The following is a 576,716-nucleotide window of genomic DNA, read 5'->3' on the forward strand; positions in this document are numbered from 1 at the left end:
TACTTCAGTGGCAGCTGCTACCACATAAGGGTGGTGCGCAGCAGAAATTGACTTAAGAATCGCTCACTTATGGAACGACGGACGTCAAGGTCATACGGACGGTATTTTGTATTTTGCCTTGACATCCGATGATGAAACTCAGCTGCAGGTATTAGTCCGAACAACTCCTCTGAACTCTCTCCATGGTAAATGCGGTAGAAGATACAGATGAAAAAAAATATATATACAGAAACTAGCTGAAGAACCTCTTTATTTAAAAGTAATATTATCTTGAAAATGGGATGTAATAAATCTCACGACAATTACAATAGTGTGAAAACGGAAGTGTGTCATTGCGGAAGTGGATATGAAACGTCGTTACTATATGACAATTTATGTGTCGGTAAACAATGGTTTAACATTATTACATATAGCAATTAATAGGAGGGCCGTAATCACTATTTAACCAACGTTAAAAAGCGGAGAATGCATTTCCCGTTTACACCGTCTCTTTAACGTACTTGATTTAAGAAGTACAAATTAATTTTGAATTTAATTTGCTAGTTCAAAGCAAATTGGAATTAAGAGTATTTCCTTAATAACTTTTAAATGTGTTCATTATATAACATACCTATAATACTTATTAATAGACTTATTTAATTAAATTAACTTATCACGTTGTACTTTGTATAAAGAATAAATCGATTCAAACACAATTAAGTTACGAGTGAATAAAATAGTACGTTTATACAAGGAAGCTTATAACCCCTTTCTAGTCACATTTTGGTACTCAGTTTTATTAAGCGAGTGACATATCATACGACTCCAAAATACGACATCCAATTGTTATATCAGTGTCCCTATTTAAGATACTTATAGGTTGGGTTAATATAATGGAGAGACTGGGTCTACGTTGACCAAGCAAGAAACTGAGGTGGAAGTCACAACTGTGGGATGTACCGGGAGCATATTCTAACTTAGTAAGGCACCGCTCATGAAAGTGATACATGTGATTAATAAGGTTTTTATCGAGGTACACCTATTTGTTTATACTCTGGCTGAATTCTCAAGAGTTGCTTATATATTGTAGGTAATATTTTGTAGTTCTACCGTATTAGTAATAACTTTTAATATGAAATGAGTCAATTTCTCTGTCATTCTTTAGTGTCGCTGTAATCTAGTCACTTAGAGCCGGAGCTTTACAGGCACAAACCCTTTAAACAACTTAACTTTCTACTAGACCGAGTTGGAGATATGTCTCAAATACTCAGACATGCTTCCTACTGACTATACAATTACATATACAAAATTATTCAATTATTCCTAAGGCTTCGAGCATCTTATAGGCTATCTCAATAACAGTTATATTACCATAATCTGTCGATTTGTCGTAGTTGGGTCTCATATCAGCCAGGCCCCTCTTTCATGATATCAACTTTATAGCGCTTTGCTACGTGATATGTCACTGCTATAATCAATTGTAGAATGTCTATATTTACTAAAAAACCACTGGCGTTACAACCCTCAGATTTATGTATCTTTCATCATGAGTATATAAGCGGTAAAACATAGTGTTTTTTTCATTTAAAACGTAGACCCCTCATAATGATTTTCTTCACTGAATAAGAGGCTACTAAATAAGTAATGTACAATAAATTATTTGCCTTTGGTTAATATTGTCATTAGAACTAAAATAGTTGAGATAGAAAATGTACAATCCATGCAGTCATAAGGTCGCGCTTACACGGCGAACACAGTTTTAAAAATAAATAAAAATCAGTTTTGCACATACACTCAGCGATGCACTCACGCCTGTTACACAGTTAAAAAAAACAATCGAAAAACAAATACAAGTAACTATAAAGTTTGTTTTGGAAGAGCTGGGAATCTAGTAAGTATCTATTAATTAAAAAGATGTCCAAATTACACATAATGCATTGTTATAATGGATAAACACACTTTTATTAGTTAAGTTAAGAAACGGCTGCAGTAACAACTACAACAAATTGCATATATTTTCCAGAAAATCGGTACACCAACTTAAATCAATCGTTTAAACGAAAACAGTGTGTAAAACGAGCTGTCAAGTAGCAAATAGAGGAAGCAGAAACACCAGCGCAGACACATTTAGTTGCGTGGGTCTGGCAATGTGGTGTTGAAAGACTGATCGCCTGACGACAACCTATGCCCACAGAGTTCTTCACCGCATTTGTTGAGGAAGGAAACGGTAATTTTCCTAATTCTTATTTGATATTTAGAAAGTGGAAAGGTTTGTGGTCGTGACCGTTTCAGGTATTACTTTTTTAATGGAGTTATAGTTACGACCACATTGCTTACTGGATGAATTATTATTACTTGTATGCACTTATATACTGTAAATAACAGTGTTTGCCTAGTGGCTTCAGCGTGGAACTCTCATCTCTATGTGCGCATATAACATTCGCTCGATCGGTGAAGGAAAACATCGTGACCGATTTGCATTAGATATAAAAAGGTGACGACGCGTGTTAGGCACAGGAGGCTGATCAACAAATGATGATGAAACAGATCTGAGGCCTAGATCTAAAAAGATTGTTTGATTGTGTTGTATTCTTAGTCGGTCAATCGAATGATGCTATATGGAGTTTATACTATATCTAATAGCTAACGGACATTAAGTGTGAAAAATCCGAAAAAGGCTCTCGCATTGTATTGTTTTAATTCAGTACCACCCGTGCGAACTGCATAGTTTATATTTTTACTGCATTTTTCAACTGTCATAAAGGCGACAAAACACAAACCACTAATTTGCTGTGGCTACACGTACCCGCATCTGTCCTCACTTCCCAGCCTCAGACGTTTTTATGACAGACCTACCGCATTTGTCTATTTTAAAAAGTCAAAATATTATAATGTTTAACAGTTAAAATTACACACTGTCCCACTGTCACGTTTTTGAAACTTACCACAAATTTACCTTACTTTAATAAAATGTTAATAATATATTCAGGACAGTTATATAAGGCTTAATAACAATTCGAATGAGGAACGAGAGATGCGAGAGCTTCTTTGCATTGTTCATTTTCATTAATACTGCATTATATTAAAAACATAAAAGCTTTATTCGACGCATCGTTGTGTTCTTTATTCTCATATGAGAAATATAATATATATGTTATGCGTTCAGTATTTTTAAATAGGTCAACATATTTAATTAGTTCTATGTATAAAGTATTTTTGCACCCGGAGTCTCCGTTTGTTTAAACGAGTGATTCTCGACTCTAATAATATGCGCCTGTTGTGTACCAGGCGATTAATATACGATAGTAATTATTAAAGCTGATCTCCTATTCCCCATACACCAATATAAATAGATCAATAATGTGTGATGGAGCGAGCAGTGTTGGTCTAGTGGCCAATCATTCGGTTCGACCCCGGCTGTACATCAATGAACGCCAAATACTTAAAATATTAAAGAAAATATTTAGAAATAAAATATTGTGTCATTATCACGTAATATTCGTGAAAAATTGTTCCAACATCCCTCTTCATTATGGTCATTAAAAATCCGCAAGTTTCGAGGCATTCGGAGGAAAAATATTATTTTTCACAGTTAATATTCTGTTAATAGTCGTCTTTGTAAAAATCTCCTTGGTCTTCAGACGAGGCTCTATTTGAGAAGTATATATCGATCTGGTGGTTTCAAACACAATCTACAAACGCAATCTATATTCGGAGTCTTTAAATGAATACTTAATCTATTTGCTTAAATTACAGCTAAATCAGTTCTTAATTGAGAATTAAATAGCTAATATCTGTATCTTTAAATATACATAATTATAGTACGATATTTTAGAGAGAGTGAATAGTGAATCTCTTGCTGATCACAGTAAAAAGCAGTCATAACTATGTAAATAATTTAATATATTTGACTTTAAGAAGTTTTAGTAAGCTCGTTGGACTCAGTTTCCGCACTTAGACTCTCACTAGGTTCGTTGTGCGTAAAGTTGTGTGTATCTTTATTAAAAAAAAATTAAATAACTCTCTCCATAGTAGCTTATCATTAAAAAAATCAAACAAACAACTACACGCAATACGTCGAGCGAGTTAGCTTAGCTTGCCGAAGCAGCGCACAAATTATTTGAAGAGGTCAATTAGGTATACAATTATTTAATCAATTACCATCTTAAATTCGCAATATTGGCGCGTTAGTTCAAAAGGGCATTAAAGATACATGTTAAAGTGAATCTACTAGACTAAAATTGGGACGTGTATCTCGCTCGTATATACATAATTTTAAGTTCCTCATTTAAATAAAATACAATTTTTGTAGTCCTAGCTAACTAAGAGAGCCTAGCTCCTTCTAGAAGCACAAAAGTCTTCTAACCACTTCACGGAGCGTCCTCACTGCACCACGCAGCACTGCAGGTACGTTGTTTAGCCCTATTCTCATATTACAAGACTACGTGGGTGACTGATTCCTCTGCCCTCACACAGTCTCTGCACATGGAGCTGTCTGTCGCGCTTAGGAAAAAAAGTTGTTTATTTTGGAAACAATGGCTCCTAATTGTCCCTATCATTGTTTTGAGGTTAATTATGTTGAGGCTTAGAAGTCGCTTTGTCATTAACGGGTTAACTGCTGGCACAGCCATTACTGTCTATAGTCCGCAATTCGCGACCATCTTTGATAAAGGAGTTAATGCAGTTAAAAAGTTATATTTTAGGTTGATGTTAAAAATTATTTTCCTGTAACCACAAAATATAATAAAGATTTAATAACTTCTTAAAAACCTATTTTTATACATTCTACTAATAATAATTGTTAATATCGTCAAGAAAACAATTAATGTTCTTAAGTTAATGTTAGGGAGAGGACCTTACCCTTTTGAACTAATTTATTAATGGATGTTAAATTCCAGACCCTCATAGTATAGCACTAACCTTTAATTAACATATTTAAAATCTAGAAATTATTTTAAAGTCTTATCATATTTAGCCATTCATAATCTTTGAAATGACGTTCTTCTGCCCAGGCTAAGTTATTACGGCGATTATTACGTAAACATGAACGTATGAAATGTCTGTTTAAATGTATGTTATAAATACAATATATATATTTATTATAAACGACCTCGAATAATATGAATAATATTTTTACATATTCAAAAAAAATGTCACTTTTGACAGACCCGTATGATTCTATCAAATTATAATAAGTATCAACGATGTTCATAACAAAAGCTCATAAATAAATCTTAATATGAATAATTCAAGTAAAGCTTAACTGCACATAACCGTTTAACTCTTAAAATGTTATAAAACTATTTTCAACTATTTCGGCTACGCCACTAAAGTCGTAATATTTTATTTCTGTCCTATTTTAAGCAAAGATATATCGTTCCCGCTCATGATTGTCCACTTAATCATAAAAAGTAATGTCTTGCTACGCTGTGCCGCGTAGATAAAGTATATTTGGGAATTATTCGAGTAAACTGGACGTATTTGTCCCTAAATGGTAAGTCCCTATGTAAGTTGACTAAAGTTACCCTATATATCCGGAACATTCGCTTTATATAAAACTAGACTACTTCTAGACTACTTCTCAAATGTCAATATGGAGTTGAGATAATAGAGGTGTACAGTACGGGAGCTGTGCGATACACGTCATTATAATATTTATAAATATAGACATATATTTGTGAATATTTTCAAATATCGCTAGCGTTTAGACTCGGATTTTTGTTTTATGTTCATATAGTCGGTGATCAAACTTCTGTGCCTAACACACACCGTTCACGTTTTGTGTCTAAGGCATGTTTTTCTTCACCGTACAAGCAAGCGTTAAATTTCTATTAATGTACAGCTGGAGATCAAACTTTCAACTCCAGGAATGAAAGTCGCTCGTTAAAACCACTAGGAAAACACTGCTCCTATAATATTTATAGTAATTTATTTTCTTCAGAAAACCCAAAGAAGGCTTACAATTAATTTTATATTTTAAATTCTCCATCTGTGGACTGATCTGAACGATCAAGGTGTCAAATGATTAAGATTTCCAGGGAATTCAGAGTCCCATAAAAGCCTTTTATAATCAGATGGATTTCAAGATAAATAACGTAATAAAAAATGTTGACCCACGCCTCTGCCTTAGCCACAAGTCGCGTATAAAACAAATTGTTACGCTGTGATGATGATCAGTTTTAGTTATAATAATGAATTACAGTCAAAACCGTTTACGACGACATCGTTTAGAAAAACATACCGGTTATATTGACCAAAAGCAAAGGTCCCGGCTGAATTCTAATGTATTAGGTTAGTAATAACAACGTCATCGGCTGTTACGACTATCGGTTTGTACGACCAAATATGAGTAATCCCTTCGATGTCGTTATAACAGATTTTGCCTGTAGTTTTTTATAGACAACTGTGTGTTACCCCACTTAGATACTTAAAAAACATCCCGAGATCTGGGAATGAGTATGCGTAAAACGTATGCAAAGCGAGGGTCGGATGAGATGGATTTGAACCGCGTTCGCACTTATAGCCTATTATTAGTTTTCTCCACTTTGACTTTAATAAAATAAATAATAATAATATATTTTTTTATTTCGGCATACCTTCACACTTAAATAAATTTATATTTCTATCATCTCATTCTTTTTAAATACCTGAGTAACCTTTTCTTGGCAACTCTCAGCCATATACCAGCTGCTGCAGTTTCCTATCTTGCACCACTTTTCTGATCTTCTTCTTATGTTCCCCATCCATTTCCACTTAAGTTTATTTATTTTTATTATAGTAGATTCTTAATTGTATCTATTCTTTTCTTCCCTATCATACATCGTTTCATCTTTGACATACCAGTAGCTGAATGCTGCGCTTTAGTGATCGCCGAAGAGATCCATTACAGGTAGTGTTGAAAATCTACTTGTTAATATTACCATTCTGTTTTTTATCATTCTTCATAACATCTCTAAGCACCCAAAGGCTCTTTCTTCAAAAGGTCTTTAATAAAATACCTTAGGCGGACATGTTAGATCTTAGATTTTGGTATATACCGCGGCATTTTTTAATTCTTTAGCTTAGATCCAAATGTCTATGTGAAGGTCTGGGCCTCAGATTTCTGTATCTGTTTCACCATAATGTGCTAATCTAATAGGTAAGTATGTGTTCAGCCTCCTGTGCACGCACGACGTCGACTTTTTGGGTCCAAGGTAAGCCGGTTTCCTCACGATGTTTTTCTTCACCGTTCAAGCGAATGTTTAATGTGCACACAGAAAGAAAATCCATTGGTGCACAGCTGGGATCGAACCTCCGACCTCAGGGATGACAGTCGCATGGTGAAGGCAATAGGCCAACACTGCACTAGCAACATAGTAACAGCTTTCTATGACCATGTAAAGGCATTTGGCTCTAAGATGTTGTTTTCCTATCCACTGTTACTTATCCACACACACCTAAGGGTATATATCTACATGCTTAACCACTGAATGCTCTGTAATAATAAATGCTACTAAGTAATAAATGATGAAAAGCAAAAAACGAGTGCCAAGTGGAAGATACCAGCCAAATATGGGTTTTGCACCAATATAGCTGACATATCACTAGCAATATAAAAGACATAGTGCGCCGTCATATCCACTCCTCTAATTTGAAAACTCCAGTTTTATTAAATACGTTTTTTCCATACATTCAGCAATCGAAAATTCCATTGCGAGCGTTATATTAATGAGTTTACTTTTAATTCTTCATACAAATACCAGTGACTCCACATCCTTTGGGCTTGTACTTCGTGTTCATTTGTTTCTTCTGATACAGCACAGCCGGATTTGGAAACTACGGGTGAGAGACGCACGCTGAAACCACTAAGCCAACACCAAAAATCTACCTATGTTAGGCTTATCTAAGCTCTGTTTCTGCTAAATATTATCTAATAATTTAAAAAAAAATTCAATTGAAGGATATTGCAGTACAAATGTAGTACTAAAGAATTTAAGCAATCGATTTTTCATAGTGTATCGTATAGTGAAGGAATACAACGTGGGAAAGCCGATCATAACGCTATATAAGACCGATCCGATATCTTAAAAACCTACATAGCGTCACCTTAAACATATTTATTTACTAAATACTTTACAAGACAAAAATAATTTAAAAATATACACCTATTTTAAAAGCTTTCAAGAGCTAAATATTAACAAATAAACGAATAAGTATCGCAATACAGCCAGCAGTGCAGCCAGCATTAAAGGTACACTGTCACAGGGACTAAACGTTTTATATTTGTTTTAATTATCTATTTATGAACTTTTAATTATTATTATTAAATGTAGGTTAAGAATATTTTCAATACCAAATAAACAATATTGATACATGATGATCGTAAACAGAAAGGTGATAAATAAAAGCTTGTAGGGCCAATTATGTTTTATTTAAAGCGGTTAATACATACTTTGATTAATAACGCGTTGGAAATGAACTGCGGACTAATATCGCGTTTCAACTAACCCACTTAATACAACTATTTGGCAACTTCCCGCGTTCATTTCTCGTTATTCGCAAGTAGTAAGTGGGTTTGACATATTAAATCATATGTTTAACCATTATCATTATAAAATGTTATTGTTTAAAAATGGCTCGCTTTTATATAAATGTTGGTCATCTAACATTCCTTTTGTATTAAGAAAAATACACTCAGCCATCAGGTACTCGCTCCTTCGTAATTTAAAACAAATAGTTACAGAATTAAATAGGGTTAATTGTCGCTTCGTCCACGTGAAATTAGTGTTTTGAATTTTGGCAAATTTTGCGATTTCTTCAACATTAATCTTTACGTTTCAGTCAATATGCATTATATCATAATGAATGCATAAAACACATAATCCTTGCACACACATCACACTACAACCATTATAACCATTTGTGAAAACCGTACAAAGATACGTTCGGTAGTTTTTGAGATTATTACGTTCAAACAGATGCATGTAACAGATATATTTATATAAGAATTATATCACTATTCTCTATACTATTTATATACTCTTCGAACAGTGCTTCCTACCAGCGATGAATTACGGTTCTGAGACTTACTTCAAGCCTGGTACACCAGCTCCGGGTCCCTCGACAAACTATGGATAGGGCTTTCAGAAAATCCTGGAATGGAGGCCGAAGAACTGTCGGTGAAACGTTGGACGGCCTCCTACTAGGTAGACAGATGACTTGGAAAGGGTGGAGGGAAGGCGTTGGAACTGGATTTGAAAACTGTTGTACGGAAAAATTAGGGGATAGGCCTACATCCAACAGTGGACATTAACTGGCTGAAACGAAGATATCACTATTATATCGCTGGCTCTGCGACCCAAAATGTATCTTGGCCTCTAAAGTAACAAATTTCCACTGCTCCCTAAGGATTATTATGCAACAAGGATTATTTGGCACAGACCAGTATCAGAATACTATGCGTTGACATAACAAACAACTCTCAGTTTCGCGGTCATTTGGAAGGAAAGGCAAAATCCCTTGGTGTGCTCAGCAATGCGGCAGTACTTAACTCCAGGTCATCGCTTTGAACTGTATAACAGCCCATTTCAGCCCCACATGGAGGACTGCTCTCACCACTGGGTGGGAGCTCCCCAGTACTAGCTCCTTCTACTTGACCGTATTCAGCTAATAGCCCTGCCCGTCTGCCATATGTTCTATAAAAAAAACCTTCAGAAAATTACTTAATAATTAATTTATTGCAATCACTTTCGTGCGGCTTGATCCCTTGGCGTTGTGTAGAGATGTTGGGTCTCTCTGCATCTTCTACTGCATTTATCATGGGGAATGTTCAGAAGAGTTGTTCGGTCTAATACCCGTAGCTGAGTTTCATTATCGGGCGTGAAGGCAAAATACAAAATACCATCCGCATCACCTCGATGTCCGACACGCACTTGCGAGCCTTCTGGCAATGTGAGTTCTCATGGGCGGCGGTATCGCTTAACATCAGGTGACCCTCTTCCCGTTTGCCTCTTATTACATGAAAAAAAATTCAAAAATCACACAGAATCACGGATTGACCGAGTCTAAAATATACCTATTCCATCCTAAAGATATTTCTCTACCTGCCACCACGAGCAAAATATCGAAGCGATTTACGTGAAATCTCATCATTTGATCCTTATATATCATCCTTAGATAGACATAATTTATAGGGTTCAAGGGTTTCTAAGGACTCGAAAGGACAAAATTATAGGAAAGGGTTAAGGGTGTGTAAAGTAAAGATAGACCCTGAGCTTAATTTATTCGACGCAAGGATAATTAAAATAAATTAATCGTTTTGAGTTCAAGTATTTCTTTAATATAATTTTGTAGGGATCTTATAGCTTCCAAAATAAAATTTATCACTCCGTTATAAAAATAAATAAATCAATGGCGCTACAACTTTTGTAAGTCTTGGCCTCAGATTTCTGTATCTGTTTTATGATCATTTTGTTAAACTAATAGGCAAGTAGGTGATCAGCCTTCTGTGCCTGACGCAAGCTGTCGACTTTTTGGGTCGATTTGTATAGATGATAGCATATGTTTTTCTTTTATACTATTTTTAATGACTATTTCCTGGACCAATCGCAGCGAGTAATGTTTAGTTTATATAGAAAATTTTATGGTTATATTTCCGGTACCGTGAAGAAATACTTCGAACGTTTTATTAACCATACATCTTTTAATCCAAATTTATAATCCGTAAGAAAAAATCGGGCACAACAAAACGGCAGATGCAAATCAATCGCACAATAGCTATTAAAACGATATTTTTACAAATTCACATCGTTTGTAACGTAACGCATTGTGCCCGTGAAATCTAACACGTCAACACAGAAATACTATTGTGAATTAATCTACGTCGGCGAGTGCAAAGACGACATATGGCGACAAAGCCCCGTATTACAGGATTATGAACGTCCAATCGAATTTGACACGAAGTCCCAATTCGTACACAATTACAGTTTTGCTTTGGGGTTGCCTTTTCAAATCTGAACATTTATATGTTTATTTCACGTTTTACTGACAACAGAACGATGAGATTTCAGAATAAATAGATATGGGAAGTAAGTAACGTTACTTTCATGAAATCTAGATACCAAAATATAGATCGAATGTAAAGAATGTTATCTTATATTTGTTTCACGTATTACACAAATGTATAGCATTTACTTACATAGTAAAAATAATAAATATTACAAATTTATAAATAGGAAATTAAAACAAATTATAAAAGTTTGTCGGGTTTGATGTTAAGTAATGGATGCGATAAAACTAGTAAAATATGTAATTTTACTTTAATATAATCTAAATATTTTAATCAAATGTAAAAGGTACGTAACGGTAACACGGAGGTTGCATGATTGTTTATGGTACGATCATAGACTGATGTCTGAACACCAAAGTATTAAGCTTAATTCGAATTTCAAATAAATGCTTGCTATTTATTTGGCTTGCAATTATTTTCGTATAAAAGTCGACCTATATTAAAGTAACGAATTAAATTACGTTTCGTTGGTTCCACAACTGAATTTTGTACTAACAAAACCTATTTAAGCAGACAAGAGATTCATAATTTGATTTTAACTCAATAAAGTTGCTAACTCAATTTGATATAATGTGACGGTTTGTAGGACAGATACATGGTGTATCTAAATTTATACTACTATTAAAAATACAGTTTTGTAGAACTATAGGGAAATGGCGTAACTGTGATACGTCATGTGTATATTGACAACCACCAGTCACAACACAACCTTCACTCTCTTGTCAGTGTCAGATCAAAACCAGGTAGTAGGTAGTGCGTAGTACTAAAACTAAATGTGTTAAGGGTTAAATTAATAGATATATGGTGTATCTAATTTTATATTAGCATTATAAAATACCTTTTTATAGAACTTCAAACAGTGACGTCTCTGATGTCATATGTCATGTGTACACTGACAACCACATGTGTCACAAAGAACAATCTTCAGGCTCTGGTCATTGTCAGATTAAAGTCAGCTGTAGTCTTTTATAATTAAAAATAATATTGTTGAAAGGATTGCTTCTTTCTGAGAGTAGTATAGCAGAAAATGGTTTAATCCTTGGTCGTGAAACTTTGTAATAAGGTAATTCTATCCTCTGGATAATGTAGGTTACATTGCTTTTACACTGACAGATTGTCCCTAATTAAATTAATAAAATTAATATATCTTCCTCTAGATTCTATCTTTATGCAATATTATTTTAAAACCTTTGTGGTTCTGAAAACTCCGTTACAAATTATAATAGAATTCTTATACCCACATTAACGCAGCATGTAGCAACAATGCAATTTAAGTAATCACCCTGTATCGTATTGGACCCCATTGGTTTGTAATTTGTAATAATTTTAATGTAGAAGTAATTGGGACGGGGGCTAGGCGTGCCTTTGTAAGCAATAATTGCAGATTTATTTATTGGCACTCGGCAGGAGATCTACAACGTGTAAGTATTACTCCAACAAACTCCGTAAAATCTGAATTAGGCTCAAAAAGTAAATTGACCAAGCCAGTGTGAACAATTGTTTGGTCTGATTTAACGGACTACAGTTTTATCGAAGGTTTACAACAATGTCTATTTTTGGACCTAAAGAGTGGGTAAGAGTTGACCATAAGGATAAGATGAAAAGGTGACGCGGGTCCGGCTGGCCAGCGGGCTTCGACTCACCTATAAATATCATGAGGATATTTCCGGAGTAGTCGTGTCCGGTGGGCCTACTAGTTTTAGTAAATAAAATCCCTTCTTAGGAAATAACCTGCTTAGCTTCTCGGCTACAGATATGCCTGATCTGTGTTTAAGGATCCTATATAGATTTACATAAAATCATTATGCATTCTGTGCACCGATTTAGACGAGGTAAGAAAAGAAATGAGCGTACCAATTCTTAAAATCCTTTTGGCATTGTGTCGTGTCCGTGAGTGGTGGTCACTTAAGATCACGTGAGCCTATATATAAAAAAAACCTTAGTTATCTAGATATATAAAAATGAAATGAATCCCTATGACGCGTGTGCGGCTGGACCGATTTAGCTAATTCGGTCTGTTGGTTATTTCATAAATCTATCAATTTATATGGTCAAATCAAGTTCTTATTATGTTAGTTATATTCTGGTATATACTTCTGCTTTACTACGTAGGAGTGAGTAGGGTGAGTCAAGTGATATATTCGGACAATATCAGCCCAGTCATATGCATTTCTTATCATATCTAGAAAAAGATTTGTTTTCATTGTTCGAGACGAACTTAAATGGATAAGAAAGTAAGGATAATGTATTTAAATCTTTAGAAATGATGGTCTTTATGCCTTTAGCAAATGTACCATAATAATTAGATGATTTATACATTAACTATTTTTATTATAGTTTAAAAGTAATTTTCAGTGTTACTAAAGTATGGCCTATAATTTTTGCCAACTTTTGTCAACAGCACTATAGAATCTATAAGAACCGATAGATGCGGCAAACTTGGCACTCACAGAACCAGTCATGTTCCAGGGACAGGTTTTCAATTTAAGGGAAATAATATTACAAAAATAGACAAAAAAATCATTTAGCAACTGTAATTTAAATGAGTAAGATTCTAATGATTTCTATATCAAAACCAATTATACAAAAAAAATATTTTCTGTACTCGCGTCACAATGGAAACGGTGTATACATTCACAATAGGTTCATTACATCTCGCCAGATTTACAGTGACCAAACTCGCAAACGCAGAACAATGTTGTTATCAGCTTGATGCGCCCACGTCTATTATTTACGAGGTGGAATAATATTTTTCAGATTCGAAGGATGTATTTATATGAGAACTCTTAATAAAGTACTTATAGAAATGAAAGCTTTGTTGCCTAAGCACTCTAAAGTGTCCGCTTGTCCGCGTGGATTTCGTGTATTTTGGCAAAATATTTGACCAGCAACAGTTATTATATCCCGTTTAATGTACCTTAAGAAGAACAATGGACATCAGATTTATGTATTTATTTAGAGAACATTTGATTTATGTAATAGGCAAGTAAGTTCTGTGCTTGATACACGCCAACGTCTTTTTGGGTCTAAGGTATCTTCCTCACAGCCTCCAGCCGGGTTTCGAACGTACGACCACCGGAACGAGATGCACAAACCACTAGGCAAACATTGCCCTACTTCAGATTTATTTTACATAAAACCTACCTGAATACCTACCACCTAAACCTTCGTCAAGGTGAGCTCTTTTATGAAAGGATTTACTTAGTTTTACATTTATTTATTATTAATTAGCCAATCCTGAATAATAAAAATTTCAATTGTTATTATTATTTGTTCTTTTACAAATATAATGAAATTTAGATTTCACAGGCTCCAGTACTATATACTCATTATATCATATCACTATAGGAAAGGAAGTTTATATTTTATACAAGTTATTTGTTGTCAATTAATTATTATTTAAAACGTACACCAGCCAGGTCTTTTTTCTATTCTAGGTCCGCCTGGTGTCTGAAAATTTAGCATATCAATATAACAATATGTCTTAGCCACCGTTTGAACGTGTTGCATTGATCACTTTCTTTTGTAATAGGCAATAATCATGGTACAAATTGGTAAAGTTTTAAATTAATATATAAGAAATAAAAACGTATCTATTCATTTGACAACAATTCGAGTGTAAGATTTCGGATTTGGTAAGTATAAAAAATACCTGTGTCAGGGTTCCCAGTTCGTTCATAAAAAAACTTAATAGTAAACTTCATAAAAAATATATATAATTTAATTAGATCAAATTATTTTATATAGATAAAGTCTGCCTGCATATTGCGTCTGGCGAAGTTAGTCCTTACCGTCTGACCGACGACAACATCCCTATTTCTTTTTAAGAATAGCCTACTATCACACGGGAGCGCTGTGTGTGCTTTCCACTTAATTCAACATTGTCCTATAAAAGAAAAAAATATATAAATCCTGTGTTTTATTCAAATAGTCGTTACCGGAATTTAGTGTATTCTCATTGACAAAGAGATGATCCATGAAAAGTTCCCTCGTAGAGGGAGTTTACGTCGAGTTCCCTTCTTAAAAAATCAATAAATCAATGGCGCTACAACGATTTTAGGCCTAAGCCTCATATTTCTGTATCTGATTCATGATTTTTTGGCAAGTAGGTGATCAGCTTTGTGCCTTACGCACGCCGTCGACTTTTTGGGTCTAAAGCCGGCTTCCTGACGATGTTTTCCTTCACCGTTCTAGCGATTGTTAAATGCGCACATAGAAAGTGCATTGGTGTTCAGCCGAGGATCGAACCTACGACCTCAGCGACGTCGCAGTGCTCTTACCTGCTACTGTCTGTTCGTTACCCTCCTTAGTATTTAATTTGTACCTTTATTTGCAACGAGGTGTTGAATAAATAAATGATTTACCTATTATTACTCACCTTGACAGTACAAATAAAAGTTAAATCCATTCTGGGTTGGAACACATGACATGTGTGTCGCACATTCCAATAATATAGTTCAGCGAAATTCCTCAGATATAATTTATATGCAGATGCAAAGTTGATTGCATGTAAATTAAATTCCTGCTCTGTGTAACTCGATCCTGTGTTTTCAATTAGTTTAGTACAACAGGTAATATTTACCCATTCATAAAATAATTCCGAACTTACAGAACTTAGGTATTTTCGGGACGGTATCAAATCCAGTAAATTATACATAGAAAAAAAATAGCTAAAAATAGTTAATGTTTGCTTACTTATCTTACAGCTCTGCTGTCATGTTTGTGAAACTGTTTTATATTTTATTTGACTTTTCTGTTTTATTATAATTTACCTCTTTGTCTCCTAATAAATTACTGGTTAATGAAACTATTTACACTTAAAAAAAGTACACAGAATCATTGTTATACCTAAAACCAGTATCTTTGCGCCGACTTTTAGCAGTTTAGTTGCTACATAACACATAAAATTAATCAAGATAAAATAATATAAAGAAACAACAATAAAGTTTTAAAAAATTACACACAAATTTTCATTAACTATATTTATACTAGGATTTATTTTATAGTTATAGTCACATGTCCATGGGCGGCGGTATCACTTAACATCAGGTGAGCTTCCAGCCCAATTGCCTCCTATTACATTCATTTTTTTATTAAACATTCTAATTTTATGTAAGTAAACACAAATACCGGTCAATAGATGTAGGAGATATACAATAGAGTGAATGTATTTATGAAAAAAATAAAAATCATGAAACATATTCTAATAGTAATATTATGTTGTAGTGTACTATAAAAAGTAGTTTTAGCTAAAAAAATGGATAATGAAACATACATCTTCATCGTGTGTTTGTAACACGTTTTCTTTTATATTTTTTATAGTTCCAAATATAGGGCACTTGTATGACTGTTTATTTTTTGACATGATAGAAAAAATTAACTTCCAAGTTCTAAAACAAAAATTACATAATTTACAATTTCGCAACGTTTCACTAGTAACTAGCCACATTGAAACATGAATTCTCTGAATTATTATTTGTAAGTATACTTTAAAAAATCTTATTTTAATAAACAACACAGTTTATAAGTAGTATAAAAAGTATTTCAATTGATACTAATTAAAACATTAAACTATACCCGACGTGAAACGTGTAACTTATAATTCAATAATATTTTAAGGGATTTATAACGATACCTAACTACAACATATTTTCGCTATTAGAAATCGATTACTTTAAAAAAAATATTTTGACCCACCCTAATATACAATCTTACACGATGAATATGTCCGCGCTCTGCATTACAGAACAATAAATTTCATTTAAGCATACCAGCATTCTGAATTAGGATAATTACTCATAACCCGACCACTAACAACATAATAAATTGGTGTCAAAAGAACCAGTGTCAGTGATCCCAATGGCCAAGCAATTAGCTTAACAGTGTTAACAAAGAAATTCTCATTCCAACTATTCACGGCGAACGCTGTTACACTGGCGATAAGTTAATTATATGAAAATTCCTTTAGAAATTATAAAATAATTAAATACAAAATACCATCCGTATCACCTCGACGTCCTTCGTTCTACAACTGAGCGTTTTCAAAGACAGTTCTTGCCACGCACCACCACTATGTGTAACCAGCTGCCCACTGAAGTATTTCCGAAGCAATTCGACTTAGGGTCCTTCAAGAAAAGAGTGGTCCAATTCTTAAAAGGCCGGCAGCGCGCTCGTGAGCCTTCTGGCAGTGCGAGTGTGGGCGGCGGTATCACTTAACATCAGGAGAGCCTCCCGCCCGTTTGCCTCCTTTTACATAAAAGAAAAATAAATGAATATGCCTTTTAACAATAAAGCATTTGGAGCATTTGGGACGGACATAGAAGGAAACTACCACGGTTAATCGTCACGCATTTATTAGTGAATGCCTTCTTTCCTAAAAGCTTGGGTGATAGCCCAAGGATCCTTCTTGGGAAGTTAATGCGCAGTTTGTTAGTTCGCAAAAGGAAATGTGGAGGAATCATCATAAATATAATAACTGTCTCCAATATGCAATATATATTCCAGTATAACCTCGACGTCGTCCGTTGTTCCACAACTAAGGACATAAAAACCATCTGCCTGAAGTATTACAGAATCATTAAAATCGAAAGAAAAGAGCGTACCGATTCTTAAAAGGCAATGCACTTTCGAGCCCTCTGGCAATGACAGTGTCTATGGGCGGAGGTATCACGTCACATCCGTTTGTTCCGGTTTTTTTTAATTTTGAATTCTTTAAACATTGAATTTATGGGTGAGAAGAATGTTTCAATTCTGTTAAATTGTTCATAAGCGTTTAGAAATTAAACTTATTTTAGATTATTATTAAGGTTAGAACATAATTATTGCATGAATCAATAAATCTTGCAAAACAACAATTTGGCGTTTAATATGAATGGTGATGTTGAAAGATCTTTTCATCTGCTCTACGCCTTTGATATGAGTAGTGAAAGTATTTTTTTAAATTGTATGAAACCATATTAATTTTGCAAATAACACAAATATATTTACGATATTCCTACCTTTGAATTTGAATTGAACCTAGTTACATCATAATTATTCAAAAATTATAAATAGTAAACTAACTATACTTCTCATCCTTTAATGCTACCTATATGAATAAAATATATATTAATATTGTTTATTACCAACAATGTAATCAATATAACAGAATGTGATTTACCGACAAACGAAATAATAACAACGAAATTCGGGCGAAAACAAAGTAGAAATTCTCGTCACGATCATGCTATCGACCTAGAGCGGAGATAAAGGACGAGCTCGTAGCTGCAGGTAATCTTTGTGAAACCGACTTCAAAAAGAGGTTATTAGTTTGGTTTATATTGTAGAAAGTTGATATATGAATTAGGCTTACAAGAACGTGTGAAAAAAATCTTATGTACGTTTGCCTTCATGTCGTTGGTTCGATCCCCAGCTCCGCTCAGAGATCCATGCTAAGTGAAGAAAGTGACTTTCTTTCCACATGCGCATTTATTATTTGCTCTATCGGTCAAGGAAAACATCCTTAGGAAATTGCTTGTCTAAGACCCAAAAAGTAAATGGCGTGTGTCAGGAGTCTGATCACATATTTGCCTATTAGATTGACAAATGATCATGAAACAGATGTAACAACACCTACATTTTTATCTCTCTCTCCGAAACGAAAATATACACGCGCTCTGCAAATGCCTCTAACAGATTTTTGGTTAGAATAATATTTTTTATGATGATACCTAAAATGTAATAAACTACCTTCTACCCTAGATCCTGTGTATATTATTACGAAAGTTGTATGTTGCTCCTTGAGGCCTCAAGGATTTAAAATATTTTAGAGATTCAAAGTTATATTCGTGTAAGACTTCAATGAAGTAGTGAACTTAATATATATTAATAAGTTCGCTGAGTCAGCTGAGTTTTTTAGATAAAAATACTTTACTTTGAGTTAATAGTTAATTTAGTTAACAATATATAGAAATCTTCAATTATACCTACTTTGTAAATTTAAAAGACGCAGACTTGATTGCCAGTTCTTCTTGTTATACGCAACTGATTTAAGAACTGGCAGTAAATGTAAGTTAAGAACCAGTATTTTTCTGACGTTCATAGATGTACAATATATATAACATTGTAAGTATCAATAAATGTGCATTCTTCTTTGAATTCGCTATATTCGTATCTATGACTAACTTCATCCTACACTTCGATTAAGTTCTAGCTTCAACATAACTTCACGCCTAACTTCAGCGACAGTCCCTTTACTTATCTTTGAAAGTTTGTCTAACAAATTTAACGATAAACAAACATTAAAATAATGTTCCAATTACTTTAAATTCTACGATGAAATTATGTTGTTATGAATAATTTCTAAGCAAGGCGCGAAGGGAATTCAAAATAACACTGTATCTCTTGAGATAAGCCCGGAATGGAATTTACGCTTAATAGTAAGCCTCCATGCGGAAACTAACGTAAATAATTCAAATTAGTATTTTATTTATTATGTCTTTATATAAAAATACTACTTATTACTCTTGATATAATCAATATCAGCTGAACAACTAGTTCAGTTGTTCAGCTAATATTGAGATATATAATATCCTAATATGTTGTAGGGAGGTTATCTGAAACGTTCGCTGCAACAATATTCGTCTGCTTGTTAATAAATATAAATTTGTACTCTGGACCTGGACTAATTTAAATGAAATTATTGTCTGTGTTCGCTTTTAGAATCGTTTAGATTAACAGTTAGATGATTTCGAAATAAACAGAAAATGATTCAACTAGACAGATCGACTGTTGGATTCGCGTATTCCTTTGTTAGTTAAAAAAAATATATTTTATATGAATTGGAATGATTGTGCTATTTTTGACCTTAAACACCACGCGTTACTCTCGGCGAACACTGCTAGGCTGTTTTTTATTATATTTCCCCGAATGTTAACGTCATAGGTATAATATATAATATAAAGAGGCGTCAAGTTTTAGTGGACTAATTATAATATTAAATTAATTTCTCACTGACCACGATGTAAAGCCCTCGAAACATTAGATAAAAATCGTGTTTGCATTCGTTAAAGCTGTTTTAACTTATGTTTTTAAAATTTTAATTGGATTTGATTAACGATGTAAATAATGCCGCAACGATACGCCAGCAATTGATTAATTAATTAAACCGAGCTTTAGAAATTGTTTTCTATACCTCGAATAACATTAACGTTCCTTAATAAAATGAATCATATATTTTATAAGCGAATCAAATATTTCTTATTATTAAATAAGGTAATGAGTCTACTTAAGAAACAATTATTTCATTCTATAAATTATAACGTTTGAAAACTGGACATTGATGTATGCCACATCGGAACAAAAATTAATTATTGATAATTGTATTCTTATCATATAATAATAATTTTGATAAATACAACATTAAAACAAATTTAATAAGTTTGGTCCCCGAGGCAGTGGTCTTTTGACGCTAGCAGCATAATTCCTCGATGTATTACTATGCGTATTTGTTGAAAACTAAAACGTCATACGTCATTCAAAGTGTGATCTCCTAATGAAGACTGTCGTTATTTTAAAGGAATTACCGTATTTTTTAGTGATAACTTCTTATGGGATAAACCGCTTCGTTACGTACCGCGTTACGGCGCCAGACTGTTTAGCTTCCGTTTAGCTCACGCCTGTATACACTCTCATACAAAAGCGAACATGGAACAAACCTTTTAAATTTCTTTTAATTTTATTTTTCTTAATTTTTATCAATCTTACCATGTGAGTTAATATATGATATTAAATACTGTATATTTTATTGTAATGTTTAGGTTTCAATCAAGGATTAATAACATCAGACGTTTTAATATTGGCCTCATGTAGACAATACTAATAACGCTGGTGCATAAAACCATCAACTATTACTCATTCTCAACAACAACTTCGTCCCACAACTGAGCATTTCTTAAGGCAATTTCTGCCAAATACCACCACTATGTGGAACTGCCCACTGAAATTATTAATTATTAAAAGCCCACTGGCAGAGTAAGTGTGCATTGGCGGAGGTATCAATTAACATCAGGTGAATTTCCTACCCGTTTGCCTGCGTTACGTAAGAAACGCATCCTATCAGATAATCCCATAAAAGTGGTTAACTTTTTCAATCCAAGAAAATTGCAATTGGGGCTTTCAGACCGACCAGTCATTGGTAACTCTGTTCGAGGATACCTTCTTTATACTTATTTTTTAAATTAGATGAAGGATCCTCACTTCCTTCTTGTTGATATGCTATTTGTGGATTCTGAAAAGTATTTTACATTTCAAGAAGTTCTTTATTAGATTTTTTACCTTAATAATTTAGACCATACATAGACCATTACAGTTTGATCATTCTAGTTTATTAGAATTAAAATTTATTTTAAATTTATGCTTCTTGACTAAATTACTTAGTTATACAGTTTTGTAAGCTTAATTATATTCACAAAATAGCGAAATTTCGTCAAAACTGAGACCGTAAATTCGTTAATTGAATTGAGAGCTATCGAAAACAAAAAACCAAATCCATTTAGGTTAACGAAGAGCCGAACGTCTAAACCAAAATGATGGCGCATTTTGGAGAACTGTCTTCAAACCTACTGTAATTCAGAAGTAATACTGTAATATTCAAAGATTTTTTAATTAGGTACTATTGTAGGATAACAATATAGTTTGGTTTGAAATTTATAAGAATTCAAACCTTCCAAATGTGTATTGTAATATATATATATATATAATAAGTTGTAATAAAACTTTATCGATCGACAGCGAAACACAAAGGTACTGTATCGCCTCTTATAGGGCGGATGTGATGCTTGAGATCCAGCGCTCAAAAAGCGTGGTTATGCCTCAAATGAAAATACACATATACAGTAAGTCAGAATATTGTATTTTTTAACCTATATTAGTTATAATAATAATTAAAAAGGGATTAATAGTAAACTAAAACAAATTTAAAAAGTTTTGTATCTGGCAATGTACCTTTAATGCTGGTAGCATTTCCTCACTGTAATTTAAAAATATTATTGTTTAATATTGACATATTTGATTAAATATTAAATTACACAAAAATAAGAACTGGCTCCTCAGCTACAGCCTCTTCCCTTGATTCACTCTCAGCTTCCTCAGCTCATTCACTTCCCTACCACTAGGTACCACGGTTGGTTCACTATACTCGTAGATCTATAGCCAGAGCGAACTTTCGAAGATGTGACCACCATACAATATATATCGCTGTATTTTGTCAGATATGAACATCTACTGCAAAATAGCTTAAAATCTACTGTATTTTAGCAGCACGCTAAATATACTGTAGCGTAGACGTACAATATCTGGAAACTTTGGAGTATTACAAAAGTTATGAGCAAAAAGGCTAGATATTGAAGCTTTGTCTTACATCTAAAAAGGAGGATATCTTTCCAGCATTTCATTACTTGATGCAGCAAGAATATTTCGCTGACGATTCGCTTTCATCTTAAAAATTCGAACATATTTTAGAAACAAAGGCTTGATTTTAGATTCTGTATTTTTAGATTTCTCTCTTCATATTTTCAAAAGGCGTGATTTTACAATATTTTCTGATGTGGCAACATTTCTATCGTTCATTGGTATAACCATGAAGATATTATCCTCAGATGATAAATAATTACCCTCGGAATAATATATGTATATACCAATTCGTAAACGGCTCCCTACCGCTTAAGCATTGCGCACGTGCATGGGCGGCGGTATTCCTTAGGCGGCATTATACCGCATACCGCCGCCCATGGATGCTCAGACGGACCTGAACCTCTAGTCCGTTTGGTCCCATACAAAAAAGTTTTGGATGTATTTGTTTTTTAGCCAGCATGGATGGGTTTCAGATAGACAATCCTACTTCAAGGACCTGAATAACCTGGTATTACCAGCCACATCACTCAGGGTTTTTTTATTACTTAGTTTGATGTAGTAAAGATTCTCCATAAAATATGGATGTCTGTCTTCAATCCAAAACCAGTAATTTGCTAGTGGTTCGCTAAACTCATTTTAATTCAATTTTCATATTACTAAGGTAATCTGATGTCTATTCACGATAGTGTCTAATCGTCCATTTCCCTTTTCTGTTTATTCCACTCGAGGTGACACTTCATTTTCTTTCAACCGATCCTTTTCAAGGAAACCTTTTAACACAGAATTCATAAACGTAGAAAAAATAGCGTTATTTTGTAAAATAAATGTAATTTAAATATTTTTGAAACCCAAAATTAGTGTATAAATTGGTTATAATAAATGTAATTTTAAATAAAAATCTTTTAATAAAAAATAATTTTGATTTTGAATTGTTCAGTTGTTTTCGTGATCTTGGAGACTATTCTTATCCGCTATCTGATAGCTAATAATAACAATCATACAAAATAATTACTGACATTTAGAAAAGTTCGCTGTATTATACAACAGTACAATAGTTAAATAGTGCTTATTGCTAATTATCAAACATAATTCCATAATATACTAGCGAACAAACTTTACTCTTAACACAGGTCTTAAATACAAAAACAAATCATCTAATAACATATATGTTTAAACTTCTCTCTCCTCTCCTCCTCTATTCTCAAATCCACTTGAACACACAAAAATTTCATCAAAATCGGTCCATCCGTTAAGGAATTTAATAACAAACCTACATGATTTATAATAGCCTTTTAATTATATAAAAAATCTCTATTCGTAATTTAAATATTTGTTCTATTTACCCATTTTAAATGATCTAACCTACGTAAGGTTATGAATTTTATATACGTTGTACTTTAAATTCAATAAATAAAAATTCATAATTATTGTTTCATCTAAAACATTTGAATAGTTTTAAGTTTCATTTGTCTGACAGACAAGAACACTTGATATCGAATATTAAACAATCTACGCAGTAATTGCAAAACTGTCGCAGGTGCGAAATCTGGAAAAATTGTCTCCGTATAAATTGATTTAAATGATTGATAACTGAATCTATCCGGCTCTGCGATCAATCATAGTGTTCATTACGGAACACATCTTAATATGTTAATTATTAAACGATTGCAATTTTTTGTATCAATAAATGAAATCTGTAATCCGCACTCGCGTTAATTCGTGAGTTTTTGAAAATGATCACCCATTAAGAAAATACAGCAATCCTAAAGATGTATCATTCTCTAAGTTAATGTATTTTATACTGTCTTTCGTTGAGCGTGCGACTCGCAACCCAATGGTGGTGTGTTCCATGGTATTTTTGTATATGAGCGTATTTAAGATTCACTCTTACGGTAAAGGAAATCGTAAGGAATCCGGCCTCAGATCCAAAAAGTGGTGTGTGTCAGAAACATATGGTTGATACAACTTATACTGTCTATTAGAAAAACACAAATGATGACGAATGAGATCTGAGTAATCAGACCTTAAAGGTTGTAAAGCCACTGTTTTTTTATAGTAATATTTCTATAGTAATATAAGTTTCGGACCAGTATTTTTTAAAATTGTATTTAATTTATTTATGTTGTGATTATAAGTTACAATGAAGAATACATTTCTATAACTCATTTTGAACATTAAAAGTCGGTGTTTTCGTAACTGAAAAAAACTTCAGCTAACTTTTTAACAATGAAGGATGAAGTGGAAAATATAAGAGCAGAAAATGGAATTGAATTCACAGGCGTAAATTAATGTCTGTTTTTTAGTTTCAACTTTTCCGCTGACGCCTGCGACTGCGGAAATTTATTTTTAAGATAGACTTTTTTCAATGAAGAAAAAGATTTTACTTAGGGTTCGAATTCAGTGACAAGTTCGAGCACGAAGTACAAGTCCTGTTAAATTTCAATAGGGTTTCGACATATGACTGAATCTTACTCGTCAGTGTAAATGACGTCAAAAATATAGTGAAACCTTGAAACTGAAAGAAGAAAGAAAATAGAAAAAACAAGTAACGTTACAACTTGGAAAATAGAACATTGTTCACCCCATTTATATCAAGGCTATATTTTATCACATACATATTTACTAGGCATTGCTCTGTCTGTGCATAAGCCACATCTATTTTTAAGCATTTAAGAATTATTATTAATAATAAATTTAGTTTTGTAGGTTGCTAATTTTACTAATAACAACGTAGCTCATAAAAACCAAGATGGATGTTGTCTGAAGTAAATAAATTATTATAAACTCTGTGTTATGTGATATATTAATGAACACCGAAACATGTTTAATTCTGTGCAATTTGGAGATTTATTTGGGAATGCCAAGATTTCATTCCGAAACATTTGTTTTATACGATTATGCTGATCCCCTAAGGGTCACAATCCGAAGACCCTGGCTTAAGACAAGTTTTATTTCTATTGTTTAGCCCTTGTATTGGACTTGAAACACTATTTTCTTATTTATTTATACTACGCATTTGTAATACACATGCACTACAAAAACTTTAAGCTATAGACGCACAGAAATTATTAAGTAATAACCTTAAAATATATAAGCGATCTCTTCCAGAGTTATTTTACTTTAACTTTAACTTATATTACGGATTGACATTATATACCTCAAAATTATAAGAATCATTTTAACTTGAAAATGCATTTCGTGATAATTATTTGTTATTAAAAGTAAATATTCGTAGACACGGATTTTGGAGCTCTGTTATCTGCTTGGACTGTTCTGTTATTTTTGATTTAAAATAATTGTGTTTTAAGACTTTTAAAAGTGAAGTTATTCGCGGTATTCGCGTAAATCTACTCCTAATTACGGACAAACATATCAAATTAATAAAACTACAAGTAATAATTTATAATGACCAAATGTTTGAAAGTAACCACAATTTCGAACAATGACTACCCCACTCCTACACACAATTGCAGGTCCTATCTCCCCGTTAAGAAACCGATCAGTAATTACTTCGCGCTCACTTCGCTTCCGACCGCCGACCCGTGCGGACGTCTGCTCCAGTGCTCTCTCCGTGTGAGTCATCAGTGCTGTAGTGCCATCTCGCTCGCTCCGTGTGAGTCATCGCCGCTTGCCGCTGTACAGTGCGCACGCGCTGTCCGACCGCTGCCTTGCTGCTTGCTGCCTGCTGCCCTCTCATTGGTCAGCCCGATCGCTGCCTTGCTGCCTGCCGCCCTCTCATTGGTCGCTTCGCGTCTTCGGTGTTTGGACATCGGGTTGAAGGCTGCATTTTATGAACGCGGGTTTACCTGCGGCCCTCAGATAGCCACCTAACGGTGCCAAACGGTTATCTGTGGGTTAACGCCTTGTGCGGGAGTGTTTTTGTCCGGGGTGCATACACCGTGCCTTTTTCAAGGCGCGTAACAGCCCCTCCGCTTCCTCCAAGTCCTGTGCACGGCCGGGCCTCCTAGTAGGCACGTATTGGGGAGTAGGTACGCCAACTACTCTCTAGCAACCGGCTAAACACAGGTCCACTGTTGGACGGGTCCTGTCACATCCGTAGGGGCTCTTATACCCAATCTCCTACGGGCTGGTTAGGTCGGTGACAAACCACACCTCCGCTATCACCAGCGGAGACACACCACATTGTAGGGTAAAATCACTAGCTTAGGTACTCACCTCACTTAGGCAAACTAGGTACACACACCCGTCGTCAACCTGTTGGCTTCCCGCCTTCAGAATGGCGTCCGGGGATCCACCCCCTGACATAAGAAGAATTCTGCTCTTTCTCCAAGAGCGCTTCCCCGACGCATTGCGGGCTTTTAACGAGTCCGTAACCGCGGATTCACCGCGTTCGCCGTCGCCATCGCCGCGTAAGGCGAAGAAAAATGCCTCCGGGAAGGCATCTAGACCCGTTACCCGATCTCGCTCGCGCTCGCGCTCACCACTCCCTGAAGTGGGAAGCGCCAGCGATGAGGAGACGGGACAAAATTCACGCCCCTCTTCGGTCATGTCGACCCAATCCGCTCCGGCGGTAACAGATGACGAAGCCGCATTAATCTCATCTTCCGAAAGCGACGGCTTTCAAACCGTCGGTCGGAAGAAAAAGCGTTCGGCCAACGGCGGTCCCCCCGCCAAAAGTCCCACTCAAGCCGCCAACCCTCCGAAGAGGGATCTTAGTTCCCTATTATCGGGAAAACCTGCGCCCCCCACCCCCGCGGACCGCATTAAAACCCCCCCGCCCGTATACGTTAGGGACAAGGGTGCCTGGCCGGCCCTTTCCAAAATTCTCGACACAAAGTCGATAAATTACAAGGCCCGAACGCTCAGGGATAACCTTTGCGTTCAGGTCTTTTCATCCGACCACCATAGATTTTTAACTTCATACCTTCGCTCTGAAGGTATCGGTGGCCACACCTTCCCCCTACCCGAGGAGCGCGTCCTAAGGGTAGTCATTAAGGGCATCCCAAAGGAAATAGACTCCGGGATAGTCCAATCGGACCTTGTCGAGCAGGGATACCCCGTAAGGGATGTATTCCGCATGCTCAAGAGAACAACTAAAGAAGAGTACGACATGGTACTCGTTGTCCTCGATCCCACCCCGAGTGGGAAAAAGATATTTAGCCTGAGAGAGTGTTGCAAGCTCTCGGGGCTGAGGGTTGAAACCCCCCTCAAACATTCCTTCACACGACAGTGTCACCGCTGTCAACTCTACGGGCATGCGGCCCGTAACTGTTTCGCTAGGGCACGGTGCGTAAAGTGCCTAGGCGACCACGGCACGGCGGACTGCAAAAGAACGCTTCCGTGCGCTGAGCCACCGGCGTGCGTGCTTTGCGGGCAACAGGGCCACCCAGCGAATTATCGTGGGTGCCCTCGTGCCCCCAAGGCGCATAAGCCGGCGTCTGGGCGCACGGCGGGGCGCGATGCGGTCCGTCGTGGCGCGGGAGCAAAGCCCACGTACGCGCCGGCCCCACCTCCTAAGAATAGTGCTTGGACCAAGCCCCCCGTTACGGAGGGCCCTCCCCAGCTCACGTCAGAGGCCTTCCCGCCTCTGCCAACAAAATCGGCAGCCGTGAAGCCTTTCCAGGCGCCGGCGCCGACCCCCGTCATAACGGCGAGGCCCACACGCAAGGTGAGCCCTCCGGCTAAAGCCCTCAGCCACACGGCGGAGGCCGCCGCGGAATCAGAAAAGGTCCGCGACGCCTTAAATCTCGCGTTTAGCATCGTAGACGCGTTAGACATAGACGCTCTTGTCGCCTTCTCCGAGGCTTTCAAATCCGCCAATAACGCGGAAGACAAGAAGCAACTTGTAATCGAGCACGTCCAGCTCCTTAAGTCCGTGCGACAATTTGCAGACTCCACCACACCGCAATAGCTACGACCACGTCTAGGATCAAGGCTCGATCACTGTCCGTAGTGACTTTTAATGCAAACGGTTTCAAGCCGCAGGCAGATTTGGTTCGAGATTTCCTCGTTCGCCACCAAATAGATATTTTCCTAGTACAGGAATCTTTCCTCAAGCCCAGCGTTCACGCTCCCAGATTCGCGAATTACAACGTAGTGCGAAACGACCGACCTACGGCGAAAGGCGGTACGCTCATTTATTATAGACGAGCGCTTCACTGCTCGCCGTTAGACCCGCCCTCCCTTACCAATATAGAGTGCTCTGTGTTGCGCGTAGCCATGACCGGCCATCAGCCGATTATTATCGCGTCGGTGTACCTCCCTCCCGCCAAGGACATACTAGAGAGCGATCTCAGAACCCTGTTTGCGATGGGCCCCTCGGTCTTATTAGTCGGGGATCTCAATAGCAAACACGGGGACTGGAATAGTTCAAAACAAAACCCTAATGGGTTAGCCCTCAATAGGCTTATAGACGTGCTCAATTTCAACGTCATTGCCCCCATACAACCGACTCGCCGTGGCATAACAGGCAACGGCCTTCTCTCAACGGACGTCATAGACGTAGCGGTTTTACGTAACGTGGCACTACAGCCGCGAAGCGTAGAGACGTTACACGAGTTAGACTCGGATCACTTCCCGGTTCACTTTGAATTCGGCCCTCCTAACACTCGAGAGAAGAGGTTCAAGTCCACTGTCGACTGGCAGAAGTTAGACGAGGCCCTCAAGCCCGCCGACACCTCTGCCCTCCCAAATGTCCCCGACAATTTAGTCTCGTCCGCTCACGCGTTAGACGCGATCTCCTCGGTCACTAATCACATTCAGACCAAGGTCGCCGAGTCGTCCCGGAAGGTCCCAGATGAGTTCGCTCAACGCTGGGAGCTTCCCCCGGACGCGAGGCGTCTATTGACCGAGAAGAACGCGGCGACTCGCGCCTTCGCCAGAGCACCGACCGACGAAAACCGCAGAGCACTCCGCGCCTCGCAGCGCCGAGTCAAAGAGCGCATGCGGGAAATTAGAAACGAACGCTGGGACCGTCTTACCAGCGAATTGTCACCTTCGCACACGGCCTATTGGTCTCTCGCGCGTTCCCTAAAAACCGACACGGTGGCGTCCATGCCCCCTCTCAAGCGTCCAAATCTGCCTGACGCATTCGACGACGACGAAAAAGCCGAGTGCTTAGCCGTCAACCTAGTGGAGCAGTGCACCCCGTATCTCGATCACAGCGACCCGGCGCACGTCGAACACGTGAACCGCGAGGTCGAACGCATCGTAGCACTGCCCCTCCCTCCCGAGCCGCTCCCTCCTACGTCGATCGCCGAGGTCAAAACTCTAATAAAGAGTTCACTGCCTCGTAAATCTCCAGGTCTCGACGCCATCTCGAACAAGGTCCTCCGGTGCCTCCCGCCCCATCTGATATGCCTACTAGTGTCCATTTTCAATTGCCTCCTTGAAAACTGCACCTTCCCGGCGCAGTGGAAAGAGGCCATTGTCATTGGTATTCACAAACCAGGCAAACCCCGTAACAACCCCACCAGTTACCGCCCTATCAGCCTTCTCAATACGCTTAGCAAGCTTTACGAGAAGGTACTTAAAAAGCGCCTCCTAGACTTTGCCCTAGATAAGGGGCTCATTCCCGATGAGCAGTTTGGCTTCAGGCCGGCCCACTCGTGCGTTCATCAAGTCCATCGAATCACGGAGCACATCCTCTCCGGGATGAATAGCTCCCTGAAACCGAGAGCCACGGGTGCGCTCTTCTTCGACATAGCGAAAGCTTTCGACAAGGTCTGGCACAACGGCTTGGTTTACAAGCTCTACCACCTTAATGTGCCACTAAGACTCGTGCGTATCGTACACGACTTCTTGTCCGACCGCTCAATGCGCTATCGCGTAGAAGGAACGTTATCGTCTCCTCGCCCCATCATGGCCGGAGTCCCTCAGGGCTCGGTCCTCTCGCCCCTTCTGTTCACGCTGTATACCGGCGACATCCCTAGGGCTCCCAATGTGGAGCTAGCCCTCTATGCCGATGACACCGCTCTCTATACCACCCATAAAGATAGAGGTGTCATTGTGGACAGACTCCAGACCGCTACCACGTCGTTAGGCGAATGGTTTCGGAAATGGGGCTTCCAAATAAATCCCGAGAAAAGCGTAGCAGTTCTCTTTGCCAGGGGCAACCCCGGTGCTAACGCTAGGGATAAATTTCACCTCAAGACAGAGGTAACCCTATACGGGCAAGCCATTCCATGGCAAAAGTCCGTAAAGTACCTAGGAGTCACGCTCGATAGCGGCATGTCTTTCCGAAAGCACATAGCCGCCGTTCGCAAGAAGGCCCATTTTGTCCTCTCTCGCCTTCATTTCCTCCTAAATAAAAGGAGTCAAATGTCTCTCAGACACAAGGTCACCCTGTACAAGGCCTGCATCCGACCGTGCATGACATACGCTAGCGTAGTCTTTGCGCATTGTGCCCCATCCTATATACACCGGCTACAGGTGCTTCAGTCGCGATTCATGAGAATCGCGACCGGTGCGCCCTTCTATGTGAGAAACGTCGATCTCCACCACGACCTGGAGCTCCCTACCATAGCCCAATGGATGAAGTTGGCTTCCACACGCCACTTTGACAAGGCTAAACACCATCCCAATCCGCTGGTGCGTAATAGCATCAACTATTACCCCTTCCCGACAAAAAAGGCTCGTAGGAGGCCCCGACATATACTAACGGATCCGGACGATCCAATTACTGTAGCAAACAATAAATTAAATGCCGCCCGCGCGGCCAATAATAAAAATAGCCAATCACAGATTAGGGTAAAAAACCGCCTTCACCGGGGAAGGCGAGGACCTTTACTTCGCACTTCGCTCACTACAGTGAGCTTCCGTCCTGCCCTTCAGGCGATTGACCGCCCCGCGACGGCCCAAGCCGAGGTTCGAGTCTCACAGGAGACGCCCTTGCGCTAGCCGCGGGATAAAACGCCATTCTGGCCGAGCTACGCTCGCCAAAACAGCCCGAGCTGAGCTGTAAAGGCCCTTAAGGCCAACAGCGAGATTCCATTCTCAAAAAAAAAAAAAAAAAAAACTTCGCGCTCAATGGATGACATTACTAAAACGTCATTATTTTCCCCTATGTACAAGAAATTAAGGGTAGCTTTTGCTACCAGACAGAGCTATGACTATTGCTTCTATTTCTTATCATTGGGATAATAAAGATTCTTCACATCCTTTATACATATTTCAAGAAGTTCTATAAAGATTCCTTAAAAAAAATAGTTTTAGAAAAGTTATTAAAAATATTAAAAAAATTATAAAAAGAAAATAAATCAAGTGTAAAAACTTTGCTCCCTGTGGCAGTGTACCTTTAACATTTCTTCGCTGTATTGCCATATTTATTCGTTGAGCGAGGAAAGCAGACCAGCTCTGGCGTTAGTGAACTTTACAAAAAATATAATTTTATCTTTTAAAGTAAGTTAGGCTTTAATTTCTCTAGAGCAAAAATTGCATACAATTCACGATTGAATATTTCCGCAAGGCTGACTGGCTATCAATTAAAGTGCTCTTTGCGTAGGACATCCACCATAGAACACCAGCTTGATCTATCTTGGACAGCTTTGACTCTATAACATGGTCCGCAAGGTCCCAAGGCAAGACACAATTCTCAAGACACTTCGTCTATTGGGTCTAAGAGCTTTTAAATTTATAACCAAAATCGACAATATACAATATAAAAGTCTTATTAAAATACGTTATTCATTTAATTAATTTTCAGACATAAAAGGTCCATTCATAAAACGGGAAACATAAAACGTACAGTAGCGCCCACTAATTGTAATTTACCCCCGTTAATTAATCGTTGGCAAACAGGGGTGGGTTTTTACTGTGTTTTTGTGTCATTAGAACGTACGTCCGACCTATATTTTTGTGCTTAATTGATAGTGTTAATATTACTAATTAAGACTGAATAGCATATGTGATTCGACGGTTTTATTAGGTATATATTATGTTTTGAAAAGCAATACTTATTTTTATTCTTTTATTTATCAATGAAAGACCAATTGTAATAAAAAAAAATTGATTTGATTTGATACCTTAACAACTGCCCAAGGAATCGCCCAAACTAGCAATATACTTACTTCATTTAAATCAGGATCACTACATGTGTGTAGACAAACGTACAAAAATGAGCTTTATTGTTAAATTTGAATTAGGAATGTATGAATTACTTGGAGTCCGTAAAATCTTCAAATATTATCTAATTCCAATAATATAAATAAAGTCTGGTCTCTCTCTGTCATTCCCATACCATACCACTTATTTATTTAACATACTTCTAATTTTTAATAATTTGTCCAATTAATTAAACGCCAGTACCCCGGTTAAATCGCTATGTGTCAACCTTAACTCCCATAATTACACAGAGTTAATAATTTCAAAAATGTAAGCCTTTAAGTTAAAAAAGGAAACGCTAAACTGATGTCATAACGTCTTGTTTCTTAAATGTTGTCTCAGATGTTTTAAAAAGCATTCAATATTAATATTTCGACATTTTACTGTATCGACGTTACATCTTTGTGTCGGATCCAATTGAGAGTATAAGGAATTGTACTCCATCATTCAAATTTTTCTCTTGATAGAACAGTGAAAATACAATTTAACCGAGAATCAAAATTATTTCATTATGAGACTGGCTGGTATTTAAAAAAAAGTGTATGAATAAAATACATTTTACTAAAAATAATATCGCTTCATATAAAAAAGTATTCGCAGTCGGTAGGATTCGAACCTACGCTCCCAGAGGGAATCTGATTTCTAGTCAGACGCCTTAACCGCTCGGCCACGACTGCTTGTAAATTATGCCTGAAATACTTCATAAAATAACGACGTTGATAAAAATATTCAACATAGTATTTTGTTGCTCATCAATGTACGACATAAAATTAAATTATTTTACAAAACTGAGTGGTTCATTTTTCTTTAAATTACTAAACCCATTTTAATGAAACTGATTTAAATATACTTTTTGGGTCGCACAGTGTAAGTGATTAAAATCAAGTAGATTGGCGGATCTTAAATTTTTCCTGAAATTCGTAGACAAATTACAAGCAACAAAACCTTACAGATTATCAACATTTTATAAGCCTGTAAATATAAGCCGTCTATAAAAAAATATTGTTTCACCTATTATTTATTGCCTCTATTGGCGACAAAACTACTAAAACACAAATTTTTATCATACAGTTTTTTTTTTTATAAAATAGGGGGCAAACGGGCAGGAGGCTCACCTGATGTTAAGTGATACCGCCGCCCATGGACACTCTCAATGCCAGAGGGCTCGCGAGTGCGTTGCAGTTGACCGAACACTAAATTTAATTAGATAAAATACAAGCTGTACCTATAAATACCTATAAATTCAGACTCACAAATGTGCCTTGTAATGGGATATTTCCAGTTCCAAAATTTTTGTAACCCATTAAGGCTACGTCACCCATACCATTCGAACGTCTTAGAAGTTCTTTAGAAAAAAAGGCAATATTCAATATAATCACTCGTATATTGTCATAATTAACAAAATATTTACAAATATACATAGCTACATTACATATACATAGTCTTTATGTACTTACACAAGAAATAAATTATCTATAGCGTTTATACATGTCTTCATAATTTTTCGTACAATTCTCGATATTTTTTACAAGTTTTACTAAGACGCGCCACATTTTTTTAACTTCAAAAACTCAAACTTACTTCACATATAGGATAAATAAAATTAATAATTTATTAAAAAAAGAAAGATTTATATAAACATATTAAAAGTTACAACAACCTTCGTCGCAAAATTTTATGCTGGCTACTAATAATACTGGTACAAGGTATACCAAATATGGCGTGTCTGTAAACCGTTTTACCAAAATGCTAAACTTTCTTAAGATAAACAGATAATTTGATTAAGATTTCTATTGGGTTTTTCAAAATTGGCACAATTTTGGCACTTAATATATAGGATGGGTTCTAACACCACCTGGAAGGAATACTGTAGAGAACAATTATTGACTGAAGAAAACTAGAGAATTATTTGCATTAATTCCTGCAGAGTTTCATCATCGGACGTCGAGGCAGAATTCCATCCGTATCCCCTCAACGTCCGTCGTTTCACAACCGAGCGTATTTTAAATCAGTTTTCTACTACGATTTAAGGTCCTTAAAGAAAAGTATAGCAATTCTTAAAACGCCGGCAACACACTTGCGAGTGTTTTGGCAGTGTTGATACCGTATCACTTATCCTCACGTGAGCATCCTGCCAGTTTGCCCCCCGTTCAAGTAAAAAAAACTTATTTCTGTTTTTTTATAATTGAATTAATTATAACAATGAATGGAAACTAGTATTATAGCTAATATTTAAAAAGTCAAATGATTTAGCAATTTTTGTTTTGAGGATAGTCAAAATCTAATCCACTTTCGACAGGAATCACACATTTAAACTATCGTCTCTTTCCTTTTGAATTTACGATGAAAGCGTTTGTTAAAACTGTTCGATGGATATATTTTTATAAATTCAATTTAATATGTATTAATTAACGTGACATATTGCATCCAGCATTACCCTTCCAAATGGTTCCCATTCCAAACAATCATACATTTATATTGTCTTGTACTATTAAATTTACAATATTTGAGGCACATCAATATTTATTTACATTTATATCTAATATGGCAGTAACAAACCACATATTTTTGCTTGAGTTCTAGATTAGGGCGAAGCGCCAAAATTTCTCTGTGTCAATTGTGTCGTTCGAAATTTTTTACATACATTGAAAAATACGTTATATTTACCGAATTAAGGATCCAAAGCTATACTTAGCCTTTTACGTAACATATTTGAATAAAATTCAGTTTTTACTAGACTCACGAGTGATTGGAAAATATCGTTAGACTTTAAACTAAAAAGATTGAAGTTATCATTTATTATTTTAACAATGGAATGGATTTCATAGCTTTGTGCGTGAAAAGTCAAACGGCGACGTTGAACGTTTGACCCAAACCTACCAAAACTATTAGATCGGTTTATAAATAAATTCTTTAAAGATATTTTTAAATTATATATGGTCTGCATTAAAAACCACATTTCTTTCAAATTATGGATATCGTTCATACATTCGGTAAGCATATCGTATTCTTATCGTTCTTTATTTATGTATAACGTAATTATTTAAAAAATCCTTATTAAAAAATTCAATTCAATATTTTCCCCATTTTAAATCATTTCTTGGACACGACATTAAGTATGTATATGTGTATTCAGAAATATAATTTAATTGTAATTTTCAAGCAATTTACACAGAGATTCTTAATGCCTTTTATCTGTACCAAGAACAGAAGCAAAAACACGTGATGATATCTATCTTACACTATCAGTCTTACGGCATTATCCTGGGCCTTAGCTCTCAAAAGGCTTCAGTTATATGTCAGATTCAAGTACGTAGTGCCAAAAGTCACTGTCATAGCACTGTCTACGTTAAAAATATTTAATTTACCGGTTGGTAGAATACATCCGTAGTTACAATATAACAAGTGAATACATATGGCGTTATAAAGCCGGCACCGTGTCGCCATGGTTACATACACAGTAACCATGGTTACAAAGAGTCTGTTTAATAACTAAAGAAAGCACTAACGTGCATTGGTCGAATAAGATTTGTCTTGAAAACTGTATTATGAAAAATCAATCGCAAAGTGCTACAGTTACAGTAAAACCTTACTTAGGCTAAGGCCATTGGTAACGCACTGACACTTCACTATTGTCTTTGGTTAAACATTCAAGTCTAGACGAATCTCGTAAGTTGAGCGTGGAAGTCACGTAAAAATATTTGCAGTTGTGGAAGCGTTGGTCTGTCGTCTGGTGACATCGCCCAGCAGTAGGCCATTACTGCGAACCTGTGGATATGAAATTATTATTAGTATGTATAATTAAGGCCCTATCCCAGCACGAATTGCTGTGTCAGTGTCTCGGGGTGGATTCCGGTACGCGATGGAGAGATGGAGAGCTGGAGCGCTGAGGCGCACCGGCCCGTAATAACAATTAGTTTTGTAAAACATTAAATTAATGTAATTTTATCATTTTTTTTTTCTGAAATGGATTACTTGAGTTGCGATAAAATATATCGTGTAAATTTCAAAATCATGTTCTTTATACATTTTCGTCATAAAATGAATTCAAACTGTCAAAAATTGCCTTTTTTTTTTCTTTCTATCCAGCGAAGTAATTTAAATCGTAAATCGATCGATGTACTTTTTTGGAGTTTTCTGCAAAAACCCGTCATCTTTTAGTCCATACCAACTCCAGGGAAATAAATACAGAAAACACAACTTTCTCTACAGCTGTGATACTTTTGACATTCAACACCCTTTTGTCTTCAGGCACCGTGATCGCAAACGTAACGTAAAGCACGCGAAACGTCGGAAAAATTTAAATTTAAAATTATGTAATAATTATAAGTTTATAATAATACAAATAACTTTAATCCGGTTTAAAAAAAATTGTTTTCTTTCAATGTATAATTAAATCATCAACGAATCAGAAACAATTCGATAAACAAACTAATTTAAAAAAATTGATCCGTCATTAAAGCAACAACTGCAAGATAAATTATTTTTTAAATCCTTTTAATAATTTTGTTAGCCGTGTAGTCCTGTTTCAATAGCCGATAGATTAGTTGTGCTATTTGTTAAATTATTGTCTTATTCAACCAACTATCAAATACCAAAATTTCCACATTGTTTTTGTATTTTATATAGTTAAATAAGCCTTTTTAACAATTATCCGACTTGGTTTATGAATAGAAAATCAAAATTCCTAAATAACTTTCATTAAATGTTTTGTATGTTTATTTATTTTCCCAAGTTATAAGGGATTTTACACGTATGAGATAGGGTAGGTTAATATTATGTTTTATGAATCTCTGTACTCACAATTCGTCCGGACAATTGGCCGGTTGCTGCAATCTATAACCATCTCTCAAATACGCAGCAACTTCAAATGGATCGACTTCCGCATATGGCTGATGTGCCAGCGTCGTCAATTCCCATAGAAGTACTCCCAACGCCCACACATCTGATGCTGGACTGAACTGCTTCTTTGAGAGTGTCTCAAGAGCCAGCCATTTGATGGGTCTGTTTTCATTATCTCCTAAACAGTGGTAGTCAGCTGGGAAGAGGTCTCTACATAACGCGTTGTCACCTATCATGACACGTAGATTCTCGTCAACTCTGTTAACAAATATTTATTTGGAGCATATTATATTAAGCAAAGCTATGGTGTTCTTTATGCATTAAAAAAATCAGTGGCGCTAGTGTTAGAATATGGTATATTTTCAGATTAATCCATATAGATTTCATTTCGGAATTATTTTGAATGATTTCTAGATAAAATAGAAGATTTTAAATGTTCGTTTAACCTTTAAATTATCAATAAAAAGTTAGTTAAACATTGACAGAATCGAACAAGTACAACTTTTAATCCAAATATTAAAGTAAGGTCTGAAAAGCTTTCCTAGGAAAGAGCTAAACAAATCACAATTCATTATGCAGTACACATTACTTTACAGGAAGCTTTTACTTACACGCAATTCCTTGCAGCGATGTCCTTATGCAGTACGTGTTGCGAATGTAGATAGGAAAGTCCATCTAAGGCGTGAAGTGCCATTCTGACCACGTGTTGAGTTGTTAATGGAGGGGGCGGAGCACCCGTTGCCCCACCTACTGCAACTCCTCGACACGCTAATAGGAACTGCTTTAGGTTTCTCCAGGTTGGACCCCAGGGGTATAGAATGAATGGTGCCGTCTGGTCTTCAATGCTGACACCCAGAACGGATAGGACCCGCTCGTGATGAAGCCCGTACAGCATGCAGCCTTCTTGAAGAAGTAGTGACACCTAAAAGAAATTTTCAATAGAAATATATGGCCCAGTGAAATGGTAGGCTTACTTTGCAAGATTGCTTGGAGCATAGCAGTCATCGCTCCTACAAATCTAACAACAAATGTGTAATCTTTCGTCAGTAAGATTTTGATCTGGTCTAGCGATAAAGAAAAATCTTCAACGAAAAATAAATGAAGCTTCGTTACATTAGCCAAATACTTAATAAAGATGCTATTGAATTTACCTGTACTTGTGATGCATGTTCAGCCACAGTTTTGACTAACACTTCTTGTTCCCTGCCATCTTCGTCTGCGTATGTTCCTCTGTATACACGACCGAATGTGCCTTCCATCGCCACTGATCGTAGCCTTACTCGACATCTTTGTATTGTCAACTCTGCTATTCTTTGTTGTAGATCTCTAGCCCTTTCTTCAGCAGCAACCGGTGGTAAAGATGTTGGACGCCTATAGCTTGTATAGCTAGCTGCAGATTTGCAGGAAGAGTCTGGTAAGAACGCGTGAGCATCTTGCTCATCGCTTCTTGCTCTACGAAGTTTCCTGGCGCGAGCTCGACAAGCCACTGCTGCGACCGCTGCTAAAATAATAACTCCACCAGCACAACCAGCCCCAGCGTAGAATATATCAGCAGAAGTAGGAGCATGAGGGGCATTATCGACTCTTACAGCGGGTCGTGGAGCATCTTTTAGGCATATTTTACGTCTTCTAAAATGTAATGTCGTGGATGATGAACCAGTAGAGATGTTAAGGGCGATGGTGACGTCCACTTCAGCTGCTACCGTGTGTGTACAGGGCAGATCCACTTGCCACGTTTGTGGTTCAGTTGGCACCAGGCCAGTACTTGGAATACTGAAGGTTGGCGGGTGTAAAGCCTCGGGATGAGAGATGACATCCACTCGCAGCGTGTATGGTAACTGTGAACAAGCATTATATACATATTAGTATTCATATTCTTGTGCGTATATAACGGTATAAAAGCAACGTGACAGTAAAAGACACTACGCCTAAAATGATTAGATCGTGTTTCCACGTGGTGCCCACACCCCACAGGGGGCAATTTAATAGTTAAGGGGAGCCCCCCTTCGAAAATTTATTATTTTTGATTATACGTTTTAAAATCTAATAATTGTGTTTCGTTAACAATTTCCTAAAACCTATTATTTCTTACGTGAGCTTACTTTTTTAGATATCAAAAAATATGTACTAAAGGTATAAGAATTTTACATAGGCTAAGGAACCTAAATGGAACAATAAAGGTTTAGGAACTGGGTCAGATAAATAATCCACCTTTACGTAAACAATGAACTATTAAAACACGATTTGTAAGTTAATCTAACATAAAACATTGCGTAATAGTTTCGGGCGCAATTATGAAAGGGTATCATTAAGACAAGAACAAACAATACTTATAAGCCAGCATAACGAGGTAGTTATTTGTGTTCCAAGCACAGATCTGACTAATCACTGGCCGGTAACATGAATGTAAGAGCAAACAGTATTCGCCGCGGGCCCTTTGCCGGTCGGCCGCCTCCTCACGCATGCGGGGATACGGAGGTGCGACAACATAGCCTCTAATTAAATATTAGTTAGTCGGGCAGCTTGTACAATGGCGCGATCATGCCCTCACTTCAACAAATATTTGCTTAGCGCGGTCAAAAGCGCCGCCGCAGTAAATAGGTAGTCGCAATCATAAACCTACTGAAATAGTAATTGTAGCGCGCATACAAACGATGCGCTTGTTAAATGTAATTTACACAATCCAACGTAATTATTACCGTCTTTTTATATGGCATTGTAAATCTTAAACTTGCAAATGTGTCCTAAATAAACAGATGGTTGAAGTTCAGTGAACTCTAAACGGTTATATGGTTTTTTTGCGATAATTCTAAGATATATTTAAAAGGAATAAACTAAACACGTTTTACAGTACTGATCATTCCTGGGGTCATGCTTTCCAGTCCAGCCGAACACCAATGCTTTTATGAATTAGGAGTAAACCGCCTATAACCCAAAAATCGGAGGCATATGTCTGATCACCGACTTTTAAATGCACATAATATTTAGTTAAGGATATAAACTGTCTGAGATAACTTAATATTTGCATAACAAGCGATCGATTTTAACATAAAAACAACATTTATTGTTATTCCGTACGTGTCTGCCATCAATAATACAATCGTCGTATAAGCTGTGGATAAGTTTAGGCCGTGAGAAGATAACTTGGTTTGTATCACGTATTTATGAGACGGCGATATTTTTTTAATAATTTAACTTTAAAATGTACTATATTAAATAAAAAGTTAAACCGTTTTGTATTTATTTAACTAGATGATCCGACACACTTTGTCCTGTCTTAACTATGAATATTGATTACCAATATAATAACTCCGATAAAAGCATTTGTTTTAAACGATATTCATGTTTCTTACGTGCTCTTTGACGATATTTGCTACACGCATTCTGGCAATGTTATGTCTAACGCCATAAGGTTACATCAAAAAGTTTCAAAAGCAAAAGCGCTATGCACTGAAAAAAAAATGTATCGTAACAAGTCAGGTTTACCTAGAATGTAAGTAGAAGTAAGTATTCTTAAATTTTCCATTTTTCAGAGCACTTTTCTTAATTGTTTAACTCATAAGAACCTTCTCCTGACAATAACAAACAAACACAACAAAAAACTTATACAAATAAATTAGTTTCAAGTCGACTATGAATGTCTTGTTTGTAGATTAATACGAAATAAGAATATTTCTCAAAAAAGTGATTGTAAGATCCTTGGACCGACGCTTAATGACCAGAGACCGGACTCCAGCGTCTCGAGAGAAATCAATCGTACGAATCTACATGGCTTATTGTAAACCAGCGACCAGCCCCGTCAACCGTAACGCGTTAACTTCGAAAAATTAATACCTAAACCTGATGATACATTTTCGATATTGGTCAAGCGAACATACAGCGCAGCGTTCTTGCTTTTATATAATATAATAGTTATACATATTCTGTATATGACTTTTTGTAGGAATCAAGCTTTTCTCTAGAACTCAATCATATAAACTCATCGCTAATGGAGCAAGGAACGTTTTCGTTCAACCGTTTTTCTATGATATTGCAAATACGTCTAGTAGGTAGTATAATTTTCAAGTCTATTGGTAGAATAATTTACAAAACCGGAAATTTTTAAAATCCAGAGATCACAAACACACAACCTCTATAAAGTAAAGGGCATAGACATCGAATTTGACAGCTTTTCTATATCTATATTCTATACGTCTCGTAATCATCGTGACTTTAGATATATAAATCCGGTATCAATATATTTTTCTTAATCATAGTAGCGTATCATATTTCGGTAACACAATACGCAAAGGCGATGAGAACCAGGAGAAACTGATTGTGGTTAGTAACACAAAAGATCACGTGGCCGTTCACCAACCAGATGTACTGTACGCTATTAGTCAAGTCAAAAATAATTTATTCATATAGGTAACACAAAGTACACTTATGAACGTCAATAAAAAAATACATGAAATGCTTCTAATTTTACATTTACTACCAGTTCTCAAATCATGGGCGTAGAACGGAAGAGAAGAACTGGCAAAAACCTCTCCGCCACTCTTTTTAATCGCCAAGTTTCTTTTTGTATTACACAAAGTTTGTAAGGAGCTGGAACCATTACACAATGTTCCATATGACATCAGCAGGAGGCATGGTGAAATAGGAGCACGCACTAACATTCTCGTGGGAACAACACGCAAATACGTAGTCAAAAATAACTAACATCACCGCATACACGAATTCAAGTACGGCCTTTCACCACAAGTAGCACCAGTTCACGAGTATCACGCATGGCCAGCCATCGGCCCCCTCGCCATATTTTAGGGAGAGAGACATACTGACGCATAGATGCCGACCAGGTTATCCGCTCCAGATGTTTCGTTGCTGACCACGCTCAGACATAAGCTACCGACTGTAGAGGGATAGTGAGCGTAAAACATTGGTTAGAATATAAGTTAACTGATAAAAATAACTCAAAAATAATTCATAGTTACACAAGTAATAATATTATGAATAAAAATACTTCCGCTTAAGAGGTAACATCAAGTGGTTAAAGTTTTAATCAAGATAAGTGGAAGTTAAAATAGATAAGAAACTTAATACTTTAAGAACTTAAGCGTTCAGAGGTGGCTGAACCATCAAGAAGAACCCATGTTATAAACGCTTTAATCCATGTTTAATCCTAGACACTCGGATAAGTTATCAGAACTAATTTATAAATCAGAATGATAAGACAAAGTATTTCCATAAGAAAATAAACTAGAAAAAAGTTTCCGTGTTTAGTATTAGTATTAGTACATTGAATAATGGAAAATCTATAGTAATGCCTTTGTTTTATTTGTATATATAATAATTATATTATGTTGGCTATACTTTAAGAAACATATTTCTAGGTTTTATACAATGGTACATTCAAGGCAATTTTTTGCCGTGCACCAGCGCTATGTGGAACCAGGTACTCACTAAATCAAACCAAATGGACCAATGGATGGATAGGATCCTTCGAGAAGAGAGCGTACCAGTTCTTCGAAGACAGGCAAAGCACTCGCGAGCCCTCTGGCATTGAATGTCCATGGGGCGGTGATATCATTTAACATCAGATGCGCTTCCAGCTCGTTCTAGAAGAAATTCTATTGGCAGCAGTATTGTTTTCCACACTTTGGTGTTCTTACTACACGAATATAAAAGCAAACATCATCATACGTTCCAAAAGCGATTTCAGCGGGTTAATACTTGAACTTAAAAACCAGAACTATAATTTAGACAAACCAGAACCCAAAACCAAAATTAAATTCAATAATAGATTCTTATGAGACTCAAATAAACCTTATATTATCTACACGTCACGTACATTACAAATCATTATGTCTAAATAGCGTAGTCCAAATATTTCTAAATGGCTACCTACCTTTTAAACATCCGATTAATTTGCATACTAGCCCGTAACGGTCACAACCAATCCATTGTTCGATTATCGCTAATATATACAAACTTCTCCAACGATTACATCATAGGCTTATAAAAAATATTCATGAAGTTTTTTAAACATTATTTTAGGATTAATACAGACTATACAAAATTAAGTTAAATATATTACTTTCTAGAGGGATGGCAATGGCGCATTGTCCAGTCTGTTCCACCTGGGATATACAAGTTAAGGCCGTAATAATATGGACAAGTATTTACAATTATTAGTTATTAGTTAGTTACCTGACACTAATATTGAAGAGATCGGAATTATTTTTGTTTCAAATTAATATTGTTTAATTATTTACACTTTGTTACCTTAAACACAAACACAATGTGTTTTAACCGTTATCACATTTATTTTATCAGTGCCAATATAACGTAAAAGTACAAGGCAAAAATTAAGAAACCCATTTTTTCATAAAAACAAATTAAGGTAAAATTTGTCAATAAATTTAACACCTTGGAATACATTCAAGATGTAAAAAAACAAAATTACATGTAATACTAGAAATATACTAACTAAACTAAACTGAAATCGAATAAAAATAATATTCAATAAGTCGGTAATTACATAAGAGCCTAAAAAAAAGAGTTCTAAATAAATTTAAAGACAGCATCTGATATCGAGAGGTAAGAAATTTTAGAGCAGGATACTTTGTCTTACAGATACCGGCAAACATCTTGAACAAATGTCCTTGCCTGCGCAGAAGCATTTTTAGGTATCACTTAAGGTTGGTGCGCAGCGGCGCGAGGGTGACGTGTCGATATCATGATTGGTAAATCAGTTCACCTTCCCACACTCCCTTGTTTAAAGCTCAAGAAGTTTGACGGTATCTATATATAGATACCGTATATACGAATATTAATTAAGCAACTTCTTAAATAAACGTGATTTATTACTCAACGTTTCGTGAGACTGCCACATCAACTGTTTTTATAATTACTCTATCAATTGGATATTTTGCCATTTGAACCGGAAAAACACAAATGACGAGACAGACTGTTAAAAGGCATTACGGATTAAACTCGCTTAATTATTTCTTCAAATGTATCTAAGTTTAGTTCACAACTAATCACTGCTGTAAATGCTTTTATAGAAAGTCAATGACACTCATTAATTGTTTTCAGCGATACAGAGAAACTGTTTTACTGCGACCAAATGGTTTGAAATCGTTTTCTTGTTAACAAAAGGGTATGTTTAGAATTCTATTTGTTTTGAAGTATCGGGACTCAATAGAACCTCAGGCTAGTTAGTTTACTTTACAACTGGCGTAGGGAAGTAGTAAGTATGGTTATATAAAAAGGAGGAGTGGCTCCATACCATGGTCTAGTACCCACACTAGGAACAAGGGTCACCTAAGGAAATGGTGTCCTAACACCTCGTGAAATATGTCCCTATATACGCCATTGCAACGAGGGAATGCCTCTACGTCTAACACTGTTTTGTGGTCATATTTAATACACGGCACAATTTTGCATTTCCTAACCTATGTCTATATGACGCCAACAATCTATATGAATATACCCTTTTTTCTGCACAAAAAAAAATAAGGGTATGTGGGATTTGATTCAGTCCAGGCACTCTTCTACTCAGGGTACCAGATGAGCCCCAGTAAAACCACCTATGGTACAACGACCGCATCAAACAGGCCTTCGGAGTCTCATATTCTACCGGGACATATAATCATTACCTATAATTATTTATGTTATCTCTATATATATAAAATTCTCGTGTCACAATGTTTGTTCCCTTACTCCTCCGAAACGGCTACTACCTATCTTTCAAACCCCTCAGTGATAAGGGGTGACCACCCCAAAAAAAATTCTTCATTCCTAGGTATAATTTTTTAAGGGTGAGGTAATTTTCTGCAGCTAGCCGATCATGACTGAAGCATAAAAAATATTCTTACCGGTCGTCTTGTTAAGCTCTGCCACGAAAAATGCAACTCTCCAATATTAGCAGGAACGGGAACAACGAAGTTAAGTGCGTAGGAGTTGATTTGGCCATCTCTTACATAATACAGCTCAGCTGTTAGACCTGCGAACAAAAAACATTCGTATATTAGTTTTATATATTTTTTTACGCAATTTGTGGAAGTACCTTCCGTATATTTGTTTTACGTAAGATGCTTGTTAAATCTTGTCTAACTTAACTATTGTCTAACAGAAAGCTTTGGATTCTGTAGATTATGTAGACTATACATCCACGTACCTTTATAGTGCCTAGTAAATAAGACTATAGAGCCAAATAAATCTAAGATCTTTGTCTCTTAAAATATAATCCGATCTATGCGGTTAACAAAAAGCTATTCGATCTTTCGTATTGAATAACAAAAATCTATAACAAAAACCAAGATCAGCACGTGTATCGGCATCATCAAAGGACTCCGCCACCTGTCCACAAATCATGGGAACCAGTTTAAAGATAGAGAAAAAGTGTCAGTTTCTTGGAACTTCAAAGTTAATGTAAATTCGCTTATCAAAATCAACAGTACAGAATACGGACTTAAACTACATATTTAGGTAATGCATATAGAAGTAAATTATAATAAAAAAAGACAATGCTTTCAAAATGCTATTAGATATCGCATTTTGAAAGCGTCGTTTGCCAATAGATGTCGCTATAATAAATTCTTACCGTATTAAAGGAACTTTTATAATTTTTAGACCCAAACTAGAACATATAAATTACATCTAGTTTCGAGAGCTGTCAAAGCATTTATTTAGTTCCCGATTTGAGATTCGAGACAATCATATAGTCTGAACTCTCAAGTTCTAAGAAAAAATATTAAGTGAGTACATCTTCTCGCCTTAATCTTTAAAGGAATCTTCTACGATGACTTATATAGACTAGACTTATATCACCTATTAGTATAGATATGGCGGCTTAGTATTACATTTAATTTTGAACACTAAATCACGATTTTTATAATGCTATAGAGAGATTAGTTGCTTTTGTTCTTCTTTTCTTCTTCGTAATTTTCATTACTGAGTGTCGTGGCTGTCTTTAAAAGCCCTAACAGATACGTCAACTTGCCGCAACCACACAACTCTATCCTCAGCTTGTCTCAGGGTAGGACTTTGAGACCCATAATTGTCTTAATTTGGTGACCACTTTGAGCTTAGTTAAATACTGTAAATTACAGATTTTTCAAGTATGATTTACAAATAATAGTGAGCAACTTTACCCTTTTGACGAATACATATTTTACACGAAGAAAGACTAATTAAAAATAATATAATTTAATTTTTTGGAATACGTTTAATAAATCTAATCTACGTACTTTGTACACGCTACTAAAACAATTCCACGAATTTAGGCCCATTATACGGCGGACGTGTCTTGTTATACGTATAATTTTACATAATTAAAATTTATAGACATTTGATATTCATCTTGGAACGCTAACGACATGTATCATGTTATAAATTCACTAACCCGCATTAATTTCTAATGAAAATAATGTTAACAATTTGTATAAAATATTAATTAAGTTGATACCTTTTTTTTTAAATGTCCGATATGGAAATGCATTCGCGCATCCCCTACCCCCGAAACTTGGGACTCGACCCACACCAGAATCTGCTGTTCAGAGACTGGGTAAGCAATACCAACTAAAACCACTACGAGTAGTACCTGGTTTCGCATATTGGGGCCTCAGCCTATATTAATTAAATTAACAAAGCTTAAAATTATTCAGTAAATTTGATCAAAATCAATATTTTTTATATAACTTTAACATTACGGCCGAGTAACCGCAGGACTAGACAAGACAACTTTAAGGAAACAACGTGCTTGTAATACACTTGTATTACTTTCATCAAAGTATAATTACAATCAACAACTAATGAACCATTAGGACAGAGTAAGGCTAGTCGCACGGTCGTGACTTCGAACCCCGTCTGTGAACAATAGATTTATCATATGCGATATTAAAACTTGTTTATACGCAATAATCAACTTGTGTCATTCACTGAAGCAAAATCGTAACCTTATAAATAAAATTGATACTTCAATATTAAAATACTAGCAATATTAAATTTTTTCGACAAATAGACAGATAACAACCAAAATTGTAAAAAAAAACATTCAAAAATCTTTAACTTCAAATTAAATAAATGCCATATTGACACAGGTACACAACGTGCTTGTTAACGTAATAGTAAATTATCCATCCCATTCAAACAAGTTTGTGGATTTTACATGCAAATGAAGCAACCGTATATGATTAAAGCGATAATATTAACGCCGTTAATTTTGTTTGTTTAGCCGTGCCGCTACAGCGATTAGGCGTTATACAAATAAATATTGAAGACAATTTATATGCAAAATGGTAGATCATATCGACTAATTGATTCGACGCCTTTATACTCAAGGGGTTAATATAAAACGGACGAAATGTTTTTTTTTAATATATACTAGCTGACCCGGAAAACTATGTGCCCTGTAAAGATTGTTGCCTAATATTGCTGTTAAAACTGAAAGTTGACGGGCAGTAGAAGGGTGAAAATTTATTTGTATGTTCGAAACAGGGAGCAAAGGGGCCCTCTTTTAACTGATACCGCCTATTCACACGCTCAATGTCAGGGGGCTCGCGAAGGCTCTGCTTAGCGAGGTATATGTACTTTTAATACTAAATTATTTTTAAAAATACCAAAAAAAAAAATGGTGTGTCACTTAGGGGTCCACCTAATGAATCTATACGTATTGAATACACAGCGTCAGGTCAAGCCTTTTCGGATTTCAAACAGGAAGTAGTTTAATTTAGACTTATCCTTTTAGAGCTATCTCTTCCAGGCAACCACGAAAGCTATTATATGTAGACAATGAAAAATTACACATGAATAACGATAATATTAAGATATTATTATATGTTCAAGTATGGAAGATAGTGAAGGAACTATCTTAAGGACAGTCTAGCTAGACATCGATGGCGCGGGCCAGCGTAAACGCATTTTTACCTCATATAAAAAAGGGACGGGAAGTGAATTCCATAGCGATTTGTAGAGGATTGAAGAGGATGGAAACCGTGCATAAATTTCGTAGAACAAACAAACTTTACTGTAGTAATACGTACTTGAATACAAAAGTTTCAAGAAAACGATAAAATCACAAATACTTAACAAATTCGGTAATCAGATAATTTTAATGACTTGAAAGTCTAAATATTCCGATTAGGAAATGTGACAGTGTGAAGCATTCCCATACTCGTAAGCTACTGTGCGGTGCCTTTTGAGGCGGCGAGAAGAAACGAGCTACTCGATATGACAAATAACATAAGATAACGCGACCTGTGGCGCCCATTTTTTGTAATTCATCTAAGTTTTTTAAATACGCCGCCACGAACATTGAACAGAAACGCCAGCTTGCCTCCTGAGATACGTGAAATGGTAGAAGTGGACCTGTTTCGAATACGCCTGCGAAGTTTTGGTACATGGACTCTAATGCAATAATTTCGTACGACGTTGGCGTGAAATATTTTACTTTTTATGTTTTTAAAGTTATTTTTTTCTCATGTAAGTGACATGTCTATTTTAAAAGAGAATCAACAATTCAAAGATTTTTTAAACATGTATTTATGCGACCATGAAGCTCAGTTAGCGGGAATGTATCTTGAACATGATCTTGGCTAAGCTCGATTTTAATATATATTTTATTTAGGTCATAATTCTGTGAGATGTGGTGCTGAAAATAATTTATTAAAGATTATTGCATTACATATTTAGATCATATACATCCAGATAAAATAAATGAAGAAGGCTACGGGAAACTTGTCTTCCAGGCAACCCTAGTAAAGAAAAAAGTTATACCTACTAAGGGAAAAGCGCATTATTAAATTTAAAAAAAATATGTTTATTATTTGTGTTTAAGTAATTAAAATACTGTACGATGAGGTGCTTAAAATATTGATTGACTTTATTAACGGTTTGATGTATGAGGATGACAAGTTTTTCTAACAAGCGTAAGAAACCCTAGTAAGGAACAAGAAAAACGAAATACAAAAGTTTAAGTACTAAAAGTGTATAACTAAATTAATATAGATTTCAATTTAGATATCAATATCATACATAACAAAATCAAAATAAAAAAAATATCATTACTATATAATACTGTGCTGGTATCACACGTTATCGAAGCCTTAAAAAGCACGTAGATTTTAAAACACTTTTTTTAGCTCTTACGAAGTTCGGTAGCACTATTTCCATAAAATAAAAAGTTCGATAGCAAAAAGGTGCACAGAATATTAAATATCTCAATTGTATTTATCGCGAGAAAAATCACGCCCGCAAGATCCATTCAATCGCAGTATAATGCTTTCACAAAAAAATCTATAGAAGCATTTGTATGGAATAATGGAACGTACAATAAGTCCCCTAGCGCGGGAATTTTAGGGCAAACTTATTGTAGGATTATGCGAAATAAAACAAAGTGCGGAGGTGAAGGTGTGTGAAGTTATACACTTCACTACGTCGAGGGTAGGGGACACAAAAAGCGTTTAACCTCGCAATACTGCTGATTCTGCTAAAACCCAAGTAAACGCAGTACTGTGTACCTTGTAAGAATCTCCATTCATTTTTCAACATAAAATTATGAACAATATGGCGGCGTTTTACGAGTTACACTTAATACATTGGAATATTTGAACGGTTTAATAATTTAAAATCAAACTGTTTTTTTAAATTAGTATAGGAAAAACGCGCCCAAAAAGGGCAGTCGTCCCAGCCACTCCGTTGCTGGTCTATGAGGTATGAAGTATGCTCCTTTTTATAACAGTAAAAAAAAACAATATCTTTCGTCTATTGTATTAGGAATGCTCAAGAATTTTGGAAGGTAAATTTTTCAATTCAATTCATAGATACAAGGATTAAACATCCCGTGTGGCAACGATAATCATACAAATTTTCCATAAAAATCATCGGGAATCCATAAAATCTTATTTAGACATGTTGCCAGGGCGACATTTTTATTGGCCAATACCGGAAGACATCATGTCTCGGGCATGTGACGGATTGTCGCAAGTTAATGGCTTTCTGTTAAAATCTAATGTTTACACAAAATATCGTAGATTTACTTGTTAAGACGTAAAAGACCTACCTAATAATGTATCTTTGCAAGCTCTACTAACGTGTGTATTAAATAATAACATAATTGTGTTTATTTAAGCATGTACTAGGCACGCCTTTAGGTCTAAGGAAAGTTAATTGCGCGTTAATTAAGTTAGAAATCTATCTACTCGTCGGTCCGAGTGACCATTGACCACAGAATGGTACAAACACGGCTTTAATAAGCCTTTTATCTTTCATCAAAGAAGTATTATGTAACTCGCAATATATGACAAACATACGAAATAAGGTCATCGCAACACTGTAACATAAAAGACGAGTTCATAAACCTATCAAATTTTATGCCTCAAACATGATACCAATTTCTTAACTAGCTATTCATTAAACAAATAAAAATAACAATATTGTTTTACATTACTTTGAACATAACTTCCATTTAAAACTAAATTTTCAGTAACGATTCAAAACTTTATACATTCACTATTAAACTTCTCAACCTATGCTGAAACAGAAAATATTCTTATTGTTCAAGCATAATTTAATTATAAAATATATAAGTGTTGTGTTTAAATTATATCTAGTAGTTACCGTTAATATGCCAGAGAAGAGACAAGCTGCCCACGACACAGGGAATCTCTGGGGGGCTACTGAACTGACTGAACTTTCTTTTAAACTAAATATTCGTTTTTATTATATTATATATTATAAAAGTTTTTCTTTTCTTTTTAATGTATCTTCGTTTATATTTCACATAGAACGTCAACCAAAGTCCTTAGGAACTTTATAAACAACGATTTATTTTTGTAACTTAACCGAATTATAATGAATTAAATTTCAATTTGGCGGTCCTTCAATAAATTAGGTTTTTAAAAAGAATCCTGCATTGTGCCGATTTATGCGTGACAATCACATATATCAAAGGAGGCTACAGGTTTTATTATTTTTTTTTTGTTTTATTTAGTAAGGTTGAACCATTCCCAGAGGGATAAGTGGTAATAGAAATTGGTTACGTACCTTGGCTACGTATCACTACTACTTAGCGATATATTGGTCTATTAATTTCCGGTTTCTATATTTAAAAATTTTAATCGTAATTTCCAATAGCTTATAGAGAGGACATTTAAGATTCCTATAATTGTTACGATCTGATTTAATTAGATGATATTCTTAATATGATGAGGGTCACATGTAATATAAATACGTTTAGTGATTTCTTTATTAGTTCTCACCTCACACTATGTTTTCATTTCAACTAAAAACTCCTTTATAAAATAATAATTTCATAATTTCATATTTAGCCTATGGTTGGTTCAACTGAAATGGTTCAACTTGAAAAACCGTTTCAGAAAATTCTAATAAAAACACGTCTTCTATAAAATATTAAGTGTTTTTAAACACAATAAATAGATTAACTAAGTAAAAAGTAAATACAACCCAAGAAAGATTTACAGCGGTTCGGTTTGAGGCCCTGAGTGTAGTCAGGTGTAAAACTTTTCGATTCTTTTTTCAAAGTTACCCACCGGAAACGTGGTAACAGGATCCCTTATTGTTATCCCTAACGAGATTTGGTCAACGTGTACTAAGTCGTAAATTCAAAATTCGAACGAGGGAACAATTAGACTTATATTAGTGAAGGATGTGTGTTTATATATTACGTCAAGTTTGTTTGCTTTTAGCATTCTTTTGTTTTGCATTTGCTTGAGTTTTAATTATATGCGTTGTAATTAGGCACTTATACTATATATTGTTTGTGACAATTTCAAATACATTAAATAAATTACTAAAATAAATTGAAATCTACACATACTAATGAAATATCAACAGTATATACACTTATAAACAATGGTTTTTAGATTTCGGTTTAAGTAAATTAAAAAAACGAACTAAAACATCTTACAATTATTTATAAAATCTTTATTATAAAATCGCGTATTTTTGTTTACAAATTTAACTTAATAAAAACTACTTTATCATCATCATAATATCACAAACAGGAGAAAAAATCCAAATGTTTCCAGACTATACGTATTAACAAAACGAATTTAATGGCTCTGTCTCTTTAGAACCCATTCAAGTCAAACATAGATGAAAAGCTTTTTAATAACAAAAAAAAAAATCCTCGGTTTATCAATTAGACGTGTAATATTTTTTCCTTCATATATATTTCTTTCTTTCACAACAACTTTTGACTTAATTCCTTATATTAGCGCCTTCAAACTAATACTATAAACATTCTTATATAATAAATTTATTTTACTTTAACATAAGCAATGTATTTAAACACCTCGAAAATAGTTTCCAACGCTTGAAGCGAGTTTAGAGGGAAAAGCGGAAAATTTATCGAGGATATGAAGAGGGTGTCTCGGAGGTGTTGCGTGTAATGTCGTACTTCACCGTACTTTATAACCACTAACATTAATTACAGTGAGTGTAATTAAATTCTTGAAAATCTTGGATTTAATGAAATTAAAATATTTATTTTACCAATTACAAATCCATTGTCTTATTAAAAATCTTGAATTTGAGGACATTTTAGTATTTTTACTATAACATTTAAGGCAATATTTAGTAAAAAAATTGAGCAGTGTTGGCCTAGTGGCTTCAACGTGCGACTTTCATCCCTGAGGTCGTAAGTTCGATCGCTTGAACGGTGAAGGAAAATATCATGAGGAAACCGGCTTGCCGTAGACCTAAAAGTCGACGGCGTGCGTCATGCACAGAAGGCTGATCACCTACTTGCCTATTCAATTTACAAATGATCATGAAACAGATACAAAAATCTGTGGCCCAGACCTTAAAGTTTTATTTATTTTTAAATAATCTGTCACTACAATAACTTTATATAGCTTCTATGCATGTTTTTGTAATTGAACACCTTAACGGCTGGACCGATTTCAATGATTTTATATACTACATTTAACATTTTACACAAACTTTAAAAACGGTTAAACTTACAAAGTTTAACGATTAGTTAACTGCATAGTATAATAAAATACCTCTTTTCGCTTTATTAATAGCATAGTGCCTTCAGCGTACCAATCTTACCCTGAGGTCGTAGGTTCGATTCATTTCTTTCGATAAGCTCATAAGCTTATCATTCGCTCGAACGGTGAGGGATAACATCGTAAAGGAATTGGCTTGATTTAGAGCCAAAAAGTCGAGGCGTGTTTCAAGCACAGAAGGCTGATCACCAACTTTCATATTAGATTGACAAATGATCGTGAGACGGACAGAGAAATATCAGATTTAAAAGGTTGTAGCGCCACTGATTAATTTACTTTCTTTAAATCTACCATTAACTCATACTAAACGGATAATTACGTTAAAATCAGTTAATTAAGAAGGCGTGACTTTCAGCAACGTCACGTAAGGGTGTTTAAAAATATATTTGATGAATGTCCCTTTTTGCTCGCGTGCTCCGAAGTTCCGCATTAGTTTGACAGACGGAATGTTGGATTTTTTGCACTTTAAAACTGAGTGAGGTACAAAATTACAGTAGATTCCGTAGATAACTTTAGGATATTTGAAAACCTAGTGTTTATTCTACTGATATGGCTGAACTTGTTTAAATTAACATTCATATGTGAAAGAATCTTGTTTTTAAGGTGTATAAACGACAGCTTTAATTAGTGTGATGCTAGCTAAGACTGTACATTTTGTTTTCAGGTTTCAGGTTTCCCACTTTTATTAGTGAGACCGCTAAATCGTAGAGTTTAAATTCGAGAACATCCGACACTCTTTAGCATGGAATTATAATTTTGTGTATCGACTACATATACTAGACATCCCAATATCTCATTTGTCCTTCATTTTTTTGGGCAAAACACACCGGTATCCAGACTAAGCATTCTAAGCTAGGTCTGAATATAGTTGCTCTCCTCTTTGAAATAAATTTTCCATTACTTTTAATAATTTATGAATCGATATATATTTTTTCTCTTCGTGTTTGTTATGTTTGTCTCAGTGCTTGACACAATAAATATTGTATTTTATTTTGAAGTACCAAAGTATCAGTGTGCTGATCGTTGACAAGCTTTCGTAAATAAATAATATAATTTATTAGCCTTAAATTATTAACCACTATATAACCTGACCCAGAAACTGTACAGTAGGCTTCAGCACACACTTAATAAAACTTACGAAATCTACCTTTATTGTACGTTATTTATAACGGTAGACCTACTGAAGTTAAATAATCTCATCAGTAAACAGATGTTATTGAATACCTTTAATTATGTGCGGCGACACAGAAAATGTCACTTCAGATTTAGGAGAATTAATGAATATCGACAAAAACCGTTACAAATAAGCTATCGTAGTCATAAATAATCACGTAACATGTTTACCCTGGATTCGAATTTACGATGTTCTAGTTTTAAAGACCCAAGAATCCACCCTTTTTATAAAATCTGAATTCTTTGTTTGGTACTGCGGTAAGAAACCTTTTTTGGATTTAATGCAAACTACGACCTAACACTGGTGAAACAAGACACATGACAATTATTCATCTGGAATGAATGTAAAATTCAAAAGGAAAACCGTTCTGAAATTCGAAATTCTGGAATCTATATAAATACAAATTAATCGCAAACTACGAGTATATGTTGCTAACGCGACAGACGGCAGGACCAATTCGAGTATTTGAACTCCGAGAAAGGTTTTTATGAAGGGAAAAATTGATGATATTTATGAATATTTTTTTATGTATGTATGTTTTTATTTCGGAAAAACGAACAGTAACCATGGCTATTAAAAAGGTAGGCAAAGCTAAACAATAATATTAAGGCAAAACGAAGTTCGGGGGACGCGGATTATATCATTGTAAGGAGATTTTATTTCTCTACGACTTTTAAAAGAGTGATAATTTTGATCGGAATATTTTCCTGATATGGACACTTGAAAAACCTTTGTAATCGTACTAAATGCTTGCACCAATGGAGTCTTGTTTTATAATCACTAAAGTGATCATTTAACTCTCGTGAGTGATTATTAATATCATCCAGTGCTCTATACATAGGTTTGCAATCATAAGTATTATATACGTATGTATTTCCCCAATTGCCTGACAATATTTGACAGGATTATCGGAATCCTGGTTAGCTTTGACCTATCCTAAGTTAAACGCTAACAAAGCGCAAATTGATGATTCATTTACATCAACATCAATACTTACGTTTAACTTAATACGCCATTAACAAATATTTTCTTGTAAGTTTGATGGTACTACAAAAGTCTATGAAGATGATAAATTCCATTGAATCCATAATTCCGTCAAATCTGATCATTCAATTAGATGATCATGGCACCAATTTCTTTGTGAAAACATACAATATAACGACGACTTTTTAACAGTTCAAAATTGTAATAACTATAATATCGTCGATGTAACATTCGCTTAATTCGAAGCGACGAAACGAGAGAATGTTGAAGCTGAATTAAAAACGCAAAGCAGTTACGAAAACGTCACAACTTAGACAATTTTGGTTGCATACCCCTGTGACGACGAACGTAATTTGAGCCTTAACAAAAAGGCAGCCCATTTCACTCAACAGCCCGAGTAGTTAATTAAAAAACACAAACGTGACACGAACAGTAATGTAGATACAAATTTCTCTCGTTTTGAAGTAATTAATTCAACCCACGTGTGTGCGTTATCAATTGGCTTTGAGGTTATCACTCGGTAGCTATAAAATCGATTCCTTATCGAGCATCGTGTTACGATACGAGATTTATATACGAAATTTATCAGTTCGATAAGGTCGGCTACCGTTCAAGTAAATAATTCTTGAAGTGTATCAGGTGTTCAAACAGTTCCTGAAACTAACAACTGTGGATAGTGTCCAATAACAAACCCACAAGTCAAACAGCGCTTAGCAAATATTATTCAATACGGTAAAGAATTTGTTACAATGCCACAGAAGCTGCCAATATTTACTTGGGAACTTAGAAAGGTTATAACGCTTGGTGAAAGGAAAATATTGAAAAGGACACATAATACTTTTCCGACACCGGTGTTTGGTTTCTTGTTCTCGTCGTATTGACTTTAGGCCTTCACGGAAACGGAGCTGCTAAGTAACATATTCCTACACCACGCTTATGAAATTGGTGATTTTATGAATTGCTACCTGATTATACCCAAAACGTCAACGTTGATCGTGCAAAAAATATATGAAAACGGTTAAACTTAATTCCGACCCTAAGGGGCCGATCTGTATTTGTCGAAATTAAAGGAAAAACAGGGTACGAAATTTAAATCGTTCGTTTCAAGAGAGCAATTCCGGAGAGCCGTCGAGGGTCCTCGACGTCGACGGCCGCCGTGCTCGACTTTGCACTGTTTACACCCTGCCATCCACCGTCTGCCTATCGCTAAGCATCTATTTAGTGTCATAGCATGCATTTTTCTTACACTTCATACTAAATTATTCTTAAGAAAAGTCCTAGAAAATTCAGGAATTCTAAAGTGTTATCATGAGTCATGTTCCAGCGAAGTGCATCAGTTGAATTAATCAAATACGTAGCCATCTTGCCCCATAAATAAAACGATAATGGGCCGAACGTAACTGGGAATTATCGAGTTGGCAGCCGTTCAGAAAATACAGCCCCGTCAGTCATGACGGGAATCATAAAATTTTAACATTGCCGTAAGTAAACAATGGGCAAAAAGAGCAAGGTGCCCGTCGGCACCGCCCGCCGGGCTCGCACTCTCAGTCTGGACACTTATAATAAATTTTTAAACATTTGCCTCATAAATTTTATTAAAACCTGAAATCCTGCCGATATAAATTTCAAGGTATCCATTACAATAATCATTTGGGCCTTTTTATTCGAAACAAACATTTTGTACACGTCTCTTACAAGTCCATCTTTTCTATTTTTAAGATCTTATATCGAAACATCCGGGATGCGACCTATTTACCCCGGCTACACTTCATTAGATTCAATTACACGGCTTTCCGAATTTTCGTGTCGGGATTAACTACAGATTCGTAGATGTGTTGACGTCCCAGCTTTCTCGGGGATGGTCAATTAGTTCCACACTAACTAGGCGTGAAATAGCCATGGCTTGATCAAAAATTTAATCAACTTATCAATAGAGGAACGTGACAGTTTATTGAAATTTGAAAGCAGCGTGATGACAGAACATAATTTGGAATGTTCATAGTATCCAACTTGCATTTTAATAAGCTCAGGTATATTCAAAATTCAGGTAAAAACCAACTGCTGTCGCGTATGCTGCACTTGACACTACGGAGCAAAAAACACTAATGTGAGAATGTTTATACATGCACATAATTCAATACGTGGGCTGTATAATAAAACATATTCAATTAATATCCTAACAATCACCGCAGGTTACACATCTGTTTTGAATATAAAATGCACAGCTACACGTCCCCTCTCGAAACCCCAATAAAACCGAGACAACGAACAAAAAACAAAACAAACATAAAAAGTGACTACACGTTGAAGATCTTAAATTTTGATCTAACGACCCTGAAGGATGCATTATTATTAATAACCGATGTCTAAATAAAACATACGATCATAAAAAAAGGAAGATAAGATTTTTTCCAATACAAGACATTTATTAACACGCTCGAGCGTTGGATCGAGATAAAACAAACATGGCGGTCGGCGCGCGCGCATAAACATGGTCGTTATCGTGGGAGGCTGTCACAACACCGGTCATTGGGCGCTTTCTGACACAACGGTGAAAGCTGGAGCACCCTGTACATTCGATACTTATCTGTTGCATTTGAAGCCCACGCACGCCATAACATAATATTCCAAGCTCGAATGCCAATAGAAAAGCTTCAGCGTTATCAAGCGATAAACATCCAGTCGAGCACGTAACCAGAAGTCTTCATAAATAATCACGCTATTTTGTTTCTACGTGATTTTCAACAAAATGAGAAAGCTCCTAAAGCTCGGACGTTTTAAAACGTTTAAATGGGTATGTGATTATGCGTTCTATGAATTTTTCAAGACTTAGCTTGTCGAGGACGAAATGGAGGATTATTTAAGTGTTCAGCAGTTTTTTCTATTTTAATTAACGTCGACAATTCAAGCTCAATATTGTAGATAATGTTTGCAATCATCGCTGTAACGAACGTAAAAAGCTATTCAAACATAACAAGGTACTAATATCGTAAAGCTCAAAGCGTTTATCAATAAAGCAAAACAACAATAACGAGACGTGGGCCCATCAGAGCCATCACGCGGTGCCGACTACCGCGAGATAGATTGCTCGTATTATCCCAACAAGCACCTTTGGATACCGCCTCAAATTGCCGTCAATCAGTCCCAGTCACATTCAATATGTTCACCAATGTCTTTAAATATATATCTCTAAACATAAATAGTTTATCGTTGCAACAGGTGCTTTAACACGAAACCTAAGATCGCAAATACGGCAATAGCCCATTATTCAAATTTGGAATGAAACTAAGTAACTCGTCTGCTATGTTCACATAGAACCCTTTCATCATTCATGCATTTTAAAATGATTATAAATCTGAATTAAGCTAAAAAGGGAGTTCCTCTGTTAAAGTATGATTAAAGTTGAGGCTAAAACAAACACACTCAGCCCCGCCTTTTAAATTAGAGCGATATAATTCCTTGTAATTTAACGCTACTGTTGAAAAACGAGAACGGTGTTCTTAATATAATAAGTCACGACACAATGGCTACACTATTGTGTATTTTAAAATACTTTTTAATCGCAAAAACAATTGCAAATCAAATAAAACAAGTGTGGACACGAAATTTAAATACGGTAAAGACGGTTTAAACACTGTTTTTTATACAAAGGTGTAGTGAAGTGAAAAATGCGTATTTTCGAAGTAAAATATTGTAATCGCCTCTCGTAAATTGATTTAATAAAAAATCAATGATAATCCACACCACCCAGACGATCAGACTACTAAAAATAAGTTAAAAAATAAGCAAACATTTTCCAATCGTTGTACCCTCGGTTTCCGAGACGGAATTGAATTTGCAAGAAAAAAAACCTCTGTATACCACACCTCACTTCATCTCAGGTTATAGAGAGAAAATTTAAAACGCGCTTGTAATTAACTTACTACAAGATCTATCAAATAACATAGCCTATAATTTATATAGAAATACCGTCATTTTTTGAATATATTGATAGTCTATTTTAGCCGTTTTAATTATTGTTATAACTGTAACATAAAAGTCCAGCAACGCACTTGCGAACCCTCTGGCAATGTATGCGCCTATGGGCGGCGGCATCAAGTAACATCAGGTGAGCCTGCTGCCCGTTTACCCCGTTACAAAGAAACAGATAGTTACTTTTTTACGTATGTGTGTACTATAAACATGCCATTATAACCTTTATCTACGCTATTAAAAATGTGTAATTTCTTTATTTTATAAGACTACCTTGATGAAAGCTAAAGTTAAATTAAGTTTCAATATTAGAACAAAAAAATGACCCTATACGTGGGTAACACTAAAAATGTTTAGAACGGGCCAGTTAGCTTCGAACTTATGAAGACTTTTTTTTTAATTTAAAATTTTGAACTCTGTTAACCTGCATATTTGATTATGGTAGGTGTCGAGATAATGAGTCAGCCGCCACACAGTCCTGGCGCCCTGTGACTTTCATTTATACCCAAGAACTAAAGATCAAATTTGAGTTATTCGCTTTGCGAGCCCTGAAGATGCGGTGAAAGCGTACGAAAATGCCATAGAAGAGACCAGAATGGGCCCCATGCTTTTCTCAGTCGTTCCATCGAATGCGACGATGTGTAGAGGGAACGGAGATTATTTCGAAAAACGATAAAAGTATTGGGAACTTTCTACATTAAGCCGTTTTTCATTTTCTAAACATTTTCTTACCTAGGTACTAGTACCTACGTATTGGGAATACATAAAAATATTTTTTTGCTATTTAATGCATTTTAAAAATATTGTATTAGTTCCAGACATCACCAACAAATCTCACTATAAGAGGACGTAAGTATCAATCCTTGGAAACCTTATTGAACAATATTTGCATAAACTTGTTTTCTTTTGTCCAAGTCGTGACTTTTGCCCACAAGCACGCATGTCCCAAACTCACGAACGAACTGAGATGTAATCTGAGAACTGCGACACACGATCCCTTGCATTTCTTTTTGTGGCGACAGCACGAAATAGTTAATGGTAAGATGTGGAGGTTCGTATAATTTAAATTAAAGTATACAACTGAGCTAATGATAAATTTTGCCTTAGAGCGGGAGTGGAAATTTAATTATGTTCTAGTAAATTTCATAAAAAATAGTAAAATTTTACTAAGAGACAGATTTGACCATTTAAAACCTAGACTTAGATATGTGCTACCCATAAAGGCGTCTCAACAGCCTTAATCAAAAAAAAATCTGCTAAATGATGTAATGATTCTTCGTCTCTGTCTGTCGAATCTGGTGTATCCTGTGATTAAAAGAGACAGCATCAGAAATCAATGTTTTTGTAATTTGTAATGACTGATATATTCATCGAAACAATTCAAAATCAAACTCAAAATATAATATTTATATAGGTAAACAAGTACACTTTCGAACGTCAACAGAAAAGATGTTAAATTGATTCTAAATGTACATTTACAACCAGTTCGCAAGTCAAGGGCGTAGAGCGGGCAAGGAGAACTGGCAAGAAACTCTCCGCCACTCTTTTTAATCGCTACGTTTTGAGTCATACAAATTGTTTGAACTGGAGCAAATCAATAAAAAGAATTAGGATCATTTAAATATTCGTCAAATTAATAAAAAGCTTCATTGATAAGTTACACTTAACGAAAGCTTTGAATTTATTCAGTGATAATTCTCTAATTTCGCTAAGGAGTTTCTTTGTTACTACGAATACAATTTCCATATAAGGGAGTGGTTTACCTTCTTTGTTTTCATTGGGCCAATTGATCAATGTGTTACATTAAAAACTAATTACGATTTCCAAAAAATATTTCATGGTAAATTTTAGAAATGATATAATGCAGTGTTGGTCTAGTGGCTTCAGCGTGCGACTCTCATCCCGGAGGTTGGAGGTTCGTACCCCGGCTGAGCACCATTTATGTTGCGTTCAAGATTTTCTCGAACGGTGAAGAAAAACATCGTCACGCTTGTCTCAGATCCAAAAAAGTCGACGGCGTGTGTCAGGCACAGGAGGCTGAACCTACTTGCCTATTAGATTTACAAATGATCATGAAACAGATACAGAAACCTACAAAGTTTGTAGCGCCACTGATTTATTTTTATCACATTTTAAAAATAGAAATAAAGACGCCATACAATATGGCATCTTTAATTCTATTAATCCCAAATCCACATGCAACCGTAACAAATAGTTACGAGCGGTTAAATAAACGTTGCAGCCATTAATGCTGTAGGTGCCCAGAGCGTTGGTATGTTAACTGAGCCAGAAATAAAGTTAACCCGATTGCGGGAACTAAATGCAGCGACACGAGGAAATCGTAGTAAATCGAACGACGATACATGTATATGTACCGGATAGTAATAATGACCTCGGTAACCAAATGTTTGTATACGAGCACCTTAGAACGACTTCGACCAATATTTGTATTGTACGTCGCCCCAAAAATATTCTCCCAACAACTTCCAGTGTTCCAAGTTTACTCGAGCGAAGACAAATATCGAAATCAAATATCTAAATTTTCTCAAAAGAAACCTTATTATTCTATAAACGGATTAACAATATCTCTTTGGCGATTAACTGGACATAAAAACTAATAGGGATTTAAATTTAAAGATGCGGGTCCCGAGACGCTCGCCGCAGGAGGCATAGCCGACGGAGCCATGACTGGCTACATCCTAACTTCACGCTGAGATACATACGAATTCACTTCCAAGCATGTTCACTTCATCTTCGATCAATTCACGTCAGATCCCCGTCACATGTAAACATAAGCCACAGAAGGTCAAACAGAACCTTAATAAATAATGCAACGCATAAAGATATCACGGAGCTTTTGTTTAAATGTGCCAAATCCCCGCTGAGTTGCAACGACGGTGGTCTTTCGATAAGCAACGATCGAAGGCAAACTTCCTAAAGATTTTAAGTAAACACAACCTATTTGATATGAGTCACGAATTGTTCCTTTTTTAGTGGGCTTCGAAGAATTATGGGTTCTGTCGCACATTGCATTAGCAGTAAACTTCAGGATAGACATAAATCTTAGGACACGATCGACTATAAACATAAAGTAGGCATTCGTCAATTCCCGCCAGTGGCCAATAAAACCTTATTATTTAGAAGCTCATAACAAGGTTTACAGATCATAAAATGCGGTTGACCGCATCCTCTCCGGCAAATAATATTTCTTTGTCCGCGATCGCAACGTTATGTCAAGTGGCAAGTGGCGAGTCTTCATTTAGAGGCATATATGATGGATGTGTTCGAGTGGCAGCCATATCCGGTGCAAGCAAATTTAACTTGAAATAGGCTTGTTTATTCAGGGGTGCAGTGAACCATTAAACTTTATTAGTACAAACATCGACCGCGTTAAATTCTTCAATACAATCATAATGCCCAGTTTAATTGCTTTCTTATGAACCCATTAAAATTGAAAGTGGCTACAGTTCAATATTTTTATGCGCTTACTATTTTCATTTTAACTGGAACGCCTTTAAGTTCATTTATTACCAATTGTAACGCTCTTACCATATTAGATTAGTTTAAGTATGTAATAAATTAAAATACACCGTAACGTGGTAATAAAAATAAAAAATTAATTCAAATTTGATTAGAAGTTACCGTAGAATATGTTGAGTCAATTTACTGTGAAGAGAGATTTTTTGCCGTTTCCTTGTATAAATTTCATTTATTCGAATCGCTGCGGGACTAGTGTCCCAATAGAGACCACGGCATTCAAATTCTGTCCTTTATTTATGGTGTGCTATTCTTTTCAAGCTGTATGATTTACAACCGGCGTAACAAAGCAAGCCTTATTATGACGTGCTGGCTGCCCTGCATTGTGCCATAGTATTTTATTCGTTTAATTGTGTTCTGTTTGTTTGTTTTGGGTCCTTCTCCCTAAACGTTGTATTGTCGAGTTGCTGTGACAATTGGCAGCACCATATTTCACGCTCCTTAATTGTGACAATGTTGAATATGAAATTTGAAAAGCTCAAATTTTGATATAGCGACTATCGCTTTCTAATTTCGAGCTTTAGGCTCCTAATGACCACTAATAGTGTTTACTAGATTTCCACAAAACGAGTTTGACGTTAAATTAACGCATTAATCCATGGATGTGGGCTTATCGAGTTGTTAACGAGGTAAAGAATTGTATTTGGTATTGATAGTGGTATATCGTGTTTAGAGCTGATTAGGAAGGCAGATGTTAAGTGATAGTGTACATAGAGCCAGTAAGTAGGAGGCAAGCGTGAGTATAGTAAACGGCTACCTCATATATTTGCGTAGGGGGCAATGGTGGGGCGCGTGTGTGGTCCTACCCACGCGTAAAAAGCATTTTTATATTATTCATATATCAGATCAAGATCTGTGAGTTCACGTTGGATACAAGGCGAAAACATATTTTATTTCTCAGTTCCTGTAAGTGCATTCACCGATTTAGATAAGGTAACACAAAACCATTGCGAGATATAAACCTACTTACTGCGATGTCTGTCATAAATTACAGCGCTCACTCGGGTAATGCACGCGAAACTGACAATAGTGTTATTATACATTTTATTTACTTAGCAGTCACGTGTCTCCCACCAACCGCCCATTCAATTATGGCGTATAGAAAACAAAATTGTCATAGCGTAATCCCTAATGGGACATTTCTGAATAGAATAAACACTGGCATTGTATTAAGTACAGTGGCGTCGCGACAGGAGTCCTAATATTTTTATGTGGCGTGCGGTGACACGCGTAGAATATAGTTAATAAAAACTAACGCTAGCGTGGGATCGTCCTTTCATAAACAGAGTCGTAAATAAAGTATTTTATTTTCGTTAAATTAAATTAGTAACATTAATTAAGAAATTGATTGTTCAAGTTGGTACTAAGTTATAACTGATCTGAAATTATAGTGATTCATGTGCACTTTTTTTATATGTGTCCGTTTCACTGTTTACATATTATGTTTGAATTACATTGCTTTGTTCCATTAGTTTTGTGTAATTATATGTCTTATGTCGTTATGCACTTCTTACACTTACCTTATTCAATTTAATTATATTTTTTTCTCATATTGCTTGCCTGGAAGAGATCGCTCGAAAGCGACAATGTCTTAAAACGTTGAGTGTTTGTGTGATGTGTGAAATAAAATAATTAATGAATATATATATGAGCGTTCAACTTTGTAAATTATTTGTGAAAATCCCCATTCGAAAAATACTCCTAAGCGGAATGCTATTTCTGTAAGATAATCAGTCGGCATCATTTATCATTGTCAGATTTTAAACTAAGCTGAACTGGATTCAAACTGACTCGTCAACGGTGGCAGGTGATGGACACTTCGTGACGGTCTGCGTCAGCTTGCCGAGAGAAGGGTATGCTGACTGACCGTTTGCCCCTTACTTCCACATCATCTACAAGCCAGAGGAAATTAACGTATAAATGTTAATCCATCAGTACAGAAACATATTTAACTCGACAACTCGACTTAAAAAAACATTTGAAACTCTCAGAACTCCTATTTAAAACTTCATTAACCCAGAAATTAACTCTTTTTAGCAGAGACACGGCTAAAGCCACAAAAACGAAAACAATATCCCAAATTAAGCACTTTTAAAGAGCTTTCCTAAATATATCAAGGTGATTTTGTTGCTTAAGACGAGTCCCTTTAGCTTTCGACGACACATTAGCTTCTTTAACCCTATAAGCGCTTACTATTACGTTTCGAGCGCTTTACAGCAATGTCAGCGGAACTCGACTGGTGTCATATACATTGAGTATTGCATTCGCGTTTATTCCAACATCGAGGTAGGTTTAAGAGGATCACGAGGCATTCCGTACACCTCAATACATCTTGTTCCACTCTTAGCCGTTGTCTCACACTCCCTACGTCCCAAGAGACGCGTCGTGCTCTCATCACAAGTGATTATTTCCGACACTATATTGAAATTGGAAAGACTTTTTCTAACATTTTCTATAGTAACCATGTATTTATCAAATGTCTGAAATTCTTATAGCAATAGATTAAAACGTGTTCTGCAGTACTATTTTGATCTTTCTATTAGGCGCATAAAATATATCTCTTACTGATTATTCTCGACTTTTACCTACTGTATTTTTATAATTTCGTTTTGTCAAAAAACAACGGTTTATTACGCAAAACAAGGCTACGTAAAAACTTTACCAGTCCGCTAAAGTTGTATGTAAAACCAAATTCACAATCAACTAAAACAATTTGTTGGCAAGTATAGCCACGTGACAAGCGCCCGCGCATCATTGATCGATCGGAGCTTTTTGTCGCGTTGACGTCTCCATCCATTCTGGGGCAAATTGCCGGGCTAACACAAAACTCGTGTCGTGATCGAACGAACTATTATTTTGAATAAAACCAACTATCAATCACTCGAAATGTAATTTCTCTATTTATTGTTACCTTGATGTATTGGCTTCGTGACTTTCATTCAACAGAACTTTTCACTGAAACGTGAGAGAATGTATTTTGCCATTTGCTTAGCTTTACTTTTACTAGTTGTCAAAATAAATAACATACAGTTATACGTATAAGCGCCATCTATCGGTAAGACTAGTAACTGTTTGCAGTGTTCTTAATTACCGATTTTACCAGCGATCCTTTTTAGTTACTTGGAAGTATTACATACAATATAGAGATTGTTTGTTATAAATTACGTAACAAAAGCAAACAGAAATAGCAATTCCTATTACATCTAAGACCGGGCAGTGCCTTACCTCAGTCAAAAACCTAATATATAAAATAATTTATTAACTGAAAGCCTTTATATCGGTCTATATAATAAATAATATCTAAAGATTTAGTGGCAATTAATAATAAATTACTATTATTAAATATGTTAATATTGATTCGACACAGACAATGCGTGTCATAGGCATAATTATCTCATAAATATACTCTATGAAATCAGTTGTCTACGCATAAAATTCAATGTCAGCCCCTTAAGACAAGACATAAATTCGGGGCATAAACAACAGATTCCATAGAGTACATTTATGAGATAATTATGTCTATGACACGTATTGTAAGCAAATTGGCCGCGCGAAGCTTCGTTCTATTTATAAACATCTATTTATTCAGCTGAAGTTTGACCTGGATTGTCATTGTGTTTGTTTTCTAATGGCTATGTTTAATCATGTTTTGAAATCTATGAACCGCGACTCGCCTTTGTTTCTGTCTGCAATAGGGACCAGGTGTTTATCTTACATCTGACAAGCTATTTATTAAGCTTGCTGTATTGGTATACTTTGGGGTGTCAAGAATAATAATTATAGTATCTAGGGCCGCGCAAAATGTTATCATAGACACTTGAAAATATATATATCTCTTAGAAAAACTGATAATAATCGACTTATACAAAGAGTCACGCTCAAAGTGATTGGTTGAGCGTTAGAATGTTTAATGTTCATCTTCCCATAATCAATCAGACAAAAACAATATATATATATATATATAGCCGTCTACTAGACTTGACTACTACAGAGGAGGAGGGTCTGCTGCAGCTGAAAGCAGTTGGCGCGAGGTGGCACAGAATAGGGCGCGCTGAAAATTTTCGGTTCGCAGACCCTAAGGAGTGAGTGTGAATACTACAATAACCAACAAATTCTTAATTGATTATTACAGATAGTGTAATGGGCGACGGCTAAATTCAATTCAAATAATTCAAAGGCAATCGGTCGTAGGAATTAAAAAAAAACAATGTCTATGTATGACCCACTTTCCTCAAATTGTAGTCATCTACATACTTCATATTACAAATTAAATAACCAACATTATATAAAGATAGAAAACTCCATGGATTGAATTATGAAAAATAAAGCTCATTAATTACACACCACTCAGTCGCTATACCTAATTGAAATCCAGTCGCATATTCATTCAATAATCCAAGCATAATCCACCTTAGTAACGCTGTTTACAGCATCGGCTTGCTTTAAGTGCTTTCAACGTAACCAGTTTGAAACTATATTCTTCTATTGTGTACTGTAAACAAATTAATTCAATATCTGTTGATTTTATTCAGCTAACATCGTCAAATTTTCTTTAGTGTATATCCTTGTATCGATTGGCTAAAACGTCAAAATACGCAATGTACAATTTACCGTGTTCGCGTGTAGTTAAATTTCTATAAAAACTAATGATGATGATGATTAAACGATTCTTTCTCGTAAAACAGGAAAATCGTGGAGGAAATTCGCACCAGATCTGACCACGAAACATAGATATGAGTTACCCAGTTGGACCCAGAGAAATGCAATTTTTATAGTTTTAAGTATCAAAATATCTAAATTCAGATACATAAGGCAAAATACAAATACCATCCGTATCACCTCGACGTTCGTGGTTCCACAACTGAGCGTTATCTAAGTCAATTTTTGCCGCGCATCACCACTATGTGGAACCAGCTGCCCACTCCTATTTCCGAACCAATACGACAACGAAATACGGCTTTTTTCAAGAAAAGAGCGTACCAATTCTTGAAAGGCAAGCAACAATCTTGCGAGTCTTATGGCAATGTGAGTGTCCAACGACGGCGGTATCACTTAACCGTTTGAAGCCTATTACATAAAAAAATTCCTTCAGTACTTAATTTTATTCTAATCACATGTTGAACAAGCTTAAAAAGCCGTGGATTACACCTGGAGGGATTAAATCCAAAATTTATTTAGGACCTCTTTATTTACATAAAAAATAGTTACGCCCATATTTATATAGCGATGTTTATACATTGTTAATAAGATCCGTATGGCGCGTTAATAGCGTTTATTAGAATAACAAAGGAGTCCGGATGCATTTATTCAAAATACACAGAGGATAAGGCACGCAGTATTGGCATAGGTCAGAAGATAACGTGACAAATTTCATAGAAAAGGGATTGTATTCATTAAACAAAGGCAACAGCATACAATATTTTTACGATTACAGAAGCTTTGTGTGCAAGAAATATATTATGCCATCAAAAACATAACTTGTAAAAAATTAAGTCTTGCAACGCAGTTCTACCGTAAAATTTGTGCGATACATGTAAGTCGGTTAATTTATACAGACCCTAATGGAGCTTCTGTTTTAAGTTATAACGTAATTAGCTAAGCGAACAACATCTCATAGTGAGCATAGTACATATCTCTTATATGTTTAATAAATTTGACTTATTTTTTTTAAATATATTATTTATTATCCATTATCCTGCGTAAAGTTATGACTATTAATTTAAACGTGAGGTTTAAAGCCGATAGACTTAGTTTCTTAAAAAAGCGTTTTGGATGGTAGAGAAAGTCTTGGAAACATTTTCATTTTTAGCCATGATGTATAGATAATTCTTAAATTGGTAATTTAGTTCTTATGTTTTGGTTGTCTAACCTTCGTAAAGTAAGAATTCCATATAGGTTTTAGGAAGAGATTACTTGGAAATTATTGACGAAACACATATTTAACACAATGAAAAACGGAAATTACAAATAATTATTTTAAAAACCAATAAATTTTCGAATAGCCCACTTAACAATCAAATTCCCCCCCCTATGGCACGTGGGGAAACACTGCCCTAGACCTATTCGCGGACTCTTCCCGTTAAGACACAAGGATCAACTTATATGTGTTTATAGGCCACACAACGGATGTTTAAAGCTAGCGTGTCTACGATGAAACCTTACACATACATATTGTATTACATATTTTTTTAACGAAATCTAAAACTCTTTAAAAATATCTCCTTACCATTTTATAATCACCTGTTATAACTTTGTTTTTATATTAGGCCCGTGATTTTGGAATATTAAGATCATTAATATTAATTTGTACACCATTTACTGATTGCTTTAAGTTGATTGCTTGAGTTAATAGACAAGACAGACGCTCACTACTGGAAAAATCATAAATAAAAATAAGATCGAAAAATATATTGCTAAGCTCAAAACTCGGTAGAAGATTTTATGGAGATAAAACTGAAAAATATAAAAACAAAAACAAAATTATGTAAGTAGTACTTTTATTTCTGTTGAAGTGAAAATTTTTTATGGGGTAGCACAGTGAAATTTTCCATATGTTGGTATATAGCTAGTAAAAAGGTAGGCTAAGTCAAAAATCATATTAAAGCAAAAGGAAGTTAGCAGGTCTTGTATTGAAGTAAATGTATTATATAAGTATGGAGATGTCATTTAGATCCAATTTACGACCTAAAAAGGAGTTTTTTCGAATCGTTAGCCAAAGTCTTATATCATTCATTAGTTCCGCTTACAAAGGGTTTTCTCAAAAGCTTTACAAAACAATTCTATTAAGTTAAAATTTCTAATGAACATAATAAGTTTTTGTTATCAGAAACCATACACTGAAACGGATTGTAGGAATGCCCTCGCATCTTATTCCCGTATCCCGTATCAATTTCAGTATTTGTTTAAGTGATTAGGATTATTATATGAGATATGTGGCCTAACTAGGACTAACATGAAACTTTTTCTATAGTAAAAATTAACGCAAAGTTATACTGTATTCAAACTAAGAAAGAAGAGGACAAAAATTGCAACAAAAATTATCTTAAGCTTAGAGTTTAATGTCCAGGCGATTTATTCGTATTTCAATAATATACACAGACAGAACTGTAAAGAATGTTTACTTACAAATCTTTAGTTTAAAAGTTAAATGTATAATGTCATTAAGAAAGATTTATAACGACAATTGAAGTAGTAAAGGACTCTGTAAGTGGAGCAGTCATTGTTGACGAGTTTTAACTCGTAGTTCCCCATAGTAGTTGAATAGATTCAAATTTAAACAAAAGGGCAGATGGCCATTGTGACAGAGATATATGTTTGTCAAAGGCGACAAAAAACGAATGATACCTGCTCGTAAGTTTTACCTATTCTCTGCGTTTTTAATTTAACGTCAAAGGGTGATGTAACGGGCAACATTTGTAAAAAATATTTGTTACGTTTGCATTATTGATACATATAATAAAATACCCCTTTTTGTTTTAACGTTAACGAATTCAAATAGAAGAAAATAATAAGGCCGCTAATATATACATTTGGACGCGAATCTAGCAAATATGTGTTCAAAGACATTTTTAAGATTATGATTAGTAACTTTAAAAGGAACGTTCCAGAATAAAATATCAAATCAATCAAATAACTACAGAAAATAAATATGGATTACATTTGCGAATATTTTATTAAAAAAAAACTTATCATATTAACTATTTAAACTTATTACTGAATTCAAAAATAGTTCCGTAAATTTATTGCCGATAATGTATTCATAAATACGTTATAAATAAACATTGCTTGTTTTATAATATAATTAATTTATATTCAACATTGTTAAACAAATATTCTTCTAACGTCTTGTGAATATATCAAAACGAAATGTAAGCTCATACTAATCCTATTAATATATTTTAATCCATTTTAGGCCTTTCTCAGCAGACATAAGGTCAAAAATCGTCGAACTAAACGCTTAATAGCTCACCACACGACGCATTTTGAGAAAAGCTTATTTTGTCACCTTCGAATAATAAAAACGGGAAACTAAGACCAGACCATAGATAAAGATCGGCGCCTTTACGACAAAAATTGGCGTGAAATATAATTAGGATTAACATTGGGTGATAGAACTTTTTTTAATACTTTTTATGCTGTATATTTTATTGTGCAATTTAATTCTCTTTTACAAAACCATTTTATCATATAGAATTATGGACTCCAACTCTATCAAATTGATTACTAAGGCTATTTTACTTAAATAGGTTAAATATCATACATTGTTTTAAAGGCTTTCTATGGACTGTGATGACTGCCCTTGGGAGTATTTTATAAAAAAAAGTAACATAGGAACTTTGTAACATTAGAGTGTGTTAATGTAAGGACTATTTTTCTATTAAAGGTTTTATGCATTTGTTTTTCTATTTAAAATTGTATTTGAAACTAAAGAATTATAGTGGGTTCCAAATATAAATTATATCAGATTCTATAATCAATGGTAATGAAAAGATTTTTGTCTGTATATTTGAGAAATTAATTTAATAAAAACTCTGATTCTTGTATAGTGGTCTAGAACTAACCTAACGCAGCAATTCAAGATACATAATGAAAAACAAATTAATCCAGTATTTAATAAATGTAGTTTAATTAAAGAGGTAATCATAAAACATGTTTCAATGGTTCATCCTCTTTTATAAAGACTGATACAATATTTAATCCTAAATCATCTTTATCAACTGATATCAACATTATCATACCTTGCCAATGATAACTGGATGTTAATATATATGATTGGTTAAATAAATTCAACTACATTGCCTTTTTAAGAAAAATAAATATTGATTTAACATAAAAAATATAAGATTGTATTACAAATTTAAAAATATAATGCAGTAGCTCAGTTCATGTGACACATGTTATAATGTCAAATTTTAAAATTAAGTTTCAAAACCTAAGCAGTCCCATAATTAATTTTGTAATGTTAATGTAATTGTATGTCATTAGAATAGCATAAAATAAATCAACTGAATTAATAACTGGACAAAATCTTCTTTTACTATTACATACTATATTAAAATAGCTTAAGTGACAAAGGTAAATAAATAAAGGTAAGTTTAACAATGGTATTTAGATAGATATATTATTATTTCCATTATTTATATATTGATAGGCTATAGCATGGACATAGATTCAAACAGAAGGTTGTGTAATTTTTATGATTAAATAAGTTTTAAATTGTTATAAGCATAATATTATGAGATATATGGTATCTGCAATTCCTTAATAATTCAATATTTTATTACTTACCCAATAATCTCAATACTTCTGCACTACTAAGATAGACGTTGAGATGTGCAAAACATGCTGGAAGCACTAGAAGAAACGCCAAAAACCTCATTTTCGGTAATGTCTTTCAATCAGAACAAGGTCCTTTAGATTCGAATGAAAGAATCATCGGCACATTTTGATTCACATTTTCAAACACCGTCCAACATTGCGTTCTCTGATCTCAACGATTCAAGATTCTCATACACTCGATTAACGTAAAAATTACAATACAATAACGATACAAAGACCTAAATTGCACTGTTTTATGTAGAAAGTCCACAGATTTATTAAAGCAAACCTTTAAACTACTCAAAATCAAGAAATTACGATTGTAAACAATTGAAATGAAATGCTGAATTACAGTTTCAAACCGACACCACCACAGTAAAGCGTGATCAAAACTAAACTAAATGGTAAAAATTCTATTTTTGCTTGTACAAATGCAGCACTGGATTGACACTGACAGTAAACATATAAAATGACAACCGACATAAGTAAAGAAGTAATGTAGCCTTTATAATTATATTTAAATTAATCATGTTTTTATTCCAAATGTTGTCAATTGAAATAACTGTTTCCTTAAAATTTCATGAAGAATATTAATACTTTGCAATATCCAAGGCTGTCTGAGGATAGCACAGATTCTCCGTATATTTACTGCCATCTATGTATCCATGCTTAAACTACATCAAGCCAATAATATAAGAAGTTTTTTAAAGTTTAAATGTTGGATCGTTAGATGGCACTGCAACATTGACACACCAAAAAACACTATAGTGACACTTTTTTTTAGATTATTAATTGTTTATCTCAATATATATAAATCTCCTGTCACGATGTTTGTCCGCGATGGACTCCTAAACTACTTAACCGATTTTAAATTAAATTGGCACACCGTGAGCAGTCTGGTCCAACTTAAGTGATAGGATAGCTTAGATCTTTAATTATAGTCGCGATCTTATTTTATTGCAAATTATTTGTCTTTAATTAATTGACAGTCACAATTATCTGTAACTCCAAAAGATTCTAACAGATGTCGATACTTTTCGACTGGATTGAGTAAGTAATCAATAGATGGCACTGCTATGGTAAACCGACCAACGTGTCATCTAAGCTACAATATGATTACCAAGTGTATAAATTAAATTTATTTTGTAGTAAACGAAATACCGTGAAATTCAATTATTTCTACTTTTTTTAATTTTTGGTGTTAGTATAGCCAACCACGTGTTACATAGACCGAAGTGTAAATCAAATTCAAATTATAGTGACGATAATACAGTGAAATTATTCTTTCGTGTCACGGTATTAAGGCTAACTAAAACCACATTAAGGAGAAACGAAGTTCGCGGGGGAAGCTAGTTGTTTAGTTTATTTCATTACGAGTGCGGAAAACCTGTGATCTGCCAGGCTGGTGAGGGTTGACAGTCGGAACAAATTACAATGACGGTTCCGCACATGTACCGAACAACTATTTTTAATACAGTTGCGAATAAATGAAGCAATTTAATAAAACTGTTTGCTTTTTTCTCTTTACTCCACGCAATAAATTCGACTTTTGACTTTTCCTGTAAAATTTTATCTGTTCTCCGAAGCATTTTGTGCAATTATACTGAGTTTCGGTGGTGTTGATTCAAATAAAATATCGTCGAAATTACTCATTTTGTGCAACAAACAACTAAACTCGCAAGAACATTTTTGGGAAATGCCGCCAACCGTAAAAGAATATAAGCAGACATTTTTTTTGTTCTCTTCAATCATTCTGGGTAGGCAAAAGGAACTATGCCCATATAGCCAAGTCTTCAGTAGAATTTTTTATTGATATGAAATGAAGTTTAATGGGATGAAACCTAACCTAACTCATTGAATCAAATCATTAAATCTGATATTGAAACAAATTAGTAGCTTTTTTTAGAAATATTTGCATGAATCATAAAAACTTCTATGTTTTTTTTTGTTTTGTTAAAACCATGTATGTGGTCGGTTTTTCTTTTTAATAAACTTTGTATTGACAGTTGGGAAAGAGAACGCACGAGTGCGAAACAGTAAAGAAATAGCACGAATGTGAAATAGCCCACATCCCGAACGATATACGTCCCTGCAATACGCCACTTTTTGAGCAACTGTATTAAAAAGATTTTATCCTGAAGGTTTAAAATAAGTAAAAATATTCTTTCAAAATATATTAATATAATGTAGAAAATTTTGTAGAATTAATAAATAACGTTTATAAACATGTTTTTTACTTTGGTTACAGTTATCAACTTAAAAATTAGGTACCAATTAATATAAATCATTGTTAAATAAAATTGCACAGTAAAATCGTATAAAAATTATTAAATTATGGACGTGTCGTTCGATTAATAAATCTATGATAAAGTATTACGTTACACAAAATTAAATACACAATACATAAAACATATACATAAGGCTAGATACGTTATGGCACTGAGGAACTTTAAGCGTGTCGTGAGCATTTATTTTTCTTTGGGTTTCTTTTCTTTCTTTCGCGGAGGAGGAACTGGCGCTTCACCACTAGAGGCACTGTCTTTCTTGACTACTTTCTTAACAACTTTCTTCTTGGGTGGTTCAGACTTAATATTTTCAGATACCGACGATTCTATTTGAGCGGCTGTGGTAGGCTTTGTTTTAGGTTTGACACCAATTTGTGACAGAGACACAGCGCCTACTGGTGGCGTAGGAACGTCAGGTTTTTTGACATCGAGTCGTTCTTGTTGTGCTTGCGGTTGTGGAGAAACGGGATCAGCGGGTGGTGAGGCGGAGGTGACTGTTGGAGTACGCAATTCGCTGGCAATGATGGACTGTGCTAGGGATGCGGCATCTTCAAACTCGCTGTCAGGTGTAGGCAGGGGGTCGGCGGCAGATGGAGGCTTCAGCTGCAGTTTGGCCGCCGGCCTGCGGCGCTCCTCCACTACACAACCAATTTATTCCCGCCTTTATTCTCTCTTTCAGTTAGACGTGTCGTTAGTATGGCGGTCACATTAGAGAGCAAGCTCGGTTAGGGCCTGGAACAAGTCGAGGGAAAACATAGCCACGTTGTTAATTCGAATGCAAGCATATTAATGGAGAGAAATAGTCAGCTGGTTAAGACAGACGCCACAAGGAAATTATGAAGATCAAATGCATTGAATTATAAAGATTGTACGGATTCTACCTTTTCGCCATAACTTCCTTGCATAGTGAAAATGGGAAGCAAAATCAAAAACAAACTAAAATAGATTAATAATATACAGTGAACTAAAACTAAGCACAACGTCATCGTAATCCAGGAAATATTTAATTTCGACTTGATATGCTTACGAATATTTTAAATGTTTGTCAAAATTAGAACGTATGACGTTGACCGCTCCTACATATTGCACTCACTTGGACGCTACCCAACATCTGTCAAATTTACGTAGATCTAAAGTGATTTCAAGGACGGGTGAATTTATATTTAATGACGTTTTCATTAATTGAATGTTGCAAATATTTTAGGCTAGTGATATGTGTGGGAGAAATGGAATATGAAATTGCAAAGTTGTGTTGGGTCCAAGTGCAATAAGTTATTACCTGTATCAAAGCCGCGTCTCTTGGGCTGCCTCCTCGAGAGCTGGGTGAAATAATAACGTAATTTTGAAACGAATGCTCAGTAAAGGTAACAAATCCAAAAGCACAAAACGGCACAAAAGAAAAAAAATCACGTTTCCATGGATGTGTTAGGGGAATTTTTTACAACATCCAAGAAACAATGAAAACGAATAAATTAGTTTAGAATATGAAAACTGCAAAATTAAACTCGGTGTGAATTGAGTGCAAAGCCGTTCAATTAGCCTTAGTTGGCGCGATACATGTTTGTACTCACATTTGGCCGCTGGGACACTAGGTACTTCTTCCGTAGATGGAGTATTAGCTAACGGGGGACTGTCGGAAACAGACTTTTCCGTTATCTCGGAAGATTTTTCCTGTTGCGGGATTTCAGGCACGGAGTCAGTATCCGGCTTCTCTTGGACAGGAGTCACTGGTTTAGGATCTAATGCAGGAATATCAGACAGGATTTCTGATGATTCAACTAACTCAGATTCGTCAGCTTTAGGTGCTGCCATTACTTGTTCCACTAGTGGTTCAGTAATTTCAGGTTTTGATTCACTCTTTTCAGTCTCAGTAGGCAAAGGTAAAGATGCAGGCCCTAATGCAGGTTCAGATGCAGGCCCTAGTGCAGGTTTAGATGCAGGCCCTAATGCAGGTTCAGATGCAGGCTCTACAGATAATTCTGGTTCTGGGAGGGATTCATGTGATTCAGTTTCGATATCAGTTACATCGGTCGCAGCATTCGATTCGTCTTTTTTGTCATTAAGATTATCTGGTACCACTTTAGATTCATGCAATTCAGTTTCATGCTTTGGGCTATCTGGTGATTCAGCTAGTGCAATTGATACAGTTTCTGCTACAAGTGCAGTTTCTGCTACAGGTGCAGCTTCTGCTACAGGTGCAGTTTCTACTGCAGGTGCAGTTTCCGGAACATGCACTTCGGTAGACTGTTGCACATCTATTTTAGGAATATCATTTTTGGTATCAATAGCATGCACTTGAGAGGAGGGTTCCACGAGTGTGTCATGCGGCTCTAAGGAAACAAGTGGTTCTGAAGGTATATTGGATGTATCAGAAATTTCCGTTTGAGGAACAACAACAGGTACATTTTCAAGAGGTATTTCAGTAGAACTTATATCTACTGATTGTTCCACATCAGGCACTGTAACTTTAGGTACTGATGTTTCGGTCTTTTCATCGGTTTCAGAAACTTTACTAGTTTTACATTCTAAACTTAGGACGGATTCAGGACTACTTTCAGGAATATTTACTTGGATGTTTGGTATAGATTCTGAAATAGGTTCACCCGTGTTACCTGCAGCAGTAGCAGCTTCTCTTGCAGGTACCGGTATATCATTTGATTCGTCCAGAGATACAGATGCCACTTTTTCAGCTAAGTCTCGTACTGGCTCTTGTGCCTCTACTACCGAAGGAGAATCTTTAGGAGGCGAAGACTGTTTCGTAGTTCCTCCACTCAAAGTTTGTGAAATCTTCGCCCAAATATTTGCAAAAGAGTCGGCGCCCATGTAGTCAATATTACCAGACTCCCAGCCCTGACGACGTGACAATTCATCTAACGCTTCACGCTGCAATGGTACGCCAGGCTGAACTCGCGCTAAGTTTCCAGCTACGCCAGTCTGAAAAAATTAATAATAGTCACTAAACGGAAATATTTCATCAATTACTTAAACATTGAAATATAAATTAAGGTTTTTAATAAAACAGTGAGGTTTTATGCACTATCTACTTCCGTGCAATTAGATTAAACATGCGAGAAAGCGTGTCAAATTCTATCAAATATACAGTACAGAATCAGATATAGGAGAAAGAATAACTTGGACAACGGAGCGAATTACATACTCTACATACCAAGGAGTTTACAAATTTCTTAAAAATAACTTACTTCATCTTCTGCTTCCATATAAAAACCATTTTCTGTTGGAATGATCGTATCTTCATATTCATCTAGACTCTCAGGTGGTGGAGAAGGAGAACTAGGCGGTATTTCATGAGAACATAGCTTTTTTCCTCGCGAATCTATTGTCACTTGGTGTCTTAAGTAATAACCATCATATGGATGCCTTGGTAAGATATCTTCATTTACATCGTCTTTCTCAGGTACTTCACCATTTAAGCAATTATCTTCTTTCTTTGATAATTTTTGGGTTGGCTTTTGATGATCCATATGAACACAATAGACGTGATGATTAACCGATGGTATGTCAGTAATGGTTTTTATTGATTTATGAGTATAGTCGTTGTTTTCTGTGTAAATAGATTTTGGTATATGATCGACTTGAGGCTCTTGGTTTGTATTGTAATAATCTTTACTTCTATTATGAATTGGTTCTACATAATGATTGTGGATGTTTTGTGTAACGTGAAAATTATCTGATTGATGTGCAAAATGGTGATCTGTATTGGTATTGTTAGATTCATGATAGTTATCATGATTATTGGTGTTAAAAGGTTTATGATGATGAATGTGGTGATCGTAATTATTATTTTCATTAGTATGTCCTTGAATAGGATAATTTGTTTGCTCCCACGCAATTCTTCTCACTTCATTAAGGTCTGGAGTATTTTCACTGGACATTTTGGACTGTTCTGGTATTGGCGGAATGTTTCCCCGATAGAAGTCCCATGGATCAATAATTTCTTGTACATGTAAATCTAGTGACTCTCTTTCTTCCGTTTGCTTATCAGGATGATGCCATGGAAATTCAGATGTAGGGTCAGGAACTGGGTCATATGTGGCATAGTTTAATCTTTGTTCAACATCTGGTAGAAGGTCGCTTACGTCTTCAACATCTCTTGGACTCTCCGAAGGTTGTTCTAGATTACCCTATCAATTAAAAGTAAACAAACAAGTTGCATGCGTACTTGAAAAAAGCTCGCGCAAGTAAAGTAGTGCATAAGCTTAATTCAAGCTGTGATTAGTGAAATATTGCAAAAAAATAACCATATCCCAAACACACAGTGTAAATTAATTAAAATTTAATTAATTTTTATCAAAACTCGATAATTTATTTGTGCGTTTAGGAAACGGTGATATTTTCGCCAAAATACTAACACCGTCCACAACCTAAAAACTAACTAATTCGTGCAAATGAACAAATCAGGTGAGTAAGAGAATGTTAGTATTTTAGGAAAATATCGTATGGCAAACTAAGCGCAAAGAAAAAGAATATTTACACAGCCTAAAAAAAGGGAATCAATCACTATTGTATTTCTCACCTCTTCACTAGAATCCATTTGGAAATGCTTAGAAAACATTGTGTGTTCAGATCAAACGGTTGAATGTTAATGGATTTATTATATTGGAATGGCAAAAAGACATCGACATTGTGGTGTAAGATCAAGAAATTGCGGTTTCAATAAGAGATCACTTTACGTTGTGGCAATTGATACAGAAATGTAATTGAGACTTATTGGAAACGATGTCAAGATATCTCGTATTACAAGAAGCAATATATTTTTAGATTCTATTTTGAGATCAAGAGGTATAACTTATGTAAAGGTATGAATAATATATGGAAACTTAACTACCCACTTGTTGGAGTTATAAATTGTTTCATTAATCTTTCGTGATTATTGAAACGGCGTATTTTTAATCAGCAAAACAATACATAAAATTTAAAATAATATATATATCTTACCATTGCTTCGTCTAGCTGATTATGAACTTGGGAAGTAAAGAGATTCCACCACACTTGTAAGAAACCTTTCAAGTGCTCTGGAGCATCTACGCTTTGAGATTCAAAGTTATAATGTTGAAGCCAAGGCTTGGCTGGCCCGATGAAGTGGATGATTTTCAAATTCTGCCCAAAGCTGAAATTTATAAAAGAGAACTTTACTTACGTAAACTTAACGCATAATGTGTTTTAGGTAAAATACTATTTTGTGAATAATATAATAGTTATATAAAAAATATGTTGGTTGGTTGTTGCTTGAGCGTGCGACTCTCATCCCAAGTCGTAGGTTCGATGCCCGGCCCGGTAGTCGCTCGAACGGTGAAGGAAACCGGCTTGCATTAGACCCAAAAAGTCGACAGCGTGCGACAGGCACAGAAGGCTGATCACCTACTTGCCTATTAGATTAACAAATGATCATGAAACAGATACAGAAATCTTGCTCATACCTAAAAAGGTTGTAGCGCCACTGATTTTTTTAAATATAATGTTTGAGTAATATAAATTCTATACTAAATAACAATTTCTTTCAGCATTATATATGTACATTGTACAATACTCGGTTTTAATTTCAAAAATATCAGCCGTCATTAAAACTGATAATAGAAAAGGACCAGAAAAGGATTTCCCAGTCCTATTATATACATATATATTATATTACGAGTATACCGTATGCGGAAGTGAGATGTCCATCAAATTGCCATTTTAATATGAAATACATAACCTCACTAGACAAATCTTCCTGGATTTTATTACTTTCCGTTAATGGGTATAATTTAACGTAAAAAATGAAATAGAAACAAGTTCGTTATCTCCTGAGAATCAAGTTCATGAGGTCAACGTATGAAAAGGTTCAACCACCGTGTTAAAAGGTTACACTAGACATCTACAATCGCAGTATAGATTCCCATGTGAAAGTGAGCTGTGTATTTGATTCTGCAAGGGATAGCATAAGAATATTTAGCCAAACAGAAGCTGCTAAGTAATCTTATTATTGGACCTATAGAGTTTTTGCGTATCTGACATCTTTTTTCATTGATTATAGAAATTTGTCCAACTACTTACAGCAGTCGCCTGGCCAGGCTAATATGTCAAATCAATTACGTTTGGGAATCATACTTTGCGCTGAATCTCGGTTTGGAATCTTACCCATAGAGACGGGTTTGTTCACAATTAGGATGAACATGACGCCGCCCGAATAATATAAATTCAGTATCTTTAGATAAGATGGGCATGCTCCCCGTGACTACAACGCTATATTTGCATTAATAGGTTTTTTATACGTATATATAATATAGATAAAATATCTCCAAGTTACATACAAAAAATAATAACATCTATTTTAATATATGTTTTCTTTTTATTTTATTTGATGAACACTGGTGTAGAAATTCTGTAATCACATATTAGAGATAAGAGATACTTACTGTTTCAACGCGGGCAGGTATGAGTAAAAAGCGGCCGACGTGACGTTGTAGAGAAATGGAAGTCGTTTGTTGTTGTCAGAGGACCAGTCGGAGAAAAATGAATTAAGTAGACCTTGGTCGCCGCCTAGAAAAAACAGTTTTTATTATTAAATACAAACCAAGAAAGGTATTTGAGATTTCAATTAAGATTAATGCCGTCGTCGATGTACTCGTAGTCATCACTTATCCCTGATTAAAAATGAATGTAATTTGGTTTAAAAAAACGTAATTCCTACAAAAATTATCAATGTTTGGTCGCATTATGCAAAATTACAGGAAATTGTTATTTATTCATAAAACCTAACTATACCATACATAGTAATGTTTATTAATAACGATACACAGGATTAACGTATAAGAGTTATTACCATCAAAGCTCCCTCGTTCCTGTGCAAATTTAATCAGTCTACTAAATGTGTCTGCTGAGGGTGTGAAGACAAACACACCAGAGTTGAAGCAGTCGGGCCAGCCGACGTCAGGGGCTGCGGAAAGCTCCTCTCTCTCAAACAATTCGTCACAATTCTGAACTACCTGTAAACCAAACAAAGTGAAAGATTAAGTATTCAATAGAGTCCACAGTTTGTATGAAAATAAATCTTTCGTAAACGTTGTTACTGCATGGAGCAAGTAGCAACTTTTTTGAAATTTGAAATTTATTTATTGTTCACTAGAAACTGAAGAGGTAAGCCTATTCAGACAGAAGCTGAGCGAAGATTAATTCTTTTATATAGGTGCCGATACATTTATTTTTTATAGAATAGATTGGAAAAAGATAATCACAGCCTATGGACACCTATTTTAGTGGGTGCGGCCTTTGATTAAAGAGTATTGTCTATTTTAAACAATTGGAGGTCGTATCTCCAGGGAAGGTTTAACAGAGTACGAGTTTGCGAAAGACAATGTCTAGTGAAGCGGATCGTGGAAGACTTCCACGCCGTCAAGCTTATGCGGATGAAATCCTACGGAAACGAGGCAGACGGTATCAAACCAAACAAGTCTTCAGAACACTCTCCATAGTACACTTTGTAGAATACGCGTAGAGACAAAATGTCTAGATTCAGAGAATCAAGTCGTTCATTAATACATTGGAGATTGACAATTCGACAGTCCCATAGATACTCATCGGAAGAGCTTTATCATCTCAGCCAATTACTTTGCGTTAGGAAGCTGTATGTCCTGAGTCTAATTTTAAAATCACACAGAGCGCTACCATTTGATAGTAGGCTCTTCTTAAAAAGAAATAGGGGTGTTGTCGTCGGTCGACCGTAAGGACTGACTTCGCCAGACGCGATATGCAGGAAGACTATGTCTATAATAAATTAAATAGGCGGCTTAACATCTACCCGATCACCGTCTACAATCTAAAATACGACAAAGGACTGACTTATGAACATACCCTACGCAGAGTTAGGACTTCTTCAGAGGCCTAGTATTTAGTTACAGACTTTATTCATTCGCTCACTGACTCACTCACACCTTTGCACTCATACACTCCCTTATGCACTCAAGCGTGTTGATAACAGTTATTAATCAATAACAAAAATAAATAAAATAAAAGATGTAACTAAATTATATATAAATTAAATATTTTAAGGAATGTATAATTAAGCTTGTTATAAAAGAGCTGGAAACCCTGACACAGGTATTATTTACTTAAAAGGGTTCCCAAATCTTCAACATTGTAATGCAATTGTACTTAAAATGAATAAAGACATATTTTTTTTCATTATTATCTATTTGCGTCTGCAAAGAACCATGTGTTTACTATAAATGTTTTGAAAATATCAGTGGCGCTACTGCCTTACGTCTTGGCCTCAGATTTCTGAATATGTTTCATGATAATTCAATCTAATAGGCAAGTAGGTGATCAGCCTCCTGTGCCTCTCACGCCGTCGAATTTTTGGGTTTAAGGTGAAACAATTTCCTCACGATGTTTTCCTTCACCGTTCTAGCGATTGTTAAATGCGCACATAGAAAGAAAGTCCATTTGTGCACAGCCGGGGATCGAACCTACGACCTCAGGGATGAGAGTCTCACGCTGAAGCCACTAGGCCAACACTGCTGAATACAATAAATAACAATATATAAAACACAATATACAAATAATAATTTTAATTAATTTAGATAAAACAAATGGCAGTATATGTGTTTATTTCGCAAAAGTATCTCGAAAGTTTACAGTATCGCTATCAGTTACACTGTATCAATGTGCAATTTATGTAGCATTTTGTGAAATCATTCAAATTAATTTGTATGTATGTGATGAGTTATGGCTAGGGACATATAAAATCCATTGGACAATAAACCTGTTATATTATAGACTATATAAAATTATACAATCCAGGAATGTGTGAACCGAATTGGCTATTTTGATCTTGATATGAGGAAGTTCAGGGTAGGTTTAAAAGATAAACAAAACAAAAAAAGCATTAGCTTTATAATTCAATTTTCCAATACAATTCTAGCTTCAATTCATTGGGTTAGAAAAACACATGTTTCTAGAAATATAATGTCACTTGGTTGTCGAATAATTTTAGGTTCGTAAATTTGAAAAAAGACCTGTTCCAGAATTAAAAAAAACGTGTAAAATTGGTTGTAAGGTTTGACCACATTTTACAGAAATACATGTGATACGAAGTTCACTGGATCAATATTCAATATTTATTAAATATTTTCGCCGTACACTTTAATATATAATTAAGTGTACGCCGGCGCATACGATTAAGTCATTTCAAAGATTAAAAATACATAATTTATAAAAAAAAATATTGACGTAGCCGGCTTTATACATGTATGAACATTACAAAACCAACAAAGAATTACCCTACAGAAATATAATATGTACTTAATATTGGTGTGTCTGTGTGTGTTTGTTTGACTATTTACTCAATACAATTTTTAAATTGTATTTCAGGGATTAATCCAGCGATCGGAGACAACATTATCTATATGTTTCTCAAGGCCAAACATACACGAAAATACCTTCCACACTAAACGTGATATTCTCAAAATATTTATCGATTATACTTTTATCGGAACTTCATTTGACATAATAACCTGCGATAAAAACTAAGTACCTTGCTCAATGGATTCTGTTCGTTCATTTATTGAATAGTATTTTCATTAAATTACTGCTAAGTTGAAATTCTTAACGTCTGCATAGTTGTTCTATACCCAGACTTTAAAATGCATAATATTTATATAAATGACTATATACGTATATTAAAAATATATTATTATTATGGCCCATGTTCCGGTGTACGTTATATAGGCTATTTTTAATTCTCATATCATCGTCATGTTGCAATGAGCAGTGTTGGTCTAGTGGCTTCTGCGTGCGACTCTCATCCCTGAGATGTTAGGTTTGATCACCGGCTGTGCACCAATGGAGTTTAATTCGCTGGAACGGTGAAGGAACCGAGGAAACCGGCTTGCCTTAGACACAAACAGTCGACGTACGTCAGGCACAGGAGGCTGATCACCTACTTGCCTATTAGATTGTCAAATGATGATGAAACAGTTACAGAAATCTAAGGCCCAGACCTAAAAATGTTGTAGTGCCTTTGATTTATTTTCATTTTTAAACTAACTATTGTCTTATTAATAACATAAATTTGTTATTTCTTATTAAGTCGTTAGTATCGCTGAAGTATATTTAATATAGAATAATGTTACTGTTATAATACAATACATTATGTACAATATATAATAGTATATTCAATACAGCTCGCGTACCAAATTAGGCGATTCGTGAAAAGACAGGCTTGAGCAAGCTAGTAAGAATTGTCGCAACAACTAAATGGCAGTAGGCAGGCCACATAGCGCGCATGGACAAAAACTGATGGACCAGGAGGCTCCCTTAATGGAGACCTCGGCAGAACAAAAGACCGCGTGGCCGCCTACCGATTAAGTGGACTGACGACATCATCAAGGAGGTTAGCTTGGCTGGAGGAAAATGGAGGAAGCCTGCGTCCAGAAATGGACCAAAACCAAAAGAGATTGATGATTATGATACTGATATCATATGCCATACAGTCTCTTCTAAACACGAATCTGTCTGATATATGACATGAGTCGGCAAACCGCACGCGGCTCATTCTCAAAATATTTGTCATAGAATATATACTGATGATCATTAATAAACGTCAAACTAATGTTTACTTGCCAAAGAGTGGAGTGCTACTTTTAAACAAAGTTAGACAATTTCGTTTTATTTAAACTTCGTTACATTAATAATAAAAACCAGAGCCATAACGCCGCCCGTAGCAAGGGATATCTTCCTAGTTAGGAGGAAAAACTAAAAAATAAATAAATACTAAGGGTAAATTGCAAGAAGTGCATAACAAAATCAACAAAAATAAAATTGCTAGTAACACTATAAATTATACAATTACCAAACTTAATCTAAAATAAAATAAAAACTTAAAACTCACAGCTAAATCACGGTTCATGAACTACAAAGCGATACAAAAGCATAAGAAAATAAATGAATTACACAAAGAATGAATTTCATTTAAATAGCGGCTTTTGAAAAACTCTTATTACAATTTTGGATTACAAGATTGCCGACCAGTGGCCGAATAAACCATCAAGATCGCTATTTACTGCTCTGATCAACTTTCGCGTTCTCAAATAAATATTAATATAGAAATGACAGATGTAAATTAAATATTTGTAAAGGAATAAAAACGTTAAACACTTGACGACGTGTTTGACATTTTAATGGCTAGGAACAGGAATTTGTGATTTGGAACGCGTCCAATGATTAGAAAAAATATTTGGGGCGATGTCTCGTGTTTCGCTAACATTGACTTTGTGAAAATTAGAAATAGCTTTATGCCTTCGATCCTAAATTGATTGGTCTAGATATTTCAGGGTACGATCTAGAAGATGGGGCAAATATCTGTCTGAGTTAAAAATTATAACTACGAATTTTATTATTATGTTATTTTATTATGACTGTAAAAATGCAATAAAAACAAAATTATTGTTATTTTTAATATATAATATCTACGATGAAACTCCTTCGTCTTCCTTTTGAAATTAAATACATTCACCATAGATCCTATTGAACTAATATTCAAGCCTAATTTGCGTCCACAAACCAATCGCTAAAAAATCGTAACTCTATCATCTATTATATTAATCTTTCAGCACAGATAATACACTACTCTAAGAACTGTCAGAAAACCTTTTAGTTTAATATTTATTACAAAAGTTTTTAAATCTTTTCTTTTTCAGATTAATAAAGTTCTTAGATGAATTTAATATAAGCTTATTAAGCGTTAATAGCAAAATTTTTTTAATAAATTGCTAAATGTATTTTTTTAAATATAGTGTACTAATAATACATGTTTTTAAGAATCTTTTGACTGATTTGTGTCGCAGCATGTATTAAAAATAACTTTTGTAACATTTAAAATGTGACCCACTAACCTAGTACATTTATTTTTATCTTCCAGGAGCATACCATTGTTGAATTTTTTGCAACGAAAAAAATTCTACAGCAGATTTCTTTACGCTACTAACTAAGCCAAATTACTGGTTATTAAATGGTTTATTATAAAATTGACATTATATACCTAGGTGGAAAATGGGGCTTTAACATAAGTAATTCGTGAAACAACGTATACACAAGATAAATTAAAACCATTAATGATTCATACTTTACCTCAAGTAAAACAAAATCTTACCAGTATATCAGCATCGAGGAAGACGCATTTTTCGTACTGGGTTAGATTCCAACAGTGTATCTTAGTGAAGGTGATACCCAGCTCTGGCCTCTTCAGTAGAGCCAGGTGAGCTGCATCCTGGGAGTCCAGCACGTCAACAGTTACCACCTCAAATACTGCGCTAAGACGCTCCCTGTATGACAATGGATTTTCTATGAGCTAAAACATTTGGACGAGTTACTTAAGAAGTATTCTTCTTCTATGATCAGATTAGGACATAGATAGTTGCACGATTATGTATTAAGAAGGAACTGAGAAGAACCCCAAATAATCTTTTGACAAACACGTTTTATAATTTCACGTTAATCACGTTAATGCCCAGTCATATGTATGTAGAGTATGGTAAAGGGCCCAATCCAGGACTTCCGATTTGATTCAAAATTTTCGCTTCACACTTAAGTAAATTCATCTGGAGCCTCAAAGTCAAAGTCAAAAATCATTTATTCATATAGGTAACACAATGTACACTTATGGACGTCAAAAAAGATAATTTATACATTAAATACTTCTAATTTTACATTTACTGCCAGTTCTCAAATCAAGGGCATAGAAGAGAGAAGAACTGGCAATAAACACTCCGCCACACTTTTTAATCGCCAAGTTTTTTTTGTTTTACACAACGTTTGTAAGGAGCTGCAACCATTACACCATGTTCCACATGACATCTTAAGTAATAAATAATAATAAAATTAAATTTAAAACAGCAGGAGGCATGGTGAAATAGGAGCACGCACTTACATGCTTAAACCATAAATTCTAAAAAAATTCACTTGATACACCAATAGCCTACGCAACGTATTTATTTTATTTATTGAAGCATACTTTAAACACGAAACAGAAACGAAATTTATGTATATATAACCTCGTTAGCGAATTTAAATTCGAATTAATTTAATTATTTTATAAGTTGACGTTTCGAATGCTTTTTAGCAATCATTATAAAACACGCGATTTAACTTTACATTCACCTATGACATTTTAATTATTAACATTAATATAACCCACAGTGTTTTTCAAATGTATTATATCATTTAAATTATATTACTCTGAAAAATAAATACAAGGAAAAATTTAATAAATAAATTGTAAAATTTCCTCACTTTTCATAAAGTTAATCACACGCTAAAATAATAAATACGAAATTAGGAGAGAATAAATTTAATAAAATTCAACATACATGTTTATTAGTAATAATTTTTATATCCGTAATAAAAATACATTCGGGAAATTGTTTATTTGGTTTCTAATCCAGACATCCATGATGATATAACTAAGATTTTATTTTGTCTTCAAGGATTTTGCGAATCTCTTCCGTACAGTGTAGTGTAATTATTTTACGATATTATGATAATACGAGTTATACTGAACAGTTGTATTTTTAAATAATATTGTCCTATAGCAATACCTTCTGTTGCCATTACTTTGTTGATTTTTAACAAAATAAATCTATTTATTTTTTATAGATCTCAAATAGAACAATAAAAAATGTTCCGCGGATTTTTTAAAAATATAAAATTTTTAAAATATTTTTTAAAAATATAAAATATAAATTACAATCTAGTCTATCTGACAAATAACCTATTTAACTAATAAAACTTCACATAAGTTCACTAACACTTACAGTCTTTATTAGGGGAAAGACTTTTGTTGTTGTCCACTTGCCACTGTTTGAACTTAACAAAACTTCCTCTAACAAATTCACAAATGTAAAGAAACTTCCGTGTATAAAAATAACCAGCGCATTATTATTATTAAACAGCGCAGATTAAAATTATTTGAAACGTTATGAAGGTCCAGTTCCGAGGTCTATTTGGTTTAACCAACTACACTACAATTTACTACGTAAATGTAAACAATAATTATTTTTCTATTTTAGTAGGAAAATTAATACTTTAACCTAAAAGTTATCTTTGTAAAACCACAGCCCACAGCTATATATGTATAAAGAGTATTATTATTATTTGATTGTAAGCCGGGTATATAACACAACTTCATACTGAATCTTCTTTGAAAAATATAGTATGTGAACAAGCCCGAAGCCCTTAGATGCGATCGTATGTCCGAGACTTACTTGGTAGACATCTCGACGATCACAATGAAAACGATTGTTTCGTTGTTATTTTGAAATTATGATGGCTTATCTTGGGTAAGTCGAGATATATAACTAGTCTGGCCATAAATACTGTTAAATAAACTTTTTTCTTTCAACTCTAATTATTTTGAATTGGACACGTTAAAGTTACGGTTAAAGAATATAGGATTGCAGTGATCGCTTGAATTTAACTATTGTAATTTGATAATGAACAGGAAGTTTTAAAAATAATATACGTGTTCCAGATTCATAATATGTAATAGAAAAAAATAAAAGTTTCAATGTAACAGTATTTATGGCCAGACTAGTAAGGGTAACCTATAGAACCTCCTTTGGCCTCATGGAGTTTATACTTTTTAACAAAGAGTACTTGAGGATTTGCGGTAGGTTACAGTACCTACAACTTGTAATCCTACCTCATAGCATCGGTTACTGAAGGTGTGATGAGTACAACGGCTGGATAGGCAGAGCCAACTCGCCGTAACGAATGCGCCAGGACGAGAGCTCCTAAGCCATACGAGTCGTTTGTGGCTAGCGTAACCCATGCTCGATCTGTAAAAAATGGCAATTATTTAACGGTTATAGTAACATATATAACGTCAATAGTAATTTTTGTTTATAGGAAAATAAGTCTGTTTCCATGACACATTTTTTATGCAACAGGGACAAGACAAACGGGCAGGAGGCTCACATGATATTAAGTAATACCACCAGCAAGGCCACTCATAGACACCCAAAGCCAGAGAGGTGACGAGTGCGTTGCTGGCCTTTGAAGAATTTGTACCTACACTTATTTCATGCAGGAATTTTAAATTTAGGAATTACTTCAGTAGGAAGCTGGTTCCACATAGTGGTGGTGCGCGACAAAATCTGCTTCAAATAACGCTCCGTTGTGGATCGATGGCCGCGAGAAGATAAGGGGGAAAATTCTTAACTTAGTGGCAGTTATTATCCGAACAACTCTGAACACTATCCATGGTAAATGCGGTTGAAGATGCAGGGTGACGCCACATCTCTACGCATCGCCAAGGGATCGAGCAGCTCGAAAAGGTATTAGTGTTGTCAGTGAGGTCATCCCCTCAGAAGCAGAACATGAGCAGTGTTAGTCTAGTGGCTTCAGTGTACGACTCTAATCCCTGAGGTTGTAGGTTCAACCCCGGCTGTGCACCAATGGACTTTCTTTAATGTCAGCATTTAATATTTGATCGAATTGTGAAGAAAACATCGTGAGAAAACCGGCTTGCCTTAGACCCAAAAAGTCGACGGCGTGCGGCAGGCACAGGAGGCTGATCACCCTTGCCTATATGACCTATATATAACAAACAAATAACTGATACAATAATCTGTGGCCCAGATCTAAAAACTGCGCTTAACTTTTAAATTTCACAGCCTATAATTGGTTTAGACGTAGAGCCAAGCCAATTGTATATACTACTTACGTATTAACGGATTTGACTTTGGGATACGAGAGCTATAGTTCGAGGTAAGTCCTGTCCATGAAGATAACCCTAAGTAATTTCTAATTCTATGCCAACGACGTAGATATGCCGGAATATAAATTTAATTTGCTGTTGTTTTTCAGTTTGTGAGATATCTAAGGAAATGCGCAATACACTCCCACTGGTGACGTATCACCAGCGTACTAAAAATATGAACACGTGTCTTGGCGCTTCTGTTGCGTTTCTAATCCTAAATCCATTGAGAAAATATAATACAGTAACGCGGTACTACGCACCAGGGCTTATGAAAAATATAAGTAGTGCAATCTTCTTTGGTTATAGCAAAGACAATTCTTGGTAATGGAAATCAATTCAAATTATTATTTACATGGATTATATATTGTTTTACTATTATTCATTTTTATACGTCAAATTTTGTTTAATTTTTAATAAGATTAAATTATTAAAAATCGTTAAAAATCTTAATGAGCCGTTTTAGTGTAGTGGAAATTGAATTTTTTTTGATGATTTGAAAGATATTTTCTGAAACAGTGTTTCCCAACGTTGGAGCTCACGCCCCACAGGGGTCAATTTCATTGTTATTCGAAAATTTATAAAAATCATTTGGAATTTGAATATCGGTTTTTCATTGTGTTTTGAACTTTTACTTACTGTTACTTCCTAGTACGTTCTGACGCAAACCTATTATTTAAGTACCTATCTTAACTGACCAATTAATTGTTTTATTATTAAAAATTATGTATGTTACATAAATTTTTTAGAAAGGCTACAGATGGGACAAAAAGTGTAGCGAAATACTGCTGATAAGTTGCGCCCAAAAATCGCGAGTTCAATGCTTGAACTAAATTCGATACCAAAATAAAATTACAAAAGTTTTCGTTTATTTTATTGCTTATCGAATTCTAATAATGCTAAATATTAACGAAACACTGATTTTCCTAGACGGCTTTGCTACTTGAATTCTGTATTAGCTGCAATGTGAATTGTGTCCCGTGGGCCTATACATGGCTCCAAGTTCCCTAGACACATTATACAGTACATACATTCCGCTTTCAATTCTAAAATAGCGCGACCGAAATAAATTTTCAAATAAAACTAGTTGTGACGTCAGATAATTTGTAAGATATGCAACTGAAACAAAATTTCACGTGAGATTTGTATATACGATTTTATAAATTGTCACTGAAGTATTAAAAAAGTATTTATTGTTTAAATAAAGAGTGAACTATATTTTAACAAGATCTCATTAATAATAAACGAGAATATGATATCTTAAATCTATGATTAAATAGAAAGATCTTCAATCACCATGGGACGGGACCAAGTGATGAGATTTAAAATAGCGTTTAAATCATAATATTATTCTATATACATACTATATAATATAATATATATATATATATATATACTATATAATATAAACCAAATATCGTTTTATACGTGAAATGATAACAATATTTCCTGGATCTAAATGTCAATTGATTAAATTTATTAGATCGATAATGCTTTATATATTTCGACAATTAACCATTTTAGCATTCTATAGGCAACTGGCCATCTGCCACAAACGTTTACGCACCATAGACATGCACAATTTCTATGATAACATACTGTAATATCATTATTAGTAGATATTATACGTTTTTTACTTTTTATTCACAATTTAAAATGTAGCGGACACACCCTGCTTACAAAAAATTATCAGTTTAGAGGAATAATGTACTAAAAAACGGCGTTTTCTGGCGCAGACCGATTCATCATCGTGGTTAGCCGCGGTCCAGACAGGTTTCGCATTTCACCCTTAAAGAAGTTAATTAATTGATCCGTTCAAAGATGGAGTTAATTCGAAAAATAGTTTAATCAATATCTTCTAGAAAAAAAAAACTTATATTCTCAAACAAAATTTTTAGGTGAGTGTGGTTTTTATAAAAGGCAATTATTAGCAATTATAGTCGTAAAACATTTGTTAACGTTAAGAATGTATTATGTGTAAATTGAGTGTTAAATCCCTACGAAAACACTGTAAATATAAAGATAGAAGAAACGGTACGGTTAAGATTGCAAAATGTTTACTTCAGTGTGATTGTCGCAGACGGCTAGTTTAATAATCCGTTCAATTAACAGCCTAGCCTTTAACTAAATAGCGCCAGCGTTTAACTAGCCGCCTGAAAGATTAGCCGTAGCATTTGTAACAAAATTTAGAAAACTGGCTGGCTTATGCTTAGGCCATTCGTACGATAGAGTAACCATATGGCAGTAATAAAAGAGATGAAACATATGACATAAAAAATATTTCTTTAAAAATTAAATTGCTTGAGGCAGTTACATTACTATTGTCACTACACACTTCCATTGTATTTGTTGTTTTTCAGTAAACTTTGGAAAATAGCTTCAAAGTTGTGATTTACCGACGCCATATTGACAGTTTAAAGAGTTTCGTTTCGTGTTTGACTGTGGCAGAAATTGTAACTAAATATAAATTAACAGTCAACAGGCTAGGCAAGTAAAGAAACGTCATCGATCCAAGTTGTCTGCCTATCTGTTCGATCAACTGGCTGAATATCTTTCAGGCCGCTCGTTAAACAGCACTGTTTAGTTAAGAGCCTAGACTGTTGATGGGACGGCTAATTAAGCTAGTTGGCTGCGACATGAATATCAGGATGTATTGCAAAAATATCTATCGCGTTGAATCAAATTAATAAGTTTTATATGAGTATAAAAAATACGTTATCTTGAAATGAAAACTTGTTATTAAATAAACATCTAATCGATAATAAAATTATGTAAATAAGTCGCTATTAAGTATCAATAAAAGATAATTTACCAAAATGACAATTATGACAATGCAATCGCAAGAAAGTGCGTGCGTGTTTAAACGTGTTTTTGGTTTGAATGAGTTTCATTATGGACGGGATAGAGAAATGTTTAACGTAAATTATTTGTATTAAGTCACAGACTACATTTACGAATGAGTGGAGGCGTAAATATTTACTTTATTACGAAGTTTTAAGAAAGTTACAAGCAAGTGTTAAACTAAGACTGTCTGGACAATTATAAAATGTAAAAGAGGTGATTGTTACAATACTGTAAAATCCTTTGGTAAGAAAACTTTGACTGTGTTTGCTTCAAATTATCTTTGGCACAAATAATCTAAGCGTATCGTAATCTTTTGAAAACATCATCATATGTTCAAAATCTAAAGGAGAAATAAATGTATAGATGATCCTAATTTCCTTACAAATATTTTTCTATAACTATAAATATCCTACATATACAATATCCTATATATATACATATAACTATAAATACAGAATATCCTTTCGGCCGGTTCAGAATAGTATTCCAATAAGACACTTAAGAAGCAGGATCGGTCGGGTGCAATGTCCTTTTCTATTTAGGTACAGCCGGTCTGGTAGGAGTTAAGCGAGTTGAACTAAATAAATCAATGAATGTATAATGCTTTTGTTTTATCAGTTACCATGGCAACGGGATGTTCTTTGAACTTTGAAATGCAGTTGTGTGATAGAACAGATAGTACAGAAATAAAAATAGATCGTTGTATGAAATGATTATTGGGAAATAAAAGCTTTAACATTGTTCGTATTAACCAGACATTAATTTTGTTTGTCTTTTTGATAAATAATTATTACAAAATGTCATAAGGAGCATGATATAGTTGCTGACATATTTTAAAATAAACCTGGGGATTTAAGAGATTTTATTGCCAGTTCTTCTCTTCCCTAGTAAATATACATTGTGAAGAATTTAATGTTTTTTCAAAATACCTTTATTGAGAAATATTCAATTTAAAAAGATTGAGTTAGTATTTACAAAATTCTTAACCATAGTAATAATTATAATATCATTGTACCTATAATGCTGGCAGAATTTCTTCTTCGTCAAGCGAGTAAAGCACCAGCTCCAGGGTCTCCGGTACTATTTACCAGTGCCACAGGGACTAAACTTCTATTTATCACTTTTAAATTATTATTATTTTAAAATTAATTTGCATATTGTCCATCATAATTGTTCTGTGACCTACATAAATAAAATATATTTTATTAAATAATATGTCCACATCGTATCCCTAACTTTCTTACTAACTACTAACTGACATGGGAGTTATCTTAAATTATCGTGATTTATGTGTCTTTTTACTTTCTATTTTTAATGTATCATCTTTTTAGTTTAGTTTGGTTTTTGTTTTGTTCCTGTTAAGTTTTGTCTTATAACTGTGTATAACATTTATTTTTGCTACTTGCCTATCTTATGTAATTTAATACATGTTTTTTCTTTATTCACAGTGGTTGCCTGGAAGTGATCGCTCGAAATCGATAAGGCCGCCAGTTGCCATCCTTTTGATTTAATTATGTTCAAATTTTTTATGTTGTAGTGTAACGAAGTGTTAATAAATAAATAAAATAATACACGCAAATATTAAACACAATATGAAGACAACGTATAAGGGTTTTATAACACTGTTAAATAATTGTGGCTTGTATTACACACATACCACAATAGAAAATATATAATATTTTTTTATTTTCATGTTTTTCTTACACGAAACAGTCAGCCTAGAGTTCGAGTGATTCTCAACTCCTAAATGCACAATTAACATTTGCTCAAGAAGGAGCATTAGAAGAGACAAGTGACGGACGAAATTCTGATGCCAGCTCCCTTACTCTGCAACTTCAAATATTGGCATTGCTGATTTCGTGGTATGCAAATGTGATGTAGTTCTCTAAATATCCGCTGATTTCCAAGTACACGCGGTACCAAAACTCATTATTGAGTAAGGGCTAAGCACCACTGTTATGGGAGTTAATGCAAATACCATAAAAGATAAGTTCTATGTTGCATTCGGTGTCCAACCGAACGATGTTACGGTCAAGTTCCGCACACTTAGGATAACATTTTCCAGACGTAAAACGGTCGAGTTTAAAATTCCCTACGTTGAAATTGCGCCTACGCATGTTCTTATCAGATTGTATTATTACGATTGTAAACATGCCAATGCTATAAATACGTACAAGCATTATCATAAATTCATAATATCAATTCATATGCCTTGATCTTGAGATGTTTTACATCACGTTTTTAATTCATAAAGAATTTATATGAAGACAAATATTATTAAGTTATTAAAATGCATCTCTTAGTCCGTTCCGTTATAATAGTATCGTAAAAATAATAACACAGATCCAGAGGGTGTTGTACCGGCACTGTATAAGTATTTTTAATCGGTTTTCTTCTGCTATTTTCACTTGTAATATTATGACTTTAATATCATAGAATTTTAATTTTAAAACTAGAAATGATTATATAATAATAATACATAATATGCTAAGAGACAAATCAATTCTAAAAACGAGTCACGTATTTTATAAATATTTTGATCATATTTAATTTTATTCATTGTAACTTTATTAATAACCTATTTTCGACAATTGGCAGTTTAATACAAAGTGACTCAAATGCGTTGATTGAAGAGGCTAATAGAGACGAATAAATATCATACAAGGTTTTATATAGTCTGTGTCGAAAAAAGTTCCCGTTTCATAAATACTAATATTTGCTTACTTTTCAAATTTATTTTGCCTCCAAACGATGTACCGAGAGAATAGATTAGGCAGTTGGTATGTAACCTCAACCAAAGACCATGCTTACTTTAATAAAAGACTATAAAAGTATATTTTAAATAATTATGATTAAACAACGAAGATTTAAATTCGAATTATGTTAGTTAAATATTATGATAGCTAGTGTCAATTATGTAACAAATTTCTTAAATTTTATCCTTATTATTTTGTTCATAAATGTTGGCTTTGATTTGAAATCGCTTGAAAGTAACGCTTAATTAGAATATTTCTCTTTGAAATGTGCCTAAATTCGGAAGTTCATAAATAAAAAACACAATAATTTTCCGGGACATATTAGGCATTAATCATAACTCTCAAAGAACTAATTACACACGAGATTCCCATTTCCCATTGCGTAACAAGGAACATGGGACCTTCAAACGTTTGACCTTTATCGTAAGTGCGCGTCTTTGATTAAATATTATTTTTTTTTTCGCACTAGAAGTGTCACGTACTGTCATTTTAATCATCGACAATTTAAAAAACAGAATAAAATTAATTTTGTTAAGTAAGCATAATTGATATGTATTTAAATATGTATTGCCGTCTGATTAATACCTTGATTTAAATATATTATCATTAAATTTGCACCTTTTTAATTCATAATAAATGAGAAGGTATGTTTAATTGTTAGAAAGTATGTCCGTACAAATTTGTCTACCTCCATGTATCAAAATTAAAATTAAATAAATGTTTAAATATCTTTACTATGTTTGAAAATTACTTTACATACATTTACGTTGAAAATTCTTGATCAAATAGAATTTATTAAATATAGTACGTACTTGTCATTTTTTAGCCGGCTTCTCGAGTGACAGTTCCAGTCACCTCTATTTATCACAAAATAAACGCACTCGTCGAGTTATGCCAGTAAGTAGCAAAAGCGTACTACATGCACAATCCACGATAACTCAAATCGTAACCAACCGTGAAGCGCCGAGCGAACACGATATTCTCACGACTGGGAGAGGCGTGCGTTTCGATTCACGCATGTTAAATCCAATGCTATTTAATTAGGATTTAATTATCTATAAAAAATAAACAAATTATTTTTGTTCCCTAACAAATATTCAGTTGCTGTATAGTTTTGATCACATTTTTATTGGCTTTCTAATTTGTTACTAGCAACATCGTTGGACAAACAATGGCAACACACCTACAGCTGTTCATAGCGATCGATAGATGTCGGTGAGTGTCGCTTTATTTTAGATGCTTCGTACAGCATAACGGTATCCGTAGTAAAATAAGTCGCGCTTCAAATAGACGCGTTTTAATTTTAAAATTTGAAAAAGGAAAAATGAATTCGAATTACAAGTGTCCGATACCGATTTTTGACGGCGTGTTTCGAATTAAAATTCTTAAGTACAAAAATTACTTAGTCGATATTAATACCAAAATGTCATAATCAGAAAACAGTGTTGTTTGTTTGCGGTGTTTCGGTGGTAACGATGGCCAACTCCCCAACGAGTATTGAGACGCAAATAGACAGTTTCTTAGAACAATTTAAAAGAAGTGCTTCGAAGGCAATGGAAGAACGGATGGAGTGGCCTGACGGGCCATTGCCAGGTGGAGTAGTTAAATCACGAAGTAGCTGCTTCACCTTAGATTCTCCTGTTGGTACGTATTTTAATATATATAAGCACCCAGCTATTTACTTAAATGTTATTTTTTATTTTAACGTAACTAGGTGCGTAATCAGTCGATAACGAACGAGCAATAAATTATTTAAATAAGTTCCTATTACGTGTATCATTACAAAGTTTTAAATGTAGAATACACAGTAAGTACCAGATTGATTAGTTATTTATTATAGCCAAGCTGAAGACCGTGGTGAAGACGGAACAAAACTATTCGTGTTTATTATTAATATGTTCAGCCACTTAACTCATTTTACGTAACATATTTATATCTGCCACGACTAAAAAGCCAAGCAATTCTAAATAACTTATTTTAGTATGATATTTCGCGCCGAAACGCCTAATGATAAAAAAGAAAAAAATAAATGTGACAGGTTAAAATTTTCTATAATGTACAGAGTGACTGCAGAGAGCTGATAAACATATACGTAACATTTAAATAAGATTATTATCTATACTTTAAAATTTTTAATGCCCTCAATCAGCGCTAAACGAGACATCTTTATCTAAAACTCAATTAAATATTATAATTTTTTCATCGAATTGTAATTGATTGTAATTAAATAAAAATGTACTGAGGTATCATAAAATAATTAAATAATTTTCTTGACTTATAAATACTTTGTTAGTTAAATAATTTATTGTTATTTTGTCTGCTCTGTTTGCCTGAAAATATTCGTAAAGGCTATTAAAACTGGTTGAGAGGTAAAGGTATAGTGTGACTAGCCTTCGAGTTTAATATATGTAATTTAAAAAAAAACTTTTATTATTTTTCTTTCATTTATTAGTCAATAAATTATTATTTTATTTTGTCGTTCCATTACACAACAGCCAGGCACCGGGTGGTCACCGAAAACGGCATTATGTGAGGAAGTTGAATGGTCGCTGCGGTTCCACGCTAATGCGGACCCTCGCAGTTAAATCACTACTTACAGAAATAAGAATGTTGAGATTTTAATCAAAAAATGATTAAATTAAACTTAATGTACAATATGTAAATACACGTATATACATATGTGACATGTATGTGATGTAATTTAATATAAATTAATTTTCTATTTAATTATTATTATTACTATGTAGGTTAACATATTATAAATACTGTATTGTGTGTTACATTAATCGAAAAAGTTATCCATCATCCAATAAGTTAAATGTTTAATATATACTTAATTTTTTTTTACTGTGTAAAACTATATTATATACATGACATACACATTCCACCTATATTAAACTTATTCTTTATGCTTATTGTGTTTTCATCACAATATATCTAATCAAAGTCTGAATGAGTTGTAACTACTAACAAACGAGACTGCTTCAAAACATACAATTATTTCCTTAGAGTAAAATTGAATCTCCCGCACAAAAGTGAGATAGCTGCGCGGCGTCGAATATCGATACGGAAACAGCGCTACCAGCGCTGCCTTGCGGCCGCGCACTGTACTAATGACGTGTTCTACGGCGTCCTCAGATTTTATTCACGGAAAGTGTATCGCCATATTGCTTCCGTGAATTCAGTGAAATATTTGTGCATTTCTCTAAAATTATGACTATAATATCAAAATGAAGTGATATAAAACAATCCTCAAACGTTTACTGATAAGTGGGATTCCTTTATATGTTTCTCACATCTTGATATCGCGTAAAAAAGGTAAGTTTTGTCCTTCCTTTGCTATGACTATATGGCCCAATATTCCACAGGAGTTCGATCCGCTATGCGATAATGAAACTTAAAAAACGCGATTAAGGTTAATAATTGCACGGTTTTTGTTATGTTTATTTACATGAATTTGAAAAGTTATCGCGGTTTCTTGAAATAATCACGGGGTTGTAAGATCATGGTGCGGTTGGGGCGGGTTTGTAGTTCGTTCAATGGCCATTGTAATACAATGTACATACACGTATGTACATGTGATTTGACATGAGAGTTTGGTTGTAGTTTAAAGTCGGCGTTTCGATGTCATTTGAGAAAATGGAAGTAGTTAATCCAGCTGAAAAGGAGGCGAGCGAAGTTCTGCATTCACTATTATCCGTGGAGAGGCGTAGTGTTGACAGTAAAGAAGCAATCATCGTATCAATACCATCGGACCAGAACGGAGGAGGTGAATATGGTGAAAGCGCTCAGTGGCATACACCAGTAATGGGACAACATTCAGTATTTGAACTTGGTGGCTCGCAAAATATGCAACAACATAACTATAATGGGCACCAAGAACAGGTATGTATCCAGTAAAATCCTGAAGCATATGATTTTTTTTGTGTAGCAATTGCTTTTACTCTACTTGTTATACAAGGTAGGTTTAGTGAGTTTTAGGCCTGCACATTTTACATACATATATGTATTTTAAACTGATGTCAATTGCTGACTTTAGGATTAAAATTTCAGGTATTATGGCAAGGCCACACAATACAAGTAGAGAACGGTGATGGCAATCTTCAAGGCATGCAGACGCAATATAGTATAGAGTTTGAGGCTAATGTTGAGAACCAAGAGATGGATGTGGAAACAAAGCCTAAAATGGAGAAGAAAGCGGGTATTAAAAGGAAGAAGAAAGTAGCAGAGTCGGATAGTGATGACGAAGTACTTGGAAATTCTTTAGAGGACAATCCTGAACAGGTAATCATTGATAGTAATGCCTTACATTGACATTTCTTAGACCTTAGGGTCATAACCATATAAACTTTTTCTATTTATTTAAAGTGATGAGAGACATAACCTGCTTGGTTGTAAAAAATGATAAGTAGACCAAATATATATTTCTCTCATGTATCAATTACTTAAGGACTTTATTTTTCACAGTATCTAATGATGCTATCAAATATTATATGGATGTATGGCACCCATTTTTATTAACTCAGCTAAAACAGGTAAAAAATTACTGAAACAAAATCTCTCCAGGTGACTAAAAATGCTACAACGCATTTGACACATCAATTTAAGTAAATGAAGTAAATTCATTTTGAAATCCATATCAATTGACTATATTTAAATTTATTAGTTAGGATTTAAATTATTTAGTCTGATTAATCATATTCTGCAACCAGATATAGGACAAAATTGTAATAAGCTGATAGCACATTCATTTTTTAGATGATTTATTCATCCCAACGGCTGAAGTGCCTTTGATATAATTTTCTGTTGCTAAAACGAACACTTCACCCCAGCTAATATAAATGAACGAAGTTAATAATTACTGTAGACGTAATCACCAAATAAGAGAATCAAAGAAACCAATATAGTGTTCACATAATACTTGCAATTCAAAAAAGCACTGAAATTGCATATTATTTTTTAGGTTATAAGAAATAACCACATTTATGAACATAGTTACTGAAAGGGTAACTAAGGTTTTACAGAAATTTTTATTATGTACTGTTTTTATTATCTTGTAAAAATTATAAAAGCATATAAAAATGTGTGTTTATTTCTACAAAAACAGTATTTAACATGTATCATAAATTGAATAGAAATCCTACATCAATACACAGGATGAGATATACTTTAATAATATAAATATAGATGTACCAAAATATTTACTTGGATGCTTTTGTTAAGTTTCTAATACATCTATTGTTTATAAATAAACACCCAGTACAATTGAAGGATTTGAGTTACAGTGATAGTTTCGACATATGTGACTGCCTCTTGTGTACATAATATTTGTAATTTTCAGTACGGCTAAAAATAATAATTGAACTACATACATTGATTTTATTTACAGGTGAAAGAAAGGCTGAGAAGAGGTTGTGATTGCAAAGACAATTGTTATCGCGGACTCAACCCTGAAGCTGTGTATCGGCACCGTCTTAATATAGCGGAATTAACGAAAAGTGAACATGACATGTATTTAATGGGAATCACTATGGCCAGTCTTGCAAACCCAGCAGAGACATCACGGCATAAGGTTAGGAGGAGATTACGTGCCTGTTATGTGTATCAAGGGAGAAAGGTATGTCTGGAGGCTTTTCTGTACCTTGAAAATGTTACTCACTATCAGTTAAAACGCATTCGACAACATGTGATGACGCACGGAGTAGCCCCTCGCATACACGGCAATGTGGGCAAGAAGCCTTACAACACCTTTACTTTGGATATTTATAAACATGCAACAAATTTCTTAAAAGAATATTTAAAACAACATGCAAGTTCACCTAAAGATGTCCAACCATCTGCTGAAAGTGGCAAGAAGGGGAGTAAGACAGTTATCATACAAGGTGACTCTAGGAAACATTTGTTTGAAGCTTACAAGGAGTATGGAGAGATTCTTGAACCTGGAGTTAAACTAATGGGTTACTCAACTTTCCGCGCATTTATGAAAGATCAATTCCCTCACGTTAAGTTCGCGACGAAAAAGCAGGAACTATCGAAAGACATGGTGCCATTCCGCAGCGGCAAGTGCATGACGTACGATAAAAATAAGGATCCGCTTAGAATACAACAAGAAAAAGAAAAAGCAGATGCCAAGAAAGCAGCTATGGAAGCTAAGAAAAAGGAAGAACATGATAGAGAACATGCACAACAACAAGCTCAACAGCAACAGGTTCAACAACAACAACAACAACAGCAGCAGCAGCAAGTGCAACAAGTACAAGTTCAGCATCAGCAAATGCAAGGTCAGCCGCATGTTGTGATACACCAGCAGCAGTCTCAACAACAGCAGCAAATGCAGCAACAAATGCTGGTGCCGCAAGTGAGTCAACACCAGCAAGTATTAACACAACAAGTTGGTGGTGTACAGCAAGTGTCGCAACAACACTGTGTACAACCACTCGGTGTATCTGAAGATAATGGCCAGCCAGTTGAAATGGCACAGCAAGTGCACACAATTCCTCTCGCAGTAGTACAACAGCCACAACAAGCCTATGCTATAGTGACACCTGTATCACATTTCCAAACACGTGTACAGGGCACTTGGTATAGACATTGACAGGATAATGTATTATCTGTGGAATCAACTAATGGGAAGCACAAAGTTTACTTATAAGTTACTTTGGTCCCATACTGGTCTTATGAATATGTTTATGCGCAGAATATTAAAGATGCAGTAACCATTTTTGTTCTCATTACAAATAAAGTAGATTATAAAGTGAAGCCTTAATTAATCTAGTCTTGATACAAAATATTGGTTTAATTTGAATATAGAACACTCACAAGTGGTGCAATGTCAAATTGACATTTTATAATTTCAAGATGGGGTTGTGCCTGCGTTCATAAACATTTTTATAGGTATGTACTTATTTGTAACCTGGCAATAAGTTAGCATATAGACCTTTTCAGTATTGGTTGAGAACGGATTATACAATAATTTTTAAGAATAATATTAATCGTATTTACACAATCAAGTTAGCTGTAGCTATGTAGTTTATTTTAAGATAATTAAGAGGAGTAGGCACTATTTCTCTATCGGAGTGATGATTAAAAAGCAATTTTATATATTTTAGAATTTATAAACCAAAATTGATTTTTTATTAAAAAGCCTATTCTTCTTTTATTATCAAAGTGAGAGTGCTCATTGTGTTTTTTAGGATATCTAGTGTATTTTAACTATTTCCATAATTTTAAATTAAAGTCATCACAAAACATATTAAGTTAATGAAAGCAGTGCCTTCATACTCGAATTAGTTTGATTTAATTTTAGAGTCAATGTTGAGGTTTTAATATTTTTACATATCAATTTGGAAACTGCTTTTATTACAAATTTTGATTATTGTGGAAATTTAATGAAATACTCCTTGCAGCTATGCACAAATAAGTAACATATGATTGCAATATATTTAAATAATACAAATCAGTACAGGGCAAGAAAAAAAATTATATAATGCCTCCAGAGTAGTTGTAACAAGTTTTATTTACAAATCAATTTACATTTAGGTTTAAAATTTTAAAATGTATCTTTCAAAATCAATGAAATCATGTTTATGAAATGAATAGAAGATTATACCACCTATAAAAAATATTTTAGTTATATTATTAATATTTGTAAACATGCTAATTTAAAAAATGTATACTCAATACTGAGTAATGTCAAATGAATATATTTTGAGTTTGAAATCTCTTCTTCGATCTAAGTTAGGATTAGTTTGTAACCCTTCGGTAATGTAGAAAGTACAGAAATGTGCCTAGAAAATATGCTTACTCGTATATTTTTATAGTGTCAGTGATTCGAAGCATGTCCTTATTTGGACAATAATTTGTGAGCGCTAGGAAAGTTAATAGAGTGTATTATAAATTTGAATTGTTTTAAAGTCAAGCTTCGGATCGTTTAGAATATTCGGCATATGTTCCAAATTTTTTAACTGTAGGAATACATTGTGATAGAGAATAAACTTTTTTACACTACTACACTTTCTTTTATTGATACAGAATGATGTATTGGGTGTTAGACTACCGGTTAAGCAGTCGATTGAACAATTTTTTTAATGATTATAATCTCATGAGGCTTAAACTGTTTAAAATGTCTTGCATGTTTTCAATTTGTCCATCAAAATCGTTTGGTTTTGTGACGTGTGTATTGATCTGTGTGTTTAAAATTTCATATTTTCCTCGTGTTTATTTTTCGTACATATTGTTTTAGGACTTAATTGTGGTGAAGAAAGTTATGGTGAATACCTTACGGTACGATTCAAAAGCGAGATTTATCGCTATGTATGGTTTCCAAATTAAAAAACTGGAGGTTTTTCAAATATTTACATATTGTCCACAGAATTCAAAATTAATAAAAATGCAAATTACTCACGTATTATTAGGTAAAAATTTCTTAACAAAAACGATGAAGGTAGAAAAGAAATTGTGATTGAATGAGCGATAAATTTTGAACACAATTAATAATTTTACTGCATTTAAATATAGCTATGAAAACCGTACTAAATATTAATTAATCGTAATCGCAAACTCATGCTTATTGAGACGAAAATCGACTACCTCGCTTTCGGATGCTTTAACATTGAATTGCATGGGTTTTGGTGTGTGTATATAGTAGTGTATAAGTGTATAGATATACAGCCCTACAGAGCGGGTACAATTCGGACTCTTAAGATAAATCACACGCGTCATTTGGACAATGTGAATAGACATGACATATTCACTATATTGGCGAAGTAAATTAGGGTACAGAACACGACACCTACGCTTTCCGATTAAACAGTGAATACGGGGTGTGTGCACTAAGTCCGCATCAATTGTAAACAAAACTCATTGTTTCGTCCTCATTCGGACAGTTGTGTATAACCACTAGAGTCGGCGCGTGCGTCTACTAAATCAAAATGAAGTTTTGGAAGTGTTGTTTTAACCGCAAACTACGCGTAAATGGTATGTTTACACCAATACATATAGTTATTATATTTGATCTATATTTTTCTCTTATTAACAGTGAAGCCTTGTTAACCCACTTTCAAGATGTACATAAGCGTACATAATATTGATATTGTATTACATAGATATTACCTGCATGATTATGCCTATTATGAACGACAACTAGTGCTTGAACTTATCTATAATAATAATAAATTATAGACTAGTTTCTGTGTGAATTCAAATATGGTGTAATTCGACGCGCCTTGTAAAGTATTTAAGGTACCTACTACATATAATTTTTAAGTATGTGTATTAGAAGCGCATTAATACCTTTTTTATAACATATCGAATTGGTAATCGATTTGTAGACCATACACATTTTATAGATTAAATCTTCTATGTATATATTAAATACCAAATTGTTTATTTTATTAATTTTGATACCTAGTCCAAAATAATCTATTTTACATTATTACTAAGCATAGATTATATTTAAGCGCTATTATATTTATGTATTTTGAGTCAATATCGGATGTTTCAATACAAAAAAGTATTTTTTTACGTATTAGTTTAACCCACTCGTTATGTGTTTTGTGTTAAATATTATTATTAAAACTTATTTAACATATATCAGTTAGTTAATTTATACCTGGGTGTTTGATATCTAGCAGAATAATGACTGTTTTTAAAAGCCTGAAACAAATTGGGTGCCTTATTAAAGGTCACGGGACTTGCCACCATTCTATTATATTTTGCATCAGTTGCGCTACAACCTTTTTCGGTCTGGGTCTCAGATTTTTGTATGTTTCATGATCCATCTAATAAGAAATCTGCTGATGCTCTGCTCTCCTTCACCGTACGAGCGAATGTTAAATGTGCACATAGAAAGTCCATTGATGCACAGCCGGGGATCAAACATATAACCTCGAATGAGAATCGCACGCTGAAGCCACTAGGCCAACACGGCTCAATCTTCTTTCTATTTTGTATACTATAAACAAATAATTCGAGCACTTGCTCCTATTCGCCACTTACGACTGCATTGCGCACACTTAATGTCGCGGTTAAGAATTATTCAGTTTAACACAGGCTGAATTCATAAGAATGGGATTGCCATTATTTGTTATGGGAACGTTTCATCATCATCAATGGCTGTACAGCCTTAGGGGCCTTAGCCTCCGTAAGTATATTTCATGCTTCTTGCATCCTTATTCGAACACCTATTCTTTCGAGGTCCTTTACAACTCCATCCCGTTAACGCAGCCTCGGTCTACCAGGTTTTCTCTTGCCAGTTTATGAGTTCAGTATGAGAGGTTAGTTACTTTTTTCCATTCTATCGAATTAATGTTATACTGTAATGGTATAAAATAAGTTTCAAAATATTTTTGTTTACACAAAACACATTCGATCCCTCTTTGTCTATATTAGTTTGTTTATGAGTAAAATTAACAAGCTTTGTGTGAACTTAATAAAAAGAATGATAAAGTGAATGAACCAATTGACCAGCTTGTTATCCAATTCTCTTGTTTATTTTTGCGAAGTCTGCTAGAATCATATGACTTTAGTTTAGCACGTACATATTTCAATAAACAAGAAAGTTTTATAACCGCTTTTAAATTTACGCAGTGGTCTGTTATTATTTTAAGTCTTAAAAAAGTCTCAAATTATAATCGATCTTCGCTTTTGTTAAACATGTTTAGTGTAATAAATATTATTAGGGCTAGTTACGCGTATCATGTTAATTTCTTACATAATTATATTTTATGTAAAACCACCCCTTTCGAAGCTAAGACTCGTATCATCACTGGATTAACTTCCAAAAGCTAAAAAAGGATGGCTTGTGATTGCTTATGACATAATATTAGTAAAAAAACCTGCCCTATAAACTTTTTAAATCTGCAAAAATAAACGCAAGCTCGAATTAATTCACTTACTAATGATTACTTTTATCGGTAAATCGTTGTAAAAGTATCTTTAAATGTGACGTTAGAAATGACCGGCTGGCCTGATTGCTATGCAAGCTGTGGCCGTCTTTTGTTTGAGTTTTCATTGTCCTGTGCCTTCTTACAATGCCATACGACGTCCTATGGAGCTCATCCTTAAGTATTTTTGCTTCCTTGAAGAACTTACGAATCATATGCTTTTTAACGACTCATAAACTGACGTAGGTTACTTCGACGTATTTTTAAATATATTCATTTTGTATTCATTTCCTTATCTGTAAATATATTTTTAGTCTTAACTATCATCTAGCCGTAATCTGTGGATAATTTAAAATATTTTTCGAATTGCTAAACAAGTGGTAATAAGAAAGCAGGCTGACCGGAAAGCAATACTTTCGAATAAATTCTCACGATTAATCAAAACGTCTGACACCCTATTACAATCCGTCAAACCAATAAAAATTGCGAAGGAAGGGTGACAAACATTACACGTATATAAAAATCATTTAAAATTATTATGATCTGTTTGAATTATGACTGAACTTTTTAAGCATTGTAAAGTATTAAACGACAATAAGGGCCTAATTTAATGTATAATGTTTATTTTGAAGACACATACAGAGTTATGTTTGTTACTTTTACTGTCTTATGTACTAGGTATAGTATATTCTTACATCTATAGATAAAAATACCTACAATTAATCTGTTAAGGCTGTAATTTAACGTTGTCTGGAACTATTCATGTATTCGGAGATTTAAATGCGTTTTATGAGTTTCTATAATCTTCTCTAGATGTCACGACACAATAAGGCCCTACATAAGAAAAGAAAGGTTTTATACACATTAAATCAGATGTGATAATTAGTATTAGTATAAGAAATATTACATACAAGATTTAATGTGACAAGCACTGAGGAAAACAACTAACACGACGAGAAAAAAAATGATTATAAAGTTTGAGGGGAGCTACTATGGATATCTGGATCTAGCTGGTTTATTAGTACATAGATGATTCAATGTGAACCTTAAACATATTTGGGCTCTTATAAATAGGTAGTTACTATCCTCAAAGGATGTATCAATGGTTATGGCGAACAATGGCATTGGACACAGGAAATAATATTTCTCAGTATAATAAAACAATATGAATCAAGTCTATCGCGTGTTTAAATTTAATACGGTAGCTTTGATCAATGATAATGATAGGATAAACCGTTTAATAATTATATAAAGTACAGTGCAAATTAAAAAATAATGTAGTGGTGTAGAGAGAATTAGAGCCGTGGAGCGAGTTTTTTTTTTAATTTTACGGAACTACGGTTTTAACATACGAGATCATAGTCATAACAAATCTTTTTTAATTACTTTATAATTTATTATAAACCGACAACCGCCAGTTCGGTTTTGTTGAACATATTCTTAAACAACGTGAATTCCAGACCTAAAAGTAAAGAAAAAACAAAAAAGAAGCACTCAGGTAAAGTGAAGTATGAACCAAATTAATAAAAATTACAAGTAACACTGAAAAGTTATACAATTACAGAACTTTATCTAAAATAAACTAAACGCTGTAAATGTTACGGTTCATTAACAAAAGTCGCGATTGAACAGGTTATGTTTAAGAAGGGTTTATGTGAGAGAGAGAAGGATGTGCTACTCCTTGGGAGCATATACCACGACTTTATATTTTTTTATATGAAAACGTCTTAAAATAAGTTACCAGTAGACTAAACAAACCCTTACCCTTATAGAATCTTGTGCTATCAACAAAAATGTAGTACTTAATACCTTGCGGTTAACGTGGGTATCAAGTTATCTAGGTTCGATAGGATATGTGTGATAATATATAATGTATTTATTAGGTCCTTACATATGAAATTGGCGTATTTCGTACTGGCCACTTTAATCACGATGTTCTCCTCTTTGGTAAGTAATTCCAAATTCACAGCTATTTACTCATGTATTTGTGCTTCGATGACCGTCATTCATTTGTTTTTTTCTGTTTGCGTCACTCATTTTACAAAATGGAAAACTTAAAGTATCGCATTATTTACGAGTACGAGTTCCGCCGTGGCACTAGTGCTGCGGAAACGACTCGAAGGGTGAATATGTATGGCGGTCATGTTGCAAAAGAAAACACAGTTTGTTTTTGTTCCAACGTTTTCGTTCTGAAATTTCGACCTGCAGAACAAGCCCCGTGGACGGCCTGAGACCCAAGTTGATAATGAAGTATTGAAGGCTATTGTGGAAGCGGATCCATCGCAAACCACGTCCGAGTTAGCTGCAGGCTGCGGTGTTAGTGATAAAACTGTTTTAATTCATTTGAAGCAAATTGGGAAGATTAAAAAGCTTGAAAGGTGGGTACCTCACGAATTGACTGAAGCAAACCGGCAAACGCGCGTCGACTGCTGCGTTACATTACTGAACCGGCACAATAATGAAGGTATTTTAAACCGAATCATTACCTGTGATGAAAAATGGATTCTTTACGATAATCGAAAGCGCTCAGCGCAATGGTTGGTCCCTGCCCAGCCAGCCAAATCCTGCCCCAAGCGAAAATTAACCCCAAAAAAGTTACTTGTAAGCGTTTGGTGGACTAGTGCCGGTATTGTTCATTGCAGTTTTCTCAAATCTGGCCAGACTATTACGGCTGATGTCTATAGTCAGCAATTGCAAACCATGATGGAAAAGCTAGCGGCTAAACAACCTAGGCTGGTCAATCGCTCCACGCCACTGTTACTTCACGACAACGCTAGACCACACACTGCACAACAGACGGCTACCAAATTAGAAGATCTTCAATTGGAATGTCTAAGACATCCTCCGTACTCCGCGGACCTTGCTCCAACAGATTACCATTTTTTTCGAAATTTGGACAACTTCTTGCAAGGGAAAAAATTTAACTCTGATGGGGCAGTCCAAATCGCCTTCACAGATTTTATTGATTCCCGTCCGACTGGTTTTTTTAGTAAAGGGATCAATGAACTACCTATGAGATGGCAAAAGTGCATAGAAAACAATGGTTCATACTTTGATTAATTAAATATATTATATTTAAAAATATTGGACTTTTTGTTCCTCCCATACAAAACGCAAATTTCATATGTAAGGACCTAATATTTACACGCAATATATATCACAAAGACCAAGATAAATAATTGCGCAAATCAAAACTAGTATTTAATGAATTTGAGAATACTAGAGAAAACATTAAAAATGAAATTTAAGATGGGAAACCATATTGTGTCTTAACAATTGTTTAACTGTAATGTTATTATTTAGTATAGGAACTTTTTTATTTATTTATCGATTATAAGCAATTTTTAAAAAAAACCGCACAATCAGCATATAAAAATAGGCACGCAAATGTCATAATAATAAGTTATTTATAATTGTCAACCTTATGGTCTACATAAACTCCCTCCCTAACCTAGCCTTTAAAAATTTTACCACCTTCCCCTTGAAAGCATTCAGGGCCATCCTTAAAATGTTCAATCTCTTTCTGTATGGAAGGAAGATGCTTGCCATGGACTTTTACACTGCCAGAAGGCTCGCAATTACCTTGCCGGCCTTTTAGTTTTTGGTACGCTGTTATCTCAAAGGACTTTCAGTCGAATTGGTTGGAAACACTTCGGTTGGCAGCTGGTTTAACAATTTGAATTGAATTCATTTAAAAGTATAATCCATTTAAGTACATAAATGTAGTCTAGGCATTAGTTGATATCTTGATTAACCTCTTTATAAGTAGGAAGATACTTACGTTTTATAAGCATAGACTAATTTAGTTTTACTAGTAAAAATATTATCAACGTCTTAATTATTTTATTTTTTCCATCCGTATCACCTCGACGTCCGTCGTTTCACAACCGGGCGTTTTCTAAGGCAGTTTTTGCCATGCACCACCACTATGTGGAACCAGCTGCCCACTGAAGTATTTCCGAACCAATTCGACTTAGGTAAGACAAGAGCGTACTAATTCTTGAAAGGCCGGCAACGCACCGAGCCTTCTTGCAATGTGAGTGTCCATGGGCGGCGGTATCACTTTACATCAGGTGAGCCTCCTGCCCGTTTGCCTCTTATTACATAAAAAAAATGTTTTTACACATCAGAAACTGAAAATAATTTTCTTGGAATGGCTGAAGCGATAAGATTTTTTGCATCTTTATTCGTATAACTGACTTAAAATTCAACATCAATCTTAGCAGAGTTCGTTGTTCTTTTTATTACAAGTATTATTTAGATATTGTGTTTTATTATATTTATTTTTTGTAGTACGAGTTCATTTTTGCGTAATTAATTATTAAATTGTCATCAAACAGCCAACAGCCACAGGGATTGTGAGTTTTCAGAGATTGAAGGATTTTGTATAAATCTGACGTAATTATAATCCGATAATATATGAGGATCGCTATCATTGATATGTAGCTTCCCATAGCGGTGTCGCAGCCAACAAGCTTAATTAGCCGTTCAATTAACAGCATAGCCTCTTAATTAAACTGCCGTTTAACTGGCTGCCTAAAAGATATTCAGCCAGTTGATCAAACAGCTAGGCAGATGACTTGGATCGATAACGTTTCATTACTTGTCTTGCCTGTTGACTGTTAATTTAAATTTAGCTCCACTCTCAAACTCGAAACGAAACTCTTCTAACTGTTAATATAGCGTCGGAAAATCACAACTTTGAAGGTGTTTTCCAAAGTTTAATGAAAAACAGCAAGTGACAATAATAATGTGAATTTAGCTGTGACTGGCTCAAGCAATTTAATTTAAATAAAAAATATTGTTTCTGTCAGATGTGTCATCTCTTTAATTACTACCACATGGTATCGTACCAGTGGCATTAGTATTAGCCAGCCAGCTTATTAAGTTAAGAAAACACTTTTTAAACGGATTGAAGCTATGTATTATTATTATAAACTTATAATTATTTACATAATTTAATTTTTTTTCCGACGTTTCGCGTGCTTTACAGCGTGCTTGGTCACGGTGACTGAAGACAAAAGGTGTTGAATGTCAATGTTTTATCTTCAGTCACCGTGACCACGCATGCTATAAAGCACGCGAAACGTTGGAATAAATTTTAAATTTAAAAACTGTTTTCTTAATGTGTATAAGCTATATTAACAAAGACAATACTGCTGAGGTTAGGTCGAGCTGAGGTTCGAGTCTCACAGGAGACGCCCTTGCGCTAGCCGCGGGATGCCATTCTGGCCGAGCTACGCTCGCCAAAACAGCCCGAGCTGAGCTGTAAAGGCCCTTAAGGCCAACAGCGAATTCCATTTTTAAAAAAAAACATCGATACCGAGTCGGAAGTTTTTGTAAGTACGATGTCGTTTTCTTAATATCTATAGCGCTGCTGCCGCAACCTTGGAATTACGCGGTAGAGAAACTCATTATTCACGGAAAATCGAGACCCTCAATAAGAGAACACGTTACTATATTTAATACACTTTATATTTATTAAGTATACATAACCGTGCTATAAGCCTGAAGCTACCAGTTGGTAGCTTCAGCTTGGGCAGTTGCCCACTAAAGTATTTCGGAACCAATTCGACTTAGGCTCCGTCAAGAAAAAAGCGTACCAAGTCTTAAAAAGCTGGCAACGCAATTGCGAGCCTTCTGTCAATGAGAGGGGGCGGCGGTATCACTTACCACCAGGTGAGTCTTGCGTTTGCCTCCTATTACATAAAAGGCCTCTAAAACAATTCGGCATAATTCACTTAAAAAGTTATTTTTTTAATCACAAAATAAACAAGATTTAGATTTAGTCTGTTCTGTATAAGTCCAGAAGACCAATGACGCCACAATCTTTTAGGTCTGGGCTTCAGATTTCTGTTCCGTGATCATTTCTAATAGGTAAATAGGTGACCAACCTTCTGTACCTGACACATACCGACTCGGCTTTGGGCCTAAGTCATTCCGGTAATCTCACGAAATTTTCCGTTCGAGCTTGTGTTAAATGCGCACATAGACAAAAAGTCCATGCACAGCCGAAGATCGAACGTACGACGACAGGGGTGAGAGTCACGCGTTGAAACCAATCATTTGTTTTATCAATGAGCAATGTGTTGGCCTGGTCCAACTAAAAAAAAACTAATAAGTTTTTTCCATAACAGTTTATTCAAAACAGAACAAATCTAAGTTTATGACCAACCAGGCTCAAGAAGATAAACCACTCCTTATATGAAAAGTGTATTCAACAAACTCCCAAGCGAAATTAGAGAATGATCACTGAATAAATTCAAAACTCTCGCTCAAAACAAAATTAATCAATAAAGCTTTTAATAAATTTGACAATTATTTAAATGATCCTGACCCTCGGAATTGATTTTCTCCTGTTCAAACAATTTGTAAGGCACTTGGCGATTAAAAAGAGTGGCAAAGAATTTCTTGTCCGCTCTGCGCCTGACATGCGGAATGGTACTAAATAAATTTAGGATCATAACATCTTTTCTGTTGATGTAGTGTTCTTAGTTACCTATATGAATCAAGTTATTTTGTGTTTGAGTTAGCAATTTAGTTTAAATGTATGCCCTAGATAGTATTACTGATTCTTGTTAAATAAAAAACTTTCACCGGAAATAGGATGTTTATCGCTATTATTGAGAGCACTATCCTAAAATAGCGTAGCTCCCGGCTTCATTTGTTTCTGAACATGAGGCTATATAAAGTTTAATTAATTAATTAATTAGATGCGATTTTATTGGCCGAACATAAATGCTAAAGATATACAATTCGATGCGTTTGTTTTACATAGATACTTATGGCCTACTTACCGTTTTCGTTTCCGTTTTGTAATGAGTTAAATACTCATGTATATGAGTTAAAAAATCATACACAATAAGTCGTGTAGTTATTTAGATATTGTTCTATTAATTAATGTAATAAATAAGGTATGTAAACACTGTAAACAATTTTCGATTTGGTACTTATGAATCAATAATTCTTCTCTGATTTTTACTCAAGATACAGGTTACAATTAATATTAATATAAACTGTCCAAATGCCCTGTAAAAATGATTAATGGTTGGTAAAATGCTTATTACCGATTTGCAAGCACGCAAGTTTAAAGTCCTACAACGCGTACCTATCTTATTACAAAGTTTCAATATGTTACAAATGCAAAAAAAATGACACTTATCACAGTTATCATTTAAGACCTAAAAATATTTTAAACTCGGCAATCGGTAAGCAATCGACGACTATGAGAAAATGTAGAAAGCTAATTAGTATTAATAAGATGCCGATAGAAAAGGTTATTATAAGAATGTTGACGCCGTTGCTATGACAGTTATCGCTTATCAGTTGATTGACAGTTGACAAAGATTACGTCACAGCCGCATAGTAAATTAGGGCGACGCGGCGGGAGACGCGAGGCCAAAACCGCGCTACGCGCCAGTCCGCGTTGTGTTGTCATCGCAGTCTTACCGATGCGCGCTAATGCGTGTGTCAAATTCCGTTTAAATTTGGAATAGTTTTTTTGAAATAACGGTTGTGAATGTACCGGCCAGTGATATGAAAATACGCTTCGAAGTGCCCAATAAGTTGGAAATTATTTTCGGGAGAGGAAGTAAGAGTTTAAAAAACTTTATATATGCGTTTTAGAATTAAACTGAATAATTTAACAATAAAACTTAATAAACGTGTGGAACTGATAAACATATAAAAGTAAATATTGTTTGTGTATTATATACTTTGTTGTGATAATAATTACTTATATAATAGCAAGGTGCTAAGTCCTCCCTTCAAACTATTTTTAAAAAGATTTGATAGGAACGGTTCCTTTAGGCGTACCTAATGGTACTAATAATATGTAAAATGGTAATAATAATATTTTTAGGTATTAACCTTAACATATTTTTTTAACTGTACAAAATAAAGTAAGGAATAATAACTAATTATGTAAAATATATTTTCCATAAACAACAAAAGTAAGTTCTGTAATATATTTTCCGTAAGCTGTATTATTAGTTTCCTCTGCGGGAGAGGCCGAACGACACAAACAAACTAATGTCCTATTTAAATATAACAAAAATCTGCTTTTTTATGAGATAATAAGTGTTTTTCTTATTAAATATCATTTGACCTTAAAGATAAAGTTAAAAAATAAAACAAATTCGATTTTTAAATTCGTTTAAAAAAAGTTTGCTAAATCTGAAATGGTTTAAGGTAGAGGCATTGTTTATACATTTGTGTACCTTATTTTTCAGTTGAACCACATACTAGAAAGATAATATTTTACACAACATTATTTAAGGACGATATCGACTTGAACTAACAACCTAAACTCCTGAGCCTTGTAACCTATAGCGCTGTTGAATCAATAACAAAACGATTATCAAAGAGAAAAAAGTTCGACACGGCACGTTAAACCTGTTAGAAGTCGATCTTTGCCCAGTGTAGTGCCTAAAATGTTTTTTGTGACTTTATGACCAACAAAACTAACATACTTATCATTTAGAGCAGTGTTCTCAATGTGGGGCCTATCCACCCCTGTGGGGCGTTTGATTGTTAAGGGGGTCTATTAGACAATTTATTTAAATTGTTTGGAATTATATTTTTTTTTTATGGCTCACGGGCTCTTTCCCTGTTCTATAAAATATAAAATTATGGAAATTATAAATTTAAGAAAAGCTAAGGTCATGGGATAAAGGGTTGGGAAACACTCCTTTAAAGGAACTGACTCGCAAATGCATTAAACAATAAACAACAACAAAATTCCTTGCCAACCTTCTTTAAGGTCGACTGAAACAAATGCAACTCTTTCATAAACAAAATACAATCTAGATATATACAAAATTGTATAGAAATGGTCTCACTTCAGTTATCTAAATAAGCTCTAAAGACTACAACAATTGTTTTTATGTTAATCTAACCTAAGGTTTCCTTACCTAGTAGGCCGACAAAACGTGTTCTATCATATTAAACATATATTATGTATTGTATGTATGCATTTGTTTCTCTATTATCTGCGGCTATCGAAGTCCGAGGACATGGTATGATAGCGTACGCAAATCGTATGGCATAACGCTTTTGTGTATTAACAACTGAACCGGCGAACTTTGTATATATCAATGAATGTCGTGTCACAGTGTAGTTGAACTAAATTTATGATTTAAAAGTAAGGCAATGAATACAAAAGAAATATTAAATTCACTATCACAGAATTGCAATACTCAACTTTTTTTAAAATATTATGGCAATAGGCAACTTTATGCCGGTTTCAAGTAAAAGGTTGGGAAACTACACGCGAGAAAAAATAAACAAATACATCAAAAGGAAACAAAGGGATAAGCTTGTTAAAAACAAGATATGTACATAAACATATTACATCTTAATATTTTTATTGATTATGAAAGAAGATATACATTATAATACAATAAACGATAAAGTAAAAGACATGGGATTTTAGTCGGAAACAGAACATGTAGTTATTGTAAGGAATACAGAAAGGACGTGCGGTCATTGGTCACTGGGAACAAGAAAAGAAAATATGGTTGATTTGTTGTACATTTAAGTAGCTTGATGTTTTGCATACACAAAATAAATGTCTGATCGAACGCATATTTGACAACCAATATATATGTCAATCCTTTTTCACCACATACTTTTCCTGCTCGGCGACTGAAATTAGTACTACCGTCGCCATTTTGAAATGGTCTTAATGTCTTGGGGCGTACAATAAATTTTACTATCTACTTACAATAAAAAACCCAACTACAATGTTTTTATTTCTATTCCTTGCATTATTCATTAAAATGGCAAAGTTTTAATTATCGAACGGTTCTGATTACTAGGTATCTTAAAAGATATAGTATTAATAGTACAGGTAACAAAACATATATCACTTGTTCCTAAGTTTGTGTCACATTTATTTAATAAGAGTAGAACTGTATTTTAACGATACTAGCGTATATAGTTTTATTAAGACATTTCAATAAATTATTAAGTGAGCCTGCATAACCTCAAATTATTCCCCTTAAAATGGTTAATTTTTATTTACTGACAATACTAATATCCATGACAGCGACGCATTGTACGCAATTATCCGAATATTGTCAATTCGATTTTATTTAAATACGTTCTATAATTTGAGGCGAGAGCGATGGGATGAATATTAAATGTTCTAATGTTTTTAATCAAATACCATGTAAAACGGTCCAGCCTTTCTCGATTTATAAGTTTTCTAATAAACCCGTTGTTTTAAATATCAAAGATAATTAAAGTGCAGTTTATTGTTTAAATAGCAATTCTGAAACTGTGTTGTCGTTAGATATCTTAATACATAATATCATTTTGTTTGCGTCTCACTGAGTTCAACATTTCTTATCCATCGAAGACAGTCCTTAAACAATAATAAACGTAGATCAGCTTTATACGTTAACTCGTAAATATCTACTAACTAGACTAAATTTCCTGTTAAAATTTTTGGTAACAAACGGTAGTCGGTACTATCTTTACGAGATCTTTTAAGAAATCGAACCAAGTTTTCCAGATGACGCAAATAAATTGATCCACTTAAGTAGCGATTAATAACGCTATAGCATTTAAATGTTTCATTTAACGGTCTAATAACAAATTCTTTATTATCTTATCATAACCGTTACGACCAAATGACCCTAATGGGAAAACTATCAAGACTAGGTGGTCGACGATGCACCTGCTATGCAACTGACGGCTGTTATCAGTCGCCCTACGGAGCTTCCCCTATATTATGCACCTATGCATTTAAGAACGCAATCCATATGTCGTGGTCCGATAATAGAACTGATTATTTCATAAAAAGGCTCACTATTAATGATTTTATTTCTAATAGCTGTTTATATGGTTAAACATTGATGATTTAATGTAACTCAATTCGAAAAACTTCACGAAATAATGAATTCTGCGACATATATTAATATTTTAATTTGTCAATTAACTTATTCTATATACTTATCTCTCCGTCTTGAGTTCGTCTCGACTATCTATGATATATATTAGGTTAATTTATGTAAATATATGTCTTAATAAATACGTAAATTTTATTACACAAACACGAAAACATAGTTTATCAGTATGGCAGTTATATAATCTATTGAGAAAATAAGGAAACTTTATACCAGAACTCTTAGCTAATATCGTAAACAAAAGTTAATCCATGAAATGCACATTCACTCTCCGTGATTACCCGCGAACGTTGCCCTTAACCTTACCGTGAAGAATATCTTGAGTGAACGTTGAATAAGAACGAAAACTGAGGAAGACGACATTCGTTCATTTTCATTCATTGTATGAGTATTCTTTGATATAAGTACCTAAGCCATAAAATATTTATGTCAATGTATACAATACGTATTTCCACAAATCTGAAAAAAAATACAAGACAAGTTCATTTTATTCTTTGAACAATAACAAAAGGTTTAGTCATTGCAAATTTCCCCCGTTTTTCTTTGTTAAAACAAGTGAAGATTATATGCGAAATTAAAACGAAAATATGCAAAGAATACTGGCGTAGTGCACCTGAAATTATTTTTTGTTTACAGTTAATAAATAAAAACTATTTTTCCTCGTGACTAATTAACGTCATCATGTAAGATTTTACAATCTAAACTACTTCTACTAATTTATGAAGTATGTATGTAAGTATTTATGGCAATTGTCGTAGACGTTGAAGAAAGCATCATTTGTCTCCTCTAAGAGCTATGCTAGCTTTGTAGTAAAACGTATGATTCTCGCCCTGCGTTCGAAATCTGACATCAATGGATTCTTTCTTTGTGCGCAATATGCTATTTGGCAGTATGAAAAATGATGTGAGGGAGTAATCTGTGTAAAACAGGGATCTAAAAAGCGTTATAAATAATAATCAGAAATTTGTAAATAAAAAATTATACGTCGGTAAACGTCAAAACCGTCACAGATTAGTTGAATCGAAATTGACGTAGCATGCTCTGAAATATATTATATATTCGCCTGTCAAATAATAATATTGTCTTGAGTTCGAGTTTAATTTCGTTTCATAATGCTAAAAAGATAATATGTGTGTTAAAACTACACAAGTTTATGAATGATAATAAACATATAAAAACTTACGTGTTTACATGGTATGTCAACGTCATCTGCCTTGCGTTTTGGCGGGTTCTTCAAAAATGTTATATTAAAAATAAAAATTATAGGTTCTGTAGTCACTGATAAATAATCTGTAATCCGTGTGATCCGCTGATCAAGTACCTAAATAAATACTATGAATAAAACGGACGAAAAAATGGCTTCATACGTTACTTGAGTTAGAATTTGCATACAGTATGAGACAAATTCATTTTCAAAACTATACTTGTAGTGATTAAAATATGATATATACACCAAGGCCATAGAACAATGCACGAGACTCTTACGTCAGAAGCAGACTGACAATAGAATTAGTAGATGTAGTTTTTACTAATATAGATAATTACACGAGCGAAGTCCCTATCTTCTAGGCTCTCGTGTACTATGTGAATCTCAGTTTCTCTTCCCCTTTAACATAAAATAAAGAGAATAGAAAAGTACAGGTAACGCAATTACAAGCATGAGGCGTGCCGCATGATCAATCAATCATACATATAAGATTAAACGGTGGGAATCATAGACGCGATATCTGTTTCCAAATATTCGGGAACTTTCGGAGTCACTTCTTAACAGTTTTGTTACTTGACGGTTTACGGTGTATTTTATATAATGACAATCCAGACGTAAATAAGAGGATTAGATCTTATAAATCATATTTTAATTTAATGCAGTATCATATGTAATTAAACAAAATGTTAATATATATAAGAAAATTCACTAAATAAAATCTTAGTATCGTTACGTAGATCTTACCTTCTATTATCACACAAGGGAGTCGCGTAAATATATTGTAATTAATATTTATTAGGGCTAATGTTTATAGTCCTTTTATTTACGAACTCGGCATTTTGACAGTACCAAGTTTATATAGCCTAGAATATTTGACTAAAAAGTATTCAATACGGTTTAAGCGACTTCCCTGTATCTACCAAGGGATCCGACAAGGCTGTGGGGTACCTGCATGTTGCACCACGATGTATTTAAAAAACTGTTACGTCATGGCTATCAAACTATTTAATCACATTCCCAAACGTTATACATTTCTTTCTTTGGGAAACTTTCAATTGGATTCTTTTTTTAAAGGCTATGTGCCTTTATAGCTTGGAAGAGTATTTATATAACCATAAATTTTGACAACAATTATATAAGTAAATATCTTATCAGTTCTTATTATTATAACATTTTGATAGCTAATATGACATTTGAGTCTACATTTATATGGCTTATGTGAGAATTTTTATAATAAATCAATATGAATGTACCAATTTCTTTGAAAGTAACGATTTATTATTTATTAACAACATAATGGTTTACATTGTCTTTGGTATGCTTGAAAGAGTCGGAATATCTAAGGATCATTAAGTGTTCATAGGGTAACATTATAGATACAGAAAGTTTTCTCGACTGTGTGTTGATTGCAGGAAGGCTAGAAAGTGAAACTTTTTCTCATTATTTACATACTAATGACACCTACAAGTTTATAAATGTTATTCTTACAATGTTTCTACTTCTGTGCATAAATAAACGCTTATAATAAGGAAGTTAAAATAATTAGGCTATTTATTATATTTTATTTTTTTCGTCGAAACTTCCATTCAACCATTATAATTTCTTACACAGTTTATGAGATTTTATTGCCTATGGTCGATATTTACTGTTATCTTATATCTGTGGCTAGAAATCTACAGCTAATGTTCGTGTTTATACGACACTATTGTCTTCTATTTGACCTAAACCGCGTCATTGCGTTTTTAATGCCTTTGCTTTTTGACGTATCCCATTTAGATAATTTGTAATTTATGGTAATTTTAAAGAAAAGGAAGAAATTGGAACAAACTACTATGAATTCGTTATCAGTGACAATTGTCACTGGTTTATAATTTTAAAACTGTTTTCTTTGCAATGATTATGTAGAATTATCTTTATTTTCATTTTTTTAATTAACGCACTGTTTTCAATATATTTACTGCTTACAAGTCGTACTTCTATGTAACAGAATCGCTATCAAATGTGCTCTCCATAGAAGATACCACGATTAGTACCAATTACGACTCTTTAGTTTCCTTTTGACAGGGGCCTGGAGGCTCAGCTAATGTTAAGTGATACCGCCCGCCCATGGAAACTCAATGGTAAAAGGCTCTCGCGAGCCTTGCCGGTGTTTTAAGAAATGGTACGCTTTTTTCTTACGCCAAATTGGTTCGGAAGTACTTTAGTTACAGAAAGACGATACATGTATGGTTTATAATTTAAATTCAGCTAAAATAAAATTTTGTTCCGAATTCATGACTGGAAATGTATTTTAATATACGTTTTTATTAGCAATCGTGTTAAATGCATTGATGGGCTAAACGTGACAGTACAAAGAACATAAGCTCGATGCAACGTAGGCGATTGTTAGAAAAAATTGAATTTTCATTCACAATGAAAATCCTTTTAAGAATATGTATGTCAGTACTCTCATGATGAGTAAGAAGGCAGTTTATTGTTTCATGGACGTTTTTCTCACATCCTTGTCTAGTGGTGTATGTTTCTGAAAAATTTTGAACATTTTCATTTTAGAGCATTTTTTTTAAAGAAACACCGACGACACCACATTTCACGACGACACGACACCCAATAGCCTACCCAAAAAATATCTTTTTCGCCCAAACCCTTTGTCAGAAGCCCTTCCATTTTTAACCACTGCCCACGACACAGTATTCTAGTATTAGAACCCCCCCCCCCCCGTGCACTTTCTCTTGTAACCATCCTTTTTTTATGATGTATAATACAGTTTTTCTTTTGTTTCTTTTTTAATTATCCCATCTTTCTATTCCATCAGCAAAACTTTGAAATCATATGAAAAAAAATATAATCTGCGCAAATAATATTAGTTGTTCGAAATATCACGAAACAACCGATGCTTCAACCAGCAACGTGCAAAGAACTGGCTCTTTAAAGCCCAGTTTCAACTATGGACCTATGTCAGCTTCGATGTAAAAATAATCAAAGATTATAAAAAAAAATGTTTATTATGGAACATACGATACAAGTATTACTTATTCCATGTCATTAAATTTAAATAAAAAGACATCCCTACTTATCGGCAAAGAAGACAGAGGATGTAGGCCGAGAGAAAAGGCCGGCGGAAAGAACTCTCGCTACTCTTTAAAAATAGCAAATCATCAAACAACACTTATTAGAAGTAAGCCTGTCTAGTACTAGTCCCAGGCCCTTTTATCAACTAGATAATCGTTAACTTTGTAGTAAGCCATTTTACTTACTTTTATTTTAGCTTTTCTTTAATACATTTCCTAAATTTATTGAAAGGCAGAGATAAAAGAGCCTCTGGGATTTTATTAAAGAAGATAAATTATTAATCATATTATTAACTTATTATAATTTATTAATCATAGATGAATGTGAGAACCATAGAGCTTTTGCCTAACGTGTAATGTATACGATAAATTGTTGAACAGTGCAATGCCCCTGTATACTTGTATAATTAGGATTACAGCTCTATTAGAAACCTTTCAATCGCGTATTTTAAAACACAAAGCAAGTGTTTCTATTTAGTTGTTGACGTCTAGCCCTTTTATTCAATAACTAACGACAAAGTTCTACATACAGAGAACCATTTAGACAAGGTTATCATAAAACACAAGTGTTTAATCGACCAGAATCAGCCACTTTATACTGATAATACTTTAATGTATTATTAGAAAAACATCACAATAATATAAAGACAGAAATGCATATAGATGTTAAACATTTTTCATAATACATAATAATCACATAAGTTTAAAATACACATTAATCATTTTTTGTTTGCCAGACTATATTCATACATGTGAATTTTCCCAAGACTTTTTGTCGTTTAAAATGTTGCTAATAATAAACCGGATCTTTTGTTAATGTCGAAAGATAATTGGATGTAATTCGTGATTACAAAAATTCTAATTAAATACGATGCCTGTAATGCTCTTCTATTATTTCACTGTTGGATTTAAATTGAACTATTCGTCGTTGATTGTTGCCATCAAAAACATAAACTGTAAAAACTGCTTTTGAACGTCTAGTTGACTGACACAAGTCAATTAATTTCCGCAGTCCCTACTTAAACCTTCTGTCTTAAGTTATTTCGTAATTAGCTAACCTATTAACATCTTATCGTGACCGTATCAATATTAAAAATAATTATGTTTTAAATAAATACATTTGACTTGAAAATTCACAAGGCCGTTGAAAATGACTTGAACTGCTTCGAAAAACGGATGGTACTACCGTGCTTTTTGTTTGCTCGACCTGGCAGACTAGACTCCAATCGGTGAAGTGACAGTCCAAGACAGAGAAAGATACACAAGTTACAAGTTTTGGTCCCAGATTTCTGCTTGTGATTTGCCTATAGCCAAGTAGGTGTATTACGAAGTATTTATTATACACAGAAAAAAATATTGGTAATAAATTATACTAGCCTTTCGAGTTTGTATTCTTTGAATGAAGTTCTTCATGTCTCTCATCACATTCCCATACAATGCGTTCTATAAATATAACATTGAAGTTACAGCATACCGGCAGTGTTTGGATGACGGCAAATGTCTGGAAGTGCTTTGATCGTTTAGAACAATGCAGCCGATCTTGTCCTAAATTTCTAACTCCTTTGTTTTCGTTGGACCTAACGTTAACCCTAACTTCGACAAATTGAGTAACAGACATAGCTGTCGTTTACACTTTTAACTATTTAATTTGCAATCTATAATGCCTCTTAGACGGTTAATTATTCTGTAATTAATAAGATTTGAGCAAATAAAAAAATAGCAGTGATGCTACAACCTTGACCTTGGCCACAGATTTCTGTTTGTGATAATTTGTTTTTAGCCTTCTACGTCGACTTTTTTACTTTGTCATGTCAGCTTCCTTCCATTTCCTTTACAGTACTAACGAGTTTTAAATGTTTATATAGAAAGAAAATTCCAATTGCAATGGTGGTATTAAACGACTTCAGGGATGAGGGTCGCAAGCAGGAAACTAGGCCAACACTGTTGCTTCCTTATTATATACATTCAAAACCGTTTACGACGACATCGTTTAGAACAACATACCGGTAATTTATAACGTCATCGGCCGCTACGAATATCGGTTTGTACGACTAAATATGAGTAGTCCCTTCGATGTCGTTATAACAGATACAAATAAACTCGTAACTTATATCAGATAAATACGGGATTTTTTGTCCTATTATGTATCCCTAACAAAGAAGATTATAATATAATACTACTTTATTAGCTATTTCATTTAAATTTTGCCGTAACGTTAATCTTAACAATATTCGGAAAGTGTTAAAAAGAGTACACTTTCTATAATGTATCTGCAATGCTAATGTAATAATTCAGTCTTCGGTAATCTTATGTAAATGACTCAACATTCAAAGATGGCGGATGACTTTTGTCAGGCTTGACAGCTACACCATATCCACTTAACAATATAAGTGATACAAGATTTTATCTCATTGATATCAGATAAGAGATTAGTATTAAGAACATCGCGTTTGGCGGTAAACGCTTAAGAAGTTAAATGCGTCGTTTTGGGTTCTAACGCGAACTATGACTCGCGCTTGTCAAAATTTAATACGTTTTTGACATACGTCAAGTGCTCTGGACTCGTCTAAGGTCAAGGGTGTGTTATGTCTGTTAATAGTAGTGTGATCACAAGTGGCGTGTGTTGTCGCGTGAGACGGAGCGTGCAGTGTTTCGGAATTTACGGTAATGAATACAAATGCTTTTTCACGTGTAACTAAGAACAAATATGACGTACATTCATTCTTTGCAGATAATCTCAATTCTCACAATTCACTTAAATAACGATATTATATGACAAATTTAGTTAGTAACATTACATTTCAGAAAAAACCCGTCTCTAACAATCACTTTTGATGTTTAGGTTATAATAAATACTGTTTCAACGTATCGCCCCTATAAATTTAAAAGAATTTGGTTTCTTTTAACAATGAATTATAAATTTAAAACAACTTTAAACCTAAAACAGTAAGGATTTCAATTATAAAAGCTTATAAATGGTTTAAATAAAAATGTCAGGTATTGTTATTATTAAAAAAAGGTTGGTACTTAAAAATTTACTTGGTCAGACATACGAGTACATTAAGGAAAAAGTAATAAACAAGGAAATTGATACGTCAAAGTACAGTGTTGGCCTAGTCGCTTCAGCGACCGACTCTCATCCCATCCCTGTCTGTGTGCGCATATATAACATTCGCTCGAAAGGTGAAGGAAAACATCGTGAGGAAACCGGAATAACTTAGACCCAAAAAGTCCACGTCTATGTTAGGCACAGGAGGCTGATCACCTTCTTGCCTATTAGATTGACAAATTATCATGAAACAGATACAGAAATCTGAGGCCCAGACCTAATTAAAGGCTTGTAGCGCCATTGATTATCATTATTATTAATACATCAATGAATACAACAAATGAGATTTTAGCACACCTCGAAATTATTAAATAAAACATAAACATTATTTGTTTAATGAAAATGTGTAATATTGCTATACAATAGTGTACGGTACATTGTTAATGGAGTGAAATTTCGAGAAAGTGTAGAAAATTTTAATGTTCATCACTTTTTGTATAGCGGTAATTCGTGACATCGCTTGACATTAAAAATCAATCACTGATTTAATTTTACAGAACTCGTTAAATATCTATAGCACGTGACTAACTATGATTTAGCTAGTCACAACTAGCAATTTACATGAAGTTTTCAGTTTTATGTGATACCTTTTTGGTTTTTATGGAGCAAAGCGTTACCCTCCCGCGGCGCGACTGGTGTGTTATGTGAATACCCACAAAAACTTCACGGCACCACCAATCTCTCGAGGGCCTCCCACTACGCGATCCTCTAAATGTGACCTTCAGGCTACAACCAAACTAGTAGACGCCATCTCTTTCGAAAGCATGATAAATCGGGGAGACAGCTGGCCAGCTGGTATATTTACCATAACTTCACTCGAAGCTTAGTCCTTAGCTCCCGTACGTATTAAACCCGTTGGATTTGATTAACAAAAGTTCTATTTAGACCTAAGTCTCTCTGAATTGTATCTTAATATAATATTTAGTATATATCAATTGCCCTAAGTTCGGTAAGTGGTCTTTGAACATCTCCTAGAATAAAACCGTTAAGCTGTTGGTACTGTGTCCGGTATGAGCGGACACGTCCAAACATGAGAACTATGGAACAGAAAGTACACTTGTCTCTGTTCTATGACGGCCAGTCTTAATAGAGACTAGCTTGAATAACATTCAAATATAGTATTGTCTTTTGCTAACATAGCTTTTACACATTGAAAGAAAACACTTTTTTACCGGATTGAAGCTATGTATTATTATAAACTTATACATAATAATACATAGCTTCAATCCGGGAAAAAAGTGTTTTCTTTCAACATTCAAATAGTTGAAAGAAAGTACCCTCACAAGATAAAGTCATTTTAATAAAAAACAATAGTCTTTGAGTAATACTTTCATAAATATCATTTAAATTACATTTATGTAATGCGGTTAATCTTATACTAGGTCATTTCATAATAACAACAATGGGAATAAAATTTTCCCATCTCAAAGTGAGGGAACCGCTGTATCAGATATATGCAACTAACAATGCCAGGGCTGCCATTTAGCGAGTTTTTATTTATTTCTTTGTTGCATTTATAATGGTATTGTGTGTATGTTTTTATACATTTTTTTATTGCTTTCGTCCCTAATATCACGAATACAATTCTGAGTCATTTATAATTTTTTAACCAAAGTTTTGGTTAACCACATCTACCATTCCGAAACAAGTTCACCAAGTTTGAACCTAGGGTCTACAGGTTAATAACTCTTAAATAGATAGCAGGGTCATGTAGACGTGTAGTATAGCGCGGATAATATTATTAAGATTCAATAAAAATATTTAAACAAACATCGTAAGATAAAAGCACTAAAGTGACAACCCTAAATATATCAGCTGAGACAGCTGTTATATTGTTAAGATCATCTTAAGATTTACTCACAAATGCTCCGTTAAGATCGCCGCGTGCGCAGCTGTCGCAAATTGCAATTCAGTACACATTTGCCTATGGCACGCATCTCACGTATATATGGTCAAATATATCACAGGATTTTAATAAATAAGTAATGCGAACAGTGAAGTTTTAAAAATCTAAATGTGTCGAATTAAATACTTTTTAACTTTTATGAAATTAAGCTTCAGGAGCCAAAAGCTAGGCAAGTAAATACATATATTTAAATAACTTTTTTATTTTAAGGTATATATGTGTATATTAATATCCCTAATTTGTTGATTACTGTATAAATACTGTGTTCAGTATGAGCACCTAAGCAAATCGTTGACAACCAATCACATTCCGAGCCGCTTGATCCCTTGGCATTACGTAAAGATGGAGTCTCTCCGCATCTTCTTAAAATCTTTATCATTGGTCAAGGCAGAATACGAAATTCCACCCATTCGGGTGGAATTCCTCATGAACCTCACCAAAGTTTCACAACTAAGCGTTTTTGCCGCGCACCACTTGTGGAATCAGCTTCCCACAAGTGTTTCCGAATCAGATCGACTTAGGGCCCTTCAAGCAAACCGATTCCTAAAAGGCACGGCAACGCACTTTCGAGCATGGCAATGTGAGCGTCCAGCGCGGTATCACTTAACATGAGATTAGCCTATGATTTCATGAGAAGAGAAGAGTACAGAAGGAAGCATCAAGTACACGTAAGGGATAAATATATATACTTAAAATTTATCTCTAAATAACTAAATGAATTTTAAGTTCCTGATATATTTATGCATAGGATATTCAAAGAAGTTACGGCTTCAATGTGGATATCTGGTGTACTTAAGTGTGTAGTTAAGTAATCGTTTACTCTTAATGAAGGACCGGCGGTGACCAGAAGAAGTTGTGGTAGGAATTACTTAATATATTTTAACAGTTGAACACATACTGTTAAAGATTTTACTTATATGAAATATTTGTGTTCTCTTTCTTTTATATATTATCAAAATACGTTTTCCGGTATTGCTATTTGATAAACCTTAAATTACTAAAATCTTATTAGAAACGTTAGAACATTGCCTAAAAGGTTCATTGCTCTTTAGAGTGGTTCCGTAAGATTTTTTTAGTCTAGCATTTCAAAGAGTAGTTACCTTCCGCCACAGATACGAAATTAGTAACGTTGCTATCAATAAAGCGTGCAAATATTAAATTATTACATATGTACAGTTTAGATTTGTTGTATACATTTTTCATATCCTCATACGGTATCTTCCTTCAGTAACATTGATCGGAACTCCGTCATGGGTAAAGGCCTCCTCCAGCTTTTTCCAAATTCTTTATCCATGGCTTTCTTTCTTCTTTCGCTTCATGCTAATGCTCCTATATCTTCTATATACCTTTTTCTAGGGCGCCCTCTTGGCTTCTTCCCCTTGGTCCTATAATTGTCTTAAAAAACCACCTTCTATCTATGTATGTTGCTATATGCCCCGCCCTTTGCCACTTCTTTTTTAGTTTTCCCTCAAGTCATTTCTAAACAACCCATATAGTACCTTTTAAAATATTTAGCTTATCTTTTCTTTTACTTCAGTCATGCTTATTTCCTTCTAAATTATCGGGACTGAAGCGTATTTGAGACTGTTTTGAATGTATTGACTTAACCAGTGCATGACTGACTACTGAGTGCGGCAATAAAGTTAATGAAGCTTTGATGAACTTCCTCTAGAGGCAAAAACAGAACCGGTTAAAACGATGCAAATTGCGGAAATTGAGAATTGTAACATAATGATTGTCTCAAAGTATCACATATACAGTATATCGACGCGTAAATATCATGTAAACTGTATTCGTCTTTTTCTGACAAATTGTATTGATGTTGTAATAAAAAGAGACAGCAGTGCTTTTGTTATTCGCTGTTGCAATAAGATTTATTCCCATAACAATATAATTTAAGTAACACATGTCTGTAAAAGCACAATACTTATTATATCGCCAGATTAATACATATATCTTCCACTTTTACAATACGTACCAAATAGAGATAGAAAATGATTCCACGAAATTCCAGTATTATTTGTCTCCTGGTTTTTACCACTGGCATCAAATTTCAAAGTATTAATTACAATAAACGAAGACAGAAGTACCACATTATTTACTCAAACAAAACTCTTTAGCCCTAGGTATACTTTACACCTGCTGCTATTAGTATATCCTCGAGACTCTATGTTACGAACACATCAGCTTCTAGAAAGTGAATTAAAGTTTCACCTGCTTACCTGAATCCAAAATCCATACTGGATACTTTTTCAATTTGGCAAAAAGCCAGAACAGAAATAAATGGTTTCCTTATGATGACTTCATACAAAGATAATTATTTTCATATATGACATTTCAAATACAATCCTCTGTGAACATTCCATAACATTGTTAAATTTTCAAGACCTGCTTGATCAAAAGACATATTGTCATGCGTTACCAGCAAGCACATACCAAAACATAATTCAAAATACAAGTAGTTATACTAGTATAACATTATTGGGTCGTGTTTTTTAAATCATATAATTTTGTATACACAAAGACAAAATATGTTTGACTTGCGAGATTCTTTCTGTTTTTCCGCCCTCTAATCTTTTTCTATGACATCCAGAATATATATCGCTTTACTTGTCTTAAATACTCTGAGTATACAAGGATTTTCAAACCAAGAATGCCCAAGATTTTTCTTGATTCATGACCTTCAGATTGATTGAGTTGATTGATCTTACTTACGTATAATCTTTAGTATTACCGAAGAATTTTTATTAGGACTAACGAAATTGAGACAGCAGTAATAAGAAGAGTACGAAGATAATAAAGTGATTTGACCCGTGATTAAGATGTAGTTCTGATAGGCTCTGCAGCAATTGAATTTTCTGTGGGAAATTAATATTTGTACTCTCAGTCGTACGGTACATGGTGTTAAACCACGCATATATCCTGCAAATACTGGTTGGTTGGACATAAGGAGGTTGATTTGACACAATAACGAAGTTTAGAAAAAAAAACATACCGTCTTATAGGTATATTTCTTGTTACAATGTTTCCCAGTTGAATTCACATTGTAATGAACGATATTGTGAACTAGTAAATGGGTTGGAACAGGTGTGTAGATGTATCGTTATATATCAGTGGTTACGAACATTGCTATTGTCTAGGAGAGGTCAACCTTTTATTCACAAATTTATATTTATTTTTACAGATAAATCCGGAAACTAGCATAACAAATCTTTAAAGTCAATTCGTCGTATGTTACTTGTAAGAAATATGTCCTATATACTTCATATAAGTCAAGAAAAGTTAATAACAATAGCCTTTTAATTTAGATACTTTAACATATAAACACGAATTAATTCAATATTCTACATACAGAGTTACATTTCTAAATTCAATATACATAAAGTATCTGTGTGGCATTTTTTCGCCACCTCCAAATTCCAGCATTCTTCTCTGCACTGAGCCACTCTATGTACCAACTGCTGTTTCTTTAATTTGGTCTATGCACATTTTAAGTTGTCTTCCTCTTTTTCGTTTGCTGTACGTTGAGCACCATTAGTACTTTTTTGCCAGAAAAGTTAGTTATAATTAAATTTGATTAACATATCCTTTAATACTTCTATCTTTCTAGAAAGGTATTCTTAAAAGGCCGTAAAGGCAATCGCGTGAGTGGCCTGATTTATATCTTTAAAATAATAAAGTTTTGAGTTTAATGATTTTTCGTAAAAATTAAAGTCATTTTACTATGTGAACTGATATTGTCAATTATATGTTATCGTATGACTGGGACCTGTTTAGATTTTTTATATTCGCGATAAAATCAATGAATGTCAAAGAGGTTTAGAGCGAAGCATGTTAAACATAAAGAAAATGGACAAAATAAGACACACAAAGATAAGAGCCGTTTCTAAAGTTACAAACGCTAAAGCGTTTTTGAGCAAAAGTTAAAACTTTTGCTCAAAAACTGAAATGGCATTGGGCTGGCCATGTAGTGAGAATGTCTAGCAGAAAGTGGACCAAACTAGTTACCCAATAGAAAGGACCACCAGGCAAGAAGCGGAAGGGAACCCTTAGACAGCTGGGAAGATGACCTGAAAAGATCAGCTGGCATAAACTGGCACTCCATAACACAAGACCGAAAAAAATGGGCATCTTTGGAGGAAGCCTGTACCCAAACCTGGGTTGCTGTTAATTCATAAATAATGTATATATATTACTAACATAATCTAAGCTAACATACTAACAAAAATCAATACTTTTGTTTACTGTAATATAGCAACTACCAACTACTGTAAAACAGGAAATAAAAAGGCTTATTATTATTATATTCGCGATATCGAACTTAACCTACTTTTAAAATAAGAACGCATGTATAAAAACAATTTTCTTTAATAAGCATAATTTCGATATAGTTACAAGGCAATAATGCTAAACCTGCTAAGTAAATAGAATTGCTCAAATTACGCTCCGCTAAAAGGATTTCATATAATTTTAGTATTTCAACGTAATATAAGGAATCAAAATCGATATTTCCAATGGCTATGTTTTTCTCGAATATTTTCGATGCAATATATACGTATTAATTAGAATGCGTCTTTTCCTTCCTGCAGTCCACCAGGTCAGGGCCGCCTACACTATTCTCCACTTAACGGGGTCTCCGAAGTCTCTACTCTCTACACATTCCCATTATTTTCACTTCATTTCACAAGTCGTTTCTTCTAATAAACTGCTAATCAAATTTACGAAACAGAAAAACAGGTACTTTGATACGTTAATTATTCCCAGAACCATGTCAATTATTAAGTTCGTTCCACTGGTTTGCAATCCCTGGACCAATCTGTCAGTAGTTCCTACGAAATCGAATACCTTTGTAGATCGACATGTCAATGTCATGTGATGGTCAAAAATTCGATCGGATCGCTATTGTGATTGGTTTCGTGATATGAAATGTATAACGCGGCCTGTTATATGTACTGTTGTCATTGCATAGTTTATTTTACTACATATTGTATTCTCGCATCTGCGTTGCTATTAAAAACCAAATTAAAAATAAACAAAGTTTTTTTTATATTCATTTAGTAAATGACTCCGTAAATAAATAATGCATTTTCTACCGTATAAATTACAATCTAATATGACTATCTAACTATCAAATACATGACAATTACAGTGAACAAAAATTTTACAAAAATTATAAAAATATTTCACTTCTACTACTAATTTTAGTTTTTACTAGTTCCTTTTTAAAAATACTTATTTCCTTAATAATGCGAATTATGTATCTGATAGGCGATTAACAACCGTTTCTTTTTTAATTGATCTATATATCTACCCCTAAAAGACCCTCAATATGTATGCAAATGTTTGTTAATTTTTTTTATGTTCAAATAATACAAAATATTATTAAACTTGTTAATTATGCATTGCACTTCCTTTGTCCCACATAAGCAGGACAACATATTCCAATAGCTTTGATCGGATACCTCACATCGGACGGGTCAAATTCTGAACTAGTAATAAGTCTATAATATAGATTATTTGTCGTGCATCTCATATCAGGCTCATTAAATAGTCATGTTTAGTTAAGTCTCAATTATTGTAGTAATTAAAAAAAAATTTTTTTTGGGGTTCACCGCTGGCCCTACATTAATTACAATTCATATTTGTTTATTTCATCAATATGTGGTTTATAGTGGCTTATTATCGTATTCTATGTATATACTAAATAACAGTAACACACGTACATCCCGCTATATGGCTATCAGTAAAAATATGTCTGACCAATATACGAACAAGCACCATCCAAATAAAAGCTTAAAGCAATTAAGACTTGATTTTAAAGAGTTTATTATAGTTCGGTGAAAACACAAAATAATTGTTTCTTTTTTTTTCAACCAATTTTTTTTACAACTTATTTACCAATGATAATATAAAGTTGTGGACACTATACAGGTGCGTTATAACCAAGACATTGCAAAACATTGATAAACCACGGCTTGATCCACAGCTATACCCAACTTAAGACAGCATAACTATAGTTCTGTTGTCTATATTATAGATGTGTACATTTCAGAAGCGGAATGCGATGGATGTAGCAGCGAGAATGATGAAGGTCGGAGTGTTGGGGAGTTATTGCTGCCACAGTATGCCCTTGCCACTGGCGGTTTGGCGCGGGACCACCGACCTCTCATCACGTTCCCAGACAACAATAACTTCCACGTACTTACACCAAGTGAATACCGTCGACTCCTGCTCTACCTCACTTCAGTGCCCTCGTAAGTTTATATATTTTTTACTATAGGCAGGTACAGTGCTGTAAGTCATTCAGTAAGTGAGAATCGGCTTCTATCTATATTTAAAACCCCTAAGTGATAAGGGGGTGTCCACCCCAAAAAAAATGTTTATGATGAAAAACCTAATAAGTTTTCAGTCCGGAAAACCGAACAGTCTCTGGAGCAAAATGTTCCATGTCTGTATATTCTAAAAAAGTAGGCTAAGTAAAATTACATTAAGGAGAAACGAAGTTCGCGGGGACAGCTATTGTTGTATAAAGGGTTGTTAAGATATTTCATTAAAGTTTTGATAAAATTTAGAACGTAATAATTTTAAGTCAAGCAATAGATATTATGTTAAGGCACTGTCTAATGAATGCGATATAAAATCAGATAGGTGAATGACGCACGTTATCGAACTTCGTAAGACGAACGGCAGGGCCAGTATGGCTGCAATTGAAATTGGTTGGCTTCAAGAAAAGAGCGTACCAATTCTTAAAAGGCGCGAGCCCTCTGAGATTACGAGTGTCCAGACACGGCGTTATCACTTAACATCACATAAGTCATATGCTCGTTTGCCTCCTATTCTATAAACAAATTGCTTTAAGATGATGATGTTATAAAATTTATGTTTGGAATATCTTGTGACGGGTCGTTTTTAGACCCGACGACTGTAGAAAACTTCGACAAATGAAATAGCAATAAAAAATACCACATATGTGAAATAAAGCATATTATTGGCTCCACACGCGGTCAAATAGCTCGTAACAAACAGTGCACGACGCGGAGAACCGGCCTAATCTTAGATGAAGATGAAATCCACTATCAGATAACACGCTCAATGAACCACCGGTGATTGCATTTTTACGCCATAGTAAATTTTCATCATTTTGACATATTTTAGCTGTATGATAAAGCATTTTATACATATTAAAGTAATACAATTTTGTTCCGTTCGTTTACTGTTTTCTGAAACGTACTTATGCGTTCTATTTCAGAAACAATTAATATTTTGGTTATTCACAGAAGGCTGAAAACTTGTTAAAAGTGTAAGAATTGTAAAAAATTGTTGTTCCAAGCTCCTTCTTTACTCAGGGGCCTAATCGGCTTAGGTCATTTATGCAATGGGATTTTAACAACTGAAAGTTTGAATTTCAGTTTAAATCAATTGTACATACAATTTTTACAACCAAAACCTATGTAACAGTTTTTAACTTCAAAGCTAATTATTTTACATATTAACTCGTAGTTTTGACAGATGCATTCTCTGTTGCTCCTATCTCCTGTCATGACAGCATAAACATATTTGACATGAATATACGAAAGAGTACTTTAGTTAAAAAAGCGGAATTAGACTGATCATCGGTGGGCTAGACTGATAATCAATAACGTAAAACTAACTTCTAATTTTACACGTCAAACCGTGTTTTCTTTTGACAAATGACAGGCTGACTTTTGAGTTGACATTTATGACAAGTGTCACCATTATATCCCGCCTTGAGACGGATAGACAATGAGTTATTTTATCTAGAGCGACGATGAATTAATTGAACAATTAAGTCTATTTGTATGCATCCTTTTATTTTCAGACTACTCGAAGCGGAAATGGGCTTCCATATAATAATTGACCGGCGAAAAGATAGATGGAACTCTGTAAAAGCAACTTTATTGAGAATATCCGTAAGTGTAGCTTTTTTAAGTATATTAAAATTGTTGTCGTTTATTTGTTTTTGGAATTGCAACCTATGTTGTGGTAGGTATCTCAAAAACTACTTTGTTTTAATACATTTGCTCGATAAAAATGGTATAGATTCTATCACTGTAAAATATGGTTTTAAATTAATATGTAGTGTTATGAGTATCATTGTAGTAAATGTAGTGTGTATTAATTTTTATATGAGGGTGAGAACTAAGTCCTACATTTGTACCCAAAAACATAAGTAGTGAATGAATTACTAAATATATAGATAAGTTTGGGATGTCTACACCAAAAGACCTAAGGCAACAGACGGAGCCCAAAGGGTCCCAACTATCAGAGGTTCAAGGGGGAGGGATTTTCTCAAATTTATCGGACAAGCTCACTACTATGAGGGCTTGAACGCGTGCAAGACAGCAATATTAAAATCTTGTTTATTATGTATAAAACAATATCTTAAATACGACTAATTCACACATACATAAGATTATTTTTGTAAGCTGTCGCACGTGAAGCTATATATGTTTTTGGGACAATCGCGTTAGTCGTGTTAACGGTTGACCAATATTCAAATGAAATTAGGTAATTTCTGTTTTGATATTATGATTATAATTTAGTTTAAAAAAAAGTAAAAAAACAATCAAAGATGTTATAACTTTTGTCGTTCTGGGCTTCAGAGTTCTGTATCTGTTTCATGATAATTTGTTAATCTAATAGGCAAGCAAGTGATCATGGTTTTGTACCTGACGTACGCCGTCGACTTTTTGGGTCTAAAGCCGGTTTCCTCACGATGTTTTCCTTCACAGTACGAGCTAATGTTAAATGAGCATATAAATAAATTCCATTGAAGCACAGCCGGGGATCGAACCTACGACCTCAGGGATGAGAGCCGCACGCTGAAGCCATTAGGCCAACATTACTCCAACTGCTCATGCATTGTTGCCAAAACTCTTTATTTAATCGATAAAAAATAATAAAATAATTCCTTCCAGGAGTTCTTCCCTGGCGTAATCCATACAGTATACGTCCTACGCCCCGCAAGCTTTCTTCAAAAGGCCTTATCGGAAGTGAGCAGTAAATTATTCAAAGAGGAGTTCCGGTTTCGTGTGCTGGTCTGTTCTTGTGTGGAAGAGTTGTACGAACACTTCGACAGGTCACAGTTAACTCCAGATTTGGGAGGTGAATTACAATACTCACATTCAGAGTGGATACAACAACGGATAGTAAGTCCTTTTTTTCTCTCTGTTATATTAATAATTATTTATTCTCTTAAGTATTTAGTTTCTAAATTAAGGAACTTCCACTGTGGTGTGGCCCTTCAGTCACCAAACCACTTGGTGTTTTTGTACCCTTAGTTTAAAATACAAGTTATTTATACAGATCAACCAGTAGTAAGATTTTAGATACTATTATTACTATACTTGTGACTTTAAATGCCTCTGGGAAAACGGGCAATATTTTTGTCTATTTCATTGATATTTTTCAAGTAATTAAATTTTTGTACTGAAACTATATTTTTCGTAAAATTGTACATTGATTCTTATTTTTTCACTCATGTACATACACGGCAGGTCATATAAATAGGTTGCGTCTACGAATAATGAATTACCATTTTTTTTAAATGGAATGATTATAACACCAAACATAATATGAGCCATATGTTTGCATTTTCCTTTTTTTTATAACATAAATAGTCTCAAATTACACAAAACGCACACTAAAGGAGGTTTGAATAAATAGTAGATTTTAAAATGATGAAACCCTTGCGCTCTGAATCCATGTGGATAACCAGGAATTTTCATATTGCTGATCGCAGTATGAAAAACTGAATATATTTTAAATTATCAAAAGTCGTGCATTGTAAAGTACTGTATCGTAAAAACTTACGAATCGTATCTCATTTACAGGCTTTAGAGAAATTTTCAACTCTAATGAAGGAGATATCCACGAAATTGGACGAGTTTATGCACGAAATAGTTGATTGCGACATGGGAAACGATCCCGCACAAACCAAAGACCTTTTAGACTGTCAAGAATCTAGGTGAGTCTATTTTTGCTTATATTTGTATTATTATATAAGTGTGCGAGTTGCATAAAGTCACTCGGATACTTATACAATGTCGTATTATTTTACAATTAATTTGAAATAAAAAGATTGTTGAATAATATTTCCATTTTTAATTTTAAACATGATCAGATGAAAGGTAATACCATATAACAATATTAAATAATTGACTTAGTAGCAATAAGTACTGTACGATTTCTAAGTCAACGGGGATAATAGAGAATATTATTTTCACAATATATCACTCACGTACACCAATAGATTAAATGCAAAATGAATGAAATGAAATTAATGCTGTGAATAAATTCAAGACTCCATGCGTCTGGCTATACTCTCGGGGCATAACTCAATTAAAATGTCTAGCCTTTGTACTTACGCTTGAACTAAGCTCATAAACGGATTGATATTAATCACTGATTGAATAGCAATAACAATTTTTATATTTAAAATTTCTTCGTAAAATGTATGATTCTTCATTATTCTTACTTAATTTGATACCATTTTCAGTTATAAAGCTTTAAAAACCGAACTGGCGTCAGCGACAACGCAGGGCGAAGACTTGCTGAGCCAAGTGCGAAAACCAAATCTTACTTATAATATTATTAGTCATGTGGCTGCTGTTGAAAGGTAATCTTCATTTATTTATACAGGTTTTTCTCATTTACGAAAACTTGTACGTACGTATGTATACAAAGTGATTACGAACACTGCTGTTCTGATCTCCTTATTGCTGTGTGATCGTTAAAAGTGATCCTACAAACTTTAAAAAAAAATGTGTTGCCATACAACTCATGTCCTTATGAAATTTGGTGAGAAATTTGTTATGAAAATATATTGGAGGACCAAACAGACAATAAAGCAAAGGTTTTTAATAGGCCTTTAAATGTAATTATTATTATACGGCCGAGGCCAATAACGCCAATTTACTTTTAAGTATAAAAAATGTCATAACTAAACAAAAACAAATTTTCAGGCTACTTGTTCAACTCGAAGAGACTGAAAAACAATTCGACAACTTTTGGAAGAAACATTCCATGAAATTAAACCATTGGCTCAAGTTCCGAACGTTTTTATTAAACTTTAAACAAATGCAGGTAATTATAATCATGCAAGTTATTGTATCGGTCTAAAATTAAAACTTGTATTAATTTCTCGTCGATTTTTATTTCTATGACGAAAATCAAACATCGGCGTTTTCGGGGAATTCAATCTTCGTGATTCCTCTAGGTCTTTCATTGGTTTGAATATAAAAGGCTCTGATGGCACCCTATTTACGACTAATTCAGAAATATCCATAAAGACATCACGATTACTGGTATTGCTTTCCTGAAAATTGTTTGTCCGAATATCCTTTCGCTTGTACGACTCTAGTTCAAATGTCAATTTTTGAAGTCTACGTGTCTTGTCTTCTAACTTTGCACTTAATTCCTCTGTTTGTTTCCTTTTTTTATTGAATTCTGTTTGTAATGTAGTAATCTTACGTTTGCAACGTTCCAATTCAGCGTGAAGTTTTTTCATATTTATATTACTGGCTTCTTCTAGACACTGAAGTTTCTCTTTTGAATGCTTTGCTAAAGTCTCCTGATATAAAGTTTCTTGTTCAATTTGGTATGACCAAAATGACATTGCACGCATGGCTACATCCATTATAGTGTCGGGTTTTAATCCTGCTAAAACTATTGACTTAAACGTTTCACTTGGTTTTAGATCAGCTTGAATAACGTCGAATTTATCTCGCAATTCATTTCCACATGCGGGACAAGTCAATGAATTCTCAGCGTTATGCCTAAATTCGCTTTTTCCATGTTCAACGCAAAATGCATGTGAACATGTCGTGACCCACGCTTGACTAGATAATGATCTTCTGCATTTACGAAAATTACACACAATATCTAAAGTCATTTTCACATAAAATTAATTAATGCACTAAAATTAATTATGTCATTAAATATCCATTTTAACACTGAAGCCTTACTTTAACAATTGACAAAAGTCACGCGTAAATAAATACATGACAGATATTTTTTTTTATTAAGATCATTGATAAGGAGGCTTGGCTAAGACATTTTGACAAACTACATACACGACATATTTTCTTAAAGAGGTTCTGTGTAGTTTGAGGTTTTATATGTTATATATTTTCAGGCTACTTTAGACACGCATTTAAAGGCAGCATGTGATATGACCGAAGTGGGTGAAACTGCGAACCGAGTCGATGGCCTTATACACGAGGCTAACGATTTTGAACAACTGTGCAATGGAGACCTAGAAGCTGCATCATCAGTAATTGATGAAGGTACGTAGATCTCATGTTACATGCATAATAAAAACATATAATTCAAACTTAAAAGCAATTGTCGCCCATTGTTTAATTATTCTAATAGCGTATTTTTTGCAACGAAGGGTTAGTAAATAAATACAATTCATAAGATCATAATGTATTTAGTAGTTAAGGCAAGCCGTTTTCCTCACGATGTTTTCCTTCACGGTTCGAGCGAATGTTAATTACTACTTACGAATTTTTTAAACCCTTATTACTTTTAATAACTTAATAATTAATCAAAAAACCATTTTCAGGTGAAACATTGATGCAAGATCCTTTAAGTTCCGTGGATCATATCGAATCGAAATGTCAAGAATTAAGACGAACAAGTGCTTTATTATTGGACAAAATAAATAAACGAAATCTGCTTTTGGCCAAAGCGAGAGAAGTTATGGACCGAATAGATAAGGTAAGGTTTAATAGCCATAGACCATCTCTGTAGGCATAGACATTAAAAAAAAACTTTGGTGTTTTATTTCACTTTAATTTATATAAATATTATTACTTAAATACTATGCGGTAACATTGTCAAATATACTTACGGCTTATCATTGTTACTTGTTCAGTTTCGTAATACTTATTTAATTTTGTTCAAATCAAATATCATTTTATTTGAGCTATCTTTGCAAATATCGCATCCAAGTAAAATATAGTATTTTTTACGTAAACATAATATAAAACGAGTATAAACTTTAAACAGTCCTCAATGTATTCTTCGTAAAAAACGGTATATAAAAATTAATCACAATGTTGCACACAACTTATATTAAATTTTAAGGCAAATGAATGGTGTACCACTGGAGTTGAAATTTTGGCGGGAGAAGGCGGTCTTATAGCCGTGGATAAACTGATAGAAGATGCGAAGACATTCGGATTGACGTCACCCGAAGAGTTCCGGGAGATGCTTATGCAATCTGCAACCCAGGAAACAAGGGCGCTAGTTACACAAGTAAACTTATTTCCTTTATTACAAGAATAATTTGAACGCATAAAATGTATATTCAAAAAGAAGGTCGATTTAGAGCCAATTGAACAAATAATCAGGTTATGTAGAAACTACCAATACTTTATAATAACCTTTGTCCTGAATAGAAAACCCCATTTTAGTTAAAATATGTTTTCGAATGTATTTTTATTAATTAATAATTTATTTAATACAAACTAACAAATAGTAGGTACACACAAATGGCAATTGTCAATATAAGTAATACGTTAAGGCGTAAAGACTTTAGAAAAAAGGCATATTTAAAACGAGCTTCTTGACGTTTTACATAAAACTTACTGTTGCTATGTATTAAATTTTCAAAACAATAAAGATGGTTTATTTTTTTTAATCTTAAGAAAACAAAAGCATATAAGTCTTTATTTATTCTATTATATGTAACTCTATGACATGTTAATCATTTTACTAATCTGTGTCATCACAGACGTCATCGTCCGCTTTAGCGCATGCGAAGTAATAAGATTTGGCGCGCAAAAGTGTAGTTTGTTGTGGTTATTGTACTTAATAAGAAATAAATTATTCTAAGAGATATTTCATAGTGTATCTAAAAAAAATCTATTTTAATTATTTTAGGGCACTTTTACACTATTTTAAAGAACATATAAATTTTGAAACGTGACAAAATTTCAAAATTACGATCTTTTTCATCTACTCGCATACAACAACACATTAATAGCTGTTATTAGAAAACATTAATTAAGAGTCAACGTTAATTGAGGCATTAACCAAAGACGTAAAAAGTTCTGCATTTAACCTATTGGAAGCTAAAATCTTTCACAGTTCACCATTGATAGGTTCCTTAGATATTATTAATCAACCATGATAATTTAATTAAACCTCCTAGCATGGCCATACTGCTGAAATGTCTATTAATATTTATGTGCAACCCGTAGGCTAATATTACAAAACATTCGCTTGTTAAATAAAAAAAACGTGACTCAACAGAAATGTATCCTTTAAACTTTACTTACTGATCCCAGGTATCACAAAGAGTAGAAGATGTGTGGTTAATGGTGACTGTGAAGCGAGCGACACTTCAGCGAGCAGCGGCTAAGCCTGCTCGTCCCGTGCAGTCTGTTCCGCCACAGAGTGCGGCCATACAACCACTAGCCGAAAAGGTTTGTGTATTATAATATATTTTATTTAAAATGTCTTCAAACTCAAGATAACTTTATCGGTATAGGTTATGTCAAATTTAGAAATAACTACTATTTCGCAAGTCACGGGCGTAGAGCGGGCAAGAAAATCTCCGCCATATAAATTGTTTGAAATCAACCCCAAGGATTAGGATAAGTTAAATAATCGCCAAATTATAAAAAAAGCTTTATTAAACTACGTTAACAGTTAATTCTTCATTCATTGACGTTGATTCTTCAATAATTAGCGCATTAAATATCACAAATATGTAAAACAGATTGTCAAAGACATGATTAAGGTAAAGTAGTAAAGTATCACAAGGCGCAACATATTGAGACCCTTAACATTTTAGCAAATGTTCATCAAAGAAACTTTGGTGTAAATACATTTACCTTAGGTTGTACCAAAGCTAAGCACAATTAAGAAAATTTTATTTTTCAATTTTGTTGTTGCTCTAAAAAAAGAAATCCAGAACCATTTCTACTTGAACACGATTTCAATTATCGTTTTTGTTGACATGCACTCATAAATATTGATGGGCCAGCTTAATTCGGTGCTACAAGGGCGTCTCACATACACGAGTGCAGAATAATAATTATTAATGAAAGTAAACCTTTCTAAGTTTTTCCTTGTACAAACCTCAATACTTTAGACGTTTAAGACGATTTTTTATGCTAAGACAATATATGTAATTAAATTTTATTTATTGAGAACTTTACGCCATTAAACAAATATTAATACAATTAAGTATTTAATAATTAACTAGATTGTTAATAACTAAATTTTAAATCAAAAATATATATCACAGAGCAATAAGCTAACTAACTAAAAATTCAGAAACACTTTGTATAACATATACACTTATAAAAACTTATGATGCACAATTTATTCCACTTACTTACTCAGTTTACCTGTAGCTAAATTCATTAAATGACCAACATCTGCTATCTCACGCCTAACTGAGAGAGGAAGAATGTGAAAATACTTGCGTCTTGTTAAGTAGTCGGGTCTTAGTTAATAATAACAATACAGTGTAATGTTGAAAATCGTATTAAGTTACTGTGTGGGAAGAAATAAAATCAATTCGACATACGTATGACTGATAATTGCCGACTGATAATCCACGCGTTCTTGACAGAAGATTATTTTGTACTGTAATAATCTTGTTTCAGTATGGTCATTTTAGCCTAAACAAAGGTCTAGTTATTTCTCCGATGACGTCAATTACTCTAATTCAAGTTTCAAAGTCGCAAAAACCAGTGTCGAGTATGGAAAGTAGGCGAAAGTACAGGTCATAGATGCTTTCACGGTTCATTATGCTTTTTATTACTAATGATAACCGCGTCGTCTAATTTCAACCGGCATTTCCAATATAAACCATCTGATTTCTTTTATCAATTCAAACAATATCATTATTTTATATTTCAGTTTTTGTAATCGGTTATGGTTTGAGAAATTTATTAAATACAAAGTCATTTGAAAGCTATAGTTTTACAGGATATAGAGCAATATCATTTCACATGGCTAAATGTATTGAAAATTATATCAGAAATTTATTATTTCATCAAAATTCTAGGGATAACATTCCAGGCCTTTACAGGCAAACATGACAGTACATTCAAAAAAGCACAAAAAAAAATCTGTCCTCATAATTAAGTAGGCCAGGTTATCGCGAGAAAAATCTAGAAATATTTTTGTATATGGCGCATTACTTTCGTAATAGATCGTGTATATCTATTACGTGATGTGATTACCACGCAGACAGGTGACCCTTTGCCTATAGAATATTAATTATTTTTTTGTTTATTCTATGATATAGTAAATAAATAATAGCTTATTATTTAAAGCACATATCCAATGACATGGTTATAAATGAATGTAAAAACAGTCGCATTTATGCCAGTAACTAAATAGTCAAACAATTCATTTTCATGTTATACGTAAATATATATCTCAATTACTTTCAATAGAAAGTTTTATAATTTATATAAGTAAGTTAAATAACACTTTTTTAGGGCTGGTAACAGGAAGTCGTCAATCAGGTAGTTCCTTAGGGCATTTCTTAGGAAACTTGTTTATTTCCTGAGGACTTACGTATATCTTTTATGCAATAAATACATTCCTAAAGTAATGTTTCTATCTCGCTTTAATTATGTTTGGTATACGTTGCCAATGAGTTGTATTATGCTATATACTATTTTATTATTTTAAACTTTATATAACAAGATAGAGGTTAAAGTTTGTAAGTATAACTCTTGTGTCAATCTTTATTGTCTAATCTTTAAAAAAAGATGGCTCGTAACCGAAAAATGTGACTGTAAATTTTTTTCAACGCCGATAAAAAAGTTTCACTTCAAAAAATGGTTTTCAAACTTTTCCAACTGCGAAGAAGAAAAAACATTTACAAATTAATGCATGCAATGCACATCAAAGAAAGAAACGCAAACACAATGACTTTAGTTAAAAATGTGCTCGACTCAGCTTTAAGTTGCTGTCATCAGCAACACTGATTTTCAGTGACCATTTCAGCTATATAAATCAAAGTAAAATATATATTACAAAGACAATCAAACCTAGAACATATAACATGACACAATGCAACTAAATTCCCAGGCCAGGCAAGTGTTATTCCAATAGATGACTTTTGCTTTTTATCGAAGATTAAAAGACGAAGTTCCTTTGATGTCCCTGGAGGTGGCAGGTTGTTCCAGTATTTGTTGCATTGTATCAAAATCCGTTTGTTTCTCCCTCAAATGATACGTTTGACTATATTTACGTCATGTATTTCTATTCATTTGGACCATTGACTTAAGCATTGCATATCATTTAACGCCATGGAAACAAACAGTGACATCAGTTGAATCATCGGATCGGAACTTAGCTGTGGTCACACGTCTTAAATGGATTACATGAATTATGGTGTGAGTGAAAGTCATACATAACGAGGGTTTGCTAGTATGGCACTGACGCCTATTTTTCGCTTCAATAGTTTTAAAAAGGTTCAGTGCACTTCCTGCGCTTACGCAACGCGTTCAATAATAAAAAAAACCCATGTATTCACGCACCATTGTGTCCCGGAAATGCTTTTTGATTTTTGCATTCCGCAAATTCACGGATTAATTATGATAAAAACTTATGAATTATATTATAACTTTAATCTCTTTTAGTTACTTTGTAAATTGGGATAATCGTTTAAACCAAATGTCAAATTTGTTGTAAGACGTGATCTCATCATAAACAAATGTCAAACTTCACACTTTGACAGCTGTTAATTTAAGTTTCATTTCGTTTTTAAATCGGATCGATTTATGACGAACAAATAACGACTGGTATGAGTTTCTTACTATGTTTATTATTACAGTGAAACTTAGTATGGGTTAAATATTTTAATCAATGCAGCTGCTGTCATGGGCAATATAATGGAATCTAGGCCAAAGGTGGCCAAATGGAACAAAGGCATAGTCAATTGAATGAAGTGACGAGAAAATTCAATTTGTATAATGAACTCAATGTAACTATTCAGTGTGATTACTGATGCAATAAAATATGTATAATCCTATTAAACTTTTGGTCGTATGTGCGAACGCAAATATTCCCACAGTAAATAAAAGTAATAAAAAAACCAGTAGCGCTACAACCTTGCTTCCAGATTTCAGTATCTTTTTTTTATGTTTTTCTTAATTGGCAGACTTCGTCTATTTTGGTATTTAAGGCATGCCACCCCCAGTGTTTTGTCTTATCGTTTAAGCGAGCGGCAAATATGCAGTAATAAACATAGGGGCCCAAATACATGACCGAAATCAACCAACACTATAATATATTATAGAGTATAATATAACATATCTATCTAAGTTGCGGTAGATACTTTTTATTTTTGTAGTTCTCGCCTAAAATAAATGTATGTAGCACATATATGGTAATGTGTTAAAGTATCAGATAAGAATGCGTAACTTTTATCATCATTAGGCTTATGCAGTAAAGACATTGTTCATACTCTCTACTACAGCATTATCTGTAGTTACTAAAAGTTTAAAACACAGACTAATAGCCTTTTTATTCATTCCTTTTTTATTACTAGTTTAGTATACTTATATACAATTTCTTCAAGTTGTGATGAGGATAATAGTGTGATTTGGAGTTTGGAGTTAATTAAAAGGTTTTTGTTTGAAAAGACTCGATTAAACAACATACTTTACTATTTGGTTTTTGGTTTATAAAGCCTCTTTGATATGGTCAGTAATCTCCAATAATATTTTAATTTTTTTAATGAATTCTTATAATTTCAAGATCTTTGTAAACTGTCTTTCTGAACTCAAAAAAAAAAACAATCTGAGACATTACAGAAATCTGAGGCCCAGACCTAAAAGGAGTTGTAGTTTTTACGCCTCAGATTTCTGTATCTGTTTCATGATTATTTTTGTTAATCTAATCGGCAAGTAGGTGATCAGCCTTTTGTGCCTGATGCACGCCGTCGACTTTTCGGGTCTTAGGCAAGCCGTAAAGACAGTCCATTGGTGCACAGACGAGAATTGAATTGAACCTATGACTTCAGGGATGAACTTTTTTAATTATCAAACGTAAAATGATATTTATTTACTCGTCAGTGCAACATTGCGCATATCTTTCCTAAGCGAAAAGTCAACTGCTTATGTTACGTTCATGCTGATTTTTATCTTCTTTATGCCATATAAAGAAGAATAATCAATATGAAATATTAAGCCAAACTCCATTAAGAGTTGCAACACTGGATTATTGCATCTAAGAGCTTTATATTATATTTTATCAAGCTATTATTTTAATCAACTTAAGACAGCTTCCCGCTCAAAGGAATGCAATTCACAAGGTCGAAAATGAATTGTATTCCACACCTAATACAAGAGTAAATGTTAATTAAAATAATATTTTATCTACGCAAATTACGTTTAACATTGAATTTAATTTAATAAGGATAGCCACTGCATATTTCATTTCATATCTGCTGGCCTCTAGGTAGCATTTTAATTTTATAGAAGTATGGCTTCAACACAAATTTAGTGTTGCTTATTTAACTAATTAACTATTTAATAATATTTAACTTTGGGGTGTTAATAAGTATATTATAAGGTTTATCTTTGAACATTCTTAAATAAGCTCACTCTATGCTCGTATTTAAAATGAACAGTAAATCAAAACACTTAAATATTGTATAACAAAAATATTTTTGTAACTTTTTGAATCTTATCAAAGACATTCTTACAAAACAAGAATTTAATGTAACTAATTTGCGGCGTTTAATGATACTTTTATCAAACAATTCTATTGTCCAATTTCATTTCTTATACGGAATAACTGCTGGTTGAATGGATAAACAAAAACTGAGGTTTAATGTACAAGGGAGCTCGTTAACTTGACTGAGGGAATTCCATGCATTAAGGTTTTTGTTAGACTGACCAGGATACCATGCTGAGAGTTCCTTACTCCCGTACATGCCAAGATGTCCATTTGAGTCGCTTTAATTTCTGAGTATAAATATAGACTTAAATAACACTTAAATACATTTTAAAATTTCACTACAAAATTGTGTAGTCCGTTTTGAGACACTTTTACTCAAACCTTATAATACAGTTCTATTCGAAAAATGTAATTAAATAAGTATCATTATCATCAGCCTTTTTTTGATCCATTGTCTTATTTTCATTTCTCTCCAGTACGCCCTGCACTGGCCTCTGCGTCCACTGTGAGCCGGCCTTCTGACGACGTCGTCAGTCAAACTAGTCTTTTAAAACAAATATCTTACATTAAATGTATTAGAACCTAGTGATAAAACGTATGATTAATTCTAAGGTTCGAATGCTTTTCCGTGTTGAATCTTTCCGTGTAGAGAGTGCTAATAATGCACAGGAAAAAATCATCGTGTGAAAACCGTCTTTGTCCCAAATTCCCTACTTGCTCTAGTAGATAAATCATTAATGAAATCGATACATGTGCGGCCAAAACACAATGGCCTGAAACATATATGTATGAATCTAAAAATCTTCTTCGTTTAAGTCTTAATTGTTTAAATTAGCACAATTACGTGGTTTAAAATGATATATGCATGTTATTGTTGAACTGGAGTAGCGAATACACGCTACATTCCTTTCTCAAGGTGAACGCAGGTTGATTTGCTCTTGTATATTTACAGCTTATGAAAACATTATGTCATAGTCGACTTTAGCGTACATAACAAAGCTAGTTCTATTGTCAGAATTCGTGAAGGGATTAATATAAATTTACATAGAACTGAATTGATCTGTTATAATTTAAGTGCTATTAATTTACTATAAGAAATCCACGATTTCTATGACCAGCTTAGATGACCCTTCCCGGTATAACCTTAATCTTTACCTAGAATGTTAGCGTCCTGGTAACTACGAAAATATACTAAAATCCTATGTAATAAATCTATCTATTGACACAGGACTTCCGTAACAAATATATTGATATCTAAAAGGGAGTAAGAAGAAGAAGAAAAGGTAGTAGTATATTTAGAATGAAAGAAAAGCATTTATTTCATTAAAGCACACACAGAGAGAGAAAATGTACCCTACACCATTATTATCTGGAAACATAATTATTGTCTAAATATCCAATAACTATGGCAGTGTAAATCTGTAAAAATGAGACATAGGTATCCTCTTAGCCTATAAAACACTAACGGAAGTGATTCCTTTGGAAATTATAATTACTTTGATCAAAAAAGAATAGCTTTTGTTATCCCACACATTTTCCAGACCACTTCATCTGAACTACGCCATGGGAAGCTCTCAACGGTGTAAGTGCCATTCTGTGTTCCTTGCACGTGGTTGAACACCCGTTTTTCCTCATTAAAACCCCGCCATTGAGATATTGTTACCAGGCTTATAATAATTTTTGGTCTACGATTATCTTCAAGAATTCCCTACAAAAAAAAATCTTGTTTTCTTTTGTTGTCTAGAAGATAGATTAGCGATAAACCATGTTTATTATTATCTACCTTTTGCAAAAAAATAATGTTATTAAATATTCCAAGATATAATGGTTAATTGTCCTAAATAGTGCTTTTTAAAAGGCCATCCGTAAATCAAAATCAAATACACGTAATTAAATACACACAAGATTAAAAACGTTGAAGTAATTAGTCAGTAGATGCAAAAATCTGCTGATTAAAACTTTTAACATCAATTTGCAGCTATTTAGGAAATAACAAGTCTAAGAAACATATTATGATGCCACGTCCGGTGCAGAAGGCTGTTTAAAGGTCCAACTTAAGGTTAAATGTAAGCAAGTTCGACGTATAAAACGAAACTCGTAAACACTTTCATCTTATATACATAGATCACGTTTTAGATATACATTGTTTTGCATTAACGTCTTTATTAGAATACCCATAGAAACCTTGATACAAGTTTCAATTAATGTTCATCGTGTTATTGTTTTGGTTTTGTTTGATTTAAATATTTATTTTGTTTATTTAGCGGTGGTTAAGACATCTCTAATAGTCCAGATCTCAATTAACATCAGGTGGGATTGTGATCAAACGTCTGTCTAGTTCTGTATATCAAAACAAATAGATAAATCAGTGACGCTACAACCCTAATTGGGTCTGGACCACAGATTTCTGAATCTGTTTCATGATAATTTGTCAATCTAATAGGCAAGTAGGTAATCAGCCTCCTGTTTCTGACACACGCCATGGCCTTTTTGGGTCTAAGGAAAGGTTTCCTCACGATGTTTCACCGATCGAGCGAATGTTAAATGCGCACATAGCAAGAAAGTTGGTGCACAGCCAGGGATCAAACCTACGACCAAAGTAAAAGTTAGAAATGAATTTGGATACTTCTCCCAAAATTTTCTAGTCGTTTTTTTTTTAGTCTCATTATTTAAAAATAATTACTTGGACACGAGTTTTTGAGTTCTTACATCCGCATAGATGATACAGTAAGGGTCGTAAGTAAAGTTATAATCGTTGATTACACAAAATTATTAATGTACACACAGTTCTAAATGTCATGCAATTATTACAAGTTCTCTCAACTTGACTTTTAATATCTCACGGCCACTGCCAGAATTAGGCTTAGAGTGGGCGATCTACATGTTACTATGATGGCCATTGACCATTATTTGTGCCAAAGTTGGTAATAATCAGTTATTTATGTAGTATATAAAAGTTTAAGTTTAAGTCCTATAAAATGTTTGTTTCATATATTTTTCGATAACGTTTGAAAAGTACATTACTCGAAACTTATTCGTTTATAAATATCTTTTAAGTAAGTAGGTATTAATATACCGTTAATGTATAGTAGATATAATTATAAATGTCTACAAATGTATTAAACAATTTTGCCAATTGAAGTCTCCAAAACGAAAACATTTTTGATGATTAACCGTTACTAACTGTATAAATTGTATGTTACGAAAGGAAAGTATATTTTTCATGAATGTGGAGCTATTACTTTTATGATAATCTCTCTAATCGACAGTCATTTATAATATTATTATTACGGCGAAAGACATATGACATTCTAGGACATTAAATATTCAGTAGCCCTGTCCATTAAGGACATTCTGTTAGGGTAAGATTGAAAAACAAGACTTAGCGAATCCTGGACGTTTAAAATCTATAGACACTCTTAGTTTAAGTGAGACTAAACAAGTATTTTTCCTAATTAAATTGGATATTTCTTAGCAATTAAAAACGTCTAAAATATACTGGACGTTTTTAGTTAGTGACATAAATTTTTAAACCTATATTTGCCGTATATATGTCGCAGTAAAGTATTTAAATCTGAGAGATAATTGAACCTCTAGACAGTCAATTAAAAATCGATATTCAATCAAGTCGCTAAAGTTCAGTCAGACAAGTGAGTGAACGAAACGTTTAACGAGTTTCCTAAACGTTCCTAGGCAACAAGACTAACCTAACCATTTACAATAAAGCAAAACACGGAATTTCCAAGCTCTCGGTTCTTCACGATCACCCCGAAATAACAAAAACAAATGAAATAATGGCGGAGTCTTGTTTTACATTGTAAATCAACACGCTGGCTTTCGATCAGACATATACTTAAACGTTTTCGACGCTGCTTTATTTAAATCAAAATATTAGCGACTCGATTGAATAAATGAACTATCTATAGATTCAATTAACTCTCTGATTTAAGTACTATACCGCGATATATATATATTTCTTTTAAGCATGTTTTATACGTCAAAATGGCACACCTTTCACATTTTTTGCACATGTCGAGTATCGATTTATTCATCTAAGCTCATACATGTTTACTAGTGATCATAATATAATGAAACTATCTCCTAGTAATTGTTTGTTTCGCTCCGTCATCGTGACTTGAAAATCTTCTGCCGTCAACACTCGTGGGCATCTTTATTCAACAGTCAATATTAATTATATACTGCTACTATTATCATAATTATTTTTATGCTTCAGATAAATCTTACGGTACACATTGGCATCAGAATTCGATGTGTTTAATTTTAAAACATCCTTTTAGAAAATATATTATTTTCTGTTTAATATTTACTCATAAAAATGTGTTTTATGTGTTACTAAGAGTAAACATAATAAGTTATCATTACAGACTACTCAATGCGGCAACTATTGCCATCTATATAACATACAATACAAGCAATACAACACAACTTTAAACAGATTAAAAGATTTACAAAAAACTAACTGTTTCTAACAGTATAGGAACTGACATGAGGCGAACCTTTTGTCAGTTCATTCAACGAAGAATTACAAATCTCTGTTATTCTATGCAGTAATTAATTATTTCCATTGTGTCATGAGTGACCTTTACGAGAGGTAAGTTTTCGCTGAGGGTACAAATAGTAATGTCGGTTGATATCGCCTCCTAACGTAACGTCAGTTACCCTCAGCCTAGGCACTGGAACACTCCCAGATTGTTTTCCTTTCCACGCAACAACAGTATATATATATAGATGAAAGTCCGTCACTAGCTGTGCACGAAAAATTTACAACTCCACCGATTTTCATTTGTTTTCGTCATTGGTTCATCAGGATTTCGTATATTTGGCAAGGTACGAGTAACATGTAAGCCCCTGCTGAGCTGGATTGCTAGTATGTTTAATATTAATACATTACATCAATGATAGATACATTGAATTAGGAAAGTGGTTGCCCTTAAATATGTGGTTAATTCGGTGACGCAATCGTATTTATGAAGTTTACCTACGCAGTCTTTTATTACTCTGAAGCTGTATTAGGAATTGCTCAACAGATAATTTGATATACTTTATAACAAAGACATACCTAGAAATCAAAATAAAAATGTAACAATTTTGCTATGCACAACTGCCCATCACCACCACCCCTGCAACTGTGACTGCAACACGTAAAGAAAGCGTGCCAATTGGAAAGACGCCTATTGAAGACGGCGCCTTCGGGAATCACGAGTATGTCCGGCGGTGGTCTCAGTTATTATCAGTAATAATCCAGCCTCTGTTAACTGTTCTATTAATACGAGTATATTGTATCGGTTAATGATCGCTCGTTAGAGAATTATTGTAGAGTTTCTAAAGTAAAACTAACAAAATATGACATGTCCGTGAAAAGGATATATGCAGAAAATAGAGCATCATATCGTCCTTTATATCTTCTGTGTATGATTATTTGTATTATATGTGAAGCTAATCTTCTTTATATATATATTAGCTTCCTAATAAATAAATGTATTCACATTATTTATCTTGAATCTCGTCTGGAATACTGAGCCCAAGCTTTCATTGCCGCATTCTTTGTAGAACCTTGCGTAAGAAATATATTACTAAATAAGCGAATAATTGGTTATAGGATACGTAATATACTGGAACTAATAAGGCAAACATCGTCACATTTTTCGCTTTCTGTTACTTTACTATAGAGCCGTGTTGGTCTAGTCTTTTCAAAGTGGGACTCCCATCCCTGTTCGTACCCCGGCTGTCCGCCAATGTTCCTGTCCATGTGTGATTTGACTTGCTCGTACGGTGAAGGAAAACATCGTGAAAGCCGGAATGCCTTAGAACCATAAAGTCGACCGCGTGTCAGGCACAGGTGTTGATCACCTACTTACTTATTAGAAATAATGATGGACAGATACGGATATCTGAGACCCAGACGTACAACATTGTAGGGCCATTGTTTTGCATTATTTAACACACATAATAAAAATATATGTTTGAAAATTGTGACACAACATTCAGAAAACTTTGAGATTCGGAAACGAGAATGCGAGCTATGACACTCGAGACAATCCAATACATTTTACATACGGAAGTCCGACAAGTATTAGTGTTACATTATAAGCCACAAATAGCTATTTAATGTTTTGTCCTTATCACAATCGTCTCGTTGTGAGACGATTATTTAATTAATATCGTTATGTACGTTAGTTACATTAGAAATTTCTGTTGGTTTTCTGTAATTTATATTTTATAAAAGTTGAATGAAATAATGAAAGTCACTATAGTCGAGCGAATGTAACGTATTTTATAATCGAATCATCTTCTATAATTATCCTTGCTTTCTTAGTTAATACGTTAATAGTTATACCTTTTAGAATGCTTTGTTCTATCTCTGAAAGTAGAAAAAAAAAATTCTCTTTGTTCTTTACACACAGATATATATATCATATTTATAATTATTTTAAATTTATATAAAATCGTTTTAAAAAACGCGTCGTGAAGCAAGCCATTTGGACACAATTTAATCGGTTCGAGGCGAATCACGGAATTGTCCCACTCTGACTTGATTTCTCTGTTTTATTTAGAAACGAAAGTGTTATACCAGTTCCGATAGATCCGTTGATCCGATAGATATACGTTGGGAAATAATCAATTTATGTAATAACGTTTTTGGCGCTATTATAAATATGACGACATGCAATTATGATATTTGCATATATTAGTTTTTCAAATTTTTGCGGTTAATAGTAAGAGAAAGTCTTAGACATTCACTTCTTCCAAGGTCGATCTAAACTATTGTAATTAAAGTTATTTACTTATAATTAAACTAAAATATATACGCTATAATCCTTATAATGCCTCTTGGACGTAGATTACTAAATTTGTTTTATTGATATTTTAGGTCCCCCGTCGTCCGTGTTTTGATGGATACCTTTTTACTCTGTGTTTTGCCACCTTACGAGCAAGTCTTAATCGCATATAGGAGGATACATTGGTGCACAGCCAGTTAAAATCGCACGCTTAACCGTTATTGGTGTTTATTTTAATATTGTTCTATTTATATATTATTTGCTTGTACTCTGTTAAAAATTTACATATAAACAAGTATGTGAAAGATTGTCGTGCTGTGAATAATGCATTTAAAACAAACGTGCATCATTTGTTTGCGGATTGCGGAAAGAAAACGATACAATTGTGTAACCTAAATTTACGGCATTTGGTACACATCTTGTAATTTGTAATGAGGCTTATTTATATAACAAATATCGCAAAATATAAAAGTTCCTTCTCAGGTTATAGGAAACCACAGGGTCTGCAATACAATTAATTAATTGGTTTCTCTGTATTACTATTAAAGTCCAATTACATATCCATAATTATTTATTTGGCTAGTTAAAGAACTTATTTTTTTATTCTTAATATAATATATCGTCCAAATACCCATAATAAATAGGTTTTTTCTTTTTAATTATTATTTCGCCATTCATTTGTTTACAATTATCGTAAAGTAATGACGGGTGAGAGAATGCGAGTATGCCACTAATATTTGTAAACAACGCATTATTATCGCATGAATGGAACTTAGACGTCATGTTTCAGCGGAACATGAAATTGCATCAGTTATACTTTATCTGTGGTCGGATTGATGTTATATTTAATCAAAAGTAAATAAGATACATACAAATTCAAAGTGTTTAAGAACAGGTTGATGACGATAAAATTGGCACATTTTATATAAGTACCCCAATATTATTTTAAGTATCGAAAATAAATTAAACTGTTAAACAAAAATTATATTCAAAGGTATGGAAATAATACAAACGGTAAATCGACGCGATTCAAAATAACACACAATTGTCTACTATTTATTATATTTGATTAAAACATTTAGATTCTATGAAATTATTTTATTAAAAACGATTTTATAAAGTTGCCATTGAGGACTTCCTTCTCGTGAGTGCGTTGCGGGATCGCATACATTGAGAGTAACTCAGTCTGTCCGATGAGCCGTAGAGTGGCGGTTCTGCCGCCAAGCTCGCGCGACCCTCTTGCATCTCTGCGAACCTAGTACTTTATTCACGCGGTCTTTTGTTTGTGAGCTTTCTTAAGCTTTTGTAAGTTTTCAAAGACAAAGAAATCTTGTGTGCAGTGACAGAGTGTAAATGTTTTTGTACTTATCTGTGGACTTGTGAATTTTTTGTTAACATCGTCCTGATGAAGCGTTCGACGTGGGTAGAGGTGGAAACCGGCGGCCGGTTAGGCTGCAACGGGGAAATTTTCTGGAGCGAATGTCCCGAATGTGACTGCGCTTACTGCAACCCTAACTACGTTTGTGTCTGTAGTGATAAGGTATTCTTTTTAATCTACGAAAAATCTCCGTTTTATGTGTTAGGTTATTTATGTGGTTCTTATGTAGTCACAATATAAAGCATAACTATCATGATAAGAGTTTATTTTTATGAGAGCGTCAAGGTCCGTCGACCCCTTACGTAAAATTCAAATGACGTAAAGTGTTTCCTGATTTTAATGTAAAAATCTATTTATCTGTTAAACCTAAGATTATTTATTGAGTACATTTAACAGTATTTACTTTCTCCTAACAGTTATAAAAAAACTCAAATCCTTTATATTGCATTTACGTGGTTTCCCCTTTGTGCGGCCCAAAAACCCCATTTCTATAAAACCATTCGTGAATAATAATCTACTTTCGCGTTGAACTATTCAATGATATTATCAGTACTCAGTAATGATGGGATTCTGATGACTGTAAGCTTATCTTGCTATGCTAATGGAACGTAGAAAGTTTTATTTCAAAGGTACCTATAGTAAAAGAATATTGAGCTATGTATTCTTGAAGTATGGAGTGAATATTCTAGAAAACATTGTCTGGCAAACATTAATCTGGATATTCTTGTACTCTTGAAAGTTGTTGACTTGATAATTAAATTAATTCCGTATTCAAAGATATGTTTATTGCTATAACGTTTTCGAAATGTTACTGATCTATAATAGACAAAGGCCCCAAACGTTTATAAATCCAATCCTACGCAGATTTTGGTTTCATATTTGCATTCGAAATTAAAGACACAATTTCGCAAGTATTCTTGTTTATCTTGGATTTTAAGTGCCTACCAAATTCTACTAGTATATGATTTTATATCTACTTAATTAAATATTTTATATGATTCACGACCTTTTAATGATTAATTTAACGTCAAAAACGTAGTTATAGTATAAATTTTGATTACATTACATTTTCTTTATACTGAAATATTTAGTATATATAATACAAAAATGCGTAGGCAAAACTCGAGTTCAAAGTCTTACCTTGAGATTTTAACGATAATTATAACCATTTACAGAAACGAACCCGTCCTACCAAAAATGACTGTAAATTTGTGAATTTTCAAGGAAAACTATTTTATAAATTCTTATCAATAACATTTTCAACAACTTTTACTGTGAGACGGGATTTATCAAGTATTAACTAAAGTACAATATGGTAACGTTAACGTTGGGTGGGATACGGATGAAATTCCTTTCTTTTAGGTAATGTGTATCAAAGGCATTCATTAAATCGTATCGAAAATATCTTTACAGCCAATATAAAGCTCGGCAAATTGAGCCTAAAGTGGGCCAAATTGTCTGGTCAAAATGCGTGCTTAGCGCATATAACAATTACGTTCAGCGTTGTTCGTATACAAGTCTCTATTTAGATTTACGCATACGTTAAACTGAACTACCTCTCTAAATTACCGTAAAATTTCAAACAATGCATGAAAAATGGTCGCATTCATTATGAAATACTCGTGTACCCTAAAAATTCTGGAAAAATGACGGCGCGCTTAAAAAAATAGTGAGGCTTTATACTCTTTGTGCTGAAGCACAATACCTCTTTGACAATACTCTTGGAAAGTGAAACTTTAGGTTTTTAGAATTTTTAAAGAATTTCTGGCTTTATACGTCGGACTATAAAGGTTTTACAGATGAAAAAGGCTTAATGAACGTGCTAACATTATATTCACATGCATGGAGGTTTTGTTTGCGGGAAACTTATAAAAAATTCTTACTACAGAGGTTAATCAAACTTATATAAAACTCAAGGTGAATGGCAGATAACGTAGATACACAGAAAATTATGACGCGTTGAATATTTAAGTTTTAGAAAATACTGTAGTTTATATAACTTTATACGTAACTATGAATATCAATCAACCTTGAATCATGTGCATTATTCAGTAAAGGTAAATAAAATTCAATTTACTATATCATTAATCTTTGGGTAAGATACAAAAACTGAACGTAACGTATAACACCCGATGAGATTTTTTTTTTGTTATTTTGACATGATACTCGTTTCTGAATATCACCCTCAGAATTCAGTCGCGCAAAGCGATTTTGACACTTTTTGCTTTTATCAAATTTGCTCGATTGCAACGACATCTATGAATTCCAATAATGAAACCTTTCGTTCTACAGTTTATATTCTAAAAATTTAATAAGGCTTACAGACAAAAAATTGTATCTGTTGAATTTTATGTCACAGAAACATTCTTGGATGCGTTCACGTTTAAAATTTTATCACACTTACTCTATAATTTATTACCAGATGTCCGTTCTGATATATAAAGATAAAAATGGTTGACATAACACAAAATTAATACGATAAATACGATAAGTAATCCTTTAACAGCTGATTTATCAAACATGGCGACCTTTGACGTTCAACAGGATATCATTGCATTTATTTTCGTGTATTAATTATTCAGTTTTCCTTCGCCGCGAACGATTCGTGCGCGTATTTTGTGTTATACATTGAATGAAATTTAAAGTGTTGTGACTGAACAAAGTTTAACAATGTGATAAAAATTATCTAATTATTCAAGTGATTATCTAAAATAGGGTTTAATTTAAAAACACATTTGATAAATGTTTAACTTATCACGACCTAAATACTGTCATTGTTTTGATAGAGTAAACGCATTCCTTTGTTTAGTGCTCATTCAAAAGCACGGAATTAATTATTTTTAAATTTAGAATTTAATCTTAGCTTTTCAATTTCAGTCTGAGAGATTTCAATATTATTATTTTTCCCACGCGTTTTGACAAAGTATGATCGTTTTTACTCGTTTACGGTTCGATTTCTGACATAACTCAGTGTGCATTTTTGTAAGAATAGTTTGCTTTTATATAGAAGTAGATTGGGTAAATAGTTGTTACGTTTTGCGATAATCGTGTTTACTGAACAATTCGGTCATTAGTGGTCTGAGCAAACTTCTTGCTCTCTACCGGTATTACATATTGTCGATAATTGATTGTTTACACTTTTAAACGAATCCATTCGTTTAATTTAATCGGTCTAAACGATGATTTCCACCTCAGAATAACGTACTAATTAGTCTCTTATCATTTTCCTAATATTAATTTTATACGTGATTTCGTTGACGTAGAAATAAAAACGATAAGCGAAGTAAATTTTGTATACTAAGCAGATATTCTTATAAATAAAAACCTTATTCTAGAGACTGATTAAAATTATTTCGTAGTTTATACGGTATAAGGGTTACATTGAGTGTCGAAACTTTACAACCTTTACAAACATCCAAACGTTTTAACATATGGCAATTGGTTAAGTTTATACAGTCCTTACAGATTTCTTTATACCATATAAACTTCCCTCTAAAATCACTATCCTATGACCGCATTACATTATGTTAGGTTGTTTAAGGCATACAGATTTCGTTAAAAACGCTTTAATATTAATTTACAATGACAACAAAGGTATTTATTATAATTTAAAAAAATATATAACTCACGTTTATAAATATGTCAATAGAAGTATATTAACCAAACTAAATAAACAATATGCAGGCGTTTTGTTCTTAGTAAATTCACAAACAATTGACTACTGAATGAGCTAATAAAAGAATGTTACAAAACAAATATTACAGCCCACTGTGACATTTACCAAATTCACAAAAGTTCAAGAACACAGCTTTTAGTTGTCTTGTTGCTTTTACGACTTGTTATAACACAAACTTGTTGTTTAATTTAAAGGCATACAAAAATGTGGAATTAGAAATACTTAACAACACTTAAAAATTACATTAACAATATATTATATTATTAGTAATAGTTTTAACGGAAAAATCATTGCCGATATAATTGTCCATTTAACCCGAAGATTCAGAGTCGAAAGTTAACGCGAAGTGTATGTAGTAATTACGCTTACAAATTACTTAGTGGTAAATAATTTCGTAGTGATAGTTACAATAACAGTTTTCTATTGCATCCGCGGTCGAATCAAAATGAACCAAATAATACGGCTGTTAGAAACTCCCTTTCAAAATAAAATTCAACAGTGTGAGAGATACACCAATGAAGTAATAAAAACTGATGTGTTTTTTTTAATATACAATTCTTATTTATACAAACATGTTATTATCCGACAAAATACGATGATTATGATACGACCTTTTATAAAAACCACACTCAAATCAAATTTATGAGCTCAATAGAAGGCTTTATAAATATAATATATATTAGTGTTAACTATCCCTCTTAACACTTTCTATTTAGCAAGTGCATTTTTAATGAAGGTATTAGAAGGTTTCACATAAACGATATATCATTAACCTGTCTACAATAGGTCGTTGTCCCTTGGGCACTTAACGAGATTACGTACCGTTTCCGTTGTTAATGTATTTGCGAGTTGGTAACTAGAACGGAGCTGTAAGGCTAGATATACTAAAATGCCGCGTATATAGATTGTAAATCGAATATAGAATTCAGTCGAATCATGTCGTTGTCGCTTGATTGTGATTGGTCAAACGAAATGACGGTCGTGTATCCTGTTAACGAATCGTAATTAAATCATGATTTTTGGGCTGGTGGTGAATAAAACTTACGCATTTGATTTCGGCAAACGAAATGACAAATTGTATCTCGTTTTGGACTGTGGATTGTTTTGATCATTCACAATTAATTGAAACACGTTGATTCGTCTTATATACCCATCGCGATAAGTAACGGAATTACTTTATGTTTTATTTATACTATTTTAAACATAATCTATTTTTATTCTTTATAAAAAGTTCTTAAGCCCATCGTGATAAGATAAAAAAAACCACTTGGTTAATTTAACGATAAATGTTATCGTCACGTCTTGTTCAATTTCGACAATTTCTCACGAACGCAACTTTGTATCATAAAATTTTACTGGATATAATAATAGTATTATTTACATTTTATACTGTTTCTATGTTTTAAATTCTTTTAGTAATGTATTTCAAACAAAACTTATTGCATTAAACGTATTGAGGGAATAATAAATGTCCATTTTCATTAATTATCAACAATTTTCTAGTTATATAGTTAAGAAATCTATTTTGATATAAGTAAAGGAGGATTAACTATTTAATTCCAAGATCACTTAAATATTTTTTGTGTTCCGGTATGTAGGTAATTAATATGATTAAATTTTACTTGAAAATTTAATTACATAATTTAGGATGTTTAATCCTTTAAAATTTGTAATTTAAATTACAATTACAATTAGTAACAATTTCGTTAATTATTATTAGAGCAGTGTTTGCCTAGTGGCTTCATCGTGCGACTCTCATACCTTAGGTCGTAGGTTCTATCCCTGGTCAATGGACCACTGGATTTTCGATGTGCGCGTGAGTTCCTACGAATGTTGAATACATTCGCTCGAAATAAGAACCGAAACCGGCTTGCCTTAGACCCAAAAAGACGACGGCATTTGTCAGGCACAGGATGATCACCTACTTGCATATTAAATTGACAAATTATCATGAAACAGATCTGAGGCCAGACCTTAAGAAAAGGTTGCAGTGCCATGACTTTTTTAAATTATTAATTAACATTAACAGTATACAGTTTAGTGTTTATTATAATAAAATATTTACAAAATAAGATATTAAACTGTCCTAATAGATGAAATAACATTTCTCATCTCTTAAAATTCTCTATTTGCTCCGACATAAAATTATTCATGACCGTCTTGACCGTTTGACAGACATATGGTTTATGTCATCATTGGCACGAGTTACTGTTCTCATTCACGTGGAATGTAGCAGCACCTTATATGTGGATCTCCTTGGTTGCACCGCCTAGTTTGCGCAAATACCACAAATCAGGTTCAATTAGGTTTTGATGTTTGTTTACTGTACGAAGTTATTTTTATTGATATTGTAAGAATTGCTTTTCGTGCTTGATAGCTTTGTTGTAAGATTGTTTAAATTTTAGACCTGACATCTTTGGACATTTTTCCTTTACTAAACGAGCAAGTGTTATCGCGCACAGAGGACGTCATCGGTGCACAGCCAGAGTTCGAAGCCACGCTCTTAGAGTGGACAATTGCATTATTGCTAATAAATCCTTACTAACTACTTTCATAATTTTGTACTGTTTTATATTCATACTGTTACAATTTTGTTAATATTAAATATCCGCGGCATTGTTTATTTGTTGTTAATTAATTATGCACTTCTTGTACTTTACACTCTGTAGGTGTTTCTTTTTTTATTGTCCCATATTAGGGTTGCCTGGAAGAAATCGCTTGTTAGCGATAAGGCCGCCTATTGCCTAATAACTTATGTAACCTGCTTACTTTTTGTTTTTTTATAACAAAATTTAATACAATTTTGCATATTATGGTAACGAAGTGTAAAAAAATAAATAAGTCCACTGTCTTAACAAAATATCGTATAGCGCACAAAGGCGATTTCCTATAAAATTCAGACCCATTGGCTATATACTTTATTAGTGATTTATTTATGATTCTATATTCTTCTATTCTATAACGATGAGTATTGCCACATCGTTTTAAACTAACAAATCGACACCGCTTTATGTTATTTAGAATCTTTTTCATTAATATTTTTATTTTGTTATCTGAACCTGTCTTTCTGAAACATCATTTGAGTACTTGTTTATAATACTTGATAAGAATACTATACCGGTCAACCCCTCTTCCTCTTCACAAGGACATTTTCATAACTGTCGTCTGCTAAATGATTCACTATCAGTTTTATGACTCATCACTCATTTTCATTTTGATACGTAGAAATACATTACTACTCGGTGGCTAGCACTGTTATTGTTTATTCGCTCTTCATATATCGTTAAATAGACAAGAGAGTCTAATGTTCAGGATTTTACTGACTGCTTTTCTATAACACGCCAAATATAGGCGTCGCGTCGGTCTAAATAACTAGACCTAAATTGCGACATTCTAATCCCTCGCATAGTTGATCTCTTCTATGAATAATTTGTATTACATGTATCGAAATACAATACAATTAAATGTACACAGGGACTAAACTTTTTAAATATATTAATTTATTTAATTATTATTGTCTTAAGATATTATCTAGACTATGGATAGATTATCTTTATAAGTTCTAATACAATATGCATTCATAAATATTACATGAAAATATGACGTTTCCAATTTTACACAAATACACATCTGAAATCATTCATTTACATTAGAACATACGTCATACAACTTACAAACAAGGAAGGAAACACACATTAAAGCAACAAAAATATACTCAAAACGCTTTAAAATATACCTAATCAGAAACATAAATAACCCAGATATTAATTAATTAACATTCGTATTTATATATGATAGAGAACTCGTAAGGTACTCCGCCATCACTAAGTTATCAACAAGCACAGAGCAATAAGAAACAACTCGTATTTTAATATAAGAACTTCGTGAATTATATTAGTTTTGACAGATGTATCAACACTTCATATCTTTTAGATATTCAATTGTTTACATAGTTTCTAACGTGTTAAGAAATCGAATTAATGGTAGAGCAATTTCACCACAACAATGGGTTGTCTGGCTTGCGTCTCCCACGTGGTTTACACTTTTGGCCCCATTAAATATCCACTTAGTGGTAAACAGTATGTTAGGGACAAAAGCACAATGATCTCTCCGGTTTTAATGAAATATTAATCGTAAAACTTATAAATTTTAGTGCTGTCTGCGGCGTTTTGTGTTTGCTAAACTGATATTACAATAATTCAGTGGCAGTCTTTATTTATTTATATTATATTAAATATGAAATAAAAGAGCTAGCCAGGAAAGATTGCAAAATATTCGTGAAGATGAGACATAAATGGAATAATTTGGAGAAGGCCTTCTCACACGTGTACGTATTATATAAAATAATATAATCTTAATGTAATTATGATATTCGAATTTAGGCTATTTTTTTATTAACATTAAATTTAAACAAATAATATATACTAACAAAAACTAGAAACAGTTAAGAACTGTACAGTATCAATTTGGTCCGCAATATAGACATAGAGATATATAAAATAAAGCCCGAATCTGGCCTCAGATCATCTGTTACTTTTGTAATTTTTGTTTTTTTCCTGACTGTTTAGGCATATAAAGAAAAGTATCATTATCACCGCCAGTTAAGACTCAGCGCTTAATTATTATTACTTAGTAAGATTATTAAAATGTTGTTTGTTCATGTCTTGGTATTGTTCTTTAAACGCTATCTGTCATCGGCATATTCGGCATTTTTGTCGTAAGCAGCAACTATGATTAGACCTTCCACTGTTATATAAATCTGTATACTTATGGTAAAAAGATACATAAAGATTAGGCACCGCTCTCATCAGCTTGCATATTACATAACAGTCCTAATCTACATGTATACTCGTTTATGTTAATGAAACGGAGAAAAGTATACGACGACGTCACATAATGTTTTGTGCTGAGAGAAAGTTGTCATTTGTCAAAATGTTGTCTTTTGTTTTTTAAGTCAAAATTATGTTGTGTGTGTAACGTTACAAATTTTTACACACTAATATAATCACTATATAGATTGAGATATAGTTTTTTTGTCTTTATGTCGTTGATTAATTTTTTTATATCTATTTCGTTATCATTCTGCTGTTTAATACAAAGTATATTTAATGTGGCTAAAAGTAAACCACGGGGGAGCCCTCAGCCACATGCCGCCGATTAAGGGTCTAATGCAGTTTTTCTTAACCTTTTTTGTGGTACATACATAGTTTTATTATTAAAAATTGAATTATTTACTTAAGTTACTTAAATTATAGGTTTGTTGGCAATCAAACAGTCTAAGAAATGCCGGTTTCCTCAAGACGTTTTCCATCAACATCATTGGTTTTAGTTTGTAATCGTCCAGAAATATGGTTGTACTAGTTTTTGTTGCAATTAGATAATTTCAGTTTAAAACACATAATTTGCTACCGTGAACTGTGTAATCGTAATGTTCACAAGTAACTTTCTAACATGTGTAGGTATTTCCTGTATAATTATTGTAATGAAAATAAATTGGTAACATTTTTTTAGAATTTAGAATTTCTCCTTATTACTAAAAGTTGTTGAAACTAAACGTTTTATCTTTAAGCGGGCAAATATTTGGACAATGCAAAGAGCTTGTAGTTCGCGTATGTTTTTCTATATACAATAAATAAAAGCTGTATAATTAGATAAAATGTAATAAAGAGAGAATTTACGAAACTTTTGTATGTATAAATTATGACAAAAAACAGAAACTTCGTTATAAACAAAAGAACTTCGTAAATCATTTGTTTTCAATATCACGTTATCTTATATAAACGTATTTATACACAAAACTATTGCCGCCTTTAATATTGTTTCCACACATGGAATAACTACTTTCTCCGATTCCATATTCGTCTTTAGAAGTCTGATTTTGTATTAGGAAATATCTGACTCATTTTTATAAAATTTATTATATTCAGAACGACTCTGGAAGGAGTTCGGCTGGCTTAATTAGCCAGTACTTTACGCACAACGGACAAATGGGCGTGTAAGTGCGGAAACTGAGTCCTCACTACATTATACATATACGGTTTAGAACGGACCGGAAACTCGCGAAAAAATCTGATACGTTTTTAACTCGTCGTACTAGGCGCTACGTCTCGACATCTTACCCGGTTTTAAAAGTGGGACAAAATACTGATTTTGTTATATTCAATTTGTCAACTATGGTTCTAATAAGACAGCTACATAAAATCAGGGACCTTAGTACTTCCTTTGAATAAAAAAAAATATTGTCAATATATTTTTTTGATCAAAAAATAAAACAAATGAACAATACGGAATATTTATATCTGTATCACAAACTTTTGTTACCGAATTCTCTATGAAACAATTTAATAGTTTAAGAAGTGTACGACATAACAGGACATCATTAATGTGTATTTAATACCCATGCGGGGTAATAACGGAGCGTCATGACACACTTGGGGCATAGGGTAGTAGAGTGGGTCGAACCACTTTTTGTCGGACTTTCCACTTGAAGCTTGACAATTCGTCAACTTCCCAACGTGGTAACCTACTTTTGTAGGTACGTAGGATAGTCTCGTCCTGTGTGTGCCATAATAAAAGCGATTGTTAATAATAATAACATGTATTCGTACTAATATACTATTTAGTTGAATGTTATAATTATAAACAAATGTTAGGTTTAGATATTTAAGTTCCATATTCTATTTTCTAGTCATGTGAGAGCTATGAAATGTGTCAAAATCATACAGAAAAATTGTTTGACAACTTTTGAAAATTTAAGTTTGATGTTCTGTAGAACTGAGCAGTGGATTCAGCGCACGACTCTCTTACCTGAGGTCGTAGGTTCGATCCCCGGCTGTGCACCAATGACTTTCTTTCTATGTGCGCATTTAACATTCCCTCGAACGGTGAAGGAAAACATGGTGAGGAAACTGGCTTGGCTTAGACCCAAAAAGTCGACGGAGTGAAGCATGAAGCAGATACAGATATCTCAGGCCCAGACCTAAAAAGGTTGTAGTGCCATTGATTTATTAGTTTCGTTAATGTGCCTTAAACTTTATTAGTATTATTAAATTCTTCATCCAATTCTCACATACCTTGGAATTGGATTACAAAATTAAATTCTCGTCTGACTACAAATCCTAGCTATCACATGACAGATAATCCGCTTGAGTCCTTATCGATCTTTAATTGGTTTGTAAAACGGTTTTACTCGATTCTTTTTAATTTTTTCTCTCTGCCTTGACACACGTCATTTGTGTTTAAATATCAGTTGCAGCTCCCGTTGTCTTTCATTAATATTCAGTAAAGCTAAAGCATATAATATATGTATATATTAAAGTATTACTTTATATATTTGGGTAGGCACCATTACACGAACAAGAAAAATAATACCATTAACGCCCTCGCCTTGTAAAATATGTAATAAATGTTAGTATATATGTGCTATGTGTGTGTATGATGTTTTTTCATAAAAAATAATAGTGATGCTTATAAGCACATAGACGATAATTCCTAATTTTTAAATTGATACAATAAAAGTTATTCTAATTTTTGTACAAATATTTGACGTCCAATATATCGTAGAGTCGCAGACAGCCGGAACGGTTTGTTAATTATAAATCCCGCGTTTTTATATAACATGTTACATATTAACTTCGGAAGATATTGTACAAAAGTAGGAAGATGGGTCAGAGTTCAAGAATCCTCCCACGCTCTGATGTAATCCTGTATGGTGATAATTACTGTAACAATGTGAATGAATTGGATCTAACGTTGATGTGACTTATGTCGGTAAGATAGTCTATAAAATATGTCGCGTCAAAAGGTTTGGCAGTATTTATATATAAAACTAATCCCGCGAACTTTGTTACGCCTTAGTATAAAATATGTTTTTAGTAGCTAAATACCAACATATGGAACATTTTTCTATGCTATCATATTCATTACCATAGAAACTGTTCGTTTTTACATAGTATTGTCTTTTGTTAAAATAGCTTTTACACATTAAGAAAAACACTTTTTGAGCGGATTAAAGCTATTATCCGTTCAAAAAGTGCTGTTAGTTTTTGTTTCTTGTGGTTGAAGTGCGCCGTCGACTTTTTGGGTCTAAGGCAACCCGGTTTCACCTCACGATATTTTCTAATAGCGAATATTTTATGCGCACATTGAAAGTCCGTTGGTGCACAGCCAGGGATCGAACCTACGACCTCAAGGCTGAGAGTCGCACACTGAAGCCACTAGGCCAACACTGCTCAAGAGAACAAGGAATAAATAAAGAAATACTCGAACAGTCCAGCGGTCATAAGTTTTGCGCTTAGCAACATATTTTGCGATTAATGTTTATTTATATAAATAATTCCTGTTACTTTTATTTTATTAAACTACCTAGGCTAAGGCTACCTCTATACAGCTTTCAGTTGTATTAGAATCTATAGAGATAGCCTTTCTTTTCTATAAATCTGTGACAATATTACTGAACCCCGTTTTAAATAACTTAAGCATTTGCATTATTACAAGACTAATCTAAAATACTGTTGACTGAACGTTAATTTGATAACAGTTAACTTATTATAAATGGATTATATTTTAATACATTTCTCCTGAAACTCAATTCTAGCGAGATATGTATTTTTTTGCTTAGACTACAGAAGCATTCGTTTGGAAGTTCATAACTTACCATGGTAGCTAAATTTCTGCACAAGTTTTGTGATAAACGTATATGATGGTTTCTGTTGCCATTCAGGTCAAAGTAATTAAATATTCCACGCCTCGCTATGCCCGTAATCGGTTTTCGCTAAATCGAGATTCTTACAAAATCTCGTTCGTTTCTTCTACTTGAACGAAATAAAAATAATAAGTTTAGCTTATACAATAAAATCTAGTTCAAGTCTAAATTAATGTATATTTGCCGTGGCCGGAGGTTATACGAATTAAATAATACAATGAATAACTTTTACATTCAAATATAATTACCATTACTAATGGCACAAATCTTTAAGGTTCCAATTAATATTACGAAACAAAGTTTACATAACACAAAACAAATTCCGCAAAAATAAATAAACAAACGCCCGGAAGAACAATCCGACCTGGTAAAGTGACCGCGTTTCTTTATTGTTATAAATTTTATGCACAAGTGATTAAAAATGGTCGAAAACGCGGAGAACGAATCAAATTGTGATATGTCCGGAACATGGAGATCGATAGAATCCGATGAAGTTGTATTAAGAAGTGAAGAAGAGAAGAAAGCGAAGCATCTATGGAAGAGGTCCAAGGAACAAAGGGACAGAGTCAGTTACCAAATGCAATGGGTCCAAGTGCTAGAAGAAATATCGTGGAAGTTGGCTTCTGTAAGTTTCTGTGTGAATTGTGATGTAACTAACCTATATATTTGTTAGCGATGAACGCGAAATTTACGATGTTTGTTTTATGTATGTCACAGCGGCTATTAAGAAAATTAATTGCTTTGCTTAATAATTTTGCTAAACATCTCATAGATAAAGTAAAGTTACATAACTCCTTTAGGGGCAATAGGTCAAGAAATCAATATTGATTTAAGTTTGTAGTATTTTTTGTTTATACAAAAAATACTCCACTTTTATCTTTGACAGATTCATATGTCAGCAAAAATATTAATATTATTTTAATAATGCAATATTTAAAGACATACGTCTAAAGAAATCTAATAACAAATCATATTTTGTCTACTGAAATAAGATTTGCAATCTTGCCCATGGAAAAATTGCCAGAATAGTCTTTTAAGAATTGGTATGCATTTTTCTTGAAGGACCCTAAATCGAATTGATTCGCAAAGCAGCAGTAGGCAGCTGGTTCCACATAGTGCTGGTGCATGGCAGATACTGCCTTAATGCAGTCTTTATTAGCTTTTTTATAATCAAGTATCAGGTAGAATTACAAATTATTTCTAAAGGCAATTTAGATTCCCACAACTCATAAGTTTATTTTGCAACATAAACACCGTGTAAAGTAACCACAACTTAGCTGAAACCACTGGTTGGTAATAAAAACTGTTTACAGCTATTAAATGACCACTCGCAGCAGATTCCTACTGCCATGCTATTTATGTTATAGTCATAAAACTGCTCATATAAACAAGCTTCAATGAACCTCCGATAGAGATTCGAGAGTTCGCAAGTTTTCTTCGCTGTCAAAATCGTATATACATACAAGTCATAGTGCGCCCTTAGTTTATATAATTCTACTGTAGGTACGTGTATATGGCACTGACCTCCCTTTAAACGGCTGGACCGAATTGGATTAATTTTTAGTATGCGTTTGAGTGGCGCCCTGCATGGTTTAGATTCGCAAATCAGACCGGTAGATGACGCTGGAGTCGGTACTTTCATACTTTGTTTATATCCTAATCGCTTGAAATATCATGCAGGACAACGTCTGTCGGGTCAGCTAGTTTAATATATTAATACCAATATATAATCCGGGAATAATATGATTTCCAATTAATTATTAAACCCTCCGTTCTTTTAACCTTAAACGCATTTTAATAGATACTAAATAGTATTGGTGTAAATCGCTTATTAGCCGCGAAGAGAAGTTTTATCAAATGACACTCTCAAATCATATATTTCGTATTTTATTTAAAAAAAAAATTCTTATTTGCTTACACTGCTAACTTTTACTATTATTATTATTATTTGTTTCTACTGAGTATGGTGCAAACTAGCTGCTGTGGTCTCTGGCAGAATGACCAGCGCTGTGTAGCAACTCTGCTCCTCAGCATAATGCTGACTTAGGGCCAATTACAATTATACAATTAAACCTTTTTCTTTTAAAAAAATGTCATTCTCTATATTATTATTTTTTATTTAATTTTCTTTTTGATTATTGTTATTTTATGTGGTTCTGTGTGTGTGTTTTTGTTGGAAATAAATGTTAAATGTTAATGTATTTCTCAGTACCGTACTATAATTGATTTACTTGCCTTATAATTTGCGCAAAGTGTATATAGGTTCCATATTACAGTAACGGGTGGATTAACGGAGAGTCCCGGTTCAAATCAGTTACGCAACTGTTGTATGTTTTTGCTTTACGACTTTACGACATTGTTTAGTTCACAGTTCGCGTAATCACACAGATATTAACAGTAAGTCGTGAGAAATGTCAGTATATTGTGACGCGATGCCATGCTATATATAAGCCTAATAATCCGTAACTGTAGTGTTCGCCTAGTGGCTTCAGCGTTAAACATTCGCTCGAATTCTGAAGGAAAATATCGTAAGGAACCGGGCTTGCCTTAAGATCTAAAGTGTCTATGGCGTGTGTCAGGCACAGGATGCTGATAAAACAGGGGGGGGGGTAAACCTATGAACGCCAATAAAATACCTTACATTAATTCAAGTAAAAGACGTAGAGCGGGCATGAAACTCTCCGCCACTCTTTTTAATCGATAAGCTTTGAGTCATACAAATTGTTTGAACTGGAGCATATCAATCCCAAGGATTAGAATCATTTAAATATTCGTTAAACAGAAAAATTCGTCAAACAGATACAGAAATCTGAGGCCCAGACCTAGAAAGTTTTTAAATAAACCTTAAAACAAAGAGACTATTGAAAAAAAAACACCGTTGAATACGTTATTTCTGAGTAGCAAAGGCTAAATTTATTTACAAAATCTGTTAGCCATTTATGAACATATCCTAACTTAACTGCTAGTTATTTTTCCTTTTAGTTTTTATAAAATTATTAAGATATAAGTCTATTGACATATTGTTTGATGAAATTGTGCAAAGTAATATGCAAAGAAACAGGGCGTCCCAAAGTTATGGGACATGAAAGGAAAGTGCCTTAGAATAGCACGTATCCCCCAAAAGAAAGAAAGTGGGCGAGTTACAAACAGAATTGTGCCAAATCATATCGAGTATTCACAGAAGATTATAAGAAAATCAACAGGCAGTGAACTTATTAAATGATTGGCGATTTGCGTAAAACATGAGGGATCACATTTTGAGCATTTATTTAATTAATTTACAATTAAATACCCACTTAATTGATTACGGCAGTTTCATGTATGTTTTTAATTTAATTAAAATACTATGTAACTTAAGAGAGAGTTCATTTTTTGCCATTCTTTCGATGGGCATCATAATAGTAGGCGTAGATTGCTTTGTTTTATTTCGGTAGTAGTAAACATGTAATTTAATACATTTTGTTTTCTTTACTCACAGTGGTTGCCTGGAAGAGATTGCTCGAAAGCGATAAGGCCGCCTGTTGCCCTCCTTTTGATTTAATTATGTTCAATTTTTATATTGTAATGTAACGAAGTGTTAATAAATAAAAATAAGTAGAGGTGGTTTTTTACATTTAAGTCGGTTCGATTGTCAAACGAAAAAAATAATTTTTAGAACGTCTTTGAATGCAGAATTACTAACTTTTAAAAATAACATAAAGTCGTCTTTCAGTAAAATACCTTATCTCCGATATTTAAGGTACCTTGGGACGCCCTGTATAGTTGTACTGTATTGCGCTGTGCTCATTATATAGTCTGCACCAGGGAAGGGGAATCACAGGTTTTAATTAGGACATACCATAAACAAGTTCAGAAACAGCTTAGAAAGCTATACATTAGCTAATGTATAGTGTATGCTTGAATTATTTTTAAATGTATAAATTATCTAATTAATTAAATTGCATCAACAATGATATTAGATTTTTTGTAATTAAATAGCGGATGTTATGTTCCCTTGAAGATAATTAAATCGGGAAGTGCACTTAAGATTTGTAGGGCGAAGTTCCCGGATGTGGGCGTCCTTGTTTGTCGCACAAATTTTTATCACGGTTTCATCCTTTACTCTAATCCAAATTCAAATGCCTTTGTTTGGGTGAAAACGAATCAACAGATAATTCATAAATAACCATTGCAACTGAGGATACCGTACCGAATATTTGAAATCTCAAAGGTTCTTAATACTAGAACTGAGGTCACAAATGTTACCTATTATTATGATTATTTGGAATTTGAACCTGGGTATTGAAAACAAACTGTTCTTTAAAATTGTATGAATATCGTCTTTCGTCTTGCACATATTCGGCATAGTTTACAACATGAACATTCGAGATTTTACTTCCGTTAAGTTTTGGAAACTCCCACGAAAACAATAAACACATTTTCCATAAAATATTTGACAGTGTTTGTGAGTGTATACGACTATAGGTGATTTTGTCTTAAATAAAATATTTTAATTAGGACATTATGCGACGAACAATAGCGGAATGTATATCAGACGAAACTTTTATACTAAAAATTAATTCGACACACAGGGAACATGGCGCGGAAAGAAAAGTGCGTGCGTTGCGTGCCCAATGACTTCATTTATATTTATGACATCGTCAAACAGGTTGCTACAAAATTAAGAAAAAGTTTCACTTGATAAATGTGCCTTTACTTCCTTGGTTACGAATATCGATTCGACTTTTGAACTTTTTAAATAACGATTATCCCTAGAAACTATAGAAGCCGTAAAAACTTATCTTATTTGTAAAGATTGATTTCTTTATAAGGTTGTGTTGAATTTATATGTTATGTATACGTCGCAGTAACCGTTCAATAACAAGCTTTTTAACTAAACAGCGCCGTTTAAGTAGCTACCTGAATGATATTGTGCCGTAGCGTTTGTTAGAACATTTTATTAACTGGCTGGTTAAGTTACGCTATTCGTACGATAGAGTGACCATGCATTAACAGACTAGCTTTTTAACTAAACAGCGCCGTTTAACTAGATACCTGAATGATGTTGTGCCGTAGCGTTTGTTAGAACATTTAAATAACTGGCGGGTAATGCTTAGCCTATTCGAACGATAGAGTGACCATGCGACTGAAATAAAACAAATGAAACATCTGACATATTTTGACAGACAAAAATATTTTTTTTTAATTATTTGCTCGAGTACTCCATTGTACTTGTAGTCTTTCATTAAACTTTGGAAAACACCATCAAAGTTCTGGTTTCCGGAAGCCATATTGAGTTTTGACGCTAGCCGCTAGGTGGCAGAAAGTGGAACGAATTTAAAATTAACGGTCAACAGTCTTGGCAAGTAATGTAACGTCATCGATCTAAGTCATTTGCCTAGCTGTTTACTCAACTGGCTGAATATCTTTCAGGTCGCTAGATAAAAGCCGCTGTTTAGTCTAGGCTGTTGATGAAACGACTAACTAAGCTAGTTGGCTGCGACTTATATTTGTATATTTTTATCTATGTTTCTTGTATTTTGTGGTCAAGTATTCCCGTTCCAAATTTTCTTAATTAAAACTTAGATACAAGTCACATTTTCACATAGGAAGTATTTCCGAACCAAGTAGATTAATGTCTTTCAAAATACGAGCCAGCAACGCCCTCGTGAGCCTTCCTGCAGTGTGTCCAGGCTATCACTAGAATCTCCAGCCCCTTGTTTGCCTTGAAAAACTAATAGCAATACGCTTTCCTATTATTTCTAATACCTCTCATAGGAGTTATACATATGTATATCCGCGTCCAATCGCGCATTATAACATTACTACAATTCTTTTAAATATAATGTCTTATTACATATCTTTCTTTATATCCACGCTTTGATAGGAGTTATATAAAACACGCCAGGCAATATAAAGCTATAAAATTCTCACATGAAAGTAATTGAGGATGTCCGCTATAAGGACGATCAGTTCAAGTTCACAAAACGTCTAAGGTCAGGGATTTTTTACACGAATGATTTTATTTAGATCTTGAACTAAATTCAATAGTTGTCGAAGTTTATAAATATAGAAATGAACATAATAATAGCCTCCTAATAGTCTATGGATTATACTTTATGCATATATTTTTGAAGAGGTTAAATCGAAAAAGGTTGCCAATTCTCCCCTTACTGTTAGTAGCTGGATCTGAAGAAGTACTATTCGAGTACTCTTCAGAAGATCATCGAATGTCTATGGGGATACGTGTGTAACATAAGTACCGAAATCTAGCACAGATTATATCGACCTAATTTGACATGTGAGTATTTGTTTCATATGTGATAAAAAGGTTCACTAATTAAGAGGCACAGGAAGACTCCAGGTACCAAATCATACCGCCCGTTGTGCTATCAAATCATTTTACTCTTATAAATTCCATTATGAGCATTAATGTATGTTATCAATATAAAAACTATGAGAAATGTCCATTAGCTTTACGGTCCTCCAAATTATTATTCTATTAGTTTAACAAATAAGAATCTTACTTAATAAATTATAAAATCCAGTCCAATAACCCCATAAATTTCTCTCGTTGTAATGTTATATTCTTAAGTATGATAATCTATATTCCCACCAAGTTCAAAGCACGTGCTGCATTACATGTGCTCCAAACGAAAATCGGCTACAGCTGTGCCAAGATACAAAAAATAAACAATAACATTTGACAGTCGAGATCAATGCTTTTCGTTGTTCAATAGGCGATTCCTTGAAACATCCCTTTCATTATTATATGTATGAAGTAACGGACATTCGCACTTCTGTGTTCAGATTCAAAAATATTACGTGCAGACAAAATCACTCAATGATGGCGCAAAGAGAATTCATAGTGATTATTGTGTCGTAGTAAAATTTGAATTTAGAACTGTCTATAGAAAGCCGACGCTCGCTGCCACAGAATAAAAACTCACACCAAAAACAATTATAGACAAAGTTTAAAGAGATATAGATCCTTAGTTGATTTTTATCCGGCAGATTAAATATAGACTATATATAGATACGACTAATAATTTATACCAATTAATATCAAAGGCATCAATAATTTGTAATAGCCCCAGGCGGGCACGTTCTTTAAGGCTCTCCAAGGCTTGGTCTACACTTCAATAATAATTGTTCAGTAGTCGGCAGGTGTGCACTAACACTAGTGTAGTACACACACAGGCAGTTCTGTAACGAGCCGTACATAGCACGTTCTTTGAAACTTTAAGCTCCGAATATGTTGCTCTACTTAATATTCATTATTTTTAAAAAATATTTATTTGTTTAAGTTGAAGATAAAATGAAATTCGAGTCACTTTGAATTTTATAATTACATTATTTGTATTTGATTATACATTTCTGTGTGTTTATTAACTCAATGAAATATTTGTTCTAAAATATGTAAAACCAGAGTTTATAAAGATTTTAAAGTCTTGGAGTCTTTCCAGTTTCCGTTGCGTCATGAGTTACGTATTATTTTCCTATAAATTACTTCACTAATATGTTACAATAATTGATAAGTGCCACTTTCTTAATTCTTAAATAGCTCTATAAAGACAACATTAAAATCTAACTCAAGTAAAGCAACATGTCGACCTGTTTACAATACACGAGTGGAGGCAACCACTTTTTTTACAAACCCAACGTATTCCCTCGCCCCTTACATCCCGACCATCAGTTCCTTATTCTTACTAAAACACTCGCCATGTGCTCTTGCATCCTGTTCTGATTCTGTTACGTATAGTGTAAAGCAATGTATAATTTAGTGTAATTTTATAAATGTATGTGCAATAATGGATACATTAAACGTTGTTCTGAAAACAGGATACAAAATTGTTAAGGATTTTTCTGAACAACATATTCATGTAAGTTGTATTTATTTAAAAAAATATATAATTGGGTTCATTCATAAAACTCATTCACGAATCTAGGTCTTTAGATTTCTGTTGGAAAACGCATTCATAAAGATTTAAACGTTGAACTAAATTTATTTACAAAATGGAAGTATTCATAAAAAAATTAAAGCTATACAATCTAATAGTACTATTATATGAATTGTTTTTTATTTTAGTAACACTAGGTAACTCTATCTCATGTTTAATGATGGTTAGCCTAGACGTGCCTTTAACTCGGCGAAACAAACAAATGAAGCATGCGCTGAAATGATTCATTCACTCAGTCATTCTCATTCAAGATTATAGACAACATTTCATCTATATTTTTATTACCTTCGGATCTTACAGCCTACATACACAAATCTCTTTTTAAGTATTGCATGTCTATAACGTATAAAACTGGTTAGCGGAATGATAACGGAAATTACAAGCAAACGTACACGATTAAATGTTACTAGAGCTAAACTTGACCGTATGCAATTTCTGCCCATTTGTTCCGACTAAATTTAGGTGAAACTTAACACTTTCACAATAATTTATGCTATAACGGAAAGCATTTTTATCTTAAAAATTATTTATTTTATGTAACGGCTTTTATAATAATAAATCCCATTTGTTGTATTATTTGTTTTTCTTGTTTCTCGTTATCCGAAATTTCTTTCTTCTTCCCGATCACATTGATCGCAACCCCTTCACGTATCACATCCGTACTAACTGAACAGATTCATTTTTATGTATCCTTTTTTTATTATTGTTCTCTTCACTGTTTATATATGTTTTAGTTGCTTTGTTTTGTCAAATTACTAAAACATATCTTATTTATTTTTACACTTCTTACGCTTACCTTATTTATTTATTGAAGTTAAACTTCTATATCGGCGTTGGAAAAAAATTACCGTCACCGTTTTCGGTTACGCGTCACATTTTTCCGTTACGCGCCTTCTTTTTCTTGTCCCATCACGGTTGATTCGAAGACATTCGAAGCCATTAATAATAAAAATATATAATAACGATAACAATGATAGTAATTATTCTATTAAAATGAATGAATCAAAATAAATATAGTTATAATCTTAGTAGCAATAAGGTAAATGAAATAATTGTATTATTTGTATTCATGTCTATGATAATAAAAGCCTTTTGTTAAACTTTATTTAACCAATTTCTGTAAAGTTGCAAATAATAGATCATTTTTCGAAAAAATCACGTCCTAAAGAAGTTTCACTTCTTACGAGTGTACTGTGTACTAGTACACGCACTCATTTTTTTTAACAGTGGTTGCCTGGAAGTGATCGCTCGAAAGCGATAAGGCCGCCAGTTGGCCTCCTTTTTATTGAATTATGTCAATTGTATTATATTTATGTATATGCAACGAAGTGTTAATAAATAAAATAAATAAAGGCCTACAGTTTTTTTCCAAACTTCTCTATCCATGCTTTTCCTTCTTCATTCGCTTCGGTTGTTCCTTTTGGTCCTTTCTATATATGTAGCTGTCTTTAATATTACATTAATATATTAATTGCTCCTTCTGTTATGGAACAGAATGTAACTCATTAATTATGTAATATAATGTGTTATTAGTAATTATTAATCAACGAAATAAAATTATTTATAATTTATGCCTTTATGAGTTCCGTTTAGAATTGTGTCACCGATGTGCGAGTATTTTCAATATGTCAGTGTCAATTGATATTTGGGGCTGTTGTTTAGAAATGGTGAAACTGTATCGCTTTCTTAAGACTTGTTTTTAATACTAGTTGTGGTAATAGTTCAGTTGCTCGGACCGCCTAAAAATTCGGAGTCAGGTTTGTAAGTAATTTATACTAACAATTTTTTTGCCTTATCAACAGATGGAGACGTCAGGAGGGTCAGAAAGTTCTGGAGGAGAAGACTCAGAGGCTCGGCGGTCACGGAGAGGCCACGTTCTTGCGGAACTTCTACAGACTGAGAGAATCTACGTACAAGAAATGGGCTCAATTCTCACTGTAAGATTTTTTTCCTGCTCTATTTCGTAATTCCGCTAATACGGTCCATTAAGCACCTCGATATCTCTTGTGCGTTACGCGCTCTGAAAATTAAATATGCCATTGTATTCACATAGTAGTGCCACGCTCAGTGGCCCGCTATGGACCATCTGACATCTCACCATTTATCTGATGAACAAGCCACGCACGCGACAACCGCTCAGGCGAAGCGGGCCCACTCAATGGAACGCCAACGCTTTACATTTAGCACATTCGCAAAGTACACCTCGATGCTAACTCTCCGTCGCGTGTGTTTTTTTGTTTAGTGCAATATGAAGCATGGAAAATACGACCTTCACAAGTCTTCCGCCGATCTCAGCATTGGCACTTCCTACTCATGGTACTACAGAAAAAACGACAGCACGACAAAGCGAAAGAAGAAACTTTCGAGAACCGCCTCCGAATCGACTCTCTTCAGTGACTATGCGAATCAAATTGCGCTCTTCGATAAAACGAAAAATAAAAAGAAGAAAAATCCTAGTGCCGCACCAAATCGAATTAAAAGTCAGAAAAAGAACTTAAAACCCGTGTACCTATTACCCTTTATTGGAAACTTTTATTACGGTGAAGTACTACCTGGTTATGAAGACACGCTAAAGACAGAAGAAAAAATTGTTTACTTGCCGGATTCCGATGTTTTGACAGTATCTGAACGACACAACACTGAACTGGCGTCTTTGGCAAGCAGTAACTCCACTGTTGTTTCCTTTGGGAACATCGTAAAAAATCCCATCTACGGCTTTAAAGAAAAGGACGTCCACGTATCGACTACAGAATATTTAACTGATTCATCAATTACCAAAGATTCACAATTACAAACAAACAGTTGTACAGAAATACGAGATACAATGGAAAGCAGCAAAGCGACGAACGATGTTTTAATGAATATAATGAAAGATTATAAAAGAATAATGAAAGAATGGAATAATACTATAATAGACCATTATTCCACCGGCTCCCATTCCAAACGTTCAACAATGTGTTCGAAGAGCAACACAGAGAGCTACGTCCGAAGTTTGCATTCAACATTATCGTATCGAAAGAAAAGGCGGGAAATGTGGTCAAATAATCATAAACAAAAATATAGTCATAAATGCAAACGGTACGAGAGTAAACATAGCAAAAAATCTCGAAGCCTGAACAAGAATCAGACATTCAGTCATTGGTCATCCACGTTACAGAATTTTAAAAATATCTTTCAAAAGCACGGTGAAAAAATAACACATCGCGATTGTTTGGAAGCAATTTATGAAGATTACGATAAGCGTCTACAACAGTGGTGCGATGCCATCAGTGAATACCCATCTTCGTTTGACTCGGTACATGTGATATTTACAAGAATATCTTATAACTGTAGCGCGTGCTTGAGTTTGCTTCTAGATTCCTGATTATCATACCACAACGCCAACACAAGAATAGCTTTGCCAGCTTAGCTTTTTAAGCGACAATGTAGTAGAGTTCAGAGTCATGGCATTCCTCATTAGTTTTGATGTATTTCTAGGAACCTCGTCTCCGAAACCTGTAAACGAAATATGACTAGGAAAACAATTTCGCTTGATTCACCCACATGCACCCTAAGAGCTTGTTCAGAAAGGTGAATTCTCCGCGATTCTCAGGGGCGTATTACGCGCAACCGTTGCGTCCAATTCGCCCCTTCTGGCAAGCTCTTACTCACCAACCGTTCGAGACATCGAACGAGACTGAAACAGTATGTAATCTTCTATTGTCTGTTACAGGGATACAAAGATGAAATTGAAAAAGCGGAAAACCAACACGCCCTGCCATCAGGATTAGCGGGACAGGCAGATGTTCTGTTTGGAAACCTTCACGAACTCTTCACATTCCATCAAGAAATATTTCTTAAGGATTTAGAAAAATCTATCTCAGCGACAGAACTTGTTGCGCTCTGTTTTGTTGAAAAGGTAAGTTCTAATTTTAAAGAATACGTCTAATTATAGAAATAAAAGTTGACGTTTTTCGTTTATACATTTTTTTTTAATAGAACAGATGCGAGGCCTACCTGATGTTAAGTGATAGCGCCGCCCATGAAAACTCAAACTCGCGAATGCGTTGCTGGCTTTTAGGAATAAAATCTGGATTTTGATCATTATCATGTACTTTTGTAGACCATATTAGTCTATATGGCACCAGATCTATTCCAAAAATATCTTCATTAGTAGAAGCTACTTTTCTACCTTATATTCATACATATCATATTAAAAATTTCAGAGAGAAACATTCTTCCGCCTATACAGTTATTATTGCCAAAACATACCTCGTTCAGAAAGGCTTCGAGAGACACTGGTGGACACACATCTATTTCTTCAGGCTTGCCAACAACGTCTCGGTCACAAGCTGCCCCTAGCTGCTTATTTGCTCAAACCAGTGCAAAGGATTACTAAATATCAGCTTTTACTAAAGGTGAGTTAATATTATTCCTTTTATTGGTGTTAGGAATAAACGGGAACTGAGGAAATTTGGACATCTTTTAATAAAATAAACTTTAGTCTCCAATCTTTTAAAGCGTTTAACTTCATCATGTTTAGTACAGGGACCAACTATATATTGATGATATTCTACTATTTGAGTTGATAAAGTTAATTCTAATGATGCTTACGGATACTTGTTTTTTCCGGTTCTACGCTTTAACGTTTAACATTTTGAAGTTATTTATTTATTTATTTACACGTTTCCATATATAAAAGTATACATATTAAAAACAAAACAGCAGGATACATAAGTTAACAACAATAAAAATAAGAAACACCTACTGAGGGTAAAGTACAAGAAGTGCATAATTAATTAACAAAAAACCTCAAAATCGCATGTAACTATAATTAAAATAAATAAAGTAAAATGTAAAGAAAAAATATAAATATAATAAAAGTTCTTAGTGTTATTGACAAAACATTTACTTACTGCGCCGGCGCAGCGACCCAAAGTGAGTCTTAGCCTCCAAAACGTGAGAACACCAGCTTTGCCCATGCGCTACTTGCTAACGCATAGTTCCTTCTCTCCGGCCTCTTTACAGTGATATCTGGACCGAAAAACTAGTGAACACACAGCACACAGTACAACACTTATCTTGGCCCCGTAACTTTTAATTCATACCGACAGCTATAATCTATAATAACGTTTTTAGATAAAAAGAGATCTATGTAGTCACTATCGGATGTTACATAGAATTGGCGCATGTCTGAACATAGATAATAAATCTAGTAACCTTAAAAAGACGACCTTAAATATATTTTAGAAATTATTTATCTGTAAACGTAACGTGGTACAAAAGCAGTTCTGTCTGCTGTTTCGTTATCAGACATATGCACAGATACATACTTTTCTTTATTTCTTTAATTGAATTAACTGTCAAACTGGATTTGATAGGATGTCCTGTCCAAATCATAATTTACTGAAACGTTGAGGCCTCTAATGTTACATTTAATATTAAATATGTAAATTATATATATAATAAAGCAATATAATGATTATCATTTTAATCCAGGATCTCCTCCGGTATAGCGATTGTGGGTCAATGAGTGCTGGTCTCCAACAGGCATTGGATTGTATGTTGGTGGTCCTCAAATGCGTGAATGACTCCATGCACCAGATCGCTATAACTGGCGTACCGGTCAGTATAGTTTAGTATAAAATTTTAATACAATAGATACCTATACAAATATAATTTGTATCAAAGCGTTACGAGGCTTAATTTAGTCGGGCAACATTTAGAACGGTCACCGTCCGATAACCGTTTTGCCGCCTCCACGGACCAGTGTTGCAATTTTCCATCCAAGGATGGTTTCATCAGCGCCAGAATCTCGTAGACCAACAATCCTTCATCACGTGACTTTTCTTCACTTTGAATATGTCTTTGTCTAACACAATTTTAGTATAACACAGTCCTAGCATGGTCATGATATGACACGTTGTAGGAATGCATTCTATTGTAGAGCCATTATTAATATAAATATTTTTTTTATATCTTTATAGGTTGATCTCAATCAACAAGGCGAACTTCTATTGCAAGGGTCCTTCCTGGTATCTTCTGAGACCAAACGTGATCTCCGACTGCGTATACGACCGCGACGCAGACACATTTTCCTTTACGAAAAAGCCATGCTCTTCTGCAAACCAGCCGCTAAAAACAGCCACAATAAGGCCACTTACCACTTCAAACATGACTTGCAGGTGAGACTACATAAGTGGTTGGCCTTTACAAAACGTTTGTTACCATGGATACGATGTAAGGGAAATAATGGTTACCATGGTAACCATAAAAAATTTGATCTGCTATTTACGGTTATATTTTTTTTAAGTATTTAAAGTTCTATGGGAATTTGAAGTTTCTGTTTCAGGAAAAACACCTGAGTTATCCTAATTTGGAGGTACTCTCTTGAAATTTGGATTTCATTGTTAGATGTCGTTATTATTATTGGAATCGGTTTTACAGGGTAACCTTGCTGGAAAATTATGTTTTTCCCAAAGACAAAGGCCGAAGCGACACTATATGATATGACAAATATTTATAATTAAAAAGAAACGTGTTTTCAGAAAGAACTTGCAACAGATCTCCGTCTTATTTCCCCCGTATTCGAACTAAGACCTATCGATGAGGCTCAAACTATGAAAGCCCATAAACGTTTTTTTCAGTTAAACTGGAGTTCAAAAGTGCTATTTCCTTATTAAAAGTTATTCCTAATCATTTTCAGATGTCCCAAATCGGTCTAACCGAGTCCGTAAAGGGTGATGTGCGTAAGTTCGAAGTATGGCGTCAAGGCAGGGCCGAAGTGCATACGATAAGTGCACCCACCGCTGATATCAAAAGAGCCTGGGTTGAGAGGATCAAAAGGGTTCTACTTGACCAGCTTAAGGAACTCAAAGGAGAACGTGTCAGGCAATACGCACAGCATCATAGGTGAGTGTTTATATGAGTCGTCAGTGTTAAATTCTTTTTATTATATGACAGTTTAAAATTGTCATTTACAGACAATCTTTGAATCTATGATTGAAAATATAGACAAAATACCGTAAATAATTTAAAATTAAAGAAATCGTATAAAATTTTACATTCATTGACATCCACAATATCAAATTGTCTCGCTGACCACCGTTGCCGGAAAGTACTCGAAATTTCGAGTTAGGTCAATAATGTCAGAAGTTCGCGTTACTAACCACTAAAGTACAACTTACGTATTTATAAAAAAATATAACCAATTAATGTATCTTTCGGTAAATCGCGTAGTACACAGTAATATATAAAACTTTTAATTCGAATCATTTGCAATAAAATGTAACTTAGTTAAAATATCTTGATAGCGATTCTCTTAAATTGTCTTACTTTTTTAAAATTAATTACAAATAATACAATAAAATCATAATGTGTTACATTAGAAAGCTGTGGTTTGTATAAATGTAACCAAAGCCGTCTTTAATCAGTTGCGGTAGCAAATGCCTCAACGTTCTCTCACCATATACGTTGCTTGCTCTCGATGTAGAGAGCCGAACTTATGTTACAGCTGGGCCTGTACGTCATGCTCAAGTTGATTTTTATGTCATATCGACAAAAAATTCCAGGACACTGATTCAAACCAGCTCTTGGGATCTGGGACCCCAAAAGGAGCGACCCCAGCCACCCTCGAATCCCTCTCGAACCGGTTCTTGTGATAATCACGATGAGCCCTGCTGGTCCACAGACCCATCAGAAGACGAAGAGGACGAGCCCGAGCACGCACCGGTACGTATACGTGCATCGTTTAAGTACTTTGATCAGATTTCATTAAGAAATTGTATTTACACGGATTTTACTATCTTCGTCTCTTTCTGTCTAATTGTGTTGACGCTATGATAATGTTAATGTTATTGTTAAAACGGTGACCTTATAGTGAGTTAGTTTTAAAGTTCTTGTTTGAATGTTATGTAATTATTTTTCTACAGAGCTTTTATGTTTTTAACTTTAGAAAGGTGTAATTAACTCATTGATTTTTGTTCAAAGATATAATAACATTGACTGTGTTCGTCTAAAAACATTATGGAACAGATAAAAAATAGCGTCCATAGTTTATACTATTGTATTACAATTAATAAGGCAAATATCTCTTGTATATTCTCGGCTAATTCCTAAACGGATTCTATATCCAATTACCAATCATATTGGTTACGAGTCGATTGTTTAAATTATTACGTGTAGTATTTTTACGTTTGGATATAAAATCCGCTAACTAACTGTAGGGTTAGAGGTCTGGGATGTAAACGGTAATAATGGTGACTAATTTTGGGTTTACAGCGTGAGTGAAGTGCTCAATAATGTAAGTGGAAAGTGATTTTATAGGAATGTGGGTTCTAGACACCGGGTAGCGCATGACTAGGCTGCCATCCTGACGCACTTCGCTTCCCGGGAACTAACTAGGCCACGAATTAATATAAAGTGACTTATAGTATCTCAATATAGAGGTTATAGAGTAAAGAAACGAAACGGACGGTGTCTTTATATCGGAATATTCTTTAGACGTTTCATTAATTTATAAAAAATACAATCTTGTTTTTACAGAAGAAAATTTACAAAATTAACCTGAAATACATAAATAACAGCAACAGAGCATTATAGGCACTGACAAATAGTAAACTTTTCGCAATTCCCTCAACGAACAATAAGGAATATCCGTTAACCTGTTCGTTAACTATGGTCGATATCGTATACGTGCCTTTAATAAACTTACTGACAAAGTGCTTCCTAAATATATTTTTATAAGTTATTTACATCTTATTTGTCCATCATGGAAATTGTGCAACAATATACATATGCAGTACTCACAGTACGTACGCACTCTACGAACGCACTATTTACGTCTGTACGTATATTAATTTTAATTTGAATATAACGTTGTAATTAGGCACAATGACAGAAAATGTAAAAAAAATTACTTACGTACCTACTATAATGTCACAGGCCGGAGGCTGAATGCAGAAGATTATTTTCCTGTATTACATTAGGAATATTAAATTTCACATTACTTTAAAATTTTAATTGATATATATTCAATTTCCTCCACCAGGAGAGGAAATATTTTGATAAGAAAAAACGGGATATTGTAGTAAAAGAAAACAAGTTCCGTTCCGTTTCTTTACCAAGCTCTAACAGACTCACAACCGCTGCCGCATTTTTGTTTTGCCACAGTCATCGCTTATAGTTTGATCACGTTTGCACTGGTCACTCGGAATTAGCCTAGGGAGCAATGTATGTTGTGTTTTCAACAGGTGACGGAGGCCGTCGGTCTCAACGGCACCATACACAGAATGGTTCAGTTCTTTTCCGTATCGGGCTCCACACAAGCCAACTCCACGTTTTACGTGTCCCAGTACTAGCCCACTCCGGGCCTTGTATATAAGACTGATTTAGATAATTTTATTGCCAAAGACGACGTGTAGTCGCTGATTTAATATTGTGTAAGTGTTTTGTTTGTACTCATTGTCGTGTGCTTACGATACTGTGCGCTTCGCTTATCGATGTTGTGTCATTTATTTACAAGCTATAGATTCATGAATTGGGACATATTTACGTATATATACCTACGGTTAGACGGTATTCTGCACGGCACATCTTTCATGGCACACACTATGGTCAGTGAAGCTCCGGACTTCCTACTATACTTTTATGAATGTAGATCTATATCTTCGATTAAATATATTATCTATACACATATTTGATTATCTCAAACATTAGGTAACTATCTGTAGGTATTAAAAATATGTATGTATATGCGATTTAAATTATCATTTTGGTTAGTTGTCTATCAAATATAATTCGTTCGATATATTTGTAAGTATATATTGATATATTTAAGTCTATAATCTATAAATTTCATTATCTACTTCAGGTTTTCCAAACTGTGCGTACGTAACAACGTACTCGTGCATGGCTTCGCGAAACAAACTAACGCGTTATATTAAAATTATTTCAACTGCATTCCACTATTAAAATCATGAATAACGCAGTTAAAATATTGTTAATATGAAAGTACTAACAGCGTGCATGAAAAAATTTAACACGCGAGGTGATAATAGTTTTGGTCACGCATGATGTGATTATTGGAAGATTAAGGTGCATGAATGTGTGTTATAGATGAACGTTAACACATTAACAATGCCACACCTATATGGACATTAACTATACATAGAAACTCGCGTAGATTAGCTACGACATAGATTTGTCTAGTAACAAGTTTCACTACAAGTTATAACCTTTAGCTAGAATAAAAATGAATGTGGTTAATACCACAAGTACAAAATAACACGACAAATATTATACAAATCTGTAATTGCAAACTTGAATAATTCAACGATCTTCCATCGATTATTTGTACCCACAACAATCTTGTACACTAGACACTTATACTCTAAACGTATTTTTTGTACTATTGGTACAATGTTAACGTGGGATTTGGTACATAGGCGGTGGGTTGCGCGCTCATGGCCCTGTCGGACTACACCGCGGTGGGTGCCAGTGAGGTATCTCTTCGGGAAGGGCAACACGCAGAGCTACTCAAGGTGGGCTGCGCGGGATGGTGGTACGTGCGACTTGCAGGTAAACTATCTATCTCGATGATGAGGTGATGAGAAAAGCTGATAAACCAGGTGTGGAAATCTGGCTGCCTTATGCCCCATCGGATCAGTAAACATTTAATATTACATATAAAATTCTACTATACGTGCGTATGTCACTGAACTCCTCTGAAACGGCTGGATCGATTTGAATGATTTTTTTGCGTTTGGATTTCGCCCTAGATGGTTTAGATTCACAAATCAGCCCGGTAGATTTCAATGCAGTCGATAACTAGTTTATTTATCTTTACTGAAAATACACAGCTGGTATTTATATGGATATATGGATGGTCGAGGATGATTTACATTATAATTAATTTTATATGAATACAATTATGTTAAATATATTGGTTTCGATTTCTACAACACATACTTGTTATACATATATTAAGTATAGACATTATTTTTGTGTATCTTTATTTGTGTGTATATAGGTATTATGTAACAATAATTTGCAGGTGGTCAGGGTGAAGGCTGGGCGCCGGCTGCTTATCTTGACCAGCGTAAGACTTCGCGCTCGTCGAGTCGTTCTCACGACCGACTGCACGACCACTAAACTCGAATGGCGTTGACTCGCAAATCAGTTTGAGCCTTTGACCCAATAGCTTTATCCCAATTATAGGGCTTCTTGGCTAAGACATATGGCTATTGATGATTATTCTTGTCAACAGCCATGAAGGTCTTACGCGTCGTTTTCTGCTATATTTGGGCATAGAATGCATTTCAAAATTTTGTAAATAAGTCGGGATTGTTTCTAGAAGTTTTAGCAATTTTGTACCTTAGTGAGCCATTTTGACTTAGTACACTGTGTTTCGCTCATCTTTATATAGTTTATAATACTGTGACGTTTGCTACTCTATCAAAGACCTTATTAATAAAAAAAACCCGTATCTAGTTAAGTTAAAAAATATCTGATTTCAATTATCCAAGTTCACAGAGTGCGCCTTAACCCGCTTGTGTAATGTTATATATAGATGTTATAAAAGCTTTATTGTATTATCCCCTTACTTATAAACATATCTCATCTTAATATTACTAATAATGATTTAGGAATTAAGTAATGTTAATTTTACTACTATTTTTATAGGTAAGGGGAATGTGTATGAGTATCCAAAGTATAGTGCGGTAGAAAATTGTTAAGCGGCATGAGATTGAAGATTGATATATATGGAAATCAAATCAGAGATAATGTATCGACCTTTAGAAAGAGATAATGAGTGACTTCGTAGAGCGTTGTCTCTGTTACACGAATAACATGTTTGCATTGGAAATTCTTTCTTATTACTTAGTAATGTGATACAGATAGCGCTTTAAAAAGTAAAAAAATCATTTCACTTCGAACTCCTGATGAGTGCGATTGCTTCTTTTTTATTATGGGACCTAGACAATGATATCTTTTTAAAGATCGATATGCAATATCAATCTATAAATTTTTTAAAGGTTTCGCAATTTTGGTATCAATCCTTTAGTTTTTAAAACACAAAGACTTTATAGATCTTTAAATATCTGTATCCATATTTCAATGTTCAGGAGTTTTAATATTGTACTTGGGACCTAAAATTTCATATACGTTTTCTTTGTATATTCTCTACCATTATATGTTTAATCTAAACCAAATAATAATAACCCTATCTCCGACTCCAACATTTGTAAATATTTAGTTTTAGTTATTTATTTGAAATGAGATAGTCTCAAACATCCATGACAAATCGTAGATAGTTTGGTACATTACCATTTCATTTCACGATGCAACACCCAAAATATATCCCATAGCAGATTAAGCATAACTTAACAGTTTGAGACAATAATAATATCGTGAAATGTTTCTTAAGGTTGTAAGATAAAGATTATAGCTATAAAAGTATCATATCCATGTAATCATATCATTGTCGCTTTGCGTTTGTTATTTAAAAACGGCGTATAACGAAAACCCCGTAATTTCTGAAATTAGCATAATTTGTAGAGTCCATTGGCTATGGCTAATATTCATTGACAAGCTGGCTCTTCCATCTGTCAACAAATTAACTCTAGGTCTCGACGGTTCTATCCCATCTGTCAGTTGACATTCGGATTTTGTCAGATGTGTGCTTAAAACTGTCTGCGACTAATTTACGAGAAAGTAATAAACATGACATAATTTTGTAGCGAAACCTACCATATTCGACTTCAAATTACTGGGATGTCGTCATACCCTTAAATACGACCTTAGCAGCTGGGCCATTCCGGCCGGCCAGTCAGTGATTCAACAGGTCGATGTTACTTGTGGTAGTAACGTTCCTTAATTTAAAAAAAATATTCATTTTATGTTATTTTATATCGCCAAGCTGTATTTGTTTTCATAGATCATGTTTAAAGTATATTCCATAATAAATAGTGTACGGGATTTTGTTATAGGCTGTATTTTAAAAGTATTTGTGAGTGAGGTGCCTATTTGCTTTTTGGTGTTATAAATACCTAGGTGTCTACTAGTCTACGTTTTTATCTGTGTTGTTGGTATGTAGTATTTGAGATGTCATTATTATTTGTCAAAGCATTTTGTTACGAATCATGCAAAATAAATATTACGAGGATTTTACCATTTTTTTTTTGTTTTATTTTAATCCGTTTGCTCAGTTTAAAATTTTAAATAATGCACGCTTTATTTCCTTATAAAATTATTTGCTTTATATCACCAATACATAAATTTTGTAATGTTTGTAATGTAGTAGTAAATGTGTAATTCCATATTATTGAAAGTGCAAATAAAATAAGTACGGCTGTGAACTCCCCAGGGACAACTTATAGATTACTCATATATAGAAAATCCTTCAAAACTTTTTGAAATACCTATTCTATTTGTAGTTATAGATTTTCTCTGCAAGTCTAAAATGTCTTAAGTTAATTATTGAATATACATATCTATATCCCCGTATTTCTTGTTTGTCCCGAACATTTATTTCTAAGTATAAAACAACAATATTGATTGGTTTTTGCTACTAAATAATTGTCATCAGTTAGCTATTCAACAAACTGAAAGTGAAGACACAATATCATAGTGCTTTTTAATAATATTTTTCCAATGCGCATTTCATACGCAAGGCTTAATCAGCTTCATAAAAATGCTTTAAGTTTCTTTCAATAATGTAAATGCTATTAAATTGCATTTTAGTGCTTATCTATTATATAATTGTCAGCAAATATTGCTTTTTAAATATCAAAATTATATGTGAGCAACAACAATAATTGGTTTTATTAGACATGCAGAGAACCACAATGATATACAATATGGTAAATAATCTATAGAAAAAATACAAAATATTGAAACATGCTTATTGCCACTATATGGTAATAAATTTTAAATACATATAATAATGATAATTGTAGAAGGTTTTTGTAATAGGAACTTCGAAAGATATATTATAATTATAAATTATTGACCTTTTCTGAGCTTCAAAATGTCTTCAAACCAATATTGAAAAAATAGACACAACTACATAAAGATTTCATATTATGTAATATTTAGCATACAATAAATTCATAACTAAAACTTCTGTTTTATTTAAAACCTATGTGTAAATTTGGTATTTAATATAATTTTAAATTTACCTGCCAAAAAATAATATCTACAAGGATTTTAAAATAAAAAGTAAATTTCCAATATCCACTGTATTTGTACAAGAAAAAAATCTCTAAAATAGATTTAACTATGATCATGAAAAACAGTAAATACTTAAACAGTCACCAAATGAATTATTATTAGTAAAAAGTTTGTACAAATCATTTCACTTATTAATAAAATTATAATGATGATCTTGCTCTGCTGAAGATACGAGTCTTAAAGATGTTATCAATTTTGCTGAACACATCTTCAGCAGACTTAGATGCATCCACTCTATGATGTAGGCCTTGCCTCATGTAGTAGTCTACTAAAGGAACTGTTTGTTGATGATATGTTGCTAACCGTTTCTTAAGAGCATCTACGTTGTCATCAGACCTCTTTACTAAGGGTTCCCCAGTTATGTCATCAGTCATTGACTTTTTGGGAGGGTGAAACTCCTCATGGTAACTCCGACCACTAGATGGGTGAATCAATCTGCCAGTTATTCTACGCACTAATAAACTGTCCTCTATTCCAAATTCAATTACTGCATCTAATGCTGACTTCCTCTTAGCTAGCAGGCCATCAAGCTGAAAGGATATTAATAATTGTTTTATTTAAGGAAAATAAAAGGTATTACTAAATACACAAGTCATCCATTGAATTTTGGCTACAATTAAATAATTTAGCAAAAACTATCTTACCTTTTCCGCCTGTGGAACACTTCTGGGGAAACCATCCAGCAAGAATCCATTCTTACACTCAGGTTTGTCCAAGTTTTTATCAATCATGTCCACCACCATATCATCTGATACTAGTTTTCCTTCATCCATTACTTTCTTTAGGCGACGACCTAGCTCTGAGCCAGAGCCTACCTCTGCTCTGAGCATATCTCCCGTAGACAGATGACATACGCAATACTTTTCTTTCAACCAAGGAGCCTAAAATTTAAATTTAAAAGAATCGTGAATCACGTTAATTTTTTATCAATAAAGTTACATAATCATGTTGTGGAAATTGAATATCAACAACAAGACAAGATAAGAGGTTAATTTGGGTGAATAAAACTATTAATATTCTAAATAAAGTACATAAACATCTTCTATTTTCTACTCACTTGGGTTCCTTTGCCTGATCCTGGTGGTCCCAGTAACACAGCTCTAATACCGGTAGGGTCTTCATCTGGCTTAGGTCTTACAGCAGCGGCCGTCGGTGCCATAATTTCTGGAATTATATATTTTTCTAGTAAGCACTTCTCATATGGCTACATGCATAATATTCTAATTAAGCCTGGTTGGATGTTAGGCCTTTGCAGACAACACATCTAAGCTTTGTAATGAAAAAAAAATAGACTCAAGGCACTCGTTAGATGTTGAAATGTCTACAATGTTGACCCTACCTGTTCAATTGAATCTAAGCTGATTGCAGTCAATCTCGTGGTCAATTTAAATAATTGCCGTGATCTACAAGTTAGCTTGCTGCTGGCTGCTTGTGCTTGCACACCTCACACCTGTTTTGTTAATGTCAAAGTCAAAAACCATTGTCAGATAAATGACGTGTCTTGACATTAAAGGAAAGTAAAAAATACGAAGACAGGTAACCAAACGCAGTTTCAGTTATTACAGATGTAGTTAATATAATAATGCTTAGTATTGTCTTTTGCTAACATATCTTTTACACATTAAGAAACCACTTTTTAAACGGATTGAAGCTATGTATTATTATTATTTAAATAAATATAAATTTAAAAATTATGTACATAATTATAAGTTTATAATAATAATACATAGCTTCAATCCGTTTAAAAAGTGTTTTCTTAATAGTAATGCTTGTTAAGTGATATAATATGCTTTTCATCTTATTGCATTGTCTTTAAATGGCATACAAACTATGGTACTAATAATTTTATTTAACCATACGTACTATTTATGTCGCCAAGGATAGGCCTAGGATATTCCAACGGATAATATTTTATTAGTATTTTAATCTGTAATTCGTCAGAACCAGTAAATAGGCCACTTGGTACTGTTTGCTATCATAGGTAAAACGAAAAAAACAAGGCCGGCTACGACATAGCGAGCCTTCTCGCAGTATGGACGGTATATTTACTGGATTTGATCCCGTAGACGAATATATGTAAAATGTTAAATAATTTTATTAACCATGGCACAAAAAGACAATATTAAAAAAACATATAATTAAAAAAATTATAATTCAGTTTGGCAAACATAAAGAAAAACTACAGACATAAAATGGAAATAATCTTCGTCGTTGTTGATCTGCACTTCCGTCAGATTAGAGTACGCAGTTTCGATTTCTTGTAGCGACGTATCGAGGATTTCGTCGCTATCTCTCGTAGTTTCGGCCCAAGAGACACGTTTTAGGCTTCTAGAACTATCTCTTTTCTTATCCGAAGCTGGTGTAGAGTGCGACACAGGGTTCAGTGGTTCCTTAGTGGGAGTTTGAGCGCATTTGTCCAAAAAATGTTTGCGTAAGATGAACTCTCGCATAGAGTCTTGCGAGGCGCGCTTAGGTGGAGGAGGTGGCGGCAAAGATCTCTCGTCTTCCGGAGATGGGTTTCTTTCGTTTCTTGCTTCTTCGATTCTTTTGGTTTCCTCTTCATCAGCTCCAAGAGGCCAGGCGCCAAGTTTGTTCCGCACTAGATGCGGACGAGCGTGCGTGGCGCACAAAATACGTTTTCGCACGAAATCGTGATACACCGTTAGCTCGGATGCTAATTCTCGTCGGACGAGTTGTTTATGACGGCTTGGAACACTTGGATCACGGACAGCTAGGAGGGCCTGAAATAATAAAATTTAATAAGAATAACGCAAAGAAAAGATTTACAAATATTTAATACATAACTGTAATTTTTACATACAATGTTTAAAAACAGTTCATTTATCATATTAATATATTTTGACATAGATTATGTTCATTATAAAATGTACTTTGAAACGCTTTTTTTTACAATGTTATTTTTGAATTGCCGTAAATAAATCAATGTTTCCACCTCTAAAAAAAAATTGTTTATAAATCATGGACAAACAATTATACCTGTGAAGCTAACAGCGTAAGCGTAGCGTGTAGCGCTCCAACCAACAACCTCTCATCAGTGGGAGGCAAAGCGCTCGCTGCAGAAGACACACTCGCAACTGACTCGCTGCGATTGAGTCGTCGATCGCCGGGAGAATTGTGCGTACACGAACACGCCCTACGACGTCCTCCGCTCCCAGAACCGCGAGGAGATCGCGAGCCGCTTACTTCTTCTGTGTGATATGTCTATACAAAAATATAATTGTGTGAATGTTTGATTATAAAATTGCTTTTTTTTAGTTTATTAACTGAAGCAATGAAGTTGATTAATGTTTAATTTATTTAAAAACAAACATAAAAAACAAACTAGTTCATTAACTTTCAACAGACGCTGGATTTCCACAGAATAAAAAAATATATATTTCTGGTTCTTTAAGAGTCTCGTTATTAATAAAAAATATTTTTCTGGTTTTAACCAGACTCTTTTAAGGTACAATTATTATTTTAAAATATAATATTGACTATGTTAAAAATATTTAAATTTGAGTGTGCGTGATCGATCATATGATAAAGGTCCGTCCCCGTGTTATACAGAAACTAAAAACAAATATATAGGAAAACTTACGTGATTCAAAGAGCGAGTAAGCAAGCAGATAGCTGATAGAATTGTTCCAAATGTCAATTGAGGAAAATGTTCGTATGTGATTTTGGGAGCTCCAAAGTGCAACTCTACTAGGGGTTGCCAACGCTCTAAATCTAAAGCTGGCTCGGCGAGTAGAGATAACAAATCCGGACTAAATGACAGCAGGCACAGTGTGGCCATGTGTAGGATTTCAATCACCCTGAAAAAGATTTACTTACAATATTCCTTTAGATAAGTATTAAGTAAGTACAAATTGAATACAGTGCAAAATAGATTTTAATATAAATAAAGACGTAATTATAATCTTAACTATATTTTAACTATTACTGTATTGTTTTTCGATGGCTAAATTTACCTTTTTGACTCAAGGCTTAAAAAAGTATTGATTCGAAAAAATCATGTAAACGTATTAATAAAACTTTTATGTTTAAAAGTATACTTAGAACATTTAACAGACATTAAGTAGACAAGTTTACCAAATTAAAACACATTAATAATTGAAATTTTACAATATTTTTAGACGCTCAACGCGTTTTTAAGAATAATAAAAAATAAAAATAATGTCTACTATTTAATTTTCGATAAATAAAATTATATCTATACCGGCAAACTTCTTGAGCAATAAACAAGGGAGTGGGGGGAAATTTTTCGCATCGTACACAGCGCGGGACACAAACGTCAACTGATTAACCAATCACCGATCGACACGTTACTCTCCCGCCGCCCCCCTCCCAGTGATATCCAAAAATCGCTTTTGCGGCAAGGACATTCGTTCAAGATGTTTGCCGGTCACTGTAACAAAACCTTACCTATGCAAGGCGGTAGGTGAGGGCTGTGTGACGTCATCAGAGTGCAGGCCGGCGTCTGACGGACGTCGCGCGCGCAACATTAGCATGACGCACTGATACACGCACGCACTTATACTACGCTGTGGGCATATTTAATTTGTAGTTTAACAATTATTATTATTACATCAGTCTAAATGCACTCTTTCAACTAAAGAACTGTCTGTAAAATTGTGCCTTTGCTATGATGAAATAAGACATATTAGCTAAAATAAATAAATTAGTGACCTTTATAGGTCTGGGCCTCAGATTTCTGTATCTGTTTCACACGCCGTCGACTACTTGGAAGGCAAGCCGGTTTCCATACGACTTCCTTCACCGTTCGAGCGAATGTTAATGCGCACATAGAACAAAAGTCTATTGGTGCACAGTCGGAGATCGAACCTACGACCTCAGGGATGAGAGTCGCTAAAGCCACAAAAACACAAAATATCTCAAAATATATTAAAAAGTTTTTATGTTACTTCTTGTATATGTCAGTAATAAACACCGTTTAAAGACAAGAGAAGACCGTTTACATAAAGAGCCATTTTACTCACCATAATACAGATGAGGGAGTTTATATTCAAAATCCGCCATCTTGCCTCAAATTTCACCAGCTGAACGATCAAACTTAACGTCGACGCACATAGATTCAATGCCGCAACACTGTACATCTGTCGCGGAAGCAATATTGCTTCCACAATATGCTCCAAATGCACTCCAACAAAAGTTATCGCGTCTCCAACGAAAAACTGGCCGTGCTTCATAACCATCGTGGCTATAAAATCCAAACTGTACCCATAAACTTTCCACCATTCTTGGGGCGTCCAAGTTTTGCCATTAGAGTTCGTCTCCATTTTGGGAGGAAGCAATTGCAGCCACAGGAACTGATCGACATCGCTCAGTAGCAAGTCTTTTGAGAAGGGTCCCCTCGCGTACGCGGTCAAACATCGCAAGGCAGCTAAAGATGTGTGTAGGTGACGCTTATTTTGAAGACTGATTTGGAGGCAACATAATAATTTGTTGATGAACTTTGTTGATTGGAACCACTGGGAAAGTCCAGAGAACACGTCATCGTATAGTTCAAGGCACTGTTCGAGCATGGCCAGAGAAATCACGATGGGCGGGATTTCGTTCTCTTCTTCAACTTTATTCTCGTCTTTGATGTCATCGAAGAGTTTTTGGAGCTCCAAACTGTTTATATTTGTTACTGAACGAATAATGCTTTGGGCCAAAATGCTGTTTGCTTTAATTTCGTAATCCAAGCTGCTTATAGCGACAGTTCCTATAGATAGAATAGCTCGGACTGCTCTGAGATGTAAGTGCTCATAAACCGCTGCCCCACTTGAGAGTAGGCTATCAATCTGTTTGGCACTTGTCTTTCTGTTGTCAAAGCAATCATCTTTCCAATTAGCTAGCATTATAACGTATAATTCTGCTAAAATGACAACAAGGCGGCCATCTTTGAAGTCGTCCATTTCGTGTAAAAGAGCGTTCATACAAGGCGCAACCATTTTGGCTTTGTGCGCGATGTTCAGACTGAACGGAAGACATTTGCAGAAAATTGTTGTGAAATCTTTCCACGACGTGAGCAAGCTTAACCAGATCGGCACCTTATCAGTAACCTCTTCAAGTGATCGACCTTTGAAGGAAAATATATAATCTATCCAGGTATCTAGTTGTTTTTTGTTCGTATCGAAGAAGCGTTCGAGCACTTCTTTAAAATTTGGTTCCAGTTTTTCCCTGGAAACGAATAATTCTATTCCGAGGACGTTGAAAATTTGACTATAAGTGCGTAGATCAGGTTGGATCTCGCTGAATAAAGGGCTGGTCATATGATCCCAGAAATTGGGATGTTCTTGTAACTTTTTGACAAGGATTTGCATGTTATTCTTCCAGAGTGCATGGAATAACGCCATTATACATCCAAGTAGCGGACTTTGTAGTAATTTAGCGTCCTGAAAGATAAAAATACCCATCTTTTAAGATCTACAAATACATAGTAGTACTACATATATATAGAAGTATACTTCATATAAAAAACCTAGAAAAGTAACTTTACATAAAAGTAATTGTAAAATACTTACAGATTTGACAGTCCCCAAATAATCCGCCATATACCCCAAAATTCCTTCAAATCTATCATCTTCACTATTATCTTTAACTTCTTTCTCCTTCTCTATCTCGTCAGCTTTTGCCCGTTCGTGATTCATCATGAAGAAAGCTTCGGTCAACCCAGGTTGTTTCCCCACACATGTAGTGACAAAGGCTAAAATTGCAACTTTGAGTTCCACACTTTCGTACTCATCCCGCAATCTGTCCAGAAATATGACTCGCACTTGATGCGCTGTCATATCTAATAAAGCGAAGAGAGACATCTGGAAGCCCTGAAAAAAATTGTTTTCATATATGTACCTATATTCTTAGAAATTCTATAGAGGAAGGTAAAAAAAACTTCTTTGGGTTGGTTTCCGATAGACATGTAGACGTATGTATTAACAACTAAACGAATAATCATAAGGAATTCGTGGAGTGCAATCAATGCATAGAAAATTCTATGTAATTCTTAAAAACGATTGTATAGGACGTATCCGGGTGCGTTCGTGTCTTCCATTCAAAAATCTTATTAACAAATTCAAATAGTAAATTAGAATTGAACAATCGAAAAATCATTATCCTTTTTAGTTTAATATATTTATATATATATATATTTGTACATATAATGTTAAAGATTATAAGTATCAATTCGAACTAAGTAAGTAAATTTGAATTTTGTTCGACTGTATTCGTTAGTATTTGGATTCGAATATAAATTTAATATATATGGTCTTAGACCAAAATTTCACGAGAAAAATCTACTATTTCAGCTTACATCAGCGAATTTCCTAAGTAGTCGACATCCGAGTACTGCAAGGCCCCGGTTAAAGGCGTGATGGATGTACCCTGTCACATTTGGAACCACCTTCAGGCTGTCCACTTGTTTGTTCTGAGCGAAGATGAGTTGCTCCAGTGGGCTTACTGAAGTACATCTGATGGGAAAATATTATTTCTTTTTAACCCTCTATAAAACGTTCATAGACACGCATTTTTTATAGTTTATTTAACACATACTACAAACAAAAATATATACGAGATTAACAGCAATTCAAACAAGTTAATTATGTTTAAGATTTAAATTTCGCAGTTGCATTATATTGGTTTAAAAGTACTTTTAACTAATTTGAAATTGAGGTTATTTTCTCGTTACACTTCTACTAAATGTGCTGTTTCTTACAGCTTTAGATGATATTAATATGTTTCAATGCGTTTCAGCAATGAATACGTAATGTAAATAATATGGCTTCAGAGATCAGTAAGTTTTATCTGTAATCATACCAAAAACTATAGAAACCAGACTTCTAGTTTGACAAGTGAACATGATTATGTAACCTGGGCTTAGCCTGGACTTTGTACGTACAACGTCTTTAAATCTTAATCTTTTAATTTTTGTTTTGCTTCTCCGGTTTATTATTTGAGGCCTTCAGAGTAGAGACTTACGCTCGTATATTCAAAATTTCATTTCAGCATCTCATTAATACATAACCGACATTTACAGATATTAAATTATACTAGAACATTTGCATTATATAAAAATGATATTGAAATTTCAAGATTCATAAAAAAAATTATACTCATATTTCGTCGTAAAAACCGAATATCGTAACAGCCAATGACGTCGTTATTAAGTACCTAATACTTTTAACTGCCGATACCTTGGATTTTAGTCAATATAACAAGCAATTTTGTATGTACACATACCCGATTAGAGCCTTTTCTCGTAAAGCGAATATAATAATAGCGATACATCGTTGTAATGTAAACGTGTACTGGTATGCTGAACCAGAAATCCAATTCGGTTCGTCATGGATTAGGCGTTCCAAAGTTTCATTGCCTGAAAAAAATTGACTTCAGTGATTTTCCATACTCAATAGATGAATATCTCTCGTAGATATTACGAGTGGTCTGTTGCATCCACACTTAACAATTGATGCGACAAATTTGTGTTGAATTTGGCAGTATGCATATTTTCATTTTTAATAATTATAGACTATGTTACTCAAGGGTACTAATAATGAAATAATTTTTAAAATAGATCTACTAGTTTTGGTGGTTATTCTTTAGATATTTGTAAGTAAATAAATCAAACACACAACTACACGCAACACTCGTCGAGCGAGTTTGCTTATCTTGCCAAAGCCACGTACAAATTATTTGAAGAAGTCTATTAAGTATGAGTGTGTGCAATTATTCTATCAATTATCGTCTAAAATTCTCAATATTAGCGCGTTTAACGAATTCAAAAGGGCATTAATGATAATGTCAGTGTAAACTAAATTGGGACGGCTAATGGCGACGTATATACATATTATGTTTCTCATGTAAATAAAATACATTTTTTTAATGAGAAATAAAGTCCTCCTCTTTAGAATATTAGTTTGCATTAGAATATATATTAATAAAACATAAATGTAAGGCTTTAAATATAATCAACATATACACATACCAATGGACGCGATCTTCAGTAACTCCAAAGCGTTCTCTGTATATAACAGACCATAGACACAAGTTTTTTTCAACATGGTAACACTGGGACTACAATTCATCTGTTGCAACACCAGAGTAAAGAAATCCGCACACTTGTGTATGAGGGATCGTCTTTCTATAACTGTGCGGTATCTCCAACCATACACATTGGGAAAAATTTCTCGTAAAAGCAAAACCAGGCCTGGTAGAAGTAGTTCTGTCACTAAACGATCTTCTATTGTCGCCTGGAGGATTTAATAAAAGCTTTTATGTGAACTAAATTTCTACGCGTCATGTCATTTTTAAAATACAGTTTTAATTTTTTTATATTAAGTATTTATCATGACCGTCGAGCTATAATGACGCAACAAAAAAATACGTTAATTAGCATAGCGAACTGTAAATTCTGACAGTTGTATATAAATAAAATATAACTAAACTTATGTATGGGGTCCTTTTCAAGTAAATACAAATAACTTGTGCCAGGGGATCCTTTCCGTAACTTATATGACAGTAAATACCTGTATAATTGCTTTTGTGCAGTGTGTGTGTGTGTCTGTGTGAAACATGTAAAGCTATATAATATAAAAAAATTCAGTATTTCATATTCAATGATTATTAAACGAAATTAGTTTTATAGGTTTGAACTTTAAAAGCAACACTTGGACGTTTGTTTACGTTTTTACAAGCATTGTTCGACAAAGGCGCTGGTGCGACGCCATATTGGCTAGCTTTGGCGGGTTATAACAACTAAGAATGTTTAATTTTAAAGTCAAATAATTAACAGAATATAAAAAATACCAATTTGAATGAAAGCTATTTGTATTATTATAACCTATTGATCACCAAATAGAAAATATTACCTTATGAAAAGCGCATAGCATATCTATATATGCAGTAAGGAACCGGTATGTTCCAGTAGGCTGCTCCAAAGTTACCAGATATGACCCAACGGCTCCAGATTCCAATGAAGCGCCAGTAGCGTACTCCGCGTGAGATAGCTGCTGCTTGGTCACACGGGGTAGAAGACCGGTATTTATTAATCTAGAAAGAAATTAGAACAGATATTTGTAATTATAAAACATAAAAGTAATAAAAATAATATATTTAGAGTCTATAGCACTGACGTATCGAATTTTACTATAAGCTGTTGCATCTACTTTATCAAGGCGAAAAGACACAGCCAACACCAAAATGAATTGTAATGTGGAATTTTTAATTAAAACCTTATAGCACTTTAGAAAGACATTTTCTAAAGATTTAGGCACGCACTCAATCTTCAAAATGAATGATAGCTATATTTATCTTGAATTTTACGAGATAAAAATGCCTTGTGAGTCGATATATATACACAAATAATATTTGTAATGAACTAGTTCTAAATTAAGAATTCTTTATAACTTTATAAGAATTATAAAAACTCAAATATCATACTTAAAATAACCTAAATATATAAAAACAACCGACGAAGAATCTTACCTTGAATAAATTTCCTTCGAAAACAATGGTATCAAAACTGTGCACACATCTAAACATTCAACCAAGAGCGGCAAAGGTGGAGTTTCAGCTCTCATAAACCTCACTAAGATATCAAAAACCCCTTCACTTGGTGCTACTAGGCTTTTCGGAATCTCCTTATCATTGACCAAAGCTTTAAGTATACCTTTCAAAACCCTGGTACCTTCATATACTCTCTCCAATGTGACATTGATATCATGATGCCTTTGTTTGCGATCTAATGCCTTTTCAATTTCGCTATTGAACACGGTCCAATAAGAATATGGTGTGCGAAAGTGAATCATTGTGCCCTCTTTCCGTTCTAAAATGGTAGCTTTAGAGCCAGCTTCTATTGTATAGGAGGGGTCCCCGAGTGGGCAATAGTCTCTCCCAATAATTGCATCCTCAGTTTGTAGGGCGGTTATTAATACTGCTTGGGGATTGTATATTTCGGTGAAAACTGGTAAATTTTTAAATTCTCCTAAAAGCTGTGAATGACACGGTATTGTTATATTTAGGTGTACTATAAAAAAAGATACAATTTTTTTTCATATTAAGTATCAATACAGATTTCTGGATATGTTTCGTATGTGAACAACTTGTAACATCACTTGATACATCATATATCTCTAAAATTAATCAAAGTTGATTTGCGTTAAGACCTTCCGTACCTTCTAAGAAACAGTAACTTGTAAACAGTTTCTTTACACGAAATGACAAGTTTCTATAATGGCAGAATGTGCGATTTCACTTTAGTGTCGCTAGATTTATCACTATATGTATTTATTTTAACTCAAGAACAGTGCCAACTAGAACATGTCTATTACATATTCTATTTCGCATCAGACATACAAACCCAAATTAAACATTATTAATGGTGACTTTATTTTTTGAATGAGTGGTTGTACAAAAACATACATAAAAATTTAGATGGCATATATTATCTTAATGTCTCTATTATGATGTAAAAAATTGCCACTAATTATATAAGTGATTTGAAATTTAAATTAATAAAAATTTGTTGTTGAATTAATGTTAAAGTGGCAGTTACAAGAAGCAAGGTAAACCTTATTATAAATAAGCTAAACACAATATATTAAAGAAAGGAATATACTGATTGTATTTGATTGTTTCAATTGAGTATTGACAACTATAATTATGATATCCATACTTACATTCCGAACACTATCCTTCCCGGCTTCAGCCAAACTTGTGGACAATACTGATAGGGCCTTAAAATTGAATGGGAAATATTCTAAAGCTGTATTCCATAACGATACAACACCAATGTTATTCTCATTTTGTAACCTCCAGAATTCTTTAGCTATGGTTGGATATTTGATTAAATCGGCACACAATGGCATGACTCCAGGCTGACAGCTGATGGTACTGTCACCATCAAATTTATCACAAATTTCATTCAATAGCCTAAATACTCTGTGTCTTATTATTTCGGCACAAGTTGAATCATCCTAGAAATAAATTCATTATTAAGTTGAAAGTAGAATAAAAGTTTGTATAAAAGCCTATATCCAAAATCTATCTCACACTTAACTTATTAGGTAACTATTAACTATGAATTATAGTTTTAATGAATATAGAACTGAGCAGAGAAAGGATTCTTACATTGAAAACAGTGCTACTAATCATTTGTTGCATAAACTCAAAGACTCTCATTCTCAATGCTGTGGCTCCATAATGGTGGTACTGGGTCTCAAACAATCTTACATGTTGTGCACTCTGTAAAAAATTGTAAATATGTAATAGTCAAATCTATGAATACATAATGGCAGGTAGCAATAAACAATGATATAAAACATAACTAGAACCTAATGTATATCTTTAATATGGTTCAAGTTGCAAATTAAAAAAAAATAGTAATCAAATTTATCCTATTTAAAATGCTGATTACATGTCTACTACATAGAGAATTAAGCCAAGGAACTAATTATGTGTGTGGGATTTTACTTTAATTAGCAAAAACAACATATTCAACAGTGTGAATATTTTGTTTGTCTGGACAAATTTACCTGTAAAGTTATCATCATCCAGATCATCAGCATAGGGCTCTGTTCAGTACAAGGTTGCAATTTGGTAAATTCATTCTCTACAGTAGTTTTTGTAGTTTCTATCCATGATGACAAATTTTGGCTAAAAATAAGATATAAATCAGATTATGTGAAATTTTATTAGCATTTAATTAAATATGAGAGGGGGGCACAAAAGTATTAGAGAAAAGATGTCAAAAAGTTATGTACATTGTACTTTTGTGGTGTACTAATTTATGTACAATATTATAGATATAATCTGATGGTTTTATTTTCAGATAAATACACAGCATGCTTTTCACCTTACCACTGTACCACTTATTTGCCACACATCTGTCAAATAAACAATTATTATTATTATTATAGAACACACAAAATAATTTATAAAATTAAAGTCAATATGCATTAAAATTCATTTACTTACATTTTCTTACTATCACATATAACCATGAACAGTCCAATCTCCATATACATAACTCTAAGACTTGTCTCTTTGTGCCTTTCCTCCAAGAGATCATTAAAACCTTGATTCTTACCAAAATCATGTTTTCTAAACAACTTGAACAAAGTTATAAATTCACTGTCAGTGATCCCAGAGTCACTTGCAATCATCATTAAATTCTGTAGAATTGCTACTTGCTCTCTTAAATTGGATTTAGCCCAGTCTTGCCTAACAGTATCATTGTTAAAATCATTTTGAATTTTCCTTGATGGGGGTGGTGTTGATAAAAGTTTATCAAACTGACTTATAAGTGAAGTCTTTAAATCATTTAATCCTATTTCTTTGATAATCTTACTGAATAATTCATGATACTTATGATTAACATCTGACTTAAATTGAATCATATATTGTATAAGTTTCAAAAGAAATAATCTTTCAGCATAATAAAAATTCCAAACATTTGGTGACAAAAATGATGGCCGGGTATCAACAAAAGCTACATTCTTCAAAGCATTTGCTGCGGTGCCATATGAAACATCACAAAGGTAGTGCTTTATCAAATCCCATATTTGATAACAATCAACATCCTGGAAAAAAATATATTGTTTCATACATAAAACATAACTAGAACCTAATGTATATCTATAAATATATATAACTTGATTCAGGCCTTATTCTTAAGTTGTTTATTATTCTCATCACACCACAACAATACTCACTATATAATTCTGCAAGGTTTGGACGACGTTTAATAGTCTTGTTTGATCGCTATACTTTGATTGTAGCTGTGAGAATTTATCTGCTCTCAACGACTTATATGAAACTAAGCCTTGCTTTAAACATTCTACAACATCTTTCTTATCTAGAACTTTCTTCAGTTCTTCTTTTGAAAGACTTTGTGATGTGGTCCAACGCCATAACTGTTTCCAATAACTAAAAAATGCAGACGTAAAACATAAAATATTGTGTGTGTTTAATATTATAAACTTTATTTTATTTTTTCTCGATATTAAAGTATTGGCCTAGTCTGTAATGATAATGTATGTATTTCTGTAAATACATACAAACAATCTTTTAAATAAACTTAAGAATAAAATAACTTTTGAAACTTACGGAGTTGTCGGTTCCGACATTTTACAATATTTAGACGCAAACGTTTTTAGAATAACATGTTGAAATGAAAATTTTTATGTTGGTTTATCTGTTCATATATTAAACTGTTAGGTAATGAAAGTTTATGTATAATTAAAAATTAAGACCAGTGCGAAACAAGTTAGGTTAGAAGACGTTATAACTCCGCTGATTGGCTTGGCTATAAACAAAGTTTACGTCAGTTTATTAAAAGTCAAATATTACAGAATTTGCTGTCATATACTGTTAATGATGCCGTTCAATGTAGCTTATAAAATTTTAATTTTTAATTTTAATGGTGCAAAAAAACATCCACTTTTTTTAATTGGGTAAAGGATGGATTTTAAATTATAAAATGTTTTTTTATAAGCTGCATTGAACGGCATCATTAGATAGGACAGTCTACCTAGAGGTCTAGAATACCAAATAGGTACATTTGTATTAATAATGTAGGCACACTATAAGGTTTCTATTTAAAGTCTGTATTAAATAAAGATATGTAATCTCTGGAAAAATACAGATACTGATATGTCACTAATCATAAATCATCAATCATTATCCATTGGCCAAATCCACAAACACTTTTAAACATGGCCGCATGTTGAATGAAACGATTTTCTTTACTGTTCGCCAAATAAACTTTTAGTTATACATTAATTTGGGTGTGTACAATTTTGTCATCGTATTGATCTAAAATACAATACTATACGTCTCGACGGTAAGAGTTACATTGACTATATACAAAAACAGAGTGATCAGTGTTTAATGCCGAAATTGTTTGTGTCTCAAGCAGCGATTACAAAGATGATGCATCATCCGAATATGCACCATCAACCGATGTCGGGACATCCGCCCCAGCATCTTCCGACCCACCAGGGCATGACTGCACATCATCAGATGCCGCCGCATCAAATACACAGAGAGAACAGGCACGTAACATTAACTAGGTAACGATCGGTTTCTTTTACTATTTATTTGCGTATCATTCATCAGTTTTTTAGCTTATGACGGGTCGGTAAATTCATAATTTTATTTAACAATATCCAAATTATTTACATGTCTTATTTAATCTACGAAGGAGGGTAGGTTATTTGAGTATAACTCCCTTGGTTACTTAAAATACTGTGTCAGTAATAAAATAAATACTTGGCGGGTTTAATATTTTAAAATAATAATATATTATATTTATTAAAACTAAAATTAAGGTCAAAAATTTATATTCAAAATCTCCAAACATATTTTAATAATACAGACACCAGTTGCTTGCGGCTTTTAAGTCATAGAAACCCTTTATAGTGCCAAACCTCTAAAAATAAATTTATAAAAAATATTACAATCAGATACTTTGTAAATTAAGGAACAGTAAACAAGTATAAGTTTTTGGTAACAGCTAGAAATTCTATGACTACTAACTATAGTATCTAACTATGACATGTTTAATAGTTAAAAAGAATGGCACATTCAAATAGATCAATTATAAAAATATATGTTTTTGAAATATGGGTATCGTATTGTTAAGTCTCAACAATGAAATTAATAGTGCAAGGTATTGTATCTTTAGAATTAGCACTTTGCTAGCAAATGCTGCACCTTTTCTGAATGTGTTGTGAAGTTGTTAGTTTCTGCATTACAATTTTTGCGTGGCCTTTGTAGAATTAATGATGCATATTACTAATTACATTAGAATGAACTCTACTAAGAACCTAAGATATAATCTGAATATATAAATATTAAAGTTTCTCATATGTCTAAATCCTAGGATAAGGATCTATACGTTTTTCTCAAAGTTGAACTTAAAGTTAAGCTTAAGTTATATGTTTTGGGCCACAATTATTGAGTGACTTATGTACAATGAGGAATGCATATTAATAACGAAAAAATACAAGTTTAAATATATATATATATATATATATATATATATATATATATATATATATATATATATATTTAATTAAATAAGGTTGAATGCCCAGTTTAGTACCTATTTAGCTCTAACAAAATTACTAAAATGAAAGTTGTTATGAATTTGTACCATGTTGTGTTGTTGATGCTTCATCAAAACTATTAAATAAATAGTTTCAATATATTTAAGTATAAATAGGTTTAAAAAAGTAAGTAAAAATGATTACTGATCATAACATGATTATGTTTGTTAACCCTAGAAGCAAAACTAATTTTACTTATAAATGGACTGCCTTCTTGAAAATTAGCATTCTTATTTATATCTTTACAGTACAGTATAAGGAATATATATCCTATATGTTCTAAGTGCTAAATAATTAACCTTAAATGTACATAGCTTATTTGCCTGAATAGAAGTGGATTTATTGAAAAACCCACTTTGACTTCCTAAATCCCCTTAAACACACATTATTTATAATAATACATGTTGTATTCTATCTCGCTTTATATCTTACTTGAGCAAAGAATAGCTCACTCAAACATTGACACTGTTAAATAAAAATAAAATCCCTCTGTTTTACCCTGTCTATAGACTGGCGGCAGTATTCATATGCAAATAATGTGTAATTTGTTGATATGTGGAGGGTCCTTTGCGGCTCTCTTTGTTACTTAAACTGGTCATGAATAGAACATATGACAGTGGCTTTGATACCAACTGATCTAGTACTGAATGTGAGTTTTGTGCTCAGCCTGATATATCGCATTTATTGAATAAAAAGCAGTTGAAATAACAGTGTTGCAGCGAGCAGCTTGCTAAATGGACCCCTAGAAAGTCTTTCCAATTTCTTGTAAATGTACAATGTTAGTGTAGTGTAAAGTTTTTGATTTGTGTTTTTTGTGGTTTTTAGTATAAGTGTAGATTAATATTTATTTTTAATTTATTGTTTGTTTATAAAAATGTGTTTTATATTTAAGTTGTTTCATCAAGTTATTAGAAGTAACATGATTTTTAATTGTTACTGTAACTTTCTTATTGTGTGAAAAGGTGTAGTATTTTTTACTTTTATGTGGCTTGTTATACATCCAGTTGATCTTAGTCATACTTTAATATTTAATGGCCATACTATAAAACATACTTTTAATGCTTTTTAAAACTAAAACTACATAAAAGATAAAGTTGTGCGATCTGCAGTTTAATCCACGAAGAATTATCTGTATAGAGTAACACTGGGTCCGTCAGCGGCGGGCGGTAGCATGGGAGGGCATGGTCAGATGAGCGGCATGGGAACCATGACCGTGGCACCGCACCATGCTGCCGGTCAGAGACCGCCTCACGCCATTCGCGCCATGCATCATCCGCCCGCACAACATCATAGTATGCCACCGGTAAGGAATAAAAATATAATCTAAATTACTTTAAAAAATATACTTAAAATGACTTATAAATATTTGGAACTTTTTTAGTTTCATTGAACATCGTATGATCCTAAAAAAAGTTTTAAAAATTTGTTACTAATTTATCATAAAATAATTTCGGAACGGCAGCGTATCATGGAATAGTATTCTTAATCAAAGTACTAAACGAGTCACATAATTGGTGACCCGGCAAAAACAAAATAAAAAGGTCTATCATAAGTTTGAGCATTTAATTATTTTTATACAAATGTTTTTCAAGCGAATCTTACGATAGGAAATATCACAATATCTACCGGAGACTAATAAAACAAATGTGTATGTTCCACTTGGTTACCGGATTTGTATAAAATTGCAGCCCCAAAGTCGCACGCTCCGTCGGCCCTACATGAGCAGCGGATACGGTGGCGTGCCCGGATACGTGCCGCCGCCGCACGCGCACGCAGAACACAGCGCTCACACCACACATCAGGCTCCTGGTATATTAGTAAATCTATTTTCAGTCTAATTCACGATTTACAAACAAATGGTTAATAAATTACTTGTAAAAATGTTTAATTTACTATACAATACTATACAATTTTTTTACATGTTTATTTTTGACCGTATTAAATCCTATGTTAATAATTATTATGTTATTTTAAATTTATTTAAGAACATCAATAAATTGGGGTCGTGGGTGGATTGGCAATGTCTCTGTTGACTAATGAAAATAAGCTAAAATTATATTATGTGTTATAAGAATATATAAAACGCTTTATCATAGAACTGATTTGAAAGAAAATTATTGTTAGAAGCTTTGAACAGCTTTGAACCATTTTTCAGCACTAAATAAAAATAAAGACACAGTACAAACGCTTAGTCCCAAAAAGCATGCGTAAGAATTATGAGATGAGAGAAGCTTATAACAGAATTACGTACTAAATATTAATTTTTACGCCAATGAACAAATGTTTACATATATGAACATGCGCCAGTTAGATTTCTGCCAGATTTTATAATACAATATGTTTTGGAGATTAAAAATAATTAAAATTTCGTGTCGAGGATTCCCATACAGAATTAAGAAAATTATAGCCTAATCTATATTTTAAACGAAATTTTGAAATCATGGGATGTCAAATCTATTTAAATCTAGTATTTAGTTTTTAATAGATGTGGGATTGTGTAGGTCTGTGCAGGCCACCTTCTCCTATACGGCCGATGCAGCCAAAGCTAAGTTCAGATTTTGGTCAGTTGTATTTACAGTAGTTACTTTACGTTGTCTATTAACCAAAATATACAAAGGCTTTAGATTTTTATTTGCAGGATTTTTTTGCAAATGTGCTAATAAAAGACTGAATTTCATAGTTTATTAGAATGTATTTCGTGTCAGTTTCACTGTTTTTATTAAAATTCTCTAGTAACGACAATGACAGCGACGGCAAGCGTAACCACCGATCAGTCGAATGAAGAGAGCGTGAGCGGAGCGGATGCGAAGAGCGACGAGGAGCAGGCGGCGGGCGAGAGCGAGGCGCCCCGCCCGTCGCCTGCACAGGCCAACAGTAAAGAGAAGACGCCCATGTGCCTGGTCAACGAGTTGGCCAGGTACAATAAGGTTAGCCTGTTTTATATTATAGATAATTCTCTCGTATGAACTACTAATATTATATTTATTTTCAATACTCGTTTTAGATTAAGCATCAATATCGCCTCACATCAGAGACAGGACCCGCTCACAAAAAAATATTCACAGTAACACTTCGCTTGGGTGATACTGAAGAATACACCGCTGAGGTATGTCCTATGAAAGTCTAATTATTTTTAAGAGGTAATTTCTAAGTTAAAATTAACTCTGTTAATAATATTAATTTATGCAAAACGTATAAACATTACACGTCAAACAAAAAAGTCAGGAAAATGTGAAATTTTGAAATCATGGGATGTCAAATCTATTTAAATCTAGTATTTAGTTTTTAATAGATGTGGGATTGTGTAGGTCTGTGCAGGCCACCTTCTCCTATACGGCCGATGCAGCCAAATATTATTTATTATTTTGATTTTTTATTTTAATAATATAATTTTATTGTGATAGATATATTTATATGCAAATGGAATTTAGAAATTATTGTTACTGTCAAATAATTTAAATACCTCTTTAGGAAAGCGTAGGATAACAATCAAAGTTGACGTCTCACAATTTTAAAATTCATTCCCATATCATACGTATCAGTAAAAAGTTTTTTTATCAAAAATCATACCAAATAAAATGAAACCTTGATTAAAAGGTTCCACTTCACATTTCATTTCACGTTATTAGCTATAAATTTAATTACTATTAATTTGAGAAGAAATCATAAAAATATGTAACGTTAAAAGAAGTGTAACTTTGATAAGCGGCCAGTAATGACTCTCTTGCTTACACGTCATTAAGGGAAATCGGGATATGTAAAACTAAGTTGTGAATAAAATGAAAAATATAATATTTAATTAATAAAACATAAACGGCGGCACAATATCGGGTTATTTGGAAAACTGAGAATGATACAAATTGCTTGCTTTAGTGCAGCTAAGACTAGTTAGTAAATGCCACCAACAGAACCCGGCTCGAAGGACCAAAACGTGTTACAGGGGTCCTCTATAAAGCGAGCGCAGCACGCGGCAGCAAGCGCGGCCTTAAGCGGCACTCGCTTCCCGCCGCCACCGCCAAGGGCCGCTCCCACTCACGCTTCACATTCGCATCATCACAGGCATGCTGGTAAGCGATCAAAACGTCTTAATTGTTTTAGACTCGAATTTCTTCTCTTATCCTCATTCCATTAAGTTAAGCTAATGTATGTAATCTATAAACGTATTTGTTCGCGCAGGTGCAGTAATGCCAACGGTGGAGCTAAACGCGCTTGCTATGAAGCTGTGCAAGCCCGCCGTGTACACATCGGTTCCACCAGTACCAGCCCCACGGCCGAGAGCTCGCCTGCCTCCACCCTACCGCTTGCCCTTCTTGCCGCCTTACCCGCACCCGCCTAGGCTTATGGAGCCCGGACCGCAGCTGCTCTATAGGTGAGACTCACAATAGTTTGAAAATCAATATAGCTCATATTCAAAGGGGTTGATGTAGTATTCTAATGGTGAAATATTTTTGTTAGCAGCCCCGTAATCTTTTGTTACAAACATAAAATACAACTTTGTAATGTTTGTGTTGTTATCGACATTACATAGTACAGTTAGTGTTAACTCTATAAACGTCACTCAAATAACTTCCTACAACGTTGAAATTACAGGCACAATTAACGACTTATCATTACTCCTTTTGTAGTAAATCAATTCGGCAATATGCGCCTTCTCAGTTCCCGCAATTGAAAACTGAACCCGTACTCTGTAATTTCCAATAGCGATACCGATCCTGACAGTTTTCTATGAAATTTCGATATATTTTTCTCAATACCTCACTGATTGATGTATTAATTTGTCACACTTATTGGATAGTAAAGAAGTTGGCATATCTATCGCTATTGCTGTTCGGAGTTACAGAGTATCGGTGCTGCAACGCTCTATTGTCTATGTTTTTTGTTGAATTTGTAATTTACCTCCACTGGCATCATACCGAAGATTTTATGTTGTATATCTTATTCACAGATTTCGTGTATGCGTAGGCGATCGTGCGTGGTTGGGTGAGGGCAGTACGCCTCAAGCAGCCAGACACGATGCGGCTGCTCGAGCCTTGGTCGACCTGAGGCCTCAACATCACGAAACACCACCACAGCATCCGGATACACCTGGTGCTTATTTTATGTTTTATTAGAAGACTAGAGTAACGGTTTTTTCTTAGTATGTATAACTTATTAACAAAGTAGGGAAAAAACCATTAAAATTGCTTATAATATATTGAATATAATACAATACAACAAGAGACAAAGAATAGCTATTGTAGGATATCTCGACCGAAAGTTTCAATTATAAATTAATAATTATATAACGGCAGCCATTACGAAAATAATATACATAGAATGGCAAAATAAATTTGACAGATAACATAGGCCATCATGCCACGTCATTTTAGACAAACTCTTTTTCATTATTGACATGCAGTTACTTCCTTTGTCTTTCTTTATCTCTAAAACCAGATATATAATGTCTAAACCTGAATTGAAATCGAAACCTAAATTCGTCGAAGTCCGGCCCGAAGGACCAAAGCACAGCTTGCTAGCCAGTGGACTGTAAAATGTCTGCGTATATTTATATGTATTGAATGTCAGCAGTATCTGTATTGTATATGTAATGTATGTATGAGCAAGCTGCACTAAATCACTAAATATATGAGAGGGTGAGATGTAAGAACCTAACAACCCTACGGATACGTAACGATGACTAAACACATAAATAGTGTATATCTAAATAAGTACGGGATGTCTGTGCACTGATGTATCAAGAGATCACGCGGTTATACTTTTTTAAAATTGTTGTTTAAACTTTATATATTTTGATTATTAGGAGAAAGCGAAGCGGACCTCCTCAACTCGGATGTGAAGTCCCCGGTCTCTTTGGTTCACGAGTTGGCTCTCAAGAGAAATCTCAACGTCACATTTTCCGTAAAATCGGAACGTGGACCGCCACATATGAGGGTATATTTAATTTACATGAACATACAATACAAGCCTAATTTTTTTATTACTATTAAATGTAATTTAATAAAGAACTATTGTATAAACACTCCATTTATGTTAGAAAATGACAAATTTTATAGCAGATAATATTTAATAATAATGTATTGTAATTAAAGAAAGAAAAACATGCGATCTCTTCCAGGCAACCAAAGTAAGGAAAAACAAAAAAATATTATGCGTAAAGTGCAAGAAGTGCATAACAAAACCATAAAATTAAAGTTACACGTAACAATGAAAAATATATACATGTAAATGTTTATATATTCCGCAGCTGGTCCTAACGATGCTTGCCTTTGTTGTGCGGATTCGAAACCACGTCCTCAGGTTTAAAAATGCTATGAAAACTTGGTAACATTATATCGAAATATGACAATGAAAATATAACAATAATAATTAATTAAAAATGTCGGCATTATTTCAGGTTTTCATAACGATTTGCAAAGTGGGCGAAATGGAGACGGAGGGAGAGGGCAATGGGAAGAAAGTGTCGAAGCGTCGCGCTGCTGAGCGGATGCTGGAGGAGATGCGCCGGCGCTGGCCCGCGGCTGCCTTACGTACGAGGCCCACTGTGGACAAGCGACGGCATCCCCCGGCTAAGAAGAAGCCACGGAATTTAATTAAGGTAAGTTATCGATGTCAACTCTGGGGAAATAAATACAGATAATACAAGTTTCTCTACAGCTGTGATATTTTTTCGACATTCAACACCTTTTGTCACCGTGACCACGCACGCTGTAAAGCACGTGAAACGTCGGAAAAATTAAAATTTAAATTATGTTAATAATTATAAGTTTATAATAATATATAGCTTTACTCCGGTAAAAAGGTGTTTTCTTTAAATGTTTTACACATTGTGTAGCTATGTTAACTAAATACAATACTAAGTTATTTTATTTCTAATAACCGTCGCCGAACTTAACTAGAATCTAAAATTATTTATACATGTGACCTAATGGTAAAATGGAACACTTCATTAGTGAATTGCGATTTCATGAAATGATCGATTTTACTTTATCTAACCTCGACATATTATATGTACAATTTTTATTATTAAATTGTTTAATTATGTTGATTTATATTACAAAATATTCCATGCTAAGAAAGAAAAATAGTTTTTTTTTTAAATTTATGGTTCATTATTATGTATGTACTAACACATATGCTAAATTTCTTGTAAATTAATTTTTAAAAACGAAAAGTCATGTCAAAATTATATTTTTGCAATTAAAATTAAGTTTATTCCAAGATAGGAAACAGTCTAAAACTCATCATAATGGTCTTTGGGTTAATGAAGTAATGTTTTTTTTTAAATTTTCAATTGCGATAAAGAGGTCCATTTAGTGTACTTCGTAAATCGTTTTACGTCCTGAATTGTATACGATAAATTAAATTTTCAGGAAGGGGCGACGGGCGATACATCAGAGACAGGCGGTGGTGGTGGGGCCCCAGACAATCCGATCTCTAGATTAGCGGTCGCAAGGCACGCTGTTAGGGCCCGATCGCCACAATACCGCGTCTTGGAGGAACGTGGGGCCGCCAGACGACGCGAGTTCTTGGTACAGTGTGATGCCCCACCGCATAGTGCCACGGGTCTGGGGCCAAATAAGAAGACTGCGAAGCGACGGGCTGCGCATAGTAAGACTAGCTTTTTTATTACAATATTTATTTTTGGGGAGCGTTCCAGTATTACGTCACGCAATTTTTGGATATTTAAAAGTCCCAATGGTCATACTAAATAATTTTTAATAGATGTACTTTTGGCGATGGAAATGGCGAATGGCGGTGAACCGGGTTCATTGGCATCTGCAACTGAGGCTACAACCAACGGGGAAGTGAAACCTGCAACTGATGGAAAACGGAAGGTAATAAAAATTCAAAACAATATACAGTGTAAACTCTTCATAACGTCATTCGTATTCGTAATTCTCTATAACGCAACAGTCATTCTCTATTACGAAGGAATATTTTCATATTTAGACATCAACAGTATACTTAAGGGTAATTGTTGTTATCTCAGCTTACAAAACTTACCTTTTGCGGTGCCGGAATTTTTTAAGGTTAGAGTCAGGTCAGGTTTCTCCACCTGAGGTCATAAACAGCCGTCTCGCCTTTGTTATTGTGAATTGCATTAACACATGGGAAATTTTTGATTACATTGCCCGTAGGTAATTTTGGTCTCAGTTACTAAATGCAAGCATCATCGCCTATCGTGTAGTATTAGTCGTAAACAAACTTTGAAACTGCCAAGATGGCATGGGATGGATGGATAAATGAAAAGCGTTATGGGTTAACGAAAAAGTTCGATAGATATTGTTTTCTCTTTCCTCCGTATAACGAAAACTCTATAAGGAACAAAATGCTCGGTCCCTTGAAATTCGTTAAAAAGAGTTTACACTGTATTTGTATATTTTTATAGTTCTAAAAGTTTATGTACTTTACTATTAATTTATTTTAACTTTTTTAAAAGTAAAGTAAGTAATTAAACAAATTGTTTCATTTATACAGTTACAGAACGATAATATTGGATCTTGATTTAAAAAAATAAGCTTCATACATATTTCCTATACATTACCCAGGATTTGACATATGGGAGCGGTACTTACTACTCGAAAGAAAATCCATTTTGTAATACACAGACAAAGCTTTTTTTATATATAAGTTAAATATAAGTTTTTTACAGGATGAAACTAGTGGTGACATGCGACAACCAGTACCAGGAGTTTTGATGGTGGACTACCACGCCAGATCTGGTCAACCAGTGCAGACCAATGGTGATTTACTATTTAAGACGTATTAAAAACTTGAGACACAAACAATCAATAATCAATTTAACAAGTATTGTTATGTATTGGAAGCGAAGAATTAATTTGACTTCTATTGTAAGAGGTGGTTTTCTGTAATCCCGAAATATATTTTCTTTTCAATACTTAAGAATGAATCCCTTGTGATTTGAATTTGGAATGTGGATATTCTCAGTATTTTTTTAAATAGAGATCGAACATCTATAAAAATATAACTGGCTGACAAAAAAGTATTCCGGACCAAATTAAAAAAGAAGTTTCGCATGAGTTTTTATAGAAGGTACTAAATTATTCTTAAGTGATAATGAAATATGGGTTATAAATTTTCAAATTTATAACCCATATTTCATTATCACTTTGACTTGAGCTGACTTTGGACTTGGACTTTTGGCCTAAAAATAGTAGCTCGTTCCGTTTTGTAATTAATCTGTTAAATTTTCCAGGAGTTAAAGCGAGCGAGAACAGCGCTTTAGGGGGCAGTGGCGGAAACACGCCAGGCGCTAAAGATCAGCTGATGTACCTGGCACAGCTCTTGGGCTTCACTGTACAATTCTCCGACTTCCCGAAGGTAAGAATACTACCCGCTTATGACGGGTTTCTAAAACTAAAACTATTTCAGGTAATTATTACATACTATCGAACCTATACATTGATATTTTTAATTGTCAAGTTTTGTAATACACTAATCATTAATCTGAACGAAATTTTATATATTTTTTTTAAATCTTTAGAAATTTAAATTAAACATTCATTTTAAGAGGTCCTTATGTCGTAACATGCCAGTAAACAATCTACAACACATATACAAATACACATTGGTTTTCGTTTAAAATCAGTCTCCGATAAATTTAAACTCCAAGGTACTAGAATTACTTACTGTACGGGTGAGCTAACAACATAAGGGGCCATTCAAGTATTACGTGAGCAGATTTACTGCAATTTATCCCCTCCTCACCTTCTTTTTGTCAGCAAAAGTATGCAAAGCTCTTAAAAATAATTATTGGTGTAAAGCCTGATTCACAACTAACTCAAAAATATGTTTTAAAAAAAGGTTATCAATATTAACCAAACCCGTTGAAAATACGTAAAAGCATTTGACTTCATTAACCGCACTTTGTTTTAAAAAAAATTCCAAAACTAATTAGGGAACATTAAAACAAACATTTAATATACTAACAACCCTTAAAGTTTGTAAACTTTGTGAGGAGAAATTAAAAACATTTCATATTTCATTTAATTAACTCGAATTGATAGTAAATTTTAGAGGAAAACTTCCGAATCCACACTTCAAAGAGAACCTAGCTTAGTTAGCCTGGATTAACTTGTACACTTAGGTTCAGGCCGCATTGCTGTTAAATCGCGGGTTTTAACTGCGTGAAGTACAGAAATCGATAGGAGCGCCTACTTAATTATTTTTTTTAATTAATTGACAAAGTTATTTTACTCTGTAACTTTTAAGTCTCTGTCCACAGCAGCTAGTTTGCGCCTCAGTCGCAAAAAAGAAAAAGAATCTAATAATACTAATGCTACGTAGAAAAATAATAATAATAGTTGTAGTAAAAGTTAGTAGTGTAAGTAATAAATATTTTATATTTCGTGCGATTTTTGTTGAGTAAGTTTTTTATAACTGCGACTGAAATTTTGTTCTCTATTATTGCAACAGCAGAACTTGTTGCCCTGATCGTGTAATAAATTAATAATTATTGACGTTCACTGCCAATACATTTATAATTTTAAAAAAATGGCGTTTATATTGTGTCGAAAGTTTGTTAAGCTCTATTTCCGAATGTTCCAGCGCAACCACGGCGAGTTCCTGTCTCTGGTGTCTCTGTCAACGGAGCCGCCCGTGATGTGCCACGGGGGAGGGGCCTCCACGGCGCATTCGCACGAGCAGTGCGCTCTGGCCGCCTTACGCGCCCTTGCCGGCATGGGGTTGGATGCGCCTGCGCAGGCTCCCACGGCACAGTCAGTACACCCTAATTTAAAAAAAAACTGGTTTCATTTCGTAACACGCACATTCGTTTAGTTCCAAGTGTTCTTTAAAAGTATTCACGTATTGTGCTTCTCTCTTTAATATGTTTTTATTTGTTTAGATTGCAGAGTAGCGGTATATCAAACGCCAAAAGCAACGCGATTAACGGCATGGCCGAGTGACCCACACCTGACGCTGCAATCGACCCACGCAATATTAACATGTGAATATTCAGCAAAAGTAACACAATTCCATATATTCACGATTTTTGATCTCGGGTCAAACTCATTTTGACGTTGAATAGAATGAACTCCTATGTTAAGGTCATTTGCCGTGTGAAACTGTGAATTCATTACTAGCAAACTTCGAAATGTATTCGGAGATAATAATACAAACAAACTTTCAAATCTCTCCATGTATCTGTGACTTCCTCGATGAATGTGATTATTTTAATTAGAAAAAATCCAGTTTAAAACTAGACAAATATTATAAAACAATTGTATAGATTTATTGTTAATAATTGCAAAGTTGTACAGTTTCATGCGGACATTTTGACATGTTCATTCTCTGTTGTTCTTACTATTATACGATTGTGTATTTATTTTTCGAATAAGTGAATCTTTGTTAACTGATTTCACGCCGTGGTTAAGGTGAATCAAAATATATTAGAAATTAATTAGTTAAAATTCAGCCAAAGCGGCTCAGCGAGATGATAGATTAGGTAATTTAGATTAAAACTCAGAGTGGTCACTTCTCATACCTTGTCGTTTAGCGGAAATTTCTGCGCCTGCGCAAACTATCGAATCACTTTTTTTAAATATCTTTATCGATTGTCTTTTTAGAGAACGGGTAAAGTCGGAACCTAAGGACACTTATCTTTTTTTATTTCTTCTCTTCTCAACTCTTCTTTCTTCCTCTTCTTTTGTCTACTTTTGGTTTTAACTGAAGGCAAATATACGTTTTTAATTTGTATGTAGCATAAATGTACCAATTTGGTAATATTTGACCCTTGTTTGGAATTAACATTTTCTCTAAACGGCTCAAAAGGATTAATTGGTGCTAATTCTAATATATTCCACCGAGAACTACCAAAAGTTCTCGTTCATTCTCGTCGTTGAAGATTTCCAAAGCTCTCATTCCTATCATGTTTTAGAAGTATAGGATTTCAATAAAATGTTTTAAATCCCTTTTATAAAATGCATATAGTATTTAAAAACTTAGGGTCCGATTCAAAGTCGAGATGTAGCGCTGAGTATGACTTTGGTCAAATACGTAAAGGATTTGTATCGACTCTGAGTGAAAGACTTTGTAAAAAATATTAATACAAAGATATGTTCGCCTTACGTATACGTACGTACGTTAATTTTCGGATCGAAATTATTGCTTAGTGATTGAATCAGAATTAGCACTAGCAGCGAAGTGTCCGCTCTGAAGGGGCGTGTTGCATCATGCGGCCATGATGACATAGCTTTCATCGCCTCACTTCACGATATGGGCCTGTTTTCATAGAACCGCTATCACCCTGTCATTATCTACTGTAAGCGCGAATTATGACATCCGTATGTCAAATCCATATGACGTACGTCATACTTAGGGCGCGAAGTAACTTTTTTTACTCATACGCGATTAATAATTGTAAATTCACTTGTTTGGCCTCGTTCATGATAAAGCATTGTGATGATGCCCTCGACGTTTTGACGTGTTTAAGATTATTGCTAATATTTTGAGGTTTTTTGTAAATTTTGCTGACTATATTTAAAAAAAAACGATGGTTTATTGAATATTGTCTATTGAAAATTACCTGAAGAATATGGTATTTGTATTATATTAAAATCACATAATTTTTCGCGTTTCCAATCGAGTTAAAATAGAGTTTATTAATTCATCTCAAGACCACGAAAGTATATTTATTACTTTCGAGCGATTAATGTAATATTTTTTGGTGTATGCATTTGTATGAAATGGGGCCCATCGCAAGTTCACCTTTCACCAGACGTGGAGTGCGGCGATTCGTTTGGCCTCGATTTTTAACTTTGACCCTACGCTATGAAATGTGTAATTTTAGATATAAGTCCTCAATAAACACTTAATTTACGCCCCTCGTCTTAGGAGGCTTGGTCAATCGTCGTTTCTCTAGAGTCGTCGAAGCTAGAAGGATCGCTCTCTAGTTTTGCGATGGTTTACGGGATTTTTGAGTTTTACTTGTCACCTGGTAATAATGTCGAACTTTGACTGGACGATTTTCCAAGCGATTTTGAATAAGGTAAATGTCGCTTAACCGTATGTGTAGCCATTGCTGTTATTGCTGTTTAGTGTAACCGGAGTATTTGCGTAAATATGTGCTTTATCAGTACAATTGATCGGTAATGTTATAGTTATTTATTTAGATTTAATGCTGTTAGCCCGAAGGGACCCGATCATTTGTAGGATACCGATTGTACATTTCATTGTAATGGGTCCGAACGATTCTTTTAATTTAAGCTCCGTTACGAAGATTGTGCGACTTTAAATCGAGGCCATTGGTTCAATTTCTTCATGTTGAATGTTGCACAAGTGACAAAGCATAAAGAAATTCAGTTGTTTTATTTAACTGAGACGCCATAGGGGCATTTTTTTATTTATTTTGTCCTAAGTGATTAATATTTTATATACACCAGGAACAAGTCCCAAATTAATTTGCTGTTTCATTATTAAACAAAATAAATACGAATATAATTACAATTTGTGTTTTATTTGTGTAATCGAGTGAAGCCTTATTATAAATTGTCTGACAGGACAGCATCTCTGAGCAAAAGAAGGATCTCTGGCAAGAAAAAATATTTTTGAGATAATAACAAAAAAACATTTAGTCTTGACTTAACTTTGTACTTTAGATGTATGTACAATGTATTAAACTACATCTTAAGTACAAAGTTTTAAAAAGGGCATGTAGACCAAAGATTCATATTATAAACACACTACAGCTTGCTAGCTAGTGGACTGTGAAATGTGTGTTTAATCTTTATATGTATTGTATGTCAGGAGTATCTATATTGTATATGTAATGTATGTATGAACAAGCTGCACTAAATCACTAAATATATGAGAGGGTGAGATGTAAGAACCTAACAACCCTACGGATCCGTAACGATCACTTAACACATAAATAGTGAATATATAATAAGTACGGGATGTCTGCACCAAGAGACCTTTTAACAGACGGAGTCTTACGGGTAGGATCAAATGTTCGACTGTGAACGCTTGCAAAGAGATAGAGTACGTGAGTGGAATAATAAAAATAAGCTCCAATTAAATATTACCAAATGTACCATGGTGACATTTAGTCGCGCGAAATTGCCTCGTCATCATGAGTACAACTAAACTAGAATTTCCGGGATCATGTAGTGGACATTTGCAAAGCAAACACAAGGATGGGATTACGCTTCGAGGGGCAGTATTACTTCGATTGGAGTGTAACTCATCGGTTTGGGCTCCGCAAGAAGCTAAATACTGTCTTATGTTGGAGCGCATACAGAATAAATTTGCACGACACTTCTATAACAGACTGTATGGCGTCTATTTCTACCATCCATTAATGTACCCAACATTATTTGTCTTAGGGATAAATACAATAAATTGTAAACCAGACGGGACTTACAGTGGGTGTACTACAAGTAAAGGTCTTGAGGGGTGTAGTGTGCAACCCAAGTGTACTCCAAGAAGTGAGTTTCTTAGTACCAATGGGATATGTGCGACGGCGAAGGCCTAGATCATTTGCGATACCAACGGCAAGAACCAGTCTGTTGCACAGATCCCCACAGATTATTCAGGACGTTGCGACTACTGAATGCTGTCTCCAACACTATCGACATATTTATATGTTCGCAGAGTGAATTCATAGAAGCGATATTGTGTAGATTATGTGTTTAATATAGACGTATTTAATGTTTCTCGACATTACAGTATTGGCATCGTCTGTAAGGATGAATGTATGTGTTTCTGTAATAAATAAATAAATGTTTTGTTTCACCACCTTAACAGCCTTGTCAGCATTACTTGATTTGGGCGATTGGATACTTCTAAAAGTACAGTGAATAAATAAAAATACACAAAAATAAAAAAAACAAAGTTTATTTATAAAAATAGGTAATGCGTAACAATATCACCAGTCAGTTAAAGACCCGAGGTAATCAATGGGTGCACGTTATTTACATAATACTATTGCAATCTCGTGGAATACTTTGTTTTTGATGGCTTCACTTCTCAAACTTCAAACCGAGCGTCAACGTCATGAAGCTCAGGATATCTGTGTGCTCCTCGATCTGGACGAAACATTTGGAATTAGAGAATAGGAGTTTAAAAGGTGCCACGGTAGATTGTCGATTTGATGTCGATTGTCTTGACTTTAAATAATACATTATATTAGGCAAAAAAACGGTTAGGGGACACGGATTTGTTTTATTACAGTTCATGAGTAGTGTTTTATGATATTATTAAGAACTAAGATACAAGATGTAAATATCAATAAAAACTAAGAAGCAAGATATCAATAAAACCTAAGAAATAAAATATTAATAAAAACTAAAAACGAAGAAAGGAAACGTCACGATACTTTCAAAATTTATAAAATTATATTTTTGGTATGTTTAAGACCAAGAAACTCTGTACAGAAGTCAAATTAATTATTGATAGCAATAATAATAATGCAATATCATGTTTGAAATGAATCTGTGAAGCATTACTTACAATTTTAGCGGTGGGTTTTCCTCCGCCGTGTCCGGCCTTAGTATCGATCCGGGCCAGCAGAGGTCTGCGCTGTAAGGTCCCGTTCACGGAGTGTTGTATCGCCGCGATGTACTTCAGCGAATGCAGTGGAACCACGCGGTCATCGTGGTCTGCCGTCAGCACTAGGGTCGCGGGGTATTCCGCCCGACTCACTGAAAAAAAAAAAATTTTTTCACACTTTGTAAATTGAAATTCTCTATGAAACTGGAAGAAACCCCTTAGAACGATAATATTGCCAATTGGCCGAATTCTTAAGCAAGTGTTTTTGTGTACAATTTCGTTAATAACCTAATATTATATTTCTTCTATATATAAATACAGTAGAACCCGTTTAAGACGATCACGCTTAATACGATTTCTCGCATAATACGCCACTTTAGGCCAGTTTCTGCAACTTGAGACTTATTTTCATACATTTTTTAACGCTTAACTCGATTCGTCATCCCGTTTAATACACCCGAGCCGAGAGGTCTAACCGAGCGCTCTAACGAGAGGTCCCAAAATAAGTGATTATTTTAAATAATGTAATTATAATTACACTAATATTTAATGTAATGTATAATTTAATACCTATATATACCAAAATTAGAAGATAATACATAATAATGTGTAAAGCACAGACGCGGAGCACGAAGAATTTCGTAGAATGACCCCTCATCTTATGTCTTTGTCGCTCGCGCATAAACAAATTGCCGTTGCGCTCACACAGATGCAGTGACCGCCGTATTCAGGTATTGTAAACCTTTTATACAAAAAAACTTGTGGTGGTATTGGTAGTGGCTTATAGTTAGACAGTCTTTATATTAACATAATATTAAAAGATACAAATTTTGTAATTTTGTAAATGACGCGTAGGAAATAGGAATTTCTGGTTCTGTTTTCACACATACAATTAAAATTTGTGGTTTGTAACTTTGATTCAGGCATAAATAAAAGCTAAAATATTACCATTGTCAGGCGCCTGGATGTTGTGTAAGGGTGAGTACTTGAGTAAATTGTCAAAGTGCGTCTTGTTGTCAGAACTGCCGTAGTCCGACACCCACGCGTGACCGATTGTGAATTTTTGGAAACGGAGCATGTCCAACACCCTGAAAATAATTTACATAAATAAATAATCTATATATACATAGAGAATCACGCAAAAAAATGAAGTAAATGTCAATTTATCTAATCAATTTATTTTTAATGTATTGAGTTGCCTTTAGAATTAAAATCTACAAAATTAATGCATATATATAAAAAACACCGTTTCGACTATTAAGTATTCATAAGGCCACAATATAAAATACATATGAACCGATAACCTCCTTCTAAAATCGGTTAAAAAAAGTCGACTGAATCTTAAAAAGCCGGCAACGCAATCGTGACTTTTCTAACAATGGCTATGAGCGGTAGCACTTAACACCATTTGTTTATTAAGTGACTAAAAACAGGTTATCAATTTGACTGATTGTTTCTTCATTTAATTTTTTTGATTTTGCGTTTCATTATTGTCTACTATAAATTTTTATTAATTTCTAATATTAGTGTGTGTGTAACTTCTTTATTACTTTTCTCATATTAACTATTAAGACAATAAAAACACTTTTTAAACGGATTGAAGCTATGTATTATTATTATAAACTTATAATTAATTTAAATTATAATTTTTAAAATTTTAAATTAAGTTTTAAAAGGAAAGACATTTTTATATATAAAAAACTCACCCAACTTGGACGATAGCGGCTCCATACAGATCCGGTCGTTGGTTGATGCAGGCGGCAACCAAAAGGCCGCCATTAGAGCCTCCTTGGGCAGTGGTCAAGGCGGGTTTCGTATACCCCGTGGATTGGAGGTATTCAGCCGCAGCCTGGAAGTCATCGAAGACGTTCTGTTTGTTCAACAGACGCCCTGCGTTGTGCCAACGCTCGCCGTATTCTCTATAAATATATTTTATTTATGAATAAGCAACTAGGTGATCTTTTTTTTAATGAAATACTAGATTTTTAGATCTAAAGCTGGTTTCCTCACGATGTTTCACGTCACTATAACTGAGTATTGATTGTGCATAGAACATTAGGATAATACCTATTTTTTTAATAAAATGGGTACAACCCTCGGGTCTCGAACCTGTTTCAATGATAATGTTCTTAAAAGGCTGATCAACGTTGCTAAATATCTTGTATATTAAAAATGTACAGGACTTTTGACGTACGGAAGCAACAATAAGTACAATTTCAATGCACGAACTAAAGATTGTACGTCGTTCGCTACGTCAATATTTCTCATAACTCTATTATGAAATGACAATGTTGATCCAACCAAGTGGAACCAGCAGCCCACTGAGGTCAAAGTCAAAAATCATTTATTCGTATAGGTAACACAATGTACACTTATGAACGTTAAAGAACAAAATATACATTAAATGCTTCTAATTTTACGTTTACTGCCAGTTGTCAAATCAAGGGCGTAGAACGGAAGAGAAGAATTGGCAATAAAGTCTCCGCCACTCTTTTTAATCGCCAAGTTACTTTTTTGTATTACACAACGTTTGTAATGTTCCACATGACATCTTTAGTAAATAAATAATAATAAAATAAATAAAAAACATACATTTGTCTCAGATTGTGAAAGATCCTCTATCAGCAGGAGGCATGGTGAAATATAAGCACGCACTTACTTTCTCGTGGGAACAACAGGCAAATACATAGATGAAATAACTAACATCGCCACATACACGAATTCAAGTACGACCAGTCACCACAAATAAAAAAGCACCCGTTCACGAGTATGACGCATTGCCATCACCATATTTAAGGGTATTTCCGAACCAATTCTAAACAATGTGGATATCTATGGGCGGGGGGTATCACGTATCATCAGATGAGCCTCCCCCCAGTTCCCCCCAAAATATAATACTAACCCGCCTCCCCGTATATTAGGTATAGCGAGGACGCCATTAAAATGCTGCATGAATACGAGACGTGTCACGCTGAAGCTCGGCTGAACGTTTATGTTGAAGCCTCCATATCCGTAGACTAAAGCTGGGTTGTTGCCATCTTGGGGTAAATCCTGAAAATTAAATAAATAAATACATTTCTGTATGGAATAATTCAGCAGCGCTCCGTGGGCGTATTTGGAACTAATGAAATGACGAAGCACATTGTTATTACAAAATAGTGAACTGCGCCAATTATGTATGGAAAATTATAGTTTCGACGACTCCCATTTTTTTTTAATACTTCAACACAACACTCTTCTTTGCAAGAGATACAGTACAATAATAAAAATTAAGTAGGGCAACGGGTGACCTTATTGCTTCCGAGCGATCTCTGCCAGGCAACTGTTTAACAATCTTTAACCGGATTAAAGCTATTTGTATTATTATAAACTTATAATTATTTACATGATTTTAAATTTAAACTTTTTCGACGTTTCGCGTGCTTTACAGCGTGCGTGGTCACGGTGACTGAAGACAAAAAATGTTGAATGTCAAAAGTATCACAGCTGTAGAGAAAGTTGTGTTATCTATATTTATTTCCCTGGAGTTGGTATCGACTTAGTAAATTTAAAATGATGTAAATAATGAATTTTATAATAATACAAACAGCTTTAATCCGGTTAAAAAAACGTTTTCTTTCAATGAGTAAAAGCTATATTAACCAAAGACAATACCAACTGTTAGGATATTTAAAAAAATATATATACGCAAGTGCATAACTACATAAAATATACAATTGCTTAGACATAAATAATAGACAAAAAGCAACAGATATGAAGATAATGAAACACGATCATTTCAGATAGATGTGTCAGCTAGTATAGTAGATATTTAAAGGAAGATAACGAAGTCTTGCTAATATAAAGTTCGTGCCTATTTAAATAAGTGCGTATTGTTAGTAATAATTGTTGGGAATGGAAATATTTTATGTAAAAACATACCTTTTTATGTACAATAAACATAGGAACTTTAGTGCCATCTTTACTTGAGTAGAAGACTTGTTTAGCCTCATATTGGGACGGATCGAATCCTTTCACGCTCACTTCTCTGAATACCTGGAAACATATTCAACACGTTAACGCAATAGTGATTTGCACGTCTCAACCGATTATTTTATAGTGATGAATTTAAGTATAGAGACAATATGCACATGGTTCAAAAAATAATGGAACCGGTTTTTTCTATTACCATATTGGATTATAGGCCGACTTAAATTTCCGGAATCAGTGTCACCGACTGACGTGATCTTTTCGAATACAGCACATTAACTTCACTACTTATATAATGGATACCAAAAAACCTGTCTTGTTTATAGAATATATTATTTTGATAGAAATGCTAGATGGCATAATATCTAATGGATTTGAAGAAATACACTTCACATTAGCTAGTTATTTTTGCGTAACTTTCTAAACAGAAGTACGATCCTTAACTTAATCTTGAATAAGACTTAAATTCTATATTAAGAGAAATAATAAAAAAATATCGCTTACTGTTGGTGCATACGGCTGCTTCTTGAAATCAACGTGGTAGATGATACCGGGAGTCAAAAACGACATAAAATGGTAGAAAATCTCGCTTTGCTCCTTCTTCCCGGAGAATCCCACCACTGAGCCTACATCCAACTTGAATTCTTGGATCAGTTGACCATCTTCCATTTTATGTAGTTGAAGAACGCTCTGGAAAACAATGTTTTGGGTGAGCACAACTTATATTTCGACGATATGTTAACTTGACACGAACACGCACGTATACGTCTATAGAATAATGGGACGACGGAATAATTTCGAAATAGTTTTTTATACAATTTAAATTTTATAAGAGGAAACCTTTAAAATAATTTTGTGTACTACTTAGTACCTAAAACGCCCATGGGGGGCAGTGTAAGCCTACCAAACAGATTTTTTCTAAGGTTAGTTTAACTTAACCACATTCGGTTTTAATACTGTTATCTTTAAGACTGTTTCGCCTTGCCAAAAACTACAGTACTAACCACAGATAGCCTCAGAAGTAAATTTCAAGAGTTGTTAAATAAATTATTGATTAATGGTAAAAAGGTAAACCAGCATTGTCTTTGGTTAACATAGTTTTTACACATTGAAATAATACAAATTTTTTACCGGATTTAAGCCGGATTAATAATTATAAGTTTATAATAAGACAAATTGCTTTTAAGTCGGTTAAAAAATTGTTTTCTTTCAAGGTAAACCAGTCCAACAATGTCAAAATGGGTTTCTGTGTAGACAGAATTTGACTTAAAGTAGGCAGAATTACTTTATAATAATGGCTCAAAATTTACCTTAACATCCCTGACATAGTGAATGACCAGTTTGTTATTGTCCACGGCTGAAGCCCAGTCCAATACATCAGTAGGGTGCTCCTAGAATGATGTAATTGTTTATACAATAATGTTCATTACATACCTCTTTACAGAAACATACATATAAGAGGGTTACTTTTAAATTGGGTGACAATGAGGTGGTGATGAATGTGAAGGAGTAGCCAGAGTATGTACAAAGTAATTAAATTTTTGCGATTCCAAATATATAAATTAATTAAAAATATTTGTGATAATTAAATGTGGCGTCTAACAAAATGTCATAGAGCGCACAATTCCTCCAAGTTACATGCGCGCGCGCACAAACGCATCGTCGGGTCGTCCCAATCGGATGAGATAATCTCATTTTTATGTAGAAATATACTTAAATTTAGAAAGTAATTATGAAAGTGAACACGCAATCTACAAAAAACACAAAAATGTTCACAATTTTTTTTGTTGCATTAAACAATATTAAGCGTAACTTACTGGTATAAGCGTCTCCCACTTGTCTTCAGCGGGATCATTGAGATCAATCTTGATCAGTCTATAGTTCGGCGCGTTCTTATTTGTACGGAAGATACACACGGAGCCTTCGTTTGAGACGTACTAGAAATTTTATAATATATCTTTAGTAAGCCCTTATTTTAAATATTAAACATTGAAATGAATAAGTTTAATCTCAACACACATTTAGATTTTAGAAAAAGTCTTTACAACAAAATTTGACAGAAAGACACAAAAGTCTCGGATTCAGTACTTTAGAATAGCCTCAAGAATTTATATTTTATCTTTAATGAAAAACAATTGAATACCTCATAATCCGCCTCGAAGTTATGTACAATCTGTGTGAGTGACAGCTTTCCATCGATTTCTGGATGTTTGTGCAAATCAGCGAAGAACAGAAGGTTATCCCGGCAATCTCTTACGGGACTGACGAGGAGGTAACGCCCACAATCACTCACTTCAGCACCACTGGAAGTAAACACTTAACCATTGACATAACGCTTGGGTAAAGTAATTGAAATTTCCAGAAAAATCAGAGAATTCAGTGGAGATTTTCTCTATTCATTTGGAGTCAATGTAAATATTTATTTCTAAGGAATTTTAATTTAATAGAGGAAACAATATAAAATTTTATACAACTTAAATGTATGACTTGCAATCGTTTGATACAGCTTCCCATTTTAATAAAAGAAATAATATAGCTATGTATATGGAGAACATTATCGCGAAACAATGGATATGTTATACGACATTAAAAGATCATTAAACATAATACTAATAAAACAAGTTATTTTATACATTTTCTACATTTCAGTAATAATAAAAACATGCTAATTCTACTGAATATAAAAAGACACCTACGCACGATTATCTTCGTTCATATTCCGCGTATTTATGTCACTGTTAACGAGAAAACGGTAAACTGAGAAAATTTAATCAAAGACAAAGATTTCTAAAGATTACATTAATATAGAAAATTTACATAATTTTAATATTGAAATTTATGTTTTTCTAACACGTTTTATGAATATTATATATTAATAATACAATAATAATAATAATATATACAGTTTGTATCAGATATTAAGTACATTAGTAGAACGGCGTAAGAATTGTCTACTACGAAAAACGGTACAGGAAAAAAGTGACATTCGATGTTGATGGGTATAGCTTACTGAACCTTGCATTGCGTAACTCAAAATGCCGTTTTCACATAGAAAGTGAGGGAATAATATCAAATGAATACAATTTTATCATGTAAAAACATATTTTTGATTTCGTTACTCCCAACATTTAATAAATTTTCTTCGAAAGTAATTCGTGTCAATGACGTCAAGTATATGTCGCAGTAAAGTAGTTAAATCAGAGAGTTTATTGAATCTCATTTACAATAAAACAAAACACGGAATTTCCAAGCTCTGTTCTCCACGATCACACCGAAATAACAATAACAAATGAAATAATCATGGCGGAGTATTGTTTTACATTGTTAATCAACACGCTGACTTTCGGTCAGACAGATACTTAAACGTTTTCGACGCTGCTTTATTTAAATCAAAATGCTAGCGACTTGATTGAATATCGATCTTTAATTAACTGACTAGAGATTCAATTGACTCTAATTTAACTACTTTACTGCGACATATACACCAATAAATTTGACCCAAGTTCTCAAGAACCATGAAAACGTAAATTATAGTACTGACAAATGACAATAAATGACTTACATCCTCCATAGTGGCTCTTCGGGGAATTCGACAACTATAACATCGCTTTCTTGCGGAGTGTTGACTCGATGGTAGCACAACTTCTGATCTCTGTTAACTTCCGTTTCTGAGCCGTCAGTCTTTCCTGTTTGTTCTGGATAACGCTGCGAACGAACAAATTAGGAAATAATCTTTAAACCCATTATAAAACTTCTTTCTATATTCACTGGCTATTACAATTCACTTTTTATTTATTTATTATATGATGGATACATGTCAGGTAGGCTACTTAGTTTATATAATTGCCAGTTAATAAATAGTACTCTTAATGTCGATAAGGTAACTACTGTGTAGATGTACAGTCATGGAAAGAATTTTTGAATTCGTTTAATTTGGATATTTAAGTATTTGGGCATTGATAAAGTTATATTTGAGTTTTTGTGTGTTCTCTTCAAATGGATATTTTGTGGCCAAAAGAGCACACCTATTCATAAAAAAGCCGGCAACTTACTCGCGCACCGTCTGAGAATGTATTAAATTAACATCAGGTAACCTATATAATTATCCACATTCCATAACTTACAGAATAAAACAATCCTTTGTTATCTTTCGTCCATGACATTGACGCGAATTTGACCTTCTTCAGTACTTCTGGATAATCCTCACCTATGGTTAAAATAAATAATTTGTATCGTACATATTATGTCAAATACGAGCAATACATATAAAACGATGTTGTTAGATTAAACAAGCATTTTGAATTAAAATAATAAAATTATCTTAACGTTCCGCTTAAATACACATAGTCGTATATACATATATAGTAAAGTGATCTTAACGTGGACACTAAGTACTAGGACCATTTCGTATTAAAATTAAAAAAAAACTGGCCTAGGTACATCAGCGTTCCAACTTTTTTTTAATATTATATTTTGTTTATGTCTCTTGTTCAGAGATATAAGTTCTTAGTACAGTTTTGATAACATTCGATTCCTTTTCCGGTAGGAAAATATACTTCAATATTATAAACACAATTGTGATAACAAGACTTGCGTTTAAATAAATCTTTTTAAATTTACGACTGGTACTGTACGAGCCAAGACTGTATTTAGCTTACTTTCTTAGTTTTATACGCGTGGCGATTTCCTGAATCGTCGAAGACTTTTCCTAGACGCTCTCTTCAAGTGTTAGATTGCTCTCATTCGTTACATAGCAAATAACATTTCATTATTTCGCTTATATTCTATTATTGTACGCGAGTGGTTAATATAATTAATTTATAATATAATTATTAAAGCACCCTGATTGACCAGGAACCGTATAGGTACAAATCGACTTCATCGAAAAGCCAAGGAATTTCTTCTTGCTACTTTACAAGCGTATCAATTTTCTAAATCTAGTTAAAACTCGTTAATTTAGTCGATCACAACTCAACCATTTAATTAGTAGTAGTTAATTTCTTGGACCTGAGTTATTTTTAATATAGAGTAACATTGACTATATCATTCATACCTATGACCCAGGAACTCAAAATCTGTCCAAGGTCTGTCTAGACTATAACTCGTTAAGATAATATTTGTATAGATAAAATTATATCCACAAACCTTCATACAATAAATACGATTGACGTAATCAAAAACCGTTATCAGTTCTATAAATTGATTTATTAGGAACTGAGAGTTCACTTTATTAATAGATCGTTTCTGCGTTTTCTTCACAAAATGCATATTAATTATAATAAGTAGAACCATAAAATAGTTTAAATACAGCTGGACTGTTCTATTAAACCTGTACCAAATGAATGAATCTAATATGACTTTAGAAAGAGGGCTTAGTGACAAGGCCACAAAGGGAATGCTTAGGTAATCCACCCAAGCATTCAAGGCCATGTAGAACGGAATGAGTAGCAAATACAAGTAGGATATCAAAAGCTACCGTGGCTGGTGAAGGCGGAATGGATAGGCCTTGTCATACTAGTATACAAGGAGGTATGTATTTTTCTCCCATACAATATTCGAAACAAACAATACAAAGTTTAAAAGGTATCGGGAGACTGGTTTCCAAACTAGGTATGAACCTGTGATATGGATAACCAGGCTTCAATTCCACAGCAAAGTCATACTGAGTCATAACAAAAAATAGGGAATATCATGAAAGTGGATGCAGGAGAGAAGTATGTCTGTAAGGAGGTCCGGGCTCTCTGCCTAGCTCTTAAAAGGTAATAAATAACAATTGGCACTTATGTCGTTTCCAATAACTATGTAATAAAATACAATCATCCTTAGCGCTGATGTCACAACTTGGAATAACGTAGTACAACAACTTGAATCGCCATTAAATTTACAGGGTAACGCCGATACATAGATTCTCGCAATAATTAATTATTTATAGATTTAAATTTTTTTTATAAATAAGTCTAATTATTGAACATGGAAAATCTTATTTTTGTTATTTAAAAGTTCACAGTTCTTTAGATAAAATATCATAAGTCATGAATAAAATATACTCATTTTTGAAAGAATTGTGAATTATGAATATGCATAAAAGGAGTATTTAAAATATCCATAGCACTAAAGCATCTCCATCATGAGCACACCAGACATACACACTATCACAAAGCACAGCCGCGTTTGGTATTACTTAATATTTTTAGTGATTTTTTTTTTAAATATTTGATTTGAATTTGTATATACATAATATGTATTCTATCTTTGGTTATGTTATTATAATTTTTTGTCTTTAACTTATGTCAGTAGAAATAAATAAAATATTATTAATACGGGAATCAAAGTCGTTCTATGCAATATCATAATTACCTGTAGCAACATCCTTAATATGTATCGTTATCCAATCAGAGCCACTAGCCGATAGACCGTACGCGAAAGTGTTGCCATCTTCCGTGAAACGACTACCAGATAATGCTACTGTACCATCCTCAGATAGTTTATTGGGATCCAGGAATACCCTAGCTTCACCATCTAGACTATCTTGTACGTATAGGACACTGAAAAATTTTAAAAGAATAAAAGTTGTATATGTAAAAATATTACGACTTAGTTAAATAATGTTTTTTCACTCTTAACACGAGTGTAAGACAAGTGAAAGTTTACATAGCTAATTTACAAATAATTTCTACTTTAATTATGCAGCACAATATGGTTGAAGGCTAACAGTTAAATATATTTGCAATGCTTGCGCTCAATTACCAATGATATTTGTACGAAGGTATGACGAAGTCTGAAAGAACTTCGCTACTGTTACTTAGGGAGCGTTCAAGTATTACGTAACGAGTTTGGGGTGGGGGGGAGCGGGTCCTCTTCTAAAACGTTACGATGCAGGGCGGGAATTGAATTACGCGTTATTGTTAATATTATTTTGCACTTTCCAGGACCTTACACCACATAATGGTAAGTTTTAGGTATAAGTCACTGGGGGTGGTCACGAAACATTTTACTATTGGATACAGAAAACGTTACGGCACGTTTCATGGGGGGGGGGGGGGGGGGGCAAGAAACTTCAAAAATTGCGTGACATAATACTTGAACGATCCCTTATGATAAATAAAACAAATTTAAATTCTTACATAAAAGTGGTATAAGTTTAAGCAAAGACATCACTCGTGAACTTACTTCTGATTTTGAAGTCCTGTATTTTTATAGAAGAAGTACCGATCCCCTCTTCTAAAAGGGCAGGAATATTTGGGGTAGTTCCATAGCTCTGTTAGCCGTTCGTTAATATCCTTTTTCACTGGACAAGAATCCAGGAACGGTCTGGTAATATTATTTTCAGCCTCTATAAATGCTTTTGTGTCATCAGAGTCGGGATCTTCCAGCCAACGGTAGGGATCTATTATCTAAAAACTCACTAATCATCAATCCAATACTTTTTATATAACTAAACTTTTTTTTCACCTGTTTATGCTGTAAAATAATCCGGATATAGGTTATGAAAACGGTGCCCCGTTGCGTTTCTTTTAAATACTAATAATTTATTTATATCTCCCATATAACATTTGTAACAAATAATATGATTACAGTTAGGAAGGTATTGGGAGACTGGTTTTTAAACTGTTTGTTATAAGGATAACAAGGCTTCCACATTCCACAGCAGTCATACTGAGTGGTAACAAAAAGTACTTACATATATGGGTAGGCAAACAAATTTAAAGACAACTAGATTAATATTTAGTAGTTAGTGGAAATTAAGTTGTATGGGTTTATTTGTTGGTCAAACACTTTAATCCTATCATACCCGTAAATAAGGTTTAAAAAATTAAAAATCAATGGCGCTACAACCTTTTTAGGTCTGGGCCTCAGATTTCTGTATCTGTTTCATGATCATCTGTTAATCGAATAGGCAAGTAGGCGATCATCCCTCTGTGCCTGACACACGCCGTCGACTTTTTGGGTCTAAGGTAAGCCGGTTTCCTCACGATGTTTTCTCTCACCGTTCGAGCTAATGTTAAATATGCACATAGAAAGACAGTCCATTGGTGCACAGCCGGGGATCGAACTTAGGACCTCAGGGATGAGAGTCGCTCTGAAGCCACTAGGCCAACACTGCTCAAAGGTTTAATTTGACAAAAATTTTATGGTACAGCTACGACTTACCATGCATGTCTCAAGTAGCCTATATTGCTCCAGATATATAATATATATAACTTGTATATATATTAAATCATAATAAATATCTGTTTCTAATTTATTTTGTCAAATTCGACTGCTTGCTAGTTAAGTTTTAACCTCAAAATTCACCTTTATAACAAGCAAAACAGACTTCTCTTCTAATACTTCTTATCCTAATTATAGATAAGAGTCCGGAGATGAAGTCACAATTACTACCAAATATTTCGCTAGAAATATTTTACGTACACGATAACGCGTACTTATAGTAGAAGAATTACAAGAATGTACAATGGCGTAAGTTAAAGCAAGATTTATACACCATTTAAGGCATTTCGTGTCGGAAATACACAATTTTCCTAGAGATTTTGCCTTGCGGTAAATTGGAACGTGACTTAATCACCGAGCACGTCGTTCAAGTTGTCAAGTTTGTCATTGATTCTTTATTTATGTGTCTCTTATAAATTGAAAGTTGTATTAGTTATGATAATTTAGTTCAAATGACATAGAAGTGACCGCTTTCACTGATAAATTTAACGAGTTAGTAACTTTCATCAGGATTCTTTCCTACAAGACGAACGTGCATGAATGATACAAACGTGCTTTCAGATGTGGCTCCTACAAAGTTCTTACATGGATTATAGAATTTACACGAGCCATTAATTCTTTTTCACCTACCACATCAACTATCTGAGGTATTGATATCACATTCGGGCCATCAGCGCTAACGGTTTCATAATAAAATAGGCCACTGTTAATTCTCATACTTGAATGGATCAATATCGAATAAAAATAATTTAAACCAGTTTAATCAAAAATCTGTTCTAGTTCGGCAAAAACATTTTTTTAAGATTACAAAATATAAACACGACCTCTGAGATACAAGTGACCCGCTAAGATCTAATTAGCTAAGCCCTAATTGATAGTACTGTATCGTTAAATACGTACTCACTGTACTGGTCATACGTTAGAAACTAAAAACATCGTATGCCTATGAACGTGCTTTGTTTTATTCGGTTTTAGAGGACGTGCCAGAGCTTCTCGACACTTACGGTTAGTGTGTCATATTAATATAGCGAATTATATAAATAACTAATATTACTTTAGACTTTATAGTTAATTACATTGTTATTATGAGAATCGACTCAAGGTGTGCTATTGGGAAATATAACATTTTAAATGTGTAAATATATACGTAGATTCATGGGGAATTACCTCCCTAGTGTTTAATAAGAAAAATAAGTATAAATACCTTAGTTCCATGATAGTCATCAACCACTGTCTCATCCCTTCTCACCTCCGGGTAGACAAAACTCATGTTCTGTGTGGTTGACGATGCGCGAGCGCACTGTAAAAACGCAAACACTGATAGAACATATTCGGCACGCATTACTAACAAGTGGTAACCACTAACTGGCCGATACGCTACTCAAACCGTACTTTATATTCAAAACGCTCAAGAACGGTAAAAAGCGCGATCTTTTGACATGCGCCAAATATAAACATAAGTGACAATTGAAAAAGGTCTTGATGGCCAGTAACTATATATAAAAAGGTCAGCGAGTCAAAGAGTATATATTCTGTACAGGTACTTTAAGTTCTTAGTAGAATAACTTAAGTTAAACAGAGTTACTGGAATGAAGTTGATAAAAGCTAAAAAAAAAAATACATAACATGTTACAATTTTATATCATTTGAAATATATATATGATGATCATTTGATATATATATATTATAATTGCATGTTAGTTTTCTGTACTAACTTTTAATTTAAATCTGATCATTTATTATACTAGTTTTTGCACAACAGACCCATTGAGAATCTAAGTGTGGAAACCAAGTCCACAATCCAATATACCAGTGTTAACCTAGATTTTATTATTACTGTGTACAAACACAGAACATCTTCTCTCATCAGATGAAGGAAAATAATATAAGCATATGCATTAGACAGCATATTGTGTTAAACAAGCAAATTACTTAACAAATAAAAATTAGACAGAAATTTGAGGCCAAGAGTTGTAGCACCACTGGTTTTTTAATCTACTTGATGTTGGATGAAACTATGTTAAGGAAGGTAAGGAGGCAAGGCTTAAAAGATTTTATTACAAAAAAATTGTTAAATTGTGCATATGGTATCTATCATAAATGCGAAAAAATAGATGCAGATGTGATTTATTCCTTAAAATACATAGAAAAGTTATATATTTAAAAACATTACTGCACAAAGTAAGGTACTTATTTGTACAAAAAAAAATCAATAAAATAATGTTTCATTCGTTAGGTTCTAGACAATAACACATTATGTTAACACTGCATATTGTAAGTACTAATAACATTTAAATAAATTCTTTGCAATTTCTTTGCTTTTAATCATGCTTAGAACATGTAACATCATTTTATATAGTCATAAGTTTTACAACAAACAAATAAATAGTGTAACTAATAAGAAGTTTTATTTAATATCAATATTCATAATCATTAATAATGACCCTGTTCAAAAATCTAATTGGATGTTTATGTTTTTTATATATAGTTGGATTGTTAAATGAAATACTATCACTAAACACACTAGACAAGTAAGATGCTACAAGGATGTCGCTGGCTGCAGTACAAAGATTATTATTTATTGACTATCCAATGGAAATTTTGATGACTAATGAAGATTGAATGAAAAACATATAACACTCATATTATACAATAAGACTTTTTTTAGTTTATGCTAAATACAACAATAATTGACAATAAACTTAATTATAATATAGTATAAATATGTTATTTTACATAATAAAATGTTGTTAACTGAAGTTACAAGAGAGTGTGATAGACAAGACTAATAGTGATAAAAGTATTATAATGTTAATTTTTATTTTATAGCGCAATGTGTGTATAATTCAATATTTTGCTATTTATTAACTAAATTTAAGCCTTAACTAAATTTCAATTTTGCAACAGTGTCTTAACATAATATATCGTTTTTACTATACCTTTACGATATCCATCGGTATTGGTTAAGGTTAGCTATTTCAAATTTTAAACTCTAACTGGACGCTATTAATTTTTTAGGTACATTTGTACCGCCTATTCGATCAAAATCCGGTTAGGCTAGGCTACATTAATAGAATACAAAACGAAAAAACAATGTCGAAAATTCGAAGTAAATATAACCTTACCAGTATTTTTCCAGATACCGAAGTTATATTGGAATTGTTCACTGTGCTATAAAAAGGACTTTGTTTTATTGTAAACACCGTAAGATTTGCAGAAAATCGGCGATGATTAGCAAAAAACCGCAGCACCGACATACAATTTGACACTGTTGACATTTCTGTTTATGCACAATCGAAATCACAGAATAAAAAGATCATACTTAGAATAGACTATAGAATACTTGCTACTTATTTTAATTTTAGCCACTGCGGTAAATTGTCGATTAATACTAGCAAAGTGATCCCTAAACACTGTTCTTGAGATTATCTACATCAAACAAGAAATACCTTTAAAACAAATTGTTAATTTAAGTACCGTTTACTTATTTCAAGTACAGTTGCTTGACTGATAATAGTAAATATTAATACACCTATGCTACGTATTTTTTGCCCATTAAGCATATGAACTGCTGTATGGCGGACTCCATGCATCGGGTTGTCTCTCTCCCTAAAATATGGCTAAGGGGCCGATGGCTGGCCATGCGTTATACTCGTGAACGGGTGCTACTTGAATTGGTGTATGCGGTGATGTTAGATATTTCGACTATGTATTTGCGTGTTGTTCCCTCGAGAATGTAAGTGTAACTATTTCACCTATTTCACCATGCCTCCCACTGATGTTGATTGATTGCTTGATGATGATCTGATGCTGATTTGGAACATGGTGTAATGGTTGCAGCTCCTTACAAACGTTGTGTAATACAAAAAAAACTTGGCGATTGAAAAGAATGGCGGAGAGTTTATTGCCAGTTCTACGCCCTTGATTTGAGAACTAGCAGTAAATGTAAAATTAGAAGCATTTTATGTATATTTTTTTTTTGACGTTCATAAGTGTACATTGTGTTACTTATATGAATAAATGATATGATGATATGAATGATACAAGAGTCCTTCGGAAAGAATGAAATAGGGATGTGTAGGATAAGGTACATTCAATATACTTTAATAATAAAACCAATAAATATTAAAAAAAATATTTATTAATCTTAGTGAAGCCCACTACGAGCAACGTAACCCGCCGTCCGTCGTAAGGCACTAATCAAATAACGGACACTAATTTAATATTAAACATTACTAAATATACAGAAATAACGACTAATGAATAAATATAAATTAATAAAATTATAAAATATAACGATTTGGTCTCGGCCATTTTGGCGTTGTTAGCTAAGCGTGACAGCCACCTGCATTTAGCTGTGGTTAACAAGCAAGTTGTAACAAAACTGAAAAAAAAATCCTCAAAACATTAATAAAAGTACACACCTATAATGCGAGAACGCACTTTTTTATCAAGTCAAAATATTATATAGGAGTGATTAACAATTTAAAAAGTTCGGACGTTACTCTTTGAATATAAGCCTAGTTTTTTTTAATTTATTCGTCCCATCTGAGCAAGTAAGTCAGTCTATAAATATTTAACTTTTGACAGCTGATATGATAAATGCAGAATTTTTAGCGTTTAAATTCTCTCGTTAAAAGTGTTTTAGATTGTCCATATTTATTAATTTAATAAACTGTTTAATTTAAATGGAAATAACTATAAATACCATGATTTGGTCACTGACATTAAACATAAAGCATTTTTATTACGTTCCAAATGTTCACGTGTAGCTCAATAAATTTGTCGTCGATTTACTTAGACTGAATTACAATTTACACAATAACTTATAAAAAAATATACATAATTTTTTTAAAGTATAATTTGGCGTATATAAAATGTTCGATTTATAATTATCGACAACTGTCAAATGTCAACTTTGAAAATTTGGCATTTGATAAATAATGCTAAATTTAAAAAAACACCGATACCATGATACTAACACCCACCTACATCAATAATTTGGTTCTTTTATTCTACTCTAACAAATAGGAAAATACTATTGTCTTAATACTGCCTAATTATCATAAGATGAAATTTTCTACCAAGTAACAACATTTTCATTTAACTTCCCAGTGACTAAACAATAATATAGATCTCTCTTACGCCCGGGTTCTATTTAATACAAATCGTAATGATAACGAGTTGTACACATAGGACAAAACATTCGAATACTATTGTATTTGCAAGCTGTACGTAGAAATTACAAGAAGTAGAACCTGGACGTAAGACAAAACGTATACCAGACACGCACACACATAACTTAAAAAATTTCACACCATTCTCTCAGACTAGAATGTAACTTCGACCTGAGATTTGGAGAATACTTTCACTTGAGCGCAAAAGCTTTATACGTAATTTTTATTAGCAAGATTAAAATTAAGAGACGTTTGAATATTATTAAAAAAAATCACTACGTTTAAGAGTAATCCTTTGTGTCCATCATATTATCATTTATAATATTCATAAGATCGCGATTATTTTAACTACCGTTTACTGTAAATTAATTCAATTCCAAGTCTAGGATTTTCTTGTAATGTGTAAATTTTTTTTAAAAATATAATGTCAAATAGAAGAATGTATTTAAGTGATATGGGTTTCTAATCATGTATTCACGAGATCATTTTATATTATAGTTTGAGAAAAAGCTACCGGCTAGAAATCTACAAATACTTAAAAATTATTGACTTGTATTTACAATTATTTAAACATATATTATATCACATAGAACACGTTTGCCAGAAACGATTTCTTATATAAAGTGCGAAGTTCTGGTGTTAAGTGTAGTTAGACGTCTAAACTAATTCTTGGATGTCGTTACAGATATTTGGCGAATGAGGATGCTATAACATACGTGTTTAATGTTTGTCAATAAGATTTCGAAATATTTTAAATACAAAAAACTTTGTCAAGTCCGTATTATGTCAAGGTTCGAACACAGATTTGTAGAAACATCTTACGGTTAACACTGACAATACACTAGTTTAAGAATAGAACGAGCCGTGCGATTACAGATCTTTATCTGTCAGTTGTCAAACCATAAACCTCCTCTTTAGATTATTACTTTGATGTACACCAAGGTAAAAATCTATGAAGATTAAATCCCTCCAAAAGCGCAGCGCCTATACCAATACGTCCAGCATTATGTCTTTAAGTTTAAGAAAAACTGTCAGGTTCACATTCATCCCAACTGTCACAATCGTAGTGTTCGCAGTCATAGTCTATGTCACAGGCCGCGTGACCTGTTGCGTCTGAACTTATATCGGTTAAAGCCGCTTCCGATACTGGTTTTGAGGATATATCGAGGATCTGTAAGAGAAAATGTAATTAATTACTACTTATAAACAAAACGCACTGACTGCACAGTAAGGAAATACCTCTTAGAACTAAAAAACCTTCAATTACTAAAATTAACCAAATTCGACGAGTTACTTGAAAGTTTAAAAATTAATCAAATATAATATATATTCGAAACATATCGGCTTAATTACAAAATGTATTAGTCTATGTATGTACTCAAAAACGGCTATTCATCTAATTTATTGGGTTCGTCTTTACTCATAGCATAGCAGAACACCTAACTATTAAAAATATCGGAATTCACCTAGAAACAACTTAATTTGTTATGTAAACAATAATAAGCAAAGATACCACTTTGATATTTGACATTTTTCCAACGTCATTGACAAAAAATACTTTATAGTCTTCGATGAAGAGTGGTACGCCGGGTCTGCTAGTGCATAATATCATTACCTGAGACGTAAGCATTTGTAATTTTGAATCATTAAAATTAATTTGGATAAAGATTTGAATAAGATTTCTTAAGGGACCTCTACATGGACTACACTTTTAATGTACATATGTCATCAATGGCTACATCATTGCCAACTATATCCCGAAAAGATAAAAAAAATATATCTCGGCAATATTTGGCTAGTGCCTATGGCTGCAATGGCGGAAGAACTCATACGCGCCGCAGCAGCGTTTTAAAAGGAAAGTCAAAACAAAATAAAACTAAGAAAAATTTGGATTCGACCTTATATCTAATGTATCACGCTTATATATAATGGATACTTTAGATATAATTAACATTAGATATTTTAAGACTTGACTAACAATTATTTCAAAACTTTACATTTGTGTAACGCTGGACATAGGCGGACCGCATGTTGCAATGGAGATCGACTGCTGTAGAGCGGTCGCGTTGAAGTCATACACGACTGCAACACGATCGCAAAATAATACTGATGCGAGTTCATTCACAAGATAGATGGATTATTTTTTTCATTGAGTAATAACACCCCTGAAAAACCGCCATACTGATACGAATGACCAAATATTTTTAGTCACTGTCGCCCGGTCTAGGTTGCCTACAGAGAGGAAAGGATTAGTACTCAGCGGGGTGAGGGGAGGGACTGACACTAAACCTTCATCGGACGTGTATTGCATAGTCTATAGACCAAAATCATTTGGCCGAGTGTTGCATAGTCTATAGACCAAAAATTATTTGGTCGAGTATTGCATAATATATAGACCAAGATTATTTGGCCGAGTATTGCATAGTCTATAGACCAAAAATATTTGGTCGAGAATTGCATAGTCTATAGACCAAGATTATTTGGCCGAGTATTTCATAGTCTATAGACCAAAAATTATTTGGCCGAGTATTTCATAGTCTATAGACCAAAAATTATTTGGCCGAGTATTGCATAGTCTAGCCGTAAATGCTGGCTGATGTTAACAGCCACACCCTTGCAGCTACACATTTTCGTGAAAAATAGTCCGTCTTTAGATATAAAAGAAAATGTATTTACTTACATCAGCAGAAGAACGCAGACTGTAGTTTTCAGAATGTGGGTCGTGTCGTTTTCTCTCGTCTTTAGAGATATTCTTACTCTCCGATCGCGCGGCAACTTCTGATGGATTTGAGCGTTCTGAAATAAATAAATAATTTTTAAGATAAATGCTATAATCTTTATAAGGTTCCGACGATCTCGTTAATTACGCCATCTGGTATTATGATAAAAAATAGCACTGTAGTAACAATTTTAATTGTACAAACAAAAATAGTTTAATCGAGCTTTAAAGCGTTGGTTTTATCAATAATTTTACCTTTTACAAGCGGGTCCAGAGCTAAAGAAACAGGAGACCCGCTACGAGGCGACAAACTTCCGCTGAAATACATCTCTGGGTTCGCTTCGTGACGATCTGAAATAACATCTAGCTACTACACTGGAACTTATCTAAATACAAGGAAAAAAATGCTCTAAAATAAAGAAAATAATCATAATTTTTACAATTTTAGTAGCATATAATGTATAGACAAGTGTAAATTTTATAGAAATTTAGTTTTCGACTTTCTACATACACTACTGTTAAGGCATCTTGACCACCCTGAACTGTTTTGGCTATTATTGCATCACCTAGACATCTAAAATAGCATTCACAGTTAGTTCAAAAAAGTTTAGAAATAGGAAAATAAAATAATGGGCTATTTGACGAGATTTTAAAAATCATTACTATCGAACCTATAAAACTAATGTTAGTTTTTTTTAATATTGAGACATAAAAACTTGACGTTTGCTTTTAGTGCGTTGATTGTCATTCTGACAACATTTAAAATCATGTTACGTCAATCCTCCACGATTCCACTAATCTGTGACTTTTGTGTCACGTGACTAACGTATAAAATTGATATTTATTTATAATGGATTGTTAGTATGAATATTTTACAAGTTATTTTATTCGATAACGCTATTTTTTAAAACCATCTTTTTTACAGATTACCCTGTGAAGGAAGTATGGCGAAAAGTTACACCTTAACCTAACCATTCGACCAGTCTAACCACGGACTGGCACGAAGGCCCCAGTGTCTGAGGTCGAGATGTTCTATATATATTTATAGGCCAGAATAATATATAACAATAGTTAACTTACACATTAGACAACATTAACATTATATATACACTAGCTGACCACCGATGTCATTTTGCCATGTATATTAATTCCAGGAAACATTTTTTTTAGTTCAATAAAGAGAACCTATCTACTATAATAAAAGATAGGGATCGATCGTAGAGGGGTGACAATTATGGGTTCTATGTATTTTGTATGCTGTATCATACGAAAATAAAAACAATTTTTTTGGGGTATCACTTAGGGGTTTGTAAGATAGAAGGAAGCCATTTCTCAGACTTACTGAATATGCATAAAAAATTCTTCGGTCGAGCCGTTTCGGAGGAGTATGGAAACGAACGTTGTGACACGAGAGTTTTATATATATAGAGATATATATGTGTAAACAAAACAAAATGAAAACAAAACAAACAAAAAACATGATAATGTCCAATAACATAAGTACCATATAGATTTATGAACTCATAGATAAGCCAAGTTAGTTTGTTAGCATCGCAATCTCACTACCCCTAAGTTTATGTAAGTTGTAAGCTCATATTTTAAACTATTAAAGTCAGTTGTTACACAGCTTCAAGCAGTTTTTTATTTTAACATATCCATTCAACAACAGCAACCGAACTTAAGTTCCAAATAAGCTATTTATTACTTATTAGTAGGTATATAACACTACTGTACGTTTCACGACTGTCAGATATCGCTTTTCCTCACATAAAGTCCATCATAAGTTATTCGGAACTTTTATCTTCCAAATAATATAAGTGTTGCATAGCTATTTGCTTACTTTATCCATACATTGTGAAAGAGACCCTAAGTATAATAAAATCTATGCTAAACGATTCTATACAATGTTTATAGTAATTTTATGATACATGGTATAGTGGGTTAAAATGTTCAAAATGGTATTCAAGCTAATGGTAGTGTTTTAAGCTAAGTACAAGACAATTTCAATGTGAACCTCTTCCGTTAAACAAAAAATAAATATGGTGTATTTATATAGTAATTTGTCTCCGATTTTGAGCATCGGCAAAACATTATATAAAGTGTTTCCGGTCACAATCTTATTATTGTTAGAATTCATAGAAAAGTCTGATTTGTCGAACTATCGCACGTTGTAAACTAATAATATTATTGTTATGAATATTAACGATTCGGTGGACGGATAAATTGTAACCAATTCAAATTCCACGTTCACGTAATTTTCTGTATATTAGTTTTTTTTTAAATAAGCAAATACATTTGAGACGGATTCACGTTATATAATACAGATTCTAAATAGTTACGATTGAAAAAGCTCGGAGTCGAACAACAAAGTGTCTTACAGCGCCATCTAGAAACATATAATAGTTAAATTAGTAAACTTACCACAGTCTACAATTTCATGGAAGATATATTGCGACATGTTGACTGGTTGTCTGATCCAGGCGTGCGACATCAACTGAAGTACTGTGCAGCGCTGAGACGGCTCCTTGCACAGCATCCATCTGAGCAGGTGTTCCAGATCTGTCAACAAACTTAATCTAAGATTTGAATAGTTAGGGGATCGGGATTCTAACGTCAATTCATTTCCATAATTAAAATTTTAATTTATAAATTGAAGAACTTTAAAAAATAATATATATTTCACTATCGAAAAAAGTTTATTTTTATATTTAAGTAAATACAAATTACTTGTGCCATACCTCTTCCGTTTAAATAGTATCCGTGTGTGCGTATGTGAGTTTTGTATGTAAGCGAATGTATTGGTGTTTGTGATTGTGTGTGTAATTTTCCTTACATTAGTGTGGGTATGTGTAATGTTATATAATAACAGCCATCAAATCTTCCACTTCTGCATAACTTAAACTGAATTTGAAAAAAAGGCGCGATCAGTAGATAACAGAAATTAAAAAAAATCGTTCTATATTATCTCTACAAATCAAAAGTTAATTTTATATTGTTACCATCAGATACAACTTGCGGGAATGATAATGGTCCCTGTATGGTGTCCTCGATGTCAGAGAAGGGGTTAACGAAGAACGTCAATACGTATAAAGTTATTCCCATTGACCACATCTCCAACTCGGGGCCTGCATACCTGAAAAACATATATAAATGAATTCAAGCGGTATTTAAAAAAGAAACCCAACTTCGACTATGTATTTGCGTGTTGTTTCCACGAGAATGTAAGTGCGTACTCTTACTTCACCATGCCTTCTGCTGATATAAGACAAATCTTTGTTATTAATGTATTTTATTATTAATGAACTATTAATTACTTAAGATATCATGTGGAATATGGTATAATGGTTGCAGCACTTTATAAAACAAAAATCTTGGCGATTAAAAAGAGTGGCAGATAGTTCTTCTCGTCCGTTCGACGCCTTTGATTTGAGAACTGACAGTAAATGTAAAGTAATAAGCATTGAATGTGTATTTCTTTATTATCGTTCCTGAGTGGACATTGTGTTACCTAAATGAATAAATGATTTTTACTTTGAATAAAAGTCATTTGTTTTCTGTAATTGGCAAGTAGGCCTTCTGTGCCTGACACACGCCGTCGACTTTTTGGGTGTAAGGGATGACGCTTTCTGAACAATGTTTTTCTTGACATGTGTACGGTAAGAAAACATTTTTTGAACGGATTGAAGCTATGTATTATTATTATAAACTTATAATTATTTACATAATTTTTAATTTAAAATTTTCCGATGTTTCGCGTGCTAAATTAAAACCCCAAGACAAACAATCCGCGAAAATAGAGCACACCGTGAGTGATTTCTGCAAAAACCCCCTTTTGGTCGATACCAATTCCGGGGAAATAAATACAGATAACACAACTTTCTCTACAGCTGTGATACTTTTGACATTCAACACCTTTTGTCTTCAGTCACCGTGACCACGCACGCTGTAAAGCACGCGAAACGTCGAAAAAAAATTAATTTAAAATTATGTAAATAATTATAAGTTTATAATAATAATATATTCAATCCGTTTAAAAAGTGTTTTCTTAATGTGTAAAAGCGATGATAAAAAAAGACAATACTATGTGTACGGTAATTCACTTGGCCTTCGTAATGAGTTTTATCAGTTACTAGAGGCCAGTCCAAACTTCGCATGGCTTTTCATTTTTATTAAATAAAAATTATTCTAAATGTCTTATTCCTTAAACTATAAGGAAGGTTTTACTATGAAGAAAAATTTCACGGAAAAACCTAAAAACCAGTTTTCTTTTACTTTAATTATAAATTCACGTAGAATGTCCGACATTAGTAAATTAAAAATGCTCTGCAATTGATTTCAAGTAGGTAATGAAATATTTTTTTTAATCAGTCCCGGAATTTTTCGCTTGATTATTAGTGAGTAATAACAGTTTTTTTATGGACAATCAAACCTTGGCTTATATTATTGCATTTTTTGTTAGGAATACCTATTTTTTTTGAACATGTCAGTCAGTAAAGATACAGCATTTTAAATCGGTCCAGAAGTTTTTGTGTGAAAACATAGCAAACACACAAATATTTCCTCTTTATAATATTAGTATAGATCGATTTTAACTTTGACATTGCCCTAAAGAGATATCGTAGTAATAGCGCGTTCGTCCCTATAGTAATATCCTACGCTTATAAAAATATAGTTTTAAACTTATACATACTTATTCCCAGCTAACACCTCCGGGCTACAATACTCTGTGGTACCATAGAATGTAGAGAAAAGTGTGTCTTTGCTCATGAATGTTGCTGAGCCGAAGTCTATGAGCTTCACGTGGAACTTGTTGTCTATGATCACGTTCTCATCTTTTATATCTCGGTGTAGAATATTTAATGAATGTAGGTATTCGACTGCTTGTCCGATCTAAAATATTAAGAGTATAGAATAGTACATATATTAAAATATAGTATATCCGGAGAGATTTATAATAAACCAGAGGCGCTCTCCGATTTTTTAAATATATTGCATATCAAATTTAAATATATATCAATCTAATAGACGAGTAGGTGATCGACCTCATGTTCCCGACACACGCCGTTGGCTTTTTAAGTCGCGAAGATAGATGCTCACATAAAATTAAATTCCATTAGTGCACAGCAGGGGACCGAACCTACGACGTCAGGGACGAGAGTCGCACGCTAAAGCCACTAGCCAACAGTGCTCATTTATCTGAAGAGATTAGAAGTTACTGATTTAAAAAAAATATCCGAAAGGCCGGCAACGCACTTGCGAGCGTTCTGGCAATGTGAGTGTCCATGGGCGGTATCACTTAACATCAGATGAGCCTCCTGCCCGTTTGCCTCCAAATAAAATAACAAAAAAATATGAAAGATATGTTGACGACATGATACCTGTCGAAAGATATAAGACAGCAGCGGCTCATCAAGTCTTGGTCTTCTCTCGATGAACTCGAACAAGTCCATACCGGCCCCATGTTTCTCCATCACCATTTGAAAGTATTTATCGTTCTCGTACATATCTATTACGCTTACCTGAAAAATAATATATATTAACATATATCTATTAAAGTTTACCACATCATATATATTGTTATAACCACAGTATACGTTACAAGCTATCTTTTCTAAAATACATGACAATTATAGAAAATGTTACAAAAATATTAGATTTTATTTATTTATTTACATTTCGTTACACTACGATATAAAAAATGAACATAATTAAATCAAAAGGCGGCCTTATCGCTTTCGAGCGATCTCTTCCAGACAACCACTGTGAGTAAAGAAAAAAAATGTATTAAATTACATAAGATAGGGAAGTAGTGCAAAAATACATGTATTAAGACAAAACAAAATAGGGCCAAAAAAAAACAAACTAAACTAAAAAGATAATAGATTAAAAATAGAAAGAAAAAGACACATAAATCACGTTAATTTAAGATAATTTTTTTACCTTTAATATTATTAAAAACTCAGGCTTTACAATGACATTGGTAATGGCAAATAATGACGTGTCTAATACAACATCGAAATTAATTTATTGCATAAAGAATCACTGTGCAAAAGGAATGGTTGTTCTGCTATTATTATTAATATATTTTGTTTTAATAATTTAAATTTCAGGTTCCACGTAGTGTACGGCAAAAAAACTCTTAGTTCTGGACGTCAAGGTGATACGTAATATCGTAGTTTGCCTCCACGTGTGACGATTAAACTTTACCAATAAAATCAAACATTATTAATATTTCTTCTTACTATATTAGGATGTTTCAGGGTCATAAGTAGACTCAGCTCCAATGGAACCTTCCTCCCATCCGGCCCATCGACCCAGAATTGAGCGCCCACTTTTTCTTTAAGTATGAATTTGGCAACTGCTAGAAGTCGATCTGATCTACGATATGCCATTTTGACGCAGCCGTACGCACCTTTACCTGTGAAAGTATATTGTATAATAAGATGTATGGAACAACGCTTCAAACAATCACAGTTATTATTTGGTTTAAGTTACACGTTATCCCGCAATTCATCTATTTTCTCATTGCAGAACTGTTATTACAGATTAAAAAAAAAAACAGAAAAATACAATTGCATATCTGTGGCCATAGGTCAGAATATGATAAATGCAATTAAATTATTAAGAAAATTTAAATATGAAACACTCAATATAAGTCATACTGAGCAAAAATTTACTATGACCACAGATATAAGGAACCGAAAAGAAAATATATTTTCAGCTTTAAATATTTTTTTTTAAACACGATAACTCTATTTTTGACCACAGCTAATAAAAATAAAATTTATACTACGTAAACGAAATCATCAATCATCAGTAATGGTCTGGTTGGGAGTGTCCAATTACGGACCCACTGAGGTTCATTTTTGCGAAAAGGGGGGCAAAACCAGTGCAAAGTGTACCAAGAGACGGATTTGGGTTCGCCATCATAGACCTACCCAGCACGCTATTTGCGGGACAATACTTAGTGTTCCAGCAGGACTCTGCGCCTGCACACAAAGCCAAGACCATTCAAGCCTTGTATGAGGCTCGAAACATCGACTGAATTAGACATGAGGATTGGCCTTCCTCCAGTTCTAAATTTTTATTATTATTATCTGACAACAAACGTATTGACCTTTCTACATTAAGGTACTTTTCATTTTCTAAACATTTTCCGTCTTACCTATGTATTAACACAGTATCGAAACACATAATAACAATAGTTATCAACTTATAAAACTATTATTAGTATGGAAAAATTCCTCTGCGGAAACGTTAAACGGATGTAACCAACTTTTAGTAAATGAGAAAGCGCTTACTATATTATCATGTTATGTAAACTGTCTATGTCAATCCTACGATAATTCACAGAATATGTGGGTATTTAGATAAATTAAATAATATACAAAAATATACTTTACCAATTTGTTTGAGTGTAACATAATGTTTGCTGTACTCTCCAGCCACTTGTTCCTCGCCGCATTGACTCATCAGAGACATCGAGTGCGGCCTACTGCTTGCCGATTTGTTGCCCTGTGGTAGAACTAACTGTAAGTGGGCTTCACTAAGGTGAATTGGATATAAACAGGCCAGCTAACGTCAATTTGTCTGTGCGACCACACATCTAAATCCACCTTGCCTAAATCTTAATATATATAAATCTCCTGTCACGATGTTTGTCCGCGATGTACTTCTAAATCAATTGACAGTCACAATTATCTGTTAACTCCAAAAGGTTCTAACAGATGTCGATACTTTTCGACTGGATTGAGGAAGTAATCAATAGATGGCACTGCTATGGTAAACCGACAAACGTGTCATATAAGCTACAATTCAATATCATGATTACCACGTGTTATTGAGGCTAAAGTATAAATTAAATTTATTTTGTAGTAAACGAAATACCGAAATGAAATTCAATTATTTCTACTTTTTTATTTTTTGGTGTTAGCATAACCAACCACGTGTTACTTAGACCGAAGTGTAAATCAAATTCAAATTATGGTGACGATAATACAGTGAAATTATTATTTCGTGTCACGGTATTAAGGCTTACTAAACCACATTAAGAAGAAACGAAGTTCGCGGGGGCAGCTAGTAGTATATATAGGCATTATTCTCTTCCTGTGTTCTGCTTTAAAATTTTATTGATTCATTTAATACTTACATTAATTTCAAATATTTCTTTATATTTTGGGATCGTAAACATTAAATCATATAGTTTTATCAATAGAACCAAACCAAAAATGTAACACTCGAAACCTTGTGTATTTTTTATAGGCGCATACAGGCTCACCATACCGCCGCCCATGGACACTTTCAATACTAAAGGGCTTGCGAGTGTGTTGCCGTTGTCGTATTCAGCCTCGACGACTGATGATGAAACTCAGCTGCAGGTATTAATCAGAACTACTCCTCAACACTCTCCATGGTAAATGCTGTAGAAGATGCAGGGCTGCCCCATCCTATACCCCATATCTCTATGCAACTCGAAGGGATGAAGCCGCTCGAAAAGGTAGAAGTAATAATCAATATTACGTATACGTACAAGGACGAGCGAGTTGTCAGCCGTAGAGTTAAGACTGGACGCGAGTGTAGCGTGTCGTGGGGCATCTTCTCGTCTTACGCCTAGCCATACGCAACAAACGGTACGTCCACTTGCCAACTGCAGGCTTGAAACTGTGTAAACTACACCTGGGAAATTTTTTTTCTTATATAATAATATAGAGATAGGGCTTTAATTTTCATACATTATTTTTTAGTTTTAAACATCTGCAATCAGGCTTTTGGCTTTTATAAGATTTTATGATATGGTTTTGAGAGAATAAACTACCCACAATTATAAAAAGATATTACTTCTTTCAATTCATTAATTCGAAGCTAAGTTAAGCTAAGAATATGTTAGACAAAATTACTTTTAAATTCATTTACGATAATTTATTTTTATTCATATGTACTTTACTTACTTTATTTACTTTTTACTTTTACTTTTAAGTTGTACGGCTGTCATTATATTGTGATTATTTTAATAATGATTACAATGTAATGTTAATCTAAAGTATTATTCTTATGTAAATGAATTTTGTCTTTTTTGAGAAAAAACGTCTTTAAACCTTTTATATTATATAATAACACTATATTCATAAAATAGGAGAAAAAAATAAAAGACAACAATGTCTTATTGCTATAACACTTTTTGTTTGTAAATTTCTCCCATATAATTAATAACATTAATCTTTTACACAATATAATTATGAATATTTTTATCGAAGCAAATTATTCTCTTACCTAATTCAGTACCGTCCTTGTGCAAGACAACGCCCCTATAGGTCCCATCCTTGTGTCTATAATCAGTTTCATATTCAGGTCTGTTGTGTCGCGAGTGCGTGGGCGTAGACGTTGTCACGTGACTACGTACTGCACGCTTTACAACGCACGGAGTACCGGGAGGTTCCTCTGTAACATTTCAAACAAATATTATGGTTTTTCCATTTACATGTTTAAATTATTATAGAATTATTATTGTCTAAAGCTTATTTACGTTTTTATCAAACAGTTTTAGTATCTGATGTTATATGGAACAGATACACATGTATTAAAGAATAAGGAAACGTTGAAGGAAAATATCGTGAGGAAACCGGCTTGCCTTAGACCCAAATAGTCGACGGCTAGTGTCAGGCACAGGAGACTGATCACAAAACTGATACAGAAATCTGAGGCTCAGACTTAAAACTGTTGTAATCAGAATCAAAAAATCTTCGAATTGTTCCATTTCTCAGCAATAAAGTGAAACATAGTAGAAGACAAGTTATCTTCCAGTATAAGCGTATTTTAAATCTTAAAAAGTAAATAGGAAAAAATGTAAGTAAAACAGAATTACTAAGGTTAAGCAACGCCTGATTTTGTACCTTAACAATCAGAATTTATTGTTTAAATATTTGATAAAACAAGTACTTAAGTATGAGAAGATTAGTACAAAATATCTGAAAAGCGAAACATACCTTCAAATTTCTTCCTTGGCGCCGATTCCGTCTGCGTCTCAAGGTCGATATCATTACTCAGGCTATCAACGCTTTCGGTTCCATTATGGCGCGGAAGTTCTTCAATTTCGCAACCAGATGGCGGCATCTCATTAATCGGCGTCAAAAAGTCCGCACTAGTTTCATTGGAGTCGCAAAAGTCAATTGAGATACTGCTCCTGTCTTCCTTTCCAGACTTCTTTTTGGTATCAAACGACAATCTTAATTGATCATTTCTTATTCTGGGAGATGTTCCGGTTGGCGTAACTTCCTGCGAATGCTGAGATGTGTAGTAAATCGAGTCAGATTTTTCCGAAACCTTCCCCGTTTTCACGTTATGCTCAGAGCGGAGTATATTTTCCGATCGCGATTTTGAAATCGAGTGTGAAAAGTTCTCATCGTCGATTGACATTCCGGACATGCCGGAAGTGACGTCAGGGAGCGCTGAAGTGTCATTTCGTTGCTCTGTGGTACTCAGGCTTGAGACCATGTCTTGTGTGGGTGTTGGTGTGTGTGTGATTAAACTGCTGGACTTGTCAAGGCAGAGAGCGCTGGAGGATTTTTCTCTATTCGTAGAAAGAAGTGACGGCTGTACGTTCAGTGACATGCAGGCGGATTTCTGGCTTCCATTAAATGCTCCACATGAATCATCGTCTGTATCTGAACCTAAAAGGTTGGTCACGATAAAAAATTAAAGATTTCATAATATTGATGATCTGGTTAAGTGTTCATAGCATTGGGAATAATGCGTATTTTTCTTTCAAATTTTGATATTCTTGGGTAGTTATACCAATATATGTGTTTAGTGTTTTGCCACGTAAATAATTTCTAGAGAATTCCTAGTGTAGAATAAAAAAATTGGTGATAAAAGAGTATAAATTTAGGATTGTATGTTTGTTGATGTTTTTAAAGGCACAAATTTAAAAAAAAAATTTTTTTGGTTGAACACCGCTTACACACTGAATATGCATTAAAAAATTCATAATAATCGAGCCGTTTCGGCGGAGTATGGGAACGATCATTGTGACACGATATATATATATATATATAGATATTGTTTCGATATATTTAACATATCACATTATAATCGTTGCAAGAAATAGAGTACAATTAAAATAATTAAATGATAAGAAGGGCAACGTTCGACCTTATCACTTTGGAGTGATCTCTTCCAGGCAACCAAGGTAAGGATAACATTGACTTAAATAAGGTGAGCGCAAGAAGTACAAAACTACGTAACATTTACAATAATTTAGACATAAAGAATGGAACAAAACGAAACAATTATATGTAGACAATGAAATACACAATTTTATTATTTTAAAATTTCTATTGAAATATGCTGTTTTCTTGTTAAAACTTTTAGCTTATAAACCCAATTACACGCTCAAGTTATAGACTACCCTTATAATTTAAGTGAGAGCAGTGTTGTGGCTTCAGCGTGCGACTCTCATTCCTGATGACGTAGGTTCGATCCCTGGCTGTGCACCACTGGATTTTCTTTCTATGATTTATTTAATTTCTATTTAACATTAGCTCGAACGGTGAAGGAAAACATCGTGAGGAAACCGGCTTGCCCTAGACCCAAAAAAAAAACATCGTCGTGCCTATTTAATTTACAAATGATCATGAAACAGATACAGAAATATGAGGCCCAGAACTAATAACGTTGTAGCGCCATTGATTTTTTTTTCATAATTTATGTAGGTAGGTCGTGTTTTCACTAACTTTGTTAAATTCTTATATACACTAATGTGACTACAAAAGGTAACTTACCAGACCCATCATCATTGTTCACTGGAGACAAGGTCATATTCCTATTCGTATCTTGAATCTTGATCAAATCGCATTCCCTACAAAAGTTTTGTATGACATCTTCAATATGATGTCCGATCACTTCCAATAGCGACTTTCCGAATGTCAATTGCGCAAAATGCTGGTTGCAAGCCGTTATTATGCCAGACTCGTCCACCACAAGAAGTCCACTTACGTTGTATGTAACCTGTAAAAGGCGTTATAATTTTTTACACTTAAAAATTCTTTATTAAAAGGCAGCCTCCGCAAGTATTTCGTAGTTCTTGCGTCCAACTTTGAACACCTATTGATTCGAGGTCCTTGAGAACTCCATCACACCCTCGGTCTATTTGGTTTTCTCATGCCACCCAAAATGGATGTGCGTTCAGTACGGACCTTGGGGTTCTATCGTCCGCCATTCGGGGCAAGTGTCCCAACCACTTAAGTCTATTGAACTTTATGAATGGACGATGTTGGCGTCGAATTTTTTTTTTAATATTTTTTTTTTATTTTATTACTCCGTCTCAATGTGTTAAACTGTGTATTACCATCACAACGAATTACACTACTGGATTATTATTTATAGTAAAATCGCTGTGGAACAACTTTGCTCCTCAGCATAATGCTGAGCTAGGGCCAATTACAGCCACAGCACACACGCATTACACAATTAAACCTTTTTCTTAAAAAAATTGTTATCTCTATATTATTATTATTTTTTAATTATTTTTATTTATTGACTATTGTTTTTAATGTGTTTCTGTGTGGGTGTTTTGTGAGTAATAAATGTTGTCTATGTCTAAAAGAAAACCTTAAGTAATCCTGTCTTATGTTTGTTTTTAATTATTAACTTTTTTCGAAACTACCCTATTTATGTTGGCGTTTATTTACATATTTCTGGCTATTATGTATGACGTTGATAACCTAAATAGTACAATATTTATAAAGAAATATAAACTTACCCTAACATTAACTTCAAATATAGGTCGATCTTTCGGCTTCATAGTTTCTGATTTAGAAATCCAAAGGCAAAGAGGAAACGAACATCCATCCAATGTCCTACCTAAAAAATAGTATGATAACAAAGCTGCTTAAGCTGCGTTGACCTTGAAGCTTGTACATGCGACACTCATTTCTGAGGACTTAGATTCGGATCCCGGCTGTGCAATAATGGACTTTATGTGTGCGCCTTTAACAGGCACTCTTACGGTAAAGGAAACCGACATGCTATAGACCGAAAAACTAGAAGGCTGATGAAGTTACTATCTATTGAATGTCCAGAAATCTCAGACCAACACCAAGGCTTTTCTTATATCTATAGATATAATATATCTTACCAGTAGCCTTCTGTTTAGCCAAAGCCTTAGGTATAGCAAGATCATAAGGCGGCAAGTGTATTGACGGAATGAGGGACAATATAGGCAATCCCACGAGCTTCTCACACGATTCAGCTTGGAACAAAAGTCCTGCGTCAGCGCCTTCACAACTTATTATTGTCCCCGTGTCTGCCTCTATGGTGAACTGAAAAGTAATATTTTTTTCTTATACATATTAATTGATTTCATATATATATATTAATTGATTTGAATAAAATTATTATTATTTTATTTTTTAAAGTAAATAAATAATATATTACTAAATATTCGTAACGGCAACTGTGGTATAGTGGTTAATGGAATACCAAATAGCCTGAGGAACTGAGAAGCGAACTAATGTTAGAAGGCACATAACGCTGATTATATTAACGGGATCCATGCGTCGGGTTGCCCCCCCTATAATATGAAGAGGGGGCCGATGGCTGGCCATGCGTCATACTCGTGAACGGGTGCTATTTGTGGTGACTGGTCGTACTTGAATTCGTGTATGCGGTGATGTTAGTAATTTCGACTATGTATTTGCGTGTTGATCCCACGAGAATGTAAGTGCGTGCTCTTATTACATCATGCCTCCTGCTGATAGAGGATCTTTGACAATCTGAGACAAATCTTTGTTTTTAATTTATTTACTTAATATGTCATGTGGAACATGGTGTAGTGGTTGCAGCTCCTTACAAACGTTGTGTAATACAAAAAATAAAAAAGAGTGGCGGAGAGTTTATTGCCAGTTCTTCTCTTCCTTTCTACGCCCATGATTTGAGAACTGGCAGTAAATGTAAAATTAGAAGTATGTAATGTACGTTTAATTTTTATTGACGTTCATAAGTGTACATTGTGTTACCTGTATGAATAAATGATTTTTGACTTTGACTTTGATATCAGTGGAAGAAACTTTAGTGAAACTGAACATGTATTTCTCATGCCTGAGTATGGTAACTAGTATAATAGATATAGATAAATAGTAAATAGGCTCGATACTTTTCTTATTAGAGTTTCTTCATTACTAAAAACTAATATAAATTTGAAATATAAAAAATCCAACCCAACATTATGGCAACAACTTGAATGACACCATACCTTGTGCAATATTTTATACAAAGATCTCCATGTTCGCTCAATTGTTTTGAAAGCAATTAATTTTACCTTTTGTATACATACCAATACATTTTTACAGCTGACAGGCTCTGCAACAACCAAACATGGGCCATCTGCATCCAACTGTCGGATCCAAAGTGATACTTGTAATGCAGTTCCATCTTTGGATAGTAATTCCACAACCTGAGCAAACATTTTGGATAATTAAGTGAATAATAAATAAAACTATGTATTGTAAACCTTTAGAGATCGAGTTAGTTGCATTGTAATACAGTGTAAACTCCATGTAACGTTCCTAGATTCCTAGATAGAGAACGAACTGTTATACGAGTTTGTGGATTCAAGTTTTTAAAAAAAAACTTATTTTAATTATCTATATTTAATAACTTGAAATGATTAATACAAATACAAGATTTAAAACTCGTAATTAGGATTGAATAATACAACCGTTCTGGATAAGATCTCTAAGCAGACTGACTGCTACCAAACTAATCGTATCTATCTCCTTTTACTTATGATGACATGACTGTCTTTGTTTTGTGTTAGCATTAAGGTTTACATCTTATGGGTATAACATCTCCCCCTTTTAGACAAAAACTTATAGGGTAAATAAGTTATGGTTATATTTGTGTCCTTGTGGGAGCAAAATCATCCATTTCTATTTCTGTATGTTTCAAATCATGTTCTGTGGGGAGTTTATCTATTACGGTTATCTTATTCCTATAAAGTAACATTAAGTATTTTAAAAGTTTAAAACTTAAAATTAATAGATATAAGGTTACAAGAAATGAAATAACTATTACTAAAGTAGAATAGAGTGTCCCATATTTGATAATATGAGGTTTGTTTTCAATGTTATTTAGACTATGTAAAATGGAATTTGTTAAAAGTTTACTTTTCGAATTTATTTCATCAAGATCTATATTTTGAAAATTAATAGGGGACACATTATCTATTACAATATTAAACTTAGCATAATTACAACAAGGGTCGTTGATAACATTAAATTCTGGAATACTGTTAATGGGTGACGTAATATTTAACACATTATATTTAGGTGTCAATGTAGTACTTTTACAGAATGCAGTACAATGGTCAGGAATGGTAAATATACCGGTTCCTATTATATCAATTTCATGCATATAATTTATACAATCTATAGACACTTTGTTAGGCTTGGTTTGCACATAAAGCCACCTATTATTCTGTATCGGTTTCCAAATATCAAGACTACCAAAAATAAACTTTGTATCACACTGTCTAGGAACTTCACTGATAATTTTGGACAAAAACTCACTTTCACAACTGGGTTTTGCGTCTATAGAATATATGTTAGGTATGTCACAAATGAACTCACCGGGTTGTATGGTTATACAGAGTTCAAGGTTGTCTATGTTGCAGTAATGAGTCTTATCTTTGGTCATTGCAATGTATTTACTGCTTGGTATAATTAAACTAAATGAATTCGGTTGCTTAGAATTGTATGGAGTAGGTAGAGCGATATTGTGGGACAACATGTATTGATCAACTTTTACTAATGGGACTTGCAACAGAAATATTATCTTATTATTAATATAGTAACAAATTGTTTTGCATAATTTTAAAATTATATAAACTGAACTTATATCTAATGAAACAGGTAATTCTAGACCGTTAGGCAAATATCTGTAGTTATCGGATATTTCTTGGTACAACTGACATGGCTGGATGTAGTATGTTTTGACTACTGAATAAAATTGCATTTCTTATATCTTCTAACTGGAAAGACAATGTAAGTATGGATGACTCTAAACTGTCAAATATTTTATTTATATGTGTCCACATATGCAATTTATTCGTGAGCTCTGAAATGTTTAGTATGTTCAACGAGAGGTTATTAATAGCGTTATTTAATATCATTTCATTATTTCTTATCTTGTTCAGACTTTCATTATAATATGATAAAGCGGAAGTAGTGACTAAAATATTTTCTTTCATTAAATGGGATAATTGTCTAATATCATTTTGGACACTATTTATGGCTTGATCATATTTTACTGCATCGTCCTCGTCTAGGGTACCAATGATGTGTTTTAGAGCTGTGCCAACACCCCCGAACCAAGAACTACGTTTTACTCTATTGTTTAGTAAATGGGAAATCGCTTCGAAACCTCTTTCTAAATCATGATAGCGGACAACTAAAGGTTGGAACATACTATGACAATCTGTATTTAACCGAATAGTCGGGATTTGATTACAGTAATCTTCAGTAAATTTGAGGATATAGTTAATATTCCTTATGTGTGGATTAAGGTGTGAAATATCTATAGGTACAATGTTTTTTAAAACAGCACTATTAATTTTTAAAGTACCTAAATAATCAAAATATATTCCTGCGCTAGCGTTGATTGCTTGAGCATAGTTCTGTTGCGATTGACCTCCGGTTTGAATTCTGCAAATATGCTAAGCTCCACTACACTATACTATATTAAATGCTAAATCTATTATTTTATTTTATTTTAAAAGTTATCTACTTTAGTCGCGTGTTTTACTTGATCAAAGTGATGGGTAATATGGCGTCTATTAAGCAAAGTAAGTGTGTTGTTACTATTTACTTTGATTATTTTGTAGGGTCCCTTCCATAATGGAGAGAGCTTTGCGTAATCTTAAATGATTTTTGAGATACACATATTCTCCGGCTTTATATTTTATATTACGAGTATTTAAGTCATAATACAACTTAGAAGATTCTTTGGACTTCTTTATGAAATCCAGAGCGTTTTGCCTTGAATGTTTTAGGCGATTTTGTAGCATTCTAACGTAATCGGGGTAAGTAGCCCCTAGGGATTCATTGAAAATGGAATTACGGTTGGAATAAACGGTTTATTACCAAAATTCAATTCATAGGGTGTAAAATGTGTTGTTGAGTGTACAGATGTATTATACGCAAGCATTGCTGTATAGACATAACGAGGCCAATTTGTTTGTTCCTTGTATGATTGTTGATGTAGGACTTGAGGTACTCTTTTAGAGTAGAGTGGCTCCGTTCAAGGGCACCTTGGGTCTGTGGGTGATAAGGAAAAGCCCATAGATTTTTGATTTTGAGAAATTCGCATGTTTTCTTAAAAAGATCAGATGAAAAATTGGTGCCTTGATCGGTTAATATCGATTTGGGTATACTAAAGTTGGAAATGTAATGGAGTAGACACTCACTTGTTTCTTCGGCTGTAGTACTACGGATGGGGTAAGCACTCGAAAATTTGGTAAGGTCATCTTGAAAAGTTAAAATGTACCTAAGTTTAGCAGGACCCGTTTCCGGGAGAGGCCCGACGATATCCATGGATATTCGTTGGCATGGTTCGCTGGAAGTGCTCGTTATTCGCATCGGAGCGCGGTTTAGTTTCCTAAGTGCTTTATTTTCTTGGCAGGACTTGCATTGTTTTACATAAGGTTCTATATCGCTACGCATCCCTTTCCAAAAGTACGATTGTTTAATTCTGTCATACATTCTCATGGAACCTAAATGACCTGCGATAGGAATGTCGTGATTATCAAATAGGATCTTCTTAATTTCAACAGGAGCTGGGTATATAATATTATTATGGTAAATTTTGATTTTTATTTGAGCGTTATGGAAAAGATAACATAAAATATTGTAAATTTTAATAAATGAATGTTTTTCAAACGGGTTTTTCATATCTGATATGGCAATTTCATCTGTGTTGCCGAAAATAACTAATACATTTCTAATATTTTTTAGAGTTTGGAATAACTCGGGATATGATGCTTCGTCAAAGTGATGGACTTTAGTAAATATGAAATAATACAATTTGTTATTAAATTCAATCTTTTGAAAAGAGAAAAGTTCTTTTTCGGAATTCCGAGTATTCTCTAAGATTTCGGGGTCGCTTAGAATTTCTAGCACATAAGGGTTAGATTCGTCTAGATCAATGGAAGTGGGGACTAGGATAACTTTAGAATTAGTCTTAATTAAACTCTCATTAAATTCTTCAATATCGACATTATAACTTTTGTCTTTATTTGCCATTGATAAAATTGACGGGTAGATCTGGATTTGCACTTGTAGAGGGCATCGGATCATCATAGATCATAGATGTTTTGAGCAGTTGGTTGTTCTTCAGACAACGGATTTGAACAGGTGAACCAGTCATTTGATTGGATAGTTCAGAGGATGTAGAATTAGGCTCTATTTCAGGTAATGGGAATAAATCCTTCTAGGGTAATTGGATTAGAAGTAGGTGAAAGTAACTCTTCGGGATGGAAAGAGGGCGGAGATATTAAAAGATCCATAAGATCTCTATCTACTAGTTCTCCTCCTTTTCCAGGATCAGATTCCGGTTGAACTGGATTGACGGGATATCGAGACAGAGCATCGGCATTGGAATTAATTTTACCTATTTTATATCATACTCGAATTCTTCCAATTTGAGTCTCCAACGAATTAATCTGGATCCGGTATCCTTACAATTGAAAAGCCACTGCAGAGGCTTATGATCTGTTACAACCGTAAACCGATTACCATATAAGTAAGGGCGGAATGTTTTAGTGCCGAATAATATAGCAAGACATTCCTTTTCCGTCACACTATAATTACATTCGGCCTTATTCATAGTACGAGACGCGAAATCTATGGGTCTGTCCTGGCCTATTTGCCTTTGGGATAAAATAGCGGATATTGCATAATTCGAGGCATCACAAGTCAGGAGGAAAGGTTTTGTGAAATCCGGGTAGGATAATATTGGAGCAGAAATCAATTTCTTTTTTAAAGATTCGAAGGAAAATTGCTGTTCGTTTTGCCAATTGAATGGAACATCCTTTTTTTAAAGTGATGTGAGAGGTTTAGCGAATTTTGCAAATTCGGGTATAAACTTCCTGTAATAGGAAACTAGGCCCAGGAAGGATTTGATGTCTTTAGGGGTTTTGGGAATTGGAAAATCAGATACGGCCTTCGTCTTTTCAGGGTTAGGTTGGACCCCATTTTCACTGATTATATGGCCTAAGTAAGCTACTTCGTTTCGGAGAAATTCACATTTTTCTGGTTGTAGTTTTAGGTTGAAAGAACGTATCCTATTGAAAACAGATTTTAAATTACCAATATGAGAACTGAGATCATAGGAATAGATAACAATGTCATCAAGATACACGAAGCAACGCGTGCCTTGAAGCCCGGAAAGACAATTATTCATTAATTTCTGAAATGTGGAAGGGGCATTTTTAAGACCGAAAGGCATTCTATTAAATTGATAATGCCCTTGAGGAACAGAGAAAGCTGTTTTAGATGCATCGTCATCTGAGATTAATATTTGATGAAAACCCGATGTGAGGTCTAAGGTAGTTAAATATTTACTATTTCCTACCTGGTCAAGTATTTCCGTTATTTGAGGAATTGGATAAGTTTCACCCACGGTGATGTCATTTAACTTTCTATAGTCAATGAAAATACGCCATTTCTTTTCGCCACTAGAATCCATTTTTTTTGGCACTACCCAAATTGGTGAGCCCCAAGGAGAAGAAGAGGGTTCTATAATGTTTTGGTCTAGCATTTTATTGGTCTTTTTTTCTACTTCTTGTGACATTCTGGATATCTATAAGATTTAGTATGAATAGGAATGTCACGATTAGTTTTAATATGATGTTTAATTGCGGAAGTATAGGTAAGTTGATCATCGAGAAGATAGTATATATCAGAGAATTTTGAACACAGTTCAATAAGAGCATTCTTCTCCTCTATATTTAAATGACTCAATCTCAATGAGTTAATAACTTCATCGGTACGGTGAGTTATATCACGACTTATTGAATTAATAGGATATGAAATGGAATCTAACGGTATAATATTAAGATTTAGGTTAGTTTTTACATTAGCAGGAGACTCTCGAGGTATTTGCTACATTTATATTTACTCAATTGTTATCTTTTACTTTAACAATACAATTAGAAATAAGAAGATTTTCTGAGATGTGTTGATCCATAATTAACCCTTCTTTAAGATTACTTTCATGAACTGTACACTGTATGACAGCTTCTGAGCGAGGGGGAATGATGAAAAAGGTTCGGAAAATATTAATTTAATCTCGTGTTTACCTATCTTTAGAATATCACAAGTATTATCAATTTTACATCCAAACTCTGTTAAGAAATCTGTACCAATAATACCATCATAAGGTAAGTTGATATTCTTGACTACATGGAATTTAAAAGGAATGGACTTAGTTTTGGATGTTTTTAGTTTAAGTTGGAAATGACCTTCAGTTTGTGTTGGTTCATCTCCAGGATCTATACCTTTAATTTTTATTAATTCTTTATTAAGTTTTCGATTAACATGAATACTGGATTCTTTTAGTAAACATATGGCAGAGCCAGAGTCCACTAACAAAGATAACGGAATATCTGAAACTTGTGATTCTATTAATATATGTGGTAGTAGTCTTTTCGTTGTGTCTATATTGATTTCGTAAACCTCTTTATTAGAAATTGGAGGAATTCGAACAGAAAGATTAGAACGACGCGATTGTTGGGGTTGGTTACCCAGGATAGGGTCGTTAGGACATTGAGGATTAAAACGACGCGATTGTTGGGGTTGGTTACCCAGGATGGGGTCGTTAGGACATGGAGGATTAGAACGACGTGATTGTTGGGGTTGGTTACCCAGGATGGGGTCGTTAGGACATGGAGGATTAGAACGACGCGATTGTTGGGGTTGATTACCCAGGATGGGGTCGTTAGAACTTTGTGATAAAGGGGTGTTGGCTTTAAAATTTTCGAGATAAAGATAATACGAGACGTTTATTCGTTTAAAGATTCTGATTCGACAAGATAATCATCATCACGGTCATCGGTATGTTCGGTTACATGGGATTCGATTAGGATAAGAATGATTGCCATTACCAGGCTTCTGATTGCGGCGATTATTGTTGGTTATACGGAGCTCGCAATCCTTAATCTCATGACCCGTGGCTTTACAATATCTGCAATAATAATGATGGTTGTTTGGATGATGGGAATTAGAAGGATAATTTGGGTAAGGTTTATTTTGAGAATTGTAATTAGGTTTTCCACCGGATGAACATTGGGTGTTTTGGGACTTATTATTAGAGTGAGGCTGACCTTGACTGGTATGACGTTTAGTGAATTGGCTATTCTGAATCTTTTCTTCGGACATCGCTAGATTTACTGCGCTATTTAAATTTTTAGGATTTCGGGCCCTAACTAAATTTGGAAGTCTGGGTAATAGGCCCATGAGGAAGTGATGGAGGGCCAGGTCCTCCGTTGAGGCAATACGACCTGGGATCTCCTTTTGTGGATAATTACCCAAAGAGATTTCTGTCAACAAATTAAACAAAGAAGTTTCTACTCGCAATGAGAACTGGCTCACAGGCTCGTTTACACCTTGTTTACTTTCCTGTAGCTCACTTAATAGATGAGTGTAGTGTTTGTGTTCACTAAATTGCGTTTTTAAGAAATCTTTCAATTGGGACCAGTCACTAAATTCTTTAATTGCACATGTAGTGGCAGCCTTTCCCTCTAATGAATTGATAATATATTTAAAAAGCATTGGTTTTTGAATATCTGACGCCAGGTCCATAGCATAGTCTGTGGATTCCTCTGACTTTTCAGGAGAGGTCTCTTCGACCTTGGGTGGTCCTAGCATAATAGATCTAACCACAAGAAAAATAAACGGTTGTTGGATAAAATAAATAATTCTCAGCCGATATAATTACAAATATTTTACTAACGATATACACTTTTAAAATATCGAGAAGAGTTTTACAAATGAACTAACGAAACTTTAAAATTAAACAATACAATGACCAAAGACTTACTGCGTAAATACTATGTGGGCGGCTGATAAGAAAACGACGGCGCCGGCTGGGAACATTCCGATGCACGATATGTAGCAAATAATTATATCTCTTAGTGTGATTCCTCCACAGGTAGGTGTTTTTTCCTTTTTCCAGGGTATGCCAATAGCGCGTCCAGGACAGATAGAGGACACGTTGAAGGTGAGTGGTTACAGCTCGAAGATAGAGAGGATATTGATATTTTCTAACAATATAACACAGATCCTTTCCAGGACCACCGCAGTATGTTATGAGGTATGATATATTTCGCAGGGCTTATTTCTTTGCACTGAATGTTATTTTCACTATTCACAGGATTCACATAATTCGTAGTATAGTAACGAACTATGATTTGGATTACGCGAGATCCGGCGCCAGTCTGCAGAACGGCACTTGGAATATCCGGATCCCACCGCTGCCACCAAAATGTTATACGAGTTTGTGGATTCAAGTTTTTTAAAAAAAACTTATTTTAATTATCTATATTTAATAACTTGAAATGATTAATACAAATACAAGATTTAAAACTCGTAATTAGGATTGAATAAAACAACCGTTCTGGATAAGATCTCTAAGCAGACTGACTGCTACCAAACTAATCGTATCTAATTCCTTTTACTTATGATGACATGACTGTCTTTAGTATTGTGTTAGCATTAAGGTTAACATCTTATGGGTATAACAGAACGAACTCCGTAAAGCATCGAAATCAATTGGCTTTGGTTGGTTTAGCTTGTCTTCCATACAACATACACTATGCATAGCATTACACCCACTCTCAATAACGAAAACAATTGAGTAATAAAGTACTTTTTAAGTTGATAAAATTAGTAAAAACTTCAATTGTGTGTATGTTTTTTGACGCTATATTATACTAGCTCGCTATAAACTGAACTGACAGCATCATGCATTAGAACTTTTTTTTAAGAAATACGTTGTTTTGTTTACAAATTGGGATTGCTTGCACATGTAGACTGTTCTTGGCCATAACTAATAAGTAGAAGTCATGGAGTATTAACGATTACTCTCTATAACGCCATCAAATTTACAGTCCCTTCAGTGTTGTTATAAAGAGTTTAAACTGTGTGTGGTTTATTCAAAATTATTTAAATATAATTATCTCTTTGATTGTCTTCTTTTACCTTTTTGTTCTTAATGTGTTTGTTAATTAATAAATATCAAATCGTTATTATTTTTTTTGTATATCATATTTGAAGTACATAAAATAACTTTATATATAATTCTACCGTATGTGTGTATGTCACTGAGCTCCTCTTAAACAGCTGGACCGATTTGAATGATTTTTTTGTATGTGATTCGAGTGGTGCGCAGATGCACAAATCAGCGCGGCAGATGGCTGCAGGCGGTAGTTTTATAATTTGTTTAATATCCTAATCGCTTGAAATATCATGCAGGACAACGTCCGCATGTGTCCGCTAGTATTATATACAATTTAAGCTTAAAAATTACTCACTTTACCACCTAGCAACACTGCTGTACCATCTTCAGAAGTGTCTCCATCTTCTGCATGTAAACTGAACTTTTTTTGATTTGACCTATTGTGTAATAAGTCAGAGAAACACAGATCACAGAGTTCACCAGAAGAATATCCTAGAAGTGAGCATGCCTTGTTGTTGACTATAAGAATCTGGAAACAAAATTTTATTACAATAACACATTTCTCTTAGATTTGTCTAAATCCATTTAGCCATTATGGTATGTTTAGACAAAAAAACTTCTGTCCAAAGACGAAAATCCTAATAGTATCTACTCCCTATCCTAATATTACTACTACTATTACAGTTGTCTAAAAAAATATGGGTCTAATTTTTTTAGCATGTTTTATGTGTGTATAACATACAAAGATATATAATAAGATAGACGCTTTAAGCATAAAATGAAAATGTATTTTTTATTCCAATTTAATTTAACACATATATTTTATGTTGTATATTTAATCTGTGGAATTTAATGAAAGACTAAATTGAAGTTTAATATATGTATAATATAAAATGGGTGTTAATTAAAAGTAATACTTTCATGAAATTAAAGTCCCATATAGATTTACTAAACTAAGTTAACACTTACCTTTGATGTATTTGGCTCAATTGTAAACACAGCTTTATTAGTTATATTTTGCTGAAGCCGGTCAGTTTGAGATTGTGCTGGTGAGCTAGTTACATCTCCCGATGCTAATGATGTATTGAAACGAAGGCCATTGTGCCCGTCAACTACAAAAATTCCTTTGTTAGACTTGTTACTTCAACATAATCAATATTTAAAGTGCAAATAAAAAAATCACAGTATACACAAGAGTTATAGTTAGAAGTTTAGTTTATCTTATTGGTTTAAAAAAAAACTTATTAATAATCCTGCATTTTATTTTCTTTTAAAATTATTAATCAAGAAAACTAGAAAGAAAATTAGCAATGAAATACCTCTAACTAAATCAACAGATGTTTTAACTTTTGTTGGAGTTTCCAAATCCATTTTTATGGATCTAATATGGTGTTTTAGTCTTGGAAAACTTTGATTGCCCTCAAATGAGCAATTTCTCCAAACATTTTGATTATTCTTTTGAGCTTTGACGGTCCTAAAAATAGCACCATGTTATTTAAACATTAACATTTAAAATTATCAGACACTTGAATCCTTTGTCTTTGAATATATTTTTCATCTTATCCTTTGTTATTTTTTTCAACTAATTGCCTGGACTATAACATACCTGCATCTATTATCAATATCCAAACATTTTTCAGGTGTAGAAAATCTTCGATTTTCATTTGTTATTGCAGCTACAAACCGCGGTTTCTAAAAAAAACCATAGTTACGTCAAAGAATGGACTAGAAACTTATTACCACTGTATATTATGATCCGCTTACAGGCTTAGGAGTTATATTTAAATGTTCTGGAGAATAAAAATCCACAAATCTTCCCAAACGCGGTTTAATAGGTGTTACGTTTGGCGTAGTTGCAGCAGACGCGCAAGACACACTAAAACAATACAAATACTGAATATTAATAGTTCACTGGGTCAATTACTTCTATAAATAAACACAGTAAAAGTACTGCTAGTTATGATTTATTTACATCCTTCAAACATGTTGTCGAAGGAAAATCGATAATCTACAGCGCGCATGTCTTAAATACGAAAACAATGTACCAACAACATTTTATCTCACCGATTGAAATTAAGAAGCGCTGACTCCATTTGTAACACAACAATAGACGTATTTTATTTATTTGGTGAATATCACAATTCTTTTGTGTTGGATTTGATTAAAAACTATTCTTCAGTATGTTTATGAAAATTGCAAATAACCGTCTAAATTCAAATAATATTTGAAATCAGCTGCTTTTTGCTAATGTCAATTGATTAGTTGTCAAAAATTATTGTTGTTTGGTTTTTATAAATGTGGTCAAGTGTAATAGACATTTTACAATAAAAGCAATACTCATAAAAAATCAATTGTGATTTATATATTTGTATTAATTTACGTATAGGTTCCACGGAAAAAATATTAAAACTTAATATCATTTAATAGTATTGTAGATGGCGCTGCCTCCAATTTCTGGCAAACTCCTTATAGTACCTATACTAATATAAAGTAGTTTTGCTTTAGTTTAGTAAAGCGCCATCTTTTACATCCACAAACTGAATGTTTTATGTAAAATTGTATATAAAACACACGCATAGTAAATTATGAACCGACTGGCTAAAATTTATCATGACATGGTTTGTAAATTTAAAAAAAACAAATTGATTACGAATTTAATACTTTGGTATAATTTGCGCTCTCAGTCTTGAACTGGGTCAAATATTTGGTACTTGTTTCAATATTTCATCAACACTTTCGACTGGGAGCGTGGCGTCTCCTGTAATCCGGCTACTCGGAGGTCTGGTACAGAGGATGGTTTGAGGTTGGGGTTCCTGGTGCTGAGTGGTCCATGTTGACTGGACGTCCACACTAAGCCTGGTATTAATATGGACCCCCCGGAGGAGTCTGGGGGGTGCAGGTTCATTAAGGAGGGGCGAACCGGGCCAGAGGGGAAACCCAGCAGCCAAAAGTCCCCGTATCGGGCAGTAGTGGGATAGCGGCCGGGAGTGGGCGCTCAGTATCAGCCCGACCAATACAACCAGACCTGTTCCTTTTGCCAATTTAAACCTTTTGACTTATTATTATTTAATTCTACAACTTTATCGTTAACAATAATATTAACACTCTATTTTATTAGCCTTGAAGGAAGTTTTTACGCAAAAGCTCCTCGTCTATAAATATACATTTTATTAGTGTCAAAAGATCGCCCATCGAAATATCAGCCTCAGTATATATATTACAAATATAGATACTCTAAAATATTTTTCAGTCTGTAGTACCACTACATATAAGTTAGTGGGTTTTGAAGTATATTATAATCACACTAACATTACTTCGAATCATCTCAATAAGCGCTCCTTATGAAAATATCTTAGCAATCAATTTACAATTATTCATGACTAAAATTGTGTTAAAGAATTTCAAAATTTCACAGTACTCTTTAAACTGACAAGAATAAAGTACAAATAATGTAGGTTCACCACATAATTGCGTTCCGGTTATAACGCGTACTTTCAAAACTCAAGGTCTACTACAGTCCTTTCAATGTATCACGTTATTACGCCCATTTGGACCTTATTTAGACCTGTATAAACTTTTCTTTTGTCTTATTTAAGTTCATATCCGTGTATAGAATGAGAACAGGGGTTTAAACAAGATGCCTTAAGTAGTGTTATGTAGAAAACTAAATTTGTCGACACGAACTGTCATTTTTATAAAAATTTAGTTTTCGACTTTCTACATACACTACTGTCAAGGTATATTGACTAAGCCCTTAGGTTGCGATATTGTCTCGTATCAAAGAAAATATAATTAAAAACTGTAGGCGCCTTAGTTACATGTATGTTAATTTTATTTCATCATCTTGTCTATATAATTAATTTTTGTTTAATTAATTCCCATGCTGCCTTAGTTTGTGTTCATAACTGGTAGTGCTCCACGGCTTTACCTGGTTTATGTCGTAAAGTGATATTAGACTTTAAAATCACTGGGTCAACTTTGGATTTACTAATAAGGCAACAGTATTAGTGAGAAAAAACAGAATGCTAAAAAACCTCGACACATGTATCTAGGTGTAACTTACATGGTACAAATCGTAATAAATAACATTTCATTGAATTTTATGGTTGATATAAGCGATTCTCAATACCGTAGTTGTGCGTCTGACGTCGTCTCGTACGACGAAGGAAACGTTTGTGAGGATATGCCTCACGCCCAAATTACATCAGATGCAATAGGTATCCCTTTCACTTGCCTAAAAACTTTTACTAAAACGAAAAGTAGCAATATCAATAAAAATGTAAAATCTAATCTTAGGGTATATATGTCATTGAAAGATTCCGTTTGGTTTACTTACTGTTACGGATTCATACGTTAAAGTAGAATTCAATCACTACCTTGATTCAGTCGCATAAACGGCATGTATAAGAAATTATTAGATACGTACTTTGGTGGTATCGCCCGTCGCGAACTTGTTAACCTGGACAAGCTGGTTGTCATCGGCAAGGTGGAAGGCAAATGGCCGCGAGGGAGATCACCAACCCACTGGTGTGACAAAGTCACGATTCTCACCGGTCTCCCCATAACAGCTGCGCTAAGTGAAGCTATAGACCGAACAAAGTGGAGAGATATCACTAGCACTACACTAGCAGGCACTTAGCAGTGACACGGTCTTCAGTAATAAAGAATACGACGGAGGAGAAGAAATAAGTAACAGTATCCTTAAGTGGCTACGACACACCCTTGGTAATTCTTTTCCAGGTTCGATGCGTTCAAGTTCCCCATCACTACCAGATTTTGCTTCAAACTATTTAATATTTCATAGATCTACCATCAGTGAGCTTTCCAGACCTAAAGTATATTGATACCGAAATCACATTGCTTACTTCCTCCAAATTACTTGTTGGTATTGATTTTGTAAAGGTTAGAATAGCCTTGACAAATGAGAGTATTGTTAATACCTTATCTTTTAGTTTATACAAATACAATGCGTGTAGATGCATTATTAAACCTAACAATATTACAATTGCAACAATCTGATAATAGGAATACATTGTGTTTTGTACTAAAAGCGGTATCGTAATTAGTATAGCCTTAGTGTGAGGTCAACAAATCTTAATATTAACCTCGCTGTCCAATGTCTGTGGTTCTATCATGACTGACAAAGTATAACGCTGAATAATATGAAGTCCAAGTTCAAAATATTCGTATGAAAAATGTGACCGCGACCTTGCAAACGTTTAAATATGCACGGATATGTTACGAAAATGTTGAAACTAATACATTATATAAAGATATTTATTGGAAATAATAACCCTTATGGAAACGTGCAAAAAGTTTGTAACTAACTGTTTGTAATTAACTTTAATTAACAAAATCGTTTCTGAAAACTGAATAGTGACTCACAAAACAGTGTTTCCAATCCAGTCAGTATAAATTCATTCAATATATTTAATATTTTAATAAAATATTCCGTGTCTTCGATTTCAATAAGAATCTGGAATTTTCTAGGAGATTGGTCCTTTCTCACAATTACTTAGGGTAAAATTCAGAAACGAGACGTAGCGTACGTCATAGATTTGGCATACGTCATAATCAATAGTTTCTCAACCTTATCCGGAGGATGTGAATGATATAGCTAGCTTTAAAACTGAATTAACGGAAATCCTCGACTAATACCGGATTAAACATTTTACAATCGGTAAATTTGACGTAGATTATCACCATAACCTTCAGACTCGATCGAGACGACGTCAGATCCGTCCGAATTACGAAGTTGATAATGTGTTAGGATTTTAATCCAAGTAAATATACATTAATGAGCGCCGAAGTGCTTATTATGGCCAAGCTATATTTAAAGCAACCATTATAATCTTTGATGTAGAACATGGTACAATTAGAGTGGAATTTTAAGGACAGTGAAATATTAAATTCAAGGTCTGCAGACTTTTTTAACTGGATTTCTACACACTTTTAACCTAGCTACATGAAATGTTATTAGGAAATACCAGACAATAATGTTATGTTGTTTAATTGTATCGTTTATTAACTTGCTATTTAATTAAGCGATTTTTCAATTGTCTGAAAGTGTTATGAAAGAATAAGCGATTCAAATACGTTTTCATTAATCTCTGTACGAAACAAAAAGTAACCTTGATCGTTTTAATTTTGACATAGCAATCGATTCAATCGATCATTGACACGGCGTGCACAATCGATATTGCATACCTAACGACGAAAATTAATCGTGCTAGGATTGACATTGACGGTATTGTTTGTTCGCCCCGGATTTAAGAATTTCGGTTCAAGATCGTTGCGTTATAAGCAAATTTTTATCATAAAATTTAAATTTCATACTCTAGTTATTTTTTGCGCAATGACTAATTTTAATTAAACGTTGAACTCGCGTGATGTTGTCAATTGTCAAAATTTAAGGTTAGATGAGAGTTTTATTTAATGAATTAGAATATCAGTGACATGTCAAGTCTGTTGAAATCAGCCTTCTGTTCAATGAAGGGTTGTGAAATATGATATTAGTTGAATAACTTTATTATCGTGTGTTACCTATTGTTATGTTTATCGTGTAATGCAGTTTTCATATGTGTGGTAATTGACATAACCTTTTCTAGCGGGTCATATTTACAATGTCAAGATATGATTCAATTGTTTTCGCCTTCGGAACAATTTACAATGTCGTGGTATTATTTGAATAAAAAAGCTAACAGATATATAAATCAAATAAACTTAATTAAATATGCTATTAACATTACCGGAACTTCACGCATTTTATTTTACGGCACAATATTTTCTAAATTATGTTTTTAGACTTGTTGTTCGCGCTATATCGGTGTCAATCAAAGAAGGATGACAATTGTCGATTTGACTTTGGGGCACGAACCGGTGATGGTAGGTGGTGTCCCGGTGTAATGGCGCAAGGGAGTTAAAATTTTAACCGCTGTCGCGTGCGCACTAAATATATACCGCATACCGTATAGCATTTACTTTTTTTTGATTCATCATTGAAGGATCCAGTATTTTAGTGAGTTACACGCCACCGTTGATGGTACGTGCTAGTTTTAGTCTTATCGATTATTGGATTCCTTTTTTATTATACTGAAACGCGACAGCCGAACCAGCGCATATTATTTCACCGAGGGAAGGGAGAATCCTGGATATAGCTTCCGGATACCCAGGCCCACACACTTGATATATACTTTTATATAAAATACAGTCTGTCTGGCTCTTTTTTTTAAAATTCTTGACTATAAATATAAGCATTGTAATAGTGAATGATTTTTTGAAATTGAAACATAGATATGTATATTAGAAATCTTTCCTTTTTGTTAGTATACATAGAAACAGGTACGGAACATAATGACAATAAAGATTGCAATCTTCGCTACAATGTTGAATTTTGATAACGTGATTTCAGCGATACTGACTGAACTACATTACAATTCATTGCAGTAAATTTGCTTTCTAAGTTATTAACTAATACAAAGCCAAACTTTAAAGTTTTACGAATGAGGGCCCTGTCCAAGTACGTATCGCCGTAAGTAAACTAGAAATTAAATCTTTTTCTATCAATATCTTATCTCATGTCAACATGTAACAGTATAAAACAGTATTACAGCATAAGTTATTAAAACATAATTACCATATAACAATGAAAATATCCAAATATGTTACATAGCAAAAGAACCAATTCTATTGTTAACATGTCAATAATTTTTTTTGCAATATATTGTTTCACTTCCCATACATAAGGTAATAATAATGGTTATATACAAGTCGAGAAGGTCTTTTATCTGACTGGGGTTGGTCAATCAGATTATTTATTAGAAGTTATAACGAATGCAGAACTACAGGGCGGGTTGATATAAAATATATAATTCGTTAATTCCGAAAATGATTAAGAAGGCAGATGCGGAAATTTGTAACTCCATTAGCGACCATGAAGTTGTTGTATGCAATTTCGATGTAGTTATCTCGATACCTGCTATACTTGTGTGTCCAAACTCTACTACGTGAAGTTTCGGACTGGGGTAGACTAAATCTAGTACAATTTAACCCCAAGAAAACACAAGTTTGCTCGTTTTTCGCCTAAGTCACTCTTCTTATAGCCACAGCCAGCATCGGAATACTTGGCGTTGACATATCGAACGACGTTCAGTTTCACGGTCATATGGAGGGAAAGGCTAAATTAGCCTCAAAAAATCTTGATGTGCTCAACAAGGCAAGACGTTACTTCATTCCGGGCCACCGCATGCAACTGTGTAAATTGCTGATTCGGCCTCACATGAATTACCGTTCCCACCTATGGGCGGGAGCTCCCAGTACCAGCTAGTTCCACTTAACACCAGAGGAGCCTCCTGCCCGTTTGCCCCCTGTTCTATAAAAACATAAGATAATAATGACTGTTATAGATTTACAGAGATCCAAAATAACATATAGGTTTTGATCCAGAAATTAAAATAGTATTTGCTTTGAATTATCTGCTACAAAGATTGCATATAAGTCATTTTGACGTCTGTATTATATTTCAAATGTTTTTGCTAGTTCCGAGCACAGTGAATGGCAAACCTTGGTGAATATGCACCTACAGTAAATTAATGATACTATTCTTATAGATATGTATATGAATATAGGCCGTGGTTATATACGGTTGGAAAATTTATTGCCCACTCTGTGGTTTATACGAAGCTTTAGGTCAATAAAAGTTCGATATCCAGATATGTATGGTTTAAATAACAACTTTAACGTATAAAAACGTGAATTTATTACATTATTAACATAACACGATGATTCGAGTGGTTTACAGCAACTGTTAAAAATACTTTATATTATTAAGTCCTTTAAAAGTTGCAATATATCGCTGAGAAGTTGGTATATACTTTCCATGGATTTTTAAAAAAACTAATTCATTGCGCCACTGTAGAAAGTAATTGCACTTAAATATTGTTAATTCTTAATTTGTAGGAGGCCTTAACTTTAAGAGGTCCTTTAAAAAAATGTATACTAATTTTAAGTGAGTATCATTTGTAAATTTTGATTTGTTTCAAGGAACAAATGAGGCTCAATTATTATTATTAATCTAAATTTGGAGCATATAGAAAATGTTCGGGCCACCTCTACTGCTTCAATGCTGGTAGAACTATATATTAAATATCTAATTAGTAAATCTAATTAATGTTTAAAAACATTCGTCAACGTAACTATTGTTATTTCCGTATTTCCAAATTGAAAAACTTGATTAATTAACAAGGACAGGCCGATATGAATACAAGTCCTGCTTCGATATGAACCAATTTTCAAATGCCAAGGCGTTTTAACTGTACTGGACATGATAACGACCATTTTATCCTGACCTTTGGGTACACAATGGACACCGGTAATGTAACTAAGTACATTTCGCAAACCTTATAAAGGCTTATCTTAGAGTGATTTTCACTTTAATTGATTTTTAGAAATGTAATTTAGATTGCATATTATTCCTATTATCACGTTAAAATTGCACAATTTACAGCTTAGAGAACGCTTAGATCTGGTGCAAATTCGGCTCCTCATGAAGTATTGGTCACACTTCTGGGCGGGAGCTCTCCAGTACCAGCTCCTTCTACTTTACAGTATTTAGCCAGCGGCTTGAGGTGAAGAGACCGATTGCCCCTGTTGTTGACTTGTGTACACACGTGAGAAGTGAAACTTCTTGCGTAATATGCAACTTTACAGAAATTGGTTAAATAAAGTTAAATAAGATAAAGTTTAACAAAAGGCTTTTATTATCATAGAAATGAATACAAATAATACAATTATTTCATTTTACCTTATTACTACTAAGATTATTACAGAATATTACATTAATTGTAATAGAATTATTACTATCATTCTTAACGTTATTATATTTGTGTTATTAATGGCTTCAAATTTCTTTGAATCAACCGTGGTCAAAGATGGTGCGTAACGGAAAAATGTGACTGTAATTTTTTGTGAATTTTTTTACAATGCCGATAAAGAAGTTTCACTTCAAAAAGACAATATAACGTTACTAATAACAATATAATATCTATTATAATATTAGTACCTTCATCGCGTGTTAAGTTATTAAGCAAGGACTAGGTACGACGCCGAATTTTATAGCTCATACGTTCGAATTCGGGATTGATTATGTGCGCAATTTTTACTTAGTCATATCATGAATGCGTGATTGCATTGTGGTCTCAGCACGCGTGCGTAATTAAAATCACCAAGGACATGTACAGTAATCTGAGGCCTAAAACACTACTGGTTGGTTATTATTTGATTATAAATCACGAGTGGATATCAAATGTATAAAAGAAACACCATATACAACGGTAATAGCTACACCATTATAACCAACAAACCCCTCTAGAGCATTTCATACATATTTCTTATGGGCAGTGCAGGTTCAACTTACACTGGTTTTAACTAAATAATGATTGCTGTCCAGATACATAATTTGCATTATTATTTTACCTGCAGTTCCCACAGTATGTAAATCAGATTTGAGACTTTCAACAAAGACAAAACACTTACTACATTTTACTAAGAATAAATTATTCTAAAAAACTTAAGAAATATGGTAATGAGCAGTGTTTTAGCCTGCAACTCTTTTGTACCCAATTAATACTTGATTAAAATGAAAATCACAAAAACACGCAAAAAAATTATCTCTTAGGATCTGATGTGTGTCTTTAGCAGACATATTATAAACTGAGAAGCCTTTAGTTCAAAAATAATACTAATGATCAGTATTACAAAATTATAAAACATATTTATACACTTGATACTATATTTCACTTTGAAAAAATTAGTGAAAATTGTGTTAAAAACATTACAATTGCATCCCCTACCATCGGATTTTCTTATTTTTTCCTAATAACCTAATCAGTTATCAGCCCTTAATGCCTGGAAACAATTGATGTTTTCTTTCGCTGTACGAGCGAGTGCTCACTGTTGTTCATTGCGTATGTAAATAAAAACGTCCCATCTTATAAAGTAAGTGTAAAGCCAACACAGCTCTTGCTACTTTGAAACAAAAACTTGGTCAAGCGAGTGCGGTGCTTGTTAAAGGTGGTGTAATACAACTTATCTTACAACCTGTCAACTCATACTATTGTATATCGCTGTTTCAAGCACTTTGCGAAATCGAGTGACAATCGATCGAGAACCGATACGAAATTGAATGGAATTTGCATTTAACAGTGGGTGTTTCCTTGTATTCAGTGAGAAATGCGCATACATTTCAATGGAAGATTGGTTAGGAAAATGTATGGGATCGTGCGGAATGCGGAAGTCAAAGACATGTATTTAAAATATTACGGGTGATGATGATTATGATAAAACTTACAATTACAGTGTATTTATCAGCTTATTTGTTTGTGTTAAATAAATGACATTAGTAAGAAATAAATGAATGTATAGTTTAAAATAAGTAGACGAAAATCATATCTATGATTTTCGTCTACTTATTTTAAATCTTCTTTGATTTTCTATCTAGAAAAAAATAAAGCTGCTATCAAAAATATATATTAAAAAAAATTAAGTTATGGATTTGCTGCTGCTGTTTTGTTTGAACTATGAACGGATTTTTATTCGGCTTAAAATATATTACTAATTGTCGCTAATGTAAGAGATTGTGAGATGAAACATTTTTTTAAAGGTGTATCAACCGAGTTAGAAACCGTCGAACCATTTTAATCACTCCTAATTCTTATAGAAAATACGATGTAATTTTTCACCTTTTACTAATAATATTGAACATGTAGCATTTAGAAAACTTATTTCTTAATCCCTGTTTCTTTTTGTATGAAATGAATTAAATTTCTATGTGTTTAAAATGGAAAGGCTGACCAACTATGTATGATATCCGGTGATAAAAATTACACTTTTTGTGGCCTAAGGCAGCCTACTTCTTATGATCTAGTTTTAAACATTGCTTTGACAAAATGCCAATAGAGCAAAAAATTCGTTACTCAATACAATTTTTCGATGTCTTTATTAATAATTATTGTATATTTTAATGTTAATTATATAGTTAGAATGATAATATATTAGTTTGGACTTATATAGATAATCTACTAAAATTAAAAAAAAACTAAAAACATTATTATTTAAAGCAAACCAATTTCAATGTACGTCAAAACCGTTTACGATGATATCGTTTAGAACAACATACAGATTATATTGACAAAAATCACAGGTCCCAGCGGGTAAAAGTATTAGCTTAATAGCATCGTCATCGGTTGTTTCGACTATCGATGAGTAGTCCCTTCGATGTCGTTAAAACAGAGTTTGACTTATTAAAAAATACTTGTCATAGACAAGAGTATTAGACTAGATAGTAAGTTATTGTCATTCCTATTCGATTTTCAAATCGCTGCACAGAGTATAAAAAATGTTTGGTGTATTAGATTTTAAATCACGGTTTTTTCTTGAATCCTCTATATGATTGAACGTCGAAGCCGGAAGAACTAAATGTTATTTGAAGTTTATTGAAGGTGTAAATCAAATCATTGATTGTCAAAAATCTATGGACAAGATAACTATTATAATTGCGTTAATGGACCTTTATTTTATTATTACACATACTTGCCTATAACTGGTAAGCGCAATTGTATAAACTAACATCATACGTTTAAGGTAAAAAATGCCATAGATAATTAAACGAAATATAATACTAATTTAAATATTATAACATTTATTGCATGACAAATTACGCTTGACGTGTTTAAGATCCTTTATAAAAACAATGTTAATAGTTCTAGTGCTCTTTAGTTAATGTAAGTCTAATTGGTATGATTTTATTTAATTATTCTTTGTAATGGCAATAATTTTCCTTTACATTATAAAAGTTAATAGGTTATTAGAATTACGATATTATAAGTGACTACATACATTTTAAATTTACTTGCAACTGGTTCTACTTAACAAATCTGAAAAGATTTGTTCCTTCTCCAGACCACACTTTCGCCTTTCATATACCTAACTAAATTAACATTCAATAACTCCTTACTACATCCTCCTCTATTAGTAACGAGACAGCGCATTTCAAAATCCTATATATTGTGCCAACTCACAGTTAGATTAGACCTTAAGTATTGCATATAGATGCTTAGAAAACCTTTCTGATGTTTTTCTTTCACAGGCAAGACTCAAATAGATAAACGAACGGTGATCAGACTTCTATATGACGATATACAATATTTTTTTACAATGTTCTATAACGAGCTGAAAGAAGTTGGTGGGGCAGATTGGGAAAAACCTGCTCAAGCTGGAGAGAGATGCAGCCAGTTTGCGGTGGCCTATGCTATATAAGACTATACTTATAGATACTTAGAAAGCCTTTCTTGATGTTTTTCTTTTAAAGGCAAGATTCAAATAGATAACTGAACGACGATCAGACTATATACAATAATTTTCTATAATGTTGCTATGACGAGCTAAAACAAGTTGGTAGAGAACTAGGAATTATATTGCAACGAATGATTTCGTCAATGAACATAAAATATCAGATTTCTCATATCGATTTACCTTTGATAGTTTTTATGAAATTTATCGATTTTCGAAGGTCAGTTACCACATGATACCTATTGTGTTGAAACTTGTCGTTATGTCAGTTCATTAATATGATATTGATTGAGTTTTGATCACGATTTTGGTTAAATTGGGCTTATTCTTTTAGACATTATAATAATTATTGTATTAATAATTAGTATTAACATCATTTATGTGCACTATTTATTTTTCATATATCATTCTTCAGTTTGGTGTTCTTGTTCCTGTTTTGTCTTAATATATAATATGTAATATGTATTTTTAAACTTCTTGCCTACCTTATCTTATTTAATTTTTCTTCTTCTCCCAGTTGCCTGGAAGAGATCGCTCGAAAGCGATAAGGCCGCCAGTCGACCTCCTTTTCATTTAATTATCTTACATTTTTATATTTTAATGCAACGTAGTGTTAATAAATAAATAATAAATGTGAAGGATTTCAGACAAAATGTCGAAACATTTAGGAAAATGAAGAAAGTTACGCTTTTTTAAATCCGTTTTAAACTTTAATTCCAGAGCTCTATGTACTAACTAGTGGAGTCCTTAACGCAATACACTGTTAAATTAAACCTTCCAAACAGACAGCTTTTATAGTTTTAGTAGTACAACCCTAAATAATTTTCATGTACAAAACGGTTTCGTTCATAGTAAGTGAAGTAAACTAACGATATATTAGGCGTAGCAAGAAATGTAACAGGTTGAATGGACGTTATCTCTTCCAGGGAAGAAGAAATTGTAAGACGCCTTATTCAGCAAGCGGTCTACGGCCGTTAAGATCGTGTCGTGTGTTTAAATAACGAATATTTACTAAGTTTTTTCTGTCTATTAATCAATCTTAACTATCATTTTTAGCTTTGCTTGTATGAAGGTAAATAGCGGTAATTTGCGATTTGTTTACTAATTTTTTATAATAAATACGCTTAGCAATTTATTGCGAACCGCTTTATCATGTTCTCCAGTGTAATATTTATCTGCAGCCGTTGCCTAAAAATGTGAAATAATGGACGCATTGTTATGCAAATATTATTTCTACGGGTACTAGTGTTGTAATTAATATTGCAATTCTGAATTAGAGAGGAATTTTAAACAAGTTTTAAAATATTACAGTGGTAATGAGTGTAATTAAGCAGCGTTTAAACTTGATAGTGATTTTTATTTAGACTTTTTAGGCGAGCAAAGTTCGCGTAAATGATTATATGTAAAACAATTATTGTTGCATAAACGTTGCGTGTTTGTGTTCGGACGTATCATATTGGGTATGGAGAATTTGTGAAGAAGTGAATGTACTGCTCTTCCTCCAACCTAAATGGAGGATCCTCCATCCCTGGAAGAGAAGTGGAAAAAGTTAACAATTTGTAGATATGTATTTTACTTTCTTAGCATGCGTCATTGCAGAGATTTCAAGTCTTAGATTGTAGATGTCGGCTACACGTATCATTTTACATTCTCACCCCCAGAAAGACAGACATTTTTTTTGTTTCAGGACATTGACTATGGCAAAAGATAATTTATATGATTTACTTAGGCATGGATATTCACATAGTAATAAGAAAGTGTATCCGTAGCCAAAATGCTTAAAGTTAATAATTAATCTTCCCACGATATCTGAGCTAGCAGTTTCCCACAGCAGCCACAAAATAAAGGACTCAAATAATCATTTTTCCAACATGTAATTTCTCATCTCATAACAAGAATTGCTACAACGGAATATATCAAGAAATTCGCTTTGGTTACTCAGTTGCGTTATTATTTGAAAATTTATAGCATGTGCAAGACCACAAGTATTTGAATTTATGACTTTGTGAAATACAATAGTTTTGTGTATTACTTACAAAATATTTAAAAGGTTTTAATGGAAAAGGGTATTGGTACAACTTTTAATGCGTCTTGCCATTTCAGAATCAATAAATCTTCGTAAAGTTTGACGTGAAATAATCTGAGAAAGAATACTTTATTTATTTATTAAATAATATTATAAAAGAGTCTGTAGGGCACCAGTTGGCCTTATTTCTAAAGTGCGATCTTTTCCAACCAATTTTATGAGAGCCTTGAAAATTACGCGTTCCTGCTAATATATGCTCTTTCTTCTATTTATAAGTTTCCCTCCAAAATCTAATAAAGAAGGTTTATGTTACATATATTAACGGCCTTTGCCGCTTTAGCATGGCTGACATTTTAGAAATAAGTATTGCCTTTCTTACTACAGAAGAAAGCATTCTAGCGGTGAAAGAATTCAAATCAGTTCATTGTTTATTCGCTAAACATATAAATATACAAATCTTTCATATGCTAGGTGTAATATTTTAACACATAAACACGAAACCATATCCTATCCTGCTCAATCATTCATGACTTTTGTAATTCATGTATTTTCCTATTATTTTGTATTGCATTGTATTTTTTTATTTTTATTAATTCATGAACCGGTGAGCTTTTAGTTTTTATTCTATTTTTTCTTTTAGATTGAGATTTGTAATTGTATAATTTTTCAGGGTTGATTGTAATTATTTGCACTTTACACTTAGTTATTCTTTTTTATAGTTATTTTCTGTAATAGGGTTGCCTAGAATATATAGCTTATTAGCGATAAGGCCACCCTTTGCATCCCTAATGTTACTTGTTTTTATTTGTAATGTAATGAAGCTTAAATAAAAAAAAAATTGCATACAACTCTGCCATAAGTTTATGATGACTGTGGTTAAAATTCCTTCATCCGCGCTTTGAAAGTCTATTTTGAATGAAGTAATAACGCTCAGATTAGCTGATTGCTTGTACAATGGTTTTGTGGTAATTACAATTTCCATAAAAGTATTTTCTGCAGAGATATCGTTGACTTTCAAGGATTGTACAAGGTTTGTGGTTGAGTTGTCTTTGTTAGGAGATAATTTACACTCAAATTGGCAGTTATGGACTTTGTTGAAAGTTTTGGCAACGTTATTATCATAATTATACCGTGCATTCGCAATTGTTAATTAGTCTCGAGCAAAATATAAGTTTTAAGACTGATGAAAGAATGGTCGATGGGGTAAAAATGCAATGGAGCCCGAGGACACTGGAAATTCAGGGCAGTGGCCTATGTCCAGCACTGGACGTCATCAGGTTGAAACGACAAAACGACGATTTTGATGGTAAAGGAAATCGTTGATGTTAAAGCACATTGAAAATTTTGACCTAAAGTGTGATCTGTGTCTTCTCCTTAATCAGTGACACATATCGAATTACCATTGTAACCAATCAAATCATGCATAATTTTCCGTCTATATTTTTTAATTAAAAAAGGTTTTGGCCTCGGTCCTGGTAAAACAATAATAGTTGCTGGCTGACCTTAAAATTCCAATGACAGGTTACTTGATATGATTTTAAATAATTAACCAGGCTTATGCCCAAAATAAAATTAAAAAGGGAAATATCAATTATAGCTCAGAAGTTGTGTTATTAACGATTTTTTACAGAAATCATTAAAGGGGTCTCTTTAGTTATTCACTCTAAATGCAAATCAGTCTAATTGCAGTCTCATTTTCTCACAACGAATACAAAATTTGGCAGACAGAGACGAAAGAATATGGTTTCGAGTGTACACACATACTTAGTTTTGACGAATATGGATGGTAATTAGAAAATCTTCCTCGTTAAAACGGTAAAGATTTGCATCTATGCAAATACTTAATGCCACTTTGACATATAAGATTTCGAATCCATATACGATACAGATTCCACAGATAATATCCTTATGACATTAATAAAAGATAATATTTCAATATACAGGATATATTGAAGGAATTTTATGCGGACGTCAAAGGCGGAAAAAATCGCCATACATATAACGTGTGTGTACGTGTGTACGTGAAATTAGGCCTTATGTATCTCGAAATAGGTACTAAAATAGTATATAATTATTCGGAACGGTGATAGTTGGGGTTCAGTTGTTGGAAAGGTTGTAGCAAGGTCGTTACATGTCCGAGAACACTGAATTTTTTACGTAATTTGTCGTGTTCTGATTAATACATTGTTTAGTATTTATTGAGTAAAGACATGCAAGTTAGTAGTAAAATCCAGCAAATTGCGAAGAGACGCGCAGAAATTTTAGGTATTTTTGTGCTAAAATAATCCGCGCACTTTGCCTCCATGAGAAATATACTTCTTTTTATAAAACAAAAGACCAGTCAGAAATTTAATATTAGTATTGTGTATTAAATTGTAATCTTCAATATTGTGAACACAATGTATAGTGTTTTGAGAGAGCTGAGTACTCTAAAACAGGTATCTCTTACTGAAACGGGTCCCCAAATCTATTTTTGAAGAAACTTCCTTATCGGCGTTGTAAAAATATATACGTCACATTTTTCGATAACAATGATATTAATAATTCTATTACAATTAATGAAATTCTGTAATAATCTTAGTAGTAATAAGGTAAAATGAAATAATTGTATTATTTGCATTCATGTCTATGATAATAAAAGCCCTTTGTTAAGCTTTATCTAATTTAACTTTATTCAACCAATTTCTGTAAAGTTACATATAGTAGATCATTTTTTGAAAAATAAGTTCATAAAAAAGAGATTCACTTCCTATGTGTGTACACTACTACACGCACACATTTTTAAATGCATTTAGCCTTACAATTTAAGCCATTTTTATAATGATGTCCTTAGCTAATATGACATATTGAGTCCTCTGGTACTGGAATGGGTACCCTCATTGATTTTTGTAAAATAATATCTGAATTTATATATTTAATAACAAAAAACTAATCTAGCAACTATTTAAATTAAGCACTAATTAATTTGATCACAACCTAAACTTAATATAAGAGAAAGAAACGTAAAGTTATTGAATATAAATTTCATTTAGATTGTATCAAAAAGGATTTTAACAGATTATCACATCATACTGTTTTCTCCTAACCAGTGAAACGGACATATGTCGCTCTTATTAATCAAGCCACAATCGAAATCGACACTACAGATCTATCTAATAAAAGTATAAAATTAAAAATTGCATCATGATTTGAGAGTTCCATTTGTTGCATATAACAATAAACACTAAATTACTGCAGTTTCTATTACGGAATTCTAGGCCTCGGCTAAAATAAAACACCAACAAATAGCACGGCAACAACGAAGCATTTCACTTACACAATCTTCGCTCTACTGTTGAATAAAATAAAACACATAATTGTGTAATGGCTTTTAAAAGCTGTATGAGATCTATTCGATATAATCTATCGTCACGAGCGTGCGATGTTACGTCGTAAATTTTTGTAAGCGAATTTCCGCGTGCCTAGAGCCGGATGAAATATGCGGACTAAGTTTCGTTATCTATAGGCATTTACTTTTTATGTAAAAGATTTGTTGGAAAACTGACGAACAATTGAACTATTAATATACATTTGAATTTGAAAACTACTAGTATAAATAGAATAATTTAATTAATATAATCTATATATATATAAAAATGAATCCCTATTTCCCTTGGTTCCTGGTGGTCCCTAGTTCCCACGGCATCACACGTGAACGGCTGGACCAATTTCGCTAATTCTTTGTTGTTGAGTTTGTTATTGTCAGGAGATCTTATGAAAGAAAAAAATAAGAAAATTGCGCGGTTACTTATAAAAGTTAAGAATACTTTTGTTGCGATAGCAATTTTTTTCAGTGCATAGCGCCTTTACAAATCAAACTTTATATATACGCGCCAGAAAAACAAACAAAGAATGTTGTATATCATAAAGCCTTTTTTACTTTTTAGTTAATTAAACTAATTTGAAATCAATATTCATAGTTAAGACAGGACAAAGTCTGTCCAGTCCGCTAGTAAAGTCATAATTATTATATAAATCTAAAGATTATGCTATTTTATTGATTGATTTTGATACTGTTAATTATTTACATAATTGGTGACAAAATTAAATAATATAAAAATATTATAAATTGAAAAAACATGTACTAAATGCGTGAATAAAAGTAAAACATTTTAAAATTAAGAATGCATTTCCGTCTAAAACTATGTGGGCGCGTAGGTGGCTTTATATATAATATTATCACATAATACGTGTTTTGGTTCAAGGCTCTTAATCTCTTTATCGCAAATAACTTTCAGGACCTCAACGTGGCCTTCAGACCGTTCCCACGGCGTGGTCGCGGTAATTATTTAGTGATTGTGATAAGGTACTGTCACGTACTTATATAATTTACATAGCATATTTGTGAATGTCCTTTTTTAGGAAATATGTTGACTCTTAACGAACATTTCTGCTTTTTATTGAGTGCAATGTTAGCCAAGCAGTCAGGCGAATCTCGCCTTGAACAATGAGATTTTCGATCTAATTTATAAATGTACACTTAGAGGAATATCGTCAAGATAAACAAAACTGAGACCCAAAATCAACGAGTTAGACACAAAAAGACACACCTACTTTTTTATAATTTTCATTGCTAGTCTCACCAACGATTGCAGGGACTCATTATATACATTTGACTCAGAATTAAGACTTACAAATCTAGTTTTTACTCGTTACAGAACTCGCGACAGATCCGGCGTTGATCTTCATTATTTTTATTTTTTTAATATTCAAGTGTCATCAATATGAATAAATTAATTTTGATTTGATCTTTCTCCTCCGATAATTTCTATGTTCATAGGCCCAAATACCGTTCCGTCATCCAAAAGATTAAAAATAGCATATACAATCTAACGTCAGGTATCTTTTAGTATTTATTTATTGTTATTTTATTTTAAAGCACTGGTATTACAAGATTTCATACAATTTATATCAATAACAAAAAATATATGAATAGCAAGTGTTATCGTATCATTAACTTAAGCGTTTAACGGTTTAAATCGTTGAACCAGGCCTGGCTCTAATTTTCAAGATAGTTGACCATATCAATAAATTGTTTAGAATTTTCGTCTTTTACTCAATAAAACATTTTAAGACGATTTTATTGTAAATTAGGTACTCTATATTTTAAAAAGGTTTCTTTGCCCGTGATCGCAATAGTTCTGCAACATTATTTTGAAACAAATTTTTGTATTTTTCAAAGGTTCACAGAACAAGAAAGAACTAAAGTAGGATAATAAATGACTTATTTCGGCTGTCAATAATTCAATACAGATAGAATACGAACGATAAAATTTCTTATTAAAAGGAAGTTAGTTACATAATCCTGTGGCACGGTTATCGATCATATGTATGGGTTGCTAAATTGACTTTGATGGAGCCAAGTGATAAATTGGTTAATTATTATTTGGAATAATTGCGTATGGTAATAGGTTATGGTAATATGATATTATTAATATAGACACTGTTCGCATATTAATATCCCGCTTTAGTTCATAGCCTAGCTCCTTCCAGATGCACAGGAGTCTCCTGGACATTTCGCAGGCTTCACGGAGCGACCTAATTACTCCGAGGATATCTGCACGTTGTTAAGCCACAGCATTCCAAGATTACGTGACTGATTCTACGCTGAAGCAGCCTCTGCATATGGGGCTATCTAACACGCCTAGGACAAAAAGATTATTAAGAAGACAATGGCCTGATATTGTCCCTGTCCTCAGCAGGTGGCTCGTCTAAGAGAAAAATGGGTATACTATGAAAGTGGTTCCTACTAAAATTTTAACTTATAATTTACAACATATTATATGTAAAATATATGTATTTCTAGCGGAACCGACAGACGTTGTCCTGTACACACATCTTTAAAACCAAAAAAACACATCTATTATAAATAATCTGAACTATTACCGATATAAATGATAAAAAGTCCTAAGTCCTAAAAAGTTCTAAGATCCTATATCTTAGACAGATTTAGGACGACCGTCTCCTGGTTCTAAGCTACCTCCCGAATAATTTTTAGCCGTTCTTGAGTTATAAATAGTGTAACTAACTTTCTCGATATAAAAATAACAAAATATTTGTATATTTTATGTATCAACCATAATGTCTACTAGTAGCTAGTCTTAGTCGGAAATGAAGCCATTCATAAAAAAAATATTTATCATAACAATGTTCTACTGTAGGTGTTTCTTTTTAATCTCCCATATTAGGGTTGCATGGAAGAAATCGCTTGTTAGCGATAAGGCCGCCGGTTGCCTAAAAACTTTTGTAACCTACTTACTTTTTGTTTTTTATTTGTATAATTATATGTATTTTGCTAACAACGTATAAATAAATAAAAATTCTTCAGACCTATTTAGCCACATATTATAGTTCACAAATGGTGTGCTCAGTAAGTCTATACATAATTCGCATACTAAGATAGCACATATGTCCGACACAACAAGTATCACAAGACCAGACGAAGAAACGATAATTTAACGCGATCGTTAGAAGCCAATCATAAATAATAGTATTATTTATTCATGTAGTTAACTTAGCATTTCTATTGAATTACTATATTTAAGCAGTTAGAACTTAACTGTTTAAACTATTGGTCAAAACTAAATATCGAAAATATAATAACGCGACGTACAAGGTTAGTACTACTACTGTAATTTTAAATATTTTTTTTTTCAATGTAAAACTCACCCTTCATGGCTAAATGATTGAGGTCTTGAGGTCAGGGGTTCGGCTTCCCTTTGTTTGATTCGATTCACTGCGAAACAATAATTGTTTCAGGTACAAAAACTATGTAATACCATCCAACCTTGCTTTAAAAATGACAACAAAGACAGATAGAGCACAGAACTACTATACATGAGATATTATTATAAATAATCTTTACGTTTGCCTGAGGTTCCTTTATCAAATTTTTCTAAATTTAAATAAATGCCAGTTCTCAAAGAGGACGTATTAGGGGCGACAAGAACTGGCAAGAAACTCCCAGTCACTGAAATGTTGCCATCAGTTTCTCATTGAAGTACTGGTTAGTAATAATAATAAAGTATTGTATGCTATAGTCTCTAATAGAAAATGAACATAACGATGTCACGCTTAAAATCTGAACGGAGTATTGTATTTATGTTATTTTCTCATATTATTACGTTTATTATAGTGTTATGCGTTTAATGTATAAAAATGTCGTAAAATGCGTAACATTTATTATAGTTATGAAATATAAATTTAATTATTCTTACTTAACAGCGCTGTAAATTCTGAACTTTTAATGTTTTATTTGTTACACAAACCGTGTAATTTGTTCGTAATACTTTTGTAATTGCGTTGTAATTTGGTCAGAAAATGGCTTAGGTGATGTGAAATAGGCCTAACTGTACTGTGAGGAATAGAAAACTTTTAGAAAATCTCGACGATATAAGTGTAATTTGAAGATAAGATACACGGTATAAAACCAATAAATAAAGTTAATCAAATACTACACTTAGAAAGTTTAATTTACACTTTACTTAATATACAGCGTGGCCAAAAAGTCGTGGATAAAACGTAACTAGGGGTTAGATGGGGTCATCAGCTGCAAAAATTGTTCTACAGGAGGTCCTTAAATTCGACCCCTGCCGCGTTATAATTTATTTTGCGTTTTTATAAGAAAATTTACTTTTATTACTTATTCTTATTAAGATTCTAAAAAATCTACTATCTAAATCTATCTACTAGATTGGTACTGATGAGTCCTCGTGTTCGACATGCTATTTATGGTTGTTTATTGGGTGTATTCAAGATAATATTAAGTTTTACGAAATTAAAATTTCTCAAATCGTAACTTCTTTTTTACTTCAGACCACACTGTTTAAAAAAATACTCTTCAGAAAAGTGACCCTGTATAAGTTTTGGCGCATTTAATAGGGATTCTAAAGTTGCGTTTGATCCACGACATTTTGACCACCTGTACAGTTAATGGTATAGCGTTAACCTTGCATTCTGAACCCTAAAACTATGTGTTAATACTCCAGTTGAACACTATATTGTCTTTCGGTTCATATAACATTTTGTCCACAAATAAAATTGAAACTAATTACCAAAACTTAATTGAAATTTACGAAATCTGACATCAATACTCATACTAGCGTTACTGAATAAACCAAATTATCTAACGGCTTTATTTGCTGTTAGAATGCAGCCTCCAATAAAGGGTAAGGTGTGTTCCTTAAACAGAGAGAGAGAGAGAGAGAGAGATAAAAACTTGGTACTGTAGTTCACCTAGAGAAGCAAGATTACTTAAAGATTGATAACGTCCTCCTACTTTCCTACTTTTGATCTTTAAAATAATCGTACTTATAAATAATATTCAGCTAAATTGTTTTTTTCTTCAACACTTATATGTTCTAAATATAAATCATAATCTTCATGTTTTAATAATTTTAATTAAATTGAGGCTGAAACGGAAATATTTATTTACTTATATATCTAAATAAATGAAGAATTATTTTAGCAAAATTGATAATAAAATTATATTTTTCCAAACGTTCGAACACGTACATTACTATATGATGCAAAAATTCTAATTGAACAATGAAACTATAATTAAGTTTTCCAAACACAATACGATTATATAATAGTGTATCAGATTGACAGGTGTTTATTATCGATTATAATGTGTGTCAGTGATACGTTAGCGAATGGAAAGTCGGCCGCATTACTTTGGTCACTTATGTAATGATGCACTAATATTGCACTATTACTTAAAGAAATATATGTTTTAGGATATATTATTTATATGATAGGTTGCTGGTGAATTAGATTCCCTATCCATTTACTGCACACCATGAGAAAATGAATATTATTTCTAATAAAATTTCAATAGGAGCTATGAGAGAAGAGAGCTAGTTCGCGTGCGTGTTAAGCGTCGAACCAGCCTTGGTTACGTACGAAGCACTTTTAATGGGAAATGAAACAATATTTGCAAGTTTTAGTATTAAACATAAATATGCAAATTTTATAGTAAACATGATCTATTCGTTTTATTTATAACTTCGTTACATTCATTACAATAATACGCTTAAAACTTAAATAATTAGGGAGTCAACAGCCTGCCTTTTAAAGCCTTAACAAGCTATCTCTTCCAGGCAACAAAAGAAAAAAAGAACAAGGAGCAAGAAATCATCGTGTCAGCCACATCCACTAGTGGACTGCCTCTCCACTAAACTTCCAGTACCACCAGTTCCCGGTGCTTTACATTCAGCGCCTTCCCTGCCATGCCAGGCTATTTGTCCACCTAGTGGAAGGACGTCCAACGCTTCAAGAACGCATTTAACTTATTAACATTGAATTGAGTAGCGATTACCAAGCTCGGTTTTTTCTAATATTGTTTGCAATACAATTTATTAAAGTGATCTTAAGCGTACAACTAATATGTAAAGAATGTTAATAGTACTTTGCAAATTGTAAGCGTTAATGGAACTATTTTATTGCAAATTAATACTTCCTTAATGGATAAAATATAACGCATGTAAAGTGTGTAATTGGATCGCTTTTAACAACTTTTTCACATAGAGTGACCTTCAATGCTTCCTTAAAAACTTGTTCCTAATTTTATTGACACTTCCGTTGCTTATATATTATTAATAATATAGTTTTTTCCTCATCACAAAACATTTAACACCTTTGTAAGAGATCCAGTGTTAACAGGTCACCAGCCTTCTACCGCAGATAGAAAATGTACAAAGAGATTACTACATACTATGAGGAAACTAAAGTAACAATCAAAACATTATAAATCTGAAGAATGCGTGGTCTTAGGTGTGAGAATTAAGCCTGTGTAAAAGAATTTAATTTTAATTCATCCAATGTCTATGGATAACAAAATTACTGTCACATCGTAAGGCTTTTAAAAAAATATGAAACAGCTTATTTTATTTTTTCTACTATAAATACTTAAGGAAGAATTAAGTTTATTATACAAAAATGGCCCAAGAAAGCGGAATATGGAGAGTGAAATAGATTTGATTTGACAATATTTATGCAATAGACAATAAAAGAATATTAAAGGCAAGGTGCCTTTATAGCGAGGGTATTCAGACCATAAACTTTGACAATTATAAATAACTTATTATTATGACATGACAATTATATGATATTTGCATACCTATTTTTATAACTGATCAATCTGAATGTACAACTTTCTTTGCAATATATATCCGAATATCTTTATTATTTAGAGAAAAAGCGTCACTATTATCTTTTATTTCCGGTCAGTAATTTTCCATCATCACAGCCCAAACAAAAACTTTTTATGATCAAAGCTTCCATGAGCAACCTTTTTGTGCGTGATATGAGCCTATTTCCACGCGATTACTTCCTGCACCATACAAGCAAATTTGTATATTTATCATTTATTATTTTTATTCATTTTAATATTATTTTATATTGCCTTTTTTGCGATTCGTTCGCTAATTCCTCATAATTCTTTTCTAATTAAATTTGAATTTGACCCTAGGAATCAAACAGAAAATCTTTTATATATGTCATATTAATCTACGTTTACAGGCAATTTAAAGGCGCGCCCTTCTTTTAGTAGTACATATAAGGGAAATCTTATAAATATACGTTTATCTCAGCATCAAGCACAAGTTTCTAGTAGCACAAACAGAATACCAGCATCATATGATATTCAATTTTGTATGCTTACCGTACAGATTGTTACATAAATATTGTCAATAGCCATTACATATTCAATGAGTTAGTAGTACTATCAGCAAAATACGAATTTACAAATAAAATTAATTAATAAAATTTCTTTTAAAATCTTTCAATTATAATTTGAATTTGTTAATACGTAATGACGTTGGCTAGGGTACCTTGAGGGCAAGGGCTAATCTCAGGTGCGGTAGAAAGCTTACCTGAGCTAGCCTGAGTCGGAGAATAGTAGATCAGGCTATGTATCGGCGTATCGACAGAGTGCCGGAGAACCTGCTGCAGGTGAAAGCCAGCTATTGGCGGGAAATAATACAGGACAGGAAGCGCTGGAAGTTTCTCGTTTCTACTTAATGTCAAATGCAATAAATTTAATAATCACTAGTAAACCTTATGGCGTAAATATGTATTCTAGAGTCTGAATCTAGCATCCACCGTCTAAGTATGGCTACACAATATTTATGAAAAAACCCAATTAAAATGCATTTCTTTTTACATACAGATCGTGTTTCATGGTACGAATCTTGAAATTGGAACTTCTCATTTATGGAGTACACGGAGTCATATTCAATGATGTAAATAGTATTTGCAAGTTCTATATACAATAACGGACTCAAAAGTAGACAAAATATCTTTCTTTTACAAGTGAAGTCAGAAATATGCTCTTAGAGATTTTTTAAAGTTTAATTGACTTGCTACCAGTACTTCAATCAAAAACGCCGCTGAGAAAACGCATTTCATATAACGTTCGAATGGGCATGTGAAAAATTTTAATGGTCACACTTCAGGGAATGTTACTCTTGGATTAATGGTGACAAATGTGTAGCTCGGTTATTACAGCTTTTATAGGCGTGTATAGTTACGTTGAAAATACAGGTTTTTTACGTTTACTTGTTTATTAAACTTTACCAAATAATCTATGATATATGATACAGGCTCTTTTATTACAAAATGTAACAATTTTGAAAATTTTGGCTATGTAACATTGTAAAATTTAAAATACTATAAAAATTTAAACAAATTACCAGCAAAACAGCGGATTAGGTATCAGATAGGAACTTAACAGTTTCGCACCTCACATAACGCAGATCCTGACTGGCCACGGGACTTGTGGACACTATTTGCACAAATCTCAAACTGAAGACAAGTCCCGCGTGCGACTGTGAAGAGAGAACCGTCAAGCGGTAGTTCATTTACTTGTTGACTGTGCGACTTTTGAAAGGGCTAGGTGTGATCTGAAGCTCGAGATTGGCATGAGGGTATCCCGGGATGGGCTATCCGACATGTTGCTTGAGGACAGATCGAAGCTCGAAAAATTCTGCGTCAAACAGAACGAGAGGTAACGCGGCTAGCGCCTGGCAGCGGGCTCCGACTTGCCTGTAAATATTATGACGATATTTCCGGAGTAGATGTCACCCGGGCCTGACAGGAGACGTCAATCCTTCAAGTTAATAATGTCCCTTTTTAAGAAAGGGGAGATTTCGACACTCCTTAGCAAAAAAAAAAATGCATCGAATTTAAATTGAACAAAATGGCACAGTTAAATTAAATGTATAAATTATTTCTACCTGAATAAAATTATATAGATTATATAACACTTACATAAATGAATATTTTGTAACTTACATACAAATAGATTATTTACTTAACTTATTGCGTAGCATAATGTTAGCCCATAGAAAAGACTTAAACGCACTCGATAATATATAATTTTATTTTGTGAAATTATTTACAATTATATGTTGTATATTTTAACAATAGTAAAACTGTTATTAAACTACAATATTACATACTAAACTACTTATTTTTAAAACTAAGTTAAGTGAGTGATAATCAACTCTGAGATCAAAGCCTGTCACTTGTATACTTGCTCATAAAGGAAAATTGTTTTCTAAGCAAACTGAAAATATGATAAAATATAAAAACTACTTAGTACAAATTGTTATATTAAATATAAAATACAGAAAAGAGAACATCAAAAATTTACGAAATCAATAGATTACGTCCTAATTCTTAACAAATAGAACCTTAGTGATACAAAAGCACCAAATCCTGAAAGCACTATCCATGACATTTGTTTTCCGGCCGCCCCTCCAGCAGTCTCATGGTTGGGCCTGGCACGGCCAGCGACTGTAGTGCGCTGACTTTCCGCGCAGCTTGACGCGTGATGTGCTAGTGCCAGTGAAGTGACTGTGTGTGCACTATGGGCTCTATGCGATACTTCAGCGCAGGCGCGCTGTTTACACTTGTCTTATTAACAGGTAATATATTAATTGTTTGAGATATAAATCTTTTTTAATAAAAGATTTAAATGAATTTTTCTCAGTGTATAAGTATTTTTTTAAATACTAAAAAAATCTGAATTTCTTTTTAGGTTTTTTAGGTAGTCAATATTTTGTATTGAAAAAAATATTTTCGGAGTATACTACTTTTAAACAAAGTATTTTTAAAGTATAATTGTAATACTTTCTAAAATGCAACGCAATAATAATAGTAAAAATATGCATTATTATAATCTTTTTGTATATTTATTTTGATTAAAAATAATATATTCAAACCACCGCGCATGCGATGTATTTAATTAAAACTAGCACGAATGAGTTAAATTCATTGCAAGTTAAATGTCGATGCCTAAGTTTACTTCAAAATAGTTTTTCCTACATAGTAAAGATTTTTTCCTATATTAAAAAAGCTGTAGACATTGACACGAACCAAAGTTATTTTTACCACGCTAAACAGACTTACATTACAACTTTTAACCTAAAAAATAACTATATCTTGTGGTCTGCAATTTGAATTCTAAAAAAAAACGTATTTAAAAGAAAATTACCATTCAACATTTTCAGAAAGGAAAGGTCTCCGTGAAATGGAACACTTAAAATCAGCTTCCAATTTTTGTAGTTATTTTTTTGTACATACTTTACTAAGGGAGCGGTTAGTAAAAGACCTTACAAAATCAACAATCAATAATAAAATTTATAAATTTATAACTTTTAGTTGACTTCTAAAATTTACAGCATTAAACTATAATAGATTAATAAATAATTGTCGATAGGATAGAATGACCTAGGTTGGTCAGATTTAATGCTAAAAGCTTGCTCTTTTATTCTCTTAAGTGTTTATAAGACGTTTATTATACAAACGTTACCAGCGAAAGTATTAAATGTAGCACATGGAAAGTGAAACGATCAATAATTTAATGTTGATAAATTATAAATCTGTTTTAGTTATAATCTATAGTAAATTATTATAATTCTATCCTATAAAATTTGAGCATATATATGGTGAACGAACACTGATTTAAGATTGTTGTTTTTGACTGTGGCTCGAAAAGTGATGATTGTTCTTATTCTTTTAGCAACTGTATGTGCGAAAGAAATTTATTTAACTTTTCCATTGGATATTTTTTTACAAATAATAGTATTATAAATACTATTATTTGTTATCACTATTTTACATTTTGAAAAGATGCTAAGGTATTTGTTATAACGATAGCAACAACTATACTCGTAATTAGTTTACGCGTGATACAGAGCTGGGATTTAACAATGTCAAAATACAATACGATCGCACTTAACGCTCACTCTGAGGGAACCATCTTCGAGTTATTTCATAAAAAGTCTGTAAACACAGCTGTCAATTAATTATTGTTCAGTGATCCCATAAATTCAACACTTTCATTATGTATCGCACAATGTCAGTATGGGAAAAATTGCGAGCAAAAACTCTATTCTCATGCAATTCATTGGCCAAAGTATTTGGAAACATACGTTAATTGTGCTTTTGCAAGCGGCCAGTAATTGTAATCGGTGTTGCGTAATACTCGCGCCAATACGACTGAGTAAACGCTAGAATAACTAATCGAATCTTGCTTTTGACTTTACATTTTTTTGTTTTTCGGGCTTCGTTTACATAATGAAAACGTTATATAAATAAATTAACTGTAGCTTCCATAATCTTGACGATGGGTGAATAATTAAATTTAATGTTTTTTGACGATTTTTCATACTTATGCAGATAATGAAGATTAAACTGCTGTCATACTAAACCTATTAACATAGCGATGTAAGCACTACCGTTGATCATTTCTTTGATGGAATCGTAAATTTAAATATTTAAAAAAAATGCTAAATATACTTACTAGTATTTTGCGTGATTTTTCATATAAAATCGCAAGACCGACATTTAATATTAACAATTTTAAATAAACACAATCGAGCAGGTATATATATACGTGCTCGTATATGTACACATAGACTAAATATTTTGAACATTTAATCAAATAGTGATAATATGCAAAACGAAATGAATCATCATGAACAGCTTAAATGTTTTCGGGTCAATTTTGACATAATATACAAATACTAAAGTTCAATCACTTGTGATTTATGCAGAATACCTTACCTTACAAATTTATAATGACAATAAAAATCTCATAAATATTAATAAACAGTAGTATACTGAAAATACTTGATAAATAATTTTAAATACCACATTTTTAGAAGTCCCGGAACCATAGGATGGGATTTATAAGATACATTCTGTTCTGTTTTATTTCACACTTTAACTTACCACGTCATACATAGAACTAAATACATCATACATAGACTACGTTATGTGTCAATCACTTTTATTTCAAATGTATGACAATTTAGGTAAACATAAATGTCACAAAAAATTGTTAAAAAACATAATTAAACAATATACAAGATAAAATAAAAATACCAGAAATTTTTGGTAAGCAGAACAAAAAAAAACCCAGCAAAACAGCGGATTTTTTTCGAGATAGGCATTTGACGATACTTTTTTTTTATCAGCCCACTTTATAGGTAATCAATTATATATTTTTTCAACTCGAAGATATCTGGGAATCGAACCCTGGACCTACGAGTACAACTGTGACATCCCTATGTCAATGTAATACAATATTGCGCAGTCAAAATCGATTAGATTTTTTAGTAAATAAAGTATTTAGTATTAAATATATATACCAAGAAATGTCAATTAGAATTGTGATAATTAAGCCCGTTTTAATTACAGTGTTTTTAGTCATAGAGTATTTTTCGCCGATACAGTCTGTGGTCCGCTCTATTTGATACTGTTACGGAAAATTTACAACAAAAGCGTTAACAATGTGTTAACTGTTACTTCATAGTTGGACTATTTCTAAGGCTGTATTGTTATGCAAATAGACGACTGTGAATTGAGATCGTGCGGACTGCGTGTGGCTTCTCACTTTCTATAGTATTCCTAAAATGTTGCAAATGTTGCTCCGGAAGTCCAGTTAGACGATGTAGTCTAAAAAGCAAATGGACTTGCAATACGGCCCGTAGTCGATTCTTTTAACAAACGACAAATTTCTTTTGGCTTCGTTCTTATTGTATTGTCTTTTGTTAAAATAGCTTTTACACATTAAGAAAATTATAAGTTTTAATAATAATACATAGCTTTAATCCGTTCAAAAAGTGTTTTTCTTCGTTCTTATTGTCATATATTTGATAATGTACGAATAGTATATAAATTCATATATAGATTGGTAAAAATCATCTTAAGAATTTCATTCTAGTAAAAATAAAAGTTAATGCATAATAAAGCAACGACCGTGACAAAAAACTTAATTTAATACTTTAAAAGCTATTCACTTTGCTAAGTTAGACGTCACATATGTAAAACCAGACCACCTTAAAGACTTAAACTAAATTGAAAAATAGAACTTCTTTGTTTTATTGTGAACGTTGACATGAAAATAGGTTTTAAACAAAGCGAAGTTAGCCTCCAAACTTTATTGATTTGTTTAAAATTATTGTCACTTGAGTGATTTTCTGAGGCAGAATGTGTCTATTGTTTTTCTAGAGGTCACGTGGTTAAGGACATGAGAATGATGATAAATAAATAATGATAATTTAATGATATAATAATATTGATAAAATTGCTGAATTAAAGATTGATTAATGCGTTTAGAATTACATAAATACGTGAGAATTTACTAACGTAGAAGTCGTCCTCATTATAATTTACAATATTTAAAGTTACGTTTAGATCAATTAAGTTCAGGACAACAGGATTACAATTTAACTTGAACTTAGAACTACTACATAATAAATTTAATAATGAAATTTTCGTCTTAGCCACAGATTTCTATATCTGTTTTTGGATAACAAATAGATATAATACTGTCCCCGATATACGCCCTCGATTAAGTCCTCACAATAGCTTAATCCGTATGACTACGTATTGCATTATACATAGATGAGATTCGTGTTTTTGTATGATATAAATTCCGTGGTTAAAGCTATTTTAACAATGCTTAATTTGACGTATTAGAAAAATGTCGGCCAAGGCTTACCTTTCGCAACTCTATTATAGATTCTGTCCGCGTCCACTTTGCTAGGTCTAAGAACATTAGGTTGACGAAACTATTCTTTAGGTTTGCCATAAAATTGATTAATTCGTTTCAATGAGAGCTTTATGTAAGTTGAAGTTATTTGTGCACAACGACTGTCAAATACACTTTGACAAACTTTTAATAAGATCACAAGACGGAATATTATATAATTATTTCTTAAATAGTTAAAAGCCTACTTACAAATTAATAAAAAGAAATTGTATGCATTTTTATAGGCCATTTGTTTTATTATAAACGTTAATATGAAATATATCGTATTCGATATTTATTAAATTATTTTGATGAAAGCATCTGTGGTCTGAGATGATCATTCAAAGAATTCGCTTAAACCTTGACTTATTGGCCTCAGGTCAAACGAATGAATACCAATTATAAGCTTTTGAATTTATTTAGGTCTTTATAGTATTCATATTTTATTTGTTTGTCAACGAAGGCTGTATCGCGCAAATGTCGAGTCTAATCACTTCTTGACACCACGGGAACAAGGTTAAAAAGGAAACATCTTTTGATTAAATGTATTCGTGAACGCGCTTAACAGTTTAACAAAGAAAAGAATGACTTCCTTTGAATAGTTGTTATATTAAAGTTTTATTTTTTAGTAAATTAGACTAGACTCAAATAACTGGGTCTTGGCCTCAACAAGTAGGTGATCAGCCTTGTGACACATGTCGTCTATTTTTAGATTTGAGACATGCCGGTTTTCTTGCGATAGTTTCTTTCACCGTTTCAATACTCACGGTATGTATATAGATAGAAAGGCCATGGTACATAGCCAGTGATCGATCCTATGACCTGTTGATAACACGCACGCGGATGAAAGACCGGCAACGCACTTGCGAGCCTTCTGGAAATGTGAGTGTCCGTTGGCGGCGGTATCGCTTAACATCAGTCAGCCCGTTTGCCTCCTATTACATGAAGAAAAAAAACCCTGAAACCACAAGGCCAACACTGCATGTCTTTCTTAATTACTTACTTGTGGCAATTACTTATTAGTCAAAATTTAGCCAAGATTGTCAGTCATGTTAATTTACAAAAAAGATACCTATGAATAATAAATTGTATGCCTTAAATATGTATGTTATATAAGTTTTCACAATTAGATATTAACGTCAAACAACAAGGTTAAATGTGGGCGTTATTATTATATTGGAGGCAATATTCAACATAATTGAGAAAGGATTTGTTAATTTTATAGAGGATTATGGTTTATATGAGGAAGGTTGTGACATATTGCAAAATTTGGGTTAAAAATGCTTCCGCAAGCGATCCAAGGACGACGGTGAATTTCGTTTAGGATTTTCCTTGTGACATCTTTTATCAGTCTTGTCTTTCCTTAGAAGACAATAGTCTTAACTAATTATAACGTTTTTTATATTTATAATATATCTTAATCTTAGCTTTAAACATTATAGTTGATCAACAATATCGAGAATAGTAATTTTATTTAAAAACAAACAAATAATTGGAAAATTGTATAATAGTTTATGGGTTGTACAAATTATAAGTGTAGTCATAATCTTAATAAGTAAATTTACTTGATTCATATATTAGTCTAAGAAATGAAACCTGGATATCTAGGTGCGTTCAAAAAGATTTTTGTACTGGCCCATAAATATTTTATAACTAACTTACTTTATAAATATAATTTTTGTTTTACGCCATTAAACAAATCTTTACATATAATCCAGCAATAAAATAATTAAAATTAGTAAAGTAAAACTTACGGTATATTATAACTTATACATTTATAAAAAAATATGGTTCTCTATTTATTAAACTGAGAAACTAGGAAGTCATACATTTCCTTGCCGACACCACACTCAGAGTACCACCACACTCGAAGGCAAACAAGTCAATATCAGTTAAATTGTTAAAATACAGAAAAACGGTTATACAGACGTAAGAAGTGAAACTTCTTTATGACCTTATTTTTGGAAAAATGGTCTTCTATATGCAACTTTACAGAAATTGGTTAAATAAAGTTAAATTAGATAAAGTTTAACAAAAGGCTTTTATTATTATAGAAATGAATACCAATAATACACTTATTTCATTTTACCGTATTACTACTAAGATTGTTACAGAATTTCTCTAATTGTAATAGAATAGTTACTATAATGATAGCATTGTGATTGTTATTATATATTTGTTTTATTAATGGCTTCGAATCTCTTCGAATTAACCATGGTAGAGACAAAAAAGAGGGAGCGTAACGGAAAATTTTGCGATGTTGACGATAATTTTTTTCCCAATGCCGATAAATTGGTTTCCCTTCAAAATGTTACGCGGGGCTTGCAGAAAAACTCTTATTGCTTTTGGCAACAACTTAAGTAACATCTATTTAGTTCAAACTTAATTATGTAAACCCAAGCCTAAAATTACACAATAATTAAATAACAATTTACAAAATCTTTGAATCAGAACGAAACGGACCCGTTGCGCTAATAATTATCGTTTAACTTACGCAACACGGATTACGGAATGAATTTTTTCATTGTTTTAAGTCACTTTCACGGTCATGAATAGTTGCACTTTCTTTCATTGTTTATAACTGGCCATTAGCCGGTCGATGACGTAACTCACTTGTTTTTGGTTAATCATAGACAATTCTGTTTTTAAAGCTTATTGTGTCTGTGGTTTAGGTGTGTAAAAAGTTTCAAATCAATTTATTAATTTATGTTTAAGCTTTTATAAAGTCATTTATACAAAATAAAATAAAATAATATGATAAATATAATAACACTGTTTAGTTAAACTTAAATGAACTGTAACACTAATTCACAATGCAACCTTTTTCTTTATTTTCTTACAAGAATAGTCTAGAATAACCTCGACTACTAAATAATTAAAACCTACCGAGCACGAATTTCTTATACGAAACTGAAATCTACTATGAGGAAGTTACAGTTATAAAACAAATACATGGTGGCACTTTTTTTACTAGACATTCTTTGCCCTAATAATTTCCCATGCGACTATAAGATGCCTGAGAGAATATTCTTCATAGTTTCACTGCTCATCTGAATTATTTTGACAGTACAATGAAAGCGTGGAAAATTTAATTCGGTAATTTTGGTCGAGTCGTGGAAATATAGTACATGCATATTCCTTCAACAATGATACGTTAAAATACGTCTTTATTTATTTAAATATAATTTAAAACGGATCTAAATATCAAACTTTTCTATTTTGTCATTAAAACTTGCTTGGAGACATAACACAAGTAAACTTTCAATTTCGCAAACAGGTTAACATTTCCCTTTTAAATAATACTTTTATTACTCGATATAAAACATTGCTAATACTTCCAGTATAAGTGAAAACTGAGCCGCGCACACACGCGTATACGTATAATTAGTTTACATGAGTGTGTTAGCTCTCATTTATGCACGTAGCTGAACTGATTGTTCGAGCGCTTCCTCTAAATACCATTTCACTCGGCGACTACAATCTTGTAACCCTTAGGGAAAGACTACCGTACGCAAAAAATGTATTAGACTTTGATATATAAGGAGATTTTCGTGCTAAGTTTTGTTTGTTATAACAAATTTCTTTAATTTTATATCTGAGTAACTGATACCTTGTATGAGTGCCGATTGACAGTAAGACGAATTTCTAACTACGGTGAGATTATAACGCACACTTAAACAGATCTGATAATAATGAATAAGGGATCTGGACACAAAAACCCTTAGACGTGGTTAATAGAAGTGAGCAATAATATTAGTTAATGTACGTAAGTATTTCTAAGGAACTCGGCCTATCAAACAAATCATTTAGAAATGTTGATGTTGCTTTTTCTACCACAGAATATCGTTCCTTAGAAAACTTAGATTTATATGTATGTTCGGATTTAACGGTGGAAATTGATCCGCGTTAACTTATAATTATTTCAATTTTTAATTAATAACTTTATTGAATATTCAGAACCATGATTCCAATAACTAAAACTTTCTTTTACGTAACTTAGGAAATTTGTGAAATTATTACGTTACCATAATATTTAAATTAATGTATTAACAAATATAAGGTTATAATAAATTACGTAAAAATTGATTATGTTTTTATTAAACATACGAAAATTAATTGTACTTTGTGGCTATGCGTATGTTGATTTAACACAATGTTTATTAACAGTTGATGGCTAACGTATACGACAAAAAAGCGATTTGTCGCATACGTTATTATTTAATGAACGAAATACTTCACAGGTCATGGCCTTAAAGTTTTTAATTAATTTTAATATATTTCATAAAACGATTGCACACCTCAAAAATCATAAGTCACCGTACGCTACAACTTACATAATATTATGTTCGAATGCGAAAGTCCATTTCTCCAATACATACGAAATGTTGTCGCGATTTCTACCTGACTTTGCATGTATGTGAAGTTTTGATTGTATACTTTTAGCAGTATCATTGAATTTGGAATTTTACTTTATTTATTAGTATAGAAATAATAGCCCGGTAATAAAGAGTGTAAAAATAATGCAAATGCTGTCATATTGAAGATCGGATTGAAAATTCATTTGCATTTCGAATGCTCTTCTATATTCAAAAAAGGTCACAGAGGAGAAAAAAGCAATGTAGCGTTCCTATAGACAATTGTTCTATGCTATACGTCGATTGAAATGAAATGATCTGATCTATGTGAACCAGTGTTGTCGTATTAAAATTTATGTACGTTTTCCACTATTAAAATAAATACAGTTATGTCCGGTTTTTTATTTATGTTTGGAATTCGTGACACATCTTATTTGCATTATATACAGGATTCTTAAGTGACACAAAAAGATAATATTTAAAGAAACGTGCTCCATGTATTATAAACGGAAAGTATAAAAAGACCAATGTCAAATAAAGCTCATTTCAAGTCGGTTAGAAATATACCTTATGTTTAAGGGCCTATAGGGTCGCCAAACTGCAAAAAGCACGTTGTTTCAAGTATGGCAAATGGAAAAAATATATGGTGGAGTTGAGTAGTTTATGTATACATTTTGAAAGATCGATACACGATTTTAATAACTTCGCTCGATAGAAAGAAAACCAAACATAGTCAATTTTTGACAAAAATGTTTATAAACCATGATTTTGAAATTTACACGATATATATTATCGCAAGTCAAGTATCCATCCATCCATCCATTTCAGAAAAAAAAAATGATAAAATTATATGAATTTAAGGTTTATATAACCATTTGTTATTACGGGCCGGCGCGCCTCAGTACGCCTTTCCATTGCGTACCGCAGTCCACCCCGAGACACTGACACAGAAATTCGTGCTGGGATAGGGCCTTAAAGGTGATGTATTTACAGGTAAAAATGTAGGACCGCAAGCACATTGCAAGTAAACAGCGATGCGTCTTAAAACAATTACATTTCTTAAATTTAGAAACGATACTGATATTACGTGGTACGAAAACACGATAACGAAATCTAAGGAATTAAAAAGAATTTGGTATGATTATCTCTTAATAAGTGTTGAAGGAGGCTTTCTGTGAACAAATAAAAATAAACTATATTATTCTTTCACTATATAAATAAATATACATATTTTGAATTAGCCATACATTCGCAGACTAGGATCTCCATGGTGATGGTGCTACACAACCTATCATTTGTGTCTCGAAACAGCCTCTTCAATTTTCAAAGACACGTGCTTGCTATTATCAGTAGCCTTACTTAGAAACATTGAAAATTATTGATTAATTGCGCTAATGTTATATAGCCTTCAATAAATGGACTATTAGATGTACGAACCAGTTCCTATTCAAGCAAAAATAAATCTTTGAGTACTGGGAATACATTTTGCAACGCATATTATCTTAATGTTACAAAATTAATGACCGTGACAATAATAAAAAAATGTGTTACATTGTAATTCAAATTTACATCCTGGTTTAATTGACGTTATGTATCAATTTGTATAATATGTTTTTTATTTACGACATAAATAGAATAGAAATACGATAGACAAAAACAAATAATACAAATCTTGTAGTCCCAGCCTTCTTTAAAGTATTTGTGTTTAAATTGCCGAAGATAATAATAATAGTAATATCCAAGTAATCCAACGATTCCAAAACAAAGTACTCAGGGGAATAGTCAATGCTCCCTGGTATATTCGCAATTACGACCTCCATCGGGACCTTAATGTAGAGGACGTCACCACATTAATAAAAAAGACTGCTGGAGCACACAAACATAGGCTCCACCATCACGTGAATGTCGAAGGCTATTAAACTCGTTGACACCACTGACCTAGTGAGAAGATTGAAAAGGATAAAACCATTTGAACTAGTGAATTAGTGTTAGTGTACTTTAATATTAAGTGCAGTGAATGAAAAAAAAATTGAACACAAGAGCAGAGTGTCTTCCCTTTAATATAGACTATAAGTAGCGTTATTGGACACTCACTTATGATAACAATCCTTTTTAGTAAATTAGGTAAGACTTACGTTACGTTACGAGTAAAGACACATGTATATAAAAAAATGTCGAGGATGTTAGTATATTTAATTGAAATGAGATATAATATTTACTACATAAACATACATACATATATTTACTAGACACTTACTTACATTTCAAAATATGCGACGATATATAAAACTAAATTTATACAATATATGGAATAAGACAAAAAATTAAAACAGCAGGACAAATGTTATTGAAATATTCCGTTTTATATCATATTTGTTGCCAAACGGAATAAGCAACACAATAGAACAGAAATGTTATTTTTTTATAGTCTATTCAAATTCTTTATAGTCAAACGAGATTCAATAATATACACTGCATAATTTATACCATCGCGATCTTAGAACGAATGGGTTAACATAAATATGGTTTGCAATTGAAAGCGAATTATGCCTGTCGGGTGGAATTATATTAAATCTTAGGCTATATATCATTTGATTTATTCTATATTTATCATTCCCACACAATTTGCTATTCGCATATAATTAGTATGTGATATCATTAATTTATGGTTTTAAGTAGATTTGGCGACTGTCAACTGTCTATAGAAAAAAAAACGGATACATTGAACTAATTTACCACTGTATAATAATATATACTCTATAAATATATAAATAAATGCAAGCTAAGATCTGACTTTATAAAAAACTACTCTTTTGCATCGCCTTATTGATTTGTAATTATTATAAATTATTAATTTGTTGTAACGGAAAAACTGGCTACCTGTGCTATTTAATAGCTAAGGTCTCTAATTACTTAATAATATTATATAATGCACTAAACGTAGAAGCATGTACTGTCCGAATTATTTAAATATTTGACTTATATTACTTACTGACTTACTTTGATTTATTATACTATTATGTGTATAACAATTGTTCACAGTCGTATTTATCTACGTTATATAATTAGTTTTGTTTTGTTTCAGGTAACAGAACAATGCCTACTAAGGAAGGCTGTGTTGAGGATACACCGCATTCCCACGTCAAGAACCTTCAATTCAATGTACATAAATGAGTTTATTTTGAAACGGTTGGCACATTTTCTCAAGCGAAAGGTTAATGCTTTAATTCATGTTTAGATTGATGCTGGGTACCATCGTTACGAAAGGTACTGTGTTTACCTACATCGCAAAATTACTTGACCCATGTTAAAGAATATTAATATATAGTTTATTTTTAAATCAGTTCGAAAATGTTGCCTTCTTTCTTTAGACTTGACAGGGAAAACAACTCATCTATTTGACGTTTATAGTCTGTGCAGTTGTAATATGACAATTATCTCTTACAAGTTGTCACAAGTTAAATAAGTGGGCGTAAAAAAATAAAATGAAAGACGAAAATGAACGCTCGCGTTTATTTGTACTTGGCCAAACGGATGACGCATGTTATCCTTTTGTCTTTAGTTTTATATTGTTACCCCTCGTAGAACTGATATTATTATTCTTAAAACAACCCATCAACTCGGGATAAAGCAATGCTTTCGATGTTTTATTATCTTTCGAAAATTAATGCCTTATATTGATATCACAATTTTTTTGACAGTTTACAATAATAGCTAGATAACAGTGTAACAGTTTTCATAATTCATTTAATTTTACGGCGATATTTCGTACCAGGAAAACTGTAGTAATCTTTTCTGTTCAATATAAGACCATTTGTACCAATGTACAAATGTGACCAATTAAGACGGTGACAAGGTGATTGGACTTTCATAGTATGTTTAAATACGTAAATACCCATCTTAATAAATATAGTTCTACTGTACGTGTGAATGTCACTGAACTCCTCTTATACGGATGGACCGTTTTGAATGAATTTTATATGCGTTTGGGTGGCGCCCTGGATGGTTTAGACTTACAAATCACCCCGGCAGATGGCGCTGCTATCGGTATGTAGGTTATTTATCTATACATAATCTGGACAGATTTAGATGAAATTTTTTGTGTGTTCAGTTGGAGTCGGGAATGATTTACATTAAATTTTTTTTTTTTGGATGTAAGACGTGTATACATGCCAACGTCTGTCGGATCCGCTAGTTATATAAAAAAAGCTTAGCTTATACAGTAAAAACATCAAAATCGGATAAATTACTTCGCGATAACTGCGAAGCGTTGAGAATTATTCAATTAATCATATTAATCGCAGTCATTTTATGGACACGAGATACTTCAGTATGAGATCACTACCAATTTAGATTTTCCATTAGTTTACGTTTTAAAATTTTCTAGAAAAGGATTTATTGCTTTGTGAAGATATTTTATTGCTTTCTAACTGTACTGAGTGTCAATGACCATTGTAACTTTAAATTATATATTATTATGGTGGAAATTTTTAAACCCTATCGAATAAGAAATTTCTTAGTGCAAACTTAAATAATATTTTATTCAAAATCAAAATCATTTATTCATTTATGTATAATCATATTAAATGCTTCTAACTTTATATTAGTTGCCAGTTCTCAAATCAAGGGCTTACAATGGGCGAGAAAAATTGACAATAAACTCTCCGCCACGATTTTTCATCGCCAAGTTTTTTGTTATACAAAATGTTTGTAAGTAGCTGCAACCATTACACCATGTCGTATCTACTTAAGTAAGTAATAGCTTATTATTAATAAGAAAAAACAAAGATTTGTCCTTTATCAGCAGTAGGCATTGTCAAATAAGAGCACGCACTTATATTCTCGTGACACGCAAATACATAGTCGAAATAACTAACATCACCGCATATATGAATTCAAGTCCGACCAGTCACCACAAGTAGCACCCATTTACGAGTATGACGCATGGCCAGCCATCAACCCCGTCGCCATATTATAGAGAGAGACAACCCGACGCATGGACAGATATTAACCCTCTATTTCAAATAAATTATAATTTCAATAGCAATAAAATAGTATGTCATCCCAACTTTATTTGCTAAGCTATGATTATGATTTCAACGGGACTTGAGCAACACATGTCATGTTAAATCGGTCATATAAAGACAAATGATGGTGTTGTATTAAAACAAAAGCGAACATTTTTATGATCTACTTTAGAGCAACACCCACTTAACATTAAAGCCTTGACGACAAGCCTTGTTGAACAATTCATATTACAAAATAAACAGGCTGTGTTACCGTACGTTCTCATTAGACGTATCTGCGTCAATTATTTTTAAGATACGCGTATAAAACTTTTAAAAAGGTAGGTCTTCTCTGACTCTTTTAAATTGCCAACGCATTTAATATAATATTAAAATTCCACTGCTTGATGATTTTATCGCCATACAACAAAGCCTATGTCTTTTCGTCTATGACCTTTGCACCCGAACACTGGAAAATTCACTACTGCTAATTATAATTACAACAGAAATTCCTCTAGTCTGTGGTTATTCAATTAACAACTCTGTTAGTTGTGTGTGAAGTCAATTTAAAGTACGCACTAAGTTAAAATCATTGAGGTCAAATTTGTTTACATGTATTGCGACCTTTACATAATAGTTCATAGGATTGACGTAGTCGTTATAAAATAATAACCAAATGTAAACAGTTTCTTGTACATTTAATTATTTAACTCTAGTGGTTCTGAGGTCGTAGAGGACTTTCTGTACCTATCAGTCCGCATTTAACACTCGCTGGTAGAAAAGAAAAATACGTGAGAAAACCGGTATATCCTAGACCCAAAACGTCGATGCGGAATGATGAATATCAGATACAGAAGACTGATCATCTTCCCTTATAGAAATTGTCATGGAACAGATCAAGAAATCTGAGGCCCACACTTAAAAGGTTGTAGCGTCATAGGTATATGTAAAATGTATTAAATGCTTGCGCCATTCAAATTAACATCAAATTTCCTTAAACATCGATTGTCCATACTAAGTTACGTTTCATTCCATTTAAAAAAATCTCTATAACGCCAGAAAATTTGTTTCACTTGTTACTTTTATTTTAACTAATGCCTCTTTTCCTTACACCGTAAACATGATGTGACAGAAAGAGATGGCTATAGTTACACTTCGTCGAATGAGTAAGATAAAACCCTAAAAAACTGATTTAATTTTGTGTAATTAGTATTTCGAAACTGTATCAAGTTTGTACTACATGATAGAATTTAAAATGCAAACGGAATGTGATAATTGGCTAATAATCTTTATATGGTGTGTCCTCTTCATTCTAATTTAGAAGTAGACTGGCCATCTTTACGCATATAAGGCTAATGTGACCGGCTGATGCACCTTCGTGTCTGCGCAAACGCATTAATTAAGATTATTGGTTTTAAGGTTATTTTTGGACTAATTAGAACATACTATATCACGAAATGGAAACAATTTAAAAGTAGTACAATTAATATGACGATACAATGCCTTGCTTTTCATCAGTCGAAATATACATATAAAAGGTAATATAAGCGGTTACGCAACCTTATCGCTAGCATGCGATTACTTCCAGGCAACCATAGTATGGATATAAAAATAAAACACTCTCAGTTGGGTAAAGTACAAAAATGTATAAAAAAATTACAAAAAAAAAAACACTTCATTGATTACGAAATCGAAATTAAAAATACGATTAATTAAAATGTTTCTCGTACACTTCGAAGTTTAGAGCTTTTCTGTCATCCAAGTCTAACTTCTTTTAGTTATGCCCCACAGTAATTGAATATTTTGGTATTTAAAGCAAAGGAAACATTAATTAGATATTTGAAATCAATGTACTTTTCCATTAGTACTCAAACGTCATACTCGGGAATGGTTTTATGGTTTCGTCAGCAAGCGAACTATAATATCAATTTTTAAGGCTTTGCTTATAAACACAATTTCGAGTAAAATATATTCGTCATATTTCCGAATATATTTAATTCTAACCCACAAATAAATTATATTAACATTCTAAAAAATAAATAATTTATGACTAGTTACTGATAAACAATTACTACACTATTATAGTTATTTATAAATAAATAAAGTACCATGTCTGCGGTGATCCCTTAGATTCAGGGGCCAAGGTTAATTTGAAGATGGTGCTAAGTGTTAGAAGCCGTGACATCATCGTTTGCACAATCTCGCACGTTAACGAGACGACAAAATTCTACGATTTCTTGTTACCCATGTTTACGGTTAACATGATTGGTAAATCCACAATGTTTAACATAAAGCCGAATATCCTAAATCATCTTTTTTTAAATCTATTTTAAAAATAAAGCAAATTTGTAATTATTATGTGAATTATGTGGAAAACCTCTCAAAAATGTAGCGTAACATTTTCCATCAAACAAAATGTTCATTGGTGCCTTCATTTGTTTTTGTTCTTTTCTTTCATTTAATTTAATATGAACAATATTTACACCGACAGTATTAGGCACAGATTAAAAAAATAAATTACCATTTTAAAATGGATTTTAGATACTTTAAATTGTTTAAAAAAATTAGGTAGACAAGGATATACAAAGATATATATTCCAGATTGAAGCAATTTTAGTAGTAAAAAATGTAATACCATCCTTTCATTAGTAAGATAAAAACCGTGAAACAAAGTTCCTGACACGCGTAACGTTTCAATGCAATTCTCATGATAATCTTGTGCATTGTGCGCCTTCCTCTTATTATACCAAAAACGGTCTGTTTCCTGTTTTTTCTAACAGCTTTGCAAGTTTAGTTATAAGGTAACTAACGAAAATTCTAATTACTAATTTAGTGGTAGATTTTTATCAATTTATTTGGGACGCTATATGGCCATAGTATTTTAGGACTATATATAAACCCGTATTTACAAAAATATCATTAGGATTCTTCCGGAGTAGTTGTCGCCTACTGTTTGCTGAAATGTAAATAAAGTCCCGTTTTAGGACTAGGACCTCGCTGCCTAGCTTCTAGCCCACAGTTATCCCTGATCACCTTATAAGTTACTGTAGGGGTATAAATAATGTAAAAATAATTATAAAGTTTTAAGCTATTTATCGCAAGTCTATCAGTAACCTTTTCTTTTCTTTTGTGATTTCTCGGCTTATTTAGTACGTAATTCTTAAAACTATTTCGCATTTTAAATATTTCATATATTTGGATGATGTATTTTATGTTGTAGAATTAAACGTTCGCCAAGCTATTTCTCAATGAGCCATATAAAATGTTTGCATAATGCATTGAATTGCTTAGTTCGTAAATTATACAAGAAGTTAGTTTCCTCACATACTTTTATAATAGTCGCCTCGGTTACCTGGCGAATAATTTGTAGTAAGTAACTATAAATATATAAATTAAGTTTGATATCGACTAAAGACACTTGTATGCAAGTACAAATTACAGGTACAAGTATAGATTGACTAAAAAGGATCAGTTTTTTTATGAATAATGTGGGTTATGTTAATTAAGATAGCACTTTCATACAGAGTTTGTGTAATATTTCCATGTAATTTTTCCGTTATTTCATGATTCATTATAATTAGAAAATTATCTATAATTTATTAATTGCAGGATTTGCTTTTAAGTTCAATGTCGTTTAATTAAATCAATTAAATAGTCATATCTCACAGGTGTACGATATTTACGGAAACGCTTTCGCGCACGGATCACATTTTTTTCTAATCACGCAATATAAGTGAATGTACGCTTAAGGATGTACTAATAGATTATAACAGAAATAGTATATCAGTTTTTTGCATTGATACAAATCCCTAGTCCGTATTTTATCAAATTTGCTAATCTAAATTAATATTAGGAAGAAGACATGATCTACCAATATTTTTATTTCTATACGTATTTATAACTTACAATAGAATAACCTAAAACTGTAGGTAAAATAAAAAAAATGAATCACTAAAATATATTTAAAAAAGTAGTTGTAGTAACTAATATAGTAATTAATTTATTAGTAGTATTATTACTGTTTATTAAAATTTCTATTTATCAATTTTGAATTATTATTATATAAGTTAAGTATATTGTTAATACTGTATATTTGTATGTTGGATTTATTTATATAAATACTTATAATTATAATTAAGTAAAGTTATAGCATACGCAACTAGCGCATGAAAGCTTTAGGATCTTTAAGATTTAGAAGAAAAAATCATAAAACGATACGAAACAATAGACTTTGAACTTAAAAAACTATAACTACCGCTAGAAATTTTAATTAAAATCACTCCTTAATTAAGATCTTTTTGGAGAGAAAATGAACTTTCACTATAAATGTTGTCATACATTAACGTGATAAATTAAAAAGATTCAATGTGACAACCCTACTCCACGGTAATAAAACTGGCTTTCCCAATAATTTAAATTTAATGACTTGAAAATTATTATATTCACTGTTTATATGTAAAAATCAGTTTTATTTGCAACATTTTCAAGCATTATTATTTCATTATTAATCTTTGACCGTCGAAGTAATTTTACATTAGTAATATGATTATTATATTTATTTCCTACCATAAAGATTTAAATAATATATTTTACTGCCCTATCCTAGAAATCGGATAACTAATCAGGCAAAAATTCCGCAACTGAGTCGCAACATTTTTTATGTTCATAAAATTAGTTAAGAATTAGCGATAATTATATCGAATCGAGTACGCAAGAGCCTCTTTCAATTGAATTAGCCAGTATCGTTACAAAGCTTTGCTTTGTTGGTAGAATTTTTATTTATGGTATTCTATTTCTGTTATTATGTCTTAATGATTTTATTAGCCTTACATTACAGTAAGACGGAGGCATTTCCTTTTTGTCTTACTAAATTTTTGGGTTTTGTATGATTTAAATAATATTTTTAATGGTTACACCTATAGGCCTTCCTACCAAAACACTTCCTGGTTTTGAATCAGCACAAAGGAAGGACCGTCATCTTAGTACTATCTTGGTATTATCCTCTAATGTATTTCCGAACCAATTCGACTTAGGGTTCTTTAGGAAAAGAGCTTATGAATTCTTAAAAGACCAGCAACGCGAGCCCTCTAGGATTGAGAGTGTCTATGGCCAGCGGTATCTCTTAACAACAGATAAGCCTCCTAGCAGACAGCCGTTTATGCGCTGTTCTAGAAAAAGTTATTATTCGTATTGTTATAGCAATAAAGATTCCCATTATCTCAATAGGTGGGTAGGTGATCAGGCTTCTGTGCCCCTGTCGTCCAATTACATCTAATTATATAATATTACCTTCCTTGATAAATGGACAATATGAGATCAAATAAGCGCGTGCAACGTATCAAACAACCTTTTCATTTTAATAAGTTTAGAGTAAAAACGTCGATTATTTTATAAAAATAACATAGTTTACAATATTCACATGTCAAAACTATGGAATGTCAAGTTACCGAAAGGTTAAATCCTTTTACATATTTTAATTACATAAAAGCCGCCTGAAGGCTTGCAGCGATATTTCATAACTGGGTCTAAGGTTAAGCAACATAAGGCAGTGCTAGCTTATGGATTGGTATCACTAATAAAAACAATAATTCTCTTTCTCGATTATTATACTCTACTTTAAAAATATCGACTATAGAATTGAATTTGTTACCACGGATACAATTTTATTTAAATTGTAAATGGAATCTTAATAAAGTATATGGTTATTTTTAATATAACATGTTATCAATACACATTCGCCTCTGTACCTTAATGGTTTATCACAGGACAGTTCTTTACACAGGACAGTTAGAATTTTATAGAGAGTGTTACGTGCGTTTTTGAGAACAATCGTGAGGCAAGGTATTAGCATCAGTCTAACCTCTCTTTGTTCCCAAACTAACAGAATTTCTCCAAATTTCCTTACGGCTGATAATATTGTGTGCCTTTCTTCCTGGTAAGAAGATATTGTAACGAGTTATGTACTCAGGACTTATTATTCTAGTATAAGATTGTGTATCGACGGCCACCGAACCGTTCTTTGTGGTACATTATCTGTTACGTTACGTACTGTTACGTACGTACGTAACGTTTATTTTGAATTAGAAAATCTATACTCCAAGTGATGTAAACCTTTCAAGATAATTATATACACACATACTGCAATAGCTATTGCATTTAGCTCCTCAAATAACTTAGGTATTAGATATTATGCAAATGAATGAATACATTATTAACTTTGGTACCTGTTTTAGACGTTGAAATGAATTTTACTTAATAGCAAATTCTTGATAGTTCTTAAAACTACGGGCCAAGTATGCTTTATTGATTATTATTTCACGAAGAGCCGAACATATATACATCATGTACAAACCACGAACGCGTTTATTGACAAGATAAAACTCTTTTACGATCGATCTGTTACTCGTTAGACGATTAAGTATTTGTTAAGATTTTTTAAAATTAACAGATGACTGACTATGATCATTTTCCTCAATCCGTAATAAATAATTTGAATAAGTGACTTTATTAGGACAAGGTTGATAACCTAAGGGATTTATATTTTATCATTCAATTAAATTCTGATACAGAAGGTTTTTGTAAGTGGTTGTAAATTTTTGAGAAACCCAAAACATCGTGTCCGGCGACGAATAATATTTTTTAATGCATCAATTCGACAGGGAAGAAAAATTATTACAACTTATATTAAAGAGCCACACAGCCATTTTCTAAGGCAGTTTTTGCCTTGCACCACCACGATGTGGAACCAGTTACCCACTGAATTATTTCCGAACCAATTCGCCTTAGGATCCCTCAAGAAAAGAGCGTACCAATTCTTGAAAGGCGGTTAACGCACTTGCGAGCCTTCTAGCAATGTGAGTGTCCATGGGCGGCGGTATCACTTAACATCAGGTGAGCCTCCTGCCCGTTTGCCTCCTATTATATAAAAATCCCATTATCGGACATTAAGGTTAAAGAAGTCTTGGCTGTATTATACGTATTCCTGGGATTTTCTCGGCTACGAGACCAATAAAAACTTAACGCGGATTAAATTATTTTTATCAACTTCAACTAGTTATTATTTGAACAATACTGTTATTTACCCAATCAACTCATAAAAATACGTAGACGGATCTTCATTAAAGGCGTGACATTGATTAATTTAAAATAAATAAAAGTTTGTTACCTGAGCGTATTTTGCTCGATGATATCATCTTTTCCGTTACCAAGAATATAGGTAAATCTAATTATTATATTTTTATAGCAATACGTTCAATACATCGAATGAAGTTCTTTTTGAAATATTTTATAAGTAGCCAATTTTTAAAGAACGAAATCTAAAATAATTTAAACCGAAAACCAGTTCGAGAAATGAAATTAGTGAACTGTTATCGAAAGTGATTTCGTACTTTCGTTTTCATGTGTACTCTTTATAAGAACTTTCAAGGCTATGAATATGTATGTTTAGACTATCCGTATAAAACAGAAAGGAAATCGATTTTTCAGTCTGTGCTTTTGTCTATATTTTCTCCTCTGTGGTATCTTATTTTAATGTGTCAGTACTACAGACGAATTTTTTTAATCAAATTGTAGCAAAAATATAATATTGGATTTTGTAACCAAAAATTTAAATTCTTATATCTTTTGCAATTAACATAATACGTTGTGAACAATATAGCCTGCTAGAAAGTAAATTTTAAAACATTATGTAAATTGCATTTTTATCTTCCTTATACTAATATTGTGGTTCGATGTCCTGCAGATAGGTTATTACCCGCTAATAAAATTATAATAAGGTCGATGTTCGGAGTGAAGTTTCAATATATGTATAAAAAAATGTATTCTGTCAATAAGTCAATTCATATAAGTGTCAGCCAACATCATGAATTAATAGAGTGATACCTGAGAGCATAAGCATAAACTAAAACACGGAGACAACTCAAAAACATGTTAAACTTTCTATGCAAGAACAACAAAAACATTTACGTACGCATATTTTGTTGGCTGAAATATAATAATGCATTGTTTACTGTACTTCACATCCGCTCGCGTAATAACCGGTTGATTAATTACCTAATTAATAACTTTTCCCGCCAAGAGACCATTGTTCCGCCATCTTGGATTGTAGTTGTCATAGTGAAAACAGATTATGTAAATCTTGCTTGTAGCAATTTCGGTAATTCTATAAATGAGCTGGTTTTTTATCGCCTACATGAGATAAGGAATAAGATAAAGCCCACGTATTACATGCTTATTGTAGGGATTTACTTATATGGGAAACATTTTGAGGTTATGAAAGTTATTTTAATTTTTTGTAGATTAAATTACTTTTTGTGTGCATTTATTATACACTGTGGGTCACTGCCCAGTGAATTATTTGGATTTAAAAAATCTATTCCTAATATCTATTAATATTCAATGGCTACGATATGTACCGTCTTTGATATCCGGTGAAAAAAAAAGGATTATTTAAGCCAGCAATAGTTACGTGAATGCAATCTATTGCGGGATTAAATATTTTGTGAGAATGGTACCAAAAATCTGTGGTAACCTAAAACCATATTTCATTTTCAAAATACCAACCAGTAATCGAACAATATTGGCAAAGATGTCGAACTTCGAAGAGACTAACCGTGACTCCAGATCAATTTATTACCACTAATACATATCTACATAATGAAATGAAATGATGAAATTTTCATAGAGAATTAGCTTTTATATCTGCCATTATTGAGTAGGAATTAGCATAAATTAATTCCCCAATGCCACTGCCAATAATCCCATATATATCTGTCATGTCGTACATCTTGAGAGAAACCTTTGAACTGCTTTTCGTAAGACTGAATACGTTAATAAACATATATTCGTCTTTGATCTCTGAGTCAATTAAGAAATTATATCAGGTATTAATTTGTAGATGGAATCACTTTTAAATAAATAAAGATTATTATTATTATTACTTTTAAGGATAGCTTTTATTTTTGATGAATTGTAAAAGAGATTTTTAAGACGCCGCCTACTGAAGTATTTTCTAGCAATAATACCAATTCTTAAAAGGCTGGCTACGCACTCGCGAGCCCTCTGGCATTGAGTGTGTCCACGGGCGGTATCTCTTAACATCAGACGAATCTCCTGCCTGTTTGCTCTATAAAATGTATTCATGGACCACATTGAGAACTAGTTGCTAATTAACATTTTTTTAAATATATCTATTATTTAATATGTTATACGTAGTAAGTAATAACTCCGCTTTTATTTCGTAAGTTATTGCAATATTCGATTTTCATATACAAATTATAATGTCGTAACGGATTTTATTCAAAGATTACATCAGGTCGGGTCTGGTTTAATATTTAATATTTTCTAGTTGTATTCGAAAATGGAAAATAGTAGCTCTCAAAATACACCAAATATATGTTCAGTAGTATAAGATCTGTGTTTAGATATAGTTAGCTTTAGATATAGTTAAGCTTATGGACGTGCAATAATTGTGTAACACAAATAAATTTGATATGAACTGATTCTGTCAAATTGTGTCTGGTTGAGAGGCTGTTTTTTGGGAGGAATGTTTGACTTATAACCTTGTTTATGTAGTACATTACCTTGTCATTGATTGATATCTAATATCGATACGATCTTTGATTACCAAATTTTATATTTGGATAATAAAATAAAGGTACCTTTTACTATTTGTTTAAACAATTCCTTAAGCATTATTTTCTTTTATAGCAGGCGATTTTATTCGACTTATTTTTTTGACCCTGTGGCATTCGACGTTAGTCTAATTAATCCCTAATGCAAATTTAATATAATTATAATTTGGGGCGGTTGGGAGGGATCTGTCTTTGTAAAAATACACGTAATAAAATATATAAGAATTTAAAACAATGCTATATAAACGAAACTTATAAATTAGTATCTAGGGTACGTGTCCTTTGAACGGTGTTTATTAGATCATGGTAAGAGTTGTCTTAGTCTAAGTACAACTTTCTACATTGTCTTCCGCTTATTATATAGTTTACTGGGTTTTAGAGCACTATTAGATAATATTTCCTTATGCGTAATGGCTATTATTGTGTAAACTAATTATCAAAAGCGTTTATCAGTTTTATAGATTACTTTCGTAAATGTCTAAAATGTTACAAAGATAATATTAGAAAGCCAACCTACAAATAATATTTTTTTTAACAAATAGTTTAGATGCTTTCACGAGTTTATTCATTTCAAAAGTAATCGTTATTTAAGTTTAAGGCCGCATAGTTTGTGCGTTTAATCGGAATCAGATTTTTTTCTCGTACCGGACGTACTAAAATAAAACAACTTTTATGGTTGTTGGAAATCTGCAACTTCAAAAGGGATATATTTTTTATCTTTATTTTACAAAATAATATAATATAATCTCAATATGTTACATTAGAAAACCGCTGTGGTTTGTATTAATGTAACCATATCTGTCTTGTTAGAAGCGCGACAAATGCATACAAAAGTAGTTTTTTAACTTACTCTTTATGTTGGTTAGCGTTAGACTATCTAATATCTGATTGGGTAGATCATTTATAAGCCGCGGTAGCAAATACCTCAACGTTCTCTTGCCATATACGATGTTTGCTCTCGATTTGGAGAGCCAAACTTGCGTTACCGTACGAGACTGTAAGTCATGCTCCACTCGTTTTTTTATGTCATCTCGAAAAAAGTGCTCGACTAGATAGATAGGCTTTTATTTACTTTTTCGGTTATAGACAGTATTTTGCAGTGTTTACAAATTAAATCTGTTTCGGCATATCTAATTTTTGTAACGCATGTCGAAGCCGAAGCGAAGATACTGTACCTTCCCTTAATATTGCACTAATATCCAAATTATAACAGTCGTTTTTACAATGATAACATTTTTTATATTACCCTGAATATATCTATATAATAGTATATCACCGGAAGGCGTTAAACGTATAAAAATATCAGAAAACATCTTAAGCAATAAATGTTAATAATTTCACTCGTTAGAGAAGTAATTACATTAATACAAATTGTCACCTTGTCCGAAAAATAATTGTACCAATAAATCAATTGAATTGGATCAAAATAATTAAGCTATTAATTGATCGAGATTGCGTTATTCGGGCCGAATTATCGCACTGTAAAAACTGGTACTATTTTATGTAATAGTTGTAGGTCAGTAAAGCGATTGTTACTTAATCGGTTCAATAATCGAGAGGAATCAAATCGATTAGGCCGTGAAGAGGGTCAGCTCTTCAAGCGATGCATCGATTTATTTGAGATTTAAGCTGGATAAGACTTTCCATAGGAAATAAAAAAAACAAAATTCAAAATCATTTATTCATATAGGTAATTGTAAACTTCTAAACGTCAAAAACATAAATTTATATAAAATGCTTATAATTTTACATTTACTGCCAGTTCTCAAATCAAGGGAAAGGACGTTTTCGCAAGTTATTCTTGTTAACATGTAAATTAATTTTGTGAAAATGAAATTGTAATACAGTCAGTATTACAATTTCATTTTCACATTTTAGTTGATAAATTTAATCAATATTTTAGTTTTGACATATATTTTGAAATCAAATAATAATAATATATTACACATATACAATATATTACATAAAACAAATTTATCTTTAAATATGTAACTAAACCAAATTATAAAGCTTTTATACTGAAGTAAGAAAAAATATACAATCTCGCTTTGCATTAAAATTATCTTAAATACAAAAAAGGTCTATATATATTATCAGCCCTTGACCTAGCAAACTTGTTTTTGAATGTTCGAAATTCAGGCAATAGGGTCACGGATTTCGGCCCTTTCGTTTTTTATCTCAAACTTATAATATTTTTTTCATTTCAGGTAAGCAAACAGCATTTCGTTATTAAGCAATACTGTGATTAACGTTTAATCTTAATCATAAAAAAATAATCAATGGCGCTACAACCTTTTTAGGTCTGGGCCTCAGATTTCTGTATCTATTCCATGCTCATTTGTTAATCGTATAGGCAAGTAGGTGTTCAGCCTTCTGTGCCTGACGCACGCCGTCGACGTTTTGGGTCTAAGGCAAGCCGGTTTCCTCACGATGTTTTCCTTTACCGTTCGAGCTAATGTTAAATGCGCACATAGAAAGAAAATGCATTGGAGCACAGCCGGGCATCGAACCTACGATCTCAGGGATGAGAGTCGCACGCTGAAGCCTAGGCTAACATTGATCTAAATCTAATTTTAATCACAGATACTGTAAAAATGGATAATACAGGCAAAAATTATTAGGTTAACTTGTAAACAGGCAAATAAACTATTTTTTTTAATTTAACAACATCTTAAGATTTGCTACTTTGAGTAGGCGTGCGATTACGAGAAATAAAAAATAGGTTAAGCGTTAAAATGGCAACTGGTAATCAAAGGATTTTGGTTGACCAATGACAACCGACCAACCAGTGACACCTGTTCAAATATATAAGAAAAACTTCATATAAAAACTTGTGACTTGTGTCAATTATCGCAGCTGAACGCTTCTGACTGAAGTACATGTACAGAAAAAATATGAAGTATTATTTATTTCATATATATATATATATATATATATATATACCAGCCTTTTATTGTAACTACATAGTAGTTATATTTAAGTTTATGTTGGTAGCATTCTCATATTAAAATATTTGTTATTTTGAACGATCATTTTCAATATAACTTCTAACCAACAACAAAATAATATCCGAACCTGTTTGATACATTTAACAATAGAGATATAATCAAAAACAAAATGTAATAAAATTTTAATCTGTTATATTTTTTGCTCAATTTATTCCGAATTGTATGTCAATATCATTCAAGATCACAAGTTAATAATATCACCGACTAACAATCAATTTTGTTTGATCGCTTTATTGTTTGTGCTAAAGTGAGTTATCAATTTTATTCGTCTTACTTAAACTATTTTCGATCATACGTTTCAATAATGGCTGTTCTCTACCGGCAAGTCTCAAACTTAGAAAGAATATGTCTTAGACAAAGAAGGATCCAAAAAAACATCTAAAAAACTTGTATCGCTTATCTATCTTAACAGTAGCCATTAACATATACTAACACTATAAATTACCGATTAAACTCAAACGAATAAAAAAGAGTCTTCCCACATTAGAATGTTGTAAGTAGTTGTAAATATATCCTACTTTAAATACAACATTTATGTTTGCTCTAATTGCTATTAAAGACCTATCATTTAAATTTAATTAATTCAGGCGTAAAATGATATTATTCGCAATATCTTGTTCTTCAAGCCAATAAATGTTATGCAATTACGTCTAGTGACATTGCGAAACTTGGCGTTAATTAAAATTATAAATACTTTAACTAGATACTGAGATATGTTAGGTATGCTAGTTAACCTGTTAAAAACGTATTTATTATTATTTATTATTATTATCAATGCGGCATTTGTATCTATGGGTGACAACCCCTGGGTGGGCTACCAGGCATCTTGTTCGAGTACAAAAATGCTTCGGAATGATCAAATATATCTCTAAAATGGCACAAGAGGTGACTCGCCCATAAATCTATGATATTTGCGAAGTCGCCGAACGGGAGACGTAAAGCCCGGACCTAACTTATAAAAGTCCCTTTCTAGGAAAGGAAAAAATACACTACAGTAAAGTTTAGCTTCTCGGCCCGATCGCGTGTTAAGTAGGTTATTATGGGGCTTATATAAAAATAATTTGGGTGACAAACACCTTATCTATAGTCCTTTATTTATCCTATATTTCCTATATTTACTTGGTTAACGATTACCAAAGTTTGAAGGCCGTTTATTAAAAATACTTTTTAAATTTCCAAGGACAATTAAGAAAGATAAACGAACCTCCGATCAAGAGCAACCTACCAGGATTTTCTTATTTTAGCGAGTGTTTCGTACATTTCGTACTGGTCCTACTTGAATTCGTGTATGCGGTGATATTAGTTATTTCGACTATGTATTTGAATATAAGTGCTCCTACTTCACCATGCCTCCTGCTGATAGAGGGCAAATCTTTTATTTATTTTATTATTATTAATTACTTAAGATGTCATGTGGTACATGGTGTAATGGTTGCAGTTCCTTACAAACGTTGTATAAAACAAAAAATTGCCGATTAAAATGACTGGCGGAGAGTTTAACGCCAGTTCTCTTGCGTCCTACGCCCTCGATTTGAGAACTGACGGTTAATATAAAATTAGAAGCATTTCATATACATTTTTATTTCTGACATTCATTCAGACCTATATGAATAAATGATTTTTGAATTTGTATTTGAATTGTTATTTTATATATACATTAAATTATATAAGCTTTCTTTCCTGATTAAATAGCAGATTTCTTCAAACTGTTTTATTATATATGGCTAAATTCTATAACATCGTGTAGCGATCACCTACTTTGAATGTTGATTTTTTCTCAATGAGCTCCTCCTTTTTTCTTAGATATACTTGCAACTACCATACTGAATTACATTATGTATTATTAATTCGTACTTTCCTATAAAAGAAATATAACTTCTACAATTTACGATCCAATTAGCTATATTTATTAGGAAAGTATGTTTGCATTTAGACTCTAAATATCCTTTAAAGTTGAATTGCTTCAGAGCCAGGAGTTCCTTGAGCAACTCCTATTTCTTATGTAAGTGCGAAACTAGATCAGTTGCACAATATCACTACAAATGCACTTGCTATGCAAAGTCTTATTTCAATGACAGATACAAATGATTATCTTGATAAGTCTTGCCTAATATATATATATTACGTATAGAGAAATGTACAATAAGAATTAACTCATTAAATTATCTAAGCCTATTTCTAATGTGACGGTTTCATTTGTTTTAGGTGTCTTTCTAAGTTCATAATAAACCTATGTATTACTTTAATATGCGTTCTATGTGGTAAATGCATTACAGAAATGCAAGTAGTCTCTTCCGAGTTCAGTCTCCTGAACGACTTGGTTTGTTAGTAATTATAAATGTATTAAAATTAAATAAGACAATGTTGGCCTAGTGGCTTCAGCTTGCGACCCTGAGGTCCCTGAGGTCTTAGGAAAACATCGTGAGCAAACCGACATGCCTTAGACCCAAAAAGTCGACGGCGTGCGACAGGCACAGAAGGCTGATCACCTACTTACCTATTCAATTTACAAATGATCATGAAACAGATACAGAAATCTGAGGCCCAGACCTAAAAAGTTTGTAGCACCATTGACGTTTTTAATTTTTTTATTAAAATAAATGGTTACTGTAATAAATAGGTATTTTTAAGATTTTCTTTATTATGGCACATCAGGTTATTTTCTCGTCTTATATAGTTTTCTATCCATTAGGTTTAATCTTGAACGGTTAAATTTTATATATAGTTATATAAATGTAGACCCGGTAGCAATTATGATATGAGTCATACAATACTTTTTTGTTGTGACATTTAGCTCATATTTAGATAGTAGTTTAGGTAAATTAATCGTCAACAATGTGTCTAGACAGTGACTCATATTTTAACCTCTAGTCCCAAAGAGGGTACCTTGAACAAATCAAAATAAAACGGGGATATGATAAAAAAATCTTTTACTTTTAGTAAAGAGTTTTTATATAACAGTGTTTAAAATATTGCTGTAATCTCTTTAAGAAATTTTCATTAATAAACAGTATAAATAGTTTCAAATTTTCTGGTTTGACTATAATATGCTTGCTCCAGTGGCATGAACACAATTAATATCAACTCCCATAAATTTATAGTTCTTGATAATACATAGATTACGTAAATAATACTTTACATAATATTCACAAAGTTTTTAAAATTGACATTGAACTACACCTATATTGGGTTTATCGATAAATTACCTCGTTTCGCCAAGTAGGCGCTTTGGTGGGTGCTTGATGACATTATTGCAAGTTGTTTTGCAATACTCCCGCGCACAATAATTATTCGATCGACCAGTTTTAACTCACGCTGTTGAGTTGTGGACGTTACGAAATATACGCAGTTACATTTCATTGCAAATATGTGCTTTGATAATATACTGTACTTTCGAAATTGTCTAAAGTTTAACGTGTTCGAAATTCAAAAACTGAGAAGCAAAGTATTATAGGTTATTATTATAATAACAATATGCGGTTACTGTGGTTTTTAAACGAAAGCGTTCAAAGAAATATTGAGGGAATTATTCATTTGTAAGTTCTAAAACAATGTGTACGCTTACAAGAAAATATTACACACATATACATACACATCAATTATATTAGAACATAAGCAAGCTAGAAAGGGAAAAATTAAAAAGCAACCACACGCTAAAATAATAACTAAAAAAGTAATAACTGAAACTAAAACAGTAATATAATAATAATAACTAAAACTAAATGAAAACTTAAACCCCATTAAGAGCACGATAAACAATGTTACGGTTAATTGATTGCTTCTTGTTCAGGAGATACTGAAATTTCAACACTTGTTTCTTCCGTAAATTATATTACTAGGCACATGTAGTTCTGCGCGTGAGGCGATCCAGGTCTTGTTATTAGAGACAATAATCTTGGACCTAGTTAATCTGATAAAGATTTTTATCGTCAGCGTAGAGAAGATTTGGTGCACTTTGGAGGCAATTTCTTATGTCATAGAGGAAGACGATGTATAATAGTGGACCTAAATGTGATCCTTGAGGAACACTAGAAAATTTTGCACTACATGTTTTGTTACATGAGTGTCTCCCTCCATGAGTAGACGTAATTTTGTTTGTAAAATTCAAATTCTTTTCGGAAATGTATTATTTCTAAAATAACTTTTTGTAGTTTCAGTCTTTCATTATATGTTTTAAAATTGTTAACGAAACACTGTAGTCGTTAACAATTTCCAAGTAATTTTACTAAAACCTATCATTTAAGTTTCTTAAATTAATATTCAAATTTAATTTCTTCACAATTCAATTTTAGATATTAAAAAATATGTATGTTAGGAAGGCTAAGGTGGAGCTTAGCACAAAATAGTTTGGAAAACACTGGTCTAGAATATAGTCTTTTTTTATATTTGTCTATTATGGAAACAAGATAAAATCTTTACATAGCATAGCACTTCATTTTTCAAATGTCTATGGGAAATCATGAAAGTGATTAATGTACTATTAAAAAAGTTATGGTTCTTGTGAAATTTCTATTTCACATCCCCTCTTCCGTATCGATACATACGAGTGGTTACTGTAATATGAAGTTGTTAGTGATAGAATCATAAATACTTTACTAATATTAAAATGTATGTGTCTATCTTTTACCCCTTATAGGGTTACGCGACATTCAAAGAATAGTGTGAATTTCTCAACGGCCATAGAAAAGAAAACGTAGACTCACCGATAACCGATTTTGAATTTGGAATGTAAAAGCTACAGGTCTTTTTCGTAACTCAAAACATCAGGCGAAATCGTATCGACATATTGACATGCAAAAAATTCTTTTTTTTTTAAATGTTTATTTTGGTCTTAATAGACATTCCAAATCTGTCACAGAGTAGTACAACATATAATAGGTATTTTTATTATTACCTTTAAAAACATTATTTTACAAGGATACTTTTATCAAGGGTTGAGCTGGCGCATATCTATGACTAAAAATATCAGTTAACCGATGTATCGTATCGATAGTATAACATTCTCTCGAGTGCGTCGCTCCGCTTTCCGCGTTCGCTATCTGGAATGCATCAGTTTTCACTGTTGCAAGTATCTCTATAGCACTCTTCCGTAAATATCGTGGCAGTAATTGATACATCCTTCCGATTTCTTTTGTCATTCTTTTCTTTAAAGATTTCATATTTAGATCTGTTCACTGCGGTATATCAGGAAAATATTTACACTTATTATGTATGTTGAATTAAATGGAGTTGCCGATAGAAGAATACGAAAGACAGGAATTCCTCACAAATAAAAAGTAGGAAAGAAGTTAAATATATAGTTGTTTTGTGTTGTATATATAGTTTCGAGCGATTAGGATATTAAACAAAGTATAAAAGTACCGACTGCAGCGCCGTACTGCGCAAACGTAGACAAAATAATTCATTCAAATCGATCCAGCCGTTTAAGAGGAGTTCAGTGACACATGTTCAGTAGAATTATTAATATAATACATTATTGCTTACACAGAATTGCATATAAAAAAAAACAAATTTAATTTTAACGATTCAAAGCAGAAGCGACCATAAACTAATTGAAATAAACGAAATAGCTCTATCACGACTATAATTTTACGCTGTTTCACTTAATACTTAGTTTGCGATTACAAACCTTCTTCCTTTGTAATAGAGCTTTCAAAATCCATAATAAATTGAAGGCAGTTGGCCATAATCTACAACAAATTGATGATTTTATATTGCTCGTTATTCGTTATACTAAACTTGACTTTATGCTTAGAAAATTAATATTATTTTGAAAATTTACAATTGGGCTAATTAAAAGTTCGTTTAAAATAAATCAAACTTATACTATGAAATATGGTTGTTTAATCAGAAGTAACGCCTTATATTTGCACACACAAGCAAGATCACTTTATAGGAGACCTACACGACGTACCAAATTACCACAGCTTATAGGTTTGGGGCGGGTCTCTGTCACAGTCAACTCTTATTCAACAAACCATTCGAAATTTGAATTTTAAATTCGAAAAATCTTAGTCGGCCAGTTAAAAAAATAATTTTGTTAGGTAGATTTCCTTGTTTGTTAAAAGTAGCGGTAATTCACAATTCCCACGCGAAACACCTTTAATTGCATCTATTAAGGCACGACACTAAATTGATTACCAGAACTGCATGCCAAATGTCCAGTGCTCATGATTTATGTATTTAATTCAGAGTCCTAAGCGCGGAAACATTCGAAAATGTAATCGAATCATTTTGTATAGGTTTTGCTGCTGTAATATAAATGTAAAACTTCGTTAAAGCGAATTTATTATTATAAAATTTGTTAATTGAGTTTTGTTTTAAGCCATTCATTATAGTTTCAATAGTGGCTTTCGTTATTCTTGTCATGTAAAAGAAAATATACATACACATTATGTCAATGTATCGCAAACTCGACTCCAATCTCGAAACTATTCGTGCTCAAGACTGCGTTCGATGTAGAAATAAAATGCTTTTAGTTTTTGCCTCAAACCATTTTCCTTATAAAGTTAAAGTACATACTATCTTATCAAATTTCCATTTGAAACATAAAATCCAGTTTAGCAATGTTACCGCTTACTGTATTAGCTGTTGCTGTTTTTAATAGGCTCGCTGTTTTATCATTCAAACATCAAAAAGTAAACAGCATTGTATAGATTTACGTACCAATTATGTGTTTTGTGTCCTTCTAAATTTGATATACTCTGTACTTAAACACTATTTTGAACAGCGATTAGAGATTCTGTTTGAAATATTCAAATTGAAATTGAGAATTCCAATTTTAATATATTGGAACTTACATTTCAAAATCTTCAAAATATTGTTCCATTTTTAAAATTTTACATCAACATCTTTAGACACCTTTTCATAGAAAATTATTTTTCAAGTATTTCGTTTGATACAATCATACTTATTACTTCTAGTCAATGTATGTTGTAAGAAGGAAGAGTGACGTCATAATCGTTACTATTAATCGATCGATTTGCTCTACCAATAAATAACATTATATCATATCTATATCTATGAAATATGGCGATTTTACGTAACTAGACCGTAATAGCAATTTGATCATATTTATTGCTCTATTCTGAATTTAAATGTTAAATGTGTTCTTAACGAAATAGAAAAACGTTGCCTTATTCATGTTGATTTTTCTTGAATTCGTGGGCTTAAATAAAATGATTTCCGGAAATTAAATCATCAACGGAAGCAAAATAATCAGTAAACAAATTGTTTAAATTGATTTTTTTTAAATCTTTAGTTATAAATGATGTGGTCCATACATTATAATGAATGTTCATTTTTATGACCTCTACAAACAAAATTGAATCTCAAAGGGGCGGAGTCGGTAGAGATTAGAACATACGAGGCTGTGTGTGTATGGAATGTATTGTGTTAGCCGGAAGCCGTGGAACCTTGCGTCAAGATCAAAAGATATTAATATTTTACGAAAAGCCTTTCCAAATGAAACCGCTCAGAAAGTCATTTTGACAGATCTAAATTGCAAATAACTGTTGTATAGTCTACAGAAAACCAGGTCCCCAAAGTATGATTGTCTTTCTGTAGAATTTTTTAAATTATAATTTTAAAATGAATTAATCCAGCAGTATCTTTAATGTTTCCTCAAATAATAGAAATGACAGGTTTTTTAAAGTATTAAAATCTACTTACAAGTAAATTGCATACACTTTACATTCGACCTTCCAAGGACAATTATTGTAAAGTTGTCACAAAGCAAGGTCGAAACACCGGTTTAAAACTGGAGCATAAATCAGTCTATTATGCAAACTTGACACTTGCTTTATCTATTTGAAACTCGACTTTTGTGAACTACTTTTGCTAATGAATAGTGTTTCATTGCTCAAATCCTTTTGACTTTAAGCCTGTTTAATTAGTTTTACGCAAGAAGGTAACTTTGCTTACATAATCTTACAAGTTACCTTTAACTAAGGCAAGAATACATTACGCACAAAATATACCCAAAAGTATTATATAATAATATTTTCATTTATTTATATAAAGTAATAAGGTATGAAAGTCCTGTTAGGTTATTTTTTGGAAGCGGTGACTCCGCTCTAGGAATCCGACTTCTAGGAATTGTCGCTTCAAATTCCAATCATTCGACAACCAAATTATCGAGACGGAAGAGATAGGCTTGCACGTCAAAACACGTCTAGATCCTCTTTTTGAATTTTGAAGTCGGTTAAAAACAGCTAAATACACTATACAATATTAATTTAATATGAAATGTTTATTTAATATTTGAAGTCAGTCGCTAACCACGTTTGATAAACGCACTCTAAACGACAAGTTATATAAATAATATCAAAAATAGTTTCTCTTAAAGGAGGTTTTATTTAAAAAATAAATATGTAACATAAACGAAAAACTGTTCTGTGTATTAAAAAAACTAATTATTTCGAACACAGACAACAATTAATAATAAACTTTGCGCTGGTTTTTGTATGAATTAACATGCGAATAAGGCCAAATACTACACAAAAGAATGTTAAGATAATACCCCTTTTAGTAGTTTAAAAAGCAACAAATCCGTTAACAATAGACGTTTGGTTTACATAACCTCAAGATTTAAGTCCATAATCGTGACAAGTTGATTCTCGTGACGCACTGCCCGCGTTTTTGACCTACAAACAATCTTAAAACACGCCTCTAAGCATTGGTAATAAGGCTCAATTTAATTCTAGAGACATGTGCAAAGGACGCATTAAGCAAGGGCGTATGCATAGAATAACAAAATACGGCCTACAATCATGACGAAATGTCAACATCGTGAGTAGAAGTTAAAGTTGTGAGTTTCCTATTTGGTTTCACATGTCGTTTCATAATATAGACTTACAGTCAAAATCTGTTATAACGACATCGAAGGGATTACTCATATTTGGTCGTAAAAACCGATAGACGTAACAGCCCATGACATTGTTATTAAGTACCTAATACAATATAAATCTATATGTATGTTGTTCTAAACGATGTCTTCGTTAACGGTACTGTATTTGCAAAAATCCAAATAATAATAGAAAAATCAGTAGGGCTAGTAGCCGCTTATGGACTTATGGATTTTTTTACGTATGTTCTGTTTTCAAATTATTTTAATTTTGGAACCTCCATTTGAAACCGCGGTTGCTGTTTATGGGCAAATTAAAAAATATATAGACCATTGCCATAAAAATATACAGAGGTGTTAAAGAAGGTCAAAAAGTGTCAAAATATTGAAATAGAATTGACGATAGACATTAATTTTAAAATATTTCTTTTTCGATTTCGATATATATCTACGAAGTATATTTCCTCGTAGCGACGCGCTTTCTATTTAAGTCTTATTAAAATATAAAAAACCTATGTGTATGTATAATTAACTAATCTTTATTATTTTTCTTTCAGGTAATTGACTGAAGGAAGCAGGCAGTTTTGCTCAAACTCACAGGTTTTTATAGCAAAAAAATATTAGCTTAAGACATTATCTCGCCCATGTAGTACCAATACATACTTTGAGCTGTAGAATAGAAAATTCTGCTACGGAAATATAAGCGACAATCACAATTATTCTCTGACATTTAAATTGAGCTCTTTGTTACGATAATCGTGATCGATTTGATTTATTTCGATTGTTAATGAATGTTTTAGCAACCTCTTTAACGGCAATTTACTTTTACATAAAGTCTAAATCGTGGTCATGATTTAAGTATTGTTGTGTACAGGAAGGAATTATTTGTTGACCTATAGAGGAAATACTGGAAACAGGAAATACAGAACACTTTTAGAAAGAAACAATACCAAACCATTTCTTATTATTTAAATTCTTTTGGCGGATTTTACCTACTTTAAGACTGACTAGACTAAGATAAAAAATAACTGTTTTTATTTCATTGAAACATTTGTTGACTGCGCCTGCGGAAGCTTTTAGAACAATTTTCTGAAAAAGCACTTACACTACCCTCTCTTCTAAAGCCTTAATAAATATGGTAAAAACATTTATTATTTAAATATGGAATTGCTTTGACTCGTTTTGTAAATATCTTCTTTCATTGATATAGACGTAAAGGCGGACATAATATTAATATACAGGATATTAATAATTTTACACGGAAGTATAAACGATATTTCTCTTACATATTTCAACCTTCGATTAATGAAGGTTACTCTAATTATGAACCTTTCACTAAATCAAGGTGTGTCGAGTAATAAAAAACTTACGAAATTCAATATGTCGTTAAAGAATCATAATCTCTATACATTTTTGTATTTTTTTATATACTTTTGAATAGTTTTGCTTCCGGTAAATACTGGATAGACAGAGGTCTCACAAAAGCATTACCGATTTTTACGATTAAAAACATATATTTCTCTATAACAAGCGTTGTTAAATTTGCTTTGTGGAATGCTACGCTTTATGATTGCTGCCTTAGGATAAATTGCCAAATTGAATCATATTTAAAAAATCATACCGAGAACTCTATATCGAATTTAAACAATGAAATCTACAATAAAATGGCAACACAAGTAATTTCAACAAAAATACCACTGCCGTAAACTTTCCATAGACAACTCTTAAGCCATAAAAAGTCCAAAAAAGCCTTTATTAAATATTGTATGATCTACTTACTTGAACCAGTTTTTTATAAAAATATTTCCGCATGACAACCCTTACAAGGCGTGCCATAGCAAGGCCGACAACGTTCACTTACTCGAAGTGGTCAAGCTTAGGTATTCATTGCAGTTCGATATTAAATCAGGCTTCTAGAAGGATCTGTTGATTGTTAGCAGGTAATTGAATTTTTCGTCGAATGAAAATTGATACTACCTCTACTGTGTTTACTTTACTTATGTGGATTCTTGGAGACCAAAATCGTGTCAAAATAGCTGCGAAATTGTCCCATACAAATTGTGTCATATAATAAACACTGATGGAAACTGGTGGAACTTGGTGTAATGGTTGCAGCTTCTTACAAACATTGTGTACAACAAAAAACTCGGCGATTAAAGAGAGTGGCGGAGAGTTTTTTTTCCAGTTCTTCTCTTGCATTCTATGCCCTTGATTTGAGATCGGGCAGTTAACGTCAAATTGGAAGCATTTACTATAATATTTCTTTTTTGACTTTCATTGGTGTACATTGTGTTACCCATATGAATAAATGATTTTGATTTTTTTATGCTTTCCTCAGTCAGGTGACATCCAATAATTGGCCATGCCTCTGTAATATATAATTTAGTAAATTTAAACGTACTTGATAACAACAATAAATAGTGTTGTTACATGCTGTGCGGTTTCGAGCGTGGCACACGTTCTATAAATGTTCCAAGTGTTGATCCTTGATCGAATGGGTATTCGGAAAACATGAAATAGTTCCAAATTCTTAATAAAGACTTTCTATATTATATTATCCTTTTATTTACGTATATGATTGTCCGTGAATTGGGGCGTTTTATGTAAGGATATTTTTTCACATAACAATATGCATTGAATTTAAATAAACAAAAACTTGCCATATTCAATACTGTTATTATTTTTTCTTGAGCTTGTAAATATTTTAGTATTTTTAAGTGTTTTACATTCAACGAATCATTTTACAATAAACCTATTTAACAATCCAAGTGACAAGAATTGAGGAAGTAATATACGCATTCCATTGACAGGTTACAAGTAATTACAAGTAATGATGTTATGATTTTAACCCGGAAATGTAAACAGGGCGATAAAAATAAAGTATAATATATATGCAACAAGAAATATCATCATCAAAAAGAATGTAAACACTTTAATTGGTTTTTATATTGATGACATTTTTCTTCTGAGCGTTGAAATACTCAAAGTCAGTGTGATGTTATATATCAATAAAATTGGATACCAACATTCAGTACAGGGCAACAATGTTTTACATGAAATGTTAATAATCCTTTTTCACGTTCCACAACTGAGAGATTCTCAAGGCACTTTTGGCACCACTATGTGGAAGCAGCTGCCAATTGAAGTATTTCCAAACCAACCGTCCTTCCAAAAAACAGCGTACCGATTCATAAAAGGCCAAGCAACCATGGGCAGCGACTTAACATCAGATGAGACTAAAAAGAAGCTTTATTTAGTATTATTCACATTTGATCTCATAACTATCACAGTCACTTGCAGAAATCCTATGACGTCATCAAAGGTCACTTTTACTAAGAACTTGACATTGACATTTCTACAATATTTGCATAGGCATTTAGGGTTAAGTGTTCTGTGCTAGAGGTCATTGTTTGTCGCTAATGATAATAAAATGGTTAAGCTGGTTTGTTTTCCGGATAATTGGATACCTTAAATTTGAATAAAATTATCAAGTTAGCTGTTAATATGATATGCAGAAGATTGCAATGATTGTTTCGCCCCGACGATGGTTCCATTAAAACTTCAATAAATATATTAGTTTACGTCATACACATGTCATGTTTAATAATTGGTTAAAGAATTTATGACTGGACTAGGTATATTGACAAAAAAGTAAATTTTAAGCGTTGGTTACCGGGCGGCTTCCCTAGATGAAATTTTGAACAAAATAGTAATAGTATAAGTACATAAATAATACACAATAAATTAACAAATTAAGACAAATCTGTGAAGGCCAACTTTAAATGCAAACATATTTAATTGTAACATCTAAAACGGATAAAAGACTTTATTATGAATAAATGGAAATTAAATGGTATTTCGAAATGTATCTATAAAGTTGAAGGATATTGTAGGTGGGAAGGTCTTGTAGCAGGAATTAGCGTGGGTCTCAAGATACATAGTACTAGATAATACTAAGATTTATATCATACTATATACTTCAAACGTAAATCAAAATAATTTATTGTTAAAAATTATAGAAAAGCTTGTGACGTTTTTACGGGTACTTGATATATATACTTGGAAACATTGGAAGAGATTTATAAAATTAACTAGACTCTAGGAGGAATTTCTAAACGAATATGTCAATGTCAAGTGACATATATTGTCAATAGTTTTGAGTGAGATAATGGGAATTAAAGTGTTCTGGAATATAAATCTTTTCACATCATTCTTCATTCACTTTCGTAATTAAATATTATTATTATTACATGCAACACGCTAATATTATTAAGCTGAAAAGTTTGTTTGTGAATCCCAATACCGCCCTTATCCGAAGATGATTTTATTGATCAAATATTTTTGGCCATTTATCAAAGAAACAAGTTCATCACTCTGCGTCTTTGAATAATATCATATAGTAAAGTGTCGATTCAATTTAAATGCCTGACAGTTTTTTGTCAAAGGTCTTATACCATTGATATTTGAATGAAATCCAATAGTCACTTTCAGAAAATAAATATACGTGTTAGATGATAACCTAATAGACAGATTATCTGAGAATGTAAAACGTCATAATAATTAGCAGTGAAGCGTGCGCTGTCTGATAAGGTCAGGCACATTTCGTGTCTATGTATATTTTTTTCTTGTTCTTTATACATTAGGCCGCTCGGATAATAATTTATTGAGTGCAACTAATTAAATTAATAGTTCTCAAACTATCTCAATTGTTATCATTATCTATCGCTAAACGAGTATTTGGAATGTTATTTTTATTCTGATCTAGATATTTGAAAGCTAAGGTCAAATAACAGCATTGACAATATCACCTTGTCCAGTACTTACGCAATATTGTATCGGCGAATTGTTTTATAAGATAACATTTTTACAGACTGATTTATGAAAGTATAGAACAACAAAAGTCCAATGCTTAGCTAACATAATATTGATGACCGGCTGTTAGATTAGAAAATAATTATAATTGTTTGCACCTGTTATACAATCAGCATCTATTGTCTTCTGCGTTCACTTCCGTCTTTGTATTTCGGACATCCATTACAAGGCATCGTTTATTGTTTGAGGAATACACTGATCACAAAAGACTTCAGTAGACAGTACAATGGAACCACTTTATAGTCTATGGCTTATCCCAATGACATCAGCCAATCTAAAGTCTTGGACGAAGATTTATAACCGGAACGCGTGTCATGACAAAGTATCTTTTGATGTATCTTTATGCAGATCTTTGTGTGAGGTGAAAAGAATGATCATGAATCGATGCATGCCAATCACGCTAATGGATGATAAAAGATAAAACTATTCCCTGATAAAAGATTGATGAATTGCTCTTCAAGTGTTTCAAAGGACCACAAAGGACGAAGATTATGTTGCTTATTGCTTATTGTTGAGGTGCTTTCATTTCTGACCACATTAGTAAGATCATAACTTTAGAGGAGGGCCTTCGGGTAAGGTTTCTAAGCGAAGTATTTGGAATCGTTATCCAATTTTCTGGGTGCGAGAACATACTAGGCTGGACATTTTCCTCCTTTGTCTGTTTGACTCACACGTTACACGTTCTGCCTATCAGTCTTTGTGGCCTGGTGCTTGGTGGGTTTGGACTACATTTGTTATAGGTTCGTAGACAGGGAAGACTGGTATATAAAACATAGAAGTATTGAAAATTTTAGAGCTGCAGAGCATGATATTTCCAAATTACCTAACGTATGACGAATGGCTGCTTTCTTTATCAACCAATCAATATGAAGTTTATTTAATTTGTACTGCTGAAACAAAAGACGATCAAATGATGAAGCAATACTTTGGCTCTGGAGACCCAATATGGTTTAGCGATTGAAAACTAAAACCCGTATCAGACGCAGAAAGTTCTAACTAGCTTTTATCCTAGTCAAGACTAATTATACTAGACGATTGTGAAGTTGTGATGAGGCAGAATGTTGACACAATTTTATTGTATGTAAATGTTTGTCATGATCCTTGTCTTTGATTTGGTATCATGTGTGTGAATAATTCATTGCGTGACACTCTTTTAAACATACCGTTAGGATTTGTGCAAAAATGTTTATCGCTTTATGAGTTTTTATTTAGGCATTGGAAACAGGAAAGCTTCAAATTAAGCGAAGTAAATGTTATATTTATAATCCGTAAAAAACTGATTTTATAAATAGGAAATTGCTGAAATCAACTGCTTGATTTTTGCGCTTATCGCTACGTTCTTGTAAAGTTTTTATGTATTATTATCAGTATTTCCCTTTCTGCCTGTATTCATTGTTTCCATATCCCGAGTGACAATTATGTCTACAAGGACTCGTAATAAGTATGAATAAGAATTGTGTATTAACCATCAATCCGTTCTTTTTAAAGCTAAGAAAATAACTTTTTACATTGATTTTATTATTTTTTTACCGATATAAAATAGCACTTATATTATCCACTTGTCAGATACCGTTTGAGTTATTTGGACTGTGCATGTTCACGAGAACAGATTTTCAAATGAGACAAATAAAGCATTCGTGTACAGAACACTTCCTGGTATGACCTTTAGTTTCAAATTCCAAGAAATTTAATCTTTGAATTTATGTTTGTACTGGAACGATATTATTGTCCAATCGCATGTATTTTAATGTATTGTTAAAAATAAAATTTATATTGATTTTAAACTTGAATGAAATGAGAAGAATATACAGTTTTTGTTCTGTTTCTGATTATTTTTTTATGTGTGATCAAGTGAATTAGTATTTAAGACAGATTTGTTAGACATTTCAGACAACGCCGGCAAGTCTTACTAATAAACCTTTTGATACAACACTTTATGTTAAAATTATATGATATAGGAAAATCTGTACGTGAAATATAAAATCACGATCTGCTATAATATATTGAGACACAGATACAATATGTTCGCTTTAATGTTAACAAAACATCACATATGAATGCATTACGACAACATCTTATTACATTCTGCACTATAAAAGCCTTAAACACTAACAATAAGTGCAAAATGGTCATTACTACCACCTACTACTTTCACTGTGTGGATGCGCCGGCGCATTCTTATTTTGATATTAGTTACATTTTTGTAACTGTATTTATAAAAAAATGATTGGTTGAAGAATCATGAGACATATATATATTTGAGTTTAAGGCAGATTATTTTTCTGTATCTCTTTCGTGCATAATTTTAAAAGCAAGTATAGTTGTTAAGATTTTTTACGACAAATTTTATTATTAACTGTAGATGAAATTTAAAAAACCATTTCAATTCTTGTCCATTATTACTACGCCTAACGTATACATTATACCAAATCTTTTATAATAAAAGGCCTGTATATTTTTAAAGGTAAGTTACTATAATTTGCAAAACGTACTATCACTTTCTATGGTTATTCAAAGAAATTGCATGTGAATGTCAACTACCCCATAACGTTGCATAATAGAAAGCAAGGTCGAGGCTGTGGCGCCTACGCAATCGTGAATCACAGTTGCTACATTATATAAATAACAAATGGATTTTTTCATATATTAAGTATATTTGGAAATGATTGAAATTTTATAGCCGTAACGGTAATTGTTATTACTAATTAATATTACTAAACTATAATAAAGTAATAAAAATATTCAGTGATATGCCATTACACAATTTGAATCAACACATTAATTTACGACCACAAAAGGTCTATAAAAATAATTCTCATATTAAAACTACGTGTTCTGTATTTTTGTCGTTCACTCTATTGGATGGTAAATTTCTAAAACGGACTTTGATTTCATCATGTACTAGCTATGCCCCACGACTCAAAATAATTCTATCACAGAGTCTTCTTTGTTAAATATATTGTACATTTGTCACTTCACAAAAATACCTATTATATTTTAAAATATAGATAAGTGTTCAATGGTGTCACTATAAAATAATCATTTCAAAAAATACCAACATAATTGAACTAATAGCCATACATCTTCATAACAACGCAAATATTTATCATCTGTTATTTTTATCACAGATATAAATCTAAATTGTATGGAGAAGACAAACATGATGTAACCGTATCAAAGTGCGATGACCCTACTTATCCAGATCGATTGGTAATTTTCGAATAAGCGATTGTTCGATGATTATTCCAATATCCGATGTACGAGAAATCTTGTTTTAATGCAAGGTCGATTTTGATTTGATACTCTTCCTTCGATGATTTGAATGGCCGATTACATTTGTATAATTAGGCTGTTTTGATAGGGCATATTATCCGCTTATAAAATGTATTTATGCTATTTAGCTTTGTTATATACTAACATTTTGACTGTTAGTAGTGTAATTGGACACTTTATTAAGTTAAGTAAACTATTTGTAAATTAGGTTAGACTTAAATTACTTATTAGTCTCAAGTTGGGCTTGATGCTAGTGTATAAAAGAAATATCCATATAATCTGCAATAAATAAGTTATAATTTTGTATTTTATGTAGTACATTTACAGTGACAATTACATAATTTATTCATTTTGAGTTTATATTTTTTGTCCTATTTAGGTGACAATGCATGTAATTGCTAATATATAACAAATAAGCGTCTTTCGAAACGATTTTTGCTATTTTATAAAATACTAAGTAAAGGGAATGAATAAATAATTCTTTAAAATAAATAGAATAGAGAATATTACCGTACACAATTATTAACATCAAATGGAACAAATTTGATTGATTAGTATATAATATCTATTGTTTTTGTTTAGCTACAAACGATAGTCTCGTCTGGTGAATGGCTTGCAAATCACAAGGTTAGGTTCATAATTCAGTTGTTAGTAAAATTGTAGATTTTTACGATCTCTTTGTGACTAAGCGCACGATTATTTAAAATTACAGACATTTCGGTTAATCGTTTGCGATGCATAATTTCGCAGTTGTAACTAGTTTGTTCGTATTAGCTAAAAATCATGAAGAAATATCAAAAAGCTTTTAAATTTACTGAATTTTCTTTAATTATGAATGGAAAAATATAGAATTATAATATTTACATTTGCACAACACAGTAGAATGTAACTTTATTTTTTTATTGTATCAACTTGAATGTTGAATGTTCTGTCTTTATCGCTCCCGCGTCAGATTGCAAATAAAAACGAGACAAAACATTATATTTGGCTTGATTCGTGATTTTTTAAATAGTTGACGATTTATGTTTACAATATTGTATCAACACAAATAAATACGTTATATAATATTTAAAAGTTACTTTTTTATAATGTCCCAAATTATATGTAATTTTAGGAACGGAATTCATTTTTGAAGGTCAATCTGCATAATATATATTTGGTACTTACATTTTAAGCATAATCGCTTTGAACACAATAAATAATCTCGATTTAGATCAATGTCTTGTTATAAATTGCATCTTCAAGCATCAGCTGTCGATCAAAACAAGGAGGCTATTGACCTTTGGCTTGCGGTCAGTTACATCAGAGGTATCAATTTACAAAAATTATGAAGAACATTAATATGCTTTATATAGCACGACAGTATAAATATTAAGTCCTTACATATGAAATTGGCGTTTTGTATGAGAGGAACAAACCAAAAACAAACTGTGTTTTCTTTTGCAACATGACCGCCATACACATCATTCACCCTTCGAGTCGTTTCCGCAGCACTAGTGCCACGGCGGAACTCGTACTCGTAAATAATGCGATTCTTTAAGTTTTCCATTTTGTAAAATGAGTGACACAAACAGAAAAAACAGAAGAAAAAAACAAATGAATGGCCATCGAAGCACAAATACATGAGTAAATACCTGTACAAATTTTGTAAATTTGGGATTCCTTACCAAAGAGGAGAACATCGTGATTAAAGTGGCCAGTACGAAATACGCCAATTTCATATGTAAGGACCTAATATATAACAGAACCGAGATCTTTCCTCTATCATATAGTTTGTTAATGTGTCAAAAAAACAAAAGTTAATCGAATTAAGATGAGTATAGAGCTACCAATTCGCTAAATGATGGTTGGGCCTACGCCCAATTGATTTTTAATAGGGGCAATGTTCATTTTTGTTTTTCCCTTGATATATTGCTTATGTTCTAGTGTAATTGATGTGTATGTGTATTAAATTTGTGTTGTCATATTTTCTACACATTGTTGTAATAATAAATATAATCGAATCAGCTGGATATATCACAATGTGTATACTTAAGACTGAAGCTTACAATCAAGCGCAAGGCTCTCACTAAACTAATATAGAAAAATCTTCATTAAAATTATTCGGAATATGAATTTCAGTTTTTCATTGTTTTGAAAATTTACTCTTTGTTTCGTATCAATTTTTCGTAAAACCTATCATTTAAATTTCTTAAGTTAACAATTCAATTATTTAATAAATAAATTATGTATTTTGCATAGGGGGGACACACAAATTTTAGGTAGATCAAGGTGGGGCAAGGCATAAAAAAGGTTGGGAAACAAAGGATTAGATGAATAATGTTAGGTTATGTTTATCTTAGTACTCGACCATCCATATAAATAAATAAAACATACACAAAACTACGAATAATGTTTTTTCGATTTCGATTATTTTCTACATTGTAATAGATATTTTGTCCTCTCCACTAATGATTTTTTGCATGTGGCCCAGGGGTGGCCAAGTATTATAGAGGTTGTTGTTGCGGTTAAAATATACGATTTCATAGCAAACATTATACGAATATATGTACCAACAAAATTATCAACCCGCATACCATAAGTAGAGTGTGAAGACGCCATTTATGTAATAGTTTAATTACGCGAAAATTTATAATTTTGACTTAATTTTGTACGTAAGCCTGTTCTGAGTTTACACTTAAAAACTGAATTAATTTGGTTATATTATTTATGAACAGTGTTGTTTCTTCCATTGCGTGTTGACTGTTGACAAAATTAGGAGTTCGTTTCAATACTTAATAATAATTTATATACCTCATAACTTTCGGCAGGGATCGCCGAGGCTCTTGTACCTATTCTTAAAAGGGTAATTGTAATTCAGCTATCTTATACTGCAAGGCATATAACATGTCACACGATGTTCTGGAATCGATTTCCAGCAAAACAAATATTCAGGTTGGAAAATATAGATAGCTATTTAGCTAGTTTGATTGTATTGCCAAATAGTACAAAAACGTCACTAAGGGCCTTGGTGCATGAAAGGAAGACAAGTAAATAGAAAGTTAAAAAAATATAATCCATCCAAAAACAAAACACAGATTGAATAACCACAGAGTTTGTTCACAAAAAAATGATTCTTATACCCAATACGTAAAATCGAACCAAGCAATCACATCCCAGGTTGACTAAAAGTGCTCTTGCAATTTTCGGGTGTTTTTTCGAGGTTTGAGGGTTAACAAATCAATAATAGCAGTTTAGGTGTGGAACTATGTTTTATAAAAATATTTTGAATGAAACAAACACAAAAATCGAGCCCTAGACGGTCCTAAACTTAGTTCGATTTCCGTCGAAATAATACTTATTATGTCTTAACTATTAAAAGCATAGATTTATAAATATTACGTCCCATACCCCATCGGGGCATTATCCTTATTTATATTGTACAGTTTGTGTGTCAGTTTCTTGAGTAACTTCCGTCATGCCGTAGGGTTTATGTCGATAGAATCAAGTCTAATTATGTATTCTCATTTCAACATTAAAAACACTGTGCAATCATGTGTAAAGTTTTGTAAGAATAAATGTAATGAATTAACACAATATTTTTAGCGGTTTTATTTAGGACAATGCAAAAAAGTTTTTCATTCCAATCTAATAACACAGTGTTGCGAGTTGCCCTTAGTACGAATACTACGTAATAAATAATAGTAATCAATCAATCAACCAATGGCGCTACAACCTTTTTAGGTCTGGTCCTCAGATTTCTATATCTGTTTCGTGATCATTTGTTAATCTAATAGGCAAGTAGGTGATCAGTCTTCTGTGCCTGACAAACGCCGGATTCCTTACGATGTTTTCCGTCACCGTTCGAGCGAATGTTAAATGCGTACATAGAAAGAAAGTCCATTGGTGCACAACCAGGGATCGAACCTACGTTCTCCGGGATGAGGGTCACACGCTGAATACACTAGGCCAACACTGCTCTAAAATAATAGTAATACTTAATAGTTTTCTGCGTGCTACTCGCGCATTTCGAATAGTTATACGATAGTCATATACGTCAATACGATATTGACATAGATAATAATTTGCAGCTTTTCACACAATTTGTGTTGTATTCAAATGAATTTATTGCTTTCGATTAGTCCCACATACGGAGCTTTGTAAGTTGTCTTAACGTTATCTGGACGAAGCTGTCGAGCGAGTACTCTGGCAGGTGGCCCCTACGTCGAGCCTCTTGTCCTATAACTTAAATAATATTCCGTCATTCGACTGATTCGTTTCTGGGTGCAGTCAAGGTCACGCATTCTGTGTAAACCATTGCGTGCGCAAGAGATATTTGAGTTACGAAATGGGAAAATAAGGTCGCAAAATTTGTCGATTTCGCCGAGATCTGAACTGCGTGCTTGGGATTGCTACAATTGACGTGCTTGCGACACTTGTACAAAGATTTTATCTTTAATGTTATCTAAGTAATAGAAATTCGTACTTATGTTTTGTAATCATGTCAGTAAAGATAGGCTTAATTATTTATTTTCTTTAAAAAATATTTATTCTATATTTATGTTATTTTATCGGTAATACAAATAGAAATAACAATTTTTAAATAAATGAATGAATCTACGACGGGACTTACTTCCCTAACAACATTATCAATGAAACATATGTCTAATACCGTTATTAAATCCATTAAAGGAAGTTTAATTCAAGGGCTTTGACATGGAAACCGACAACATTCTTATTAGCAGCTATCTCGTTCGTTGAGTTAGTATCTTAATAAGGTAAACTTTCATTCTCACAGTCTAACTATTGCTTAATATGACATTCCTATATATAAAACGTACCAAGAATCATTAGTCTTGAGACAACCATCAATAACATTGTGTGATAAATGTCATAAATTCATTATTTTCCAAAAAACGGCTCGTTATATTTAATTTTTAACAACTCTCAGCCACTCTCAAAACTCTCAGAGTGTATTCATACACGCATACATTCCCGGATACTTGAGGTCTTCCATAACTTATTTGATTAGACGTAACAACTATGACTACTTTCTGTTTAATAATTTTTTTTACCTAAATTCCCCTGTGTTGGGACAAGCCTTTGTCAAAATTTGGTCACAACAATATTTCTACCATAGTTAAAGTTTTACTGCCACATTTTACAAATTTGTCGTGTCTATGGCTGATACTTACCGAAGGACAGATTATGATGCAGTTGTTTAGTTAGCATGTTTTTCTCTACCGTAGATATCTAAATCATTCGGTACTAAGTTCAGGATCAAGTGTACGAACTATACAGTTTAATTTAACGATTATATACGAATTTATTCGCATAAATGAGCACGAAAATTCTGTTGTAGTTGTTCAGTTGCTGTCACGGTAGTCGTCACTTTAAAACACTACTTAAAAATTACACAGAGTATTTTTTGTAATGTAGGGTTGTCTTTAAAAATGTACGAAATATATACTCATGTTTGAGTATAAATGCTTTAAATATACTTACTCAAATAAACTAGACTTAATGGAATTTATATTCGACATATATTGTTATGTTAAAATATCATATAGCCAAAAGCTATTCGTTAAATATTACAATTTCTGTTTAAAACCCATATTACGCACATTGAATAAAGTAATTATAGTAGTTTGGCATAGAAAAAGTTGTTGTGGAAGTGACTTTCGCTGGCGGTCAATGGCGTCGTCTGGTTTGTACAAGTTACGTAAGAATAATCAAAACAGATGTTGAGTTTTAACGACCTTTGGAAGATTAGAGTAATTTCAAAATAATTACACTGATTGTTATATTTTAGAAGTGACTTTGTTGACTTCGAAGAAAGTTTCAATGGACAATTAAATTATACACTCGTCGTCTTAAATAATCTACACTTATTTATTTAAAATAAATAGTATTTTTTTAAAACTTATAGTCTTTAGTGTATTACGCAGTAAATTGTTCGATTTTCTTTGTATCGTTTGTATATAAAAATACAATATATAATGTCATTATATAAACATACCAAAGATCAGAAAGACATTATTTATAATAATGTATTAGTGTCCGTATTATTTCCTATGTATTAATAAATGATGCCCAAATGGCTCCAGTATGCCCTATCTTTAGACCTCCTGTAGGTATCTGTAGGTCTGAGGATGTAGGTACGACACCAGCTGTGCACCAATAGACCGTCTGTTATATGTGTATATATATATATATATATATATATATATATATATATATATATATATATATATATATATAACAGATAGTATATATATTTCTGTGCATTTAACACTCGGTTGGTGAAGGAATACATCGTGAGGAAACCGACATATCTTAGAGCCATGAAGTCGACAGCGTGTGTCAGGCACAGCAGGCTGATCACCAACTTGCCTATTAGATTGACAAATGATCATGAAACAGATCCAATAATCTGATGCCCAGACCTGAAAAGGTTGAAGCACCACTGGTTTGTCTTTTTATATAGGATGTACGTATGATATAATATAAGATAGGTTTGCCGCTGCCTGTTATTATTTAAAAGCAAATATAAATAATGAATATGTGTAAACTTTGTAGAAGTGTGTGTCAGGCATAGAAGGTGGACCACTTCTTTGTCGCTGTTGTCATTTTCAATTACTTACTCGACTTTAAATCTTATGTCCCCCATGATAGAAGTAGTAGTAGTACACCAGCCTTGGGCAACTCTTTTGACTTTATGCTAGATCATACCAGTTTCTTTCGCCTCTGCAATGTTGCATCATTGATTGCTGTTTTGGGGTAAAGGAAGATTAAAGATTTGCCTTGGAGATTCCAGTCGAGAATTTAATTGCCCATGGGACTGGGATGCCTTTGGAGCATGAGGCCCACCTACTTGAATTTTCGGCATTTCATAGTGATATTGTCATTAAATAATCATTTTTCAATCAATCAATCCGCACTCTTTCATTTCTTCCTACCTATTTATCTGTTTCCTTTAGTCTGGAGGATATCTCTAAATAGTGATCTGGCCGTACGTTGTATTGTAAATTTTATATATTTGAAAATGTAAATAAAGTTTTTTAGAAAAAGTAAACAGTAATTTATGTAAATTCAAAAGATGCCCACAGCACAATTGTCTGAATAAATTGTATAATCGGATTCACTAATAACAGTATCAATATTCTATCCAGCAACAACTTTCACAGACTGTTGACTAATTCTCTAGTGCGATGACAACGATAATATCGTGGATTGAATTATTTAACAAGTAGAGCGGAAATGAACAGTATAATTTTTATATATTAATAAATCATGTGGATTATACGGAGTTCAATAAAAAAATAATTTGCTGCTGATTGATGCAAAGCACTCAAAACGTCAAGTTATATAATGACTTTGTTTATCATTAACATGATCTGTGATTGTAATTTGACCCGCAGAAATTAGTAATTTAAGCAGGTGCCTTGCTAAGTTAGAGATTAGAGTTCTCTATCTATTAAATATGTGTTTCTGCTTTGATGAACAGAGACATATATAGTTAAAACGGGGTGCATATTGTTGTTGCTAATGTTCCTCGTTATATAGACTTTACAATAAGAATTTGAATGCTTAAGAAATACTTAATATTATCTCGATATGTCTAAGTGATCTTTGAGTAACAACGAGAAAAACAGCGTCGATAAATAAGTGTCACTGATGATATCTTTATGAAAGGGTGGTGTGTTGGCCAACTATATTATGTAAGCTTATTTTACGAAGCTGTTAATGTCTTATATTATAGAAGAAATGTATTATACATTTTCATACACATATAATAAGACCTAAAACATATATTACTAGAAGTGATTTGTATGATATAGCTTATAAATATGAGATTAAAAGAACAATTAACCTTAATTGGGTCTGGGCCTCAGAATTCTGAATCTGTTTCATGAGCAATTTCATGGGTAAGTTGGTGATCAGCCTCCTGTACCTTGACACACGCCGTCGACTTTTGTTTTGACGAACGAATGTTAAATGCGCACATAAAAAGAAAGTCCATTAGTGCAGAGCCAGTGATCGAACCTACTACCTCAGGAATCAGAGTCGCAGGCACCGTGTACACTACTCAAAATATGGGATTATTTAATATAGATATTTTTTTACACGTATTATGTTATAATACAATTTTATTGAATAGGTAATTGTATATAAATTAAATTATTTTTGCATTGGTCTAGGATACGGATATCGGCAAGAACTTGAAGTATAGAAGAAAGGTTAAGCAATTCCTAAAATGATATTTCCGCATCCCCGTTCCAATATATAAACTGCAGTAAGGAAGTGCAATCATAAACAATTAGAAGAATTCCTAAAACATTATTTAACTTTTAACTCATTAAACACAATACATTGCGTATACTTGCATAATAAGGATTTACTCGCACGCGCACGCGCACGCTAGATGCGTCTTCGCGTCCTTCCGTTCAGCTTTCGTTTACGTGAGTGCAATTTTAAGTATTATTTCATAATTTGGTCTATTTTCCCTAAGGCTGTTATTCGATGCGTGGCTTTGATGGTTTTTAAATGGAACGGAACAAAATAAAACGGTTTAACTGTTCTAGAGATTTCGATAACACCTTTATTCATATAATATCAGTATTAATGCTGACTAATCTAGCCATCTCTCTCTGTCTTTTGGTGTTTACGCTGTGACGAAAGAGATAGATGAGAAAGGCTAAAACGGTGTAACTGGACTGATTATTTTTTTCTGAATAAGGGGTTGAACTTTTAGTGTCAAATTAACTTCCTTTCACCTCACTAAGTATGCTAAAAGGTATGTATTGCGTAAGTGTTACACTTTTGTTTCCTCGATATTATGCCCACCTCAGTGGGTCTCAGACCTCAGTTTATATGCACTACCGCATTTGGATGTAATTCGTATCGATTACAATTGTGGTCAGAATACGTAATGGTCTACCCAGTTCTATAATCACCTCAATATACAGGGAAATTGTCGTTAGTATTTATATGGGTTTTGAAAAAAGAATATTAAAGATATAATTTTTTACGTCTGAGCTATACTGTCGTCCATTACATCTCTTTAAGTGTACCATTTGTAACTGGCTGGCTATATGACAACTAAAACAAAATATTGTTTCTTTCAAACTGAGTGTGAAGAAATTCGATGCATTTTTACCGTGCAACTTTGTACCGTGAAAAATTAAAGTTTTGAAATGTCAGCAATGTATGTATGTAGCATAACGTTGGTTTAAGCGTTTTTAATGTGTCAAAGATGCCTCTCGCCTTTTAACGATAAACGAATGTCACTTTTGACAGTACAGATCGATTGATGAAAAAAGCTATGCAATTATCGCTATATATATACTATATTACCGCTTAAAATAAGATAGACATATATCAGGCAGTACATGTATAACAGATTAACTATAAATGACGAAATATATCCAATACATGTTAAAGTATCATTGCTATATTTATATCCCACGAGTATAGTTGCAGATAGTGAATTCTTGTGTAACGACGTGGTCTAGTTAGTGCTAAGGTGAATATCGGTGAATGTATTCGAACATATATGATTGTTTTGATACTATAAGATTCGCGAGTTCATAGAAATAAAACCATGACAAAGTTTAGAAATGCTGTTACGTCTAGTAAAAGATTGAAATGGAAATAGACAGGACACATTATGAGATAAGACATGACAAAAGATATTGAGGAAGGCAAATAAAATTATCGTAAAATGTTATAAGTAGTGCAGCAGGCCCTTTGCAGTTTACGTAGCCAACGTAAAGCTAGAGAAGAGTGGAAACTCTTAGGGGAGGAAAAGCTTCCTATGTCCAAGGAAAAGCTGTAAAACTGTTTATAGTATTTCACATTTGTATGTATAATAATTTAACAACAATAAAGGCTATTATTATATTGTTATTCTATATTACGTGAATTGCCAAAATAGTACGATACGTTAAACTGGAGCAGTTTAAAAAATAAACAAAACTGTACTTATTTAAGTGTTATTATAAAAACTATCTATTTTTAAATTGATCTTTAACATCTTATAACTTAAACCACAGGCGCGTGTTTTAAGCGCGTGTCAGCGAACACGTTACGATTATCAGCAGATCGCATGGCCACGCTACGACACCGTCCACATGTTAGCTTTAATAGCTTTTATTGCGACTGTACTTTATTCCAATCTCTCGTTTCATATGTACAGTCAGGTAAAAAGGTCGTTAATATACATGCGTATATTAGAGTATGCTCAATGTAAAAATGTTCTTAAATGAATTTACAGTATTTTTGTTAAATTAATAAGCATACTATATACTTCAACATTTTATGTATTTCTATAAAATTTTAAAACTACCAGGCTTTTGCCATGGCCAATGGGGTATAATTCTATAAGAATTTTACCTTTACAAAACTATGTCTCTTACGCAATTAAAATTAGCTCAACCCTTGCTCACGTTAATGCATATTATATATCTGGACATTTTGAAATAAATAATTATTACATATTGATAATTCTCTTTAACCTCTCATTATACAATAAAATCCTACTTAGCCCTTGTGTAATGCTTACGTTTCAATAATTAGTGAGCAGTGAAGCAGCCCGCAGTTCCATGTGATTTGCATTATGCGAATTATATTACGCTAAGTTACGAACATAACGGAAATAATGCCTGCATTCTAACTTCTAAAGCGTTCCTAGGTTAAAAATCCCATATATTTTTAAAGGGAAACTTCTGTATCAGTGTTGGAAAAAAAATTACCGTCACATTTTTGGGTTACGCGGTTGATTCGAAGAGATTCGAAGCCATTTATAACAAAAATATATAATTACGATAACAATGAAAATAATAAATCTATTACAATTAATGAAATTCAGTAAGTAAATTGTTATTTAATTATTGTGTAATTTTAGGCTTGGGTTTACATAATTAAGTTTGAACTAAATAGATGTTACTTAAGTTGTTGCCAAAAGCAATAAGAGTTTTTCTGTAAGCCCCGCGTAACATTTTGAAGGGAAACTTCTTTAACGGCATTGGAAAAAAAATATAATAACGATAACAATGCTATCATCATAGTAATAATTCTATTACAATTAATGAAATTCTGTAATAATCTTAGTAGTGATAAGGTAAAATGAAATAATTGTATTATTTGAAGTCATGTCTGTAATAATAAAAGCCTATTGTTAAACTTTATCTAAATTTATTTTATTTAACCAATTTCTGTAAAGTAGCATATAGTATCATTGAAAAATAAGGTCATTATAAAAGTTTCACTTTTTACGTGTGTACACTAGTACACAGTACAGTTTTTTTGCTTCCGTAGCATTCTATTTTCAAAATATAAATAAAGCAACTCGCACAGGGTACGTAGAAACATCTATACTATACAAACGTTTTGTAAAATCCAGCAAAATAATACATCTTCGCGGCACTAGATGGCGTTAATATGACTTAGCTTGCTGAAATACCGTCGATATGATAACAAAATTGTATTTTTTACATAATAACTAACACTGTCGTAAAGTCATTTTCACATTTCACGCATTATACACATATTAGCGTTCCGGATCTATGCAGCTGTTTTAAAATCGTGAACAAATCATTTGGCTGTTACAAATTAAATAGCTATTTCTGTATCACGATTTGTCCCAGATATCATGTATTAATGTTCCTATTATTGTTTCAGGTATGGTGGCATGCTAATTATAATGGTATTTAACGAGGTGTTTCGTTAATGATGGGTATGTATTGAAGAGAACCGAGAACCAGGATGTTAATTATAACAAATATAGTTGTAACCAGAAAGAGGATTGAATTTTGAGGTGGTTTATCTGAGTTATGGAAATTTACGGGAGATAGATTTTATGTAACCATAGGTAACCTATAGGCCTAAACAGTAAATTAAATATAATTCTTATGTTATGGTGGATTTAAATATACATAAAGAGGTTTAATGAAATTGCCTATCTCTAAATATATAAAATTCTCGTGTAACAATGTTCGTTCCCATACTCCTCCGAAACGGCTCGACCGATTCTTATTAATTATTTTATGCATATTCAGATAGTCTGACCATCGGCTACTATCTATATTTCAAACCACTAAGTGATAAGGAGTGTCCACCCCAAATTTTAATTTTTATTTTTCAGACAATTTTTTTTGTTTCCTTTTTTAATGATACAACACAAAAATACATACAAAATCGATTAATTAAATTTTCACCCCTCTACGATCAACCCCAATTTAGTTATTGTAGTAGATAGTTATTTTTATTGAACTAAAAAAATGTTTTCTATAAATAATATACATGGCAAAACGACTTTTGCCAGTTCTGCTAGTGAATCATAAAATAATACAAACAATAAAGTATGGAATATATTGTAATAACGGTTTTTCTCGTAGTCTTTGACAAAGCAAGGCACAGAGCACAGCAATGAATTTCAAGTTTCCCGCTTATTCATTAAAAGTACTGAAGTATTACAACTAATATCTCTTTTGTTTCTTCTGTCTAATGATTTTTTCGTTGTCATAGAAACTTTAGTTAAAGCGTTTTTACTTGTATGTATAAGGAAGGTGTTACCTTTATATACATTATTTAGATCAAAGCGATTGGGTAAAAGAGAATGTATTCGTATTTGCCTAGGGCTTGGATGTCAAATCGGTCTCAAGGCCGTGCATGATTTATTGTTTCACTAATGTTAGCGAATGACAACCGTACATTATCATACCAGCCCTAGTTTCCAATCGTATAATTATTTTTATTACCTTATACAAAGTAATACGTTATTAGTGAAGTTACTTTACTTTACTACTAACCTTTTATAACGCATTAGCTTACAAGAGTTTCCTTTACTTCCTTTTTTCGTAGTGATACTTTTGCGGCGTGTTATAAACTTTATTTTTATTGAGTATTGATCAATATATATCAACTGCAGCTTAGTTTCATCATCAAGGCAGGATACAAAAATACCATCCGTATCACCTCCACGTCCCTCGTTCTACAACTGAGCGTTTCGTAAGGCAGTTTTAACCACCACTATGTGGAACTAGCTGCCCTCTAAAGTATTTTTGAACCAATTTGTCTTCCTTCAAGAAAAGAGCGTATCAACTCTTAAAAGGTCTGCAACGCACTTGCGTGGCGAGGCGTCTCATTACCGTCAGGAGATCAAAATATGTATACGAATGATTTTTAACAACGTGAATTCTGCGTTAAGTATATTTATCTGCTATAATAACATTGGCGATTAGCTGGGCAGAATTCGTATTTTTTTTGCGTTTTCTACAATAATATTATAAGCACCACACGATTGTTTTCCTCAATTGATATCCACTTAACCTTATTTCGCTAGTTATGTGGAAATCATAATTATCCTACCTTGTATTACAGTTTCACTCTGTTACGTGTTATATAATATGTGTTATTGTCTAGTCGAATTTGTGTTACATAGCTTATTGATGGACGTTGACATTTTGTAATTATTTGTGGGTAAGAGGTCAATAAATGTCCGGTTATGATTATTGAAGAGTCTTCCTCATGTAACAACTATTTTGAAATAAAACTCAATTACCGTTTATTTTAAAGAACACAGTGCGGGAAGTAGAGGAAAGTGTATGCCAAAAATGTTCATAAAATTTGTAGGAAACTATAAGGGTGTTATTTTCGGAGCATTCTCTAAAGATCCAAATTTGCCAGGGATTACAACCTTTATGAATCCATTAAGTGTATTAATACCATAAATGGCAAGGGGCTATTAGGAGTACTTACAAAGGATGGAAAGTGTATAGTGCAATTGAAAACTTGACACTACAATACAATACACTACAATAGTTAAAATACCTATGTGAACAAAGTAACCTATAAGATCTATTATGCACTAACATTTAAAAGTTTTTGAAAATATTCCAAAAAAAGGATTTTGGTTGCTCCTCCAACCTACCTCAATTCTTTGCAACAAGGGCTTCGAATTCAAAAAATATTTTACACTTTTGTGAATCCATTTATCGCGGAAGAACCATAGAGACTATCACGCTTTAATCGAATTGACTGGAGTATTGAGTATGTAGCCTTGTGCTTCATAAATATGGAATCAGAATGATAACTATAGATATTATAGAGTGACTAAAGCTTAAGGTCAAACATCGTTTAGAGGTCTTTAAAATAAGCTACGAAAATTAATCGGTCAATAGGTCGTAAGTTCAAGATTACGTAATCGTTAGATAGCATCTGTTCTCGTATATATGTACTACACATTTGTAAGTTTATTGTCGTGTATCTAAAGTACGTAAATATACAATTTCTGTAAACGGTAATTCTGTTTTCCATAAAGTAAAGATCAACAAGATTTCTTCTTATTTGTTTTTTGAGGTTTTCTATGTATTATTTAGTTAAATACTAATACATAAAAATAAATTTTAAACCTGCAATTTGTACGAAAGAACTATTTGTTCATTACTTTACTACCTTAGAAAACAATTGACACATCAGATTACTGTGCTTAATCCGAACCGATTTATATAATATGAAAGTGATCTATTTCGCTCTGGATTCGATTCAAGTCACGTTTAAGACGCTCGTGACAGCTAAACACCGGTTATATTCTAATTAGTTTAGATAACCACAGATTAGTTGTCTTACGTTCTGAGTAATACTGGTTGGAGATCACGATCAGTTTAGTAACACTTGCGAATTTCAATTCGATGGCTTTGTTAAGAATAGCTTTCTATGTTTGTTTTTTGATTTTTTTAACGTGAACGTAAGTTATTTTATACTTATATAAGTAATTGTGGTAGCTTCGCTCGAAGCAATGTTTGAGTTTGTGAAAGAGAATCGCTAAACTATATTGCTATGTTGACAACACCGTGACGTCGTTATTTTTCGACAGTAATGATACTTAACATGAAAAAATAAAGTATATTTTGTGAATAAAAGAAGTGCCACACCGGATCTATTTTATCAGACATCTTTTCACTAAGGTTCGGATAAAATAGAAATTCTTGTTAACGACTTGCTTACTTCCTAAGTATAAACTTTATCTATCCACAAGTGAACCCGTAAAACAACTTGCACTTAATACATTTAAATGGGAATGTATTTCACATTTCTGACCACAATTGTTTTGTTATTGCGTTAGTCACGATCGTGGCGCCTGTCACTGGGAACCGAACCGGCAAGTGGCTGGACACTGCGCCCACTTGTCGATGTTGACATAGCCTATACAGTGTCGTAATACGAAATTATAGGATCAAGTCTTACAACTAAGTGCGCTTTTGCTGATTATTTAACTAATCAAGAAATAGCCGACTTCAAAATACTATATCCCGCTTGCTTATAACTAGGACACATAAGTACTTTAGTTAAAACGGTGCAACTACTTTTTTAGAAGATACATATCATCACATGGAACATTTTGCTGTGCTATGAGACTTTTTACTTTGCCGCAATAAAAAGCAATTTTTCAAACTTTTCCTCACAGTTGAAGGAATAAATAAAAATTGGTCCAGCCGTGTTCGAGTTTTGCGCTTACTGACATATTTTGCGATTTTATTTTTATGGATAACGAAGGGTAACAGTAGTTTTTAATTGATGACAAATGCCTTGCTATTGAAGAATTTAATTATTCGACACCTCAATCTAGATCGGTTTACGTCACCTTTAAAATCATATAATATGACTAGCGGATCCGATAGATGTTGTCTTGTACACACGTCTTTCATACAAAAAATAAATCTAAGTAAGAATCTAGTAAATCATTTTGACTCCACTTCAACACACAAACAATTTCATCAAAATCTGTCCAGCCGTTTAGGAGCTTAATAATGAACACATGCACAGAACAGAAGATTTATATTTATATTATATATTTTATCTTCTGTATATATAAATAACCTAGATACCGACTGCTGCTTTCTGAATCTAAACCACACAGGGCGCCACCTAAACGCATACATAAAAATTCATTCAAATCGGTCCAGCCTTTTAAGCGTTCAGTAACACACACACGTAGTACACGTGTACGTACAGTAGAATTATATATATGAAATGTGCAATCTGTTCTAATTAAAAAACCGGTACAATAAATACAAAAGCCGCGGAAAATAATTCAATGTTTTTCAATGTCGGTTAATGATAATCAGGCAATCACTGGGCACATGATTACTTTATTGTACAGAGACATAAGTAATATAAATGCCAAGGCCTTCAAGTGATCTATATAATGGGTACATAACATTAATTGCCCAAGACAAATCACGGGAAATATATTAAAAAACACCTTTTTTATGTAATTATTACATCTTAATGTACATATTTGTGGGTTAATAATCAAGGTCATTTGCTAATTTGAATATATTTTACGTTATTCGAAGTTAAATCAATTAATCTGTACATGTTTCACGTTTGAAATGCCATACTTCGATATTTATTACCCATTAATTGTAATATGGTTTATGTCCTCGAATAGGTATCAATAGTTGTTTAATTATTTTATCTATATAAATTGTTACATCAATAAATTATATTATAAATAATGTATAATTTGTTCAAAGGGTTTTAACGCCTCTTCTTATAATACAGTCAAACATTTTGGAACGTAATCCGGTGGCGGGTGAAATTATTCATAGATCATAATTAATTTTTATTTCTTGCAACAGGTTAATCAATATATAATTAGGTACAACTTAAATTAATTTTAATAATATATAATTTAAAAAATCCTGTATTAAGTAGAAGGATATTGAGTAAAGTGATTGTTAATACAAATTACTTGGTAATTGATTGAATATTTTAATACGTAATTGACATTAATTTAAGCCTAGCATGGACGTCTTGTCGTAAGGTTGGTGTTTTGTGTAACTTTTATATATATATATATATATATATAATCTCTATACTTATAAAACTGTCATAATGTTAGTTCCCATACTCCTCCGAAACGGCTCGACCGATGCTTATGAATTTTTTTATGCATATTCAGTGAGAATCGGCTACTATCTATCTTTCAAACCCCTAAGGGATAAGGGGTGTCCACCCAATTTTTTTTATTTTTAAGTATTTTTTGTTTTTATTTTGTATGAAAATATACAACAGCATACAAAATATACAACTCTTAATTGTCACCACTCTACGATCAACCACTATTTTATTATAGTAGATAGGTTATATTTATCGAACTACAAAAATGTTTCCTAAAAATAATATACATGGCACAACGACGTTTGCCGGGTCAACTAGTATGTTTATAATAATTGAACGAGAAAGACTATTACGTCTAAAATGCCATATAAACTTGCTATTTCATACATTTGAACACTAAAACACACACAGGTGAGAATAATATACATATGATTTGGTACAATTGTTCATAAGTGTTTGTTTGCTTTTAAATCACAAATGATTCCAGGAAGTTACAAAGAATAATCTATTATTAACAAAATAGATAGATTTCGAAAATTATTTGGTAAAATATATTTAAAAGGTCTTTTATATAATATAATTAATGTATGATTATTTATTTACATGGCTTGTACTTACTTTAGTTTATTCCAGATATTTAAGCATTTGCATCAGTGGCCTCGCAATATCGTAAATATCACTGGCCCTAATGTTGCTTTAAGTAATCTCTATACTAAAGTTCAACTCCATCAAGGCACTGCTTTTAATGTATGCGTAGAAAAAGTTAAACTATATTAAAATTATGTATCAGAGTGTATATTGGTAAACTAGTAAAATTTGTTAGGTGTTGTAGCAGGTTCCAATAGCGTGGTTACTCAATATAAGGACATCGTTTTTTTACCTGTACATATTCCGGAAATTATTAAATTCAACAAAATATGCCATGATCTGTTAGATATCTCATAGTTACAGAGATTGGTGATTACTAAGACTACCGCTGTATAAAAAACTTTTAGTAAAAAGTTTAAAAAAGAAAAGAAAATTTACTTTCGTCCGTTTTATTACGTTCTCTATTTTAAAGTTCTTCGCGCAATAATGCTTTTTAATGCTATATACAAACAACAAACTCAATCAAAAACTTATTATAAAATTCAATGTTACTAGTTCAATCTCGACGTATGGCCTTTTTGTATATTTAATTATGTTACACACAAGCGGCTTTAAACGATTTTAGACCTTAATTAATTTCTACATCGCATGTGAACGGCTTACATTGTTAATTTATCGAGAGCGAGAAATCCAAGGCCTGAGTAATAAGGTTTTGTATAACTGCAAGCATTTGTAAATTGTTCAAAAGGTCACTTCTAGACACGCCCAGTCTGCACGTTTTGATTGTAATAATAAAGCTTAGGAATTGTTTGACAAATATTGAACATAAATCTATTTTGCAATGATTTTAGTTTGAAATTCGAAAAATTGGACTCGACTGTCTATACTATATGCCGACTACAAATTATCCCTTACTTCGGCCATACAATGCGCAGGAGCGGTGACAACTTGGGGAAACTGATCGTTGTTGATAACGCAAAAAGCCGCACACAGTAGTCCGGCTGTTCACCAATTAGATGGACCGATCAAGTGAAAGACTTATCATCCTCAAAAATCTACTAGTGCTGGACAGAAGCAGATGAAAGGCCCGCTTCAGGTGTTACCTTGCTAACCAAGATGCACAATGATAAACCGTCCACATAAGGAGATATGCTATATATGCGATAGGCTTAAGTCCGGTAATCTCCAAAGGATAGGCATACTGTCTGAAATATTTCGGTTTTAATAATCAGCCATGATCGTAACTTTGGAACCATGGAAGCTTAGTTGTTCCACATGGCGTATAAAGTGATTCCCGACGAAAAAATTGGTTGTTAGAGACAAAAATATTACTAATGGAGAGCTTTGAAAGTTCTAGTACATTATAAAACCATTAAAACCTTATTACTCTGGTGTCTTTTGTAAAAAAAAAATCGTGTTCATTTTTAATTAAGGCTTATAGTCTATAAGACTGTAATAAATAATATTCAAATAATAGTTGTTGCTGTCGTCGCCTACTATACATGTATCCTTAGGCTACTACTCTATTGTTTCCTGTTCACATTCCACCTAATGATATGTTAAAATGTCACTACTGAATAACGCCTAACAATTGAGTTTACGTATTTCGTATCGTCGTATGGATTTAAACAACAGCGAAATTGTACTTAAGACAGAATAAAATGCATATATCTTTATACAATATTATTTTATATATACATATTTATATTTTGTGTTTAGCTTCTACCATGCAAGTGCTTGTTGTATGGTCCCACTGATCAGTGTTGCTGGAGAGAGCGATACTTGATTAGTTTGTTGTTTGTATTTTCACGATTTTTTTTTCCTTTTCTTTCTTCAAACTGCCCTATTCTAAGGTTGTAATGTAATTAACCTTATCTATGAATAAGCAACTTATTTATGGTGATTGCGGGATGGTATATGTAAATTGTATTGCAACTGGGAGCTGTTTTTCTGCCCACGATGCCTTTTTTGAATAATTTTATAGGGGTCGATGTTCTGTGATTGTCGTATTACTTGCGGGCGAAAATGGTTGCAATAAGTTTGTATTTAACTCTTTTTAAGAATTTCGGTACAAACTAAAGTACATGCCAATTGAAACTTATTACTAGTAATGCCTCGTGTTATCGTATAAGCCTTTAGCGTTTGTATCTCAAAAATAAAATTTACATAATTGACAGTTGACAAACAAATTTGTTTTAGTGGCTAGGCTAGACTTAGACTGAAGATATAGTTTGCTTAAAGTTAAAGAAATAAAATTAAACACCCTTTTTTATAAGAAAGGAATGTTTCGAAATATAACAGTTGGGATAAATGCAAGCTGTTGTCAGTTACATTAAATTTCAACTAAATTTAAACGTCTAATAAAACCTAACAAAACATCTGTTGGTCATACAAAAACAGAATACAATACACAATCAGCAGATAATCGGTGGTTATTTTTAAATTATTCAAATAATAACATAGAAAGTAACAAATTATACATATGAGAAAATATGTAGATTATTATAATTAAATGCTGTATCAAGTTCATTCATAGAGCGATCGAGTTTTTGTTGTCATGACATTTTAAAATGTCGAAGAGGATTGACCCGAAGTGTGAAGGCGACTTCCTACATATTTTGTTTATTTATCTTCGTGAAGAATTGGTGACAACAGCCACGGGTCGACTTTATATTGTTGAAGTCACCCTTAGTTCTTTTTTACTAAAACTCTCACTAGCAATGCTACGCTGTGACAGCTGCTGCTGGTGTGATCTGATGGACCTGGAGCACAAATTTGATGAATCGAAAAAATTTAGATAATTTCTTGCTAGGTAACAAATCAACTGTGATGGGGCAGTCGAAACCGCCTTCAAAGATCTTATTGATGATTCCCGAATGATTTTTTTTGGTCAACGGTTCAATGAGCTACCTGTAAGATGGCAAAAGTGCTTAGAAGGCAGTACATACTTTGATTAATGAATATTAATTTTAAAAAATCTACTTTTTGTTCCTCCCATACGAAACGCCTATTTCATGTTTAAGGACCTAATATTAATATTTTGTTAGTTCTTTTAATCGTATAAAACAATAAAGTATTTTTTCACAAGGATATCCTAAAGATAATTCCAGGTGATAATGAAAATAAGGAGACTACGTAATTTCCCGTGCGAATTATTCAGTGCGCGAGAGATGGTGATTGTCCAACTTCCCACAGTCGCGCCTGCGCTGTCGTGATTGCGACAACGTGACAATTGCCCAAACGAGAAAACGGATGCTAATCCCTTCGCCACTAAGTTAAACCTTAATTACAAACTAACTTTCCATATCCTATATATGTACTAAATGGATAACACATTAATAAAGTATACTTAAATACTTTCTGACACTTTGTGTTTACGCTGTGACTAGTTGAAACACTGCTATCCGAGCGACAAAAACAAAATAACCGAATTAGGAGGTTGTCAATTCTACGTGTAAGAAAACATACAATCATATAACGACATCACTATATATTTATATTTAACTACTTGTACGCTTGTACCATGGGACTTTTGTAGTTATATTTCTTTTGGCGCATTAGGGAAGATGAGAGTAAATTTTTACGATGCCCGCGCACACCGTCACAAAAAATCCGACACCCTGAAGTTAGCATAGTCAACATTTTAAAATAAAAAATGTCCCTTTCTTTAAGTATGCAGGTTTTTTTGTGATATTGAAATAGACTTTATTTAATTACATAATGCGTTATAATAAAACTTTTATCTATTGTAAATTTTTTAAAAAGATTTTTATTTTGATACGCCAAATAAGTACACATATGTTTTTTTATTAACATTACCTCGTAGTATTAACTCCTAAATACTTGTATGTCGTAATCTAATTTAAATAGAGTTTACCCAACGAATTACCGCCAAGGCCAGAAAAAGAAATACATAGTTTAGAATAATCAAGATTAGAAGATAATTTTTAATTGTATACTTACAACACTGATGGATTATCAAGTGTGCAACTAAAATGTAATGTATGCTTCTTGCTTAAAATATTTACCAAATATTTCATAAGAAACAATTTTCTTAAGAGAATTAGATGGAAAATTAGTTGAGCAAAAAATATAGTTGAGAAACTTATTATAGATCGAAAGGATCCGTAATGGAAATTCAGCCATACAGATTTCTACTTTTGTAGTTATGTTTATTAATCACCAAGGAGGCTGTTTAGCATTAACTTAGTATTAAAAACATATTTAACTACTAAGTAAGTAATAAAGGCTTAATTTAGGCTTTTTATTTATAAATAATTTATATTCCAGAATGTCTCGGGGCAAACGACCGTTCCCGGCAGCGCTCCGGACCAATCAGGAGCGTTCCGGTCGCGGCGGATATAAAACGAGAGGCTGACTTCGACTGCCCCGAAGAGTTTGGCTACTACCCTCATCCCACTGACTGTACGCTATACTATGTCTGCGTATTTGGCGGCGCACTACTTGAATCGTGTACTGGCGGTCTTATGTACAGGTAAGGTCTAAGCGACTAAGCTGGGAGCCATTTTCATCCGCCTACATAAATAGATAGTCTATTATTATTATAATTTTGTTTACTGATCAAATATTCATAATTAATATTATTTCCATCTACTTCGGTCATGAGCAATGCTTAAAATAAGATTTAAATTTGACATATATCTTCTTACAAATAAAACTCACTCAGTCACTAGAACCTACACGAGACTTTTTGCAGTCGCTGTTTAGTAATTCCGAGGTTAGTCGGCATGTCTTTTCATAGACGAATAATAATTCAACTCCACATTTTGAGAATATAATGTAACAATTTCTGAACTAAATAATAATTTATAATAATAAACAATTACAGCCATGAGCTCCAAACATGTGACTGGCCACGTAATGTCGGCTGCGATGCTACCGGCGCTGTTGTCGCTGAAGACTTGGAGAGGCTAAATGAGAGGGAACCACCACCACCTCCACCCCGCAGGAACCCACCACCAGCCCCACGTCTCCAGCCAAAACCAGTTGTCACCTCACGAGGACAGCCACAATACAGTCGCCGAGAAGAATATGAAAAGGTTAGTTACATAAAAGACTTACAAAAATGAAGCAGTATCGAGCCTTTTAGTGTTCTACAAGATCAGAATAGAGTGTTTTGAATAATAGTTCAGTGCTTAGCTACAAGAGTATTACTTTAAATAAAATAAAATTACATTGTCCCATTAATACATATTAATCAATATCATCGAGACAGCTCAATATACCATGTATAAACTGATTATTTTATAGAGATTCAAAATATGATAACTAAATTGAGTACTGTTTTTGTTTCCTTTTATTAAGGATTAATTTACATTCATACTCGATTTAATATTTCAGCAACAACAATTATATGCTGAGGTGGATGATCTACCACCAGTCGAAGAACTTGAAACCGACAGGCAACAGAGGGTGTACAGGGGGCAACCATCAACAATAGGACAGGTTCAAAAGGACAGAGACGGCTATGTGTCACAGCCCATATCATCTGGAAGGACTCTTAATGCTAATATTATTCCCGCTTCGTTGAACCAGAACAGCAAAATTGGATCATTCTCTTTTGGAAGCCAGGTTGATGAGAGAAGAACAGCTACAGCTACGCAGGCGCCTCAAACTTACAGGTAGGTACACTTTATTTTTTTTATATTAAAGAGCTTTCTAATATTAGTAAAGAGTTTCGATAGTACAAAACTCTTTTCTAAAGTGTAGAACAAAAGATAGTAGAAATTTTTAAAAGAAACATTTATTATTAATTTCTCCAAAAGGATTTAGAAATAATTACTGCCGATAGTATTTATTTCTTATGAATAATAATAACAACTGACGCTAACCAACCATTAGGATGTTATGTGTTTTTTTCCAATATAAAATATAATCAATAAATTCTAAAAATATAAATTACTTATTTGTATTGCAGAGGACAAAAAGACGACGTAACTGATATTCCTGACAGACTTGTAGACATTTCGACTAATGAAATTGAAATCGATGGAGAGTCTTTCAAAACTCATCAAAGAACTAAACGTTCAACTGCACCATTAGATTTCAATTTTGACACCAAAAACCAATCTCAAATTACAAAAAGAAACGATGATGACCAAGTAATGGAATATTTTGAAGCCGAAACTGAACCCAGTTTAAATGACTATGACGATAACCACGACGAAACTGAAAGAGACAAGCGACAAGTTAGATACTATTTAAAAAATGGTTATAAAACACCTGTAAAAATATGGCCCAATACAAAACAATTAAAATTGGTTGATTTACAACATTATAATCCTAATATACAAAGTGCTAGATATCATACACAGTATAATAATGATAATTTAAATAGTGCGACAAGACAACAGTCACCTCAAAGTTATTTTCAAAATCCTTATTTAACGTATCACACAGATAATTTCCAATCACAACGGCCCTTTAAACCAAGTATTCCAGACATCGTTAAACAAAAGCCAACAAATATTAATATGCAAATAATAACTAAAAGCCCCCCTATATCGTCACTCAATAATAATGACAATCCTTTTGCTTCTTTGTCTGGTGGTTTTTACAATAACAACCAGAATAAAGTTACTCATAATAATCAAAACATGCAATATTCATTTCAACCTGTTACACCAAAATATGTTTCATTTCCTGATTCGTCTCAGCTCCCAACAACACACGTGACGGGAAAACCCGTACATGGTAATCCGACTACTTCTCCAAATAATTATAATTCCAATTATCAAGTTTCTGATACACAACCAAGTAAGTTTCATAATACAAATGATCTAAACAGAAAACCTAATAATGCCAAGCCTGTAGAGGTAGATGAAGAGTATGAAGACGAAGACTCGGATGAAGGTGATGATGAGGAATCATCAGAGGAATTTCAAAACGGAGATAATTTTAAACCATTTTCAACACGGCTACCACATGAATACACACACCCAAAAAATAAATATGCTCATATTGATAATCCGTTTGCAAATCCTAACTTTGACTTTGATGAGTTTCTATCTAACTTAAGAGAAAACCACTACTCAGCAATCGGTGTAACAACATCTAAGCCTAAACCAGTTCCAGACAGGGCTTTTAATCTACAAACTCCAAAAGTGTATGCATCTACTCCTTCTTATGACAAGAAAGTTACTAATCCTACGGGTTTTGGAAGCACCAGCATCAGTTCTCCAAAACCATTTACTATACCCGTGCAAAGTAATGTGGACTCTTATAATAATCCACCACAAGTATTTAAAGGACAAACAGGATTAGTCGCTTCAAAGTTTAAGCCTCCAAACTTTAAAGATGATAGACAACTACCACTTCAATATAATTTTAATACGCAATTTGAAAATAATATCAATAACAACCAAACACGTCTCACATCACCAAATTCTTATTCACAATATTTGCACGAAGTAACGCCTAAGCCTTTTAACGCTAATACGAGGTTTAACAGCATTACTTCAAGTACCAATGCATACCGTCAGGCTAACTCAATGTCGAGTGAAAGACCATTTGTCACGTCTACTATAAAACCTGATAATGCTTACATTTTAACCTTTCAACAATCCACTGTTAACCCATCATTGTCAAATAACCAACTAGCTGCTCTTCAGAACCATTGGAAACAAACTTCAAGTGATTTCTCAGCAATTATGAAGTCTACACTTAGACCCAATTACTTTTCCGACATACCAAATTTAGAAGGGTTGTTTAAGCAAGCAATACGCCCTTCCTCCCAGGCACCAATAAAGGCTCCTGAATCTGTTAGACACTATATGACAACAACGTCAACAACGACAACCCAACCTCCTCTTAAACGTAAACCTATACCTAAACCTTCGCCAGAAATGACCGACTACTATTATGACGATGAAGATGTTCAGTATTATTATGAACCTATGGTGAAGCCAAAATATATGCCGAGTACTGAAGTAAAACCGCAACGCCCGCCCATGGCTCAAAACTATCATGAATATGATGACTCCAGCGAAGACACAGGTGACTTGAAAAACATAAAAGGAAATTCCCTTGCTCCTCGTAGACCAACAAACCCAAACTCTCTCTCCGATAGTGTTACCAAAAATCATAACGATGTATCAGTTGTCACAAAAGTTCCTTTTAAACAATCATTGAAACATATTAATGGAAAAATACCCGTTCCTGTGATGGGGTATGATTTTCCAGATGGAACGCACCAGCAATTAAATGAATTGTCTATGGTTCACCATTTACGAAACAGAACATATTACATGCGAGTTCCTAATGGTAACGACCCTTACACCTTGAAACCACCTAAATATCTTAACCAGACTACTTTGAGGCCTTATACGTTAAGACATAGATTAGCTAAACCTACAACTTTAAAAGACAGTGAGACTCAAAGTGAAGAAAATAAACAGACGCGAGGTCGAATTCGTCACCATAATATCGTAGCACAAATGAAATTAACTACTCCATCTGACAGCTCTAAACAAGAGACCCGTTACACAAAGACCAGTCACGATGACAAAACAAACAGGTAAAAATATACAACTTAAAAGGACTATTTACATTGAAACTAATATTGAAATGATTGATCCCATACCTCACTATGAAACTGACTTATAAAAGGCACTATATTAATATTTTCTTTCTCAATTAACTGTGACTTTGACTGACTTAAGTTGACCAAGGAGATGATTTTGACTAACGGCTTTGTACATACTTCCGCGGTATTCATTACGTTTAAAGCGGTATGTTAAATTAATATGTGGATTTTACAGTTTGGAACCCACTGAAAGCATTCCACCATCATCTTTCTCGGCCAGCCCTCGCCCCAAAATGCTGTACAACGGTTCTCAGGCATACAGTCCTGACCAGTATGATCCTTATTATGCTGTTTATGACGAAGATGGTGAATTATACAAAGATACAGGTGAATTTTAGATTTGATGATACAAGTGAAATATTTAAATAATAAAAATATGAAACATAATCTTGTACATATTTTTAATAACTATTACTAAATTTAACTTAAAAACATGTGCTTAACATGTGGAGTCACTTTTGTAAATATATATAAAATAATAATCATATCACATTGAGTATTGAATTATAGCTCAAGTGAAAAAGATCATTTATACCTTCTTACTAATTTTAACTTTGACGGTTTCCATAGCAATAAATCTCTACTAAAAGAATCTTTGATAACCTTTTAATGTGAACAATTATGGTGTTTGGACACTTAACTCATTAACGGGAGAGTGGTGGGTGTTGGCAGATTATGTGCAGCAATATAACGTAGGCTCACTCCGCCCGGCAGTCCAGCAGACGTACCGTGGCACGCCACCACCGGCTCGCCGACCTGTAGAGTCCTACACGCCCAGACCCGTACTCCCTGACGACTACGATGACGCACTCATTCAAGGACAGGTACAAAAACAATATATTACAAGCATTTTTAAATGAGTAAATTTTCAATAATGTAACTCCCTTAACCTCTCGGCAATATCTCACTTGAATCACAACTTCATAAAATACTTATAACTCACCCACAGATTGTTTCTCTGTCTGATATAGATAAATTTCTTGAATTTATGCAATTTTTTCCCTTTTTCAGATACCTAATCAGAATCAGTATCAGACAGCTATTCGTCAACAGACAAGGTAATATTTTATCTACAGTAATTTGAATTAATTTAATAATCAGTTACCAATTTCGTCTTAACTAATATTAAACTATGAATTAGGGGCGATGTTAATGAATTGGGCTATGATCATGTTCCAAGCAGCGTGAGAACAACTATTTATGAAGCTACATCCCTAAGCACAACTCCTCCAACGACAAGCACTACCTTTACCACTACTACCACTACTACCACGACTTCTACCACAAAACGTCCAACCACTGCACCCTTCAAAGAAACAATAACTGTGACTCGTTTTAGTCCAAGGTACTTTTAATGTACACAGTATTACATCATTGCCTTCATTCAACGCATCATGATACCATCGAAACTAACAACATTTAGACGACACATCAAAACATTTATCACCTGTCACTAATATACTACCAATTCAACGTCTATTAGTCTTATAACAATGTTTGTGATTTAACAGCTAATCTTTACCATTACTAACGGAATTGGTTTAAGGTACTATGCAGAAGAAATTGTATTTATTGTGTAAAATAATTAAAACTTGTAGGAATTTTATTTCACTAGCTTATATGGTGTCTTAAAAATTATGGTAGCTGGATAGAAATGATGAGAGTGCTTTATTTAATAACAGCAAGTATTTGATTATAATATACCCTACAAAAACTTTGCATACGAATTTTTATAGGAAATTTTTATGTAGAACTGGAACTAGAAAGGTTTGTTTTCCTATTCAACAGATCGTCAACTGATGAAAATTCATTTCGCGATTCCAATCCTATCGAAAAGCGAACAAATCTTAATGAATCCACCTCAACTCTTCCCGCAACTTTATCCTCTCGTATAAACTTTTCGTCCCATGCAAAACCCTTTGAAAAGACTGACAACCTTAACAGGTTAGACGATAACTTACCCTCGACTGATAATTTACCGACTCGCAAACCAGTTTCTAGAGTAACACCAAACAGTGAACATAATTTAAAAATTGTTCATGACAATTATAAACCTGTTAATAAAAAAATGATATCGTTAACTACAGGCTTTTCTATTCGACGAAATTCAAATGATACTGATAATCCTTACACATTGACTGTAAGAACAAAACCGTTTGAACCATTTACTGCGCCAGTTAAATCTTCCAATAACAATGTTAATATTAAAAAACAAGATATCCAGAGGTATTATTACGATGTTGACAAATACGTAGATAATCATAATATTGAAAATGATTCTAATGTGACTACATTAAAAAGTAACAATAATGAAAACGTAGAAATCGCAGAAGTTAAGGAAGTGTCAAAACATAAGCGACCCCACGTAAAAGTAACACCCACACCAAAAACAAAAATAAGAATTGATACTACTCCGTCAACAACAGATTCGACAAAGTTTTACCTCAAAACAGTACGTAAAAGGCCAGCAACATATACCAACCCTATCGAAAATACCGTTTCGTCAACAGATAATATTAAGTTGGACGATATTGTAGATTCAGCGATTCAGGATGAAGAAAAAATTGAGAAATTAGAAACCATGCAATCTAGTACGTCTAAGTTTTCTGATGACCAACTAGACGATAAATACTTACATAATAGACAGTGGGATGAATCTGTTATATCACCCTATGAAACGCTCAATAACTTACGTAATAAAGAGACCGAACATGATTTAGAATATACATCAACAAGTACTACTAGCACATTACCCCCGAGACAATTCTTAGATGGCTACGTTAACAGAGATAAGCCAATAACACAAAAACCCTCGTACTACACGTATCGCGTTGCAGATGAAGACGTCTCAGATCAAACAACTGAAGTATTTAATGGGAGAGTAAGAAATATTATTAAAACATTTTTCAATAGCTTTACAAGTACGCCCCAATTTTTAGAAACAACATCCCTCTTCTCAACACCCCTACCAAAAGAAGAAGTTGTTAATATTGGCTTTCAAAAAAAGAAAATAAAGTATGCTGAAGATAAACCTGTTCGAAACAATATTAAATATCTACAAATTATTACTGAGCCAAGTGTAACAGAAATTCTTCCAACTATTGCAAATCTCCCGGAACCGGTATCTGAAGTGACCGATTCATTCATAACATCAACGTATAATACACCACCAGTTCTTCCTCCCAGACAAAGTGAAAAAAAACAGAGCCATACGAGTATATTAGAGAGTTCAACTGTAAATGAATTTGTTAACATACAAAAACCTAACTCTTACGAGTCTAAATTCTCAAAGTTTGTAACACACAAACCAGACAATTTCAAATCTGCTAAGTATACAAAGATACTTAGCAAGGAACCTTTAGTTGACGATATAGTCACTACACAAGCTTATGATCGATCATCAACCACGACTTTGTCTAACATTGATATTAAGTATAGTACAAGTGCGAAGTCAATGGAACTCCAACCAATAATAGTTAGCGACATTGCTTCAACTACAAGCACGACTAAATCGACGACAACGACAAAAACTGATTACGACTTGACTTCGACTAAAAATTTACCTTTCCCAACTCGGGTATCGCGAGTCAATCCCGCCATAAAGTTAGCGGTGAAAACCCTTGGAGATGGGCGCAGGAGTTATCAATCGTCGCCAAATTGCTCAACAGACAACCGTCTGCAAGCGAATCCAAAATGCAACGAAATCAAATACCAGAGGTATATTTGCTGAACGGCTAATAATTAGCAGCCTGATGAACTTTTCATACTTACATGTCAATGGTGGAGGCTTTTGTCTAAAGTCAATGTTGCATAATTTTCTGCAGGCCGAAATAACTGGCATGAAAATGAACCTTTCCGAAATCTTTTAAAATCACCTTCAGCCAAATCTATCGCTTAGCATTCTCTTCTTTCATTGGGGGACTTCCAGTCGGTTGAGTTGAATTCTACCATTGTTAACTCCTGACGCGAACATTTCCTTCTCTTTGTCACTTGCACCGAAAGAACACGATTTTTTTCGTTGTCAACTTTGAGTCACAAGTAAGAAAGTTCCTCAATGTAGCTAATGCACCGTTTAGTCTCATCGCAACTCATCAATAAGCACACAATCATTACGTATTATAATAAGTTATTTTAATTTGCATGTTCTGTTATATACTTTTTTATTATTATAAACCAGTAAAAATATAATTCTGCATTATGATACATATTGTCATAATAATTAATTTTAGAAACAATCATTATATCAATGTTGAACTTCGCTTTAACCTTATTCACGCATACTAATAGAAATTGTTTATATTATGTGTATGGTTATAATCATAATTATTTACAGACCAAGCAACACACGTGGTCGCGGTTCCGCGCACTATTCTACTGGATCTGATTCTCCTCAACAAACTCCTAACCGAGGAACTCCACCAACGTTAGAATCAAATATTACATCATAATACCATGCTTAACATCATATGCATTTTTATATTGATACCATACACCAAAGATTGCTTTTTTTTCATTATTTTAAAACCGACAAGTTTAATTGTTAATTGGCGTTTAATTGTAATTTGGATGTTGTATAACACAAAATGCACAAAGGTATTGAAAATATTTTATTTGGTAATGAAGTTCTGTCCAAAACTCTTCGGTTTTATCTTTCATTCATATATATTTTCGTTTGAAATCAAGAATATCAGAAAATAATTGAATGTTTTTGTAACAGCCGCAGTCGTCCAACATTAAAACCTTCAACTGCTATTGTGTCTAAGACAGCTGAAGCCCCAGATATATACACCATACCTCCAAGCCGGCCCGCACCAGTATACCCACAACCATTGCCAGACAAAACCGCAGCCAAATGCAGAAAGGACGTCTGTCTTTTGCCAGACTGTTTCTGTGGCGGAAAGGATATTCCTGGTACGTAATTCTTAATTGTTTTTCTATTAATGTTAATTATTGTTCATAAAGTTTGAAGCAGTAAGTCTTTTATTTACATTTAATCAGTTTGCTAAATATCTCAGGAAATTTACCCGTCGACGAAGTACCTCAAATTGTACTAATTACGTTCGACGATGCTGTGAATGACTTAAATAAAATGTACTATGAAGAGTTATTTGAACGAGGGCGCGTCAATCCAAATGGATGTCCTATTAGCGCCACGTTTTATGTATCTCATGAATGGACAGATTACAGTCAAATTCAGAATTTATATGCCGATGGCCATGAATTTGCCTCCCACACTATATCGTAAGTTTGTTTTCACGAGCTGCTTACTGGGCTCTATTTTGGAAGTCTTTGAGCTGTCGATCTACGGCTCCTGCTAATTAACCATCTCCGTCTTCTTAGGTATATATAATAGGTAAATTGGGATTATTATTAATACAAAATTTCTTTCTTCCATTCTCTTTCTATCCAACCTATAACCTGCTTCTATCTTCCTTCTCCTGGCACACTTGACACAACCAAAAAAAACCACTTGCACGATCACGTTCCGTATCCTACAATAAACAGGCGATCTTCCCGTCGAGAGCGTACCGCAAATAGTTGTGCTGACATTTGACGATTCGGTAAATGATCTCAACAAGGGATTGTACTCCGACCTGTTTGAAAAAGGTCGTGTGAACCCCAACGGTTGTCCCATCTCAGCCACTTTTTACGTATCACACGAATGGACCGACTACAGCCAAGTTCAGAATCTTTATTCAGCTGGACATGAGATGGCATCACACACAATATCGTAAGTCAACACAGTACTCGGCACATTGTTCAGAATATTATTCACACTTTATTAATATTAGAATTTAATTTTCTACTTTCTTTATAATAATATGGGGTTCTGGAACTTCTACAATTCTCGAAACTTTTAGGATTTTGGAATTAACTGCATGACTAATTAAGTTCTTGAATATTGAATCGGTTGTAGTAATAAAACAGTATTATATATGAATACTTAATTCTATTGAACATGGTATCATGGTATACTAATAAAAATTTAAATATTTCAGTCATAGTTTTGGTGAGCAATTTTCTCAAAAGAAATGGAACAGAGAAGTAGGGGGGCAAAGAGAGATATTAGCCGCATATGGTGGAGTAAAACTAGAAGATGTAAGAGGAATGAGAGCCCCTTTCCTTTCTGTCGGAGGCAACAAGATGTTTAAAATGTTATATGATTCCAACTTTACATATGATTCCTCTCTACCTGTATATGAAAACAAACCTCCCAGCTGGCCTTACACGCTCGACTACAAATTGTTCCACGATTGCATGATTCCACCTTGCCCAACGAAATCATACCCAGGTTAGTAGCAGATTAGTAGTATATATCTATAAAATTGTTAGAGAAAATTGAGAGAGAATTAGTGAGAATTTGCTCAAGAAAATGCAATAGGATGATACCAAAAAAATTTTAAGTTATTGTTCACGCGACGAGATTTTAGCATAAAATACGAAATAAAAAACTACTTGTTATTAATGATGGACCTCTTAAAGATGGCACAATCAGATTATAACTACATAAATATAATTTTTCAGGTGTTTGGGAAGTTCCTATGGTGATGTGGCAGGACCTGAATGGTGGCAGATGTTCTATGGGAGACGCTTGTGCTAACCCATCCGAGGCTGAGGGCGTCTACAAAATGATTCTGAAAAACTTCGATCGTCATTACACTTCCAACAGGTACACTTTCTATTGATTTTGTTTGGAATGCGTTCTATTCTTCAGTATATATAATATGGCTTCAGCGGGCGACTCCCATCACTGAGGTCGTAGCTTAGATCCCCCGATGTGCACCAATGAAATTTCTTTCTATGTGCGCATTTAACATTTCGAACGGTGAAGGAAAACATTGTGAGGAAACCGGCTTGCCTTAGACCCAAACAGTCGACGACATCCGTCAGGCACAGAAGGCTGATCACCTACTTGCCAATTAGATTAACAAATGATCATGAAACAGATGCAGAAATCTTAGGCCCAAACTTTAAAAGGTTGTGTAGCGCTATTGATTTATTCTTTATTTTTAATATATATATGGAAATGAAATGCTCTGACATTTCAAAGTAGGTAATAAAAATGAATGATAAAACACCTTATCATCTATTGATTCCTCATCCCCCTTTTTCATTTCTACTAAAATATTTATTATAAATACATATAACACGACTTTATTATAAAAATACCCAACATAACTCACGTAGCAACAAAATAACACACAAGAAAGTCTCTTGCTTGTGCTTGTATTCGGATGAAACATATATTATTTATTCCAGAGCACCATTTGGTCTCTTCTATCACGCTGCCTGGTTCACTCAGGCTCATCACAAGGAAGGCTTCATCATGTTCCTGGACTTTATTAACAAAATGAAGGATGTATGGATTGTCACCAATTGGCAAGCCCTCCAGTGGGTCAGAGACCCTACTCCAATATCCAGGCTTAACAGTTTCCAGCCATTCCAATGCAATTACCAAGTAAGAAAGTTTTTCAAGAAGATATTTTCCAGGAATATTAAGGACTATGTTGACGATTAAGCGTTTGCTGCACAAATGTCATATACCTAATGCAAATAATCATGAGGTTTCTCTAAAACATGTAAAAATTATAAATAAATATTCTACTCGTACTTTCCTTTGAACTTTAATTACAGCAAAATTAAAGGACTTAAAGCAAGGGAACATCAAAGGCATATGTTTTTAAATACTAGAAAACAATGAAATTTGTGAAGCAAAAAATAAATCAATAATTAACTTAAATCAAGTATGTAATATATTTAGTTATTTTAAGGATATTAATGGAAGCGGTAAAATTGTGAAAATAAACCATATATTGGTTACAACTTTAAGTTACTAAAGTCACCATCTCATTACAGGGCCGACCGAAGAAGTGCAACAACCCAAAGGTCTGTAACCTTTGGCATAAATCCGGGGTACGATACATGAGGACTTGCCAGCCGTGTCCCGAGATTTACCCCTGGACGGGAAAAACCGGTATCAGATCCTCGCGTATCGACAACGAAATTGAAGATAAATAAATTTAAGAACTCGCATGTTTTTGATCCACTAACTTAGCCAACGTGGCATGGATCAATAAGGCAGAAATTGTTTTCTCCAAAGTGCCATGATGGTCACAAAGCAAACAATTTCGTGTGATTCGAATTTGTAGTAAATAAATTTAATATAGGAATTGTATTGGAAACTGTGATATTGTAAGTTTTCAATCATCTAGGATGAGAAACACTTCGAAAACTGCCTATTTTAAGTTTGATAGATAAATACTCGGTGCAATGTTTTGCAATATATTACATAATTATCGAATTTCATTGCTTCATGTTTCAAATCTGATAACTCTGGTACAAAAGCCATATTAAAATTTAGACATTTCTTGCCAGCTTTGTGGTTGACACTGCCTCTTTGTAAATATAGTTATTTTAGCGTAGTTGTATGATTTTCTAGAATGAATGAATTTAAAGTGGGTTGTGGAGACGTCTGTTTACATCGCATAGATGAAACACACGTCTTTACGACTGAAAGTATTCTAAAATAACTCCGAAAATTAAATTTTGAAGCAAAAAGTCGATTATTAACGCTTGATGCGAAGCTTTTGCTTGCGATATTTATAACGATTAGATAAGTATTGTAAATATAGGGTAATATTTAATATGTGTAGTTCCATTTTGTACAATTATTTTTGTGAATTCCTACCGATGCGATTCCCCGATTTGACTTATGCGTTGTTTAAGCAAAATGTAATGTGATTTTTATAAGACATTGTAATTTGAAAATGATCCAGAATAAAATTATTTAATTTGATATATTTCTTTTTATTGCCTATTTGTATATCAGTTGCCCCGGGCAACAAAGTCATAAAAGTAAAATCTTTAGTGTTTAGGAAAAATAAAAGAAGCTAATGTTATTTTTAGTAGGATTCTACATACATACATGTCATACATAAAGACCATTTATTATTTGACTCAAAATGGGACATTGGTTTAGCCAATTAAAAAAAACACTTTTTCAAAGTTATTTATTTAGAAAAAGTTGTTGGCTTAAAAGTTACGAATCACAAATTGTACCCTAGTTAGTTCAACAGAAGAACACATTTGACAATTTTGAGTCCGACAGTTCATTTCGGGGACACCGGGACTCGTAATTGGAAAAAGGGACAGTCCCGTTCAACGGCACGTCTGGTCACGAAACTCATAAATATATCAAATGAAAGCATATTTTTTCCTATTCGATGATTTGAACAGTGTTGTTATTTAGTAAAAATAACTAAGTGTAAATGGTAGTAATTTATCTAATTAGATTGGAGAACAAAAGCTTTTTTTTCATAGTTTCGTTTATTACGACAGCACATTTTGGCGAAAGTGTAGAACGTTTAGTTTTCGTTAACTTTTCGCGGAATGTTTTGACCTTAATGAAACAGGGATCCATTATTACAACTCTTTCTTCATTTTTCAAGTGTCACATTACCTTTTTATAATTATTTGGTAGAAGTACAATCTAAACTAATATATTCTATATGGTTGTTGCGATCTATTTCAGGGGAGTACGTACTCTTTTAACTTTACCCAAATTTTAATTTTACCCAACCTAACATTGTGGGCAAAACAATAAAAAATTGCAGAAATTCTGACTAAAATTACAGCTTTAGTACATCACCCAAGGAAGGCCAAATGAGAATGATGTTTCCTATAAATAATGTAGATTTATTTTCAAAGAGCTTATAGATTTATTGGACGAGTAACAGTGTTTGCCCAGTGGCTACAACGTGCGTTCATCCCTGAGGTCGTAGGTTCAGCTTTGCACCAATGGACTTTTTGTTTATGTGCGTATTGAATTCGACCACGTGTGTCAGGCACAGAAGGCAGATCACCTTGCCTATTATAAAAAAAATGACCACAAAACCGATACACAAATACACCCAGACCTAAAAGACTAGCGCCACTGGTTTTTTTCAAGGTAACCTTCGGTAATGAACTATGTTCATAAAACAACGAGGTAATAAAAAATTCAATTTTAATCATAACACCTGTCTTTTGACATTCTACCTCATTCAAGGTCTAATATTCGTTACATAAAAGAGACTTCCGTAAAAGTAAATACACTGATAGATTCAAAATGAACGTGTTAATTCTATTATATTCAACATGTTTTATGTTCTGGCGTGTAAAAGGAGAGATTGAATACTATCCATCGATGGGCGAGATAAAAAAAAATCGCGATACACAAAAACTTCAATTACATACAAGATTTAATGTGTTACAAAACTCGAAATATGTAAAGAAACGTGGAGCAGATCCAGTATTTCACGGTCACCCAAAAACAAGAGAAGAGCTCTGGCGGGAAAGATTCTTGCCAAAAGATAAAAATGTCGATCAAGTGCTGTCCCTTATACGTCTCATCCACAATATCACACTTAAATATTTAACTGATTGTACTCCTGTTCTTCTTTATGATAAGCAGATATTTTCTGAAACCAAACTGTTTCAAGACCTCTTAAGATCTTTTCCTCTGGCCTATATTCATGGTTACATTGATGATAACAATCGATTAGAAGCACCCAACATTATTCATGCTAAGGATGAGTGCCTGCATTTTATTTTATTCCTTACTGATGTTCAGAAATGCCATAAGGTCCTGGGTACACAGTCTTATAGCAAAGTAGTGGTGATTGCGCGATCATCTCAATGGGCTGTACAGGAGTACTTGGCTAATCCATCATCCAGACTGTTTATTAACTTACTGATAGTGAGTCCCAGTTTTAAGGATGACGATGAAACTTTAGTAAGTATTCGATAGCTGTAGCAGTTAACAATTATAATATATATGAGTGTGCGTATGTTATGTATTATCTTAAATATGATTAAAAAACTTTCATAATTGTGTCAAATTTTACAGCTGACCACAATTTTAAATATAATAACTAAAGAAACTGAACATCTAAATAGTTATCGTTTAGCTTTTAATTAGATCAATTTACATATTTAAATAATGATTTTAGTGAGATAGCCCGAGTCTTGAGCATATTTTGAACAAAACAAATGTATCTTTTTAGTTGCCAGTGAAATGTTTTTGTTAACAGGAAGCGTCATACATCTTGTATACCCATGTTTTGTATACTGATGGTTTAGGTTCTAGTAAGCCGCATATACTTACCTCATGGACACATGGAAAGTTTACGAGAAACATAAATTTGTTCCCATTAAAAATGATGGATGGATACGCTGGTCATAGGTTTTTGATTGCGGTGGCAAATCAGCCGCCTTTTACTATTAAAAGGTAATACGTACGCCATTTAAGATATTTAATTGTAATGTCCCAATACGATTATTAGGATTTTTTGGAATACCTGGCGAACGATAAATTAAGATAATTTATTTATATTCACGTTTTTCCTGCACATAAGTTTGAAAACGACCAAGGAGGAATTTACAGTTTTTGACTATAATATTTGGTACTCGGTCCACCAAGATTTCAGAATCAATTTAGGAAATTAATAGTTAGATTAGTTGTCTGGAAATCGCCTGGAATTGACAGTCCCTATTAAAAAGCCATCATATTATTATGTAACGACGAAACCCAACGATATCTGCAAGGTCGAAATCCCTACGGATTCACGGTTAAACTATTATTTGGGGTGGAGAAGTCACCATATTATTTAGGCAAGCTATATAAAGTGATATAAATAAATAAAAGTCGAGAAATGTGTCTGCTCCATTTTAAGGTATAGGCAAACAAACCTTTTAATTAGTTTACTACAGCTAAATATCACGAAGTAATAGAAAAACTAGAAAATAGGGATTGTCTTATCTAGGTCCCTAATCGATACCGCAAGTGGTGCAATCAAGACCATTTGGGATGGAGTGGAAATACGAATAATGAAAGTGTTAGCAGAGAGGAATAATTTTTCTATTGAATTTGTTGAACCACGAGAGCTTAATTTGGGGTAAATAATAACTATAAATGTTTATTTAATTACTTAAAATACGAACAGTACAACAGTGTTTATATTTCTACCGATAAAGGCCTCTTCCTGGAAACCCTTTTCCAGGTTTTCTTTGTTCTTTGTCTCCATTTTTGGCCATTTCGGCCATTACATTCCATAGGGTTATCTAGTACAAAGCCGGCCTCTCGATCTTGTATTCATTTAGAATAAATATGAACTGAAATATTTACAAATTACATATTAATTCAAGATATTGCTCTCAGATTTTAAATTAGATGATCTTTGGGTCTAAGTTTTTACAAAAAAAATTGTACAAGAAATATTTTTAAAAGGTCTCATGTTATATTCAGTACTTAGATGTTGTTAAAAATGGACTGTACTAACTATATATTTATTAAAATATCTGATTATTAGACCGGGGGACTCAGTAGCCAATGAAGTGGCTTCAGGACGAGCAGACATAGGTATAGCTGGATTATATACCACAGCAGAAAGGTTTAGAGAAATGGATCTAAGTTTTGGTCATTCTCAAGATTGTGCCGCGTTTATTACTTTGGCATCAACTGCGTTGCCTCGGTATGTTAAAAATATGTTATAGTCTCTTTTAATGGAAGAGCTAGGTAATTGACTATACATATACTACATAGAATTTAGAAAGGCGACCGCTCAACGTCCAAACTTCTAATATTAGGTCCTTACATATAAAATTGGCGTTTTGTATGGGAGGAACCAAAAGTCGAATATTTTTAAATATAATATATTTAATGAATCAAAGTATGAACCATTGTTTCCTATGCACTTTTGCCATCTCATATGTAGTTCATTGATCTCTTTACTAAAAAAACCAGTCGGACGGGAATCAATAAGATCTGTGAAGGCGATTTGGACTGCCCCATCAGAGTTAAATTTATTCCCTTGCAAGAAGTTGGCCAAATTTTGAAAAAAATTGTAATCTGTTGGAGCAAGGACCGGGGAGTACGGAGGACGTCTTAGATATTCCAATTGAAGCTCTTCTAATTTGGTAGCCGTCTGTTGTGCAGTGTGTGGTCTAGCGTTGTCGTGAAGTAGCAGTGGCGTGTAACGATTGACCAGCCTAGGTTTTTTAGCCGCTAGCTTTTCCATCATGGTTTGCAATTGCTGACAATAGACATCAGCCGTAATAGTCTGGCCAGATTTGAGAAAACTGCAATGAACAATACCGGCACTAGTCCACCAAACGCTTACAAGTAACTTTTTTGGGGTTAATTTTCGCTTGGGGCAGGATTTGGCTGGCTGGCCAGGATCCAACCAGTGCGCTGAGCGCTTCCGATTATCGTAAAGAATCCATTTTTCATCACAAGTAATGATTCGGTTTAAAATACCTTCATTATTGTGCCGGTTCAGTAAAGTAACGCAACAGTCGACGCGCATTTGCCGGTTTGCTACAGTCAATTCGTGAGGTACCTTTCAAGCTTTTTAATCTTACCAATTTGCTTCAAGTGAATTAAAACAGTTTTATCACTAACACCGCAGCCTGCAGCTAACTCGGACGTGGTTTGTGATGGGTCCGCTTCCACAATAGCCTTCAATACTTCATTATCAACTTTGGTCTCAGGTCGTCCACGGGGCTTGTTCTGCAGGTCGAAATTTCCAGAACGAAAACGTTGGAACCAAAAACGAACTGTGTTTTCTTTTGCAACATGACCGCCATACATCATCAATAACCCTTCGAGTCGATTCCGCAGCACTAGTGCCACGGCGGAACTCGTACTCGTAAATAATGCGATACTTTAATTTTTCCATTTTGTAAAATGAGTGACGCAAACAGAAAAAAAAACAAATGAATGACGGTCATCGAAGCACAAATACATGAGTAAATAGCTGTACAAATTATAATTTGAAATTCCTAACCAAAGAGGAGGTATTTGAGGTCGACAAAACGCCAATTTCATATGTAAGGACCTAATATTAATTGACACAAATCCCTACAAAATGCAGCGAATTTATTACTACCATGTTTTAATCTGGGATTATAGATTTATCCTTATTATAAAAGCAAGTCCATACGAAATTTGTCATTCAAATGACAACGACGCTTTGGTATTTTGAATAAAATATTACTTTCCAGGTACCGCGCAATTTTGGGACCATTTCATTGGCATGTTTGGGTGGCATTAACCTTTACATATCTGATTGCAATTTTCCCATTAGCGTTTACTGATAGGCATACACTAAGTCATTTAATCAATAATAGTGGTGAGGTGGAAAATATGTTTTGGTATGTCTTTGGGACTTTTACGAACTGTTTCACATTTGTTGGGAAATACTCCTGGAGTAAAACTGATAAGGTTACAACTAGGCTCTTAATTGGTAAGTGGATGAGAATTTTAAAATGTTAAATTTGCTATTTTTTTATGCTTAACTCGAATGAAATAGTGCTAGGTTTGTTTCGCTGTTTTTACAATAGATGTAATTAAAATGTGTATATCATCACCTGCGTAATATTTTACAGGTTGGTATTGGCTATTTACTATAATCATAACAAGCTGCTATACCGGTTCAATAATAGCATTTGTAACTTTACCAATATACCCCGAGACGATTGACACTGTAAGTCAACTTTTGAGTGGATTCTTCCGAGTAGGAACATTAGGTGAGTTTCGTCTTTATTCATTAAATTCACAGCATTTTTGCCCAATTAACTACGTTGGCCATCAATGTTAGGGGTATATGACATTTTTCACATATACATACGTGCACACGTATTTGTTGATTTTATGGACACACTTTTATTAAGAGTCGAAACTAAGTGCTATGTGCGAATCGGATTCGTACCTCCTTTCACGCAGTAGTCAGTTGCGATTTAGATTAACTTTAAGGCCAATATTCACAAGAAACGTTAAGGCTGACTCCCGTACGTTAAAAATATACTGATTTTCGACACACGGGAGTCATCAGAATCCTTTCTTCTGAATCTCACCCCTCTTCACGATATTTTCCAACGCAACAAACTGGAGTTATTTAAGGAAATAACTATCCATCACTCTTCCTTTTTTAGTGTAAATAACTTTCGTGACACTTTGTGTTTGATTTTGTTATATTAAATTCTAAGTTAAAACAATTATAGTTTCGCCAGGAACTAAGTGTCATCGTTAGGTACCATATCATCTCACTAAATCTTTTGATGTATATGTCGCAGCCAACTAGCGTAATCAGCCGTTCAATAAAACACCATCAATGTTGTGGTTTGCCGACGCCATATTGACAGTTTGAAGAGTTTCGTTTCGAGTTTGAGAGTGGCAGAAAGTGGAACTAAATATAAATAACCAGTCCACAGGCTAGGCAAGTAATGAAACGTTATCGATCAAGTCATTTGCCTAGCTGTTTATTCAACTGGCTAAACATCTTTCAGGCCGTTACTTCAACGACGCCGTTTAGTTAAAAGGCTAGGCTGTTAATTGAACGGCTAATTAAACTAGCTGGCTGCGACACATACCTGACATTTTAAAAAATTGTCTTCAGAAAGGGGAGGTTGGGAAAGATGGTTTGTAAACTCATCAGATCGAGCTACGCGGAAACTGTTGAAAAATTTAGAATTTGTACCCGATATTGAGACTGGAATAAGAAATGTGACGAAAGCATTTTTCTGGCCGTACGCGTTTCTTGGATCGAAGGCAGAGTTGGAATATCTTGTCCAATCGAATTTTTCGATGTCTGAGTAAGCTATTCAATCAATGATGTTGTTGAATGCAATTTTCTTATAACAACGTAGGTGTAAGAGCCAAGGCTGTACATTTTGTTCAATGAGATTATATTTATGACTGAAACGTCGTAGTTACTCGCGAGTATTTCTGGCACATTCTTAAGCATTCATTTAGAATGAAATTATTTGACATTTTAAGTAAATGATGTTTCATAGATCTAAACGCGCGGTCCTGCATATATCAAATGAATGCTTTGTGCCATTCACGGTGGCTTATAGTTTTCCTAACAATTCTGCTCACACTGCAAAGTTGAGCATGGATCTAAGGACTATGTTTCAAAGTGGGATCGTTGATAAAATAACGCAAGACGTGATGTGGGAAATTCATAATAAAGGAGGAAAAACACTACTGACGGTATGTAATACAAAGTAAATTGAACTTAAATTATATGGATAACAGAAAGAATAGGAATGAGTATAATATTCGAGTAAAAAAAGCTACAAAATACATGACGCTTAACCCTTTTATTTATTTGAGTAGTTTTGGTCTCGTCTTTTAAGTCGTAGGCTCCTGGCTGTGCACCAATGGACTTTCTGTATATGTGTATGTGCATTTAAGATCGCTCAAACGGTGAAGGAAAACATCGTGAAGGAACCGGGCTTGCCTTAACCAACCCAAAAAGTCATGAAACAGATATAGAAATCCGAGGCCCAGACCTAAAAAGGTTGTAGCGCCAATCATAGCAGTAATAAAAACTATAACAATACGTTTAGTAGATTGTACACAGCTTGATGATGATTTACCGCATGTTTTCCTTTACCATAAGGAAAAATGTTAGTTGCTCATAGTATGGACATTATTAATATTAATCACAATATATTTCAGACTAGATCATCTACACTCTCATCCAATTCGATAGAAGAAAAGGGTTTGACGTTGGAAGACACGCAAGGAATGTTTCTGTTACTAGGCGCCGGATTCTTATTAGCTTCAATTGCACTGTTATCGGAGCTGTTGGGTGGGTTCTCGCGTAGGTGCCGACAGTTGAGAAGAAGACTATCTACTACTGAAGAAACAGAAACTTCTCGAAACGATAGCAGACTCTACTTTAACACAAGATCGATCAGTTTCGAATCAAAAGAGACCCTTGATGGACAGATCATACACGTTAGCCAAGAAGCTATAACAATACATAATAATTACGATGGATATGATTCTAGAAAGTCAAGCTCTTTGGATTTGGATAAAGAAGTTGAAAGAATTTTCAGAAGAGATGAAATGAGGAAGCTCCAATCGAAGTCTATAGATGAGAGAGTTAATACAGCTTCGAAGGTGTTCGGTGATCAAGTGTTTGATTAAATGCGAATATTGGTAAGAGTAGAAATAATTTATTTAACGTTTAACAAATAATTTAGTAAACTTATTCTCTGTTCCAATCTAAAATACTCATGTTTTGTTAAAAATATTAGTTTTGTTTCATTAGTTGTAGAAATATGACTTTGTCGTCATGACATGTAATCAATAAATATCGTGATTATTATTCCCAAAAAAAGGAGTTTATGTAACTTTAAAGTATTTTCTTCTGTTTTAAGTTCTCTATTCTCAGCAGAAATTCAGTTTGCAAAACGGTTCCGTTGTAGAAGTTAGGGTAAATTTAAAGGTACTAAGATATACTATAAGACAAAATAAACAACAAAAGTGACATCCAACTCTTTATTATCCTTCGAACAGTCATCAAAATAATTTATAACAATTTTCTAACACTGTCCATTAACATTAGTTCATTCAGCCACTGAGATGTTTGAATCATTTACACAAATTGCAGAAATGCCTCATGGCCCGGCCTCAACTTACAAAATAATTATAATTATGACTTAACTCACCTCCGAAATACCGAAGGCGCTATCAATAAAAATATCGATAAAATACAACAGATTTGCATTCTTTGTAAATTCAAACGAAAATATAACTAAAACCTACCTAAGCAATTGTTACATGTATTGCACAGCTGATGTTTTACAATTGAAAGTGAATTCGACTGAGTATTCATAAAAGGATATGTATAGTCCTACTATCTATTTGGGTTGTTCGAGTGGCTGTGAGGCAGGGGCGACAGAGGACAGACACATCTAATGCACGGAGCTCGATGACCACATATTTACTTATGACTAATGTTTCATAAATGCAATGATCCCGCACTAAGGGAGTCGCCGCTGCCTCACAGAAGGGGCAAACATACAACGGCACATCTAAAACAAACCAAGCTTTACAAAACACACAACACAGTTGTGCGTGAAATGATTATCATATACTTATAGTGAAATCATTGCCGATGCAAACCTCGCAACATCGGAAATAATGCTCCCAATACCAGCTTACTGTTTTAGTCGATATAATAAAAGTGCAATCGACGAGTCTATGTAGTTTTACATATAAATATGGTTATAATACTTATGTCCTATTCGGATAACCGACACAGATTAAATAAGTTTCGTGCACTTCCTTAAAGGTATCGGCTGCGAGAGGAGAAACGAACGCTCAATACATCACAACAATTTTAAACTATTTAACGATAAGGGATTAGCCAAACGATTTGAGCAAATCTCAAAGAATGCACGGGGAAAGGAACTTGAGGGCCGAATAGTTCGGAAACATCGATACGACAGTGCGGTTACTAACAAATTTTTACAAGAATATCTCCCTTCGGGAAAACGTTTATGGTATTAAAATATTCTAAACGTGTATATTATAATACAATGCGAAAATACATTCTCCATCCTTCAGACTTTTGAACTTCAAACTGGTTACATCCCTGTACACAATATTTAACAAATATACAAAATTTTGTTATTGTGACTTGAAGGATTACTCTAAATATGTATTAAAATAGTGATTTTTACATACAACAACAATCGTATAATTTTGTATTTACATTGAACTTATGTTTATATGTGAATAGTATATGTATTGAAAATAAATATACGACCCAAGACAAGCGACAGCGTATAAGCGAACATAAATTAGCGTAAAACAATCGAAGTATGCACCATTGGGGAAAGGCTAGGTCTTGGGTTTTTAGGTGTGAATGTTAGCTACGATATACATTAGAACCTTTTATGGGTACACTTAGGCACTGTAAGTAAGGCAACTACAGTGTAGGTAACAGTGGCCAAAGCACAAAGATATCATAGCATTAAGAAAACTAAAAATATATCTCATTAATCTGTTTACACAACATCTAAAAATAGGGATGTGATTTGTAGTGCAATATTAAAATATGTCATTTGATAAATATATTTTTGTGTTTTAGCCTATTATAATTTGTGTTTACAATGCTTCAGATCACATTAACAAAACAACCAGTTTCCGACCGCTAATCTAATCGTACTTCTGAAGTACCAGATAAGTAGGTGATAAATTGACTTCAATATTTGGTCACAAGAAACTTCGAAGGCGACATAGACCTTGAATCAATACCGAATTGTAGAATCTAATTTAGTGTATATACCTCGTTATACCAAGACTGCTTAGGGTGCGAATGAATCATAAGATTTTTAAAGCTTCGTGTGGTACATTTTATCGTCTAGCTAACATTACCTACTAAATACATAACATTCGTACCTAACGGGACGTGTATACATATATGATTCTTGTGTATAAATACGATATATAACATATGTGATGATGCTACACTTACAAAGATCGAAGTTCGGATGTCACACTATGATATTAGATGGCACAAAAAACTATAAAACACTAAAACAAAGTCAGTTCCGTCTCAACTTGCACCGTAGTGTCCTCTTCACCTCCCTACAGTTCACTCACTTGACTCAAATTGACTACATTTAAGCTAAACAGACAATGGCACGGATTGCACGTATAACATCTATATACAGAGGAAATTAGAATGCTACCTACGGGTCCAACGAAGATCGTCTAAGTGTAACATGAATTACGTATAAAGGGTTGTCTAACCTGCCCTCGAAAGAGCGTGTCCGGGGACGGGGTGAAGTGCGACAGGAGGCCTGGGGCCTTCCGTGGCCTATTCGGGGCCTAGCAGTGCGGGTGGAGGGGCCTCGAGTAGGGCCCGTAGGCCTCGGGGCCTAGCTATGTGGCCCAACCCTCGATGCGCGGCCTCTTCGTGTGTGGCTGCTCATAGTCCAGCGGCACGGCGCTGTGCCGCATGTCCTGGCCTGCAGGCGAACCCAGGTTACTTGAACTTATTGAACCTGATGATTATCCATCGTTTTGTTCATTCATCTTTCATTACTTAATGCTTACTAGGTTTAAAGTCAACGTTTGTTTCAATTGATTTTTTTATCTGTGCATTTAATCCAGCTCGAAACAATTTTTAAAGGCCGGCAACGCACTTGCGAGCCTTCTGCAATCAACAATGTAAGTGTCCATGTGCGGCGGTATCACTTAACATCAGGTGAGCCTCCTGACTGTTGTCTTGTATTAAATTAAAACGGACAGACCAAATTTATATCGTTTAAAAAAGAATAAACTGACAAAGGAGTTTCCACTATAGACTCCTGAAATCAAATTGTATTTTCCTCCAAATGTTTTATGGATTTTAAGCCAAGTTGCTGATCAGTTGTCGCCGAGACGCGCATATCAAGTAACACAACATTGGTCACAATAAACTCACCATCAATAACGCCAGAAATATGTGCGGGCTGCGGTGCGGGTTGTCCTCTATGTAGGTGGTCAGGCGCACGTGGCGGCGACACTGGTTCGGCTTTTATCTTCACGTTGCTAGGCGACGCGGCCGGTGGGGGCGTCCCGCCACCTAACACTGGCAAGCTGCTACTGTAAAGAAAAGAAAACAATATGTTATTATATTAATTATTGTACAAATATGTGATGTATAGATGTATAAATGTTTCTCTTACATTCTTCATGATCTGTATAAGCGTTGATTTGGCCTATAGTTGTCGGTCCTGCGCCCGTACTTGTACTACATTCGTGACAAATATCGTGAGATAGATAAAAATTTGCGCACACGCATATGCGTATATGGCAAGTCGAAATAGAAATAGGCCACCGTAGAGTTTATCATGTCGTAGGTCGATCTTATTACTTTATAATGTTACGGTTCGATGTTACTTATACAATAATATATAAGATACATTTATGTAGGATATATCAATTTAATTTAACCAATTTATAGTTTTTTGTGAGACCAAGGTTAGGGCCAATTTTTATATACTTCAAATGAGATATTTATATAAGAAACAAAGAACGATCTACCACCATGACATGTACCAGTAAAAAATGATATGATTTAATTTTAACAAGCATATACTTAACATTTTATAAAATAATTTGCTCATATTTTTAATTAATTAATATATACATAAATATGTATATAATAGATTGATACATTATGTAATTATATATATATATCTCAATTCAATCTTCAATCAATCAAGCTCTAATTATCAGAATTTCAAACGTACGAAGCATTTCTGCTATAAATTCATGGTTTCTTTTTTTTATTATAGAACAGGGTTAAACGGGCAGGAGGCTCATCTGATATAAGTGATACCGCCACCCATGGCCACTCTCAATGCTAGAAAGCTCGCGAGTACGTTGCCGGCCTTTTAAGAATTGACTACATGACCCTAAGTCGAATTGATTTTGAAAATACTTCAGTGGGCAGCTGGTTCCACATAGTGCGCAGCAAAAACTGCCTTAAAGAACGCTCAGTTGTGGAACGTCGAGTTTCACAGGTTCATCAAAAACAACGGACGTTGTTGCGATAATCAATCGACTGACTTAACCTAAACGCGTATCAAAACGTAATTTCGTGGCTACTCGTGCGCAATCAACCGTAAATAATAGTGAAAGGTACTGTAACTGTTCCTGCATTTTGTACTCGACTGTACAAGCTCCGATAGCCGTGATCGTCTAGTGGTTAGGACCCTACGTTGTGGCCGTAGTAACCCAGGTTCGAATCCTGGTCACGGCAGCGAAAGCTGTCTCGGCGGAGATATTTTTTTAATTTTTCGATTATACCTAAAGGATTACACCTTACGTATCCTTACCTGGCTACGTATTACAGTTGTAAGTTAACTGTACTTAAATATATTTAAATTTGGAATAAATTCAAAGATCTAATTTAAAAAATATAAACAATATGTATGGCCAATACAGACCGTTAATTCTTTGTTATATATTTTTTCCTATGAAGATGGTTCTAAAAATTATTTGAATTTTAATCATTATTTATAAACCTTGAGTTGTAAAGAAAAAACTGATTATGTAGTTAATTATCTTTTTTCGTTTTCTTTTTAAACGTGTTCTTAAGTTTTTTAGTTTGCGACAAGTCAACCGTGAAATGAAACGTCATTTTGTAGAGTGGTATGGCTACTTTCATTTACATTTGTATCTGCTCCGGTAGCCGTGATCGTCTAGTGGTTAGGACCCTACGTTGTGGCCGTAGTAACCCAGGTTCGAATCCTGGTCACGGCAGCGAAAGCTGTCTCGGCGGAGCATTATTTTTTTACAATTTTTCTTTTTAAAAAATGCCACACACACCCACCAAAAATTTGCCATTATTATAGTTTATGGTAATAACTGAATACGCCCCCCCCCCCAAAATCTCCGCCAGTTAAAGTTTGATATAAAACCTTTTCCAGTAGAAAACGCAAATTAAAAAATTCAAATTGGGCACAGACATGTACCTGTTGTGCTGTAGTGTATGCAGTTGGTGCGCGCCCCATGATAGTCCAATCCCCATGTCTGAGCTCATGCTGAAGTCTTGTGGTCCGAAATTTCCAAGTCCTGGGTAGCTTAGCGGTGTCTGAAAATATTATCGTACACCATTACTAAGGTACTTCGCATACTTCGAAATAAATAGACAGACACATTTATGTATTTACGCTCCAATTCAAATTCTGTATTTAATTAAAAATTAAAAAAATATTTGACAAGTATGCCCGTGTCTGTAGTAATTTCTAGTTTCAAAAATTTGATAGTGATAATAAATTTTAATTTGGCCGAGAGTCTATATGCCTATACCAAATTGTTTTCTTCTTCATTACAGTAAAATAAATTGAAAATTTTAAACAATTATTAGAGAGAAGCGAACACATGACCTTTGTGTTATACACGTGTACATAATATTTTTTTAAGTTTTTATTAGGATTTAAGGTTAATTAATTACTATTTTTATCGTATTTTCGCTATTCATTATAGTACAAAAAAGATATATATTTTTACTTTACACATGGTAACATGCTTATAATTACAATATGTTAAACCTTGGCCGATTAATTTTCTTTATGTACACGTTTTTTAATTATACATAGTTTTACTTGTGAATATATCGCAAAACATCACGTCAGTTATTATTTTATTAAAATTATTTTAGCACTTTATTCAGTAACACTAATACCAGTAGCTCAACCGTAAGTGTAGGAGTCAAATATTTGCAGGCTTAGTATAATCTTTCAAATATTTCAGGGCGTGTTACATTTGCGTTTAAAACATAGTCACAGCTATAGTAAAGTTTTATTCACCTATATTCTGTTACCAGTTAGTTCCCTGTTTGCTATTGTAACATAGCATACAAAATTTCCCAATAGCTTTTTGTATTCTCAAGAGTATCAGATAATACCAAGATTTGTTTCAGTAATCTCGTGCTAAATATTTAAAGAGTTCTTACCTCTCCGGTATACGAGATATCATCTTGTGGCGGTGGCATAGAGCTGGGTATGACGACGCGAAGGTTGTTATGCCGTGGTGAGTGGTGCGGCGGGGGGGCATGCTTGTGGGGATGACGGTGGGGCGACGGAGCCGGTCCCGGGGAGGGGGAAGGGGTACAACCGGCGCCCAAAGGCGAGCCGGAACCTGGGTATCCGTTTGACATTTCCAGCATCCCACCGCTTGGGTACACTGAAACAGGGAAATTACGGTATTACTCTACGGTAATAATTCTATAAACAACGGGAATATATTTATTTGAAAAAGTTTTTTAAGTTTAATAGAAAATTTTAAGTTATCTACCTTTTTCCAAACCATTTGAAATGACGCATTGCGCGTTTCATTAAATAATTTTTCTTTAATTTTTGTATAAAAAAAAACAAAAGTTTACACAGGTATTAAAGTATCTGGATCAATCGAGCAATAAGAAGAAATTTGTTGTTGTCACATTGTTTATATTTAAACTTGTGTGGGTAGAAGAAAAACATCACTAATGTATCTCATACAAAATCAAAAGAATGCAACGTAGTGCATAGATGCATGTGAGTGCTTAGATTTAGAACTTATAGGTTAAGAAGGTTGTAAATACCTGAATCGGTTTCCGAAGACGAGGGCCGTGGACTGATAGAGGTGTGCATCTGAGGACTAGCCTGTAACAGTGATTGGTCGTAGCTTCCCACTGGAACGCTGACAGGAAGATTATAATTGCTCCCTGCCACTCCAACTCCCACGCTCCTCCCATTCAACTGGTTCCTTTGCATCATCATTTGGAATTCTTCATCAATTTTCGAGTACTTTGCTTCAGTGCGGGGAGTCAGGTTGTATTCCGGTTCCGCTTCAGGGCTGTCTGGTGACATCACACCGTTCTTATGCTCTTTCTTCGTTAGCGCCTGAAAGTGTCAGCGAAACGAGCTCAGGTGGCTTGACAAGCCAAGTACTTAGAACAGTGTTTTGTAGTTTACATGCGTACACCCTCAATTAGTTGGAGCCACATTGGGTAAAGCTTGAGAGAAAAGATTTCTGGAGTATAGTAAAGGCTTTTTGTAATTCTTAAAAAAAGAAAATAATTTATACGCGTGGTTGTAATTGAATCAACTAAGCTAGAATCAAATTCTATTAGCCAATTGCGTTTGTTCAATAGAAGAATAAAAAAAATAGGAAGTGACCCAAGGTGGCTGTTGTGTTTAGTATTGGAGGGTAAAACAAAACATCAAAACTACACAGCGGTATTCTAGTACGTGGTAACTTTATAGCGTACATATGTGTGTAGTGTCAAATGCAATGATACAACACTGACTTCTCCCATCGGATCACCAGGGCCGGTTAATTCAAATAAACAAAACCCATGCTGGTAAAACATAAACAATTGGGGTGTATTAGTAACGTCTGGTGTTCCGAACTAACAGGAACTAACATGCCTTCGTGTTTATCTACTGTGGTATTTAAATTTCGAATTAGTTTACGTTTAGTACAGTTGCATGTGAGTATAAGCTGTTAATGGTATAAGTCAATATTGCATAGACACTGCATTGATCACGGGCACACAAATGACGCCGTACTTATTGTACCTCGATGATGTTCCGGTTGGTTAGCGACTCGTGCGGCTCGTTGTACTCCGTGTACTTCAGTAATACCTGGAATTACAATTACAATTATGATTTGGGATGAGAAGTCATTTATATAGTATTATGCTAGTCATATCTAGTGTGCAGTTTTAGGGTATACATACAATAAGCTATGGTTTATGTCAAATGGAGCTTTTTCCTGCTTTTCTCCACTTGCTCGGACATTTAACTCAAAACATTCCATTGTTCAGCAGAATTAGGTATAAGTTAATTAGTAGGAACCTATAAGCTTCAAGTAATCTAGCGGATATAAAACGACCACTATATGGTCAAAAACTTGAAAAGCACTTTTTGTATATTTAAAAATTCTTGTTAAGATAAATCAATGTTTCTAAAGAAAATAATATAAAACCGGAAACAATAAAGCCCAAGGCAGACCGATTTAAAAAATACACATTAATAAAAAGTTAAACTCATAAACAGTGCGAAGATAAAGAAACGATTTTAAAAAGGTTAAGCACACATAAAAACTTAACTTATATTAAAATACTATTAATTTATGTTGAATAATAATTTGTAATGAGATAATTATTACAAAACTTAAAACGTCAACTTTAATAGGCTTAACATAACGCTTTGTGTGACATTCAATTTGGAACGTTAAGTGGCTTAAGCTATTAATACAATTTATTAAGTTTATACATTATTTGAAAAATCTAAATAAAATACTTTTATGGGAACTGTACCTATTTGGTATTCGTGTCTATATAAGGTACTGAGTATTGTAATGAAAGGCTTTTCAAGACACGACTATTTAATACGAATGTTAGTACAATACTAATCTATATTAAAACATCAATACATTTAAATCAATTATGTAGGCACAGAACAAAACGCTTGTAAGTATTTAACTTTAGATTAAACTGTAGAGCCTGTACTGTATTTGATTTATTGTTTTACAATATTTACTATTAAAATGTTAAGTGAACTTTCTTATTAAAAGGCGTGTTTATAAAGTGTATGTGCAAGTTAAATTTTTTAACGCTTTTAAATATTTATTTTTCACTTTACATTTAACTGTAGCGCTTGTTTTTATACACATTTAGTTTGATTTATTGCTCAAAATAACATTTTTTTTTTTAAATAAGTGAACTACTCTTAGTAAAAATGTATCTAAAAGGAACGTTTACGTGCAAGTAAAATTAGTGAATGTGAGTAATAATCGTGACAAAATAAAATACTTATTTAAAGAGTTTAGAGAAATTTATCATATATGTCGTTTGTACTAATATTACGAACAGAGTTGTACTTAGAATACTTCCTTGTGGCACACACTGAATGACTGAACCTTTTATTGTCATTTACATATTATTAAAAAAATAAATAGACAAGAGTACTCAATTACACATCTAAATATCACTAAAATAAGTATTTATAAGTAAGGGTAACTTATATTATTAACATATTTCCTGGACGAAACCTATAGTAATTCTCAATATTTTTTTTAAAATTATAATAAAATTCAATGTATAGAAACTTAAATTTTTCGTTGTTTGCCAAATGGGAGAAACCCGAAACAGATTAATTATAGGAAAACCTCACTGCATGGAACAAACTTATATTTATGAACAATTTAATCATAACTGCATTATTCACAATATATAAAAATGCAGAACCGTTTTGAATTTTTCACAGAAGCCGCATGATTAGTAAGAAATAGGTCTAGTATTTAAATTCATATATAAAATAATAATATACCCTAATTATAAATTTTCCATGGCTATGAGATATTGCAAATAGGTAATTCTGTACCAGAAAAATTCTGATGTACACACGGAAACTATTTATTGCATTGAAATAAAGAATGTACCTCTAAGGATAAGATATAAGTAGAAACTTGTTGTATTAGTATCTCAAATGAATTTTTGACAGCTGTCATACTTAACGCCAAGTCTCGACTATAGAATGTAACTCGAAGACTAGAATAAATGCGACACAATTGTTCCGTCTGCATTCTATGGCCTTTTGACAGGAAGCTTGGTGGAAGAATTAGAAACCTATTTTTTTATAAATTTACTTGTATTAACAAACATAACTTTGTACCTTAAAGCACACCAGTACACTTAACAGAAAAGTTCCGTTAATTTATGGAATTCTTTTAATAACTTTAATATCATAAGGCATCGTGAATTTCAGAAAATTAGTTACTCATATGTAGCATTTTTTATATATATAGAATAATATAATCTAAATTATGGTATATTACATTTAAAAACCAGTGGTTTGTATTAATGTAATAGGAGCAGTCTTGTTAGGAGCGTGAAATGTAATTTTTCAACTTATTTTTATCTTAGTTAAACTATCTAATAATTGAACGGTCCATTTATTAGCATCGGTAGCAAATACCTCGAACGTTCTTTCACCATATACTTTGTTTGCTCTCAAAGTCCGGAGCTGTAACGCATCTCGATTTTATATGTCATCTAGAAGTGTTCGACTAGAAGAGTTTCTTTTAGTTAAAAATTTCCATTTCTTCATTTTTATATGAGTCGAGCCCATTGTTCTAAGACATGTTTGAAGATTCGCAGTTGGAGGTTATCTATCAGGGTGAGATACTTTGGGTTGGGTGATACGTATTGTATACCTTATTTTATTATAGAATTAAAGCCTCACCTTGTCCATATCAGTGCTAGCATATTGGTAGAGTTTGTTGTTTGAACTGAAGATGATGAGGGCAATCTCACAATCGCACAGGACGCTCAACTCGTAAGCTTTCTTCATCACTCCAAATTTTCTTTTGTTGAACGTAACCTGAAACGTAAACAATTCGTCAGATCTATTCAATGAAGAACACTTTGTGGTAAATTGTTACAATTAGTTTGTAATAAATTGTAAACATTCAGTCATCTTTATGGCCGGCCTAATTTGTGTCAACGTTATTAATATAGACATTCGCCTTTTTTGTTTTTGTGTCTACTGAGGCATAAAAACTAAATACTATCTGTCCGTATCTCGATGATTGGTCATACGATACGGCGTGTCTATGATTGATCTAGTCTTTATACCTAGGTCTGTCTTTTTATCCCTTAACTATAAGAGATAAGAGTGATTTAAACCTTTTGTATATAATAGTATTCGGCACAGCGCCGGTAGTGTACATCCCAATAGCAAAGCCATACAACTTTTTACATAACTATATCGATATTGTATATAAGAACTTCTAAATACTGGAAGTTAAACTACAGGCGCAGTTAGCATCCCACGCAACAATAAGAATTTTCTTGTCCGGTATTGGTTTAAATTTCTCGTTTTTATTTTTATTATATCACCCTGAAAACTTAATTGAGCTACTTTCGCTAATAAAATATCGGAATATCTCGCTATATAAATACAATCTTAATGCTGGCAATGTTATCATTAACTTATACATTAATTAGGTCAGGGACTGCAATATTGTGTATTTGTGTTTTATATTCAATATCCTTTACACGAAGCATTGTTTTATAATTTATTCGCTTCGTTTTCCCTGAATTGTGTTATAGAGTTTATCAAGAAATTCAAACGCAATATGTTATTGATTATAAATATAATTATTTCTTTCGATTTTGACTCGTCTTGTTGTATTTACGATAAAATAAATTATATCAATTGAATTCAAAAACTTTTTCGATTTAATTGATATAATTTATTTTATCTTTCAGTCTTGATTAGATTCCTAGGTAAACAATTTTTTTAACAAGATTTTACATTCACATTGTTTCATTAATATTACATCTGCATATATTTTCGTTATGCAAAGTGAATGATACTTGTTTATTATGCTTGGGGAGTCTTTTTAAATTTGGACTAAATTCGAATTTTAAACTTCCAGTTTAAATATGTTGCTCGTTGTTACAATTAATAAATTATAGAGTGCGGTCATTGTTCGCACTCCGCGATAATGTTGGCAGACATTATGGTTGTCGGCTTTAAAACATTTTAGATAATTTAATCATAATATTATTTATTCATATGAGAACACAATGTATACTTGTAAGCGTCAAAAAATCTCTCCATTTAAATTTATTACTAGTTACTATCAAGATCAGTTTAAAGGTATATTTTCTCAATAAAGAAGTTTCCAATACTATTTTTTTTTAATCACTAGAGTTATTGCGATGTTGAAAAGTTCACTAAAATTCAAATGCTCTATTATTATGAAAGATGTACGAGAAGTGAATACACGTCATTAATATATACAGATTTATAATTAATTTTTATTAGAAACTTGTTTTGACCATTAAAATCCACAGGTGTATAAAGTCCACGGATGTTTTTTACGCTATTGATACTATACAATGACAGCAATGTTTCATATTAAATTTAATTTTACCATTAAATTCTACCGTATTACCTTTTTATATGTAGGATATATAAACATTTTAATATAATAATTGTTGGCAACCCTAGCGACCAGATAGTGTCGCATCTGTTTGTTGAGTCGGAACTGAATACTTAGTTCATTTCACCCTTAACCTTGTGATAATTTGAGTTTGTGATCAAGAACTTACCCAATAGTCATTGTAGTACGTACATTACATTGGAAAACTTAAACAGGAGGATCATGGGGGGGTGTTGAGCGGCCATAAAAAGCTCTCTTCCAGTCGGCCATGATAAAAAAATGCAATGAACTGCGTAATTACAAATAGCCATAGTAAATAAAACCATACTGTGTGATGAAAACGCGTTTTCGAATTTACCATCCGAATTGAATTTAATACGTTTGAAGCTACGGAGTGGACTAAGAATTAACCTCGATCTTTATTATAAATAAACTAATTTAAACAACCAAGTTTAATCTATTAGAAAATGTGTTAATATTAGGACTTAGTAAATTAGTCTTTAAAATTAAAATCACCACTTCAAATTACTAGCTTATTTAAAAACCTCAACCGAACCGTTCAACCTCGATACGAAGTTCATTTTCTACCGAAAAACTTCTTAACTAATCACATTCTCTAACAAAAATATTATATTACAATCTTTCTTTCAGTAATTCATCAAATACATTAAATTACGTGTACTTAAAAATCTTAATTTAACAAATACTACGCGTGAACATAAACACCCGCTGTCTTGTAATTCAATTGGTTCTGATATAGGAATTATAAAAAAAAATAACAAAACCATAAATAATGTTGAAAAAAATGAGAGGCGTATCAGTAACCTATTGGTTTGATTCTATGATAACATTATTTATCGTTTTATAGTAATTGTGAATTTTGTTTTGTTAGTTTTCAGCCACTAGCAAGCAGAATAAAATAATTCAAATTCAGCTTGTCAAGTCATTGAATTTGAAGTTTCTGGTTCAATATCGCAGAAGTCATTGAATTTATCCTCATTGAAATGCCAAATATGATATATTTGTGTTTATCAGATTTAATGACAATTTTGGACAATTATAACAAAATTCATTTAATTTCTGCATTTACATTAAAACTTGAAATATCGTCTCGTCAAGGTCGATTTATTTAACAGAAATCATAAACGTCGCTACAACCCTTGGTTTTTGGCCTCAGATTATCGGGTTTAAGGTAAACATAGTGAGGGAACCAGTCAAATCATGGAAAATGGCGGTCTTTAACTCAAATTCGTCTGCTCAGAAGATCACCCACTTGCCTATTATACAAATTATCAAGGAAACCAAAATCTCAACCCAAGAATGAGCTATCTATTGGTGCACAACCCACGACCTCAGAGATGTCAATCCCAGCCTTTAAACACTTTTAAAGTTTAGTTTTAGCCCATCAAACAGTAAATTTTGTAGTTGACAAAAGTTTGCAGGCCATGAAAACTAACAGCTATGTTGTGTTATGTATGTTTTTGTTGTGTCAGATATAGATCTTACAATCTCGTAAATTAGATAGAGCAAAACAACACAGAACAAAGTGCAAGTGACACACGATTTCGCTATCAAGATTATCAATAGAAGCTGTCAACTGTCACCCATCCGTCAAAATTGAAATATGAGCTGTCAAAATAGATACACGTAGAGCTACTAGAATGAATAAAAACGTTCGTTTAGCGGTTCTAGAAATAACAGTCCTACCAACAACCTAAACAATATTTTTATGATTTCTTCAAAGCTTTTAAGATCTAGAAGTAAAAGATGACAGAAGAGTCCGCTAAGAAGACGAACCTGTCGATTCCGTTCATCTGTAATCCGAGATATTTGTATTTTCTTCCGGCCCATGGTGGCAGCAATCTTGGAGATGTTTTGGGGAGCGGGGGTGAGAACAAATGGCCGGTGGGCTGCGTCTATGGTGTCAACAGCTAATATCTGTAACAAATAGGTTTTTTAACAAATATGTAAGTTGTTTTTATTAATTTATAGGACATTAAATTATTAAAGAATACTTAATAAATAATATCATGCATTGTTACATTATAAAACAATAATCTTTATAATTCGCATAATGAGTTGTTAAGCGCAAAATTCGAAGACTGGACTGCATTTCTTAGACTCTGAGAAGGGTTTTGTATAAAAAAATGAAATATTATTTTTATTTAGAATTTAGGTTTTTATGCAGGAAAATAGAACTGTCTCTATCTGGGTAACATAGCAAAATGTTCCGTATGTTGGTATGTAGCTAGTAAAAAGGTAGGCTAAGTATAACTATCTAAAGGCGAAAAGTTCGCGAAAGCAGCTTATTATACATTATAAATAGGTCAAACTTGTAACGTTTCCTACGTTTTTGGAAGTAAAATTCATGACCTGAAGATAAAAAAACGGATTACAAGTACATTTATACTTAAAGATTTTATGTTTATTTATTCCTTTTTAAAAGTGTCCATAAACCATTTAACTTATCTGAGACCACTCGTCAACTTATTCCATTATAATAATTATAACAAAAATGTTTTATTCTCAAAACCGGAATTATGTTAAACTCAACTCAGCGTAATAAATCTGCGTATAATTTATTAATGAAAAAAACACGACATATTTCGTGAACTTATAACAAAATATTTTTTTAATTGGAAATATTGTATAAAACGTATAATTAGTTCGTTATGATTATAGTAAATTGCGAAATCCAGCCCAATCACTGCGCAAGAGTTGTGGCAAGTACAACCTCGCTTTCATTACATAACTAAAATTCATTTAGCATTGATCCTCGGGTTTTTTGACCAAAATATTGCATTTAGTATATAGTTGCATTTTACTACATTGTTATTAAACAAAAAAAATGTTTACAATTTAACACCAGTCTTTAAATTTGCCCCTAAACTTGTTGGTTCAATTCCTATCTGGGCTGTCTCGAAGGATCTGTTCGCAGCAGTAAGATTACCCATTTACATCTTAACTAATTTGTAGTTTTGTGTGTTAGAGATTGGCTGTAATACTGAAAGTTTTTAAATTACTTAGACATATTTCTTTAGATTAAAAACGGCTTGAACTGTAGCCGGTTATCCATACAAAAGTTATCAGAGTAATTGACGTGCCAATCAAAGGACTTGTCTGTCTCTTTTATCACAGCGTAAACACAATTTGAGAGAAGAGACGAAAGAGTTAGTTAATGCAATGGGACTGAATTTTTCTTTGTAAATAAGTGAGTTAGCCAGTTATCTTTCACTATTGAAATGCGCTTAAAATATTATATAATTAGTTCTTAACAAATACAATCCTAATTTTCAGGAAAATTCTTTAGGGAAATCACCATAGACACAGAGCACGCAGGTGCGTTATCAGCCTATTAAAACTTGACTTCTTTCGTATTTCGACAGCTGTATAGTGCAGCGTCATTATGGAATCGCTTTGAGGTTGGTAAGTTTTGTGGAGACCCGCTAGGGACAGGGTTTTAGGTCAGTGGTTTGTAGGCAATGCGGGCTTTTTAAATGTTTTTTTTTAACTTTTCGATGTAATTACAATATTAAACACAATTTTCGAAATATACTATGAAACAATAACTCTAATGAGGCATAAAGTAGATAATATATAGTGTACAATAAAGTGTTCCTATGCCTAAATTTTTTGAAAAAAGGCCATGCAGATTTTCTGCACGTGTTTTTTCCTTTAGGTAGAACTGGTAACAGCGCATACAGAAATTATAATCAATTAATCAATTATGCAGCTGGGATTAAAATCGCACGGCCTACGAGTATAAGAACCACTTTACTAACTGGACTAATACATATTAAAAATTGATTTACAAAAATTACGTAACCAGCTGTCACTATTTATAGCCCTGTATTTTCTAGGGACGTTTGAGCTCATAGCTTTTGTTTTATTATATAAACATTGTATATGGATTATGTATTAATTACATATATTTTACGTACATATCCATGAATTCTTAGCAAGAATAAAATATATAATATGTATATTTAATTTTTACTAAGAATTCATAATATATATATATATAGATTCAGTTAAACACGTGGATATTTAAGCAAATATTTTTAAGTTTATTCTGTATGTACAAAATGTATTGTAGGATTCACGGTTTGAAGTTTGGAAAACATGGGACCAATCCATCCCTGGTCAATCTCCTCAAAGGTTCTAACATCAATAATCAAAAATTCTTATACTTTTATCATATATTGCTGAGTTTTAGATGAATCAATCAGCTTCTGGACAGAGTTGTGCCCAACACGGGTTGAAAACATTGACATTTGTAACGCTAGAAAAATCCAAGGGCCAATGTTTACTAAAATAAGCCAGAAGACCTAATGTACTGGAAGTAGCAACCGAGGGAACATACTTGACCGTCCTTGCCTTCCCTTTTTTCTTATGGCTCATTACATTTTTCCTTAAAAGGATAACCGAACCACGAGTGCATGAAGTGGGCTTAATCGTGAAACCTTCGCACTCTAAAGGAGCAAACAATGGGCCTTAATGTACTGAAATGACTCATAATTTGAAAAACAAGAACGAAAGTTCTGTAGTTAAACAGTACTACCGAAAAAACACTTTGCGATAATTCTGCTTCATAGTTCGATCTCGTCGCCCTCGCTTACTGGTGGATGTAAAGAACACTGACTAAGGCAGTTTTTGCCGCGCACAATCTTTACGTGTACTGGCGAGCGCTCTAGCATTGAGTGTCCATGGCAGCGGTATCACATAACATTAGGTGAGCCTGTACTAGATTTAAAAAAAATTGCGCTCCAAAATTTACTTAAAATAGTATATGGTACGGTTTTAAAGACATAGGGTCATTCACCCCGCATAGGTCATGAATATAACGCGACCTATCAACTGTTGATTAGCGAAATTATTAAGGCAACTGGCCTTACAATACACTCCGTGTATGACAAATTTGCTCCAATACAAAGAGAAAGGACTGGCAGTTTAATTTGTGCGTTTGATAGTAGAAGCTAGGCTTATTAGGTTCTATTCGTAACGTTACATTTGGTTTATTTTGAATGTGTACTGTATATTAACTGTTTTTATTTCTTATTATGTTAGTCTTTCGTTACCTCTTATTGACAGTATATAAACTTTAAGATCCGTAGCCCTGATTTGGTGTAAGTAAGACCAGTTTAGGATACTTTATTTTAATGATACCATCAATGTTTCTTTAGGTTCCTGATTACTAAAGCTAATACAATTATTCGTTGAATATAGCTTAATTGTATTGGTAATGTTAAGGATTATTCTGTCTGTAAAGTCCTGGCTTTATAATCTCATTATGTAATTCATATTAAGATCTTCTATTTCTATAATGTTGCAGCTAAAATTGTTCCAGTGAAAGCATAGAATAATACTTTTATATTATTTATCGTGAACCTTTTTTAGTAGTAGATTTCTTATCAAATATTGACTTGGTAATAACGTATACTTCTATTTATAAGAATTTTTAACATCAATGTTATGTACACATTTTGTATTATTTCGTACAAAAACAGTGCTTTAAAATTTTAGTTACACATTAGAATATATTATAGAATAACTAATTGTCTTTGTGACGTCATTTTCAAACTAATAAAAAAAGTACATGCTTTATAAAGGTATAATTATTATGCTCGTTGTATATGCATTTAAATGAACAGATTTACATATCATTTGTGTTTTGCGACGAACCGCGCGTCAGGAGATTTTTATAATTTTAACTTAAAGTAACTAATAAATATAATTTGGCACGGTGTTTCAGTAGATTTATTTTAAATACAGAATAACTTCAAAGATATTGGATTACTTAAAATTGATTAGAATTGTAATTTCAAATGGGCGATCATTTGTTAAACGAGATATACAATGAAGATTTTACAGCATAATTATACAAAGGCAATATTAGCACAAGAATGACAACACGTGGTGTCGGAGATAAACAGTTAACCTTACGTTTCATAATACCACAAATAATCAAGCAATTTTAGGGCTTCATACAATACAATAAGATTTAATATCCCACGTGACAATATCACCTTGACTTTGTAATACCTGAAATATGGTATTTGTACTGACTGATATTGTCGTGAACAAAGGTTAGGGATATTGCCTTTTCTGCACATGACACATGTCCTGTTTGTGGAAAATTGTAATATGGTGTAGTTTTCAACACGTTGAATTAAATACGTGTATTTAACACACACCCCAAATTGTTATTATTCATTCATTAATTATTCCAAAATATACCTTTTAATTTTGGTATATTTGAATTTATATTATCTTTGAATAACGTGAGTACACTTGAATAAAATCTCCTTAAATCATATTATGAATTGATTACAAAAACAACTCAGTTTTTTTAATAAAGAAATGGTTTTTGTTTACGCAACATATTTTTATACTGTACTGACAAATTATAATTAATAAGTACTAAAGTATAAATTGCAAAAGTTGGTTTATACGTACTAAACTCTTTATTAGAAACCACTTTGTATTCTAAAGAATATTAATTATCTTTCAAAGTAATTATCTGAGCTTTTGTTTATTAAATGTGAAGCCTGTTTTCATGAACATTCTATCCCGTTCCAGGCTCGTGCGCCCTTGCAGGAGGATGAGGAGCACCCACGTGTAAACATCCCTCCCCAATACCACCCTTACACCGTAATATCAGAGTTCAAAATCGGTTGGCGCGTTTCATTGCATTTTGACCCTTGGACGCTGCATTCAAAACTAGATCATATCACGCAGTGTACACCAAACAATCCATTAGTATTCGATTTCAATTTTGCACAGATAGCTTTCAGGTTTCAGTATTGTGCCCAATTACGGGAGTAATTAATGGTAGTTCTATATCTGATGAACCTTTGTTTTGTTCCTGGGTTAAGTTCGCTTAATGCAGTGATTTACTTTATACGAAGAATTTCGCGTTGATAGTATAGATATAACGGTTTACGGAATACAACTAATACTATATTTATTTGGGTTTTAATATTGATCAAATATTGCCAGTGTTTCATTGCTTCATTATATCAATCGTTAAGTCTTCGTGTCTTGATTTTCCTAGCTAAGGTAAACGATTATAATTATCAAACTACTATTACCAATAGTTTCAAGTATTTTACAAATATTTTTATTTCTAATATATAAATGTGTATAAAGCCTCGAGCTCCAGTTGCGATTGCATTTCTCCTTTGTAGGGGGGTGAGCGTGGGTGAACGATGTTATTCAAATATTTGCGGCGATGCACGTGTACGGCGAGCAACCAGCAAAAACTGTGCGACCTCTATATAATAATAATAATATAGAGGAAGCTCAGTTTAATTTTAGCTTTAAAACTGTTAATATTCGACCGTGTAGGGGTGAAATTACTAAGGAGGGATTATCAACAAGTGAGGTCCCAAAAAAGCGTATGCCTTTAAAGATAATTATCTAGGACCAATACTGCGACACTGTTTTATATTTTACGAAACGCTTACTTAATACTTTTCAGTATAATTTACGTTAATATTTTTTTTTTCACATAAAATTTGAAACAAACAATACGATCACGGTTTAGACGGTAATGGGAGATTGTGGAAACCAGTCAACTAAGTAGCCTGTGACATGGATATGCTCTCATTCCACAGCAAAGTTATACACTGAGTCATCACAAAAAAGTACATACATGAGTAGACAAACAACTTTAAACTTAAAATAAAACAGCTAACTAGATTAATGCAAAAATAAAATTAACTAAAAAGAAATATTTTTATGTACTTCCCGATGAACAAACATAAAACTACGTGATTTTCGATGATACGTTATTTACATGCTATGTTGTGTAGATTTAATTTCCCTTTATACACTTCATTATTAACATGATCGCAAACTAGCTCAGCGGTTTAGTCTGATCAAACGCCTACAAAGTCATAAGCAAAGTATAAAATTCTCTAAAGAACTCTATGTGATACTTAATAAAATATTCCATATCCGCTTTTTACATTTCAATAGACGACCCATTACCGATTCTATATTATACACAGCTTTTCAAATCTATTGGAAGCCAAGTAATAAATTAATTTTTGCGATATACCCTGTAAAAGAATTTCTGTATGAATTCCCATCTCGAGAGCGACGCTTGTTTGGTTGCCTAGCAACGCGTCAGTAGCAAGATGGCGCGGGTGACGTCAGCTGAGCCAGGGTGGCAGGGGGGCAAGGTTGCTACCAAGCGTGTCACGTTCCAATGAAAAAGAGGCCTAAGATCCACAGCGAGAGCTGTCCTTCAAGCGATGTTGCGGAAGGTAAAAGTGCGAAATTATACCGACATACGAAAATCAGCGACGCGGCAACGGGCTTAAGCGTTTTAGAGCCTAGATTCGCGTGGCAATGTCGAGATCTTCTACGGTTGTTTGGTCGAGTATCATTATGGAACCGTTTGACCTATGTCAAGTTCAGTGAAAGCAAAAGTTGTTTAGTTTACGAATTATATAACTTTATTAATGGGTTAAATATATGACATATAAATCGATGGGTTTCGCTGTATCGTGTTTTGGATGACCAAGTGCTCGTTAACCATGACTGCGATGACAATCGGGAATGACGTCATTTCGCACACACAGATATAGTGTGATAAGGAAACCGCAAGTGTGTTAATACAAACAGTGGGCGAGTATTATGTTTATTTACAATATTAAATCGTAGTAATCAGTTATAAACTATATTGTATTAATGATAAAAAGTCACTCCTACGAAATTGGTGCAGACTTATTTAATCAACATAATACGTGATAACGTGATACAGTAATTTAAAAAAAAAGCTACTGTGTGGCTTAGATGGCTTGAAAATTTTATTTTTTTTATAGACCGGAAGCCGCTGATGGACCCTCTCGATACCAGATTGCTCGTGAGTGCGTTGCCGGCCTTTTAAGTAGTATCTATTTTTTATGTCGCCCATATTTATTCTCTACACGAAACGGATAGAATATCAGTAATTCACGTCTTATTACGTGTAGTGACTAATTATATGTTTTAAATATGTACATTTTGTTGTGTCTTCAACTGTGATTTAAATTCAAAAATATTAACAGACAAATTAATTATAAAACGTTTACTTCTTTAGAGGCGTCCATTAAGATACATAGGAGCGTAGATATTATATATATTTCTCTGTTTTGTCGTAAACAATTATAATCAATGTACTGAGTTACAATACTTCGTTGTAAGTTCAAAAATCACTGATAACTAAGGTCAAAGCAACGTTACAATGTCACTTGAGAAGCACCTTTGTTCCTTTCATATGTTAATTGTAGATGGCGCCAGATATGATTTATCTGAATATATTTTCCAGCACGTTAGATTCAGAACGTTTTGTTGTTCCATACATCTTTCCTAGTGTTTTAGCTGTATTGGGAATTTTTTGTTTAAAGAAATAATTAAATGCTATGCTTATTTAATTATTTACAATACTTTGCCTACGCTCGGCACACTGATATATAGACACGAAAAACACAATACAAAAACCAAACACGAAAAGGTGGAATAATGCATGGTTTCCTGTACATTACTCTTTTATATTACAATTAAATTGATTTATTAATAAGCAAGCACTGAATAATATACTTAAGTTTAAATATAATAATTAACATAACCCTTTTTATATGTGGTATGCAAATGCATACATTTTTAAATGCAAACTGACAATGTCGCGGGTCTTAGACATGCCATGTTGATCATGCTGTCTGTACAAGCACACAACTATGAAGACTGAACTTTTGGTTGGTTTGATTAATTCTTATGTATAGAGAACATAAAAGACAACTATTTTAAATAATTCCGTTAAAAACGAATACAAGCTATTCCTTTCTATTCGTAATTCAAATTTCAAATCGCGATGGGCGTTTGTTTATTGGGACCCAACAGCCGTCTGACCCGAAACGCAAAACTATGTCAAGCAGTTTATTTAATCTGGCCACGTGGTATGGGAAAAAGAATCATAATCTAAGACATTAAGGTGTATTTCTGAATGAAGGTGCGATTGGTCTTTCGTACCTTTGCCCTTGAATGTGTTAACGATGTTACACCAAGAAAGCATTGTCACTAGATGCGGATGGGAATTTATACTTCATAATTTTCCATAGATGTTTTTAGATTTTTATTCCCCAAAATTTATTTTTGATAAAAAATATTTTTTACTCACTTTAATATAAGGATTCTCTTTTGGATTTTTTGTTTGCTTCCCGATTATATGCTCACACATAGATATATAAGGGAACAGAATTTTACAGTGAGAATTCAAATTTGATTTTGGGTTTTTAGTGAATTTGCTATGATATAAAATATATGTTGGATAGATAAGAAGTCTATGCGTCTAAAAATATTAGTTAGGTCCACTAAATATTATAAAGATATTATTTTCGTATGTAATATCGTTCAACTTGAGGGATCGCGCGGTACAAAAAAGTCACTATTGTGATGGGGCTATTGGATGTGACATAGCACAACCTACACTCTGGTTACCAATAATGAAAGTACTTTTTTAATAAATAGTGAAAGGTCATTTAAATTGGGTCTGTTAATACGGTTGTCTCTAGAAGTCCGAGTGTCACTCAATTATTAAGTTATTTAACGTAATTCAATTGCGTTTTATTAGCAAACTGTATGATCTGTGTGTATAATGCAATCATCAGCATTGTTGCATAGAGATTTTGGGTCTCTCTGCATCTTCTACCGCATTTACCATGGGGAGTGTTCAGAAGAGTTGTTCGGTCTAATACCTGCAGCTGAGTTTCATTATCGGACGTCAAGGCAAAATACAAAATACCATCACCTCGACGTCCGTCGTTCCACAACTGAACGTTTTTCAAGGAAATTTTTGCCGCGCACCACCGCTATGTCGCACCAGCTGCCCACTGAAGTATTTCCGAACTAATTCGACTTAGGGTTCAAGAAAAGGGCGTACCAATTCTTGAAAGACCGGCAACGCACTTGCGAGCATTGCCAGACAATGTGAGTGTCCATGGGCGGCGGTATCACTTAACATCAGGTGAGCCTCCTGCCTGTTTGCCTCCTATTACATAAAAAAAATACGACTACCATTTTTGAACCGGATTGCAAGTATCAAAATTGGTTCAGAGGCGTTAAAGATAAACAATTCAGATAAATTTTAATTTGACCAAAATTTCGATATTGCATTTAAATTTCTTAATTACGCTTTTAATATGAACAAAAAGAATGTCAATTGTTTCGCATAAGCTAATTTGGACTGCCCTTATTTAACAAATTATTTTAATGCAGCTTCATTAACCAATATGATTATTTGAGAAATGTTCACAAAATATTATGTACTAACAAATGATTGATCGAAGGCCGTTATCAATCTGCGAATTATCACAAACCTACGTGGCCATCACTTCTAGATAGGGATTACGATACCGAAGATACGTTTGCCAAACGCCTACGTATTATCGTTATAAATCTATATATTTTTTAGATCTATAGACTTAAAAATATTATTAACTGTTTCATAATGAAATGTCAACTATCACTAGCAGTTTGAAATAAAAACTATATTTGGATGTCAGAATTCGTTATGATGTTGCATATAACCTTAATGTGGGAAATTAGTAGATTCAACTTTTTGTTCTTTTTTAATAACAATCTAGTGGCGCTACATCTTGGCCTCTGACTGCATCCGTTTTTGTTGTTTGGATTTTTAACTATTATTTAGACCTACCCTTTATTTTAAAAGTCGTATTTTTTATGTTTAAACAAATTTCTCAACCTACTACGATCAACAATATTCCAAAACAGGTAACTATGTTTCCTTTTGTGAGCTTGAGTATATTGTAACATGGTACGACCGATATAACGTAGCTAAAACCGTAGAGCACAGCTAGTGGAAATAAAATTGCCAGTGTAATGAATTTTGGGAAAACATATCGCTTATGTCAAAGCAGAAATCAATAAATACAGATTTTATTTATAGACTGACAAAATTGTTTTTTTTACTGAGCCTACCTGTTTATTAGCTATATACCAACATATGAAAAATTTTGCTATGCCACCCCATATACTGTTCGCTTTTCCGAAACATAAACCGAAGTACTAAATAAAACTATTTTTTTTACCGTAAAAACATTGCGATTAATTTTTATTTATATAGTATAGATAGAAATGTTATAAATGTAGGGGATAAAAAAATGATTTCTTCAATATATATAGCCCTCCTTTTGATTTAATTATGTTGAATTTTTTTATATGTAATGTAACGAAGTGTTAATAATACATATTAACCGAGCGGTGACAAAAAATAATTTTTTATAATTTATAGATTATCGATTTTAAAATCTTACTTCGATCACCTGCTATATTTTATCTTAATAATATTTTCGATATTATATACACATTATATGTTGACTTCGTTATAATACATACAAAAATATTTCCTCTTTATAATATTAATTGTTATTGCTAATTGTTAGCTCATACAATTGTAAGAGGTAATAAATATACTATTTACCTGCTATTTCATGTATATAACCTGACTCAGTGATATTAATTTGAATAGAATTACGAATTACAGCATAACGTCGATTAGTTTGCCGCTTAGTACTAGATCTTGTTATAACCTGGTATTCTTAGGGCTTCTGTTTATGCTCTCATAATGATTGCTGTAGCCTCCTGAAAACAAGGGTAACTTCACATTTCAAATTAATAGACCTGCCTTCTTTGAAAAGACCATAAAACACGTTTCAACCTGTTTAACCTCTCCAACTTGTTGAAAAACGAATAAAAAAAAACATGATATTCAACCCTTCTTCGAAACAGTGTAAATTCTTATTACATGATACGAGAGAAAGGCTTTCAGTGTCCGAGTCCGTAAAATGTTTTCTTTTCTTTAGAACTTGGAGACGTTGAATAGGATGAAATGTGGTTTGTTATCGTTTCAAAGAAGGCAGATACTATTAAATTGGAAGGTAAAGTTAACCATGTTTTCAGGAGGCTACAGTTATAAATTTGAGAGCATAAACAGAAGCCCAAAGAATACCAGAATATATCACAAAATTACCTTAAAAGCACTACATAAATATATTAAGAAAATATATACTTTATAGAGCTATAAGACTTTAGATGTATGTACCTAGATCCTATACATTAAGGATATCAAATTCTGTTAGCACTAAAACGGGACAAATAGCATGGTTAGATTGATGATTAAGGTTTAAGTGAGCAGCCCTTGATAACATTTGAGTCTAAGGCATAACAGAAAACGGTTTTCCATATCTAAACTTCTGATTCAATACTCTCTCTCTCTGGCGTATGGCCGACGTATTGTCATACCGATGTGATACCGCTAAATCTCTAAAATCTAATTGCACAGATAGTGTTCCAATCCGTGACCTCGCATCGGCGTTATCAATCATACACTAAGCTAACACATCTCTAAGTCCTAATAAGCATAATTAAATACATGGTTACAAATTCCCATATCAGTAATTATTATTTTCATAAAATACGCATCCCAAGCAAAAAGAAAAGTTGCATAACGAGTTGTCTTCTAAAAAAATAAAAAAGTAAAAGCCAATGCACCGCACGCCGTCATGCTGGCAACATTGAACGCGCGCAAAAAAAAGCAAATGGCTGCCGTCAAGGTCATAAGAAGCTGTCCTAGTCACGGAGGGCATTTACACTTTTTTTATAACTGCCCAAGGGCTTTGCGAGACTGAGAAAAAATTAAAACCGCATTTTTCCACTACCTACCGCAACATTAATTCGATGTGCTCTGTGTACGCTTATATTAGACTGGAGACGAGAAGTGGCTTAAAAACTTTTTGGATATGGAAGTACTTTATTGAAAGATTAATTGTACTTTTCCATGATTGAAAAATTTATCACAATATTTGATAATAAAATCGAGAATGTAGTATTGCGAATCGATTATCAGAGTTGTCTTGCAAAACCAGAATTATTGTAGGCTTGTTTTAAAAAAATAAAAAGTGTAGTTTGCGACGATCGCCTGGGAACGCATCTCGGTGTTTCTTCATTAATTTTGGACTCTGCTGCGATGCACTACAGGATATTTTAAATGCCTCTTAAAAAAGTTGATAAGCCATAAGTGGCGGTTGCACCTGTAGATAAAGCTAGGTTATATGAAATACGGCGCCGTTTTAAGATATTGTAATCATTATATACAATTATTATGTTGTCATTACAATTTCTCATGCATTCCTGAGCGTGATAAACTTTGAAAGCAAACAGATTATGGTCAGTTATATTAGTTTACTACGCGGCTGTTTAAAAAAAAGTATGAAATTCTAGACATGTTTTATCGAATTCAGATTTTTATAATTCGTCATCAAGTCCTTTATTTTTGAAGGTTGGATAGGTTTGGACAAGGTTACTATACCTACAAGTAGGTATCTATCTGTTCAGTCCTTGGGCCGCTTCTGTGGGACATGGCCTACGATTGGGTGTTGAGGGGCGCGCTTCTTCCGGGATTGCGCGTCTTCTGCTATGCAGACGACACCCTCGTAGTGGCCAACGGGGCAAGTTATGGGGAGGTGGCTCGACTCGCAACGGTCGGCACCTCTCTTGTTGTGAGACGGATAAGGGCCCTGGGCCTTAGGGTGTCTCTTGAAAAAACGGACGCCCTATTGTTCCATGGCCCTAGGAATGGTCCACCTCCTGGGGCGGTCTTGATGGTGGAAGGAGTGGGGGTTCCGGTGGCGTCCAAGATGAAGTACCTTGGTCTCGTCTTGGATGGCCGCTGGAACTTCGAGGCCCACTTTGAAGCTCTCGGGGGGAAGGTTGTAGGGGCGGCGGGGGCGCTTGCAAGGCTATTGCCGAATATTGGGGGCCCTAAGCAGAGTGTGCGGAGGCTGTACTGCGGAATCATACGCAGTATGGCATTGTATGGGGCCCCTGTATGGGATGATAGGCTGAGGGCGAGGAACCGCACCCTACTCAGGAGGCCACAGCGAGTGATGGCGGTTCGGGCGGCTCGATGCTACCGGACCGTCTCGTTCGAGGCGGCGTGCCTGTTGGCGGGGACTCCCCCCTGGGAGTTAGAGGCGTTGGCCCTAGGCGACCTGTATCGTCTCAAGTGTGAGACTAGGGCAGGTGGCCGATGGGCTGAACTGGTCGGACCGGCAAGGAGGCAAGCCAGGGAGGCCACCTTTAATAGATGGGCCCATGATCTGGCTATGCCTAGGGCGGGAGTACGCACCGTGGAGGCGATTCGCCCATGCCTACGGGAATGGGTGAATCGCCCGAGTGGAGCCGTGTCCTTTCGGATGGCGCAGATACTGTCTGGGCATGGGTGCTTTGGGCGGTATCTGCACAGGGTGGCGAGGCGGGAAACCCTTCCCATCTGCCACCATTGTGGTGCCCCAGAGGACACGGCGGAGCACACCCTGGCCGATTGTGCCACTTGGTCGAGGCAACGCCATGACCTAGTGTCGGTCGTCGGGACGGACCTCTCGCTACCGAGCGTTGTTGCAGCAATGCTTGGTAGCCAAGAGGCATGGCGTGCGGTGGCCTTCTTCTGTGAGCATGTCCTGCTGCAGAAGGAGGCTGCCGAGCGTCAGCGGGAGGTGCGTGGCGATGGCCGAAGGGGTTGTGCTCGGCGGCGGCGAGGCGGGGGTGCGGGGGCAAGACGCGAGGAGCGTTTGCCCAACAGTATCCCCCTGCGCCGTCGGTGAGTCCGTATGCAGTCATATTCGCCTGAGTTCCCTGGGTTGAATGCCTAGTGCGACCCCCGGGGGACTCAATGCGGTGCCAGACGTCATTCATTCAGAATGAATGTGTCCGGCATAGCAGGCGATATGGAGGGCTCAGGAGGAAATTTTAGTGGGTCGGGTTTCTCCCCTCTGATTAGCAGAGGGATAAGAGTTAACCATCCCCACAGTCCCCGCGATAGCGACTGCATGCGCTCGCGGGCCTGCAGCTGTGCATTTTTACCTCCTTCATAAAAAAAAAAAAAAAAAAAGGTATCTATCTGTTACTATACGTATATGTCAATGTGTGCAGACATTTCGTAGATTCACTACATATGTGCTAGAGCTACGACTATAGGGTTTAGACTTCTGTGGGCTTCTTCAGATTTCACCGTCTTTTATACAGTTTTTTCTGGGGACTAATTAAAAAAATCTTACACGTGAGCGTATCATGTTGTATAATCGTGTCAAAATTCTTGTGTTAATGTATACTGTAAACATGTTTGTAAGACAAAAGCAACCTTTTATTCTTATATAAACGAAATATTTAATTGCAAAGGAATTTAGAAAGTGTTACAATAAATTCCTGAACTGGACAACAGCATTGATCATGACTCAAGATAAAACGCCTTGACATTGCCATAGACGATATCATTTAATCCTACTTATCATGTAATTTTTAGTATTAGACTTGAATTGATAGTGACTGGTTAGGTCTTACAAAACGATATTGATACAGTTCTGATTGAAGTGTGGTTACACTGGATGAAATCAAAGGTTTTCCATAAGGATTAGAACTGTTTATAAGACTACTCTTTAGAACTAAATGTAAACTAACTAACTAAATTTACTTAGAAATCTTCTAACGTAATTACAATAGGAGTAAAATAAAAAATTCAAACATCGACATATCTTGCATCTATCAAGGGAACACGAAATCAAGTGTGATGGCGTTGATGTAATACTTTGAAAAATATTAGTTTTAAATAAGTTTCCGCCTTGTTTATATCAACTTATCACACATCTTTATCGACTAAGGCGCTTATGATAAGAAAATGGAAGTCATTCAGATTCAATGAATCCTTTTGCAGAAAAGTACTCGAGTACGTCGAGTTGTTTTAATCTTGTATAAAAAATATGAAAACTATCTTATACAGGTTTCGCCAATCATGTTCGGATATTTGAGAACAACCAGAAATAGGTATATTTAACTCAAAACACTTGTTTTTATTGACCCGTACACCGCTATTAGAAAACTATTGTATTTTTAACTCGTCTTTCTTATTCGGATTGAACCAATTAACATTAAATTCATATTCTAATTGCTGGTCGAATCTGCTACATCTCAAAAAAACCTAGAAAATATGTAAAGATCGCGCACGATTTTCTTAATGCAGCTGTCATGTTGGACTGAGTAAAAATATTACACTTAATAGGCACTTTTACTGTGTCATTTAATTGCTTCATGAACCGGTCTGAACTAGCTTGGTAGCAATGACTTCAAATTGCTACTGCAAGATGTCTGCAACTTTTGATCGGCCATACTTTAAAGTAAATTTTGTAGACTAAACGATTGGCGTCTGTGATTCGGTGTTATAATTTAATTAGAAAACTTTTATGGCGGCTAAACATTAATCAATAATAATTTCTTTGGGTCATACTATTGAATTGATAACTGTCAAAAATATTTTTATTTTATTTTAATGTTGTATCTATATGAAAAAAATAGTTTATTTAAGTTTAATTATACATGATACAATAACATGTAGTTGCTTAATCTTACATAAGAAATACATGAATTTCGTCCGAGCGACGCCATTGACTTGAGAACTTTCTTTAAATGTTGTAAATTGTTTTTGACGTTTATAAGTGTATCTTAATGGATAAATAATATCTCATATTGCTTTGGTTGATTATATATATTACACATATAGTTACTTAATTTTTAAAAATAAATACATTTTAAATACTATCTTTAAAGCACGAAAGCAATATGTATGTAGAAATCCCCAAAAAAAAAAAATATTAAAAATTTTATGTTAAGTAATTAAATACAAGCTATTAAAATAATATTGCCTTCATCAATAATGACTGACAATTATTAATAAATATTGTTTGGGCTGAGATATAAAAAGCAAAAGGAGGTCAATGTGACAGCATATTAATGTTACCAAAACGGCATTAAGATGTTTGTATTAAAATCTCAATAATTCTATTACAGAGTAACACACATAAACATCAAGCTATAGTCTTTCGGTTGAAACAATTATTTATATGAAATATATAGACGCTTGAATATTTTTCCTAATTGCCGAGAATAAAACACGTGTGGTCATATTTTGTATATATTTTATAAATGTCGTAATCAACGCATATCATTATAAAACTACAAAGTCACATTTGTAACCTCTGATGTCATATTTGCTCAGTATCACAAGGTTTGTGTCAATCTCAACAATCGATGCATTAAATAAAAATCGTAATATACATTCACTTACTAAATTCAATTTTAACTTTGATTTTAGTTGAAATTGCAGTGGAACAAAAATATATGACCAAATATCCAGCTGTACTGTATTGGTTTTATGCATCGATAATTTTATTTGTTATAGACAAGTAGGTTATCGGCCTTCTGTGCCCGGCATCTCGATGTTTGGGTCCTTATCTGATAATCCGAAAAATGGTTACCAGTAGATTGAATTCGACAGCTTACAATATCGCAAAATGCTGAGACAGCTTAATCAATTTGATCGAAATGTAAATTGCAACAAATAGTTTGGCCTGGGATCGCCCAGGCTGTGCACTGACATTTCTGTCTTTGTGCGCATTTACCATTCGCTCGTACGGTGAAGGAACACATCTTGAGGAAACCGACATGCTTTAGACCCCTGTTTAGAAATGATCTCGGAACAGGTAAAGCAGCTTGGGCGACATAAAAGGCTGAGCGCCGATGTTAAATTTATATGCGTAAATAAATAAATTCGCGAGCCTGTCAGTATCTAATTTACAGTGTAGCCATTCAAATTGACATATCACCAAAAATTCATTTTACTGTCAACAAACTGTCTATGTTAATTTGACGTGTAAAGACTAACTGTTGCACCTATAATTAAATGCACACTTCATTACGTATCAACTGGGCTTTGGCAAGTTTTAGTTTTACAAACATATATATTGTTTTATAAAAACTTTAGGGTGAGTTACATAGATTTATAAATTTTTGATAACAAAGTTTATTGATAATAAATGATGAATCATTAATAATCGAACTTTAAAAATACACTATCAAATGTGTAGGAATAAACAAAATGGGAAATATATTTGTTATAGTTGAAAGTATTAAATTCGCGCTTTAGATAGTTATTTCCTTGTACAATGAGATCATAATCGATCGGTAACAGCCTTCAGAACAATGCTAACATTAAATGAGATACACCGAGCAAAACCCCATTACGAGTTACAACGTTAATCCAATGTAAAATTGTTGTTGTGTACTTCGCCTGTGTTCGCCTTGCAGTTGTAAGCTTCAATCCTCAGCAGTGATACTCTGTAATTTCCAAAAGTGATTCCGAAATCAAAGTCAAGTACCGCGCGACTCCAACGTTGCTAAATCAATGCTGGATACCGAAATTGTACAATAATTCTAAATATAATACAAAACAAAACAATATTTTTGGTCTACAGTGTGTTCTAGGACACGTAGGCTTCCTGTAGCTTCTATTTCGGGGAGCTCTATGTCACACCTGTGTTTTCAGATAATCCCTCCGTCACCTGTATATTTTTTATCTATTCCGTAGATGTCATTCGATAGTGATTCTTTTCCATTTCTTACAACTTGCTCTTGTCATAATAATTATTGATAACATTATAATAATTTCTTTTTTACAGATGTATTGCTTTTTTTAATTTTTATTTTTTTTATGGATGCCTCCATCCTGATTTTAAGTGGATACCACCCATGGACACTTAAATTGCCATAATGCAAGTGTGTTAATAATGGCATAGTAAGGTAAGGATTTTATTGTAATATTCTATTAAAAATTTAATATTTCTGATAAATTAAATACGGCCATCTTATGTACAGAAGCCATCGGTTGCACCTAACAACAGTGTCGTAATATAATTATTATATTTGAGCTTGTTATATATGACGTAACAGTGTTGTGTAAGACTATTAGTTTTGTTAATTCTGACATAATATAGGCAAATATAATAGACAGGTCGCTTACCTTACAACTACATCTAACATCAAGTATTATGCGTTACCGAAGTTTTTGTATCAAATTGCGATAGTTCTCTGAATCTGCTGATTAGCCATTATCAGTACGGCTTTCGTCGTGGTCGTTCGGCTGGTGACCTTCTTGTATATCTCACAAAGCTGGGCAGAGGCAATTGAGTCCAAGGGGTAGGCGCTAGCGGTTAGTTTGGACATAGCAAAAGCCTTCGATCGGGTGTGGCACAAAGTACTGCTCTCGAAGCTTCCAGCCTACGGACTTCCCGAGAAATTATGCGACTGGATCTCCAGCTTTCTGGCCGATCGGAGCATCAGGGTCGTCATCGACGGAGCAAGTTCCGAGCTTAAACCCTTGAATGCCCCCAGCATCCAAGGCTGTCTATCCCAGACCCTGTTTCTTCTGCATATCAATGATATGTTGCAACATATCATTGATTTGCTATGCGGATGACAGCACTGGGGATACTCTTTACACTGGCCGGGTAGGTATTTCCTGGGCAGTAGTCAAAGAGTACCGGAACAAACTTGTGTCTGAAGTCGAAACTCTACTTCGTGAAGTCTCGGACTGGGGTAGACTAAACCCAATAAGACACAAGTTTGCGCGTTTTCCGCGAAAAAAACTGCCTATGTCGCTACTCCTCTTTTCGAAGACACTCTTCTTAAAGCCAAAGCCAGCATCGGAATACTTGGCGTTGACATATCGAACGAGCTTCAGTTTCCCGGTCATTTGGATGGAAAGGCTAAATAAGCCTCAAAAATTAGCAAAAAAAAAAAACTTGTGTTCGCGCGGTATAAACACCAAATATTAAAAGCGGAATTGGAAGTGACGGAGTACCACCGCTGTATTGTGATGACCAAGAACTATTCATTTTATAAAACAATAATTCCGTTTTAAATAATGGAATGGTTCTATAGACAACTGTTAATATTTACAGTATAGAATGGTTTTATTTTAATTTAATTTTCTTTATACTTTCAAATCGAAAAAATGCTTGACACGATCGTAATTCGCGGCTTTTTAATTGTGCCCCTATACGGCGGTTTACTTTCAATGATAAAAAGTTTCCACATTAACAGAATATAAATTAATTAATGAAATCAAGGTACGTTTTTGAATTTTGTTTTCAAAAAAATTGTTTGTAATTCATAATTTATGCGATAATAAACTTTCTTGTGCATATTTGCATGAACCATTCTCTTAATATGGCATGGAGCAAACGCATTTGTTGTTTCATTCATAATTTTTTAGGCGAACCTCGATTCTGGACGTTACGACGGCGAACTCTAGCGCAAATTGCTCGCGTACAAAATATAAAGCTGGGAATCAAAACGTATGTCCGTATGTATATGGGTATATAAACGTATGTATATGGGTTGATAATCACTCGCTAAACCACAAGAATAGTATAAGCAGTTAACTAAGAGGAAGACTTATCCTTAAGACTTTATCCCTAGACGTCCATTTTATAAACTGGTTAGTTGTCAACTGCACTATGGCCTAAAATATGCCTCCGCTTATATTCATGAAAAGGAAATCAAAAGATATAAATTTCTCTGCAAAACAATATTTTCTTTACATTACCATAATTGTATGCGACCTTCAAAATAATTATTTGTTAATTTAAATGAAGCATAAAAATGTAATGTATTATGGCACACGTTTCAGTAACCCAGTGACCTTGTAAGCCAATTGATTAACAATGTACAGTTGTTCTAACGTAAGGGCATTGTTCCAAAACTATGCGGGAATTTGACGTCACCTATAAGAATTTAAAGGTAATTTAATATTTGTTTTCGTGTGCAAATATCTAAAGAAGTGTATAAGGTTGAGAATCTCATCAAAAATGTATTAGATTTTGAACTACGAGAGTCATAGTTCGTGATAAGTCTAGTTTCTGAATCTCCTTCTTAGACCTGACATTCAGGCTTGTAGAATGTAGAATGAGAAAACCAAACAAAAGCAGATTGCGCTAGGATGTTTGTCCAATCAATCCTCTTTTGTTTGCTTTTCTCTTCTTCATTATTTCCCTTTGGACGTAATATTATGTCGCGAGTTTAACTGGAGATGCTGTTAACCAATCATAAATAAGCGACACGAACCTCGTCGTCGTCTTTCGCTTGACTTTATTCGATATAAAACAAACAAGCAAGCATTTTACAATACTGAGGCCAGGACCCTTTGAAGGGTTCTAAATTTTACCTGCTGCACTAAAAAATGGAAAATAAATAAATGCTTATATGTTGTGAAAATAATATTATTGATATGGTCAGTGTAAATTAGGTTATATGTTATAAGTAAGGACAGAACGTCCCTTAAGTAGGGTTGGTTTTATATACGTTATATGTTTGAAGGAATGTTTGTTTAAGAGTTATTTAAAAGAAAAAGTTAATATTGTCATGGAATTTTTTGTAATAATTGTCATAAGTGTAAGAACGGGTCTCGCATCAATTGCGCACCGGCTCGCCCGTGAATAGAGTAAATAATAAATAATATTACCGATGAAGCTGAGGCGTATCATGAGTCGCACAACACGAACTATGATTTTATTTTATGTATCTTTTTAGAATATAAGAGATGGAAAGAAGTCGCTGGACACAATGGCAGAGGAGTAGAACACAAAAAAAAATTATATGTGTTTGTAACAAAAGTTTTAAAAAACCTTTCCAGGTATTTCTTCATAGCTTTCTATACAAGTAGTATGTACTAACAGATTTTATTTGTATGTTTTGCATACATCAATTGAATTTACAATATAGCAACATGGCACACACTGGACCCTTCCGGAAACTCATTTTTTGAACAAAGACGTCAGAGTAATTACAGAAGAACAATACAAAACAATACTTAAAGGAAAATGTTAATACAACCTTAATACACGTTAATAAATGCCGTTTTCTCGTGACCAACATACCTGAAACAAGAAAATTACATTAATACGTGGTTTAAATAAGAATTATAGAAGGTGAAGTCGAGACAGGAAACGGAAGTGGTATTCACTCAATAATTCCGATTTATCTTTTATTCTCTCTTCTCGTTTTCAATAAAAGAAGTGTAGCAATAATTTACATGTCATGTCGGAATTGAGGGCTCATAAATACGCCTACCTAACTCACTATCGTATTGTATGTACCTAGTGTAGGAAGAAGTAGAGAGTAGAATTCCCAGAAAGGCTGTTCAAATTTAACATAATATGCCTGCTGCTAGACTAATTAAAACTTTCATTTACCTCATAATTAGAGAGGATTAATGGTTATTCATTTGTTTCAAACAGAAAGCTCGGAGTATAGTATGTACTTCCAGTTATCATTAGCTGAGATATGTATCAATTAACTAATGTCCTGGATGACATTACGCTGGGCACATTATAAGTGGCGCCACTCGTGTTCCACTCCTTGTAACGATAATATCGCATGGCTCGGCCCTTTTCAAGCTGATTGCGTATATTACAAGTTCAAGGATTAATCTGAAGAGTTCCTAAGACATTTCCTTCTCACGGCACACACAAGCGCCACATCTTAACTATTAGTAATGTATAAATATATATTACGAATATATTTAACATTAGCGCGAACGGTGAAGGAAAACATCGTGAGAAAACCGACTTGCCTTAGAGCCAAAAAGTCGACGGCGTGCGTCAGGCACAGAAGGCTGATCACCTACTTGCCTATTCAATTTACAAATGATCATGAAACAGACACAGAAATCTGAGGTCCAGACCAAAAAGGATATAGCGCCATTGATTATATATATATCTATAGTCGATGATTAAGATGTTAATACAAATAGCATTAATATACGCTGTAAACCTCTGTAGTAGATAAGTGGGAATAACTGGAGGTCAAAGGTCCCCATAAAAGTTAAGCATACAGGGAAATGTGTTGACCGCCAGGGTATATAAATATTAATACAGAATTTCTAGCAATTAAGTAATTAGCGAATACTAGGATTTAAGGCAATCTCAAAATGGTTACTCAGAAATTGGACGTTGAGTCAAGATATTTATCAAGAAATAATGAAAAAATTGTTTTGTATTCCGCTTTCCCGCTCAAATTCAAATAATTTGACTCCTGAGTCGTTAAAATCGCCACATATTGGAAATATGAAATCTTAACGCTTTTCATATAAAACGTTTAACAAATAGGACCTTTAAATTTGTTTTTACGTTAAGTATCAATAACCGAAAATATCACGAACTGTATTAATTTACTTACGCAACCTTTTTGAATGATATCTGATACAATATTTTTGCGATCTGACAAGAGAGGTTTATCAGGGCCTTGAGTAAAAGCTTTCGAAAACGTAAGTCAAAATAAGGTTGTTTTACATATTTATTCGTTCGTAAAATATTATTTAATTCAAAATTATATGAAATACTCGACAAGTACTCATGTTAATTATGGTTAGTTTGACATTTACCTTACATGGTTTGGTTAAATATTTTACGGTGGAATTCTCTCAATTTTACAATAAAAAACATTGTACACAACGAATAAAACTATCGAGCAGTTACTTACATAGACATCTCGAAATAAACATAAAATTACCCCCAAATTTTTCAGATCTAGAGCTCTACGTAGTAGGAGAAAGGATTATGGCGGAATCACTGACAGCTGACAATTGACGTATTATGTATATGACAAGGCCAGATTATCTATAAACTTGTGTTATCATAGACAGTCGTTATACAGATTAAAATTTTATAAATTTTCCAATGATTAACTTGTGCAAAAGTAATCTATTAAATATCCGTACAAATACTGAATGCGTGTGTAAAGATCATTTCAGGCAAGTGACCCGTTTACCAGTTTATGTGGAAAAACGATTGATGGGCAGGTTATCGCATGGGAGTGTCTTCACGCCAATTTGAACTCTACTGTACATATATAAAAGTCGATGTTCATTAATTCCAATAGAGATTTTATACCTTTTCACTCGTGTACTACATAGTTGCTTTATCTCGACTCTATCTTATTAAATTCAGCGACACAGCCTCTCTCTTATCACCAATTCGCAAATTGAAATTCGATATTCAAGGTTAAATACGTAGAGTGAATTAGAAAATAATTAATTTTAATCTAATTGAAATCGGCTGAAATTTAGTAACAAATGATATAGTTTCCATAATTGAATATTAAATGAGTTCAAAGACTACATCTGGCCGAAAACATGTAACAACACTAAACAAAAAAGAAAACAAACATCCAAAGATGGCCGCCACACGTCATACGCTACTATCGGTCTCGGTCGCGTTATCATTCGCGCGTAGACGATCCATTTTTAGAAATATTAATTCAGTAATAACCGTTGTACAGTGAACTATTTTTAGTGTGGCCTAGGCTAAAAATACACGGACGTCGCCATCCAATGACGAGTCTGATAATACTAATGTTACTCATGTGTCGTTGACTCTATGCAATTCTTGAGTCTTGTTGGTATCTGTGCTTAGGTTATCTGCGGTCGTGTTTACTAACACTTGCACAAACAGATTTATCGAGGTATGGATTGTATGATTTGTGCAATTACTACTTTCAAGTTTGAATATGGAATGCCAAAATTCCTTAAATCTATTATTTTAATAAATGTTTGCTTATTTAAAATGTTTGCTTCTGTAACTCGTATTTGCCATAAAATTAGCATTTTTTTTCTGTATAAAATAATATTTTTTGGTAAGTAAAGGATTGACCTAGTAACATATATGATTTATTCTCTACTATTAGATTAGTAGGTACAAGCATGTTAAGAAAAGCTATTATTGAAGCACTGTAGTATAGGATCGAAGTGATTTCACTAATTCTACCTATCCCAATGACCTTTAAACCTGACTCGATTAGAATCGACTGCCTTATTATTCATTAGAGTTAATCGATGTTTATTATGTAACTATTCGGACGAGACGTGCCTCGACAAACAAGGCCGCAAGTCGACACTGACCGTGAAGTACGCACAAAAAAATGATTAAGATGTTTCCGCAATTCTAGCTAATTCTGATTTTGCCACCTAATACTAGAGGTCGTCTAGTCAAATTTTTAACTTAATAAATTATGCATGCAATAATTTGCAATTTATATGTGAGACACGATGCGAAAGATAAGATTTTTATAGTTTTAAATTTTTTTAGAGATACTATTATATGACATGCCTACGAGGGCTCACAAAAGCGTTTCCATCATCCAACAGCATCATTCAATTGTATTTTAATTTTCGAGTTACGGAGGGAAAACAAATCATTGGATTTGCATTACATAATTGCCTGAAAATCGTCTGATCAAAGTCATAAATTCTGATAAAAGCCTAACGCCTGATTGTAGATGGCTGATTGAAATAATAAAATTAATTTTCTTTTAATAATAAAACAATTACACCGTTTTAACTAAAGTCCGTCTCTTTTGGTCTCAGCATCGCAATTTGTCAGAAGTTCTGTAGTTAAACAGTACAATTAGACTGGTTTACGAATGAACGGCTAAATTATCTATTATATTTTTAGGTCAGCAACTAACCTACTAACAAAAACCGCTGCTTAGTAAGGGGTATGGCCTGTCTATGGCTGGTGGCCGAAAACTTTCGTAACTTACAAAAAAAAGACTCGTTTATTATAATTTTAAATTTCGGTAGTAATCATTAATTAATATTTTAAGGTCTTTAAACTTAAGGCAAACCTCTCGTTTCCGCTGTAAGTTAAAAATAGTGTCTTACATATATGGAATAAAAGTTAAAATTAGTTTGAAATCCGGAAATATTAAACAAAATTAAAAATATCTTAATTCAATAATGTTGTATCACGTTTAAGTACATTGTTGGACAAAGTTTATTTAATGGCTACAATATTTTAATTTCCTATTATTCATCGCCAGCGATTTAATTTCACATTGTGATTATATTATTAAATATTTCGTATTTTCATTTTATTTTCAGACGGAAATGATGTAATACTTGTTTAGTAATTGTATGAAGGTAATATCTCAAATTTAAGTACGCCTAGTGGGAAGAAAAAGAGAGGTCTCCCAATAGATAGTTGGGAAGATGGAATAAACGGGATCGAATATGGAATATTGTGGCGAGGAATAAGTGGAACAATTGGAAGACCTTCATTCCGTCGCCGCAGGTCCAGTAGTATCGTAAAAAATTATGTAATGTAATGTAGTACTCGTACAAATGTTTTTTTAACATAACTGAAATTTAAAAAAAAATACATTAATTAGAAATGTTATTTACCTGAACGGTTTAATATTCTCTTGATACTTTTTATGCTATATTCATATACATATTTGAAGTCAGCGTAATTGAAAAATATACACATTATGGGTAACCATTATGAATCAATATTCAACGACGAAGTCCGCCCGTAATAACGTCTATTATACAATTTTGATTTGTATAATAGACCTTATAGACCCTAAGCAATAGTAGTTATCCTATTTTACTTGTAAACTTGAAGGCATTATGATTGACTTATTTACACTTACGAAAATACAAACGCAATATGATTGTTAACGCTATTAGAAAATTTATTTAAATTATTTGGAATTCATTTTAGTTTTTCATTATGTTTTGAAAATTTTCATACTGTGTTTCGTTAACAATTTCAGTCATTCCCTAAAACCTAAGTTTCTTAAGAGGACAGTACAATTTATATATAATATGTTACATTGGCATAAGGCTGAGGTGGCATGGCACAAAAAAGGCTGGGAAACACTGTTCTAGACAAGTTGTTATATACTTTTTTAATAAAACTATAAAAGTACACTTTAGAACCAGTACCTACTAGATAAGTAAAGAACAAAAACACTAAGAGATTCAAAATACATGAATTATTTAACATAAATCATGATTATGTTTCGGCAGACATAAAAAAATATTACTCATTTATAGATACCGGCAAACATCTTGAACAATTGTCCTTGCTTGCGCAGAAGCGATTTTTAGGTATCACTTGGAGGGGGTCAGAGGGGGGGGGGGGGCTGTGGTTCGAGGCGGCGGGAGTGACATGTCGATCGCGTGATTGGTTAATCAGTTGTGAGTTGACATTTGTGTCCCGTTTCCCCCACTCTCTTGTTTAATGCTCAAGAAGTTTTCCGGTATCCGTACTGATATTATTTGTAGACAGATTGTTACCTACATAATAAGTCAAAAAGAAATCTTGAACTATGTAAATAATGTATGTTCACCTATTTAAACATTTTATATATACCATTCGTTTTACCTTGAATAATATTTGGCATATTTTTTGTATAACACGCATAATATGTTAATACGGTAATATAATTAATAAGGAAGGAAATTTATGTAAATAAATTTAAATATATACCTTTAATTATATAAATTTTATATATTGAAAAGGCAACATTTTTGTGAATCAAACTATTTTTTTTCATTATGACGTTTTGAACTACTTTGGCTGGTATTGTGTAGTCTGTGGCATGGCGAATTTGAGGTTGACTGCAGACGCTTGCTCTAATAATTGCCACTCTTTTTGCCAAAGGACATCATAACCAAGGATTATTGTATGAAGTAGTGCAATGAGTAGGCGCCAACGGTCTTCGCAGATTAATATTAATCATTTTCATTAATTGAAGCGAACTCGGTCGGCAGACACTTGAATTTCGAACATTCAAAACTTTTACCGCTTCGTTCCAAACTCAAGTTCGCATACTGTGCTGTTACGAGAATTAGAAGCATCTTATGGTGTCCTAGTACGTAACTTTGATTGTATCATCATGTAAATCTCACTTATTATACATAATAAAAAATATATAATATTTCGGTATATTTAAACGCAGGTTATAAAGTTTTCCTGACTTTCCGTGCAGCTTCCTTGATTTTCACAATATTAACGAATCACTGATTTTGATTCATTTTTCTATCATGACATACAAACGCTCGAATACCTTTTATCTAGGCTGAGTAAATAAGAAAACGCATTCTTCTTGGATACTTAACATTGAAGAGTTCCTCAGGGTCGCGCTTATGGATGGAAGAGTAAGGTCTGAAGTTGGTCAGTCCGGTTTTTCGCACCAGTTTTTTGTGAATTTCTTTGAAGGACTCGAAACATGCATGCAATATTTTACGCTTGACGTATGCAGTCGAACAAACATCTTTGTATAAAAACTGTTTACTTTAAAAGAATAGAATATACAAACTATTTATTTACATTTAATTATTAAAAATACGCCGTATGTATCGAAAAATTAATTGTCTATGGGTTGATGGTCCCGGTAAAAGTAAAAAATGGTTGTCGTCACTCGAGCGTCAAGGTCAGGGGGTAAGGAAGTAAACAGACAATGCAGTTTTGCAATACACAAAACGAGGAAGTACACAGTTATCATGTTATCAACGTTGAGTTTCACATCACAAGCTTATTATTCTTCTAGTTTTGTAATTCAGTGGTATCGTCTTCAAAAAAAAAATTCAAATCGAAATATCCGGGCAACCTCTATTGATATTGGTTGTTTAGGCTGTGCTGTGTAGTGGATAATCATACTACAGATTTCAGACGCGACCAGAGGATCATGAGAGGCGCAGAAATCAGATTTCCTAACTTCTCGAACTAATAGTAATGGGGTAAAAAAACGTTATTGTAATGAAAAAAAAATTCGTTTGGTTTTTATTCTCTCTCATCTCTCTTCTCTTCGTGTTTGTCATGTTTTGCCTATAAGTGCTTGTCACGTTAAATCTTTTTAATCTTAAGTAACAAAGCTGAGCGTTGTCAAGCTTTTGTAAATAAATACAAAAGGCCCTGTTTTGAAATTATTACATGCGTATATATAAATTGATGAAATATTTCTCGTGTAGCTATTGACAAGTGACATGTGACGAATAGGTTGCACTGAAAGCGGTTTCATTTGCTAATTAAAGAAAATATTGATTTGGAACTACAAAAATAGTAAGACATGTATGTTAATCACGTACTTTTTATCTTTGCGTAATATGTCAAAAATTAAGAATAATTGGAAATTAAATTTATTTAAAATGTTATAGTAAATTTAAATTTTGGTATAGAAAAAATATCATTCCGTCGTAGTTTTCAGTTTATCATGCATTATCTTTATCTTATCATAATGTTTCTTCTTCTTGAAGTTATAATAGTTATATATTATGACCAAATTACTTAATAAAATATAATTAACTTGTTAAGATATTTGGATATATTATTATCATAGCCTTCTAATGTAATAATAGATAAGCCCAACAATAATAACACGATTTCATTTAAAAATATAAATGTTTTAGTATCAAACTGCATTTTTGTGATCAATGTGTGCTAGAGCGTGAAGGGGATTCTTGATATAATATATTGTTTAAAGAACAAATTACACTAATTATAAGCATTTAAGCAAGTTTTACAGCTGTCAGACCAAGTTTTTCTCTGTGATGTTTGACATTTTGCCGCTCAAAAATAGTAAGTTTAAAGTTGAAGAAATTTTAAATAAAATCCTTTTTTAATCAACATCACACAATAAATATGAAGGGCTCTTACAAAGACTATTGATAACGTGACAATTGACATGTTAATCCGTTGCTAGGCAACCACAATTCAGTTGTTATATTTATACGCAGTTTATACGCTTCCACTGAAAAATATGTATTTTTTTTAAATTATTCGCATACATTTAGAATAGTTTATTATATATTTCATTAATTAGAATAGAATTTTATATGCACATTTATTTAGAAATATTTGCCTATCAATAGGGAAAAATAGCGAATCAACACTTAACAAAAGTAAAAAATTAAATAACAATTTAGGCATCAACTTTTTACACCATACATCCAATGACTAAGCTCAAATCAAGCGTAACTAAAAAGTTCTACGCCGTGGAATCAGACTTTCGTAATAGCCAATTGTAACGGAAGGAGGCAATATAGACCAAACGATTTTGTTGACATTGAAAACGCACGAAAAGCGTGGCAGTAGTTGAAAATTTTGGGGTGAGGCACCCATCGATCCCAGTGGAAATGAGGACACCCGCCGACCTTGGAAATACACGAGCGTTTCCGATGTCTACCGAAAACAGCCGAAAGACTTCATTCATATCCAACACGACAGCATCTGATTTTCAACAGTGAGCTTACCGAGCAAATAATGAGGACCTGAGACCTGTATTTTGTATTGAAATAGTGAGCAGTGTTGGCCTAGTGACATGTACATGGCCCTCTAAGCCCAGAGATGGTGCGATGGCAGACCTTTGATTTTGAAATACTTTTTAAAATGAAATAAAACAATTTTTTAACCGGATTTAAGCTCTTTGTACTATAATAAACTTATAATTATTTACATAATTTTAAATTTAAATTTTCCCGACGTTTCACGTGCTTTACGGCGTGCGTGGTTGACGGTTTACGGTGACCACAAATTTAAATTTAAAATTGTGTATAAATAATTATAAGTTTATAATAATACAAATAGGTTTAATCCGGTAAAAAACAATTTTTTCAATGTGTAAAAGCTATGTTAATAAAAGACAATACTCTTAACATTCTGAGCTTTCAAAGTAACTTTTAACTCAATTCATATTACTTAAGATGTCATGTGGAACATGGTGTAATGGTTGCAGCTCCTTACAAACGTTGTGTAGACAAAAACTTGGCGATTAAAAAGAGTGGCGGAGAGTTTATTGCCAGTTCTTCTCTTCCGTTCAATGCTTTTCATGTGAGAACTGGCAGTAAATGTAAAATTAGAAGCATTTTATATAAATTTCTGTTTTTGACGGTCATAAACAATGTTATCTATATGAATAAATGATTTTTGATTACGACCAGTGTTGGGCGATAGATTGACCAATGAACTTTTCTTTCTAGGTGAAGCAAAATCTCGCTCGAAAAGGAAAACATCGTGAGACAGCATGTGTTAGTCGGTAAAATCGTGTGACAGCTATGGCTACTTGACCTTTAAGCAAAGAAATGATCACGAAATAGAAACAATATCATAAATCATTTTTTTTATTGCATACGCATAATTCACGAACATTCGCTCTACAAACACATTGTCACTTGCTCTATTTATTATAATTTATTGTTATTTGCAACTCTATTGACTCTGTAGTCAAACAATAAACGTAATTACCGTAACACCTTGAAAGGTACGCTTGTTAAGACAATGCGGGGTCGCGTTATCATATTGTCAACAATTGTGTTGCATTCTGTTAACTTCAGAATTTTCTGCAACCCTGGTAAAACTTATAATTTATGATATTTGATATGAAATTATTAAACATTTAAATTGATTACATTAATTATTATTTTCCACCACTTTATCATATCGAATCGTAAACCTAAACGGGAAATACGACCCGTAACCTAACAATAAATTTCTGCGACTCTGTATCTTCATAGGCGGGACGGGAGGAAACGCGTACGTCATTTCCTCCACGCCGTCCTTCACAAAGTTTACCTTAAGAAATAACAATTCCTCCATAGATCTTCTCAATCTCAACTATAGAGGTAAACCTAGTGGTAATTAATTATTTAAGAATTAAAATAATACATATTTATAAGCAACGTAACAGATGGTTTTAAATCGTTTTCATTTCGAAATTGCGTCTAACTGTTTCAGTTATAAGATACATTTTACAATGAACAAAAAATTTACGAAATTTTGCACAGCGCATATCATACAAAAAATTGCTCCGGAAGCGAATTCATGACGTCACTTTCGAATTATGTAATCAAACACGTGTCGACTTAACACATTATCGTTATCATGCTAAATAAATATTACGAATTCACGAATGTTATCATTGAATTTTTACTTTATGTGTACGCAGGTACATAAGTCAATTATATCGCGTTTAATATTTTTTTGCGTGTATGCTAAGATATATGTATGTGCATTGCGGAGACACTAAGGTTATCAATAGTGATAAGCCCTCATCCATCATGCCTCTACGTGCGGAAGATTTCGAAATTACAATCTATCACAATAAGTGTGCGTCAGAATTATCGAAGCGTGGACCTGTCAGACCTTTACATATTTTTAACATTTATTTTATATCCATTTTTTATAAAATCTATGGATTTTTTGTTAACACTCAGTATGACTTTGCTGAGGAATGGAAGCCTAGTTTGGAAACCAGCCTCCCAATACGTTGTTAACTGTAATCTTATTGTTTGTAGCAAATGATAGGAGAAATAAAGAAATTATTATTAAACAGTATTTAGAATTTTCTTTTTTTTGGGATGCTACTTGTGTTTACGTTGCCCCGCCTCACCTCCCTCGGACAAGGAAGCTGGGTCGGCCGCAAAGCAGGCGGAAAATAATAAACGGCTCAAATATAAGAGTCTTTTCTCCATCTTCAATTTTGTTCTCTTTGGAGACGAGACTTGGGCCATGGGGTTCAATTGCACAGGCGCTAATTAAAGATTTCAGTTGGCGCCTGGTAGATAGTACTGGTGACCCCAGTGCTGGTGCTTTCTTCGCCCAAGGATTAGGTACGGCGATACAACGATTAAATGCTACCAACGTTAAAGGTACACTGCCACAAACAAACTTTTTAAATTTGTTTAAGTTTTATTATGTATATTTATTTATAATTACTATGTAGGTTAAAATTAAACTAAAAATCTAAACCTTTTTATATCTAATTAAAAATTGCAATTCTTGTAATTTCAGCCAGCCTACATATATCCGTCTCACATGCAATAACATTCAGGGAGCGCAAGACACGCGTAAATGGCGCTTCTTTGAGTGCATTTGTACGCGCTCGAGGCACTGCAAGCAATTGCGACCGCTTACCGCGTTATTTGTCACAGGCAGCTCCAGTCTCGATTCAGTATCTAAAGACTACCTCTATGTAAAGTATAATGTGGTAAGGCCTCTTACCTCTAACTTGTTGTATCCTGCCATTCCCAAGACAAACAAAGTTGGATATATAACTTGGTAAAATGGGTACACTCCAAACAACCTCATGTAAATCCTTCATACAACCTTGTCAGGCACTAAGCGTTTTTTTATACATAAACTATTTTGGCGGCGAATCCAGTAACGAAATGGTGACCAAGTGTTCTTTTCCGTTTATTTAAAAAAAAACGCTATAAAATTTATTTACATTATAAAATAAATCAACACAACCTTTTTAGGTCTGGTCTTAAGATTTCTGTATCTGTTTTATGATCATTTCATAATCTCATAGGCAAGCAGGTGAACAGCCTTCAGTGGCTGACGCACGCCGTCGACTTTTTGGGCCTAAGGCAAGCCGGTTTCTTCGCGATGTTTTCCTTCACCGTTCGAGCGAATGTTAAATGCGCAAATAGAAAGAAAGTCCATTGGTGCACAGCCGGGATCGAACCTACGACTTCAGGGATGAGAGTCGCACGCTAAAGCCACTAGGCCAACACTGCTTTATTTACACTCTTTTTACATTAAAAAAATATTTCTTTTCATAGCAAAAACAACTTCTCTTAAGGCATGTTAGAGGTTCTACATTCGAATCACCACTGATCAAAGGTTTTTAGAAAGATACTTATGTAATATAATAACACACACACACACACACAATAGTATAGAAAAAAAAATATATATATATATATATATCTAATAAATAGTATAGAAAAAATAAAAAAAAATATATACTAATATAACAAATATTGTAATTTGTTTATTTACAATTTATTTGCTGATTAGTTAAGTAACCTTGTAAATGTTTGATAACACTTGTTAGATTATTTGCAAAAATTAAATCAGAGTAAATTTGACGTAAAGAACCTATGTATTATAAAACAATATTGAAGATAAAAGTGTATGCACACTCTCAAACGGGTCGTGAGTTCAAAGCCCGACTGTACCAATGGATTTTTATCTACACGCAATTAGTACTTGCTCGTACAGTGAAGTCAAATAACGTTACAAAAGATAAAAGTGAAAAACATTAAAACTGAATCTATACAAAAAAAACAGCGTTGTAGATAGAAATGAGATAAAAAATAGAAAAGACATATTTTTGTGTCTCATTGTCAGGGAAAATTTTGTTTTCTAATCACTACGGCATTTCGTCAAATTATACCAGGGCCTTAGGACATCTAGAAGATATAGAATTTCAATACGTTTATTGGAATTTTGATTTGTATACCTTGTTTGTCGTAAAAGCCAGAGCCATCGCTTTACGCTTTAATTCAACTATATAAGCGCTTGACGATTAAAACTATTTAGTATAAATTAATTTGACAATCGATGTGAACTCTGTGATATAGTACCTCCCGCTGTTACGCAATAACTCGTGACTCTTATTTCAAGTGGGTTATATGTAAATAAGTAACAAGTCCTAACAGCTACTCAAATAAAAGTGCGCCCTATTTCGTTATCGTAAGGTCGTAACTCGTGTATCACTAATCATTAACGCTTCCTTATCTGAAGTGAATACAAAGATGCCTTTCCTGCACTTTTTGTGTAGTAGCAAATTATCGTATTAACAATAGCTAAACTTTATTGGTATTGACTATAAGGTCTAACATGAATATAATAGATAAAATCCTTTAGAAGTCAATTAGATATGCGTATATTTGTACAACGGACCATTTTTAAATATCTATATTTAATTAATTCATTATTAATCTTGAAATACAACATGGAACGTACACGGCTGGTAATAAACCGAACGATAATGTCGATAAAAAAGAAAACAGTTGAGCGCGAACATCTTCGAGGGTTGCACACACGTGCATTAATCTACACACCCACACAAGTAATTGTAAGTGATCGCAGCGAATAAAACCACAGAATAAATGTTACCGTTAATTAATAAATAAATTCTAAATTTAAATTACGTAATCGTTTTTTTTATCTATGTCCAATTGTTTTTTAATTTGCAGTTTTATGAAGCATTCAAACCAGATTCAAATAAGACTTGTTTATTTACTTAAATATTTAAAGAGGTGAGATTTTTATTTTCAAATAAAATTATGTGAAATTGCGTATATAATATAGACAACAATTTTTTATGATACAACAAACGCTTCTAAAACAATAAACAATAATCTATCTATCTAATACGCGATAAACCAAAAGCTATTTTATATTTATATAAGACTTAATTAATTTAAGTTTATTAAATAATAATAAGTCAGCATGAAGTATAATTATACCAAAAAACATATTTACAAATTTATTCTGATTGCGAGAAAGAAAAAAATTACAAAAGTAATGTATTAATAAAATAAACCAATGAAGTTGTAGGGCAGGTCATGGCTGGATGCGTAAGCACAAACGGATGTGCATACGATAACTATTATCATAATTTCTACTTGGTTAATTATTTGCAGTACAATTATTTGCACTGAATAACAATGTGAATTTAAATTAAACGTACGCTTTACTTTCAGAATTCAATTCACTCCTAAATGAAAGATCTTCCAGTCTTTTATTTATCACAGAAATGGAAAATATAATTATACCAGTTTATATTAGTTGTTGAAATATTAAATTGTACAAATAATTGCATACATTATTATAATATCGGACTGGCACCAGTAGCTATTTGTCTGTTGATTGTCATGTCCTTCGATAGTATAGACTTGTCTGGCTCCCGCACGGCGAGTACTAGGCAAGAAGCGCATCGAGGCAATATCACGTTACGCGGTGGCTGTTGACACCAGCAGCGCCTGATTAATATTTATGATACGACTGAGCATCTCGCATGGCCGGTTTGCGCGATGCGAATCATACCCGTCCCTCTCACGCCTACGTTATCTTATGTACGCGGACAAAGATGGTGATGCTAATGTGCCAAGTGCTACATTCAAACATGTGTGAGTAAGTGCAAATGAGAATCCCAAATCTTCATAATTTTACGAAGTTTTGTTTTTGCCGCCAAGTTTTTTGTTATCAAGCGAGTCTTGAAGGACGAATTAAACTATCGTAAGATATAGTATTAGAATAAATTGCCCATTACCGAGATAATATCATTGCGCTTGTGTGTGATGTTTTGTTTAAAAAAATTAAAACAAGCTTATGTCCGAGGGACCTAGTGACCATTATTGTAAATTCAAAGATGCAAGTATGTGGAACGACAAGAGCCGAGAGCTCGAACCTGCCCATATCGAGGTAACCCAGCCGGACATACAAGACTGACATATAATAAATCCACAACCTACACTCCTAGGAGCGTATAAGTAATGAGTATGTGCAATGCCGGCCGTAAACATGCAATCAAAAGGAAAATAACAGAACCTACGCTTTGTTCTACAAAGATTTGCGTATTCAATTCACAGAAATTTCGCATTATGTGTTGGGATTCTGGAACTATGACGGGTATGTTCATTACAATTACTCATTGAACATTATTAGTCATTTAAATACAGTCGTTAGTCTTTAATTGAAGCGCGACCAACGGCTCCCGTATTATAGTAGATAATTAAATTTTGTCAACTGTACATACAGAATAAATTTAAGTTCTAATAAGTTTTTTTTTGTATTAAAAACTACTAAACGAAGTAATTATGCATAGCAATTAATATTTAATGTATGTATGCCGATTGCCGTCCCTTGTCTGATTATTTTCAGAGTGTGCCTCCAGCGCCGGCCGGTATTCGCGGCACTGCGCTCCAAGGTCACGTTATCGTGCTGACGACAACCAGCCCGACCGGCCGACTTTATTGTATCGTTGGAACAAATGACTGCAACAGCATTCTACAAATTATTTCATTACATATCGTACAATAGCACGGCTAAACGACACGATCCTCTTACAGGAACTCAGCAATCTTGGCCGTCGCAGTCTATTACGTACGATTGTGAGACGTGTGTCCGCACTACATCCAATACTGCGATATCGTCTCTAATTCAAATTAGCGGAGTGTTTACATTTTATAAATAGAGCGCGTTCACGTGGCGCCTATTGGGAGATAAGAGTCCGCCGACTTTATAGTTATCACTCACCGTGAGCTGTTAACATCCTCCGCGATGGGCTACTGGTTTTCGTCGTCACACTGTCACTCGAGCGAAAACTAAAGCACTCACAAACGGCGCACTAAGTTGAGCGGCACACGCGAGGACTGCACAGCGCGACACCCACGACTAGAATGCGGGCGAGTCGAGCGCGGGGCGTGGGGGGTAGGGGCTGAGAGCGAAACACAACTCGAGCAAAGGCGCGACGGAGACAGAACTGCGGCCGGCCGCGAGACCGTTCGCTGCCATTGGTCGGTGGACGCGTGACGTCACAGATGGCGGCCAATGGCCGTGTGATAACTAGTTCGCGCGGCAAGCGCTAGAGGCGCCAGCGTCGAGGAAGTCGCCCGCCCTACAAAGCTTTCTTCAGCTTGGGCGTGTGCTTGCGGGCAGAAAATGACGACAAATTTTCCCCGTATTAAATATGCATGATACTTTTATAAAACGTTAATGCGATTAAGTGACTATTGCGATTTATTTGTTGATTTAGAGGAAGATATTTTATGACAGCATTCAACTTATTGGGCGATTGCCAGTCGAGGTTATTATACCTATGGCGTAGATAAACAGCGCAATTAATCACTGTTGAAAGAGAATCGAATGGTGTCAACGAGACATTAATTACTGAGCTGACTTCACTCCTGTCTTAGTCTCATTGAACAATACAGTATTATGACTTTCTATATGTTGGAAACGTAGAAGGACCAAATAAATGTGACACCTAATAGTCGACGTGATTAGAAGGCTGTAAACAAAATCCTTAGTACGCCCGAGGGGGCAACAGCTGTCTCCAGGCCTCAACTTCCAACCATTAAACACCCACGTCGGATTTCATAACAATCACATCGATCTGTACTAAATTAAATCCTATGGATTACAAAATAAAGACCATTTTCAAAGTACACATGCATCTAATCACTTTTTCAAGATTGCCGAACGCGATCTCAAGTTGGAGTTGAAGCTGAAATCTTCGTTTTACATAAATTAAGGTGACATGTTTGTGGTGACACACCTATGTTTATTAGAAATTATTTAGACGTTTCACTATGCGGTTGAACAAAAGCTATTTTTGATAAACATTTATATACTTTCTCACTTTTTAAGTGAATTTCGTGTTTTCTCACTTTATTAGTAATCATAACAATCAAATATACAGTCCCAACATAATCATCAATTGTATTGTGTTCTTAACATAGCTCTTACACATTGAAAGAAAACAATTTTAACCGGATTAAAGCTATTCGTATTATTTAATTTATAAATTTAACTTATAATTATTTACATAATTGGAAATTTAAAGTTTTCCGAAGTTTCGAGTGCTTTACAGCGTGCGTGATCACGGTGTCACAATTTAAAATTATGTAAATAATTATAGATTTATAATACAAATAGCTTTAATCCGGTTAAAAAATTGTTTTCTTTCAATCATCATCAATTGTTATACAGCCCCTTGTAGAATTTAGGCTCCTCAAGTACACTTCGCCATCACAATCAATCCAGGGCTTCCCGCTTCCAATTGCGAACCCCTATTGTTTTGAGGTCCTTTACATCTCCATTCCACCAACGCAGCCTCGGTCTACCGGGTTTTCTCTTGCTACCGAGTTGTGAGTTCAGTAAGTAACCTTGGGGCTTGAGGTTCTGTCGTTCGCCATTCGGTGCTCATGTCCCAGCCACTTGAGCCTGTTGCACTTTATAAATTGGAGGATGTTGGCGTCGTCTAGGATGTTATGAAGTTCCTCCAGGACCAAAGATTCTTCGAAGAATTTTCCGCTCGAAAAGTAGAAGTCTCGTCTCAACCTATATAGTAATAATAAAAAGTAATTAAAAAATTAATAAAAACAAAATTAAAAAGTTTGGTCCCTGTGGCAGTGTACCTTTAACGCTGGCAGCATTTCCTCGCTGTATTCCTGCTGACCAGCTCTGTAGTCACCGGTACCGCAAAGAAGAAAATATTCTAATACTTATTAAACAAAAGTATCTCTCTTAGTTTCGGAGGCCAATGCTCTCTTTCTCACTTACACATATCACATAGAAACAGTTTTTTTTATAGTATGGACTTCGTTAGTTGATACCACGACAAATGCATAGTGGATTTACGGGCAAAATATATCTAGGACACGAAAGGTTTCAATATAAAGTTGGTACCTATGATAAGCCTTTTCGTATTGTTTGCCATAAATTCTATGAATTCTAGTTAGAGACTCTTTTGGTACGAAAGAATATTAAATATATACGTATGTTTGACTTCCGTATGTAGAGATAGCCAGTAATGGTACCAGTACATTTCTTGTGTAGGAAACGACTATGTTACAACCAGAAATCGACGAAGTGTTTTTATGTGGCTCGAGCAGACTCACTTTGAAATCTATCAGGGATAGCGTGTTGTCGCCATTTCAAGGAACTGTACGATCTTTTCTAGGGCCCTAAGTGGTGTAGGTTTAGATATACCTCTACTCGCAGCTGGTCCACAGAGTGCGGCAGAAAGTGCCTTTAAAATACTGTGTTGTGGAATGACAGGCGTCAATATGGAGAGGTTGGAATTAGGCATTCTTGCATATACAAATCTGAACCCTAGACCTAGAGGGTTTGAATCGTATTGTCTTTGGTTAACATAGGTTTTACACATTGCAAGAAAACAATTTTTTAACCGGATTAAAGCTATTTATATGATTATATATTATATAAATTTAAAATTATGTAAAATAATTATATGTTTATTTAGTTTAAAATTTAGTTTATAGTAGTTTAAAAAATTGTTTTCTTTCAAGTATATAATCAATAACATTTATATTACATGTTTACCGGAAATGATAACTTAAAGTGAAATTGACAGTTCAGTCTGTTTTCATATTTATTTATAACATGACTTGCTATAGTTGAACAAAAATTTGATAATAGTGATGTTGATATCAGCGATAAAATTACGTGACGCAAAATGTTAAATTGATTTAAACACAGGTACTGTTTACTGAAGGCGTTATTCTCTTGTTTTTTGATAATGATACAAGTGATTATAGCCCCGTTATTATATATTTTAATAAAAATTTCTGAACGAACGCATATTTGACAATCAATGTCAATCCTTTTTATAACCTATATTATTCTACATTTTTTAAGTTTTAAATACGCTATAATCCGAATTTTATGGACATATCTTATCGATTAAGTTTTATTTTAATAAATTCTCTAATTTAAGATTATACTGTATCGACCGAATTCTTATTATATATATGTCGCAGCCAACTAGCTTAGTAAGCCTTTCTATTAACAGCCTAGCCTTTTAACTAAACAGCGCCGTTAAACTAGCGGCCTGAAAGATATTTAGCCGTAGCGTAGCAACATTTAATTAACTGACTGGATAATGCTTAGGTCATTTACACTATAGAGTCGTACATCTGACATAAAACATATTTCTTTGAAAATTAAATTGCTTGAGTCAGTCTCAGCTAAACCCACATTATGATTGTCACTACACTCTTATACTTCATGTTTTTCATTCAACTTTAGAAAAAAACTATCAAAGTTTTGGTTTTCCGACGCCATATTGACAGTTTGAAGAGTTTCGTTTCGAGTTTGAGAGTGGCATAAATTGGACTTAATTTAAATTATCAGTCATGTAATGAAACCTCGTCGATCCAAGTCATCTGCCTAGCTCTTGGTTAAGTGAATATTGCCTGAATATCTTTCAGGCCGCTAGTGAAACGGCACTGTTTAGTTAAAAGACTGTTTATTGAACGGCTTATAAGCTAGCGGCATATGTACAATGCACAATTTTCAACGTACTCGCAAGTCGTATGGCATTGAGAATGTCAATGGTGGCGGTCGGGCGTAATTACTTAACATCAAATGAGACTCTTACCCTGTTCTATAAAAAATAGAAGACCTAACTTTATATTTTCTTGCAATTCCCAAATCAAGGGCCTAGGCGAGAAGAACTGGCTAAAAACTCTCCGCGACTCTCTAATTCAGTTTGGTGAACGAAATGGAATCTTTCCGCCACGCTAGACATATTGAAATAAAATGCCCTATTAAATTTTAAAAGGATATTAAAATTATGAGGTGTTGCACAAAAGGCTAATTGCATAGATCCCTACTTTATGGTTATCAGTTCTAGGGCCAAGACTAAATTATTCTTATGGGTACGGGAAATGAGTCGATATATCTATATCGCATTAGTTATAAAATAATTATGTTCAAATAAATATTGTTGCTAGAAGTTTTGTTAATGTTGAATGTTGGAACACCACATTCTTAGCCTATCAGGGCTTTAAAAGTCTACTCTCAGGAACACTGAATTTATAATATTAGCGGCTGTTTAGTTTTGTTATTAAAGTAAAAAATCACTAATATAATAAATTATAGACATGTTTTGATATGAACTACTTAAAAAACTGATTATTTTTTTCATGAAATGGAATACCAACTTCATAGCTAGTCGGATCTTTAAAAGTCTCATCTCAAGGAAATTGAGTGCCTTTTTACATTTGCTTTTAAATTATATATGTATATATATATATATGGTTTGATATGAGGTATTTCTTCTCTCTTCGTGTTTATGTTTGAATATGTTGGTCAAATTCAATATTTTATTTTATTTTTCTTGTACCAATGTATCACTGCCGAGCGTTGACAAGCATTTGTAAATAATTAAATGAAGTAGATCGTTAGATAACTTTAACTGAAATCTGACACTAACCTACTGTTACTAACTATATATGGTTTGTTGTTATTTATTTTTATTTACATTGCTTTATGAATAGGGGAAGCTGCCAAACATTTTACAGAGTTTTCCTTGTGAAAGATATTTGTCTCTTAATGTAAATGAAAATTTCGTACAATAATCTTGTTTTTACCTGTCATGTAAGTAATGCGGGGTGTAATTGTAACGCCTGTAAATAACATTATTTTATTACCGTTAAAATAATACTACAAAGAGTAACCTAGTATTGGTCATCGTATATCTTTTAACCCCAGCTAATGTAAAGATTTTGTTTCAACAAAATTCCCACGAAATCTAGTTTCTAATCCGCTCAAACAAAAATTATTTATTTATCTATTTCTTTAGTAGATATTAATATTTTTTGCTTATATACTACAAAAATCTTCCAAGACTTTTAATTTTGTTCTGTCTGAGGTGCAAACTAAACGTAGAAATGTTCTGAAGAATTTTTTGTATGTTTATAGATGCAGGAAGTACATGTCAGTATTTTATGTGTGTGTATGACTTCCGTCGCTATGTCTTTAGAGTCTACTTTTGAGAAACGAATTTATAAATCAGGGTTTTAAAATAAATAGTTAAGAAATAAAAATGTAACCCATTTAAACACACCTGAGTATAAAGGCTTTTCTAATAATAGGCAATTGTAAAGAATTTAGATTTTTCAAGTTGTACTTGTTTGTGATATTTAAATAAAAAAACTTTCAATTTATTAAATACTATTTTCTATTGTTAGTATGGTTTTTTCAACAAACGTAGAATAAGGCGAAACATAATTTTTTTTTAAAGATTTTCATTTGTTACGCCAAAGAAGTATAATTTCACGCGTCTACATAAGACACATGTTTTTTATATAACAGGAGGCAAACGGGCCGGGCTTACCTATGATATGATGTTAAGTGAAATCGGCACCCATAGATACTCACCAAAAGTTGCTGGTGCTGGCCTGCTGGCTCGCAAGTGTGTTGCTGGCCTTTTTTATGAAGAAGCGTTACGTAAAACTTAATTATTGCCATGTCGACCTTATGTTTACCGTATAAGTTAATTGTAAACACGTTCTGCAATGTTAAAATCGTGGAAGAACTGTAGTCATTTAAAAAAAAAGAAAAAATATCCGTTCTTTGAAATTAAGCTAAAGAAAATAAAGCTTAAAAATTGTGCCTCTATTTCAAAGGACGTGTGATTTTCCATCCGATGAGCCTTGATGTTTACCTCGATCGTTCTACTTTCATTTTTTAGAAATAATAAGGAAACGAAAAACGCAGGGTCGAAAGTTGTTTACGAATTTTGAAAACGACCTTTATTTTACGCTCTCGTAATTTTGAATGAAACCCCGACTTTCTGTTTTGTTAAAATAATATTTTAAGTTATTCCATAAGTAATGCACATGGTTATAAAAATATAAACTGGACAGTCAAGTTTCCAAATCTCCCGTCTTTTACCGATCTATCTATGGCTTTCTTTCTCCATTCCTGCTGTCTTCTATACACCTTTTTCAAGGACACCGTCTTCTCTTGGTCCTTTTCATTACAAGGGTTATATAAATAATATTAATTTCAAATAAACAGCGAAGCTATAAGTTATTAAAACACATCTGTTTTCGATTATTCTAATAATATTGCATTAAATATAAGATACTGCTTATTTTTTTTGCAAGATTTACCTTTTAAAACAATTAATTTTATTTTCAATTCAAATAGCTAATCAATTCAAAGCACTTTAATATAAAATTAATTAGAATACTCGACGTTTTGAGTGGTTTAAAAAGAATTACATTATAAGTAATATCAATCAATTCGAAACAGCTTGCTGAGTGGACATTGAAAAACAATTTTAAGTCAATAAACAGTTTTTTTAATGTTTAACACAATTGTTACTTTAATAAGTAACAGCTAAACGCAGTATAATATTTGATTTACGTAATTCCAATTTCCTACATCCTATGGTGACTCATGTTAGAGGGTTTTCAAATATTCGTAATAACGAATCGTAGTTTTTTTTCTAATAGACCGTTCTAAAGATTACCTACTATAATATGTAGATAATTTTGGTGTAATCCACTTCAGTCCTTGTATTAAAATTATATAATTAATATCGAAGTCTCTAAATGTCACGTTTCCTATTCTGAAAACTGTAATCTGGGGGGGTTACTAAGCGCATTACTGATACATTTTGGTGTATAGAAAAATGCACCTTAAGATACAGAAATTAACAGTCACTATTGAATCAACCTCGCTTTAGCTCATGTTACAGGCCCCGCAAGAACGATTGGTATGAGGTTCGTCTATTTCGGGACGCTTCCCCTTGACGGCGCGTGCGCACGTATTCGCCCAGGAGTTTAATGCACTTCAAAAGTACTTTGGATAGGGTGGATATTTAGTTTTGAGATTTATTGATCTGTATTTTTACGGTTTAATTAACTTTCTGTAGCATCGGATTGAAGTAAGACAGATGTACGAAAAGATATGAACCAAAACAATGTTATAGATTTTAAATGTGAATTTTATATCATGTTTCAGCGTGCAACTCTCAACCGTGACGTCGTAGGTTCGATCTCCGGTTGCGTAATGGACTTTCTTTCTATGTGAGCATTGAACATTAGCCCGAACGGTGAAGAAAACATCGTGAGGAAACAGACTCAAAAAGTCGACGGCGGGTATTAGGCACAGGAGGCTGATCATCCATGTACCGATTAGATTGAAAAATGGTCATGAAACAGATACATAAATTTAAGACCCTTAAAAGGTTGTAGCGCCACTGATTTAAGACCAACAAGTATTTGATAATTTCATTTTGATTATAAGGTGAAATTTAATTATGCTACTTAGTAACCAAATACTACATATAAAATATATGTAATACATAAAAGGCTTCATAAAATTGTACACCGCCCCGGTCGTTAATCAAAAATATACCCAGCCTTTTCTCAGCGACACAATAGTCGAATTAAAACGCGTAGTAAAAGTAGGTTTAACACTAAAAAACTCGTTTTTCAATTAAACTTTAACAAATTTAATTCTCAGCTACTTATTGTATCAAAATTGAATTAAAAGCTCAAATTGGAGTGATAAAGACAAATGAGCAATCGAAAACCTGAAAGTTTAGTTAGTAAGGTTTATCGCGAAAGATCGCAACACGAGATAACAGTGCATTAATTTATACACCAAGAACGTTAAATTAAAAAGTTTTATATAAGATCCGAGTGATATGGGTATAAATGGTTTGGACCCTGATGTTAAACTGTTTTGACGTTTTATTGTTATAAGCCAGTGTTGATTTTGGTATACTTTTATTATAACGACATTGGATAGAATGTTGCTAGGATTGATCTAGCGTTCGCATACGAAGGCGTATACGAAGGTCACGTATACGCCCTTATTCAAATATATTAATCAGTTTAAGAGCAGGAACTTTACTTTGCTTTAGCCCGCCCGATCAAAACAGCCCTGCCTGAGCTGTAAAGGCACTTAAGCCACACAGTGAGATTCCATTCAAAAAATAAAAAAATGTGTGCGTGTTAAAGGACCCGAAAAAATAAGTGAATTACAGTTTGATATATATTGAGTTTGAGTACTGTTACTAGCCATTTTATTAAATATTGTATATTTTATGAGCTATTTAAATATAAATCATTTGGTGTTTACCTAATAATTGTTACGCGAAACACTGTATCATCTCATCTCACTCGATCCTCTACGTTTGTTTAAAGGAGCCGTGCGGATGAAAAGCACTTTTGACGATTTCCAAAGCCAGCAACGCACTTGCGAGCTCTCTGGCAGTGTGAGTGTGCATGGTATCACTTAACATCACATGAACCTCATTCTCCTGATTCTTTTCCTAAATGTTTTTATGTAATCAGATATATGTGTACTTAAAATACGGCTTTTCGACTGATTTATGTTTACGAATAACCCCTTATTAGTACAAGTAGGTACTTAACAGCAGTCGTGTCAGCACCTGTCACTGCTGAAATGAACTCGATGTAATTAACTGGCATTTATACTTGTATTATTTGAATAACTCACTCTTGTTGTTAACAGTACAAAATGTTATATGATATCCCATTAGTATATAAACATTATCTGCCTCTTGTGATCGCAGCGTAATCACAAATTAACAGACAGAGATAAAAGCGTACTATATATATACATATATATTTCAAAGTAGAATTGGTTTTTTTTGTTCTTGTACTCGACAACTTAAACACTGGAATGGAACTGAATCTACTTCCAATAAAACCAATGTGCTTAATAATGTTTTCCTAAAACATTTGTTTAGCCAAGCGTAATTAAGCGTTAACATCTTTCAATACAACAGACAAAATAGGTAAAATCAAATTAATATTTATTAATTTTAATATGTTGTATTTTGAAAAGATTAGTGCAATGTGTTGCGCACTCAAACTTTCGCGTCTTGCATAGGAGTCTCCCACAAGGTGACCGATCTTTGAATTGGTCTTAACAGCATACACCTAACATCCGAATATATATTGTCTACTAAATATATAAGGTTCATTTTAGCTTGGGCAACGTAGTACACGTTTTTTTGCTTTAGACCCACGTGGTGAACCACATGGCAGGACTATCGACTATCCGGGAGATACAAAATTATGATAAAATTCAATTTACGTTTGTAAATTGAAGGCGATTCAGTTTTGAAGGTCACCTTGTATATATGATAGTTATCGCGAAATTATTTATCTTAAACCTGTGTATTGTCGTGATAGTAGATCTTTTATTGCTACTATTTTAAAGAGAAGGGCGTTCATTAAAATAAATTAGTCTTGAGCAATTCAGTATTACGCAAGTAAAAAGTACGTCTTTAAAAAAGTGTTTTAATCCGGTCAAGTCTCTGTAAAGAGATCTTGTGGGCCCATTTAGGCATTTTACCCAAGAGATTCGTCCCATTCGGCCATCTTTGCTCTTTGACATGTCTTTGACCTAACAGCAAAATTTTACGCTTCCTGCCGCTGACGCTATATGAGATAATTGACCAATCTGTTGGACCTTGACAATCCAACAGAGCTGGAGCTGGAGAAATAGCTTCTATTTGAGTACTACTTATTTATTATTACTTTAAGACCATGTGATGTTTAACATTAGTACACGACCTCCGACGGATTGAAGCCCACCAAATTCTGCCACTCCATCCTCGCCACCCTTTCTAATCCTTACCCGCTATAATTTCTATTCCATCTTCCCAGGTGGTCGTCCTCTGTTTTACTTCCCACTGGGCGATTCCAAGTAAGGATCTTTATTACACACTGTCATCACAGACGTGGTCACTGTGACCGGCTCTTCCACGTTAACTTTTTGCCGGAGCCGGAGAACGTAATCATTTAATTGCATTCATTATATATACCACTCACGGAATCATAAAAACCGCTACGAATGAAAGAGTATAATATTGGTGTCAGATCGACATGGACTTACGATATATTATGTAAGTAATAAGATCAGGTAATTCTTCCAATGAATGGCAGCAATTAAATCACAGAATTATTATGACATTAACATTGCATTATGTCACATAAATTTAATCAGAATATAAAGAACACAATATATTATCAAAATATACAATGATTAAACGCTACATACAACATACATTATTTGTGTTGAAGCTCTTAATAATTGAAAAATTATTTCACTGTGTATGATTAATTCATAAGTACGAAATAAAAATTATTAATATTACCATTGACAAAGACCAATGAATCAGAAATTCTCATGAAGGCGCATCGCGACACATGTGGCACACGTGTCCCCTCCCCCAGGACCTATACGCCTCACCCCCTCTAAGGGAACCACTGAAAAAATGGGACCATAGCAAAAACTGAACTCTTACGCACCAGCAGTAAGGTTCAAAATTCACTAAAATTATTATATTGACACAAATCGTCTTTTGAACAATGTTTTTCTTCGAAGATATCCTAAAAGTTCAGTGACCTAATTATGGGTCTAAAGATTCTTTATTACCTAGTGAATTAGTATTACATTAGTCAAATATTCCCGTAAAGAAAACATAGGAATAACTATATGCCTCTGTTCATTTAGTTTCCAAAATTATTTTTTATCCAATATGAAACAATGGCCGTGGATCTACGTCAGTCTTAAATCAATTCTACAACGGCAATGGAAATTCTTTGCAAATTGCATAAACGTGTACTTATTATTTTAAATTGGACTAATTGATACAAGTCTAGATAAAAAAATCGTAATTGACACCAAATTACCTTGACTTTAAGGGCGATTACTTGGGTTTGCAAAAAATATTTTAACTTATCTCGCTGTTGATAACGTTAGCTAGGGAATGGAAAGATAACATGACTTATCATACTAAGATTGAAAAGCAATAGCTCTCAGTTTTAGTGATATGCTAAAATGATTTGGTACATTGTATGCACAACCTTTGTGCTATTTTTCTGTATACCTAGTGAAAATCGGCCAAGCGAAGTTCGTGTTAACATAACGCACGGAACAGTTATAGGATCTTTTGATTCCTACTATAAGTTTTATGGCATTCCATATGCTGACTCCACAGCAGGCGTTAATAGATTTCAGGTATTCAATTTTATTTACTATTTATTTTGCAAACGTCACTCTACCATACTTATTAGAATGCTTTTCAGTATATTTTAATGTCTTCTATCTATCTATCTATCTAGAAATATATTCTATGCTTTATAATTTCTAAGGTAGTATGTTTGTGTTTTATTGCTTTCTTACATAGGCATCTAATTTTGTCCACAGCCTCCAAAACCATCTCCGCGATTTAGAGACCCGTTTGTAGCAAACCGTCAAAATATTACATGTCTACGACCCACAAGAGATGGTTACGATGGGATCGAAGATTGCCTGTCATTAAATGTCATCTCTCCAACAGTGGACCATACTCGTAAATTACCAGTAATGGTTTGGATCAAAGGACGAGAAATTAATAACTTTGATCCAGCGTTTAAAAATATTATCGAAAAGGACGTAGTAGTCGTCACTCCTAATTTCAGAGAATCCGTTTTCGGATTTTTATGCCTAGGCACTTCGAAAGCTCCAGGTAATGCTGGTCTCAAGGATATAATTGCTGCATTGAAGTGGATACAACAAAACATAGCAGCCTTTGGAGGAGATCCACATAACGTAACAATTTTTGGCCACGGTAGTGGAGCTTCAATAGTTGATTTACTAACACTTTCCTTAAGTTCAAAAGGGCTTTTCCACAAGGCTATAGCACAAAGCGGTACTGCAATGGCCCCGTGGGCAGTAACTAGAGATAATTTACTAAATGCAATCAAGGTTGCCGAAGCACTTGGTCATTACGTTGAAGATGTAAACAGATTATCAGATATATTTACTCGTGTTAGGGCTTCTGCATTAATGGCGGTTATTAATGAACTAGAGTCTGATAATTTACTAGATTTTGCACCTTGTATTGAGAGAGTAATCTCCGACGATAATGAGCCCTTTTTATTGAAATCGCCTTATCAAATTTTTAATGCTGGGGAGCAATTGGATGTGCCATTTATGACTGGGTTTGTGGATAAGGAAGGTGCTGTTGTTCAAGAAAGTTTAATTAAAGATTGGTTTGGTATAGTAAATCTTCAAAAAGATCTTAATTTTAACACAGAGGAAGAAAAACAGAAAATAACAGAGCAAATTAAAGCGTTTTACTCCTTAAATAATTCTATCGAAAAAGACTTATATGTAACATTAGCTGGAGATGTCATGGTGTATATATCTACCTTAAGAGAATCTCATATTCGTGCTTTAACTAGAACTACTCCAATTTATCTCTATCAATTCTCATACAAGGGGAATCTTGGAAAAGGTTTAGTAGAAGATGACTATTCTACAAAGTCGGTTCATGGTCAGGAACTGGCGTATTTATTTTATGAAAATTCTTATGAAGCTTGTACTGCCTATGACCTAGCTATTGCAGGTATGGTAGTGGAGCGATGGACAAATTTCGCTAAAACTGGGTAAGTCATTTTAGTATTTTAACCTATGTTTAATAAATTCATTTTGATAGAAGTTTAATAATTAGAACTTGTTTCCATTGTAGGATGCCTACAAGTGAAACGTCGAGTACTGATTGGCAGCCTTTTACAAAAAATAACAAATACTATCTAAAGATTCGGAATGAAAATGACGTACAGACGACGTACAGAAGACGTACAAAGGATGCTAGCTCTTTAGACATTTTATTAAGAGATCCTTATACAAAAACTCTGGCATTTTGGCAAGACATTTATGATAAATATTTCATTGACGCAAGAAGTAGGTGGGATATTATACATAGTGATCAAGATAAGGATAGCATTGATATAACTGACGACGAATACATAAATAATCATACCAAAGGTGAAAGTTTTGTTGAGATGTATGAAAATATGGATAATTATGTAAAAGATAATAAAACTGAAATTGAATATCATTGTATAAACTCTACCTCAACTGTAATTGGATTTACACTGGTAGTCGTCAGTTTATTGTCAATTGTCAACAACTTAGAATCGTCAGAAATTATGTTATAAACTTAAACATAGATTATGTTTATGCTATAAGTTTAGACGGAGTTATGATAGATAAAGGTTTGATGTAGCACTTTTTCAGATTTTTAGCTAAATTCGAAAAATGTGTTAACACAGTTAAAATTGTTATACACTTAGGTAAGACAGTTCATTATGTTTTAACAATCTATATTTGGTTGTTTATACTATAATAAATACTACATTAAAGCATAGTTACTGTATTTGCGTTTTCTTCTAAATCCATTAAGATAACGTCACATCTATCTTGATATCGATCCGAATTATTGGATACAATTGGCATACATACCTAAGTTACATTTTGTAAAATGATAAATATTTTCCTACACACGAAACACAAATAAAGCCTTGAACATGGGAATAAATTAAATAATAATTCACTCATATAAATAGAAAATGTGGGTTACAGTTAAAAAGGTATTTTAAAATTAATTAACATTTAGTGTGTAAAGTTGCGTGTAACACGATGCAAAGTTAGAAGGCTAGTATCGGATTTTATCGTAACTACTAAACACTAACAGCTCCGTAATAAACTTTCAGAAATTATAGAATCAAGTTTTGACATGTCAAGCTCTACTCAAACATCAGTAGTATCCAAATGAATTAATTATCTGTGACTCTATTTTACTAACGATATTTGCAATAATTTCCGTAAAATAATGATTGAAAAACAATTACAAAATATTTAAAAAAACGCATTCATTTTTATAAAACAAATTCGCCTTTTCTTCGACGGTCCTTCAAGGAAAGAGCGTACTAATTCTTTAAAGGCCGGCAACGCAATTGCGAGCGATCTGGCAATGTGAGAATCTATGAGTGGCGGTCCCACTTAACATAACGTGAGGGAAAATTTACGGCCCGTTACATTAAAAAAAAGTTTTTCTCTGGCTCACTTTAATTTAATTAATATTCAAATAATTTAGTTATCTTGGACACAGAAACAGGAGACTTCTATCGCTCCATGTGTTGCGCCAGTAGTTGGTTTAAGCAACTATAATTAATATAAATAAAGTTATTATCAAATATATATATTAAGTAAATATAATGTACATAAAAGCGTATTGCATTTAATGCAAGCCTTTCGTCTTAAATACAGGACGATTTCTCTAAATTTTGTATCATGTATCCGTGTCCCTCTCCTCCCTTGTGTAAATGTGTGTGTCGAGAAGTGAGCTCCAATGTCATCACCGAGGAAAAGATAACATTCTTGGCAACACATAAGTTGTTTTTTAACCACCTTGTATCTCGTTTGCAGATAACTATGCCAGTTCTAACGATATGAAATTATGGTTTCAGTTACGTTTACACAAGTTTATCTTGAAAATTATATTCTATTTCTCACCATTAAATCTTTACACAATAGTTATGTAATATTATGGATATATGTTATATGTTTACATGTTTTTCTTTACATTCGGTAAGCGTGCATATGAATAAACGATGTATCTTTCTCAATAACGCGTTCGTGAACATTTAAACCACGAAAAAATATAATATTCACAAAGAGAATTTTTTTGTTTCGCCTGTCATTGTCAAGTCAAGCCATGTTTTATTTAAGGAAATCTAATAAAAAAATTGCGTTCAGCTCAGTTGCTATGCCTTCAACCCGAAACAGATATAGTTACTCCGGAACGCGAACGAAATACCAACTTAGTAAACGCATTCAAAAGTGTTTAGGTTGACATGACAAAAAAAAATTGCCATGACAAATAACTAATGTCGTCTCAAAAATGATTTGTTCTCGCAGTATTTTAATGTTGTACACTTGACTACTATATACTTAAAGTGTGTGTCTGTCAATTAAATCACGAATATCTTAAATATATAAATACAGCGTAGGTATATAATTATTATTTAAAGCATACAACATGAAATTAGTCCATAGTTTTTAAACTCAAACTTAAAATTAATTTATTCACATAGGTTAATTTCACTTATAAACGTCAGAACAGAAGTTTACATTTACTACCAGTTCGCATCTCAAGGGCGTAGAGCAGACAAGAAGAACTGGCAAGAAACTCTCCGCCCCTCTTAATCGCTAAGATTTAAGTCATATACATTGTTTGAACTGGAGCAAATCAATCCCAAGAATTAGGATCATATAAATATTTATCAAAGTTCTATAAAGCTTTATTGATTAATTTACGTTTAACGAGAGCTTTGAATTTATTTAGTAATAATTCTCGGATTTCGCTTGGGAGTATTTTGTAATAACGAATACATTTTCCAACTTCAAAACATCAAATATTTTATGCTAACAACCCTTTAATCTTCAACATAATCTAGCTTTACAGGCAACGTTAGTCATATTTTTTATTACGGAAATAACGTCTAAGGTCGCATTAGACGGGGGTGAGTTCTTCGAGTGCAAGGTCAAACTGCGTAAATGCAGACAAACACCTTGACACCACACTGCGGACTTAGATGCTACTTTCATGATAAAAAGACTCACCTAGTAGTTTGTATATATTTACATATTTATTAGTAAGCACTCAGCAAGTCTTCGTACAAAAATACAAAAAAATACAATTTTAATGAAAACAGCAGACAAAAATACAGGTTTACTATGTTTTTACTAAACATGTAAAACAATACCCATTCACGCAGTAGCACTACAACGTTTTAGGTCTCGGCCTCAGATTCCTGTATCTATTTCGTAATCATTTGTTATTTCTAAGGCAAGTAGGTAATCAGTCAAATGGGCCAAAACGTCTGCGAATGATTTAAATAATTAAGAAAATTAAAGGTATCTGATATTAATATATATATATTCATGATATCATATACATGGTTCCACTATTTCTGCACTATAAAATCGGCAACTACATTGTCGTGATATAAGCTCAGGGTCACTTACAATATTAACGCATATTTTATTTACAAAATTATAAATTTAAGCTCTCCTAAGAATATTTTTTTACTGAAATATAATAAACGCGGTGAAGTTTTAACATGATAAATTGCCACTTAATTATCGCAATTTTAAAAATGATACCTAGATTTTAAAACTTGTAATCCTTGTTTGTTTTGTTTACAGCCTGTAAGTTTACCAGTATTTTTGGTAATATTGATAAACGAAGCAAGTGTGTTAATGTGTACATAAAACTCTATATATTTGGATGTGGGCTCCCCAGTACTAGTTCCTTCCACATGAACGTATATAACGTAGGAAGTCGTTGACGACCGGTCCAAGCAGCTTGATCCCTTGGCTTTGCGTAGAGATGTGGAGTTTGTCTGCATTTACCACAGAGAGTGTTCATCGGACACCTGCAGCTCATGACGTCATCGGACGTCGATACTGAATACGACTTTCCGACCGTAAAAAAATCGTGTACCTTAAACGAATGAGTATTTTTAAATAGTTAAACAGGCATACAATAGACTAAAGAATGTGGACGTCGTGTGTCAGGTATAGAAGACTGATGTGTTAACAGAACAGCGCGTGCACTGTAATTCTCTGAAAAATACGTCGAAATTGCATACAAAAACGTTTGTATCGGTATCAGTGGAACGAAAAATGCCGACCTGGGCGGACGCGGCTGACTCGGGCTTCCACCATAAACATTAATTTTTTGCAGTTAGGAAAAATGTTCTGAGTATATTTTTACGATGCGCGTACACCTTCACAAAGAACCGACACCATGAACAGTCAACATTGTAGTTTTGAAGTTATACTTCTTTTGGCGAAAAATTATGAGAGTAAATTATTACGATGCGCGATTTTTTCTTCTTAGCCAAAATTTATAACTTCGCATTTACACGTTTTTTGTACCAAATATAGCTTCAACAAGACCTAAAATATAAACAAACTTAATACCTCTTATGGATGTTTATAAGATGCATGTTGACCATAAAATGCAAGAAGGCCATTAAAAGTGGGAATGAGCAGATTTGCAGTTTAATTTAGCGTAACTGTGCAGCTGTGTTCAACATAAACATGGGTTAAAAGTTATCCAAAGTCAAACAATGAATATATATTGTGTTACTAAGCAACAAAACTATTAGATAAATTGACACCTTACTAAGGTTCGGAGTTCTCTCCTGTATGTTACTATGACTTTGGGTCCATCAAGAAGATCCTACCGAATCTTAAAAGGCTGGCAATGCGTGCCCTCTGGCATTGATAGAGTTCTTTACACCTAACATCAGATGAGACTCCTGTTATATAATAAAACAATGTGTGCGTGTACTAGTATACACACGTAAGAAGTGAAACTTCGTTATGACCTTAATTCTCGAAAAATTATCTACTATCTGCAACTTTAAAGAAATTGGTTAAATAAAGTTAACAATAGTTACAGTTTAACAAAAGGCCTTTATTATCATACACATGAATATAAATAATACAATTATTTCAATTTCCCTTATTACTAAAAATATCATTACAGAATTTCATTAATTGTAATATAATTAATACTATCATTATTATAGTTATTATATATTTTTGTTAACAATGGCTTCGAATCTCTTCGAATCAACCGTGGTAGGGACAAGAAAAAGATGGCGCGTAACGGAAAAATGTGACGGTAAATTTTTTTCCAACGCCGATAAAGAAGTTTCAGTTCAAAAATGTCAAAATCGTTTCTGACAAACAAGACTCATATTTAGTGCTAAATCTCGAATCTTACCCTTTTATGATTCTCTCTTGGAGTCATATTCTTTAGTTCAAACCGATATAAGTGACCCCTTTTTCATACAAAGTATTAAATCAACTTAACTTAATAACTTTTTACAAAGAAATTACATTTCGCCACTGGCTTACAGAGCTATATCAAGAATTATAAAATAGGGATATTTTTGTACATACGAGATATAAAAAGATTATGTTAAGTGTATTTTGACTACTGGGCTTTTCACTGTTGTGTTTGCATTAGTATTAGGTATTAAATATTTAGTATACATATATATATATATATAAATATAATACTATATAATTTCATTCGTTGCGCCGCTACCACCCTTAATGAATTATAATGAGCAAAATCCAGGGTAAAGAGCGTGTTGGTAAATAATGGTAGAAGGAAAAAAGAATGTCTTCGTAACGTTAGGGTCGGAATTGCGACTGGGAAAGAGTTGCCGCATCTGGTATTTGACACGCTTCACGAGACAGACGGCAAACCTCCAGTAACGGAGAGGCACCAAAAGAAGAATAAATGGAAAAATAAATTAGAAATTTTGAGTTCCATAGACCAAATCAATGAAATGGCATTGATAAACCGCCTTTACAAAACGGTTCATAGATACCCAGGAATAAAAGGTTTGAAAGGAACTACATTTATTGTTCCTTTACCTAAATAAATAAAAGGAACTGTAGAAATATTAGGCTTTTTATTATTACTCCTCTAACAGATAAACCAAAAAGATGAACTATAGTTTATACATTGGCCGCAATATATTAATAATGTATATTGTTAAACACGTGGTCCGTCACTCATAGCTTGAAGGTAGGTCTCGACAGGATGCGAGCCACATGGCCTTTAGCGGCTGCGGCACGGGCGCGACTAACTACACTAAAGATTGATATGGATATCTTTAAACCGAATCGACAAATAAAAAATATGTTCATACTTCATTGAAACACGTTTGATTAACACAATTTAACAATATGTTTTAATTATACTAACTTAAATTCATTGGCATCAATAACAGGTCGCACTTTGGACCTATCACGTTATTATTGTAAACCCATAATTATAATATTATTGTAATAAATGCGAACGCTTCGGTGGAAAGACAAATTGTAACGAATTTGAGTTCCACCGTGATAAATATAAAATAACATGCATTGTAAACAATCGTTTTTAATTGTAAAAAAGTAATTCTCATTTACTTGTGACTATAAAACTATAAAAGTTTTGAAAACTTGAAAAATATGTAAATTTTGTTTGAAAGTTTTCTGTAACATCCAATGAGGATGACCGCACGAGGATAAACAGTAGATACACCAATCATTAATTATAAGACAGTATTATGTTTCATACATTAGCAGTTTTTCCAATTCCCATATAATTGCAACGGCATATCCACCCAAAGCTCACATATGAATTGTAACGTTTTAAAAATTATGAACAGCACGTGTGCAAAGTGATTTCAGCCAAATGCACCAGCGCATTACTTACTTTATTTTATTGAGATCTGAGTAATATTTCTTAGAAGCTTGATTTATTATTTATTGAGTCATCATATACAGTTTTGACTAACATATTAACTAATATAACTAAATAGATAGACGTGCCCTCCAATATACCGCGTCTCACTTAAGATCAGTTGGAGATTGTGGCTAAACGGACGAAATTCTGTACAAAAAAACCAGCTCGGCGTTTCGCTGCAATTTTTTTTCTATAATCTGAAATATATTTGTATGTAACTCCTTAACTCGTCCCATAGGGATCATTTCTGCGGCTTTATTATTAAAAATAAACCTTTTAAGATTTTGTATCGGACACATTTACTTAATATTTGACGAGCCGTTTTCCTGATTTTAATTTTTCCATATTAAATTGCGAACATAGAATAAACTTTTCGTGTTTAATGACGCCTTCGTTATTTGAAATTCATAATTTAGCATATAAATTGTGTCCCTATTACATAGATTATTTATCTCAATTAGTCGTACGCCACAACATTTTTTAGAAGAATAGTGTTCTTACGATCTGTTAATGAGAGTGAAATTTACGATTTGACGCCGAAGAAATTTTATGAGCATTTAAAGTCTTTAAACTAAGTTTTGATCTTTAGAAAGTTAGAATGTAAACAAATAATAATACAGCTCGTAAATTATACTAAAACGGACTTGACGCTTTTAGACGTGAATGCTTGTATATGGGATGGATATTCCTGCATTTCTTTTACTAATCTTTTGGATTTATTACATTGAATAGTCAAGTTTAATGATCTGTGATGGTCTCGCCGAAGGGCTGACCAGGGTAGGTTATGTGTTTCTTCTTACGATACGGCAAGTCCGGTATCGTGGAAGGGTATAAGATGTTTAGTGAGAGAGTCATTGCTGTTAATATGAATGTCCGTAGTTCCAAACGGGCAAGGCGTGGTCAATGAGGACTTTGAATTCTCAAGTAAATAAATGAAGCAAGTCGAGCTAACTGTAGCTGACTTGAAAGTTTTAATCGATAAAGTACCAAACAGCTGTGATGCCAAGGTTAGAAAGATCTTTATGGTCTCAAAATAAAACAAATATTATATGGCTGAATAAAATGCGTTTAATTCACAAGAGTTATGTTTTGGACAACGGAAAAAACAATTAATTCATACGATTAAAATAATTATACCTTATTACAGCTGAAATTGGTCTTATGTCTTAAAATTTTTCTTCATGTATCAATAACTATTCCAGCCGTATGTAATTTCAGCATCGCCTACATTTTAATTATTGAGGATATAAATTTTTAGGTTTCGCTGTCGATTTCAACAATTTTTCAACATTAACTTCAATTATCAGTCAAGGGTGACGGCATGACTTGTAATTTAATAAATACGAAATATTACCTTGAGACCCAAAATTCGATTTTCAAAATTATAAGGAAATCGCACACATGGATGTATTCGGTATTGTGTAACACACACATTTACATATTTGTGCAAATTATTATGTACAACCGGTTTGCCCTGCTTTCGTTATTCGATTACAAATTTTCGTGTTTTGCTATGTTTTGATGAATAAACAGAATAAAGAACAGAACAGAATAAAGCGTTAAATATTATAATAGACGTCTAAGTTCAGGGCTATCAATAAATTGTCCCCGAGGTTTTCAGGTATTTTGTTGACTTATTCATTTACATAATTTACATTTAGCTGTAGTCGTTAAAATGACTCTGCAGCGACTACTTGGCCATAAAAATAATCCCACGAAATATTGGCTTTAGTTATAGTAACTACATGTCAATAAAAATGGATGGAATCTTGCGGTAAAGAAGAAATAAAATTATTGATTAATTCATATACTTATTATACCTATTACCGTGGTATTTGAAACCAAACTCCATTTGGTATCCTGCGTCCTTACTCTGTAACGTCCAACTGTGGTAGCTTTAGAAGCAATTTCCATAGAATTATTTGATTATCCGTATGTCGCAACCTTGGAATCAATCGGTACAATAATATATGAAGTCGAGATCACTATTGCAATTTTAAAGTTAAAGAGTATCTGTGCTTTTAAGCAAGTACTAGGAGTATCTGCTACAAATATCCTAGAAATATATCTACCAATATCTCGTTCACCAAGAGTTTTAGAAACCTCAAATAAAAAGAATAAAGTTCTGTATCATTACAAACTTTGTAAGCTCAAAATACTAACTAAACTATATTAATTAAACAATTGCGTAATTGTTTTTTTTATACCACTCTCATGGAAAAGGAATCTCTTGGAATCAATTCGCATTCAAGCTTCTATGACGCAAGAAGTTTTTTTTTGTAGAACAGGGCAAATCGGCAGGAGTCTCATCTGATATTAATACTCAATGCCAAAGTTCTAGTGCGTTGACGGCCTTTACGATACGCCGCACGATAAACATAATAAAAAGATCCTCGTACCACAGTTTTATTATTTATTAATTAACAAACACGAATTTATATGGATATAAAAATTTAGGAAACGATTGCCACTATCGATTACACCTGTTGGACCTTCATCTGACAATCGCATTGAGCGATATCGACATACAACTTTTTAATATTTTTAATATATATCATTAGTACAAAGTACTTGACACGTCAGGAGCCATTCATTTATTTATAACGATTAATGAGCAGTTTAAAGGCGAATTTAATATTTATGTCGAGTAATTAGTGCCTGGAAATTATTAACTTTTAATAAATTCAAAACATCCTTGAGGCAATCTGGTCTGAGGACTAGCAGGTCTGAATGATTCGAATAATTGACAGACGCAACATGCACTTGAAGTTTCAGGGTTAGGCTGCTGGTATCTAGGCAAGGAGTTAGTCTTTAATACTAATGCTAAGTGTGACATCTATATATATAAAAATGAATCCCTATTTTCCTTGGTCACGGCATCACGCGTGTATTGCTGAACCGATTTCGCTAATTCTTTTCTTATGAAAGAAAAAAATAAGAAAATTGCGCGGAAAATACGAAAATTTTAGAATACTTAAACACCATATTAAGCAATCCTGATTTTTGTTACGGTAAACTTTTTTGATGTAACCTTATGGCGTTTGACATAACATTGACAGAATATATGCTGCAAATATCGCCAAAGAGGATATAAGAAAAATGAATATCGTTTAAAACAAATTCTATGACCGGATTTATTATATTGATAAAATACATATTAACAAATGTATGTTTTTTAAAAAAAAAAATTCTTTTAAGCATATCACCGTTAGTTCAGAGCTATGACGCCTAATATTAAAAGTACAATTAAATATGCAGTTTTGGTAAGTTTGAAATATTTCTTTAGTTAATTATACCAATTCGAAATCAATATTCATAGTTAATACTACAATGTCTGTCGGGTCCGCAAGTAATCTATAAATGTATGTATATTCGAGAAATGTCATTATTTGTTCACAAAAAAAATTATTTTTAAGTGAAAGGTGTCGGGCAACTGCCGAAGTAAACATTGGGAGATGCTAAAAAATTATATTAGAATTGTATAGGAAAAATATTAATATTCTTGTATCTCAAACAAGGTTTATAATATGTACCAAAACATTCTCTGATCTACTATAGTTTTTATCGTATGATGATATGATTTATAAAGTAATGTAATTGCAAGCTATAATTTGCACGCTATTATGTGCGGCAGAACATACGAAGTTTAGATTGTACCACCATACATGGTACAGAAACCATATTCTAGTAAATAAATTATTATTATAAACACTCTTTAACTAATTAATACACGTAATAAAATTAGTATTACATTAAATAAATATATTTTTTTTACTGACTGACTTCAAACAAGGGTCATCATTTTGACCTCTATCTATTTGAAATTGTGAATTTACACACACTTAGTAAGCCCCCTAAGTCATAGAGGTTTTATAGAGCGATGTTGCGCGGTAAGTCTTTAAAGCGCTCTATTGGAGACGCCAGATGTCAAGGTGGAAGGAATTTTACATTCTCTCTTCGTCCGATGACGAAATTTAGTCGTCAATTTCTGAGATTTCTGAAGGGGATTTGTTAAATGCACCTGTGTCTAGATTTATATTTAATTTTATTTACTGAGAGGTTTATGCTATTTGAAGCAAACCATGTATGAACTAAAATAGACGTCTAAGCCAATCAAGCTTTATCCAGACTTCCACACTTCCTGGTATTATATGCGATATTAATATCGTTTAAGTACAAGATTCATAAGAGGCAGAGCGAATCTCAAGTTTCGTTTCGCGATCTATTGTGGTTATTGTTGACCGGACTTTTATAACGATTTTATAGTATCATATTATTATGAGATTTTGCTTGATTTTATCTGCTTTCGATATCTACATCATAATTTTTAAATTTATTATCGGTTGAGGAAGTATAAATACTGAGATTATCACATGTCTTCTCCAGTTTTTCACTAAGTATTTTGGCGACGTTTAAAGGCCGGCAACGCACTTGCGAGGTTTCTGGCAATGTGATGTCCATGGGCGGCGGGATCTCTTAACATCACGTGAACCTCCTGCTCGTTTGCCTCCTATTCAAAAAAAGAAGTTTGAAAGTTTAGTTGTGTCAGCCATCTTTAAATGGGTTCTGAGAGTTATAGATGAGAGATAGCATTTATGTTACAACGTTACCTATAAAATCACCTGGTTAGATTTCCGGTTTAATATAGATGACCTGCTGAGTGAGTTTGATGTACTATATCAAGTGATAAGTGTTTACGCTTAAAATATATATATATATAAATATATATATATATATATATTTTTGTTAGATAATTAAGTATGATAAATAATATGTTTTGCTTTTATAAATTTGTAAATAAAAAAGACACGCTAGTTTTCATCACATTTAGTCGCTTATATAGTAGAAAAGAGGTAAAAATTAAAAAAAAAACCTTACGTAGATACTCAACGAATGTTTGTACGTATTAATAAATACCACGTGAATGAATAACAATACAACTATTTGGAATTGACGTTAATAGTCGCGTAAACGAATTTAGATGGCTGATCCTTGACCGAATCCCTAAATACATCGAACGAAAACGTCTTCTACTAAAATATACGTGTAAAATTAGCTGTATCCGTATTTGATTTCGTATAAAACTTGCTATTAAATCGATTATGGTTTTCGTTTTGTTTGACTAGACTTTAATAAATAAACATAAAATAAGGAAACACAAAACCCCGTTTCATCACAAAAATGTTAAAATTATTTTAATTGATGACATACTCCTGAGAGTATGGAGACTCCTAAGTCTTTACAGTCATATAAAATCGACAGTAATATCAACGTCCTGGAAAGCACGGTGGACAGGGTCTTGCGCAAGCTCCAAGCGTCTGTTACGCAAGAAGAGAGATTGTTGATCGTGGCTCTTGTCACCCTTTTTTGCTGCACCAGTAGTCCGTGAAATCTTATGATTATGCAAATTCATCTAATATCAAGTCGTTCTACTTTTACCACATTATCCATAGTACTAAATCTACAGTATATGTTACAAACGCTTTTATCTAAAATGTATGACAATTTAGATAAACATGAATCTCTTTTTATAATTATTATAATTTGTTGCATACAGAAAATAGCTGGCTATGTTTAAAGTCCACAATTTAAAATTATTTCCGACCGTGAGAAATGAAAGAAATAATAACATTACAATACAGACACGAACTTTCCTTTGATTTCCAACGAGCCGTCAAGCTGTCTCAGTCGAGAAAAATAGATCGAAATTCAGCCAATGAATTATAAAAGCTTAGTTCGACATGCTTTCAGATAAATGAACAGAGCTGTGAGCTTAAACTTAGCTCTCGTGCTTGAGTAATTGCTGTCTATTTTGAGAATTTGAGGATTACGTATACATGCACGATTTAAATCATCATCTCTAGACCATTTGTTATAGATACTGTATAAAACTTTGTTCAGGGTGATCAATAATATTTTGACACTGATTTCTATTAAGAAAAACACTGTTTGAACGGATTAAAGCTATGTATTATTATTAAAAACTTATAATTATTTACATAATTCTAAATTTTTTCTGACGTTTCGCGTGCTTTTCAGCGTCACGGTGACTGATTTCTGATGATTACTGATGAGATATTTGCCTCACTTTTCGTTTTTCTGTGGCTTTGATATTATCATAATATATATCAATATAGATGCAGTTGAAATTGTTTTCATTTTTGAAAATATCACTTTCATTTGATTTTTCACCATTTAACTTACGCCCTCAATCATGTTTTATGTTGTGAGCGTATATGTGTATGGTATTTGTGAATTTATTCAACGGCAGAGTATTTGTTATAGAGTTACCTTTCTCATTGTTCCTCTCATCTTTCGTTTCTAATCACAGTGACACTTGTGTCTTTTTTCTTAAGTTCGAGTCATTATTGAAAGTTTTATCTATCTGTGGAAGGTACTCAATGTGTTGATAAATAAAGTTTACATCAAATCATTTATTTAATTTTGCGAAAAAAGGCTAATATTTCCCAAATGTTCCGTGTGAAATGTGCTTTGACCGAAGTTTGTGCTCCTGTGTCGGTGTTTTGACTTAGCTTACATATTAAACACCGATATGAGTATGTTTATTATATCTGTAATGCATTCTGACAGTACCCGTGAATTTATATAAAAAATATACTCATAAAATCCTGTCTGTCCTAATTCCATAAACGCTATGTATGGGGATATTATAATGTCCGAACGATATCAATTAAATTATAGTAATAAAAAACCATCGCCCATATCGCTAAATGAGTATTTTACAAAGTTGTATAGTAGCCTTCACTGTAGTAGCAAGTGCGCAAAGCAAATTATAAGTGGGGCACAGCTGATTCGAACGCACGAACTCGGTAAGGTTCGTAAGTATAAACCACTTGGCCTAACACAAAACCTACCACCTCATAATTTCAATGGCGATCCGGATTTCAATATTAATTCGAAGTTAATAAATTTAAATATTAGTATTATAGATAACACTGAGGTTTTTTTACAGAGCACGAAATTGAACTTTTTAAAATAAGTAGACGAAATCTGGGGTGTCGTATTATTAACATGGATAACGTGTTTATTACGTCATTTAAATGCATTATTAATTAATCTACATGTATGTGGTTTGCCTGACCAATGATTGCTGAGGATTATACGATAAATGATGTTTTTGGCTCTATAATTTCCTGTTGTTTGTACTTCACTGGTGTTTTCAGATTATCGAGCAATGACGCATTTGTTACGTATTCATGCAAGCCTTGTACGTAGGCGTCCATTTGAGCGAGCGAGTTGTATCGTAGGTGTATAAAAATGTATGGGTTAAAATCAATAAATAATAATTATAAATGTTTTTCTAATGTGAGGTCCTTCGTAATTAACTTATTTGTATATACTAATATGTCGGTGTAATAATGAATAGCCTTATGTTAGAAAAAGAAAACATTATATGAAATTCTTAGAATCAATTTAACATCTTTTCTGTTGATGTTCGTAAGTTTAAGTGTTTACCAATATTAATAAAGTAATTTTGAGTTTGAGTTTGAGTTAGGGCTAAAGTGATTCTAAAACTTAACTGATTATAATGATTAAAGCAAAGGGACATACCATTATAATCGCAGCTCAAATGAGGGTAAATATTAATTGTCATAGAATATAATTGTAAAGTATACGATGGAAGCATGGGCTATTATTATTCTAACAGTTCATCGAACAGATCGATAAATGGAATTCGTTCTTGCTTTCTATGTGTTTAAAAAGACATATCTGGAATCAAAAATAAATAACTACTGAAGATTACGATTACTTTTATGTACTTAAAATATAGAATAATACATTTCTTCGAACCGACTCCAAAATGAACTAAAAAGTATTAAAAACAATATTTCGTATCTGTTTTATTGGTCTTACGAGAATCAAATGATAATTCATTTGCTCATTCAGATCTTATTAGTCTCACAATCAAGCATTAATCCGTGGAAAAAATATAACCTTTCTTTGGTTTTTAAATCCTTTAAAAAGGTTCCTTGTTTTTCCATAAATTAGTCGTTAGCCCCAGTGCTCTGTAACTTCAATAAAGATACCGAAGTATTTTTATGCTATTTCGATATAGTTCTCTCTAGCGCTGATGTCGCAACCTTGGAATCGTACGGTACGTAAACTCAACGTTGAAGTCACACTCGCTATCTCTATTGGAAGTTACAAAGTACTGGCTACAGAGTAGTACGAAGTTCGTAGACGCTCAGTTCTATAGATAAACAGACAATCAAACATTAAATATGTAACGTACTCCAGTTAACGGCAGCTAATCTCCATTGTGATTGGCCATAATCACAAAGGCGGAAGTATCGACCACAGGATTTCATTATTCGAGGCACTGGGGTGGTATAACACCGCTAAAAAATAACCCAGCTTTGACGTGTGTGTTTTGGAAAGATTTAATCTTAAGTTATCTCGTAAATTCGAATCATATCATGCACAAATTACAAGCGACGTGGAGCGGCGGACCTTTAGACTATAATACATTTGAAATCTACAATAATTCTCATTATTTTTGCTTGTGTGATCATTTATTTGCATCAATGGCCAGTTAGTCCACAGGTCGACTTACATAATACGGATCACCTTTGGTAGCTAAGCACTCCAAGAACAGACTATTTCGGAGGCACTGTTTCACCTGTGATATACTTTAGTCAAATTTGTAAAATATTTATCAAGAATTGGAATTTAATTCACGGCTGTACCAACGCATTTTTAACACTCGCTCGTACGGTGATGGAAATCATAGTGAGTAAACTGGTGAACGAAAAATTTACGACACGTGGCTGATCACCTACTTGCCTATTAAGAAAAATAAAGTACCATGTAATATTTAGCGATTTATCTAGGAAAAAGATACATCTCAATAAAGTGAAAAGTAACAAAGAACCATACAATTAATACATTAGATATATCCACAAAAGGTTTCACTGACAAAAATAAGATACAAAACAAAACATGACAGTAGAACGTTAGGTAAGTACTACAACACAAAATATATAAACCACGACAACTACAAATATACTAGAAGAAAGATACAAGGCTTAGTACAATAATAGTTGTTTTAACTTATTCTTAGATGAGGCAGTAGAGGAGTGCGAAAAAAGGTCGATGCTAGTGGCAGAAACCAACGTAGAACACATTAGTGAAAGAATCGAAAGGTTTAAGGTTCTATGCGAGCGTAGAGATCTGGCAGGAACATTGAATGGTAATTGAATATGATAATATGGTAAAGGTTATAACTTTATTGTGTTATTCAGAAATAATTTAGAATTGTATTGGTGAAATAATTGTTGAAAACTACCCAGTAGCTTGTGAGTTAATTCATTACAAACATAAAAATATAAATCTTTCTCCTCTCTTATTGTGGAAGTAATGTGGAAGCAGAGACGAATCTTTTTGTACTCTAAATATTGTTTAAAAACTCATCAAATTTTATATCATATCATATTTATGAACGATACGAAACATTTAAATCGTAAATAAAATACGAAATAAGCCATTACGTAACTTATCATTTGATATCGAACAAATTGTAATTCTTTCAGGAATGAACAGATGGTGAGTGTAAAATTACATACTTTTCGCTCAGTCACAACTTTTCCATACGCTGTTATTTTATGACTTTTGTTATGATTTGAGGCTTAACATGCTACAAATCGATTCATACTGAGGAGTTCGATGTCGATATTTTTTTTTATAATTATCCGTCGTTGGTAATAAGCTGTGTAATATTCTTAATGTAACCGCGTATCTACCATTGACGACTAGATATATTGCTGAAAAATCACAAAAAACGCTATCATTTCGTCTTTTGTTTTTGGTTCTCAACCCCAAATGTATATAACGCCTTAATTTATTAAGCATATTAATTTACTGAATATTAATTATCCTCACAACAACTTTTATTGGACTTTTGACGTTATGGACTTAGTTAAACTTGTCTTTATGTATAAAAATTATTGCGCTATTTAAGTACAAAAATGAGCCTACAATATTTGTAGACTTCAACAAAAAATAAAATTGCATATTTCCTCGAGGAAATATATAGATATTATTATGTCGCCCGTTGCCTAAAAAGTTATGTAAAAATTTAAGAAATGTTAACTAAGAATAATAATCAATGATTAATCAAATCAAAGATTAATAATAATAATAATAATCAATGGCGCTATAACCTGTTTTAGGTCTGTGCCTCAGATTTCTTTAATTCAGAAGGTCATCAGCTTTCTGTGCCCGACGTCACTTTTTGGGTCTAAGGCAAGTCGGTTTCCTCACGTTGTTTTCCTTCACCGTTCGAGCGAATGTTAAATGCGCAAATAGAAAGAAAGTCCATTGGTGCACGGCCGTGGATCAAACATACGACCTCAGGGATGAGCGTCGCGCGCTGAATGCACTAGGCCAACACTGCTTTGCTCTGTTCACAGACAGGAAGATTAGTTAATTATAATTAAATGCCTGGTAGGTGAAATGTACAATATATTTTCTAACATATACCATATACTCACACACAACACATATACTTGACACATTTATTCTGGACAGCCTTTTAACACAAGGCAATCAGGCTGTGTACCCCCATTTAACAAATTAACATTGCTATTAGCCCACCAACTGATCCAAAATATCTTGTCCTAGTTCTAGGTTTTGGTCTATATTAGTCTCGTTCTGATGTCGCTCAATTTTCATTAATAAACTACCGGGTTAAGCGGTTTTCTGTGTTGCATCGTGCACTGACGAGAATAACTCAATTGTTATTTGATAAAACTCGTATGGTAAAGCTTTAAAACAATTTTTATGTTCGATATTCAAAAGTTTTAACTAAATATTGAATTATGAATTTAGCTTGGAGCTTGGCGCACTGTACTTTTACTAATTATTTCGCAAGAATCTAAAGATCACTTAACTTCCCTATAAAAATGAAAAAATTGCATTATCTTCCAATATATACGTACTTTTCAATTAAAGTCTAAGTATAAGAAAACAGTATAATTTACTTTTCTTCAAATATAGCTAAAAACGTACTACCGGATCCTTCAGTACAAAACAAAACATGAAAAAACGCTTTAAAAGGGTTAAAAATTATAACAAAAATCGTACCATACATCCAATTACTAGCGACCTTGTATTCCTAACCTGGTTCCTCAAAACAAAAAAGGGCAATGGGTCCAAGGGTCAGCTAAGTGGCTGCGTCATTGTGCATAATTGGGGACGCAAGTGACAAGACCCCCAGTGGGGGACAGGCGTCGACGTGTCAAGCCGGAGCCTGCATAATAGATGCCGCTAGTGAGCGGATGGCACGGCCACTTAGCTGCCTTTGAATAATATATGCAGCCTCTGACTGTTTGCGATAGCTTGCTATTATAAAGTTATAAATGTAATGAGTGTTTGTTTAAAATACCGTTATATTAAAGGAATTTATGAGAGTATTTTTAGGTATTATATTGTAATGAATATTAGCATCATTGTATGTGAAAGAAAACACTTTTTTAAAGGATTGAAGCTATGTATGATTATAAACTTATAATTATTTTACATAATGATACATTTTTCCATAAAAAGTGTTTTCTTTCAATGTGTAAAAGCTATGTTAACAAAAACAATACTATCGATTCTATGTGATTGATGTGTTGAAACATTTTGAAAGGAGACTGCAATGTTTATTACAACGAGATATGATCTCTTAAAAATAAATAAAGTGCCGTTTTTTTTGAATTAACTAATATGGAGGGATGTTCTTAAAAAGCTGGACATGGTTACAATCACGCTTACGACTCCCAACTTTTGATTTGGATTGCGAGGCAATTCCCATTTTTACCAGACCTATTTAACCCAAACAGTTGTTGTTGGCCTGGTGGCTTCAGAGTGTGATTCTCATCCCCAGCTGAGCCAATGGAATTTCTTTCTACGTGCGCATTTAACATTCGCTCGAACGGTGAAGGAAAATATCGTGAGAAAACGGCATATCTTTGACCCAAATAGTCGACGGCGTGTGTCAAGCACAAGAGGCCAATCATCTACTTGCCTATTAGATTAATAACTGATTATGAAACAGATACAGGAATCTGTGGCCCAGACCTTAAAAGGTTGTAGCACCACACATCTATTTTTATTTTATTTATTTGTCCCAAAAGAAAATGCCTATCATAAATCAAATTACGTATTATTTGTCCATTAAATGAAAAGAGAATAGAAAATGTTTATGTAGCTTTCTATTTTATTCTAGTTAAATATCTACAAAGTGGGTATTATGAAAGCTTTCTAGTAGGTTAAAAGCTGTGTTTAAATTGAACTCTATTAAAAGAACTTGGGAGTCTTTAGAATGAAAAGCTCTAGAAAAAGTAAGCGATTACTTTTAAAATAGTACTCATAGCGTGTTAACTATAAGAAATAATAAATGTCTGTATTTCTTACTCTTATGAGCAATTGAAAATCACAATAATTTTTAAACTAAACAGTGTTTAAATATTTTTCACCGATAAACCAAATTCAGCGTTGAGAGATATTCAAACAAATCTTAAACAACCTCGGGAACTATTGACAGACAATATGGTGGATGTCTATGATCAGCTATGCAGTATTTATTTGAACAGTTTTGATTATTTTTAAATTGATAGTAGAATGAAGGTATAATATATATTTATTATATTTAGGTTAGAGAATGTGAAAAAATTATGTATAAAAATATTGTGATACGACATTAACTCTATTCAGATATACTTTTTTACACATTAGGAATTTCGTTTACTAAACATTACTTAGAGCAGTTTAGGTGAGGTTACTATAGTTAGATAGTTATAGTAGACTCGTTTTTGATTCGTATCGAGGATTATCTTAATCACTTAAAATTTACCTTATTTCTGTTTTTTCTATCCATAATCTTTGATTATTATTATTATTTTGTGTGTTTCGTTAGTGATAAATGTTGTCTTTTTCTACAGGAGGTAAACAAACAGGAAGGCACATTGCCAGAAGGCTCGCAAGTGCGTTGCAGACCTTTCAAGTACGCTCTTTTCTTGAAGGACCCTAAGTCAAATTGGTTCGGAAATACTTCAGTGGGCAGACGGTTCCACAAAGCGGTGGTACTCGGAACTCGGTTGTCCTAGAAAACGCACCGTTGTGGAACGACGGACATCGAGGTGATACGGACCATCCGTATTCTATTTTGTATTCTGCCTTGACGTCCGATAATGAAACTCAGCGGTAGAAGATGCAGATAAACCAAATCACCACATCTCTACACAACGCCAAGGGATCAAGCCCCACGGAAAGTGACTGGCCGTCGACGATTGGAATCGCTCCCCGTTGAATACGGTCAAGCGGAAGTAGCTCCCACCAGAGGTGAGAACAGTACTAAATGCGACAGTTGCAAGCGGTGGCCCGGAGTCCATCTCGCCTTGCTGGGCTTTCTACTCAAATCTACTATTAGACTTGAAGTACGGTCGTAATTATTTAAAATGCCAACACCGACGAATTAATAACACGTTAAAATCTAGGCGCCATTAAAATCGTTTATACCACAAAAAAGGAATAATAAATAGGATGCTGAAAACCGTAAAACATTATAATAGTAAACTGTTGAAGAATATTAAAAAGCGATAACTCTCCGCAAGCGCAGGTGTCTTGCCGGAAACGGCTGAAACTTAGGAAGAGGGGGATTCATGTGACGGGAGAGGGTTTCCGTTGACATTCTTAATTCAAATTTATAATTTTGTAACTAGCTTAAAATGAAGTTATGCTTTGAATTTTATTGTTTAGTGCTATTGTGTATTTATAATTTTTTCACGTTTATTTAGAGAAACACGAGAGTTATAAAGTAGAATTTAAAAGCAATATGAAATAGAACGTATATGAATGTAAATAAAGGAAAACTTTTTTATCTATCTATGGTATATAGATATATAAAGAACGTTTTCCTTTATTTTCTTCATGGTGTCGCTGAACTGACGAAGAGAACCTGCAATTGCAGGCGGGAAATGGTGCAGCAGAGCAGTGTTTTTTAGACATGAGGCATTAATATCACTTAATATCTAAAGTTTTATTCGTCATAAAGTCCTAATTATACATCAATTGGACAGTTTTGTATCATTGTATTTGAGAATTTAAAAAGCAGTGTTGTAGCGGCTTGAGGAAGCAACTCTCTTCCCTGAGGACATAGGCTGTGCACCAATGGACTTTCTTTCTATTTAAAATTTAGCTCGAACGGTGAAGGAACAACACATCGTGTTATCATCATCATCGTGATCACACAGGAAACCGGATTGCTTGCCCAAAACTCGACGACGTGTGTCCGACAAATGAAGCTGACCTACGTGCCTATTAGATTAACAAAAAAGCATCCAACAGATAAAGAAATCTGAGGCCCAGACTTAAAAAGGTTGTACCGCCACTGATTTATTTCTTGAGAACTGAAAAATATTTATTATTAATAACTGTCAATTAATGAATGCAAATCGTTCTCCATTACGTAAAATATCTTAATTTATTTTTAAATCTATATGGCAATACCCTTACCTTACTTACTTACCTTATTATCTATATATTTGAAATTAGTTTCAGTTATGCCTGAACAAAACAATGTATAATTAGCTATTGTTTGCGTGGTCTATTATTAAGTGAATAATAACTAGCTTTGTAAACGGTTTCATGCTTATTACTTGTTAAAACTATAATCATTTATAAGCCTTGTAGTCAAAGCTCTGAAGTTCTGACAAATGTAAAAAGGATAGAAAACAAAATTTTGATCGTAACTTGAGTGTAAATTCTACTATTACGAAAAACGCCTATAAATAACAATTTTATAGTTGAAACTGTTTTTAATACTACCTACCTTTTATCCAATGATAACGGTGTTAGTTAGGTTTCTAAACATTCTTTATTTAAATATCTAGTACTCTAGGTCCCTACACATGTCGTCGTGGGGTAGTTATTTGTGAGATATGATAAAATAGAAATAAATCGATTTAAAATTATGTCTTTGTTGCAAACACAGGTGTGAGAACGCGCTATGAAACGTCCCTGAAAAAATTCCCTGTGCTAACTGAACATCTGCGTAGGCGCAGTAATGTCAGGGGAGGGTTAATTATTGTTTAATACACTCCCCGTGAAAATGGATTTCACGTGTGTTTCAATCTGTCACCGGGTGTATAAATACTATTACTTTTAGTACGTATAAACATATATAAATTAAGGAAACTTAGATTTTATCTTTTTTTATAGATTATATAATTATTGATATTATAATATATATATATATATGTTCGTCTCCATTATCTAGGAAATCAGTTATTTTAATTATATGATGTCACGTAGAATATTACATTTTTATTTCCATCCGAAAGTATTTTTTTAGTTTCATTATTCCTTTGTAAACTCTTAAATGTTTTGAATTTGACAGTATAGGAAATAAAAAAATGTCCTTTTATTAACATTTCCATAGTATTAGTAATTTGGAACACATCCTGGAAGCAATATAATGTAAGAAATTTATTCAAAACAAAATTTTATGATCTATAAAATGACGTGTAATAATTGTCATAGAAATAGGCATTCTTTCTTTAAATATATAACAAATTTCTATAATAAATTACAGATAATATCAAAGAAGTGAACTTTCAGTTTGAATTCAAAATTCGAAACGGATGCAATTAGGGTAACACACGGTAAAGCGGCGGGTCAACGACCGACTTTTTTCTGCCCACCGGCTGGGCGCGCTTCCTGTCACAATTTGTCTCATTTTTTTTACACAGAACACAACACCGTTACAGAACATGTTTCTTTTCTTTGGCGTCTAATTCCTTTAAAGACCATTGTTCTAATATTTATCTATGTTATTGAAAAAACTTTGTTAAACCCTGAACAATAATTTAAATACGTATTTGTAAATCGGAGTCTAGAGTGATCCCTAAACTAGCATTAAATAAATATTTTATTATACATATGTCTTCACTGAGACATCATGGAACATAACTATCTAACCTAACGTAATTTACTCATAAGGATTTTTAGGATGAGAAAGTGTCCAATAACACTACTTACAGTCTCTATTAAAGGGAAAACAATCAACATTTAGCACTTAAGACTAACATGCACTAACACTTATTGACTAACTAATATCGCAATACATCATAAACACGTAAATAATTGAAAAGTCATTTGTCATTCTCGTTAATGAGCCGGATAAAACCCCTAATTTATTTATAAACGATATAATGGCGATCAAAATCCTATTGATTTCTTTATCAGATACCCAGTAGTCTACAAAACAATAATGTTAATACAAATATAGTCCTGATCTACACAATAGATATACGACGATTATCACTACCTGTAGTTGCTAATTCAAATTGACATGACCAGACGAAAATATCTCCGTCTGCCTCCCTGGGAGGGCCTCCCTCTCAATGCACTTCTCATGTCATAGTGATTGTGACGCTTCTCATAAACTTGATGGTTTATAAATGAGTTCGGATTTCTGCATTTATTAGTTGGTTGTAATATGATTTTTAATGGTTATCTCATGTAAATTGAAAATATGCATTATGATTTTAGCTGTTTTGTGATTGAATATTTTTTAGGTTTTTTATGTACAAAGGTAGGAGACTCACCTGATGTCAAGCGATGACCTAAGACACTCACATTGCCGAAAGCTCGCAAGTGTGTTGCCGGCCTTTTTTTATAATTAGTACGCTCTCTGCTTGGAGGACTTAGTCGAATTGGTTCGTCACATGGTGCCTTAAGAAACGCTCAGTTGAGGTAGGTTAAGATAAATAAAGGCAAAGGAGAAGCTGGCAGGAATGCTGCAGCATGGTGGAATTACGGTAATCCGGTTTCCGATGCTGTGACAAAGAGTGCTAAGATATATGACAGCACTCCTTCTGCCATGACGTATTTGATGGAGAAAATATTATAAACTTAATTTAATTTTTCATAGAGATAACAAGTGTTCATAAATTCATATTAAAAGTAGTAAGTAAAAGCACTGTAATTAAAATCCCCATACATTGTGTACACGTTTTCGCTACTTTAGATTTGGAATTTATTGTAAAAATGTTTGTAACTTAAATATTAAACGTTTTTTTTATCTTAAGACTGTTGCATTTCTATCGTTTTTTTTATATACAGTCAGTTTATATTATTTAAAGACAAAAGCAAAACTTCATAGTTGATCTCAAATTTTATTAATTTTTTACTTAATTCCTGCTACGATAAAAGAAATAATATACAATTCATATTCTGTAATTTAAACTTAATTATTTATTTACATGACTCTTTGAATATTATAATATTGTAGGTTTCAGTTTTGAGGAATACTGATTTACAAAAAACAATAATATTTTCTAGATCTGCGCGTAGCATTGCAATGGCGTCTACGAGCGCGTCCAACGGCTAAACTCGTAGCGCCATCTTGCACGACGCATTTCAGTGCTTTCAATGTATAAATAATCATTTACCAATACGTCGGAAAACACGCAAACCACTGGCGTACTACGATATTTCAGGAAGGTGTTCCCCCGTCCGTCAGACGCAGCACATCCTATTTATAAGCGTCTATGTATAATTCACTAAAAGTTAACACCACAACACACGTAACGAATATAAACTCGGAAAAGCCTCTATTAATAATCGACCGACTGACTTTGCTACCAAAAATAATAGTCTAATTGTGAAAAGTTTATGCACGATGGGTCGTGGACCGGGCTATCTTCGGGCTGCTATACTTAGTGGCGTACGCAGCCAGCCAGATGGTAAAATTAGTGCTGCTCTCGAGACGCTGTCTGTTGCTGATCATGACGCCATCCATTCAGCACGCCAGAACGGTGACGAACGCAACACCAACTGCCAAACTTATTGAACGATTACCCGTTGTCGAAGCGATGGGGTTTTGGTGACAATAGTATTGAATGCGGACATTCTAGGCTGCCTTAAACTAATAAAAATAACTGAATATACACGCCTTACGTCTATTTAATATGAACAGAAGGAACTTCTAATAAATAAGGGATACGGTTTACAATTATTCTATCCTTTTATAGTAAGATGCTCTGGTATGTTAATTATTATTTGATCTGATAATTAACCATTTCTATATTTTTTTAAGTCTAACTGTCTGATTTTATTTAAGCAGTTTTCACATGTGAAGCGAGACACACAAAACTTTAACAACTTTAACAACAACAACAAAAATATTTAAATATATCTGGCCATGTAAAAAAGTTAAAAAATTGTTATCAACTTATAAAAATCATCCGCAAGTATCGTAAAAACGCGTGAACTAATTGGGAAATCGGTGGCTTAAAATTTTTAGGCTTAGTTAAATTCCTTTGACCCACTAAAATGTGTTGAAGCGGCAATTCAAAGGGGTGTTCTGGGTCTTTCGTTCGGACATTTAGCTTTGTAAGAACAAATTTTCTAAAGGAAATCACGCATAGCAATTACACGCCGACTGCCGTTACTCAACAACAACAAAAATCTAATGCCGTCATTGGTCTCAGGCTGAGTCTTAAATGTTTGTGTCAGTGCAGTTTCGTGAAGATTTCCTTTACCGTAAGTGTAAATTAAATTTGAACATAGAACATACATACACGACCTCATAATTCAGTGTCGCATCAGAAACGTGTGCACCTTTTGGCCAACAGTATATCATTAAACAATCTATACTAATTGCATTGATCTGAAGCGTTTTTTATTAGATTCTAAAAAAGAATTACCGGTTGAAAATTATTTTTGTGGTATAGACCTTGTTGCATATAAGTTATTAAAACTTAGCGCTAAGATTGAGTTAACGCGTCTAAACCCGTGATACAACAAGATTAAGTGCAAGTCGTAATTATAGTTTTATTTTATCAACTTATTTTGTAATAATTAAGTTAAAAAAATGTCGCAGCAATCTCTCAAAGCTGTTAAAATAATTAAATGCTTCTAAGATAAACGTTTCAAATAAGCAAAATACTTGCATAACGTGATAGAAGGTATATCCGTGTCAGAGTGAATGTTTCCAGGACAAAACAAATTGTTGTTTGTTTTACTATAAATAATAGGATATTTTAACGGATCCAGTTTCATTTGCCTTCTCTAGAGTAGGTAAATCTTCTAAAGAGGTTTTCTCTGAAGTGCTTATATATATATATGTATGTACTTTTTGTTGAGGCCAACCATTTTTTACTCGATTCTTTGGTTTATTTGAAATTTTAGAAGAAGAATGATTAAATAATGAAATGTGTGTTACGTACTTTATAAAAAAATATTATAAAGTATGTAAATTCACCAAAAATATTGATATTCTTTTTTACTGTTTAAAAATTTCTAAGGATGAAATTGTATCAACACAAGTAACTTTATTTATCATTTAACAGTTCGCAGTTGTAATTAGTAATAAACAGAAGTACATCATGCAATAATACATTGTTATAGCACTATGTTAAAATGTCGACGAAAATATTTTCTATGTTTCTACGTTTTTATATAGCATTTTTAGTCTTTAAATATAAAATAATGAGTTTTGGTTAACGCGAATGTTCATTTTATAAATTTCCTAGCAGCCTATTCTGCGCTTGACACTTTATACTGAACATTTTTTTAAAACATTATGAAAATAAATGAAACTTTAGCATAATGTAGCATTTTTGAGACATACATTTCATTTTTTATTAGAGGCAAACGGGCAGGAGGCTCATCTGATGTTAAGCGATACCAAGTCAGAAGGTTCGCAAGTGCGTTGCCGGCCTTTCAAGAATTGGTGCGCTCTTTTCTTGAAGGACCCTAAGTCGAATTGGTTTGGAAATACTTCACTGGGCAGTTCCACATAGCGGTGGTGCTCGGCAAAGACTGCCTTAGAAATCACTCAGTTGTGGAACGATTGACGTCGAGGTGATATGGATGGTACTTTGTACTGCCTTGACATCCCATAATGAAACTGAGCTGCAGGTATTGGATCGAACTCTACTGAACACTCTCCATGGTAAATGCAGTAATAGATGCAGAGAGACCTTACATTTCTACGCAACGCCAAAGGATCAAAACTGTCTTATTTATCACAGATCTGAATAACTCAACGATTCAATTGCAGTAATATATTGAGGGCGAACAAAGTTAGCATTTTACTCATAGTTTTTGGCATATATACTCGAAAAGCATGTGTCAGTTCTAAATATTTTTATCATAACAGTGTAGAGGAAATTATGGGTATTAAAAAACATTTATTAACCACAAATATCTTTGTGAACCACATTTTTATCAAGCGTACTAAGAAGCTATTTTGGCAAGCTCACTGGTATGGTTTCCGTGTGATATATGGTAACATTTGTCTTGATTGAAGGAGATATACGATCTTTTGTTGACGTTTTTGTTTTTTGATACGCACAACAAAGCGGAATGTAAAATAAAAACTTGTATTGTATTTTCAGCTTTATTCTGGGATATGAATAGAAATACATATTTAACAAAATAAAAACAACACACAGACAAATACTGTACAATAAATAAAATAGGAATAGGAATTAAAGCGAAAACAGTGTCGAATAAAACGCGCCATCGCATTGTCTTTTGTTTTTGACGTGTTTTTATTTAAAACAACAAGCAGCAAACAAATATATATACAAACTTATATAAAGTGTAAAACCCACGCATTTTGTTATTATTTTATTATATGCTAAAATGACATGTTGCTACCGGTGTTGGCTACGCGACGAAGCGATCCTTGGACATAAGCCAACATCTGAACGTCTATTCGTTATGTGATTTAGAATGTCACTGTACAGTCTAAGAACCGAAAAAAGAAACTAATTAATAACAATAATTTTAATCACTAGAGGACCTGAACCCCGTACCGGGCTTATATGTTAGACCCCACACGTTCTCATTATTTATTTATTTTTCTCGTGATTTTGTTGAATTTTAAAGAAATATTAGGGATATACCACTAATTCTCAGAAGTAAATCTGGCTATGTGATACAGAAACATATAATTAAGGATTTCATAAGAACTTACTTGCTGAAACTTTTATGAATATAATTATAGCTTTATTTACTCAACGAAATCGCAATAACACAAGACAGGAGTACCGATTTTTCATTTGAAAATATTTCTCTAAAATAAGTAATTCAAATAGTACTCTTTAAATGAAGTAATACTAATAAATAGGCCATTTATGGCGATGATAAACCGAAAACTCCGAAAACTTCAAAAAGATTGTCCCCAGACTTGAATAATTGGACGCATGCTGGACTAGAGATTTTTGACGAACAAAACGTTTTTTCATTCCCCATCAATTTCTTTATTGGTTGGTGACATCAGATCTCGTTTTATAAAATAAGTAAATAATAAACCTTGACCAGCAAATTCTTAAGCAATTCTCGTAAATCTATTAAAATTATTCCTCAGTGTGATTTCATTGCATTGTCTTTCCTTCGTAGCATTTATTACTTATTCAAGTATTCAAGCTTCGGGCGTACAACTTGTTTGTCAGCTCTTCCCCTCTGTGACAGACTTTGATAGTTCAGTTTCTATTCAGTGCATTTCAATGGTGATTTGCTAGTCTGTTGCTTTATTGTTAGAATACAGGAGTGCACTTTCTGAAGTAAAAACTTCTTTGATTCTACGAAAGTTGATAGTCTAAGATATAAGACGATATATTGTATTCTTAAGTGCGTTGTTACAATTTTATGTAACAACGTGACTAAATATTTAGATTAATAATACAATATTCATGTTTGTTTTAGTAACATGTTTAAAAATTAATTTATAAAACATATCAACGCGTTTATAGTAAGTCCGTAAGTTCTAAGCATTATTTTCACTGACTAAAATAGCGTTATTATACCGTAGAAAATCGTGATGGTAATTAACGTTAGGTGCAGCCTAATCTCTCGTCACAGTAAACGGCTCATTAACGACCTCCATCAAAATAGGGAATGTAGACCGGAGGCGACGACCAGGAACATAGACTAATCAACAGATGCTACTCGGAAAGACCTCAAAAATATCTTTAGCATACGATTATGTCGAGTTCCAAAGGGTAAAACAAGAAAACAGTTATAAATACATAAATGGGTGTTATTATTCCTTTATGATGTGTTATACTCTACAACAAATTATACTAAAGTACTTAGTATATTTTATTACGTCCAATTTTGGCCATTGTAAATCAAATTAAAACATATATTCATATAACATAGTAACCAACTTCAATAAAAAGAGAAGATTTTAATTTTACCTGTTATGTTCTTAAATCGTTGTTGGAGACTTTTTAAACTTTACCTACACAGCTTTAGTATGTAGCATTTAACCATTTAAAGAAACATCTATTACACACATTATTACACAATATTATATTAGTATAACAAATTGTGTCGTCCAACGAAATTTCTACAAGGCGATAAGCGATTTTTTTAATTATTCAATATATACCGGAATACATTTATATTTACTATATTTTACACACTATTTTTTGCTATATATTATGGAATATGATTTAAAAAATGCTTTTACTGGATGATTTATTTTTTCTTTTACATATTTATATGAATAATCGAAACTCGTAAAACCATATCTGAATAATCGCTGTTAGCTTAGGGCGGGAGCGTAGCGCGCTGAAAATAGCCCGCACGTGCCATCCGCTGCCCAAGCGCAAGAAAATGGCCGCCGTCTGCGCATGTGTGCGTTGATTTATGCAACCGTACCGACCGCTCATATATAAACAGCCACGCTAAAAACACTCCTATTCCTAAGAACACAAGTCATAAAATCTTCTGACCCTTTTTAACCCAAACAAAACGAGGTAACGTATTACAGGTACAAACAATTTTAGACTTTAATGTATAGAAATAGGATAGCATTTCCTATTATTGTTTATGTACTTTAGTAGTCGTGTAGATTACAATGGTGAAAAATCTTATATGGCTGCATCAAGTTCTGTATTGTAACTATGGAAAAACTTGGAGGAAACTTTTATAATTTGGTATTTTCTTAGAAATTCACACAACTTTGCCCTCGTTATTTCGAAACAACGAAATTGTATAAATGGCTTCAGCGAGCCGAAACAGCCAACTTTGAGGCTTTTGTTTAAAGTACTCTAAGCAAATGGAACGGACATATTTTTAATACAATATCTACGCCTCGAACTAAGCCTTAGATCGCGAAGGACGTAAAACTTTGCTGGTAAAAATTGTGGTGATAATTGATATATTTCTCAATACCTGGTCATTATAAAACTTCAGCATTATTAAGAGCCGATGTTCGATTGTATGCTAAACGGATTAGTGACGGGAAGAGACGGGTAGACATGGAAAACAATTCCAGTTATTTTGAGTCACTTTCACACATGTCTTCAATATCCAAGTTCTGATTCATACAAATTAATGTTGCGGCATTAAAATATTTTTACAGATGGATATCTTTTTTATTCGTAAATTTTGCATCTGTTACATATTATCTTTAAACCCATTGTTTTAAGAGGCAAAAGTAAATATATATATATCTGGAGAATATTTTAATTCCCAAAATTTTAATTCAATAGTATTACTCGTTAAAAGTAATGTATTGTGTTAGTTTAAAATTTATACAGATTTAAAAAGTAGGCATGTGCTTGATACTTCGTGCTCTTTCAAAGACTGTAGGAAGTTGCCCCAAAGTCGTACGGTCGTTTGCCTTCACAGTTGGTCCCCACAGATGAATTAGAAAAGTAATGAATTCTCATCCTCTAGGTTGTAGCTTGGATACCCTTGTACTAATGGAATGGTCTGTGCGCATTTAATATTCGCTCGAACGGTGAAGGAAAACATCGTGAGGAAAGGCCAAAAAGTCGACTGCGTGAGTCAGGCACAGGAGGCACACCTACTTGCCTATTAGATTGACAAATGATCATGAAACTAATACAAAAATCTAAGGCCGAGATCTAAAAAGGTTATAGCGCCAGTGGTTTTTTTTATATACAGGATATAATATAATATAAGATAAGTTTACCGATGCCTGTTATTATTTAGAAGCAAATGTAAATAATGAATTGGTGTAAACTTTGCAGAAGGAATTTTGTATCCCGAAAGCGGATACTAATGGACACCTTAACCTGGATTAGGTTTTACATAATAACTACGACAATTATAACAACCAACCATGTATTTGTCTCTTTCTGCTAAATTGTGTTTACGTAGTGATCATAAGAGACAGGTAAATATAAATCAATTCTCTAAACTAAAGTAATTAACTAAAGTAACTAAAGTAATTACTTTAGTTTAGAGAATTGATTTATATTATGAATCACGGGTCATCTTGATCGAAGGGGTGAGAATTTACATTTGAAGACGGGATGATGGAACGTTAATACTGGTGAAACATATCGTGTCGAGGATTGGAGTTAACTTCTGGCCGCTTGTTACCAAATATAGGCTTCCGAATCTTTTTAATAACACTTTGCAGGTGTACGCTACATTAAACCAATCACCTGCCCATTGTCCCAGGCCAACATCTGGCGCATGCGCCGTACTTGCGTCGCGCGCGCATCTATTTTTAGATCTCGACTCCCGCCGACTGGAGATTTCCAACATTCTTCCCTTTCATTATCGTTTTTCTCGACGACTGAATAATTACAGTTTCATTTAGTCTTTTTATTTACTTGAAAATTAATGACTTTTGTTTTTTAGTTTTTCTTTCGAAATATGTCGTTGTTGGCAGACTTGAGCTAATGATTAAGTTTTATAAATGATCTATTACCTAATTATATAGTATATAAGTTTTTGAAGATAGAAAAATAATGCCATCAAAATTATCAAACTATGTTAATGCCAATAAATAAACAAATATACGCGATTCAAGCGCTTTTTTATAGCTCATAAAATACTTTAAAGCAATATTATAGGTAATCATTGATAATAAGGCCTTCAATGACAATTCAATGACAAACTTTAATCGCCGAAATAAAATGACTTAAATAACTAATCATACAGACGATTACCGTTTAGGCATCAAAACTATACAAAGATAGCGAAAAATTCAAGTTCCACATTATAGATGTCTACTTAACATTATCAGAAAAGACTTTAGCAAAGAAAAAAAATCCGTAAATCACTCCATCGGCTCGCCTTAACAATAACATCCTAGCCAATAATTGCGTCCAAGCAAAACATTAAACACGTAACATTATGGCAACACGTTTCCACTTTTCATATTAAAATCATAGGAAAATGACACTTCTCTCGTCAACAACAATAAACATTTTTGCATGCAATAAAATGTGATTTACGTTGTTTTCGATAGTGAAATTGTACAACACGTGCGCCGTGCGCAAAGTAAGATGAGATCCTTTGGCAGCTGCGTCGGAGTGACGTGCGTGACTCACTTGAGAAGTACAACGTTGATTCACAAAAAAATAAGACTTTTTTTTATAAGTAAGGACAGACAAGTAGACTCCATGCCATTAGAAATGTCGGTATTAAAATTTTTCATAATTAAAATCCAATTTACAAAATTATGTTTCGCTTTTATTCGAGCACTACGAAGACACAGCCATTGTAAAACTCTTAATAATTACATTTTTAACATTGTATACTTAAAATTTATCTAAATATTCTTAAACCTTGTTTCACGCCTGTGTGAGCCCAGGGATTTTTCTTTATCTCCTTCCTTTTAAAATGTACAATGAAAGAAAACTCAAAAAGATCATTGCAGCAGAGGATGATGTCTCTTCTCTAAGCCCCCTAATATGAAATAAAGTTTAAAAACAGAGTTTATTGTAGAATTTTATAAGTATTGAATCAAGTTTCCAAATGAAACTTATAATACGTTTTTTGCTCTGCAATGATGTTTCAGGTAATTAAATAAAAAAAATTGTTCGTACAGAAGTTTCGAAAACAATGTATTTTGTAACCCAACTTTTTCAAATTCCTACAGAGTATAACACAAATTACTAGCAAATATATGTTTATACTAATAGTATAAAGAGGAAACATTTGTGCCTTTGTACGTTTATAATGTTTTCACTCAAAAACGACTGGATCAAAAATTCTTTAACCATTAGAAAGCTGCATCTTCACTGACTGACATGCTATGTAACATGTTCAAAAGAAAAAAAAATAGCGTTATCTAACTAAAATGCAATAATGTAACCCATAGTGTTAACCCAAGGAAAATCTGTGTATTGATTAGATTGTGAATGTAAGTGTGTATCTAATAATCTGAAAGGAGTAATTAGAAACAGTAAAATACAACTATTATGATAGCAAAAATATATCTATAGCGGACTATAGATATATTTAGAGATAGAAGAAGAGTAAAGAGTAAAGTAAAGAAGAGTAGAGGAAAGTCTACTAAGTTCCGACACAAGATCGGAATCTAAGCTAGTGAAACGCATTGCTAGTTATACAAAATAACCAAAAAATGCTTAAAATATAATATAAAAATTTCTAGTATCCTTTAATAGATAGAATTTGGCTTTTTTATTCGTCTTTTATATTAAATACATGTATTACAATGCATCTTACTATTTATTAGATATATAGAGTTTATTGTGTAAGTAAGACTGAAGATGTATTTCGTTTTTGGTTTTTGTATATAATGTAATAGTTTAGATATTGTGTAAGTTGCTTTAGGAATACTAATTACAGTGCCGCATTAGCCATGTACGTGGCACGAGTAGCAACTGTGGCCCCCGCGACTTTGGGGGCCCTGCGCTCCAACGTACCCTTAACCGTAATATCACTTCCACTTAAAAATCTAAGACTCGTTTTAAATCCTAAAAATAAGTATTATACAAACTTTTTACCGTTATCAAATGAAAGTCAAGTGTATCAAGTGTATTGAAAGTCTTACTTTGCCGATCTTAAATCCAGAAAAATATTTGTAACGGTTTTGTTTTATGTAATACCCTAAACTTGAGAACTTAAAGCAAACCAAGGGCCCCTTGCTACAGGCCCCACGGTGGCTTATTCCGGCACTGACTAATTAGGAAATAAATATATTTGTCTGACAACAAAAAGGTCCGTCGTACTTTATGAGATATTAACGCTTTTATAAATTCCATCGTATATAATTTTAACAGTATATAATTTATATTAATATTGTCATGTTTAAAACAGCTGTCGTCTCGATGTGGATAGAGCCAAAACCCCTGTATTTACAAATTGACTTATTTATCGTTTCAATATTGGCAAAGTTCATTCGTGTCTAGCACGTACTTGATGTTTTCGGTGAAAAATTTAAAGGAATTTTGTTTATTATGACACTGATTTAATATGACATTTAAAGAAGAGAACAAAGAAACATTAAAACAATGTTTCTTACTTTTGATATAATGTAGGAAATTCTTTGTAATTTTTTTTTGTTTTTTAATTCTATTTGTGCCTACTATCAACAGAAATGAGATTTAATGACCTCATATACATGGGACATGTACCTACGCGGGATAATTACTTTTACGGTAATAAAGAGTTAAAAAATCAAACATTTTAAAAGAAATTTCATATAAAAACATATTCTATATATTATGCTTCGAAATCTCGAAGTTGTGTTCGATAAATTCTTATGATTTTTTTTATTTAGATTGAATTTTAGGTATAACCATAGATAGTAAACTCCAGTGGGGCTGACACAGAATCGAATCGACTGAGCTCTGCAGCATATGTAGTAAAGAAAATCCGACGGTTTACTGATAAGGACACAGCTTTCATAGCGTTATGTCGTACGGTATTCTACTGTGGGTTGCTGCTGCTGAAGTTCAATCCATATTTGTTCTGCAGAAGCGGGATATTCGGGGTATATGTTGTGTTTCCCCAAGGGAGTCTATACGGAATAAGTCCAGATATTTAAGGAATTAAATATTATGACACTATCTGGTCAGTATATTTTGGAAGTCTTGTTGTATGTAAAAAAAAAAAAACGATTTTAAAACAAATGGTGACTATCACCAGTATAATACTCGAAACAGAACTAATTTTAGCGTTCGACAAACCAAGCTCCAGAAGATCAACTCCTTATACGGAAATTGTATTCGTTTTTAAAAGAAACTCCCAAGCGTAATTAGGAATTATCACTGAATAAATTCAAAGTTCTCGATAAACGTAAATTAATGAATAAAGCTTTTATAAATTTGACGAATAATTGTATAATGATCCTAATCCTTGGGATTGATTGGCTCCATTTCAAACAATTTGTATGAAAGGTTCTTGCCAGTTCTTCTTGCCCGCTCTACGTCTTTGACTTGCGAAAGTGGTAGTAAATGTAAATTTTGAATTAATTTAACTTCTTTTCTGACGTTTATTATGTGTACTTGTTTACCTATATGAATAAAGTTATTTTGAATTACTTACTGACTTTACAAGCCTTGTAGATACTAAAATCGTCATTAAATATTATCTTTTTGAGTCAATAATTAATTACTTTAATCCCGACTTGTCGAGAGTAATGAGTTTATTTAGAGATCCCACTGATTTCGATGTAATTATAGTAATCAACTTAAGCAGATAATTAACTCATTTACAACATACCAATTTCGTTTCGGAACATTTTTATGCCTTTATTGTAGAGTTGTAGTATTGTTTTGTAAAACTTATGTTTGTAATTGGCATGACTAAAGGAAGAATTTTTTTACTAGTCTATTGCTTGCGGTTTTGGTAAATCATTTAAATAAGTATCTAAAGTTAGTATGTGCCAAGCAGGCACATACATTATAGACACTGTATATTTCAGTTATCATTAAATTTGAATCATATTAAAAATCAATAAACAATTCTCTAGACATCTCTAATGTATCAACGTTCTACAATACCGACGTATATGCATAATTATTGCGTCCAAAGGTTCAGAGTCCCGATGAGTGCTCTCTTAGAGTCATAACTTAATGTTTTCACTCTCCGTTTGAGTGTTGTAGTATGCAGGTATGTTTGTGAGGACTCAGTTTCCGTACTTAGACGCTCATTTGGTGCGTTGTGCGTAAAGTCCTGGCTAAATAAGCCAGCGTAGCGCCTTCTAGAAACTCCGAAGATTCCTGGGAATTTCACGGAACGCCTCACTGTTCCGAGCGTTTCTATTTGTTGTCAGGCCACACCACGCATTCCATTAGGTGGCCGTTCAAGTTTTAATGACCACTGTGATTTCGCCGTAAGTAAATTACATTTTAACTATTACTAACATCGATTTTCCATCATCATTTAATAAATTATGTATATAATGTTATGTGATGAGCAGTTTTGGCCTAGTGGCTTCAGAGTGCGACTCTAATTCCTAAGATTGAACCCCAGCTGTGCACCAATAGACTTTATTTCTATGTGCGCATTAACCTTTCCCTCGGATAGTGAAAGATCGCGAAGTCGACGGCGTGTGTCACATGGGGCTGATCTCCTACTTGCCTATAATATTGGCTTGGGTCATGAAACAGAAGCTGAAATCTGAGGCCCGCATCTAAAAAGGTTGTAGCGTCACTGATTTTTTTTATGTATAGAATCGAAGGAGTTCTATATATTTTTGAAAGAGCTGCAGAGAAAGCAAATTGAAATAAGATTTTAAATTCCACTGACATCAGCCATTCAGTGTAAAATCTTTTACGACTGCATTACATATACATATATATTCAACATAAGTATGGTTTGAGGGTGATTGTTACTGGCGTTCTGCCAAGCGGCGCTGTTGGCTCATAGCCAAGACGGCGTGATCTGAAAAAGTGACCGTCGCGCATCTTTGATATGCGTCAGAAGCGCGCGCGCATGTTTTCAACGAATAGACATGGTTGTGGTATCGTGGCTTTGTAAAACCTAAGATGTTTTAAAATTTTGTACGGTTAATTTATTTATTATTTATATTTTATGACAAAAATATATTTCATGTGCACTAGAAATTAGTCCGCTAGAAAAATGTTTATCTGGATAATGGAAATACTCTTATTATATTAATTAAATGATTACGTATTTCTCTTCAAATTGGGGCAAACAAAATTCAGCATCTGTTATGTTTTATAGAAGATCAGCCTTTTGTGTGTTATGAACCAAAACAACTTCTGATGCTCTGGACAGTTTTTTTAATGACAGCTGCCAGTGAACAGCTTATGTACAAAAAGAGTAAAAAGATAAAACGTTTAATAGCTGTTTATAGTCTATGAATTTTGCCGACACAGCATCTTTAGCACAAACTTTAAGATTGTTTTTACAGTTATTTGTTCACGTCATTATGATAATAAACACAAATTTTCCGACAATTTTCCAAGACGATCGTCATTGATTTTTGAAAATCGAATAATGTCTAATACACCTAAACAAAACAAATTGTTCAATTCTATAAAGTTAACTATTTCTATGTATTGTCCATGCATGTTCACAGTAGGTTCGTGGGTTTTCAAAATAAAATACGTGAAATTGTAACGTGTTTTTCAATCGCTCTTAACACCTTGACGAGGGCCGGCCATAGTCGATGTTTGTCGTAGCTACTGGCACAGAGCCAAAAGCAACAGGCAACGTACTAGGCCATGTATATAATTATATATTGTAGACAATATTTCAGACGAATTTGACTGAATAACACTTAATATTTTATAAGTACTAGAGAAATATGATAAAAATATTTTTTGTATGTAATTGCTTACCGCGACTACCAGTGTAAATAAACCTTATATTTCCATATAAGTGACATAAGTAGGTATTTCGAGTGCTTTTCAGCAGTCATGGTCAACGACAGACTGTCATATTAGTGTGTTATGTGAAATAACGCCATCTACCGCCGCGGTACCAACAACAATCTGCTTTTACAAAAGGCTATTTTTTTCGTTACATATATTATGCTAGCTTATGGTATTTTTAAATTTCACACCACACTTTCTTTTATACTTAAAATAAGACAAAGTCTTAATCTAGGTAAAAGGGAAGTAGAAAAGAAGTTGTGGATCCCTTTCGATACATTTTGTGGCTGTTTAATTAAATACCGGCCGATTGAAGAAAGCATAGTTTACACGTTTTCAGCTTCCAAGTGGTTGTTTATCAAACTGATTTAAATCACGATAATAAAATCTGAATAGGGCTGTTTTTCGTATTTTAGTCAACCGTTAACACACAAGCATTTGTCGCACGAATATTCTCAGTTATTTATTGAAGTATAAATATTTTTAACAAAGCACAATTTCGTACTTCGTTATACTCTATAGAAATGCGTGGGTACAATGTCTAGTGAGTCTCAACTTTTATACACCCACAAGCATTAAATGTGAATAATTATTTTAGCTTTCTGTCAGTTCACGGTGTGGTCTTTTCAATGTGTTTTATATTCAAATTTCGAACGTATAACACCTAGTTTTTATAACATTAATGTATATAATATGGTCGCGTGATTTTGAAGTATGAAGCGTAGTAGTAGAACGCGATGTAAAAGCTATGACGGTGACGGTACATAGGACGGTGATATAGGACAAAGATCCTTTAAAAAATCAAACTTTTAGACTAATGGATTCTTTCGGAAACGTTCCAGTTATGCTTACGGGCTAAATCGGTCTATAGTTCAACCGCGGTAAGTAAAACAGTAGCCGGACGCTAGATGAACGGTAAGTACTTTTCCGTCTCTATTCATCATAGTGTAAACACGATTTGGCAGAAAGAGATGAAACTCTTTATGAATGTGCGTCATATAAGACCCAATTATATATGGAACGTGCACAATGGCAGGACAATAACAACTGTCACAAACAGGCTAGCGGAATATTTAGTTCTAAGTGTTGATTTACCCCAGGATAATGAAATATATAATGTGGAAACCATAAAGGTAGCCACAGACGTATTACCTACTAAATTTTCTATGAAACAGATGAGCCTACGATGTTCAACTGTTTCGTAGTGTAGAAGTACTTTGGATGACATATCGCAAATTATACAATTTTTTATTGGCAACAGTTAGGCGGAAGTGGAATGTGGCTATTCCAAGTATGTGGTCACATCGCTGGTGCGGTATTTTTTATGTAAATTGTAAGAAATTTCAAAAATCATAATTGTTCGTAGTGACCGAGGGAACGGTCGTACTCCTGAGGGACTCAGACAATCTTCTTTAGGTGAAAATAATTTTTGGACTCATATATATATTTGTATATAAATTATGGCGATTTTCAGTTCAGTGTTCACATGTCAATTCCCTTCAAACTGGCGTATAGCCAAGATTCACAGATAAATGCTGGATACAGTCTTTGTAATTAAATTCCATTTTGACTTTTCATCTGAGGAATTTCACTTTATTCTACAGACGTCATAAATGTTTATCATCCAAAAACAATTGGAGTGTGCGTGGGTACTTCAATTTCTCATTGTCATAGTAGACTTTAATTATATAATAAATGTTCGTAGATACCTAAGTAATATATGTTTTTACTCTATTACTCTGCGGTCGTGCATTCGAATCACAGTTGTGCATTCTTTGCTCGTGTTTATCCGCTACTCTTCGGGGGTGGACATCAGCCAGTTCAAGCAGAGCCCCTGCTGGCGGTGTGATTGCTTGCGGCTGATGCAGGGCGGCACTGGGGCGGGCACATAACCCTTGCGGTGGTGCGGTGAAGAACATACACACAAGTGGAAAGTATCCTGAGAAAACCGGAATGCTTTAAATCTAAAATCGGTGACATGTGTCACAGACTACATAACCTACTTGTCTGTTAAATAAAATGATCTAACAAACTAATATAATCGAAGTCCAAAATCCATTAAGACTAGACTGTTTCTCACTAATTTTTATAAATCGAAAAATTTACTATTAACGCAGAAGATATATCCATTCAAATGAATTAATTAACTGAATTTTAATTTAAAGTTTTCATACAAAATTACAAATCTTTCCTCTTTGTAATTTAGTTTAAATACTGAAAACCAGCTACGCACCTAATTGCAATGGAAATGCTGAAAACATCTTTAATGAAATTGGCAAAATTCCGTCAATCGAAAAATTGAACAAAGATCCTTTGCATCTCATTACAAAATTAATATATTAATAAAATATCTGTAGTCTGAACGTTGGAATTTCTGTATTTTATTACTGAATATTACAATCCGACAATATCAGAGTCGAGAGATACGTTATTTGTTAATTCAAGATGAGAAACGCGTGTATGCATTTTAAAAAAAACCTTTATTTTATTTAGAGCAGTGTTGGCCTAGTGGCTTCAGCATGCAACTCTCATCCACGATGTCGTAGGTTCGATCCCCGGCTGTGCACCAATAGATTTTCTTTCTATGTGCGTATTTAACATTAGCTCGAACGGTGAAGGAAAACATCGTGAGGAAACCGGTTTGCCTTAGACCCAAGAGACGACGGCGTGCGTCAGGCACAGAATGCTGATCACCTACTTGCATATTCGATTAAAAAATTGATCAAATTGATGAAAAGGTTGTAGTGCCATTGATTTTTTATTTATTTATTGAAATTAAAACTCAGGACCATTAAAATAAATTTTAAAGATCAGCATTTAATATCCAGAATTTTACGTTTTCGATAACGTAAAATCGAATGTTCATGTTCGACAATCCATCTTCGTCGCAGTCTTCATTACTGAAGGTAATTGAGGAAGGTTCAAAAGCCCTAACCGATACGTTGACTCACCACTACCCTGAGCTGGTCTTTGGGCATTAGGGCATTGCCCATAATTGTCTGAATTTGGTCTAACCAACGGGAAGGCAATCCTGCCATCACCTTTCCCTACCATTAGCAGTATTACCAGTTTGTTGAGTTAAGCAACTATTCGGTTCTCTGCTGGCAATATGGCCATAGTACCCATTTGTAATGATCCATACATCACATATTATTTCTTAAATAATTCGATATTAATCTTAATTGAAAGTGACAACATTTAAATTGCAAATTTAACTTATTTCGTAATGCGTATGCAGGTACATAAAACGGTATTTTTAACTACATATTCGATTTTTCATATAGTTTATACAGACTGAATACAAAGTAATGAATCTCACCTCAATTGAATAATTTAAAGAATGAGAAGTCTTCGAAGTCGGAATCTTAAAATAAACCTCAAATTTAGTGTATGCAACACAATTTTACTGTCCACACATAGAATAAAATAAGTTTTATTACCCATAGGAATTCAAATGGCTCTGCGTAATAGATTCATAGTAAAAAAACCTTTTAAAATAAAACCATATAATATGAATAATTCTATTAAAGCCATTAAGAAATGTTTAACTACATTTTTATAGTATCTATACAATAATTAATTTCATGAAATGTTACAACCATTAATTAAATTCCTAAATCATACTAGCATTTGCTCTTAAGCACTTGTTAAAGTTATAAAACTCGTTTATTTTCCAATGTCAATTAAAAAATATAATTAAAATCAATATCTACTTAATAATAAGAGCAGTGTTGGCCTGGTGGCTACCACGTGCGACTCTCATCCCTGAAGTCGTAAGTTCGATCCCCGGCTGTGCACCAATGGATTTTCTTTATATGTGCGCATTTAATATCCGCACGAACGGTGAAGGAAAACATCGTGAGGAAACCGGCTTGCCTTAGACCCAAACAGTCGACGGCGTGCGTCAGGTACAGAAGACTGATCACCTACTTGCCTATTCGGTTAACAAATAATCATAAAACAGATACAGATATTTGAGGCCCAGACCTAAAAAGGTTGACGCGCCAATTATTTATATTTTATCTACTTAATAAACTACGGAAATAATAATAATAACCACCATCAACGTGACTTTAATAGAAAATACAGATACAAAAAATAAACCATAGATTAAAAAGTCGATAAAATAACGAATACTATGTTGTCTGTGGTGAAACGATACACCCGACGATATCACGTGATAAATATTTATCGTATTCGCCGTCAAACCGACAGATGAGGCCCAGACCTGCCGTATTTTGAAACGCCGAAAACTAAATGAAATCGTCAATGATTTAAAAACCTACAGTAATGACGATAAATTCAAAGAAGAAGAACGGGAAGCTGTTCAGAGTTTCAGTCTTTGGAAGCGACAACCGCAGCACATGGACACTGACATCACTTTATTATCGAATGCGTTACCAGCCATTTCAAGAAGGATATGCTCTCTCCATAGACATATACATATCGTATTTTCTTGGTAATCACAGCCGTGAAGAAGCGAGCTGTGAAGGAATTTTCAACCGTTGTGTTGTTGGTAGATATTTAATTGTTTTGGCTCGTGTTACTGAAATGAGGCTGTTGAGATAAACCTAAATATTGCATCGGCTAATAGTATTTAATTAATACAAATAAAACTTTAAAGTGAGTATCGCGTTTGTGTTCATGTATTCATAGAAAATGATTGGTAACCATGGTAACACATACCATCGAAATATAATCCTTTTTGGTATAAGGTTTTGGTTATTACGATTAATGAATAGAAAAAGACACAAAAGCGAGATCTATCTATTCCGTAGCCTGTCCTGTCTGTCTTTTATCAGACTTTAACACCTCCAAGAGTATAGTAATTAAAAATTTAATAAATCAAACAATCCATAGTAATAATCAGAGTTTTACATTGTCATACAAACATAAATGCCGGCAAATCACTCGCGAGCCTTCTGGCAATGTGAGTGTCCATGTGCGGCGGTATCACTTACCATCAGGTGAGCCTCCTGCCTGTTTGACTCCTATTACATTTAAAAAATATATAAGAAACACAAAAGAACATATATATGTTGAAAGAAAATATATTAGTGCCGTATATTAGTCACTATGGCACTGGTTTTTAAGGACCTTAATTTATCTTCTATCGGGTTTTGCTGACCTATAACAAGGTGTGTTAAAACTTTCTCAGTTCGTAACCTTTACGTTGGCCGACCACCGGCCGCTGACTAAGCTGGCATAACGCCAGTAACTCGACCTATATAACCATAGAGCTGTATTCATTTAGGATGAATCTACAGGTTGGTTTTCTGGAAGAACCTTGTAATTTGAATAAAACTACTGTAAATGAAATAAAAGCCGATATATTATATTATTTACATAATTCGAGATATTCTCGCTGGCCACGATTGATGAAAAGTGCTCGTAATAAAAAATGAATTTACCTTCATATCCGTTAAAGTACTTTGTGATAATTATTTCCACTATTAAGTACTTGTACATATTATAATGACAATAATGTTATTGAAATAAAAATACGTCAAAAGATTTCTATGAAATGATTAGAATTTAAAATTCTTTTAAATCGGGTAGGTGTTCAAACGTCGATTCCACCATTCCACTAACGAAGCAATTGTTGAGGCATCGCTGTTTCAGCGCTACACAAGTCTGTCTATGTCAAGTCTTTGTTCTTTAAAATAACTGTATCAAGAGTTATAATGGATTATGGACAAATTTTGATGAGAAAATGCTTCAAGTATATTACAGAATCAGAATATTTTGTAAAAACAAAGATAACATATAGATAACAAAGATAAAATATCACATTACAAGTGTCTGAGCAATAAGTTGCATTTTAATATGAGTATTAAAGATAATGATTTGTCCTCCAGAACCTTCATTTGTGTAATTTATAAGCAATGCCCTATAAAATTTATTGTCTATAGATTGATATATATATTGTTCAAAAATACACACACAAGTACACGTTTTGATTAAAAAGTGGCTGATCGTATTAAAGGCGACCACATAAATTATTAATTTAGTACACAAACACACTGTATATTACAAAGAAATGCATTAACAGTAGGACGGGAGCGATTGGATAAACAATATTTTTGAATCGATTGGCTTATATCTTCTTATTTGAAATATAATGCTTTTGTTAATACCGAATAATGAAACGAAAAATTACTCAAATATGATGATATAACTATCGCATTATAATCATACAGTCATTCACTTAGTATTGTTCATCAATTATAACGAACAATTATATTCCGTAGCTGGCGAAGCGTAGGTATATTCAAAAACCTTTGTTTTGAGATTTTGTGTATTCAAATGATATATGGATAATTCAAAAAAACATATCGGCGCTAACAAATGTTCTCCATTCCTTTGAAAAAAATCAGTGGCGTTACAACCTTTATATGCCTGGGCTATAATAATCTGTTGCATGACCATTTATAGATCTAAAAAGCAAATAGCTGAAGTTCTGTGCCTGACACACGTCGACTTTTTGGGTCTAAGGCAAGCTGGTTTACTTACGATGTTTTTCGTCGCGGTTCGAACGAATCTTAAATCCGCAGATAGACAGTAAGTCAATTCGTGCACAGCCGGGGATCGAAGCTACGACCTCAATGATGCAGGCTGTTGCCACCATTTCTTCAAATTGGTAAATCTATGTTTATAATCAAACAGACTTTATACTTGCATCTTCTTTGCAGTATCTACATTTCCCTAATCCATACTTAATGAATCCGTTATAACAGCCTTATTTTACTTTAAACTATCGTAATTTTTCGTTTTCATAATTTAGCTGTTTGAGGGAATTAAATGAATCGTGGGATAAAATATAATTCTTATTTTTAAGTGACACGTATTTACGAGTTATTATTTATTCTAGTTATTATTTATTAAATCACTGATGCATCTTTCCTATCACCTTCAAGCACCGGATAGCGTTGGAAGGTGGACTTCCTGAGCAATAATACAAAGCTAATTGGTGTGTCATTCTTAACATTAGTTGGAATCTCGACTCTTTAATCCGACTCCTGTATGCCAAATTTTATGCGTTTCTGGCATTCGTCTCTGAGCTCAGGTTCTCCATTTCTCTTTCTAGAGTCTCCATTTAGGGCTAAGCTCAGCATTCAGAAACGAGACTTACCGTTAAATTTTACTCAAGTACGTCAAAAATGTATTGAACTTTGTCATTTGGAAGTCAGTCTCATTGTAGGAACTTTGGCATGGCCGTTCTTAGAAAAAATGTACGTTAAAACACATAAGGCCAAATACAAATGAAACAGGTGAAAACGTCCATACGTTGTAAGTCCATATAATTTGAGTTCTATTATTTATACTGTATAAAATAATAAGATATAATATATATAGTATATTAAGCATTTTAAATAATTGTTCTTCAAGTGTTACTAGCATGTAATTCGATCATGATTGTGTATTACTGAAAAAATCAATACGAATCTGTAGAAAATAAAATTTGACGAGGAGGTATATGATAGGACCCTTTATACCTAAGCAAATTACACAACCCAAGTTTTACGACTTCCTATTATCTTTTACGACAAAAAAATTGAGTTAAATCTACATTTTCATAACAAAAAAGGAATACATTAATTTGTCCCTTAAATGTATAGTACAAAAGTATTGATACACTTTTCAAATATAATAGTACTTTGTGAAGATTATTTTCAGTTATTTTTTAATAAAATATGTACTGGCCGTTACATAATATCGGTGTATGAATCAATGTCTAGCATATGCGGATAAGGCTGCGCTATTACCGTGTCCCGCCTCAAGCAATTGCTTTTCAAAGGGGATTTTCCCTTCACCACAAAGCTTTATATAACTTAGAACTTTATTAAATAGCTAACAAGGATTTGATAGCTTAAGTTACTAGTTATGTAGTTATTAACAATGTATGTCACAGAATGCATTTGTTTTCCAGATTGATATAAAACAATCAGTGGCAACACAACCTTAGTAGGCCTCAGATTTCTGTATCGATTTCATGATCATTTGTCACAAAAATAGGCAAGTAGGTGATCAGCCTCTTGTGCCTGACACATGCCGTCGACTTTTTTGGTCTAAGGTAAACCGGTTTTCCTACGATATTTTTTATCACCATTCGAATGTTGCGCACATAGACAGAAAGTCGAATGCAAAGCCGGAGATTGAACCTACGACCTCAGAGATGAGAATTCACTAGGCCTACACTGCTTTAAAAGAATAAAATAGTAATTGAATTATTATTTAAGTTAAATTTTAAAACGCAATTATGATCCGCACTCAAACAACTTTTCTATTCTATTTGTTATACAATATGCAGTAACCATTATCGTGTCCTGGCTCTGATGATTGGTGGTGGCGCAATGGGGTTTCAGTGAGTATGCACTCCATCCACAGTTGCTGTACCCTGCGGGTTTACCAATTTTAGATACAATACAAGAATATTTTATTCATTCAATTGACTAGTAGCTAGCGTATTCAATCGAGAACACACTTGCTTCAGTACAATAATATTGCTATAAACGCCTAGTGCCTTTAACCTAGGTTCAATATACTAAAATATTATAAGGTTGATCCATTCAAATATTAAAAAGTTCTAACTTCGGTCCCTAAGATTGTTCAAAATTTAATTTAAATAGAAAATCTTAACACTAAATATTAGTTTGCATAATTATATAAACAAAAATAAATCAATGGCGCTACAACCCTTTTAGGACTGTTTTAGGTCTGGGCCTCAGATTTCTGTATTTGTTTCATGATCATTTTTCAATCTAATAGGCAAGCATGACGAACGCCGTTAACTTTTTGGGTCTAAGGTAAGGCGGATTCCTCACGATCTTTTCCTTCACAGTTCGAGCAAATGTTAAATGCGCACATAGAAAGAGACCATTGGTGCACAGCCGGGGATCGAACTTACGACCACAGGGATGACAGTCGCACGCTGAAGCCACTAGGCCAACACTGCTGAAATAATCACATAAATAACGACAAATTCATATCTCGTATTCAAGATTTCACATTTACTGCCGTCTAACTGATTGCAATAACTGATACAGATTTTACCTACATTGAGTTTAATAAACAACATATATTATGTATAAACATCTAATGTCAAACAACTTAACTTTTTTGTTAATGATATTCGAAGGAACTAGCTTTTAAGATACAGTCTAGTTTACACGCTGGCGCTCCTAGAATTATAAGTATATTATGTACAAGGTTAACCAAAATAAACAGTGTATCTTAATGATTATATGTTTACATATAATCTAGCTATATGTTTACAACCTTTAGAATGTACAAAATGTAATTGTTTTAGGGTCAAAAATTGATTTTAATTTATTGAATTAACTTTTAACGAACTACTGACTAAACCATTATGTCTTGAATCTCCAGTGTGGTCTCGAATGTCGTGTGTGTTTGTAAAACGTTGCCCGTATGTTATTCTTAACAACTGGGCCCGTTTGGCATCGTAAAAAGTTTTATAGGCTTTGCAAGATATCTTCAATAAGCCATAACAATACTAGAACGTTACCCAAGAGTGGAATTACGAAAGCTTTATTAAATTTGTGAAGTTTAAACTATTATTTTAGATTCATTGTACACGAAAATTGTTTTTATGTACTATGAAATGAAAACACGAAATTATTACGAAGTACGCTTATTTTCCTTACTGTAGTATGAATTAATAATTAACAATACTAATTTACACCTTCAATATTGCAACCGTAATTAATGAAGTCGGTAATAATATGATAATTAGTATAATTCCAATTGCTCAGTAAACTTCTTTACAAGTATAATTTTTTTTGGATATTGTTTCAATTTATAGGCAGCTAATCTAGAAAGAAATGTTGTTGAAAAACCATTAAAAATATGTATTCGTTCTTCGTACTCACAATAATTGAATAATCCACAAGTGATATATAATGTGGCTAGCAGGGCGTGATCGGCTGATTGGGCGGCGCTAACGCCGTATACGGAATGCGTCTGCGCATATCGTGTTTCACTACGTCATGGCACGTAATATGATCTACTCGTGGAAAGGGTTTTATTTAACTGCCTTTATGCAAGCAATAAGTTAAATAAGCCGTTGCTTTAGGTATAACTGTTGCGCTTAAAGCGATACTGCTAGATAATAGCAGCTCGACTCTCGGGGAATACTTTTTTTAATTATTTAAGATTTTTTATTTAGCAAGCGGGCGGTTCATCGGACATTAAGTGATACCTTGGTGTTAGCTTTTTAATATAAACATTTATTAAATCGTTTTTGCGTAATATTGTGACCCTTTTTGGTCTTAAAATAATTAATTTTCATTCGAACGTTTCAGACAAAACAATGTTTCAGTAACACCTGTAATAACTATTGCAGTTGTTGTTTTTGTTTCAGGGTTTTCCAACGATTACGACAAAGCATTTCTAAAGGAGCTTTATTGAAATAGATGCAATAAATCGATATATAGGTAACAGCCGATTAAAATAACGCAACCAATATATTAAGAAGCTTCACATCGCAACTGGAAGATTTCTACAATAATTATAGTAAAATAAGTCACTCACTACAACAAAAACGTAGGGATTCGCGAGACGGCAGACTCGCTTATGAATTATGGAATAGGAATAGAAATATACGTAAGAAAAATTATATATAATAAAACTCACAAGTATAAAGAGATTTAAAATTTTTTTTAATGTCAATTGACTTATCGTTAAGACTTATCTTTAATTGTATAATTTGAAAGTATTCTAAAAATGCTATGATTGATAACAATTTGTTGACGTCAACGAATTTTAAGTTATGGAAAGCGACGTAGGTAGAGGAATCGATACAGCTAACTGTCCTTCACGCTGTTGAATATTTGAAAACCACAGATATTTCTACAATTCTTCGTATATATTGGTAAATATACTAATATTTTTATAAAGGGAGAGATTAGATATAACCTGTATAGCTCAGTATCACGTGTCGTTTTATCCGAAAGTCTTGGATTTTGTGGCGAATTATTTATTGTTTTGGTAGACAGAGAAATAACTACTGGAAACGAGAGACAGAAGACTGCGCTGAATTTGAAAGCTAGGTATACTCAATCTTCAACCCGTTTGATGAAGAATAAAAACGATGCCTTCTTTAAATCTTGGAATTTTTTCCATGAATTGCTTCTGCATCAGCCGTTTTCTCCGATTTTCTCCAGACGTTTTTCCGTTCTCACACCTCAAGAGAATGCTCCTTGGACAGAAATAATGAAGATGTAATCGCCAAAACCGAAGTATATTTCGAGGCTAAAGAATCGTAATATAAAAATGGTATCTAAATTGCCACTATAATTATTGTATCTCTCGAAGACAAATCTATCAAAAAGAGATGTAGTCCATTTAAGCCTACGATCTATTGAGCCCACCTAAAATATTTTAGAAAATGTGATTTTCAATAAATGCAAAGACAAATTTAAAAAAGCATTTTAAAAAATTAATAAATAAAGGCGGAAATATGTTCTTCGATTGGACTTGTCTATGAAATAAATTTAAAGAAAATAAAACTGTATTTTCTATTAAGTATAATAAATAGAAAGCGTAATTCTATGTTATTAACTGCTAAGTAATTGTATTTAATAAAGCGGCACTGGGAATTCATGACATGCATTATATTGCAAGTGACACTTTTCTATTTAATACGTGTCTATAATTTTCCTGTCACTCAAAACAGTAAGGTTTACAGTATAGATTCTAATAATAAATAAGCATTTTTATGTACAGCTTAGCTGAAGGCTCTTTTAAATATATATGCATAATAATAAATAATTAATACAGTCAAACCTGGTTAATAGAGACCAAGATTTTTGTACCATTTAAAGAGATTCCTTAACCAGTTTTTCAATTTTAGTTAATTATAATTTTGTAAAATAACAATACAATCGCTAAATCACACGCACACCCCACTTATACACTCTTACGTCTCACACAACATTTTGTATGTTTAAACCTTTTTGTGCTGTTCCTCTTTGGCTATAGCTTTAGTATAATTGTTTTTCGTTATATATAATGTATATCAGTTGTAGGATTACGAAATAATTTAATTCTCAATAATGGAGGTTTCTCATTTATCCTGGTTACACTATAACTATTTTTTTTATTTGTGGTCAAAAATTTGGTTAAATCTAGAGTATGCGGTACCAATTTACCGTATAAATATAGTTTTAAAAAAGGCTCGGATATGAGACGGTTGTGTTGTGAAATGATGGTCACAAATGAAGCTCCGATCCCAGTATATTGTATAAAAATAGCAATCTATAAATGGCTCAATAACTGAACGTTTTTGAAGTTGTACTTTTTTTGGCGGGTTAGGGAAAAATGTGACTAAATTTTTCCGATGCGCGCGCACATCGTCCCAAAAAACAGATACGAAGTTAGCTGTAGTCAAAATTTTATTTTGTGATATTTAAATAAACTTGATTTAACTAGATAATGTCTTATACTAAAAGTTTCAATATATGAAATAACTTTTTTCTATTGTTAGTGTCGTTTTTCCTACAAACGTAGGATAAGGCGAAAGATAATTTTTTTTAAAAGATTTTGATCTTGTTACGCCTAAGAAGTAAAACTTCTAACGTGTGTACATAAGTACACACATATGTTTTTATGGCACTTGCCGAGGACCATCACTATGTGGAACCAGCTGCCCACTGAAGTATTTCCTAACCAATTCGACTTCGAGGGTCCGTCAACAAAAGAGCGTAGCAATTCTTAAAAAACCTTCAAGTCTTCTGGCAATGTGAGTGTCCATGGGCGGCGGTATAACTTCACATCAGGTGAGCCTCCTGCCCGTTTGCCCCCTGATACAAAAAAAACAATATACATATTTGTGAGTAATATCGAAACTGTGTAGGTGTGCACATCTTACACTTCTAGAATCGATGGTTCTATGATACTGTATGTGGTGGACGGAGGCCTCCAACATATCAAACATTATTCAAAATATACCAAACATAACATTTATATAAGACAAACCTACGAGACTGCAATTAATTATAGTCACCTCAGCCCGGTAACACACATTTTTGTGAGTGTGTTGCCGGCTTTTGGGAGTAAACTCTCAATTTTAATAATTGTAGGTATATATCTCTAAGGTAAGGATATCCTGCACCGGGAGCCGATTCCGGACATCATAATCTGGAATAACAATTTTGAAATATTTATAAAACTGATATTCTACAGTCCGTTTTGCGGAGTGCGCTGAAACATTGTCTTGGTGAAGGAGGGTCCTGCTTCGAGGGCGCAGCTGTTGAATTTTTTCCAAGTCAACAGGCAAACAGCGATTGACATACCAGTCTGCAGTAACTGTCCCTCCATCTTCTAGTACAACTGTCGCGAAATGACCTTTCCGACCAAAGAAAGAGGTAATCATCTTTTTCCCTTGACTTCTTCCTTTCTTTACCTTACTTGGCCGATCCTCGAAAGGAAGACCCACTGAGCTGATTGTCTTTTGGTTTAGGGTTCGTAGCAATATATCCAGCTTTCATCACCTGTGACGATGTCAAATATAGCATTTGAGTCACCGCCGTTGAACTGAGAACAGTCCATGCGTCTGCGTCAAGATGTTTCTGGTCGTCGGTTACAGTACGGGGAATCCATCTGATACAAAGCTCCCTGACGCCTATGTTTGTGTATTATTTATTGAACTTGACTCATACCAATCATAGCTTTGTTGTTGAGTAAGCCTACAACGAAAGTCATAATAAATCTAATAATAATTTAATGAAAATTTTCTCGCGTTAGGTTCATTCACGTGTAACAAAGGTTTTTTGATTTGCCGCCAATTCACAAAAATAAATGACAAATGAATGCAATTTACTACATTAGATTAGCAAAGAGTTCTAAAATTGAAATTCAAAAAAGTTTTCTTTAGCAATGTTTATAACTGGCCAGTTCTAAACATTTTCAGTGTTACCCACGTATTATTACTTTATGTTCTTCTAAGTATATTCATAAATCCTGTGTGGTCACTGTAGATTTTCTGACGTTCTTCAAGTACCTTATAATTTAATTCGGGAGCACTCTTATGTGTGGGCGTATGATATAGGTCCTTAAGCCGTCAAGAGCAGGTTTAATGTTACAGGGAAGGGTATGGTTGTTCATATACTAAAGATTACGTATCAATTGAATATGAAATATCTTGTTCTTTGTGTGTACAATCTAAATAAATTGCTAAATGTAAAAGGCGGTGGTTGAAAGAGCCTAAATATATTTTTCCTTTTGTACGATCAAACAAACGTATATAAAACTGACAATACTTACGTCATATTTTTGTGAATATAACTGTTTAGAGTTGTGTAAAAAGCTATTGCTAGAGTGCGGGAAAAAAGATGGCCACAAGAAATAACAAAATGGACTGGACCTACTGGCTAGAGATGAGAGGGACAACAAAAGAAAAGATGGACAGATGACATTATATAACTAGCGGGGAAAAACTGGATGAATGTTGCTGAAGACAAAGAGAAATGGAAAAATATGGAGGAGGCTTTTACTTTAAATGGGGCCATACAAAAACTAGACCACTAAAAAAGAAATGTAACTTAATTTTTTAAATACATGTACTAACACAACTAATACTAATATTAAGGAATGTAAACTAACCTTAATAATAATAATAATAACGTGTAAAAAGATTTAAACTGTTTTATGAATTGTTTTGAGAACAGATTTGAACTCTTTGATATAATACTACACTTATACATGTTTATTAATCGTCACAGCTTCTAGAATGTTTTAGTATAGAACCTACTCGTGTACAAAGTTCTATTTCATTCAATCAGAACACTTGTCTGCGTGTTCACCTTTCAATATCTCTAAGTGAAACCTCGAGATAGGTGGCGCCATCCTCTTACTTTGTCGGCAAGATACAAATCTCAAGTGTTGCTTGGTTTTTGAACACTCGTTTAGTACTTTGACTAGCTCTTTAAATCGGTTATGGCTTTTTCCTTCCTGGCTACACTGACTGTAGTATGCATTTAAGATACAGCGATAAATGTTTTTTTACGTTGGATTAATATTACATTTGTAAATAGTCTTAGACTTATTTTATTATTTAATAACTTTTAGTCATTTAAGTCGCTAATGTTTCATGGACTAATAATGGTCAGTTTGACTTCACCGTGTGAGCTACTGTTGATTGCGCTGGAAACTAAGTGGTGCATAGCCGTAATTCGAAAATTAAGTTAGTGAGTCGAAACCTGTGCTCACCAATTGATCTGGACTATGTTCACAACTTGATTATTTATGAAAAAACATCACGAGGAAACGTGTTACGTCGCAACACGTTAGATCACTTGCCTATGGAAACGATTAACCGAAAATTCGACTTGGGGTGGGATTCTTCAATGAACGTACCAATTCTCAAAAGGCCGGCAACCACTCGCGAGTCTTCTGGCATTGAGAGTGTCCATAGTGGTGGTCCATATCATTTAAGATGAGCCTGTTTGTCCCTGTTAAAAAAACTGAAATCTGAATTCAAAACCTAGTTACGTTTGTTCTTTAGTATCTACGAAAACGTTTATAGAAAAGATAAAAAATAAGAATGAAAGCCTTAAACGGTTACTACGCACAATTCGATTATAGCAAGACCAATTCCGTTTATATTGAATATTTCATATTTGTTAGAGAACCTATTACAATAATAAGTGAGGTAAATAACATATAATTGAGAATTTATTACATTATTTATAAAATCGACATTTCGAGTGCTTTTTACCGAACGTGGTGAGAACACATAAAATTTATCCCTTCCCTTAAACTTATATTTAAGTTGAAAAAGTGTAGATATTGGAATAGAGCTTTTTTATTCGAAACTATTGAAGTCTATTTTAAAAATCAATATGTGAATCTATTTTATTTAAATTATACACATGCTGAAACACACCTAGGTGGGCCCTTCTGTGGATAAGTCCACACATTAAAATCTAAGAGAATAAATTAAAAAATATATCATTGTTTTTCTTGGTAAAATCTTATCTAAATAACTGTTGGAGATTGATTTTAAGCCATTTTAAGTAAAAGTTCTCGAAGCTTTCGAAGTATAAGAGGATCTTAAGTTGATAAAAAATTATAAATTAGTTATGATATTTCTTTAAAATTTAGTTATATTCGGGGAGATTTCGTATATAATAATATGTGATATTGGCTTGGAAGTTTTAAGGAAATTTGTTCTGTCAGCCCTCTCTCTTGGTCATGAAAAATATTTTATTAAACTTGTAAATTATATTTTTTGGCAGCTTTTCGTGAGCAATTTATGGCTTGGGTTATTTTATTTTACTTGACTATAAAAAGAAAAAAAAAATATACTGAGTACAAGAACTTGTCAACGCTTAGCAAACTTATACATCGATAGATACTATATAAAAAATAGTTTTACTTCATGAAGGAAAAAATATATTAGGTCCTTACATATGAAATTGGCGTTTTGTCGTACGGGCCACTTTGACCTCAAATATCTCCTCTTTGGCTAGGAATTTAAAATTCAAATTTGTACAGCTATTTACTCATGTATTTGTGCTTCGATGACCGTCATTAATTTGTTTCTTTCTTCTGTTTTTTTTCTGTTTGCATCACTCATTTTACAAAATGGAAAACTTAAAGTATCGCATTATTTACGAGTACGAGTTCCGCCGTGGCACTAGTGCTGCGGAAACGACTCGAAGGGTGAATGATGTGTATGGCGGTCATGTTGCAAAAGAAAACACAGTTCGTTTTTGGTTTCAACGTTTTCGTTCTGGAAATTTCGACCTGCAGAACAAGCCCCGACGATGGAAAAGCTAGCGGCTAAACAACCAAGGCTGGTCAATCGCCCCACGCCACTGCTACTTCACGACAACACTAGACGATACACTGCACAACAGACGGCTACCAAATTAGAAGAGCTTCGATTGGACTGTCTAAGACATCCTCCGTACTCCCCGGACCTTGCTCCAACAGATTACCATTTCTTTTCGAAATTTGGACAACTTCTTGCAAGGGAAAAAATTTAACTGTGATGGGGCAGTCCAAATCGCCTTCACAGATTTTATTGATTCCCGTCCGACTGGTTTTATTAGTAAAGGGATCAATGAACTACCTATGAGATGGCAAAAGTACATAGAAAACAATGGTTCATACTTTGATTAATTAAATATATTATATTTAAAAATATTCGACTTTTTGTTCCTCCCATACAAAACGCCAATTTCATATGTAAGGACCTAATATAATCAACCTAAATAGTAAAAAATAAGAATCAAACCAGTATAATCATAGTATGAGGACCGTGTATAGAAAATATATTGTATACAGGTTGGCTATGTCGCTTAAAATATAATAACCTCTTTAACACCATGCTGTTGAAAAATTACATACCAAACGTGTGTTATTTTTGTTATTAGGCTCTTAGTCTACGTTAGCTATTGTTTCATTACTTCATATTCTTCGCCATGGACCCCTTTTGGTTATAGGCATCCTCCTGAACTTTCCTTTGAGCCTGTTCTTAGCTTGCCCCATCCAGTCCTAAGTCGCTTAAAATTGAAATATATATCTTTATAATTCAAATGAATAGCAATTAATAGCGGTATAAATAGGTAAAATACTCCCGAAGGCTACGAAGCGAAGTGCGCATGCCGTGAAAATGTAACACGGGTCAACGCGTAGTGTTCAGTGCGCGTGTGATCTAGCCTTTATCATTTAACTAGAACGCCGTTTATTGTTTTGAAACGGTCAAGCGGGTTCCATCATAATTACCTGCACAAAGGCCTCGGTTTAACAAGTTTAGTAGCGACTTCGATTGCCTGTAAAACATTGAATTACGGTCCTGGACTTACCAATTGTTACAAGACCGCCAACGCACTCGCGAGTCGGCTGGCATTGAGTGTTTATGGGCCTATCACTCAACATCAGGTGAGCTTCCAGCCCGTTTGCCCGGTATTCTATAAAAAAAGATACATTCGTAACGATGTCGCAAGCTTGTAGCTGTACTATTGATAATAAATTTTTATACAGAATTTATTGCCAGTTCTACTCTTTCGTTCTACGCCCTTGATTTGAGAACTGTCAGTAAATGTAAAACTAGTAGCTTTAATATTTATTCCTTTCTTTGATAAGTGTACATTGTGTTACCTAAATGTATAAATGATTATTATTTATTTATTTATTATGATTTATAATCTTATTCTTTATTGACAGTAATTTGTGTTTGCTTTAAACAACAACTAAAAACAATCGTAGATTACTAATGAAAATACACGGACCACGTGCATGGCTTTGAATGATTCAAAAAAGCATATATTAATTAACTATTTCAACTATGAATATTGATTAACAATATAATAACTCCGATCATAGCATTATTCGTTTTAAACGATATTAATTTTTTTACATCCTCTTTGACAATATTTGCAGAACGCATTCTGTCAATATTATGTGAAACACCATAAGGTTACCTCAATAATTTTGAATGAAAAAAAAATCGCTATCGTAACAAAAGTATTCTTAAATTTTCTAATTATCCGCGGAATTTTCTTATTTTTTTCTTTCATAAGATCCTTCTCCTGACAATAACAAACACAACAAAAAAAGAATTAGCGAAATTGGTCCGTTCACGCGTGATGCCGTGACCAAGAGAAATAGGGATTCATTTTTATATATATATATATAGATTAAGTTAATATAAATTGGACGTTTCTTTCGTAACGATGTACCAGTTCTAAATACATCTACAGTTAGTTTTCCATAAAAAAAATCAATAGGCACACGTTTGATCATAGTACTTAATAAAATAAGTAGTCACTCAACAGTTTTAATTTTTACTTATATATGTCGGATCTCTTGGCGTAAATATTTATATAATGTACTGATCAGAGTATATTGGCCCCACAAGAAAAGAAATATTCTCTAATGTTTAACGAGCGTATTCAAAATAAATTTACGAGATACATATACATGAGTTTGTATGGAGTGTACCCACTTTACCCAGTAATGTATCCAACTTTGTTACCCAAATGTCTTGGGTATGGTGGGATACAACAAGTTAGAAATAAGGAGGGACCTTACTATCACATTATATCTTTTTAAGGTCCTTAGAGGTAAAATATATAATGCGGAAATGTTGGAGAGACTGGGGCTGCGTGTGCCAAATAACTACTCTCGGCGTGGTAGGCGATCGCAATTGCTGGCAGTGCCTCGGGCGCGTACGAACTTACTCAGAGAAGCACCATTTACGCGTGTCGTGCGCACCCTGAATATTATAGCTTGTGAGACAGATGTTTTTATTTGCACACTGGCTGAATTTACAAGAATTGCATTATTTATAATTAGTTATAAAATGGTTTAGATTTTAAGTTTTAAGCTACTGTAAAAATAGGAAATGAGGAAATAAATAAATATTATATGAATATTTACGGGCATAAGTCATACTAACGCCGTTGTTGGGAAGTGGATCAATACACTGTGAAGGCGGTATGTTATTATATAGTTATACATATATTTTGTATTCCAAACATCTAAATTAATTTATATGATTGAACTCTATCAATTTATCTTTACGCTATGCTGAAAAGGAACTGATGAGTACTTTGGTTAAAACTGAAAACGTTGCGTCTAATTACTACATTCAACATGATTGTAATAAATATTTTTTTTATATTTATTTAGGTAGTTATCCATATAAAACAGCAGTTTGAGCAGTGATGGCCCAGTGGCTTCAACAAGCTACTCTCATCCCTGAGGTCGTAGGTTCGATACGCGGCTGTGCACCAATGGACTTTCTTTCCATATGCGCATTTAATATTCGGTCGAACGGTGAAAGAAAATATTGTGAGGAAACAGGCTTGCGTTAGACCCAAAGAAGTCGACGTGTCTCAGACACAGAAGGTTCCTACTTCCCTATTAGATTAACAAATGTTCATGAAACAGATACCGAAATTCCACTGATTTATATTATTTTTTTAGTACATTTACGTATACAGTGTAAAGTCTTTATAACGACACTCAAGGGACTGTGCCTATTTTCACGTTAAAAGAAGTCGTCGAATGGAAAGAACAATTTTTATTAGAAAAAGAAAAAAACGTGTGTGTACTTATGTACACGCGGTAGAAGTTATACTTCTTTGGCGAACAAGGTGAAAATCTTTTCAAAAATGTTATCTTTCGCTTTATTCTACGTTTGTCGAAAAAAACGACACTAATAATAATAAAAAAATACTGTCATAATTTTTCCTTAACGCCCCAAAAGAAGTATAACCTCAAAAAACTAACATGGTAGGTAGGTAGGTAGGTAAGGTGGACTCAATTTCCGCACTAAGACGCGTGGTTGGTCCGTTGTGCGTAAAAGCCCTGGCTAATTTAGCCAGCCTAACACCTTTCAGAAGCACAGAAGTCTGCCGGGTACTTCATAGGCTTCGATGAGCGACCTCACTGTTCCGAGGATTTTTGTACGTTAATTAGCCCCAGCCTAGCATTCCAGGACTACGTGGGTGACTGATGTTGTTTATTAAGGACACAATGGCCCATAATTGTAACTATCATATATATATATATATATATATTTTGAGATTGGTTCTGTTTAGGTTTAGAAGTCGCTTTGTCAGTTGCGGGTTTAAGGCTGGCAGAGCCATTTTGGACTGTTTGTAATCCACACTTCGCGAATATCGTTGATGCTGGAGTTCAGCGGATTTCTGGCGAATGCAGGTTCGCACCAGCGAGAAGGGCAAGGGGAGGAGCGGACACGGGCCAGCAGGCTCATTCCGGAGCCTCTTGTCGCAAGCTCGTCGGCAGTATCATTGCCGACAGAACCAGTGTGTCCCTTTATCCACTTCACTGTTGGTTATGATGGCGACATTCGAGTTTATTATTGGCTAGGACAGTAAAGCGACAAAAGAACGTACACAATTCCGCAGTTTTAACTGATTGTTGCAAGTACTTTTTATTAGTTAACCATCGATATCGATCGTTGTATGAAACACTAGCTAAACAAACCAAAACCGAGTGATTTCAACGCTTTAGGAGGTTTGTCGTTAAATCGAGGGGCGTTGCACGGATTGTACAATTTATTATATAGTTAACCACCTAAAACTACCTGAAAGAGTTAGAGAGTGATATTATATATTTAAAAGTGTTTTTTGTATAATTTATGTGTACATAATGTATGTACTTACTTTAAAAAATGTATGTAAATGTTATAAAATCATCTAATAAGTATTATTTTAAAATTTCGCCATTAACGACTTGCGCTAGTTAAATATAATGTCTTAGAAGACATTACTCGGTTTTAAAAATAATATTTTGTCTCTTTCTGCCAAATCACATTTACGAAAGATGAACATTAAGTTGTATCGATGTAGAGGTTATTAAAAACCTATCACAAACCTTCGAAATAAATTATCAAATGTTTCGTCCTTTACACTCGTGTCACGTAAAAATAACGTGATAAAGTATTTTTAATTAATTCATGCTAATGATACGATTATGATAAAGACTGCTAATATACATTGAAGGTGTAGACTTTAGTATGTAGTCAGTATTAATTAAATTAAAATAAACGTTACGTTTCGTTTAGATAGATTGAAACGCTTACAAATAATGTAACCCAATGTCAAATATGTCTAAACATATGTAACTTCTTTTACACAGTAATATCGATTTTTTATTATACCACTAAAAGTAATTTTAATCTCGCAAAATAAATGAAAATCAAAATACCTAGTTGTAAGCACTCATATCACTGCAGGTTTCATTCAATTACATCTCATTAGATAGCGTTCGCGGTAATTGATTGACTACCTGGCACGTAGGTGGCGTGGGCCGGTTGCCATGGAGACGCCTACGCGCCACCCGGGCAGGCTCAGCATTGACCCGAGTGACCTTGACCTAACAGCTGATACGCGTGCCGCAGGCCACCTTTCCGCGATTATGCACAACTCTGAGGAAGCGCATGGATATTTTAGGACAACTAAATCTGGAAAATGAATCGATTTTTGAATCTCGTTGCTGCTCGCATTGTCTTATACTTATTACTTTTATTCGAATAATTTTGCGTTACCAAGACCGTGCATAATGTGAATTCGTTTGCTGGTGTATATGCTTTTAAATTGAATTTACATGAACCGAGGGTTCATTAGGGTGCAGGACTAAATTAATTTTTTTTTTTAATTTTATGGCTAAACAATAAGTACCTTCTTACCACAGATGCCATAATGGTGCATAGAGATGTCATTACCATTATTATTTTATATTGCTTTGTGTGAAAACGTTATGACTATAGTACCCATATTTGGTTAGTTTGTTTTAAGTATTTTTTAAACCGATCATAATAAAATTTCCCCTGAAAAAAACGCGTGTGTTTTTAAACAAAGCAAGAAAAATCTTTTAGATATTAAAAGAGATGTTGATTTCCCTTGAGAGGCGAATTGATGACGAAAATTCATGATTATCAAGAATGAGTAATTTGATCTATTTATCAAACTGTCAAAAGTCGTGATTGAGACGGAAAATGTTTTTATTATCTATTACCTACGAGACAGAGACAACTAACTTTATCACTTTCTTTAAGTCTTCTTAAAGTCGCAGGGCCCCAGGTCGGGACTATATGAGAGATGACTCATTATCTCCATATCTGCCATAGTCAAATATTCAGGAATAAGAAGGATCCTGTTTGGGGACGCTGCTGTTGATTTTTTTCCAAGTCAACAGGCAAACAGCGATTGACATACCAGTCTGCAGTAACTGTCCCTCCATCTTCTAGTACAACTGTCGCGAAATGACCTTTCCGACCAAAGAAAGAGGTAATCATCTTTTTCCCTTGACTTCTTCCTTTCTTTACCTTACTTGGCCGATCCTCGAAAGGAAGACCCACTGAGCTGATTGTCTTTTGGTTTAGGGTTCGTAGCAATATATCCAGCTTTCATCACCTGTGACGATGTCAAATATAGCATTTGAGTCACCGCCGTTGAACTGAGAACAGTCCATGCGTCTGCGTCAAGATGTTTCTGGTCGTCGGTTACAGTACGGGGAATCCATCTGATACAAAGCTCCCTGACGCCTATGTTTGTGTATTATTTATTGAACTTGACTCATACCAATCATAGCTTTGTTGTTGAGTAAGCCTACAACGAAAGTCATAATAAATCATTGACTGAAAATTTTCTCGCAATAGGTTCATTTTCAAGTGTAACATCAGTTTTAGATTTGCCGCCAATTCACAAAAACAAATGAAGGCAATTTACTAGATTAGGTTACCAAAGAGTTCTAAAATTGAAATTCAAAAAAGTTTTCATTAGCAATGTTTCAAACAGGCCAGTGTTACCCACGTAATATCCAAATTAAGTAAAAAAATAAATAATTGGTCTCAACACTCCTTCAAGCCATTTTAAGAATATAGGTACATTGTTTTGGATTTTGTTTCATAACTCAAATTATTACTATTTATAAAGCAAGTATATATACAATTTTAATCACTATAATGAAAGTACACACTCATCTATTTATCTCTTTTCAACACAATGTAAAGACAATATTACATTACTATATTCAATTCAAAGAGATGAATACGAGAGCTATGAAAGAGTTGCCCAGGGGTCATAAAAAATTCTTCTAACAAAATAAATTAACACGTTTGACGTTACCTCTACAAGAGACTGTATGGAGTGTATCCCTTGTATCCCCTTATGTACCAGACCCTGTTTGTTATGGGTCAGTGTATTTATTTAAGATACTTACGGGTTGGGTTCATAATCTGGATATAATTGAAAAAATGGGTTTACGGGTACCAAGTAAAAACCTGAGGCGGAAGTCTCAACTTTTTGATGTACCGCGCACACGCCAACTTGAAACAACATTTCTATCGAGGTAGACCTATTTGTTTGTACAATGGCTGAGTTTACAGGAGTAACTTGCTACATTAGATATTAGTTACAAGATCTATGTATATATGTATTTTATATTATAGTATTTATTTTTGTTTTTGAAATATAAGATAGTATATCGGTTATAATATCGGTACCGATACTATGTCGTTGTATGGCATTGGTAGTAGCTGTTAAGATAGAATAATGATGTGGAAATAAATTTAAAATAACCATAAGTTGATTCCGCAACACCTTTATTCGCCAAAGAAAGTTATGACTTCTAAATAAAACATTTTTCCTTAACAAAACAAACTGGAAAGCACTGTGGGATTTCAGTGAAAATTTTCATAATTTTCTTTTCGGTAAATCATTTTCCTGTTCTCGTTGACAATGTACAGAAAATGTAGCAATTTTGGCTACGTAAATAATTGAATTGTTTGTGAAAAATAAATTCGATAATATAAAAATATTTCATTTAACGGTTTTAAAATTTACAATTTATATATAATATAGCCTAAAATGGTAGGGTTGAATATATATGGTAAATATCGTGTAAACTCCATGTAACGTCCCTCGCTTTAACAACGAACTCACTAAAGCGTCGAAATCAATTGGATTACGTTGGTTTAGCTTCTCTTCCATACGGTGATACACTCTATATAACATTACACCCACCCTCAATAACGACAACAATTGAGTAATTAAGTACTTTTCAGTTGTCAAAGAAGAGTAGTCATTAATTATCTATACGTATATATCTCTTTTCTCCATTTAACGACAACTCTCTATAACTCCATAAAATGAACAGTCCCTTCAGTGTCGTTATATAGAGTATACACTGTAGTTTGTTAAGGTAAATGCTAATTAAGAAATGTTAGATGTGTAGCGACACCTATCAAATGATGTATGCAATTTCTCGACCCTAAGGTCGAGAAAAAAGGCCTTGACAAAGTTGGTACTAGTGACTATTCATTGGTACAAGCATTAACTACTATCTCTACATCAAAGGCCCCTATAAGGCCCCAACAATTTAACAAATCCGCAAGATCCGATCACAATAGCTATTAAGAAATTAAAAGCCGCACGACAAAGCCTATTCAGACTATAGAAAAACATCGGGAAAGCGATCTTTTACTTCGTTCTTCACTCCAGTGAGCTTCCGCTTTCGTTCTGGCGATTGTATACAATTCTTTATGTGTTATCCATTCATTGAAGGCCTATACGCTACGACCGAATTAACGTGGGTGAAACCGGGTGGTTCTAGTGTATAAAGCAGGATAAAAAGTTAGTATTTCCCAACTACAACAAGGAAACCAACGCTCGTTTCTGTCACAACTCAAAGTTGGCGAAGAACTTCAAAACGAAACTTTTATAAATTTCGCAACCGGCTGAAACAAGCTCAAGCGAAAGCGTTTGTAGTGGTTTGTTTTTGTAACAATCTTAAAAGGATTGAGACATTTTCATTTCTTTACTGGTGGGTTATTAGATTTTTGTCTTAATCAGCCGGACTTTTCATGTTTGGCCTATTGCAAAAAATACAAAATTAGAATTTGTCAAACAATAATAATATATTACCCACATGTACAATCTATGACATAAACATTTATTTAATATGTATAAATTATTTTTATATAATGTTCAACGCAATAGCGTTCTAAAAGGTGCTTTTTCTTATTACGGAACAAATAGATTCATTACTGGATTTTATAATAACTCTTTAGTACTTGGTAATTGTAAAAAGAATATAATAGACGACTGAATTAATTCGCATGGTGTGGTGCAAAATATATGGAAAATAATGCACTTTTGAAACACTTACTTACAGTTCGCATAATTTGTATCGCCAACCAGTGTCGTCACTTTTACTCCCAAGTTTCAATGATCATTACTCATCAATCAGTGACTATCTGGTACAACTATGTGTATAAAGCCTCGTAATAACTACGAAAAGCAAAGCAAACCAAAGTGGTATTTTATCAAACCAATTTTTTTAAACTAACACTTTGAAACTCCAAAGTGAGACTGTAATACAAGAAAGAAACGAGAGCACGTTACGTTGGATTGCGATGTAAACGAAGGGATCGTGTCGTCCGCCTGCGATTGGTTGAAATGCACTGGCTAATCACAAAAAAACTAAACGTTGTCGTATCTATTATTTTAAAGTTTGTGCTTCAACGCTATCCGCTTATAACACATACTTAAAGTACAACACATAATTAAACAACAAAGACGAAGGGAAATAATTGACTTGCAGTTTAACGCAAGAATTTTTAATTGGGATCAATAGCTATACTTGAAACTAAAATGAAGACGGCAATTCTAATTGTTACTGTCAATTGAATTTATTATTTATTTGTCATTATGTGTTTTATAAAGGAAGGTTTATTTTCAGAAACTTCACCGGCGGCTGTATGTTCCTGCTTCCGTTAAATTTCAATTACGCCCACTGAGGGCTTTTCAAATGTCTCATTATATTACAATAGAATTTTTATTGTGGGTATTGCTTACGCAGAAGCATGCAACATTCGATTTTAAGAGAAAAGTGCCTCGACCCTACTAACTTTTAGAGTTTTGTTGAAATAGTTCGATTCGTCGTAATGTGGCATAATTTTTTTTCTTATCTAAAATATAACAACCCTACTATCGTCTTAGTACAGGTAGTAGACGTATCTGATAATAAGTAACGGAGCCCATAGACACTTGCCTGTCAGAGGACGAGAGAACGTTGTCTACAACTTGAGTTTTGATAAATTATGTTTTCCAATGCATTCCAATTCGCGAAGAAAAAATTGCTTTTAAAGGCATTAAACCACTTATATTAGTTGAAGAAGGTATGCTTTATACGCGGTGACTTACGGCTTAGCAGAGCATCATCATACCAACTCATTGCGTTACATAACACATTGCAACAATCTGTATAAGTGGTTGGCGCCTGCGACACAATATTGGCTTATAGGATTACGTGTAAAGTGTTGTTAGAAAGACGATTTAGTGATGCAACTAAATACAACTGCTACGGCCTCGTAATTGAACTCATAAGACTCGAAGGGTAAATAGTACGATGGCTTAATACTTGGTTCAATTTCTATAAACGTTTAAACGTTTTTGTTTGGAAAACAACCTTCGGAAATGGACCTACATTTTGTTTTTAATAAAACTCATATTTATGCTTTTTATTTATTTACAAAAATAGATACATTATTCTTAAAGTACTAAGCCAATACTATAATTAAAAGGAAATATTACAAAATACTAAAGATACACAATATCGCAACTGTAAACTCACTCTGCGAACAAAAAATATATCGATAGTGTCGGAGACAGCATTCAGAAAGCGCAACGTCCTTGGGGGATCTGTTTGAAAGACTGGTTCTGGCTATTGGTATCGCAAACAACCTTGGCCTTCGCCGTTGCTTAATCCCATACATACAAAAAACCGAGTTCTTGGAAAACACTGGGGTTGCTCACAGCCCCCCGCAAGACTTTAGGTATATAATAGCATATATAACTGTACCTATGTTTCCCGTCTTGTTTCCTATTTATTGTACTTCACCATCCCCACATATAACCTGTATTAAACATTTTCCAGGGCCTAGAGCAGGCAGATTACCTTGTCTGTTAAACATGTACGTGAGTTTTCTGTCTAGCACACGCGATCTTTGGGTCCAAATCGCCAGTTTCTTATATCATATGAAGAAGTGTAAAGGAAATGGATCAATGGGGTCCAGAGGGAGTTCTTAAGCAGGACCTCAGGGATGCTGGTAACACTACTAGAAAAGCCTTTTATGACTACCAAAATAAAACAGTGATGTTTTACTTAAAGTCGAACCCAGACTTCAAGATTATACTATGCATGTTATACAAACTTACTCTTATGATTTTTTTCTTCGATCTGCACTCATAAATACCTACAGTAAATACACTAATGGACGCAATACAATTGTCCTCTCTTTTACTTGTTTAATGAAAGCATCAAAACACGTTAAAAATCCAAGTCTGTTTTGTATTGAGTACCTGTTGGTTTGCCCCACGCCTTGTTGCGTAGCGGGGGACACTCTGTGGGTGGCAAACGTGCCATCCCTGCGCCACCCATCACCCCACTGGATAGCCTTGTGCTCACAGTATTATGTTGTATAATAGAAAAGTTTACACTTATAAATTAAATTTACTATCATCTTATCAAATCCATTGCCATATTTCTTATCAACTGTATGACAAATATATATGAAACAATTCGTTTCTAAATACTTTAAAAAAGAACGTTTAAGCATGGCATGTGGAAAACAATTGGGAGCGTATTTGAAACTAAAATTTAAGTTTAATGGATACGGATTGTTTTCTTATGAGACAGGAGGCTAACAAGCAGCAGGCTTACCACCCATGGACAGTCGCAACTTGGTGTTCCAAGACGTTTGCAAGTGCGTTGCCGGCCTTAAATAAGGGCTCTGTCGTGGACCGTAAGACGTCGAGATAGAACTGGTGGAATTATTCAGGGAATATTGTATTCATAATGCCATAACCCGTGCACGAAGACTTATGTTTTATTTATATTTATTGGTCACCATTTATTTTTATGAAAACACACTAGCCGTTGTAGTCGTTAAAATAATATATTAATAAATGATGTAAACACTGCATCTGTTTTTAAAGGTAAAGCTCATCTAATGCTAATATTACGCAGCATCCACAGTAGCAATATATTGTCTAATAAGGAATTTCACACCCTTTTAAGGAATGTTAAAAACCTAAAACGAAAGACAAACAATACAAACTGTTTTGTCATTTCGCCAATGAATGACAGCTAGACATGGATAGGTGCGCCTGGCAAGAAGTAAAAAAACTTGATAAAATATACGCCTTTATTTCTACATTACACATATTAAACATGAGGTTCACACATAGGAATGACAGTACATTTAAAATTCGACAACAGATTGATATACGAAGATGTCAAATAATTATACATTTTAATAATCTGTGCAATAACACTTAAGGGAAAACATCGTAAACAATATGTATGTACTCTGTAATTCTCTATAAAAATAAAATAAAAATAAAAGTAAATTAAAAGTTATGGTGACGATAATTTCGTTATTGAAAACGCAATAGAGTTACAGATGTAACTGATTGCTACTACCAGAAGGCAAGTGCGTAGCCGGTCTTTTAATAATCGGTACGCTCTTTCCTTAAAGTACCTGAAGTCGATTGTGAAGCGCTTTGAAATGGTTAAAAGACGTAAGAAAGTACGTTTTAACAGACTTTAAAACTAACTTACTGTATATGTCACCGTAAAATTGTAAACACCGCAACTGTAATAGTTTTGTAACTCTATGGTAAATTCATCATAATTAACAAATTTACATTCACCAAAACACTGTTTAAATTCGACAACAAATCGTTCAACCAATCAGCGAGCGAGGTGCATTCCGTTTCACGATTTGGCAGTTTCACTTTGATAGATTGCAATCTACCGAATAATAATACGTTAAATTGTAAGCAGTACGATGAGGTTCATTAGATAGATTATAACCTAACGGTATTCACAATTTTAAGGTGACATATATTTCTTTTACAAATTCATTTACCGTTCTTCAATAATTAATTACAATCAGATCCATTTAACAGCGTCTTTCAGTTCTCTAATAGTTGTTATTGTTACTAATCAGTTACTTATATAGAAAACTGTACCGTTTTAAGAATCGACGACACGTAGTAAAAACCATTATTAAACAACAAATTCAAATCAGAAATAAGAAAAATCTCTAACATTGAAAAGAAAAAATATTTCATATAATAAATTTCACTTTTACTAAAATTCAAGTACTTATATAATCTAAGATATGGTCTAACCAAATCCATTCATAAATATTTGTTATTAAGATAATAACGAATTTATCAAAAAATTACTATCGTGTTGTAAAATACACTTAAAAACAAAGAGTTAAAGACGCAATTATAATAAACGGAATAATTATTAGTAGTCGTATAGGCTTACTCTATTCTACTGACACTTTCGTGTCGTCACGTCACAAGCACACGATATACATACATCGAAGTCCATTTTCGTTCCAAAGGTCATTGTTAATTACTAGGGTACCAAGACATCAAATATAGATTAAAAACTTCCATTAAAAAAATCAATGGCGCTATCTTTTTTTTTTAGGCCTGGGCCTCAGATTTCTGTATCTGTTTTATGATCATTTGTAAATCGAATAGTCAAGTAGGTGGTCAGCCTTCTGTGCCTGAAAAACTTTGTTTAGTAAAATTAAACCAAGCACGCGTACGACGTTGACGCGCTTTTAGAAGTTTTTTTTTGTTATCTTAAGTAGAAAAATAGCTAATATCTTGCTAAAATGCTATACGAACTTAAATAAACACAAAATTAAAATAATTTAATTTTCGACTGAATTTCAAGTCTCATCTGTAAAAGTCGAAACGTCGCAAAACAAAATATTATAGAGCTAAAGCAATTGCTTGTTTTTATATTTGCTGTGAGTAGTGGTACGAAACTAGTTAATTATGATTGAAATCATAAAAAATAAGAGTTATTGACAGTAATATTTATATAACATGGTTTTAAGTTTTATGATATCTTGTAAATTATTGTTAATTTATCAAAAACTTTATAATTTTAAATGTATACGTTGGTCACGTGACAAAACCGTTACGAATAACTCAGATCGACGACGACGTAGCATTGTTAAAAATTATGTCATGGCCTGTGTTGGTATTAACTTCCGTCGAAAACTGTATTAAGCGAAATATATATAAAATATGTGTATTTAAAGAATGATAATTAACACGTAAAAACATTTATTTCGTGTTTATAAACGTAGGTCATAGCGACGCCATTTTGTTTAAATAACATTGGCAGGCTCTTGAAATTATATTGTTTAAAGACGATAAGAATTTTAAAAAATCTATAGATTTTGAAACACTAATAAATAATCTGAAATGGTTTTCTATAATCTTGTTAAATATCCCATTATTTCAAGTTCGCTTTGTATCCGACACCGTTTAACATAATAAATTCGAGCTTTGCACTGTCCCCTACAAATCTTAGAAGTCTTGAAATATTAAATAAAATATATTCGTAAAAATCTAAACTAAAGATTATAAAATTTGCATACATTGACGAAAGTCTAAAGGATTTTGTTACTTTAAAACAACAGTCTTAGAAATTATTGTTTTACATAGGAATATTCAGAAATGTCTTTTTCAGAAATTTTAATTTGATAAAATATATCGTATCACTTAAAGAAAATATAATACTTTAGACTAAATTAAGTATTGACTAGAGGAATGTGATTTTCGAAAATAATCTCAATTATATAATTAAAATTATAATAAAATGCAATTGCAATATGAATTAAAGTTTAAATTTAACCATCGTTATAAATATCGATCGACTCTTTAAAAGCACATGGTCCTTCGAGCCGGATATAAAAGAGAAATGTATTCTTCGAAAATTAAATACTCTTATTACATTGTTTTTTTTTATTTATTTATTAGTAATGAAATATAGGTACAGTATTTATTTTTTATTTAGTTAAAATAGATTAGTGATCTATTCACGAATAAATCCAAATCCAGCTCGAAGGACCATTTTCTAAAGGGCACAAAATCAATAATTTATAATAATTAAAACTACTCATGCATTCAGTTTTTCTCATCATTAACTACATAATAAAAATAATTGAAATGGTGTAGCTAAAGAAACAAATGTATATGCATTAACACAAAATGTTAAGCAGTTTTGCATTTAATAGACATTACCAATGATTAACAGTCACAATTCATTGACAACTAATAGGAATGTTAACATTGAAACTAGTTTAAACATAACTTAAGGCGCAGCTAAAGTCGATGTCTAAGTACAGAAAGTAAATATAAATAATCTATATATTTTTATTAAAACTACGATTTCATTAATCGGAATGTTATTTCTACAACCATTAACTAATTTGGCGTGTATTGAAAAATAGTATAGCTGCCAATATGTCTTATACTATAAAGAGTGTACCAAGCTAAGTCAAAATACTTTAATGACGCACGATTATAGTTAACATTTTTACACGTACATTTAAGTATTTGTATACATCTTATATTAATTGTTTTTAATTAATTATTGTGTCGTTCTGCCAAAAATACAAAGCTTGATACACTTAATTTCTTTGGAAAAATAGAATTAAGTACATTGACATGGGTCCAACATTACACATATACTTTGTGCAATTAAGACCAATTTTTTTATCGGTCTTAACACTGAGCATATTTTTTTTATATTTTTTTGGGAATGCCTAACACTTAAATATAGGGTAATGAAATTATATTTCATACCTCAGATCCAATATTATTCTAGAAACACTTACTTACCTACTGGGTCTAATTGCACGAATTGACGAAAAATTTGGTCCTAATTTTAAAGTATAGGTAGGTGTCACATTTAAAGTCGACCTTGGTTTAAGCGACATAATATTTCACTTATATGTTTTGTTTGTTTGTTTATGATATGTAATCATTGATACGCGTATAATCTCAATTATCAAGTGCTTCTTTATCAATGCTGAATTATGAGAACCAGAGGCATTTAATCTGAAAAAATCGCAATATAACATTGTGCAAATCAAAGGTATTGAGACAAAATTTTTCGTCAAAATCGAAGATATTTATACAGTATTGTCGAGATCGGGTATACGGTTGAAGTTTTCTGGCCCCATGCCCCAATAATAATACGGCGGTCCCGACGAGAAACAGTACTTCATTTTAAGTGGTGTGTCATTCTCCACCCAGTACATGAGATAGAAGTTGCACATTTCATCTCTGTTCGTTGCCCTGAAAATATATTTTCAAAATTTGTAAATGAGACACCAAAAAAAACTTTTATAAATGGCATGGATAAGAAAACCTTAGACGGACTTGTGTATTAACATAACAAATTAAAAAAAAAGTTTAAATCATTACGGACATTCGTTACATGTGTGATTTTTTAAATTATTTTTCTTTCTCTATAAATTTAATCTATATGTTGTAAAGCGGTGTATAGTTAGTTTTTTTTATTTCACTTATGAATCTCTTTTCGTCATGATTTTTTTAATACAAGGTGATATCTTTCGGTGCCTACTTAACCAATTATTGTTTCAAATATACACCATAATATTAATGCGTTACTATTAAACCAGGAAGTAAATAGGATTTACTGGCATGACATCGAAGTATTTCCGAAGAAATCGTCATGATCGTAAAACAATGTCGGATTTAAAAAAAAAAACAAAATGCACTTTTTATCATATTTGGATACTACCTTGACTAAATATTACAGTTACATGAAAAAAATCAAATTAATCAGTCGGTAAAGTGATGGATTTGATAGGTTCGCTCATAAAAGCAAGTGATCTTTCTAGAAAACTGTGTAATTTAACGTTATTTTTATTTTGTTTCAAAACAAACCTGTGTTTGTGTGCTTGTATGCCAATTTTCATAATTACAGAATATGAATTAAAAAAGTTATGACAAAAAAACTAACATGATTATATTATTTTGAAATAACTGCCCTGTAAAGTTTACTATTTGTCAGATCCGTCACCATGACGATAACTCTTAACATCAAATATTTTTAATATATAAAAAATCTTCGCCAGTGGATTATGGCCGTATAGAGACTGTTTGTCTGTATGATTTTTATCCATCAGTCACGTGATATCAAACAGTGCCGAATGTCGTAAAATACTTGTAAATAATATCTTCACATGACTAACTACAATCACGATTTTGATCAAAATGTCTATTTGTGTAATTAAAGAATGATAATTAAGTCGTAAAAAACTTGACGTTTGTACGTTAACGTATCTACAACCATAACGTATATACAAACACGCCATAGCGCCATCATGCTTTAATCAGTTTGGCAGGTACATTAAATTATAATTTTAAAAGCCAATAATTAACAGAATTAAAAATAACATTTCTATATGTTTCATCGCTAAAAAATAATCAGAAATGATTATAAAACTTTGTCCAATCACCCATTATTTGAAGTTCGCTTTGTATCCGTTAAATATTAATTAATATATATATATGAAAAAGTTTAAGCTTAAAATTTAAATGATTTACGAATAATAAAAATTTGCAATAATTCGGTATTTGTGTGTTTGTATTTTGTTTCGTCGAATAATGCCTTAAAGATACTAACCCGATCTTAACCAGCTCATGCCTAGTATTGTTCATGACACATCTGGCAGCCAGTACGTCAAACTTGCCAATAGGATCCGTGTTAACTACTGGATAGAACATTTGCGGCAACTGAGGGTCCTTACTTCCAATCAACTCCCATTTGTCGCCTTGCATTGATTTGCGAACTACGTAGCCTGACACTTTTTTACCTGAAAATCGAATTTATTGCATCGTTATAGTATTTTTTACTAACAAGACTTGTATTTGTGGAGTGAATATAAGTGAACTTCCACATATACAGTCGCGGTCATATACTTAGAAATACATATATATATATATATATATATAAATGCTATTGTTACGAGCTAGGGGATCGGATAGAAAATGCCGTAGATTTATTCAAGGGTTTATTTCTTGGTAAATCAATGAGGAATTTATGGGCACAAATTAACCGCAGAGATGCACTAATTACACACACAAAACAATCACTTATTACTTCACTTATGCACTCTTCACACAGTACTTTATCACTTGTATGCACTTTATCGCTTCGGTGTTTCGCTCTTGTTATCGCATTCAAAACTAAAGGCGACTAGTCGCGTTTCGGCTCGCTTATATATCCCTGGGAATAATTCTAAACAATATTCGAGAACTTTCTAGGCGGGCTTGCTACTGAGTAGCGATTTCACAATTCTAGAACGTCCTCACTCTTTGTCTCTTTCGCACGTTGCTCCGTCCTTGTCGTACGGCGTTCTAGAGTGCTCAGTCTAGTTTCGAGAAAGTTCTGATCTTCTCTCTCTCTCTCTCTCTCGTATCATTTCGTCCTTGTCTCACACCTAGAAAGTTTGGTCTAGAATATTCCTTCATCAAAGGGGTATACCTAGGCCTGAAAACGCCTGAAAACGGGTCTCCTGAAAACTGCACCACTCGACTACACATGTTCTGAAACCGACTGAAAAAAGGTTTCATCTTCCTGAAAATTAGGGTAACATTATGAAAATTACAATTTTCTAATATGTGATTGACCCTCTCCTGAAACGGTCAGAAATCATATTACAGCCTGCTGAAAAGTCCTCTAAGTAGTGGAAAAATCTAGAAACATTGCAGTCGACCCGTCTTCGTAACACTATATTAGTTTGCTTCAAAAACTCAAAAAGTCACATTTCCGAGACCGCGAAAAATAGTTTTTTTAACTATCAGATGTGTACCAGAGACCGCGCCATCTGCCTGAAGCGAGGAAAACTCACGCTGGCAACCGCCATAGTATTGGTGCAGTCACATGAGAAACAATATTCGTTTATTTACAAACAAAAAAAAAAACATCTGATTCTAATTATTATACAATCTGAATTAAATATTCACTTAAATTCATTTCGGTCATTTATTTAATAAAATTCTGTTCTGTTTAGAAAAAAAATAATGCGTAATAATTATAATTTTTAAATAAATGATCTTTATAAAACCCGGGAAAATGTTCATAGAAAGCCAAAAAAAGACCCAAGTTAAGGTTCCAATCAAATTAAAAATGAAGAACTTCTTACCCAGTAATACCGAGAGAAGCGATTATTATTCGATAAAAAATATGTTAAGCGGACAGTACGAGAATGGAAAAAGTGTTATTTTCAGATGAAACAAAATTAAATAAGATAAATTCCCATGGAAAGATGTCCTGTAAACAATGCTTTTAATTATAAATACACAAGGAGTATAGTCAAGAACGGTGTCGGTAAAATTAAAGTTTGAGGATGTTTTTCCGTGTGGAGTGTGGATGTGGGTTTGGACCTGTTCGGAAGATTGAAGTAGCAATGGATCAATGGCAATACAATAATATCTTAGAGCACACAATGATTCTACTCGAACGGTCATTTGCTTGTAACGTGGATCTTTTAGCATGGAAATGACCCTAAAGACACGGCTAATAGCGTCAACTGTTTTATTAGCGAACAGCGTATATCAATTTTAGACTGATCAGCAAATAATCCGGATTTAACCATCAGCAATATATAATGTCTGGTATATTGTTGAAAAGAAAGTTTCAAACAAACGTAACATCAGTCAAAACTAACTACATGAAGCATTTTTTGAAGCATGGAACTCAATCCCTCTAGAACAATTTATTTAAATAATAATTTATTGCAAGAATATGGTACAAAAATGTATAAGGTGTACAATAGTAATTTTGCATATTCTGCAACACACACAATGGCGCGCATATTTGTCCTTAAAGGAGTTTTACATTTTACATTATTAGCCATATTAAAATTGGTCAACTCTTATATCATTTGTATGGTACATATCATATTATACGTTATTTAATTTATATCAACTAAAGTCTCACGCAAATAATCATTTATTGAATGTGAATCATGTTTTCCAAAAGTAATACACCAAGTCGATTTTTAAAGACTCTAGTTGGAAGATCTTTTAATTCTTTTGGTGAAATATTGTAAACCTTAATTGCCATACACAAGGTGTTTTTCCTAAACAGTTCCAGATTGATTTTTGGCCAATATCTCCCCGTGTCTACTTCTTACTTCGACTTATATAAAATATGTATGCCCAGAAAGGGCACGAATAAGGACATTTCTAAAATATAAATACAGGGAAGAGATGAATGCCACTTCGTTGGAGTGCTGTCATTGAAAATAATGGATACGACACTAAATATTAATTATAATTACTGATACTTATTTTTTTTTTGTTTTTAATACTTTTTCGCTGTTGTTTCTAATTAGTTGACCATTATTGTTCATACTTTAAAACTAATGTAAATGTTTGTCCGTAATGTACTATTGAAACTGCACTTGTGTAATGAGTTTATAGTTAAGAAAACACTTTTTAAACGGATTGAAGCTGTATTATTATTAAAAACTTATAATTATTTAAATAATTTAAATTTAATTAATTCCGACGTTTCGCGTGCTGTTCAGCGTGCGTGGTCACGGTGACTATGTAATTGTGATTATTCAATTCGTTCCTTCAATCCGTTTAAAAAGTGTTTTCTTAATGTGTAAAAGCTATGTTAACGAAAGACTACTGAGTTTATAGTTTTTTTGTTAATAATGACAAATCGTTGAACACGTTTTTGTCCTATTTACGGTTTAATTTGAAAATAAAAAATGATTGCGATAAAGTATCTTACATACACCGTTGCTTGAAATAAAAATATTCTGAAATCGGTTAATTTGTAATTGAAAAATAGCACCTCCTATCGTAATCTAAATCCTTGTACTTGTCAGTAGTCTAGTTTGACGTAATATCTGTCAATGTCAACAACAACTTAAAAATGTTGTTATCAAAATGGCGGACATCTAGAAAAGAATATTTTTTTAAGAATTCATACTCATGACGTCATTAACTTACCAAGGCCATGCGTGTGAGTTCTAAAAGCGAAGGGATGTATGACCTTCTCTTCTTTCATGATACAGGCTGTCTCCATATGTTCAACAGAATCTGGTGGGATGACACCACTTGTTCCTAGAAGTATTACACCTGCCTGACGAGGCATTCTGAAAGTATTAAGTATTTATGTTTAATAATTATATTTGATTTTTGAAGTGAAACTTCTTTATCGGCGTTGGAATCAAAATTACCATCACATTCTTCCCGTTACGCGCCACTCGTCCCTACCACGGTTGATTCGAAGAGATTCAAAGCCATAACAAAAATATAAAATAACGTTAACAATGCTAGTAATAATTCTATTACAATTAATTATATTCTGTAATAATCTTAGTAGTAATAAGATAAAATTAAATAATTGTATTATATATACATATGAAATTGGCGTTTTGTATGGGATTAAGAAAAAGTCGATAAATTTAAATATAATATATTTAATTAATCAAAGTATGAACCATTGTTTTCTATGCACTTTTGCCATTTCATAGGTAGTTCATTGATCCCTTTACTAAAAAAACCAGTCGGACGGGAATCAATAAAATCTGTGAAGGCGATTTGGACTGCCCCATCAGAGTTAAATTTTTTCCCTTGCAAGAAGTTGTCCAAATTTCGAAAAAAATGGTAATCTGTTGTAAACACTAGTCCACCAAACGCTTACGAGTAACTTTTTTGGGGTTAATTTTCGCTTGGGGCAGGATTTAGCTGGCTGACCAGGATCCAACCATGGCGCTGAGCGCTTCCGATTATCGTAAAGAATCCATTTTTCATCACAGGTAATGATTCGGTTTAATATACCTTCATTATTGTGCCGGTTCAGTAATGTAACGCAGCAGTCGACGCGTGTTTACCGGTTTGCTTCAGTCAATTCGTGAGGTACCCACCTTTCAAGCTTTTTAATCTTCCCAATTTGTTTCAAGTTAATTAAAACAGTTTTATCACTAACACCGCAGCCTGCAGCTAACTCGGACGTGGTTTGCGATGAATCCTCTTCCACAATAGCCTTCAATACTTCATTATCAACTTGGGTCTCAGGCCGTCCACGGGGCTTGTTCTGCAGGTCGTTGGAACCAAAAACGAACTGTGTTTTCTTTTGCAACATGACCGCCATACACATCATTAACCCTTCGAGTCGTTTCCGCAGCACTAGTGCCACGGCGGAACTCGTACTTGTAAATAATGCGATACTTTAAGTTTTCCATTTTGTAAAATGAGTGACGCAAACAGAAAAAAACAAATGAATGACGGTCATCGTAGCACAAATACATGAGTAAATAGCTGTACAAATTTGAATTTGACATTTCTAACCAAAGAGGAGGTATTTGAGGTCAAAGTGGCCAATACGACAAAACGCCAATTTCATATGTAAGTAGTACCTAATATTTTGTATTCATGTCTATGATAATAAAAGCCGTCTGTTAAACTTTATCTTATTTAACTTAATTTAACCAATTTCTGTAAAGTTGCATTTAGTAGATCATTTTTCGAAAAATAAGGTCATAAAGAAGTTTTACTTCTTACGTGTGTACACGCACACATTTTTTATTACAATAAACTGTATTACCCTTAATTAAATATAACGATCAGAAATAAAAAGCCAAAACAAGAACTCGAATGAAACTAAAAATATCGTCTTGACTTCGTCAATGTTCGAGCAATTTTGGAGATGGGTTGTTGATCCTTTGGATAATGAGAAGGGCTTTAGTATGCTACTTGTGTTTACGTTTGCCCCGTCTCACTTCCCTCGGACAAGGAAGCTGGGGCGACCGAAGAGCAGGCGGAAAATAATAAACGACTCAAATATAAGAGTCTTTTCTCCATCTTAAATTTTGTTCTCTTTGGAGTAGAGACTCTTGGGCCGTGGGGTTCAAATGCACAGGCGCTAATTAAAGATTTCAGTTGGCACCTGGTAGAGTACCAGAGCTGGTGCTTTCCTGACTCAACGAATAAGTATGGCAATACAGCGTTAAAGGAACGTTAGTAAAGCGACCAAACTTTTTAAATTCGATTTAATTTTTTAATATTTCTTTGTAGGTTAAGAAAATTGTAAATACAAATTATATGTAAGAAGACAAAAGGTGTCTTTTGTCTTCAGTCACCGTGAGCACGCACGCTGTAAAGCGCGCGAAACGTCGGAAATTTGTTTAATTTAAAATTATGTAAAATAATTATAAGTTTATAAGCTTTAATCCGATTAAAAAATTGTTTTCTTTCAATGTGTAAAAGCGATGTTAACAAAAGACAATACTATATGTATGTAGCATGATTAAATTTATTGAGTCAAAACAATTATTACTTACGTTTCTTGAGTGTACTTCAAAAACACGCCCGAGTTGTCAGTTTTTCCTTCTGAAATTTTTAATTTTAATAAACTGGAAATATGGTCTACATGAGATACTTCTTTGTACATAAATTCAGAAATTAAAGAAACTCAGCTACTAGTTACTATTAAGAACATATATTAAAACCATTTTCTTCTATGATTTTTAGCGAATTTTGATTTGTATAATCAATAAATTTGGTAAACATAAAAAATAATTATTATCGTCGGGACTTTTTACTATTGAATTTCAATTTTCGTTTTACAATCCACAAATATTTGGATCATATTATTTATAGCGAAGGCAAACAAAGTCAAGAAAAGAAGGAAAAGAGCGTACAAATTCTTAAAAGGCCGGCAACGCACTCGCGAGCCCTCTGGCATTGAGAGTGTCCATGGGCGGCGGTATCACTTAACATCAGGTGAGCCTCCTGCCCGTTTGCCCCCTATTTTATAAAAAAGTCATTACGGATATGCAGGATAATTTGTTGAGACGCTTATTTTTTTTAAATTAGCTAAAAAATTATTATTTCACCTGGAAATTTAGTCATATAATGAACTTGTAATACGAGGTATTTGATTGGTGAATCTTGTCCAATTAAAAAGCCGACATCTTTGGGAAGCTCCAGACTTGGTGCGTCTCGAGCCCAGGCGTACACAATCTGTAATCCGTAATATTAATTAAAGCACATTAAAAGCATTTGGACCTACGGACCTAGTCTCTACAAGGTTTTTGCGATCGTAATGAATATCGAGTAATTCCAGACTTCTAACATTTCTAGGAAGGCATATATTGTAGGTAACATGGTGAAGTATCGTCGCTTTGTCTATACTGAACAATAACCCAGGTTTTCAAAGTTTGTGTCAAATTGATAGTTTCATTAATAGGACGGCAGAACTTTTGCCAGAAACTATAAACTTGGGTGCTAACATAGCACCCAAGTTCAAATTCTGTCAGTTAACTCGGTGGACATGGAGCGAACCTTTTCCACTTACAAAAATACTCTAAATGATCGTACACACGATCTTACCAATGAAAATTAAGAAAAATATTGCATTGCTTACGTTTACTAAAAATTTTAATGTCATATAATGTTACTATACATATTATTGCCTATCAAAAATAATTTACTAATTGTATGCTTTATTGCATTTGGAGATTCCTAAAAAATTTAATTTAGTTTCGCATACTCTGCCAATTTTCGTGCATATTTCGTGCATATAACAAGCTTTTTATGTTCCATATAATCCGGTATTTACTCATAATGAACGAACTGTATATTATGACTTAAAGAATTAAGGCACTTATCAATCAACGTTCGAATATGCAGAAAATACAATCTATTAGCTCATCAATCTTTTGATATAACGCATAAAAATTACCGTTTAATACATTTATTTCTCTAGAACAAGATAATGCCTTTTGAACTGTGGTATTATTTTTAATTTATTGCCGATACCATAAAAACTTGTAGTTTCATATTGTTTCTTTAGCTGCGCGGCTGATACGCGATTAATGTACCAATTATCAACGTGAAATTAAAGTTGTAATTAATTACAAAAAACATTTTGATAAGACCTATAATTATATTGAAAAACCACCTGCTTGTTTGGTACATAACAATAGATATTGTACACGTGATTGCACTTTAGCTAAATCAGCAATATCAGAATAATTTAAAATTTTGCCGTTAGCGCTTTTTAATAGCTTTTTTAGTCATACAAATTAGTTTTTGTTTAGAATCTATTTGAAATGTACCTGAGAACCCGATCGGCACGGACTAGCTGTGGTGTACAGCTTATCGACTTCGTTGCTCTGCATTTCACCGCAACTCCTGAAATTATATTAACACAAAGACATGAGCGCCCTTGGCCCAGGGACTTCGTTCACAGTACGATATAAAAATAAGCCAGTGGAACCATAGTTGGGAAACTGGCTTACGTTAGACCCAAGAAGTCGAAGGCGTGTGTCAGGCATAGACATCTTTGACAACGTCTTATAATTCGCTGAAGCCACGCACGCAAGAAAAAACAGGACTCATGCGGCGTTACCTCGCTTTGAGGCGTTCCATTTAAGGCTTGAAGCGCCAGCGAGAGCGCGAAACGAGCGACAAAGAGGCACAAACGGTTGTATTTATGCGTACAAATAAATGTAACTTGATCAATTCAATTGGTATTTCCATTTCCCTCCTCTACATCCTTACAAAATATCTATCAAACAAATAAAATTAAAATTTTCTTTTGAAAAAGCAACCATTTCATCAGTATTTTCTTATGACGTTATCACGTTCAACTATCGTCAGTAAGCCGACTTTACAGACAAGCGATTTTTTTATATAGGATAGGATAGGGCACCCCCTAACTATGGTCCAAAAGATCATAGGGAACGCCCAAAAAGACCAGTCATCGCAGCGCATTGACATCTCTTTAAGTGGGTGCTTTGCCGCATCTTGGCGTTTTAGGAAGTAGTATACTCTCTTTTTTTACTACTGGAGATCGTATAAGACCCCCACCGGGAGTCGATGCCACTGATCACCTTGCCTTGCCTATTAGAAAATAGAAATGATCACGAAACTTAACTTTGTGGGGCCACCTTTAAGGTTATAGTCCCACTAGTGTTTATTAGTATTATAAATTATTTAACTACAATCTGTACATTCTCATAGGTACTAGAAATATAGCCTAGTACTTGTGTCTCTTTCAATCACAGCGTAAACTCAAATTGTCAGAATGAGACAAAATTTATATTAAAAGATTACAAAATTATCCAAACTAAGCAATTTGATCGATAAAACATCCTTTGGTCTATAATACAAATTCTTAACATACAGTTCTGTGTGAACTATTATTTATTTATCATCATTTCATGTTTATGTATACAGTGTTGAATACAGTGTTATGTAAATAGCCAAGGCAAACATTCAATACAAACAAATACCTGTTATTCCGGTCATAAGAGCATTTATATGATACATATAATATGTTAAGTTATGGGCAGGCGCATTTTTACTGTTACTTTGATTACTAGACACATTGTACGAGCCAAAGCTATACATTTTACTCACTCAGGCTTTCTTAGTTTTATAAGCGTGGCGATTTCCTGAATCGTCGAAGACTTTTCCTAGACGCTCTCTTAGATTTGTAACTGTTAGATTGCTCTCATTCGTTACATAGCAATTAACATTTCATTATTTCGCTTATATTCTATTATTGTACGTGAGTGGTTAATATAATTAATATATAATATAATTATTTAAATCAACCCCATGACACACGAACCGTACATATTTAAACGTCTCTTCAATTTATAAATGAATGTTGTTTGCCTTTATGAAAAACATGTAATTACTAAAAACAGTTTTATCGCACCGTTTTTAAGGTCTTGTCGCTTTCTGTTAAATTATATTTACGCTATAATGAAATGAGACAAATACATTTATGAATTACACCCCACAAATTCGCGCTGTTACATTATACAATTCACCAAGTATGGAGCATATATCCAATTTATTCTTTCAATTCGGCTCAATTTAATAAACATAAAAATATTATCATTCTACTCCCTTGACGCACACGAACCACACCCATCTCGAAAGGCAATTGTAATATATGTATAGTTGTATGTTTACAACGAATACACTTACTACTGTAATTGAGATACGAATCGATTTTGATGAAATTTGTGTTCAAGTGGAATCGCGAATGGTTTAGATAAACAGATGATTTTTGTTTGCATTATCGTGTGTAAGTGTTAAGTACGTCTGTCAGATGGGCTAGTATTTTGTTATGTATACAGATAGATACTCAATGCCTCGCGAGTGCTTGGTCTTGCAACAAGTTTTTCCATATATTTTAAAAATAATTGTTTAGCCGTGCGAAGCAGGTCGCTCGTTTATGACTTTGTATTACCATCTTGTTATAATAGCTGTATTAAGGATATTTTGAATACTGTATCAATTTGTAAAATTTATCTAAATTCATTAAGTCCATTCTCAGCCAACTAAAGATCATCACAAAACTGTCAACTATCGTTTACTAACAGTTGCTTAGTTCCATATTCCTAGGAGTGATGGCAGAAGTCAGGTCAACCGCCTAACCTGACCAATATAAGAAAATTGTGCGTCAAACGTCCCCAATGTCAGACAAGCTGAGACAGCAAGTAATGAAGACTAAGAAAAAGAATATACAACTCAACTTTTCTCTTAGCCAGTATACCTCACGAGAACGTCTATTGCAACAAAAGTCAAGTTAAATCATGAACAATACTGCTTTAGTGACACTAATGCTTACCATACCGGGTCGTTGGACCCAGGTTCTGAGCATCCATAGAGAAGCATATGATGAGCGGTGTGCATGCTTGCATTTGGTTTGAATCCCACTGGAAAATGTATTATATAGTAAGTAGGTTTCAAATGTAACAGTACCTATAAAAAATTCGATTCTATCTCTATTTATATAAAATTGTCGTGTCACAATGTTCGTTCCCATACTCCTCCGAAACGGCTCGACCAATGCTTATGATTTTTTATGCATATATCTTATATCTTTCAAACCCCTAAGTGATAAGGGGTGTCCACCCCAAAAAAATATTTTTGTTTTTTAGACAACTTCTTTCGATTTTATTTTTTATGATACAACATACAAAAGAACATACAACTTATACTTAACATACTTAGCCTACATTTTTAGTAGCTCCATAGCAACATTTGGAACATTTTGCTATGCTACCCCATAAAGACTTTCCGAAAGAATAAAAACTGAGTATTAGGTCTAACGTGCAAAAAAAAAATCACATCAAGGTATATATAAAAAAATAGTATTGGTACAGCCGTCTTAGAGTTTTGCGCTTAGCAAATCAGTTTTATTTATAGATAACTTTTTATACGACTGTTAAATAAGGTCATTTGTAGTATTTATTTAATAATTATAACTTGAATATAATTAAATAGTAAATTAATAACAACATTATCTTATGATTCAACCGTTATTCCCCTAAGAATAATTACGATGGTCGACTTGTAACGTATATGCTTATATATACATTATGATAATTATAAATATATAGAGATAGATAAAATAAAATTTGTATATATATCTCTCTCTTAACATATTAGACATTCCGTTCTATTTGCACATTTGACCAATGAATCTATTATAAGATGAGTGTATAATAGAAATTACGTGATTTCTACTATTAAAAATTTTTATCACCCACAACTATTTTATAAAAATTAAATACATTAGCTATATTATTATTATAAAGTTAGTTGAGTTTAATGTTTGATAAATGAGCTAAACTAGTTTAATTGAAAAAATTGTGTTGCCTTAGAAATTTAAAAGAAAATGAAAACAGCATTTTTAACCTTAATTAATCCAAGTAACTATAAGACTTAAAAAACTAATATAATAGATAACATACCAATATAAAAGTTTTGGTTAGGTGATATTCTGATTGGAGTACATAGGTAGAGCTCGTCCTGCAATTTAATAGTATTGATTAGTACTTAATCTGCCATTGATAATCTGATAATGCCCACATCACCAGTAATTTTATTTTTGTATAAACCATGGTATTAACAAGAAACTGTAGAATGTGCCTTTCATAACTTTATTATTTAAACTATCAAAACAAGGAAAAATATGTGTTTTAATGTATGTAGGTATATAATATGAAATTCAAAAATATTGTATTTATTGCCTTTACTCGACATTCATATACATAAGCAACACTGACTTACACTAAGGTCCTATGAGCTGCACTATACTCGCTTTTGCAACATAAATTCAAACCTAGGATCAGGAATCCAAACTATTATATGCTACTATCATTACCAGCCAAGTATCACAGCAATTTATTTTCTACAAAGGCTGTTACAATAACAAGATGATTACAAAATTATACTATGGGTGATATTTACCAACAGAATAATATTATGAATCTATTATAAACCCATTTCAAAGGTTTAAGGGTAGCTTGCAATGATACATTGGTTTGAACACAATAGGTCTATTTAACCAAATATAATAGAAGTTATAACATATGGGGCTGGATTTCTTACTGACAATGTGAGGTATGCACAAGTCTACTTGTACAATATAAATCAGTCAAAACCGTTTACGACGACATCATTTAAAACAACATGCCAATTATAATCAAAAGCCCCAGCAGAATTCTATTGTATTTGGTTCTTAATAACAACATCATCAACTGCTACAACTATTGGTTTTTGGAACCAAATATGAGTAGTCACATCAATGTTGTTATAACAGATTTTAACTGTAACCACAAATGAGAGTATTATAAGTAATTAGTATAGGAATATTATTTGATTTAGCCAAGGTGCCATATACAAAACATTGGATAACTTTGTCATATTTACACAGTAATCAAGTAAATTTAGGCTTAATAAAATATTGTATTTTATTGATTTTCCCTGATTTTTACTATAACTAATTCTCAGCAATAGAAGGGAAAACTAATTTTAAGTAAATTTAAATAATAAGAAACCTAATTATTAAGTCAATTTATATAATAACTATTTAATTTAGAGACAGACAATACATAATACATACATATTTTTGTAATAATAAAATGTGTCATTCTTGTCCTTCACACTTAATTGAAAATATGTTAGATCTATTTTTGTTCAGATACTAATCATGTTAATGAAAACCTATAAGTGGCATATTTTAGTAAGATTATTATATTACTTATATTTTTATAATAACTCACAATACCATATGTGTAATCTTAATGTAGAGTTAGTATATTATATCTTATAATTTTGGTGATGAATATTATAGGGAAGAGTCTGTTGCCAGTTTTACTTGTCCATTCAATCACTTAATTTGTAAAATGGCAGTTCTAATTAAATTTTCAATGCTTATATGTTTTCACTGTGTTATCTACATTAATGAAAGATATTTAACATAAAATTAAGAGTTCAGTGGTACAGTGTTCACACTGCATGAGTTTTATTTAAATGTAGAGTCTGCCTACAAATCAAAGGCAATATTAACTATAACATATAAGATATTTAAATATATTATTTACGTTTAAATTCAAAGGTTATACATATATATAAATATGCTTTATAAATATAAGATAAGATATTAACTAATAATGTTATCTATTATTGATCCATCAGGCAATCAAACACTTGAATGATCAAATTGTGATAAGATTTGAGAAATACTTCTGATAATAATTAATAAAAAACATGAGATTACTTTTAACCATATCAGTTGAATCAAATTGTAATGCAATCTTATAATCAATATTTTAATTACCCGAAAAACTAAAATATTTTTCTTACGATGCTCTAACAGTGTTATAAAGGTTTTACAGTAAACAATAAGGACTGACCACTCTACTCAAGTTCTAGTTCAGAAATGAGAGCTTAAAGCTTAATTAATGTGTATTATAATTTGCTAGCTCACTTTATTTATCTTGAGATATTATGAAGAAAACCTAATATTTTTCTTAAATTGTAACTTAAGTTGTAAATTACCCTTTAAACGAAAACTGAGAAAATGTTTAAACTTACCCTGTGGGGATGAACGTTAGGCATCAAAAAATCATATGTATCCACTTCGAAAGTTAATACATCTGAGGTTTTAAAAATAAATAGAAAGAAGAATATTACAAATATGTTATACAAACTCTCCATATTTAAAAAAACTTGGAATGTTAGAAATGCTCGCCTATAATAATAATTATGGCAAAGTACTAAACTTTGCTGTTTTATTTAGCAGCAAATGGAAATAAATATGAGCTCTCCGAATAACTACACGCATCAGGGAACTAATTTCAACTGATGTAGTGATATCACGATTCACGAGTAAATTCAATCAATAAACACAACAACCGACATACTCTCTCGACGAAATGAAAATATGACGTACATTCTGTGCGTCGAATTATCGAATACTCAATACTTAAAAGACGGTACTGGCAATGACGTCAATCTGTGGTAAGTGGTTAACCAGCTATGAAAAAGCAAGAATCTTTCAGAATTAAAGTAATATTTAATTCTCATTAAATATAGATTGTATTTTTTTGTATGGTACTTAATGAACTTTTATGTTTAATATGATACAATAACTTAAAGCATATAACCACAGTACGTCATAAAACATAAATTGTGTGACCATCATAAAGTAATTTTTCAATGATGAACGAAAATTTACGGACTCAAAATAGCTCTACAAATTTCTAATAAACCATAATTTCGTGAAATAAAATGGCTGCCATGGATTGTTCTTACAACAAGTAGGAGTTTTTTAGCACAAGAGTTTGTGCTAAAAAGGAACCGTCGTGATTACATCAGTATAGTATAGTGACGAGTAACAATATTTAAAAAGTGTAAGTTTAAAATGTTTATAGGTTATATGGTACAAATTTGTTTTTTTAGAATCTTAATGTAATAAAATTATTTAAAACATTAACATCGTCTTGATAACAAAACTATACAGTAACTGACACACTTTAAGTTACGTGAATAATTATGGATAACAATTTCAGATTGAGCATTCTGATAAACAAGCTATCAAGCCTGGATATTCATAGTTGCACCCCTACTCCACACTTAAAAATCGATTACTTTTTGTAATTTTAATTGTTTTGTTTAATATTTGTATTATCTCTTCGTGTATGGCATGTTTGCCTATAAGACGTGTTTGTCACATTGTATCATTGCATCAGTGCTTCAGTGTGCCAAGCGTTGGCAAGTCTTTGTCAATAAAAAAAGAAAATAAAACATTTACAACCATTGTTTTAAGATAAGCACAATATGTATAAATATTCCTTCCTAAACTCATACTTAAATTAAGTATATACACTAGAAGACCGCGCAAGAAGTACTAAAACTATGTTACGATGGTTAATAGCGATATCTTGTGGACAGCTTCAAAAACTATTTATATAAATGTCGGTGTGGGTTGTTGTTACAGGTTTTATATAGGCTTAATAGATGGCGCAATGACCAAAGTATATGCTATATTATGGTACGGTATATTGCATTTATAAAATTCATGAATTCTTTCTGCATTACATACTACAGACAAACTATTACGTGTCGTTTAGTGTTCGTAAGTAAATTAACAGAGGGTGCCATTAAGAAAAGCAAATATTTAGTTCAATCAATCAAATCAATGTTTTTTTATTTTTTCAAATTGACAATATTTCGGGTTGATGTACTTACTAGGAGTCTCAGACTGATGTCGCTTTCATCGACTAAAGATCTCCTTACGTTTAGTTAAATTTGCGCGTTCACCGCTTAGAAGAATCCCTTCGTCATAAAATCACTATCTTCGCAGACACTCCCCTAAAAGCTAGCATAATAATACAAAAAAGCACATGTATTACCAATACAAGATGTAAAAGAAGGTATTTTGTTTTACATTAATTTGTTTTTATATGTATATATTTTATAAACAAAAAACAATATAATGAATAATCTTCACATTTAAAACTATTAAAACAATTACGTTTATATCTAAGTCCAATATATCATACAATTTACCTTCAATTATTTCTTATTAGTTTATAACTACAATATAATTGCGTAAATTAATTCACTGCCTAAACTATTTATTATATATAAAAGCTAAACACTTAAATTAAGACACTTTGTTTACCACATCTTGGCAAAGCATAATGTGTTAATGGAAATATCTTGTAGTGATAAACTTACTTGTCAAGTTCTACAACTAAGTCCGTATACGTCTTTGTCATTTGAAAAATTCTATTTATTAAAATAAATTGATATGCAATGTACAATAGGGATTGCTTTAAGAATAAATCTATTATTTTTATGTGGCTAAATGATGAAATGATTTCTATGGAAAACAGTAGTCGTGTTTAGAAATTTGGTCTATGCTTGTTCGTTTATGTATTACAGATATTTTTTATTAACCATTCATAAATATAATGGTAAATAATAATGATATTTTTATAATATAAATATTAGTTAATTACTGATTAAAGGAAGTGAAAGACTTACTATCTTATTTAAATCTTTAAATGGCTTGGAACTGTCGAAAGCATTATGTTTTATAAATAAATATAATTTAAATATATCATATACCGATGTAATACAATAATTATAATAAAACATAAGTCATCTAAATAAATATCAGTTTCTGCGTGGCACGAAGCAGAATTGTCTTATATATTGATATATATTTAAAGTGAATAGACTGTTCCAAAATAAATATTATTTTCCAGGAATAAAGGAACTCCGGTCAGCTACGTGGGCGTAAGCAATATTTGTTTAAATTAAAGTATTATATTATGGAAACAATTTTGTATAGCGTATGTATTATGAAACATTTATATACGTTATAAAGATGTTTCCGTTACTGGATCCTAAATATATATTTAGGACCCTACTACGCACCTTTTACATATATTTTAAATTATACTCAAATTAAATAAAATCTGTACATCTATTCATATCGGTTAGTGTCAATAAGAACATTTGTATTATAAAATAAAAAAAATATGTTTATTATGGAACATAAGATACAAGCATCACTTATTCCATGTCATTAAATTTGAATAGGTAGACATCCCTACTCATCGGCAAAGAAGACAAAGGATGTAGGCCGAAAGAAAAAACCGACGTAAAAACTCTCGGTACTCTTTTAAAATAGCAAATCATCAAACAACACTGATTTTAAAACAAATATCCCAAATTAATTACAACTAGCCTGTCTAGCACTAGTTCCAGGCCCTTTTAATCAACTATATAATCGTTAACTTAAATATATTATCATTCTATGCTTACGAGTGTTGCATTCCGACTCATAAGCAATAAATCCCTATGTTTGAAGGTTCTATTTTGTATAAAGTAGTCCACATCACATATCTGTAGACACGGAAAACAAAGGCTAGAGAATACAATTTTTCTTTGACATATAATTTCATTTTCACTCCGATCACGTTCGGAGTATCGGACCATACGTCAGGATATTCACGTAGAGAATTTGACGTGGATTCACACGTGATTATTGGGTTTGTGGGTGAACCCACAAATATTGGGATATATCCGAGACTGTTTTATGCCAAATCTCTCTACATTTGGAATTGAATAGTTTGCAGGTGAAGTTTCATATGCATCAACGAAATATCTACTAACTACGTGGTAACTAAATATGTACGCGTGTATCATTTAAAAGCGATCAACTTCTTTTGCTTATCGTAAAGCGAAACATCAGTTTTGACGTGATAACGTCTTATAATTCGATGGAGCCAGCTGTACGCACGAATAATCATAACTCATGTTCCGTTCCATTTATGGCTTGAAGTGCAAACGAGAGCGCGGAACGAGCGACAACGTTTTCGTCAAGCAGTGCAGTGAAAAGTGAATGTGGTGTCATTTGTTTATAGCAACGATAACAAAATTGCGAGCATAAAGGTAATGATTCTTTTGATATTAAATATATGTTCTGTGATATATTGGCGGATTATATTGTGTTGTTGTGTTCTGTGATTATTGGATTATATTGGCGGCTGGCTGGTCCAACCTGTCATTTCAGACATGTTGTTATGATTTAGACAAAAAAATGAAAGTGAAGGTACATTAAGTCCCAATAAGCTGAAAATCAATAAAATTGTTCAAAACATAATTATAAATAATATTTAAAAGTTCCCTATCAAACCCGTGTACGGATTTTTTTAATTCAATGTCAAAGGTCAAAAAAATGATGATTTCCAGCAAAACGGTAAGTTTTATAATGTTTAATTAATTTTCAAAATGTTTGAAAAACAACTTTTATAACTTTTTTTGACCTTTACATTGAATAAAAACAAAATTCCATACACGGGAATGATGGGGAACTTAAAAATATTATTTATAATTATGTTTTGAACAATTTTACTGATTTTCACCTTGTTGGGACTTTATGTACCTTCACTTTCATTTTTTTGTCTAAATCATAACAACATGTCTGAAATGACAGGTTGGACCAGCCAGCCGCCAAAGGGAACAATTTTCTCCTATATCAAACACATTGAGGCGGGCTTTTTAAAAGCTAGAGTTACAATAATTTTTGTGGTGTTTCCCAATTTTTAACTTAAGATTTATGAACAATAATTTAATCACAGTTTATTCTTATAATAAATTATTACTTTTTTAGAAATTAGCAAGCAAAATTAAATTTGCAAATATAATTAACTAATAGAACAACAATTTTTATTCAGTTTACTTTCTGAAAGAAATAATGTTAATTGTATTATTGTAAAATAATAAAATCAAAAATTAAATTTTAACAGTCGAGTAGAAATTTCAACAGAAATTCTTATTCAAGTATTTTGTAAATTTAAAATGATTTTTTGAACGATGAATTTTATGAAAAAAAATCTAGATTGTTTCGAATGACGATTCTTTTTGCAGAACCGCTTACAATCGCACCATGGAAAAACAATCTGACGAACCAAAGGATTTCACGAACGAGACACTACCTTTGAAGAGTGAACCCATGGAGGTTCAAGATGCTGTAGCATCTACTTTAGCAACGCCATTCGTGCAGCCAATAATAGCTGCTTCAAAATCGAAAGCACAAAAACAACGTGAGTACGGACAGCGTATCGCAGCATCTAGAACGCCTGCTCAGGCGGCTGCAGCGAGAAAATTAAAAAACGAAAGACAACGCAACAACAGATTACGCCAAGCTGCTAACTTTTCTATTGCTAGTGGTTCTCTTGAAGCGAACACTACATCTTCATCTCGTTCAGAGAAAGAGTCGAACAATGACCAAACTAGAAGTCAACGACAACACGCGCAACAACAATCTACCACCTCTGCAGATCAACCTGATGAGCATGTCAATCACACCAGCCACAGCCAGTCCTTTCAGCAATTCCTATTCCTCTGGAGGTTCACGAAGCTGTTGCATCTACCTCTGCGACGCCATTTGCAGAACCAATAACTTCTGCTCCAAAAACAAGGGCACAAATACAACGTGATTACAGACAGCGGATTGCTGCATCCAAAACTCCTGCACAGGCAGCAGCTGTAAGAAAAGCACGTAATGTAAGAGATCGAAACAACAGATTACGCGAAGCTGCTAACTTGGCTATTGCCAGTGGTTCTCTCGAAGCGACAACTACATCTTCATCTCGTTCAGGGCAAAGGACAAACACCGTCTATATTGATACTCAACGACAATTTACCGACCATAAACGTCAAACTTTAGCAACAGAACCAGCAGAAACTACTCTACAACCAACTGCTTCTTCAGATCAAATTGAAGTTCAAGCACAATCTACTAGGAACACTATATGGAAATCATCAAGCATGAGATTCAAGTCTACTTTTTTGGACAACGATTTTGGCTACGTTTGCTCAGTCAGCGACAGACTTTGGTTTAGAAACGTCCTTAAACCCATCACTACAGCAAAGCTGAAGATAATTTCGGATTGGTTTATCAAAGAAAATCGACAACTCAGCAGGGAAAATTGATACTTTATGGTTTCCAGAAGAAACAACAGGAACCAAAACAAAAGTTAAATGTCGACCTCACGCGCAAAGGAAACCAAACACATTGTCTACAAACTGGGTACCAGTTTATAAGAAAATAGTAAAAATTACACTAACAAAAACTATAAAATGTAAACGAAAACAGTTTCCTTGCGTTCCTGCTTGTGCCATCACTATTCACAAGTCACAAGGTGGCTGTTCGACGTTTGCTGTCATTGTTTATAAATGCTCATCCAAGCAACCGCAACAGTTGGTGTACGTGGCGCTGACTCGGGTAACAAGTATAGAAGGCTTGGATATTATCACCGAAAAAGATTCTCATACAACAAGAGATATCCGTAACGGATACATTCGACTTCGTGGACACACTTTTGTTGGCGTCGGGACGTGACGACCCCATCGCCCACTGGTGAAATAACCTGTGACAGAGGTTATTTCACCAGTGCAGTCAGTCAACCCCCTTCCTAGTGGGAGTGCCATGCTGTTGCTTTCGGGCTTCAGCCAAACGGGCAGGCACGACCGGGGCAGTACCACTATCTCACAGAAAACCGGCGTGAAGTGATGCAATAGGTTCATCTTATTGTACTCGCGCTTCGTGCGGTGAGTGAGACTCCCGGAGCCCATCAATTACCCCAGGGGGGTACCACACGTTTCCGCTGTGGAGAATCCCCCTCTGAGCGTCCATCATCGGAACAATCAGTATTCGGTGGTGGATGCACAGGCTGCCCTTTGTATTCTGGGGTGGGCAAAAACTGCGCTAAAAACTATAGGTTTCGATCTCGGGGCAAACGGAAGAATTTACCGAAGGCATCCCCTTCCACGCTCTCAGTGGACTTTACCAATGTTAGGGGGCTCAACTCTAATCTTAACGCGGTTCACTTTCACCTCGAAACTGCGAAGCCGTTCTTATTCTTCCTTACTGAGACTCAGATATCCTCCCCGGCTGATACTTCCTACCTCTCCTACCCGGGGTACAAATTGGAACATTCATTTGTGCCGCGGGCGGGAGTTTGCGTGTACGTCAGAGAGGATATCTGTTCTCGTCGCCTCGGGTCGCTTGAAGGAAGGGACCTATCTAGACTCTGGCTGCGCGTAGACTGCGATGACCATCCGCGATTCTAAGCATGCCTGTATAGGTCCCATAGCGGAAATACCGAAACTGACCGACTCATTGAGCACATCCAAATGGCTACAGATTCCCTGCTCGAAGGGGTTCCTACAGCTGAAATCGTGATACTTGGCGATTTTAACGCCCACCATGCCAACTGGCTCGGCTCTGAAACCACCGATCACGCGGGAAGATCCTTTCACGACTTTGCTCTAGCCTACGACTTGACGCAAATGGTCCCTGCGATTACGCGAATACCAGATGTAAATATCATAAACCCTCTTTGTTGGACCTTCTGCTGACCTCACATCCGGAGACCTATCAAGTCTCTGTTGACCCGCCATTGGGTTCATCGGATCATTGTGTGGTCCGGAGTACTGTGCCTACTACGCGCCCTCCTCGGCCCCATTTTTCGGGTTGTCGCCGTATTTGGCACTATCGGTCAGCAGATTGGGATGGGATGCGGTCTTTCTTTGCGTCCTACCCTTGGGGGCCTATGTGCTTTTCATCGGAAGCTCCAGATTCCGTTGCTGCCTCTGTCGCCGAAGTGGTTCTGCAGGGCATGGAACTCTTTATTTCATTTTCTGCGGTACCGATCGGTGGCAAGTCACAGCCCTGGTTTAAGCGTTCTTGCAAGGCAGCATCGCGTCGAAAGCGAGAATGCTTTAATGCATGGGCGGAAGCGGCGATATCTCGTGATGCCAATACCAGCGAACATAAAAAAGCATATAACTCAGCCTCCAGGTCCTTCAAACGGGAAATCGCTAAGGCAAAGTCAGAGCACATCGCCAGATTTGGCGAGAGATTGGCCCAACTCCCTTCGGGGACTCGAGCCTTCTGGTCTCTCGCCAAAGCTGTACAAGGGAATTTTTGTCAGCCATCCATTCCACCGCTGTACAGGGAGGATGACTCGCTCGCCCACACTGCGAAGGAGAAGGCCAACCTCTTGGGCTGTCTCTTCGCGTCCAACTCGACTTTGGATGATCGAGGGGGATCACCACCGACGATTTCGCGGTGTGATTATTCAATGCCGGAAATCACATTCCGGCAACGTGCGATTCGCAAGGCACTATCTTCCTTAGACATTCATAAGTCGAGCGGGCCGGATGGTATCCCTCCAATTGTGCTGCGTACTTGTGCTCCTGAGTTGGCTCCGGTCCTGACGCGCCTATTCCGGTACCTGTACTCGCTCGGCACTATCCCGAAGTGCTGGAAGACCGCTTCGATACATTCGATCCCTAAAAAAGGCGATCGCTCTGATCCGTCCAACTATCGTCCAATAGCTATAACCTCCTTGTTCTCCAAAATAACGGAATCCATTATTAATGGCCAGCTCTTGAGGTATCTAGAGGGTCACCAGCCGAACGACCACGACGAAAGCCGTACTGATAATCGCTAATCAGTTAGTAGCTAGTATACCTTACACATAGATGGGCAGAGGCAATTGAGTCCAAGGGAGAAACGCTAGCGGTTAGTTTGGACATAGCGAAAGCCTTCGATCGGGTGTGGCACAAAGCACTGCTCTCGAAGCTTCCAGCCTACGGGCTTCCCGAGAAATTATGCGACTGGATCTCCAGCTTTCTGGTCGATCGGAGCATCAAGGTTGTTGTCGACGGAGCAAGTTCCGACCTTAAACCCGTGAATGCTGGGGTCCCACAAGGCTGTGTTCTATCCCCGACCCTGTTTCTTCTGCATATCAATGACATGTTGCAACTTAGCAACATTCATTGCTATGCGGACGACAGCACTGGGCATACTCTTTACACTGGCCGGGCAGGTATTTCTCGGGCAGTTGTCGATGAGTACCGGAACAAACTTGTGTCTGAAGTCGAAACTCTACTACGTGGAGTCTCGGACTGGGGTAGAGTAAACCTAGTCCAATTTAACCCCAAGAAGACACAAGTTTGCGCATTTTCCGCGAAAAAAATACCCTTTGTCGCTACTCCTCTTTTCGAAAACACTCTTCTTGAAGCCACAGCCAGCATCGGAATACTTGGCGTTGACATATCGAACGACGTTCAGTTTCGCGGTCATTTGGAAGGAAAGGCTAAATTAGCCTCCAAAAAGCTTGGTGTGCTCAGCAAGGCGAGACGGTACTTCACTCCGGGCCACCGCTTGCAACTCTATAAAGCGCAAATACGGCCCCACATGGAATACTGTTCTCACCTCTGGGCGGGGCTCCCCAGTACCAGCTCCTTCCACTTGACCGTATCCAACGAAGAGCGGTTCGAATCGTCGATGACCAATCCCTCTCCGAGCGGTTCGATCCTTTGGCGTTGCGTAGAGATGTGGGGTCACTCTGCATCTTCTACCGCATTTACCATGGAGAGTGTTCAGAGGAGTTGTTCGGATTAATACCTGCAGCTGAGTTTCATCATCGGACGTCGAGGCAGAATACAAAATTCCACCCGTATCACCTCGACGTCCGCCGTTCCACGACTGAGCGTTTTTCAAGGCAATTTTTGCCGCGCACCACCGCTATGTGGAACCAGATGCCCACTGAAGTATTTCCGAACGAATTCGACTTAGGGTCCTTCAAGAAAAGAGCGTACAAATTCTTAAAAGGCCGGCAACGCACTCGCGAGCCCTCTGGCATTGAGAGTGTCCATGGGCGGTATCACTTAACATCAGGTGAGCCTCCTGCCCGTTTGCCCCCTATTTTATAAAAAAAAAAACACACACACACTTGGAACAATTACTGATAATACAGTAAAATTCTGTAATGACTCAAACAATGCAGGACAAACTTTAATAACGAACCCTAATTCACAGAGTATGCCTTCGCACTTTGCAGATATTGAAAAAGACAGTGATTCTAAGGTCTGATTATTTAATTCTGACTGCAATGTGGATGCGTGACAATTGTAATCCAATTTCAATTGAAAATATTGAGTGATTCCCTGGCAGAATAATCGATCAGATTCTGAAACAAACGCAGCAGGTGGAGTGGCAATTTATATAAACTTATCATCGACATCCACGGCCAAAATTTTTAACGTTGAACTGTCGGATACAACCCGCCTTATTAAAACTGGTGCCGTTTGCTTCGCAGAAGTACTATGCTTCACCGCTGATACCACGTTTAAAATGGTTCTTGTCGCAGTTGAAATTCATCCTGGAGAAACCTCTAACATCAGTGTTCTGAATCAAGCAATATTTCCGTATGTTTACAATAGCCAGTATGTACATCCGATCATGGAAGTTGTTACCGATGTACCAATTCTTCTTTTTGGCGACTTCCACACAAACGTGAAAAATGACGAAACATTTATGAAATTCATTAAAGATATTCAATCTCGATTGTCCATTAGACGTTAATAAGTCAACAACACTAAGAGGCACCACCATCGATTTGACTTTTTCAAGACACATTACACTCGAAACACTCCCGTATCATCGTCCTATTTTCAACTGAATAACACAAATTGTAAGAAGTTAAATATCACACATGTTTAAAAGTTGCAAAACGATTGCTCAACGCACATTCATTCAAGTTCATACTTATAAAAAGTATGAACAAAAAAATGACAATTGTATTTATGCGTACAAATAAATGTAACTTTGTCAATTAATTGTGATTTCCATTTACCTCCTTCTCTATATCCATACAAAATATCTATCAAACAAAGAACATTCAAAGTTTCATTGCAAAATGCAACCATTCCATGAGTATTTTCTTATGACGTTGTCACGTTGCAATATCGTCAGTAAACCGACTTTACAGACAACCGATTTTTGATAAAAATGAGACAATAATAGGCTTTTAAATATGAACTGTACCTTTTCTAATAAAAGTTTAATGAAGTCATAGGCAGGAATTTAATATGTATGTTGAATTTCCGAGTAATCCAATGTAATTAAAAAAAATATGTGTCGTTTTTATTGTAAACATATTGAAGCTGTGGATTTTATACTATAGTTTTATTATCACATTTTACCTTAGCATTCTAATTATACTACAACCTGACGTAAATAAAATAAATCAATGTCTCTACAACCTTTTTAGGTTTGGGCCTCAGATTTTACTGTTTCAAGATCATTTGTTAATCTAATTGGCAAGCAGTCAACGTCGTGTTCCACTTCATAAAGTCTAACTAAGGCAAGCCGGTTTCCTCGCGATGTTTTCCTTCACCCCTCGAGCGAATGTTTAATGCACGTTTAGGAAGAAAATCCATTGGAGCACAGCCGGGGATCGAACCTACGACCTCCGGGATATGTTGAAGTCCGCACGTTGAAGCCACTAATCCAACCAACTGAATAAATAATAAAAATCTGCGTTTAAGACGTTTTGCAACAGAATTGCCATCTAAAGTTCTACTATGTAACTACTAAAAGAATACTACCAATAGCATGTGTTTTTTTCTCAATCTCTCTTTCTCACTCTCGCTCAATTGGTCTCAATCGCTCTCTCCCTTTTCTTCGGCAAAAAAGAAAATATTCGTGTCGTTTCATCCGTACGAAAATTACTTCAAAGATATGCGGAGCAAAAATTCTAAATATTTCACTGGTAATTCAACAATCTTTTTATTTCCTCAGGTTCTCACGCCCATACCAGAAAAGGGGCTCTTTTCAAAAGCGAATAAATAAAATATTTTCGATCACATTATACCAATGCCTTACCAATATATATTTGCCTGCGTTTTAAGTATCTATTTCGTAAATTGTTTTCCTTATTAGTAAATAGATGCCTCTAATACATAACCTAAAGATTTTAGGTTACATTTACCTCACGATTACGTCCACTGTGCATTGCACAACTATGATCCGAACACACGACCACAGAGTTGAGAGTGAGACACTTAAGCTACTGGGCCGAACACTGCTCTATTTTTTACGTAAATAAATAAATAATCGTTAAAATAATAATGCTAAAGACGACTGTTAAGTAATATAATATAAACCTACCAGGGCAACAGAAATCAGAAAAGCTCAACGATAAGATATTGTTATGCCTGATTTTGTTAAGGCACCCAAAATAGGAACGAATTGCAATTGCACCCTCATAAATGCTTCGATAGGCAATACCTTTTATCAAGGGGCAAAGTTATCGGCCTGATATGAGAACCGCTTGTGAAATCGAATTCCTTTTTAGATGAATGCACTTGTGTTGTTTGGGGATCGTATATAAAACAATGATTGTATGTATAGCCTTAGTTGATACAATGAGTATACAATCATTTTGCATGAATAAAAAATAAAAAAATTAGCCTATGTTCAAGTACTTTTAAACTATTTTTATTTATTAATTAACATTTCCTTGCAATACAGAAACATAATATAATTAAATAAATGTTATATAAAGGAGGGCAACTGAAGGCCATATCGCTTTCGAGCGATCTCTTCCAGGCAACCACTGTGAGAAAAAAACAATGAAAAGTATAATAATATAAGGACGCATGATAAAGGAAAAGAGTACATGAATCACGATAATTTTATATTAGTATGAAAGTTAGGGATACAATTTGAACAGATTGTACAGTAAAGATTAAAAGGAAGATAGAAAAAGGAGCTAAGCTAATATAGACGGGAAGTGAATTACGTAGCCTCACCGCAGATACCTTAAAGAATAGAGTCTAGTAAATAAAGATTACATTAACTTTATGTTATTATATTTAAAAGTATACGACCTCGGACGAAAGCCTCCAAAATTTTTCATTGGTCATTCATCTTCGCTACTTTTATCCAATAATATAGATACAGATAGCTGGTAAAGAGCTATCTATTTTTTTCATCTTCTCAGGTTTCTGGTCTGCGGCGTGGGCGTTAAATACTTCAAAAGGGTAAACTTAATGTATTCTACCGGTCTCAATACTAGCGTTATTTTTTCGAATTCGCTTCTTATATAAGGCTTTCAAAACACGGCTACTTGATGAAACTGAAAAAATGTGTGACCAAAGTTATTATCACTCCAATATCTATGGAATTATAAGGCCACATTTCTATCTTTTCTGGTTCAAACTTATAAAGTCTAGCTCAAATACAATAAAAAATAGATATTTGTGCTTTCTATAAGTAATGCAGCAGTGCAGTGTTGGCCTAGTGGCTTCAGCTTGCGATCCCTGAGATCAAAGGTTTCATCCCCGACTGTGCACCAATAGACTGTCTATTTGCGCATTTAATATTCACTGGAAGGGTGAGGAAACAGGCTTGCCTTAGACCCAAAAAGTCGATGGCAGGCATCAGCTAATTGCCTAATGCTTGTTAAATGAACATGAAGCAGATTCAGAAACCTGAAGGCCAGCCCTAAAAAGGTTTCCACTGTTTCTGTAACAATTATTTCATTTGTTCCTGTTTAGTTGGCATTTTAATTTTCAGTAATGTGACTGACCTAAAATTAAGAAATAATTATAGGCCAACCTATCTGTAAGACAGAAAAAAATTACACTGGACTTCAATACATTTGTACGCCATCATTTACAGCAGCAGTACCGAATAATCACCTCGATGATTACACCGATTCTTAAATCGATTAAATAATTAACGAATTAATAATAAAATAACCGGGAACAAGTTAGAAAAATATTTTGTTATCTTTTCCGTATAACTTTTGTTTTGGTAAAGGAAAATACTGTTGACCTGGCTTATCCAATTCCACAACTGTACATTAGTTTTGTCACGCAAGGTCATTCATAGATAACCTAAAAGCCACGAATTAAATACATTTACTTTACTTTTAGTAATTGTTACTGATGCATATGCTTTACAATTGTTCTAAGGTGTCGTTCGACTACCTTGATCTTGTTAATTCACTAGATCGACCAGGCTGAGAGACAATAATGGAACTAAGCTCCGTTTCTCAATTCGTATCTCAAGAGACATTATCAACTTGACTATTGTCAAGCTTCATAAATTAAAAAATAGATGACTGATAATAAATTAAAAAAATAGATGACTTATTTACCTAAATGACAGTTCTACCCTGTTCCTTGAGGCATGACGGTAACAGCCTAAAGCCTAGGTCGATTTACTCGAGTTCTACACATTGAAATAAATATTTAAGCAAATTAATTACAATATTTAGATATCTCAGAGTGTGCTGTATAGTAGGCATGGTCAGGGAGTGCTTTACAGCAGGCATGGTCAGCTTGTGCTTTTCAGCAGGCATGGTCAGCGAGTGCTTTACAGCAGACATGCTCAGTGACAGGCAAATAAATAAATACGCGCTTAATTTCATTAAACTTTTTTTAAATATATCAGACACTTCAAGACACCTTTCAGTACGAACACGATGAAACGGTCGATAGGTAATGCATTAAACATGTCGTAAGTCTATAGTATACAGTGAGTCATGGTAAAATGTAAAAAATCTCGAAAGCTACGTGAGCAGAAATTAAGAAAGAACAATATTGTTTTGTATGGAACATTTAGTTTTACCACCAAAGACTATTCATATTTGCTTTTTACAAAGGCTTTCATGCAGACAGAGCATAGAAGACCTACAGAAGCGGATTTTAAGCCTGTTTACGACATTTTATGCGGCTTTCGCGTGTTTTACGGCAATTCACGCCGTGAAAAACATCTGTCATAGCAAGTTAACTGGTTTATCGTAAGGTCAGTGGGTTAATTATAACATTCAAGCCCTTATTAGATTACTGTGAATTAACAAATATAAGAAAAAAAACCTTTAATAATTCAGAAGCAGTAGATTTGATTTTATTATGTAATTAAGATTATACAACCTAAGAATTTTTTTTTTATATAACTATAAGTTATTATAGCAGTTATATTGTCTAGGGCATAAAGATGTGATTCTTACTCCTCAGATCGTGCGTCCAAATCTTGGGTGGATAATGAGTAATAAGTATATTTTTTTTGTTCTAAGCGTGAAAGCGTACATCGGTAGGAAAACGAGACTCAAAAAATTACAGCCACAGAAAGATGATCAGGCAGTGTAGGAATTCTCGTCGTTGACATATTGAGTGACGTTCAGGTCATTTGGAGGACAAGGGTAAATTAGAGACCATTAAAAAGATTAGTGTGGTCAGTAAGGCGATCCGGTACTTCGCACCGGGTCACCGCTTACGACTGTATAAAGCACAAATTCGATCACATCTCTGGGCGGGAGCTCCCCTGTACCAGCTCCTTCCATTTCATCAAACGCAGAGCGACTCGAATCGTCGATATTCTTGCATTGTTACGATCGATGTTAATGATGAGATGTTGTCTTTCGGCTGCGTTGAATTCCATCATTGAACGTCGTATCAGAGTGTGAAACTTTATCCTTGTCACCTATGCCTGGCGTTCCACAACACAGCGGTTTTACGGCACTTTCTGCCTCGCAGTACCTCTTTGTGGAACCAGTTGCTAGAGGAACCGAATCAATGCGAAGAAAAGTGCGTACGATTTCCCAAAACGTTGGCAACACAACTCAGTGTTCCAGAGCGTAGGATATCACGTTTTTTTTTATAAAACAGAGGGCAAACGCGCAGGAGGCTCACCGCCCATGGATACTCTCAATGCCCGAGGGCTCGCGAGTGTGTTGCCGGCCTTTTAAGAATTGGCTCAAAAATGTGTGGTAGCGGCCTTTATAAATAATATTAGTATAAAGTGTAATAACATTTAAATAATATGAGATATATACAGGAAAATATATGCCAATATTTGGATAGACCCGGTTTCCGAAGGTTCGGTGAAGTTATTGAAAATAAACATTCGAGTCGATCAGGCGGTAACACAAACAGATTTCAAATGTTACCTTCACAATGTCTAGCGGAAGGGACCGTCAATAGAATATATTCAGTATTATTGAACATTATTTCTATGTACGTGGGTAAAGGTAACAAATAAATACTTAAAAATACATTGCCTAATGATTTCATCTGAATAACAATCCTCGTCCATTTCCATTTCGTACTTTGGTCACGGACATACGGATATGGACTCGCCTGTCTACCATATGCCGACAAAGAATTGTATCATATATCTGCCATACAATGCGCAGAGGCGACGAGAACTTGGAGAAACTGGTTGGTACCCGCAACGCAAAAGATCACGTGGCTGATTACCAACCAGATGTTCCGATCAAGTGACTGATAATTTAGATTACAGTATATAGTTTTAAGGACTACACATACAGCTAACACGATTGTCCGTTGTATGTACGTTTGTGTGGACTCAGTTTCCGCACTTAGACGCTCAGTAGGTCCATTGTGCGTACACGATTTTCCGTTTCAGATGTTTCCTTGCTGACCACCACGCTCAGATCTGTACCGACTGAAGACAGAGTGACTTAGGTTACACAATCCGTAGGCATGACGAGAACCTAAAGAAGCTCATCGTGATTGGCAATACTGCAGGTCAAAGACAGCGTGGTTACCCAACAAGATGGACGCACCAAGTCAAAGGTTGGTTGCCTCAAAATTATGCACCGTTTTAAAACAAACGTGGCACGTACCAGATCTTACTATACAGCTGACCCCGATACTCAAATATGAGTTACCGGCTCAGTGAGTGTCCAGTGTGATAAATGTAGTTTGTACTGAGTGTTTTTGAAGTTATATTTGTTGTCGCGCGTGATGGAAAAATGATAAAAGTAAATTTTTCATCAACATTTTAAAATAAAATGTCCATTTCTTTAACTATGTACAATTTATTTGTGATATTTAAATAAACTTAATTAAACTAGATAATGCGTTATGATAAAACTATCAATGTATAAAATACCTTTTTTGTATTGTTAGTGTCGTTTTTTCTACAAACGTAGATTTTAATCTTGTTACGCCAAAGAAGTATAACATCGAACGCGAGTACATAAGTACACACACATGTTTTTTTATATCGACCCGGGATGTCTATGATGACATTGAGAAACCTCATGTAGATCATCACACAAATATAATTAATGTGCAACCGTAAACATAATCGTGGTAGTACTTTGGTATAATATAATCGTATATGTACAAGATTCATATCAGGTACCGGGGAATGCGTTATTTTTGTATTGGTTTCATTTGATATTGAAAAAATAAAAATCTTTTGAATATGTATTAAAAATACTATAAATATTTAATTGGCTTTATTTTGCATTTGCAAGCGGTATCGAGGAATTGATTTTCACAAGCGAAAAACTGTTCACGAAATATTTTTATTTATATTAATAGTATCTACGTTAATACGGTATTAAAAAATACTATAACAGTAAAACTTTTTAAAAAAGTTAATACTCCCCTTGTTTACTATGTTTCTTCAAAATTCTAAAAGTGTATAAAGTAAAAAAATCTTATATATAAATGATATAACACACAATTTTATTATTAATTTCATTTCAGTATAATGTTCTGAGGAATTTGTGAAGATATCAAAAAAAAGTTTAACTTAAATAAAACAAATATTTTCTGATTTAAATGTAACAAAAAATGTTTCCGCCCGGGATCGAACCGGGGGCCTTCTGCGTGTTAGGCAGATGTGATAACCGCTACACCACGGAAACTTGATATACGTAGTTAAAGTTATGGTCCATATTAAGACACATTACGTCAAGGTGACCCAGTTTTGTAAGTTATTACTAAAACCGGCTCGTTATCTTCGATCCAATTATTTTTTGTCACTGTCACTCTTTGCGGATACGTTATAATCAAGTTTTATAAAATTGTCATAACAAAATCAATATCGGCAAGATGAAATTATTAATTAATAATTATTATGACAAATAATGTCTTAATAAAAAGACGAATAAATTTTGTTTACTCTTTGACCTAATAATAACTGGCTAGTTTTGCTTATATTTTTTATGCGAAATTTTGTCGTCGTGTCGTGGGTTTTGACGCCATTTCTTCTTCTGTCTTCTGGCGCAAATATTTAATAAAATATCATTAGGTGGGTACAGGACATCGTCTCGGGTACGGTGAAATTTCTAAAGCTGTTCTGACGTAGAACAGATACTACTAGATCAAAGATATATCGTGTCAGAGACCAGAACGTATTTGCTGAGGCAATTCCCTCTTATTTATTTTTTATATGAGACAGGAGACAAACGTGCAGACTACGGTTATCACAGTTAACTTTGAATAATGTGTTAACCGCCGATTTCAGAGAACGCTCTTTTCTTGAAGATCCTTAAGTATTCCACAAAGAGGTGGTGCGTAGTAGAATGTGCCTTAAAAAAGCCCTGCCGTTGTTGAATACTCAGGGCGACTGAGAGCTCTGTTTCTAAATCTCATTCTAAGAGGTTCAGAAACAAGAACTATGACTCCTATGTCAAAATCTAAAACATTTTCGATCTAAGTCTCGTTTCGACGAGAGGCTCGTTCAAGTTAAATTATTAAACCGGATTTAAGAACAGTGCGTAGCTTATTTGTAATATATAAAGATTTTCACTTCCTTTGTTTACGGATTATTTATAACTTCCATTACTTTCTATAACAATGTTATAGAAGTAACATGTCCTCACAAAAGCAAGCTATGAAGATTTATCGTTTACCGTAAACTTAATGGACGTACAGGAAAAAAGTCTTAGCCCGGATATACTTAGAATAAAGTACATAGTACTGTTTAGCTATGAATATGTCTTCCTATTTATTCCCTCACTAGCTGTTTTGCCGTGTTTTCATCATATAAAAAAAAACTTAGATTCCGAGATACGGCATTCTACGAAACATTTGGATTGCCTGTTAGATCTGGCTAGTTAGCGATAAGGTCGTCGTCCGTCGTCCCTGACGCTTTAATTTATATGTACTATTAATGAAACAAAGTTAAAGGAAAGATGAGAAAGAAACTAAATACATACATCAGCCATTTTGTGATGTTTTTGTCATAGAGCACGGAAGGAAAGACCTCATAATGCTATTATATATATATATATATATATATATATATATAACATTGTAAATAAGTATTTTCTCCTTTATCTTGCCATTTCCGTTCACTAAAGGTATTCTATAAAAAAAGTTTTTTTTTAAACTTGAATAATATACATTTCATACTTTTAGCATGTATGAACAAGATACTATTAATTTACGATTACTCAACAATTTAACTGTAATGATTAGTTCTTAACATGAGATCTAAACAAAAGAATTCAGATTGAAATCAAATGAATCTAAAAACCAGTTTTAGTACACGAGGCTTATGGTAAGAAAAAAGTTCTGCTACACACGTATATGGGTCTTGGCCAAAGATTTCTTTAGGTCTCACAATCAGTGACACTTTTATTCGATGATTTAAGTCGACACCACAAGCAAGTGAGAGTTTCGTTCATTGGTGCAACTGGAGTTTAGACACACGATAATGCATAGTTGCTGCCCTCACACTTTAAAATCGATTTTCGTTTCGTTTTTATAGTTTTATTTCTTTTCATGCTCTCTTCGTGTATGTTATGTTTGCCAGAAAGTGTCGCATTAAAAATTGTATTTTATTGTTCTTGAACCATTTTATTAGTGTGCAGTGTATTTTATAAATAAATAAATTTTATGGTAGCATAGCATGATTTTGAAATACTAAAACTTTGCTGACTATGGGTAAGATTAAAAAACCAGATCTTTAAGCTAATTAGACTCCCTTACAAAAATCTATTGGATTTTAAGCGGGAATCATAGTTTGAGCTACATCTCGTTTCTGAATCTCACCCTAAGGTTTAAAGTACAGGTATATTTTATTTTACCCTCCTGTAATCCTAGCGTCTTATATAAAATAAATATACGGAAAGTGTACGTAGAAAAAAATACATGATAAATAGTGGTAATAACTAATTAATAACTCAGGTTTGTATCGTGCATCCCGGACATACAACGAGCAATATTAAAGCCTTGACTTGTTTAAGCTATCGGGGAATATAGTTAAAAGGAATAATATCCCTATGGATGGATATGGATTAATCACCTACATCATGAGCATACAGACACACCTTCACGCACACACCTTAACGTACACTCACTTTTACACTATCACACATCACAGCCAAATTCGATATCACTTAGTTAAATGTATTGAATATTTTGTATTGCTTTTTTTCCCTTTGGTAAATGTTTGAACCTTTTTTTAGTTAATAATTACAGCTCAGGCTATATTTTTACTGTAATGTTTAAAGAAATTTATTTCTCATTACCAAAAATGTATTTTATTTACATGAGAAACTTAATATTTATATACGAAAGATATACACGTCGACATCAGCCGACCCAATTTTAGCCTACTAGGCTCATACTGTTTCTTTAATGCTTTGAATTGGTTAAACGTGCTAATATAACGAATATTAGATGGTAATTTATTACTGCCATTGCTTATTATTAAATCATTTTTGTTATTTATTTATTGATAATTTGTTAGATATAGATAATTATACAATCAAGAAACAAAAAGTAAGTAGGTTACATATGTTATGAGGCAACGGGCGGCCTTATCGCTAATAAGCGATTTCTTCCAGGCAACCGTAATATGGGAGAATAAAAGAGTGTTTATAATAAAAGAAGATCTCTATGAATAAAAGAGACTTTTAGATTACGAAATAAAAAACCTAAATTCTATCTATATACCTCATTTAAAACTTATATAGGCAATATTTCTCTGAATAACCTTAGAGCATTGAGGTTAACGATATCAATGTAATGATTCCATTTTCAAATGGGATACCAAAAGCTTAAATAAAGCTTCATAACACCCTTCATATCTTTGAAATGCTATACCTCAGTTATACCTAGAGATTCAGTATAATTGACTTACGCTCCGCTCCGGCGAAAAGGAAAGTATAATGTTATTATAAACGGGCTTTTAGCTAGCCGGGATCCAGTCTAATTCTATTAAATCGCTGGAAATGAAAAGGTTATTAGCTTTTGAATATTTTAACCCTGCTGATATTGTGGGGAAATATATTAGGATAAAAGTAAGTGTCAAATTTATTTCAGACCGGTTTCATGGATATGATAAATGTTCGTTTAACTCAATTATTTTAATCGAAAAAATCAAGCAAGAAACGGCTGTTCATCTACTTGCCTTTAAACAATAATTCTGATACTAAAACATAACATATTGAATTGATAATACGTCGGTTTGATGTCGGCTAATAAAAACATGCAGTGATTTTTTGTCCATGCTCCACCTTAGCCTTTCTAAAATTTAAATCACCCCCCCCCCATTTAACATACATAATTTTTATATAAATTCTTTAATTACTTAAGAAACTTAAATGTTTTTAGGAAGAAATTACTAGGCAGGGGCCGTTCAAGTATCACGTAAGCACTGTGGGGGGGACACGTAGATTATGCTAGATTAGTACTACGTAATAGTTGAACCGCCACGCAATTGTTAATTAAAAACAGTAAGTAAATTTTCAAAACAATGAGAAAGTAAAGTTCAAATTCAAAATGAATTTTTGAATAACACTGTTTTAGTTAAAACACTGCGACATGACTGACGCTGTTATGAATATAGATATTATACGTGAATTTTTTTCTACTTTTTATAAACCAAGCCTGATTTGACACTTTTCAAATCTACACGTAACGAACGTATCTTTAATTATTTTTCTTGTTTATCTTGATATCAATAAGTTTTGCAGTTTTAATAAAAACTTCAATTAATTTGGTACAAATAATTGGAAATTAGTATTTTGTATTGATTAAATTTTATTTGCGTATTTCCTCTCTATTATAATACAAAGTAGGCTTCCAATAGGCTTTAGACACCCTAGGTCGCGTAATTAGCATCCTGCCCCGTCTGAGAGATATTTGAATAAGGCTCGGGGTTAATATAAGGGCTAGACTTCACTATTGTGTAACAAAATTACGTTATCGACTATAATTGTATTACTGTACAAAATTTGTTATTGATAATATAAATAATCTAGACTTTATCCTTACTACAATCTAGGCTTTTTAGCGATACTAAGGCCCGATGCGATGATAAGGCCACTTTTACTTGATTGTATGTGATTGTCAATTTATGTACTATTACTATAAACAACAAAGTTAAACGAAAGATGTGAAAGGAAATCCCCATACGATATAATCAGTAATTTCGTGTTATTTTTGTCATGGAGAGAGAGAAGAGGAACCTCAAAATACTGTTATAACATTTTTTGAATTACTTAACAGTTAAGAGGTCATAGCTACATTTTTGGTTGCCATTTCCGTTCCAAGAAAAAAAGAAAAAGATACTATTTATCCAAGATAGCTCAACAATTTAACTGATCACTTTAAATAAAAAAGTGTAAAAAATCTATCTCTTAAAGATACTTCAAAAACAATTTCCGTTACCATACATATAACCGGTGTTATTTTTGTTTAATTTTGCAGATTTATTATTTCTCTGTATCGTTGAGCAACGCTTCAGAGGAGCTTCAGTAAATTAAATGAATAAGAAAAAAATGCTGTTCCTGTATTAAAACCAAAATATATATTTATATTTGTAACAAAAGATGCTCTCTTAAACATTAAAAACTATAAATCCGTATCACAGTAAATTAATAAAATATGATATAATGTGCCCCAAGCCTTAAATCTCGGCAAGCAACGTATAGCGAGCGTTAACGCTCCTCTGGACACGTTAATTGAAAGTGGATTGGAGGTGACAGTGTAGAACGGGCTTTACAATTTTTTAACCTAAAGGACTGTTTGTGTGCTGGCAATTTACAGGCATTGTTCGATTCCTATGTTTTAAGCTTTCAATTTTCAAATTCGAATCGTGATACAGAGTTGTAAAATTTTCCTTACTAAAGTCTACGAGAACATTCTTCAATAACGATCGGTTAAGACCAAACAAGTATAGCAAGGTTCATGCCAGATTTAAATCGTTACTGGTCGAGGTCGAGGTCAAAAGAAAGAAAGACAAACTTTATTATACACAATATACAGGATATTTAGGTAAAGTAAAGTGCACTGGCCCCTTAGAGCAGTGTTGGCCTAGTGGCTTCAGCGGGCGACTCTCATCCCTGAGGTCGTAGGTTCGATCCCTGCTAGGCTGTGCACCAATGGATTTTCATTCTATGTGCGCATTTAACATTAGCTGAAATGGTGAAGGTAAACATCGTGAGAAAACCGGCTTGCCTTAGACTCAAAAAGTCGACGGCGTGCGTCAGGCACAGAAGGCTGCTCACCTACTTGCCTATTAGTTTAACATATGATCATGAAACGTATACAAAAATCTGAGGCCAAGACCTAAAAGGGTTGTAGCGCCATTGATTTATTTTTATTTTAAAGTGCACTGGCCCTCACACTAGAATTCCCTGTGTCGTGGGCAGCCAGACTCTTCCTTTTAAACTGTATTTACCTTTATGATATCTACATAACATAAATTTATATTTAAACCATTTTTGCACCATATGAATATTTCCTAATAATGAACAGAACAGTCATCCAAATAATATTTTTAATTCTTTACTATTTATGTACCAAATTAATAAAATACTAGCTGTATCCCAGAGTGGAGGAGGACCTGCTGCAGCTGAAAGCCAGATATCGGCGAGACGTGGCACATGACGGAGCGCTGGAAGATTCTCATTTTGGAGGCCAAGACACTTTTTGTATCGCAGAGCCACTGTGCGTGAGTGAGCTGTACCCAGCAGTTCCAGCCGCATTAATTAAATCGTAACACCATGATGTATACCTTATAGCTTTTCTCGGTAAATAGACTTTTAAATATAAAACACTATTTTCTGCTAGACATAATCTCCCGTAATTTTTGTAGATATTTCTATCTGCTACAAAACAGTAGTAAATTACTTTGCTAATAGTTTCTGCAGCGTATACTATGTAGGATTTTTTTGGTCTTTTTCACAGCTTGAGTTACACTTTCGTAAAATCAGATAGAATCTATCGCCTATGTCCATCAGGGATGTGGGTGAATTTTTCAAGTTAGTAGTCTGTAGTATTGGAGCTGAACTAACAACCAAATCTTTTCTGTTTATAATGACCTAAAAGTAAGTACCTTTCCAGTGTAAATTGTAACATAAAAATATCATGTCGTACGGTGAATGGGTCTCGACAAAAACCAACGTTCAATATTCACGCCATTGACATTGTGTTGTTTGGTTCACGTTAGGAGCGACTAACTTTACATACTACTTGCAATGTTAGTTTGGCGACTTCAAAAAGGTGGCGGAAAACAAATGGCCAGTACCTCTCGTCGATTCTACGTCTTGGATTGGAATTCTGACACTGAATTTAAATTAAAAAGAATGATGAAGAAATTATGTGTGTTTTTTATCTTAGCTGCAAGCAATCCAATATTTAAAATTAGATAAAATAGTTTTATTACATATAATAATGAAACGATAAAAATATTAAGTATAAAGTCACAAACATCTCTCTCATACCACAATACATAATACAATACTTAGGCTATATTTTACTAGGGTAGGCCGTTTAAGGCATTTTTTATACATACAGCTGTTGCTTACTGAATAAATAAAAAGTATATTGCCAGGTTTAAAGCCTTGTCCTACCATTTAAGTGCTGGATGAACACATCTATACACTGAATTCGATTTTAATTTACATAAAAATAAGTCTAATTACACCGTTACAAAAATTATCTATCTCTTTTTAACATAGTGTTAATACAACTTAACGTGAAAAGATGCATATATAACTAATCTTATTTTTGTGAATATGGTACGTTTTTAGTGAAATTTACTTTCATTATAAGCATATGACTCATACTAAGTCACAATAGCTCAGTTTGTTCTAAAATTAGATGTCAGTATCTATAGAGGAAAAGTGCTCCTTGGAACGCGATATCCAACCAATATGGACTTATCATAATTCTTAATCTTCGTCAAGCGATATGACAATTTATTAAATATGATAAAAGTAAATGAAACTATTTATAAAAAAAATTAAAAGGAAAGTTAAGGAAACAGCGGGAGAGACGCAGAAATGGCGGGTATTCGGAGAAGGCCTTCGACAAAAAAGGGCAAAAAGATATCAAGCAATGAACAGTGTCATATAGATGATTTAATGATTGATGTATTTTTAATTTAAAGTACACTGGCCCCAACACTAGGATTCCCCCTGTACATAGTATAATATACATATCTTAAATAAAAGGCTTTTATTATTATTAAACGTAATAAGAAAGGAAATACGCAAGAGGCTCACCTGATGTGAAGCGATACCGCTGCCCATGGACACACACATTGCCAGAAGGCTCGCAAGTGCGTTGCCGGCCTTTCAAGAATTGGTACGCTCTTTTCTTGAAGGACCCTAAGTCGAATTGGTTCGGAAATACTTCAGTGGGCAGCTGGTTCCACATAGTGGTTGTGCGCGGCAAAAACTGCGTTAGAAAACGCTCAGTTGTGGAACGACGGACGTAGAGGTGATACGGATGGTATTTTGTATTTTGCCTTGACGTCCGATAATGAAACTCAGCTGCGGGTATTAGACCGAACAACTCTTCTGAACACTCCCCATGGTAAATGCGGTAGAAGATGCAGAGGGACCCAACATCTCTACGCAACGCCAAGGGATCAAGCCGCACGGAAAGTGATTGGTCGTCGACGATTCGAACCGCTCTTCGTTGAATACGGTCTAGTGGAAGGAGCTGGTACTGGGGAGCTCCCGACCAGAGGTGAGAACAGTATTCCATGTGGGGCCGAATTTGCGCTTTATAGAGTTGCAAGCGGTGGCCCGGAGTGAAGTACCGTCTCGCCTTGCTGAGCACACCAAGCTTTTTGGAGGCTAATTTAGCCTTCCCTTCCAAATGACCGCGAAACTGGACGTTATTCGATATGTCAACGCCCAATATTCCGATGTTAGCTGAGGCTTTAAAGAGAGTGCCTTCAAAGAGGGGAGTAGCGGCAAAGGGTGTTTTTTTAGCGGAAAACGCGCATACTTGTGTATTCTTGGGATTAAATTGGACTAGATTTAGTCTACCCCAGTCCGAGACTCCACGTAAAAGAGTTTCGACTTCAGACACAAGTTTGTTCCGGCACTCATCAACAACAGCCCGAGAAATACCTGCCCGGCCCGTGTAAAAAGTATCCCCAATGCTGTCGTCCGCATAGCAATGAAAGTTGCTAAGTTGCAACATATCATTAATATGCAGAATAAACAGGGTCGGGGATAGGACACAGCCTTGTGGGACACCAGCATTGACGGGTTTAAAGTCGGAGCATGCTCCGTCGATGACGACCTTAATGCTCCGATCAGCGAGAAAGCTGGAAATCCAGTTGCATAATTTCTCGGGGAGCCCATAGGCTGGAAGCTTCGAGAGCAGTGCTCTATGCCACACCCGATCGAAGGCTTTCGCTATGTCCAAAGTTACCGCCAGCGCCTCCTCCTTGGACTCAATTGCCTCTGCCCACCTATGTGTAAGGTATACAAGGAGGTCACCAGCTGAGCGACCACGACGAAAGCCGTACTGAGAATCGCTAATCAGCTAGCTGCCCTCTAGATACCTCAAGAGCTGGCCGTTAATAATGGTTTCCATTATTTTGGAGAACAAGGAGGTTATTGCGATTGGGCGATAGTTGGACGGATCAGAGCGATCGCCTTTTTTAGGGATCGGATGTATCAAAGCTGTCTTCCAGCACTTCGGAACAGTGTTGAGGGAGTACAGGTACCGGAAAAGGCGCGTTAGGACCGGAGCCAACTCAGGAGCACAAGTACGCAGCACAATTGGGGGGATGCCATCAGGCCCGCTCGACTTATGGATGTCCAGGGAAAATAAATGTTTACGGATAGCACGTTGCCGGAATGTAACTTCAGGCATCGTAGTATCACACCGCAATAATGTCGGTGGTTCCTTCCCCTGATCATCCAAAGTTGAGTTCGACGCAAAGAGACAGCCTAGAAGATCGGCCTTCTCTTTTGCAGTATGGGCCAGTGAGTCATCCTCCCTATGCAGTGGTGGAATAGAGGGCTGACAGAAATTCCCTTGGACAGCTTTGGCAAGAGACCAGAAGGCTCGAGTTCCCGAAGGAAGGTGGGCCAATTTCTCACCAAACCTGGCAATATGCTCTGACTTTGCCTTAGCGATTTCCCGTTTGAAGGACCTAGAGGCTGAATTATATGTTTTTTTGCGTTCGCCGATAGCCGCATCACAGGATGTCGCCGCTTCTGCCCAGGCTTTAAAGCATTCACGCTTACGGCGCAAAGCCTCTTTGCACGAACGCTTAAACCAAGGTTGGGACTTGCCACCGACCGGCACCGCAGAGAATGGAATAAAAAGTTCCATGCCCTGCAGGACCACATCAGCGACAGAGTCAGCGACGGTATCCGGTAAACGAAAAGCAAATGGGCCCCCAAGGGTAGGACGCCAAAAAAGACCGCATCCCGTCCCAATCTGCTGACTTGTAGTGCCACACACGGCGACAGCCCGCAAAGCTAGGCCGTAAAGGGCGCGTGAGCGGCACAATGCTCCGTACCACACAATGATCTGATGAACCCAATGGCGGGTCAACAGAGACTTGGTAGGTCTCCGGATGTGAAGTCAGCAGAAGGTCCAACAAAGAAGGTTTATGACCATCCACATCTGGTATTCGCGTAATCGCAGGGACCATTTGCGTCAAGTCGTAGGCTAGAGCAAAGTCGTGAAAGGATCTTCCCGCGTGATCGGCGGTTTCAGAGCCGAGCCAGTTGGCATGGTGGGCGTTAAAATCGCCAAGTATCACGATTTCAGCAGTAGGAATCCTTTCGAGCAGGGAATCTGTAGCCATTTGGATGTGCTTAATGAGTCGGTCAGTTTCGATATTTCCGCTATGGGACCTATATAGGCATGCGTAGAATCGCGGATGGTCATCGCAGTCTACGCGCAGCCAGAGGTTAGACAGGTCCCTTCCTTCAAGCGTCCCGAGGCGACGAGAACAGATATCCTCTCGGACGTACGCGCAAACTCCAGCCCGCGGCACAAATGAATGTTCCAATTTGTACCCCGGGTAGGAGAGGTAAGAAGTATCAGCCGGGGAGGAAATCTGAGTCTTGGTAAGAAAGAGCTAGGCCGGCTTCGCAGTCTCTAAATGATAGGGGACAGCGTGGATGTTGGAGTTGAGCCCCCTAATATTTGTGAAGTCCACGGCGAGTGTGGATGGGGGTGCCTTTGTTGGATTGCTCCGTTTGCCCCGAGACAGATCATTTTTTTTTAAAGAGCGCAGAATTGCCCCCCCCCCCTCAGAATACGAAGGGCAGCCTGTGCGTCCACCACCGGGTGCTGAGTGTCCCGGTGGTACCCCCCTGGGGTAGATTCTGATTCTTCTGCACCTTCATATTTCTTGTAGAGGGGGGGGGGAGGGGGGGGCTCCGGGAATCTTTCTCACCGCACGAAACGCGAATACAAGAAGGCGAACCTTTTGTATCACTTTACGCCGGTTTTCTGAAAGACAGTGGTACTGCCCCGATCGTGCCTGCCCGTTTGGCTGAAGCCAGGAGGCAACAGCATGGCACTCCCACTAGGAAGGGATTGACTGATTGCGCTGGTGAAATAACCTCTGTCACAGGTTATTTCACCAGTGGGCGATGGGGTCGTCACGTCCCGACGCCATAAAATGATTCTTATATTCATTGGTCCCGCTGAGGACAACTATGTATAAATAATGCAAGAACGTAATTTTTCACGTTAAATTGAATATCAAAATGTTTAATAATAATTATTTAAACCTTTACAAATACATAGCGTAACGCGAGCCGTCAAAAGCATTTGACACTGACAAGGGTGTGCTTGTTAGCGAGCGATTATTTAGTTGACCTCTTATGGGGATTTATTTACCCAATATTTCATTCACGATGACTTATGCTTGATATTTTACTAGGCAAATGTAGGGTTAAGGGCACGCGTTTTGTTAACACCGGATAATATGTTTTGTCGTTATAGTGGCTTAGTCGTTAGACTACCGATAATGACTTCTTGTTGGGAATTATAATCTTATTTCCATAAATCATTATTTATTACTATTTATATAAGAATTTCGTAACAAATCAAACTGGCGATTCCACAGTCATTTCCTGCGAGCCGGATGGTATCTCGTCGCCGCCCAGACGACTTCCGGTCTGCGTCGGCCGCACCTGTCACTTCCACATCAATGGGCAAGCTAAAAAGTTACTATTTTGTTGAGGGTATGCATTGAAATCATGATCTTTTCGTTAAGAATTTTATATTTGATCTAAATTTATTTAATTTATATAACTGAAAAGTATTACAATATTCTGACTAGACGTTTCAGAGGCTTTACAGAAGTCATCATCATGTTATCATGGACATCAATATAATACATCGAAACGTTCCTCAGATCTATGTCTCAATTCTTCTGTTGACTTATTTACGATCGGATCCTATTGGCTGGAGTATAAATAATGATTGAATGAATTGAAATTGAATTCTTTAGCAATTTTATTTAGTTAAAACCTAGTAAAATAATAATACTAATAAATAGCTACTACCAAGGCGCTATACTATTTTCTTTAAATAATCTAAGGTAATTGAACTAACAAAACAGAAGTGAGTATGCTGACTCAACTTGCTCAATTTTGCACGTTAAATAAACATAAATGGAATCGGAAATAACAATATCATATATCAAAGTGTTATATGAATATCCTTTGAAACTGATATTTTAGCGCAAGATATTGCTTCAACGTCCGGCGTATACGACACCTATCGAGAAATGAAATTGCGAGTGTATTCTTTATTTAAGTTTCAGATTCATCTAACAATTAATAAAACTCGAATTTGGGTAATGTTCTTTTGTTTTATTTATTTTCTATTTTTTGAAGAAACTGACACTGAGCGCTAAGCATTACTTCTGTATGTTAAATCAAATTCCTTTACATACAGGAGTCTCACTTCGCGCCAAGTCTCGATTCTGAATCCGATGGTTAGAAAGAGCTCTAACTTAGAGTAAAACAGAAAAAAGTTAAGTTTATTATGTATAATTTATTAATACGAACTTTTTTTCAATTTATTATTTCTAATTGATTAACTAATAGTATGTATAGTGTTGGTCTAGTGGCGTCGGAGTATGACTCCCATCCCTAAGGTCGTAGGTTCGAAACCCATCTGTGCACCAAATGAATTTCTTTCTATGTGCGCATTAAACATTCGCTCGAAAGTTGAAGGAAAATCAATCGGGAGAAAACCGGCTAGCCTTAGACCTAAAAAGAGGACGGCGTGACACAGGAGCCTTATCACCTATTAGATGGACAAATGATTTTAGAAGTAATAAATCGTCATTGAAAGCTATATGATAATCCTACCGACAAATTGCTTATTTGGTAATGCATAATTTGCATAAGTGGTTTGCTGGCTGCGAAATTTCAGTCACAAAAAGCGAAACAGTGTACTCACAGCTAAATGTATGTATGTAGATAATTAAGTTACTATAAACTTTTGTAATAATCGCTTATCACTGTTTCCTGGATTATACTCTGAAGAGAAATAACGCTACGTTGTGAAGCGTTTTGGCTGAGCCTATGAAATTGTCTCATCTATTCCACAGTAGAAAATATCTAAGATCGTCGTTATACAACTGAGACTCCGTAACTCGATCACATTGTAACTTGATTACCGAGCACTTTCCCGCTTTTATCTATAATATTGGTGTGCTTTTGGTGCAACTTCTGGGGCGGAAAATTTCTTAGAGATATATAATATTTAAAGTTTTTTTTAATAAACCTTTACATTATTTAACTTTACCAAGATATATGTATATGGAATAAAAACATTTTTTTGTTTGTTTAACGTTTCCGTTTCGATTTTATATTGATTGTATTTTTTAACTCTTTAGTTTGTAAGGAATACTGTGGTGTTCCCACACGTGTATACACCTGCCAAAGCTACAATGCGTTGCGGGGTTTTGTGTTATTTTACTCTTAGTTTATTAATAATGTTTAAACAATAATAAAAATTAAAAACAACTAAATATAATTAACGTTTCTAGTGCTTAAAATATATCTTAGTGACCATGAAAGGACCAAAGCATTCAACGGAATACAAGTTCTAGTTTTTGTTTTTTTGCACTTATCATCAGTGTGATCATGTGACAAATAAAGACTTCTAGTACTTGAAGGACTTCCCCAGTTGAATGAAACGATTAATTTTGAGTTGTTTAATCTATCGATGAAGCCGAATATATTAACTTTAAAGTAAATAAATTTTATGAAATGCACATGGTTGTTTCCCATAGGAAAAATCAATTATGATTGGGTTCAAATCTCTCACATCTAACGTTTTACGTAAAATGAAATTTTGGATTCGATTAGGTACACGCCCTTCATCCCTCATGTCAGTCACAGATACGAGGGTGTCGGACGATTCACAAATTGATAAATACGATAGTATTATGGGTATAGATGAACCACCTCCGTACATCGTTACTTAATAAAATACAATAAACGAACCCTGGCATGTAGTAGTGTTTCCAGGACTACGTGCTACGCAGGTATGCAGTTGTTTCACAATCCATTGGTAAGCAATGTCGTTTCAAATTCACACATGCACCGTCAACGCATACAATCATCACATCAATCGATGCAAAATAGTAATAGCGACTAATTAAAATCTATTTTTTATTAAGCTATTTTCAGTCGTAAATCATTTTGATTTCTTGTTGCCGATGTAGTAATAAGAACCTTACAAAAACATTTTTTAATATATTTATAAGATAATCGGATATTTTAAGGAATAATAACTTGTGTAGCTTCAGCGTGCAATCTCTGTTTCCTCCGTCGATGGTACGGTGAAGGTAAATATGGTGAAGAAACTGGAATGCCTTATGCCTAAAAATACGATGGCATGTGTGCCTCACACATGCCATCGTATTTCACAGAAGGCAGAAAACTGAAGCCTGTTTTTTATTTACAAAATTGAATTATTCTTGGTACTATTTTATTATCTACAATTTGCAACAATTAAAACTAGTACGTACCTAACGTACTAGTAATGAGAGTACATTCGCGAACTCATAGACAAATGAAAATGTTTTGATATTTAGCACGACTACTAATAAAAAAATACAATTATTAATCGCATCCAACGCAATATACGCTACATAATATATTGTTATTTTATATCGTTCGAAAACTGTGCCTATTAAGCAAATAGTTTTTGAAGTGAAACTTCTCTAGCGGCGTTGTAAAAAAAATTACCGCCACATTTTTCGGTTACCCGTCACATTATTCCATTACGCGTCTCATTTTCCGTCTTTTCCTTGTCCCTACCACGGTTGATTCGAATAGATTAGAAGCCATTAATAACAAAAATATATAATAACGATAAAAATGATAGTAAAAGTTCTATTAGAATTCATGAAATTCTGTAATAACCTTAGTAGTAAGGTAAAATGAAATAATTGTATTGTATTCATGTCTATGATAAGTAAAGCCTTTTGTTAAACTATATCTTGTTTAACTTTATTTAACCAATTTCTGTAAAGTTGCATATAGTAAATCATTTTTCGAAAAATAAGGTCATAAAGATGTTTCACTTCTTACATATGTACTAGTACTAGTACACGCACACATTTTTTTGTTTTATGAATCTATGATTACACTGTAAAATTTAAAAATAAATCAAGGTACTTTTGTGTACTTTATGATTGCAGTATTTAATTATACTTCACTAAACATGGGTAGTTCGCATATTACAATTTATGACGCATCAATTACTGCTAATGGAGTTACCGAGTGCATTAACAGATAATTAATTTTATCATCTCATAATCTGTTTGGACCTTAATTAATTAAATGGTGATAATAAATTTAATGTATTGTTCATAGTTTATTGGCAACAAATTGTTTATGTCATTGTCGTTTCAATATTATAGGCTATAGACCAACCCTCTTATTAACAGAAACAAAATCGTTCAATATCATTCGTCATAAAGCAAAAATGCTGTTGGTCACTTTTTTATTGCAGCGTAATTCAGTGAAACAGTTTTTCCTTTGTCAAGTAATATCGCTTTTTTGTATGCAAAGCGTGTACACTGGGTAACTCATACAAGTATGTAGATTTCTATTATATTTAATGTTAATTGTATTTTCAGTCCTATCTATATTGGATTAAGCCAAAATCAGATAGCTTGATAAATTATGATAAATCTCTTTTTTTTACAAAACCGAAAGATGAGGTTTAAGATTCGATGTGTAATTTTATTTATAGTCAAGGAGTTGACAAATGTCCTCTCTCGAGTCTTGAGGTCTCAGGGTAAATTCTGAGTCGATGCAAACATCAAAGATGCTTAATCTGGACTATGTACACCTTCATCTTACAAATAGGAACCATTCAGCGGGTTTAAACGCATGACTTCAGGGTTTATTACATCACGCCATTCTAATAGAGTGATAATATTAATTCAATACATACAGATTTATTTCTCTCATTCACAACCTTCGTTCTTATAGCCTTTATCGATTTATTCCCTTCAGTGATTATTTTAAATAGCAAATCCAGTTATTCAACATCTTAGAGGGTAAAGGGCTATTTAGGGAAACTCAGTCATGTGAACATCATATGATAGGATTAGTGCAGTATCTGTACACGTCCAGGAATCACATAACTGGGTTTGTATCAGCTTACCCTAGTTATAAGATGTTTATATCCATATGCGTAAACGTGTGACTCTTAACGGTGAGCTTGTGCTATCAAATAACCTAATGTGCTAATAAATATTGGATTTTTGTATAGAACACATATGGAAGGAAGACATCATCGGAATCCAGGATGTCTTAGACTAAAATGTGTGTGTGTACTAGTGTACACACGAAAGAAGTGAAACTTCTTTATGACCTTATTTTCCGAAAAATGATCTACTATATGCAACTTTACAGAAATTGGTTACTTAAATTTAAATAAGATAAAGTTTAATAAAAGGCTTTTATTATCATAGACATGAATACAAATAATACATTTCATTTTACCTTATTATTACCCAGATTGTTGCCGAATTTCATTAATTAAAATAGAATTATCACTATCATTGTTATCGTTATTGTATATTTTTGTTATTAATGGCTTCGAATCTCTTCAGGTTTGTGGTAGGGACAAGAAAAAGATGGCACGTAACGGAAAATGTGACGCGTAACGAAATAATCTGAGGCATTACCGAAAAATGTGACGGTAAATTTTTTCCAATGCCGATAAAGAAGTTTCACTTCAAAAATCGAAAGGTTTTACAGATCAGAATTTTCCAAAATAAGCTACCTCGTTATTAAGGGAAGGAGTAAATTAGGTCCTAGGGGCCAACAGCCCGAAAGGGTGGTACCGCCATTGCATGTGTGTACATTATTTACACAAACTATTTCTATATCTCACTTGAATTGATGAAAGTAAAGTAATATTTTTCATACTTTATTTTCAGAACAGTTCAAAGCGTTTGTCCTGTTTCAAACGCTGCAACTCGCGATACAATTACAAGCGTTCACGAAACGCAATTAAACTTGTTGCAATTTTGTTTTACACTTTTTTCGCACTTGTTCAGTAACGAACGGAAAATTGAGAATTGTTTGCAAACAAGATTTGTTTTGTTTTAATGCTACCTGCGGCTTAGTTTGAAAATGGAATATTCAAGACTGTTCGAACCCGATCGACATTTGTTTTACAAATGATAAGATATTGCAAACACTGAAACATACTAAAGTTGTTGTTATGTTTGTCATGTCTTGAATGATAAAAATAGTTATCATTGCTTAGACCCGAGTGCGACTGCATAATATTTTATTTTATTTTTGTGTTAAGGATTTAATGTATGTTACATTTTATTATGAGGTTTTTATTTTTAATAAACATTTATAACATACACAAAAGATAAATTCACCAAACATAACTTTAATCAAAAATTTTAAAATTGTATGTATTTGATATAAAACATATTATAATAAATGTTGCGTTATTCGCCTACAATTTATGACTTGGTCGATGTCTTTATATGTGTACTGTTACACCCCAGCTTGTGTCAAGAAAAAATCCCATTCAATTTTATCCTGGTAACAAAAATTTATGTAGGTACATTAATTTTTGAGGTTTTGCTGATAAACAAGTGAACATTTATGACCCATAACATTTACAAAGTACGGTGGTAAAGTTAACTAAGTTATTAAATGAAAATATTAATAAAGTTAAATTATGACTAGTTATTTTTAAGTGCCTTCATAAAATGGCATCGTAAAGATTAGGATAGTAAACCCATTTATGTGTAAACTACAAATTATTATATAATATGCGTGAGCAAACCTAATACATTAATATTTGATTAATCGAACTAAGACCAAGGATAAACGCTAATTATCTAAGCACTAAGCCACACCTACTTTTTTTTAGTAGAACAGGGGGAAAACTGGCGGCTGGCCCGATGTTAAGTGATACCGTCGCCCATGGACTTTTAGAATTGGTACGCTCATTTCTTGAAGGACCCTAAGTCGAATTGGATCAAAAATACTTCCGTGGGCAGCTGGTATCACATAGTGGTGATGCGCGCACTCACAACTCTCACACTCTCGAAACTCTCACAGCTGCAGGTCATCCAAACAACTCTTCTTAACACTTTCCATGGTAAATGCGGTAGAAGATGCGGAGTGGCCCCAAATCTCTACGCAACGCAAAAGGATCAAGCCGCTCGAAGAGGGATTGGTCTTGGACGATTCGAACCTTAAAATTCAAGAAGAGGTGAGGACTCTTAAAATTCAAGAAGAGGTGAGAACTCTTAAAATTCAAGAAGAGGTGAGAACTCTTAAAATTCAGGCTCACTCTGTATCTGTTTCGTGATCATTTGTCAATATAATAGGCAAGTAGGTGATTAGCCTCCTGTGCCTGACACACGATGTCGACTTTTTGGGTCGAAGGCAAGCTGATTTGCTCACGATGTATTCCATCACAGTTCGAGCGAATATTAAATGCGCAAATAGACGAAATGTCCAATGGTCCACAGCTGGGGATATTACAAAATATTTTGTTCCCAATTGAATGAACACATTGAACACGTATAAATTGATAGCTTATATACAACGATTATTTATTTATAAAACATCAAACAAATACCGTATGTGAGGACATCATTCAATTGTTATTTAAGGACATATTTAGATATTACTATTATTTCATAAAGTACTTGAAATACAAGCGTAATCTTAAATTTCGAATTTGACTGCAAGTGTAACGGTCAGAGTAAAACTTGTGTTTCGTATAATTTTAAAAATAATTCCATAATGTAATGAAACAAAAATAAATAACAAAACACTATTGCACTGGTCAATCTACATCATCATTTTCATCTTCACCATTGTGTGCATAGACTATACAAATTTCATATTCCAAATTCGAATTTCCAAAACAACACAAAATAGATGCGAATTACATAAATTCACATACAAATCCCTCAAATCTGCTGAACATTGTAGAGGGCCGTAACAGCACTTCAGTGCACTTGAGCGATCCTACGGGTGTGAAGATTGTTCCGCTAAGATACCCCGGGGCTTAGTATAAATAGAACCGATTTTTACTATTGTTATTGGTTATTCGTTGAGATAAAGCAGACCTTTCAAAATTGTTTACAATGTTAAAGAATTTGGGTGCCCCTTTTTATCTTCGAATTTTAATAAAGTTTTTGTTTTTTTTTATACAACAGCGGCAAACGGAGATAGGAGGAGAGGTTAAGTGATACAGTCGCTCATGGATACACACTGCTAGAAGGCGAGTGCATAGCGAACATTTTAAGAATTGGTACGCTCTTTTCTTGAAGAACTTGTGATGAGTTTTAGAGTTAGAAAGCAGAAAAAAATTATTTTGATCTTATGGTATATGGCATGGATCAAATAATAAAGGTAAATTCTGTAAAAATACAATTTATTTGTTTAAGTTTTTTTTAGAACATATTATTGTTTAAACTCGGATTTAAATCTTAAATGTTTGTAATATAAATATACATGTTACACTATATTTATAAATAACTCCAGGGTTGCCTGGAAGAAATCGCTTGTTAGTTAGCCGCCTGTTGCCTAATAACTTATGTAACCACTTACTTTTTGTTTGTATAATTGTGGTACATTATGTGAAAAAAGTATAAATAAATAAATAACTGGCTGTTACATATCAATTATAAACTTCTCGTTACCAGACATGTACAAGCGGTAGCAGCCTTTCGAAGTACGTCAAAATTGTCCACTGTTCCGTCGACAACCTAATAAACTAACTTCATTAAATAACGTGTTAGAAACTTGTACACTTGCTCGTGATTCTATAAAAAATAGATGCGGTACTATATATTAAAAATGTGTATGAAATACCGCTCACAACTTGGAGAAAGGTTACTTGAATATGGCCAAAAGATACACAATATAATTCCATGTTTTGTTTCACTAATACAAAGCTTGCCTTTAAAATTATGAATTATTTAAATGTAGATTACTCTTAATTGATTTCAATGGCAACATCGGCTCATCGGCAATATTGAGACTAAAAATACAACACGTACTGTTAAAATTGTATTGAATTGTTTGAAAAGGAAACTATATTGAATAACTAAATCAAATTCTATCAAAAATCCTACCTACCAAAACTTTTCCACCTGTTAAAACATTCTTGTATCTTAAAGCTTTTACGGTTCAATTCAATCATTCCTTTAAGCAATTTTTTACTTCAAATGCTCTTATTGTGCAATAATAACTCTCGCGAGGGGGGTGTGTGTAGGCCCGTTCGGGACACATCCCCGCTTCGGGTGATGTGTTGGCTGCACCCTGTATTACAGGGCCGTATGGGTTGGGGCAATTAGCCTTGATGTGGGCGCGCAGCGCGAGGACACAGAGGGCTCGACTCGCAGCGCGCAGCCGGTGTCTTGATGTGTATTTATAGTTGTGATAAAATTACCACATCTAATAATTATTACTCGTCTATTCTCTATATCGGTATGGTGTAGTTTGCTGTGAGAACAGCGCCACCTGAAGTTGGAAAGTTTAAGCGCTAATATGGCTCAACTTTGTGGGGATATTGAATTTTATGAATACATTGAACGCACTCTACAAGGGAAGTTATGAATATTTCCTCAACTATTTATGTTAGATAAGCTGTGTATCAGCTTCTTCTTTTCAATACATGTAAAAAAGAGAATGTTTTTCTAAATTTGAATACACAAGATAAATGAGGATTTCTTTCTGTGATAACTTTTCTTGTTTTTTCATAGAACAGGGGACAACCGGGCAGGAGGCTCACCTGATGTTAAGTAATACAGATACCCATCTCCAGAGACTGTCCATCTCTCAATGCCAGAGGGTGCGATGCCAACCTTTTAAGAATTGGCACGCTCTTTTCTTGTCCGACCCTAAGCCCAATTGATTTGGAAATACTTTAGTGGGCAGCTGGTTCCACATAGTGGTGGTACGAGGCAAAAGCTCCCTTAAAAAAGCTCAGTTGTGGAACGACGGACGTGAAGGTGATACGGGATATAGGGTGGAATTTCATATTCTGCCTCGACTTCTGGTGTTGAAACGCAGCTGCACGTAATCCGAACAACTCATCTGAACACTTACGAGATGGTACCCGAACCCAGCATCATGGGAAAGCCAAAACTAGTCTACTAGTTACCTTGCCAAGCTTAGAGAGAATGGAAGAGGATCGGAGTGTCAGGAAAACATATTTGGAGACACCAATGGGTCGTCATGCCATCGGCCAGCCTAGAGTACCCCTGGAAAGATGCCGTGAAGAGGGGCTGCTCTCTTGTTGACTATGCCTTATATTATCGCTTTGAAGACATGATGTGCCAACTTTAAAAAATATATCTCTTCTTACTCCATTACGAGGCACACTTTTCTCCTAAACAATTTATATTTGTAAACTTGGATGCATATTGAACTAAGATTTATTTGAATGCACATGCATATGAGAGGCTTACACATATGTAAATTATATAGCACATGCAAATAGTATTGGTGTACTGTATTTTACGTTGTGTGGTCTAGGTGTTCGCTTGCGGGTCAAGCGTGATTTTTAGAAGGCGATACTTTATAAATTTTAAATAGCGATACTAAGCCCGTTTTGTATGTGAATTCAATGGCTCAACATCCATAGTGCGTCGTCGTCAGTCGCTATGAGATCGCGCGGTACAAAATCTCAACTTTTTCAAATCGGGATTGCCGTCTCAATTGAATTATCGCTGGAGTATAGTAAGGGCCTAAATAGATATCTGGAACTCCTATGATTATAGTATCTTTGTAAATGGCCTCATTAAATTATAGCATTTAAAGGCTTTCAGAAGTTTTTTATAAGTTGGAAAACTGAACTTGTATTTAATTTGTGTTCAGCAAAATTAAATGGACTCCTTATATGTCCTCATTGTGTATCCAGTGTATACCCAGTGTAGGGCGCACTGGAGGAAAATGGGGTGGCCTACGTCCAGAAATGGACCACATAAAAAGGTGAGTATTTTAGTATCGGTAATAAGCTGGCGCCTCTAACTTAAATCGTAATATTTTGTCCATATTGACTGTAGTACATTTTATTACGTTCACACTAGCTAGTGCTAGTACCGTATTCGGTTTTCGACTATTTCATAAACATGAATCGGCGCTCCCCAATGTCATAACATAAATTAACTTTGACAATATTGAAGCACGGGCTAATTTGCGGCTTTTAAATTTTCGTTGTTTATAAAATTGATCGCTTGGATTATATAAAGTCAAAAATAGACATTATTTGGGAAAAATTTAAATGTTTTTTTTCTGTGAAATAGAAAATCAATCCCACCCAAGGCCACCTGTACCCTCCTCCAATTAGGCACTAAGACATCATAGTTTTACTGTCACTTTTACTAACACTTGTAGCATCACAACTAGTTCTATGGGTACCGCGCGACACCACGATGTGTTCGGTGATGTGTGACGCCTTAAAAAAAGCGTAACGTACTTCAATTACCTGCCAACATTATTTACCTACCAGGATTTAATTGTTTATCAGTAATCATAACAATCAAATATACTGTATTTACAATTTTACCTATACAGTAATAATACATAGAAATTTAAAATAAATTTCAAAATTTTGCTCCATGTGGCACTCGTACCTTTAACGCTGGCAGCATAAACTCGCTGTATTGCGATACTTATTTGTTGAGCGAGGAATGCAAGAGCTCTGCTGTCAGCCATACTATCTTCAAGGCGCCAGCTTAAATCTTTAATTAGCCACAGATTCGATTTTTTTGATAAAAAACTATAGCGAACCTCCGTCACTTAACCAACCAGGGAATGAATTATGGGCGGCATTGTCTATGTACGAGTCAGCCATTTGGTTGCGTTGGTAAGCGTTGGAAACAAAAGTGGATGAAGCAAGAGAGGTATGTCAGAACCGTAGCAAGTTAGAATCTGTCGCATCTGCCTACTTCAAGAAAAAACTTATAAATAAATAAATTTAATCTGTTGGTGTATGCATATTAAACAACAGCACACATACAAAACTAGTTTAATAGCAGAAAATAGGTATTTTTTTTCCTACATATTAAAACCGCATGCAACTGGGAACTCGTTTCCTTTTATATATCAATCATAAAAATTACCGCGCAAATCCACGGTAGGACATATAAAATAAAACCATTCGAAATAAAGAACACGAGAAGGGGAATATAAAAATTCAATATTCAATAAAATAAACATAATTCTTGCGAAAGGAATGGAGTAGATTCGGATTTAGAAATACAATTTTCTACACATTGAACTGCGCAGCGATCAAGCGGTATTGGGTTTAGTTTGACGTTTTGAAATTGTATTTCAAGTCAATAACTCGTGCTTCTTTGGTTTGTAACTGTGATTGAATGCTTTTGCTATACGTCTTTTGTGACTCTTAAATTCTATTCATATTTAAACACTGACTGTTATTATTAACTATTCCTTATTCAATACATTGCTGTTGAGTTATATGCTATTATGCCCCATCTTAAATCATCATCGATTTTACAGCCCCTTTTGGGCCTAAGCCTCCTCAAGTACACTTCGCCATCACAATCTATCCAGTGCTTTTTACTTCTAATTGCGAACCCAATAGGGGTTTCGAGGTCATTCACAACTCCAACCACACAAAAAAAACTCACTATTAATACAAAACTATAAATAAATGCAAAACTACTAAAGACTGCATAGATCCCAGGTAATTTATCTCGTAGTTAAATTTAGTTAAGCTTTCGAAACATTACAACTTTAGTTTTATCTGTTTTATAAGTTTTTAAAAATAGCAAAACGGCTTTAAAACGTAGTTTTATAAGTTTGTTACATTCTAGGAATTAATGTTCACTGGATATTTATTATGTACCACTATAACATTTTTGTGTAACAAAATAAAGAATTAAAAATAATTGTTAAATAGGAACCGTTTCTTCAGCTTTATAAACAAATAAAATTATTTAAATTATTCATGTATATAACTTAAACTTAGTTACATAACTGTACAGTTATGAACATCAGAAAAAGAATCTTCTAAGTGTACATTAACCGCCAGTTCTCAAATCAAAAGTGTAGAAGAAAAAGAACTGGCAATAAACTCCCTGTCACTCTTAAATATCAAATTGCCAACGTCTTTTTAAATAATGCTTGTTAGTAACCACATCATGCTCTGGATGGCACAATTCAGTTAATTATTGTTATTAAATAAAATACCAAACGTTTCGCCCTAAGATACTGTAAAACACTGAAATATTATAACATGCACTTAGATTTCTGTGGGAACAAAACGGAATTACGTAGTATTAAAGTGAATGTAGTAGAAAGTGAATTCACCGCTGCTATAAAAATATAATAACAATCTAAACTAAGCTACATTTGACAAAAAAAAATATCAACAAGTAGTATGTACTTATATACTTATACAATCTAACATTATTTTAAGATATACATTTTAAAAATAAATAAACTAAAATAAATAAAATAAAAAGATATATTTGAGATAGATTAACATAAATATATTTTTAATGAAAATTGAAGTATGGTCGAGTACACAAATAATTGGTTATTCATGTTTAATGTTATTTTGAGAATCGTGAGGAATGACTTCGTTTAGAGTGGACTTAGGCAACATATTTATAGACTTCTTACGCAATAGAAAATATAGGTAGGCTAGGTTAATATTGCTTTAGTTATAGAAATTTATTATTTCAATACTATATTTTTTAAATATAACATGACGTAGTTATCGCCAACTCCGTACAAGAATCTCGTAAAATAGTTACGGTTAATATACTCGATATTGCTAGTTCTTCTCCGTTATAAGGCCTTGCTTTATTTAGAAGTGACAGTAATTCTAACTTCGGCAGCGTTTATACTTACGTTCATAAGTGTTTGACTTACCTGATAAGTTACATTTTGATTTGATTTGAGCAATGTTATGCCAATCTATTCCAAGGTGTTTTCATCTATGTAAAATTGAAATATTTATGCAAGTTTTAATCCAGTTTTAAAAAATGTTAAGCCAAATGGTACTAATTCTTCTTGCAATCAATCGAATTTAAAAGATTATAGAAATATTAAAATTATTGACAATTTCTTGGGAATACATAGTTTGCTTAAGTTCATTCTTTAATGGTTTAAGAGGTGGAATGGTTTAATGGTTTTCTCAACGAGGGGCTGGAAGTGGGTCCCAAAATGTTCGAGCTTTTAATACAGGCGAACCACCTCAAGAGAAATACCAATTTGCTTAACATATAGAAAAATCATTACTTGTATTAATTTCTATTTGTTTAACAACATAATTTGATATTATAAAAATTACAGTTGGCTACGAAATGCAACATTCGGGTAGAAATTAAAAATAATACAAAACTATAATTGTGTTTGCACAAACACCAAGGTGTTTTTCTGATTTTAATTTTTTTATAATGTTTGAGAAATAGTAATATATTGTATTTAAATAAATAACTAATACATATAGTTTGGAGACATAGTTATATAAGATATTGTTTAATTTTTGCCAATCTCAACACATATAAACTTAAACACCATTAAAGCTTTTTGGGGCTTTTTTTAAGTCCGTTATTAAAAATTTGAGAATAATTTTGTAAAGGAAACCATGAGTATTAAAACACCCTATTGAAGGCTGTCAATTGAAAGCCGAAATATTGATCATTGGGGTTCAATGGCCGTTGATTGCCTTCATTCAGAGTGACGAATTGATTATTATTAAGTGTCCTGAATATGTACTGAAATATTGAGTGTGAAGGGTTAGGGTCGTTGAACTTTGCCACAGGTATTTTATTGTATTGTGGAATCTGATAAATTATTGTACTTTTGAACCCGCAACCCAAGCGCCGTGGTCAAATCTGCGACAGCTTTAATCAGCAGTGTTGGACTAGTGGATTAAGCGTGTGCCTCTCAACTTTGAATTCGTGCGTTCTAGTCACACCTACACCTTGGGGGTTTTCTTTACACTCGCTCGGATGATGAAGGAAAATATTGTGTAAAAATCAAAGGCGTGTGACAAACTATCCTGAAAAATAGATCAGGATTTGGAAGCCAAAACTTAGAGGTACCACATATTTTTAATCTGCTTCTGATATAAATCGACAGTCATCTTACGAAATATATTATTTTATTGAAATAGGCATATACATAGATAGAAAAACCCGTACTCAAAGTCAAAAAGCTGGAACTCGAACACATGACCTCTAACTGAGCTTTTCAAGTCGCGGGTCTTTCTAGGTCTGGGCCTCAGATTTCTGTATCTGTTTCATGATCTTTTGTTAATCGAATAGGCAAGTAGGTGATCAACCTTCGGTGCCTGACAGACGCCGTCAACTTTTTGGGTCTAAGGCAAGCCGGTCTCCTCACGATGTTTTCCTTCACCGTTGGAGCTAATGTTAAATGCGCATATAGAAAGACAGTCCATTGGTGCACAGCCGAAGATCGAATTTACGACCTCAGGGTTGAGAGTCGCACGCTGAAGCCACTAGGCCAACACTGCTCCTGCGCGGGTATAATAACTGGGATAAAAACTTAAGAATTTTTAATTAATTCGTATATATCGAAGGCTTTTAAAATCATCTGTATGGAAATTAATTGAGTCATTAATAATTAAACATACCACACAGTAATGAGTACAACCTGAATTGGATTTGTCATGAAAATCAGTTAACACTGAGTTTCAGCAAATAGCCCCGGGATCAACACATATTCAATTATTTTTAATTAAACGCTATGTATTGAAAGACAAGTCTAATTGAACAAGTGCCGTTTTATTTGACTATAAATTGCTTTTGGATTTTTTAATACACTGATGTCGAATTATATGGAAGCAGAATCTTTTTCATAAAATCTCGCTTTGCAATATTTTTATAGCCATATATAAATGGAAAATTACATGACAAAAAGACCTAAGAATCATTACTTCAGTAACAATAATACTATGTTTATTTGTGCATTTTATTGGTGTTCATAATACAGGTATTGACTATCAGTATGAGAGGCTAGTGCCTATAATAGGACTTTAGAAGTCATGTGGTAACAGGACAGCCTCCATTGCCAATAGAAAATGTTCAACATTATCATTCTGGCACTTTTTAGGTCTGTGCCTCAGATTTCTGAAACTGTTTCCTGAGACAAGGCCATCTGTTTTCGGCAGGATGTTTACCTTCACTGATGCGAGTGTTCATAGCGCATATAGGAAGAAATTCCATTGGTGCACAGCCGGGGATCGAATCTACAACCGATGATGAGAGTCGCACGTTAAAGCAACTAAGGGTGTTATCCTAGTGGCTTGCTTAATGCTCATCATTATATACTGCGACTACACTAATACTAAACTAGAATAACAAACAAAATATAATTAAAGCATATTTGCAAGAGTGGTCGTGGGTGTATGGATATGTGTGGGTTTGAGAGAAGAATTATATCATTAATTTGGCTTGTGTTAAGACCGCACACCTGATCAGTACGTACAGTATTTTTGTTGTATCAGAATATGTTTGTAGACTTAACGAGATAGGTAAAACATTGGGTACTTTAACTGTAACGTTAGAATTAAATTAATTAAATTCATAGATATTTTTCTCTTTCATTAAATACCATAAAAGTAAACAGTATTGATTATATTTTCAGCCTACATAGTAATAATAAGTAAAAATGGACTATAAGTAAAGTATAGAAGCAAACAAATTGCTAGAGTTTGTCAGTGTACCTTTAACAGCAGGCAAGGCAGTATTTCCTCGATGTATTGCTATACCTACTCATACATTATTTTCGTGTATGTACTGTGAAACTTGTACAGTTGTGATATTTTACTTTATCCTTGATAGAAGTTATATTTAATATACGGTATATTATTAAATATAACTTCTATCGGACTATAAACATAACACTTTTAAGATATAAAAATGTGTTATGTTTATAGTCTGATTGTGTGTATAGAAGCGAACATAAATAAATAAGATTTTAGAATACCGATATCATCCAATCAATGATATTTAAACGTTAAAATGTAAGTAGTTTAGTCTATTGGTCTAGTGGATAACTAGGTTTTATTTCCATTAGCAAGATTGCCCCAACTAACTCCATTACTTCTATGACATAGATATTTTTAATACTCATTATTCGACTCCTACTTATATGGTAGGTAGATATGAAATAGATAATTGGTCATGGAAAGGCACAAGGGCACAAGAGTACTCCACCGCAAGCAACATGCAAGTATTAAGCAAACTGCATTTGTTTTCCGGTTAAAACTTATACAATCAAAGAGTGACTTCGTTCAAAAATAAATAAATTATTATTCATCATAACTGGGCTAATCCATTTATCAGATCTTTTAATAAATTGAAATTTCATTTATATCTCGAATATTGTAAATACAACAGTAATCAAGGCTTCAGAACCATCTTAAGATAACAAGATTTACTAGCAAAGATTGAGCTGAAATCGGAAAAAACCTGAGTACACAATCTATCGAGCTAAGTGCCTCCACCAATATTTACAGAGCACACACTTTCTTACAAATAAGTCTAGACACGACCAATTCTCGTAGACACACGACACATTTCGCTCTCATAAGGATATTTGATGTGGTCGTCATGGAGAGAGGTCCAATGTAATTGGTCGATCACAGGCGACAAGGGTGCATCCAGATTAACAGGGAGATCGACAAAGAAATGCAATTAAATGTAAAATAGGGCCGCTTTCGCACGATTGTTGACGCTGCGTGACAAATGGGGATGTGATTGACACTATCGGAGTGTTTAACGGTATTTTTCGGTGAAAATTCAAAAAGATTAATGTCATTTAACTCTGGTCGTGTTCGCAATTTAAGCATCTGTTCTTTTACAAATGCAAATACAGATTACTTCATTAAAAATATTATAATTGAATATGAATTTGGTAGATTTTGTTATTTTACTCAGAAAAGGCGTATATTCTATAAACCAGTGACGCACGTTACATTTATGAACGTACTTGTATGTTTTGTAAATGATATTACGATAGCGGTAAATTCTAAAAGTCACACGTTGAATAACAAATGATATTCAATTTTAAGGCATTTACGATATAATCAAATTCAAGACGATCAACACAGATTTATCTTTTTAGAAGGGACCAAACTTTTTACATTTTTAATTATTACTTTGTAGATTAAGAAAATTGTAAATATTCTTGAATTATATAATAGTTTTATAATATTTTTAATTAAAATAATATTGTAAGGATTTTAATTATTTTTCGAATATACATTTAAGAATATAATTCAAACGTAGTCATTTGAATTTATTATCGAACCAACTCAACGTAATACTTGTTTTAAAAAGTAAGTACGTGATCAGCTTTCTGTGCCGGATAAATTTCCATGTCTGCATCCAAAACATGGTTTCATCGCGATACATCACTGCATAAGCAAGTGCTTATTACTAAACACTTAATGATACACTGCTGTTGGAACGCAAGCCTGCGGTCCTAATAGATGCGCGTATAAACGCGCGGTCTGTAAATAAAAGTACAAACGCTAATTGCAAATAATACATAACATATTATTACATTTCCTGTTAACTACATCTGTGTCTTGTATCACCACAAACAATTACCTATTCAAAGAACCGTAAATTTAAACTCTAGGGAAGGCAGTTAGTGCACGATGAGCCAGAGATTTATGCATTTTAAATTATACTAAAAACGTGATGTGGTTTAATGTTTAAAATAGAAAAAATATATTTTCTACACTTTATTAGCATGATCATTCGAGTAACTAAAAACTATGTATATGAACCCTGTAAGGATATCACGTATCTTTATCTAATAGCGATTTTAAATTGAGATTTTTAACATATTGTGTTATGATATAATTTATCTTATAACTGTATTCGTTGAAGTAGTTTTACTTTCAGAAGAACTTTTAATTAATTAATTGTAAAGTTCCCGTCTACTTATACCTAGTCTAGCCATAAATACTGAAACAAAGAAAAAAAAATTCTATTGCAAATAACATTTATTACTTTTACAGCGTATACGTAACCCCGTTTAGATCGGGATTAGATGACGGCCAGTCTTCAGCTCTAATGAAATCCAGAAACCATTCTTGGTTATTGAACATGGTTTTGTTATGGGGCTTCACTTCCTTGTCAAGGTATCTTGATACACTTGTGCCGATGTTTTGATACCTTTTTCATAAAAGTATGGCTCAGTCACTCCTTCATAGCTATTACCCCACCAAACCTCACTGAAGTCGGACAGTGCCCACGTTGCACTCTGTAGACTTTGGAAAGCGTTTTTAGAACTTTTATCATAAATACGGTCATTTTGTTTGTTAACATGTTGCGCAATTGTAAATATTTTTTCATCCGTAGACAAAAAAATTATGTGACCTCCCTTTGCGTACCGCTTCAGTAGTTGTTTCGATTTTACCACCTATTCTTTTTTAAATCATCAGTTAAGAATTGACCAGTGCATCTCTTATAGACTACAAGTCCTGAGTCATCTTTTACGCGTCATGGTTCTATGTGTTATCTTCATCTCCCGAGATAAAATCTATTGCTTTCGTACAGGAAAAAAGTGGTCATGCATTGACCACTTTTTTCGTAAGAACACTACGTGAACAGCCAGATCTTTTTCTGTCACTAACAGAAGAGGTCCCGTTGTACCTATTAATACATAAACATTTCACTAATACCAAGCGTTTGGATCGTTTTAAAAATTGCATTTGGCTCCATACCTACCTAGTGCAATGCAATCACAGCTATTCTGTTCTCTTTATCACCACACTCCATTTTAATATCGTAAAATATAGTACAATGTACTGGCGCCAAAATGAGAAAGGCCCATTTAGATGATGAGTTTCTCGTCTCGAAGGTATAATTATCGAAAGAATATAAAAAAGTTTCTTCATCTTAACATTCACACCTCTCGCTATTCCTCTTTTGCGACAATCGCCTCGCAATGGAAAATTTATTGTGTCCATATAAACAGCTTTGAATTTGTTGTATTGCTTGTGAGGGTGTTTTAATTATATCTGCTCTTCTAAGACAATAATTAATTAAGCGGAAACGGAAAAAAGATGTTGGGGGTAAAAATAGTGGCAAAATTTTCTTAAAAATTAGTCCAAATAATTAATACTTTCAGCCCCAGCTTACTAACCTACCAACATAATATTATCGGCAACGCCAAATTTAAAGGAATTCTGTCTTATTTTTGATATCAATACCCTAGTAATCACTAAACTCGAATGAAACATCTCGCACTCAAAACGGTCCAAAGAGATTTGTACGATACTCGTATGAACATAAAAAAATTTCATACGAGATCATGTTTGTACTAGACGAGATTCTCGTAAGTAAGAATCTTCTTACTAAAATTTCGATGTGTAAACAGACGCCGAAAATTATCGCCTAGACCTATCGATAAATCACTGGCGATTCTCGTTTGACATAATCGTATGTGAGAATTTAGTTCTTGTCTGTATGTAAACATTTTGATACGATAATGCTATGGCGATTATTGCTGGTAATAATCGCGTTCGATTTCTCTCTCCATCTAAATGGCCCTGAACAATGATATAGAAATGACAGATTCTAAATTAAAATAATAATAGTAATATTTTGTTAATTTTAAATGGTTACAGTTATATGGCCAGACTAAGAGTCTGTTTCACAATGTATGGATAAAGTAGTCGTGAAACACAACAATAGTGTTTATCCAAGCAATAAGTAGTAAATAGCTTATTTGGAACTTATGTAGAACTTATCCGTACATTGTGAAACCTAAGTACGCTTACTGTATCCAAACGAAGATAACGATACAAAATATCATGAAGTACAATAAAATTTGTGATAATAAGATACAGAGTATCTTTTCACTAAACATCTTCAAACTTGCTTTAGTAATTCCATTAGCCAACATAAGTTTACGCTAACATAAATCGTGATATTTTACAAGGTTTTTCGTGCCAGAAAAATATGCATGTGTTTCTTTGCCAAACTTTGCACAATGTTCCATACAATTAAATTAGCAATAAACTAATGGCCGGAGTGATGGAAGAAGGTCAGGCCGGCAATGCATCTTCGGAGACAGTTCATCAATCAGACCGCCTTCATTCACATACCTACTGCTGTAATACTGTTAATGGCAATACACGTTTTGTTATGATGTGGTTCTGAATTGGCTTGAATGAGGTTTTGCTAATTTCCGGGTTTCAAATACGAATAGAGAATGGAGTCTTTAAAAGCGCATGACACGTAGCTCATTGTTGAAAATAAATTTCGTAGCAGCTACGTAGCAGGTACGGTTCGCTACGATCGCTTTTAATATGGCACTAACGTTGTCTAATAACATAATGTTTTTTTATGATTAAATTTACGAAATAAAATTAATGCATACATTTTAACTATCCTAAAAATAGTATAAATAAAGAAAACAATGAATCATTAAGTTATTACAATAATCATAAACAACTGTTCTTATTGTTATGACCTTATGATAATCAATTCAGCAATCTGAATACACCACTTTCATCGCAAATAAACGATCTACTATTATTACATATGTATATATTTTAAATGATCGATGGACCATAAGAGCGACCCGGTGGGGAGGCCCGAGGAGGGGGAGGAGTGGCTGGACTAATTCGAGTCACTGTTTTTTAATTTATTTCTTTTGAATTTAGAAGAGGTTTTTATGAAGACAATAATTTGAAGAATTGTATGGAAGGACCTAAAAACCAGACTTTCTTTTCAGGCAGTGAATGCTCCATATGTTCGTATCAAATAAAATGTGTAACGCAAAACCAGCCAAGAAGTGATAAATGTATCAAAGAAATTTTCTTAATTAGTGAATCCATACAAGTTTATTTTTTATATATTTAATATACTTTGTGATAAGTGGTTCGTACGATAAAGTGAAACATTTAAATTTCCCAACAATATTAATTTAAATTTCATTAAAGTGATTTAAAATTGAAAGGTAAGGTATATTTACACGGAGAAGTGATTTTCTTTGTGCAAAGAGGTGAGGGCGCGCAGTTGCACCCCATTTCTTGTTTGATGGCACGAGTTTATTATGGATAAGATATATTATATTTTTAATATTATTTATGATTTTTCATTCTATAAAGTAAATAAGTGTGTATCTA

General features: G+C 33.6%; 15 protein-coding genes and 4 non-coding genes across 41 annotated transcripts; 8 read left to right on the forward strand and 11 right to left on the reverse strand.

The window, feature by feature from the left end:
- Positions 1–33,074: 33,074 nt before the first annotated feature.
- Positions 33,075–33,156, reverse strand: Trnas-aga. Its single transcript has one exon. It is a non-coding gene; the product is annotated as a tRNA-Ser (tRNA).
- A 752-nt stretch (positions 33,157–33,908) lies between these two features.
- LOC123714365 (tyrosine-protein kinase Drl) lies at positions 33,909–72,702 on the reverse strand. The gene is made up of 6 exons (XM_045668597.1): positions 72,293–72,702; positions 45,181–45,308; positions 38,473–39,159; positions 37,933–38,243; positions 37,283–37,579; positions 33,909–36,247 (listed from the first exon to the last, which is right to left on the reverse strand). The coding sequence occupies exons 1-6, from the start codon at positions 72,381–72,383 to the stop codon at positions 36,136–36,138; spliced, it is 1,626 nt and encodes a 541-aa protein (XP_045524553.1). The 5' UTR covers positions 72,384–72,702; the 3' UTR covers positions 33,909–36,135.
- Positions 72,703–74,481: 1,779 nt separating this feature from the next.
- Positions 74,482–96,929, reverse strand: LOC123714001 (titin). 5 transcript variants are annotated; one of them, XM_045667978.1, is made up of 10 exons: positions 96,771–96,929; positions 89,303–89,438; positions 86,756–86,927; positions 81,431–81,593; positions 81,024–81,147; positions 79,564–79,735; positions 77,808–78,749; positions 76,179–77,541; positions 75,887–75,926; positions 75,105–75,339 (listed from the first exon to the last, which is right to left on the reverse strand). In XM_045667978.1, exons 1-9 carry the CDS (start codon positions 96,775–96,777, stop codon positions 75,892–75,894), a joined length of 3,114 nt encoding a protein of 1,037 aa, XP_045523934.1. In that variant the 5' UTR covers positions 96,778–96,929; the 3' UTR covers positions 75,105–75,339; positions 75,887–75,891. The 5 variants fall into 5 exon arrangements, with proteins under 5 accessions (XP_045523933.1, XP_045523938.1, XP_045523934.1 ...); XM_045667979.1 differs by having other exon boundaries at positions 75,108–75,245; XM_045667977.1 differs by lacking the exon at positions 75,887–75,926 and having other exon boundaries at positions 74,482–75,245; positions 96,771–96,928.
- Positions 96,930–97,213: 284 nt separating this feature from the next.
- On the forward strand, positions 97,214–188,380 carry LOC123714464 (guanine nucleotide exchange factor DBS-like). 7 transcript variants are annotated; one of them, XR_006754311.1, is made up of 20 exons: positions 97,214–97,602; positions 133,094–133,295; positions 134,882–134,972; positions 135,981–136,211; positions 136,896–137,029; positions 137,561–137,680; positions 138,027–138,147; positions 139,199–139,349; positions 139,631–139,785; positions 140,155–140,325; positions 141,360–141,497; positions 177,028–177,162; positions 178,938–179,123; positions 179,431–179,622; positions 180,704–180,829; positions 181,192–181,389; positions 181,911–182,116; positions 182,776–182,935; positions 184,456–184,644; positions 185,650–185,783. XR_006754311.1 is itself a non-coding variant. In XM_045668713.1 (20 exons), the coding sequence occupies exons 1-20, from the start codon at positions 97,434–97,436 to the stop codon at positions 186,353–186,355; spliced, it is 3,117 nt and encodes a 1,038-aa protein (XP_045524669.1). In that variant the 5' UTR covers positions 97,214–97,433; the 3' UTR covers positions 186,356–188,380. The 7 variants fall into 7 exon arrangements, 6 of the variants coding, with proteins under 6 accessions (XP_045524669.1, XP_045524673.1, XP_045524672.1 ...); XM_045668713.1 differs by lacking the exon at positions 184,456–184,644 and adding an exon at positions 186,258–188,380 and having other exon boundaries at positions 185,650–185,782; XM_045668717.1 differs by lacking the exon at positions 184,456–184,644 and adding an exon at positions 183,485–183,506 and having other exon boundaries at positions 185,650–185,767.
- On the forward strand, positions 98,980–103,968 carry LOC123714466. Its single transcript, XM_045668719.1, has 4 exons — positions 98,980–99,276; positions 99,565–99,843; positions 100,012–100,242; positions 101,348–103,968. The coding sequence occupies exons 2-4, from the start codon at positions 99,583–99,585 to the stop codon at positions 102,551–102,553; spliced, it is 1,698 nt and encodes a 565-aa protein (XP_045524675.1). The 5' UTR covers positions 98,980–99,276; positions 99,565–99,582; the 3' UTR covers positions 102,554–103,968.
- Positions 138,153–138,955, reverse strand: LOC123714467 (E3 ubiquitin-protein ligase CCNB1IP1-like). Its single transcript, XM_045668722.1, has one exon. It carries the CDS (start codon positions 138,953–138,955, stop codon positions 138,167–138,169), a length of 789 nt encoding a protein of 262 aa, XP_045524678.1. The 3' UTR covers positions 138,153–138,166.
- Positions 188,381–189,429: 1,049 nt separating the features above from the next.
- LOC123714152 (adenylate kinase) lies at positions 189,430–190,908 on the reverse strand. The gene is made up of 4 exons (XM_045668318.1): positions 190,776–190,908; positions 190,494–190,600; positions 190,081–190,317; positions 189,430–189,966 (listed from the first exon to the last, which is right to left on the reverse strand). The coding sequence occupies exons 2-4, from the start codon at positions 190,593–190,595 to the stop codon at positions 189,577–189,579; spliced, it is 729 nt and encodes a 242-aa protein (XP_045524274.1). The 5' UTR covers positions 190,596–190,600; positions 190,776–190,908; the 3' UTR covers positions 189,430–189,576.
- A 663-nt stretch (positions 190,909–191,571) lies between these two features.
- Positions 191,572–203,728, reverse strand: LOC123714076 (nucleoporin Nup188). Its single transcript, XM_045668171.1, has 17 exons — positions 203,546–203,728; positions 203,152–203,365; positions 202,415–203,019; positions 201,973–202,093; positions 201,569–201,682; positions 201,118–201,414; positions 199,925–200,430; positions 199,309–199,489; positions 198,426–198,690; positions 197,681–197,813; positions 196,755–196,911; positions 195,970–196,269; positions 194,440–195,840; positions 193,865–193,983; positions 193,038–193,254; positions 192,434–192,658; positions 191,572–192,177 (listed from the first exon to the last, which is right to left on the reverse strand). Exons 1-17 carry the CDS (start codon positions 203,563–203,565, stop codon positions 191,584–191,586), a joined length of 5,469 nt encoding a protein of 1,822 aa, XP_045524127.1. The 5' UTR covers positions 203,566–203,728; the 3' UTR covers positions 191,572–191,583.
- Positions 203,729–204,119: 391 nt separating this feature from the next.
- LOC123714533 (double-stranded RNA-binding protein Staufen homolog 2) lies at positions 204,120–219,015 on the forward strand. Of its 3 annotated transcripts, none has more exons than XM_045668806.1 (18): positions 204,120–204,281; positions 204,357–204,510; positions 206,686–206,851; positions 207,237–207,357; positions 208,050–208,109; positions 208,282–208,475; positions 208,553–208,654; positions 209,489–209,615; positions 209,725–209,917; positions 210,494–210,636; positions 211,349–211,479; positions 211,943–212,143; positions 212,919–213,156; positions 213,271–213,383; positions 214,202–214,292; positions 214,766–214,890; positions 216,118–216,287; positions 216,416–219,015. In XM_045668806.1, the coding sequence occupies exons 2-18, from the start codon at positions 204,368–204,370 to the stop codon at positions 216,474–216,476; spliced, it is 2,379 nt and encodes a 792-aa protein (XP_045524762.1). In that variant the 5' UTR covers positions 204,120–204,281; positions 204,357–204,367; the 3' UTR covers positions 216,477–219,015. The 3 variants fall into 3 exon arrangements, with proteins under 3 accessions (XP_045524762.1, XP_045524763.1, XP_045524764.1); XM_045668807.1 differs by having other exon boundaries at positions 204,357–204,492; XM_045668808.1 differs by lacking the exon at positions 208,050–208,109.
- Positions 219,016–220,388: 1,373 nt separating this feature from the next.
- Positions 220,389–236,522, reverse strand: LOC123714535 (prolyl endopeptidase). Its single transcript, XM_045668809.1, has 16 exons — positions 236,364–236,522; positions 234,443–234,538; positions 232,198–232,421; positions 231,385–231,572; positions 229,152–229,234; positions 228,590–228,732; positions 227,171–227,330; positions 226,845–226,964; positions 226,338–226,418; positions 225,532–225,717; positions 224,980–225,093; positions 223,961–224,109; positions 222,765–222,977; positions 222,007–222,146; positions 221,020–221,210; positions 220,389–220,595 (listed from the first exon to the last, which is right to left on the reverse strand). Exons 1-16 carry the CDS (start codon positions 236,514–236,516, stop codon positions 220,530–220,532), a joined length of 2,307 nt encoding a protein of 768 aa, XP_045524765.1. The 5' UTR covers positions 236,517–236,522; the 3' UTR covers positions 220,389–220,529.
- Positions 236,523–237,361: 839 nt separating this feature from the next.
- Positions 237,362–266,570, reverse strand: LOC123714167 (PAS domain-containing serine/threonine-protein kinase). Of its 3 annotated transcripts, XM_045668337.1 has the most exons (22): positions 266,425–266,570; positions 266,125–266,236; positions 265,967–266,052; positions 265,680–265,834; positions 265,330–265,472; positions 264,716–264,889; positions 255,464–255,583; positions 254,267–254,450; positions 253,892–253,992; positions 252,912–253,137; positions 251,118–251,801; positions 250,405–250,572; positions 249,665–249,810; positions 248,538–248,649; positions 247,377–247,552; positions 246,513–246,653; positions 245,825–246,024; positions 244,134–244,267; positions 243,556–243,693; positions 241,390–241,485; positions 241,096–241,211; positions 237,362–239,586 (listed from the first exon to the last, which is right to left on the reverse strand). In XM_045668337.1, exons 1-22 carry the CDS (start codon positions 266,451–266,453, stop codon positions 239,434–239,436), a joined length of 3,594 nt encoding a protein of 1,197 aa, XP_045524293.1. In that variant the 5' UTR covers positions 266,454–266,570; the 3' UTR covers positions 237,362–239,433. The 3 variants fall into 3 exon arrangements, with proteins under 3 accessions (XP_045524293.1, XP_045524294.1, XP_045524295.1); XM_045668338.1 differs by lacking the exon at positions 241,390–241,485; XM_045668339.1 differs by lacking the exons at positions 265,680–265,834; positions 266,425–266,570 and having other exon boundaries at positions 266,125–266,215.
- A 26,018-nt stretch (positions 266,571–292,588) lies between these two features.
- LOC123714033 (mucin-4-like) lies at positions 292,589–370,684 on the forward strand. 5 transcript variants are annotated; one of them, XM_045668051.1, is made up of 16 exons: positions 292,589–292,701; positions 357,573–357,777; positions 358,132–358,342; positions 358,644–358,924; positions 362,063–362,214; positions 362,560–362,711; positions 362,899–362,945; positions 363,029–363,232; positions 363,676–365,604; positions 366,221–366,310; positions 366,605–366,798; positions 367,393–367,618; positions 367,887–368,179; positions 368,413–368,557; positions 369,148–369,346; positions 369,745–370,684. In XM_045668051.1, exons 1-16 carry the CDS (start codon positions 292,644–292,646, stop codon positions 369,904–369,906), a joined length of 4,548 nt encoding a protein of 1,515 aa, XP_045524007.1. In that variant the 5' UTR covers positions 292,589–292,643; the 3' UTR covers positions 369,907–370,684. The 5 variants fall into 5 exon arrangements, with proteins under 5 accessions (XP_045524007.1, XP_045524008.1, XP_045524011.1 ...); XM_045668052.1 differs by having other exon boundaries at positions 362,602–362,711; XM_045668055.1 differs by lacking the exon at positions 363,676–365,604.
- A 3,540-nt stretch (positions 370,685–374,224) lies between these two features.
- On the forward strand, positions 374,225–378,865 carry LOC123714405 (ionotropic receptor 21a). The gene is made up of 6 exons (XM_045668645.1): positions 374,225–374,399; positions 375,931–376,172; positions 376,315–376,455; positions 377,325–377,520; positions 377,722–377,920; positions 378,392–378,865. The coding sequence occupies exons 1-6, from the start codon at positions 374,329–374,331 to the stop codon at positions 378,863–378,865; spliced, it is 1,323 nt and encodes a 440-aa protein (XP_045524601.1). The 5' UTR covers positions 374,225–374,328.
- Positions 378,866–379,205: 340 nt separating this feature from the next.
- LOC123714025 (myocyte-specific enhancer factor 2) lies at positions 379,206–429,144 on the reverse strand. Of its 5 annotated transcripts, none has more exons than XM_045668030.1 (9): positions 428,947–429,144; positions 392,960–393,100; positions 389,455–389,592; positions 386,785–386,850; positions 385,806–386,106; positions 385,179–385,408; positions 384,196–384,314; positions 382,158–382,315; positions 379,206–381,735 (listed from the first exon to the last, which is right to left on the reverse strand). In XM_045668030.1, the coding sequence occupies exons 2-9, from the start codon at positions 393,011–393,013 to the stop codon at positions 381,614–381,616; spliced, it is 1,188 nt and encodes a 395-aa protein (XP_045523986.1). In that variant the 5' UTR covers positions 393,014–393,100; positions 428,947–429,144; the 3' UTR covers positions 379,206–381,613. The 5 variants fall into 5 exon arrangements, with proteins under 5 accessions (XP_045523986.1, XP_045523985.1, XP_045523984.1 ...); XM_045668029.1 differs by having other exon boundaries at positions 382,158–382,318; positions 428,947–429,143; XM_045668028.1 differs by having other exon boundaries at positions 382,158–382,318; positions 384,190–384,314; positions 428,947–429,143.
- Trnah-gug lies at positions 383,409–383,480 on the forward strand. The gene has a single exon. It is a non-coding gene; the product is annotated as a tRNA-His (tRNA).
- Positions 383,912–383,983, forward strand: Trnah-gug. The gene has a single exon. It is a non-coding gene; the product is annotated as a tRNA-His (tRNA).
- A 10,908-nt stretch (positions 429,145–440,052) lies between the features above and the next one.
- LOC123714248 (venom carboxylesterase-6-like) lies at positions 440,053–442,307 on the forward strand. Its single transcript, XM_045668447.1, has 3 exons — positions 440,053–440,232; positions 440,422–441,644; positions 441,728–442,307. The coding sequence occupies exons 1-3, from the start codon at positions 440,053–440,055 to the stop codon at positions 442,197–442,199; spliced, it is 1,875 nt and encodes a 624-aa protein (XP_045524403.1). The 3' UTR covers positions 442,200–442,307.
- A 65,349-nt stretch (positions 442,308–507,656) lies between these two features.
- Positions 507,657–526,611, reverse strand: LOC123714279 (peptidylglycine alpha-hydroxylating monooxygenase). Its single transcript, XM_045668489.1, has 9 exons — positions 526,251–526,611; positions 524,123–524,180; positions 522,994–523,081; positions 520,463–520,538; positions 519,239–519,365; positions 518,684–518,732; positions 516,348–516,493; positions 513,004–513,193; positions 507,657–511,646 (listed from the first exon to the last, which is right to left on the reverse strand). Exons 1-9 carry the CDS (start codon positions 526,371–526,373, stop codon positions 511,481–511,483), a joined length of 1,023 nt encoding a protein of 340 aa, XP_045524445.1. The 5' UTR covers positions 526,374–526,611; the 3' UTR covers positions 507,657–511,480.
- Positions 526,612–543,651: 17,040 nt separating this feature from the next.
- On the reverse strand, positions 543,652–543,724 carry Trnav-aac. Its single transcript has one exon. It is a non-coding gene; the product is annotated as a tRNA-Val (tRNA).
- Between the last annotated feature and the right edge of the window lie 32,992 nt (positions 543,725–576,716).

The sequence above is a fragment of the Pieris brassicae genome, chromosome 9 (assembly GCF_905147105.1).
Source record: "Pieris brassicae chromosome 9, ilPieBrab1.1, whole genome shotgun sequence".
NCBI lineage: Eukaryota > Metazoa > Arthropoda > Insecta > Lepidoptera > Pieridae > Pieris > Pieris brassicae.

Bases quoted from the DNA above. Each gene is read 5' to 3' on its own strand.
- LOC123714365 (XM_045668597.1), bottom strand. From the start codon at position 72,383: ATGAGGTTTTTGGCGTTTCTTCTAGTGCTTCCAGCATGTTTTGCACAT. The intron at 45,309-72,292 runs GTAAGTAATAAA...TTTTGTTCGCAG, and splicing joins AGAAGTATTGAGATTATTGG to GTCTAACAGCTGAGCTGTAT. The intron at 38,244-38,472 runs GTAAATTCAATA...AATTTCTTTTAG, and splicing joins AACATGCATCACAAGTACAG to GTGTCACTACTTCTTCAAGA.
- LOC123714001 (XM_045667977.1), bottom strand. The intron at 81,594-86,755 runs GTAAGATTTTGT...TTTGGTTTACAG, and splicing joins TCCTCGATGCTGATATACTG to GTAGTTCAGAATTGTGACGA. The intron at 77,542-77,807 runs GTAAGTTATTTT...TAATTTTTTCAG, and splicing joins ATATGGAAGCAGAAGATGAA to ACTGGCGTAGCTGGAAACTT.
- LOC123714464 (XM_045668713.1), top strand. From the start codon at position 97,434: ATGGCCAACTCCCCAACGAGTATTGAGACGCAAATAGACAGTTTCTTA. The intron at 133,296-134,881 runs GTAAGTTTATAT...TTTTATTTTCAG, and splicing joins TACCTCACTTCAGTGCCCTC to ACTACTCGAAGCGGAAATGG. The intron at 177,163-178,937 runs GTAAGATTTTTT...TGTCTGTTACAG, and splicing joins AAATGGGCTCAATTCTCACT to GGATACAAAGATGAAATTGA.
- LOC123714466 (XM_045668719.1), top strand. From the start codon at position 99,583: ATGTCATTTGAGAAAATGGAAGTAGTTAATCCAGCTGAAAAGGAGGCG. The intron at 99,844-100,011 runs GTATGTATCCAG...TTAAAATTTCAG, and splicing joins ATAATGGGCACCAAGAACAG to GTATTATGGCAAGGCCACAC. The intron at 100,243-101,347 runs GTAATCATTGAT...TTTTATTTACAG, and splicing joins TAGAGGACAATCCTGAACAG to GTGAAAGAAAGGCTGAGAAG.
- LOC123714467 (XM_045668722.1), bottom strand. From the start codon at position 138,955: ATGACTTTAGATATTGTGTGTAATTTTCGTAAATGCAGAAGATCATTA.
- LOC123714152 (XM_045668318.1), bottom strand. From the start codon at position 190,595: ATGGCACCGACGGCCGCTGCTGTAAGACCTAAGCCAGATGAAGACCCT. The intron at 190,318-190,493 runs GTGAGTAGAAAA...TTTAAATTTTAG, and splicing joins GATCAGGCAAAGGAACCCAA to GCTCCTTGGTTGAAAGAAAA. The intron at 189,967-190,080 runs GTAAGATAGTTT...ATATCCTTTCAG, and splicing joins GTGTTCCACAGGCGGAAAAG to CTTGATGGCCTGCTAGCTAA.
- LOC123714076 (XM_045668171.1), bottom strand. From the start codon at position 203,565: ATGTCGGAACCGACAACTCC. The intron at 199,490-199,924 runs GTAAGATTCTTC...ATTTCTTTCTAG, and splicing joins TCGAAGGAAATTTATTCAAG to ATTAATAAATACCGGTCTTC. The intron at 193,984-194,439 runs GTGAGTAAAATG...ATATGCCCACAG, and splicing joins ACTCCCTCATCTGTATTATG to CGTAGTATAAGTGCGTGCGT.
- LOC123714533 (XM_045668806.1), top strand. From the start codon at position 204,368: ATGATGCATCATCCGAATATGCACCATCAACCGATGTCGGGACATCCG. The intron at 208,655-209,488 runs GTATGTCCTATG...AACGTGTTACAG, and splicing joins CTGAAGAATACACCGCTGAG to GGGTCCTCTATAAAGCGAGC. The intron at 211,480-211,942 runs GTATATTTAATT...GCATTATTTCAG, and splicing joins GTGGACCGCCACATATGAGG to GTTTTCATAACGATTTGCAA.
- LOC123714535 (XM_045668809.1), bottom strand. From the start codon at position 236,516: ATGTCAACAGTGTCAAATTGTATGTCGGTGCTGCGGTTTTTTGCTAAT. The intron at 231,573-232,197 runs GTAAGTTCACGA...AAAATTTTTCAG, and splicing joins ACAGGACTTCAAAATCAGAA to TGTCCTATACGTACAAGATA. The intron at 221,211-222,006 runs GTAATATTTTAG...TTTTTTTTTCAG, and splicing joins CATCCAGGCGCCTGACAATG to TGAGTCGGGCGGAATACCCC.
- LOC123714167 (XM_045668337.1), bottom strand. From the start codon at position 266,453: ATGGAGTCAGCGCTTCTTAATTTCAATCG. The intron at 265,473-265,679 runs GTATTTCATTGC...GAATTTTTGTAG, and splicing joins ATCTGTTGATTTAGTTAGAG to TTGACGGGCACAATGGCCTT. The intron at 249,811-250,404 runs GTAAGAGAATAA...AAAATTTCCCAG, and splicing joins CAAGGACGGTACTGAATTAG to GTGTAGTTTACACAGTTTCA.
- LOC123714033 (XM_045668051.1), top strand. From the start codon at position 292,644: ATGGGCTCTATGCGATACTTCAGCGCAGGCGCGCTGTTTACACTTGTC. The intron at 357,778-358,131 runs GTAAGGTCTAAG...AAACAATTACAG, and splicing joins ACTGGCGGTCTTATGTACAG to CCATGAGCTCCAAACATGTG. The intron at 366,799-367,392 runs GTACGTAATTCT...TACAATAAACAG, and splicing joins TGGCGGAAAGGATATTCCTG to GCGATCTTCCCGTCGAGAGC.
- LOC123714405 (XM_045668645.1), top strand. From the start codon at position 374,329: ATGGATCTAAGTTTTGGTCATTCTCAAGATTGTGCCGCGTTTATTACT. The intron at 376,173-376,314 runs GTAAGTGGATGA...AATATTTTACAG, and splicing joins TACAACTAGGCTCTTAATTG to GTTGGTATTGGCTATTTACT. The intron at 377,521-377,721 runs GTAAGCTATTCA...GATGTTTCATAG, and splicing joins TCGAATTTTTCGATGTCTGA to ATCTAAACGCGCGGTCCTGC.
- LOC123714025 (XM_045668028.1), bottom strand. From the start codon at position 393,013: ATGGGCCGGAAGAAAATACAAATATCTCGGATTACAGATGAACGGAAT. The intron at 389,593-392,959 runs GTTCGTCTTCTT...TTTACGTTTCAG, and splicing joins CAGATGAACGGAATCGACAG to GTTACGTTCAACAAAAGAAA. The intron at 382,319-384,189 runs GTCTGTGCCCAA...TTTTCTTTACAG, and splicing joins CTACAGCACAACAGGTACAT to TAGCAGCTTGCCAGTGTTAG.
- LOC123714248 (XM_045668447.1), top strand. From the start codon at position 440,053: ATGATTTGGTACATTGTATGCACAACCTTTGTGCTATTTTTCTGTATA. The intron at 440,233-440,421 runs GTATTCAATTTT...TTTTGTCCACAG, and splicing joins CAGGCGTTAATAGATTTCAG to CCTCCAAAACCATCTCCGCG. The intron at 441,645-441,727 runs GTAAGTCATTTT...TTTCCATTGTAG, and splicing joins ACAAATTTCGCTAAAACTGG to GATGCCTACAAGTGAAACGT.
- LOC123714279 (XM_045668489.1), bottom strand. From the start codon at position 526,373: ATGGAGAGTTTGTATAACATATTTGTAATATTCTTCTTTCTATTTATT. The intron at 524,181-526,250 runs GTAAGTTTAAAC...ATTAAATTGCAG, and splicing joins CTAACGTTCATCCCCACAGG to GACGAGCTCTACCTATGTAC. The intron at 513,194-516,347 runs GTAAGTTAATGA...TTCGATTTTCAG, and splicing joins AACTCACACGCATGGCCTTG to GTAAAAAAGTGTCAGGCTAC.